This window comes from Periplaneta americana, chromosome 16, assembly GCF_040183065.1.
Source record: "Periplaneta americana isolate PAMFEO1 chromosome 16, P.americana_PAMFEO1_priV1, whole genome shotgun sequence".
Taxonomy (NCBI): domain Eukaryota; kingdom Metazoa; phylum Arthropoda; class Insecta; order Blattodea; family Blattidae; genus Periplaneta; species Periplaneta americana.
In genome coordinates this window covers 50,584,838-51,161,553 of record NC_091132.1, presented here as the reverse complement: position 1 = coordinate 51,161,553, position 576,716 = coordinate 50,584,838, and the positions used below count along the sequence as shown (strand labels likewise).

The following is a 576,716-nucleotide window of genomic DNA, read 5'->3' as shown; positions in this document are numbered from 1 at the left end:
TGATAATATCTTTGAAAAATACTGGAGTGCAAGAGGTCAAATGTCTTTATTGTCAAACGCCTGGCATTAAAAAATAACAACTATTTAGAGCGCCTCATTTGTTATGTCCTCTTTCTTGCTTGTGTTGCGCTTTATTGTATATTTTATAATTCGTTTCGTTAGTTACATCGACTCTGAGGTTAGGTCACATAATTCATAGCATGACCAAGATAACGAGCATGGCCACCATATGTTATGGTTTGTGTTTCAGCTCCATGAGGCGTCGGGACGAAAGGCGTCGGTGATAGCGGGCGGGCTGGCTCTCGGATCTGCTGGCGATGGTCGGGTGCTGGGGACGGGGAGTTGAGAGGACTCGCCCCGTTACTGCAGCACTCCGCCATGACAGCACCAACATGAATCCAATATGGCCCCCGGGCACCGCACCCGCTGCCCGCCTTACCTGCTCCTACACTCCACCTCGCTCCCCAACATCAGGATGGCGCCCATCCTATGATCATCGTCAGTGATCACGACCACCACGCAGCACAAATATTCTTCACCCTGGAGACTTTAACGCAAGCGGGTATCATTTTCATCATGGGGGTAGCCATCATCTTGACCAATGTCCTCATCATAGCTACCTTCCTCAACTATCGCGGTGAGTACTATCAATCTGAAACATACCTATCTCAATTTAATATTGAAATGCTTTGTCAACTTACTCAAAAATGGTGCCTCTAACAGTACTGATTTGCAAAGTAAAACGACGCAACATTTCATTTTCTCTTACTTGTACTGCTACACGCTGATTAGTTGGCCAGTGTCAGGAATTCCATTAACAGTGACCTGGTAGGTCAGTCATGTCAATTGATGCCCATAGGCGCAAGCGCGCGCTCAGGAGAACCTGAGCGCTTTATAGCGGAAAGGAAAGAGACAGACGAAAGAGGTAGCATAGTGAAACTTCCCTTAACGGACACTCCCAATAGCAGACTCCTCTCAGTAGCTGACATTTTAAAATTTCTCTGCAAAATAACATTGGCCCTTATGATAAAATTCTTCCAAATTGCGGACATTCTCAATAACGGACGCGGACACTGAAATGTATCTCCCAACAACAATTAAAACTTCCAAATAACGGACAGCGTGAAAGAAAAAAAAGAAAAAGACGGTAGTAAATTAAACGGAATTCTTTGCAACAATCATTATCGTGCATTTGAATGTTCTTGTACTTTATTGAAGGTAAGCAGCACAGTTGTTAGTTGTGATACTGTACGTGAGCAGTCCGTACTTTCTTAGTTTGTCAAGTTGAGTGTTCGCAAGTACAGTCACATTAAAAATGTCACAAAAACGTAAACGTTCGTCACTAAAAAAGAAAGTGGATATTGTAAAGCATAGTGAGAAGGAGAAATTAAGTGTTCGTGAGCTGGTAACAAAGTTTAATGTGGGAAAAACTCAGGTTAGTGATGTTTATTTCATTTACGAAATATTTACTGGTACGATTTCTCTCTGGATGAATACTGTAAACAATCTCACTGTCTATTGTACTGTAAAATATAATGTTGAATATGTATGAGAAATTTTAATATATTGTATACATAATAACGATTTTCTAAATAGCGGACACTTCTCAATAACGGACATTCAATTTTTCCCCGGCAGTGTCCGCTATTGGGAAGTTTCACTGTATATGCAGATGGGTCGAGTTATACAGGGATGGCCAGCACTGATTCAATAGATAAAGGGAAGAAAACTTATTACAACTATATCTGTGTTAATTTTTAGATTTGTTTGAGAAGTATAAGTGCATTATAAGAATGTATGCTTTAATTGTAATGCTCATTTTTCACAAGTTTGTTTTCTTTTTATTCAAAGGAAATATTTTCTAAACTTTTTTTTTATAGAAAAGTGAAATTTTCAGATATAGATCTATTTATTTAGTAGCCTTGCAGGTACTGAAACAATGTTTTCGTAAATGCAATATACCGTAAATACGTATTACTGAAGATAGTGTGTTACAAATTTTGAAAATATTCGCATGGAAAATGTTTGTAAGGAAATGTAAATTTTTCTTTAGCAGATAGTTGTGTTTCCAAGTCAAAGGAGTGGCTTTCAACCACCCAAATGCTGAGGACTAACTTACCGTGATGATAAGCGTGAGTTCAAACGAACGAAAGACACTGCGTTAACTGACCCCAACTCTGAGACGTACTCGAAGTCAGAGGCGCACACAGCGCAGTGGTAGAATAACGGCATATATTTCTCAGGTCTAGTTATTATTATCAACGATTTTGCAAGCACAGTGAAAGCCCGTGTCAGAAAAAGTTAAATCGCAAGCATGTTTATAAAATAACGTCATTACACAAATACGTTTTGAAAAGACCGCAACAATTTGTGTGACCGTCCCTAAGAAGGCTGCCTAGCTGACACACCTGCGCACTTTATACAGGAATCGCTTTCCGCAGGCCAATTCGTCGTCCCAGCAGGGGCACGTCATTAAAACGTAGTCTCCCCGTCACAGCTTGTGGTCCCTGCAAGGGGCTTCTTTCACGAGGCTCACATTTCCTATCTTGTTTCAACAGATTGCTGCTTTCTGTAGAATGCGATCTAGTATCCATAAACTCTGCTCCCACTAGCAATAATAATAAATTCAGATCAACAACTGCCCCATGTAATTCGCCCTTCCACCACTAACCACTAAGTTACCGAGCGTGTGATATGTGTGATAGAAGTCTTAACTTAGAGCACAACTTGTCTCCCAAAGCTTATTTGTGGTATAGTACATTTACGTATCTATTAAAGAAGCAAACATCTACAGTCTACATTCTCAGGCATGTTTATACTCACTACAAATACTCATGATTCGGATTGTCCCTGCAGCATACAGAAAATTCACAATGTTAAAAGTGAAACAGTTGTTTCAGAATCTTCCATTCTCCAAGAAACTAAATTTCAATAAAGTCATAAAACATTGTTTCAATAAAATTCATCTCTCTAAAAAAAATGTTCTTTTTTATGACGTAGACTGTAATTTCAATAAAGATTTGGTGAATTTTATAAATATGACTATCAGGTATAGCCCCTGTAAAGCTGACTTGAATAATTTTAAGGGAACAATTGTTCCGGGGCCGGGCATCGAACCCGGGACCTTTGGCTGATCGCGCCAACGCTCTATCGATTAAGCTACCCAGAACTCTATCAGACCCCGATTCACGAGCGCTGCTCATTCGGTCCTCAAATTTTATTAATAGGATTGTATCCTCTTTTTTTATATTGATGTATTATTTTATTTCTATTGTTGTAATTATAGTCTGATGTAGTCTGATGTATTGGTCTGTATTATATGTTCTATTCTTCTGTTTATGTATACGTCAATAAATTGTCACCACAATTTACAAAAAAAAATCCTTTTTATCCACATACCTCAAGTGGGTTGACAAGATATCAAAGACACGACATTGAGTGCACACTTTCTGTGTGACTTAAATTTGTTGTTTTGTGTTAACGAACAGTAAAGTGTAGGCCTATTATACAAATTTGGCTTTCAAGTATAGCTCAAGTTGGCTTTGCAGGGAGCTATACCTGAAAGCCAGATTGTGTATAATACACATTACTGTTCCTTAACAGAAAACCACAAATTTAAGACACACAGAAAATGTGCACTCAATGTTGGATCTCTGACGTCGTGTCAACCCACTTGAGGTATGTGGATAAAAAGGGAATAATTTAGACGTGGTCTGGTAGAGTTCCTGGGTAGCTCAGTCGATAGAGCATTGGCGCGCTCAGCTTAAGGTCCCGGGTTAGTATCTACCATTTTGAGTGTATTTTTTATACATGTAACAGTTTGCTGGCCTTTGGAATTCAAGGCTATTTCTGATAGATGGATGAATAAATTAATATATTAATAGTTTGAAAATGCACGTTCAACTTGAGCAGAAGATGCAAATATTTTATCTAGCTTAAAGACAAACAACTTGACCAGTATGGTTACCTAATGAATTTTGTCCGTAGCCTAAAACACTGTTGGGTCACTAACATTTTTCTTATGCCTCAAATTCATACTTCTGCCAGAATTAATTAAAACTTCTTACTTCTACTTGATCAACTCTTCTACTTTACTTTGTGCGAGTGTCCCCTTGAGAGTAGAAGTTGGTCGTCATAATACTTGGCATGAAGATAGTAACAGTTAATGTGTAAATATGAAGAACCATTTTCTTTCTGGATTCTACGTTACTTTTAAACTTCTACCATTAAGATGGAAAGGTGCAGATGTAACTGCTACAACTATGATATTGAATTGTCTAATTCTTTAGAAATATTTATTAAATCTGAAAATTAAGTACAAAAGCTTTATGTTTTCCTACACTTCGTCAATAAATCCAGTATAAAATACTATCTCTCTGACTCCTGGTTTTACTTTTTTCAGCCTACTGTTATTTGTTCTAAGTATTTTAATGAGGTGAATATTTCTTTACAACTAATTCAAATCAATATCTGTTATATACCACAAGGAGTTTTTATTCTACCACTAACCTGATATAATAAAGCTCTTTCAAGATCTGTTTATTTGAATTACTTTATTACAATTTGCGCCATTCATAACATATTTTGTTACCTGGTTGAGGTTTTTTCCGGGGTTTTCCCTCAACCCAGTACGAGCAAATGCTGGGTAACTTTCGGTGCTGGACCCCGGACTCATTTCACTGGCATTATCACCTTCATTTCATTCAGACGCTAAATAACCTAGATGTTGATACAGCGTCGTAAAATAACCCAATATAAAATAAAATAACATATTTTCAAGGAAGTTACCTAAATGGCTACTGCAATAAATTATTTTGTCGTATTGAGGCAGTTTCGCCCATTTTCCTTATATTGGAAACGTTATCAGATGTAATAGCATAGACAATGGTAGTATACAAACATATTTTCTCTGCAATTGATTCGTTAACAATATCACAAATTTTTGTATCTGTTTCTGATTCTCCGGTTAACGTCCTGAGTCTTGAAAGTAGGCATACGTATAATACCTGATTAGCCTATTTGGTTGGGTTTTTTTTCGTTCCCAGGATTTCCCCAAATGTGAGATAAAAGCCAGGTGATGTCACTGCAATCTTCATATTTATCTTGCCAAATACTATCTCCCTATCACCAGTACCACTGGCGTTAAATAACCTAGTATTTGATATATCATCGTTAAGTAATACATGTCATTCATTCAATTCCTATCGTTCCCTCTGGAACATTGGGCTATGACGGAAGTCCTTCACTTCGTACGGTTCCTAGCCAAGCTCTTCACTTCACTCCAGATCTTTCTGTCCGGTTTTATACTTTTGTCTCGGTTAATCGAATTATTTAAGAAGTATAAATTATTAGTCCTCCGCTATCTAGTGCCTTGGTGGGGCTGCCACTTTTTGCCCATGCTTCGTTAAATAATATATTAAAATAAATATTCTTGTACATTTTTGACAGTCTGAATGAAATGAAATGATCGTCAACTGAACTCATCGAATTTTTCCCTAGCATATCCTTTTATTTCAAAAGAATATTTTTTAATTTATTTTATCTTTCAAATGACTGAATCAGTTACATACTTTACTTTACACATAAAAGGGACTTTTATAAATTAATGTAAAATATATGACTTACTATTTCATATTTTTAACAAAAATTATATTTGTATTAAAAGAAGTGGACATGTATGCAGTAATCTCTTGAGTTCAAAGTTGCGGTTATGATGTAAAACTGAGTTCTGAAGCGACTGCCACGCTTAACATCGCTTGCTTTGGTCTTCTATTAATATGTTTTACAAAAACTCTTTTGATGTTATTAAATTTTTAATATAATATAGATATAAGCTATTCAGTTTTCAATATGAGAATATTGAAAACTGAATAGCTTGGAAGTGGCTTGTTGATATAGAAAAACGAAGCAAAATGATAAAACACTGAACAGTGTTTGCGAATAAATTTTGAATCGATGTCTTTTTTTTTTAATATTGCCGATATCATTTCATTGGTAAATCTGTTTCTTCTTCTTCTTCTTCTTTTTCTTCTTCTTCTCAAGGCACTACAACTTCAAAATTGAATGTTTTGGCCTTCTCAACAATTTTTTTCCAGGAACTTCTATTCTGTACGGCCATCATTTAATCCTTGATTCTTAGCTTCCCCAAATCATTCACAATATCATCTTCCCAGCGGCTTTTCGGTCTATCCGCTGCTCTAGTTCCCAGGGGTTTCCACTTATGTATATCTTTCACTAGCCTCTGGTCTCCCATTCTTTTAACATGGCCAAACCAACTTAACCTCATAGCCCTGATGAAATTTATTATATTTTGATTGTGTATTAAATCATTTAGTTCTTTGTTAGTTTTTATTCTCCAGTTGCCATCTCTATCCTTGGAGGGTCCAAATATTCTTCGTAAAATCGGTAGATCTGTTTACACTGCGTAAAACTTCTATAATTTATTACGACAATGGGAGATTTAAGAATACTGAATTGGGCAAGAAAATACAAATAAAATAATTTCTTGAATTTTCTATCAGTTAAAAGCTATGAAATTCTCACAGATCTTTATCCTAATTATAATAAATAATAGCTAGCTATTTCAATGTAGTTCTATAGAGAAAAGTAATTTTGTATTGCTGAGGTAATGCACCAAAATACTATACATAGAGTTTATATGTGTAATTATGTAAGACGAAGTATAGGGATGGAAGATTTTGTGAAAAATGTGCGCCAATATTACGCTAATTTCTTCATGTTGGATACGCACTTTTAAAATTTACATAATCACTGATTAATTTTCTAACTTCTTTACTGTGTTAATATTAGAAAATTACCTGGCTGAGTAGTTTCGAAGTGATATTTTTCATTGTCCGAAGCTTAGTGAAGGTCTCTCGCTATCTTCTGATTTCCTGTTGTGGTGAGGTGTGTTCATGATTGTGTCGAAAAGCATGTGTGTTTTGAAATTTATTTCAGTGTTCAGGATGTGCTGGGAGTGTGTTTTTGTATGTTTGTAAATTTCATATTGTTCTAGAGTGTCAAGTTTCTGGTTTTTTGGCTGGTTGTATAGTATTTTTCATATCAGTGTCTATGTTGCTGTAGTTGTGATTGGAATTTGTGATGTTTTCTGAGTAGATTGAATTGTTGTGTAGTTTGGTTATGGCTGTGATATATTCCTTGTAATGTGATTGAAATGATCTTCCAGAGTGCCCAATGTAGAAGTCGTTGCAATTATTGCATAATACGTAGTTTGCATACATCTGTTAAATTGTACTTATTTGTGTCTTGTCTCTGTTAAGATGTTTTTGATGTGTGTATGCAGAACTTGACATCTACTGTAAATTTCACGCGTGTGATAGTAACACGATGAGGATTCGGAGTAGATACAGTTCCTTTTGTATTTTATTGAAAATAATAAAGGAAATCAATGACCACTAATTGCGAATGTTTACTCATTTATGATGTTTATGTTCAAGATTTTGTAGGAAAGTATGCAATGAGTTCTTCTCAGAATAGACTTGACTTGCTTAATTATTTAGTGTTGTTTAACGATTCGACTAAGAACTGAGGTTCGTCTAAATCGATAAGAAGCAAGGACGATAATAAATTAATTTGAGAATGGCGGAATTAGAAAATAAGCCCTATTGGAAGTATTAACTATTTATCTACACAACATATTGAGAGCTTTTCGTGAATTATAATGAGATTCTATTCATTTTATATGGGAAAATTACCCGCAACACTTTAAGAACAAGTACTTATTTATTCACAATCGACATATTCTCAGTTCTTAAAAGTAATCTCCTCCAGTATCACGTACCCGTTGCCACACCTCTGAAAGACGACGTTGCCATCCACAGGAACACTTCACTCTAACGATCTTACTAATAAACCGTGTATAGTTTTTGTACCAGACTTACGCACAGGTGGGACAGAAAACGTTATTAATAAACCATGCATAAGCGATGGATGTATAAACAGGCTGTAAGTATACTAGGTATATGAGAATTGCTTTGCAGTATTTATATACACGAAAACCCTTGTTTAAGCGTTGAATATAGAGAAAAAATGGCCGCCCCTCTAACAGCTATTCGTATCGATTGTCGTTTTATGATGATGGTTGCCTTGTGTAACCAGAGAAGAACAAACCAAAGAGCACAGAATAATTAGAATAATATTGCTGTATCTGTACTCTTTGATCAAAATATAGCGAGGTAATCGATCAGGCCCAGTTGTACTATCGATACTTAGCGCGGCACACTAGCGCTCACTATCGGATGCAATAGAGAATCTCAATTATTCTGTTACCTTTCGTAATGAAGTAATGACGCAACTATGACGTACAGTAGATATGTAATAGTTGTACTGTTATACACGACGTATGTAGTGATCTTTAGTAAGGAATTTACATACGACTTATAAACGAGCTATTCATTGCGCAAGCACAAGACACGCAAAGATTAATTTTTAGTCCTATAGAATTTGTCTGTTACTGTAACAATGGCTATTACTTACTTACTTACTTACTGGCTTTTAAGGAACCCGCAGGTTCATTGCCGCCCTCACATAAGCCCGCCATCGGTCCCTATCCTGTGCAAATTAATCCAGCCTCTATCATCATATCCCACCTCCCTCAAATCCATTTCAATATTATCCTCCCATCTATGTCTCGGCCTCCCCAAAGGTCTTTTTCCCTCAGACCTCCCAACTAATACTCTATATGTATTTCTGGATTCACCCATACGTGCTACAATTCCTGCCCATCTCAAACGTCTGGATTTAATGTTCCTAATTATGTCGGGTGAAGAATACAATGCGTGCAGTTCTGCGTTGTGTAACTTTCTCCATTCTACTGTAACTTCATTCCTCTTAGCCCCAAATATTTTCCTAACACCATATTCTCAAAGATCCATAATCTCTGTTCCTCTCTCAAAGTGAGAGTCCAAGTTTTTAGAGGAGAAAAATTCGAACCCGGGTCCTTGGTTCTACGTACCAAGCGCTCTAACCACTCAGCTACGCCGAAGTTCAATCCTCAGCATTGGATCCAATCCCCCTCCTCTAGTTTTTTTGTTCCTTTGTGGCTTTACTCCATGTTCGACATATATGTTGACTTTTATATTAAGTCAACTACCATTATACAAGGAGCGCACTCAATTGAGTTAGTGGCCGGGATTCCACAGTATATATATGCACTGTTGGACGAAGAAGAGATGGAATTTATTGTTTAATTTTCATTTGGAATTTCACTAAATACTGTAGAAATTTATTTCTAGTTCTCTTTAATGTACATGATAAAAATTCAGTACAGGCAAAAGTAAGGAAAAACAGTCGTAGGTTATGAAGAACCTACTCGCATTACTGAATGTATCTTACGACGGTTTAGGCAGCACGTAACATATTTCTGGGAATTTAATAACGCGTTGCCAGTTATTACGGTTCTTCCTTAAATTCAGCTGCCGCTTTCTTACGACATAAGAAATTCTTTCACCTGTAGTGACTGCGGGTAAAATTCCTTGTGCGCAGTAAATTGAGGGATTTAATTAACCGTCTCGACGCTTCGAGCTTGTGCGCTGTTTTCGTGAAGCAAATTACACATTTAAGCACCGAGATCACACACTCTCACACGTAATGCAATTCTTGTAAAGATGAAAGTAAAACACACCGCGTCTTCTATATTCCTTGGCTCGAAAATTCTGCGACGCTTGAGATTTCGGTGCCGAAGCCTTCTGTTTACCAGATACTAACTGGGAGGCTGTATTGATTCCTTCAACTTGCTTCTGTACCGTGGTATTTTAACTAACGCCAGAAATACAGAATATATTACTTATAACATGTGATGCTAGAAATATGCGTGAGATTGAGTTGCTTTATTACAATAGAAGTACACGGAGAATTCACAACATTTAAAAATTTGGATTTATCTTTGTCTTTAGGTAAACAAATATATAAAAAGACCTTGTTTGAGCAGTGTCAGACAACAGAAGACACAGTCTCCTCCTGATTGATAGGGTTGTCTGCCGTTTTGAGAAATAGATGAAAAACGACTTCTTGTAAATTAAATTTATAAATCAGTAGGTGATATTACAGTACAAAGGAAAAACTGTACTGTATAATACAGAGACTGTATAATACGAAACTACTGCAGTAAAACCCCGATAGGATGCTGTTCAAGGGACTGCGTTTAAACCGCGTATTAGGCGGGTATACTAATTTTGACTTATATACAGTCGGTCTTACTAATAAACCGTGTATATTTTTAACACGAGACTTCTGCAGAGTTGAGACAGAAAACGTTACTAATAAACCATGCATAAGCGATGGAAGTATAAACAGTCTGTAACTATACAATGGGAATTGCTTTGCAGTAGTTATATAAACAGAACTCCTCGTTTAAGCGTTGTATATAGAGAAAAAATGGCCGCCCCTCTAACAGCTGTTCGTATCGACTGTCATTTCATGATGATGGTTGCCTTATAACCACAGAAGAACAAACCAAAGAGCACAGAATAATTAGAATAATATTGCTGTAGCTTGTACTCTTTGACCAAAATATAGCGTGGTAATCGATCAGAGCCAGTTGTACTACCGATACTTGACACTCCACACTAGAGCGCTCTACCGGATGCAATAGGGATATTCTATTGCCTTTCGTAACGAAGTAATGACGATACTATGACGTAGCTGTGTAACAGTTGTACTGTTATACACGACGTAGCCTATGTAGTGATTATTAGTAAGGAATTCACACACTACTTACAAACGAGCTACTTATTGTATAAGTATAAGAGAGTTAAACGTCTGCATACAGAGTTTTTATTAGTAAGACCGAGTATCTATTAGCATTTTTCTTTATTGAAATGAAAGGTAATACAGTATTACCACAGTCTAGTATATACAGTCACGAAGCTTGAGTTGATGAGTCTACTAGGAGCAATAGACTGTGCCGGTACTGTTTCACATTGTAAGTGATGAGGCGATAGTAGCGATCCTAGTGGTTAGCAACTATCTATGGATGCATATTCCTACGTATTGAGCTTCGTAACTGTATATATTAGACTGTGGTATTACTCCATTATGTAATTATTGTACTGTACATCAAAGACATTCACAATATGCGCTGTACTTAATTCTTTCGAAAAAAGTAATTTATAGTTGTTTGCCGTGTGCGTATTCTCCAATTCCTGTTTACCACACTTCAGTTTCCTATGCTTACATCTTCCCGACGTCGCAGCTGCAGTGATTGAGTCGTGATTTTTTATTATCGTCCTTAATGTCGATGATGGGATTCCTAATGAATCAGAGAGTTTTTTTCTGATTAAGAGTAGGTCAACTGTTTTCATCATACTTTCGTAAGATTTCCAATTTTTCCGACATAGAAAGCTCTTTTCGTTTAACACTCATTGTAATCACACTCACAGATACTTCAATACACTACTAATTTTCAGAATTTTATTACGACCGAGTGAGGAATATTGTTTGAGAGAGTGGGTGGGGTATTGTAACTGTATGTAAGCTTTAAGCGCGCAGGGAAAGAGTCGAAAAAGACAGCGTAACAAGAGGTTGGGATATTGTACATTATGAAGGTTTAAGTGCGCAGGTAAGGGTCGAATACCAGCACTTTTTCAAGTTAATGGCATTAGTGAGTTCAATGGCCAAAATGTTTCATTGCTGTTACAGTACATTGCTGAAAATTACATCGAAAATATTACACAAAAATAGCGTATTATGCGGGACTTGAGCGCAAAAAACGGGGTATTTTATAAAAGTGTTATATATGAAATGTGCAGGGCCGGACAGAAAAAAAAAGCCTATTACACGAGAGAGCGTAATAAGTGAGCGCGTCTTAACGAGGTTTTCAAAATAGGATTGCTATAAAAGTTGTGAAGGCATTTCTGGCCAAAAGAGTCAACATAAAACATGACAGTATAGTGATGAGCAAAGCTCGGAACTTGGGGACTTGTGTCTTTGAACGTGGCTAAGCGACCGGACTTCAATGTCAACAAACTCCCGCTTCCAGCACAGAGGTACTGTAAGGTCTGCTATAAAAGTGGTTCCTGGCTGGAACAACATAATGATAATATTATTGTAGGTTGAAACACGTAATTTTATAGCATATATATAAATAAACATGCAAAATATATCAAATTTACAGTTCTGCTCTGTATAGTTTATTACAGTGTATGACTACATACATTCGAATATTTTTCGAACCCATACCTTCTTCGTCTGTTAGTTAAACATGATTTGAAACGAAAGAAACTTATTTCCACGTCACATGAAGTGACAGGAGCAAAATTAATTTTTTAATTTTATTTATTTTAACTAGCTACCTACTTAATACAAATTACATTTATAAAACAAAAATGTTTCTAGCCACTACCGTAAGAGCCAGGCTCGTGTACGGTGTGGTCTTAGTCAATAATATAACATAAAATTTACAAGGACAGTTTACTAAATACAGTAAGTAACTTAATTCAAACCAATAAATACAACACAAGAGGAAGAATAAAGAAGAAAGAGAAAAAGAGAGAAAAATACACATTTAATATAAATTGACAATCCGACAGAAGCCAGTGATATTCAATAAAAAGAAGAATATAGTAGACAGAAATAAGAGGTAAAAAAAATACATTTGTTGATATTATATTATATCGTAGATAATTTTACAAATTTATTTTTTAAAAGCTTCAATTTTAAAAAATTTCAAATTTGGAAAATGGTTTGTAATTGTATTATAAAGTCTTAGGCCGAAATAAAGTATTGAATGTTTTCACTGTCACTGTTTCCTGTTCGATTTTCAGTAGTTGCTAGCTGATCTCGTATCTGAGAAAGATAAGTATCCTAAATTTGTTTCGAAAATAGTTTTCAATTTCTATGTCACTACTAGGGAAGGTTCCACTACGACTTGATCCATGTCTATGGACATATTTTCCACCGATTTAAGGGACTGCAATGTATTTCAATGAATGCCCGTTTATAATCTCTAGTTTGTGTTTGGCACAAGTTACAAAATATAAACTCTCCATTCGAAGAAAATAATGTATCTCCTCAGAATTCCTCCACGAAATTCTGTACCTAAATTTTAAAAAATATATTTTCAAACGTATACAATACCCATTCGAATAATACGTATTTTCTTATTTTCAAACAAACCGTTTACCTCTAATTAATTATCTGAATGTCATTGGCTTCGACACGACAGTTTCCTCGTCCGTCTTCATGTCATTCGATGTGGCCACCACTTAGTACACACGACTGTCCCTGAGCACTTGCAGGGTGAGCTTTGTGTACGTTGTACCTGTAACCTTACTCATGCACACGACACACAAGTCCCCAAGTTCCGAGCTTTGGTGATGAGGAACAAAAAAAATAATATCTTTAAATATAAGGAGCTTGCAAAACGTTTGTTTTGAATTCGAAAAACAGAGACATGAACAAGTCTACAAATGAAGATAAGGAATTTAGAGCAGTGCAAAATTGAAGTTAATATCATAACACCAGCTAAACAGAAGAATGTCAACAAACTTCTGGAGATTATTTATGGAAAAGAATGAAGAGAGGATAACGTGTTTAAATGGTATGACATCTTGAAAACGAGCATTATTGAAAAGGAGAAGAAGTTGATGGTGTGCAAGAAGAGCCCAGCAACTGGTTAGATGACAACGGTGCAGTGTACAGCTAAAATAGACAGTCATGAAAAGAACTTGCCTAAGTTTTCAGAATACTGTTTCGGTTTCTTTGATGATAAGGTAATTAAATAAAAAATACTTAATTATTTATGGAATTTTGTTAAGTTAACATTTTTGGCGCATATTGAAAATTACATTTGCACCTGTATACTGGTTACTATTTCCAATGCAGAAATGATTAATTGAAATTATGGTTATAATTACTATCGCCCCGGTATAGTAGCCACTATTTCCAATGTTGAAGTGGTTAATTGAAATTAAGGTTACAGTTACTTCGCATCGGCATACTGGTCACTATTTTCAATGTAGAAATGGTTACCCTAATTCAGCCGCGGCGAAAATGCGATTCACGAGCACATTGTGGCTCGCAGTGCTTTTCTCTCGCTTCCTACACAACCCCCACCCTCTTACTCACTGGAGTCAAACTCCGTTCTATTTGTATTTGTCTGTGACCTGCGAGTGGCGTATCGTCGCAATATCTCTCTCGAAACCATGTACCTCTATAAAAACGAAAGTTTCAAGTAGGATGGGAGGATGCATTCTTTTGCTTACAATATGATGAAAATATTAAATGTATGATTTGTTCACAAATATTACTAGGAAAACGGTTGTATAACATAAAACGGCATTATAAGTTACTACATGTTACTGATGAAACATTAAAAGGTTGTGTTATTATTATTATTATTATTATTATTATTATTATTATTATTATTATTATTATCATTATCATCTCTATACGTCCTTTCTTTTACAGCAGATGTACGAATAATGCGGTTAGATTTTCAATTTAAACTCACAGATTTACAATGTGACGTTAAATGAAAGCTAGATGTAAGGACTTGACAGATATTGAACTTTTCAAATCTTTGGAAAAAAAAAAAATATTTGAAGCTTCGTTCTTTCGCTTGCTCTGTTGAAGCCATGTTCGCTGTAACTTACGTTTGTGAAAAATTATTTTCAACAATGAAAATAGTAAAAATCAAATTTAGATCACGACTGACAGACAAATACCTTCGTGATCAACTGCGATTGGCAGTAAGTGACATAATTCCTGATTTTGAAACTTTGTCGCAGAGACATTCTGAAGACAGTTAATTTTAGGTTGTGATAATGTGTCCTATGTTTTCTTGTTCATTTCTTTCTTCGTTACACGTCCTAAACATTAACTTCCCCTTCGGTTGTCCGCCTCCCTCCATAGGTGCTATGCACGTTGCAGCTTACACAGTGGCTCGGCGCACCATGGCCTTTTCGCCACGGCTGCCCTAATTGAAATTAAGTTTATAGTTGCTGTCGCACCGGTATACTGGTCACTACTTTTAATGTACAAATGGTTAATTGGAATTAAGGCTACAGTTACTATAGCTCTGGTATACTGGTCACCATTTTAATGTACAAATACTTAATTGGAATTCAGGTTATAGTTACTGTCGTACCAGGATACTGGTTACTGTTTCCAATGTTGAAATGGTTAATTGAAATTAAGGTTACAGTTACTTTGCATCGGCATACTGGTCACTATTTTTAATGTAGAAATAGTTAATTGAAATTAAGTTTGTAGTTGCTGTCGTACTGGTATACAGGTCACTATTTTAATGTACAGATACTTAATTGAAATTAAGATTACGGTTACTTTGCATCGGCATACTGGTCACTATTTTTAATGCAGAAATAATTAATTGAAATTAAGTTTGTAGTTGCTGTCGTACTGGTATACAGGTCACTATTTTAATGTACAGATACTTAATTGAAATTAAGGTTACAGTTACTTTGCATCGGCATACTGGTCACTATTTTTAATGTAGAAATAATTAATTGAAATTAAGTTTGTAGTTGCTGTCGTACTGGTATACAGGTCACTATTTTAATGTACAGATACTTAATTGAAATTAAGATTACGGTTACTGTCACACCGGTATACTAGTCACCATTTTTAATGTAAACTGCTTACTGTCTTTAAAATAGAAATGATCAATTGAAGTTAAGTATAAAATTGAAGACTAGATATAAAAAGGCTTCAAATGCCAAAGAGACACACTTAAAAAAAACAGAGCTATCTTGTGCGACGACTGTTAATGTAATACGATAGATTCTGCACATCTATGGGAGAAGCTACGGCCTAAATAAAGTTTATTTATTTATTTATTTATTTATTTATTCATTTATTCATTTATTCGTTTGTTTATTGGTCTGTTTTTCTGTCTGTCTGTCTGTCTGTCTGTCTGTCCGTCTGCTAGTCTGTCTGTTTGTATGTTTGTCTGTCTGTTTACCTGTCTGTTTGTCCGTTCGTTCATTTATTTATTTTGCTAATAATTGTTACATAAAATATAATAAACAGAAAAACTTTAGCTCACCCCTGAAAGACGAGAACTCGTGCTCAGAGGCGGATTCTTGAATTGAAATTAATAAGTATATACCTAATACAATTTGTCTTATGTCTACTACGCAATAAGAATATATAAATTTAAATTACAATTTTTCAATTTTCATAAAATCCATACGTAACTTTTTAAATTTAATACTATAACTATTAGAATTGACAATGGTATTTAACATTTTTCTTAGTGGATTGAGCCAGGGACATAATACTCTTTTGGGAAAAGCTAATTGTCAACGATATTGGCACTTACAGCCTATTTTATGTCTAGTCTTCAATTATTGTCGCACCTGTATACTGGTCACTACTAAATGGTTAATTGAAACGAAGGTTACATGTACTGTCGCACCTATATAGTGGCTCTAAACGTCCAACATGCGGGCAATGTTTACACGAGCACACAATGAATGTTGTTGGAATGACAGATTCAAAGCAAGTACAGCGTATAGACGGATGGGTCACGAGGGTAGAATGGAAGGGAGCACTTCAGGTTCCGCAGTGCCCGTAAAATACACTTGTTTCTACGTCGAAGAAAAATAACATAAATTTTATTGTATTTTATACTGGTACGTAATATGTTCGGAACTGCTGGTGTCATCCCAGTGGTGTGCCATAAAATATTTGCAGCACGCAGCAATAAGAAGACCGGGTCTTTGCTGCAGCCTCCATTTAAAACACGCAGCGGGTCTCTCTCTCCGTCTTTTGTGTCTAGGACTTCTCTTCTCTCTTGCAGTTTAAAATATTGGCGGCTATATTGACAGAGTTCTCCGTGACGTCAATGCGTTTCGAGATGCAATAAAACAAATGGTTAGAATTCGAGAGATGTTTCCCGGGGTAGTTCAATATTTGTTCCCTCGCGCTTGGTTGTGCTTTACATTTCATAGCTGTGGAAAGACGGCAGTGGAAGTAATGTAAGAGAATAAATTACAAATGAAACAATCTCCTTTCAATTGGGAACTGCAAATTTCTTAAAATATTGAGACTATGCAAGCTTTTCATGAGTTGTTTTGAATATTTTTTCTATAGAATTTAAGTATTATCGTCAGGAGGTGAATTTCCGCATTTTTCATTGTTTCTCCATGCAGATACAAGATAGCATTAGCTAATTTTGTAATTTAATTAACTGCCAATGCAAGAACTGAATAAAGATAATGGTAAAGACAAGTAGACTACATAATAGAAGGCAGAAATAAAATATTGTTTGGCGATGTCTTGTTGAAGTCATGTGTTTCCTGAGGAATTAAAGGATTGGAGAGGAGATATAGCAGTGGCGGCTCGTGATAAAATATTATGTGTGTTCACAATTCTGTAGTTCCAAAATCGAAGAGAATTTGAAATTGTACGTTTAGTCTAAATTGAAATGTCATGATTCCAATGTTTCGCTATCGAAAAAAAAAAACGTATATAAATTCAAAACAACATATAATAGTAATAATAATAATGAAACCCAGTCTTTTTATTTCCTATTTTTCCTGGTGAGCCAGTTTACCCAGTTCTTTACTGTTCAAAATTACTTAAACAGAGTTCATTGTTTACGTTTGTTAAAAATGAATACATACCAGTCCTGTTATTTACAAACGCGTGTGTTCAGTAATATATTTTGATTCACAACACACTGATACGCTATAGCCTATACCAGTACTGTAATCCCATTCGTAGTAAACATTATTCTTAAATATTATACACTACCATACAGATACTTAAATTCATACCACCACCACAGTCAGCCAGCAAGTGTTTGAAAGCCAAACTATGCTATTATGCCGACACTCTCGTAGCAGCACTGTACACACATCCACGTAAAGTAAACGTTCCTACAGTCAGATGCTGACATGTACAGGCTATTAAATTTCCTCCTCGAGATATAGCACGTGAACGATAGGCATCGATGCACTTGACATCTGTAGGATAGATACTTGTCATGTTCACTTAACGCTTTGTGCTCTTGACGAGTCATAAGCGGCCAGCTAAAGACAATTTTCTCCCGCGTATGCGTGAAATTCCTGTAACCATCTCGAAAAGAGCACGGCTTGTACGTGAACGGATGTTGCCAAGTTTCCATAAGAAGTTTATGTAAGATGCGGGAAGTTTAAAATACTCGATTCTGATATTATACATCCCCACTACGTCAATACGGTATCAAATAATAAAACTAGTCGTGCATTAATGGAAACAAGGTGTTCACGTGCTCTTGTGCTCTTATTGACGCACCGCCACTGAGATATAGTGAGGATCACATAACAGTAGTTCCTAAAAGTCTAATTTGGACGCCTCTTCAGTGCTGCCAATTAATACCAGTTATTACCAAAGGAGGAAAAATCACAATGCTACGTACTGAAATAATAATAATAATAATAATAATAATAATAATAATAATAATAATAATAATAATTTGTTTTGCATAGAATATCAGTTATATTTTTTGCTATTCTTTGGTCGGCGGAAAAAGGCACAAAAGTCGAAAAGAATAATTTTTCAGGAGAGATTTTCTTTTTAATTTGCTCTTAACTGAATATAAGTATAATAATGAAATTCATGTATGTCGGTTAAAGTAAGGTCCTTTTCAAATTAAAATACAAGAAATTTTATTATTTCAAAAATTAGAAAAAATACTATACTAAGGTACTTTAAAAAAATCTACTTTTTTTACTTATGTGCATTTTCCAGCCGACCAAAGTATTTATTTTATAATTGCTGTGCAGTTTTGGGGTATGAAGGTAAAAGGATGTATTTCAGGGGTAAAATAGCAAAGGAGATTGAATACAAGTGTTCTAAACAACATGCATTTAGTTATACACACAATGGCGCAAACTAGACCTTTCTATGGCTGATGGTTTCCGAGAACCATAGCTCTAAATGTGGATTCTGGAGATGAGTGTGACGTCACACTGCTGCGCCGCACCGCAGTAAGTCCATTCTTGCTTTAGTTAATTACGTTGCAGTCACTATAACTCATATCAAAATCACGAAAAATATCGTTTTTTTTTTTTTTTTTTTTTTTTCATAAAGCGTTAAGCAGCAGTGAGCGTACACAACGCAAGCCACGGGTGCTGCAGTGTGACGTCAGTAGCAATGGTGGACAAAATTCCTTCGCTAGTATATTGAGAACCATTTGATATTTTGATCTGCGGGTTGCAGTGCTATCATCAGGCTCCCTGTCGTCTACAAGATATGAAAAAGAAAATATTTTGTTTTTTGTTCAGTGCCTCTTTAAGAGAAAATATTGTACACGAATATAAACCCAGACAGACAGATCATACTAAAAACTAATGTCTAGGGATGCTTTTTTGTAACAATATAAAGTAAAAGGATGAAATATAAAAATAAAATATAGTGTGTAATGTAATAGCACAGTTATTACAGTTTTAGAAGTGTTATTGCTGAATGTAGCAAGACATTCATCTTTCTTTGTTAGAGAAACGTTTCTAGGTATCTGTAAAAAGTTCAGATCCAAGTACTTTGCAACTTTGAAGGTGAGAAATATGCGGTAGGGAAACCTCATTGGCGCTGCCGTAGACTTACAATCCCATTCTTTCAAATGGAGTTTTCAGGCAGTTTGAAAACTTGCTCACTTACGTGCATTTCAAGATTAGGGAACGGTAGTAATTTTTCTGGAATATACTGCAGGTGGACTTACTTTTATTCTCTTTTGTTCTCCACGCCGACCGATGGGCGAGACGTGAAATCCATATAAAGCTTTGCAAGGAGAACTATTGCGCAATATTGTAAGAATATATGAACGATTCATTTATATCGATATTCCAAGAAAGTATGAGAATGAGTACATTCTTCACTAACAAACATTAGATAAGCAGTATCTTTGGCACTGGTTACTGATGCAATAAAATAAAAGAAACTGAACAAAATATACGAAACGTTGCACGTAAAAATTTATTATTATTGTTATTGTTATAATTATTGTTATTACTGTCATTATTATTACTCTTATTATTGGTGTTAACGAATGGGAAATGCCTGTTATTATTCGGTTGAGAAACTTTTATCATCCAGTCTGCTGTCAAAAAATCTGAAAGTTACAATTTTTAAAACAGTTATATTACCAGTTGTTTTTTATGGTTGTGAAACTTGGACTCTCACTTTGAGAGAGAAACATACAGGTAGGTTAAGGGTGTTTGAGAATAAGGTGCTTAGGAAAACATTTAGGGCTAAGAGGGATGAAGTTACAGGAGAATGGAGAAAGTTACACAACACAGAACTGCAAGCATTGTATTCGTCACCTAGCATAATTAGAAACATTAAATCTAGATGTTTGAGATGAGCAGGGCATGTAGCACGTATGGGCGAATCCAGAAATGCATATAGAGTGTTAGTTGGGAGGCCAGAGGGAAAAAGACCTTTGGGAAGGCCGAGACGTAGATGGGAAGATAATATTAAAATGGATTTGAGGGAGGTGGGGTATGATGATAGAGACTGGATTAATCTTGCTCTTGGCGGGCTTATGTGAGGGCGGCAATGATCCTCCGGGTTCCTTAAAAGCCAGTAAGTGTTAATTATCATTATTCATTATTGTTATTATTATTATTATTATTATTATTATTATTATTATTATTATTATTCTTTTTATCACTACTATTTCTGCTACTGTGTGCATGGACCCGTCAGAAAAAAATATTATGTAGAATTCCATAGAATAGGAGAGGAAAGGAGAGGAATATGGAATACGATTTTGTTTTTTAAGCCTATCGTCTAAAATATGCGTATTAAAAGAGTTTTTGTGGTAATGTATAGTACATTTATTAGACTTGAGTACACCATAAAGATGGAAAATATATATGCGTACAGTAAACAAAATTTAAAAAAAAATTATAGGTAGAAAAAAGGACAGATTTATGGAACAGGGAGGGGTATATGGAATACCCATGAGAAAGCCATTAAAAATAACATTATTCACAAAACTCACAAATATATGGATATGATTCACATTCTGCATACTCTTCATGAGTCCACAACTCGCAATGAATACATATTACCCAAACTTCTCCATTGGTATCTTAAAAAAAAATGTACTCCCATAAAATATGCAGTCTGCATTGCTATCTTGTGGTATGGAACGCAGACTTCCAAAATCTTCGTCACTTGATTCTTTCAATGTTACTCCATGATGGTTTGAATTTGCTGTCGAGGACTCCGTAGCTTTCTGTTTTCTGACGTACATCCATTACATCTGTCTCAAGTAGTAACGACTTAAGATACGTGCCTCCCTTAATCACATTCACGAAAAAAAAAAGAGAACAGTTTAACTACATTATTTGAAGAACATTTCAAGCCTTTCAAGGCAACCTATGAACAGTCAGACATTGTATTGTATACAGTAGTTACCTACAAAAATTTCTTGTATGCATAAAAGGGATTTTCTTATTTTGTTATAAGACCATTGTTTCCAGAGACAAACTGCCACGTTCTGACGTTAACTCACACATAAGGAAGAAGTTACGATAGTATCCCCGAGATAGAGGAACCAAATAGTGATCATTTTCTGGTATTCCATAACCCCCCTACTAACCCATATCCCCTTCTTTCCTCTACATTATGGTATAATATGGTATGTACAGTATGATATCAAACATGTTTCGACTGCAATTTTCTGTTATTTATTTAATTATTTATTTAACTATTTAATTATTTATTTAATTATATATTTTATTTATTTATTTATTCATTTATTTATGTACTTATTTATTATTTATGTATTTATTTAATGTACTTATTTATCTATTTATGTATTTATTTATTTATTTACTTACTTTAACCTATTTCTCTCTCCGGAATATCGACATAATCATAATTAATGTGTATTACACATGCCATTATTCAACAGCGGGCCCAGAATGAGTTGACCTTAAGATCACTAGAGCATTATGATCCTGTATACCATTATATTCAGTGGACACACGAGTAAAACAAACGATCTCATTATACTGCGTAATCCTACGTGCTGGCAACCCATAATACACAACAGCACGAGGGGTTGCAGAACATCAGGGAAATTAGGGAAGTAGATAGCTATTGTGTAACATCGCAGACTTGTACTGTGAGGTTATGGAAATGCATGACACTTGAGATGTAAATTGCTCGTTTCAAAAGAAAAATGAACTCTTGTATGAGGACTAGAAATTTCTGTGACTGTAAAGGAAACTTGTTTCAATTTTATTTCCTCAACTTTAATAGCGTAATTACATGGATCATTTGTTGTGAATAACTTTGTGTTTATGCTTTGTTTGTGACTTCAAAATGTTGTTGCTTGCGTCGTTGCTTGCTTGACGGCTGGTTAGTAATTGGGTGGTTACTAGTCGGCTGGATGATTGCCTATATGGTTGGATGGCTGTAAGGCTGGATAGTTGCTGGTTGGTTGGTCGGTCGGGTGGGTGAGTGAGTGGGTGATTGCTTGTTGGCTGGATGGATGAGTGGTTGTTGTTGGCTTGATGGATGGACGGTTGCTTGTTTGTTGGCTGAATGGTTGGTTGCTTCTTGGATCGCTGCATGGTTAGTTGCTTGTCAGCTAGATGGATGTTTGGTTGATTGTTGGCTGGACGTATGAGTGGATGCTTCTTGCCTGGTTAGATGAGTGGTTGTTGTAGGCTGGATGGATGAAAAAATTGCTTTTTTGCTGGATGGATATGGGTTGTTTGTTAGGTAGATAGATTTTTTTTTATTTTAGTAAGTTATTTTACGACGCTTTATCAGCAGCTCAGGTTATTTAGCGTCTGAAGGTGATAATGCCGGTGAAATGAGTCCGGGGTCCAGCACTGAAAGTTACCCAGCATTTGCTCATATTGGGTTGAGGGAAACCCCGGAAAGAACCTCAACCAGGTAATTTGCCCCGACCGGGAATTGAATGCGGCCAGACGCGTTAATCGTTACTCCACAGGTGTGAACTGCTAGATAGACGAGTGGTTGCTTGTTGGGTGGGTGGATGGATGATTTTTTGCTAGCTGAATGGATGTTTGGTTGCTTTTGGATGGGTGGATGATGAATATTTGTTGCTTAGAAGATGGGTGGTTGCTTATTGGCTAGGTGGATGGATGGTTGCTTGTTGGCTGCCTGGATGGATGGATGAATGGTTGCTTGTTGCCTGGATGGATGTGTGGTTGATTGTTGCCTGGATGGATGTGTGGTTGATTGTTGCCTGGATGGATGTGTGGTTGATTGTTGCCTGGATGGATGTGTGGTTGATTGTTGACTGGATGGATGTGTGGTTGATTGTTGACTGGATGGATGTGTGGTTGATTGTTGACTGGATGGATGTGTTGTAGATTTTTGCCTGGATGGATGTGTGGTTTATTGTTGACTGGATGGATGGGTGGTTGCTTGTTGGCTGGATTAATGGGTGCTTCGTAGGTTGCTGGATATCATTAGATTGGTAGATTGGATTTAAATTTTTTAATTCGTTTTCTTAATGGCGGTGCATCAACTACCAGGTTATTTAACGTCGATAGAATTTGTAATAGCGGGATGGTTTTTGGCAAGGTGAGGTCGATGATCTATCATTCGCTTATGATTAGGTAAACCTAAAAAAAAAAAAACCAATGAGGTAATCAGCCCAAGCAGAAATCGAACTCACGCCTGAGCGCAGCTTCGGATCAACAGGCGAACGGATTGGATTTAGTTTAGTTGTTTAGTTGGTAGATACATTGCAGGTGTCGAGAGGCAACAGGAATGCCGGTCGCTTAGGTTTTATTCGCCCTGTATTGTGTTACTGCAAAAAATAGATTTAGAGAATTTCATGCAAATACACGTTCTCGTCATCTTTGATACCAAAGAAGTAGTTTTTGAACATCCCGTTCTTCTATATATGGACAACGATCTTCCCTAAATTATTGGCCGGATTTTCTTTATAGTATCTTCGAGTTGATTTATTCTAGAATAGTTTAATTATATGTTGTTTAGTCAACAGTCCAAAGACTAGTTAGAATCTCATAAGTGATAACAATAAGGCATCACTTAGAGGTTTGGGAGTGACAAACGCTTCATGGGAAGCATATTTACAAAATATCAACATTTGCAATTGTCTAGGCAGAATTAATAACTGCCACCTTCAGTCAACAAGAAGCTTCTCCAATGAAATTAGTGGAAGTTTACAACACCTGGAGCTGAACACTGATAATCCTACCAATGTCAAGATACAATAAATTATTCCAAAATAATGAAATATTATATCGGCGTATTTTTATGTATATAACTTAAAACTCACATCTTGAATAACATTTCACTTGTAAGCAACGGATAGTGATTTTGGTTTAAAAAATCTTAGATCATGTGGGAAATAAACGTAGGCTGTATTATATTTACTGCAAAATTACACACAGATTTGTTTTAATATGTGTGAATAGAGTAATGAATTTCGGCTTTAATTTTTCAGTTCTATGTACATATAGAGCAAAACAGCTGGCTGATAGTCATTACAAATTAATGCAATCAATTAGTGATATTCAAATTACAGTAATGAATACAAACACAGTTAAAATCACATCACCTCTTTTTGAAGTCAAAAAGCAGATTTTCAGCATAGTTCAAAAATAAAAACCTGAAAAAATTGCAGGATGTAGTAAAATGTCGCCCAGAGGGCTCGATTCAGTTTTCAATTGAAATAAAGAGAACATCAAAAACTAAGTGCTGAATTTGTAATGAAATTTTATTACTTACTGTACTTTTAAATCAATACCAAATTGCAATTTATTTTAAATCGGTTCTAATATTTGTCTTTCATTTTGTTTCTTCCATAAGAGGAATAAATAAACTTATGGTAGGCGATGTGTTTCCTGATGTCTTGAAGTAATTTTCAGAAATATTAATTACTTATTTTATGTAAAATCGTTTCTAATTTCCTAAAGCCTTCAAATCTCAACAGATGAAGCCGGTGAAGAATATTTCTTATTTATAACCTTACCACTCTTTCTCATAAATAGAGTTTGTATGCTTGGATGAATGACTGAAGCAAGGTCTAATATGTTTGAACATTATAAAAATAAGGATACAGTATACGCACAGATACTTCATATGAATTTGTACAAAGTTAAATACATAATAATAATAATAATAATAATAATAATAATAATAATAATAATAATAATAATAATAATATTGATTTATTGTATGCTTGGATGAATGACTGAAGCAAGGTCTAATATGTTTGAACATTATAAAAATAAGGATACAGTATACGCACAGATACTTCATATGAATTTGTACAAAGTTAAATACATAATAATAATAATAATAATAATAATAATAATAATAATAATAATATTGATTTATTTTAGCTGGCAGAGTTAATGCCGTAAGGCCTTCTCAACCTGCAAAAAGTGTATATACATTATGCATGAACTTACAAAGAATTCAACAATTTGATTTAGGTGAGAGTTACATGTATACAAGAGTTATTTACGAATGAAACAACAAAATACTGTGAACTATTAATTAAACACTGAAATAAACTTTGTAGCAGAATTAAGCTAAAATACATAGAATGTTAATATATATTTCAAATAATATTAGATAATAGAAAGAGATTATTATGAGACAATTTTGAAAATACAGCACTATCAGGATGATGTCTAAAAAATGAAGTAACAATGTAGTCAGTGATAGTTTAAATCAGTATGATTAGAGTGAAATGCTAATAAGGTTATCTTTTAAGCTGTCTTTAAAGGTGTTTATTGTCTTGCAGCCCCTAATACTTTGTGACAAGGAATTCCATTGACGCGAGATGGATACTGTAAAAGATGATGAATAACAAGATATTCTATGAAGGGCTATATAGTCGGCCTCGATAGCACACTTGGTATAGCGCTGGCCTTCTATGCTTGAGATTGCGGGTTCGATCCTGGTCAGGTCGATGACATTTAAGTGTGTTTAAATGCGACAGGCTCATGTCAGTAGATTTACTGGCATGTAAAAGAACTCCTACGGGACAAAATTCCCGCACACCGGCGACGTTGATATAACCTCTGCAGTTGCGAGCGTCGTTAAATAAACCATAATTTAATTTACATTTATATATTCCTACCTTAAACAGAGCATCATCCATTGTTTTTATATTAATTCTCGCCGCTTATACACAAATGAAGGTTGTCTTGGAAACATAAATAAATGACATTTGACAAGTGTGTTCGAAAAATTCAAATCATACTTTACTGATTGAGATTCTGGCTGATATGTAGGGTAAAGTTGTCTAATTCCGTGTTACCCCTAATACCGTGATACGTTTTTTTCACTGACTGTCACGGGATTGGGTATCTTGCTGTGAAGTTCACCGATGTCTCAAAAGTAACTGAAAGATGCTCTCTTTCGAGAAAAATCGAATAGCAAAACTATGACTGACATTCAGTTTAAAAAAAGTGTCACGGGATTAGGGATATCACGGCATTAGGCAACTTTACCCTACATCTAATATCAGGCAGTACATCTCACTTAACGATTCGTGTCAGAGGAATAATAATTGTTTGTATACATCTGAAGTCTGACTAGTGTAATACGTAACTAGTCGGCAGTGTATGCATGCAATGGAGGGAGAAAGGAACTGGCCACCCTATTCCATTATCTCCTGGCTTAGTTGCGTCATAAGCGGTGCCTTGTTGGTATCACTTGTGAGGTTCAGACCTGTCTTCAGACTGTTGACTAAACAACTACTCTAATTTATAACCAATTTATAATTCTAAGACTGCATAAAACTTTGTGTCCAACACGTGAAAATGGACGCAGTTTTTTTATCTCTCGAGCACTAAATATTCACTAGTGCCATAATCTCCAAGATTATACTCTTATATAAATAACAATTACTTGAATCGTACAATCTATAAAAATGTAGTCATATTTGTTACTTGTGTTATAAATAATGCTATCCATAAAGAAGTTAATCTTAAATGTGAAAGATTAACGAAATATTCAACTTAATTTTAATTTAACCAAAATAATTATTCGTTCACAAATGCGGGTGATTTATAAATGCAAGGATTATAAAGACAGAAATAGTTAATTTAAAGATAAAGATAGCATATTGTGTCTCGTGAAGAGCAAAGGTCTTCTGCTAGAGGGAAATCTCTAACATTTCTAACGCGAGTTAATTTAACATGGTCTAATTCTAAAGTACCGGTACTTGACTATGGTATTGATTTCCAAATGAATTTAATTCTTTGTAATGATAAATTCATTCATTCATTGTTTTCTGCCTGAGGGCAGGTCTTTCACTACAAACCCAGCATTCTCTAGTTTTTACTATTTTCCGTCTTCCCCTGGGTCTTCGCATACTGCCAATATTTAATGTTGTCTGTCATCTGATATCTTCCTCTGCCCCAAACTTTTCTTCCGTTCACCATACTTTTTAGCACATCCATTAATAGCCAGTTCTTATTAGCCAGTGACCCAGGAAATTTCTTTTTCGCTTCCTGATCAGTTTTAGGAATATTCTTTCTTCACCCACTCTTCCTAGCACAGATTCATTTCTTATTCTGTTTGTCCATTTCACACGCTCCATTCTTCTTTATATCCACATTTCAAATGCTTCTAGTCGTTTCTCTTCACTTCGTCGTAATGTTCATGCTTCTGACCCCCAAACAATGCCACACTCCACATAAAGCACTTTTCTAGTATTTTTTTAGTTCTGTTAATGACACATTATTCATTAATACTTCAAACAACCTATTGGCGTCACATTCGTTTGTGAATAGTTTCGATTATCAGTTACTTTGTTCTCTCGAAACTGGGCCTCATGGAAGCAATTATGAAATAATTACGCAGTCTAGTATATACAGTGACGAAGCTCAATATGTAGGGAATATGCATCCATAAATAGTTGCTGATCACTAGGAACGCTACTATCGCCTCGTCACAGACATAGCGAAATAGTACCGGCACAGTCTATTGTTCCTAGTACCCTCACAACTCAAGCTTCGTGACTGTATATAGCCTACTAGACTGTGGTAATTAACGAGAAGGCTTCGCTTTGTTGCATATAATTGCGGGGAGTATAAAGACAGAAATGAAAAGAAATATCAAAATGTTACTTAAAATCCCAAAAACCCAAACATAGGTACTCACAATAACAATCACAAACAGCAGAAACGTTTCACTCAGTAATAGAAATTTTATGAATTCCTTGTCTTATTTTTATTTAAAGAGAGCATTTTAGTACTGCAGGAAATTCTATTTTAATTATTCACGAAAATGAGTTTTTTAGAAAAACTCGTAATTATGCAGTTTTTGTATAGACCTACATAAGTCTGAACACAAACATTGACTATGGACATGTTGATCCAAACCTACCCTAAGTAAAAATGAACTTTTCCTTCCATTCCTAAATATTGAAACCAAATACTCTATCGACGCCGGTTATAATGACCAAAGTGACTGTATTATAAAGAAAGCAAAGAACTGCTCGCTACGTGTATTGAAAGTGTAAAGATTTTATTAGAAGATTCAAGAGAAATAGGTAGTCTGAGAATGAACAATATTGAGCTATTTTATCCCGCATCTCTGCGGTAGTTGGTATTCCATTCGCTACCATCGCTCTGGCTCCATGGGATTTGATACATGGCCTCCTGAAATGTGACATGAATGTCGATACTTGAATTACGCCTCAGAAGGAAGCAATGTAATGAAAATTGAAATATCCACACCTATGTGTGTTAAATATCCAATCTAAAATCGAGTTGGATCGCCCTCGGAATTTAACAGCTTCCATTTGCTCTGTAAGAAAAGAGATGTCCGTCCATCTGCTCTGAATACGAATTCCGCACAATAAATTTAGAAAATAGCCACAATTGTACGTTCTGCAAAGGATGGAAGCATTTTTCTTGGTCCACGCGTTGTGAATTGTATGAAAGATTGGAGCAATCTTGATAATTCTTTTATGTTAGACGAATGCTTTGAATGGGAAATATGTATAGATGGCTAAGAAGTGATACCAGCGAATAGGGATTATAAAGAATGGACACTTCGCGTCGGTACCTTTGATGTAGCCGGACTGATTTCAATGACCTTCAAGGCAGCTAGAGCGTGAGATTCTGCTTTCTCCCTAGAGTTGGCGCTGACATCACACCAGCTAGCAGTCGACACAGCGGAAGTATAACATATAATTAATACATCTAGGTACATTATGTACTCAAATAAAATAAATTGATGCATAAAATAATAAATCCGTCATTAACTGTAATGTCTAGACTCTAGAGTTCCTTTATAATGAGAGTTGAGACGTTGACCCCAACAACAATTAAAATATGTAATGATTTGATAGCACTGAAAATGGAAAAACAAAACTCTTATGAGAAGTAAAACCATAATCCCTATATTATATTATATACAAATATTAAACGAATTTGATACATAATTTTATAATGTATTATATTATTTTATAATATAATTTATTATATCTGAAATATAAAAAATTATTATTACAAATAGTTCGTCATTGAGAAATAAGGTAAAGCTGTTAACTTGAATTTGAATTTTACTGGATTATGCAGTAAGGTAGGCGATGTTTGAATCCTATGTCTCAACTCTATATTCAATTATTATCTTAGCCTATGCTCGATTACACTAACCTCTAGCGCTTGAAAGTAGAACTAAACGCTGGCGCACAGAGAAACAAAACACAAGAAAATTCGCTCAGTGTCCATTCTTTATAATCCCTATTCGCTGGTAATACCTTCTATCTACAAACAATAGTCGTTTAGTTTAACCACATTATTATTTGGATTAACTACATTATTATTATTATTATTATTATTATTATTATTATGTTTATAAAATTGGAAAGATAACTAATATTTTGTTCTCGAGTAGAAGATCTTGCAAAGCAGGAGCATAATATAAATGTCTATTTTGAGAAAAAATAATTCTTAAAACATATTTTATTCGCTTGCAAAGTTACATTTACGAGGTATCACTTCTTAGCCATCAATATAGATAATGTACTAAGTTATTAGCCTTGGACCTTCGTATAAACAAAAACCTAAGCGGTCACCATGGAGAAGAGTATGTTGTTTTAATATGAGTTACTTCACGTTCCGTCACAAAAACTTCAACTTATTCTATTGTATAGTATCTGGCCACATTAATTTTTCAGATATTCATTTTAATTCTATATTTACTGCAATTTTATATTTGAAAATACAACTGTATTATCTACACTAGTGTTGTGCATTTCAAGCGTTATTTTCGGTTCAAGTTTGTCGAGCGTGACAAAAATCGGATTCTGCTTTGAAGAAGTGGATCTATCCAGTTCGTTCGAACCTACCCTCAAGCTCGCTGGTCTCTCCTATCCTCCTCTCCCATCTGTTTATACTTTTAGCTGCGTAAGGAGTTTAGAACAAATCTTGTGAAGTGTTATTTAGATGATAGGACAGGTAATTTTTATTACAAAATTATCACTAAACATTGACAGAAATATACGTACATATAGGTAAATCACATTATGTTTTAAAAATAATTATATGACAGTTTTTACTTTACCAATTACCGGCAGAAAGTAGCTATAATTGCATTCTTCACATAATATTTAAATAAATCACTGTTTGCTTGGCAACAATAGATATGTGTCTATACGGATGATGGAAGTATTATAACATGAACACATAATATAAAATCATTGTATAAGTACATACAAATAAATGATTTAATTTTCATACCACACATCATTATGACTTATGATGTCTGAAATTATTAGTTGTAAGTGAACTTTCCAAGATATTATACCGCTGTTTTGAAGAAGATTATTCTAAGTCTTTGGACCATATTAAAGAAAAGTACAGAATGGAAGTAATTTAAATGTGAAGATTTTAAATAATTTATTCCTTGAATAAAGTACAACAATAAATAGAAAAAAATTATAATACCACATTAGTTTTCTATTTATTTTAATTTATTCCATTGCCTCTTTGAATCTCTACAGTTATATTACTTCCACTCTCTATATTGCACAAAACATATTCTTTGTATTTCGAAATGTAAGATATTTCACTTCATTTACACATTTTAGTGTTTAAGTAGGTTTATGTCATTAATACTGCACAACTTTACAGTTTATATGTATAATACTGCACAACTTTACAGTTTATATGTAATAAATAGACCTGTTTTGTTCGTGATCATTTCTAATTACCAGGGAAAGGATTTATATGTAAATACATATTTACTTATAAAGCTAATATAATTTATATTTTGCATTATCTTTATGTTTCACAATGTGTAGGGTTGAAAAATCCTACTTTTATTTTCCATATTTTTCCATATTTTAGAGTTTAGTACATATTTTCGTTAATTTCCATATATTTTCCATATTTCATATAAAACAGTCCATATTATATTAGGTTTAACAATAAAACAAAACAAAATTCCATTAACTTTTAAAAATACATTTCAACAATAGAGATTTAAACACATGTTCAGTAATCCCTTTAACATCAGAGTTATTTGAAAATTAGCAGTCCTATCAACAATGGGAAAGTAAGTTACAAAACTGTATTAATTTAATTTAAAATTTTTAACAGACTTCAGTTGTGCAGCTCAACAGTTAAATGCCAGTCAGAGTACACATAGGTTCAGTTTTGTAAATCATACTATAAAGACGGTAAATATGCCAAAAGTACGTCATTCAGTCAATTTAAAATCAAAACTAACAAGTTACATTTCAGAATTTAAAGAAGATGGTTTATCAACTGACAATAAAATATTATTTTGTAATTTGTGTCAGTGTGCAGTATCATCTACACAAAAGTTCCTGGTGCAACAACACATTACAACTAGTAAACATCAGGCCAACAAACAACTAAATTCCAAGCAGAGACAATTGTTTTTAACACAACCAACAACATCGAATGTAAGATCTGAGTTTAACATCGACCTGTGCCGTTCTCTCATCTCTGCTGATATTCCTCTCTACAAAACTAAAGAATAAGGTCTTCAGGGAATTCCTTGAAAAATATACTCAACATACAATCCCGGATGAGTCAACACTTAGGAAGACGTATGCTCCATCCATCTACGATGAGACAATACAGAAGATAAGAGATGAAATTAAAGATAGTTCAATTTGGGTTTCCATTGATGAGACTCCCGACAAAGAAGGTAGACTTGTTGGTAATGTAGTTATCGGTTTGTTAAGTGAACAATATTCTGAACGAATTCTTTTACATTGTGATGTTCTAGAAAAGTGCAATAACAAAACTATAGTTAAACTGTTCAACGAAGCTATGGGTATCCTGTGGCCAAAGGGTATTATGTACGATAATGTGTTATTCTTTATTAGCGATGCTGCCCCTTATATGGTCAAAGCTGGACAAGCATTATCTGTTGTATATCCTAAATTGACTCATTTTACTTGTGTGGCGCATGCATTTCATCGTGTGGCAGAAGTGGTCAGAGACAATTTCCCTAAAGTAGATTTGTTGATTTCATCAGTGAAAAAAGTATTTCTCAAAGCTCCCAGTAGAGTTAACGTGTTGAAAGAAATGTACCTTGAAATTCCATTGCCACCAAAGCCAATTTTAACTAGATGGGGTACATGGCTAGAAGCAGTTGAATATTATGCCGAACATATAGACTCTATTAACAATGTTCTCCTTGCATTGGACTCTGAAGATGCAGTCTCAATTGATACTGCGAAAACAGTTACCTGTGACATAAGTGTGAAGAATGACTTAGCTCACATTCAGCATACATTTTCATGCATCATAAAAACGCTCAAAAGTCTCCAAAATAGGCACCTTTCACTATCTGAAAGTTTTGAAATTATAAATAGTACTGTGGAACAACTGAATCGTGGTAGAGGTAAAGTTGCAGATGCAGTAAGAGCTAAGGTGGACACTGTACTTTCAAAAAACCCTGGATATGAAGAACTACAAAAGGTTGTTGCTGTGATGAGCGGTGAATCAACAGTGAAGATTAACTTGGACTTATCCCCAGCAGACATTGTGAAATTGAATTATGTACCAGTTACTTCTTGTGACGTCGAACGCTCTTTTAGTCAGTATAAATCTATCCTCAGAGACAATAGAAGAAGATTCACTTTTCAGCACTTGAAAGAAATGTTTGTAACCTATTGTTATGGTAACAGACAATAAAAATTGTGTTTTGTTGAAACTACATTGGAAGATAAGGTACGTCCATTATATTTTTTGTTTAGTTTGATTAAAATGTACCAATATTTAACGTACATAGTCATTTTTTTATAATTTTAAGTCCATATTTAATTCCATATTTTGGTAAAAATCCATATTTAATTCCATATTTTGGTAAAAATAACTACATATATATTTACATATTTCATATATTTTTAGTCCATATAAATCCGTTCCCTGCTAATTACAAAATAATAATACAGGGTGTTGCAGAACTCCATACTCAAACTTCCAGGGATGGTAGAGGAGCCAAAAACAAAGATTTTTTTTATTATAATATAACAATGTGTCGGAAAGCAATAGTTATGTCAGTCGTCATCTTCGAACGCAGACATTGCTGACAGACGTTGAGAGTGTGGTAACCATTTAAAATGGTTTTGGTGACTTTTTTGTTTACAGGTATTGTTCAAACGTGCGGCCTTCTGCTTCATTACATGATGTACAACGACGTAATAATACGTCTCTCATACGTTGAAATACTCCATGATGATGTAAGTGATCGGCAGATGTATGAGGTCCTCCACTGACACAATTGGCGTTTCATACACTAAACTCTTTAAATGTCCCCACACAAAAAATTGAGTGGGGTAAGGTCAGGAGAACGAGCAGGCCATGCAATGGGTCCACCTCGGCCAAACCAATGTTCACCGAATGTGCCACGTAAAAGTTGTGTGCAGTCTAATTGTGACGTGTTTGTAATGCGCAGAGATGCTTGTTTCTACTCAGCGATGCGTTCGAAGGTGAAGACTGACGTAACTCTTCTCTGCGTTCAAAGGTGACGACTGGCGTAACTATTGGTTTCCGACCTATGGTTATTTAACGAAAAATCTTTGTTTTGAGCTCCTCTACTATCCCTAGCAGTTTGTGTATGGAGTTTTGCAACACCCTGTATTAGAAAAACACATAAAGTGCACCTAGTGATTGTCACACAAGAGATAAAGCGAATTCTCTTAATTATTGCAATTACACTGTCAAAGCATAGAAATATTTCCTATCAATTTTCAAACTCTCACCCATGTATGTGATATTAAAGAGTCGGTAATGAAACTGTATAGTCTTGCGTGCGTTCAGTACTGAGAGCAACAAGTATTTTGTCATGTGCCTACAATCATTCAAGTTGTTGCGCTCTTAAGATAGCGATCTGTTATTTCTTATTGCTATACATTCTTGATACAAAAGCCTCCATCTGAATTCTCTTCATATGTAAATGCATTCAGCGCTAGTACTGTACCCACGATTCCGCTTTACACACGTTCGTTTTGCTTTCGATTGATCTCGAAATACGATTGCTTAAACTGTATGCATGTTATAGAAAGTTCAGGTGAGTGAGTAGTAACACTACTTCTTAATAAAGACACCTGAGTCTCGCTTGAAACTTTCCTTTTAACTTCAATGAAATATATATATATATATATATTTGTGTAATATGCATTTGTATGAATAATAATAATAATAATAATAATAATAATAATAATAATAATAATAATAATTCTTTATTTATACTGGCAGAGTTAAGGCCATAGGGCCTTCCCTTGCACTCTACCAGGTCACAAAGTATACAAGCAGTTAAAATTTAACAAAAAGTTAAAGAACAGAGTACTAACATATTACAAAAGATAATAATAATAATAATAATAATAATAATAATAATAGCATAATAAAATCGACACTAAACAACATGAAAATAATACCATAATAAAAAAAGAAAGTAAAATACATTGGAATATAGTGAAAGCAACTCATTTAGTACAAATGGTTTAATATGGAACAACGTAAGGAAGAATATATCAAAATGGAATGTAATAAAATAATAATAAAAAGAAAATAAATACGAAAATTAAATAAAATTCACGATGGAAAGGCTATGATAATAAATTCATCGGCTGATAAAGAGAACAAAAAGGGGAAAAGAAGGAAAAAGAAGTATATAGCCTACATATTTACAAAACAATGGCAGAGAAAAGGGCTTGTAACTGAAAGGAATCTAATTGAAAAAGTGCAATTTTAATTTATTTTTGAAACTAGATAATGTCCGACAGTCTCTGACATGTTGTGGTAGAGAGTTCCACAGATGAGCTGCAGAGACCGTGAAAGATGAAGAGTAGAAGGATGTTCTGTGTTTAGGAATGGAGAGTGTGATATGGTGTTGTGAGCGAGTATCTATTTCGTGATATGAGGACAAATGTTGAAAACGAGAAGCTAGGTAGCTAGTGTTAGAGGTTTGAAGAATATTGAAGAGTAAAGTGAGAGAGTGAATAGTTCTTCGCTCCTTGAGACGGACCCAGGACAGCATATTTAGTGAAGGTGTGATACGGTCAGATCTACGGACGTTGCAAATAAATCGAACGCATGCATTATGAACACGCTGTAGTCTGTCAGTCAGTCTCATGTTAAGGTCAGTGTAGATTGTGTCACAATAATCAAAATGAGGCATCAAGAGCGACTGCACTAAATTCTTCTTGAGAAGCAAGCGGAAGGAAAATGGGAAATTCATAAACTATCTTAATATTTTACGAGCTACGGCCTATTTCATGGCACTGAGGAGGAAGTATTCCTAAGTTACAAATAAAAGTCGAGGAACAAGCAACACATTTCAAGCATTTGGGATATATATATAATATAAGTTACAAAATTAAATTACCGGTACCGGTACCCTAAAAATAAATTACAGATATTTCAGACAATAAACAGAACAATATTAATAGAAAATCAAACAATAAAAATGGGAAGAATACACAGTTATGGTAATGGCATTCACAGAAGATAAATGGGAGGAGAAATAATTCAAAGGTATCTAAGCGATTTCGCGTTTTTGCAAGGGAATTTAGGGCTTGCAAACAAACATTTTCATGGGTTCAGATAAAAAAAGCTATTTTTTTTTTCTTTTCCACCATGTTAATAATTCCAAAAAAGTGCTACTCGAGCGCAATTACGAGGGCGTAAAAATAAGTTTTTCTGGGGCCGTTTACAGAAAGAAACACAATTTCATTGGAAAACTTATTGGAACAGACACAACAATTGTTGAGCTATTTTTTAACATATTCCTCACCGGAATTGAGACATTTGTCATACCATGGGATCGACATAAATGTGTAGATGGCTGTCACACACTGGTTCCGATCTCAGGCGGCAGACTTCTATGACACAGGGATACAAAAGTTGATCTCAATTCCAGTGGGTAATATGTTGAAAAATAGCTCAACAATTGCGGTACCTGTTTCAATAAATGAAGGGTTCAGAGCCTTAGTGGGCCAAGCGCTATTTATTAAAAACGGAGAAAGCAAGGGTTAAAGTTAAGTGAATACCATAGTTTAATGAAGATTGACATATCATTCAGTTTTAATGTGTATACTTTATATTACTTGCTATATGATTCCATTGAATTATGGTAATAACTTCATTTTAACCCTTGTTCTCTACGGTTTTAGTAAATGGCGTTTAGCCCACTATGGTTCTGAACCCTTCAAATCTTTCCATTAAATTGTGTTTACTTTCCGTAAACAGCCCCAGGTAAACTTATTTTCTGGACGGCCCTCGTAATTGCGCTCGAGTGGCCAAAATTTGTGTAAGACTTGTTTCGGCATTATTAACATGGTGGAAGAAAAAATATTAACCCTTTTATCTGCCCCCATGAGAATGTTTGCTTGTTAGAGGAAATTTCTATTTGAGCTCCAGGGCTGTGGGTCACTTGTCTAAATCCGATTTTTACCGTTACATTTGGAAAAGGGAAAAGCCGAAAATGGACGTAATCTGACGCAGTGTAGCAACAGACAAAACGCATCGCTTCCGTTCATGCGTCGCGCATGATGTTATTCTTTCACACCCATCAACTGACAACGCGAGAATCATTTAAAATAGTATACTAACTCTGGACCTACGATTTGGCTAGTAACAGAAAAGCAGGTAGTTGGGAGGGATTGATCTAGAAGAAAAAACATTGGAAGTTTAATGAAAATATCAAATTGCATTGTTAGTTAACACCAAGAGGGAAGGTAATACTGTGGGCTGGTTTTGTGGTGAAAGAATTGGCATTCTAGGGAAAAATTTATTTTCAACATAAACGAAAATGTATGCTGAAAGAGCGGCGCCACAGCTTGTCACATCGCACGCAGGACAGACAGAAATAGAAAGACACAAACTCAGATCCATCTGGAGGAGGACAATATTTTTACGCAAATGAACTGTTTGAATCCCTTCCAAGATCAGAACACAAAATCTAGTTCTCATGTAAAGGAGATATATTTACACTTCGCTGGGAACTGAACTGTGGCTCAATTGTGTCATTCTAGAGCGCGTTCATAAAATTTGCATAAAATATTAAGTATATTATGTACTAGACGTTGCGGGTCATTTAGTACGAAGTCTCCATCTTGTTTCTAGGATAACTTTTCACGAAGTAGAAGAGAGGCTACGGGTAGGTTTAGTCAAACACTTCTGTTTTTTTTCTAGTTTATATTCCATTATTGCGAAGTAATTATTTTTACAAAACCAAAAAACTAGACAAATAGAAAATCAATGTATGTGATCGATTACGTATATATGCATGTATGTGTGTATATATGTAACTCATCGGAACATATGTTCTTCCTGACAGAGATTTCAGTATCTAACGAGTACAATTAATTTAGCTAGTCTTATTTGCCGATTGGAGCAGAGGATAAGTAGTAAGCTCAGCGCCTCAAACGCCACCTAGCATGCAACTAAGGTATTACCAGGACGAGGGACAGGAGAAATTTGGTCCAGAGGCTTTAATTTGGGCTTGGAGGTCTATAGCGTGCCAAAAAATCTCCGACACGGGACACACGGCTTGAAATCCCTCTCAAAAGACTTGCACTCGATTTTTGCGTCCTGAAAAATTCATCGACCTCAGCGTTTGAACCCGCAGTCCTTGGGTCTAGAGGAGAGTAGCTTCATTCCTAATCCACTGGTGGACGACCGATTGATTATAGGTCCCGTCAAACCTTTTCCAATAGCTACTATGCAGTTATTAATAAAACATAAAATATAAGTCTCCTTAATTCAATATGAAAAAATGATAAGACTTTCTAATAATTCTTGTAACAGAAGAAATGCTACTGCGTACATAAAGCCTTACGGAAGTTTCCTTTCCAAATTTCTACATTAAAATAAAGACTACCTTCCACAAATACAAAGATGACTTAACTCCCAAAGCTAATCCTCTAATTATAGATGGAGAACATTACTTAAATCTTTCTAATGAAGTTATAAAAATCTGATATATTAACAGACGTGTTGAAATTGTTAGCTTTATTAAAAGAGCAGATGATTGTTACGGCGCATGAAAAATGGGGGGAAAAAAAGCCTGAAAGCAGCCCGGCATAGATTTGGTTGTAATGAACATGGTTTTTTTTTTAATTTTTGTGATGAATGATGGAACATTTTGCTATTTAATTAACCTACAATAGTTTCGATCTAGTTCTTTGTAAGACAGAAATAATTTTTTTTTAATATTAAAGGTTTTTTTAGAGTATCTCGACACAACATGACATTGGTGTACTTTTCTCAGAAACGATTTAATATATCGTACTGTAGGATTGTGAAATTTTCAGAGTAATAATAATAATAATGATAATAATGATTTATTTTATAATAATAATAATGATTTATTTTAGCTGGCAGAGTTAAGGCCGTAAGGCCTTCTCTTCCACACAACCAGCAAAAAGTGTATATACATATGCATGAACTTACAAAGAATTCAACAATTTGATTTAGATGAGAGTTACATGTATACAAGAGTTATTTACGAATTAAACAACAAAATACTATGAACTATTAATTAAACACTGAAATAAACTGGGTAGCAGAATTAAACTAAAATACATAGAATGTTAATATATTTCAAATTATATTAGATAATAGAAAGAGATTATTATGAGACAATTTTGAAAATGCAGCACAATCAGGATGATGTCTAAAGAAAAAAAGCAACAGTGTAGTGAAGTATGTTAATGGATACATGTTAGTCATAGTTATGTAAATATTTTAAGGTAACTCAAAACATTTTCTGAATTATACCAATTTTTCTGGTTGGAAAAAATTACTTTTTCAACAACGAATTTCATTTAGCCGTAGTACCAAAATAATAGACATATTAAAATCATATTGCTTGGCTTTACTCTAGTTGCCTATGACAATAAGTGGTTAAAATTTCGTTACCATCAGAACTGTAGAAAATTAATGAAATGCACCAATGTTCTCTCTATTATCAGGCAGTACAGCTCACTTGACGATATGTGTCAGAAGAAGAACAATTGTTTGTATGCATCTGAAGTCTGACTAGTGTAATATGTAGTTAATCGGCGATGTATGCAATGGAGGGGGAAAGGAACTGACCACCCTACCCAATTATCTTCTGGCCTAGTTGCCATAATTGGTGCTTTTTAGTATCACTTGTGAGGTTCAGACCTGTCTTCGGGCAGTTGACTAAACAACAACAACAACCAATGTTGTGTTGTGTAACGAAGCTCTAATAGAAACCTTTAATATTAAACAAAATTATTTCTGTTATACAAAGAACTAGATCGAAACTATTCTAGGTTAATTCTATAGCCAAAAGCTCCATCATTCAGCAAAAAGATATTCAAAAAGCTATGTTCATTAAAACCAAATCTATACCGGGCTGCTTTCAGGCAATTTTTTTCTCATTTTTCACACACCATAACAAACGTCTCCCCATAAGATTTCCTAGTCACGAATGGCTTCATTTTTTACTGATCTCTTGTGTTTACTGAGAATGGTACTGATGCCGGAGCTACATGTAAACTTATTTCATTTCACAAATCTGTGAAATGTAGTACTACAAATTATACTGTGAAATCGAAGCTATATAGCTACCGGTATGTGTAAAACTACAAAAACTTCTCTATCATATTCATCATCATCATCATCATCATCATCATTGGCATTACGGCCCTTGTAGTTTAGCCTTAGCCTCCCTCAGAACATCCGACCAATCACTCCTGTCTAATGCTCGTGTTCTCCATCTTCTAATTCCACCTTTTGTTAGGTCAGCCTGAACGTCATCCAGCCATCTCAATTTAGGTCATCCGACTTTCCTTCTTACATCTAGTAGAGTTTTGGGTGTGCGATTGTTCTCCATCCTGGCTACATGTCCCAGCCACTCTAACCTTCTGAGTTTTATATCAACAACAATGTTAATATCTTCATATAATTCATATAATTCGGCATTTGTTCTGATTCGCCAAAACCTTTGCTCATAAGTAGGCCCAAAGATTTTCGCAATACTTTCCTTTCCTAGGCATTTAAGATCTTTATTGCCCTTTCAGATAGAGTCCAGGTTTCACTTCCATATACTACTATTGGTTTAATAATAGTTTTATATATTCTTATTTTAGCTTTTCTTGAGATGCATCTGGACTTCATAGTTTTATTCAATGCCCAAAGACCTCGATTCCCAGCTGCAATCTTCTCTTTTATATCAGTTATAACATCATTATTGTCTTTCACCGTGGAACCCAGATACTTAAAACAGGAAACCCTATCAAAATTAGTATCATTTAAATTAATCTTATTAGTATTTGTCATTATTAATATTATACATGTATTTAGTTTTATCATTGTTAATTTCCAGGCCGGCTTTGATTGCTTCAGCTTCTATTTGTTTGAGTATTTCATCCATTGTACTTACATTGCGTGATAAGATAACAATATCGTCTGCATATGCCATATCTCTATCATATTACACTGTTGAAATTCATCATCAGCATCATCATCATCATCATCATCTTCCTAACAAGTATTAGGCCAAGTGGCCTGTTACGGTCTCAAACTAGAATTTTCAGTTCATCTCTTCTTTGGACGGCCTAGAGATCTTTTGCCATATGGATGGTAATGAAACAGTGCTTTTGGAATTCTGCATCGATTCATTCGTTCGAGATAACCCTTCCGCTGAAGTTGATGAATTGTATAATGGTTTCTATTTGAAGTTCTTGTCTTATGTCCTCATTTTTTTATGATCCCAGCGAGTATATCCAGCTGTTGCTCTCATAAACCTCATCTCACTTTCTGTTATTCTACTGACATCTTTATTCTTCACAGTCCACGCTTCACTACCATAGCTTAATACTGGCTGTGCAAAGGTTTTATACAAGCCTATTCTTGTGTGTCTTTGTACTAAGTGAAGGTTTCATGATTTTATTAATGATCCCCATTGTTTTATTATATTTACATATTTTTTCAGCAATATCTACTTCATCATAAGGTGATAGTGTATAGCCAAGACTGTTGAAAATAAGCGGTTAAACTTTCGGATTCAGGAATAGCAATTATAGTCATAATATCAAAATTACTTACTTACTTACAAATGGCTTTTAAGGAACCCGAAGGTTCATTGCCGCCCTCACATAAGCCCGCCATCGGTCCCTATCCTGTGCAAGATTAATCCAGTCTCTATCATCATATCCCACCTCCCTCAAATCCATTTTAATATTATCCTCCCATCTACGTCTCGGCCTCCCTAAAGGTCTTTTTCCCTCCGGTCTCCCAACTAACACTCTATATGCATTTCTGGATTCGCCCATACGTGCTACATGCCCTGCCCAACTCAAACGTCTGGATTTAATGTTCCTAATTATGTCAGGTGAAGAATACAATGCGTGCAGTTCTGCATTGTGTAACTTTCTCCATTCTCCTGTAACTTCATCCCGCTTAGCCCCAAATATTTTCCTAAGCACCTTATTCTCAGACACCCTTAACCTATGTTCCTCTCTCAGAGTGAGAGTCCAAGTTTCACAACCATACAGAAGAACCGGTAATATAACTGTTTTATAAATTCTAACTTTCAGATTTTTGGACAGCAGACTGGATGATAAGAGCTTCTCAACCGAATAATAACAGGTATTTCCCATATTTATTCTGCGTTTAATTTCCTCCCGAGTGTCATTTAATATTTGTTACTGTTGCTCCAAGATATTTGAATTTTTCCACTTCTTCGAAGGATAAATCTCCAATTTTTATATTTCCATTTCGTACAATATTCTGGTCACGAGACATAATCATATACTTTGTCTTTTCGGGATTTACTTCCAAACCGATCGCTCTACTTGCTTCAAGTAAAATTTCCGTGTTTTCCCTAATCGTTTGTGGATTTTCTGCTAACATATTCACGTCATCCGCATAGACAAGAAGCTGATGTAACCCGTTCAATTCCAAACCCTGCCTGTTATCCTGAACTTTCCTAATGGCATATTCTAAAGCGAAGTTGAAAAGTAAAGGTGATAGTGCATCTCCCTGCTTTAGCCCGCAGTGAATTGGAAAAGCATCAGATAGAAACTGACCTATACGGACTCTGCTGTGTGTTTCACTGAGACACATTTTAATTAATCGAACTAGATTCATAACATCAAAATTATCCTCTAAAATTAAAAAAAAAAAATGAAAATGAGTGTTGGAAAATATTAAATTATATCTCATGTATGTACTGTCTGCCATATCTCGGCGCATAACGCAGGGAGATGTTGCCACACGCATTAATTCAGGGTGTTATTTAAATATTGAATATTCATTTTTCGTGCAGATGTATTGTATAATAATATAACAAATATTATTAAAAAATCGTTATGGTCGGTCATTTTTATTGTTGTGAAGCATAAGCATAAAAAATTGATACAATATTGGAAAAGGTTAAATATTAATGCACTGATGTGACTGTAAATCAGACGATAAATATGTGACCCATTTTGAGGGTTCGATCCGAACACATGAATTAATGAAGTGGAGTTAAAGTGTGATTTATGAAATTAAGTTTCAATGTCCCTGTAGTGGTTGTTTATCGACTAATAGCTTAGCCTCCCGGGTGTCGGGTAACATTATTCCATTAACAATAAATAAATCAATAACTAAATGAACTGTGTGAATTTGTCGGTCGTCCGGAAGGCAAGATAACGTGATGACTTATTTATGAAAATCCATAACTCATGTATCACATTAAAAGGGATACTTTACACCTTGCAATACGTTATCCTATTTATGATTCAGAAATTTACGCTTTGTACTGTCAGTATGCACGTTTTTCACTTTATATTAGATCATACATTTTTATTAAATAAGTTATATCTTTTCATTATGTTGGTATTGAATGAATTACTTTAGCTATTTGGTTATTTAAACGGCAAGAACTCTTAAAAGAGGGGTGGCTCATTGTTTCTCGCCTGGTGAGCCATTCCAGGTGAGGTAAATTTTTGTCTGTTTACATTCCTTTACCACTTTAGTTTTTGTGTCCTATTATCTTTACACTTTTACACTCTTAATTGGACGGAATTTCGCAACAATATACCAACCGACAATTTGAAAAAAAAAATAGATATTTGCACAAATCTGTTGATGGCAGGCTAATTTAACTCGGAAAAAATCAAGAATGCGATATCTGAATTTTGCTGAAATTTATAAGCAAAAATTCGTTTATTGCATAAAATTCATTTATTTACTTTGCTTTGATATATTAATTCAACTGCTGGTCTCTTACTAAAAATTGGTTACCTTTTTTTTTGGTATTATTTGTGCTATTTTTTTTTTTGTAATAGTATATGTTGTAATACTTTTTGAATAAAATGTTTTATTCAAATTCAAATTCATTCACAATTTATATTTGAAATGATACATATGAATATATACCCGAAATGAGCATATGCTCTTGCTCGGGTACAGTCCAGTAGTCTACATAAATTTTAAAGAGATCAATAATAAAGTTGATGTTAGAAATAATAATAATAATAATAATAATAATAATAATAATAATAATAATAATAATAATAACAGAATATCCGTGACGGAGATGATACAAAGATAGTAATACAAATTAATTCATTAATGATTTTAATAATAATAATAGTAATAAAACAAAAATATGTACAATAATAAAATAAATACTGAGACTGATAAAATAAAATATGAAACCACTAGCGAGAGTTAACACAACTTAAATAAGCATATAATAACCAAAAAAAAAAAAAAAGACGAACTCGAAAATCAACAGAAAAGTTCGATGTATCGCAGACGATAGCAACCGCCGTATTGACATTTTGCTATGCATTATTGGTAGTAGGGGGGGGGCCGAAGATCTACGTAACTGCCGTTCTCTTCGAATCTTCTCATACAGTCATGGGAAGTTAATTCTGAAAAACGAAATGTCTACGAGTCAAACTGTTCATTATTACCAGGATAAATACAAATAATACTGAAATATATTAATCAAGTTTCAGTTATAGATGTCCCCTTTTGTGCAAGAGGTATCATATCAAAATATTTTATGAATGGCGTGGAAAATATAAATTTCAATAACTCTCTAGTGAGAGAGATAGTGACAAGTACAATCAAATGTATCTGTGGCGATGCTAATAAATCATTTATTGGAGATATAAGTTACACTGTTATTAATTAAGAAAGTGATGTATATAAAAAAAACAGGTTTATTTTATTGGACAATATCTCGAAACAGGTTTTTGGCGCTTGGTCTATTATTGCGTAAGTCTGTTCAATTTATTGTTGGTTGCTATTAGACTAAGTTCTAGTAGTTTCCAAGTGGAAACAGTGCTGCTTTTCACCTTTTGCTTTTCTTGACCACTGAGTGCCTGCTGTTGTCTCTAACAAATTTGCCCATCAGAGTCTTAGTCTTCCTTGGCTTCTTCTTTTTATGCGTGGGTCCCACATAGAGTTGGGTCGATTCGTGAACGAATCGTTCATTCCAAAAACTAATAATAAAGAATCGTAAGAATCGATTCATGGTATCAACGAATCATCGTTCAAAAGAATCGTAACGAATCGTCATTGTATTCGTAACCCACGATTCTATTTACTTGTTTGATGTAAGCTGTCAGCGATCATTTACGAACCATGCCGAATGCTCTCGAGTGAGAGTGGAATCAAAATACTGCATTTTGTTAAGTGTGAAAAATAATGAACACGAACCTGAAATTTTCGTAGTTGAATAGAGATGTATTGCAAAGTATTTATTTATTTGATAATACGGTTTAGTTGGTAAAGTATAATTAAGAAACAGTATCTTGAATAATTCTGTACGCTAATGGAGATAATGATGAATGGTTCCAGCCAATGAGAAAGAAACAATGCAATATCTCGCCTCTTATGCCATCTATGCGAGAGATGTAGAACGTTTTTGTTCTACCCGTGGTTTGCAAAGGAAAGTGTCCTTGAGTCGTTCGTTAACGACACAAGAGAATAGTTGGAATCGCAGACTGGGAAGAATCGTGAACTCGTTGACGATTCAAAAGAATAGTGGGAATCGCAGACTAGCAAGAATCGTGAATTCGTTGACGATTCAAAAGAATAGTTGGAATCGCAGACTGGGAAGAATCGTGAACTCGACGATTCATAAGAATAGCTGGAATCGCAGGCTAAGAAGAATCGTGAATTCGTTGACGATTCAAAAGAATAGTTGGAATCGCAGACTGGGAAGAATCGTGAATTCGTTGACGATTCAAAAGAATAGTTGGAATCGCAGACTAGCAAGAATCGTGAATTTGTTGACGATTCAAAAGAATAGTTGGAATCGCAGACTGGAAAGAATCGTGAAGAATAGTTGGAATCGCAGACTGGGAAGAATCGTGAACTCGACGATTCATAAGAATAGCTGGAATCGCAGGCTAAGAAGAATCGTGAATTCGTTGACGATTCATAAAAATAGTTGGAATCGCAGACTGGGAAGAATCGTGAACTCGTTGACGATTCAAAAGAATAGTTGGAATCGCAGACTGGGAAGAATCGTGAAGAATAGTTGGAATCGCAGACTGGGAAGAATCGTGAATTCGTTGACGATTCGAAAGAATAGTTGGAATCGCAGACTAGCAAGAATCGTGAATTTGTTGACGATTCAAAAGAATAGTTGGAATCGCAGACTGGAAAGAATCGTGAAGAATAGTTGGAATCGCAGACTAGCAAGAATCGTGAATTTGTTGACGATTCAAAAGAATAGTTGGAATCGCAGACTGGAAAGAATCGTGAAGAATAGTTGGAATCGCAGACTGGGAAGAATCGTGAATTAGTTGACGATTCAAAAGAATACTTGGAATCGCAGTCTAGGAAGAATCGTGAAGAATAGTTGGAATCGCAGACTGGGAAGAATCGTGAATTAGTTGATGATTCAAAAGAATAGTTGGAATCGCAGACTGGGAAGAATCGTGAACGAATCGTTAGAATCGATTCGTAATGTATGATTGAATCGTTGGAATCGAGTTCTGAAAAATAATCATGTTGCCCAACTCTAGATCCACATAGTGGACGCGTGGGTCCATTTTGACTGCTCCATTCTTGCCACTTGACCTCCCCACTTCCATTTCGTTATCCTGGCTCGTTCTGCTGCGTCAGATGTTGGTCTTTCTTGTAGGTTGTCGTTTGAGATTCTGTCTCTCAGAGTGACTCCTCGTATTTTCCTTTGCATCTTTCTTATGCATGTTTGGATCATTAAGTATTGTTTGGAAGTTTAGGCCCATGTTTGACATCCGTATAGAATTACTGGGAAGATGCAAGTCTCTGGGGTTCGAATCTTAGTGTAGGTATTTATTTAGCCTGACGAGTTACTCCCTTGGTTTGAGTTGTAAATTATTTAAAAATAGATTGTAAGAGGGTCTTAGACTAGGGGCCATATTCATAGACATTCTTAGCGCGGGCTTCCGGTGGATGATCAGCGAACTAACGTTTTTCGTATTGATATGATATGATATGATATGATATGATATGATATGATATGATATGATATGATATGATATGATACGATACATGATATGATATATTTGATATGATATATATGATATGATATGATATGATATGATATATGATATGATATGATATGATATGATATGATATGATATGATATGATATGATATGATATGAATCCTGTACAAGTAATCAGTCAATAGCCGGGGCTAGTTTAGCAAGCTCGTAGCGCGGGCTAGCGAAATGTCTATGCATAGCACCCGAAATGTTTAGTTTAAATGTAGTTCTGTTTGTAAGTATGAATAAGGGTGTAATTGTTACACTTTGTTGTGTGATATTCTATTCTATTTCATTTTGTCCCATTCAAATCCTTTTACCAAATATATTTGCAAAATAGTGAGTGATGTATGTGTGAACCAGTAAATCTCTGCTCTGAAGTAGAAGAATTTGGAGATGAAAAGAGGGAACGGAGCAAACAAGATCTTGGCTCTGTGGCAGTGGGTGGTAGGCTTCTGTAGCAAAATAGGCGCCCTCTGTTGATGTTATGAATGCGATTCTTCAGCTACGACGTGTGACCGAGCTCCACCCCAACTGACTACCGTCAACCTAAAGGGCAATGAATATTTTAAAGTCTCCTTGCAGCCGGCAGCCGATCCGCGCGCCAACTGGTGAGCAGGTCGATATGCATTGTTACATTCCAGTCACTGAAATGAATGGCATGACTGGAACTATATATTTCTGAATACCTTTGGTCTTGTGTTCCGCAGTTCCATGCAGTGTAACGACTGAGTAAAGTAGATGTTCTGGTTTGGATCATTCGTTCGAGAGAGATCAGAGGAGGACTGGGTTTCCTGAGTTGTCAGAGTGTTCATAGGGGAATATTTCTCATAATGAAAACCTCTGAAGAAAGGACTAGTTTTATTAAGGGGCAGGACCTATAGAATCACTTTTCTTATTTTGTTTTTGTTTTTATACCTGTAAATGATTTAAATGGCTAGAAATTTTATATATTATTTTAATGTACCGAAGTATATATGATATTTCCATGCAGATATTCTGCGTCATCATACGATGAAAGAGTAATAGAAATATCATATGTACTTCGGTACATTAAAATAATATATATAATATGCGTAAATCACTTCGTGATTTAAAACGGCGCTTATTCCGTCGGATACCGGCCAACTAGTCACTCATAACGAGTGCACCTCAGCACATGTGTGGACTTCAGTCATAGACATCTATGACGTAGTGCAGAGGGCGGCCACTAGAGGGAACCCAAGAGTTTCCCCCCCCCCAGAAATGTATATTTATTTAAGTACCAGGTTGGAACTTAAACTGAGACGATTCTGTCCGACACCGGGAAGGGTATCCGGTGTGGCTTAGTGGATAAAGCATCAGCACGTAGAGCTGAAAACCCTGGTTCAAATCCCGGCGCCGGAGAGAATTTTTCTCTGTTCCATTACTTTTTCATCGCTAGAAATTTTGTTAGAGGTCTTGAAAATTAAAACTAATATGCTATTTAGAATTTTTGGATCAACCAGAAGATATAAACGTAAGAAAGAAGTTACCTTTATCCATTGATATAAAATATGTATGTTCTAGGGCTCAAATACCTAAGCTTCTGAATCGCGTAACAAACGTAAGTAAGTATGGTAATTAAAAAAAAATCTTCATTGAGAAACATCAGGATTTAAAGTTTGTATTTCATACTTCTTATTCTTCTTTTGTTTAAGCTTTCGCTTGTTTGTCTTCACGCTTGGTCTGACGGAGATGAAAGACATCCTTCTTTCCATCTCTTCTTTGGGCGACCTCTTGTCCTCCTCCTACGTAGTATAAAATCTCAGGCTGCTCTATTTCTTTCTGCTCGTTCTACATGGAAATTCCATTCTCGTTTTCTTACTTTTGTGAATTTAATCACATCCATTATATCACATTCTTGTCGGACTGTTTCATTTTTTACTTTATCTAATCTTGTTTTTCCTAGCATTGTTCTTAAGGTGTTCATTTCTATTGTCCTCATAATTTGTTTGGTTTTACTAGTTTCCGCTCTACTTTCTGTACCGTATGTTAGAATTTGTCTAACTGCTGTTTTATATATTTTTATTTTACTTTCTGCATTAAGGTATTTATTTATCCAGATCACATCACGTAGACATCCTGAAATCCTAGCTGCTTTTTGTGTTTGATATCTCACTTCATTTATTATATGGCGATCACTCGTTATATCCACTCCGAGGTATCTATATACAAATATGAAAATATAAGAATTACTTTATGCTCGACCATGCCGAAATGTAGTAATTATACACCTGGTAGTAGTCCTTTAATGCACCACATTAAAGTACACCTATTCATTATAATTCAGTTGTTCAGCCAATGAGAAATCACCATTGTACCATTATAAAACCGCAAGTATCGATTCTTCTCGGATATGCTATCGAAAGACAATTAGCGAAAAGTCACGGAGGCAGGAAATCCAATACTGTCGCAGAAGGTTATGGTCTCTTACTATAATAATTAGCGTTAATTGTAAATAATATTCAAATAAATTCAATTTGTCATCTCGCTTTTCAATTCTAAATCAATGTCCAGGTTATATCAAGACTAATCTTCATGTTATTTTCTAGATTATGTCAAGGTCAATGACATTCGTGCCTCGGAAAAAATCAATACTTTCGCGTCTGCGCACATCTCACAATTCAGGTCAGTTCGCTACTCACATAACCATAACATGACCTACTTTTGAATAATTTCAAGTTATAAATATGGTCGAGCATAAAAAGTCGTATGAAACTTGCCTATAATGGTAATTAAGACGCTCGTATGAAAATTACGAAACTCGCTTGCGCTCGTTTCATAAACAAACATACTCGCGTCTTAATTACTACCATTATAGGCTCGTTGCATAATGTACTATTATGCTCACAGTATCACTATGAGATAAAATTAGACCTGATGATGTCATTAATTGGCGAAAGCGCTTGTCAAGTTTTAATTGTGTAAATGACCTAATGTAATTTATTTGTATCATTCTTTAGGTTGAATAAGACAGTTATTCGAAGAATTTTACATTTATTTTATTTCATTTTTACTTGGTTATTTAACGATGCTGTATCAACTACGAGGTTATTTAACGTCTATGGGATGGGTGATAGCGAGATATTTTGCGAGATGAGGTCGAGAATTTGCCATAGATTACCGGACATTTGTCTTACGGTTGGGGAAAATTTCGGAAAAAATCCAACCAGGTAATTAGTCCAAGCGGGAATGGAACCCGCGCCCGAGCGCAACTCCGAATCGGCAGGCAAGCGTTCTAGCCTACCGGTGGCTTTAATTGTTCATTAAAGTACGTTACACATGTCATGCAAATTTCAAGAGAATATTATTTTATAATAGTGCCAGAGTTATGGCATTTTGAAGATTGAAAAATGTAGAAAATTTTTTCTGCAAAAAAATTAAAAAGAAAGTTTTCTACAGTTAAATGTCCGAGAGCGCGCATGATCACTTAAAAATGATAACAGATCAGCTGTTTGGAGTCAGATCATAATGCAGTTTTCTCTAGTGAAATTTACATAGATAAAGCGATTTTTTAAATATAAAAAGCAAAATTTACTATATTTGGTCACGTTTTATTTCATATAGGTCCTCCCCCTAAATGGCAGTATATAGTCACAGTCTAGTTAAAATATATACAGAAGAGTTTTACAATATACTAGTACAACACAAGGGGTTATTATCGATACTTAATACAAGACAGAAAAATTCATGCAGCGTTGTTGAATGTCATAAATGCACCTGCAGAATATAAGGCTCTAAATAATCTTACCATAAGTTTTGAGTTTGATTTTTTATATCCATAGGGAGGCTATTAAAATTTTTATTGCCATATAATGATAACACGATAGATTTGCCTATGGAATATGAAAGTCATTTTTGACGAGTATTTATGCTATGAACTGTTGAATTAGTTACATATTTTTTACTATTACATACGAGAAAGTACAGAGAATAGTATCGCGTGGTGCTGTTAAAAGCTATTACATTATACAGAGTGATTCATTATTACGTGTAAATACTTTGTGTGTGTATTGTAGAGGTGAAACTAAGACAAAAACGTTCTATACAACTTTTTCTCAAAACCTTTAATTCCAGAGTTCCAGTAGAGGCACCTACATCATAGTAACTGCATAGGCATTACTGTTCTCCCACACATTTGTGTGGTATTGTGGGGAATCAGTTACTCGGACCTCGAGTTCACCTCTGCGGTTGACTGGGGAAATCTACAGCGCATTCTTGGAATGCGAATTGCATGGTCTGCTACATGATATCCCTTTTCCAACGCGAGTGAACTTATGGTTTGTGCACAATGGTGCTCCTGCGCATTACTGCCTGCCGCAAAATAAGGGCGTATTTCAAAGCTGCGTATCCAGGTCAATGGATAGGTCGCGAAGGGCCAACTCCTTGGCCAGCCAGATCACCGGACATGAACCCTCTGGACTTCTACGTTTGAGGCCGCCTGAAGTCGTTAGTGTATGCCTCTGCTGTACCTAACGTAGACGTACTACAACAGCAAATTGAACATGCGTGTGGAATTGTTCGTAATGAGTTCAACGGGCTTTGTAACGTTCAGAGATCACTAAGGCGGCGAGCACAGGTATGTCTTCAAGTTGGGAGACAGCACTTTGAACATGCATTACACTAAGAATTGTGCAAATGTGTAGTCTAGAAGAAATTGCTTTACATTATTTAATGTGTTTGGTTTTAGTTCACAAAACTGCATAAGTGGACTGCCGAGAATGTGGGTTTAGTGACTTTGGTTATTTTTGTAATGAAGTCCAAATGCACTGTACGAAAGTGATAATTAGATTACATTTTGTGTGTTATCCTTTCTTTGTTTTGGAGCGCAAGTTCCACGCAAAATGGCGTTAACTCGGGAATTAAAGGTTTTGAGAAAAAGTTGTATAGAACGTTTTAGTCTTAGTTTCACCTCTGCATTACACACACAAAGTATTTATACATAATAATGAATCACCCTGTATATACTTTAAATGTAGGGTAAATATTTCTTCTAAAATCTATCACTATCATATTTATTGCTTTAAAACCTTCAGTTTCATTGGCTGACTCTTTGCAATCATACCAGAGTCACTGCACTACTCATTTCGCAGGTGTACTCAGACAAGAATAGATTTGTTACGCATTGGAAACAATTTACCTGGTCATATTCACCCACGTCACCATTATAATTAGATCCGGACACCTGGTGTATAACATATGTCACGGGTGAACACTGCGTGTGACATTAAGTGGTTAGGTGCAGCAGCTGTAGATTTACATTATTTACTCGTCTTGCTCACTCCAACCACGATTTCTACGTAAGCATTCGCATAAGCTTCAAAATGCTTCAGGGGGAAGACCTGTGCACTTGTTAAAAATAATTCTTTTAACTACATTAATTATTACTGTAGTAGAAACTGCTGACATTTCGTCCATATTTTTAGTACTGAAATATTGTTTGGAGATCGTGACTTTAGCTGTTTTCATTTTTAACATTTAATAATAATAATTTTATTTGAAAAATAATAATAATAATGTTACTCTTTAGGTTGGCACTTCCGATGAAGCAAAAGCTTGTGGCCGGGAATGGAGTTTACATTGAATAATAAAAAAGTAATATTACAAGTTTAAGTTTACACCAAAATAATAATTTTATTGTTTAATTTAAATAATCGAATATATGTAAGCAAAAGTAAAGTCATGAATATCAAAATAATAATATAAGAAATACAATGAAATTATAACAAATACATGTAAGCAAAAGTAAATAATTTTGAATTGAAATTTCAGCATTTTGCATCATTTATGATTTCCAATTTAGGATTTTCTAGTAAATTTACATGATATCGGACAATAATGATAATGTTTAAAGAATAAATTCTGATAAAATATAAACTACATAAGTTTACTATTACAGTACGATGCATAATTCACTAACATACTTACTCAGTGAAACTTACTTAGCATTGAACGTTTCAATTATATATTTTTTTTAATTAGAGATCGCCTGTTGCAGTCAAATTAATATCTTTTAATATCATCAAAGTTTGTTGCTCTCGTAAAGGCTTTGAGGCCTCGGGCGTAAAACATGGTAACTGATATTCCGGTCAATATGAGATATGTAGCGTATAGTTTAATCCTATGTATAATGTTAGACTGTTATTGACCAACCGCTATTTACTAGCACATTAATATTAAAAATAATTAATTTATTGTTATTACTATTATTATTACAATTATTATTATTATTATTATTATTATTATTACTTACTTACTTACTTACTTACTTACTCACTTACTTACTTACTTATTTACTTACTTACTTACTTACTTACTTACTTACTTACTTACTTACTTACTTACTTTTAAGGAACCCGGAGATTCATTGCCGCCCTCACATAAGCCCGCCATTGGTCCCTATCCTGAGCAAGATCAATCATCATCTATCATCATATCCCACCTCCCTCAAATCCATTTTAATATTATCTTCCTATCTACGTCTCGGCCTCCCCAAAGGTCTTTTTCCCTCCGGCCTCCCAACTAACACTCTATATGCATTTCTGGATTCGCCCATACGTGCTACATGCCCTACCCATCTCAAACGTCTGGATTTAATGTTCTTAATTATGTCGGGTGAAGAATACAATGCGTGCAGTTCTGCGTTGTGTAACTTTCTCCATTCTCCTGTAACGTCATCCCTCTTAGCCCCAAATATTTATCTAAGCACCTTATTCTCAAACACTCTTAACCTATGTTCCTCTCTCAAAGTGAGAGTCCAAGTTTCACAACCATAAAGAACAACCGGTAATATAACTGTTTTACAAATTCAAACTTTCAGATTTTTTTACAACGGACTGGATGATAAAAGCTTTTCAACTGAATAATAACAGGCATTTCCCATATTTATTCTCTGTTTAATTTCCTCCCGAGTATCATTTATATTTGTTACTGTTGCTCCCATATATTTGAATTTTTCCACCTCTTCAGAGATTAAATTTCCAATTTTTATATTTCCATTTCGTACAATATTCTCGTCACGAGACATAATCATATACTTTGTTTTTTTCGGGATTTACTTCCAAACCTATTTCTTTACTTGCTTTAAGTAAAATTCCCGTATTTTCCCTAATCGTTTGTGGATTTTCTGCTAACATATTCACGTCATCCGCATAGACAAGCAGCTGTTGTAACCCGTTCAATTCCAAACCCTCTCTGTTATCCTGGACTTTCCTAATGGGATACTCTAGAGCAAAGTTAAAAAGTAAAGGTGATAGTGCATCTCCTTGCTTTAGCCCACAGTGAATTATTATTACTACTATTATTATTAATTCCAGTTTAATATTTTAAATCAATAATTACGAGCTAAACAAAGTAATTGACATTCGAAAGGAATGTCAATAGATCAAAGTAATGTTAACCAACGATATTTTAATTTTGTTGAGAGGCAGAAACTGAAATAAATATATTCATTTAAACTCTCATTTATACTAGCACATGAAAGGAAACTTAAATTCTGCTTTCTGTGTGCTGCAAGTGATAACAAAGTGCAAATGAGAATTCATGAATAAGTTGTAAGAAGACAGCGAGCAGCAATATGAAAAACACGCGAGTTCATAGATGCTGTTCTTACTGAAATCTCATTTCGCGAGAGCACTCCAGCATCTGTCAAATGTCTGCCTGGGCTGACTGCAGAGCTGAGCACTTGCCGCTTCCAGCTGCCGCCGCCGCCGCCGCCGCGCGAGAGACTGCTATTCAATATCCGCCGCATTCCTCCACACAGCAATGGCGGACATAATTCCCCACTACAGCCAGCACCTTGTACATTTGACGAATTGTCTGAAGGCTAAGTTTGCTCGTTAAACAAAATGAAAGCTGGAATCTAAATCGTATTATTCCAGCCCTGAGCATAAAAGGGGAAGTAAAACGGACGCAGAAATCTCCATCCATGTCCCTTTTGCGTACACCGCCTTCAAAGAAACACGCAGTAAGCATGGATAATGAATATACAGGGTGTTTCAAAAATACGGGGCATAATTTCAGGTATGTATTTCCCACATGTAGGCAATCAAAATAGTTCATCACAACATGTGTCCGGAAATGCTTCATTTCCGAGTTATGGCCTTCACAACATTGAAATTCACCGGAACGTTTTTTTTTTTTCCCGCAGGTCGTTGTCATTAAAGAAGATGTTCAAAATGTCTACCTCCTGCTTGAATACAGACCTCACATCGATGTCTCATTGACCTGCGAACACGATCCCAAACTCCAGGAGTATTGCGTATGTCCTCAGAACATGCCACAATTCGATTCCGAAGGGATTCCAAATCAGGCACCGGAGACGAATAAACCAATGATTTTAAATGGCCCCACAAGTAGAAATCGAGAGGGTTCAGATCAGGTGAGCGTGGAGGCCAAGCAATTGGGCCACCTCTACCTATCCATCGATCAGGAAATCTTCGATCCAAGTACCGGCGAGCCGTACGACTGAAGTGTGCAGGAGCGCCATCATGCAAGAAGTGAATGTGTTGACGATTGATCAGTGGAGTGTCTTCTAAAACATGAGGTATGGTGTTTTCCAGGAAGTTTGTGTACGCCTGCCCCGTAAGTCTGTTTACAAGTACATGGGGTCCAACTAATCGATCATCAATGATACCGGCCCACATGTTGAGGGAGAACCGCACCTGGTGATGAGATGGAACAGTTGCACGTGGGTTTTCATACGCCCATACATGCTGATTGTGGAAATTTGTTATGCCATCTCGTGTGAACTGTGCTTCATCTGTAAATAATACTAAGGCAGGAAAGTTCGGATTTACACCACACTGCTGCAAGAACCACTGACAGAACCTAACTCGTGCAGGGTAATCTGCTGGTGACAGGGCCTATACACGTTGCAAATGATAAGGATACAATTGCTACTCTTTCAACAGTCTCCATACAGCCGTATGTGGAACATTGACTTGCAACACTACCCTTCGTATGCTGATAGAAGGAGTCATGTTCACAGCCTCCAGAATCTCCTCCTGTACTTCTTGGTCGTCCCCTTCCCAAACCAGGAGAGTTAAATTTTCCATACTCGCACAGACGGTAATGGAGACGTACAAATGTCTTCCTATCTAGACATTGTCGCTGTGGATACCTCTCCTGGTACAAACGACGATCCAGCGCAGCATTGCCGTCCGCCTTACCGTACATGAAGTGTATCTCTGCCAGCTCTTGATTTGAATACATGTCGCACAGTCTAACGTCTACACAACACTGAATGTAACCTTCGCCTCGGAATGAACTGTCAGAGTGCCCTCTTAATGTCTCCTTTGACGGCAACGACCTGCGGAAAGAAAAACATTCTGTTGAATTTCAATGTTGTGAAGGTCATAACTCGGAAATAAAGCATTTCCGGACACATGTTGTAATGAACTATTTTGATTGTCTACATGTGGGAAATACATACCTGAAATTATGCCCCTTATTTTTTAAACACTCTGTATAATATGCGAAACTGCGGTCAGCACCATCTTACTTCTTACGGACCAAATAACAAGACCAGCGCCTGACGTCGTAGGTGGTAAACATTGGAACTACGTGATGGGTAGGTTACCCAGAGTTCTCCACTTATCCGTTAGAGACGTTGGTTGAGAAGACAAGATGGTAGCCAGAAACTTGCAAAGAAGTGGATATAAGTGATACGTGTGTGTATAAGCAGAGTATGTTAAACAGTGATGCTTATGTACCTCGTAAAAATAGTGTTGTTGAATGTATTGTAAAGTAGTAGATAGTAATATAATAATTTCAACTATCTAAGTGGTTTTTGCAGACTTTTCCAGTCCACTGTACACTAAAAACCCAAAGAATACAATTTCAGTTATCTAACCTTTTGTTTTCTCTTCTGTCACTATTTGGTTGTACTTTAATTAGTTTTATTGGAAGGTAGTGTAAAATAGACCGTCTCTTTCATCTTCCTGTCTGCTGCAATGAGAATTTTCAGAGGGAAGGGAATATTTTCTGTATATAGTTTAACTTTTCGCCACCAGGTGCGCTGCTGAATGCATTGAGTAATTAGTTATTCTTTTCGCCACTTGGTGTGCTGCAAAGTGTAATACTCGTAATTTCTCCTAAAGATATGAGATGGTAGCAAGATCAATTTCTACATTAGCGCCTCTAGCGCGTGAAAAGGGAAACTCAGTAAGTTACGCATCCTATTATTATCCATACAGTAAAACTGTGTGCATCAGTGGTGGATTTTAGGTGACCAGCCAGAGTCGAAAGTTCGTAAAAGCTATAATAATAAGGAGAAGTGCGCACAAATGTGCATTAGTTTTGGGCTCTGCTGTATTCCAGCAGCGATTTTCTCTTTAAACACTCATTGAAGTGGTATCTTGCACACGGTTTGCCACACAGTTTACACACGCATTTCGGTGATGGGTCGTGATAGTTTGACCTTCTGCAGAGTCTGTTGCGTAGAAGTCTTTCGGTACTTCATTTCTCTTCTGTTGTCTTTCCTCTTTCAGTGCTGCTTCTTGTTTGGTAGCTGGTAGTAGAAACTTGGTGCGTAGATCTTCTACAAGGAAAGTTTCGCGTGATAACTCATATGGTAGTCTAGATGGTGCGAATTTTGAGATCCCTATCTTGCTTTCACTTTTTCTAAAGCGTTTAGATCTCTGTAGCTAAGGCTAGTCCATGTGATGTGTATTCCATATGTTAAGATGGGGAGCACTTTTGCTTCAAACAATTTCATGGCTGTTTCAAGCGACAGTTGTGTGATATTCTGTATGTCATGGATAGCTATTATTGCTGCTGCCGCTATTTCTTTCGTGTGTATTCTAAAGGAGTGTTACTCTAAGGTATTTGTAGGCGTTTGTGATTTGAAGAGCGTTGTTCTGGAGTTGGATGTGGTTACCTTCAGCCTGTCGACCACCCTTTCGTAATACCATCTGCACAGTTTTTGATAAGTTGATGTCGAAACCATTTTTGTTGGCCCATGATGAGAGGTTGTGTATTGACTCTTGTAGCTCTTCCCTATCCGTTGACCCAAGCACCATGACATCGGCGTAGATACACATTTTTATTGATGGGTGACATATCTCGTAAAAACTATGATACCCCTTTGATACAATCCGTCACTGGCCTTCCTTCCGCACCAAAACATTACTTTCTCAGCGGGGGAAAGTGTAGTGAGGTTTTAAGTAGTGGTATGCAGGAGTATTGAGTTATTTACGCCCACGCCTGTATTATTCTATCTTAGTATACTGCTACAGTTCTGCTTTCTGTATCAAGTATCATCATAATAATTTTCATCGTCTTCATCACAGTCTACAGATAGCAAAAGATGAGACTGTCAAGTTTATATGTTATTGAATTGACCACTATTCACCATTATCTCCTGGCTCCGCCGAGTTGGTAGAATGCATTTGAGTCCAAAGAACCCCGCATACCGGTAAGGCATCATGTCACAAAAACGTTCACGTCTCAGTATTTCTGACGAAGTAAATATTATTTAAGACCTTGAAAAAGGTGCAGATATTAAGGTATTGCTGGAGAGTTTAAGTTAATATGTATTTATTTATTTATTTATTTATTTATTTATTTATTTATTTATTTATTTATTTATTTATTTATTTATCTGTTTATTTATTTATACCGGTATTTTATAGATATGTTCTAAGAAATAAAATTAATTTATATTAACGTTACAGATTCACTTTTTATAATGAATTAACAACTCTTAAATATCCATTCCCGTATGATAGACTTTTTACTGTCCATAATATTCCTTGACTTTCATATTCTAACTAAACATGATGCTCGCCGATTGCAGGGGACTTGATATCTAAGTAGGTTAATATTTTCTTTCTCCTATGTCGGCGGAACACTATATGTATATAGACTCATAGAGTGATAGGGTATTGAGTTTTCTTGCGTTAAATGGTATGATTAAAGATGTTTTTAGAATAAATATGTCTAGTAAATTTCATATTTTAGAATGATTTTGATAAAAATGATGAAAATAATAGGCAAAGAATTTGTTGAGACTGTTCTTTATATAATAGTGAACTACTTGCTCTGAAAATCTGAATGCAGCATGTAAATATAATCATAAGCTTTAAAGTAATCTGTAAGTAAGTTTACATTTCCCTGTTTCGTCCGCTCAGACATAAAATAAGAGACGACGCGATTGCACGAAACCAAGAAAATCTAACTTTTAACCCATTTACATTGTTAATTTGTTTACGTCACAGGCTTTATTTTATATTTACGTAAACGCAGGCCTTTTCATCCAAAAGTTATTTAATTTTAATTTGCATCCGTGCTCTAGTTTTAATTGCTTTTGTTTGCAATTCTTTCGAGCGGAGTAACAGATAACTGCGCAGGCAGCGGCCCTGGAACTCGGTCGTCCCTGGCGACCAGCGAAGAGGTGCGTCGCGTCGCGTCGGTAACTTCGTTATTGCAGGCGCGGACAGCGCCAAGTCAGGCTGACGCGGGTTCATTTGTCATGACGTAAGGAAGGCAAAGCCTACCTAATGAACGACACTGCGCTAACTGAAGTTAATTTAATTTTGCACGACGTGTAACAAAATAGCATTACTTATCATGTACGACCTCCGTTCTTTAAAAATTAGAATTTCATGTTTCAGAGTTTTAATTTACAAAGTACACTTCTTGCTTGTCATTCCTTTGCTATCTTTAATGCTTCTTACTATCACAGATATGCCAGAAGCAGCTAAATCAGCCAAGGAACACGAAGTCCATCATCTACACATCTATGAGATTTATAATATTAAAAGATTTTTGGAACAGGTTTCCCAAAATAATTAGGTTCAAATGTATATACAGGGTGATTGGTCAAGGAAACTCGTAATAGAAAAAGGAGCATATTCTACGTACCTCTAGAAAAATAACTAAGGAAGTGACTAGTGAAGTTCTTTGTATGGAGTGTATGTGGCAGAAACATGGCCATTACGGTGACGTGGAGAGAAGCGAATAGAAGCATTTGAAATATGGATATTTTTTTATTTGGTTTATTTTACGACGCTGTATCAACATCTAGGTTATTTAGCGTCTGAATGATATGAAGGTGATACTGCCGGTGAAATGAGTCCGGGGTCCAGCACCGAAAGTTACCCAGCATTTGCTCGTGTTGGGTTGAGGGAAAACCCCGGAAAAAACCTCAACCAGGTAACTTGCCCCGATCGGGATTCGAACCCGGGCCACCTGGTTTCGCAGCCAGACGCGCTGACCGTTACTCCACAGGTGTGGACGAAATGTGGATATGGAGAAGAATGGAACATGTGAATTGCACAGATAGAATAAGAAATGAAGCTGTGTTGGAAAGAGTGGGTGAAGAAAGAATGATGATATGATGATGGATGAGTGGAACAGAGAAAAATTCTCTTCGGCACCGGGATTTGAACCTGGACTTTCAGCTCTACGTGCTGACGCTCTATCCACTAAGCCACACCGGATTCCCATCCCGATGCCGGATTGAATCCTCTCAGTTTAAGTTCCAACTCTTGGGTTCCCTCTAGTGGTGGTGGTGGTGGTGGTGGTGGTGGTGGTGGTGGTGGTGGTGGTGGTGGTGGTGGTGGTGAAATATTATATTAAAGTTTCATGTAAATGAATTTAAATTGATATACGGAATCTACCTCAAACTATCACAAATAGTGCCAACGTTGAAAGTCATACTGTATCATCTGAGCAAGACAATGCCAGCTTTGAGATGTCACAACTGTTGGGCAGCGAAAATCCACAATAGTAATATGCGTTACAAGAGCGGTATGTTGAAGTTTTCATGTTCGAGGAAAAGTTTGAAAAAGCGAAACGTAGTTGAGCTTTTTTAATTTCCGAGAATTGAAAGAAAACATACTGCTCGTGTATCGTACATTATTTTGTGCGAAGATCGTTTATTACATACCTGAAAGAGGAATTTCTAATTAGTTGCAATGAAATCTCCATCTTGGTTTCTGTTCAATGACGGCAAATTTGGAAAACAAAAATATCTATCTTCAACATTGTTGCTTTAAAATGTTTTCTGTGTTTACTATACTCCAGCAGGCCGTGATACACGTCTGTCTTTTTTTTACCCCAGTCTATAAATGCGAACTTAAAACATACGGCTTCCTTAATGTTACATGCATCACGAAATGGTAACTTTAGTGGAGTTGTAGAGTTTACTTAATTTTTTCAAATATTTAAAAACAATAATTAACAGTGTAATTTAGGTGAAATTGCAGTGGTAAGTTTCCAATTTATAATTATTACTATATTGAACGTCTCTAAAAATAATATGTTAAAAGCCTAAAGCAGTAAAATCAATATGTCACTTAAGCGGTAAGAAGAGGGAAATTGTTATGTTTGTTAGGTTGGGAATACTGAATGTGGAATTTTAGACTTTCCGCGGATTGGTTTTGTGCGGTAACCAAGCAAATACGCACGATCTCGCACAAAGGATATTTTACACTGACAGTTCACTGTGTGTTGTTTGCTATTTCTTGTCCAGCCTGTGGATGAATCTGATCAATAGCCTAGTGGAATTCAACAACATAATAGGTCCTGGCGAACCGGAAATTCCCTAACACTGCCAAACAAGAACAAATACCCGAAAATGCAAATGGACCCATGCTTGTTGTAGAAAGTGACTCGGTGACAGCTGAGGTGACACTGAAACCATTCCAGAACGAGTGTTTTGACGGGAACTGACATCACGAGGCACAGAAAAGGTGCTATTTGACAATGGCATCTTGACAGGCCTTACACTGTCCCGCTCTGAATGTCATGGAAAAGAGGAAAATGAGACTGATTCAGAAACGTGGAAATAAAACCGCTATTTTACATATGAATAAAAGTTTTCAGGTGGAACAAAAATAGGAGAAGTTTTCTACTCTGTCACATTGGACGATTTCTACGAAAGAAAAAAGAATAAACACCTCCATTTCCGCCCCCCGATTGGCGCCAATGGATGTTTGCCTTGAGCAGAGCGCCAAAAATATCGTCGGGAGATTGTACGTATATTTTCTGCTCTTCCGAAGAGAGTCATAAATAAAATAATTGATGTAATACGTTAATTAAGGTGGTATAATTATGGAAATATTTTAAGGATTAATTTACATTAGTCTTGAGATATATTATTCATAATCCCAATGCAATATTTTGTATTAAGTTTTGGAAACGGAATAATTAATAGGCTATAAAATTAATGATATTGAATCAGATATAATGCATTAATGTCTACTGTAATCTCAGCCTTAATGAATTCATAACATATTCTTACAAATGGAATCTTACATTTAACCCTAGATCACATATTAACAGATTGGTCACCCTTATAGGCTTTTATCAATTTCACTATGGTGCTATCTAGCGACTGCAGAAGAAATCGTGTTATATCTCTGATTTGAATTACATCACATATTAACAGATTGATCAGCCTTATGGGCTTTTATTAATTTCATTACGCTGCCATCTAGCAACTGCAGAAAAAATCATGTTATAACTCTCACTTGAATTGCTCATCCCCGTCACCTCATGAGCCTGGATGGAATTCTAAGATCTGTCTGCAGAACAATCACTGGTGCACACCAACCTACAAACAATATCAAACTCTACAATGAACTTCATATATTCTTCCTGGTTGCTCTTATTCGAAATCTACAGACTACTTCATTATTCCAACCCTTTACTAAGAGAAGTAACATAACTTCAACCAAATACTTTCGTCTTTGACAATTTTATTAATCAATTTTCTGTAATATTACCTATTTATATTTGAATTTGTATAATCCTTTTTTTTTTTGTAAAAGGGAAAGGTTCAAGAGACCTGGAACTTTTAATACAACATCTCAAAACTAATAATAATAATAATAATAATAATAATAATAATAATAATAATAATAATAATAATAATAATAATTCAATTGAATTGCATGGAGCAATTGTACTTCCATCTAGCGCTCGTTACCAATCGACGGTGGCGATCCTGGTGGTTGTTCTCTTGCACATGTTAGCGTTTTTAACATGGGGATGACCAATAAGTGTACTGCAATTTTGCATTCTTGAAATAGGGCCTATGATCTCTAATTAGGTACTTCTATCAAATTATTGTTGCAATCATTCACTGAAATGGGACTTCCAAGTTAACATCGATGGCAGATCTAGATCCACCGTTTAAGATACCACCAGGTGGATACAAAATAAGATCACACACAGCCCCTATGGAAAGACGGAAATCTCACCTTACACACTCGATTTTAATAGAAATATTGGACTTGTAAACCAAAAATAAGGAACACCTTTTGAAACTTCAGAAAAAAAGATTATATCTTTTCATTAATTAAATTGCACTATTAATTCCAGAATCAGCAGTGGCTATTATTCAGTCATATGTATTTGCATTATGAAGAATCTTGTACACATATTTAATAATATATATTATTATGATTAGAAATGTAATAATTTCATAAAGAAATTTTGTTTTCATTCATATTTCTATATGAGTGCCTTCACTTTATACAGAATTACTAGAACATCGCATAATAAATTAAAAAGTTTAACCATGGGCTATATTATCGTTAAAGTAAACTGTCTAAAAACGAAAGCATACTGAAGAATAACTTTAGAAACAAAAATCATAATTGATTAACGAAGCATTAACTTGGTTATTATTATTATTATTATTATTATTATTATTATTATTATTATTATTATTATTATTACCACCATCTTTTTCTTCCAAACATATATTTGACCAGGAAATCTGCTGTCTTAAATTAGTCCATCTCCTCTTCGGACTGCAAATAGATCTACCATAAGATGCATATTGCAGGATTTGCTTAGGGATGCGTCCTTTCTCCATTCTTCTAACTTGACTTTCCCAATTTAAATTTGAGTTCATTTTTTTAAATTCCAATAAATCAAGTAATAAATTCAAAAAGAATACTATTCAATCATAAGACTTATCTTTAATGTGAATTATGTAGTTATAAATTTGCATTATATATTTTTTTTAATTGTTAAAGTTTTCGCCATTCAGTATGGCATCTTCAGACATTGATAATTAGAGATATCTTGTGAAACAAGAGTGGCATTAAAAAAACAAAGATATATGTCAAAAATCCCAACCTATCAATGCTGGATGTCCGATAAAAGATTTTTATTATCGGTTTTTAAAACTCGCCTATTTAAATTAATGTGAAGTCTGCGCTTGGTGGTTGCACAGAGTTTCTCTACACGTGGCTTTATGATGAAAAAAAAAAATGAAAAACTGAACTGAGCATTGTTGTAGGTGTTCACGTTTCATTGGTAAAGTCTGTCTCAAAATGTACCATATCAAAGACTTCGTTGGAAATAAAAAATGCGTTGTAAAGATACTTTCGGGATGACATAAAATTTATTTTTCAATTCCAAAATTTCGCGACACACTCCATAGGGCTGCGCGACACACCGGTTGGGAACCTTTGTTCTACTATATTATGTTATTAGCGATACAGAAATTGAAGGGTTCAGAATCATAGTGGGCTAAGCGCCATTTACTAAAACCGTAGAAAACAAGGGTTAAAATGACGTTATTACCATAATTCAATGGAAATATATTTATTTATTTATTTATTTATTTATTTATTTATTTATTTATTTATTTATTTATTTATTTATTTATTCTGGTGTAGTTAAGGCCATCAGGCCTTCTCTTCCACAACACCAGGTATACAAATACAATAATAGAAATAAACAGAGAAAAAAAATACACTATATACAAAGTAAAGCTACACAAGAAATAAAGAGAGAGAGAGAGAGAGAGAGAGAGAGAGAAAAAACACTATAAACAAAGTAAAGTCACACAAAAATATACACAGGTTGCAGTCATCAAACTTTAAATGAGTGATTAAGTATCATAATTAATTGTATCGTAACTAATTAACTAACATAAACAAGAAACATAAACAAGCAAGTAACATAAAGTATACACATTAAAACTAAATGATATGTCAATCTTCATTAAACTATGGTATTCACTTAACTTTAACCCTTGCTTTCTCCGTTTTTAATAAATGTCCCTTGGCCCACTATGGCTGTGAACCCTTCAATTATTTTTATTTACGAAATGTTCTGTTTTCTATTCCTGTTAATCCTGACTTTGACTAATCCAGGCAACGCTCCGCTATAACTGATCCAGATCAACGAAGTTTCAATGTATTTATTACTTTTCTCACTCAAGGCCGTTTGTATGTTTGTGTTCCAAAGTTATATCGTGAAGATACACAAAGATATATTTATATTAGACAGACTTAGTAATAAAATCCTAACTCCCTACACAGTTCATGGGATAGAATAGTTTTTGCATATGTTTTAGAGTTCACATGTGTCTGCTCTTCTACGATGACTGTGACACTTGTAATTTATTTTACCGGGATACAAACTCAACGGGGACACGTCTTACTGAAACGAGTTGAGAATAAGACGACACTTTTTCTTGTCGCGAGTTCCCCCGGGATAAACGCACCGCATTGCCCGAATGTGGGGACTGACTGTGCGAAATGGTGTCATTGTAAGTTGACCCCACAAGAGATTTACGGCCTAATCGTATTAGGACAAACAGTTCCTGCAACATGTTGCGCTGCTTCCGAGAGGAGAAGCATGCAACGCGTGGTGCTATTTCAGTATTCGTATTCGTGTATCTTTCGAATTGATTTCTGTTTGCTTTGCTTTCTACACTCATTTCCCAGTCCGTGACTACGAGTGGGTAGATGGACGGGGAACATGAAGCTCTAACCAGGACGAATCGTTGCTTTTATATCAGGAGGGTAGTAAATGAATTTATATAGTTGAATCACGACTAAAAGCACTAATTGAAGGGTTCAGAACCATAGTAGGCCAAGCGCCATTTACTAAGACCGTAGAAAACAAGGGTTAAAATGAAGTTATTACTATAATTCAATGGAAACATATAGCAAGTAATATAAAGTATACACATTAAAATTAAATGATATGTCAATCTTCATTGAACTATGATATTCACTTAACTTTAACCCTTGCTTTCTCCGTTTTTAATAAATGGCGCTTGGCCCACTATGAGTAATTATTGAGTAAATGAATTGGACAGTAATTTAAAGAAAGAGAGAGTAAATGGATGAGTGTAACTTATTAATAAATAAATAGAGTGAGTTAATGACTGAATAATGTGAGATTATAAATGAAAGAAATATTTAATTAACATGAGATATAATAACTGAATGGAATAAAAAATTAATATGACAACGAATGAGTGAAAATAATCATTGTTGACTGGATGAATGAAAATTAGAATTTATGAATAAATGAATTGAAATAAGAATGGATGATGAATGAATGAAAATAATAATAATAATAATAATAACAATAATAATAATAATAATAATAACAATAATAATAATAATAATGGTTTATTTTAACTGGCAGAGTTAAGGCCATTCGGCCTTCTCTTCCACTCAACCAGTATGATAGAAAATTACTACAATGCTATGAATATAACATAATTAATACAATGCAATACAATCCAATTCAAAGCAATACAATACTACAATACAAGACAATATAATACATAATTAATATAATACAATGACAATTCTTTTCATCTTCACAACACGAATAAAATAATTATGTAATAATAATAATAATAATAATAATAATAATAGTAATGATAGTCATACCTAAATTAAATTAAATTATTAAGCTCGATCACAATTATAACTTCAATTTGACTGCGCTCGTAAGAAATCGCTTAGCCTTTTCTTGAAAGTGGTTATTGTCTGGCAGCCCCTAATCTTCTGAGGTAGAGAATTCCATTCACGGGGGACTGAGACAGTAAAAGAGGATGAATAGTGGGATGTTCTATGGGCAGGAATTGCTAGGATTTGGCTCTCTTGTGACCTGGTTTTTTAGATTGTGATTGGAGGATAAGTAGTTAAAGCGAGAATAGAAATAAATAGAACTCAGGAGTGAATAAATGGAAATAAAAATTGATGTATAAGTGAAATAGCCTAAAATAAGAATTTATGAGTGAATGAATGAAAATAAGAATTTATTTGTGAATAAATGAAAATATTAATTGATGAATAAATGAAATAAAATAAGAACGAATGAATGAATAAATGAATATAAACATTGATGAATGAATTAAATAAAATAATAATGGAGAAGTTACATGAATGAAAAGAAGAATTGATTAATGAATAAATGAAAATAAGAATTTATGAATGAATAAAAATAAGACCATGTATTGTGGGTCCCTATCACCACGGCATGGCGTGTCCTCAGGTTGCGGATAGAGGAGACGGCCTTCAGATATGGAGGGTAGCTGCGAATATATTGAATAAGCAGTCATGGACAGTTGATAAGGGATGGTCCTCCTGCTTGGGGGTTGGGCGAAGGGCTAACAACTCATCACCGTAGAAATCAGCTTGTTACGAAACCTTACAATAAGCCTCGGAATAGGACTGATTCCCTGGCACGACCACAGAAAAGAAATAAGGTTATGAGACGTTTGAGATGGGTAGGGCATGTAGCACGTATGGGCGAATCCAGAAATGCATATAGAGTGTTAGTTGGAAGGCCGGAGAGAAAAAGACCTTTGGGGAGGCGGAGATGTAGATGGGAGGATAATATTAATATGGATTTGAGGGAGGTGGGATATGATGATAGAGACAGGATTAATCTTGCACAGGATAGGGACCGATGGCGGGCTTTTGTGAGGGCGGCAATGAACCTGCGGGTTCCTTAAAAGGTATTTGTAAGTTAGTATAAAAATAAGAATTTATGAGATAATGGATACATTTTAGATCCTAGAAGACGTTCTGAAGAGTCTAAAGATCAAATTCTACAGATTGATAAAGAAAAGAAGCGACATTATAAAGCATGTTGTGATTATATGAAGATGAAATGTAACCTAGTAGGCCTATTGATAACTGGGAAGACTTCGGTCTCTTTTTTAGTGCTCAAGGTGTAATCACAACATTTACAGTGAATGTGTTTAACCCTTTCTAACCCAAATTAAATTTACAAGCAATCCATGTTGAAACAAATAGCTGTATTAGGACCAATTCAGTGACCAAGTTACGGGAGTGACAACATTTGAAACAAAACTATATTGATGAAAATGTATTGAAATAGAAGTTATCCAGCAAAATTTACCTTCATATGTAACACACAAGTATATAAATGCTATAAAGTTAATTATTGCCATATGGTATCTATAGGTAAGAAAGAGTTAAAAGATTTGGACTCAAACTTAGTATGCTACAAGACATTGGTCGTCAAATTGTATGTGATTCGTTACTTACACTGAATAATCATTTGTATAACCCGATTTAAATGGAAACTAAAACATACGTTGCCATATCCATATAAAGGGTGCGTCAGAAAGAACGGATGGATTTCAAACTATCGATACGCAACGAGGAGAGAGATATAGTGAGGGGGACCACGACTGTTGAGTCAGCCATAGAATGCAGTTTCAGTTGAGAATATGGTGTTGGTCTGGTGTACAACGTGCTTTCATCGTAGAGACATTTTTGAAAAATGAAGAGTCTGTGATCGCCACTCAGGACTCATTTCGACATCGGATATCACGCTAGGATTTCAACTCGGAATACAATTTTGCGGTCGGTGGCTTCATTTCGTATCACAGGTTCAACATTAAAGAAGAAATCACCTGGACGAAATTCTATTGCACTGAGATTGTCCGAGGCTACGGTAAGATCTCGCGCCCTGCGACTTCTTTCTTTGGGACCATTTGAAGGCGTAAGTTTGTAAACATTCATCACATACACTGGACGAACTGAAGACAGCGATTCGTGAAGAAATCGTGGCAATTGCACCAGCTATGACTGTGAAAGTGATGGCGAACATGAGAAAACGCCTCGATGCCTGTATTGAAAGCCAAGGACATCATATGGATGATGTTGTTTTCCATAAATAAACTGCATGTATTGGTGAATATGTTGATGACAATAAATTTTTGATTTGATGAATCTTTACAATTTTCTTGCCATGTGAAATCCATCCGTTCTTTCTGACGCACCCTGTACAATTACATGTTAAAACTAGTTGTTGCTTATTTAATCTTTTATTTATAAATATTAATTATTCTTAGCGTATTTTGATGATTATCCTTTATAATGGACTAAGTAGTAGGCTGTAACATTTTGTTAACCCTTTAAGGGCAGCTATCCTCATACTGGATATTCTCTCTGTCCAGTTCTCTGCCTTTAATAGATCAAATTGAATGCTATTTTTTTAAAACTTGTAGGGAATTTTATTTAAGTGTAAAGTTACTTTATTGGTCATTTTTGTGCTATTATTAGGTCATCAACATCCTTCGTCATTGGTAGTAATTCTGTCGGAGACTTAGTATGCGTTTTCAAATTTCTGTACTACTTTAAAAAGTGTTCTCATTTTCAAATTAAATGTGCAATTTCTCTTGTTGTTAAATAAGTAATAATAAGTAAAGTGGAAACGAATCGTGGACCACAGCTTGATTATACTATCGTGGGTTAGAGCGCATCGGAGCTATCGTGCGGTGTTCATAACACCATCATGCCCCTGGAACATGGGATTAACACGAGAGGTGTTGGTGCACTGTGGTCAGTGCAAGCCTGTGCGTGGAACTGTGGATCGTAAATATAACATGGTTGTCTCGCGGTTTCGTGCAGCACAGTCTCTCGTGATGGCACTCAGACAACACGGCCAAGTGTGAGGTTAGTAGCATACTAACAAGGGGCCGGAGGAGCGTGTTGAGCACCCTCTGCACCGCGCCAATTATTTCCTTCCAAGGAACGCACGTGACAAACAATTGTCGTTATAATGTTATTTGGGAAATTGTGTCTGCATTTGAGGCAAACGCATCCATTCATTCATTTTATTCCATAGATCTTACATGATAAATGAAGCTTTAAGATGTGGAACAAGTCAAAATTTTACAATATTACAATTACAATTTTTACAAATTTTTACAGTTTTACAATTTAATAATTTTCTACAATTTTTACAATTTTGTGCAATTTTCTACAATATTTTGGCGAGATGTAGTGAGATGAGGTGAGGTCCGAGGATTCGCCAAAAGATTACCCGGCATTTGCCTTTTGGTTTGGGGAAAACCTCGGAAAAACCCAACCAGGTAATAAAATCAAGGGGGGGGGTAATCAAATAAAAGGGGTTGATGCCGAGGACTCGCCATAGACCACCCGGCTTCAGTCCCACGGCTGGGAAAAACCTCGGAAGAAACCATTCAATGAGACCAAAGGGGGATCCAACCCGAGCCCGAACGCAGCTCCGGATTAGCAGCCCAGCGAGTCTGCCCACTGAGCTACATCGATGGCTCTACTAAAAATATACAATACATAGCCAATCAGATTATTAAATTTACAAACGCAAACGATCATTCATCAGTTGAGGTATATGTATAATACAAAACAAATAAGTTAATTAAATTTAAGGCATAAACAATTAAATCAGTTGTGATATACAGAAATTGATAATATATATCATGCAAACTACTTCAAATTACAAACACAAACAATTTATCAATAGAGCTATAGAGATTACTGTTCAATTTAAAGCATATAAAATTCATCGGCCAAAACTATACAAATATATACAATACAAAGTAAGCAGATTAATTCAATTTACAAGCATACTTTCATTAAGCTATACAAATTTGTGCAAATAATATCAAATAGATTAATTCAATTTATAACCATAAACAATTCATCAGTTAAGCTATACAGACTACTATACAATTTACATCATGTACAATTCATCAATAGAGCTACACAGACTAGTATTCATCAGTTATGCTTAACAAAAATATACAATGCATAGTAAACAGATTAAGTCAATATAAAAACATATTTTAGTTGAGCTATATAAAATTGTACATGTCATCCTATAGCTTATTATCCATATTTACAAATATTAGTATGAAGATTTTTAAATAAATGGTGCTCTTTTAAACACAGTTTTATTTACTTACAACAAATCTACTTTTTTGTACTCCATTATTATAAATAGTCTTTATTGTTAGTGAGAATCTTGCATAATATACCACATTTTTGTACCAGTGCCGTAAATTATTACCATACCAACTAAAACGTCGTGACTTCTATTATGGTGTCATAACTTGTCCCATGAAGTTAATAATATGAAACGATTTACCGTGCAATAACATTTAATACATAATTGTTGTCATAGCAACCTCTTTCTTGATAGACCATTATATTAGACTACAAATTACAAATTAAATGTTATTTATCTATACTAATAATAAATCTGTAGCCGAAATTTTTCTGGTAATTTTCGATTTTCCAAAAATAATTGGTCCTAACATATATAATTAACCACCCTGAAACCGAAAATCGCTTTTTTGAAATTTTTGTTTGTATGTCTGTCTGTCTGTGTGTTTGTTACCTTTTCACGCGATAATGGCTGAACGGATTTCGATGAAAATTGGAATATAAATTAAGTTCGTTGTAACTTAGATTTTAGGCTATATGGCATTCAAAATACATTATTTAAAAGGGGGGTTATAAGGGGGCCTGAATTAAATAAATCGAAATATCTCGCTTATTATTGATTTTTGTGAAAAATGTTACATAACAAAAGTTTCTTTAAAAATAATTTGCGATAAGTTTTATTCCTTGAAAAAGTTTGATAGGACTGATATTTAATGAGATAAATGAGTTTCAAAATTAAAATAACGCCATCTAAGGCCGTATAATGAAATAAAAAACAAATGACTTCGTCTATAAGGGGCCTTGGACAGCAACAATCGAAAGCTATGAAAGATAGCCTACAGAGAATGTTTCTGTGTCTGTATGAAGTAACATCGGAAGCTAAATTAACCGATTTGTATAATTAATTATTAATTCACCATTGGAAAGTGTAGTTTCTCTAGATGGACATAATGTTATTACAGTAACTTCTGATATAATGTAATGTAATATAATATAATATAATATAATATAATATAATATAATATAATATAATATAATATACAGTAATTAAGAAACATGTTAAAGAAATTGTCATTGCACCAAATGAATGGTCTCTGGACCAAAATGATCGCATTTTAATTATTTGGATGCAATTTAAATTAAGTAACATATTAAACGATTTATCCTTCTATCAAACACGAATGTTCCCTGGATCAAATGTCCTATTTTAATTATGTAATTACTTTATATTTATTTCTAACGGGTGCAGCGGAGCGCACGGGTACGGCTAGTTTATTAATAATTGTTTTATAATGCTGTCGTACAAAAAACAACGTACGAAACGCGCTTATGCATTTCATTTAAATTACAAATTAATAGGATATAGATCCAGAGATCGCCTCACAACTTGACTTATACATAATAAAAAATCGAAACAGATCATATGGTATAAACCACGACAAAGAGAAAGAAGATGTGGGTGAAATAGTTATTAGGAAAACGAGTTGGTAACGAGATGCTTCCAAACTGCGTGAAATAAAATGTATTTCTTCCTTTTTACATATAAAAAAACATCGTTCGCATCGTGTCTTGGCCGAAAGAGGGGACCGAAACGCAGTCGACTGATGTCACGATACCTTTAGTCAGTAAACAAACGTTACCGATGAAAGTCACAATAGTTTCCTCACTATGCAGTAAAATTCCTTTTGTTCATGAGTTTGCCTATTAGGATGAGAAAGTACGGATTTTCATTTCAATATCAGATACTGTATAATAACCTCGCTTGTCACAGTAGTGTGAATTTATAGTCTTGGACAGACTTTAAGCCCAAATGTCCTTTGCAGGATGAGTAATTGGTACTCCTTTACTCTAGAGAAATGACCTCTAGTGAGCCTAATTGCATTGCTACTTGATTTACGACTTTTGACATCGCTGCTGAGGGTAACGGACGATATTTCCGTCAGCATGGAATGGTGACAGAAGCGGTTTCATCTTGTCACTGGTCCACAAGGCCGGGAAGAGGATACTCCGCGTTTCGGATTCCGCTGTGAGCAAAATTACAGGGAAATGCGGCCACAATTCCTACACATATATCAAAGTCCTTCTACTACACAAGACAAACTCTGCCCCAAAGGGAGAAATCTTCATGTCACTTGCATGAGTCTGACTGGGGAATTTGTACTGAAAATCGCTTTGTTGTTAGACGTGTTTGCACACAATTTGAAGTAATATCGTTGACGTGTGCAATTTAGCCTCTGTTTAGGAATTTCAACCTATGTATGTGAAACATTGCAATTATAGCGTAATTCATTCCTCGTACTGAACTTCATTGTGGATTTCTGTTGAACTAACTGTTGAAAAATGTGTCATTATTGCTATTATTCCTAACACAATCGCTATCACCATACCGCTGCTATATTTCACTGTTATTAATACCACCAACACTATCAACAATCCTGTAACTAACTCTACCTCTCAACCATCAACACTATTACAAATACATGGTGATTCACGAGGAAAGGAGAAAAATTTAGAATGTGAATTCTGAAGTCATTCTGAGTCCCATGAATATGGGTCCGTTTTCGAACGGTTACGGAGATAAAGCTCTTTGATTTCACAAAAACTTCTGAGATTCCATTGTAGACCTACTAACTCGCATTTAGACGGACAAATTTAAAGCTTATATTCACGTATGCATACATACCTAATATTCTAGAAATCGGGATTGATTTTTTCGCACATTTTCAAAGTTACTTCCTTCTGCTTCAATGCACTGTTGCGCTCGTGCGTGAATCGCGCTCGTCGTTCGGGAGAGTTACTCGTGGCTGTTCTTTACGCCGTATCCAAAATACGGTCGATTAGCGCCTCTCTCGTTTCCACTTTTCTTTGCTATACCAAGTCTTTCATCCAACCTCATAGACAGTAAATACTCTTCGATGTGGTACCCTTCTGTTCGGAAAGCGTCATTCATATTCAGCGACGGCACGCAAGGAACTTCCATCACACAAACCATAAACATACACAATAGCGGCGTATTCTGTAGTCGAAAATTTATAAGGCATCTTGAAAAACATAACTTAACATTTCCGATAACTGTACCTGTATAACTACTGTACTATAGGTAGCTGACTGAACTGCTGTGAATTGATGATAGTGTAGGCTATTTGTGTTATCTGCGGGTTCTGTGTCATTACATCAGACAAGGGCAGGCAATTGGACATTTGTAATGCCCCACCACCAGGTTTGTTTCTCTTATCTACATCGCTCACAATGCAGATTCCAATGTTACGTCATTCATTGCGAATTTGACCTTGTCTTACGTCAGCAGCATATGGTAACGTCTGATTCACATTGGGCGAGACGTTTTACCAAAAAATGCATCTAGCTCCGCCATCATTCGAAAACGGACCTAGGTTCATATTAACTTTTTCACTCAGAATGGCCTAAGATATCGTATCCTAAATTTTTTACCTTTCCTCATGAATCACACTGTATAACGATAATATTGACGTGAAACATCTGTATTCGACATACAAGGAGAGAAAAATTGTAACGATTCCACATTAAAAGTTTTTCTGTAAGCCCTGGCATCACTCGTAATAGGTCTACCATGGAAACTAGAAGTGTATGATTAACTGGGTGTCTCGTGGCTTTCCATGCAGTCAGTCTCATTTAATTTTTTTTATTTAATGTGTCTCCACGGATCTACATTTCCAATCCTGTCCTGTTGCTGTTCTGTCATGTTTCTTTCACCCCTCATCTGGTAGCTATTAGGTTACGTCCATTTCCAGCTTTCCACTTCAAAATTCTTTAACTCGGCGAAACTCGGAATAAGACAAGTGGTCATAAGGCTTGGAGCTCACATAAATACTTCCTCTTCAAAACGGCAGCAAAACAACTTTGAATCAGTACTCTGTGTCGTGTCTGAGCAATTTACAGAAGATAATTTTGACATACTAAAATCATTATGTACCATGTGATAGGCAATTTCGTAGGACATTTTCAAAGTCTCTGTTACGCGTTTGAATCCAATTCATCAATTCTCCAAGATAATATCATTCACGGCACCTATATTTTCTGAGGAGGTCACACAAACAGGTCTTCCAACACGAGTTCATATTTGGTATCCGTTCTTCCTCTCTCAAATTTCACAACCAAATATTTTATGGTGTAATAACAATAATCCAACAAGTTATCCATTATAACCGTCTAAATTTCCTTGTTTTTCCAGTAGAGGTACTTTATCATCAACCGGTATTCAATTTCATTGAAATTGAATTTTTTATCTGACAAAATTTCTTAAATTCATTGTAAAGAATGGGCTAAACTTCCATCAACAAACATGGAGTAATTAGTTATCAAACAACATACTCTTTTCCATGCTAACCCTTAGTTTAGTAATATGTACATTAGAGGCAAAAAAAACCGGACCGACCCTTGTAGCTGATTTCAGAACCTTGTTCACTTCAGAACACGATAGATTAGTAACTAAGACTTTAGTGGTTCGAATCCTGCCTGGGAAGGAAACTTTTTTTTGTTCCTTATTCAAATTTATTCCCAATACTTTCCGATTGCAGCGATATTTTACTACTTAATTAACTTATTATTTCCAGAACATGAATTTTACCAGCAATCGAAAAGTATTGGGAATAAATTTGAATAAGGAACAAAAAAAAGGTTTCCTTCCCAGGCAGGATTCGAACCACGAAAGTCTTAGTTACCAGTCTGTCGTGCTCTGGAGTGAACAAGGCTCTGAAATCAGCTACAAGGTTCGGTTCGGTTTTCTTTGCCACTACTGTACATCTCGCGACACACCGGTTGGGAACCGCTGCTTAAATTAATCGTACAATATGTGACTAAGCATTGCGTGGCAACTAATTCTTCATATAATGATGAGAAAAATGTGTTTTATAATTCCAACTCCCTTTAATTTGAAATCAATTTAGCAGAAGAGAAATTCTATGTAAAAACGAATCAGAAGTTCAGATCTCCCAACTTCAAGGAACTAATAAGTATACCATGCTCGAAGTTCACCCTTCTACAAACATTAGGTGGCCGCGGAACGTGCTTATCTTTACTTTGTAAGAAGCTTGAATTAACGTGTCACTATGAAGGTGCGTGTATTTTACCACGTTTTGAATTTCCTCGTATAGAAAGCGGAGGATTAAAGGGTAAGTGGGTCTCCTCCACCTTACTTCAGGAGACTCGCGTTAATATATTCGTAAGAGATTTGTTAAGGATACTCTCTCTTGATGGTTAGTAATCCTGAAAGATATCAAGAACTTATTTAACTTGCAAATTTTTTTTAGAGTAACAGTTTTAAGCTTCTGGCTAAGATTCAAAGGAGGAAAAAACTGAATCAATACATCACGAAACTGAAGTTTCTTTCGGGTATAACGGTTGCTACGCGTAAAGTAACATCTTATCCTGCAGTAAGACAGGGCGTGTGTATGGTTATGTGTGTGGGCGTGTGTCTGGTTTGAAATACAACCTGCCTCGCCTATGTGTGTGCGAGTTTGTCGCATTCACAGGGGTTCGTGCTTTAATTAAGTAGATGGTGGCTGGTCGGGTTTCTTTCCTCGCTCACAGGACATTTCAGCTAAGTAAGTGTTTCTTAACACACCCTTCATAAAATATAGGACAGAAGCTATGTTTCACAAGTAAATTACACTGCATTCATTCATTTAATGTTCTGCCCAAGGGCAGACCTTTCACTGCAAATCCACCTTTCTCCAATCTTTTCTATTTTCTGTCTTCCTCTTTGTTTCCTTATATGATCCATATATCTTAATGTCGTCTATCATCTTCTTCTACCCCGAATTCTTCTCCCGTTCACCATTCCTTCCAGTGCATCCTTCAGTACTCAGTTTCTTCTCAGCCAGTGACCCAACCAATTCCTTTTCCTCTTTCTGATCAGTTTCAGCATCAATCTTTCTTCACCCTCTTTCCAACACAACTTCATTTCTTATTCTGTCTGTCCATTTCATACGCTCCATTCTTCTCCATATCCACATTTCAAATGCTTCTACTCTCTTCTCTTCACTTCTTCGTAATGTCCATGTTTCTGTCCCCATACAATGCCATACTCCATACAAAACACTTCACTAGTCTCTTCCTTAATTCTTCCTCCAGAGGTCCGCAGATGTTCCGTTTTTTATTAAAATATTCCTTGGCCATTGCTATCCTCCTTCTGACTTCCTGGCAGTTTGTTACTGCTTATAGTACACCCCAAGTACTATTTGAAACTGTCCACTTGCTCTACTGTTTCATTTAGAATTCGCAAGTTTTTCTTCTATATTTTTCTTCCTATGACCATGCTCTTCGTGTTATTTGCATTTATCCTCATCCCATACTGCTCATTTAGCTCCAGTAGCATATTCTTCAGTATAATTTTCTCGTCTGCTAATAACGCCATATCATCAGCAAATCTTATGCACTTTATTCCTCTTCTTCCTACTATCACTCCTCCCATGTTTTGAAAACAGTTCTTTACTAAATCCTCCAAGTAGATGTTGAACAGGATAGGTGATAAATGACATCCTTGACGTACTTTTCTCCCAATTTCACTTCCTTCTGACTTTGACTCTTTGTTTCATATGAAGATTACTGAACAGTCTTCTCTCTTTTCAATCCACATCAATTTTCTTTAGGATCCCCATCAGTTTACTCCAATCCACTCTGTCAAAAGCCTTTTCTAGATTCACAAATATCACATACACTTCTTTATTCTTCTCTAGGTATCTTTCGCCGATTGTCCGTAGCAGTACAATTGCATCTCTTGTATCTTTCCTCTTCCTGAAGCCAAACTGCTCTTCTTCCAACTGTTCTTCCATCATAGAATATAAAATGAAACAAAAAATAGGTATAAATGAAGGCTCATCTTAACCTCAATAAATCCGTCGATGTTATTGTGTTTACGTAATAGTACAGTAAGCCTAGTAAACATTCTTTGCTTCTAGTTAAAGTTTCCAAGTCAGAATTGAGTTTAGTTTTCATAGGATACTTCCTTGTATCATTACAAAAATTCATTAGTGTTTTAATTATCATCTGTTCATCAAGTTATTAGTTCTCTCCTTTTAACTTACAGCAAAATATTTTATTCGTCCAGTTACTTGTACCGAAAATAAAGTTAAGGAAAATGGATATTCAAACATATTCATTTTCATTTATAGTTTTGTACCCGAGGGAATACCCTTCACTGCAAACCCAGCAATCTCCAATATTTCCTATTTTCGTCTTCCTCTTAGTCTCCGCATACGATCAATATATCTTAATGTCGTCTATCATCTGATATTTTCTTCTACCCCGAACTCTTCTCCCGTTCACTATTCCTTCCAGTGCATCCTTCAGTAGGCAGTTTCTTTTCAGCCAGTGACCCAGCCAATTCCTTTTTCTCTTCCTAATCAGTTTCAGTATCATTCTTTCTTCATTAATTCTTTCCAACAGCTTCATTTTCTTATTCTGTCTATCCATTTCACACGTTCCATTCTTCTTCATGTTATCCACATTTCAAATGCTTCTAGTCGTTTCTCTTCACTTCGTCGTAATGTCCATGTTTCTACCCCATAGTGTCACACTCCACACAAAGCACTTCAGTAGTGTCTTCCTTGGTTACTTTTCCAGAGGTACACAGAAGATGCTCCGTTTTCTATTAAAACCTTCATTTGTCATTGCTGTCCTCTTGATTTCCTGGCAGCGGCAAGCCTTGATCATTGCCTGTTAAACATCGACTTGCAAGTTTCTGCGTAGCTATAAAATTACTGCAAAAACAAGGAATCGCGTGTGTTTGAAACTAGTTCACGTCATATCTCTACTGACAGGTCAAGAGTAGGGTTTATAAACAGTACATTATGTAACGAGCCTATAATGATAGTAATAAGAAGCGAGTATGGATGTTTATGAAACGAGCGCAAGCGAGTTTCATAATTTTCATACGAGCTTCTTAATTACCATTCTAGGCGAGTTTCATACGAATTTTTATGCTCGACCATATTTCTAACTTGAAATTATTCAGATGTATACATTTTATTTGTATCTGACAAGATCGGAAGTGACCTTGTTCTAGGTCGTGAATTGTGAGATGTGAGCAGACGCGAAAGTATTGATTTTTTCCGAGGAACAGTAATGTCATTGACCTTGATGTAATCCCGTTAAACTTGATATAGCTAACCTTGATTATTGAATTCGACATTGAAAAACGAGATGACAAATTGAATTTATTTGAATATTATTTACAATTAACGCTAATTATTATGGTAACAGAATATAACCTTCTGCGACAGTATTGGATTTCCAGCCTCCGTGACTTTTCGCTAATTCTCTTTCGATTGCATATCCGAGAATAATCGATACTTGCGGTTTTATAACGGTACAAAGCTGACTTGTCATTGGCTGAACACCTGTAAGTTCAGTTGTCATTGGCTGAACACCTGTACTTTAATGAATAGGTCTACTTTAACGACATGCATTAAAGGACTGCTACCAGGTGTATAATTACTACATTTCGGCATGGTCGAACATAAAATAACTTATGTAACTTTATGAGCTCAAGATAATATAAAAATTGCTGCATTTCTTGCTATGCATTAATATATAGATTGTCTTTAAAACAGTGTATAGAAGCCTTTGGAAATATCTCAGTAATAAATTGTACAACAATAAAAGATACAGAACTGCAATGTTAGTGCATTTATATTCGTTTCAATTGTCGGAAATGGGACATCCTCGTGAAGACGAAGAAAAACGCTGAATTCGTTCCACTGCAGTGGATTTTAGGACACTGCAGATTTCTGTGTGGCAACGCCTGTACGACTTGCATGCTCAGATTGCCTCGGCAGGAAGATTTGTCACAGCCACAAAAACGTCGCCATGATATTATATTTAGTAACATTTTGTGCTTCAGAAATTGAAGCTATATATCTGAACTAATTACCTTTTTATTGCTGCAATCAGAGCAATGTGAAATGCGTCGACTGCTGAAGATTACCAGTTAGAGATGTGTGCTAATTGGGTTCTGCTACAGGCTGACTAAAAAGTAAACTGCTTATGTATGTAACCCACTACCTAACTTACTTTTTTTCATTTAACCTTCATTTGTTATTAAAATCGTTCTCAATTCACATAAATAATTACCATGATATACATTTTTTCATGAAAAATGTTTTTATATGCGTAGCATATTGTACGAAATGGAAATATAAAACTTGGAGATTTATCCTTCGAAGAGGTGCAAAAATTCAAATATCTTCGAGCAACAGTAACAAATATAAATGATACTCGGGAGGAAATTAAACGAAGAAATTTTGAGAGAGGAACAGAGATTAAGGGTGTATGAGAATAAGGTTCTTAGGAAAATATTTGGGGCTAAGAGGGATGAAGTTACAGAAGAATGGAGAAAGTTACACAACACAGAACTGCACGCATTGTATTCTTCACCTGACATAATTAGGAACATTAAATCCAGACGTTTGAGATGGGCGGGGTATGTAGCACGTATGGGCGAATCCAGAAATGCATATAGAATGTTAGTTGGGAGACCGGAGGAAAAAAGACCTTTGGGGAGGCCAAGACGTAGATGGGAGGATAATATTAAATGGATTTCAGGAGGTGGGATATGATGATAGAGACTGGATTAATCTTGCACAGGATAGGGACCAATGGCGGGCTTCAGCAATGAACCTGCGGGTTCCTTAAAAGCCATTTGTAACATAGTTTTGCGAATAAATATGGGAACTGCCTCTTATTATTCGGTGGAGAAGCCTTTATCATCCAGTCGAGACAGTTGAAAGTTAGAATTTATAAAGAATTATGTTACGATTGTTCTGTATGGTTGTGAAACTTGGACTCTCACTTTGAGAGAATAACAGAGGTTAAGGGTGTTTGAGAATAAGGTGCTTAGGAAAATATCAGGGGCTAAGAGGAATGAAGTTACAGGAGAATGGAGAAAGTTACACGACGCAGAACTGCACTGCATTGTATTCTTCACCTGACATAATTAGGAACATTAAATTCAGACGTTTGAGATGGGCAGAGTATATAGCACGTATGGATGAATCTAGGAATGAATATTAGAATGATAAATAATTGGAAGACCTGAGAAGAAAGACCTTTGGGGAAGCTAAGCCGTAGATGGGAGGATAATATTACAATAGATTTGAGTGAGATAGGATATGATGGTAGGGATTGTATTAAACTTGCTCAGGATAGAGACCGATGGCGGGTTTATGTGAGGGCGGCAATGAACCTTCGGGTTCCTTAAAAGCCATTTGTGAGTAAGTAAGAATGTCAGTACATAGTTTTGCGATGAACATAAGAACAAATCAAATATCCAGTAAGTAGAAGTTCATATTTTGAACTGTATGTTAGCTTCCCTCGATATTTGTCGTAAGTCGATTAATCTATGGTTTAGTAGAAAGAAGAAGAAGAAGAAAAACATTTATTGATTCAATGAAACAAACAAATGAAGTTACATGTGTTTAACAAGTTGCATTAACGAATGATTCTGGCTGTAAGAGGAAGTGCAGAAATTATTTTTGCAGGTATTTATCTAACAGAAAAATGGACTCTTAACAATATTTCTTACATGTTTATGTTATAATTAATCTTATTTCATTTTGTAATGTACGCTGCATTTAATTTCTATATTATCTTAATGTGCTCAATGTATACAGGGTGTAAGAGGTATAAGTGCCGTCCTTTTCACAGTCATCGGGGACGGTCTACAGGAACAAAATTATCCATAGAACATAGAATGAAACTTCATAGTTTTCCCAGAAAAAATATTTCTTCCCTTATTTTCTTAGTGTTATACTGCTTATATCGTTAGTAAAATTACGAAAACAATTACATCAGTAGGTATATCTAGCAAAGAGTTAATATTAGTTTAAATAAATATTTGTGTAGTCCATTACGTTTTCGTGAAATTAAATAATAATGCATGCTTAAATTTGTTAATATTCTGGCGTGAGAGACGTGGCGACATGTTTACCAGAATTCATCTGCTATCAGTAGTCTGCACAGACATACAGATCAGCTGAGTTCAGGCTTTCTGTCTATAGATCTCCTGACGAGCGGATGGCAGTTCAGTACAGGATATTCGATAAACAACATACAGTGGCATTCACAGTTCAAGAATATCATTATACTGTATGTTATTAATTTATGAAGAAATTCTTCGTAATTCAAGTGCGGCAAGAAGGATGTACCGTCAACGTTTCCAGCAAAGAAGGTTACCTAAACGCCATTTTAACTTTTTTCCTTTATCAATTCAATTTCCGTATTTTCTTCATATTGTTCCCAAGTACTCATGATTATCTGCAAAAAGCAGTTCTCAACGATTATTAGAAACTGGAAGTCTCTTATCCCGTTTCGAAAATCACACAATCAGAAATTTCTTTAAAAATGATATTGCGTTACGGAAGTGGAGGAGATTAAAATTTTGAATTATAAAAAAGTTCGTATGATTTTGAAAGTTTGTATTTGCTGCTCGTTTTATGTAAACAATTTTCCTGTCCGCCCCTGCATTAGAACAGAGCATCTGTTTTGTACCGGTATGTCCGTCCCCGCTTTAACTGTACTGTGTACTTGTAAGCCACCTCCTCCTTCCCATCCAGCAACATTGCAAAACGTCTAATGTTGTAAACTTGAATAATAAGTTAAATATTGCAATTAGAAAATAATTGTGAGGACATTTTTTCTTCCTTATGACATGAATAATCAACAGTTAAAATAAAGGCACTTATACTCCTTACACTCTGTATAATTTTACTTTTATATTTACAAGAACGTCAAGAACAGTCCCGATTGCGCTAGGGCGTGGGTTCGATTCTCGCTTGGGCTGATTATCTGGTTGTATTTTTTCCGAGGTTTTCCCCAAACAGTAAGATAAATGTCGGGTAATCTATGGCGAATCCTTAGCCTCATCTCGCGAAGTACCATTTCGCTATTACCAATTTGATCGATTCTAAATAACCCAGTAGTTAATACAGCATCGTTAAATAACCAAGTTAAAAACACTCCCAAGCCACAAGCATTGGCGAGCGAGCTAATTATAAATTATGTAATTTAAAATTTTTTGTAAAAAAAGAACTCAATAAATTTATTATTATTATTATTATTATTATTATTATTATTATTGTTATTATTATTATTATTATTATTATTATTATTATTATTATTATTATTATTATTATTATTTAGTCAACTGTTCAAAGACAGGTCTGAACCTCACAAGTGACACCAAGAAGGCAACACTACTTATGAGGCAAGTAGGCCAGAAGATATTGGCGTAGAGTGGCCAGTTCCTTTCCCTCTAACTTGCATATATCGCCGACTAACTACATATAGCAATATTTATTATTATTATTATTATTATTATTATTATTATTATTATTATTATTATTACTATTACTATTATTATTGAAGTAGGATTTGTATAGTGACCTGACTTCTCTGTAATTGTATAACTAAAATGATGTCCACGAGAATACGTATTGCATCTGTCTGTAGAGTACATTTGAATAAACCCATATTTTAAAAAATGTATCTCTTTAGGAGCCATTTTTGTCACGAGATCATGCTTTCTCAAAAACAAAAAAGAGTTCTTAAATTTTATTGAATGTGATATAAACTTTATGAAATCCTTATTTATACTCTTAAGTCGTCATTATAAAGTTGAATACAGGTTATAGGTCAAATTTATAAGACACTAGACTTTTAAGATATCAAAGGACATCAAATCGACAAGGATAAACATTAACCTTTACGCAGAACTTAATCTCACAATTGTGATGTTTATAGTGGCATTGCCAATTCTGGGACGTATACATGTATATAAAAGTTATACTAACAATAATGTGAGGAAACTTCTATTTGCAAGTTAACAGCGCTGCCGTTGAATTTGAGTTTTCCCATTTAGACTATCCAATTTCAGCACATTAAATCCATTGTCAGAGTTGGAAGTATGGTGCCTTATTAATAGGAGCGTGGTACATTTCCGAACAGCGGCTTGGAAGCACATAATGGTGTTCAGGAGCACAGACGAAGTCATTACAGTTGCTGCCTGTGTCAGCCGCAACACACAAAGAGCGAGCTTCGGTTCAGAGAGAAAGCGTACGTATTAACAGTGTTCATGCTGGAGTTTATCGTACTGATTTTTGTAGCTAAATTTTCGAATTTTAGAACTTTGAATTACAGGTACATTTTTAGCCATTAATCAAGAACATACTTGGACGCAAACTCTGAACGTTACTTGTGTGATCCAAAGAGTATTCGTCCTAAGGGGAAAGGATGTTTTAATAGGGCAGAAAACCGGTGAATGTAAAAAAAGAATTCTTTCGACTTAAAATTCGCTTTGGCTTGTAAAAAATATATTACATATAACTTAATGCGCATTTATCCCTTGTCAACTGCTCCGACGTTATTTTTAAGTTCTGTTCCGCAAGGTTTTCAAGGTGAAAGAATGGTTAGATGGGGTGAAAAACGGTAAAAATGAACAAAAAGCTTTAAAACAACTTTTGACATGTGTAAAATATATTAAATGTAATTTAACGCGCATTTATGCCCTTCTCAACTGCTGCGACGCTATATTTAAGCTCTGTTGCACAAGGTTTTCACGGTGAAAGAATGATAGATGTGATGGAAAACTGAAAAAAATGGAAAAAGAACTTCGAAATAATCTTCTACATGTGAAAAACGTATTAAATATGATTTAACGCGCATTTACGCCTTTCTCAACTGCTGCGACGTTATTTTTTAAGCTCTGTTGCGCAAGGTTTTCAAGGTAAAAGAATGGTTAGATGTGGTGGAAAACGGGAAAAATGAAAAAAAAATTGCTTTGAAATAACCTTCGGCGTGTGAAAAATATATTAAATTAACACGCATTTATGCCCTTGTCAATTGCTGCGACATTATTTTTAAGTTCTGTTCCGCAAGGTTTTCAAGGTGAAAGAATGGTTAGATGTGTGGAAAATGGGAAAAATGGAAAAAAAAATGTTTTAAAATAACTTTTGACGTGTGAAAAATATATAAAATTAACGCGCATTTATGTCCTTGTCAACTGCTGCGACATTTTAAGTTCTGTTCCGCAAGGTTTTCAAGGTGAAAGAATGGTTAGATGTGTGGAAAACGGGAAAAATGAAAAAAAAAAAAAAGTTTTAAAATAACCTTTGACGTGTGAAAAATATATAAAATTAACGCGTATATATGTCCTTGTCAACTGCTGCGACGTTATTTTTAAGTTCTGTTCCGCAAGGTTTTCAAGGTGAAAGAATGGTTAGATGTGTGGAAAATGGGAAAAATGGAAAAAAAATGTTTTAAAATAACCTTTGACGTGTGAAAAATATATAAAATTAACGCGCATTTATGCCCTTGTCAACTGCTGCGACGTTATTTTTAAGCTCTGTTCCGCAAGGTTTTCAAGGTGAAAGAATGGTTAGATGTGTGGAAAATGGGAAAAATGGAAAAAAAAAATGTTTTAAAATAACCTTTGACGTGTGAAAAATATATAAAATTAACGCGCATTTATGCCCTTGTCAACTGCTGCGACGTTATTTTTAAGTTCTGTTCCGCAAGGTTTTCAAGGTGAAAGAATGGTTAGATGTGTGGAAAACGGGAAAAATGGAAAAAAAATGTTTTAAATTAACCTTTGACGTGTGAAAAATATATAAAATTAACGCTCATTTATGTTCTTGTCAACTGCTGCGACGTTATTTTTAAGTTCTGTTCCGCAAGGTTTTCAAGGTGAAAGAATGGTTAGATGTGTGGAAAATGGGAAAAATGGAAAAAAAATGTTTTAAAATAACCTTTGACGTGTGAAAAATATATAAAATTAACGCGCATTTATGCCCTTGTCAACTGCTGCGACGTTATTTTTAAGCTCTGTTGCGCAAGGTTTTCAAGGTGAAAGAATAGTTAGATGTGGTGGAAAACGGGAAAAATGAAAAAAAAATGTTTTAAAATAACCTTTGACGTGTGAAAAATATATAAAATTAACGCGCATTTATGCCCTTGTCAACTGCTGCGACGTTATTTTTAAGCTCTGTTCCGCAAGGTTTTCAAGGTGAAAGAATGGTTAGATGTGTGGAAAATGGGAAAAATGGAAAAAAAAAATGTTTTAAAATAACCTTTGACGTGTGAAAAATATATAAAATTAACGCGCATTTATGCCCTTGTCAACTGCTGCGACGTTATTTTTAAGTTCTGTTCCGCAAGGTTTTCAAGGTGAAAGAATGGTTAGATGTGTGGAAAACGGGAAAAATGGAAAAAAAATGTTTTAAATTAACCTTTGACGTGTGAAAAATATATAAAATTAACGCTCATTTATGTTCTTGTCAACTGCTGCGACGTTATTTTTAAGTTCTGTTCCGCAAGGTTTTCAAGGTGAAAGAATGGTTAGATGTGTGGAAAATGGGAAAAATGGAAAAAAAATGTTTTAAAATAACCTTTGACGTGTGAAAAATATATAAAATTAACGCGCATTTATGTCCTTGTCAACTGCTGCGACATTTTAAGTTCTGTTCCGCAAGGTTTTCAAGGTGAAAGAATGGTTAGATGTGTGGAAAACGGGAAAAATGAAAAAAAAAAAAAAGTTTTAAAATAACCTTTGACGTGTGAAAAATATATAAAATTAACGCGTATATATGTCCTTGTCAACTGCTGCGACGTTATTTTTAAGTTCTGTTCCGCAAGGTTTTCAAGGTGAAAGTATGGTTAGATGTGTGGAAAATGGGAAAATGAAAAAAATGCTTTAAAATAACTTTCGGCGTGTGGAAAATATATTAAATTAACGCGCATTTATGCCCTTGTCAACTGCTTCGACGTTATTTCTTAAGCTCTGTTGCGGAAGGTTTCCAAGGTGAAAGAATGGTTAGATGTGGTGGAAAACGGAAAAATAAAAAAAAAAGTTTTAAAATAACCTTTGACGTGTGAAAAATTATGTCAACTGCTGCGACGTTATTTTTTAAGCTCTGTTGGACAAGGTTTTCAAGGTGAAAGGATGGTTAGATGTGGTGGAAAACGGGAAAAATGAAAAAAAAAAAATGTTTTTAAAATAACCTTTGACGTGTGAAAAATTATGTCACCTGCTGCGACGTTATTTTTTAAGCTCTGTTGGGCAAGGTTTTCAAGGTGAAAGAATGGTTAGATGTGGTGGAAAATGGGAAAGAATGAAAAAAAATTCTTTAAAATAACCTTCGGCTGGTGAAAGATATATTAAATATAATTTAACGCGCATTTATGCCCTTGTCAACTGCTGCGACGTTATTTTTTAAGCTCTGTTGCGCAAGGTTTTCAAGGTGAAAGAATGGTTAGATGTAGTGGAAAACGGAAAAAAAATGAAAAAAAAAAAATCTTTAAAATAACCTTCGACGTGTGAAAAATTATTAAATTAACGCGCATTTATGCCCTTGTCAACTGCTGCGACGTTATTTTTTAAGCTCTCTTGCACAGCGTTTTCAGGAGGTGAAAGAATGGTTAGGTGTGGTGGAAAACGGGAAAAATTAAAGAAAAATGCTGTAAAATAACCTTCGACGTGTTAAAAAAATATATTAAATTAACGCTCATTTATGCCCTTGTCATCTGCTCCGACGTTATTTTTTAAGCTCTGTTGCGCAAGGTTTTCAAGTTCAAAGAATGGTTAGATATGGTGGAAAACGGGAAAAATGAAAGAAAAGTGCTGTAAAATAACCTTCGACGTGTTAAAAATATATTAAATATAATTTAACCCACATTTATGCTCTTGTCTACTGCTGCAACGTTATTTTTCAAGCTCTGTTGCGCAAGTTTTTCAATGTGAAAGAATGATTAGATGTTGTGGGAAACGGGAAAAATGAAAAAAAAAATGCTTTAAAATAACCTTCGACGGGTTAAAAATATATAAAATATAATTTAATGCGCATTTATGCCCTTGTCAACTGCTGCGACGTTATTTTTTAAGCTCTGTTTCGCAAGGTTTTCAAGGTGACAGAATGGTTAGATGTGGTGGAAAACGGACAAAATGAAAAAGATGTTTTAAAATAACCTTTGACGTGTGAAAAATACATTAAATATGATTTAACGCTCATTTATACCCTTCTTAACTGTTGAAACGCTATTTTTAAAGCTCTGTTCTGCATGGTTTTTTAAGGGAAAAGAGTGGTTAAATGTGGTGGAAAACGGCTAAAATAATCTTCTATGTTTGAAAAATATATTTAAAAAAATTATTACGCGTTTAAGGCTTTTTTAGCTCCTGTAACTAATTTTTTGCTTTATTCACATACAAAAAGTTATATATCTTCGGAACTATTAATGCTACATGCATGATGTTTGAAACACGCATTCTTTAGGCTATTAGGAAACTTTTCTCTGTAGCAGAGCTTTGCTAAGTTGTTGAATTTGAAAAATGAGTGTCTGTATTCAGTACCTCTAAAATGCATTCTTATTTTAAAAGTTTGAAAGTCAGTAGACCTATCAAAGTTATGCTCCAGATATTTGAACAAATTTGCTGTTAGGAGTGAAATGTCAAACATATTTTGAATTTGTCTTTAAAAATGGCTGAGATACATCCATTTTAGTCAATTTGATGAAATCTGACACTTTTTTTTTCTAAATTTGGTCTCCAAATATTTTTCTAAAAACTAATCTCGAATCCAAGTTGTTGTAAAGTTAAAATAATAAAGTCAACCACATGACAAGCCAAATCGGCGCAGAGGATTGTGAGATGTTAAGGCTTCCGCCTTTACAAACAATCGGCATTTAATGGCAGTAGGGATGTCAGTCCTACGTGTCCACTACCTTTACCCCTAAGGAAATACCCCTAGCACTCATTTCTGTTACAGGCTGAGTATACACAAATTGCTGTAGCTATGATATTTGTAAGAGTACGTACAAAAATGAAAAATGTGTATCAATTAGAAAACAAATTCAAATTATACCATCCTCTACCCTTAAGAAGACATTGAGGTTCGTATTGTCTTGATGTTGTAGAAGTAACATGAAAGAAAGAAAGAAAGAAAGAAAGAAAGAAAGAAAGAAAGGAATGTATATAAGCTCAACGAAATATTAAACTTAATTTTCATTCAACCAAAAATTCTTATTTGCACAAATTAATTATTTATTATTTAAATTATTATTTGTACATGGTCTCTCCGTCAATGGCAGTACACGGCGCATAGATATAATAGCTTTCAAGGAATCTACAAGATCTGGATACATAATTGATCCCACTGTGCGTTTCGAAACGGATAAGGAACAGCCAGCAAAAGTGGATAATGAAAAAAAAAATATCTACAATCCTACCATTCCCTATTACCTCGAAAAATACCAGCTAAAAGAGCTTGAAGTAATCGGACTTCTGGTTGGAGCAAGAGGTACCGCTACTCTCTTCATGAATGATATGTTTAAGAGGCTTGGAATACCTACATCTACTATTCCGATTGTAACTTTAACTGCATTGAAAGGATCACCTATATTCGAAACAAACTAAGTTCAGTAGCATTCTTTACTTTTTTGTAACACTTACCTCTCTAAAAATAGGTATATTTCCACTAATCTAAAAAAAAAAAAAATATTTGCAGCTATGTACTTATAAGAGTTTCATTGTTAAAACAAAATCAATGGTTCAATGAACTTGTAAAAATTTCTGTGTTTAAGTACTCTTTGTCCCTTGTGGTAGCTCACGAATGATGAGAAGATTTATAAATTTCTATGAGTATTTAATAAACGTCTGGGAAGCCAGAGCCCGAATGTTTTTAATTACTTAATCCATAGTTTTGTTCACCACTTTCTTGTTTTTCCCCCCAGTCAATGATAGTAAATATCATGTACTCGCCATTAGACAAATAAATACATAAACGTTAACCCTTAAATTGGTAAAACTTCATTTCTCACATTAGTTTATTAAACCGTGTCGGACTGTAAAGAAAACAACTATCGCAATGTCCATATTTTATATGTTGCACAATCTATACTAATAATAAATCTGTAGCCGAAATTTTTCTGGTAATTTTCGATTTTCCAAAAATAATTGGTCCTAACATATATAATTAACCACCCTGAAACCGAAAATCGCGTTTTTGAAATTTTTGTTTGTATGTCTGTCTGTATGTTTGTTACCTTTTCACGCGATAATGGCTGAACCGATTTATATCAAAATTGGAATATAAATTAAGTTCGTTGTAGCTGAGATTTTAGGCTATATGGCATTCAAAATACATTATTTAAAAGAGGGATTATAAGGGGGTCTGAATTAAATAAATCGAAATATCTCGCTTATTACTGATTTTTGTGAAAAATGTTACATAACAAAGGTTTCTTTAAAAATAATTTGCGATAAGTTTTATTCCTTGAATAATTTTGATTGGACTGATATTTCATGAGATAAATGAGTTTTAAAATTAAAATAACTGTCATCTAAGGCCATGTAATGAATTAAAAAACAAATGACTTCGTCTATAAGGGGCCTTGGACAGCAACAATCGAAAGCTATGAAAGATAGCCTACAGAGCATGTTTCTGTGTTTGTATGAAGTAATATCGGAAGCTAAATTAACCGATTTGTATAATTAATTATTATTTCACCATTGGAAAGTGTAGTTTCTCTGGATGGACATAATGCTATAATGTTATTACAGTAACTTCTGATATAATATAATATAATGTAATGTAATGTAATATAATTTAATATAATATAATATAATATAATATGTAATATTATATAATATAATTTAAGTTATTTAAAGGGTTCAGAACCATAGTGGGCCAAGCGCCATTTACTGAATACGTAGAAAACAAGGGTTAAAATTAAGTTATTACCATAATTCAATGGAAACCTATAACAAGTAAAATAAAAAATACACATTAAATCTAAATGATGTCAATCTTCATTAAACTATGGTTGCATGTAATGAAATTTAAGAATCATGTTAAAGGAATTGTCATTGCACCAAATGAGTGTCTCTGGACCAAAATGATCGCATTTTAATTATTCGCATGCAATTTAAATTAAGTAACATATTAAACGATTTATCCTTCTATCAAACACGAATGTTCCCTGGATCAAACGTCCTATTTTATTTATGTAATTACTTTATATTTATCTCTAACGGGTGCAGCGGAGCGCACGGGTACGGCTAGTATTATAGTATTGTGAAATTTTAATTTTCCTACCAATTTTTTTCTATTGTTCTATTAAAATTATAAGATACAGACTATTAACCTGTTGTATCTTATAGGATACTTTACGAATTTAAGGGTTAACCTGTTGTATCCTCTAGGATACTTTGCGAATTTAATGGTTAACATAGTCTAATTTAATTGTAAAGTGCTTAACTATGGGATTAATTTCCACAAGAATCCTATTTCCTGTAATGTTTTATTATGCATTAAGTTTCAGATAACTCATCGGCGTCATGTTGATGATGTGTGAATCGTTTCGACTATCAATTGCATTTTTGTCTCAAGACTAAGCCTTATTGAATTTAAATGCTGGGAGTATGAAGACAGGAATGAAAAGAAAAATATTTATTTCAAATCCAAAACATCCTTACAATCCCGACCATGCTTACAATAATAATTTTGAACAGCATAAAATTGAAGGGTTCAGAACCATAGTGGGCCAAGCGTCATTTACTGATACCGTAGAAAACAAGAGTTAAAATTAACTTGTTACCATAATTCAATGGAAACATATAGCAAGTAATATAAAGTATACACATTAAAACTAAATGATATGTCAATCTTCATGAAACTATGGTATTCACTTAACTTTAATCCTTTCTTTCTCCGTTTTTAATAAATGGCGCTTGGCCCACTATGGCTCTGAACCCTTCAACTGTCACGCAGTTACAGGAATTTGATTAATTTCTTCTCACTCTTTCTGTAATAAATAGTCGTCTCTTCTTACGCTATGACCAAAATGAATTCTTTACTGTATAAGTTAGTCTTGGAGACATATCACTAAGGAGCGGATTCCTATGTAATTAAATATTATATTTGCGTGTGATAAAACACAATTAACAAAGTTAAAAATTCCGAACATGAAGTTTCAAGTTTAAAACCCGAATTTTATTTCACATAAAAACACATATTTTCACAAAAAAAAATATGTAAATACATATTTTCAGGAAATCTGTTATAAATACATAAATCGTGAAGTTTTTTTACTTAAATAATTTTTTATAAGAACTAAATCAGTTATATCACTCAGAAGCACGTTATCTTTTTTAAGAATTCTTGGTTGCTTCGTGTTTCTAAGCGCTGTGTGGTGTATCCATGATCCATTTTCGTAATAGTATCGCCTCAAGTTCTGAGAACTGCTAGGCAGCATATCAGTGTTATTATTAGAGAATAAATTAACGTGGACAAGGAGGAGAGATCTTGTAACACTTAATTAGGAATGTTTATTGTTGCTGAACACAACAGATAACAGCTCGCGTATGAACATTATTTAATTTAAATAAATCTCTCGCCTCTCGCTCATGCCTATCAAGTAAGGCAATATATCTTGTGATTCCCTGTTATCGGGCTTCGTCAATCGATATCCTTCAAGATATACTGAAAGATGGTTATTTAAAAAACGATTTGGCTTTTCTATTAGCAAATCTAAGCTTTTTGTGTGACACCATAAAAAAACTCGAAACATCCAAAAACCTATTGTCTGAAAAAGGGAGGTACGTGCCGTGAAAATTAAACTAGACTCGCTACCAGGTTCAGAAGTACAAGTACTAAGGGACAAATTCCAGAATGTGTTTGGGAAAAACAGTGGATATAAAAAAATGTGTGAAGTTGCTCAAGTATTGGAGGATATGCCTGTAGTTGAAATTGACGGTGTTGTGTTTGTGACATTCTTCTCTTTAAATATGCACGTCTTACGTCCTGTGATGTGGAAAGATCGTTTTCACAGTATAAGTCGTTGTTCAGAGATAATCGGCATGCATTTGTGATGGAGAATTTGGAGATGACTTTTGTTGTTCACTGCAATTCCCGGCCAACTACTGGCACTCAAGTGTGGTTGGTGAGTACCTAGTAACATTTTTTTTCAAGCTAAGTAAGGTATTTTTGTCAACAGTAATCTCACTAGACGTTTTGATTTATCTAGAGAAAATCAAAACTCGAGTGGGATTTAATTGACTATTACACGATTAGAAGAAAGTATATAAAGATTAGAAGTAACGAAGTACTCCAATACAATAAAATATTAATTGACTTACGAAAATACAACTATCTTCAAATGTATTATTGTACCAATTCAACATTACAAATATTACGCTAGATGCATGCTAGATGGCAGTAGCGAGTACTAGCAATGCCTTCTCGTCGAGAAGTTCTCGATCTATACACGATGGCAATGTTACTAGTCAAGAAGACTTTGTTGATTCAGTTTCATTTTTATTAAAATGCAACATTCCACTTCAATTATCCGAATCCCAGTAATCAACGTCACTTGACAGATGATATTCAATAAATCTTAATATTAAACAATCTCTGATACGTGACCATCCATAATATCATATAGCACAGTGGCCGGCAGATGCTGCAGTTGTGACGTAAGAGCCAGTCAGATCGCAAGAGCTTGGGAGAGCGAGCAGTTGAGTCGTATTAATGTTAGCACACACCAGCGCAGTGGCGTCAGTGCAGCAGTAGAACGGGACTGTTGAAAACAAAAGGATCTATCTACATTTTATAGAAGATTTCCCCAGGCAAGATTCCCTCGATTGCATAGATTTGCTGCTAGGATGTTGAGCATATTCGGATCTACGTATGTATGTGAACAGTTCTTTTCTTGTATGAAGATCTGCAAACCACAACATAGAAACCACCTGTCTGATCTGAACTTGAAACATATTCTTCGCTTGTGTGTTAGCCAGGCTATGACTCCAAATATTGCAAAATTAGTACGCGAGAAAAGAGGAAAAAAATCTCGACAAAGCGTTTAGCTTGGGCACGGTAGTGACACGAAGTGATGATGTGTTTCAAAAGTTGAAATATACTTTGCATACTACTCACCAAGATAGGGCCTATGTAGTTTAATCTGTATATTATGTAGAAAAATGTGTGTTAAAAACACTGTTTTCAAGTTTCCGAGTAGATAAAGTGTTGCAGTACTGCTTAAAGTATTTATTTATATGTTTGTATGATTATAGCAGTTTCGGAATTTCATTTATATATGCAAACGCTTTTGCAAGTGGCTGTATTATGAGCTTCATATTATCGTAAGTACATTAAATTTGATTACAAACCAAGATATTTTGTTACATTGATTTATCACGGTTGTACAGTTTTGTTTTCGTACAAATGTATTGTAATTGTGCTGTTCCCATACTATCTCAGAAGAATGGATCGCCTCTGTCAGTGCATAGACCCGCACCACCACTGTTCAGATGAACCTTCTCTCCACGCTGTGCTCAGTATGCAGAGATTGCCGAGCAAAGAGCAGGGCGGCTACGTCGTATGACGTCACAGAGCACGGAACCTGCCGTTCACTGATATAGCAGAAGCTATAACATAACCTAACTAATATACACAAGTGTTAGAAAAGTTTTAATTAACGACGATGACATAAAAAAATAAACATGAATAATTAAAAAAAAAATGATTATTGAATGTACAATTTTCAAATTTGAATGTGGTTGGTGGTTCAATTGATGTTATATTCGACGTGTGCGTAATAGAAGTGGAACTCGTTGATTTAGACCTACATGGTGTATTCAACTTATTCACAATTTCCGAATGAATAATTTTAAAAGGAATAATTATTGAATGTACAATTTTCAAATTTGAATGTGGTTGGTGGTTCAATTGATGTTATATTGGACGTGTGCGTAATAGAAGTGGAACTCGTTGATTTAGGCGTACATGGTGTATTCAACTTATTCAGGATTTCCGAATGGTGCTCTTCATTTATTTGTAAATCGGATTTCAGAAGATGCATAGGTATGATCAGTGATTTTTATTAATTCTTATTCTTGAATGCCAGTGCGAGTCATATTTGAAACTGCTGTGCATCAACTGGAGTGGTTTGTAATTATATATATATATATATATATATATATATATATATATTGATGTCCAGACCAGCGCAGTTTCAAATGTTGGAAAACAAAGAAACAAATGCTAGGGACGCGATAAAATTAAACAAATACTAGGGACACGATAAAATTAAACAAATGCTAGGGACGCGATAAAATTGTGCGATAAGTAGCCATGATTGGTTGAAATACGTCCTTTCGTACCGTTTTATTGGTCAAAAGTAGTAAGAGTGTAATAGTCATATTAAAAATATTTTTTTTTTTATTTTTAGCAAATATTTTCGTACTTTCTAGCACATAAAAATAAATATATTTAAATTTTTAGGACATAAAAATCCGCTCCCTACATATCACCATGGATGGTTATTTTGTTACAATAGTTGACTTTCCGTAAACTAGTTCAAAATAAATGTGAATCCAATGTCTTGGTTTGCATGCAAATTCAGTGACGGCGATCCCAACTGATAAGAGACAGAAGCCGTAAGTATTCACATTCACTTTCTCTCTCCTTAAAACAAAGTCGTCCGTGCCAGACTCTTTGACGATTCAGTTGCTTCTCTAGTGTCATAAACTTTAGGAACAAATGCCTTCTGCAGTGGATGACGACGACGGCGTCTGTTTGAAACGACGTGGCACATTTCCATATGCGCCCAACTTTTCCATCTCCTTGCGCAAGTGTCCTCAGCAGCAGATGACGCTGCTGGACCAAACCCTGCTCATTAGCTACGCTGCTTCTCCATCTAGTCCGTTATTACTACAGCCAAGTTCTGTCTTCCATTTGACATATTTACCAGACATATTGCTTTGAAAGTATTAAATGTAATGCAATTTGCTTTCCTCTATGTGCTTTGTATTTTTATTATATAAGTTTTACGTAAAAATGAAATAACATTCAATTTTATAAATGATAAGAAACGCATAATAGTACATTATGTAGCGAGCCTATAATGGTAGTAATTAAGACGCGAGTATGTTTATGAAACGAGCGCAAGCGAGTTTCATAATTTTCATACGAGAGTCTTAATTACCATTATAGTCAAGTTTCATACGACTTTTTATGATCGACCATATTTCTAACTTGAAATTATTCATAAGTATTCATGTTATTCTTATCTGACTGAGCAGCGGAACTGACATTGTGCAATACCTCGTAAATTGTGAGATGTGCGCAGACGCGAAAGTATTGATTTTTTCCGAGAAACAAATGTCGACATTGACGTTGATATAAACTAGAGAGTAAAATAAACATTAATCTTGATATAACCTTGAAATTGAATTAGACATTGAAAAACGATATGACAAATTGAATTTATTTGAATATTATTAACAATTAACGCTAATTATTATAGTAACAGAACTGACTTTATTTCAAATATAGATGATTTATTGTGCAATTGGTGAAATGAATTTGCGGGAATGTGCTTTGTGAAAGGCTGGAAGATGACGGTGAATTGATGTTAATTTGTGTGTTGTTTTTTTCGACTGAGTTTAGTATTATATTTGAGATTTCAATTTTATTTTGGATCGATTCTTCAACATAACCTTCTGCGACAGTATTGGATTTCCAGCCTCCGTGACGTTTCAATGTTGTGATGTCGCCGCCAGCGCCTACTAAAATTGTCGCAGAACTCCTTCGAAAACAGTTGTCTTTCGATTGCATATCCGAGAATAATCGATACTTGCGCTTTCATATTGCTACAATGGTATTTTCTGATTGGTGGAACACCTGAACTTTAATGAATAGGTGTACTTTAATGAGGTCCATTAAAGGGCTGCTACCAGGTGTATAATTACTACATTTCGGCATGGTCGAGAATAAAACAATGTAAAGAATGTAAAGTGAAAATATGAAAATTTGCCAGATAATTATTTTACAGTAGGTAGTAAACCATTGTGGAGTAACGATAAACATGTCTGACTGTAAAACGAGGGACTCGAATTCAAATCCTGGTTGGAACAAGTTACCTACTTGGGGTTTTTACCGAGGTTTTCCTTCTAGACCAATTTAAGAAGAATTGCTGGGTAACTTTCGGTGTTGGATCTCGTATTCATTTCGCCTTCATTAAGGGAATCTTGAAGACTGAAACGATAAAAAAAGTAACTTTTCACTTTTAATTTAATTAAATTTGCCAATTTTTCTGTATCAGAATTCATATATATAGTTTATTAAAGTTATCAATTATGTCCTTTAAGTAGCATGTTTTTGAGCATATTAGACTACATAGCACCAATAATGAAACTTATCTTTATCGTTGGTTGTATCATTTGTCAGAAAATTGAAGTCCAGTATGATCCAAATTTTGCACAGGTACTTATTTTAATGCATCACGCCAAGTCACAAACAATCATACTGATATGTCTTGAAACTCATTCATAATGATGTTAAATATTCTGAAAACATATTATTTTTCGAATGGAAATGTTGACCATTACAAATATTTTTTTATTTATTATTGTAATGAAGACATGAGATTCTCTCTTTCTCAAATTATAACCTACGGCTCCTAATATGGGTGAAAAAATAATCACACTTATGCTATTTTAGTTTTTTGAGAAACGGTAGGCCTACATTAAAAACCAATGTTTTGAGTTAACGGAAACAAAAAGTACTTTCAAAGAACTCATCAATAGCGCTAAACTATTGACCCAATGAGATTAAAATTCATGTGGCATATGCAAGACAATATATTACACAGATTGCTGGAAAATTTTGACGTTATTAATTGAGTAATTTAAAAGGTAAAAGTGCTATTTTACTTCGAACTTGCAGTAAGTGCGTACACTATGAATTCAATAATATTTTGCGTCCCTCATTGTTTTGTGAATTAGAATGGTACACTGTGATACATTTTTGAACCAGCTCTCCAGAGGTTAAATGATTCCTTGAATAAAAAGTACATATCTTTTATGAATAAGGTTATAATAAAGTTATATTGATAGTATTAATTCCCTGTTGCACTTAATCATATTTATCTAAGACAATTTTTCATTTAGCACCTAAGAAAAAAATTATTTTGGGTGAGCAAGATAAATGGGACATACTGTATAATATTATACAGGGACATCATTTTATTTTTACTAACATTTTTAATATTAACCTGGCTATACCTTTGGATTAAAGGTTCAGAACCGTAAACACAGTTTGCTACCCCTTCCACGACTGGGGTTCGATGATACTGGCGTAAAATACAAACAGATCACTTTACTAGGTATAGGAGGGATGAAAAGTAGTTCATCCATTTACGTAAAGTAGGAAATATCCCGTTTTTGAGTTTGATAATTTTCATTAGGTTTTTGTTTAATCAAAATACAGTACAGTATTAACAATAAGTGTTTTACTCACGAATTGAGCTATCCATTCGAACGTATTCATTATGCAGTGTATATTATACTGTATACAGCAAATTAGCGTACAATATAGAGAATGAAGTTAAATTGAAAAATAATCATAATATGGATATTTAAACACATTTTTGAAAATGGTAGCCGTTCATTTCGATACAGGCTTCAGTTATTTTGTGCATATTATCGAACTATAGACTATTGTACCTAATTCCAATTATCAGTTTCGGCCTTCGTACTAGTAACTCATGTTGAAATAATTCTGTAGGCCACCTACTCTATAAAAGAGTACCTTACGTACTGTAAATTCAATCTTCACTTCTGCCCGATCCGAAAAAATACTGTCCGTCCAAGTGGTTAATAGCAGGGTCGTAGAAAGAGAGGAAATCACGTGACAGTTAATTACTTAACGAGGCCCTTTTATTTAAGTTATTTTAAACAGTTGTATAATGTTACGTAAACCTCCAATTCCTAACAGAAATTAATGTTTTCAAAAAATAAATAAGACAGCCTAGCCACTAGCCTTTACAGAGAAACGAGCAGAAGCGGGTGGGGAAAACCGGGATGCGACGTAAGCAAACGGATGACAGTACCTGTGCGAAAATATGATTCAATATTAAAAGCTCTTTCGTCACTGGAAAATTCGAATATATTTCTGGAACGTACTATACTCACTCAGTATGGCATATGCGGCCTTGGTTCTGTGTGGAGAACGGTTGGAAATTTACTAGTAGAGGGGGTGGGAGTGAAGTACATTTAAAAACTTAGGTACAATATAAATTGAAGTAAAAATAAAATGATGCCCCTGTATAAGCAGAAGATAGAAACTACCGAAGTTAAAGAAGATAACTCTATAAAGGGATGAAGGAGAAGAATAATAAGAAAATGAATACTCACGCTGTAGTGAAAGCTAACTCAATCGACCGTTTCACTTTTAAAACTCGAATGCAGGAACGTTATTTTCTTTTACAATTTCATGATAAAATTGATTATGCAAAGCAGAAGAGAGGTTGCGTAAGTTGGAATTGAATTGCAGCTTGCATGGAGCGTGACCACCAATAGATAGCAGCACTCCCCGGCCCTATAATCACTGCTATTGCTTCGTCTTAATTGATGCGCGGCATGTGCCCTGGCGATGGGCCAACGGGGCGTGCTGATGCTCAAGAAAACGATGTGGGTTACTGCAGAATAGTATATGATAATGCGACACACGTATAGCACGAAAACTAATAATTTTCTGAGAGGAGAATGCTCACCCTAAAATTTCTCAGATTGAGTTAAAATGTTCATTCCGAAGTTCGAACGATCCACGACTACAAATTAAAATCTATTTCATAATAATTATTTCTATCCCACCTTTATGTGATAGCTGTTACATTACGTCCATTTTCGGCTTTCCCCTTCAAAACTCTCTAGAGTTCCTTCAGTGGAACAGCGAAACTCGAAGTGAGACAAGTGTCCAACAACCTTAGAGCTCACATATTCAGTTTTTCTCAGCCCCGAATTACCTTACAAGGACGCGTTTTTGCGTATCGTTTAATGTTTCTCTTCCCATTTCCCCCTTTCATTCATTCATTCATTCATTCATTCATTCATTCATTCATTCATTCATTCATTCATTCATTCATTCATTCGTTCATTCATTCATAATTATTTCGTAAGAAGTAAGTCTGAAATATCTTAAATTAATGGTTAAGGGGAGGCAGAGGTGAATATTTCAAAATCCACAAAATTTAACCGATTTGTTTGAAATTGATCATGGATACTAAGTATGTTAATAGTAATGGACATACCAAGTTTCAACTTTCTAAGTACAATAGTTCTGTAAATATTAATAATTTTATAAAACTTTATATCGTTTGATAGCTATAAAATGCTCCATGCACCATATTGTAAGAAATTTTCAATATTTATTTTTATTTATATGTTCAGAGAAGGTATATAAATAATGATAAGTATTAGTTTATTGTTACTGCACACATTGTATCCTTCACCCGACATAATTAGGAACATTAAATCCAGACGCTTGAGATGGGCAGAGCATGTAGCACGTATGGGCGAATCCAGAAATACATATAGAGTGTTATTTGGAAGGCCAGAGGGGAAAAGACCTTTGGGGCGGCCGAGACGTAGATGGGAAGATAATATTAAAATGAATTTGAAGGAGGTGGGATATGATGGTAGAGACTGGATTAATCTTGCACAGGATAGAGACCCATGGCGGGCTTATGTGAGGGCGGCAATGAACCTCCGGGTTCCTTAAAAGCCAGTAAGTAAGTAAGTATTAGTTTATTATGGGAATAATATAGTAATACAGTTATCTTGGTTTTAATATCATACTTTTAAAGGGCACAAAATCAAAAACTAACATCGGGGGGGGGGGGAAATCATTTTCTCTTCGGTTTTGTTCGAAAATTTCACCTCTGCGTCCCCTTAAGCAATAATTCCAACGACACTGTAATTCACGGGTATGAATGAAAAGAATTTATTATGTCACATCATTTTCTAATATCCTCAGTTTAATTCGTTTTAAATTGAAGATCACAAAAACACAATTTATTCATTCATTTATAGTGCTCTGTCCAAGGGCAGACCTTTCACTGAAAACCCATCATTCAGCAATCTTTCCTATTTTCTACCTCCTCTTTTTTTAAATGCACCCTTCAGTAGGCTGTTTCTTCTTAGTGGTATTAGAGGAGAAAAATTCGTTCCGGCGCCGGGGATGGAACCCGGGTTCTTGGTTGTACGTACCAAGTGCTCTAACCACTGAGCTACACCGAAGTTCAATCCACAGCACCGGATTGAATCATCCTCCTCTAGTGTTTTTCCCTTTGTGGCCTTACTCCATATTTGACATATATGTTGACATGATATATTAAGTCAACTGTCAATGATAGAGCGCTTGGTACGTAGAACCAAGGACCCAGGTTCGATCCCCGGCGCCCGAACGAATTTTTCTCCTCTAATATCAATTGTTACCATAATAGATAAATTCTGTAGGACCAAAAAATTAATCTTTACTTAGTTTGTTCTTGGCCAGTGACCCCGTCAATTGCTCTTCTTCTTCCTAAAGACTGGAAATAGTTTTCATTTCATAACTATTTTTCTAAAACGGAATACTACTTGCATAGGCTAAAATCCCAAAATATTAGTCTTGTATACTTGTTAATATTGGTTATAAACTTTTCCAATTTGTGATTGTTTTTTATCGTATGAAGATACGGGGGAAAACCTGACAAGTCACATTTTACTGTTTTTACAGGAGAGCAAGTTAAAAATTTCAAGATCGAATAATATTATATTGTCTTTGAGTTATCATTCCTCCAATTTCTTCAGACTAATTAGATTTTATTGTGTACTATTAAACTGCACAATTCTACACTACTTCTGCTATTATATGACAACTAAAACAGAAAATCGATAATTTTGGACTTATCAAGTTTTTCTCCTGTGCTCTTCATATAGGTCCTTGTTTTTGTAATCTGTGCTGTTTTATTGTTTATATTAATTGTTTACTTTGTCGTCTTCTTTCTGCTTATCTACAGTGCGGTTTTGAACTCCTGACCACGAGCATTTGCTCATACGGGGTAAAATTCTTTAATTTATATTTCTTTTTTGTTTAATTATTTGACATGTTCATTTTTATAGATTTATTAATTTGTCCTACAGAATAATATCGAATTTTTCTCCTCAAACATTAATTGTCAATATTACAGATATTATTCTGTAGGACAAATTAATAAATCTATAATACTCTCATAGCTGCAGTGCATATATTTGTACAGATTACTGTGCACTTAACTGCGGAATCCCGGCCAAACAAGTCACTCAGCTGAGTGCGCTCCTAGTATAATGGCAGTTGACAATGGACATATACGTCAACATATATGCCTAACTTGGAGTCAGGCCACAAAGGGAAACATTGAAGGAGGAGGGTTCGGTCCGATACTGTGGATTGAATTCGGCTTAGCTCAGGGATCAGAGCGTAGAACCAAGGACCCGGGTTCGATCCCCGGCACCGGATCGAATTTTTCTCCTCAAACATTAATGTTCATTTTTGTTTGATGTATATAATAATTGCTTAATATATTTTTGTTTCTGTTATATTTCATAGGCCTACGTATTTTTTAGTTACCTGAGTGTAATAATAATAAATAATTTAATTTAATTAAAGAATAATACAATTCAAGACATTACTAAATTTATTGAAGACCGAAGAAGTTATTGGAAGTACTTACAGTTAGAATGGAAATAGATCAGATGGTGAGAAGATCCAGAGAGATCCTTAGATGGGAACAGGAATAAGCTTGATAGGGTAACAAATAGGATGAATTCCTACGTCAGAAGACGAATAATAAAACCTGAATGCAATAATAAAATAGTTACGCAAATTTTTCAAAGCAATGAAAAATTCCAGCCAGACTATTTGGATCCTCGGCAATGAAATCTGTTATCCTTCGTCATAAAAGACAGCTTCGGCAACAAACCATTCCGCTATTGCAAGAAACTGTTAAATAATGCATGTACAGTACATGCTTGCCTCTAATTTATTCACAGTCACTGAGAATGTCCAATCCCTTAAATATATACAGTACAATTTCCTGAAGAGCAGGAAGTGTTGCCGCTATTCCAGGCGCCCCAGTAAGGAACCGAGATACAAAGCTCAGCGTAGTCCCGGCCATTAAACTTGCAGAATAATAACCTTCAGTTAATGATCCGGTTGTTCTTATCACCTACTCTGAAGTATTTCACATTTTCGTACTCCTAAAACTTTATAATGGCGGCAATATATAGCTTGACATCGGTCGTTTCCATTTCGATAGGAGCACAAGACATATTTATGAACATTTTTCGAGACTTGTCTAGAAGACATGCGTGGTAGGACACTTATGAGAACGTATCAATGACAATTATGGACAGTTGGGAAAGTGATGACAGAAAACGAAGAGTTTCTCCAGGGACTAGTGGAAATGCTTAAATTACAGTAGTAAACATGATTTTTAATTCCGAGAAAATAATAGCGTTTTATGCGTAAACAGTTGATCCATTTCGGTCTCAAATGCTAATAACCAGGCTTCGAGACTTCGGACCCAATAGAGCAGTTCAGTGAGAAATCCGCGTAACGGCGTGCTGAGTATAGTGGTAAAGCGTACAGTGGGGGGTACTGTAGAACGAATGCCAACAAATACGCAAAGAGAAACTTTCTAGATTTGAAGGTTCTGACGAATAATTTGGTTTTCATACAAACCTATTTTCAAACTGTGTCTGAAACTATTACATTGTTAGAAAAATCAGAGCAAGAGATGCCGGAAGCCCTCAAATTAATTGTGGAAATGACACCGAGAAATAATGAGACACCAAGTACACCGGTTACTGAACGTGTAAAACAGAAGAGGAAATCAATTTTATGTAAAAGTAGCGGATATGGAACATTGTGTAATATAAATATTGGAAATTAGTAGAGATAGACTTACCCGAGAATAAAGGACTGTCTCTTAGAGACTGCAATGATGTTAGGTTTTTTCGTTTTGCTCCTATCACGTCATGCGACGTAGAGCGCAGCTTTTCACAGTGCAAACTGTGTTTGGCAGATAACCGAAAAATATTTACGTTTGAGACACTGAACATGTATCTTGTAGTACATTACAATTCGGTACTGCAACTGCAATTTCTAAATATGACCAATAGGATAGATGAAGATATTAAAATTGATACATGTTTATTTTCACCATTAACACTGTGTATAATTAATCACAAATGCTTATAAAGGACAGAAAAATAAATGCTTTTCATATTCTCTTGACATTGTCATTGTGTAATGTATATTTACTTCCAGAATGTACATGTGTGTGTTTCCCCATACTACCGTATTCTACTCTAAATAGCAACGTTGTTACCTCAACACACCTCTACCTTTCAATACCTGCAACGAGTCAACAACCTATTGTACAAGCACAGTAAACTTATTGTATCGGGTCCAAAGTCTCGAAGCCTGAATAACCGTTTTAGAGATCATCTTTTTCTTGTTCCTTTATATCAGGGATGGGAAACTCGTATTGTAAACAGAGCAGTTAGCATGAGTATCTACGTACAACCACAGTCTAGCATATACAGTCACGAAGCTTGAGTTGTGAGTGTACTAGGAACAATAGACAGTGCAGGTACTATTTCGCATTGTCTGTGATGAGGCGATAGTAGCGATCCTAGTAGTTAGCAACTATCTATAGATGCATATTTACTATATATTGAGCTTCGTGACGGTATAGCCTATACTATACTGTGATGCAACAGCAAGTATAGCGGGAGAAGCTAAGCTCTCTGAGAGTGGCTGTTTCCAGTCCCTGCTCTTTATTGATATTTCGTTACTCTTGGGAGACGTTTTCGTGGTATCCGTTGAACATATTCAAACCAATTATATTAAGTATCCCTGAATTTTGTTTAAGACTCGGTGACTTTTAATTAATTTAGATTTTTTTATTTCTCTTATATTATTTCCAAGTATATTGTGCAGTTTTTCTCATAAATTTCGTTTCAGATGCTTAAGGGGTTAGGTACATGTTATGGCAGTAAAAGTTTGGAAATATTCAACATTTTTTTCCTCCACTACTGTATCTTATAAAATAATGAAAATTAGTATGTGTAAAACACTGTCCTGCTATATAATAAAAATACTTTTACGATTTAAAAAAATTATTTAATTTTTTTTTTCCAAAATTCAATGTGGTGGCAGTTCACTGTGCAGTGATGAAGCATTTCCCTCATAACTCAAAAACTATCCAACATTCTGTGATGAAATTTTTTGTGTGTATTTATGCGTGTCATATCTGCAATATGATGCAAAATCACTTCTCTACCTTTGATAGATTTTCTGATAAAAAACAAATTATTTTTAAAAATGGTCAAATATCAGTATTTTCTTCTAACGCAAAAAAAAAATTGTTTATTAAGTAATATAGTTGAAAGAGCATGATATTGTAAACATGAGTTTCAGTAATAAAATAAAAGAGAGAGAACATGAAAAAGTTAACATGTTTATGAGTTACGAGGGAAAAGCTTCATCACTGCACAGTGAACAACAACCGTTTTAAATATTGAAAAAAAAAATACAAATAATTTTTTTAACCGAAAAATATTTTTTTCATATAGCAGAAGGACAGTGTTTTACACTACCAATTTTCATTGCTGTACACGATACAGTAACAGAGGAAAAAATTTTGAATATTTCCAAAAATTTTACTATCGTACCTAACCCCTTAGGTCCTGATTTATCTAGGCTGTTAGTACCCAGATTTCGCTGTTAGACATTAACATTACACTCTGTTTTTATAGAGAAGGAAATTTCCCGTCTTTGAGTTAAAAGCGTTAGGGCAAACCTTGCCGTTCAGTAACAGAGAGGTTGGAGCTTTGGTACCTACTACCGTGTACCTGTTTACAGGACGTTTCTACAACACGTTAACTTTCTTTGTTATCCCCCTCAATCTAAGCCTGCTTGTAACCTAGTTAAGTTCAGTTTTTTTTTAACATATCATATCTAGTTTACTCGGTGGGTCATTACAGACACCTAAATCCACTTGACTGACCCTAGATTGAACCTTCTTGCCCCATTCTTGTTGTTGACCTGAAGACGAAGATGGACAATTTTCGAAATGTCGTGAGTTCTTGCATTCATCGTCAGCACTGGAAAAAGCCCAAGCTTCACTTTTTCTAAACTATAACTTTTCTCTATGTCCTCAAAGTAGAGAAGGCCTTGTGCCAAAAACGTGTGACTTGCTTGAACGTGAATCGTATAGACCAGGCCTGCACAAGTTTTGCTCTCTCCGAGCCGGCTCACAGCTCATGAGCGGAATGCAGATATTAGCTGCGCTCTGTATAAAGATGGACTGGAAGAAGGGGTGATCTCGTACAAAATATACACAAAAGGAAGTATTATTACGAGTGTTTATGAAATGAATTCCCGTTCAGTGTTTGCAAAACTATCTTGGACTATTATTAATTAATAAAGAGATATTTATTTTACATAAGTAATAGAAATTATATAGCTATTTAAATGTACAATATCATTTTGTTATATTTTTATTTATCAGTATATGAAAACGAGGTTTTATGCTGTTGGCAGCTGAAAGGAACAGTAGCCTATTGATCATAATGAAACATCAGTTACAGATGTTCGATGTCTGCCTTTATTAAAGATGATTATAGAAAACAGTTGCTCACAAATATAAATGTTGAGCCAAACATAGCAATCATTTTCACAGCCAGCCTGTGTAGTCGTGGATATTATTGCTAATGTTTAGTCTTGTAAAACTCAACCAGACTAGTAGTATTATTCAAACGATCTTTTGTCCTTAGGTCACATTGAAGATCAATAAGTTCGAGCTGTAAATCGTTAAATGTTAAATGTTATGTTCCATCTTTTAGATTCCTCCATACTGTACTGTAGCAGTAGGTAAGCAACGTGAAACAGTTACTGAGAATAGGCCTACACACTGCACTCCACTAGATAAGTGGACTTATAGCAAGTCTATGTCATTCTGACGTATATTCCTCTCCGTTTCGGCGAGCGGTAAACATCGCTCTCCCGCTCCGAAGAAGCGTGCGCGCTCGTTGAGCGCTATTTGTACAGGCCTGGTATAGACTCACAATTTGTACACTAAAATTTCGTCCAGTAACCTCATGTCATGTTAAACAATCATTTTCAGCATTCAAATATATATTATTCTTACTCGGTTATTTAATAACGCTGTATCAAATATTAGGTTATTTAGCGTCGATGAAATTGGTGATAGGGAGGTGGTACTTGGTGATATGAGGTCATAGAGTACCTGACATTCACCTTACGGTTGGTGAAAGCCTCGCAAAAAATTGATGTCATTCACACCTTGTTTTTCAAAAAAGACAGTAAACCCTACAAAAAAACGGATTTTGCATTATTCTGCATATTTCTTGTGTCATTATGTAGATATATTTCAGACTTCATTTGTGCATATAAATCCAATGAATGCTGACAATAACGAAACAAACAACACGGGTGCTAGAAAAAAGGCGAGGGGTGATAAAAAGAGAAACCAAGAGTCAGGAAGTGATAGGGAAGGAAGTAGTGTACAGAATAAGGGTGCGAGTGTAAGTGGAAATCTAGTATGTGAAAGTGAAAGCTTGGGGGGGGGGGGGAAATAAAAGAGGAATAGAAGAAGAAATAAATAAAAAGGAAGACAAAGTCAGAAATAAGGCAGAGACGAACAGTAAAGAAAGGTCAGAATTTGCGACAGTTGAGGATTTAGCAGAGATATTTGATATGTGTAAAAAAAAAGTGGGGTTGTGATCAAAAAGTGCAAGTAAAGTGAAACTGGAAAAGATCGAGAAGTATAGGGGAGAGAGAAAGTGTATAAGCAGATGTGTAAAATAAAATATAAGTATTTATAGGAAGTGAGAATAGTGACAATGGATTAGGTGTAAGCAGAGTAGTGTGAAAGTGAAAGTGAGCGCAAATAGAAATGAGTGAAAATAGTGAGAAATGAACAAGTGTCAGCATAAAATTAGTACTAACATTTCAATGTTGGAACAGTAATTGAATAAAAGGTCAAAGAACAAATAGGCAAATAATTCAATATGATAATTTATAGAGAAAAATTGAAATTGAGATTTTAGTGAATAGTAGTTAGAGGAAAAGGGGAGGTGTGAAAGGAGTATATAATATTAGATATATTAGGATTAATGAACAAATAGAGAATAGCAAATGAAATGTAGGAGAAATACTGAAGGGGAGATTGACCAAGTAATAAAAAAAGGTACATTGTGTAATTGGGAGTATGTGTGTAGACGTGTACTGCAAATAATGTGTTATTGTAATAATATGTTAATGGTGGCACCGGATACAGAAATGTGAGGTACACCATTACATGTAAAGAAGTGCTGTGACGAAATATATATCATATCACATCATATCATATACATCCAATCCCTAATACTGCCGGAAAGATTAGTTGAATGGAGAAAATCCATGGCCCTATAGAAAATCGAACTTGCGACCTCGGGTTTGAAGCGTAGCGCCTTAAGTACTGCGCTACTGTGCACCTCCGTTATTAGTATTATTATTATTATTATTATTATTATTATTATTATTATTATTATTATTATTATTATTATTGTCTAAACGGAAATTTTGCACACTAGACTTATAGAAGAAGAAATTTAATATCCTATTGTTCATTAGCTTCATTCGGTTATTTTCATTGTTTCCTCCCCCTCATCGGAGAAAATGTTCTGAAATAATCACTGGCCACTCATCACAAGTAATTCAGTCGAAGGCAGAAAATCTCTTCTCAAATGAGTTTTGTCAAGAAGCCGAGGAGACAAAACAGACCATCGCCAGCTTTTAAGTGGTTAAGAATCACCCCGAAAGCAGGAGTGGTGGAAGAAAGAAAGAGATGGCGATGGGGATGATTCTTTAGGGGAAAAGTTCCGGGTTCACGGAGTTCCCTCTATTTAACTTTCAGAGAAGCATTTGCTCAATAGAAGCCTGGCCGCCCCCCTCTCAGCAGCCGCAAGTCTCTCTCTCTCCCTCTTACCCGAAATTAATCCTTGTACTCCTCTGAATGAGCCCGGCCAGACCCGCCACTAAGAGGAACCAGTAATTAATCTTCTCCCTGCCTTCTTCATTTTCTTCCTCCTCTTCTGCTTCATCTTCATCTACCACCTCTTCAGAGGGTCCCTAGCTTATGTTTCCAGATCGATGGGATTGAGGCCAGATTCGTACAATTTAAAGAGATGCGTTTAATGAGGTCGTTCCCCATCCCAGCGCCCGTTGAGGTGTTCGTGCTGCATCAGACGCAAAGTCTCTCGCAATGTCGCGGTTTATGCGAAAACAAGATCTTCATCATGCCTCAGTTACACTTTTATGTGGTGTTATGTGTACATGGTAACCAAGTAACGCACAAAGGTTACTTCTCTCCCCTGAATATTTATTATAACAATGTGTCTGAAGTAGGGATAAACTTACAAATCCTGACGTATTGTGTATGATACCCTTGTTTCGAGGGAGGAGTGTTTCAGACATGATTAGTTGTCAGTGCAAAGTCATAAATTTCAATTTTCTTGCCACTTCCCTGTAATATTTGCGGACTAGAATCTCTTTCTACAGTATATTGTCTTCAAATTCCTTTATTATTATTATTACTAGCCGTGCCCGTGCGCTCCGCTGCACCCGTTAGAAATAAATATAAAGTAATTATATAATTAAAATAGGACATTTGATCCAGGGAACATTCGTGTTTGATAGAAGGACAAATCGTTTAATATGTTACTTAATATAAATTGCATCCAAATAATTAAAATGCGACCATTTTGGTCCAGAGACACTCATTTGGTGCAATGACAATTCCTTTAACCTGTTTCTTAATTTTTATTACATGCAACCATAGTTTAATGTAGATTGACATCATTTAGGTTTGATGTGTATATTTTATTTTACTTGTTATAGGTTTCCATTGAATTATGGTAATAACTAAATTTTAACCATTGTTTTCTACGTATTCAGTAAATGGCGCTTGGCCCACTATGGTTGTGAACCCTTCAAATAACTTAAATTATATTATATTATATTATATTATATTATATTATATTATATTATATTATATTATATTATATTATATTATATTATATTATATTATATTATATTATATCAGAAGTTACTGTAATAACATTATAGCATTATGTCCATCTAGAGAAACTACACTTTCCAATTGTGAAATAATAATTAATTATACAAATCGGTTAATTTAGCTTCCGATATTACTTCATACAAACACAGAAACATTCGCTGTAGGCTATCTTTCATAGCTTTCGATTGTTGCTGTCCAAGGCCCCTTATAGACGAAGTCATTTGTTTTTTAATTCATTACACGGCCTTAGATGGCAGTTATTTTAATTTTAAAACTCATTTATCTCATTAAATATCAGTCCTATCAAACTTTTTCAAGGAATAAAACTTATCGCAAATTATTTTTAAAGAAACTTTTGTTATGTAACATTTTTCAGAAAAAACAATAATAAGCAAGATATTTTGACTTATTTAATTCAGGCCCTCTTATAACCCCCCTTTTAAATAATGTATTTTGAATGCCATATAGCCTAAAATCTAAGTTAACAACGAACTAAATTTATATTCCAATTTTCATCGAAATCCGTTCAGCCATTATCGCGTGAAAAGGTAACAAACATACAGACAGACAGACAGACAGACAGACATATAAACAAAAATTTCAAAAAAGCGATTTTCAGTTTCAGGGTGTTAATTATATATGTTAGGACCCATTATTTTTGGAAAATCGAAAATTGCCAGAAAAATTTCGTCTACAGATTTATTATTAGTATAGATTATTATTATTATTATTATTATTATTATTATTATTATTATTATTATTATTATTATTTTAGGCATAATAGATCAACTATTGATCAGATATTTTGTATTCGACAGATAATGCAGAAAAAATGGGAGTGTAAGAGTACAGTGCATCAGTTATTCATAGATTTCAAAAAGGCATATGACTCGGTTAAGAAACAAGTTTTATATGATATTCTTATTGAATTTGGTATTCCCAAGAAACTAGTTCGATTAATTAAAATGTGTCTCAGTAAAACGTACAAGAGAGTCCATATAGGTCACTTTTTGTCAAATGCGTTTCCAATACACTGTAGGCTAAAGCAAGGAGATGCACTATCACCTTTAATTTTTAACTTTGTTCTAGAGGATGCCATTAGGAAAGTCCAGGATAACAGAGAGGGTTTGTAATTGAACGGGTTACATCAGCTGCTTGTCTATGGGGATGACGTGAATATGTTAGGAGAAAATCCACAAACCATTAGGGAAAATACGGGAATTTTACTTGAAGCAAGTAAAGAGATAGGTTTAGAAGTAAATCCCGGAAAGACAAAGTATATGATTATGTCTCATGACGAGAATATTGTACGAAATGGAAATATAATAATTGGAAATTTATCCTTCGAAGTGGTGGAAAAATTCAAATACCTGGGAGCAACAGTAACAAATATAAATTATTACTCGGGAGGAAATTAAACACAGAATAAATATGGGAAATGCCTGTTATGATTTAGTTGAGAAGCTTTTATCATCCAGTCTGCTGTCAAAAAATCTGAAAGCTAGAATTTATAAAACAGTTATATTATCGGTTGTTCTTTGTGGTTGTGAAACTTGGACTCTCACTTTGAGAGAGGAACATAGGTTAAGGGTGTTTGAGAATAAGGTGCTTAGGAAAATATTTGGGTCTAAGAGGGATGAAGTTACAGGAGAATGGAGAAAATTATACAACACAACTGCACGCATTGTATTCTTCACCTGACATAATTAGGAACATTAAATCCAGACGTTTGAGATGGGCAGAGCATGTAGCACGTATTGGTGAATCCAGAAAAAAAGACCTTTGGGGACGCCGAGACGTAGATGGGAAGATAATATTAAAATGGATTTGAGGAAGGTGGGATATGATGATAGAGACTGGATTGATCTTGCTCAGGATAAGGACCAATGGCGGGCTTATGTGAGGACGGCAATGAACCTCCGGGTTCCTTAAAAGCCAATAAGTATTATTATTATTATTATTATTATTATTATTATTATTATTATTATTATTATTATTTTTTTTTATTATTATTAGTATTATTATTATTATTATTATTATTATTATATGCGTAAATAATCACTTAGTGATTATTTAAGACGGCGCTCATTCCATCGGATCCCGGCCACTTAGTCACACGTAATGAGTGCACCTCTGCACATTAGTGTGTTGGACATTGTGCCACTGTCACACATCTGTGACACAGTGCATGAGGGTTGGCCACTAAAGGGAAACTAAGAGGTGGAACTTAAACTGAGAGGATTCAATCTGGCATCGGAACTGGAATCCGATTTGGCTTAGTGAATAAAGCGTCAGCATGTAGAGCTGAATACTCGGGTTCGAGTCCCAGTGCCGGAGAGAATTTTTCTTCGCTCCACCCATCCTTCATCATTGAAATTCGTTGTTTATTTTATTATCATCATGATCATCAAGATGGCTGTAAGACTTACTCTGGCTGATGCCCACGTGCATTAACATCTCGTCGGTTAGTGTAACCATCAGTTAAAATTGCCACCTAACCCCTGGTTAAGCATTTCTACGGTGTATAGACCTCGATAGACTTAAACAAAAGGCCAGCTACGATAATTAATAAACCGACCATGTTGGAACGGTGAAAGGAGATAACTAGTTATCGGAAATAAAGAAAAAACTGCAGTTAGATTCACAGCTGATGATTTCGAAGACAAATAATTTTTGTTCATATCTCTTGATGTTCATTTTAACTCTCATTAAAATATAAAACTTTATAAAAAGTTAAAACTTTGAAAGTGTTAAAATTGTTTAAAAAAATGGGCAATGATTACATTGAAGAACATAACACAATAAAATATATAGCTCAAGACGATGGTTCCAATAGAAAGATTAATGGAATAGACGAAACAAAAGCCAATACAAACAAAGCATGAGAATAAATACATAACGTTAACATATCACATTTCATTTCATTTTTATTTGTCTATAAAAGAGTTAAAACCATAGAACTTGTCAAAGAGAGAGAGAGAGGAAAAACAATAACTAAAATAGATAAAAATACAATAAATTAGGACCAACGTAAACTCACACGTATTTCATCTAAATTTTAGGGACAGAGGTTTGTTAAAATTCTTTTGATGTATCTTTTAAAATACCTTAAATCATTCATATTTTTAATTTCATGAGGCAAACCATTATATATTTTTAAGCCATAGACCATATACGTTATGTTGAAACTTGTCAATCAATGAGCAGGAATATTAAAGTTTTCCTTAAAACGAGTATTGTAATAATGAAAATCACTATTTCGATAAAAATGGTTCTTATTGGAATATATTAATTCCACAAGCTTAAAAATATCTAAAGCATAAACTGTTAAACTATTAAAACTCCTAAAATATTCCCTACATGATGTACGATTATCAACACCTGCCATGCATCTCACAACATGCTTCTCAGCAATAAAAACATCACTCATCTTCGAACTTGACCCCCAGAAGCATATGCCATATGATAATCTGGATTCTACTTCAGCATAATAAAAGATCTGTATGGCTCTGTAACACAAACAGATCTCATATTTCTAATTTGGTAACAAACAACATTCATTTTCTGAATTAGATGTGAACAGTGTAATTTCCGATTCAAATGTTCATCAAATATTAAGCCAAGAAATTTAATTGCATATGACTGGCACACTTGATGCTCGTTAATACTAATACACAATATTAAAACACAAAAATGCAGCTTCATTCAAAAAATTAAAATACAACATACCATACAAAAAATAACATATTACATAAATATCTAAACAATCGCACCAATCATATAGGCTAAATGCAATTCAACGGGGGTTTACAAATTAGAATATATATATTACCTGCTCAGATTTCTCCATAGGGCAGACTGGAAGGTGATTCCAAATAAAGTACAATGAAGATTATTAAAGCAATAACTACACCATCAATTACCAAATTACGTAGAACACATCATAATACCAGCTATAATTACAATAACGTTGAATCAGATAGAAGATCATACACATCACACCAAAAAGTCTACGAGTAAACATATTAGAACAATCTGAAATCTGCAAGCGTACAATAACACATCAACAACATATACTGAATACTCAATTACAGTTCAGTACACACAATATTCGAAGTAATAGTACATAACATACAATCCCCCACCACCACCAAAACAGCATATCCCCACCACAGACGACAGGAAACTCTGATCTCACTAGATAATCTCCCGGCTCATATTTTAAGTCTTCTGTTAGCTATCTTGATTGTTCTATATCATAAGTTGTAGTTAATTTATAATTATATGGCTTTTCCTACTCATATCGATGTACAAATAATTATTTCCTGTATTAAAATGTTTTTATCATAACATAAGAACTTTCAGTTTAAACATTGACTCAAAGAGATGCTAAATATTACAAAACTCTACGACAAATTGTAGTTGCCAGCAACAAATACAGGCTTGTTTCCGATCTGTGATAACGAATTTGAATGACATCATGTGCGTCAGGAGTCACACGACAGCTGAACTGTGGCGCGAGGTGACAGACCAGTAGTGAGTGATCTCATAGTCAGAGTGCACGGCGACTCACATCAGAAATTAAAAAAAAAAAAAAAAAAAAAATCGAGCCTTTTTGGGAGGAGTATATTACGACCCTTTCCAATGCGAAGTACAGTTACCTAAAAATAAAAGAAGCCTGCAATAAACGAGGTTTCGTTATTTCCAAGAAAGGCATTTTCTGTGTACTTAATAAGATTGGTAAAGCTCGAATGGAATTAATGTGTACCATCTCGTGGGGTGCGACGACTTGTGACGGGAGGTGGATTTGCTTTCCCCCCCCCCCTTCTGGATTTAATCCCATCTGAGCTTTGCCATTGTTATTAGGTACACACAAGATGCCTTTCTTGGAAATAATTAAACCACGTTTTTGCAGTCTGCTATGATTTGCACGTAACTGTACTTGGCATCGGAAAGAGTTGTTATGTACCCGTCCCAAAAGAGGCTCGATTTTCTTGGACATTGCTACTGTGATACACTGTGCACTCTGATTATGAAATCACTCACTACTTGTCTGTCACCTCTCGCCGCAATTCAGCTGTCGGTGTGATTTCTGACGCACATGACGTCATTCAAATTCGTTCTCAGAGATCGGAAACAATCCTCTGTACCAACACTCTTTCTATACTGACGACTTACGATTCTTGTCACTTTATCAATGCTCTTTTCTTCAGTTGCCCAGCAGAAAGAAGGCATTCTTTGCTGAGATGTTATCATTGCTTTAACTAAAAGGCAAGTGACCAGTCTAAGCCCGAATGAAGGGAATTGTCCAATGTCGCCCGAAGAGAGAGTAATACTTGAACTTGAGATTAGAGATACTAACACAACAAAGGGAAACTAAAGCAATAATGAAATGGTGTAACAAAAGCAAAAATTAACAAAAAAGCTTTTGTTGAGACTGTGCCAATCATTCTTTTAAAGAAAAAAGAAATAAAATCTTAATAAATTAGTACCTAGATATCTGATTTATGTAGTAAAATTGTGGTTTTCTCGAATTCATCTCTACACGTCTTATCATTCCGCTAGCACCAATTCCACCTTCAACTGCGCAGTTCATAAACGTCGTTGAGTAACTATTAAAATAATAATCTGCATTGTATTCATATCACTATACTTTTTCTCAACGTAACACTAATAAATATTTTTTATTCATTTCCTATGGATAAAGCGGCAAATGTATTACCACAGTCTAGTATATACAGTCACGAAGCTCAATATGTAATAAATATGCATCCATAGATAGTTGCTGACCACTAGGATCGCTACTATCGTCTCATTACAGATAATACGAAATAATACCTGCACAGTCTATTGTTCCTAGCAACCTCAACAACTCAAGCTTCGTGACTGTATATACTAGACTGTGGTATTACTGTTATGTCAAACTTTATGAAAAACTCTATCTCCTTTCCTGCAATGCGATTTGGTAATTATCTTAATGAATTTGTGTGGTAAATGGATTTATTGTTTGCGAATTCTGTAGCCCATATGTAAATGTTTGTCCTGCACACTTTCCCTATCGAAAACTGCAGACTCGTCACAATACAGCAACAGAGGAGAGGCGCCATGTTGGCGCTGCCGGGCACCAGGGGAAATCACTGTACATGATAACACAGCAGTTTGACATGTCACGTAAATCTCGGCGGGTTTCTCACCAATTGTGTTCATCATACACGCACTCACAGTCTCAGAAAAAACTTCCCAACACGTTGACACGAATATTGTAAAGGTACAACAACTTATTTCCGATATGTTATTTCTCTCTATTCCTTCGGCCGAAAGTAAGGCAAAATAATTATTAAATATGATTACTTTAATGAAGTGTTTCTCAATCTTCTTCCACCGCGGAACCCCTTTTAACCTACAACGAAAACGCGCAACCCTTATAATCGATCATCTTTGTTCTGCTATTATTATTATTATTATTATTATTATTATTATTATTATTATTATTATTATTATATATTTATTGAAGTGCATGTAACTGCAAAATTGAAAGTATACATTGCCAACATTTTGGATTTTCTATTTTATTTCAATTACAAATTTCTTATAATCAATACTGCGTATTATATTTTATAAGAACTTTAAAAATTCAAAAAGGACTCAACTTTATGACACAACACATAATCATTTGTATGAGGTCTCGCCCACCTCATTGAATACTACACGGCTACTATGAAGTAGCCAATATGTATTATTACTATTTAATACGAGAAAAATTCTTACCGGCACCGGGAATCGAACCTCTCAGCTCTGCGCACTGAGCGCTCTTTCCAACTGAGCTATGCCGGGACACGATCCACGGCGCCGGCCGAACCCCTCTCGTAATGCTTTTTACGGCCTTACTACCTGCATTTGAGACGATACAAGTCATATATGCAGGAGCGCATATTTAAATGACTTTGTGGCCATATTCAACATCAGTTTGTGACAACTGCTAACAGTTAATACATCACATATTCATTTGTATGAGGTCTCGCCCACCTCATTGAATACTACACGGCTACTATGAAGTAGCCAATATGTATTATTACTATTTAATACGAGAAAAATTCGTACCGGCACCGGGAATCGAACCCAGGACCTCTTCAGCTCTGCGCGCTGAGCGCTCTTTCCAACTGAGCTATGCTGGGACACGATCCAAGAGAGGGATTCTACCGGCGCCGTGGATCGTGTCCCGGCATAGCTCAGTTGGAAAGAGCGCTCAGCGCGCAGAGCTGAAGAGGTCCTGGGTTCGATTCCCGGTGCCGGTACTAATTTTTCTCGTATTAAATAGTAATTTATGACACAACATAAGTTGGCCTATCTAATAATTAACAAACATGTGAATGCTAGTAGTATCTAAAAATATCACACAGGAAAACTAAAGTATTTGGTTTCTGCGGAAATAATACATTAAGAACTGAAATTGTATTAGAAGATAAGATGATTGAACAAGTAAATACTTTTTCTTACTTTGGATGTCATCTCTCTTACATATCCTCCACAGACGTAGAAAACAAGTTAAATAAATTTTTAAGACTTATTGATACAATTAAACGTACACTCATAAATAAAGTCGACAGACAAACTGTGCTCAAATTTTACAAGACACTGGCAATTCCAACATTGTTATATGGTTCAGAAACGTGGATTCTAACTAGAGCCCAACAGAGAAGAATTGACTCTTAAGGCCACTAGCAGGTTTTAGACTACAGGATCACGAGAGAAATGAAGATATACGTCAAGAACTGAATATCGAGAGTATAACAACTATAATTGAAAAATATAGAAATAATTGGTACGACCATATAACAAGAATGCCCAACGATAGGATACCTTTTAGAACATGATGTTACAGACCTACATGAAGAAGACGAGTGGGAAGACCAAAGAGACGTTGGAGAGACCAGTTTGACCGATAACATTCTGGAGGCGGAACAGGCCATCGACCTAAACCTTGAAGTTATTGATGATGATGATGACGACGACGACGATCTGAATAATTATGTGTAGTGGGATGAATGTGTTTCTTTTTAAAGCCTCCAGATTTAATTTTTATATCTGGTTTTTATGGCGGAAATTTAGAGTCTCATTTCTGCTTCTGCATTTAGTCTGGTTCGGTATTTTGTTCTGGTGGACACACTCGAATAATGAATTTTCCCCTCGAATCTCGAATTATCTTCCTGCCGATATTAGTAGCTGTCGGAAGGTATCGTCTTTCAAAACTAAAATGCATAATTACCTAATTCGACAGGCATAGTAAATTACATTCCCTCTTAAAGGTAATACTCATAAAGATTATTTAATAATTTGAGTTTTTTTCAGACTAGTTTACAGAATTTATTTTTCCTTAACATGATTGTATTTAAATATCTAAATAATTGTAGTTTTACTTTATGTCTGATAGTCCTAAGTAATTATCTATACATTTTTAATGTACTCCGCCTATGTATAAGACAAATTGATAAGGGATTTGAGAAAATATCATAGTTCCTATATAGACGTAATCAACAATGCAGAAAAAAAGAAAAGTGATCCCAGTATAATGTGTAAACTTAAAGACGAGATTAAATAAAATAATTAGAGTTTACATTTCATATGATATCTTTAGGAAGGTAAACTTCATATAAAAGAGTTTCTGTTAGCACTGTTACGTAGATTTATTGATGTACACATGTGTTTCTGTTCGAGAGAGAAAAAGAGGGAGATTGTTTTAAGTTATGCCCTATTATAATTTGTAGTAGACCTACAGTTCAAGCCCTATACAACTCGGTCCGAAACATCGCGGATATGGATTTAACACTGTAAGAAACATGTCCCCGAAAATGTCTTTATTAAATGATCATATAGTGATATACTGTACCACGGTCTCCCATAACCGCATTATATGGGGATTGTATGGCTTTGCTTTGCCCCCCCCCCCCAAGGAAACGGTTCTCTCTTCGCGTATGGTCTTATATACATTTCTAAATGGATCACATTCAGCTTGTTAACAAAGATCTTGCACTTTACTTTACCTAGACATCACCATAACAAAAGTTGACAACAAACACACCTTCAAAATATACAGAAAACCAACCACCACCACCACACACATACACAACACATCTAATCACACCACACAACACAAACATGCTGCATTCAGAACAATGGTACACAGATTACTCAACATACCCATGAGCCAACAACACTACAATGAAGAAGTGAACACAATCAAATACATAGCACAAGAAAATGGTTACAACCCAAACATAATAGACAACATCATAAGGAAGACAAAACAAAAACTCAACAAACACAAAAACACAACACAAGAACACAAGAAATACATCACACTAACATACGAAAACAAAAACACGCACAAGATCGCATCCTCATTCAGAAAACAGAAATACAACATAGCATACGGAACAGAAAACACACTACAAAGACATCTCAACACACAAACAACACAAACAAGTAAATACAACCACACAGGCTATACAAACTCACATGCAATAGTTGCGACAGTTTCTACATTGGACAGACAGGCAGATCATTCCAAACTCGATACAAAGAACACATTAAAGCAATAACCAGAGGACACAATACATCTACATATGCCGAACACATAACTAATGCTAACCACACATACAATAACATAAATACAGACATAGAAATCCTACACATTTATTTATTTATTTATTTATTTATTTATTTATTTATTTATTTATTTATTTATTTATTTATTTATTTATTTATTTATTTATTTATTTATTTATTTATTTATTTATTTATTTATTTATTTATTTATTTATTTATTTATTTATTTATTTATTTATTTATTTATTTATTTATTTATTTTTTATTTATTTATTTATTTATTTATTATTTTGCTAATAATTGTAACATAAAATATAATACATATACAGAAAAACTTTAGCTCACCCCTGAAAGAGTAGAACTCGTGCTCAGGGTCGGATTCCTGAATTGAAATAATAATTATACAATACAATTTGTCTTATGTCTACTGTGCAATTATAGTATATAATTTAAATTTGCAATTTTTCAATTTTTATAAAATCCATACATAACTTTTTAAATTTAATACTAGAACTACTGTATTAGAATTGACAAGACTAGGATACTTAAATATAAATTTGTTATATATTCTTGGGCTTAAATTACTATTATGATTAAAAACTGTAACAGTGTTGCATTTTGGTTCAAACAGTCTTAAAGAATGCATACCTTTTGTTTCATAACTATGAGAATACAATTCAAAATTATTTCGATTTTTAAGTATGAATTTTATTAACACAATATAATAAATTTGTCTTACGTTAAGTACATTAAAGTCTAGAAACAAATTTTGAGATGGAAAATCAATAGGTTTATGAAGACATATTTTAATTATTTTCTTCTGTAATAAATAAAGTGGATTAAAATTGGATTTAAATGAGCTACCCCATCCTATAATTCCATACATAATTACCGATTGAAATAAAGTTAAATATATACAACTCAAAAACCAAAACCTCAACACACTAGAACAATATGAAATATACAGACACACTAAAACACACCCTGATCAAATTCTCAACACACAGATCAATTTCAGAACACACACACTATTTGACACCACATTTCAACACTTTTCAACAATCGAACGCACCCAAACAACAGGCAGCGAAGTTCGAGATGACGCCGAGATCTAGTAGGCTCTGAGGATGATGTCAAGAAGCACCGAAACAGCTGTAAGCCGCACTTGCTTACACAATTAACACGAGTAAGATCGCCATTTAATCAGTTACTTAAAAAATGAAACCACTTATTCTGCAATCCTGCAATAAAGAAATTCTTCATTAATTTTTCTAATCGTGGAGCGGTTTATTAACGAACCACAGTCCCGTGTTCAGTTTACCTTACTTGATCAAAACATATCGCTGACACAGGTGTTTTTTTGGAGGAGAATTATATAACACATTGTTCCCTGGAGTTGCATCATGCAGCATGGCATGGAGAACAGTAATGATATCGCGCTGTAAAAACACGCAATTCAGAGAGAGCTTACACTGAACTATGTCGCATTTCAAGAAGAGTTCAAAGGTCGCTCACTGTGTTAAATGCAAATGCTGCTACCTCCACACAACAGAGTTACAACAGCGAAGGGACACTATTTCTGCAAGTCTGAGTTTACTCTCCTGCACCACTGCAATGACGATTGCCATTTAGATTTGAAATAGTACAGTGGCACAGTTGTAAAACCTCCATACCACAAAATTTATCTTCGCCGTATATTTTGGTGTTAATATTACCTTCCTGCAGTCTTAATTGGGTAGAAAATAAATTTTATGTTCTGCTCCTCACTTATCAATATTTAATATTTCAGAAAAAGTCTGTAAAATCCTCTGGTTGTCTGTTAATTTATTTTTGTTTTCTTTCTAACATTTTAATGTTCATTTTCTCTTGTCACTAGAGAGTTCTTGAAATTTATATTTCCCCGCCATTCATAAAATATTTTGATATGATACCTCTTGCACAAAAGGAGAGATCTATAACTGAAACTTGATTAATACATTTCAGTATTATTTGTATTTATCCTGGTAATAATGAACAGTTTGACTCGTAGACATTTTGTTTTCGCAGCATTAACTTCCCATGATAGTACTGTACGAGAAGATTCGAAGAGAACGGCAGTTACGTAGACTTTCAGCTCCCCCCTACTACCATTAATGCACAACACAATGTCAATACGGCGGCTGCTGTCGTCTGCGATACAACGAACTTTTCTGTTGATTTTCGAGTTCATTTTTTCCGGTTATTATATGCTTATTTAAGTTGTATTAACTCTCGGTAGTGGTATTATATTTTATTTTATCCGTCTTAGTATTTATTTTATTATTGTAAATATTTTTGTTTTATCACTATTATTACTATTATTATTATTATTATTATTATTATTATTATTAATTAATTAATTATTTTGTATTACAATCTTTATATCATTTCTGTCACGATTATTCTATTATTATTATTATTATTATTATTATTATTATTATTATTATTATTATTACTTTATTTATATCATCATCATTATTATTTGAACTCTGTAAAATTTTTGTAGACTACTGGGCTGTACCCGAGCACGAGCATATGCTCATTTCGGGTATCTATTCATATATATTCAATTCAAATGTGAATTGTAAATAAATTTGAAATTTTGAAATTTGAATTTGAAATTTTTGGGACAGAAAAGTTATAACTTAAGAGGTTGGCGCATGAGTGACAAAACATAGGAAAGTGATAAAGTGAAAATAGTATGCATGAGTGACAAAACTTAGGAAAGTGATAAAGTGAAAATAGTATGCATGAGTGACAAAACTTAGGAAAGTGATAAAGTGAAAATAGTATGCATGAGTGACAAAACTTAGGAAAGTGATAAAGTGAAAATAGTATGCATGAGTGACAAAACTTAGGAAAGTGATAAAGTGAAAATAGTATGCATGAGTGACAAAACTTAGGAAAGTGATAAAGTGAAAATAGTATGCATGAGTGACAAAACTTAGGAAAGTGATAAAGTGAAAATAGTATGCATGAGTGACAAAACATAGGAAAGTGATAAAGTGAAAATAGTATACATGAGTGACAAAACTTAGGAAAGTGATAAAGTGAAAATAGTATACATGAGTGACAAAACTTAGGAAAGTGATAAAGTGAAAATAGTATGCATGAGTGACAAAACTTAGGAAAGTGATAAAGTTAAAATGGTGATGATGACAGAAAAGACGGTAAGGCAAGGGAATAATAGTAGAAAAGGATAAGATACAAGTAATAATCAGGGAGTGATAATAAGAAAGTAGTGATACAAATATAATAAAGAAAGTGTGAATGGAAATGTAATGAAACTGTAGAAACTACTTCATCTGATAATATATACAGATTAGATTAATGGGAATAAGTGGTCAGTGAACGTTAGTGATTCAAGTGAATAAATAAGTTGACAAGTATGGAAGAGTTCAACTTAATGTAAACAATGTGGGAACAATTAGTAAGGAATTGAGAGAAGCGATTGTTTAGATAAGATTAGTAAGAATAAGATAGATAACTGGGAAAGGGAGGGATAAGTAGAAAAAGAAGGGAGGGAATCAGAGGTGAGAGGCGTGATAGAAAAGTGATCACGGTCATTTATACAGTATGTAATAGCCGGATGTTTAAAAAAAACGTAAAAATGTTATGTATCCAAGGGAGTGATGGCACTGAATGCAGAAATGTGAAGGGCCATCACGACCGATGTAAGCTGGTGGAATAAATTTAATATATCATATTACATCATATTCATTTTAGCTGATAAGTCGTAATGTAGTGCTTTTATTTTGCATTGAAGTGTCTATTCATACAAAACATTTTTCAGTTTAATGACTTATGTTTTCAAAAGTTCATGTAATGAACGTTTACGCCTTACCCTAAGACATCTTTAGGTTAGAATTAAATATTATAGCTTTTACAATATTAAAACATTTAAGATTTTAAAATTCTAAAAATTGAAAATATAAAATTACATTCCTATAACAAACATCTTACATCCATATTATTTACAGTACAGTACAATTCCACACGAAATTTGCGTTTGTTGGACAAAGGTTTTGATAGTAACATGTTTGTTTCTCAGTCAGCCACTAACTGTAAGTGGCTACAAATCACGAAATTGACCAAAATATATCCTTGAAATTTATTGTGCAACTTACTGGAAATTATAAAATTTTACCTACCAAATCAATGACACCATCACATTGTAATTTAATTATTATTTGGACAGTTGTATTTAAACCATATTATGCCTGAGCAGCAACTGTGAGTGTGGAAATGTCAGTTCTGTGACGTGTCCTTGACTACATCTTCAAAAGCATTTTTTGTTGTCATTTAGCAATTAAAAGAGTGAAACACAATATTTGACAGGATTACATTTTAGCATACCCCTGTCATTCATTAGTTTATTACAAAAGACAGTCATTGAATTGTTACTTTAATGCTCTAAATATTATTTAAATCAGCCCCTAATAGTTAATGTCAGTTCTGTGACACACACTATAAGAGATATAAGTATCCACTTGATAACAACAAGAGTCCAGAACATCTCTTCAGATGTTTGGTATGGGCTACAGAGTAGGAATATGTAGTGAAAGGGTGATTTGTAATTTTCATATTAGAGAAAGAAAAACATACGTAATTGTTTTTCTGAGAGTACCTTCATTACCAGTCAGTTTTTAGATAGTTAAATTCTGTAAATTACATAAAATGTGCCATGTATATTTATGTTAATAGTTAGATATGTGGGTGTGCATATTCAACATAATCTTAAACCCAGCAATCAACATGAGATTTAAGGTATAACCAATTGAAAATTGGTTTTGACAGTTCTCAGACGTCACGGAACTGACGTTTTTATGGGCATTATTATATAAATTGTAGAATAAAATAAAATAATTTTCTAAATAATCGTGGCCAGTTATATAACACTGATCTACACATTAACAATAATGTACAGAAAAAATAAACTAAATCAATTTAAAATATCTATTAAACGCAGGGTGCGAATTAAGATTTCTGATGAGGGGGGATAGAATACTAGATAGAGAATACGGTATCCTTAATACACACAAGGACAAGTTACCTGGTTGAGGTTTTTTCCGGGGTTTTCCCTCAACCCAATACGAGCAAATGCTGGGTAACTTTCGGTGATGGACCCCGGACTCATCTCACCGGCATTATCACCTTCATTTCATTCAGACGCTAAACAACCTAGATGTTGATACAGCGTCGTAAAATAACCCAATAAAATAAAAAATACACACAAACTGATGACAATAGAGCGGCAGAGGCGACCTCTATCTCATTCGGTACGGCTCAACGCTTGGTCACACTGAGTTGCTTGTCTTGCATCTTGATAATATTATATCCATGAGCAGGCTTAAGATAAGATGTGTAATTCCTAAGTTATTGATTGTTGTCAGCTTGCCTGTGATGATAATACATCAGTATCATCTTCTTTGCATACTTTATACTTTATAAAGTATACTCGTATTAAAACAATTATATTTTGTGAGGGGGGACTAATGTTGTTTTAACAAGTACCAATAATAACAACTCCAGTATTCTGACACAATATGGAATGTATTGTTTGTTTTAGTGCGAAATACATTATTATACAGTTTTCAATCAATTTATATTGTTATTTTTATTCCATATTCAAAATGATTCATGTCATTCACAAAATAAATTCAAAATATCATAGCCGACTTAAAAAAGTTGTTCGCGGGTAATTAATTTGCATACCAATGTGTCACATGTTTAATGGCAATGTATGAGTACAGACATATCTTTAGTTCACAATAAGAAAATAACATAAATTGCATATTATCCCTCCAAAAACAGACGTGTTTCTTGCTTTGGGATCTCTCTTCGAGGATGTTTCCTCTTTATATCATGCACTTCTACAGGTCTCTGAAGGTACACAGGTACACATCTTGTTCATTTTTGCTTTCAAACGACACAGTTTTATAAAAAAAAATGTCTGTTCTCTCTGGTACAGGTACTTTCATAGAACAATGTTTCTTGCACCTAAAAACATAAAAAAAACGGCAATATTAATGTCTGTGCTATGTTTTTGGCCATAACCGTACTTAATTTCACATAAATACTTCTCGTTGACTGGACTAACAACGAGATCACTGTGACAATATAATATCTTCCCACCAAAACTTCATACCGATAACACAAAATTAACAATAATGTACAGTAGTGGCAAAAAAAAAACCGGACCGACTCTTGTAGCTGATTTCAGAGCCTTGTTCACTCCAGAGCACGATAGACTGGTAACTAAGACTTTCGTGGTTCGAATCCTGCCTGGGAAGGAAACTTTTTTTTTCTTCCTTATTCAAATTTATTCCCAATACTTTTCGATTGTAGTGATATTTTACTACTTAATTAACTTATTATTCCCAGAACACGAATTTTACCAGCAATCGAAAAATACTGGGAATAAATTTGAATAAGGAACAAAAAAAGTTTCCTTCCCAGGTAGGATTCGAACCACGAAAGTCTTAGTTACCAGTCTATCGTGCTCTGGAATGAACAAGGCTCTGAAATCAGCTACAAGGGTCGGTCCGGTTTTTTTTTTTTTTTTTTTTTTGCCGCTACTGTATTTACATATATGGATCTCCTTGCCCCCTTTCAGCTAAGTTCTTCCTTCTGTGATTAGTATGTGGATCTTTGCAATGCTTTATCTCTTCTGTTTTATACACATCTCTGTTAATGACACTTTTTTGCGTATTTTTTCTTCTACAGAATTCTTAGAACTACACTCACTGTCCAACACCTTGACAAAGAAGTGCATGATAGCAAATACGTCATGGGTGCATCATGGCGTAAAACTTTAAAGCCTCATGAGTCCGGGACTAATGTGGTTTTGAAAAAACTCAATATTTTAAGATTTTATAGAATGCTTAGTAATGATCGGACTCATGTTGTTTTGACTGGAAATGATGCGTCTACCCATAGTGATTCCTATAGTACCACAAACTCATTTTCGTAAAAATGTGAACTCGTGTGGTTTTACAAATGACTAGTGTTATGGGATTTAATCGATTAATCTAATGGATCAATTTCTGTTGTAAGATTAATCAATCAAAAATATTTAATCGAATAATCGAGTTGATCAAAATTAATCAGTTATAGTTGATATTAATTATTATTTTGTTAATAAAAACTTATACTAAAAATTCCGACAATATTTCTCTCTCGGAAATTGCTTACTTAAAACCACAATAATACTGTTATTTTTTTAACTGTAAACCAGGCATCGTAATGAAAATCTTTGCACAAAACACTTCAGAAATAGATAGAGATATGAGGACAGTAACCTAGTATATCTCTATTGAAAGTTGAAACACAATGTGAAATCCTTATTAAGTTCTATGGTTTTCCAAGAAAACTTCCACCTTGTTGTCAGCTCATCTTCCTAGCATATTAAATACACATTTTTCTGGAATTTGTCCCCCCTCATCACTTATAAAATAGCCATGTCTGCATTGTATGCAAGTGAGAGGATAACTACCTTCTTCTCTTTCTAAAATTTGGTAATTCGATTACAATAGTTGCCAGTCTTCTATTTCGACCGCTGAACTTTTGCAGTTGCAGTTTCTGTACTGAGTTTGTATATGAAGGTTGTGTGTTTAGTTTGATAAAGAAAAAAATATCAGTTTTCTGTGGTTTGTGAAAAGTGTAAACTCCATTATATCATATGAGAATTTGAGAGATAAACTCGGTGAAACGTTTGGATTTAAATTGAACGATCGTGAAGAAGTGTTTGACAGAATTTTTTTTTTTTTTTTTTTGCGTTTAGTGATGCAGGAAACATTGTTACTAAACGTAGAGCGGCACTTAATTCGGAGCATGTGAATGCAATCACATGTTTAAAATCATGGATAAAGCAGTATTAACTAGGTGAATCTTTATACTTTGTTATTTATGTTTGTATCAAAAATTCCCGGAGAAATTGACAGAATAAATTATAAGCCTCATAACAAATAATATTTTAATAGGTAATTAAAATAGTTGTTTTGTAATATAACGATACAATAGGGTAAATTAGGTTCTGTTGGACAGTCGGGCATGTTGGACACTCTGTACTTTAAAGTGTTACCTCGCCACTTGTGGGCACCACATTCTGCCAGAAGTCAATGATGGAAGTAGCCCCACTCGTGGCTACTTCTGTCATTGACTTCTGACAGAATGTGGTGCCCACAAGTGGCGAGGTAACACTTTAAAGTACAGAGTGTCCAACATGCCCGACTGTCCAACAGACCCTAATTTACCCTATATACAGATATACAACTTTTAATACTTACGCTTATCACCGGACACAAGTTAAATTTAACAATAATTGTGTATTACAGTATATTAAAACATTTTTTCAACTCGATCAATACTCGATTAATCGATTAAATTCAAGTAGTTAATCGATTAAAAATTTTGATCGATCAACAGCACTACAATGACCGATTCAGTTGTGGAGTAGAAAGTATTTTTTTTTTCATCAGACGAAACAACATAACATAAATATTTCACTATCATTATACCTACTTATCGAAACACTATGTCAATAAAATTAGAAAATATCATGCTCAACAACTAAAAAAATGACAGTTTTCAACAGATTCGTTTCTATTAGTATGCGAAAGGAACCAACTAACAAATGAGCCGGACTCCCACCTCCCCTCATAATTGCACGTGGGTGTGGTGCATCTGATTGCAACTGCACGCATTTCGTAATGACTGTATAGCGGCAGCAACAAAAACAGGTGCCATGTGATCAGAGTGGGACCGCCAGATAACTGAAATATTGATGTGATACGCTGTTGATTATCCAACTCCCCTCTCGTTATCACGGTCGGCATAATGGCGCGGCAGTTAGCACCTCCACCTGCTAATTTCCACCTGATACAGTCGTGCCAGACGACAAGCGAAGCACTGGCCACTAATTGAAACTGACAGCCACATCTACACACCCATCGCCTTAGTCTTGCTTTAACTTCACGAGGACTGGACCCGACTGGTTCTTACGCTCAGGCACGGTTTGGCCCTTTAGTGCGCCCTATATTGTGAGATGATTGTCGAACTCCGATAGGTGGCCCGGGTGACATTTGTAAATCCGACGCGTACAGGTGGGCCATCCTGCCTCAGCCCCTGATAAAGCCAGATCCCGTCCGCATACGAGTACACTGCTTAGCATATTTAGTCGAATGCGTTTTATTCGAAAGAAAACAGCAAAACAGTACAACTTGGTCTGTTGTTTGACGAGAATTCAAGCCCCCGCATAACCACAAGGCATTATGTCACAAACACGTTCACGTCTGAGTATTTCTGACAAAAGTACCCTGTGTGTGTTATCCAGCGCCTTGAAAACGGTGCAGATATTAAGAATGTTGATGGCGAGGTTAAGCTAATATTTAATTTATTTATTTATTTATTTATTTATTTATTTATTCATTTATTTATTCATTTATTTACTCATTCATTCACTCAGTCAGTCGGTCAGTCAGTCACTCACTCACTCAGTCATTCATTCATTTATTTATTTATTTATTTATTTATTTATTTATTTATTTATTTATTTATTTATTTATTTATTTATTTATTTATTTATTCATTCAGTCAGTCAGTCAGTCAGTCACTCACTCACTCACTCAGCCATTTATTTATTTATTGATTCATTCATTCATTCATTTATTTATTTATTCATTCATTCAGTCAGTCAGTCACTCACTCACTCAGCCATTTATTTATTTGATTCATTCATTCATTTATTTATTCATTCATTCATTTATTGAGTCACACTCACTCACTCAGTTATTTATTTATTTATTTACTTATTTATTTATTTATTATATTTTATAGATAGATATATTCTACGAAATAAAATGAATTATTACCAACATTGTACCGGATTCACTTTTCATAATGAATTAAAAATTCTTAAATACCCATTCCCGTATGATCGATTCTTTACTGTCCAAAACATGGACATTACGACGAAGTGAAGAGAAGCGACTGGAAGCATTTGAAATGTGGATATGGAGAAGAATGGAGCGTGTAAGGAATTAATCAAAATTGGGTGCAACATAAGCAAAACATTATTATTATTATTATTATTATTATTATTATTATTATTATTATTATTATTATTATTATTATTATTATTATTGGTGGTGGTGGTGGACTTGTGGATGTGGAGAAGAATGAAGGGTGTGAAATGGATAGGCGAAATAAGAAATGAAGTTTTGCTATACAGAATGAATGAGGAAAGAACAATGCTGAAACTGATCAGGATGAGAAAAATAAATTGACTGGGTCACTAGCAGAGAAAAAACTGCCTACTGAAGAATGCACTGGAAGGAGTGGTGAACGGAGAAAAGTTCGGAGCAGAAAGAGGCATCAGATGATAGACAACATTAGGATATATTGATCGTATGAGGAGATTGAGAGGAACGCTGAAAAGACGGAAGATTGGAGAATTCTGGGTTTGCAATGGAGGACCTCCCTGATTAGGAAACTGAATTAATGAATCATTGTCATATATTGAACTATCATATTTAACAGTACGACTTCCTGGTGCAATTTTTGTGGAAAATTGTCTCTTAATATGAGAGAGTGGATAGTAGAATTTATTTAATCACCCTGTGTATGTATGTACGTATCATGTGTGTCTTTATATTTGTGTGTAATTTTCCGTTTGGTACTATTTCTTTACAATTTGCTTGCTCTGCGGTATAGAATTTATTGCATTTATTGCTGTGAAAGGCTAGTGCTTAATTTGCTACTCTTTGACTACTAAATTTGCAACTAGTTTTCTAAATTTTCGTTCCTAGTACCTTTATTCAGAGCAAGGACTTATATCCTCTTTTTTGTTTAAGTGAATACTTTCTATGTTTCTTATTTTTCCAATAATATTTTTTGTTTTATTTGTGTTTCTATTCAGTCGCCACAGCTCCTACTCCAGAGTTTTGTTGCCATATAATCGATATCTTGCCGGTCTTCAGCTATAACCACCCGGTCGTCTGCGAAGTTTAGCGACTACATGGTAGTGCTGTGATTTTTACTCCATGTCCTGACATTTTGTTCTCCGAATCCGTAATATTTCGTTCTAAATAAACTTTCTTTAAAGTCTGAGATAAACAGCAGCTCTGTCGCAATCCTTTTGTCACTTGGAAAATCCTTTGTTACCTACTTTTTTCTCTTTAACTTTTGACATGAACTCCCATACGACAATTGTTTTCTTTTAATATTTTTGTATTTACTCAGTCCCCATCTCTATACTTTGAAAGTCAGTGAGAAGTATGAATATACTGTAAGAAAACTCCTTATCAAGAGAATATACAAGGTGTCTGATTTAAGCCGTTCATTTTTTGTTTAGACAACCCAAATATCAGTCCAAACTTGTGGGAGGTATTTAATAGTTTCGCAGGCGGAATCAGGGTTGTGTATAACTTCCAATAACATCGTCACGATAATGTTAGGAACTTTAGTTTTCGTGTGTTAATTTTATGTCAGATATGTGCATCAATCTGTGAGAAATATATGAGTAAAGGCGAATGGCCTGAAGATTTTACGGAGACAGTGTTGATTTCAATACCGAAGAAAAATAATGCCAAGAAATGTAAGGAGATCAGGACTATCGCTGTAATATTGCACTCGGTGAAGATTCTGTTAAAGTATCTATGCGACAAAACTTTTTCTAACACTATACATGCTAGTTTCTCTTAGAATAATATACTCTTCTTCTTCTTCTTCTTCTTCTTCTTCACTTCATGGTATGGGCAACTGCCCGTTCCGCTTCAAAGATCGCTCCATCTTTTCATCGGTCCTCCCTGATCTCTTCGTCCTTTTGGTTTGTAATTTATTGCTTTCTTAGGAAGTCTGTAGTCGTCCATTCTCTCTACATTTTATTTCCAATCTTGTCTGTAATTGTTTATTTTATCAATAAGTGGGTATACTCCTAGTTCCTGCCTGATATCTTCATTTATAATTCTATCTAATCTCGTGCATCCTTTTACTTTCCGCAAGAATCTCATCTCTGCCGCTTGTATTTTACTAACTTCAGGTTTTGTTGTAACCCAACTTTCACTTCTATATAAAAGAGTAGGGAATGCCATTACATTGTAGAATTTCATTTTGTTTCCTTTCTGCTTTTATTCTTCAAAGTTCTATTAATTGTGCCACATACTGTCTGGAATGATTGTAATTTTATTTTTATATCATTATCCTTTTTGTAACTTACATCACATCCCAGGTACTTAAAATTTGTTACTTGTTCTACTGCTTTATTATCTATTTCAATCTTACATCTTGCAGTATTTTTGCCTTGAAATGCCATTGCTTTTGTTTTTATATTTGATATGTTAAAGTTATGCTTCTGGCATATTTTATTTAATTCATATACTGCTTTTTGTAGTTTTGTTTCAGTATCTTGTATTACAATCATATCATCGGCAAATACCAGAATATTAATTTTTATTCCTCTATCAATTAGAATTCCAGGATCTACTAAAATTTTCCATTGTCGAACAATTTCGTCAGCATAAATATTAAACAGTGTCGGTGATAAACTACACCCTTGTCTTAAGCCTATATTTATTTCAATTCCTCGAGTTAAATGTTTTCCAGTATCTACGGTAATTCTTGAGGCATTATATAAACTCTTAATCATTCTGATAATGTGCTGTGGGTAGCCTTTAGATTGTAATATTTGAAATAGTTTCGGCCTGTCGACTTTATCAAATGCTTTCATGATATCTATAAAAGCCATGTGTGTTTCTAAATTTAACTCTCGGCGCTTTTCTATTATTTGCTTCACTGTGAACACATTTTCCGTGCACGATCGTCCCTTTCTAAATTCGCTCTGTTCTTAGAATAATATACTATAGGCTAAATTAGTAAAAAAAACATATATTATATCACAAATATTTCAATTTTCAAATAATGTTTGTGCCTTATTTCTTTATCTTTTGTAGAAGTTGTTGCATAAATTCATTGCAATTTATTTTCTGATTATTATTATTATTATTATTATTATTATTATTATTATTATTATTATTATTATTATTATTATTATTATTAGTATTAGTATTCTTATTGTACATGACGTATCTCAGGCACTTATCGTATAAATTCTCTTATGTGTATGATTATAATTTCCCTGGAACTACAATTATTTCTTCCTTACTGTAACATTTTCTACATCCCCGCCTGCGCGCTGAGTAGCAGTACAGTTATATGCAGTCATTTACAGCAGAGCACGTGTCGTATTAAATATCTTCAAAATCATAAGTTGCCGTGCTGATTCCGCGTCACCACAGCCGTAGCCACTGAAGTCTACCTGTGAAAGTGATCACTACTGGGAAGTTAGAGACTTAATGGGACAGTAATATAAAAAATCAATAACTTGTAGACCTACCATTAGAAATAAAAATATTGAGTTCGGCATAGAAACTATTGATCTTCACTTCATTATTCTATTATTTCACAATGGTTATTAGAGGAGAAAATTCGTTCCGGAGCCAGGGATCGAACCCGAGTCCTTAGTTCTACGTACCAAGTGCTCTAACCACTGAGCTACGCCGAAGTTCAATCCACAGCACCGGATCGAATCCCTCTCCTCTAGTGTTTTTCCCTTTGTGGCTTGACTCCAAATTCGTCATATATGTTGACATATATTAAGTCAACTGTCATTATGTAAGGAACGCACTCAATTGAGTGACTTGGTGACCGGGATTCCACAGTATCATGCACTGTTGGGTGAAGAATATAATATGTAAAGATTAATTTTTGGTCCAACAGAATATATCTGTTATTGTAACAATGGTTATTAGATACAATAACAGATATATTCTGTAGGACCAAAAATTAATCTTTACGTCTATTATTTCAGTTTCACGAGTGCGTCATTGTTAGTTTTAAATAATTCTAATCTACAATTTAATACTAAACCCTTACTTTTGTCACCAACTGTCAAATATTTGGTGTTATCTAAATTTATGTTAAACTCCATTTATCACATTTTTCAATCAAAATTCTCTTCAAATATTCCAGATCATCATACTCGAAGATGAGGCTTCTAGACAATATTTTCGGTCATTTCTCGCTAACGTCTAAATCTGAAAGTAGCACAAAGGTCAATATCAGTAACTCAAGTGTGCCAGACCTTGCCTGAACCTCCATCCCTAATCCATACCACACCACCACCTAAAAGACCTACTGATCTCTCCCTTTCTCCAGATGATTGCCCAACTTACTTTCATCTTTTCTGTGACAGTCTTCTTCCCGTTTTCTCTTTAGTACAACATCGAAGTAGCTTTCAAGGGATACGAGATGGCGGCATTCACCCAATATTGCAACTAATTTTATTGCTGGTCTTTTATCTTTTGGCGCAAATTGAATGCACCAAGCTGTTCTCTGATATCTGCCCTCTTTATTCTTTCATGTCTTCTATATCCCATTATAGAACTCAAGAATCGCATTTCAAATGATTCAATTTCAACTGTTGCTGAGCTAATGTCTATCATTCAAGTCTCGTTGAAGACGTTGAAGAGACGGCACTGACAGTACTTCAAAGTTAATTACAGAAGGAGCTTTGAAAAATGTAGGAGAATGGTGCGTGACTTTCATTCAAAACGTACTTGAAAGAAAAGTATCTAATTTTTATACTTGTTTTCCCACAAGCAAATATTAGAAATCAAGATATCAGTTACATTACTACTAATACAAATGGATTTTAAGGACCCCTGACGTTCATTGCCGCCCTCACATAAGCTCGCCATCGGTCCCTATCCTGAGTATGATTAATTCAGTCCCTCCCTCAAATCCAGTTTAATATTATCCTCAGATCTTCCAACAAACATCTGGACTTAATGTTTCTAATTATGCCAGGTGAAGAATGCAATACATGCAGTTCTGCGTTGTGTAACTTTCTCCATTCTCCTGTAACTCCATCCCTCTTAGCCTCAAATATTTTCCTAAGCACTTTATTCTCAAACATCTTAATCTCTGTTCCTCTCTCAAAGTGAGAGTCCAACTTTTACAACCATTCAGAATAACCGGTAATATAACTATTTCATAAATTCTAACTTTCAGTTTTTTTAAATGTAGACTGGATGACAAAAGCTTCTCAACCGAATAATAGTAGGCATTTCCCGTATTTATTACTGTTTATTATTTGTTACTGTTGTTCAAAATTGTTTGATTTTTTTCCACCTTTTCAAAGCATAAATTTCCAATTTTATATTTCCATTTCGTACTATGTTCTGGTCACGAGATATAATTATACACAGTACTTTGATTTTCGGGGTTTACTTCCAAACCTATCTCATTACTTGTTTCAAGTCAAATTCCCGTGCTTCCCTTCTGTCACCGTGGCCGTTCCGTAATATCAGAGACTGTCAGACATTAAACGCATATATGAATAGACAAAGGAAGTATTCTTAAAACAATTATCGTTAACAATACAACAGTTGTTTCAAATTTCTCAATTTTTATTATTTATATATATTACAGGATAAATATTTAAATTATCCCATTATTATTATTATTATTATTATTATTATTATTATTATTATAAATATGAGATTAACTGCAAATATTTTAATTGCTGTAGTTTATTTGCCACACGTCAAGATCTTGATTACTTATTTTTTTGTAAAGTTCTTAAGGGTGATATTGATTGTGAATCTTTCCTAAGCAATATCAGTCTTCGTATTCCTGCTAAGGGTTTAAGATATTATAAAATGTTTTACAATAGAAATTCTAAATCTCTCTCTCCGGTTCTGCAGATGTATAAAATATGCTAATTTGCATGGATCAAACTTGGATCCATTTAGTGTGTAGTATATACTTTCAAGTTTTATATCAGTTTTCATTTATATCTTTTGTTTAAATATGTATTTTAATATTATTCTCGTAACTTTTATATCATTTTGTTATTTATTAATTTACTTGATTCCATCCCTTCATTTTCAAATACAATTACTTTTAATCTCATTATGCTATGTAGTTTAGTCATCCATTTTATCTCGTCCATTCATTGTCATTATTGTCGTTGTATTATAATCTTGTATATTTTTGTAATACTATTTTATATGATTCCATTCTTCATTTATGATTCCATTATTTCATTTGTAATTATCATTTTAATTAATTGCCATTAATTTAATTATTTCTTTGTACTTTTATTGTAAATTATTGCTAATGTTTTTGTTATATTGTTTGTGCTGAACTGTAATTGGCCTCTGGCTGTTGTACAGCACATTAAATATAAGTAAATAAATAAATAAATTATTATATTATTATTATTATTATTATTATTATTATTATTATTATTATTATTATTATTATTTGCTATTTCTTATCAATGTTTATTATTGTCTCACTAATACTACTTATCCAACTTTCATTATCTACTTTGCTTTTATTATTCACTATTTCTACTAACTTTAATGTTGTTGTTGGTAATGAAATTATTACTGTAAGCTTATTGCATTCAATGAGAGTCTGGTCGGGAGAAAGAGAAGACCTACTGGCCTTAGCTCTGCCAGATGAAATAAATAATTATTATTATTAATCGTGTGTGGGTTTTATTCTAACACATTCACATCATCCGTATAAATAAGCAGCTGATGTAACACGTTCATTCCAAACCCTCTTTGTTTTCCTGGACTTTCTTAACGGCGTATTCTAGAGCGAAGTTAAAAAGTAAGGGTAATAATGCATCTCCTTGCTTTAACCCGCAATGAATTGGAAAGGCATTAGTCAGAAACTGGCCTATACGGACTCTACTGTACGTTTCACTGAGACATTTTAATTAATCAAACATAATTTCTTGGGAGTACTAAATTCAATAAGAATATTATATAAAACTTCTCTCTTAACCGAGTCATATGCCTTTTTGAAGTCTATGAATAACTGATGTACTGTACCCTTATACTCCCATTTCGTCTGCAATATCTGTCGAATACAAAAAATCTGATCAATAGTCGTTCTTTTACCCATAAAACTTTTCTCGCGGCAAAGAATCAGTACCATTCCGAGGCTTATGTTGGGGTTTCGTAACAAGCTCTTTTCTACGGTGATGTGTTGCTAGCTCTTCGCCTAACCCCCAAGCTGGAGGACCACTCCTTAGCTATCGGCTGTCCGCGATTGCTTATTCAATATTTGCAGCTACTCTCCGTATATCAGTTACGCTACCCAAAAAAAAATATTAAGTTCATATTTCGTATGGATACACATTATTCCAAGACGATGTGTGTGGTGGCAATAGTAGTCTTTTGTCATGATGGTGGTGGTAATTATTGTGATGTCCCGCAAAGTTCCGTAACCTTGAAACTGACTAAAGCATTGGGCAGTGAAGATCGGGATAATTTCACTGCTTATATTCCTGTCCTCCCCTTAACCTAAAATTTCGATAATCCGAACAAGCCCCGGCCGCAATTAGTTCTTACTAACGGGGTTCTATTGTATTCTGGTTTAAGAGAGAAATTGTTGACCGCTGTGGAATAACAGCATGCCTGACCGTTAAACGAGCGGGCCCGAGTTCAAATCCTGATTGGGACATGTAACCTGGTTGAGGTTTTTCCGGAACACATTCAGACCAAATGCTGGGTAACTTCCGCGCTGGACACCGAACTCATTTCGCTGACATCATCTTCATCTTATTCAGACGGTAGATAACCATATCAGTTGATAAAGCGTCATAAAATAACCAATTAAAAAAAAAGATAGAGAAATTCTGGTAGGGTAAAGTTACCTATTTCCGTGATATCCCTAATCCCATGATACTTTTGTAAAATTGAATGTCAGTCAAAGCTTTGCCATTCGACCATAGCGCCGACATCTTTCGCCTACTTTTGAGACATCGGTGAACTTCCTAGCAAGATACTCATCCCCGTGACATTCAGTGAAAAAAACGTATCACGGAATTAGGCAACTTTACTCTATATGCAAAATGTGACGTAATTACAATACAGCCACCGGCGTAGCTTAGTCGGCTGAGGCGCTTGCCTGCCGATCCAGAGTTGCGCTCGACCGTGAGTTCGATTCCCGCTTGAGCTGATTACCTGACTGGTTTTTTTCCGAGATTTTTCTCAACCGTAAGGTAAATGTCAGGTAATCTGTGGAGAATCCTCGGCCTCATCTCGTCAAATACCATCTCGCTATCACCAATTCCATTAACGATAAATCACCTGGTAATTGATACAGAGTCGTTAAGTAATAAAATAAAAATAAAATACATTGCATGCAAGAAAATAAAGAATTTTCACCATTTAATTTTTATTGTATCGTCGTAATCATAAACGAGTAGTAAATATAGAGATTTTAATAATTATTGGTCGTAGCCTATACATTGGTGCCCAAAGACTTTGTTAATCAAATTTTGCATCAAACGTACTCCACTTGAGCCGAGAAATATTATAATACGACGATATCTCAAATTAATCATAACTTTATTGTCTGCTTAGTTACCGTTGTCCAATAATTATTGCTGCCGCATATAATGGAAAAACACTCTCCTCTCGTAAATCAACGTGAAGTGTTTTAAAATTTGTTTTCCATTTTTCCTTTCTAGCACAATATAACAGCTGCCATGGCAGAACAATTACGTCTCTAATTTGAAGTTTACGTTGTGAATTTCTCTGTTACAATGATGGTACTGGTCACCAAATTAAAGTTGGTTCTATTGTGTTGCAGTACAAAGTATATAATGCATTGTACACTTTCCGTTAGCTTTGTGGTAGTGCACCGATAACATTCGAAAATCATTCAATGGATTTTTTGTCACAAAAAACCTAAATGAACACCAAAATCTCTTCCCCGCAACGAACAAAACATGAAATCCCACTCTCTGAATTCGGATGTCTCTATGGGAACTGCGAGGATGAACTATGTAAAATTCTCTCTTGTTTGTAACTACATGTGTTAATTTTAAATTTTACCGCTTAGGAAAAAAGTGTAAATGTATACAATTACACATAATGTGTAGATTTCTGCCATACATTTAACTTATTATTATTATTATTATTATTATTATTATTATTATTATTATTATTATTATTTTTGGCCGCTGGCTTTTGTACAGCACAATAGAATATTAGTAAATAAGTAATAGTTATTTATGCAACAAGTGAATAATCTTGATGATTATGGTGAATGTGACAATTTTCACGAGTGTCATAATAAGATTATCCACGAGTTGGATACAGCACTTTATGGCATCTTAGCATTATGAATTGTATGAAAGAAATTATAAATCATCCATAGCTGACAAAGTCTCTAAGAACATTCCACAAATATGATATTACAGTGTTTTTGTTACATACAACAAGAGCTATGCGCTCTGAAAATCTGCAAGGTTATTTCATTTCCACTATATATGTATACAGGGTAGAAGGTAAGGTAGTACATTAATTGACAGGGGCCATAGATCTCATTATTTAGAGTAAGTTTTGTCAAATAAATAAATTTTAGGACTTACGGATAGTGAGACAATTACAAGTGTTTCGAAAGGGCTGACGGCAATTGCAAGATGTCTCAACGCCGCATAAGTAATACCCCACACCTCATGCGGTAAGCAACTTGAAGGGGGTGGGTTAAGTTCAACTACCTTTCACCATGTATCTTGCAGCAGGTGAGGGGAGGACGGCAGCGAACAAATGTACTGAGCTTCGGTGCAATATTTCACGAGCTAATCTGGGGATAAATCTTCACACAAAAATGACCTACTTAAACTCCGGATAGGGACGAAACTGTTATTTGTTTAGTTTGTGTAATTTAATATCAGAAAATGTAAATTAATAATCCGAATGGACAAAACAGCTCGTGTTCGGGCGCAGTTCAAAAATGAATACAGAATTATCAACTTACAAAGCAATACACCAACAATTCAATACTAAGTATGGCGTAATAATTTTAATGTAAGCAAAAAATACGTACAGTAATAACAAGAAATAACGTGAAAATCAGGAAACTATGTCAAAATTAGTGAAAATACTTAGGATTAAAGTTCCAGTTACAATTAATGAAAAAAAACTGATGTAACTTTGTGAACAAGATGTAATTAACATTAGAGTTTACAGTTTATTGTTTTATAAATCTGGGCGTTAATAATGAAATAAAGATTAATAAACTCTGTAAACCACATTTCACTCACATCTTACAGGTACTGCTCAAAATGTACACCATCAGCGTGCGTGTAGCTTTCACATCTTCTAGTCCAATTATGACGAACTCTGGCCAGTAGTTCTTCACTGTTCCGAATTTCTTCCGCGACCTGGATCATGTCTAAGTACCCACGATTTGTGAACTCTGGCATCTCGTAGTTTTGAAATAAACTAAACTGTATCGCTGTACGTCCAACTGCACAATAATCCAATGTAAACATCACAACAGCTGATCAGTTGCGAGTACTAGGCAAACTGTCTGCCGTCCGGACAGCGATGCCAGATTTTTAGACCTTCTGTACGTGACCCGACAATCAATGTTTTCATTGTTTCTTCAATCGATTATTTCGATATCTGTGAATTTTCTAATTAAAATACTGCTGCAACGTGAACATAATAAACGTTCTCTTCGTTGGTATACAAGAAATTAAACCGTATTTTAAACAGTATTCGTAAAATTTGCGATCGAAATGTCGGCATAAAAGTATTATTTCTTCAGAAACTTCGCAAGAACGAGCAAAATGGTATTAGACTTTTTTGTTCGTTATATTTTAAGGAATCACATCCTACAATTAATGTACTATCTTACCTTCCACCCAGTATAGTTTATATGAAACATGTTTCTAAACAATTTAGTTTCTTTATTTTAGTACAAATAACCGTATGCTTTATTTTCATGAACTACTGTTCAAAGAACACAAGTAATTTATTGTATATCCAAATTACAAAATAAACTTTGGTGTCCTAAACTCTTTTTAAGTATTTGCTAACAATCATGGCAAAAAAGTAATTGCATCATTATTCAATTATTATTACTTAGTTCCACACTCGTTCTTGTGAGGATTAGAAATCAACATTAAACATCCGGAAATAGCCGAAATTCGTAATTATTTTAACAGAATGACTCTGATCAACACAGGACCAACATAGAAAAGAAACACACAGTCCTTAAAGGGAACAAATCTCCACTTCCTATTCACGAATGGAACCCGAATCCGATGAGTTTGTAACTGGAAATACTGTCACTTGAGACATAGTACAGAACATCAATTATTAACCCAAATTCTAAATTAGAGGTAGAAGTAAAACATTTCTCCGGAATAGTTGATTATTTTACATTGCGTCCCCAAGGTATCACCCATGAGCATTGTTTCAATTTGAAGAGATTGTACGTTCGTTCCCACAATGTCACAATGTAACTATGTTGCGGACAAATATGGAATGGGAATTTGGACACATGCCAGAGATAGAAAAATCGTTGTCTACACATTCTACGTAACAATCAATGTACATAATTCAATTTATTATTCTCGGAACATGCAGATACTCATATTAAAATTATTCCCAGAATATCACCTACGGAGGCCATCAAACATGAGAAATAATTAACAACACACCCCGTCTCTTATTTGGAATTTACAAGTTTAGAACTAGCGAGATGTCTCCTGATTAATTGTACTCATATTTGCTAAATTTGTAATACGAATACACTAAGTCCCTTCGGGTTCATACACAACACCGAACAAGGTACAGGAATTTATATCGTCGTTGTTCCTGTAATAACTATGTGAAAGATATAAAATTTTTCAGTAGGAAGAAAAAACACATTTATTCATCCTATGGCAGCCGTACATAGGAGACTGTGAATTTTCACATTTTCGAAACAAAGAAATATAATTACACCAGTGGTTTGTGCTGCTGCTGCAAACTAAGTTCGTTAGACGTTCAAATAAAAATTTTTCAGGTTTATTTTCAATGAAGAATACTTGTCTTTTTGATAGTTATTTGCTTCCATAATAATGAAACATACTCCCTCTGAATGGGTTTTTTAGGCCAAATACTTTTTCTTCAACCTATCCAACTTCAGTTTTTGAGTTTCAACGCGAAAACACAAGTATCAATGTCAGGACGATAGCAGTAGCTATTTCAGGTCATTGTGGATTGTAGGCAAAAGTAAAAAAAATGTCAGGTTTGCTAAGTTTTCGAACAATGGCATTTTCGTATAGCTGCTGCATGTAGAACTTGAAATGTAGAGCGTAAAATCATTTTATCCTACTAAGAGATCTTGCTGAAATGATCTGGAGACTACAAAATTTTCTAGGCCTCTTATTTTATCAGTAAGTAATACCTTTTTATCTTTTCTTAGGAACTGTAATTTTTGCGCTCTCTCGAGCCAATACTGAAGACAATGACACATATCAATATCTACAGTATACTACACCGCCATTAAGTATATGAAAAAGACCCAACCCCACTGGGTTAATATGATATAAAAATATTTGACTTTTAATAACAATATTATTATCTTACTTAAGTTTGTAGTTATATATAGCACTCACTCAGTAAATTATGGAAATGAAGATCTGAATTAAGATATTCTCTACATTTACTTACATAACCTCAAAACGTTTCACTTTCATGTCATCAATATAGCATCAATATTATGTACAATTAATGAAAAATAGACGCATCATGATATTAACTATAATAATATTTAATTTATAATGGTAATAATGTCACCAAACCACCTCAGGTTTCGTAGATTTGAATATCCAATACACAGCTGTACTCAGAAAATTATACACTGCAGAATCAGTTTTTAATAACAAATTGAATTGAGCTCTAAATATGTCGGCAATCCTGCCTTCGTGTAATAGCCTATTGTTTACTGTAGTGTATGTTTTGTTCCGAAATTCAATCAAGTCGGCCGTGATTCAATAAAATTAGTTCTCAAAACTGACAACAGATGGATTTTGGAAAATATGAAAATTATGTAGGAAAATTGACATTTCACTGAAAACTACTACTTTTTCGAAAAACTTTGGATTCCAAGCTTCAAAATGAGGGGCCATTTATTAAAATCCGTTCAGCCGTTCTCCCGTAATTTCCATTACCAGTTCAAATTATATATATATATATATATATATATATATATATATATATATAATTTAATTTAATTTAATTTAATTTAATTTAATTTAATTTCTTCCTGTAACCACTACAGGTTGCCGTCGACAAAGAGTACCCTGATACAATAGAGTAAAAGCCTTGAGGCTTAGTGATAAATTGTTGTTAGAGTGAGAAAGAAAGAATTTGAATTATATTGAAACACATGATGTTAAACAAAGTAACGTCAAGGAGATGCGAATTAGTCATGGTCCATATGTATGATGCCTGAAAATAGCTATTGAGCCTTTGAGTGCTGCAATTGTTAGATCTCTTAAAATACTTTTATGCAGGCCAAAAGATTTACAGAAGTCGACTAGGAACCGGGGTATGGTCCCACGGGCTCCTATCAATAGTCCCGTAATGACGATGGATTCCAGATGTTATTTGTCCTTATAAAAACTGATGGAAGATTCATATATATTCCTTTTTTCCTCGTGTACTTCTTCTGGCTGGTGTTCGTGCGATTCGAATCTCACAGTAGGGTCTATGATGATATATATAGGAGATTTTATTATTTGCTGTATCACTATTTAAGTTATTTAATAGAGCAAAAATTTGAAAATCGAATTTCTGCAAATTTATGTCAACAGTGTTTATAAATGGCTTTTAAATAATGGGTTAAATTTTAATATAAAACAAAAATATATATATTACTTACACTGTACAAGGACTACATCTCATTTAAGAGGTAATTATTACAACGAATATATTGTGTAAAAGATCTCGGTGTAACTATTAATCATAATTTGACTTTTCCTAATCACATATTTAATATAACAAATAATGCTTTCAAAAATCTGGGATTTTTTATTATAACCTCAATAAATTTACAAAACATTACGACTTTGACACTCCTTTTTAAATGTCATGTTCGCGCTAAATTGGAATATGCCTCAGTAATTTGATCACTCACTTGTAAATCACATTGTAATCAAATTGAAAAAATTCAGAAACGATTCTCAAGATATCTTTATTTTTAAAAATATCTTTATTCGGCTTTCCATAACAAAATTTCGTACAACAGTCTACTCGTTGAATTTAATTTAATGTATCTTGCCATTCGTAGATTACTTGCTGAGTAACTTTTATTGTATAAAATATGCAACGGGCTAGTGGATAATAGCGAAACATTATCACAAATCCAGCTTGAAGTAGAACATCACATTTAAGAAATCGTCAATTGTTATATTATAAAAAACCAAACACTTCAGCACATAAAAATTCAGCAGTATTAAAAATGTGTTCAAAATTCAAGGAAATATGTAAAACATGGGATCTAGATTTCAGCATTTCTTACATGAAATATAAACATTTTCTTATAAATGTACTGAAGGTAGTTGATTTTAAATAATATTGCTATCTATCCCTGGTAGAGGGGAAGAGAAGGCCTGATGGCCTTATCTCTACCAGGTTAAATAAATAAATAAATAAATCTATTTGTTACTCTGTAATTTGCCATTTATAGCTACATTTTTACATCTTTTGGTTATGATATCTATATTTATCTATTTTTCATTTTTTTTATTTTGTATTTTTCATTTATATCTATATCTGTGTCTTTTATTTACATAGTATGTATTTGTCTGTTTTTTTTTTCATTTTTCATTTGTATTTACATTCGTATCTTGCATTTATATCTGTTTTTATCTCTTTTTTCATGTTATCTCCAATTTTATGTTCTAAGGAAATATACGTACTGCATTGTAATTGGGACTTTGCCCTATTATAGACATAAATAAATAAATAAATAAATAAATAAATAAATAAATAAATAAATAAATAAATAAATAAATCTATTTGTTACTCTGTAATTTGCCATTTATAGCTACATTTTTACATCTTTTGGTTATGATATCTATATTTATCTATTTTTATTTTTTTTTATTTTGTATTTATATATATATCTGTGTCTTTTATTTACATAGTATGTATTTGTCTGTTTTTTTTTTCATTTTTCATTTGTATTTACATTTGTATCTGTTTTTATCTCTTTTTTCATGTTATCTCCAATTTTATGTTCTAAGGAAATATACGTACTGCATTGTAATTGGGATTTTACCCTATTATAGACATAAATAAATAAATAAATAAATAAATAAATAAATAAATAAATAAATAGATAAATAAATAAATAAATAAAATTGCAGCAAATTTAACAATATTTACGCAAGTTCTTTAGATTTTTTGCGTAGCTTAATTTTGGTATTTGTACCTGATTTTCGGGATGTTTGTAGCAGACTTGCTCCTGTTGAGGTTGGCAACCTGACTAGTGTCCGTTTTTCTGAGTCGACTTCACAGACATCACACCATATTTTATCGGAGTGTGAAGCCACAGACACTCTGAGGAAACGATTCCTGCCAGAGTCCTTCATTACATCTAGCAGGGGGCACTTGGCAACATGCGATATATTAAATAACGCTAAATTCTGTGAGAGTGTGGGAAAATTTATGGCAAAAGTTCGACAGTTGAGGATGAAACTGGCCGAGGGGGAGGGCGCCGAGGAAATAAGGGGATGAGTTATTTATTAGTGTTGCAATCGGTAATATTAACATTGAGCGAATAAGGCAATTAGGGGATAATGTTCTTTTTGTATTTATTGTGTGTTTTTTTTTCTATTTGTTTTTTATTGGATGTACATATATACATGTTTTTTATGTCTTACATTTATATTTATTATTTGGATTATTTACTGCAATTTTAATAAGGAATTGAATTGTTTATATAGCCTACATGTTTCACTGTGCTTTTATGGTAATAATAACAATTATTGTTGTTTTACTATTTTATTATTAGTAGCATTCTTTTGTTTTCTTTGACAATGCAAACTGTACCTGGTTATAGCACGAATGGCCGTACAGGCGAAGGATCTTGTGTACAGTAGTAGCAAAAAAAAAAAACCCGGATCGACCCTTGTAGCTGATTTCAGAGCCTTGTTCACTCCAGAGCACGATAGACTGGTAACTAAGACTTTCGTGGTTCGAATCCTGCCTGCGAAGGAAACTTTTTTTTGTTCCGTATTCAAATTTATTCTCAATATTTTTCGAGTGCAGCGATATTTTTTACTACTTAATTAACTTATTATTCCCAGAACATGAATTTTACCAGGTATTGGGAATAAATTTGAATAAGGAACAAAAAAAAAAGTTTCCTTCCCATACAAGATTCGAATCACGAAAGTTTTAGTTACCAGTCTATCGCGCTCTGGAGTGAACAAGGCTCTGAAATCAGCTACAAGGGTCGGTCCGGTTTTTTTTTCCACTATTGTACATGAGTTTGTACAATTGTGTATCAATAAATACACTTCATTCATTTAGAATTATTGTCTCTACAGTAACTTACGTATAATTCTTTATGCTCGACCATACCGAAATGTAGTAACCTGGTAGTAGCCCTTTAATGCACCTCATTAAAGTACATCTATTCATTATAGTTCAGTTGTTCAGCCAATGAGAAATCACCATTGTACCATTATAAAACCGCAAGTATCGATTATTCTCGGATATGCAATCGAAAGACAACTAGCGAAAAGTCACGGAGGCTGGAAATCCAATACTGTTGCAGAAGGTTATGTTCTGATACTATAATAATTAGCGTTAATTGTAAATAATATTCAAATAAATTCAATTTGTCATCTCGTTTTTCAATTCTAAATCAATTTCCAGGTTATATCAAGCCTAATGTTCATGTTATTCTCTAGATTATATCAAGGTCAATGACATTCGTGTTTCGGAAAAAATCAATACTTTCGCGTCTGCGCACATCTCACAATTCAGGTCAGTTCCGCTCCTCACTTACATAACCATAACATGAATACTTACGAATAATTTAAAGTTAGAAATATGGTCGAGCATAAAAAGTCGTATGAAACTTGCCTATAATGGTAATTAAGACGCTCTTATGAAAATTATGAAACTCGCTTGCGCTCGTTTCATAAACAAACATGTCCACACCTGTAGAGTAACGGTTAGCGCATCTAGCCGTGAAACCAGGTGGCCCGGGTTCGATTCCCGGTTGGGACAAGTTACCTAGTTGAGGTTTTTTCCGGGGTTTTCCCTCAACCCAATATGAGCAAATGCTGGGTAATTTTCGGTGTTGGACCCCGGACTCATTTCACCGGCATTATCACCTTCATCTCATTCAGACGCTAAATAACCTAAGCTGTTGATAAAGCGTCGTAAAATAACCTACTGAAAAAAAAATAAACAAACATACCGGCGTCTTAATTACTACCATTATAGGCTCGTTGCATAATATACTATAATGACACGGATTGATTTAAAAACAATGTGCAGAATTTGACATGACGTTTTAAAATAGAAGAGATGAAGTACGGAAAGTGACGTTACACGCTTAGAGATAACTGTCTACTCCAGCTGATGAATACCATACACATTTCGAAGAGATATGGCATCGACCCTCTATCTCATTTCCTGAAATAAGTCTTTTTGGATCAACTGAAGGTCACGAAATAAATGGCTTCCCTCTTGACCCGCGAGTCCCATCTTCCGACCCACATTTTAAAAGAGCTGCCAACCTCAAGATACTGACTGAGTCATCGGTTTGTAGGTTACACCGTTATGCAAGAGACCTTAATGCCGGCGGGGCTTTGGAGCTATCCGCTACGAGCACTAAGCCTCTAATTGATGGTGACTCTGTGGCCCAGGGAGCAGTAATGGGATCTGGACGGATAATCATGTCAGCTCTGGAGAGAACAATCCCTACAAAAAGACGAGAATTAAAAAGTTATTTCACGTTATAGCTGCCCGGCCGCCGGCGTGGGTCGATTCGCCCTGTCCTAATTTGCGATACGTGATGATGTTTATATCGCCCGGCTCAGAACAATGGTCTCTCTAAATTAAATCGTATTACTTGATTTGTTTTAGGGTTAATGCAAATCAGAAATCTGAGCTATCTTAATTTAGACGCCAACTAAATCACATCATAAAATCCCTATGATGTTCATGATAGTAGACACAAAACAAATAATGAAATAACATTTTCAATCACACCCAGCTTTGATTAAGAGATATAAGAGTAATGGAACGGAGAAAAATTCTCTCCGGCGCCGGGATTTGAACCCGGGTTTTCAGCTCTACGTGCTGATGCTTTATCCACTAAGCCACACCGGATACCACCCCGGCGTGGGACAGAATCGTCTCAGATTAAGCTCCAACTCTTGGGTTTCCTCTAGTGGCCGCCCTCTGCACTACGTCATAGATGTCTATGAACGTAGGACTGAAGTCCACACATGTTCAACCGGGTTCAAATCCCGGCGCCGGAGAGAATTTTTCTCCGTTCCATTACTCTTACATCGTATGATGACGCAGAATATCTGCATGGAAATATCATATGTACTTCGGTACATTAAAATAATATATAAATGTTATGTTTTATTTAACGACGCTCGCAACTGCAGAGGTTATATCAGCGTCGCCGGATGTGCCGGAATTTTGTCCCGCAGGAGTTCTTTTACATGCCAGTAAATCTACTGACATGAGCCTGTCGCATTTAAGCACACTTAAATGCCATCGACCTGGCCCGGGATCGAACCCGCAACCTTGGGCATAGAAGGCCAGCGCTATACCAACTTGCCAACCAGGTCGACTAAAAATAATATATATGATATGCGTAAATCACTTCGTGATTTAAGACGGCGCTTATTCCGTCGGATCCCGGCCAACTAGTCACTCATATAAAGTGCACCTCAGCACATGTGTGGACTCCAGTCCTACGTTCATAGACATCTATGACGTAGTGCAGAGGGCGGTCACTAGAGGGAACCGAAGAGTTGGAGCTTAATCTGAGACGATTCTGTCCGACGCCGGAGTGGTATCCGGTGTGGCTTAGTGGATAAAGCATCAGCACGTAGAGCTGAAAACCCGGGTTCAAATCCCGGCGCCGGAGAGAATTTTTCTCCGTTCCATTACTCTTACATCGTATGATGACGCAGAATATCTGCATGGAAATATCATATGTACTTCGGTACATTAAAATAATATATTTGATTAAGAGGTTTGTGGGATTAAAATCTATTGAGAGTACAGATTATTAAGAAGTGATCAAATGGCCGAATGAAGCTAACATCCCGTGCCCTCGATATTTACATTACAGCTTATTACAATGCTATTTATCACCTACCCTGTTCAGCATCTACTTGCAGGATTTAGTGAACCACTATTTTCAGAACATGAGAAGAGTTATACAGTGAAACTTCCCTTAACGGACACTTCCCAATAGCGGACTCCTCTCAATAGCGGACATTTTAAAATTCCCCTGCAAAATAACATTGGCCCTTATGATAAAATTCTTCCAAATTGCGGACATTCTCAATAACGGACGCGGACACTGAAATGTATCTGCCAACAACAATTAAAACTTCAAAATAACGGACAGCGTGAAAGAAAAAAAAGAAAAAGCCGGTAGTAAATTAAACGGAATTCTTTGCAACAATCATTATCGTGCATTTGAACGTTCTTGCACTTTATTGAAGGTAAGCAGCACAGTTGTTAGTTGTGATACTGTACGTGAGCAGTCCGTACTTTCTTAGTTTATCAAGTTGAGTTTTCGGAAGTACAGTCACATTAAAAATGTCACAAAAACGTAAACGTTTGTCACTAAAAGAGAAAGTGGACATTGTAAAGCATAGTGAGAATGAGAAATTAATTATTCATAAGCTGGCAACAAAGTTTAATGTGGGAAAAACTCAGGTTAGTGATGTTTTTTTTTTTCAAAACATTTACTGGTACTATTTGAAGAGTCCACTGCAAGAATGATGGATGTCATTTGGAATACATTTTTCAGGAGAAGCAATTGAAAGTTTGCAATGCTTAGCGCTCAAATCTTAACTGTGATTTTCCGATCATTACTGGACAATGACTATCAGTGTTAATTCCATGTAACTCTCTATGTACATTCTATATGTCTTAAGCTATGCATTGACAGTCTTGGTTCATTTTCGACAAAAAAAAAGTGGCATCCATCATTCTTGCAGCGGACTCTTCATTTCTCTCTGGATGAATACTGTAAACAATCACACTGTCTACTGTACTGTACTGTAAAATATAGTGTTGAATATGTATGAGAAATTGTAATGTACTGTATACATACTAACGATTTTCTAAATAGCGGACACTTCTCAATAACGAACATTTAATTTTTCCCCGGCGGTGTCCGCTATTGAGAAGTTTCACTGTAGTAGGAGGAAGAAGAATAAAGTGCGTAGATTTGCTGATGATATGGCGTTGCTAACAGAGCAAATGATACGAAGGGTTATGCTACTGCAGCAACTGAAGTCCTTTATTCTCTAATGCTGTTTTCCTTTGTCTTCAGTAGTAAATGTCATACTACAGAATGTATTAGTTGAACTTCTTGTAAGTTTAGTGAATAATTTTTCACTACTTAATACAGGGACATCATTTTATTTTTACTTCAATTTTTATTGTACCTGAGTTTTTGAATGTACTTCACTCCCACCCCTCCTACTAATGACGTTTCAACTGTTCTCCAGACGGAATCAAGGCCGCATATAGTAAAACAGTACTGAGTTATTGAGTATAGTACGTTCCAGAAATATGTTCGCGTTTTCCAGTGACGAAATAACTTTCAATATTGAATCATATTTTCGCACAGGTACAGTCCGTTTGCCTACGTCGCATCCCGATTTCCCCCACCTGCTTCTGCACGCCCCTCTGTAAAAGCAGGGCTGTCTTAGCTCTTTTCTGAAAACATTAATTTCTGTTAGGAATTGGACGTTTACGTAATATTATAAAACTGTTTAAAATAACTTAAATAAAAGGGCCTCGTTAAGTAATTAACTGTCACGTAAGTTCCCCCTTTCTACGATCCTGCGGCATAACCACTTGCACGGACAGTAGATAGCATGTCTGAGTAATTTTATCTGTGCGGGTCGGGCAGCAGTGAAGATGGAATTTACAGTACATAAGGTACTCTTTTATAGAGTAGGTACAGAATTATTTCAACATGAGTTACTAGTACGAAGGACGAAACTGGCAATTGGAATTAGATGCAATAGTCTATAGTGCGATATTATGCACAAAAGAACTGAAGCCTGTATCGAAATGAACGGCCACCATTTTCAAAAATGTGTTTAAATATCCATATTATGATTATTTTTCAATTTAACTTCATTCTCTATATTGTACGCTAATGTGCTGTAGATAGTATAATATACACTGCATAATGAATACGTTCGCATTAATAGCTCAGTTCGTGAGTAAAAACACTTATTCTTAATACAGTACTGCATTTTGATTAAACAAAAACCTAATGAAAATTATCGAACTCAAAATCGCGATATTTCCTAGTTTACGTAAATGGATGAACTACTTTTCTTCCCTCCTATACCTAGTAAAGTGATTTGTTTGTGTTTTACGCCGGTATCATCGAACTCCAGTCGTGGAAGGAGGTAGCGAACGGTGTTTCCGGTTCTCTAAAGGCATAGCCAGGTTAATATTAAAAATGTTAGTAAAAATAAAATGATGTCCCTGTATAATAACATGATGACTTCTGGCTGCACAATGTAAATAAACCCATTCAACTTGGTATGTAAGTCCACTAATAACTAAATATGCGTGTTTTGAAATGAAGCTCAACGACTGAAAAGCAGGTTTTAAAGCAAACCATTCGATGCGAAATTTGCTGTTATCGCCAATCTGGAACGAGACTGTTTCTGTTTACCGTCCACGCTGCAGTGACAGCCAGGGTAAAATCCAATTTCCATTTTGTTTCGATAATTACAATATAGCGGTATTCCCCGCGGGCAGCTTTCAGACGCAGCTCAATAGAGGGGATCTCAAAGTGTGCCGGGCCGCAACAAGGGGCCTATTCAAGCGGTTGTTACGGCTTCGTGAAGGTCTTAAACTCTGAGGCCTTATCCCATGGCGAATACGCTTACTGGGATGAGATGAAGACCGCAACTACACGCTTTAAAATCTACTTTATACTGTCATGTAGCAAATAGTTAAGAAATTCCCTTGTATTGAGATCGACACAAACTTTAAAGCCGCTTAAATTGTCTCTCTGTATTAGGCCTACATTTAATATGACTCAGAGTGCTGCATTGGAGTTAAATCGCTCGCTTCAACTCGGTCGAATGTCGCACTCTCGAGTGAGATAAGATCGGTCGCGATACGCTCGTAATAAATAGAAGCACAGCACAAGGTCATCTCACCGAGATGTCTTATCTTGTATGGAAGGCGACAGATAAGATACACATATTATATTTTGCTCACACGGTAAAAATAAGGCTTTATTTTCTGCGTTTATGACAAACGTTTAATGGAACAATCAATGGAACGTACCAAAACAGTAACATGAAGTTATAAATAAAATAGTATGAAAAACTCCGATCTACAGTTATTATTGCTAATTAATAATTATTCAACATTTGATTTATATATACCAAATCTATAATAATAATAAATCTGTAGTCGAAATTTTTCTGGTAATTTTCGATTTTCCAAAAATAATTGGTCCTAACATATATAATTAACCACCCTGAAACCGAAAATCGCTTTTCTGAAATTTTTGTTTGTATGTCTGTCTGTCTGTCTGTTACCTTTTCACGCGATAATGGCTGAACGGATTTCGATGAAAATTGGAATATAAATTAAGTTCGTTGTAACTTAGATTTTAGGCTATATGGCATTCAAAATACATTATTTAAAAGGGAGGTTATAAGGGGGCCTGAATTAAATACATCGAAATATCTCGCGTATTATTGATTATCATGAAAAATGTTACATAACAAAAGTTTCTTTAAAAATAATTTGCGATAAGTTTTATTCCTTGAAAAATGTTGATAGGACTGATATTTAATGAGATAAATGAGTTTTAAAATTGAAATAACTGCCATCTAAGGCCGTGTAATGAATTAAAAAACAAATGACTTCGTCTATAAGGGGCCTTGGACAGCAACAATCGAAAGCTATGAAAGATAGCCTACAGAGAATGTTTCTGTGTTTGTATGAAGTAATATCGGAAGCTAAATTAACCGATTTGTATAATTAATTATTTATTTCACCATTGGAAAGTGTAGTTTCTCTAGATGAACATAATGCTATAATGTTATTACAGTAACTCCTGATATAATATATAACATAATATATAATATAATATAATATAATATAATATAATATAATATAATATAATATAATATAATATATAATATGTAATATTATATAATATAATTTAAGTTATTTGAAGGGTTCAGAACCATAGTGGGCCAAGCACCATTTACTGAATACGTAGAAAACAAGTGTTAAAATTAAGTTATTACCATAATTCAATGGAAACCTATAACAAGTAAAATAAAATATACACATTAAATCTAAATGATGTCAATCTTCATTAAACTATGGTTGCATGTAATAAAAATTAAGAAACATGTTAAAGGAATTGTCATTGCACCAAATGAGTGTCTCTGGACCAAAATGATCGCATTTATTTGGAGCAATTTAAATTAAGTAACATATTAAACGATTTATCCTTCTATCAAACACGAATGTTCCCAGGATCAGATGTCCTATTTTAATTATGTAATTACTTTATATTTATTTCTAACGGGTGCAGCGGAGCGCACGGATACGGCTAGTATATAATATGATAGGTCCATACATAGTGTTCCGCCTATATACTGCGACAATGTAGAAACGTCTTACAAAATATTATAGATGTAGCAGTAGATTAATAACAATATTACCGTAGTACAGAGATAACGTTACAGAAAATATAATGAAACGTATAATCATGCTGCACAACTGTTACAGACGCAAAGGTTCACACACTAATTATTAGAGATTATTATTACTTACTTACTTACTTATTTACTTACTTACTTACTTACTTACTCACTCACTTACTTACTTACTTACTTACTTACTTACTTACTTACTTACTTACTTACTTACTTACTTACTTACTTACTGGCTTTTAAGGAACCCGGAGGTTCATTGCCGCCCTCACATAAGCCCGCCATTGGTCCCTATCCTGAGCAAGATTAATCCAGTCTCTACCATCATATCCCACCTCCCTCAAATCCATTTTAATATTATCTTCCCACCTACGTCTCGGTCTCCCTAAAGGTCTTTTTCCCTCCGGCCTCCCAACTAACACTCTATATGCATTTCTGGATTCGCCCATACGTGCTACATGTCCTGCCCATCTCAAACGTCTGGATTTTATGTTCCTAATTATGTCAGGTGAAGAATACAATGCGTGCAGCTCTGCGTTGTGTAACTTTCTCCATTCTCCTGTAACTTCATCCCTTTCAGCCCCAAATATTTTCCTAAGCACCTTATTCTCAAAAACCCTTAATCTCTGTTCTTCTTTCAAAGTGAGAGTCCAAGTTTCACAACCATACAGAACAACCGGTAATATAACTGTTTTATAAATTCTAACTTTCAGATTTTTAGACAGAAGACTAGATGACAAAAGGTTCTCAACCGAATAATAACACGCATTAATTATTATTACTAGAAAACTTGATACTGTTCTTGCATTATCGTGATTGTGTTCTCCGTTTATAATAATTACATTTACATCCAATAACATCTATCAGATGTGGCAAAATCAAAATCACTCCTGTGTGGAAAAAGAAAAACATTTACCTACAACATTTATATTACATTTTAAAGAAAGTTTTGTAGTTTTACTATGGAGAGGTTAGTTAAACACTGCAAAGTTTTGAAATGATAAACATCTATGATGTTACTACACAGTTCATCACTGTAACAAGAACGAATGTCTAACGCTCGGCTTATACCGTTCGAGGATTTATCGCTCGTGACAATTTTACTCATCACGCATATGCGCTAGCTATCGGATTATGTTATGAACTACTTGGCGCTAGAGCGAAAATGTCCGATGCAGACCTCTGATTTATGTATACCGATCATCATCTTCCTTACAGTTTAAGTGCAGTGCCTGTTAAAGCTTCGTAAGGTTGTTCTTTCCGCGTAACCGTCGACCTACCTATCTTTTTTCTATGAGTTGCTATTCATCCATTCCATCTTATCCCATCACATCTCGGAAAATCCTCACATCTGCTGTTTCTTCTTATGGATCTTCGCATCAATAGAACAACGATGAAATTGCACTTTCTGTGCTTTAAAGGTGGTTAATTTGTGAGAGTTCTTAAAAATATGTCTGTATGGTATGAATGGTAATGATATGGTATAATATCGTGTGTTAAGATACTGTACGCAATTGCTGGTATGATATGTATAGGCGTGAAATCAAGACTAACGTGTACAGTATGTAATTACTTTGTGTGTCTGTATATTCCGTATTGTTCTAGTCCAGTGATTTCAAAGAAAGCTCATTTTTCTGACCTTGACGTCGTGCGCGGGCATCAAGCGCTAGGTATGGAAGGAGAATTAAGCAGCCTGTTACATTATGAAAACAGTGGTGCACAAACTTCAAACGGAACGTGAAATTTTATGTCTTTATTTTTATATGGCTTCTTTTTTTTTGATACTATCTATATTGTCTGTAAAACAAAAGTAGGTTACTAACACCAGTTTCTTAATGTTGCAGTTGTGTTTTAAACGTTAATAACATAATGAAGAGTTAAGAAGGAATATTCACATAAATTCTTTAGCACTACAACTACTAAGAAAAGAAAGAATATCCCAAAAAAAAAAAAAAGAGATTGAGTATGACATGGCAAGTTGGAATTGATATTGATGGTATCTTTAGCTTTATAAAAGTAATCAATGAACTAATCAAAAAAATATTATAGTACAGATCAAAGTTACCTATGTATATGTGTTATGTGTAACTAATATTGCATAACAAAACTCTTATCGCGCTATACTTTTAAGGTAATATTGGTGAGCAACTTCCTATCATCAGAATATAAATTATTTTTTAGAAACTTCCTGAAGCTATTTACAATATATGGGCACATATATTTTGCTTATGATGTAACAGTAGTTGCTTTGTTAATTCAATTTCTTACAAACATTTTCCATGCGAATATTTTCAAACTTTGTAATACACTCAGTAATAGCCTACGTATTTACGGTATATTAGATTTACGAAAATATTGTTTCAGTACCTGTAAATAAATAGATCTATATCCGAAAATTTCACTTTTCTATAAAGAAAAGTTGAGAAAATATTTCCTTCGAATAAAAAGGAAACAAACTTGTGAAAAATTAGCATTAAAACTAAAGCATACATTCTTATAATGCACTTATACTTCTCAAACAAATCTAAAAATTAACATGGATACAGTTGTAATAAGTTTTCTTCCCTTTATCCATTGAATCAGTGCTGGCCATCCCTGTATATAACTCGACCCAGCTGCATATACTACCTCTTTCGTCTGTCTCTTTCCTTTCCGCTGTAAAGCGCGCATGCTCTCCTGAGCTCTAAAGCGCACGCTTGCGCCTATGGGCATCAGCTGACATGACTGTTCTAGTCTATTTAATTTCTACATATTCAACCGAAAACCAAGACATTAAGTAGGCTACACTTGAACAGTAGACAGACACAAAATACACCCACAACATATCCTCAAGACACAATTAAATTTCAGAACACATTCTATTTGAATCCACACTACGAACAAAAACGCACCCACAGCCAAAGTAACTCCAGAAGAAACAGAAAACAAGCAATAATCTAGTTAGTTTTGAAGATAACTTACAGTGCACCGAAACTAGTCAACAAGGTAATTTGCAAACGTAGTTTCAATTACTTCAATTATGTATTCAACAATTCAAATAAATGTATACTATTAAAAATAAAACCAAAACAATAATTTATAGACTTAATAACGTAATAAGTAAATGCTTACGATTAGAGGAAAAAATATCACAAAAAATACCACAAAAAATATAAGAGAAAAAAAAACAATTTTCATTAGTTTAGATGGTGTTGGTAAATCAATTAGAGCATTATTGGCAATTTTAAATAAAGGATGTCTAATTCGTATAGGTTTATTCGTGGTACAATTCCACGTTTTCGTTATGATAAATTGATATATTTAGCTTGAAAGGGATTTTTACCCTTGTCGTTAAATTATTTATTGTTTTTTTTTTAGATGTTAGGATTTATTTCTTTTTGTTGTTGGGGATTTCTGAAGATGTAATTACTCGAAGTTCACAAAATACAGAGTGTAATCAGAAAGTTACATGTCATAATTTACTGTATTTGTAAACGAAATAGTCTATCATAGTATGCTTATCGTAATTTTAATAAGATAAAGAGATTATAACGAAAAAGATATCTTAAACTTCACATATATCACCTAAATAATTGTTATAAACCTAAAAAAACAAAATAGCATGCAAATTTACAGACGTGCGTATAAATAAATCCGTTCTTCTTATCTTGTATGTTAGCTCCTGTCTCAACTCTCCCATCCTTCTTTTGTCTTCAAGATGCTTTAGTTTTCAAAGCTGCGAGAATTCTAACAAAAACGTGGAGATGGGAGAAGGAACAATTTTCCGCAATCTCTTACAAGGGGGGAAATTCTTGATGGACGATGGGTGGATACTATCGGAACAATCACTGCTGAGTGTTCCCGTGGGGATATTTCGGAAAAGAATTGGAACGCATAGCTGGGAACTGAGGAATTGAAGTAACAAATGACTGACATTGTATACATCGAAAAAAATTATAGTTCAAGAGAACCGTTCTCTATTGACTTATCATGGAGTAAGATGCACGTATACGTATGTGAATGAAATACAGTGAAACCTCTCATTTACGGATATCGAAGGGATGTAACAAACTGTCCGTATCTGGGAGGTGTCCTTTATTGGGAGGGAGGCTCTCCAATCTAACAGTAAATTTATAATATGCATTATGTATCCCTTCACGCTTTAAATGAAATGTATTACTGTAGTTTAATTCTAAATACAGTATACTATAGTAAATTCTTTGCAAGTTTGAACTACAGTAGATAAGACCGAAAAATGAAAATATAGTACTGTGCCATGCAATTTTATTCTACAGGGACATCATTTTATTTTTACTAACATTTTTAATATTAACCTGGCTATACCTTTGGATTAATGGTTCAGAGCCGGAAACCCCTTCCAGGATTGAAGTTCGATGATACTGGCGTAAAATACAAACAAATCACTTTCCTAAATATAGGAGGGAAGAAAAGTAGTTCATCCTTTACGTAAACTAGGAAATATCGTAATTTTGAATTTGATAATTTTCATTAGGTTTTTGTTTAATCAAAATACAGTACAGATTAACAATAAGTGTTTTTACTCACGAACTGAGCTGTCCATGCGAACGTATTCATTATGCAGTGTTTATTATATTGTCTACAGCACATTAGCGTACAATATAGAGAATGAAGTTAAATTGAAAAATAATCATAATGTGGATATTTAAACACATTTTTGAAAATGGTGGCCGTTCATTTAGATCAGGCTTCAGTTCTTTTGTGCATATTGTCGCACTATATACTATTGTACCTAATTCCAATTACCAGTTTCGTCCTTCGTACTAGTAACTCATGTTGAAATAATTCTATACCTATTACATAAAAGAGTACCTTACGTACTGTAAATTCAATCTTCACTTCTGCCCGACCCGCACAGATAACATTACTCAGACATGTTATCTACTGTCCGTCCAAGTGGTTAGGTCACAGGATCGTAGAAAGGGGGGAAATCACGTGACAGTTAATTACTTTTATTTAAGTTATTTTAAACAGTTGCGGGTGAGGGAAATCGTGATGCGACGTAGGCAAACGGACGACAGTACCTGTGCGAAAATATGATTCAATATTGAAAGCTCTTTCGTCACTGGAAAACGTGAACATATTTCTGGAACGTACTATACTGACTAAATACTGTTTGTGTTTACTACGACCTTAAGGCGACTTTGACTGTATACGCTTGGTTCTGTGAGAACAGTTGGAAGTTCACTAGTAGAGGGGGTGGGAGTGAAGTACATTAAAAAACTCAGGTACAATAAAAATTGAAGTAAAAATAAAATGATGTCCCTGTAGATCTACAGTTATGCAGTACTGTAACTTATACTTTTCAACCTAACCTTTACGTTCAGGTGCCATGTCTCTAGAAACAGAAGAGCTGATTGAAGTGAAGAGAATAATCCTATTAACCCTATCATGTGTCGAATACAATTTCACGATCGTGGAAACCTGGAACCATCAGACAGGTTAAATTTTATGACTTTGTTTATCCACCCCCTTACAGATAACAAGGATTGGTAGTCTACGAGACCCTTATTTATTGTCTTCTTTCATGTTAAGGAATTTCTGTACAGTTCTCAAAACTAAATTTTCCATTTTTGTAACACATTAGGTCTTGTAATCCAAGTTCTGTCCGCAGTCAGGAGGTAAAGCAAGCTTTAGGACTGTGAAACAGCTGTTCGTGTCCGTGTCTGAGAATGTCCGTAAACGAGAGTTAAATTTATCATTATTTCTATATTATTTCAGTTGGGACATAGGCGTATATGAGGAGTGTCCTTATCTTAGGGGTGTCCGTAAGGAGAGGTTTCACTGTAAATAGAATTATAAAATGGGTTCGAAGAAAGATACATATATTATGCTCGTGTAAGGTGTAGCCCCAGATCTAATCAAAACCAGACACCCAGTATTCTAGCAAATACAGGATGATTCACAAGGAGTTACCGTAACTTACGGAGCATGCTATCAAAGACATTTTGAGCAAAAAATGTTATATAAACATGGGTCCTATTCTCAATATTTTCAGAGTTACACTAATTTGAAATTGCTTGTAAAATACCTTTTTTCTTTAGTTTTAAGGGTAAAGGAATATTACAGATAAAGAATTAATTATTCAGAAGTATTATTCCTTTAATTAGCTAGTATTCTGAAGCTAAAAATGTGTTGTGAATTCCATAGTTGCTTCGTACAGATTTTTTTCTTCTGTTTCTGTTTCTATTTTCTTTAACTAATACAACCACAACACACATGCCCGAGGCGGGACTCGAACCCACAATCCTAAGGACTAAGCGGTAGAGACATTCAGTGCCTCTACCGCTTGCGCCAACCAGGCCGGCATTTGGGATTAGGCCTAATACAGTGTTAGAATTTGTTGTGTACTCTATCAAAGGAATGCGCTGTTAAAATCTGCACAGTTATATTAGTATAATAATAATTCGAGGCACGACAACCCATGAAGGACCATGACCGCCTAGTCGGCAGCTGGCCTCACGTTCTCATGTCGAAGCAGAGGTTGACGATTATCCAACCAGAATGGAGGTATCATGTGGTTAGCACGATGATCCCCCCAGCCGTTATAGCTGGCTTTCGTAACCTGATTTCGCTACCTGTCGTAGCTCTCCAAGTGCATCACGATGCTGGGTGGGCACCGGTCCCATACACTAGCCGAAATTGCATGAGAAAATTTCTTCCCCCGTGAGAACTCGAACCAGCGCGCCTTTCGTAACGCGAGTCCCAGGCAGGATGTCTTAGACCACGACACCACAGCGCGGAACGTTATATTAGTATAAAGGTAAAGGTGGATGACAGGCCAGGTCGGCCCAGAGAGTGGGTGGCGAGAGGTTAAGGCTCCCCATCTTCACAGACAATAGGCAAGTTAATGGCAGTAGGAATGTCAGTTCTACGTTCTCCCCCCCCCCTTTACCCCCAAGAAAATGCCCCTGGTACTCATTTCTGTTAGAGGCTGAGTAGACCCATGGCCATAGTGCGGGCTGAAGGATTAGATCAATGGAAAAATCCATGACCCCATCGGGAATCGAACCGAACCCACGACCTTCTGGTTTTGTAGCGTTAAGCGTTAACCGCAACATACCGCGCGCCCCTATATTAGTATAGGGTAAAGATTGGTAATATTGTGATACGAATAATATTTGATAGTTCTTTTTGAGAATGTATTACAATTTTACTGAGCGAGAGAAGGACCGGTTTTGTGCAGCAACTTGTCCACGAACATTCCCTTAATACGTTGACGCAAAAAACCAATCTTTCTCTCGCTCAGTGAAATTGTAATAAATTCTCAAAAAAAAACTATCACAATATTACCACAGTCTAGTATATACAGCCACGAAGCTTGAGTTGTGAGAGTGCTAGAAACAATAGACTGTGCCGATACTATTTCGCATTATTTGTAATGAGGCGATATTAGCGATCCTAGTGGTTAGCAACTATTTATGGATGCATATTTACTACGTATTGAGCTTCGTGACTGTATATACTAGACTGTGATTTACCAAGCTTTACCCTACCTGTTCTAATATAATAGAACCTCGCTTGGACTGATTCCTGATTATTTTCTCTGCGTTTTTCAAAACTGTAAGATAAATGTCTCGTAATTCTACGGCAAATCCTCGGACCCTTCTGTCACTACTTCCATCGACGTTAGGTGTCTGCACTAATGATACATTGTTGTTACTTCATTTTAAAAAATAATCGAACCAATGCATAACTAAACTCCACTAATCTATCTAATACTTTTTATACCTCTGACATTCATAAAGCAGTGAACTCTACTGTATAACTTATTTACTTATCTCCTAAATATATTTAAAAGATGTTAGATCATTATCTTGAGAACGCAGTAGAACTTGTGTAACTATCACTATCCATGCAAATCTGGCCTTCAGGTAGTAGCTCCCTGTAAAGCAGCTTTGAATAATTTCAAGGAAAAATTGTTCCGGGATCGATACCCGGCCCCGGAACAATTTTTCCTTGAAATTATTCAAACATGCTTTACAGGGAGCTACTACCTGAAGGCCAGATTTGCATAATATATTTCGTTACTGGAGGTACGTTAACAGAAAGCCACAATTTAAGTCACACAAATTGTGTGCACTCAAAGTTGGGTTCTGGCGTCTTGTCAGCCCATTTGAGTTGTGTGGATATAAAGGAAAAATTGTGACGGTATCGTGTATAGTTCCTGGGGTAGCTCAGTCGGGAGAGCGAAGGGTCCTGGGACCGATACTCGGCCCCGGAATAATTTTTCCTTGAAATTATTATCACCATCCAGTTAGTTTAAATTAGAGAATAGTAAAGACTTCTAGATCAGGGATGCAAAAGTGTGCTACAATATTGTGGCACACGTCACAAGCCGGAACACGTAACTCATCCCTTCCTTTCACCCCCACACGTCATTGGATATGATAGGGGGAGCGGAAATACAGGGTGTATCTAAATTGGTGTCAAATATTTCGGGGAAGTGTTCTTAACATCAAAACAATTTAAAAAGTTAATAAGAACATGGGTCTGAAAACCATTCGTTAGGGAGTTATTAAAGGATTTGTCCCTTCATTGTTTGATGACCGCTGATTGTTTGATGGTTTTTTGTTTGTTCGTATTTTGTAGAGCGAAGAAATCAGAATAAAATGTATTCTGTGAGTGAACAGAAGGAAATGATTTGCATCATTTAATTGAAGATGTGCTTCTGGACGTCATCCAACTAATGTGTTTTAACATGATGCTGCTCCTGCTCATTTCAGTCTGACAGTTCGTAATTTTTTTAATGATCGATTTCCACAAAGATGTATTGGTCGAAGGGGATTCATTGCATGGCCTGATCGATCGCCTGATTTGAATCCAATGGATTTCTTCGTCTGGGGACATTTAAAGTCACTGGTTTATGAGACTCCTGTACTTAATGTTGATATTCTGAGAGCGTATCTAAACTGGATTTCACGAAATACGAAACACTCCAAGAATTTTCAACAGAGTACGCCAGAGTACGTAACGCAGGTTTAGGGGACACATCGAAGCAGGAGGAAGCCACTCCGAGCAATTTTTGTAACATTAAATTTTGTCTTGTAACTCTGAAATAAACTATTTTGAGACCAATGTTCATATGAACCTTTTGTAATGTTTTTGTGTTACGAACACATCCCCGAAATATTTGACACCAATTTAGATACACCCTGTATATATTCAGTGTGCTTGTGGATATCACAGATACGTAATTCAAAGCCGGGGGATTGTAGACGGGAAACTTCCACCCTATATTACCCAGTTCTGCATCCCTGATCTAGATGGAAAATAGTGCAAAAAATTAACTCAATTTCTTTTTCCGCTTAGTCTCCTTCGCCGCTGCTCATGTTCTGCTATTCTCTCTTACCAGTTGTATTCTATCCTTAACGTCTCTTCCAGTATCACTTTCTCAATCTGTTCTCATACTAATGTCAGTGTTTGAAACTAGCTGTGTATGGTGCAACTATAGAAAGAACATAGCTATAAAGTTACAAGGGTTTACATGGTCGTTGAAGGCTACCACCACTGTTACAGCTCGTGGCTGGAAACTTGATTTCCTCCTCTCTGTTTCTCGATTAGTTTCATTTTACTCTCTCTTTTTTTTTTACTTTGTCTTCTAAGTCAGGATAATTTAGTTTTCGTAATTTCCCCCTCCCAACTTTTTCCCAGGAGTCTTTTCCACCATTAAACTAGACGGAGTTTCGATAAGAAGGGTAGTTGTTAGTGGTAAAAAAAAAAGAACGAAAACTTTGAGTGTGGAAACTAGGTCAACGCTCTTGAGAAAGCGTAAGTTCATTTTTCAAGCAAGATAGGAAGAGATTCTATTCCACACTTTGTTTAATATGGAAACTTGGTGAGACTTTATCGTTTCAAGACTTCCACAATTATTAGTGGCCTAGACAGAGATCATAGATGAAGATACTTTTCACTTTAACTTTGGTGCTGCAGTGAAAAAACCTGCCACCGTCATCTGGCATCAAGGGTGAAAGGGTTCAAATTTGAACTTTCTTATAAAGCCATATTTCATTCGCAAATGTAAGACGACACTGCTTTCATTTATATTATCAAGATAAATATTTTTATATCAATACGTTTTTTGTTAAATAAACGAAGTATTAAAAGAATCCCGCATATAATTTAAAAGAAATGGACCGAAGCACAGTCGGCTGATTCTCACGAAATGACCGGAGTTGATATCCTGCAGATTCTGTGGCATTTGTGGTAAACAAAGCGGCTGTTGAACTTGTTTCCTACAAGTAGGACCTACGCCTTTTTTCTGTCATTTTCATTCTACCATTGCTCCATGGGTATTGACTCGGAAATTTAGCGAAACCGCGAAAAAAATAAAACTTGAAGAAACAATATTATATTAAATAATTTCAAGGGAAACATTGTTCCGGGACCTGGTATCGATCCCGGGACCTCTGGTTGAACGTATCAGCGATCTTACCAACTGAGCTATCCGGAAACTCCACCCGACACCGTCTCAACTTTTCCCTTTATATCCACACAACTCGCGTGGGCTGATGAAACGCCAGAGACCCACATCGAGTGCACACAATCTCTGTGTGACTTGGAATTGTGGTTTTCTGTTAACGTACACAATGACGTATATATTATGCAAATCTAGTCTTTCAGGTGAAGCTCCCTGTAAAACAGATTTGTCGGGTGGAGTTCCCGGGTAGCTCAGTTGGTAAGAGCGCTGGTACGTTCAACCAGAGGTCCCGGGATGGATACCCGGCCCCGGAACAATTTTTCCCTTGAAATTATTCAAATCTGCTTTACAGGGAGCTTTACCTGAAAGACTAGATTTGCATAATATTATATTAAGATATGTTTATCTTATTTGATTTTTGTGTTCTAGAATTTTACGCGAGAATCACTCGCGAATTAAAAAAAAAATCTGCCTTCATTCATGATTTTTTGCTTTTACTTGCGAATTAGGCCTACATGAAATGTTTGCGATTTGAATTTAATTTCTTATTTATTATCTTTAAATAATTATATTTAAGGTTAGATCATGTACCAAATTATGACAAAGCAAATTTATTCTGCGTGGCTAACAAGCAAAGGGATGTCGAATGTGAACTGAGAGTGACGACAATACAAGTACAAACAATTCCTTGGGAAAACCTAGAGTGACTAATTATGTAAATATCTATTACAATTAGGGGACATAATAAATTGCTGAGCGGGCCAAAATATTTCGATATCTGTATTGCAGTTCATAAGGAACTACAATTTTAATTCCTCATCACCATGGATATGTAATATTTAAACATAACAGAGAAGCGAATATTTCGTAATCGAAAGAACCAAAGCCTTCGGCACAGAGCATGCGCAGTGTGACATTTTTTGACTTCCTGTTAGAAAATACTCCAGTCGCTCAACTGTTATGTCCCCCCATTTTACAATTGAGCCACCTGAGTAGCTCAGACGGCTGGCGCATTTTCCTGCTGATCCGAAGCTGAATTCGGGCTTAGTTTCGATTCTCGCATGCACTGATTACGTAGTTGGATTTTTTTCGAGATTCTGACTGATAAATCTATTATCAGGCTGTAATCTCACTTGACGATATATGACAGGGGAACAACAATAATTTTTGCATATTTATCAATTTTGGAATTGAACGGGTTACATCAGCTGTTTGTCTATGCGGATGACGTGAATATGTTAAGAGAAAATCCACTAACGATTAGGGAAAATACAGGAATTTTACTTGAAGCAAGTAAGGAGATAGATTTGGAAGTAAATCCCGAAAAGAGAAAGTATATGATTATGTCTCGTTACAAGAATATTGTATGAAATGGAAACATAAAAATTGGAAATTTATCCTTTGAAGAGGTGAAAAAATGCAAATACCTGGGAGCAACAGTAACAAATATAAATGACACTCGGGAGGAAATTAAATAAATATGGGAAATGCCTGTTATTATTCGGTTGAGAAGCTTTTATCATCTAGTCTGCTGTCAAAAATATCTGAAAGTTAGAATTTATAAAACAGTTATATTACCGGTTGTTCTTTATGGTTGTGAAACTCGGACTCTTACTTTGAGAGAGGAACATAGGTTAAGGATGTTTGAGAATAAGGTGGTTAGGAAAATATTTGGGGCTAAGAGGGATGAAGTTACATGAGAATGGAGAAAGTTACACCACACAGAACTACACGCATTGTATTCTTCACCTGACATAATTAAGAACATTAAATCCAGACGTTTTAGATGGGCAGGGCGTGTACCACGTATGATCTTCCTATCTGTCCAATGTAGAACTTGTCGCAACCATGCTAACCATACATACAATAACATAGATACAGACATGGAAATCCTACACATCCAACCAAAAAACCAAAAACTCAACACACTAGAACAATATGAAATATACAGACACACAAAACACACCCAAATCAAATTCTCAATACACAGATCAATTTCAGAACACACTCACTATTTGACTCCACTCTACAACACACAAACACACCCTTACAACAGGCAGTGATAACAAGATGACGCTATGATCCAGTAGGCTCTGACGATGGTGTATATACGGAAACAGCTGTAAGCCCACGTGCTTAAATATATAACACTAGTAAGTTGCCCATTTACCAATCTTCCATATTATACTTGTTTAGGAGTAAGGAACCTGTTTAGAGTGACCCTGTAGTGTTTGTGAGCAGAGTGTCTATTGAAGGACACGTGACGTTAATGTATACCCCGTGCACATTTATACTCATTCCAATGTTGTGGGACTAAGAAAACGGTATTTACTTATGAGGGTCCAACCAGTCTAAGAACTGTTGACTAAACCGTATATGATATTACAGAAATCCGGGCTCTGTTTATGACTGTTGCAGGCCCCTCGGAAGTGATCAACATCTACCTGTTGTCCCTGGCCGTGGCGGACCTCATGTGCGGTATGCTGGTGGTGCCGTTGTCCGTGTACTCGGCTGTGGTGCAGCAGTGGGTGTACGGTGACTTGGTGTGCCGTCTGATAGGCTACCTCGAAGTCACCCTGTGGAGCGTGAGCGTGTTCACCTTCATGTGGATCAGCGTGGACCGCTACCTGGCGATACGCAAGCCGCTGCGCTACGAGACGGTGCAGACCAAGACGAGATGCCAGTGCTGGATGGCCTTCACGTGGATCTCGGCCGCCATGCTGTGCTGTCCGCCGCTCCTGGGCTTCAACAAGCCGGTGTTCGACCGCGACGCGTACATCTGCATGCTGGACTGGGGGAACATGGCCGCGTATTCCGTGACCGTGGCCATCCTCGTGCTCGGGCCCAGCCTCATCACCATCGTGTACACGTACTTCTACATCTTCTCTATGATGCGGAAACTCCGCAGCGGCGTCCCCATCCACGATAAGGAGTACGCGACGGCGCTCTCCGAGAACCTCTCCAATCCTAGTCACGTCATGTCTTTCGTGTTGGTAATCACCTTCTGGTTGTCGTGGACGCCGTACGCCGGCGTGAAACTCTACGAATACTTCACGGGAACCAAGTTCCAAATACCGTTCCTGCATTTCGGCATCGTCTGGCTGGGGATCCTCAACTCCTTCTGGAAGGCGATCATCCTCATGGCGCTGAGTCCGCAGTTCCGCCTCGCGCTGCGCATCTTCTGCTTGACGCTGTGCTGTCGCTACAAGGGCCGTCTGCAGGGAGAGTTGATCGGCATGGACGCGGACGACTGAGACGTGCTTCTCATGTGCCCCATTGCGGCCTCTGCGGGATAGTTCGAGGCACAACGACACGCGCATTGTAGCAACTGCCCTGGGGACCGAACCTAGCAGAATCTGACAGCCCGGGCGTGGCACGTGGACGACGTTGTCGTTCTTAAAATTGTAACTACAAGACAATAACTTCAGGTTTCTGTGTGCCCCGACTATTTTGCACAGCATAATATTATGATTAACCGCACACAAAACACATTTAAAATCTACTGATACAGAAAAGATGTAAATTGCATTCAAAAGAGACGCTGAACCTGCAGCATTTAGTATGTGCAGAATCCTGACAATTACTAATTTGCTTAGATTTCCCTACGTCATTGATAGTGGAAGGAGTATGCTACTTCCATATCAGTTAATTTCACCAGTAGCTCTATATTATCGCCTTGGGTTGAAATTATATTAATTTTTGCGACACTGATAAAATATACACACAGGGTCCTTTATATATGGCTGCCTTAGCATGAGATCTGGCTCCCAGATGACAAGTCGAGCATCAGCCGATAAAATGTTGACTACAAGGATGAAAGCAGAAATGTATTATGAAACCTACCTTATAGTAGATGTTAAAAATGTCGTCCTTCCGCTTGTATACAGGCTTCATGTCACGAGAATATGTTATCATTTACTCGTCTAAGATCATGAACTGAAATTCTTCATATTTCATGCTCTGTATTAGCTTGGAGTTCCTCTTTATCCGCATTCATACGAAACTCTTTGTCTTTCCTCTGTTAAAACTGTTATGCTTTTCTTTGTGAAAGTCGAATTAAAAACAGTTCTGCTCGATGAGAGTTTATTGAAAATTATTCCAATGCATTGCTGCCTCCAAGAAATCTGTACAAAGACTAGTGATGCAGTTTGAAACCCCAAGTTCATTGTTGGGCAAAAAACATTACTGAACACGAACAGTTTTAATTGAAAAAAAAAATGAAGCATTTTGCACGAATCCACACACATTAGAGGAACTCCAGGCTAATATTGAGCATGAAATAAGAAGAATTTCAGTTGATAAGCTTTGATGAGTGAGTGACAATATATTCTCGTGATATCAAGCTTGTATACGAGCAAAGGAGGACACTTTCAACATCTACTGCAAGGTAGGTGTCATGATCCATTTCTGCTTCCACTGTTGGAGGCAGCACTTCACCGGCTGATGCTCTAACAGTCACCCAGGACCAGATCCCGTGCTACAGCAGCCATATATATTAAGGACCCTGTATAACATATTACTAATTATTTTGTTACCTTCCTGTTATCGCCGGTGACATGCCTTTTTAATGAGTACCCGCTTGAGCATCGACCCAAACTTTCATAGCAAGGACAGAGGACCCAACACGGAGACTTCTCCAGGAATACAAATGAGATAGTAGCATTCGGGCTGTGGCAAACTGAGGCCTGACAGCTACTGCTTCCGTTACGTCCCACGTGCCATGCTGCATAGTTACATGTGGCCGGCCTCAGATTTCTCACGTGCCTTCCCTCGAGGTAGTCGCTACTGTGTGCTAATATCTGAGAAGGACTCCTTGTGTGCCTTAAGAAGGACATGCCCGGGGACTGCATCATGAAGAGAGTTTGAAAATGCAAGACAAGGATTTCTGGTGTGCCTTACTGAAGGATAAATTGGATCTGACAGAATGGGGCACATCAAGAAGAACAGAACTATCAGGAAATAAATTATGAACATGTGATGTGCCCCTTAGAGCAGAGCACTGGGGCACAGTTAACCTCACAGTGAACAATTACCCTTCAACTGTCATAATCTGTACCCCGTTGTATAAAAATAGACAGTTCTTTTTAAACACTACAATCGAAAGACTTCGGAAAGAGCTTTAATATCCAAAAGGATTGATTTCAAAAAGACAAATCAAATAGCTCTCATTTTGTATAGCATGTATAGTAATATCTAGTAGAATGCTGAATGTGCGCTGGGTAGTGCAGAACTTCGACAAAAAAATGTACACCAGGAAAACATTTAGATTTAAAGAAACTGCAGGGTCAGTCAGTGGTTAGTGATATCTAGTGCACCATTGCAATGCTATGGTGAATGCGTTGTACAAATACATGTGTCTAGGCGTGTGTGATGTCATGAGAATAGTCTTTGAGTATTTTCCTCATCTCGTTGTGAAACCGATGTCGACCACAGATCTTATAACTTCTCTGTATATCTTTGTCTTATATATTTAAGTGCTTTATGTGTGACGTTATTTTATAATAATTTTCATTAATACTGATGTACTCTGGTACGCATGGACGCGTATGTTTTCCGTAACTATATTAACTTATAAACAATGCAGCAATTTTAAATTCGTGTAATGTATCAAAACTGCAATACTGGAAGAGACCTAGAATGCAACATGTTCACATCTACGAACTCGAAGAAATTAAATTTAGACCCTTATTCAGTAATATACGCATGAAAGAGGAAGTTGACTACATAACAGTACAACGCGGACACTTGTTCAAGACTAGCTCTAAAGTTTGAAACCAGGATATTATCATGCCTTGATCCAGCTTCGTGCCTCCCAGATCTCAAAGGTGGTTTCCTTTATTTCATTTTTTTCACATACAGTAATAAACCTCTCAACCCAGTATTTAAAAGTCCCAGTGTTAAGCGCTGAAGCAATGTTTAAATCTCCTAGTATAATAAAATTTACATGACGTCACTTTTTTATTTCTATTTTCGAAATAATTAAACTTAATACAACCATATGGCAGTAAAAAACAGAATCTTTGCAATACATTCGAAAAAATCGCATGAAAATATCTCAAATAGATTAAGAAATGTGGCTGGTTTTGTTCAATCGTGCATGATGCATATAGGTGTAGTAAAACTACTACAGAACTAACCTAGAGAGTTGCGTACATGCGTACGGCAAACCAGCCTGAGGTGTTAATGTATATTAATTTCATTACATTTTCTGCATTTTGAATGTACTGGCACATTTATCAAATTTATCAACATTATTATCGCAGGCAATAAAGGAAATTCTAAATTAAAAGGTTTTTAGTTTCCTCTATCATATAAAAACCGGACTTTCAAGGTTTCTGTGCTTAATCCGAAGCAATAAATAAAATTATTATTTTTGTTTTATAATTATGAAAACATAGAATACTAATTTTGAAAGATTGATCATAGTGAAATTTTAAAAAAATTAATAAAACATATTAATTTTAGAAATAGCAATAATTCAAAATGTTTTAAACTACAAAACAAATCATAAATAAATATGTAACAGAATGCTCTATACAAGAAACTATATAATTGTTACTATCTAATTGCATAATTTGTTGACATTTGTAAATACCAATCAGCCGCACTTACAGACAACAGTGTAAAGGAAGCTGCCAATTGCAGCTCATCTTTTCCCTTCATCACTAAGATTGTCAGACATAAACCAAGAAAAGGAATTTTATACCCTACTGATGAAATGTGATCTCTCTAACAGTTAACAAGAGATTTTATTTATGCACTTTGAACAGTTTGTATGAAAATAAAATTATGTGGTAAATATGTTAGTCTTATATAGCTGTGCAAAACAAAAATATGTTTGTAATATAAATTCTGATTTTAAGAAAAGGGCAGTAACAAGCCTTAAAGATGAATGAAGATATTTACAACATTTACAAACATTTTAATTATCATAAAACACTCTATTAGAAACTATTACCTTCATTCATAGAACTCTAAATTACATTTTTAGCTATATTATTTTATGTTTTATTCTAATTCTTCAATTCACCCCTATGTTTAATAAACTACTTTTGAATCAATCTTTTCAAAACAAAAATCAATTACCGATAATATTTTTTATAAAATAAAATTTTATAAAGAAAATAAATTGAAACCAGGATTGCAATAAAGATACGTGATATATTTGCTATCTCCTTATAATAGGTACCGGTACCGTCTCATGTCTCATTTCTGAAATATGTAATTCGTGTTAATTTCGTAATAAAAATAGTACGCTACAAATAGTTACTGTACATATATTAGTAAATTACATCAGAAAGATATTAACATGTGATATTTGAATTTAATTTCTTTTACTGACAAAATAAAACGTCTCATTTCATTTGTATTAAATTATTAAATCTGTCCTTTGGCCGCATTACAGCTGATAGAAACACAACACACTATAATGTGTATAAGATCCCTAAATATTTTTAAAAACAATCGCACATAATTCTTTAGAAGTCGAGATTTCAAAATACCGTGAAGTATAAATCATTTGTTACCTACGTACATTAAACATTTTCGAGATTGGAAAGTCTCCATGCTAAGATTTTCGAGATTATTTACCGTATATTTCCTTTAATTACCATTCATGTTGTCAATTAAGGTGGCATCATAAATGAAGACAATAGAGTTTAAATATTTAAGAAGATTAGCCCAATCAATTTGGACATAATTGGTGCTGTTAATTTGTACATGAAAAGTTATAGCTCAAATTGCTCAAGAGAAATACAATTTTTGTGCATGTCTTGAAGTGATCAGTTATTCTTATTACTCACATTCAAAATTATATAGGTTAGGCTATCCAGGTATATTTCAATCAATTATAATAAGAACAGAATATTCTCAGGAAAATAAATATGAAATAACTTAACAAAATTAGAGCAGCCAAATCTAATGAAGATTCATAATTTTTATTCTTTTGTTTTGAAGCAGAGAAATTATGTCTCATATTATTCACTCTTGATTGATATTTTTTATAGCTAAATAAGTTTTATTTCTAAATTAATGAAAATTGAGAATTCATTTCCCTCAATATTGACTCTTCAATCTATAAACTACCAATATTTATTGAGTGCTGTCTTAAGGAAACCTTTCTAAAATTATGTGTTCTTAAATTGCTAACCTCGCTTGTAGAACACTATATAACTGTGCTGTTGTGGTCTAAAATATTTTTTTTTTATAATTCATGCTATTTGCATTATAGATCCATATATACGATAACTTATAAAATAAAATCATTTTTGTTTATTTGAATTGATTTGAATATGACACTGAAATAACAATCTGATACAAATATGAATTTAAAGATCAAAATTTTAATAGGTATACATAGTCTTGTCGAAGCTATTATCACCTACTGGTAGTCGACATGAAATTAATATAGGTAGGCTACATTTACTTACACGTGTACTCTAATTTGCATAATTATACCATATCATCTAAAATTTCTTGTCAAATGACTGAAAATTTTGAGTGACAGTTCACTGAAAGCAAAAATATAAATGTTTCATTTCTAAAACAATATTATCAAAATCAATTTCTGTTTTCTCCAATATTGTTAATTAAGAATAATCTTCTTATTTTATTAAGTAATTTTAAAATTAAAGTAATTAAGTTCTACCCGACATACAAACGAGGTGACCACTTTTATATACGAACGAGCCTATAATATAATGAAGTGTGAAGGTCGTTGAATTTAATTCTAATAAAAAGTATCCCGTCTAATTTATCATTTTAGCATAATTGGACATGTTACATTTCCAGGCATACTTCATATGTAAGTTTTGTACATTTTTCAACTATGGTCAGTCAACCATTTCACACTGGAAATTACTAAAGTGATGTGATTTGTAGTGAAATATCAATGAGAATGGATAAATTTCTACAACATGGTTTTTGTATAGGATAATTTAACATGTATAAAGTCATGATGGTTACACTTCTGTCTGTATGATCATATTTTTGTTGTGACAGAAATATGGCAAGACGATGGGAAGAAGAGAAACAGCAATATCGCTCATGGAAAACACCATCATCTACATAAATCTTCATAATAACAGCTGCAGTTCTATAGATTAAAGGAAAATCAAAATGCAGTGTGTATGCGGCATATCGCTCAGCGCAATAACACGTTATGTATGCCAACCATTCGCTCAGAATCGCAGAAACGTTTAATGATAAAAGTGTATTAATCATTGTTCTGTGTCTTTCATGTACAATATAAATATCTTAAGCTGTTCTTGTTTGTTTCAAAAATATACTATGTTCATAAGAGCGAAGTGAAGAAAATGTTTAGATTTAATTTATCCATTAGCTAATAAAATAAGTTTATTTAGAACTGAATAATTTTTGTAATTGAGATATGTGAGTGGATGAATCAGTGTAAAGTGATAATTTAACCTAATGATATGCCATATGAAATCAACCTCATTTTAGATTGATTTTGCAGAACTATTACATTAGCCTACTGATCAAAGGAGCAATGTGCCATTTATATAGAATAGCATAATTTAAAATATTGTTTTATCTCATATAACTGAAAACATAATATTATGAACTCTTTCCAGCACTTGATTCATGTTTCCACGTCATTTAAATAAGTTACTGTACGTATGTCCAATGCTTTATATAATGGTTGTATTCGCGTATAAATACGGTTCCAGTTAGGAAAGCATTAACATAATATACAAACATTAAACATGTGTTTTGTATAACTTTTAAAGCCTAACCTTGAGATGGTTAATGAAGTACCGTACATGTATTATTTCTTTCATAACTTAAGCACAGCATAATTTTATATGCAGTAGGCTCTAATAAATGCCTAAAAACCCATTTGCTTTTAATGTGTGAAACTGGGGTTAGAATTATCTGTCTGAAATTATTTTAAATTTCTTGACACCCTTCTTAAGTGGTAATGATAGCATTTTTAGTAGGTCGTTTAAATAATTATTGGTTTTACTGTAAAAGAACGATACCCATACTAAAGTTAGACATGATTTATTTACCTGGACCTTAAATATGTTTATATGAATAGCGATGTATTCAATTCAAACAGTTTATACTGAAAATTCGCTTTCCTTTGGTAGCGCTCTTGTACAGAATTACCATACCTTATTACTTTAAAACGCAAATTTTACCTCCCCCCCCCTTTCTTTCTCTGTTTCTATCTCTGTATGTCTCTTACTTTCTCGTGCTCTCTGATTTGCATATCTAAGTAAATTTTTCTTGTACAGTGTGTCTAGAGATAGAGTGGACTTTCCGGCTATTTACATGTAAATCTGGAGTAGGTGCGGCAACTCTCGCCGAGTCCAAGGCTGCCGCGGTCCACTCTATCTCTAGACGCACTATATAAAGACATTTAAAAAAGAACTTAGGAAATAACATACCGGTAACAGGTACCATACCTACTTTTCAAAATATGATAGCACAAAAATCTACAGGTATGTAGTACTACACATGAAAGTACGGTAAATTACCTGATAATTGGAAGCAGATAATAAGACACATACAGTAGGCCTATGTGGTTTGTAGAGCATAGCTCAAGCCTATGGATGAGACCTATGTTCAGGACTTGTATAAGAAACAAGTGAACCACTGGGTGTTTTCAAATAAAGTATTCCTTGTGAGATAATACATAATGAGCATGAGATTATCAATCTATTATTTTAATGATATTCACGGCCAATACCATCTCTCAGCTATGGAAAGAATACTGAATACCTATCATTAACATTACTGTAACTAATTTTAAAACGTAACCCTTCACCCCAAATTACATACCGGTATAGTCTTTTATGGCTAAATAGCCAATTCTACTAGTTTCCGAAATTAACATAAGGCCCATAAAGAAGAGTCATATCAAAATCGGGAGAAAATGTTCTGATATGGTACCTATTAGGATTCTCCTTAATGAAACCTATTCAAAAGGTTGTTAATAAATTGTGGGAAATAGGATCGTTTAAACAAAAACCACGAAATAAAAAAAGTCTTAGGCCTACTGAAGAAGAGACAGTCTCCGCACATTGGGCAAAATGGAAAACAATATCTGGGGCAATTTTATGTCAATCAGAAGGGACAAACTACAGTGGGTAACGATGCTTCAAAATCTACAGAAAAGTTACCCTGATTGTTTTCTGGATCATAGATGGCATTTTCAGCATCTTGTGGAATGGTATTACATATTTTTTTTTAATAACCTTATACCGGTATTAAAACAATTCCCTATCAAACTATCACCTCACTATGTTACTTTTGCAAATTGAAGTGTCTGTACCCTGACAGACGATTAGTTTACTGCCCATCAGGAGATTTTGCTTGGAGGCAAGTTGAGTCAAGTTACTAAGTAAAGAGACAGTGTACTATAACCAATATCCTAGAGTATAATACCATATCATTTTACCATTTTGTATAATTAGACTTACTTATGCTTGAAATTAGATGGGTAGCTTTTATCACGCGCATTATAATAACAAGAAACATAATAAAAACTCCTTAGTATCTTATTATAGGCACCTCACAGAGACATAAACTTCTATAGCACATACTGGTACCTTTTTTTATACATATAGAAATAATACACGTACAATATTTTGTGTAATAATTGCCAAAAAATGTATATATATATATATATATATATATATATATATATATATATATATATATTGAGACGAAATCGAAAATGATCTTACAATTACATAACAGGAATGGATTTACCATCGTACAATATCGGTACAAAATACTTACCCATTTTTAAGCATTGGATGTTACGTTTCCTTAATTCTGACAGTTGCCGCACAAATTTGCTTTTAAACTCAGACTTGTACAAAGAATAGTTCTTACAATGAAGAAATGTAAAACTAATTGCTTTTTATATAAACTCATAAATCGTTACTTCGTAATGTTAATAATGTAATTGGTACAGTTGTACTAAAATTCCTGGTGTTCTAATATTGAGACTGGACGACAATTACATGCGTATTGTGATTAGGAAAATTTCGTTCATTTGGAGGGCTATTAAATAATTATACATGAAGATTTTGCTAGATTTTATGTTCTAACATTTCTATTTCATACGGTTATTAACTTTGAACACCATATGGAACTTTTTTTTAACTAAAATATGTTCTAACTACGTTCAAGAATCTTCAAACATTTTGCTTCTTATACTCATTTTATCAGTTCTATTAAACTTTTATATTAAACAAAAATAATACACTTACATGGTTATGATACATGTAATAGTAAAGCTGAATACGAAAATATTATATTATTACACTTGTAAAAGCATCCTACTGGTATATTATAAAACGTCATTTATTTTGAAGTGTAAGGTTTACCTAATACTTGCTCAACGATCTCAAATAAAATAATATATTCAATTTAAGCACGGTAATTCTTAGTCTACTATCTATGTAATGTACATAAAAAAAGCCAGATAAATTGTAACATTAAATTTAAAATACTGGTACTGATAAAATATTCCACTATAAGTTTAAGTATTAATAAAAATATCTTACATCTCTTCATTGTAACTGGCCTAAAAGCATTATTTCGATTGCCTAGGTTTTGACGTACATACTACAAAGAGAGGACAAAATAAATATAAAAAGATATTCCCTAATTTATACACCTACTATTATATATTACTAACAATAATATCACTAATTAATACAAAACTAATGTGTTTTCTGATAGAGACTGGATGCTAGGCTTGGAGCAGTAAGAACACATTAAAATTATGAACAGAGCTAATAGGACATAACTATATTCCACGACTTCTATATTCTAATATTTATAACGCAACGAAAATTCAGAATAACACACATTCATTTATTTCCTTGTGTGTATATTCCTGAGGATATTCATTTAAACTGAATGAGTCCCTTGGTGCCTGAACACTAAATTCTCTCAAATACTACTACAGAAAACTATAATGCTACATTGAATTTGATCATGCGTCCAACTACAGCAACATTTGACCATATCAAATATATACACATAATAATCTTTTTATTTTTTAGTAAAGACATTATAGGCCTAACCATTATGTTGGTCCACTTTGTTGTAGCCTAAATATTGTTGTTGTTATGTTAAATCATTTTTATTTTTTAAGAATGCCTGAAGCTTATTTTCTTCTGATTGTCCAGATTATAATTCTTAGTTTGATTATCTGCTCCTAGCAAAAATAGCATGAAAGCAAGTGTGGCGAATAAGCTACTCCAAGCATGCTGGAGAAATGCTGCAAATTGCCAGTAAATTAATGTTTATTTATAAAGAGTAAATAGGTGCATACCAATACGTAGGATATCTTAAGTTTCTAGGAAATAAAATGGAACTAAAACTGAAGCGGAAATATTGTACATTTGGCAATGTATGCGCAAGGCTTGCTCCCTGTGTACGAGATTCATGAAGTCCTGAATAACCATGAGGAATCAGTGTGCGCATATATCCCCATCTACTTCTCCATACCTTTAAACACAGGTTAAATAAGTTCAGATAGGTAATGAGTAGACTTCATTGAATTGCCACATGCAGCATGCAATCAGGTTGCCGATGTACGGTAGTATAGAGGAGGTGAGCGACCGTCCGGTCTCGTAGTATAAGCATTTCATGTTAAGAGTTGTGACCGGTCCAAATAGAGCAGCTACAGCTAATGTATACCTATGTAAGCACTTGTTTTTCCATTACTGTGGTTGGAATAGTCAAAGCTTAACATATTATGTTCAGTGCAGACAAGAATTCAATCAAACATATTACAATGAGAGTGTTGCTGTACCAAATAATTGCCCCCAGAATACCCTTACCCCTGCAGCCAGTCTTGACCCGTTGGAAAACGTGGTTGGATGCTGTTAATTATTATGCAGAACATTACGGCAAAAGAATGGAGGTAATTGATGCATTGGATAGCACAGAAATACTCACATTCCTCTCTGAGAAAGAGCGGGGCCCTTCCCATGTGCAGTCAGTCTTCTGTAATACCGGTATCCTAGTGTTCCGATTTTATTTTTCAGAAATTTTCTAATGATAAGCTACCTACTTGATAGAATTAGAAAATAATTCAGTAATATCATTCTGTAAAGTATTGTTATATGCATTGTTCCTCCTCTTTTTAAATGATAGTGTTGAAAAATTAGATAGAGAAATCTTCGAACAGAGAGGCCATGGTCTACTGGCAGAGCTGCAACCAAAAAAATTAATTTAGTATACTTAGCTATATTGCAGCAGGCAATACTACAGTCTGGTGTTATAATGATGTAATAGTCTCTAATGACGTCAATAATCCTACAGTGTTTTTAACCAAAATTTCAATGAGAATATAAAAAGTTTCTAATGTAAAATTATTAGGGATTATTATATGTAGCACACAATTAAACAAGTTTTGCTAAACATTCGATAAATTATTTCATTTTTAAATAGATATTAATTATACATGTGTAGGCATATTCCACTCTTCTTTATATTTATTTACATGTTTTCATATTATTTATATGTATAGACATATTTATTTACGTATTCATTCTTATCTAATTTGTGTTTAAAATATGGCAGACTATGGGGAGATTCAGTGCAATTAATGCGCACTTAAATTTAATTGTAAATCATAAAATTCATAATACACTTACGTATATTTGGGTCTTTATGTCGATATTTTATATCAACCATAATTGTGATTAAAAATGGCACATTATTTTTATTGGTGTTATTAAAAATATTTATAATAAAGAAGTTCAGAATTTCACAGCTTAAGCAAATCAATTCTTTTCCATGTTAAACGAGGTTATATATTAGTCTATTTCCCTGTAAGTACAAGATTAATTTCATATTCAGAAGTATTTCTTGAGAAATTTAAGATTGTTATTGTGAATACGACCATGTTCCTTTAATTATATTCTCACCAAAGGGCTCATTGTATGCTCCAATTAAATATCTGAAAGTGTTTTTATGGTGGGGTGTGCATGTCCGTAAATTTAGTGTGTATAGAGCCAGCGAGGCCATATGTTTCCATTAAGGCCTATAAATAACTATCATAATCATTCCAATATGCTGATTTATAGTTACATCAGCAAAGAACTTTACGCTGATTTATTTTCATTTATATTCTTACATCTTCATGGCCAGTCTTTAAGGCCACATCCTCCCACACTTCCTGATATATCCATCAGTAATATAAAAAAAGCAGATATGAAGCATTGTTTGCAATCAATGTTCAGAAATGTGTTGATTTAGTTGTGTTTTGTGAGAGCAATAGGACAAAAATCTAGCTCGCATTTCAAGAACTAACACACATCTGCCAAAATGAAATACATTTTTGCAATTATGTCTTTTCACTTGTTATTAATGCATCTCTTTTGTTTGTAATAATAGTATATCTTTACATTTGTAAATGGTAGAAGTGTTTATTGTTATGAAAAATAACAGTAAAATCACTAAACTTGTCATGTATGTAAAACATCAGACGTTCAAAATACAAAATGAGATTTTTATATATTAAACTTTGATCTGTATTTTGATTAGTTGTATTTTAAAATATAGACCAAAGTTTAATATACCGGTAATATAAGGATCTCTTAATGATTCTGCTATTATCAGCATTGCATTAATCTCGTATCTTTTTATATAACATCTGAAGAAAGACTGTTTAACATATTATTTTAGAAATTTATTTTTTTTAGTATACCAGAAATAGAAATTATAGAATATGACAAACTATTCAACAAATCACAGACATTCAATAATTCAGAAATTTAAATTAAATCAATATTGAAAATGTAGTGTTCAGCTTGTACAATGTTCTCCACTTTTAACGTATTGTGAATTTTCATTATCTTCATACGAAAAACGTTTATATTATATGACACTGATAGTGGACATTCAGACAATAACTTCATGGTAATAGATTTTACATGTTTCATAAACATGAATTCCATTGAAAGCTTTAATAAGACCTAATCTTTTATGGCTGTCATAAATTTCTTTGCTATTAGTTTTCATGATATTTATTAATCAATACTGTATTATTTCAGAAAAGAAGTAGAATTTTAATCATTATAATTCCTAGCAATACCCAAACTTTCATGCATTCTGTGAATGAATGTCGAATAAATAGTGTTCTCTTCAGTATCTGAAGATTTTCAGAGGAAAGAAAACTTGGTGTATCTCCAAGAACTTTAAATTTTGATAAACGTTGAGTTTCTCTTCAGTGTTAGCAAAATAATACCTTCGAAAAATCCTCTTTAACTAATCATATATATGTTTGAATAATTCAGACATATATTGTGAGATTAATGAAAAGTTGTCATAAATTAAAATACTATTTAAACCCTTCCGAGTCTTAAATATACCGGATTTACTCTGTACTCAAATATAAAATCTCATTTTGTCAGATGTGTCGTCTTTGGAATATGATATGTGAGTTTTGTTTTCCGAATCATTTTCGTTGATCCTATTGTAGCTCGTTTATGGAAAATATGAAAGAAATGTTACAACATTGAACTTGATTGTAATAATCATAAAAATATTACAATCAAAACTGTATTTAGATGGAAAGCAATGTTTCTTTTATATACCGGTACCAACTTTAGGTAATGTTTAATCTCAAATTCCAAATTAATATGAAAAGTCTTTATTGTTACAGTTACAAAAATTGAGTTAGAATAGGTACAGTATGTACTTTTTTTCAGTAACTTATATCTGAATTTTGTATATTATTCTAATCTTTCAGTCCTCTACTAATAGCACAACTTTCATATTCCTCACTCTTACCAACTTGATTTTTTAAATCAAATTTGATTAAATATATTTCACTTCAAAGTATGAATCTAACGTATTATACAATAAATCATGAATTTGAAAAATGCTTGATACTTAGCATGTAATAAATTAGCATTAATTTATTTTTGAAAACCAGCAAATCATAAATTTCATTTGTGCATGCATAATTTAAGCTACAATCAAAATAAAAATATTGATTCAAATATAATTTTAGATGAAATCATGATGACACACAAATACCTGGATCAGAAATAATGTGTTCAAAAGCTGCTTTGGACTATGCCATTAATACTTACTGACTGAATTTTTTTATTATGTTACCATTGTCAACTTTTTCTTAAAAAAAAAATTGAATAAATGTTGTCTTAAAAGTTTCTTTATTAAATATGATACAGTACTGTTTCGCCTGAAGTTGTTAACTCTCATTATAAATTAATATCGAGCTAATGCAATTTCTGTTACCGGTACTGCAGTACTTGTAAGTTCATAGGAATATTCGTATTGTCCCTTTAAATGTTATCTTTATATAGTCATATTCTTTATAAAGTCATACTAGGAGGAATTAATACGAATTAAATTGAGACAGTTAAAAATCTTGGATTCAGTTTCCCTCAGTATTAAATAACAACAACACTTAAAAATCTAGAATTTTATAACATTATAAATGCCAGAATTGCCCATGTAAATATTGCTATGGACTTGCAATAATAATACATACCGGTTATTGTATGACATTTGTAATGTTGTATCTTGTTACGGTAAACTGTCCTGGACGAGGCATTTGGAACATTTGTTTCACATCTGACAAACACATACATACTGGTACCGTACCGTATGTAATTTTAGAAAAATCTTATTGAATTCTGAGGGTAAAAGTACCGGTATTATTCGGTTATAATTGTCAATAAGTATTAATGACTAACTGCATAATATATATTTCTTAAAAGATTTACATTTCAAGTTTATGTCTTTATTACATATCGGTACCACATACCGGTACTGCATTTTGTCAGATTTGTTTTATTTGTACTTTTGGTTTTATATATTTTGTGACACAGGAACCTGAGAATGAAATACATGTTATGTCATAAAAGTACATTCGAGACAGTATTAAAGATACTATAGCATATACTTAGTACTGTATTTACTAGCAACGTAACCTTTTTATGAAGTAATACTATATGATTATTAAAATTGTGATGGTAAATAATTATAAAACTACAATGAGTGTACTGGATAAGGAAAACTGTAACCATTGAACCATTAGTCAGAAGCAACAGGAATTTTAGTAGAATATTCTGTATCAATATTCTTAAAGTTCACTATACGTTATTCAAAATTCCATTTATTCACCTTTAGGTATTTCCTGTTCTTTCTTTTTATATCATACTTTCTTTTTTTCTTTCTTTCTTTCTTTCTTCTTTTATTTCTTTGTTTCTTTACTTCTTTCTTATTTTCAGCCTTATTTTCCTATCTTCATATATATTTTTTTTCTTTGTATTTCCTCCATTTTGTAGGTATATTTCCCTGTTTCTTTCTTTCTTTCTTTCTTTCTTTCTTTCTCTTCAACTTCGTTTATTTATTCATGGTATCAGTAATTTTGTATTTAATATTTCATTGAAAATATAATTATTTTGAAGAATAGGTACCGTAAACTGGGGTAAAGAGGATCACATGTGGTAAAGTGGATCATATATGTATTGCTTAGATAAGTCAGCGCCACATGGATCACACATGCAAAGAAAACCTTTCTTCTATAAATGCCATTAAAAATAGTTTTCTTTGTATGTGTGATCCATGTGGCGCTGACTTATCTAACAAGACACATATGATCCACTTTACCACATGTGATCCTCTTTACCCCAGTTTACGGTATCAGTACCATATTAAGTCCTTCTTCTGTTTACTATATAAATACAGAAGTTGAAGAAAAATTAATTTTAAATAGAGCGATGTCAGATATGTAGTATCTTCATATGTCATTCTTTGGTAATGAATTGGTAATAAACTGGTTTCGATCTTTAGTCAGAATGAGATTAAATTTTCAACACACAAACATTCTGTTATGCACTTCAGTAAGTAAAAAGATGACATGTTAGGAAGAATGAAAGACAAATTAAGGAAGTGCCCACAACTATAATTGTTGCTTTTAAAATGTGACGACTCCAGTTGGCAATTCCAACTCTTAAATATCATTCTCTCTGGCAGTCCAATTTCAAGCCAGCTCCTGTGAGACTTCTGTCATTCAAAAGCTCTCCCTGCGTCCAGCATAATTTAATACTTTAATCTACTTATGTACCAGTAACACGCAAAGTAAATGGCGTATTTTAATTTTCATCCATTCATTAAACCTCTGAAAGATAGAAAGGAAAGATGATTCAAGTCGAAAAAATGGTATTTTTGACGCCAACTGTTTAAGAGAAATCAGTACTACTACATGTCTAGATGGTTTATGATTCCAAAATAAATTTGTTTCGGTAGTGCATTTAAAATTCGCAATGAAAGAATATAGAAAGTCCAAAATCATTGTTTCATTAATTTAGAGTTACCGTTCCTCAGAGAGTAAATTCTTACCTAGAATGTGACAAAGATGTGGATCACATAAAACTGAATATTGACATAAAATTGTCTAGTGTTAGGAATAAATGTGTCAGAGTAAGCTAAAAGCGACAAAAGCTGAATAAAAAACATAACATACCGGTACTAAGAATATCAACACGTAATTTACTCACAACAGAGACGTCCATAAGGAAGGACGGACACCACTGAAGTGGAGAAGTCTAGTCCGATTTTACATATTTTTAGAGAGAGGAAGACACGAAATATCCACAAAACTTTTTTTACATGAAATAACTATTATGTTAAATCGCATATTGTTGAAATAATAATTGTGTTTCCAACACGTTTAAGACTTTTTATGCTCAACCATGCCGAAATGTAGTAATTATACACCTGGTAGCAGCCCTTTAATGGACCTCATTAAAGTACACCTATTCATTAAAGTTCAGGTGTTCCACCAATCAGAAAATACCATTGTAGCAATATGAAAGCTCAAGTATCGATTATTCTCGGATATGCAATCGAAAGACAACTAGCGTGAGATTAGCAATATTAAACTCAGTCGAAAAAAACAACACACAAATTAACATCAATTCACCGTCATCTTCCAGCCTTTCATAAAGCACATTCCCGCAAATTCATTTCACCAATTGCCGGAAAAAAATCAATATGGTCGAGCATAAAAAGTCGTATGAAACTTGACTATAATGGTAATTAAGACGCTCGTATGACGCTCGCTTCATAAACATACTCGCGTCTTAATTACTACCATTATAGGCTCGTTGCATAATGTACTATTATCAAATTCCCTGTTAGTGTAGCATCTGGTGAACGTGGATTTAGTAAACTGAAGTTGTTCAAAAAACACTTGCGAACACGTTTAGTTCAAGAAAAAGTCAATAATCTAACGATGTTATTTAATTTATTTATTTCTTCCTGTAACCACTACAGGTTGCCATTGACAAAGAGTACTTTGATACAATAAATATAGAGTAAATGCTTGTACTTATTTTTAAAATTACATAATACTAGTTTTATTGATTTTTAAAACTGATTATTAAGCGTATTTATAAACTTAGTTTTTTTATTTCTCTTGCCAAAATAATATTTCAGTTTTAGTAACAAACAAGGTTGCCAGACATTGTAATAAAATTTTCTTAGTTTGTTGTCTTAATCTTGATTTAAATTATAGAAGTTAAGTAAACATTCGTTAAAATATTGGCAAGGTAGGAGTACCCTGACAAATGTTTGTGGAAGGGACAGGATCCATAATTCCTATGAGTGGCTCTGCTCGAAACTTCAAAATTTTACTTTGTTTTTTTTTATTATACCTTACACATGTAAAATCAGCTTTTTACCAAATACCAGTACCAGAAGTTATTTCTCTTAATTTTCAAGACTAGTTTTCATACAGAAGAAAATATATACCAGGTATGTAGTAAATGATTTCTCAAATAACACAGCCATTTATTTAAGTACCGGTACTATTTTCAAGTCTGACAATTTATTTTCACAATTACAGGTACCAGTATATCAGAATTTTTAGGGGATTGTCCATTTGCATTTATTTTATTATGCATATTTTCTTTAGGACAAAAGACTGTTGTTTGTCGCACAGGAAGAGGGCCTAACAACAAAACGAAGCTTTTCCCAAGAATGGTTCTTTAAGAGTTCGTTAACTGTTCACTCATTAGTATGGAGTAAGATATTATGAAATAAATTACAGATTTAAGTTACTGGTACAGTACCGGTAACTGAAATTACAAAAATAAATTTACATTCGTTAATCTATGTAAAATAAACATTGTAAATCAGGTTTAAGGAAAGGATTGTATACATTGTAATATAATTTATTTTTCTTTTATTATTCTCCTCAAAATATTCCCTTCTTTCGCGTGAGTTATGCACGATATAAATACCAGTACAGTGCAAAAGCTTACCTCAAGGTCGGACTAGTTATTCCATTGGTTCAGTTAATAAAGAAAGAGAGGCAACAGATTTCCTCATCCAAAATTCTCCTTGTATTTAGTAAAAAAAAAAACTTCAACTATATAAAAAAATGTATACAGGTAAAAGTAAAGATATCGTAAAAAAAATAGATTAATTTTAAAAGAAATAATTAGATTGGCAGCATATTGTGGATGGTGCAAATTTGTGGTGCACAATAACCAGTGTTGTACCGTATGCAACCAACTAAGTCAAAGTTTACTTACCTGTCCCATTATGAGATAGTAATACGGAAAAGGAGTTTATTTCCTTAAGATTAACACCACAGTCTCTAAATGTAATGCTAGTTTTTCAGTGTGCAGAGTCACACTCAGACTACAAGACGAAATGCTAAGATTGATTGAAGAATACAAGTAACAAACGGGCATTCTTTTGGTAGTTGTACAAACATGCTCTTCTAATGAATAACAATCAATAATTTTATGATATTGTGTAGCTGTGTTATTATTATATCTTGAAATTGTATTTTATGAAAGATGATCTTCAGACATGATATATTGTTCTCTCACATAAAGATTGAAACCGAAATCTGCACAGATTCTGTATGTATGTGTTTTGTTCACATACAACTCTGAATTGCCTAATTAGGATATTGTATTTGCATTGTTCACATTAAACTCTGAATCAGTTTATAAATTTATACTCTGTAACTGTAGGCCTAATATTCACGTGCAATTCTGAATCAATTTATACAGATCATGTATCTACATCTTCACTTACAACTCTGAATCAGTTCATACAGATTCTGTATTTCAGTGTTCACTTGCAACTCTGAATCATTTTATACAGATTCTGTATGCAAATTTGATTCGATTTATTTCATATTTCTTTAACTTATATAGGCCTACATATTTCCATTATTTTAAGCAGTTGTATGTTAAAAGAATAAGAAGAAGAAAATTTCAGTTATTAATAATTTTTTCTCCTATGTAATTGCATTTGTTTTCCACTATTATCCATATGGTCGAAAAATAAAAGTTTAAAACTCTTTTAGTTTAGATGTCGAAGTAATCTTCTGTAAACGAAGATATAATACTTCAGGAATAGAGAAGAGACAAACACACCCAAAAAAAATATACGTAAACACTTTTCGTACCGGTACCGGTACCTATATGAAATGTTACTATATTAAGTGATTTAGATTGAGTATATCTTGACAAATACATATTTTAGCAGCCTCGAATTATAAAATATATCTTTCATTAAATTTGTCTATTTGCAGATTATTTTGTAGCTTGTTTGTATTTGTGAATACAGTACTGTAGTTGTATTTTTTAGTCTAAAAATAATATATTAGAAGATAAATCAATCACAAAATGAACAGCACAAAGAAAGTATTATCCAAACAGTACTTTAAGAATTTTTCCATCATTTATATTGGAAATTCAGAATAACTGAATATTTCAAAACAATTATTTTTAGGAAATGCTACTTCTCTGTCATCAGTGAGTTATTGAATAAGTGATACTAGTAACAGAAAAGAAGCGAAAATACTATGTATATAACATAATGCTCTATCTTAGAGTTAATTTCTCAATCTTAAAATAATTGCAACATTTGTCACCCAGTGTACTAACACCAAGAGAAATTAAGGAAACGATAACAGGCTTTCATCATAACATGGCATTATTGTGATAAAAGTAAAGATTCAAATGTATTTCAATACAATTTGACGAGTACGGTACACATAGTTGAAATAAGCTATGTCGACTTCAAAAATACATTTACAATGTTAAACATTTTCGTCAATTGATATGTCAGAAAATTATTAAATTTATCCGAATTAATTAAACTTCTCTGGAAGAGAGGGGCCTATGTGAAAGCACTTCTTTTAAATTCATAACCTGGAGATATACTTTTTGTATTAAATATTTAAATTAATATTTTAATTAACAATGTTATATGTTTTATTCTAATTATTTGAAAATGTGTAATGGTTAATTGATGAGTGCCTATCTGATACCGGTACCAAAGGTGTTGGCACCTACTATAAGAATTATTTTGGTTACTCGTAAAATGTTATGAAATTGGGATTATGAAATTTTCCTCTTGAGAATATGATACTGTGAAGCATTTTCCCTTTACTATCTGCGCCAGTGATATATATTATTGAAGTGTATAATGAAACAAAGAAAATACTGAATTCAAATAAGTAATAAAATGACAAATCTATTAAAATGTAGTCTGAGGTTACCAGATTTTTTTTACAATTTTTGGGGACAGATATCGGTATATAATGAAGAAACTACTTCTAACATTTTCTAGATTTGCATTTTCTGTTAGTTTGTCATTCATTTGTTTTGTTTTTAGACACCTTAAAGAATTATAATACTCATTCTATTTATACACAAGCATTACTTCCAGGAAGATATGGAGATATTTCAATCAACTTCTGAAGTTGTGCATAGAAAATTCTTTTCTCAGAGAAATTTTAAAACATTTCACTCCATTTTGAGCACAGACGAGCGTCTCTTCAAATTTTTCTAGTTGTGGAAGACATCTTAGCAATATACATCCCACAGACATGTTGTGAAGAATACTCCAGATAATGAGCTATTAGACAGTTTTTTCATAAAATTATAATAATTAACACCTAAAATCTTGAATTATCTGGGGATAAATTATTAAATTCAGGGACATTCTGGGGACGAATTTTGTTCAGGGACAAAAAGCAAAATTCGGGGACTGTCCTCGGGAAATGGGGATGTCTGGTAACCTTTATGTAGTCTCCTGTGACGGACGCATTACAAATTCTATGTAAAACATTACTGACATGAAGCCTCCTAGTTCAGGAATTTTTTTTCAGCTCTCATTTTTAAATATCTTCCAATCATGAGGTCTCTGTTTATTTTAAAGAATTATACAAGCCAACAAAATTATATGAGGCTTAATTTTCTATAAGATGCAATAGACTTCTCTCCCCAAACTGCATCACTGGCACTATCATCAAAAGAATGAATATACAGAGCATTCACCTATGGGTGGGGCCAGGAAAGCTGCCTGCCTGCGGTGTCGCTTGCTGGAATGTCTATCCGTAAGCTTCCACTCTGTAGAGTTTTAATTTTAAAAGTTTAGCAGCAGTAAAGACTGATGTTTTTGAAACACTAACTTCCTGTGAAACACGTCTTAGAGATTTATTAGGAGAGCATGTAAATTATGCACTGATTTCATCAATTTTTCTCCCGTCAGTACTCTTTGTTTTCACTTAGGAATTGTAGTATTTATCGACCCTGTTGTCCTTAATTTGTTAACAAGACGTCTAACAGTTTCTCTACTCTGAATTGGAGAACCCGGATATTTCACTTTAAATTGCCTACGCACCTCTCTACATGACTCTGTTTTCACATATGCATCATACATAAAAACTCTTTGTTCAAGAGTGAATTTTGCGTTTTGCATTGTTAACAAATTTTACACACTGTACGTGTTAAATACTGCAACATCTGGCTCACAACTGATAACTTGTCGACCTTGATGTCATTGATTGTCGAGCGTGTCTCAACAACTGCGCGCACCAAGTGGCGTATCAGTACATGCCGCTTTCCTGGCCTCACCTGTAGGCAAACGCTCTGTATTTGATTGCGAACATATTCTTGAAATATTTCTGCATTAATATCTGATTGCATTAAAATAAAAATTCTGTACCAGGAATACAGAAACATGTCTTATCATGAAATATGAAATTATTATAATTGTTTAATAGGGTATCCATATTGATTATTTTATTTTTAGAAGATGTAGGAATTATTTAACTCCAGGTGTTAGAGGGAGGAAGATATTCTTATATTCAGTACCGTATAATGACAATCCAGGTACATTTTAATCACATGTGCGACTGACTATCGTTTGTTAAATGAGAAGTACGTGAAATAGCATGAATCCTGCTGTTGGTTTTTAAACAAACAATCCATTGATTACATAATTATGATTTTAATGATTGAATGCGTCTACTAATGTTTTGTACAGTCTGTTTCGTCAATGTTCACAATATGTTCCATTCTTTGGTTTTATTATGTTAGCCTGCTACGATACCGGTACAATATTTGTCATATACTCTACAGAGTGAACCGTAACTAACAGTGGCATAGCATGAAATTTTGAGCAGGGGAAGCTAACTCAAGTTGTTTTTCTTGTACATATGAGAAAACGTACTACAAAAATATAGTCTTAAAATAAATAGTACCGGTAGTCAATGTCAAGTCAGCAGTCCGAAGATTGGTTAGAACCTTGTAAGTAACACCAATAAGGCATGACCTTAAATGGTACGTAGTAAAATATGATTTCATATCTCTAACAAATAGACACTGTCATTTGTTTTTTAAATCGCACTTTTGTTCGTAAGTGAGTCTTGATAATAGAATTGTCCTAAAAATTCAAGTAAATTGGTATTAGGAACTGTTATTTCACTCATTATTTATTATATCAGCCACAGTGCACACTAACACTTCAACTGAACACAACTCACGAAAGGAATAACTCGGAAACTAAATTATTTTCTATGTAAAAGCTAGCTTCTTGCGAGCCTTGCGGCCAGGGTAGTTTAGTTAGCAAAGGATGGAAAATCTGCGGGGTGGGTTACACAGAAGAATGAGTGAAAGAAACCAGTTTGCTTGGAAGCTGGTGTGAATTAATAAATAATTTTGTTCATAAGCTGCAGGTTTATTATGAAATTATTATCAACTGGGGAATCTTAGCTTTTTAGCTTACATTGATGCTACGCCACTGGTAACTAATGTCATTTACTCTGGAGGATGATTCGTATGATAAAGAGCAACAAAAAAGTCAAATGCCATTTTGCTACATTTTGAATACGGTAGTTTCCAGAAAAACGTGCATTTTGAAAGGCATGAATTATGCGATCATGCAACTCTGCAATCAGTACCATACCTAAGGAATGTCCAGTAGGTTGTTCTGTTGCTCTGAACAACTCGTTCACCTGGCTTGTTTTGAATATGGACATGGGAGGTCATTGCCATGGACATTGTTTTTAAAATCGTAAGAAAAAATTCAGATGATAATAACATACTGTTCAATTTTTATGTGTCGTTAGAGAATGGAAACTGAAGAATGCTCATTCCATGTTAAAGAAAAGAACTTGGAAAATCTTAAATAAACTCCATAACTTAATTTTAATTGAATTTTCAGAGAACACAGACAATAAGATACGCTTATTTCAAACTAAATTTAAAAGATTGACAACAATGTTACTTTCAAATTTTTCATTCAAAATTATTTGTGATTACCATAGATTATCAACAATACTCAAACGAAATTTAAGATAGGTATGTATGTAATTAAAATGCTAATAAACTAACACAGTGGTCGTCAGCACTCGCTGAAATGTGCAAAGGGTAAGTGGAGCCGTCCCGTGTGCCCCGTCACGGAGCAGGAAGAGGTAGAGAGCATACAAGCTAGCAGCTATGAGTGCACCATGGTGCACTGTGTTCTCCGCGGGTAAGAGACGCTAGCCCCAGGGTGCTCTGTGCTGACGACTGCTGAACTAACAGGAAGGCATCATGCTGTTTCCTTCAGCTATTTATTTGAAGTTTTTATTTTGATATTTTATATATGGGTGATGAAAGCCAAGAAAATAAAAAAAAGTTTCTATCATATGCTTGTAATGAATCGCAACAAAATTCATGGCATGCATGCATTTAATGACAATTTGCTTACATCAGTTTCAGTACATACAAGTATTATTATAACTGCAAAAATGAATTAAAACAATAGGCCTGTTACCATCCAAATTGTCCTTTATTCATAATTTTCCTTCAATCATTGTTTTACATGTTCTATATTGTTTTCTTATAACCTTATTAACTTCACGCACTTTGTATTAAATAAACCTAAAATCTGATCTCTAAATACTAAAAGTAAGTAATGATGATAATTTTCGGTCTCATGTTCATGAGATCAAATGGTTTTATTTGATTTAATTTTTATTAGTCATAGGAAATACAAGCATTACGGTAGTAGATGCAACTTTGCACCACAAGAAATGTTTATTGATAAAACAGAAATATGAGATACACTAAAGGTACCAGTACTATAAGATACGAATTTCTTTGTTTGAATTGGAAAAGATAACAGTAATTAACATTTTCTTCTATGGAGCAAAGTTCTATTCACAGATGTACAATTATCATCACTTAAAATATTTAATTTGTTAATTACGATGAAGGCGATAATAATGATATTACAAATTAAGTTGAAACACGTTTTGAATCTTAGACATATTTATACATAAACAATATAATAATATACTGGTGATAAGTTTTATACCAAGCAGTAGAAATTGAAACGTGCATTTTCTCACAGCAGAATGAATACCAAGTTGTTAAAATAAAAGTTCTCTGTTTCTCTTTAGAAAGTGTAAAAACGTTTCACATTTTTAAAAATAAGATATAAAAAATAATTATTCTTGCAAAATTGAATAAACATTGTGCAAACAAAAACTGTTGGGTACTGATATATCTATGAATGTATAGGTACCTATAGGCCTATAAATATAAGCACTGACTACAGAGTTACTGGTACAGATTTTCTGCGACTGTATTCCAAAGTCAATATAATTTTTTTATGAGAATATCAAAAGTAATATTCATAATGCTCATTTTTATTTGACAACATTTTTTAGTTGCATACCTGTATCTAAAGAATAGTTTATTATCGTAAAAAATCATAAAAATAAATAGCAGAAGTAAAAAATAAAAATCTATCACCAAGCAAGGTGGCTCAGTGGGAACACACTGGACTGGTATTTGGGAACTCTCGAGTTTGTTCTCTAGTGTCGACCAATCTTGTCAGGGTTTCTTCCGTGGTTTTCTTTGACTGATTATAACTAATTTTCAGTTAAATAAAGACAGTACAACAGCAGCAAGCATTTCCAACGTAAACTACTGGCAGTTGTGATATGACATACCGGTATGAGTGAAATATGTACTAAAAATAAATACAGATTAAAATAAGAAAAGAATCTATCAAGTCAAGAATTTATGTACACAAATATTCCTGCTTTTCACTTTAGCTCACTTTTTATAAGCACTCCTTTAAAAGGTACAGAAATTCTTAAGTGAAGTAACTTAAAGTTAAATGAGAAGTATGAAACGATGTAAGTGAAATAACATAAGTGTTTGACACAGATGTAAGAGAAATGTCTTGAAATATGTGCATGAGCCATGAAGGAAGATGGAAATCAATTACAATAATGCAGCTGTATATTGTCACACTATACTAGACTGAACATGAAAATCATTGTGCATACCCTCTTATTGTCAAGCATCAATTTAATTGGCTTCCAATTTTCAAGCAAAGTGTGTGTGTTTTTCTTCACATATTATCAAATAATAGTTAATGGTAATATGTAAATTTCTACAATAAATTGATATCATGTGCTTTCTAATTTGGAAAGACATGCTTTCAGTTGACACACATGTTCTTGTAGGATTTTTAAGGTACCGGTACCTTACTGGTACAGTCTTATTATATTTTTGTACAGTTATGAAGGTATCAAATTTATTCCATATTTGATGCTACTAATTTGACACTGAGAGGGTTTCTATGACCCTCTTAATCTCAATTTATTACTAACAATCCTTTCAATTCCTAAATAGTAATAGTACATTTCTTAAGATCACAGTAATCTTTGATGAATTATGAAGTCAAATTTATTTTTAGAAATCATTAAAATATAAATAGATAAACGGTCCAAAATTATAATACTTAGAAAAGTTAACGTTCTTGTCAAATCAATATAAGGCCCTCCACAAAATAAATATTAAATTAAGTAAAATTGGAATCCTGACAAGATAAAGATTACATGTGAGGCAATAAGTATTTGCTAGATTTTACGGAATTTTCTGAGAAAAATTATTATAGACCACATTTTTATTTTCTACAGCTGATACATTCTCTCCACAAAAGAATTTAATATTCAAGTGAGAATCCTTAAATATAAGTCATAAATCCAGTTATCCAATAGGAACATATTATGGCCCCAGTTTTAAGAGAGTTCAGTCATTGTTCTTGAAACTATGACCATACTACACAAAGACTTTAAATACTATATTTTTTTGTAGATAGCTCAATATGATTTGAGATTAAGAAGGTTAATACATATGTATCATATTTCTAATGTAAATTATTCAATAAATATAAATGTTTTCTATGTTAAAATTTTAAGTACCGGTAATTGGTGATTGTATTGTTATTTTGTATTTTTATTACATAACTGCTTCCAAGTGGATGCTGTGCTTTTAGGAACTTTCATGTGATACCTGTTTCGTATTTTATAATTTAATCTCCAGTTTGGCATGGCCTGAGAGATGTGGATGATAGAAAATGCTGTCATATATTTCTTCTCAAATATGGTGCCCTCTTTGTATAAATAACTGTTGTAAATTTCGCTACGTGGGCAACAGTATATGTACCGGTACAGTATATGAATTTAGTACCTACGGCTGCCATATGATTGTGGTCTTTGTGGACTACTTTTAGAAACTGTTTTATTTAAAGAAAGTAATCTATCAAAAATATAATTTTCAATTCTTCAGTTAAAAGTTAGCAGTTGAACAGAGTAAAATCAAAGAAACCTATGAGTCATATTCATATCAAATTAACATTTGAATTTCATTTGTTATTATTATAGCCTCTATAGCCTCAGTATTGCTAGGTTTACTCTATTATATCTTTTAAATATCTTAAAGGACTCATATCCAAAGACACTAAAATACGTACTCATTAAAATTATAGGCGAAGCCTTACTAATGTTTTACTCTTTTGCAAGGATTGGTTCAACCCAAGTTTGGTATATATGTAAGTAGCTTACTTCATAGGGAAATTTTTAATTTTAATACCATTGTATGATCTGATAATTCATTGTAAGCTTATTGTTTAAAAAAAATCGACACACATGTTGCACTATTAAAGATACAGTAGGCCTACGACTTGTCATTGTCTTGGGTTCTAATAAAGGCAACCAAATTCCGTTTTCTATTACATTAACACACATAGGCGTACCATGTACTGATAATCTGTTTACATACTGCATGCATTAATTGTTGGAAAACATGTTTTTGAGGTACCGTACGGAATATACTTAATTCATAACATACAATCTTACTAGTTATAATAATTATATAGGCCTAATATGTATACCGGTAATATATTTTAAGTACTGTATTGAAAAAATATAAATACAGATTGGTATTTAAAATCCTATTGGAAAATACGATCTGAAAAGTTAGGTTACTGGTGCAGTACCGATACTCATTAACTTACACAGAATCAAAATGGTGGTACCATATGCTATTTGTATTTACGAATTACCGAACATACCGGTACCTAGTACTTTAGTTGAAAATAACTCTAACAGAGTACATACTGGTACCGGTACTTGTATTTAAAAACAATTTAAATTAATTTTTTCACAAAAAAAATATTAGGGCCAATCCTAATCTATCATAATGCACCAGTACCGGATAAAGAAAGGGACTTGTCAGATTATTCGTATTGGAGTTATTACCGGTACTTCTACGTGTAAATAGGCCTTGTCTATAGGCCTGGAGTTTTTAAAATATTAGAGCACCGGCACTTTTGAAAGTGCAGAGATTTCGTTAAAAATAAGGTTTGTAGAGAAATGAAAACTTTATTTCATTAACAGAATAATAGAGTTTAATGTTACGTATAATGTTTGTTTTTTTTTTTTTTTTTTTTTTTTTTTCATTTCTCTTGCTTTGGAAACATGTAGCCTATTCGAAATATAAAAAAATCAAAACTATTTAAGATAATCTTAAGTGGGTTATTGCGTTTTATTTTCTGAAAAATTTAATTTTCGAAATGGTTCTGTTTTTCAATGCTTTGAGAAGATTTATAGCTCAAAATGGATTGAGATATGGTCCCAGTAATCATTTCGGAACCTATTAACTGAAGAAGAAAATGGTAGGCTACCGGGTAATATTTGATTTTTATGTTAATCCTTTTTACATAAATAAACTCATCCTTTTGGCAATGAATTGGTGTTTTTCATATTTATAAAAAACAATAAAGTATCGGTACCAGTAGTTAAAAAATCCCAGCAAGTAAACTCATAGATGTAAATTCTATTAATGTGTTTGCTGTAGCAATTTTCAATTAAGGTTACTTGTTTATACACAGCAAACTTCCTATCCAATTATTTACCGGTATTCAATAGAGAATAGGCCTACTGCAAATCAAGTGCTTCATTCACTTTTCCCCTTGCTATAGTCTCTATATTCATTGGCCACTCTCAAGTAAAATAATTATCTTTAAAATAATTAATAAAATGCAAGGGAAATATAAACAGATATGCTTATTACAGTATCTCTTAATTAGAACACAGTAAAAGAAAATGCGAAATATATGTTATTTTATACATCTTGATTACACAACTTTTAACACTATATCACTTCGGAAAACGTATTATGTGTCTTTTCTCGTGTTAAATTTTACATTACCTCGTTAACAGGCTGAAACATGTTAATGAGGTAATGTAAAATTTAACACGAGAAAGGACACATAATATGTTTTCCGATATGTTATTTATTATGGAAATGGTATAGTAGCTGAGAATGGAGATTGTGAAACAGAACTTTGATGGACGAAATTCGTAAGATAAATTAATGGTCCTAGACTGGTTGTAAACTTAAATTTCTGTCCAGTGAATATTTATTTTTTGTGTATTGAGTCATCATGTTTCATCACCTTAACTATTTATCTTATTATGACAGAGTGGCACTAATTAAAAGATAAATTGCAAATAACAATCAAAATGTGCATTTCTTATATTTTATTTTTTTATAATTACATTTATAAAATTGTGGTAAGTCTGCAAGAAATAATGGGGGACATGTGTTATGACGAACGTAAATGTCACTTTTCTTGTATAAACTATGACAACTATACCAGTGTGTTGGAAATTAGTAAGAGTGGCTATACTGATGATTAAGTTGTTCATAAATACCACGCCAAAGCCTAGATTATTTTGAGTAGCAGAATGAAAGGCATGCTTCTGGGGTAGTAAATTGATAAATACTCCTTAATCTATTCGATAGTTTATATTGAATTACAATCTATTGGTCAATGTTCCATATATGAGTAGGGCCTGTATAATCTCAGGGCTTCTCAAACTAGAGATACATGATGTAATATTCTTAGAGACCAATTTAATTTCTAAACTATCTTCAAGGTATTAAAACTGTGATTCCAAAACATTGTTAGTGGCATGAGACAATTTGTTTATGTTCAATATATCTCATGTCCACCATTCCCCATTAATAATATGTCTGTTTATATTTTCCATGATTTTAGTTCGATAATTATATGAATCGGCAATTTTCCTCGTGATCTGACAATCCTTATAAGAATCACAGTTTTAAGGAAAAACTATTTTTAAATATAAAACAATTAAAGATCTCCTAAGACAAACTTAATCTCCTCATGTATAAACTATAAGAAATGAAGATGTAGTTTTTATAGCAAGAGATGATATATCAAGATGACTGTGCCTGTAGATTAGTACCTTGTGAGAAGGTAAAAATCATAATTGTCTAAAGCATTGCATTTCTAGCCTGCCAATATTATAGTTCGTCATATTGTTCTCTCCTTTCCTCATCAATTGAAGATATCTAAGACCTTTTGTTTAAGCTTCTTTGTAATGGAAAGTCTTAGCCTTACAGAATACAGAACATCAGTACCATACGACAGAGTCTTTGTTATGAAATATATTGTAATTTACATTAGCAGGTTATGATTCGAAGCTAAATATTTAGATTACAGCCATTAAGTAATTCAAATAACTTAATAGTAAATATTTAACATGAATATACCCATGTTTGAATTGTACTAAATTTATTCGTAGACTTACATTATGCTATGAAATTGAGTACCGTATGATTTATATTCCATATTCATTTTGAGTACTGGTATAATGCTCTTGGTGCCAATAGCATTAAATATTTTTAATTTCTATACAAAATGTATAGGTCTAAACATTGGTACCGGTACATTATGACTGCTTTCATTTAAAAGTACAGGTTAATGGAAGTGTGCAAATTTGTATTACTGGTACCAGTATATATTTTTTCTCAAGTGTAATTCGTCATAAACTTAGGTCTATTCGTAATTTCGTAAGAAGTCGGGATTAAGAAGAAGGGAGTCCAAAAAAACATCCTCCATTTGTCCACTCTCGCAAAAAATACGGAGATCATTTAATGATCTTCATAGCAAGACCAAGAAGACATTCTCTTGCTAAAAATATGGAAATAATTTAATGATCTTTGTAGCATTTGTTAAATTCTAAATTAATTAAATTTCTTATAATTATTTCTAAGTACCGGTACCATAACTGAAATTCAAGTCTCAGAACATAATAAATTAACACAATAATGTAAGACAATTTTTATGTTTTCTTCAATAGCAACAAATTACTGGCCACCATAGCAATCATAGCTGAACTCATAATGCTATGGACATGGGTTCTATTCCCGGTATGCCCCTGATTTATGACTTGTATTGAGCAAGCCCATGTTTCAATAACATAGGGATTTTCTCCAGGAACTTCGGTTCTCCTATGGCATCCCATCAATGTTCGTCATCTCATGTCATAGCAGATATTGATTGAACTAATTTTTAATTTAACATAATAAGTACCTATAATGAACAAACTTCGGAAGTTACTTTAACTAGATAAATAAAATTTGGCTCAAATATATTATAGAACAAATCATTTTTGTAATATTTTTCATTACAATAATGATACGAATGTCAGAAAAATTTGGTAGTGTATTTTATTTTCTTCCTCTTAGGATATTTTTTAATTAACTTGGATTATATTATGATAATTTTCCAAACCAAATACTACGGTATATTGCTTTAATTTCTTACTTGTCTGAAACTATGTAGGGGAGAGTCGGGTAGTATTGGACATCGGGTAATATCGGACAGTGCGTTTATTTCATCTACCACCATATGGTAGTACCTGAATGACATGGTTACGTTTCTCTATGCAACATCACAGAAACGTAACCATGCCAATCAGGTACTATCATTGTGTGGTAGATGAAAGAAACTCACTGTCCGATATTATCCGATGTCTGATATTACCCAACTTTCCCCTAATGATGAAATGAAATGATTTCGTTTCAATACGATACCATGACAAATTTGTTATTAATTGTTTGATGTCATAGATTTTTAAAATATCAAAAGTTATGTTGCGGTATGGAATTTCCCGAAACTCTGCATTCAGTTTTGTGTTCTACAGGTCAATACAATATTTGACATTTAACATTAATTTTAACTTTCTTATGAAGGATAATTAATTACGGAAATTCATATTTTATATTTGGCCATTTCGTTGTTCATAGAGTTTTGAGTATTTCAGTCCATTGCACATGATTTCAAAATTCGTAAGTTTTTATAAATAAATTACGTTCTAATGCCTTATTTAGATTTAGATTCTAACCTAACCTAGTGCTTATGGTTAAATATAAAATAGCACCCTTCTAGTTCCATGAAGGAACGATGAAATATGTTACATGTAGTATAATATTTATTGCTTTATTTTATTAAACGTTAGGGTTAATACAGGTTAATATAGCGTAGAAATTCGAGTTATCCATATACTTAGGTTATGCAAATACTCAAAAGAGGTATAAGACGTGTATTGTTGCACATGAAGTTGAAATTCTTATTCCAGTAAGAATTACATAGAAATTTGAAATTGCAGTACAGTCTGTTGGATAGTTCTGATGTTCTGTTCTAAATATGTGCATGGGTAGTAGAATAAATTCTTTCAGAAGACTAAAGCAGTTTGAGGAGCTCTGTTACAATTGAGGTGTACGGTGCCGTTGGGCAGTACAATTCTGTATTTTTAATATCTAGCACAAGTACTTAAAAATACAGATCCAAATACGTTTCTGTAATCTTGGCTTCTATCATGTCAAAATGTATTTTCTGAACGTGATTTTATTTTAAAGTTTAGAAATTGTCAGTGTATTTAAACAACACCATGTACCACGCGGTAGATAGAATCGCATTTAATTATTGAGCTCACGTCTAATTTTGTACGTAAACAATAGTTTGCTAGTTTTGTACTAGTTTTGTAATTTGTGGAAGAATGAATATTGCTATATTTATTCTAGTGTTCCCGTGTATTATAAATATAAATATATAGTAATTTACCAGATTAAAAATAAATTGGTAGATGCTCATTGGAATAGTCAATCTCTATATTATACTGTTCATCTTTTTTTGAAAGAAAAGAAAGTTTCAAATAAACGGGATGTACATATATGTACAGTGTATATTGTATATTATCCTCTTGTTTGAAGTCACTGGTTCTCAGTGTTAACATTAAAAGAAAATACAATTAAAATACAGAAAATATTTATGACATTTTTAATTGTGAAAACTGTAGTACATTGTAATAGTGTAAAGAATTTATTTTAGAACATATTTTGTAATCGTTTTGTTAAATTGAACTATGATCTTTGAGTTACCATCTGAATTCACAGCCTGAGGTACTTAACTCCACACACAAGAAACACATACATCCTTCACCTTTATCCTCTAAGCTCGAAATATGGTAATATTATAAAATTACTGTAGCATTCAGTCAGCAATTCAAATCCTTTTCCTGTGAGTATATGACTGATCTTTATTTTTTAAAAATAACTTCTCTTTATCCTACTTCTGTCACTGTCTAACTAATAAACCCTTGCATAATGGCAGTTGACTTGGACATAAAACGTCAACATATATGCCTAGCTTGGACTCAGGCCAAAAGGGAAACATTGAAGGAGGAAGGTTCGATCCGGTGCTGTGGATTGAATTCAGCGTAGCTCAGTGGTTAGGACCCGGGTCCGATCCCCGGCGCCGGAGCGAATTTTTCTCCTCAAATATTAATTGTCAATTAATATTACAGAGATTATTCTGTAGGACAAATTAATAAATCTTTAATACTAACTATTTAACTCAAATTTATGGCTCTATAATCATGTAGCAGATCTGGCTGAAATGAATGGTGAAACTAAGAGTCAAATCATGAATATTAAATGGACATAAAGGAAGTTTGTGATAATCAATTTTGAATCTTTCGTACACTACTTTTAACACTTGAATATAAATACTTGATTAAATGGCGAACTTACTCGTGTAAATTATGTAAGCATGTGTGGCTTACAGCTGTTTCGGTGTCGAAGGCTCTGAGGATGGTGTCAAAAAGCACCGAAGCCCCACATGCTTACATAATTAACACGAGTAAGTTCGCCATTTAATCAAGAAAATTCGTGTTAAAAGGGTGGCGAGTACTATATTGATACATTGAAGGGGAACAAAACAAGTCACCGGAATTTTTCGTGCAAAATGTTATCTCTTAGCGATAAATTGGCAACATCTCCTTGGGGACAGGGTAGTAAAATTCATTCTACCAACTATGTGAGTTAAATATTACTTCTTAGATCAACAAGTAGTTCATGTGTTAAATTTCACCGCTAGTACAGTATTACTGCTGAACCATATCCAAACCTTCCAAAACGAGAAATTGGTACCGTATTTAAAAGAGTAACGAGAAATCCCGATTTGACAAGTGGCCAAGCACTTGTGAGATGAATAATACTCTGTTTCTGTTATCACTAGAGTTAAGGCCACGAGCTGTCTCTGGCTTGCATTTAAGAGGCATCTGTGTTGTTTCCGAACTGCAGTTCTTTTATTAAATACTGTATTAATTTTGGCACGTGTTAAAATAGAGGATAATAGCAAGAATTCCAAAAATTTTCTGTGAAACCACAAAGTTATGCAACACAAATGAGAAAATTTCGTAGATATATTTCAAGAACCACACTGTATGGACATCAAGGAAGATATTTGACCGTCTGTATATGAAAAGGTAAGTGATTAACATGACCAATATACTGTCTTATCCCCACAGGAAGATACTGCCTTGTCTATTTGATTATATAATAAATGGAACTCAGTTTCGTTGTTGTTGCTTAGTTAATCTGATTTTACTTTCTTTTTATTTGATTATATAATAAATGGAATTCAGTTTCACTGTTGTTGCTTAGTTATTCTGATTTTACTTCCTTTTAGATATCAGCATGTGTCTTGGGTTTTCATTTTTTAGATATTTCACCCCCAAGAGTTTGTTGCAAGAATTATTTTTTTAACCAGCCAATTCGAGAGTTTCAATGTTGGTGCTCAGACCAAGTTGAAGACAGCAAGGACACACGTAGGTGTGTAAGCAACAAACTTGTAAGTGTGATGGTGTGCTGCTATTATCAATAGTTTATAGAGATTTCAGACGTCACTTGCACTTTGAAAAGATTATCCTCGATCTGTTTCAGTGTTCAGTAGGAATACATTTATTTTTATCTCAAATATAATTAAGTGAAGAAATGTGCAATTAAAAAAAATAATGAATAAACTAACGTAATTTAATCCATACTGAATCTTTCGTACACTACTTTTAACACTTGAATAGAAATAATTGATTAAATGGCGATCTTACTCGTGTTAATTATGTAAGCATGTGTGGCTCTGAGGATGATGTCAAGTAGCACCGAAACAGCTGTAAGCCACACATGCTTACATAATTAACACGGGTAAGATCGCCATTTAATCAATTATTTAACGAAATTTAATTTTGAAAACCAATACAAACATACAATGCCAAATAATTTGGAAAAAAAACTTAAACCCAAAAACAATAAATTTGTGATGGAGAAATTCAAGAACAAGACATAGAGATTATTATTATTATTATTATTATTATTATTATTATTATTATTATTATTATTATTTATATGGAAATCTTTATTGTTTTTAAATTATTTTCTTACCATTTCACAACGAGAGGTAAACCTCAAACACTATAGTGTATAAGACTTCCTTCACATGAGGCCACATGGCTGCGCCACCAATGACATTTGGTGTATGTTCATGCCACCAGTCGTGTCGACTGCAGTCTTCTCAGAATGAAGATTGAAGAAACAGACACTTGCAGTTACGTAATTTCCGAAATCAGAGAAATAGAAAATTTTGGATTCACCCACTTTTACAAGACAGATCAAGAAAAGGTATATTTCGTACTCTATACTTTGATCTTCGGCATAATTCAGACAAGTTTTTCACTTTCACTTTCATACACATGAACATAGTATCTTTCTACGAGTTATTGGAATCTCTGAATACAAATATGAGAGACAGTATACCACCACAGAAAAGTCTGTAGTCACATTTAGACAATAGTATTCTGATTGTATTGATTATTAAATTGTAATACATAATATGATTAATTGATTAACTAGTGGACTTGCTCGTGTTAATTATGTAAGATTTGTGCGGCTTACAGCTGTTTCAGTGCTTCAAGCACCATCCTCAGAGTAAGTCCACTAGTTAATCAATTAATTATATTCAAGTGTTAAAAGTAGTGTATGCAAGATTCAAAATGGATTATCAAGACATAATATGATTTAATAGAAAGGTTTCACAAACAATTTTTTTGCATATCATACATTTCTAGTACCGGTACTGGAAAAGATTCCTGATTTCAGATTCGCAGCTGTTTTGAGATGTGTTTCCGCCAAGGGAAACAACTCGAATTAAGTTTATGACAGGTTGTAATGGGGTCAAACTATAATTTTGAGGATATTGGTGCTGCTGACTGAATTGTTACTGGGGGTAACTGTTGAAGTGGTAAGGAACATTTGTTTTTGTAGCTAGTATGTACAGGTATAGGCACAGTCGCTAATTCTATCGTTTGGGCAAGGACAGTTAAAGAAGGCAGACAATGAGATTCCTTTCTGTAAGAAGTTCGTCAGCGCTTTATTTGGTTTTCCCAATAATGTTCTATGGCCTACAGTACATAAAGGGACATTTAGGAACCCAGGTAAACATGACATTGAAACAGACAAAATTGCAATCAAAGGAAACTGAGAATGATATTCCTTGCAATAACAAAGCTTGTCTTTACTTCAATCGGTTTTTCTAGAAAATCCTAAGAAATGTGAAGGAATCAGACAAGTAGGTCTAAACATGTGTTTAAATGCACACACAAGGTTTACTTCTAATAAACCATACCAGTTGATTTGTCTTCAAAGTGAAAAACATGGCTAAGTAGTATGTGGTGTTATCGCTAAACGAAAAAGTGAGTGTGAATGAAGCTAAAGAAAAACTTAAACTTTCAGTGTGGGAAATCATGACGCGGTTCAAGTGTGATAAAATGCAAATATGTAACACTCTTAAAGAAAAGGACAAAATAATGAATGAGTGGTTACAAGGAAATGGTCAAATGAAATGAAAGGCTAAGATAACAGGTAACGAGGAAATAATGACATAATGTGGGAATGGTTCACTAATGCAAGGTTAAAAAACATGCATATATCCGGTTCTATGCTTCAAAGTCAAACTCTCGCAATAGTCAGATCTCTTGGAAACGACCACTTTAAGGCATCTACAGGGTGGCTGGACAGATTCAAGAATAGACACAATATTGTATGAAACGAAGTTTGTGGGGATTCGAAGGATGTGAATGAAAGTGTAATGAGTGAGTGGAAACTAAAATTGTTAGACTTGATTTCAGGTCATGAAGACAAGAACATTTACAATGCAGATGAAACAGGGTTATTTTTTCGTACACTACCACAAAATCACTCGTGATTAAGGGAGAAAAGTGTGTTGGGGGCAATGTCGAAAGAAAGACTTACCGGTACAATGTTATTGTGTGGGAATATGGCGAGAGAAATGGAAAAACCTCTCATAATTGGAAAGGCAGCGAAACCAAGATGTTTCAAGAACCTAAAAATTGATAATCTCCCAGTGATTTGGAGAAACAACAAAAAGACTTGGATGACTGCATTGATGATGGAAGAGTGGTTAAATTTCTTTAATGCGAAAGTGAAGAAAGAAAATCGAAAGGTTATTCTTTTTCTACATAATGCCACTTGTCACCCAAAAATAACTCTTTCAAATGTAAAACTGTCCTGGATCCCACCCAATGCAACATGTACTACAGCCCATATGGGTGTAATTTACACGTTCAGTCACACTACAGACGCTTCTTAATGCAGTCTTTGATCGCAAATGTGAAAGAAGCTGACAGTTCTTATGCTTTGGCAAGATCTGTATCAATTCTGGATGCTGTGAATTGGATCAGGTTGGCAGTGAAGAAAATTAAAGCAGACATTGTGAGTAAATGTTTTGTTAAAGCAGTATTTGGAGATGGTGATGATGGAGATGGAATGAAGGAAGCAAACGAAAATGCAGTTGCAATACCAACACTTTGCAGAGAAAAAATCTTCCAAGCAATGACGACAAACTTGTTACACATTATAATTTTGAGTCAGCTACATCCTTCTAGCTGCAAGAAATGCTGAAAAAGAAGAAAATGAAGAGGAGTAAGAACAAGAAGAAGAAGTAGCAGCAGCAGCAGCAGCTGCCGGACAGGTGACTTAAAATAAGATCCACACACATGAACAAGCTATTCAGTGCATCAGTGATGTCATGCAGTTTGCCATTGATTCAGACTCTCCTAGTCTTCTTGAGGTATTGTATTCAGTTAAGCTTAAATACTCTATTGAAAAAGATATGGCCTCAAAAAATGGAAACAAGTTACTTTGTTAGATAATGTAAAAAAAATCTTAATGATCTAGATCAAACATGTAAATAATTATGCAGTGTTATTACAGTAATAAAATGTAAAATAGTAATTAAATACAGTTTAGTGTAAAAAAAAATATGTCAACACCAACCTATTGTTTACATCAGCCAGCGTGACCAAGTTTCACCATGAAAAGATACATACTATATACTGGTAATATATTTACAAAATTTGTATAATACGGAGACTTGTCTAATGTGGAAAAACAATTCAGTTTCTTGCTATTCCATTTTGAATAAGTTTTACTGTACCATGATTCCAGTGAAAATTGTATGTGCACGCTTTGTGACGTACAGTATGAACTATATCACATCTTAAAATGCAAGAAAAGAAGACAATCGCCAGCTGAGTACAGCAAAAACTGATAAATAGTGTACATATTATAATTTCCATTGAAAAATTTAAATTATGGTTTATTTAACGATGCTCGTAACTGCCAAAGTTATATCAGCATCCCCAGTGAGCTGGAATTTTGTCCCGCAGGAGTTCTTTTACAAGCTAGTAAATCTACTGACATGAGTCTGTCACACTTAAATGCCATCGACCTGGCCGGGATCGAACCCTCAACCTCGAGCACAGAAGGCCAGCGCTATACCGACTACAAACTACCCAGGCCGACTATAATGTCCATTGAGTGCATTAGTGCACTCTCTCATAATTTATTAATATTATAATTCCCGCCCTTTACGAAAACCAATCAGATTCATTGATGGACACAGCCTGCTATGTTAATGGTGTGTAAAGTGCCACATAGCTGCAAAATAACTTTGATTGAGCAGGCAGTTTACGCAGCCTTGGCACAGGTCATAGGATGCGATCCAGCAGGCAGTGTTCGATACCAGACAGAATGGCGGAGTTTAAATGGTTCTACTACTTTGGGTCGAGGCATGTTTCTCAAATGGAGTTTGTTTGGTAAGCAGTGTAATGTTTTATTAAGTTTTTTTTACTTCATTATACCGATTGTAGTTTATCTTGGTAGTAGTATGATATAATACGCGTTACGTAAAGTGATGATTGAATTCTATTCCAACTTTGTCAATAAGGGGTTAGCGGTTAGATTCCCTCTATAATTATGGAATTTATTTATAGAAGTGTTTTAATTTTTAATTGTGAGTGATCAATTACGATTAAATTTGGGTTTCCCTGGTTGCAAATCCAATTATGAATTTATTGGTTCACACATTTCAGTATTTAGATTTCTCCAAGACCCAATCTGAGGCAAAAGGGTTAGGAGCAGCCAATTCAGCGAGAAAACTTGGAACCAAATGATAAAGGGTATTTCTGTGTACTATTGCCTTACTACATTAAACTACAAATGTATTTAAATTCTTGGTTTCTAGTCGAGTCATACATATCATAAACGAAATGAAATTGAGTGCCGATGTCAATTTCACACCGAAAATAGGCCGAAAATTGCTATGAAAGTGGAGGTTTGCTGAGAGTGCGAGAATCTGTGACAGGTTAGGTTAGTGCTTTTCGTATGCCTTGCATATACGAATCGTCGACAAGTTATGTTAGTTTAGGCGGATAAATTTCAGAACACGGATGTTCTGGCATTTTCACGGCAAACCTGATTTCGATGAAAATTATTTTAGTATGTATAAACGACTTTTCTTATTTCTTGGGGTTTAAAATAAGATTGTATGAGTGTGAAAACCTATAACCAAAATAAAGCGACATGAAAAGTTTAGGGTCCACACCTGTGAAGTAACGGTTAGGGCGTCTGGCCGCGAAACCAGGTGGCCCGGGTTCGATTCCCGGTTGGGGCAAGTTACCTGGTTGAGGTTTTTTCCGGGGTTTTCCCTCAACCCAATATGAACAAATGCTGGGTAACTTTCGGTGCTGGACCCCGGACTCATTTCACCGGCATTACAGGGGCGTATACTGGTTAAAGGGTTTGGGCTACCGCTTACATTATTACACAAAATATATCTAACAATTACTTTAATTTTAATTACTATGGTAAAACTAATAATACAAAATTATTACATTATGTTATATTATAAACTTTTTCTTTTGTAATTTCCTTGGGCTACCGCCTTCATCGCATTCAGACGCTAAATAACCTAAGATGTCGTAAAATAACCTACCAAAAAAAAAAAAAAGAAAAGTTTAGGAATTTTTCTGGAAGTTAAGAAAAAACTTTTGAGAAAAAGCATAAATGCAAAACTTATAACAGAAGTTTTACTGTATGTTGTTTATTGGTATTCAAGGCATCAGATTGACAGTTAAAATTTTAAAAGGAATCTGAACTGTATTTTATTCATATTGCAGGTCTCCTTTTCTTCATTCTTGGGTTCAACAAGTACAAAGAACTGATGTAGAACCTGGGTGTGAGATTGCTGCATGTGGGTGCCACATATAAGCATTTGTCTGACCAACACTGTGCGGAATCATGAAGTGGACCCACAGCTGTGGCTGCGACTGACAGAATGCTGCATCACAGTTCACAAGTCTGTGAGTATTTCACCAGAATGATTCGGTCGGCTTTTGTTGGTTTGTCGCCTTTTGTTGATTGGTAGGCTTTTGTTGGTTTGTTGGCTTTTGTTTGATGCTTTGTCGGCTTATATTTTTTGGTCGCCTTTTGTTTGTTGGTTGGCTTATGTTTGTTGGTCAGTTTGGTTGCTATGCATAGACATTTCACTAGCCCGCACTACAAGCATGCTAAACTAGCCCCGGCTATCGATTGATTACTTGTACAGGATTCATATCGTATCATATCGCTAACACTGCTTTACGAATACGAAAAACGTTAGTTCGCTGATTATCCACCGGAAGTACGCACTAAGAATGTCTATGAATATGGCCCTTTGTTTGGTTGGTCGCCTTTTTTTGTTGATCGGCTTATGTTTTTTGGTTGCAAGGCTTAATAATATTTTATCTGTATCCATTATATCACTGAATTCCGTTAACTTTCCTCTCACTGAATAGGTACCAGAACTAATTCAAATTGTGAACTTCACAGAGTTATCAGTTAAACTGTATCATTAATTTATCCATGTTTTTCATGTTACACCGTCACATTGTTTGTTCATATCACCTGACAAATAATGGTTAGAAAAAAATAATTAGTTATGTTTGACAAGCATGAAATGGAGATTCATTAGAGATACAAGAGAGCGAGTATAAATATTTTCTTAATTGATATGATATGATATACGAGGGGGATCCAGGAAACAACGACCGTTTTGTTGTAATAATTAAAAAAATATATATTTATTTGAAAAAACAAAGTCTGTTACATAACTGAAGCTTCCTTTACTTCTCTGCATAATCACCACCTACATTTAAATATTTGTCGTATCTGTTCACTAGCTTTAGAATTCCCGTGTTATACTCCTCTGCCACCAGTTCATTAAGTCAGGTGTTCACTGTCTTCTTCAACTCTTCATCACTTCCAAAACGCGTACCACCCAGAAAGTCTTTCAGCTTAGTGAAAAGGTGAAAATCGCTAGGAGCAAAGCCTGGACTATAGGGTGGATGATCAAAGATTTCCCAACCGAATTTGTTCCAGCAATTCTCGAGTTGAAGCAGCAGTGTGCGGGCGGGCACAGATTTTGTGGTAGCCAAGATGTTGCGACACAATTTCACCAAGCAAAGAACGAGAAATGTCAGGAAAGGCAATATGCAATTCGTCGAGTGATGTGTGCCTGTCTTGCAAGATTCTGTCGTTCACTTTAGTCTTCAGGTCTTCTGTGATGAGTGATGGGCGTCCGGGTCGAGTTTCATCGTGGACATTTGTTCGCCCATTGTTGAACATTTCACACCATTTTCTCACATTTCTTTCGTTCATTACAGTATCACCATACACTTCTTTCAATTGCCGGTAAATTTCTGCAGGTTTCAAATGTCGGGCATTCAAAAATCGAATCACACTCCTCACCTCACAGTCGGCGGGATTATCAATCACGTCGTTCATTTTGAAGTAACACAATGGCGACTTGTTGCAACCAGTACTCACAACATTATGAGAACACATGTTAAGGAAGCCAGTTGACCTTCAAACAAGGAAGGGGAGTCAGCTGCGTGGCGGGTATGCGCGAATGGTCGTTATTTCCTGGATCCCCCTCGTATTTATTCATCTATCATATATCTGTAAGACAGACCTGTTGCGATTCTATATTACCCCAAATCTGCCTTACTTTACAATTTTAATCATCTATGCCAAGTCTCTCAACTAAAAAAAAATAAACAAAAACAAAACACACACACACACATACACACTACAAGATCAATTTAATACACCATTACTTTTAACTTTCTCTACCCATTTCATCTTCACTATCATTAAAAATTTGCCCAATTTATTTAACTCTCTTATATTAGTTATATTACATATTTTCTTATATGCTACATGTCTATTCATATTCAAAAATTATTATTTATCCACTTTTTCCTTGTATTGTCTGTTACTTTACATTCTAATAATAAGTTATATGGAACGCGTCTTCTCCCATGCCACAAAGGGGGCAGATATCCTTCTCTCTGGTACCCCTCCTGTTTTTCAATTTCCATATTCCTAGTCTCCACCAAGCTAAGCCCATCCTCACTTTCCTATTATTTATTCTGACATATTCTTCTTGTTCCCATGATGATTTAATGTGCGTATACTTACTTAATGTTCTTAATTCTTTGAGATTTTGATATTATTCCTATCTCGTAGTTTCATTACTCCAATTTCCTCCCATAACCATCTCAGACCTGATCTACTCACCTTGTTCTTTAAATCTTCTAGCTGATTTGATTTCAAATTCGTGTCCCGAAGAAACTGCAAACACTTCTTTTCAATGGCACCATTTCAGATGATTATTAATAATGCTTATGACCAGGAGTTTTTAAAATTAGAAAATCACCACGATGTAGTGGATACTTCAGGCATAACATATGAATGAATACATTATTAGCAATTGGAATTATGTATGTAAATGTAGTGTTCATTGAAAAAAAATTCTAGAAAGTGTGTTAAAGTGTTTGGTAATATTTTTATTAATAACTAGGGCTGTATGAAGGTAATGGATGAAAAAGAGTGCTGCCAGAGACATTGCCAGTCAGAAATCTGAAAGGAAAACTGCCAACATTGATGAACAAAAACTCCTTAAATATAAGGAGTAGAAACTGAACAGCAAGTGAACTTGTCTCCAAGTAAGTTAATAAGGTACTGTCAAAATATTTTTATTATTTTAAGTTTTGTTGCTAAAATAGTTTAATTAGACCTATTTGCAGATAATAAATTCCCATAAGTTTATTTCAGTTTACCAAAAGCCTTTTCCAGGTTCACAAATACTACATCCACTTGTTTATTTTTCTCTAGGTAACTTTCACTGATTGTTCGCAGCAGTTAATTGCATCTCTAGTATCTTTTAAACTTGCCTCTTAAGTGGCATTTCTTCGCAACTTTTCATGGCAAAGGTGCTGTTGATGTAGTACGAGAAACTATCAAGAGAGAAGTTGGCAGTATGGTGAATGACTAGAGGGAAATAATTACAGAATATTTAAGTCATGTCCGTGACCATTAAGTATGTTAGGGTTAAGGCTGGTTCACAATAAACCGAGAACGAGAACGGAAATATTGTTAAAATATGTAAATGTGAACATTCACAATTAACTATTGTGAATGCTCAAATTGAAATACATTTATTTTAACATTATTAACAATAATTGTGAATGCTCAAATTGAAATACATTTATTTTAACATTATTTCCGTTCTTGTTCTCGTTTCCGTTCCCGGTTTATTAACTATTGTGAATGCTCAAATTGAAATACATTTATTTTAACATTATTTCCGTTCTCGTTCTCGTCATTTCCGTTCCCGGTTTATTGTGAACCAGCCTTTATACTTTGATACGCAATTGAAAACATACATATGATATAGGCCTACCTAGCATAAAATAATACTCTATGAGAATAATTCATACAGTATTAATTGTAGAAACACGTTAATACTTTCTGCAAAGACTAATCTGTACATATACAAATGTCTACAATCTTACAGAAATGAATCTTAAAAAATTAACAAACTCTTTATAGCAGCATTCTTTGCAAAATAATTTTGACAGAGGACAGGCATAAACAATATTACATTCTGAGAGATGTGATATCAATGCAAATCTTCTATGTTTAAACACTTTAGACTTAAACAGAAGATGTTCCACAGTTTGTAATGTTTTTTCGCATACACATTGATGTCCTTTCTCTGTTACAATTTAAAACCTCTGAAAATAACTTTTGAACTTCCCATGCCCCGATAAAAATTGCATTACTATGAAATCTAGTGATAATTTATGGTTGTCGAGTCGGTCAAATACAGTTGGGAAATAAGTTTCTTGGTTAGGGATCCAGTTTTGCTAATGAGTCATTGCTCATTCCAACATTCTTTTATGTCCCTCTTTAGCACCTCTCTAATATGTACAGCAGCACACTCGATGTAAGCATACTCTGAATTAGAATGAATAGCTGTGATGCGCTTCTGTACAGGGGCAGCGCCAAATTGGGATTATGGTACTTTGTACTGATTTAATAGTTACTTAATATTGATAACCGTATTTTGTTTACGAGGATAAAGTGCTTTCGACACGGTATATTTTAATATTGAACGTGGTTATGTTATGGTACAGAGGTTACGAGACGGTTGTAATGGGACGCCATTTTCGTGTTGCGAATATAATGTAGCTATCAGATTATTTTTTATCTTAGTGGGTGATATTGCTTTATGTACCTTTTAAGCTTTTGTTGTTTTACTGACGGCTTGTGTAATGACGTTGGTTCTTGTTGTATGTTCTTTACATAGAGCTGTGTACACGGATTGACTGTTATCTGGAATGGTGTTAGTAGAGCTGTGTACACGGATTGACTGTTGTCAGGAATGGTGTACACAGATTGAATGTGATGACGTCAGTTGACGTCATGGGGAGTTTGAAGTGTATAAGAACGCTAAATTATTTAAGTCTGGTTTCCACATATCGTTGATTAGTTAGATATTAGACTAAAGAAATTTGACATAGATTAGTGATAAGTTACATGTTAGTATTGGGTTAGACGTCAGTTTAGGTGTGTGTATTTGAAAGATGTTAGTTTAGGGTTTTTGGAAAGGCTAGACGTCAGTTTAGGTGTGTGTATTTGAAAAGTGTTAGTTTAGGGTTTTTTTTGGAAAGATTAGACGTAAGTTTAGGGTTTTTTGGAAAGGTTAGACGTCAGTATAGGTGTGTGTATTTAAAAATGTTAGTTTAGGGTTTTTTTGGAAATGTTAGACGTCAGTTTAGGGTTTTTTGGAAAGGTTAGACGTCAGTTTAGGTGTGTATATTTGAAAAATGTTAGTTTAGGGTTTTTTGGAAAGGTTAGACGTCAGTTTAGGTTTTTTGGAAACGTTAGACGTCAGTTTAGGTGTGTGTATTTGAAAAATGTTAGTTTAGGGGTTTTTTTTTGGAAAGGTTAGACGTCATTTTAGGGTTTTTTGGAAAGGTTAGACGTCAGTTTAAGTGTGTGTATTTGAAAAATGTTAGTTTAGGGTTTTTTGGAAAGGTTAGATGTCAGTTTAGGTGTGTGTATTTGAAAAATGTTAGTTTAGGAGTTTTTTTTGGAAAGGTTAGACGTCAGTTTAGGTGTGTGTATTTGTAGAAGGTTAGATGTTAGGGGTTGATTAGATTAGGGTTAGTTTATTCGTATGTTAGTTGATTTATATAAGAGTAGATAACGTACCTTGGAGATGTTGTCGTATTTCGTATGGAGGAGAAACTGCTGTGTGTGTGTGTTTGTTTATTGCGATGAATGGGATGTGCTTGGGCCTGGTTGTTCGGAAGTTGTAGGTGTAGTTTGTGTATGTGGTTTTGACTGTTTGAGGACGGGATATAGGTTCTGAATGTCGTGTATGAAGGCTGAATAGGCGTCGGGGGAACTGCGGTTGTGATTTTAAGTTTCTCTTCCATAGGAATTCACACAGGTGGCTCCACAGATCCTTGGTGCCTTTTGCTTTTGTTAGAGATGTTTTCATGTGACACCAAGTGGATTCTATGGATTGCGTGTGGGCGCCTGTTATAGGGTCTGTTGGGAGTAATAGCACATTAGATTAATCATCATCATCATCATCATCATCCTTCACGAATTAGGCCTCTGTAGACCTGTTTCGGCCCCATCTAGCAGTCTTCTTAACGGTCTTCCTGGTCGACAATGTCCTCTAGGTTTGTATTGCATCATAATTTTTGGGATTCTTGAATTTTCCATTCTTCTTACATGATCTAGCCAATTGAATTTGTATCTGCTGATTTTTTCTTTTACTGACTCTACTTCTAATTGTTCTAAAATTTCTTCATTCCTTTTTCGGTCTAAAAGAGTATATCCTGCTGTTCTCCTGAGAAATTTCATTTCCGTTGCTTTGATTCTGTTCATGTCTTTTTTCTTTAATGTCCAAATCTCGCTTCCGTATAGAAGGGTGGGTAATGCTAGTGTATTATATATTTTTATTCTTGTAGATTTTTGTACTAATTTAGCTTTTAATGTATTGTTTATTATTCCTAGAATTTGTGTAAATTTGGTAATTTTCTTGTTCACATCTTTTTCATTTTGATAAGATATTTCACAACCCAGATAATTGAAATTTTGCACTTGTTCGAGACATTGGTTATTGTGTATTATCTTACTTCTCACTGGGTCTTGTCCTAAAAATGCCATTACTTTCGATTTTTGTGCTGAAATTTCCATCCCAAAATCTTTTAATATTTCATTTAATGTATACAATCCTCTTTGTAAATTATCCTCTGAATTGGAAATTATGACTTGGTCATCGGCATAGAGTAAGGTATTTAATGTTAGAGCACTGGTTATTTTGATTCCTGATGTGTAGATTTGGTTCCATTTTAAAATAATTTCATTTATATAAATATTAAATAAAGTTGGTGATAGTGGACAACCTTGTCGAACTCCATTATTAACTAATTTTCTTTCGGATATACAGTTATTTATTTTGACACTTATTTTGCTGTCCGTGTAGATTTCTATTATATTTTGGAATAGCAAATTTGGAATATTTTTTTCTTGTAATATGTCGAATAAAAGGTCTCTTCGGATTTTATCAAAAGCTTTCACAAAATCAATAAAAGCTATATGGGTTTCTAAATTAAATTCTCTTCTTTTTTCCAACAATAGTTTGATACTAAATAATGGATCTACACATGATCTTCCTTTTCTAAAGCCATTTTGACACTCCAGAAGGAAAATTTCAGCATGTTTTTTTAATTTTTCATTTAAAATCCTACTAAATATCTTATAACATGTGTTGAGGATACTAATCCCTCTATAGTTTTCAACATTCTGTTTATCTCCTGTTTTATATATGGGAATAATTACACTATTTTTCCATTCTTCCGGTAAAGTGGCAGTCAGATATATTCTGTTTAGAAATCTTAGTAATCTTTCTTGAAATAGATCTCCTGCATATTTCCTTTTTCCGACAAGTGTCTCATCAGTTTGTACAGTCATTTGTGGTCCTCCTATTTGGAAGTCTTTGCCGATACACAGTTCTCCAAGGTAGTCAGCGCAGACTTCCTGCAATGGGAGTACCAATCTGCTATTGTTTCTGTTGAGGTCCAACCACCAATAACATCTATTGGCCATCTTGACCCATTGTTTGATTTCTTGCGTAACATCATTGTTCATTTGGACTATGGACCCCAAGTAAGTGAACTGGTGTACTAATTCAAAGGTATATCCTCCTATTTTTACATCAGTTCTATTTGTATTTAGTTTTCTTTTCATTAACAGATAAACCCATTTTCTTAGCATTTCTTTCGAGTGCAAGGAAAGCTTCTGAGATTGTGGAAAAGAATCTGCCAATTATATCTATATCGTCAGCATATCCAAGTAATTGTACTGACTTGGTAAATATGTGTGGTCTCTCTGTATCTCAGCGTCCATAATAACTTTTTCCAAGGCTATGTTGAAGAGGAGACATGAAAGATCATCTCCTTGTCTACTGAGGGATACAGAATTTGTAAATCGTTCATTACTGGATCTGAGAATGGAAATCTGTCAAATATTTGATGAAGTGACTATGTAGAATTCTATACACCTTAGTCTGAATAATTTTATGTCTTGTGCTTGGAGATTTTTGGTTCTCAAAGAAATGACAGGTTTCACACCAAAATACATATTTTCAATGGGCAAAAAATTGCTGAGATCCTTATAATCAATGTTTTCTGTTCCTTTGCTTTCAATATATTCCGATTTTATGTAGCGTTCTGTAATAGTACGAGGGTGTTTATGATAGGTACTGTAAGTATCCCTGCTTGCTGCATTCTCATATTTTTCAAACAGCACTATTCTACATGAGCTGCTTTTTGCTCTTCTTCCAGGAAATGGAGCACTTAAAAGCACAATGCTTTGTGACTTCCAAGTAATCCTTCAAGATGGTATTTATACCTGTTGATCCAATGTCGTGATTCATGTGAGTCTTCTACTGTCATCTTCTGTACAGCTTCAGCATTTTCGGGAGTCATTGCAATGTGTGGTTGGCACGCACAAGGTTCATCTTCAAGCAACTACTGACCTCTTCAAAACTCCCGAAACCAATTGTGGACTGGACAAGGAAAACGGTATATGTGCCAAATGACATTTGGGAAAACACAAAAAACTGTATACTTGCAATTACTATTTAATTTTCTCAACATAAAGTGTCTCAACATCCAATTAAGTTCCCTCCAAACATATTGAGCTGTGAAACAACCCATTACTGACAATACTATGTAGTGTAACTAGCTCCCACATTATCAAAGTCTGACAACGATAGAAGTGCCATGTATAATTTCCTTGAGAACCGTACAAACAGTTGAGTGATTTGTGAATATTAAAAAGTAGAACACTAACAATCTGATTTGTAAGCATGAGAAACTGTTTGTTTTTCTTACTGGCACAGGTCCTTATAAAAACCATGGTACTTAGTGTCCATGAAATCTAGGATTGCCAGAAGGTATTTCTTCATTTCTGCCTTTAAAGAGTTCTTAGGCATCAGCGTAGAAAACTTCTCCGGATTTGTAATAGATTGCAGTGTTCGTCCTCTTCTTAGAACCTGACATGTCTTCCACTGTTCAGAATCAAGGACCAATGTTGGATGATCACAAGCAACTCAGACCCATGATACTTGAGTAATGCGCAATGTTAACGCATTTAGAGTCCTATCAGCTTCTGAAGCCACATCCAAGAAGTCTTCAGATTTCATTGAAATCATTTTGAATGGTTTTTTTAATTCTGGCTGACCTTACAATGTCCTGCATTTCATCAGGAACCATGGCTTTACAAACCCTCTCCCGTAGCAGTTATGTATGGCACACCTTGCTGCCGTAGTTTCCTATTTTCTAAACACTTCTTTGCCTTAAATACTTTTATAGTTAGTGGCCTGTTATTATCCATGATAATTGCTACAGAACCGCTACATTCACTGCAGATCAACACAGCGAGTAATCCTCCATAGAACATACGGTACACTAGCTGGCACTTATATCGTTCATCAGCACTATACTACGAGACTTATATCGTGTGCCATCTAGAATGCACTCATTTGACTATATGGAAGGATGATTGGCACATATATATTCATTACTATGACATTGGCGCTGCTACAAAGGCTATATCACATTCCATGACAAAAACAAAATTTGATCTCGGAGGCACTTATACCGTTTTCCATGTTTGCTCCTCAGTTGCCGATGGTTGCACAAGGTGGTGCAGAGTCACCAAAAAATACTTGTCAAGAACTAGTGACACATCCACAGTTAAGTCCTTTTTGAAGTCATAATAAATCATGGCACGAAAATCATACTTGCCTGTAAGTGTGTCACTAATCTGGTTTCTGGTCCACACCCCCACGGAAACAGTTTATCTGTCTAATCTGCTAGAGGGTTTATGGCTTCAAAACATCTCTTTTTCAAGTAAAAGTGGTTTCATTGTTGCCAGATTTACCATTTAACTACTGCTAAAAATTTTTAAAGTGGCCTTTATATTTCTTTCAAGTAGTTGTGTGTGGTGTTCTTTATTCTTGAACGAATAAGAGAAATGACAGTGTAGGAGGAGATTTATTTCACTGACAGTTGAGTAATTTACGTACTTTTTTTTGCTAATTGGTCTGCTACTTCATCTCCTGCGATGCCACAGTGAGACGGTATTCACTAAAAGCAACTCTCTTCTGGTGGTGGTTAATTAAGGATTTGTGTTATTCTGATCTGCAATTCCCGTACTGTTGGCAGGTGTTACGCAGTTTGCTACAGTGCAGAATGCTTCTTAAGAGTTGGAAAGTATGACAATATTGAAAAAAGAATTGAATCCAATATGAAAGTTGGAATAGAGTCTTCTTCTTCTTCTTCTTCTTCTTCTTCTTCTTCTTCTTCTTCTTCTTCTTCTTCTTCTTCCTCACAAGGTTTAGGCCTCTAGACCTGTTCCGAAGCTAACTAAACTGGTCGCTCCAACTCTTCCTTTGTTGTCCAACACTTCTTCTTCCTGAAGGTTTATAAAGCAGAGCTTGCTGTGGATACCTTATACCTTAAAGGGGGCATTCATAGGACATGTTCTTTCCAGCGTTTTTGATACCTCTGTATTTCTTCGATAATGTTTTCTTCCATCAATTGCTCTCTTATTACAGTATTTTTAATCCTATCTCTTCTAGTAATTCCCAACAATGGTCGTAAAAACCTCATTTGGGCTGCTTTCAATCTTGTCCTTTCTCTGGTTCTTAGTGTCCACGTTTCACAAAAGTACAGTTGTCAAAAGAAAAAGTGGCCGCTCTCTAGACACAAAGTTCCCTTCGGGTATTTCTGCTACAATTCGGAGACAGGTGATGTTACATGTTGTTGGACCACGTGGCCTGATATCTACAGTCAGAATGAAAGTTTTTGTGGGTTAATCTGTAGCGTAATGGTAGCGTCTCGGGCAAGTGTTCGTAAGGTCGTATGTTCGAATGCAACCTAATGCTTTTTATGTTTTTTTTTAGGAGAGAGAGAAAATATAATTGTTTCTGTTTCTTTTATGACTGTTTTAGTAATTAACATCAGGTTTATGAATGTGTTATGCCGCGACTGTGTCATTATTTATTATGACATTATGGCTGTAAATGGAAAGAAAGATTATATTCTCAACAAAAATATCTTTCGTGGCATAAACAAAACAAACTTACAGGCGTCTGCCTTAAGAAATTAAAACAATTAAAAGTTCAAAAAAATAAAAAAACAAAAAAAAAAAAAGCCACGATTCAATATTTAGTCCATCTTCCTCCCATCTTGGTCACATCTTGCAGTCGAGTGAGCATGGAATCGAGTAGTGTTTTCAAATACCGACTGTTCTCAGTCACGGCATCCCAGGGACCGTGGACGAGCTTCCACAAATCATCAGGGTGTCTTGGAGGGGGATTGGGCCAATTTTTCCGCATATGCTTCTTTACTTGTGCCCATATATTCTGTAAAGGGTTCAAGTCCGGAGAGTGACGAGGCCAGTCTATCAATTCAATATCCTGTCTCCTCGCAAACCAGTCCCGAATCAATTGAGATGTGTGGACTGGATGATTATCCTGCTGAAATTGAAGAATTCCAACACGACACAGATACTCTACCATTGCATGCACGCATGGCAGTGTATCAGTGGTCGAATCGGGTACCAGGAGGGTGATATACAAGAGTGGGTTCTTCCTTTGTAGTAGAAAAGGTGACTTCATCAGAAAAGATTTCTCTTTTCCAATCCCGATCACCATTTCCCACTGCAAAGACTAAACGCTTCTCTATATGCTCTTCCTTATGAACTTCCCTAGGAATGGCACATCGAGATCTCAAATTGGCAGCCCTTGAATGATTTCTCATGGTCTGGTCGTAGCCAGGGAAATTAACAACTGCCTTCAAAGTAGCAGCGGTATGAAAGGGATTCCTTTCAACCTCTGCCACTAATCTGGCGTCCTGTTGTGGTGTTGAAATTTTCCTTCTACCACCCCCAGCTTTTCGGCCAAAAATTGCGGAGCGTTGATAATTTTGCACCCATCTCCGGGCTGTTCTTTCTGAAACGTTGAAATGCCTACCTGCCTCGGATGCCGAAAAACCCAGATGAACCACAGCCCGTATTATACTTTCATTCGTTCCTGCACCTCTTCATTGAGCCATGTCAGTCAAAGTCGCAGGCAGAAATGGCGTCGTGGTTTCCTCAGAGAATTAGCCTCTACCTAGGTCTTAAAATACAGCAAAACATTCATTATACTAAAAATATATATTTCTCAATTAGGAAATAATAATATAAATACTTGTTAGAGTCTTATTAATAACTATCATTTTCAAACATGAAGTCCACAGAGTTAAGAATATAATTATTTTATAATCTCGACCTCAGTGTCGTAATTTGTTTTAAAAAATCTGTATTGAACTGTATCCACGCAATACGTCCGTAATCATTGCTGCTGTTAACAATGTTGCTGTTGCAGTTGGTATTACAACTACAAATATTATTGTCATAAACGTAACTTTTTTATATCATTATTAAATATTCAGAATATAATTGAAATGAATGTTCAGTTGTAGTGTTTCTGATAATGCGCTGAATTATGTTAATACCAGGTAAATGACATACCTCAGTCGGAAGAACATAGAAACGTCGGACGTAGCGAAATTCGGAATTGAAATGTCAACGTATCAGGCTCAAATCCTCGTGACACCTTTCCAATTTATTATGTTACAGGATAGTATAATGTAATAATATAACAGTAAAAGAAGAAAAAACTAACACTCATATTAGCAGCTGTATTGTTGTAAACCTAACATTAAATTTATATTACTTATATCACTAACGAACGATAACAGAATACAAATGATAATTTGAATATTATTTATATCGCTAACGAATGATAACAGAATACAAATGATAATTTGAATATTATTTATATCGCTAACGAATGATAACAGAATACAAATGATAATTTGAATATTATTTATATCGCTAACGAACGATAACAGAATACAAATGATAATTTGAATGTTATTTATATCGCTAACGAACGATAACAGAATACAAATGATAATTTGAATATTATTTATATCACTAATGAACGATAACAGAATACAAATGATAATTTGAATATTATTCACGTCGCTAAAGAACGATAACAGAATATAACAAATTATAACTTGAATATTATATATATATATATATATATCGCTAAAGGAATGATAAAATATAAATAACTTGAATGTTATTCATATTGATAAAGAACGATAACAGAATATAAATGATAATTCGAATAATGCAGTATTTATATCGCTAAAGAACGATTAAAAAATAAAATGAAAACTTCAACAAGGCCCGAACTCACAACCTTCAAATCATTAAGCGAGCTCTCTACCGCTGGTCTACAAGGCGCAGATATGGAATGATTCCATGGTTCCGCAACTGCTTCTAAAAGCACATGCATTGTGTAACATCGCCGTGACCTGAAGTGGACTTAGAAAATATTCACTGTTCACGAGTGCGGCCACTTTTTTTTTTGACAACTGTACATCAACTCTGGTTTTGATATAATATTGTGGAGTCTTTGTTTTATTTCCATCATGTTTTTACTAAAATGACGTTGTATACATCTATTTAATCTATTGTATGTTTCAATATTCTCTTCAACATCTACCTTGGTATTCAAAATCGATATTTTTGACCCCAATATTTAAATGTTGAAGCTTGTTCTATACAGTAATTTCTCCATCAATAACTATTTTAACTCTTCTTTGTTCCTTCCCTATCATTGCCATGGATTTAGTTTTCCCACCAGAAATTTTCAGATTATATTTTTTCCCTATTTCATTCAATTTAGTTACTGATCTTTGCAGTTCCATTGGAATAGAGTAGAGGAAACAGATATCTTGCAAAAAGGCAGTAAATTCCAGATCCAGTATCTGTTGTGAAGTCATGCTCTTCCCTGGTTCAACTCTCAATTTATTATTCAGACATGGTCTGCTTACTGCAGAACTAAACTTTTGCTCTTTTAAAAATTCAGTTGAACTTGAATTCGCTTCATTTTCTGTTACATTGTACTCTTCCTGTGGAAGCTTGGACAGTGCTTTACCCTGGTTTAATGGTATTATTCCACATGTTTTAAATCCTTTTAATTAAGGTTCTTTTCAATTTAACTTTTTTCCCCATCAGGCCTTTTAGGTGGAGCAAGATCCATTTTTACTAGAGCACATTTCGGTAACGATGGAACCTAATTTCCACTGTAATAATGTGTTTCTCCATGCCTTCTTAAATAAACGGAAGAATTCTACAAGAGATTATAATGTATTGAAGTTGGGTGGCAGGCAGTTAAAAGCAATGTAATTCATTCATTCATTTATTATATTCCATAGATCTTACATGAGCAATGAAGCTTTAAGATGTGGAACAAGTCAAAATTTTACAATATTACAATTACAATTTTTACAATATTTTACAATTTTTACAGTTTTACAATTTAGTAATTTTCTACAATGATGAGGTGAGGTCCGAGAATTCGCCAAAAGATTACCCAGCATTTGCCTTTTGGTTGGGGAAAACTTCGGAAAAACCCAACCAGGTAATCAAATCAAAAGAGTGAAATGAAGTGATGCCGAGGACTCGCCATTGACCACCCGGCTTCAGTCCCACTTTGAGAACCTCTGGGTTGAAATGTAAGCTAATTTATCTCCAAGCAATACTTTCTTCCCTTCCAACTTTGTAGCATTAGGTAGGAAAACAGTAATAATAAACTAATCATCAACTGTAATGAGTTCTATCCAACCATATTGTGTTCTGTTATATCTTGAGTCTGATGTGTAACATGGTTCGATACAGCAGGGCCATTACCAGTTCTTGAATCCCACAAGTATTATATACATGACAGTTACACAAAAAACTAAATTTAAGCAGGCCTGACAGTTAACATCATTCATCATCATCATCATCATCATCATCATCATCATCATCATCATCATCAGCGCTACAGCCCTAAGTGGGCCTTGGCTTCTTCAACAATCTTCCTCCATTCATCTCTCTCCTGTACTTTTCTTCTCCAATTTCTTATACCCATTCTTGCCAAGTCATCTGTCACACCATCCAACCATCTCAATTTGGATCGTTCAGGTCGTCTTTGTCCCCACTTTCACTGAATAATACCTTTTTTGGGATGTTATTCCCTGTAATCCTCATTACATGCCCCAACCATTTTATTCTCGAGGATTTTATGGCGGCGATTATGTTATGTTCACCATACATTCTGTCTATTTCGTTATTGTATCTCTTTCGCCACAAACCTCTGTCATTTATTGGACCGAATATTCTATGCAGTATCATTCTTTCAAAAGATCTAAGAGAATTTTCTTCTGCTTTCGTCATGGTCCATGTTTCTGCTCCATATAATAATACTGGTTTTATTAGGGTTTTATATAGTTGGATCAGTTAACATCATTAATCATACAATAAAAGCACAATTCTGTGACAAACCGTTTTTTTTTTTCAGTCCTGACAATTATCACAAAAGGAGAAATCAGCATCAACATATGAAATGCATGCTTCATGAGCCCAACTATTGCACTGAAGGTACTGAATCCAATCTTCAATAGGCGGATCTACATAGCAATTGTAATTTATTTATTTATTTTGGTGTAGTTAAGGCCGTGAGGCCTTCTCTTCCACACCACCAGAAATACAAATACAGTAATATAAAAAAAAAATCATACTATAAATAAAGTAAAACCACACGAAAATATAGTCCTTTCCACAAACTAAGCAGTCATACCGGATAACCCTTTTTGGAATTTGTTTCCCTCTTCCACATCCCTCTGTAGGCTTAGGTTTATTATTGTTCTTCCTAAAATTTTTCTCCAGTCGCTGTCATTGCAAATTTTTTACTGGAGTTGAAGTGAGAATTTCTGCTTGCTGGCACCTCCTTTTCCTTGAAGACCTGAGGTCAGCATCAGCTTTTGGGACAGTCTGATTTCAAATGGGCTGACATTTTTCTTGGCATTTGTGTTGGTTGTGTCAAGAACTCCAATGTGGTTTCTTGGAGTCTGGTTAACGGGGTTTTGTGATACAGTAGAAGCCACTGCAGTCTCTTGGTCCAAAGGTATAATGCCCCATACTTCTGTGCAGGTATTCGGGTGGGGTTGGACTTCTGCCCTGTCTTCAGTTGATCCTGCAAAAAAGTCCTCTCCGCTGAAAGCTTGTGGATTGTAGGGCCATATATCTGCCATTTGAAACCTTTCACTGCATTGTGGGCAGAAGCGGCTTTCAAATAAGCAGGAGCAAAAATTGACAATGTCTGCTTAATTTACAAAACAGTGGGCATGTCTTTTTTGTAAGGCATTCAACTCTTGCTCGAAAAAACTCTTCATTGGGCCATAGACAGTAATTGTCAACAATATTTCTGACAAATGTGTTAACTCTATCATTTCAAGTTGAATGGCATCATATTGTAGATCAACAAAAGAATCGGAGGTAATTTCTTTTTCCACATTTACATATACTTCGTTCATGCTATTATCTATCCTGTTTGTATGTGCCCCAAAATGTTTTGAGAGGCAAGAATCATCATTTCTTTCATTGTCTTTATCACATTCCTTTATTAGATTTACTTAGCATTATTCAGTATTTTCCTTTGTGTTTTGCAGTAAATATAGCTGAGGAATGCTTACCCATGACATACCATTTGAATCTGTGTTTAAAATTCTAAGGAGAAGAGTGATCATTTGTCCTCTCCTCATTCCACGAATTTATGAAAAAAAAATCTCTACTAAATCCTGATTCAAATGATAAGTTGGAATATATTTTATGTCCTCTATTCATACATTTGAATCAATATTCCTTTCTGAAAGGGGATTAATGATTTTTGGTTACCTATATGTATTGCTGATACTACAAAGGTGATATTATTTAACAAAGCCATTTGGTTTTCTTGGAGAGGCAAGAATCATAATTTCTTTCGTTGTCTTTATCACATTCCTTTATTGGATTTACTAAGCACGATTCAGTATTTTCCTTTGTGTTTTGCGGCAAATATAGCTGAGGAATACTTACCCATGACATACCATTTGAATCTGTGTTTAAAATCCTAAGGAGAAGAGTGATCATTTGTCCTCTCCTCATTCCACGAATCTATGAAAAAAATTCTCTAATAAATCCTGATTCAAATGATAAGTTGGAATATATTTTATGTCCTCTATTCATACATTTGAATCAATATTCCTTTCTAAAAGGGGATTACTGATTTGTGGCTACCTACAAGTATTGCTGATACTACAAAGGTAATATTATTTAACAAAGCCATTTGTTTTTTTTTTTTTTTTTATCTACACCAAAAGCATTAGAGCGTGAATGACTTTGATTTTGCATTAAATCAAACCAAGAGTTGAAAAACTTGATTATTTCAGAATATTTTTTTCTCTAATTGTCTTCATCTTTGTAGTAACCCTTTTCTCTGCAATATTCAATGGCTTTAGATATTGTATTACAGAATAGTTGAGCAGCAGGCAAAACTGTTTGCGTTTTTCTTCCTTTTAAGTCTACACCTTGTGGGTTTATGAGCAATGGTAAGTTCTGTATTCGAAACAATTAATAGAATAAAATATTTATTGTCCTTAGGCAGCACATCGCCATATTAGACAAAGTTAGATTACATCTAAGTGTGAAATACATTAATTTAAATGATTACATAATATTTCTAGGGGTGATTTCTCTATGAATTTACCACTGATATGAAATCCGTGATCCAGAAAATGATTTCTAGCTAGTTTAAGGAGATGGGGAGCAAAGAATCAGCATAAAACACTCCATGCCATATCCAACATTTAAATATGAACCAAAACCTCATATTGCCGGAACCCATATCATAAATAACTTTCGGTTTCATTACTTTCTCAGAATCAAATAGACTGTTTCCAATAGCCAACTAAACTGGGGGCTATTACAGTCTGACAACACTTATGAGGTCCCAACCTTTCTTGATATTTTATATCAATACATATCTTGTCAGAAATACACATTTCACCAAAGGTTAAAACTATTAACCGTTCCAAGTCTGATAAATGTTTAGATTTGATTTCCATAAAAAGATGACAGACAAATCTTGATATAAGTTACAAAAATTTGGTGCCCAGTTCCTTAGTGTGGGATGTGTTAGCATTGTTTTCTCCGAAATAGCAATATGCCTTGGGGCATTTATTGCATTGGCAATATCTTCTGTAGACCACTGTATTTTCCCTCTTTTTTTTTTTTTTTTAGAATTATCTTCATTTATCTTGGTGAACAGTGGGCCAAATGTTAAATCCGAGGAGAAAAAATTATAATGAAGTCACAAATGAATCTGATAGGCATTATATTAACAAACATGTTATTACAAAATGTGGCTAGATAAAAGTCAAAATGAACCGGTTCTTGTTCTTTCTTTAGTTACCAGTGATTTGATTTCTTAAAGAATATAAAAAATAACTTTGTTTACCACAGTGTCTTAAAAAATAGAACTGGCATGTCCGAAGTTTGTGTTAAACACTTCTAATAGTCATGGTCATAATCACCATCACCATGATCTTCGTCGTCGTCGCTGTTATATTGCTGTCATTCTCTGCTTTACCACGGTATTCACTCCTTCCTTGTAACCTTTCCTGAATATTTGGTTTGCTTAATTACTATCAAACTGTTAAAGGCAAAGATTCTTGTCTTTTCTGTGTGAAAGAAGCATTTGAGATCACATAATTAGGGCTTAATAAAAAAAAGTTCAACACATCTCTAATGTTGTCTTGTTGCGATGTTTTTCGTGTGTGTCCTTCTCTGTATCTCCTGATTTGTTTGTTTCCAGCTTCTTGAGCTTCTTCGGAGAGCATTCCAATTGGTAATATTGCAGATCTAATTATTCTGCCTCCATGTATAAGCACTTTGTGCATTCTGACTGGCATGAAATACCATGAGTAAAGTTTGAGATGAATCTGTTGTTTTCAAAACAAATGCATCCAGTTTCTCTATATTAACTGGAAAGCCACTCGGTATAATGTGCATAATAACAGAGAAGTGTCTGATTAATTGTTAATCGATTTCTGTAATTGATGCAGATTTAACTGCCTCACTGAATTGCTCAGCAATATTACCATTACAAATGGATTTCATAACTTTAAAAAATAACATTTTTTTCCGTCAGATTTAACAACTGACCCACTGTGTGGTGTGAATATGTCTGCCAAATTTTTATTTACGATTTCCAATTTTTCTTTTCTTTATTATTATCTTACAATATGATTTCATATTTCTTAGATAACTCTTCATACTTTACTTTCCAATTCATTTTCTTCTTTTAAAACCAACATTTTGTTTTTTTAAGATATCAATTTGATCTAGACATACGGAGCACAATCCTCTATTGACACTTGAGAATGGTACATAGAAACTTAACAGTTAACTATGCTACAAATCATAATTATACAATTAATTACTCACGTTTCGTTATGTAGATCTAATGCACTATGTTATGGGCTGTTGACAACTCTCATAAGATGATGCCAGTTTTTTGCTTACATTCCACAGGTTCCGTGTGTGCTTTTGTTTGTGTGTTTTGTGTGGATTTTTTCGTGATTTTCTCATTGCGCTATATATTTGTGAGTGTCTTTTGCGGATTTACAATATCTGAAGTAATGAGAAAAGAGGAAGGGAAAGATCTGCTAATTGCCAGTTTAGAGATTCCATTTTGCACTCTGTTACCACATCCAGTACCATTTTTTTTGCTTTAATTTGTAGTTCAGAAGGAAATCCTGTAACAGTTCAGCCATACTCAGGAAAAAATGTCTTATGGCATCTTTTTAATTTCTGGCATAGCTAGAGGTTTGTCTTTTCTTTGGATTTGTTGTCTTGGATGCAGATGGGATTAGTAAATTTTCAGTACTGTTTTTAAAATAATTTCTGATAGGGTTGTAATTTGAATACTGGTAACTGTAGAAGATGAAACTGATTGAGCAGCAGGTGTGGAGTACAGTGGTATTTCAGGTATGAATTCTGATGTCGGAAAGTGAATGTCAAACTGCTCGTCTATAACACAGTTGAATGATTCACCAGATTCAGCAATATCATCATCTAGTGAAGATTGAATAACTGAGAGTCACATGGTTTCAGGAAACTTATCTTTAGTGAACTGCACTGTTGTAATCAAAGTAACAAACCAAAAGGGAACAAAGTTTCGTAGATTTTTGATTTGAGGAATCTGTACACACAGCTAACATAATTCACTTTTTTCAAGTTCTTTTCCGCTTAAGACATTTCAAGTGGACTGATGACATTAGTCACAATGGCCTCACATTTTGTTTTTGCACTTGAAAGTTTTGGATGAAAAATACTTCTGCAGAAATGTAGATGTGTGGCCTGTTGACCGAAATGTTTGATTATGTTGTACAGTGTGGATTACAGAACAGCCTTCAGAAGCAGCCAATTTCTGTTCACTTATTTTCTCTCAGAGAATAGAAAGCATAGAACTTTGGCTTTAAATTTTGTTTCGTAGAACTTTTAGCAGGATAAACTTAAAAAGCAGAATATTTATAGTTTTCAAGCTTTTATGCGGGCCATGGGAAGTGACTAAAAAAAAAGTATGTGAAGAGCAGAACTTCTGATCACTCTAATTATATTTCTTATTCCTCTTGTTACAAACCCATACTAATGGCTCTCCAACAAACCATTTCAGATTAAACACAGTAATTGTATCATAAATATTCATGTAAATATGTGGTATGGGATATATATTTAATAAAGGAATAATAATAATAATAATAATCATCGTCATTGACACCCAAGTATTGGTCCTCACTGACCCATTACAGTCTGTAGCAATCTTTTTAGGCCTTCCAGGAAGTCGATGACCTCTTGGTGTATATGATAAGATTAATTTGGGAAATCTAAGGTTGTTCATTCTATACACATATCTCCATTGAGTCCTGTAACTATCAATGTATTGCATTTGGTTCACGAGTTTGCAGATGTCCCCAAGAAAAAAAGGTTTTTGGTGTGACCTGTAACCAACTTTGCACTGCCTCCATTACCTTATCATCTGCAAACTTCTGACCCTGCAAATGCTCTTCAAAGGTCCAAACAAGTGAAAGTGCAATGGTTCCAAGTCCGGACTGTATGGTGGAAGTTTCAACACCTCAAATTTCAGATCACATATTATATCCATTATATATGCAGCCATATGAGAGTGGGTATTGTCGTAAAGCAGCAGTACTCCTTTTGAGAGAAGTCTCCAGTGTTTTGATCATATGGTGGGCTTCGACTTGCTTACCAATATGTCACTGTATCGAGCACTATTCACAGTTTGACCTTTTTCCTGGAAGTGTCATTGATATCCCAAGAGAGCATCAGCATGACTTTTCTAGTGATTTTTTTTTTTTTTTGACTGGAGACAACATGTGCTTTCACATCATCAATTGTCTTTTACTCTGGTTCATATTGGTTCACCCAGGACCCATTTCACTCTTTCTGATCACAAAAAACTAATAACGCTTCATTGCTTGCCTACAGTGCAAGTCAACAGTGGAGCGGCCATATTGTACAAGCTACTGCACAGGTGCATACTGCTCGATCATCATACACGATGTTTATGGTGTATTGCTAAGGAACCATTTTGTGTCCGGAAATACAAATTTTCGTTGTACATAAATCTCCATGAAATTTAAAATAAAATTCCTGATACTTAATGACTTGCTGTAATATTTATTGTATTGGTATATTAATTGGATTTTAAGGAATTGAACACCAGAAATAACACCATTTCTAGACGTGATCTGGCCAATAGAAAACAATAAATGCAACTATTTACACATTGGCATGACATTAAAGATACATATTAATTTTGAAAAAGAATGCATGGAACTCTGGGACTCTTTGTGTACAGACAAGTAAAACTGTAATTTACGAATGAATGCTTAAAAATGTCTAATGGCAATGTCTATGGTGACTTCATTCAATGAGACTCAGCATTATAGAATTACATGAATAAAGAAGTATAGTGCTTGGATTGTATGAAATATCTGTTTTTGTGAAATAATATTTTATAATTTTTGTAAAACAGTCTCGAGAAAATTCTTTATTGTTAATAAAATGGCTTGGTGGAAAAAAATGTGTCCTTTTTAAATATACTGATCTTCACTTAAAAATACATCATATCTACGTGAATACTCCGCACCATAGAATAATCGATGCACCCAAATTTGGGGAAAGAAAATGTGTTTGAGGTGGAGCAGTACCAACCTTATTTCAAATAATGCATGCACTCCAGTTTTTCTTCACTAAGTTCCAAAAAAAAAAAATATGTGCAGAGTATTCACTTGTATATGGTATATTTTAATTGATAGTCATACATATTAAATCTAAAGGATCTCTCTACTCGTAAGTACTGACTACAGATCTCGTATTATATTTCTGCCTCTGTGCAGCATCACAGTTTGTGGTGACTGGGAGGAGAGATTGCAAAAGGTTGCACTAATCTAAGAGAAATTATGTCTAAAATTTTACCTTACACTCAAACAAACAATGATCAGAGCATTGGAATGAAGGCAGTCAGATATCTTTTGTTTACTTTTTAGTATTCTTAGCCCAAGATAAGCCACTTTAAACTCAACCATGGAATGTTAATAAATACAATACAATATTAAAAACAGTTTTCAGGGATAATCAAGAGGCTCATGAAGACATTTTTATTATTCTTCTAGTGGTCAGAGCTTCTGGCTATAGTTCATGAGGTCCCGGGTTCGATTCCCGGTTAGAACACAGGAATTTTTCCTTAAAGGGGATTATTCCTGTGTTCGTCCATGGTCTGGAATTTAGGTTAAGTTTAGATTTAAGACCTCTCCTGGTACCACATTATCATAATCATCCTATCACATCATCGGGGTAATGTAACTCTGCCTTCCAGGCGCCCCAGCCTCATAAGTGGGTTACAACTAAGCCACGGCCAGGAGAAAAGACCAGAAATGTCGAAAAGACAACCTGGTGGCATTGGATTAAAAAAAAAAAAAATTATTCTTCTCTGTAGAAGTGTTACTGGCATGAGGGAGGTACTAAAAGCACAACCCCAGCCTGTAATACCATACTGTAATATAGCTTGTACTAATGCTTACAGTCCTCTCTAAAAATAATAATTTCACCATTAAGATAGCTGTATTGAAATTTATTGTAATAATGATTTAAAAAAAAAATGTGACATTCTTCATACATAATTTTGTGAAATATATGTATCATCAAATTTTACACCTATTACTATATGCTTTGGCAAACAGTTTTATAAAGATCTGTGATTATTTTTTTAAACAAAAAGGACTCCATAAGTAAAGACTGGGAAATACTACTATACTACACCACATGATGGGAACAAGAGAATTGTTGTTTATGTAAGTTTATTGTTGTTATTATTCTAAAGATAAAACATTAATTTTTTGTTTGTGAAGGGTACTGGTATCTTGTAAATTAGCAGTGAACTTCAATTGGTAATGATCAATGACTTCACAATATTTTAGGTGGCACAGTTGATCTGAAGACCAGTTTCTTCAATTTGTACCTGCAAAAGCAATACAGAAAAGAAAATTGAGGTTAATACAAGCACATTCTTCGGATAGAATGAAAGGATGGATTTATAAGATTTTACTTATATTTTCACAGGACAGATTCTTGTAAAAGGTATGGTTGATTAGCATCAACAAACGAACCATATGCCATTCAGACATAAATTTGAATTTCAACTTCTTTGTTTGACTAGTTTTCTTGTTGTGTAGATGCAAACAGACAGTATAATTCTAGTCCATATAAAAACCTTTATGCCTATTGTTCAGGAAGGGATTTGCTTAAATTAGTATAACTGTTATTAATTTTTTTAGATTGAATTATATAACCTTAAGTGATAATGTTCTGTGCTATGATTAGAGACAGTCAAAATTCTTGATTAAAAGGGGCTAAAATTCTTGGTTGAAAAGGATAAAAATTCTTGAGTGAAAACGAAAATTTCTTGAGTAAACCTGAAATTTTCACCCTGTTTTATTAAATTATTATGATGCATAAGGTAATTGACAATTAAAATTATATATTCAAAGTTTTACGTTGACAACAATTCTAAGATACTTAATATTATTTAACATTCAAAGTTGTACGCAGACAACAGTTCTAAGTTTGTAATTGTAAGGTTTCTTCTTCTATTTGTTAGCACACACTAGAACTGTGAAAAGAAAACGTTCACAGTTAACATTAGAAACTGGAACCCATATAGCTTGGAGTGCTCCGTCCACAAAATCACTGTGATCTTCATGTAACAACAGCAAACCTTCTCGCACTGAAAGTCCAGGACTATTTTTAACTATGTCCGTCAGTTCACTGTATGCATATACTGCTACATCAGGTGATAGATTCTTTAAGGTTGGCACCTGATCGAAGAGAGGTTTCAAACTGCTTTCAATTGCATCAAATTGTTCACAAACCATTTCAGCTCACACCATCTAGCGCCAGCATTCCAAACTTTGTGCATTTTCCAAACAGAACTTCTAAAATTTCCAAATTTAGGTAATGTATTATTAATTGCTGAAAAATTGCATATTTTCGCGAATAATGACAGAAAATATGCTAAATTCGCGAGTCATGGGATTTTTGCGATTTTTCGCTAGTGTTTCGCGAGTTGAAACGTGTAATTATATGATATTTTTTTTTTGTGAATCATGTTTTAAATTATGTTTATTTGGTTTTTAGGTTTTTTGCGATTTCGTGAGTCACGAATTTTGACTGTCTCTAGCCATGATCATGTGATTTATAGTGTCATGCCATAGGCTAACAGTATGGAATGAGCACTGATTCGAGTTCTCATGAGAGAAGAGATTTTCTCATAAAATTTCTGCCAGTGTATGGGACTGGTGTCCTCCCAGCATCGTGATGTATTTGAGGAGTTATGATAGGTAGCGAAATCTGGTTTTGCAATTATAATGGCTGGTGAGGGAAGAGGGGGTAGAGGCAGTCATCATGTTAGCCACACACCCCTGTACAGGTTTGATGATCATTTACACCTTGTGAGGTATGTTGACCTAGGCCAGTAGTCTGCTTGTAGGCCTTGGTTTTCCATGACTGTTGCGTAATGAAATATATAGGGTATTCAAAAGTTCGGCAACATAAACTCCGTTATTAGTGCAGATAGCAAAAAATGGAAAGAGTGGTAAGTTGTTGGAAATACGAGTTTTCAGTCTAATGTAAATTGAATTTTCAACATAGAATTAAATGTTGAGGCTGTACACTAGTATGACACACCTGCCAAATTAGTGGCTTTTCTGCCAGTTGGAGTGGATTTTAGGTACGAATTATTTGACGGAGAAAAATAGTCTACATGCAGAGATTAGTGATTATTTAATTTCTCACAGTGCAAAGAAACATTTCTTTACGTTGATAGCATAAGAATTCAGGGGGATTTCATTCTTGCCTTGCGATTTTCTCTGAACTTGTATTGGCAACACTGCTAATTATCATCATTTCGTCATTTACACAGTACACTGTGGTGATTGTGATAATGTAAATGCCCATTTTAAGGATGAAGCAATAAGAAACAGGTCATTTTCCATTCTCATTGAGGCTCGTACCAGTGTACAATCTCAATGGCACATTCTACATTGAAAATTCAAGCATGCTAGATTCAAAACTACATAATTCTGACAACTTACCCCTTTTTCCATGTTTTGCTATCAGCACTGATAGCGGAGTTTGTCTATGTCGCTGGACTTTTGAATCACTCTGTATATGAAATTGATGTATCTACTTGTTTTACTCATAATACAATTCGTCAGAGTTTATTTGAAGTTGGTAGTAGGTGTGCATATGAAAATAGTAAGTAGGATTCTCATTTTAATTATAATGAATACAAACATAAGTGCATATTTGCTCATATAGATGCCCAGACATAAAATTAAATGCTGAGTACTGGTACTATTTTAATAAAATGTGAAATAAATCTGTACTTTTTTAACATGGCTGGATTATAAAGTGTGATCGAGAAATATCTCTGCAGTGCTTGTGTAGCCAAGAATCCACTAGGCAGAGAATTCAAGTGGCAGCACTGGCAGCTAAGCATATGATGGACTGGGGCTGTGAGTTTGTCAAACCGGAATGAATGGGGAAGTGCCAACTTCCTACAGGGTTGTATTCTAGAGTTACTAGAACTAATAGAGCTGCGGAGGGACTTTTTGATCGCACTGTATTTTAGTAGTCACATTAGAACTTTAGAAATTAAACAAATTGAAACTTTCAGAATTGTGACTTGTAATGAAACCATTGTTTGAAAAAATATTCAAATTAACATAATATTTTTGTTTAAGTAAACAAAACATTTTTTTAAGTGGATAACTTTACATTAATTTATGATTCACTCTGTGTGAATACATTTTTTTGTTTGAGACGTACTTATCAGAAAAAATTATTGATCTCAAGTAGAAAATTTTTGCAATAATTTGCCTCCTGAATATTTATAATTATTACTTGAGAAAATAATTATTAAAAACCATTTTCAGTATACCTCCATTTTGTACTTCTCTTACTTAAAGTGCCATTAAAATTGTAATAAAAATTCTGAAATTGTATCTGCACATTATTTCTTAAATATGGTTGTGAAAAAAAAAGCCTGTAAGAAGAAAGGACACTAAAATATCAGCTAAACATTATGCTCGAAAAGTCAGGTTTTAGTTGTTTTTTAATGATACTGGACGTGTGCTTTTGTTCAAACTCAATTTTGCACCATATTTTTCGTATTAAACCAATTAATTAAAACGAATATGTACATATCTGAACTATATCTGTATTCTGCAAAAATCAATTTTGATACTAGTACGAAAACATATTAGCTCCAGTAACTTATAAGATATCTGTTTCACTTTGATGTGGCTTAGAATAAGTTTAACTCGTTTGCTATTAAACTAGAACATAGAACTCTGACTTGTCATATCTGTCCTTGCCTATCTAACCAGAAACTATAATTTTGCACCCTTATTTTTGATTGCACTATACAGTATTAGTGATGCCAAAGCGAATGTAAATTTCTTTCTGCTACTCTTACCCTTGCTTTATTGGACGTCTCTTTACTTCTTTCCGTGGTTTACCAGTAGTGAATTTTGAAGGAAACTGGCGCTCGTCATAAGCTTCATGTTCTTCTTGCCAAATCCTAGCATATTCGTGAGAGAGCAGCCAGTACATATTGCTTTTCGTGTCCTTTAAAGAATAAATAGTAAGAATTTAAAGCCTGTTCTTAAATTACTCTTAAATGATCACAGAAGCACTGGACAATTTTGGTATGTTTCAATGAAATCTGAAGTTTTCTCTGAACTCTAGTCCATATTTGTCAAGACCATTGCTAGCATGAATCTGCTTATACTGCCTTCTCATAAGACCATTCTAACAATGATTTCACTGAAATGGTAGTGGCAGCACCAAATATACTATGTTCATCCATATATCTGCTTCAAACTATGGCGAAAAAAAACGTTCTATCTATTTTGTACCAGTTTGACATATTGAGGAGTTAATATTTGAGGAGAAAAATTCGCTCCGGCACCGGGGATCGAACCCGGGTCCTTTGTTCTACGTACCATGCGCTCTGACCACTGAGCTATGCCGAATTCAATCCACGGCACCGGATCGAACTTTCCTTCTTCGATATATATGTTGACGTATATGTCCAATGCCTAACTTGGAGTCAGGCCACAAAGGGAAACATCGAAGAAGAAGGAAAGTTCGATCCGGTGTGGATTGAATTCGGCGTAGCTCAGTGGTCAGAGTGCTTGGTACGTAGAACCAAGGACCCGGGTTCGATCCCCGGCACCGGAGCGAATTTTTCTCCTCAAATATTAAGTGTCAATATTACAGATAAGTTCTCTAGGACAAATTAATATATCTATAATATTGAGGAGTGTTAGGAATAATAACCATCAGAAACTCTTGTGGATAAATTCGTGAAACCTATACTTAGTAATGAAAAGAAGTTCCACACAGAAAAAGTTTTCCGGTTTTTTTGTTCTCTCAAGAGGAAAAGGAATATGAATTAAGGAAGAGGAAAAAGAAGCTATTAGAGTCATGAAACAAAGTAATATTTTAATCACATACTACAAACATAAAGTCTAAAACCTATATTCACAAGCAACTTCATTAGTCTGTAGAAGCTGCCATCTAGCGAAAATTTTTTCTATTCATATCGCGTGTTTGACCATTGAATGAGCAGGCAGTATAAGCAGCCATTGAATACATGGATGCGTTCGAGCAGGTGGTGGTCAAGACATACACAATCACAGCGTACTATATTATATTAAGTACCGTATGCATTGAAACTTTAATACACAACAAACTTGCAAGATATATGTTGCAAGGAGATACCCAACCAAAATGGGAAATGCATCCCTTATCGCATCTCTGTTAGATGCATCGCCTTTCCACTAGTTGCATGCTTCTTGTTACACGAAAAGAGGCATCATTGTCCAAATGAGCCATTACTGTTTGATTTAGTAAATGTGGAAATGGGAGAATTTTATGCTAAAGAGGTCACTGTGCTACCTTCATAGTTGAAATTTCACATGGACTCTGAATGGCCGTTAATGTTTCCTGGAATTTTTCCTGGAACTCTTAGGACCAGGATCCTTTTACGTGCTGGAACTCTATGATTGGGGTGTCCCAGCTTTAATTTTCTCCTGATTGAAATCAATATCCTTACACCAGTTTGAATTTCTGACCATGAAGTTAAAGTTATGTTTTATTTAACGACGCAACTGCAGAGGTTATATCAGCGTCGCCAGATGTGCCGGAATTTTGTCCCACAGGAGTTCTTTTACATGCCAGTAAATCTACTGACATGAGCCTGTCGCATTTAAGCACACTTAAATGCCATCGACCTGGCCCGGGATCGAACCCGAACCTTGGGCATAGAAGGCCAGCACTATACCAACTCGCCAACCAGGTCGACCCTGACCATGAAATCAGTGACAAACTTAAAGCCCTGAGAATGACTTCCATTACCATTATAATCTTACCTTTTGGTATGAAGGAATAAACGGGGGAATTTTAATAAATTTGTTGGACAGGAAAGCGTCTGGTCTCTTGAGTGATGTTGCTCGTTCCCACTTCATTGCAAAGCCGCGGACCTGCATAATGAACGTAATAGATCATTTCAAGTATACTCAGGATGACTGATGCTAGAATGTCTTTGGAGGACAAAATGGTGAAAGGAAGATGATGAGTTAAATTCACTCTGTCCTCGTGTAATGACACTGTTTTGTGCATTTAAAATGTTGCTTTGGTGTCTATTATTGCTTCATGCTGTTAATCTAAAGATACTGTATACTGGTACAGGGCTTTCATTTCAAAAATTTCCCAGTCTAAATAATTATTTATTTCAATTTAATTTAATAAAAAACACGTCAATTTAGATATTGAGGGTGAAATTTAAAACCTGTGTTAATTGCATTTTAGATTTCACCCCCCTTACCTTCCCGCCTTTGAAATTTCAAATGGCACCCCTATGATACCAGGGTTGCCAACCTGTTTAGACTGAAAATCCCCAAAATGTCCAATAAAAATCCCTAATTTCTAAATATAATTTCAGCTTAAGATTAGATTGAATAGTAATCTTTATTAACAGAACGTACATTAACACATAGCACACAGTTAAACGGTAAATATAAGCATTCAATAGGCTATTTTTGCACTTTTAGCACCCATAAAGCACTACCAACCAAGGGGATCTTGCGAGTTTTATTTCATGAGTATTCCTAACCTCCCTCCCTTACTATAAATTTTTGGAATGATGAAACATGAATATCTTCTCATACAAAGAAAAATTTTCATATATGGAAGTTCATTTGCTTTAATTTTAAAGGGAAGTTTAATTTAAATGTCAGCAGATTCCCAGTAGGCCTACTTATGCACACAAATCTACCCTTTTCTTACTTAATCTTAAATATATTTGTTGCTTAAATTACAAGTCACGAAATCACTTCACCGTAATCTCAGTCTGCTTCGCCTGAATATCTGAGTTGTAATGAACTCAACTCAATGAATACAGTTTCCCCATAAGGAAGTACAGTAGAGAAAAATACACTTACAAATACAATTGATGCAACTGTCTTATCCAATCGCCTTCTTACGAAAAAAGCTGCAAGTAAAGAAACAAGAGAAGAACCATAACATAATCTCTAGTGACACTTTTTTTGCTCTTATAACAATCAAGAATGTGATAAAAATGGGAAGTTACATCTATATTATTGTAAGGAAATATAATTATAAGCAGGGTGCGAATTAACGGGGAGGGGGGGACGGGGGAAAGTTATCCTCCTCTGATAAATTCATATTAATATTCCTGCCAGGAATAACTTCTATCCCCCACATAAAATATAATTGTTTTAATATGAGTATACTTTATAAAGTATAAAATAAGCAAAGAACATAATATTGATGTATTATCATCACCAGCAAGGTATCTTAAGTCTGCTCATGGATATTATTATTATTATTATTATTATTATTATTATTATTATTATTATTATTATTATTATTATTATTATTATTATGATCAAGATGCAAGACAAGCAACTCAATGCAACCAAGCATGGAACCATATCAGATGAGGATAATAATTTTATGTGTGGTATTCTCTATCTAGGATTCTATCCCCCCCCCCCTCCCGTTAGAAATCTTAATTCGCACCCTGATTATAACAAAATATTTTACTCAAATTTTAAATACATAAAATTTAAAATAGAAGATGATCTGAAAAAACAGATTTAGTTTTAAAAGGAAAATCAAGAAATCCATAGAAACAAAGGGTGCCATTCATAGACATTTCTTTAGCCGCGCTACGAGCGTGCTAAACTAGCCCCGGCTATCGACTGGTTACTTGTACAGGATTCATATCATATTATATCGCTAACACTGGTTTATGAATACGAAAAACGTTAGTTCACTGATCATCGACTGGAAGCCCGAGCTAAGGATGTCTATGAATACAGCCTAATGAGTTTAAGGTAAATTATCCCTATATTCCCAGATGGTACTCAAATTCCCTAGAACTAGGATAAATCTCTAGGGTTGGCAACACTGTATGATACTTAAGTTTGAAAGAACATTCAATTGTTTATCTCTTTCTAACTCGTTGGTTTATACATTTAATTATTTGTTCTCACATGCTTTATTTTCTATCATTGCCTGGCTGATAACCAAAGAAGTTAACAGCCTACATCACAAGAGTACCGGTAGTGAACTTAGAGACAGCCATGCTTATGTATAGGAACAATAAGTTGATAATTAACCAAAGAAAAATATTTACATTACTGTGACTGCAAGCAATAAAACAATTCGCAATAAATGTTAGTGAAAAATGTCACTTATATCAGCAGATGCAGCTATTCCACTTAAAATAATTCCACTTAATAAATCAGGAGTCAGTTTTTCATGACCAAGGTTTGTTTGTGTATGATGAACACATAACAGGTGTACTTTATTGTCTGTTACTGAAGGAGTGTCAATAGTGGCTATTATACAGACCAATTTCCCTCCCCCACACCAAATTTTCTGAGGATTTTTTAAATAATTTATTTTTCTCCTCTAATAATCATTGTTGCCATAACAGATATATTCTGTAGAACCAAAAATTAATCTTTACGTAAATTTATTTTTGGTTGTTGGATCACATGGGCATAATGCCTCGACATAAGTTACATCAATAAAACAATAAGTTATAATTCAATGTGTTACAAAATATGTTGTTCAAATGCCTAGATGTGTGGCAACGAAACCATTAGTCCTTGTTACAAGATATATAAATATGTAAAATAATTTACCAATTGGGATGAAGTCTGAATCACAATAAAATACATAAAAATTTCATGTTGATGTGTTCTTTTATCTCCCTAATACTTTAAAATATTGTTTTGTTTGTAACTGAATTAAAATGGACGGTAGACTGATGTCTTTGTTTCTGTTGTTAGGTATGTTCTTTTTTTAGATAGAATATAAAAATACAAGAAACATTCTTACCTCAAACAGTACAATGAAATGCCGTTTTTAACAGCGCAGGTTGTGTAGTTCGTAATCTGCCGTAAATTCGAATATAAATTGGAATATGCCTCATAGAGTATTTTCACATACAACGCATAGTGTTTTTTCTCTAGTTATGCAGTTCATACACTGTCTGCATTACCCCTCTAGATCATACACAATTAACACAATGCGTTTTTTGTAAATTTGGTTCAGTGTTCTGAAAATCACATTCATAAATAAAACTTCCATCCCTGTATCCATGAAAATGATCATCATTGTCATGTCAACATAATTTTATTCTGTTGATGAAAATCTTGGCCTCCTATGATTTAATGTTTACCAAAAATAAATGAAAGTCTATAGTTTAGAAATTTTCACAAACACACGATATGACAACAGATGTTAAAGCTTCTATAAATAAAGTGCATATGGAGTGTTAGTTGGGAGGCCGGAGGGAAAAAGACCTTTAGGGAGGCCGAGAAGTAGGTAGGAAGATAATATTAAAATGGATTTGAGGGAGGTGGGATATGATGATAGAGAATGGATTAATCTTGCTCAGGATAGGGACCAATGGCGGGCTTATGTGAGGGCGGCAATGAACCTCCGGGTTCCTTAAAAGCCAGTAAGTAAGTATAAATAAACTCAACAAAAAAAAAAAAAACTTCTCATCATTTGTGATCTGTCACAAAGGACAAAGAACACTTTAAGCATGTAAATATGTTTACAAGTTCATTGAACCATTGATTTTGTTTTGAAAAATGAAACTCCTACAAATACAGAGTTGCAAATACATTTTTAGATTAGTAGAAATATATCACAAAGTACATGATTATGTCTCGTGACGAGAATATTGTACGAAATGGAAATATAAAAATTGGAAATTTATCTTTCGAAGAGGTGGATAAGTTCAAATATCTTGGAGCAACAGTAACAAATATAAATGATACTCGGGAGGAAATTAAACACAGAATAAATATGGGAAATGCCTGTTATTATTCCATTGAGAAGCTTTTATCATCCAGTCTGCTGTCAAAAAATCTGAAAGTTAGAATTTATAAAACAGTTATATTACCGGTTGTTCTTTATGGTTGTGAAACTTGGACTCTCACTTTGAGAGAGGAACATAGGTTAAGGGTGTTTGAGAATAAGGTTCTCAGGAAAATATTTGAGGCTAAGAGGGATGAAGTTACAGGAGAATGGAGAAAGTTACACAACACAGAACTGCATGTGTTGTATTCTTCACCTGACATAATTAGGAACATTAAATGCAGACGTTTGAGATGGGCAGGGCATGTAGCACGTATGGGCGAATCCAGAAATCATATAGAGTGTTAGTTGGGAGGACGGAGGGGAAAAGACCTTTGGGGAGGCCGAGACGTAGATGGGAAGATGATATTAAAATGGATTTAAGGGAGGTGGGATATGATGATAGAGAATGGATCAATCTTGCTCAGGATAGGGACCAATGGCGGGCTTATGTGAGGGTGCAATGAACCTCTGGATTCCTTAAACGCCAGTAAGTAAGTAAGTAAGAAATATATCAGTTTTAGAGCGAGATAAGTATTACGAAAAAGTAAAAGAGCTAATGAACTTAGTTTCATTTCGAATATAGGTGATGCTTCAGTAGAGCAAATTGATCCTTTCAATGCAGTTTAAGTTACAATCGAAATAGTAAATGTAGATATTCCAGAACAGATCTTTTATGGAGAGAGTAGCAGTACAAGGAATTGGAGGTGATATTCAAGTAAAAGAGAATAAAATATACTTATAGAATGATTTCTTCTTGCATAATTCACTTTTATACAAATAATATTTTTAGTTTATAGGTAAGTGAGAGTAAAATTTTAAATAAACAAGTCTTCTGTTCTTGACATTTAATAGTTCCTAGTTTTTGTTGGAACAATAGATAGAATTTGGTTGAATTGAGCATTGGTCTGAATTATTAATACATTGATAGATTAATCAAATTGAATTAATAATTTCTGTGTATTGAAATTAATAACATATTGTGACAGTGACGTGAGATTCGAACTCACGACCAGCGTCCCGCAAGAAAGCAGATCGCACAGGCTCCACGGAACATTGAGTGACGTCGCGCGGTGGAGAGAAGAGAGAGGGTGTATTACGTCAACGCGACGAGTTTGCTCGCGCATCTGGTGCTGGTAGAGAGGAGAGGGCTCTGGATTTCTCTGGGGTGCCATCTCTAGAGACGCGTGGAACCTTCGAGGCTACGTCGCTGTGGTTATAAATTACGGACGCGAAGGAACGACAGCAGTTTCCAGTTTTCAGTTATTCAGTCAGTGAGTAAGCCAGAGCAAGCAAGCCAGTCAAGCCAACCGGAGTTCGACTCGAGTGTGCGTCAGCATCCGAAGGCCTGAGTTCGAGTGCAGTGGATCGCAGTTGGAGGGACCTGAGTTCGAGTGCAGTGGACCGCAGTTGGAGGGACCCGAGTTCGAGTACAGTGAACTGTCTCTGAAGGTCTGCGGTCCGAGATACTGTGAACTCGAGTGACTGAGATAGAAGAACTGTGAACTGAGAACTGGTAGTTCTGATTTGTAAATAGTGCTTTGTAAATATTAGTTAAGATTAACAGTTCATTGTTGTTCGTACTAGTCCAAATAAATTGTCATTGTCGTCGGTGGAGTTTTATAACGAATATTGTGTTGAGTGAAAATCCAATTGTTGACGAGAGCGTTTAAGGCGAATTGTAGAAAGGAATTATTGTTTTGACGAATAAATTACATTGTTGTTACTAATAAAATTCACAATATTAAAACTTATATGTATTTATTTGCTATTTACCTGAAAGGAAAATAATGTTCGTAAACGAAAAATAAAATTCTTATCTTATTTGTGTTTATTTTCTGAGAACACGATAGAATTTGAGCATTTGCCATAGACACCCTGTGATATATAGAAGTGGAAGAATAATTTCCAAACTTCTCCCATGTTTTAAAGGCAGGAAAAAATGGAAGCAGATGTCATTATGGGTGTAATCTTTTATTCCATCAAATTATTATAGACGTTTTAGTAAAATCCACATATTTAAATAACAATTGTATATAAACATATTGAACATTCTTAATTTCATTAAAATTTATTGACACTTTGTTGAAACATCATCTTTTTATACATTTCTCTCCACTTCTTTAAAATGTGGCAGAGAGCAGGTACTGGAGTTCATAATATCAACCTGCTCTTTTCCTGAACACAATTCACAGTCATTATATACCGTAGAATAAGAGATTTGTTGATCACTTAGGAAGAGGCATTTCTACCACCTTTACTCACACACACAATATCGTTGAACATTATATAGACAATTAATTGCATTATTGTAACTTTATTTTGAGCGATGAGACCACGTACATTTTCTTCCCTCCCCAATGCTTAGCTTTGAAGTACAGTACATTATCAATCACTTCCACTGTTGGACGGCAGAACTGAGCTGGTAATTCTTGAGTTTTCTCTTCACTACATGAAAATGTAAAACACAGTCACTTTTTTACTTTCACCAAATTTATGCTATTTTAAATACTATGTACAAAGGTTCTCTTCTATCTTAAACTGTCTTCAAGTAGGTAGTCAGATATGAAATCTGTCATGTGTTAAAATAGATATACAATTGTTCACATGAAGGAACGTTTCGTAACTTACATTGTCTTGAAAGTGTTTGCAATTGCCCAAACATATAGTTGCTTTCACCGATGTGTGTGAGATTGTGCTTGACGAACGTCAGATTGACTGTCAGTTTGTCTTTCATTAACACCAATCAACAAACAATGGAAAACATTCACTATATTTTTTATTCCTTACATGTATTCTGTGATTCTTAATTATGAGGTAAAGGTACACGATTTGGTCAAAATATCTCTCTGTTGCAGAACACAATATATTTTAATGTGAAACATTTATGCACTTGCCATTCGTGAAATATGGTTGCACTTTCTGTTAATGTGGTGAAGTCATTAATACAATAGGCCTTGCATGGCTAAAATTATAATGTGTTTAAAATAAAATAGTTTTGAATCCATCCAAATAAATGAAGATCAAGCAGGAAAAACGTTTTATGTCCTCTTTGAGTGCAAAAGCAAATCTAATCTAAACACTATTGCCACTTAAACTGTATTTGGCCCATAGTTTCTTCGCTATCCACTTGATGGTGGACTTTTAGACTTCATATGAGGAGCATCGTTTTAAAGCGTATTATGTGCAACTTAAAATTGTTTTACACGAACGACGAAAAACTGGATTACTTGTAAACCGGAGAAGTTTTCAAAGCAATACACAAAACCATTTTGAAGTACTGGTTTCACAGTTTACAAATATGACGACTTGGAACCATCAGACTTCACAGCATGAAAGATAAATAAATAGAAAGTAACAAATTTAATTTCGTCCACTGGGGCACTTAATACGTTTTGAAACGATGCTCCTCATATTACTTCTTTGTTAAATCTTTGACAAAATCGGATATTTATGTGTTGTTTTGACATAGAATAATATATCATACACACCGAGTATTGTCAGGCACTCATTCTGGGATCCGTGGTGAAACAAAAATGGCAGAATTGCAAATGTTTACTATAACAGAACTGAAGCACAGCTGAATGCTAATTTGGCAATGAATCAATGTAACTTGTGTGACCGCACCGTGGTTAACGAGAAAGACAGGCTTTGGCACAAATCGGAGTCACGTGATTATCATGGTCTAGTCATGGCCATCTTGACAATCGCCTAATATGAATACATGTTGAAAGTTCTAAAAAACAAAGGAATTGCTATATTGAACTCATGTTAAACGTGCATTTATATATAAACTTGTCCAGTGTTGGCCATGTTATGACTAAGAATGTGACGTCATGCCATAGTCTTTCTAGTTAGCCATGGACCACACCCAGTAACGCCACCTTTCCTTGCTATAAGCAAAAGGTACATTAACTCAGAAAGGAAGAAATTGAATCTTCAGCTGTGTGTTTCAGAATTACGATGCGTAAGAGAACTCTATCCCTGAAAGAGAGGACTATAGCCAAAAATTTCCTCGACCTGCTAAGTATCTTGCTTTGCAAACAAATTTCTCCGATTATTAACGTCTCAATTCAGTCTCCTGGGATGGCTGATTGGTCAGACCTTCAGCATGTCACGTAGGCGGTCCAGAATCGAGTCCCGGTCAGGCCCGGAATGAAAAATTCTTAGTGACATTTGCGGCGGACATGGTCACAGTTCGGGTTTTCTCGGGGTTCTCCCACTTCCCCATGTTAGGGATCTGGTGACACACGGAGGGGGCTGGCCTAGGGACGAGTGAGATGACCTGCTCGAAACCTGGGTACGCAGCAAACCTCAGTGTAGTCAGTTGGTGTGGGTTTGGGAATGCGCCTAGCTTGAGGGTTAGCGCAATAGATCGTAAAAGGTCGCAGTGCTGGGCCATAGTGCCCCCTTACGAAAATTCCATTCCATTCTAACATCTTAATTCAGACTGTATGTCATCTTATGAGATTAAAGAGATCTTTGGCTGATAAAGCAGGTAACAATAGTAAATACGAGTATGAAGGCAAGTACAATTATGCCAGTAGGCTGCAGTGTATCCTGGACGGGGTGTTGGAACAATCCTCGAAATAAAAGAAATACAATTTCTTGAAGGTAACCTTCTCTGTCGTAGGCATTCATTAAAGAAGTTAGCCCAAGCTTCCACGAGTACTGGGGCTGCACTCTTCAGGTGCTCATTACAGACATTGTCTGGCCAACAAGCGTTTTTATTCTTCAGAGTTGTAATTGTTTCCTGTACATCTTATAATATGAAGGGTTCAACGACCCTTTTGCTTTCTTTGCTGCCTGTGTTTTGGGCGTGGCCTGGTGTCTTTGGATCTTAGCAATTGAATGTAATGCTGTATCCATGTTTCTATGAGGATGTCTCTCGGGAACATCGGCTTTCTTTGTTTCAGTGCTCTATAGTGATCATTTTGAGCTTCTTCTATCATTATCTTTGATTGCCTGCGGTTGCGATTTATGTACATACCTGTTTCCTAATCCTCTTTTACAATTTTCGGAGAAAACCCAAAATAACTGCCCTTTCGATTACCCTATTTTATTACAAATTTTGCGCGGTATTAGTATGAAGTTACCTCGCCGAATAATAACTCACTGACTGGTATTAATAACCACGCTGAGTGTTTAGAGATACGGTGTACAGAAACTACATATTCTTTCCGCATTATAGAAGTAGTTTTTGATAAATTTCTCAAAATATCGCCTTCTGTTTCCGCGTTGTACAGATTCCGCATTATACAAAATAAACAACGGGACTAAAAAGATGTTCACATTGGACAATTTTCATCCTTATTGCCGTTGCGCCTTGCGCAAGTTTTACTGTAATTTCGAGACTTTGACATTATAATATAACAATCTATAAAAAATAAACATTGCGTTAATATGACGGGTAGAAACTTCATCCTTCATCTTAATTAGAACAGTAGGTCAAGTGCATAAATTAACTTAAACATAGAAATAGAGATCGGGGAGAAGGGGGAAGATGTCACAGAAATTATATTCGTATTTTTGTACAGGAAGAATATTTGTCGATAAAAGAAACATGACGGATGTAGTTCTGATAACAATACAACAGTATGTGGCACTCCGTTCCAAATGCAGAGTATTTCTAAAATCTTTTTTCCACCTCTGATGACCAGCTCTGCCATATCGGCACTGCTTGTCGAGGATTTGTCCAGCTTCAAAGAACGAGACGACGAAGCGCTTGAATGTCATCAGTCCGGCAGGGGTTGTAGATATTCACATCTGGACGACGGAGGTATCTGAGGCAGCAGGTAGTTTTCACTGTCTAACAACTCAACGGGCAGCGGGCAGCTTCTGGGAGGTCTGGGCAACGGATCCGAGTGACAGACGGACGAAGACGGGGACGGCGACGTGAGATGCTGTGGCATCGGGGGCGGGATCGGAATTGAAGTCTCCTCTGCCTCCTCTTGCGCTTTCTTGAGGCGGATGTAGATATCTGAAAATCTGATTCTATCTCGTGGTTCTGTCTTCCAACAAGAACGCATCAGATCCCAAATAACTTGTGGACAATCTTCAGGAGGAATCAGCATAATACCTTGCAGAATCAATTTCACCACCTGGAAAAAAAAAAAAAAAAGGATAAATTTCCATAATCAAATATCGTGAACGTATTTTTTTATTCAGAGTCTTTTGGAAGCCTTTAATAACACTGAACAACAAGAATTTTGCTCCGATTTAAAACAGTGTTTCCCTTATGGTTTGGGGGTATAAACCAAAACAAAAGCTAATGCATTTTACGAGTTTATGATTTATTTCTGGTTTCTTATGGTTGTTGGAATGTTCTTTTGTACTTCTAATAAATACATAGATATTGGTCCTTTCTATTTCTATTAAGTAAATTTCATAACATTTCAAAGTGAGGTCTACGCAATGAACAAACAAGGATATGGTTTTCAGTATTTAAAGGAAAAGTTTACCACTTTGAGTGAAGGCAAATTAAAAGAGGGCATTTTCATCGGTCCACAAATTCCCAAAGTTATTTCTGACACTTTGTTTGCGGAAAAACTTTCCGTTACAGAAAGAATGGCATGGCGCGCTTTCAAAGATGTTTGTTCAAATTTATTTGGAAATTCTAGGGTAAAGAACTATACAGAACTTCATGTGGAAACCATGTTAAGTGCATATGACGAAATGGAGTGTAATATGTCTCTTAAAATACACTTTTTACTTTCTCATTGGATTTCTTTCCTCCTAATTTTGGAGCGGTAAGAGACAAGCAAGGGGAAAGATTTCATCAAGAAATATATGAAATGGAAAGGCGATATAAAGGAAGATCATCATCCAATATGCTTGCAGACTATTGTTGGTTCCTTCTAAAATATAGTCCTGGGTCTAGTTATAAACAGAAGTCATCCAGAAAATTATTTTAAATGTAAGTTCAAATTCCGGGGTTTTTCTCATTATACGTATGAAATATTTTATTGTTGTTCTGTTTTAAACTATGTGACACCATTTTTGTATCTAGTACACATTTTTCAAGTATTATGAGGAATTTTTAATTCCTAATGTGTTGTAATTTTATCAGTAGCAGTGAAAAATTAAAAACAAATAAGTTTTGTCATAAAAAATTCAATTCATTTTCCCCGGAAAATGATACGTGATGGGGCAATTCGGATTTTAAATTCAAATTTTGGGCACACATATTAGTAATAGGCCTATTCACTTATTTTTATTTCGGAGCAAGACAAAAAGTAAAAATTTGTTGTTCAGTGTAATTATCTCAGTTGGCTGAGGCGCTTGCCTGCCGATTCGGAGTTGCGCTAGGGCGTGGGTTCGGTTCCTGCTTGGGCTGGTTAGGTTTTTTCCGAAGTTATCCCTAACCGTAAGGCGAATGTCAGGTAATCTATGGCGAATCCTCGGCCTCATCTCACCAAATACCATCTTGCTATCATCAATCTCATCGACGCTAAATAATCTAGTAGTTGAGACAGCGTCGTTAAATAACCAAGGAAAAATTATTAATTCAATTTGCATGTTCGTATCACTTAACTTTTTATTTTTACTGTCTTGTTACGAAGGGTTGTATCTATAATGTAATGTACCGTACTCTTTACTGTCAAATTGACGTGCATAATAAGTACAGATTGACACTATCAAAAGGATTAAATATAAACAAGTGCATTATATATATATATATATATATATATATATATATATATATATATATGCACACAGACCTATTCATTCATCCATTGTGTTTCGCCCAAGGGTAGGTCTTTCACTGCAAATCCAGCATTCTCCAGTCTTTCCTACTTTCTGTCTTCCTCTTTGTCTCCGCATTTACCGTGCCATGTTTGCAGTTTTTCTTGGGAAAGGTAAATGCAGTAGCTTTCCGCACACCACGCTCTCTTTCGCATCAACAGATTCCAGGGGGCCCCAGCGTGGAGGTGAGGAGAGTGGATTTGTCTAATTAGGCCCTCCGGACTTCACCGAAATTCACCGCAAGGGTTAAATATCAGTTCTATAAGGTATTTGACCCGATCAGAGACTGGGAAATTCCAGTTAGCTTTGCCCTCCACATAGGTCTATATACGTTTGTATATGTATATATAAATATTTACATACACAAGATAGAAGTAATATAACGGCAGATTTTAAGAACTTATTCCCTGGATAAATTAGGCCTACAACAAAAAATGCTAATACCTTATTAGTCCCAAGTGAATACCTTTCTAAAATATAAAATAATTTTCCCCAAAATGTTAACATTATTTTACTCGATAAGTGCTATCCGTACTGTTCCGATTTTTAATTTTGTCATTAGAGAGTGATTTATCCTTCTTCAGTTTTTCAATAAAATAGACCTTTATTTATCTTTTTTTCTTTTTGCAATTTAAATAAAAAGAATGTATGTATTTATTCACACTGCAAATGGGTAAATACCCGGTGACATTGGTAACTAATTATACTCAATGATAATTAATAATAAACAGAATTAATAATTAATACTAAAATAATAAATGATAATAACAGTAGTATAATAATATTAACAAGGAGCATTCTAAATTAAATGAAGCACGATCACTTAAAATAATATTTAAAGTAAATCTATTTTGTATCTTAACTCTCAGTTCGAACTAAAACCCAAGAGTATATGTTCATACATGCATAAGTACCTTTCAACACTACACTCATTTCGCTATCAACTCACTCACTGCACTGGAACTACGACACATTTCACTGATACTATCCTGATTTCACTAACACTTCAAAAAGATTTCACTGCTCAGATACTTTGCTCTACCACTATAAACTATAAAACTTCACTGACACAAACACACTTCACTGACATAACACACTTCTTCACTGATACGACACTTCAAATAACAAAACATCAATTACGCCCTTTAAATAGTGTGCGTAAAAGGCTACCATCTATTAGTAAAGTCCTTAAACCTATTTTTAAATACATTTTTGGTTATTGGTAAAGCCTTTAGTAAGTCTGCAGGTAAAGCATTCCAGTCCCTGGTAGTACGACTGAGAAAATAAAACTTCCCGGTGTCCGTATCGTTAGTTCCTGTTTGCTGCCTTTAGGAAGTCTGGCAATCCTATTGGTGTAACTAAGGGATGGAATTCTGCTGTTCAGAGCGAGCGTGTGTGTATGTGTGTGTTTGTTTTCGTATGCGAACCGGCTGTTGTCAAACTACGCAGACTTTCAGTGTAAATTTCTAATTAACCACGCACTTAATTACAAAACGCAAAATAGAGATTTTTACTTATTTTAATGTCTTATATTACCCCCTTCAATCTGCACAGTTATTTGACTTTGTTGGTGGTATACATCCTTTCGTCACGTTTTCCATTCTTAAAATACTTCATGAGAGTTTACAGTCACAGTTATTTACATATAAATTATACCCTTTTATTTAGTGTATCATCAATATTACTTTGAATGAGTTTATAACAGAAAAGGGTGAAGTGGATGTTTCTGGTCCAGAGACGGCTAAGGACATAGTAAGTAAAATAAATAATGGATTAGAGGAGTGTGATAGGAAGTTAAGTGAGACGATAGAGATAATGAAAATAGGCGAGGAGCATGGTGGGGAGGATAGCTAAGATAGCGAAGTATAATATTATGTAGAAGATTAACCCAGATATGCCTACTGTCCTATTAAAAGGACAGTTGTCAATGTTTCAAATTACCGTCTCTACAGTCAACGCATTTGCTTTTTCACAGGTGTCACTATTACTGGTCTTAATTAGAGGTTTGCTAGGTGTGTTAAGACTGGTAATGAGAGTTCTGGTCATCGTTGAGTTTGAGATGTGGACGTGAGAATTGTTCGTTTATTTCAGCTATGGCATCCGAGACACAAATCAGATTAGAATGTTAAATATCTTTACAGTTCGGAATTATTTTACAAATTGCTGTAGATCAAATGACTCCTAATAAACATAAATATAACGTGAAACCACAATGTGTTCGAAATATCTATACATTGCGACATGACAATGACGAAAACTTTTGTGTCCTTTTAAAAGGACAGTAGGCATATCCCCATACATTTTGAAATTGTTTCGCTTTTTCAATTTTAGTGATTTTCCCTGCATGAAATGCTATATACGTTTGAAAATTATGCTACGGGCGAAATTTCATCTCAAATAGAGATATATCACTATAATGCAGCCTACAAATGCCACACAGATTTCGTGTGCGCTCAAAATTGGGTTTCTGGTGTCTTGTCAGCCCAGTGAGGTGTGTGGATATGAATGGAAAAGTTGAGACAGTGTCGGGTATAGTTACTGGGTAACTAGTCGGCAGAGCGTTGGTGCACTAAGCCAAAGGTCCCGGGATCGATACCCGGCTCTGGAACAATTTTTCCTTTGAAATTATTCAAGTCTGCTTCACAGGGAGATATACCTGAAAGCCAGATTTGCACAGAAATTCTGTTTACAAGTGGAGGACTGGTGACGTTCTGGAGGGAGGTATTGAACGGAAATAATTTTCTATTGTTTTTCATTTAGTATTTTTGGAAAAGGTCTTATTGTCATTGTCATAACAATGTAGATTTTAGAAAATGAACTGAAACCTGTCTTTCGACATTGTCGCAGCAATTGCTTCAATATATGTATCGTCACTTCTCTCCCAAATATAACCTCCTCCTCGAAACTTCAGCACTCTTTTCGCCTATTACTTATTTTTACGTATCAATAGCAATACGGTACTATTCAATGACGAAAGCGTTCCAGAGTTAAAAACGAATTTAGCCACAGTGCATCATTCTTCAGAATAATATTAGTAGCAATAATAAAGAAAGTATAATAAAATAATAACGTAGTAGTAATAATAATAATAACAATAACAATAATTGTAAATTACAACAATTACATTGTTTCCTTTCATGTTAGCATAGTACAGAATTATTCCTCAAAATGTATGCTCATATGCCTACTGTCCTTTCAAAAGGACACCTGTTTCTAGCTCAACCAGTTACAACTAGAATGTTTCGACACCATACAAATACTTCAGTTATATACTGCATTAAATGAGATTTGAAAAATACACAAAAATTGCAAAAAAAAAAAAAATTCAGGCATATCTGGGTTAATGAGATCTGAAAATGAAATGTACACAAGAAACAGACTTAATAACCAACATATTGGGCAATGGTGTAGTATGGTTTAGTAATAAGTAGGCCTATTATTAGAAACAGTGTGTGTTCGATATAAGTGAACTGGAAATCAAGAACGAAGTTGTAAAAGTGTCAGTTTTGAATGACCTAAATTTTCTAGACATCACAATAACAAAAGTAGACAATAAACACACATTCAAAGTATACAGAAAACCAACAACACACACATACACGACACAAACAAGCTGCATTCCGAACAATGGTACACAGACTACTCAACATACCAATGAACCAACAGGATTACAACGAAGAGTTAAACACAATCAAATACATAGCACAAGAAAACGGATACAACCCTAACATAATAGACAACATAACACGTAAGACAAAACATAATCACAAAAAACATAAGAATACAACACAAACACAAGAACACAAAAAATACATCACACTAACATACGAAAACAAAGACACATACAAAATTGCAACCTCATTCAAGAAATTAAATTACAACATCGCATACAGAACAAATAACACTCTACAAAAACAGCTCAACACACAAACAACACAAATATAACCACACAGGCGTATACAAACTCAAATGTAACACCTGCAACAACTTCTACATAGGACAGACAGGCAGATCATTTCAAACACGTTACAAAGAACACATCACAGCCATAACAAAATTACATAACACCTCCACATATGCAGAACACATCACAAATGCTAACCACACCCACAGAGACATCAACACAGATATGAAATATACAGACACACGAAAACACACCCCAACGAAATTCTCAACACACAACTCAATTTCAGAACGCACACACTCTTTGTCTCTACATTACACCACACGAACACACCCTCACAGGAAACAAAACGAGGCGCCAAGACCAACAACGGCCAGTTCTGAGGAGATCCATAAAAGGTCGAAACATGTAAACAAGGTACGTTAGAATTTAACGCAAGAAAGTCTTATCATACATATTCCGAAGTGATACAGTGTTAAAAGTTGTGTAATCAAGATGTATAAGCTAAGTTGTTAGGTTTTAAAGGATGTAAATGTTGACATCAAACATATATCATATCATATTACTTTGCAGATTTCTTTAAATATCCCATTATAAAGTCTGAAATTCTATTCAATAATTATGTTAAATATCATTACAAATGTTACAGAAGTTTGAGAGTTAAATTATTAAGAGTGGGCCTAATGTATAGAAGAAAGTGGAAAACTATTCAGGTTGCTAGCGAGACAAAATCCCTGTTAAATATTTGGTTTTACACTACTCGATAGTTACAGCAAGCCTTGCAAATGAAACATGTGACTGGGTGAAGCTTTGTTGCTGGAGACCCTCCCCGTAAACAAAGACGACTATAAATATCGTGTTTGTGTTGGGATCTATTCCATCTGCAGTATCTTGTGATCACACATCAAGACTACTTGTGCACAATAGCGTGTGTTCCCCATTTAACATACATGAAACAAAAGAGAGAAATCTCGACTTAGGGCAACACGTGACAACCAGTTGAAGGGGTTTCTCTTTCAGATGGCCATCATTGCATGCAGAACGCCCACAACATAATAAAATTCGTTACCGGTACATCCTTTCATTCCCGCTGTTAGTTTTGTCACGATGGTAAACGCATGTATAGGGTTAGTATCATCTACCTGACTTCAAAGTATAAAAACTTTTCCTCTTTTAGGTTTAGTATCTTCAGAACTCCCGTATCAACAGCGGGAATGTCTATCTTCCTAGTCTTGTCCCACAGTTTCGGACGCGACTTCTGACTTGGCTGTCCCTCTAAGGTAGGGATATCAAAGCGTCTGTACTGCATGTTCTCTAGAACCCGCGCAACATTTCCTTAAGAGCGATGATTGTACTTTATTTTGTTAAAAAGTGATCCTTGTTGGATTTGTATTGCTTGTACAGGGACATAATTTTATTTTTACTAACATTTTTAATATTAACTTGCCTATACCTCTGGATCAACGCCGTTTGCTATCCCCTTCCACGACTGAGTTCGATGATACTGACGTAATATACAAACAAATCACTTTACTAGGTATAGGAGGGAAGAAAAGTAGTTCATCCATTTATGTAAACTAGGAAATATTGCGCTTTTGGGTTTAATCATTTTCATTAGGTTTTTGTTTAATCAAAATACAGTACAGTATTAACAATGAGTGTTTTTACTCACGAACTGAGCTGTCCATATGGACGTATTCATTATGCAGTGTATATTATACTGTCTACAACACATTAGCGTACAATAGGCCTATAGAGAGTGAAGTTAAATTGAAAAATAATCATAATATGGATATTTAAACGCATTTCGATACAGGCTTCAGTTCTAATGTGCATATTATCGCACTATAGCATATTGTACTTAATTCCAATTACCAGTTCTTCGTACTAGTAACTCATGTAGTTCTAATGTGCATATTATCGCACTATAGCATATTGTACTTAATTCCAATTACCAGTTCTTCGTACTAGTAACTCATGTTGAAATAATTCTGTACCTGCTCTATAAAAGAGTACCTTGCGTACTGTAAATTAATCTTCACTTCTGCCCAAAAAGATAAAATTACTCAGACATACTACCTACTGTCCGTCCAAGTGGTTATATCGCAGGGTCGTAGAAAGGAGGGAAATCACGTGACAGTTAATTACTTAACGAGGCCCTTTTCTTTAAGTTATTTTAAACAGTTGTATAATATTACGTAGACGTCCAATTCCTAACAGAAATTAATCTTCTCAGAAAAGAGCTAAGACAGCCTAGCCACTAGCTGGCGAATAAAAGCTGGTTGTTGAAACCGGGATACGACGTAGGCAAATGGACGACAGTACCTGTGCGAAAATGATTCAATATTGAAAGCTCTTTCGTCACTGTAAAATGCGAACATATTTTTGGAACGTACTGTGGCTACTATGACTGTATATGCGGTCTTGGATCTGTGTGGAAGACGGTTGAAGGGGTAGGAGTGAAGTACATTCAAAAACTCAGGTACAATAAAAATTGAAGTAAAAATAAAATGATGTCCCTATTGTATGAGCATGTAATACAGGCGCTTTGAAATCTCTACTCTAGGGTGCCAAAAATTGTATCTTTTTCACTGTTCCTATACAGTGAACACTGCTTATTGTAGTCACGGATAATATTATCTTTCGGTTTATGTTATTATTTCCATGAATTTCTATACAGACTAATACTAAAACATTGAAAAAAATTCTGTTTACTTTGATCAAAGATTCGGTTAATGTTATCACATTTTTGCTTTTACAGCTTTTGTTTTCGAGTACTGTAATGCGCATTTTGGCTTTCACAGCTTTCGTTCCCAAGTTTTGGAACATAAAGTAGTGGACAGCTTATAACAAACTTTTTTCTTTGAAGTCGAACATCCTATCCACCTCCAACTGACAAGCAAACATTCTGATGGGGGCAGATAAAAAGTTATTTTTTTTTCTTTCACCATGTTAATAATGCCAAAAGAAGTGCTTATAAAAATTTTGGCCACTCGACCGCAGTTACGAGGGCCGTAAAAAAAAGTTCGCCAGGGGCCGTTAACAGAAAGTAAACACAATTTCATTAGAAAATATTATTGGAAAAGACACAGCAATTGTTGAGCTATTTTTCAACATATTCCCTATCGCAATTGAGACATTTTTGATATCATGGGTTCGACAGAGCGGTACAGACTGTAAAATGCTGGTTCCGATCCCAGGCGGCTGACTTCTACGACACAAGGATACAAAAATTGATCCCATGGTGTGACAAACGTCTCAATTCCAGTGGGGGATATGTTGACAAGTAGCGCAACAATTGCTGTATCTGTTTCAATAAATTTTCTCATATAATTGTGCTTTTTTTCTGTAAACGGCCCCAGGGAAAATCACTTTCTGGACGGCCTCTAATTGCGGTCAAGTGGCCAAATTTTGTATAAGCGCTTCTTTTGACATCATTAACATGGTGGAAGAAAAAAATTTAACTTTTTTATCTGCCCTCATCAGAATGTTTGCTTGTGAGCTGTTCTTCCTCAATCACAATTGAAGGAAGACCAGTCAGCATAGGTAGTACCCATCCCACTCTTTCTCCTTTAGACGACAAAATATGTTTAATTCCTTATGTTAGTTCAAACGCGTAACCAAATCGAGTGTACGGCACTAGTAAAGGTTCTGACTAGCAGAGATAAAAACACAGCCAAAAATCGTAAAAATTACTCAATTTTTTGAGTTATGAAAGATCCTCATATACAAAATGGCATATTTATTAATATGAAATTAATTTCTAAATTCTAATTAATTAGCTAGTGTAAATACTGGTTTGTAATAAAGCATAACATCTTCTTTCCATTCTTTAACGTTCTTCCTTTTTTTGCAAAAACAAATTGTTCATATTCTTTTTTATATCTCAGTTCTGATTTGGTAAAGATCAGTTTCCTAATTGTTCCCTTGGTTTTATCTGAAATACTTTTTGGCACATCAATTTCTGCATGTGAATCTCCCTCCATGATTATTTCACCTATCGACTGATTGTTGAATGGTATCGGGTATCGATTCTTTCATGAATGATGACTGTTAGAATGGTGGGTCCTGAACTGAGCGTAATGTTTTCATGTTTTTTACTTAACGACGCTGTATTAACTACTAGGTTATTTAGCGTCTATGGGATTGGTGATAGCGAGATGGTATTTGGCGAGATGAGGCCGAGGATTCACATATATTACCTAACATTCGCCTTACGGTTGGGAAAAACCTCGGGAAAAACCCAACCATGTAATCAGTCCAAGCGGGGATCGAATCCGCGCCCGAGTGTAACTTCGGATCGGCAGGCAAGCGCCTTAGCCGATAGAGCTACGCTGGTGGGCTGCCTTCAAGTTAATAACATTTAAATAAAAATAAGGAAATTCAACATGGAATGAAATAAAATAATGTACGGTACAAAGGCGAAAGTGTTTCACGTATTCGTTTCGTAAACACATCAACTCTTAGGCTGCATAAAACTTCACTTCCGATCCATGTAACGTAAATAACTATTTACAACTTTTCTCTACTTCGGCACTTATACACAAGGCTTCTGTTTAGATGTATGTGGAACTCTGACTTTATATATGTATGTGTAAACGGTCCCTAAGAGCGAAGATTCTGTACGCATGCGTATCGGATATTACCTCCTCGTTGGATTGGCCGTAATATGGCTGCTTGCCGAGACTGTAGATCTCCCAGAGGACTACGCCGTACGACCAGACGTCGGACTCCAGCGTGAAGCGTCCATACATGACGCTCTCTGGTGACATCCATCTGACAGGCAGCAGCCGGGATCCGCCGATCTGGACCAAACCATACATTAAAAAGGATAGTAATATCACAGTCTAGTATATATAGTCACGAAGCTTGAGTTGTTGAGGGTACTAGGAAAAATAGACTGTGCCGGTACTATTTCTCATTGTCTGTGATGAGGCGATAGTAGCGATCCTAGTGGTTAGCAACTATCTATGGATGCATATTTACTACGTATTGAGCTTCGTGACTGTATATACTAGACTATGGTAATATCTTCTAACTCGTAACCTAATAATATCTAGTAGAAATGTCGACTTTCGCAACAAATAGTGAACGACAATCCTTATTAAGGTGCTGTCAGAGATTTCTGTACTCACTGCAACAATTAGGGCATTGGTTTGTGATAGGATGTTAATGCAGGCTACACACAAGAAAGTTAAACTAACAAGAAATATAAATTGAAAAATATTTAAGAAAATATGGCAATATATCAGCATTAACAAATGTGAAAGAAACTGTCAAGATATCAACAAAAATAAAAGAAAAAGTTGTCAATATGTCAACATCGACAAATATGAAACCGAAAGAAAATTTTTCAAGATACTGATATCAAAAGCGAAAGAAAAACTGTCATGTCAGGATAAATAAAATTGTAAGGATGAGAAAATGTAAAGTCATCGCCAACAAGTATGAAAAATTGTCATCATGAACAAATATGGAAAGAAAACTGTTAAGTTATCAAGATCAACAAATATGGAAGAAAAACTGTCAGTAGGTGTATAATGTAGAACAGCGGTCGCCATTTCATGCCACAAGTGGCAGCTTACGTCATACTTTTGCAGAGATAGTTCCAGGGGGAGAGTACATAGACAAGTAGACCTAGTTGTAACTGGCGATCAGCATGTCTGTTTCCAAACCATCGAACTTAAAGAGTGCAGCAAAAAGGAATATTTGTAGAAGAACGGGAAGATAAATTCTTTTGCTGTGCACAGAAAGAAAATGTAATTTGTTTATGTTCTAAATTACATAACGGGTTTATACTCGTATTACTGCCATAAAGAGGCATTATACAAAATTCCATTGTCACGTGTACTATGCCATAATATTAATACTGATTAAGGAAAAAGCGTTGCCGAATATAATTTTTTTTTTATATTATAACATTGTGAAACTTTGCAAAGAAGCCTAAATAAGGGAAAATTGCTCAAATAAAAAAAAAATCCCAAAAATTCACTATAATTCAAAATATCCATTCCCTATCCATGCCTTAGTCCATTTTGTGCTAGGTTTGTTTCAATGTTCGGCTCGACATACTGTATATATGTGAGCAATTTTTTTTTTAATGAAACACGTTATACTGGGTGTTCAGTTCAAAATGTGTCTTGGCTCGCTGCATGCCGTCATGTGGCTAGCTGATGAGCCTAGAGAATTCAATCTTCCTACACTTCCGCAGCTCAGGTGTATAATCTAAGAGGCAGAGAAGTTGGCTAGCAAGTACGGCGTTCATTCTGAAGAGTACGTGCCGATACGTACGGTAACGCCGGTAGTGGCAGGAATGTGAACTGTTTGGAAATACGTACTGTCGAGATATGGGGAGAGGGTTAAGACGATTACTTACGTATTTGTTGACATTAACTTCGACGGTCAACATGGACACGGAGCATTTGATTTGTGTTGTGGAATGTTACCATACGCAACCGATGATAACAAATACCCTGCGTACGACTTGCCGGCGCAAAACACAGTTCGAAAGAGGTTATGGTAGCACACAGACCGTACAGACCGCCATCTGTTGCTACGACGTTCAAGTTATACCGTACACATTCTCAAGTTCAGATTGAAGAACGCCTTAAATAATAGGCAACTTCTCTAACATATAAGCTGAAACTCGCTTCAAATCGGTGACCCAACATCAGTGACGTTATGACACACTTTGAAATGAACACCCAGTATGTAAAGTGCGCTTCCGATTGACGGATTTACATTCATTTGAGCAATTACAAATTGCAACTTATGATGGAGAACCAGATTTCACTTCACTAATTAAAACACTGGGATAGGCTAATGAGTAATTTCAAATCCATCGGAAGGATGCGAAGACATCATATAGTTCGGTTAATTATTTCCAGACTATACGGGGGAGGTTCAGTCCTCTCTTTCCTCCCGCGTATTGCTTTCTACCATTCTTCGTCTTGCAAGGCGGGCTGCGTTTCATAAGACGTCACCTACGTTAATGTTCTGCCGACGACTGATATAGACTATAATGTAATGTGAAAAAAATACTGACAGTATATAGAAAACATGGAAAGAAACTGGCAAGCGCTCACCTTGTAGTAGTCACATGTGTAGACGTCGCGACTCATACCGAAGTCGGCTATCTTGACCGAGAGGCCGGAGCCCACCAGACAGTTGCGGCACGCCAGGTCGCGGTGCACGAAGCGCTGCCCCGCCAGGTACTCCATGCCTGCCGCGATCTGCAGCGCCACCGACAGTAACGACTCCTGCGTAACATAATTACGTGCAGCTTGAGAAAATGCACGGGAATTGTTTAACAGGGAAGATGAAGCGGGAAAGAGAAAACTAGGAGAAATAAGTAACAAATAAAGAAGGAAGATGTATACAACCCCTTAAATCAGGGACGGGGAATCGTATTGTAAACAGAGCAATAATATGAGTACCTACATATAACAGCAATTAAGGTAGCGGGAGAAGCTAAGCTCTCTGAGAGATGCTGTTCCCCGACGCTGCCTTCAATGATTCTCCTTACATTAATAATTAATTCATTCACTCATTCGATCGTTACTCCGTTATTTCTTTCATTCGTCCGTCCGTCCGTCCATCCATCCATCCATCCCGTTTGTACTTCAATAAAGATGTAGTCACGCCAGAAAGACAAGAAGAAGGAACTTATGAGTAAATTTCTAGAGCAACACGGGACATTTACAATTAGCGAGAGGTGAACCTTTTTTGGCTCTTTGCATCATAATGTCGCTGGAAGAGGTAGAAACGCAAGTAAAAGTAGAAAATAATAATTTTATATATAATATTTTTCTGTTATTAGCGGGAGGTAATCACTTGTGAGATTCAGATCCTTTAAGAGGGCTCCTTTTTTGATACCAAGAAGACACCACTTGTGAGGTAACTAGGCCAGTTCCTTTCCCTCTCCATTGCAGACATCGCCGAGTGGCGGATACATATTCCACTAATCAGACTTGAGATGCAAACAAACAATATTGTTCTTCTGACACATATCGTCAAGTGAGATGTACTGCCTGGTAATAGGTACACATATCAGCCAGAGGATAAAATCTAATCCTGCGTACTTACCTTCGTGAGTGGAGCAAGGCCCGGCACGGGCTTCCAGAACTGTCGGCTGTTGCTGCGCAGCACCTCGGCAAGGTCTCCGTGGGGCATGTATTCGAACACCATCCACGGACTGTTGCCTGCCTCTGCAACGAAGTACATACATAACTTACATGTTTTCGTTAACGCTTTTGAATAAAGACAGGACTGAAACACTTTATCAACTACCGAGTTACTAGCGGTGATGGAGCTTGTGATTCGAAATAGTATTTGGCGAGATGAGGTTAAGAATTGGTCATTATGGATACTTGTCATTCACTTTACAGTTGGGAAAACCTCGGATAAAATCAACAGTTTCTGACTAGTGAAGTGGGCAGGAGCATTTATGGACGAAGAACTTCGTTTGTCAACGAGAACGGTTGTGGGCGAAATTGGCGAAAGAAAGATTTTGAATTTGTTTCGTTTACTGGATGGATGGATGGATGGATGACTGGAGGGATGGACGGACGGACGAACGAATGAATCAACGAATGAATGAATGAATGAATGAATGAATGAATGAATGAATGAATGAATGAATGGCTGATTTATAGAATACAGAGTTAGTCATACAGACTGAAGACGCATAGGCTATATGGTTTACAGAGTAGTCTTTAGTCGATGTAGTCGACTGCTATAATACGTCTCGCCGTTCTACAGTCAGACACCACGGAACTCAAGTGCGTCACTGTTCTCTTGCTCTTACTTTGCCTTCTCTTGTATTCCTCAAGCAGTTGTTTTGGTCTTGTTTGTTTCGTCTTAGTGCTATTAAAATTAAATAGTTCCATTCCGTCAATCTTATTTTGGATTTTCCAATATATTGTCCATTAGACTTTTGCATGGTACGGCTACGAGCACTTAGTATATTGATATGAATTAATTGTGCTATCTCCAATTGGGACATTTAAGTATTCTATCACAGAATTTTTTTACGTGCTTTAAATGAAGGACACGGTACTCTGAGCTTTATTTCCCTTTGGGAATAAATCATGGTAAGGATTTTCATTGCCCTTAAAAATCGACGAATTTTTAATATTCCAATCCGCCTATGGCGGAAATTTTGTTTCCTAATTGATACACAATTTTATTTTATTATTTTTATGTAAAACTATCATTGATAAAGCAAGTTAAATTCGACATAAGTTTTCAAAAAAGAAAAATGGGGGGTCCACATTTTGAAATAGTACTAGAATACAATAATTCGCTAAAATGACTATATCTCAGCTATTTTAAAAATAAATTCAAATGTCTATGACATTTGCTTTAAAAACACGTTCTTTAAAATAATAATAATAATAATAATAATAATAATAATAATAATAATAATAATAATAATAATAATAATAATGGTTTATTTTAACTGGCAGAGTTAAGGCCATTCGGCCTTCTCTTCCACTCAACCAGTATGATAGAAAGTTACTACAATGCTGTGTGTCTAGAGCACAATTTTTATATTGGCTTTCAGAACTGTAAGATAAACAAGTAGCCTAAATTTTAAGAATTAATTTTAGAGGTATACCTACTTTTATAGAAATATTGAGCCATATTTTTCAAATGCAATAAAGTAACAAATTTATATTCCAGAAAAAGTGTCCTAATAGCCTAATGAAGGTGTGTTTACCAATATCATGCATATAACATTTAAAGTTTAAGCGTGTGTGTATGTGTGTGTGCGTGCGTGCGTGCGGACTTAAGTTCTGTTATAGTCTGGCCCACCATATGAAAAAAAAAAACTTGAGCCAACCCTTCACTAGTAGGAGCCCCTTACCCTTCAGGAATTATCTGGGCTCATATCATCATCATCATCATCATCATCATCATCATCATCATTATCATCATCATCAATAGTTTCGAAGATATATAATAACTTATTGTTTGGAACAAAGCAAACAAAATTACGGGGAATTTAAACCCAAGTTTAGTATCATTTAAAATCGGCCTATGTAGCGTAGTTGGTATAGCGCTGGCCTTCTGTGCTCGAGGCTGCGCGTTCGATCCCAGCCCAGGTCGATAACATTTAAGTGTGCTTAAATGCGATAGGCTCATGTCAGTAGATTTACTGGCATGTAAAAGAACTCCTACGGGACAAAATTCCAGCACACCAGCGACGCTGATATAACCTCGGCAGTTGCGAGCGTCGTTAAATAAACCATAATTTTTTTAAGTATCATTTAAAAACCCTTTACACCAGAACTTAAAAGCCACCGGCGTAGCTCATACGACTAAGGCGCTTGCGTGCCGATCCGAAGTTGCGTTCAAGCGCGGGTTCGATTCCCGCTTGGGCTGATTATCTGGTTGGGTATTTTTCCGAGGTTTTCCCAACCATAAGGCAAATGTCAGATAATCTATGACGAATCCTCGGCCTCATCTCGCCAAATATCATCTCACTATCACCAATTCCATCGACGCTAAATAACCTCGTAGTTGGTACAGCGTCGTTAAATAACCAAGTTAAAAAAAAAGAACTTAAAAATGACGTCACAGCAGCTAGCAAGGTTATTAAAAGCACATTAAATGTTATGTAATGTATTATTTACTTATCAAAGACGATTTTAAAAGTTTTTTTTTTAATTTACTGGTTTTCACCATATGTAATCATCCGCTGCCCTTAAATGATAAGATCATGTCCATATCTTATTCCTCAGCAATTACGGATAATCGTCCTTCACGAACACCTTCCCATCTTGTAGTTAGGCCGTTGACTTGATGATGAACTCTATTAGGCGTAAACACAATGTGAGGAGAAGATGGCAAAGCCCCCGCGTTTGCTTAGAGAGTTTGAAACTCGGCTGTTTATCTCGCTCCATTGCGAGCCTGAAGCCTATAATAAGATGAGAATAGCTTTCACTTGCAAGCAATTAGTACGAGTTCCCGAACAATGAGCATCATTATCTCGAATCGATTTAAGCTCCTGGAGATAGCTTCAGATAATTGTTAACGTAATTCTGTATAGGCCTGTCCATTAGAGCGATTACACGTAAAATGCGCCGATCAAAACTCAACGTCCGCTGCAACATGTGTCAACAGATGCGCGTGCTTCGTATGTTGTACTCTATTATACCCCTTCATAATAATTCTATGACGGACGTCGAGATCAGCGTTAAAACGCAGTTCTTTGTTTGCTTGTATGGTCCCAGCCTTAAGCGTGGCATTAACTGTACGTGAGAGATACGTTATGGTTTCGAATCTCGCATAAAAGACATACATATCGCCTAAAATCCACCACTGATGCACAGTGCCTTACTGTGCTTTTGTTTCTAATGCAGCGTAAGCGAAAAGGACATGGACGGGGGTTTCTGCCTTCCGTTTCACTTCCCCTTTACGCCCAGGACTGTTCTAAATAAAGACAGGATTATTAGTTCCTATATCGTCAGGTTGAGTGATTACTAGAGTCCTGCGTTTGATTACCTAAAGCCTTTAAGCGACCTGCAACAGCGTAGGTATGTATCGAGTATAGATCGGTAGCACCAGAACCTATTACACAGTTCAGGTCTGCTGTTCAGTGAACAAAAAAAAAATGTTATATTTTATTCAACGACGTTCGCAACTGCCGAGGTTATATCAGCGTCGCCGGTGTGCCGGAATTTTGTTCCGCAGGAGTTCTTTTACATGCCAGTAAAACTACTGACATGAGCCTGTCGCATTTAAGCACACTTAAATGCCATCGACCTGGCCCGGGATCGAACTCGCTACCTCGGGCATAGAATGCCAGCGCTATACCGACTGCGCCAACCAGGTCGACTTCAGTGAACATGCGAAAACAGAACAAAACTAGGCGCTTGGAGATCAGTAATCTAATAGAAGAATTTATTAGCCAGCATTTCATTAGGAAAGAAGACAATGTATTTTATCCAAACGAAGGAGAATTTTTTTTATTTGAAACACTTAAAATGTTTACAGTAATTGATTGTAATGTGTAGACTCATAAAATATGCACTAATAATTTGTTTTATTTCAAGTCTATGCTGACATTTATGTCTTTTCATTTGTTGATTCCAACCTTTAATTAAATTTAAAGTATATTTATGCTCGACCATGCCGAAATGTAGTAATTATACACCTGGTAGCAGACCTTTAATGCATGTCATTAAAGTACACCTACTCATTAAAGGTCAGGTCTTTCAGCCAATGACGACTCAGGTTACAACTGTTCAGCCAATGACAGGTCAGCTTTCTACCGTTATAAAACCGCAAGTATCGATTATTCTCGGATATGCAATCGAAAGAGAATTAGCGAAAAGTCACGGAGGCTGGAAATCCAATACTGTCGCAGAAGGTTATGTTCTGTTACTATAATTTAATTGTAAATAATATTCAAATAAATTCAATTTGTCATCTCGTTTTCAATGTGTAATTTTATTTCAATGTTATCTCTGTAGGTTCTTATGGCCTAGCAAGGTCACTGTGGACATCTGTTCCTCGGAAAAAATCAATACTTTCGCGTCTGCGCACATCTCACAACATACGGGACTATGCTCCAGGTCAGATACAATAAAATTAATAATATCAAGTTAGAAATATGGTCGAGCATAAAAAGTCGTATGAAACTGGCCTATAATGGTAATTAAGAAGCTCGTATGAAAATTATGAAACTCGCTTGCGCTCGTTTCATAAATATCCATACTCACTTCTTAATTACCTTCATTATAGGCTCGTTGCATAATGTACTATAATGCGTTTTACTTACTCTATTGTAAGAATCAGGGGTAGACAAATTTCAGGCAGCATGTAGCCATGGCGACTAAACATTTTTATGTGGTGCCTGAATTGTTTATCGAATTCAAAATTTTTTATGACTTCGATTTCTTTCATGTCACTGTGACTAATACATAATGTTAACAAAAGCGGTTGTAGGAAGAAATTCGAATGTGCTTTTTAGATTAATGCTGTTACTATAGCCTACTCCAACTAGGAGAAAGTCTCAGGGGAATGAGACGCAGTGGGGAGATGCTATGAATGAATGTTGATGCCATAAGGTCACACACGTGGGTACACGCATCTCCATTGGCTGACTCTCAAAGCACAAACGATAACACTGATACACACATATTTATACTACCCTAGTTACAAAATTAGATCACAGTTAATTTCCTGGTCTTTTAATCCCTCCATACAGGAAATAACATATGCAGGAGAGCGCATGTTTTTTAAACTGACGTTATAACTGTAATATTATCTATCTACTTCGCTCCAATAGATGACGCAATAATAAGCATATTCCTTTCACGGTTAATCTCCTGGTTGGAGAACAGTACATTTGTTGCACAGCTCAAGATTTTACCACTACACAGCTTCAGTGCGAAGAGCGTCCCTGAGAGCATGTGTCTGCATTGCATTGATATTTAATATTGTTTAATATATTTCAGTAAATGTATGTTTATCTTCTCTCGAATGGTTTTCTCATCACATGTGTGTCCAAAATATGGTGGCTCCTGAAAATAAAGGAGCTGACTCATGAAAGTTTTATTTTGTCTAACCGTTGTAAAAAATATTTTTTATTGAATATAAGCTGCATTTAAATAAATATTTAGTTATTTTTGTTATTAAATTCAAGTGGTGTTTTGTACATAAGTACTATTTCTGTTGTTCACCGACTTATACACAGAGATACACGAATAAATAGATGTAAACACAATACCGGAGCGTGGGGGCAGAGACCGCAACTTGCTCTCCGTACCATGAGTTTGCTTCATGTACAGTAGTGGCAAAAAAACCGGACCGACCCTTGTAACTGATTTCAGAGCCTTGTTCACTCCAGAGCACGATAGACTGGTAACTAAGACTTTCGTAGTTCGAATCCTGCCTGGGAAGGAAACTTTTTTTTTGTTCCTTATTCAAATTTATTCCCAATACTTTTCGGTTACTGGTAAAATTCATGTTTTGGGAATAATAAGTTAATTAAGTAGTAAAATATCGCTGCAATCGAAAAGTATTGGGAATAAATTTGAATAAGGAACAAAACAAAAGTTTCCTTCCCAGGCATGATTCGAACCACGACAGCCTTAGTTACCGGTCTATCGTGCTCTGAAGTGAACAAGACTCTGAAACCAGCTACAAGGGTCGGTCCGGTTTTTTTTGCCACTACTGTACACCTAACGTGTATTCATAGTAACCAAACGCAAGGCTAATGAATACGGAGCATTGGTCTTGCAGCGAATCGGAGAAGTTGTGGGAGGGAGAGGATCGGTGCAGTATAAAACTTGTACAGTCCTATTAAAATAACCGTTGAGTATTCTCAAGGAAAACAAACACATACTCACACACCAAACAATTATTTTATTAGTGCATTATGTATTACAGAAATAATGACTAAATTATACGTTATTTCAGGCCTTGTTGTAATGCTTTACTAATAATTGAGAAAATGTTACATACCATAGTAAATTAAATGCCGATATTATCATGCTGAATTCAGAATTAATTACAATTAATCACAAGATACATTCGCAGAGATTCAAATGTAAAGCTTCTCTTCCAGTCACTCAAAATTCGTACTTTAAGAAATTTAAATGTCACACGACGTTATGAGTCAAACCAAAAATAGGAAACATAACACAATTTTATTAGAGAATTAATACACACAGTTTTGCTACTACTTCTCTAATAACAAAAATCGAAGGCATTCTGCATTAAAGATTTTTTAAATTGACTATTTTACGACGCTTTATCAACTGCTATGGTTATTTAGCGTCTGAATGGGATGAAGGTGATAATGCCAGAGAAATGAGTCCAGGGTCCAGCGCCGAAAGTTACCTAGCATTTGTTCTTAATGGGTTGAGGAAAATTCTCGGAAAAAACCTGAACCTGGTAACTTGTGCCAACCGGTATTTGAACTCGGCCCGCTCGTTTCACGGTTAGGCATGCTAATCGTTGCTCTACAGTGGAGTACTCATTAAATATTTTATAGTGTGTTTTTCACATGACAAAACTGTACATGCATGCAATGTTTCATTGAAATATATTAAGTACTTTTTTAATTATCAGGTAAACTTGACGCTCATGGAAATTATTTTAACTCTGGAAATGCAGTCCTGAGGTTTTTATCGAATACAGGACTTGACAGGGTGATTTAGTTTTTATTAACCCGTTTTGCTTATTACCCGGTCTCTTCACATCCAAAGGTTACATTTGTTGTTTTATATTTGTTTTTGTACGTCATACTTGACATTTCGGACCTTCTACATTCTAATATTTTATAAAATGTTATTTTTTTTTAAATGCGCCATATAATTTATCTCTGGTGGTCTTTGTTTTATTATTTTGTTTCTTTTTGAACACTACCTAGGGTCTGATAATTGCTCATTTTTATGATTTTTTTACGAATCACCTTGTTGATACTGCATTTGCGTAACTCGTTTTTAATGTGACGTTTTTTAGTTCAGCTTATGTATTGTTTGTGTTTTAGATAAGGACGCAAATAGCCATAGTAGCTGACGCGTCCTTTTTAAACCCCACTAACAACGTATAATCAAAATTCAGGTGCTTTACATACTGTACGTGTATTTTGTATATATTTTAATCTCTACTAAAGTATGACACTTAACATCTGACTGTCGGTTTATCATTTGTGCAAGTGAACTCGAATTGTATCAGTATTTCTATTTAATTCAATTTAGTTATTATACTGTGATTGATGTGAATACAAAAAATGAACTATAACGGCTACAGCAACGACAACAACAGTCACAGGAGTGGAATGTAAAAAAAGAATCTATTTCATGTGGTTTTTCAGACCTGATATTTGTTAACGTTATAATATATCAATTAATTTAAACAACAATGGAAGGGGTTTCAGAGTACAGGACTTCTTTCTGGCTATTTAGAATGGCAGATCGAAACTTTATTAAGATTACATTAAACTGCACAAATGCGATGTGTCCCATTTGACTTTTGGATAAAATTACGAATTGTATTGTAAGTTATCCTTCATCCCTACGGAGGCTGAGTGATTTAGACCATCAGCTTGTTATGAAAGCGGTCCGAGTTCAAGTCCAGATAAGACCTGGATGTTTTGTTCAGAAATCCATAGTGATAGGATACTTGTTGTGGACAATGTTAGTCTTTTTCTTGGAAGTTTCCCTTTCCTCCACGTTAGGCATCAACATCATTCCGTTCGACCTCCATTACATTCCCCAATAACCAGCTGACAACGCACGGAGGGGACTATTTACGAACGAGCGGGATTGCCTGCTTGAAACCTGGATACTCAACGAACCTTAGCGTTGTCATCTGGTGTGGGTTGGGAATGAGTCTAGGCAGATAGTGGTTAGCACAATAAATCAGCAATAGTTGCAATGTTACGTCATGATGATTACTCTTACAACATAACTTTTAACTAACATTGGGTTAAGTTCTCGTCCTGGTTTTATATAAAATTTTGTAACAGAAAATGCCCATCTGTGAACGGATGGTATGCCGAAGTTATTATTAGGGACTGTATTCTGGCCCAGGGCGTACGGAGATAAGGTTAGTTGTTCATAGACTATATTGACGTGACGTCATATTTGGCGCGAGGTACAGGTACTATCAGGGAAAACTTGCGTCTTGATTGTTTTGCAGTTTTATGTGATATTACAAAAGTGTTAATGATTGGAAATAAATATGTTACCTTCTGTCCTGCATTTAATTTCTTGTTACGTGACGCGTAGAAGCGGTAAGCAAGATAGCCAGACGAGTTGCATGCATCCCCACCCAAGCGTTCCGGTATTACGTCATAGCGAATATGTCCGTGGCTAACGAGAGAGACAGACTACGGCGCGATGACACATTCTTAGTCATAACATGGCCAACATTGAAAAAGTTTATATGTAAATGCACGTTTAACATGAGTTTAATATAGCAATTCCTTTGTTTTTTTAGAACTTTGAACATGTATTTATATTAGGCGATTGTCAATATGGCCATGACTGGACCATGATAATGACGTGATTCCAATTCGTGCCGAAGCCTATTGCTATTATTAGCACGCGTGCCATAATAAGCCGATTACGCACGATATTGGATGTAGTAACAATCTGTTTATAATGCTAGGATGACACAAAACATATTTTATTCTCGATATTAAGCCATGTTTACGAATATTGTGCATGTTTTACATATTTGAGGCCATCTCACTTATCTGTACAAATTTCAACACTTTATTTCCAAATGTTATTTCGAAATTCTTGTCGCATAATATTTATAATTTACTTTAATAGAATCAGAATATAAAATATTTTGATTTTTACAGGAAACGTGGAAAGTAAACTTTGGTTTATCTTAATTACTATACAGAAAATACCCAAATAATTTTAGGAATATAAAGTATGTATAAGCCTATCGTAGTTGTTCCTGCCATAACTCCTATGTGACATATTGATCGATTTTCAGATTTTTGCTCTATTAAATAACTTAAATAGTGATACAGCAAATAATAAGATCTCCTATATGTAATTATATTTCTTTGTTTCGAAAATGTAAGAATTCACAGTCTCTTATATAAGGCTGCCATAGGATGAATAAATGTGTTTTTTTCTTCCTACTGAAAATTTTTAATTTTGCACATGGGAGTTATTGCAGGAACAACAACGATATAATTATGCTTTATATTCCGAAGTGATATAGTGTTAAAAGTTTTGTAATCAAGATGTGTAAATAATTTTAATCTCAAACTTCATTATTTTCAATTTATGTTCTATGACTTGCCATGTTTACGCAGTAAGCACTTCAATTTCTTTGTATAATTTGTAGAATGAAAATCACTCCACGATAAACTGTTAAAATACTGACTTTGTTTGCATTATTTGGGTCATTTTTATAAAATTCTTAGTCCATATTTTGATACATATTTAGCCATTTTAGTGCCTATAAATCCAAGTCTTGGTCAAAGTGATTCTTTATTTTGTAATATTATTATATTTATTTCTAGTATTTGATTACATAGCAAAAAACTTCATTTATGGACCAAGATTCTCACATAGAATAGCTTTTCAGCTACTGGCGTAGCTCAGGCGGTAGCGCGTTGCCTGTAGATCAGGAATTGCGTTCGAGCGTGTGTTCGATTCCCGATTGGAATGATTACCTGATTGAGTTTTTTCCGAGGTTTTCCACCCAAGTAAAGCGAATGACAGGTAATCTATGGCGAATCTTCGGCCTCATCTCGCCAAATACCACTTCGTAATCACCAATTCCATCGACGCTAAATAGCCCAATAAATGATGCAGTGTCGTTAAATAACTAAGTAGCCTAAAAAGAGCTTTTCAAAATATTTAATAGCTCCTCATGCATAAGCCAGTGCTGTACAAGTACTGAACGGGGAGTAGGTACTTCAGTTTCAGCCAAGGGGTGCGCTGATGGGGTAGCAGCGAGCCACTGTAGCCACAGACGCCAGTAGGTGACCATGACATCCCTGGTGTAGGTATCCAGAACCAATTCTTTCCAGGTGATTAGCTCACAATGTGAAGATGAAAGCACGTAATATCGTTATGCAATTTTAATTCGTGAATAGAAGCGAATAATGAACTAAAGACTTTAAGTATGTAATTAATTTCAAAAATACAAGTTTGCTTGTGATGAATAGAAGTGAAGTGATATTTTAAATAGGTCTATTCAAGTTACTGGTCGTATCTGCTGTTTCATCATGTCCAGTGCGTGTTCCAGTAGTGGTAAGTCCTTGTTATTATATGAAAAGTATTTTTATTCAATAGCTGGCACTTCTGAAACTCGGTTGATTAGATGTACAGTAAAAACAACAAAATATGTTGATCTGCAACTGTTCACACACAAGGAGATGTAAATAATGAAATTGAAATGACGTTTAATGGCCATGACCATGCATGAGATGCTCATAAAGTCAGTCGGTTATTTGCTACGAGACGTCAATACATAGGCCACTTTTACATTAAACATAATTCTGTTTTCGGTTACCATGGAGATGTTTATGGTTCGTATGATGTGCTTTGCTTATAATTTGTTACTATGGTAGTTCTAATTGTGTATACATATATCTAGCAACAACCATGTTGCTGGTTTGTTTGGTTGAAAAATGGTAACTATTCATAAAAATCGTGCTTCGTAATATTTTTAATAATAATAATAATAATAATAATAATAATAAATAAAAGCCATTTGTAAGTAAATAATAATAATAATCATCATCATCATCAGCGACCTTGCAGGTATTAGGCCTAGTGGCCTGTTACGGTCTCCGTCCATCTTTTCAGGGGGCGTCCCAAAGATCGTCTTCCATGTGGTATATAGCGGAGAATTTGTCTTGAGAGTCTGGAACGGTCCATTCTATTGACATGGTTAAGCCATTTTTGTCTATAGTGGTTGAGATGTTCATAAATAGGTGTAATTTTCAATTCTTTTGTAATTAGTTCATTCCTTTTGTGGTCAAGCAAGCTGTAGCCGGCAGTCCTACTCAGAAATCTCATTTCCGCAGCTGTTAGGCGTTGAACATCTGAGTTTCGGACAGTCCAGGCCTCACTACCATACATGAGGACAGGTCTTGCTAGAACTTTCTATTGCTTTTAACCTGGTATGTTTTTGGGTTTTCGTGGTTTTAAAAACCTGGTTGATGGTCCTTAAGGCTCCATTAAAATAATAATAATAATAATAATAATAATAATAATAATAATAATAATAATAATAATAATAATACTTTATTGCCAGAACAAAGATACATATTCATTTTTTAATATAAAAACACTCTAGCATCCCCAGAAAGAGTAAGTTGCATACTCGTAGCATTCCACATAATTTTAGCCATTTTATTAAATACAGAGTAAAAAATAAAATAAGAAATGAAAAATAAGAATAAAAACATAGATATCACAATAATTGAACTTTAAATTATCTCTGTAAACAGCAATTTTTAATTGATTTTTTAAATAAGAAGCATTAGCAATTTGTATGTTTGGGAATTTATCTATTATCATGTTATAAATTTTTTATTTTAGTAGGTTATTTTACGACGCTTTATCAACAGCTTAGGTTATTTAGCGTCTGAATGAGATGAAGGTGATAATGCCGGTGAAATGAGTCCGGGGTCCAGCACCGAAAGTTACCCAGCATTTGCTCATATTGGGTTGAGGGAAAACCCCGGAAAAAACCTCAACCAGGTAACTTGCCCCGACCGGGAATCGAACCCGGGCCACCTGGTTTCGCGGCCAGACGCGCTGACCGTTACTCCACAGGTGTGGACCTCATGTTATAAAGCCTTGGCCCGAAGTTGGTACTGTGATTATATGCTACAGTTGTCGTACATTTAGGTACTGTCAAGCATATGTTGTCTGATCTTTTGGTTTTATATTTATCTGAATATAAATTAAATAGATTTCGGTTTTTATGTACGAAATTCAATGATACATTGTTATAAATTTGATGGAAGTCAGATACTTTAAATTCTGAATACAGCAACTCTGAAGGATAATCAAGAGGTTTATTAAGGCATATTTTTATTATTCTTTTCTCTAGCAGAGTTACTGGCATGAGGGAGGTACTATAAAACTACCCCATTCTATAATGCCGTATTGTAATATAGCTTGTACTAATGCGAGGTAAATCAGTTGTAAAGTATGAACAGTCAAGCAATTTCGTAGGATGACAAAATAGTGAATAATTTTTCTTAATCTATTGCACAGAAAAAGAGAATGTTTATCCTAACGTAAATGTTGATCGATTGTTATTCCGAGGTATTTAACTTGAGATTCATTTAGAATAGGACAGTTACAATTATTAGAAGAACAATTGGATGTATGAATTTTTAAACACAAGAGCGAATCAGGAGATTTCATACCAACAGATGTTAAATATTCCGGTTGTTTAGTTTCTGATGAATATAAAATTACTAATTGGTTATTTTGTTGCCGAAATGTTAAATGTGTTATATTTTGTCTCCCAGAGTTTTGCAACTGATTTCAGCAATTTAATGAAAAGTGCTTCTAAAATCTTTTGGTTCAGGGCAATTTATTTCAATGCAATGAAGATAAGTTATTTCTTCAAAAAGCGTTGGTAAATATTATAAATTGTTGATTGATTCTCAACAAAGAATGGGTAACCACCTCTGTGGTATAGGGGTCAGCATGCTGGTCTCGTACGCAGAGAGCCCGGGTTCGATTACTGGTTGAAGTTTGTCAGGGTTTTCCCTCAACTGTAAGGCAAATGTCAGGAAATTCGGGCCACAACATCCCTGAATATCACCGGCTTCATTCTTCACCAAAATCATATTCATAACAAATCGGTAAACATCTACAGACGCCATCTAGTTCACAACAATAGAACCAGTACTCAACAATAGTACACAGGCCTTCGGATTTTACCCAAAAGATTAACTCGCGATATAACCAGCGAGTGTAATAACAGCAAAAAGAAAAGTACGCCCTAGACCACATCATCGATAAATTTGTCATCTAAATAAAGCAGAAAATGGCATAGGGTTTTTCTATAGCATGCGACATAACAGTTACGTAGGATTTTTTTTTCTTGGAATTCGCGTTGATTTTGAACTGTTATACTTCATTTATTTCACATGTTAAATAATCACTTTTAGGTTACTTACACCGATTACTTTTTTCCAATTATTACTTGTTTTCTAATATGTTTTCAATTTAACTGACGCCCTATATGAATTGTTCACATTTCAAACTACCTTCCCTCTGAAAATTAGATCATTTTTCTACTTGTTTCGTCAGAAAAACCTTCTATGTTGCGTGCTATAGAAAACCCCGAAGTACTACGAAAGATATTTCGAATAAACTGAATAAAATGATTCAGGTAGTGTAAGGAGAAAATGGCAAGGAAGTCTCTACCACAACAAATGACGCAGCCAGAATAAAATGCCTACGAGTAGCAGACTTAAACTGCTACCGCCCCAACCTTCTTCATCATCCGATGTTCATGAAGGTCTTAACTTTCTCGTTTTGGAAACAAGTGAAATACAGTTATTTCTTCTAGAAAGTGTTAAAATTTACATTCATATTTTTATGCGACAGAAATTTAAGAGTGTTATCACAGTCTAGTATATACAGTCACGAAGCTCAATACGTAGTAAATATGCATCCATAGATAGTGGCCAACCACTAGGATCGCTAATATCGCCTCATTACAGACAATGCGAAATAGCATCGGCACAGTCTATTGTTCCTAGCAACCACACAACTCAAGCTTCGTGACTGTATATACTAGACTGTGGCATTATCACAGTCTACTATATACAGTCGCGAAGCTTGAGGTGATTTTTTGCAAATCTCGTGATAAAGCGCTCCAAGCGGTTAGCAACTAGAAACAATAGACTGTCCACGGTCGACTTTCGACTGTGTCGTATTTCCATCGAGTGCTAGCTCGTTGCGTATTTCACATTGATGCTTGTGAAATGTTCGTTATTGGTTGTAATGAAAATGTTAATGGCTAAAATACAATAATTGGAATAATAATATTTTACTAGAGACGTAGAAAAATTAAGTTTGTTTTAATGAAATTTATTGATCACGTTTTATTTTCAATTCTGGTGGGATTATTATTGCTTAGGCCTACTTTTTTTTTTCAAAGGATATGTTTTTAATTATAGCTGTTAATTTTGTTGTTATTTTTATTTGTTACTTTACTAGAGACGTAGAAAATGTCTGTTACAATAAAATTTATTGATCACGTTTTATTTCCAATTCTGGTGTGATTATTATTGCTTAACCTCATCCCACTTTGTTAACTACGTAAGCCTACACTACAAGTACCGGTACACGTAAGTTACTCCATTAATTCATATTTCCATTATTATTGTTGTAAAGGGAAATGAAAATTAATATTTATTGGTTTCATAGTTAATTATCGCTATAATCCTGAATGAGTGAAGCGATTATAGTAAATTTCAGTTCGTTTTGCACAAACAAAAATAATATTAACCTATTTCTTGCAGGTGTCTTCGAGTTTATGGTGGTATTTAATATACTTTATTAAAATAATAAATTAACTTTATGCATTTAATATTTCAATAATGGAAGGAAGGTGTTAATTTTTCCAAAAGAACACAACGAAAGTGTAACATATTTTGTCGTCTACTAGGAGAGAGAGATCTGCGATGATGAGGCGATAGTAGCGATCCTAGTGGTGGGCAACTACCCATGTTTGCATTTTTACTACATATTGAGCTTCGCGACTGTATATAGTAGACTGTGGTATTATCACAGTCTAGTATATACAGTCACGAAGCTCAATACGTAGTAAATATGCATCCATAGATAGTTGCTAACCACTAGGATCGCTGATATCGCCTCATTACAGACAATGCGAAATAGTATCGGCACAGTCTACTGTTCCTAGCAACCTCACAACTCAAGCTTCGTGACTGTATATACTAGACTGCGGTATTATGTAGATCTAATTGCGTTTTTGCAGACGGCGCATTCGAATATTGCCCTATACATTTCAGGGTGAAGTCTAGAATACGTAGTAGTACAGTATGAGAACGCGACGAGAGTCGTTATTGCACGATCTTGCCCCGAGTTGCATGCAGCACGTGTGGAGGATACGCTCGTCTGTTTTCGATCGGTTGATGTTTACCGGGTTTCTGTGGTCTGTTACTATCGATGGTTTGATACTGCAAATGACGTTCAGCGCATTTCCGGGTTAATGCGATCAATGTTTTGCGTTGTTTTAAGACGGGGACTGATGTAAGAGACGGTTGGCCTATAATTATATAGTTGGCTTACTTTTAAAACCTGCATTTGAGGAAATTGTACAGGAGAGCAAAATAACTTAATATTATTTTGTGCGAGATCGTGCGTATTTGCTTGGTTTCCGCACAAAACCAATCCGCGGAAAGTGTAAAATTCCACATTCAATATTCCCAACCTAACACACATAACAATTTCCCTCTTCTTACCGCTTAAGTGACATATTGATTTTACTGCTTTAGGCTTTTAACATATTATTTTTAGAGACGTTCAATATAGTAATAATTATAAATTGGAAACTTACCACTGCAATTTAACCTAAATTGCACTGTTAATTATTGTTTTTAAATATTTGAAAAAAATTAAGTAAACTCTACAACTCCACTAAAGTTACTGCATTCGTGATGCAAGTAACATTAAGGAAGCCGTGAAAAAATCAACGAGATTCCAGATGCCGATGTTATTACTGCAATATGTTATATAAATAATATTGTTAAAATATTAACCCTTTCTTACCTATAGATACCATATGGTAATAATTAACTTTATAGCATTTATATACTTGTGTGTTACATAATTATGAAGATAAATTTTGCTGGATAACTTCTATTTTAATACATTTTCATCAATATAGTTTTGTTTCAAATGTTGCCACTCCCGTAACTTGGTCACTGAATTGGTCCTAATACAGCTATTTGTTTCAACATGGATTGCTTGTAGATTTAATTTGGGTTAGAAAGGGTTAAAATGAAAAATAAATAATTACATAATCTTACCATTCTTTTTAAGTTCGCATTTATAGACTGGGGGGAAAAAAAAGACAGACGTATATCACGGCCTGCTGGAGTATAGTAAACACAGAAAACATTTTAAAGCAACAATGTTGAAGATATATATTTTTGTTTTGCTAATTTGCCGTCATTGAACAGAAACCAAGATGGAGATTTCATTGCAACTAATTAGAAATTCGTCTTTCAGGTATGTAATACACGATCTTCGCACAATACACGAGAGGTATGTTTTCTTTCAATTCTCGGAAATTAAAAAAGCTCAACTACGTTTCGCTTTTTCAAACTTTCCCTCGAACATGAAAACTTCAACATACCGCTCTTGTAACGCATATACTATATTGTACGATCGTGTTTTTCTGTTGTATTTACAGCTATTGTTGTTAGGCCTTTGAAAGTTAGAATTCCCACACAGAAATTTGTTGCTAGGGAAACCATGCTTCATAACATAAAATTTTACTGAAATAGACCCATTACAGTGCACTTATTGTTACTTAGTTACCATTACAATGCATTTTTGCGAAGGATTTTGGAATATTATTGCTTTAAATTTTCAATGCAGAATAGGCTATATTGTATTTGTAATTTTAAAAATATGATCGTGCAAAAAATGTTGTACAATACACGTTTGTGAAATGCATTACAAAATCTCGGAAATTGAAAAACTCGCCCCTCTCGTTTTTTTTAACTTTTCCCTTGTTTTGTAAAAAACACTTCCAAACCTTGTATCGTAATATACTATTTACACTCCAGTTAAACCGTTATGCATTTGTTATTTATGATATGAAATATAGAAATATTGGAAGTAGGCCTAAATCCCGAAAAGATAAAGTATATGATTATGTCTCGTGACGAGAATATTGTACGAAATGGAAACATAAAAATTGGAAATTTATCCTTTGAAGAGATGGAAAAATTCAAATACCTGGGAGCAACAGTAGCAAATATAAATGATACTCGGGAGGAAATTAAACACAGAATAAATATGGGAAATGCCTGTTATTATTCGGTTGAGAAGCTTTTATCATCCAGTCTGCTGTCAAAAAATTAGAATTTATAAAACAGTTATATTACCGGTTGTTTTGTATTGTTGTGAAAATTCGACTCTCACTTTGAGAGATGAACATAGGTTAAGGGTGTTTGAGAATAAGGTGCTTAGGAAAATATTTGAGGCTAAGAGGGATGAAGTTACAGGAGAATGGAGAAAGTTACACATCGCAGAACTGCACGCATTTTATTTTTCACCTGACATAATTATGAACCCTAAAATCCAGACGTTTGAGATGGGCAGGACATGTAGCACGTATGGGCGAATCCAGAAATGCATGTAGAGTGTTAGTTGAGAGGCCGTAGGCAAAAAGACCATTGGGGAGGTCGAGACGTAGATGGGAAGATAGTATTAAAATGGATTTGAGGGAAGTGGGATATGATAGAGACTGGATTAATCTTGCACAGGATAGGGACCGATGGCGGGCTTATGTTAGGGCTGCAATGAATCTCCGGGTTCCTTAAATGCCAGTAAGTAAGTAAAACCTACTAAATTTTAGGCGGTTGATGTAAAAGGATGTTTAACACCGGCTTTATGGGATAATCTTACAGCATATTCACCATGTTTTACATACCTATATACCATATGAATATTTTTAATGTAATGCGTATATCAACATTTGGTAGTATTTAAAACAGTTAATATAGGGAAAATCCACACATGATTAGGAAAAACACGGAAATTTTACTTGAAGCAAGTAAAACGATAGGTTTTGAAGTAAATCCCGAAAAGACAAAGTATATGATTGTCTCGTGACCAGAATACTGTACGAAATGGAAATATAAAAATTGGAAAATTATCCTTCGAAGAGGTGGAAAAATTCAAATACCTTGGAGCAACAGTAACAAATATAAATGATACTCGGGAGGGAATTAAACGTAGAATAAATATGGGAAATGCCTGTTACTATTCGGTTGAGAAGCTTTTGTCATCCAGTCTGCTGTCAAAAAATCTGAAAGTTAGAATTTTAAAACAGTTATATTACCGGTTGTTCTGTATGGTTGTGAAATTTGGACTCGCACTTTGAAAGAGGAACAGAGATTAAGGGTGTTTGAGAATGAGGTTCTTAGGAAAATATTTGGGGCTAAGAGGGATGAAGTTACAGGAGAATGGAGAAAGTTACACAACACAGAACTGCACGCATTGTATTCTTCACTTGACATAATTATGAACCCAAAAATCCAGACGTTTGAGATGGGCAGGACATGTAGCACGTATGGGCGAATCCAGAAATGCATGTAGTGTGTTAGTTGAGAGGCCGGAGGCAAAAAGACCATTGGGGAGGTCGAGACGTAGATGGGAAGATAGTATTAAAATGGATTTGAGGGAGGTGGGATATGATAGAGACTGGATTAATCTTGCACAGGATAGGGACCGATGGCGGCCTTATGTGAGGGCGGCAATGAATCTCCGGGTTCCTTAAAAGCCAGTAAGTAAGTAAAACCTACTAAATTTTAGGCGGTTGATGTAAAAGGATGTTTAACACCGGCTTTATGGGATAATCTTACAGCATATTCACCATGTTTTACATATTATATGAATATTTTTAATTTAATGCGTATATCAACATTTGGTAGTATTTAAAAGAATTAATATAGGGAAAATCCACACACGATTAGGAAAAACACGGAAATTTTACTTGAAGCAAGTAAAGTGATAGGTTTGGAAGTAGGCTAAATCCCGAAAAGACAAAGTATATGATTATGTCTCGTGACCAGAATACTGTATGAAATGGAAATATATAAAAATTGAAAAATTATCTTTCGAAGAGGTGGAAAAATTCAGACACCTTGGAGCAACAGTAACAAATATAAATGACACTCGGGAGGAAATTAAACGCAGAATAAATATGGGAAATACCTGTTACTATTCGGTTGAGAAGCTTTTGTCATCTAGTCTGCTCTCAAAAATTCTGAAAGTTAGAATTTATAAAACAGTTATATTATCGGTTTTTCTGTATGGTTGTGAAACTTGGACTCTCACTTTGAGAGAGGAAAATAGGTTAAGGATGTTCGAGAATGAGGTGCTTAGGAAAATATTTGGAGCTAAGAGGGATGAAGTTACAGGAAAATGGAGGAAGTTACACAACGCAGAACTGCACGCATTGTATTCTTCACCTGACATAATTAGGAACATTAAATCCAGACGTTAGAGATGGGCAGTACATGAGAACGTATGGGGTGAATCCAGAAATGCATATAGAGTGTTAGTTGGGAGACCGGAGGGAAAAAGACCTTTGGGGATGCCGAGACGTAGACGGGAGGATAATATTAAAATGGATTTGAGAGAGGTAGGATATGAAGGTAGAGACTGGATTAATCTAGCACAGGATCGGGACCGATGGCGGGCTTATGTGAGAGCGGCAATGAACTTGCGGGTTCCTTAAAAACCATTTGTAAGTAATATAGGGAGTAGAAGTACTGTTTCTTTAATTGACTACATTTTGCTATGTTCCTATTTACATAAACTGCCTCTGTTGTTGGGTATGATCTGAATTATTGTTTCTTTTGCTGTCGGTTCCACTTTCCCCTCGGTACAGTATAAATCCCCCTGCCCCGGGGGGAAAGGTCTGAATTCAACACTGTTCTTGTTAGCAAATAGTAATATGCGTTACAAGAGCGGTATGTTGAAGTTTTCATGTTCGAGGAAAAGTTTGGAAAAGCGAAACGTAGTTGAGCTTTTTTAATTTCCGAGAATTGAAAGAAAACATACCGCTTGTGTATCGTACATTATTTTGTGCGAGGATCGTTTATTACATACCTGAAAGAGGAATTTCTAATTAGTTGCAATGAAATCTCCATCTTGGTTTCTGTTCAATGACGGCAAATTTGCAAAACAAAAATATCTATCTTCAACATTGTTGCTTTAAAATTTTTTCTGTGTTTACTATACTCCAGCAGGCCGTGATATACGTCTGTCTTTCCCCCCCCCCCCCAGTTTATGATGAGTCTGGAATCTTGTTGATTTTTTCACGGCTTCCTTAATGTTACTTGCATCACGAATGCAGTAACTTTAGTGGAGTTGTAGAGTTTACTTAATTTTTTTCAAATATTTAAAAACAATAATTAACATTGCAATTTAGGTGAAATTGCAGTGGTAATTTTCCAATTTATAATTATTACTATATTGAACGTCTCTAAAAATAATATGTTAAAAGCCTAAAGCAGTAAAATCAATATGTCACTTAAGCGTTAAGAAGAGGGAAATTATTATGTGTGTTAGGTTGGGAATACTGAATGTGGAATTTTAGACTTTCCGCGGATTGGTTTTGTGCGGAAACCAAGCAAATATGCACGATCTCGCACAAAGATACAACAAGCACTTAGGTTGAAATCTATAAAATGTCACGTAACTTGTTCACAGTGATTACTGTGTGTGTGGAATTAGATATGTGCAGCGAACAATTCCAGCTTTCCGTGCGTCGGATAGAAATAGCAATGGCGTGAGAGGTGGCCCGTATTGTGATGTCGTGTGCCTGCCCTCCATATGAAATGCGTCGCAGTGACACCTCTCTTTGTTAGTTCCTGAGGCGATTGGAACAATATGCTCACCCGCTCTCCTGTTATTTTCGTAAGCTCTCCCACTCTGCAGGTCAGCCATTAAGTACAACACTGTATTGCTGCAGTGTCGGTATGTTTTCCTGATGGCCTGCCTTCGCGACCAGGAAATATTGCCATTTTGTGACGGGAAGAACAGCTGTCCAGTTACCTTACGTTTCTTTGCGGTTCAGATGCAAGAATATAAAGCCATAATTAATCGTGAATTAGACCTGCTTTATGTAGCATTGTCAATATTAATCGCTTCATCATCATCATCATCATCATCATCATCATCATCATCATCATCATCATCATCATCATCATCATCATCATCAGGCTTCGAGATTTCGGACCCAATAGAGCAGTTCAGTGGGAAATCCGCATAACGGCGTACTGAGTATAGTGGTAAAGCGTACAGTGGGTGGGGGTACTGTAGAATGAATGTCAACAAATACGCAAAGAAAAACGCTCTGGATTTGAAGGTTCTGACCAATAATTTGATTTTAAAACAAACCTATTTTCAAACTGTGTCTGAAACTATTACACGGTTAGAAAAGTGAGAGCAAGAGATGCCGGAAGCCCTCAAATTAATTTAGAAAATGATGCAGAGATTTAATGAGACACCAAGTACACCGGTTACTGAAAGTGTAAAACAGAAGTGGAAATCAATTTTATGTAAAAATAACGGATATGGAACATTGTGTAACATAAACAGGAAATTAGTGGAAATAATAATAATAATAATAATAATAATAATAATAATAATAATAATAATAATAATAATAATTCTTTATTTATACTAGCAGAGTTAAGGCCATAGGGCCTTCTCTTACACTCTACAAGGTCACAAAGTATACAAGCAGTTAAAATTTAACAAAAAGTTAAAGAACAGAATACATAGAGTCACCCGAGAATAAAGGACTGTCTCTTAGAGACTGCAATGATGTTAGTTTTTTTTTTTCGTTTTGACGTAAAGCGCAGCTTTCTAGAGTACAAACTTTGGCAGATACCCGAAAAAGATTTACGTTTGAGACACTGAGAATGTATCTTGTAGTACATTGCAATTCGGTACTGTAATTGCACTTCCTAAAGACGACCAATAGGATAAATGAAGAAATTAAAATTGCCATATGCTTATTTCCACCATTAACACTGTGTATAATTAAACACAAATGCTTATAAAAGACAGGAGAATAAATGCTTTTCACATTCTTTTGACATTATCATTGTGTAATGTATATTTACTTTCAGAATTTACATATGTGTGTTTCCCCATACTACCGTATTCTACTCTAAATAGCAACGTTGTTACCTCAACACATCTCTGTCTACCTGCAGCGAGTCAACAACCTATAGTGCATGCACAGTAAACTTATTGTATCGGGTCCAAAGTCTCGAAGCCTGATCATCATCATGGGTTAAGCCGGTAGGCCCGTTCCATCCCCATTAGAACTGTTCTCTCCAACGAAACCTAGAACGTCCAACATTTCTTCTTCGTCTTGGAGCATAGGGGAGTAGTGGGGTACAGTGAGACACAAAATATTAAGAAATAAGTATGCAAGTGATAATTCAAATATTTTTAAAATTAAGTGCAATAGAAATATACATTAAAACATGGAGTATAATAATACATAAACAAAAATGTTAATAGCTAAAGGACATAATATACAATACGTATTTGTAAAAAAAAATGCAAATGTCTCACTGTTCCCATTCAGGAGGGTACAGTGAGACACCACAGTGTCTATTAACGGACACTGAAATGATTTACATTTATTTCAAAAGAAAGGAAAGCTTGCTGTCTCTTTATCTTGACATGTTCTGTAGGCTTATTTAGAATCATTTTCGTGTCTGACTTCGAAACCACTGAAACATCTGGAACATTTGGAAAACTGAATTTTCCATGACATTTCAAACTTTTGCGAAAAACTGAAATTAATTTTTGGTGACAACAAAGCTTATAATTTTAAGAATTTAATGTAATTCTTTATTATTTTTTAACATTTTCTTAAATTTTGTGAATAATTTTTTATTTATGAAACCATTAAAACGCAATGTATCCATTATTTTAAGCTACAGTTCCTAAATTGGTTACTAGTATGTTCATTTTTAATGTTAGTTATTGGTAAATGTAATATAATTACAGTTGTGTTTGCAAATCATTGGTACATGGGAACAATGAGATGTCTCAGTGTACCCTTCAATGGCATGTCTCACTGTTCCCTTTACGCATAGTTCATTTAAAAATGACGGCATCATTTCAAAATTAAAACAAGAAAGACGAAACTTTGCCAAACATAATCTCAAATACCATAGTATTAGGTAACAAAACATTAATATTTATATCTCATTTGTATATCCAATATAACCTCCATTAAACACAAGCCAAAATTTTACTCTAGAGTGAAAAATTACGAATTATTTTTTCATCACTCACCTTTATAACTAGAATCAAATCGAGTATGAAAATACTGTTACTTTACTCATGCAACATACAACTCCACTGTTACCAACATCTTAACATCAAAATTTACCATCTAATAAAATATGTCTCACTGTTCTCCCTGTCTTACTGTACCCACTTCTCTCCTACTGGAAAGTTTTCTTCGGAATTCGGTGATCCTCCATCCTTTCTAGAAGTTCCATCCACCTATTACGTTGATTTGTTAACCTTTGTGTTAATCCCTCTATCCCTAATTCTTTTCTGATCTCTTCATTCTTCTTGTGCTGTAATAAAGAATATCCCGCCACAGATCTTAGGAGTTTTATTTCTGAGGCTTCTAGTCGTCTTTTGTTTCTTTCTGTTAAGGTTCATATCTCTGCTGCGTAAAGTAGTACTGGAAGGGCTATTGTTTTGTAGAGTTTTAACTGTGTTTTTTTTTTTTTTTTTTCGTTTCTCGTTCCTAAGCTCCGTCTAATTATTGTTCCACATATACCTTGGTATCTATGCAACTTTTCTTCCATATCTCTTCTTTCCATATAAGAAGTCTTGCATCCTAAATATTTAAAATTAGTGAATTATTCAGTAATTTTGGAGACAATAACTCTGTACTGCTCGGAAAAGTGGCACAAGTCAAACATTTTAATTTTACAGGAGAAGGAAAAAACTGTCTTCACACTGGTTTATGTCTATTTGATTTTCTTCTGTATGAATTACTCTAATGGGGAAATACTTATGTCTCTTTTCCCAAGCGAGCAGATGTTCCGTAAGTTGTTAATAAACAAATATATTTTTTTTTTGTGGAAATTGACTTATGCCACTTTTCCCAATCATTGCAGAACTATTTTCGACCCTTTATGTTGGGTACCTATGAAAGCCATTGTTTTTTTTAATGTATGATATTTTTAAATTACAGCTTTTGGTTATTTGATTCGGTTTATAAACTGCACTTTGGAGAGAGAATACGAAAGAACATGAAATTCATTTAATGATATTACTGCTTTTGAGCAAAATATGTGAATGACTTTCTAAATTACAAAAAAAGTGCATTGTGCGTTTTGTCGATATTTGCACCATCATACTTATTATAAATGAATGAATAAATGAATGAATGAATAAATAAACAAATAAATAAATAAATAGATAAATAAATAAATAAAGGAATAAATAAAGAAAGAAATAAAGAAATAAATAAAGATATAAATAAATAAATAAGTAAATAAATAAATAAATAAATAAATAAATAAATAAATAAATAAATAAAGAAATAAATGAAGAAAGAAATAAATAAAGATATAAATAAATAAATTAAATAAATAAATACATAAAGCAATAAAGAAATAAAGGAATAAACACAGAAAGCAATAAATAAATAAATAAATAAATAAATAAATAAATAAGTAAATACATAAAGGAATAAATAAATAAAGAAATAAAGGAATGAATAAAGAAATAAAGGAATAAATAAAGAAATAAATGAAGAAATAAATAAATACATAAAGGAATAAATAAAGAAATAAATGAAGAAATAAATACATAAAGGAATGAATAAATAAATGAAGGAATAAATAAAGAAAGAAATAAAGAAAGAAATAAAGAAATAAATAAATACATAAAGGAATAAATAAATAAAGAAATAGAGGAATAAATCAAGAAAGAAATAAAGAAATAAATAAATAACTAAATAAATACATAAAGGAATAAATACATAAATAAGGAAATAAATGAAGAAATAAATAAATATATAAAGGAATAAATAAATAAAGGAATAAATGAAGAAATAAATGAAGAATGAAATAAATAAAGAAATAAATATATAGATAAAGGAATAAATAAATAAAGGAATAAATAAAGAAATAAATGAAAAAATAAGTACATAAAGCAATAAATAAATAAATAAATGAAGAAAGAAATAAGTGGATGAAGGAATAAATAAATAAAGGAATAAATACATAAAGGAATAAATAAATAAATGAAGAAATAAATGAATAAATAAGCAAATACATAAAGGAATAAATAAATAAATGAAGAAATAAATAAATAAGTAAAAGAATAAATAAAGAAATAAATACATAAATAAATATTAATTTCTTCTGTACATAGGTGCTATGTTTCTTGTTTTCCTACGAGTAGTCGTGAAACAGTCGGAAATCCCAGGCGTATTTTTATGATACTTTGCTATTTATAAACGTGAATATCGTTTGCAACTTGATAGAATAACTTTTTTGTTACAAAACTCATGGAACATGCAATGAGAAATTGTGTGTCAACTTCATGAGACGGATCTTTTATTCCATTGTCCAGTGCCTCTCACTGACACACTGCATTTCAAATGATTGCAATTCCTCACTTCATATTTCCAGGCCTTTCCCTTTAAAAATGATTATTTTTATTCTCATATTGAAACATTCCTTCTCCATGTATCCTTTATATTTATTTCAATTCAAAACTGAATAATTTGTCTTTGAAAGAAGTTTTATCACAACTTTTTCTTATATTACATTCTTCTTTATTTCCTTTCATTTTTGCGTTCTGACTAGATGTTTACATTCATCTTTCGCGACAAGGTGTGCGACATCAAAGAAAGAGGCAGTGTAGAGAAAATGAAACGGAAAGAATTAATATCTTTTCACTTAAATCTAAAGTATTCGAAAAAGGGCTTGTTTCTACAGTTACCAACAAAAAGGGGCAAGGAACACCCACCACGTTATAGGAAAACCAGCTGTGGCTATTTACGCCCTTCCACCTACGTCATTTAAAGACACGGGCTTAAAATATACATGCCTTCAAGTGAACGCAATTTAAAATAGTTAAATAAATAAGTAAATAAATTAATTAATAAACGAACAAATAAATAAGTAAATAAATAAATAAATAAATAAATAAATAAATAAATAAATAAATAAGTAAATAAATAAATAAATAAATAAGTAAATAAATAAATAAATAAATAAATAAATAAATAAATAAATAAATAAATAAATAAATAAATAAATAAATAAATAAATAAATGCACAAATCAGCAACTGAACAAATCAGCTAATAAGCGAAGTAACTACAAAACTAATAAATGAGTAAACAAGTAAATAAATAGATTAACTAATGAAACAGATGCACAAATCAGAAAATGAACAAATAAATAAATCAGCTAGTAAGCTGATAAACTACGAAACTAATAAAATGAGTAAATAAATAAATAAATGAATAAATAAGTAAATAAATGAATAAATCAATAAATGAATAAATAAATAGATAGATAAATAAATGAGTAAGTGAATAAATAAGTTAATAAATAAATGAGTAAACAAATAAATTAAACAGATACGCAAATCAGAAAGTGAACAATTAATAAATCAGCTAAAAAGCTAATTAACTGTAAAACTAATAAAATGAGTAAATAAATTAATAAATTAGTAAATAAAGGAGTAAATAAGTGAATAAACTGGTAAATTAGTAAATAAACGAGTAAATAAATAAATGATTAATTATATAAATAAATTAAGAAACAATATAATAAATAAATGAGTAAATAAATAAGTTAATAAATGAATAATTTAGTAAATAAGTAAATAAACAAATTGATTAATAAATAAATAAGTAAATAAATAAATGAGTAAATAAATGAATAAGTAAATTAATAGATAATAAATAAATGAGTAAATAAATAGTAAATAAATAAGTTAATAAAGAAATGAGTCAATAAAAAATATAAAAAGAAAATAAATTGATTAATGAGTAAATAAATAAATTGATAAATCCATCGTGCAACAGACCATGAAGGACCAAGACCAGCCGGCTGCTTGTCTCATGTCCACATCCTTCAGCAGAGATGAACGATCATCCAATCAGAACGGAGGTATCGTGTGGTTGCACGACGACCCCTTCAGCCATTGTAGCTAATTTCCGAAACGGGATAGATGAATCCAGAAATGAGTATAGAGTGTTAGTTGGGAGACCTGAGGGAAAAAGACCTTTGAGGAGGCCGAGTCGTAGATGGGAGGATAATATTAAAATGGATTTGAGGAAGGTGGGATATGATACTAGGGACTGGATTAATCTTTCTCAGGATAGGGACCGATGGCGGGCTTATGTGAGGGCGGCAATGAACCTCAGGGTTCCTTAAAAGCCATTTGTAAGTAAGTTCAGAAGATATGCCTATCGCTGTATACAGATAGACGGACTGGGTGCCCGGAACCAATTGTATGATATCAATGGTGCTGAAAACTTGTACTGTATTTATTGAAGATCTGAATTCTATGAGAAAGTAATAGGCCTATAGCTTTTGTGCATATCGGAGCGTTGACTACATTCGTACGAACCTAATTACATTCTGCGCTTTTAACGGAAACAAATTATAATTAAGTCCCAGAAAAAGATCTTGCAGTATCTTCTTATTTGGAACACATAATGACATTGTAAAGTAGAGAATTAAGCTTTTCTGAAGAGAATTCCTTCCAAAAGGAAGATTAAACCTGCCGTGCTGTTCTTTTGATCATTAAGCACGGCAACTAACTTTGTGTAATTAACATTCATATATTAAACTCCTCCGTGCTGGGCTTTCGCAACGTCTCGGATCTGTGTCTGAAATACGACATGCTGTACATACATACGTACAAAAATAAATTTCCTTCAAAAGACTGGAGGAAATATCAGTAACAGGTTGTAATGCCACTATGACATCGTCAGTTGAAACGTTGTATTATAGCTAATTATTTTGGACGGAGAAAAACAATTTACTCTAAGGCAGTTCCAATCAAACTGTTGTGCGCGAACCATCGCTGGTCCACAGAAAACTTCTCTCTAACACGTGGGTTATTCGCAGTGACTAAGTGTTCATTCCCACAAAACAGCATATATCTTTAACGCAAATAAAATTTTCACAGCCTTACCTCTAATGCTGGCAACGCTTCAGTCTCCTGCTGTGTATGTAGCGTTGGCTTCGTTTAGTCTTCCTTTAGAAGAGAGGCACGGGATGGGGATTACCCTCGCACGTAGGCCGCTTGGATGGGCCCATTTTACTACCCGGAATGGAATGGTGTGCATTCCCTAAAGGCCCCGCGCTACAAATTCCCTGCGGGCCGCCTCCGAACTCCCCTACGGTCTACAGAATTTTTTACCTTTCCGCGTAGACTTCACCGCTATCCCTCAACCTCAGGTCCCACAAGCTACCATGAGCCCCAAGGCACAGCCCACGGTATGCAGCAATACCGATGGGTATCAGGCGTCTGAGAGATAGGAATGTGATAGTGCCAGCGAAATGAGTCCAGAAGCCAACACCGAAAGTTACCCAGCATTTTCTCTAAATGGGTTGAAGGTAAACCCCGGAAAAATCCTCAACTAGGTAACTTGCCCCAACGAGGATTCGAACCCGGGTCCGCTCGTTTCACAGTCAGACATACTAATTGTTACTCTATAGCGGGGTACATACGCTGTTATAATAAGCAAGCATTTGCGTAACTGTTCGCGTAGACTTCCGCGGCTGGTGTACATGGTCTGTGGATAAGCTTCGGGGCTTATACCGCTTTGTCTTGGTGTTGGTGGCTGACGTTTCGTCCGCTGTGTTGTGATCATCTTCAGAGCAGTTGGATAAGGAAAAAGTCTGCGAGCAAGACAACGCGGTAGAAGCCCCGAAGCTTATCCACAGACCATTTGCGTAACTGGTTTGGTTTTTCCCGAGGCTTTCGTCAACCGTAAGACTAATGTCAGGTAATCTAGAGAGATGGGTTTATTGAGTAATATTATACATACAGATGTCATATTATCATAATTTTCTCTTAAATCCAGTGCACGGGTCTTCTGACCGTACGTTCTTTGTACCTAAAACTAGTCCTACTTTGTAAGTTTCATTCCCCTCACCTATAGTTAGATCCAACCACTCTCCAAAAGAACACACAGATTAAAATAAAAGTGGCATAAACAAAACATATTATAGAATATCTGCAGTGCTTGGGAAAAGTGACATAAGTCAGTTTCTACAAACCTTTTTTGATAATTTATTGACAACTTACGGAACATCTGCTCGCTTGGAAAAAAATACAAAAGTATTTCTCCCATTACAATAATTCATACAGAAAAAAATCAAATCGATATAAACCAGTGTAAGTTGTCAATAAATTATCAAAAAATATTTGTGGAAACTGACTTATGTCACTTTTCCCAAGCACTGCAGATATATCCTAACCTAAACAGGCATAAAAATGTATAATTGAGTATCCCTTCGTCAGTTCGCATCAGAAACTTCAACAGCTGAAGTTATAATCTGTCTCGCCTTCAAGGGGAACAATCCAGTCTTTTGTTCCCATTCTCTATTCCCCATGAGGTCAAGACATGCAAGCGAACTCCTATTATGACTTAGCTTCGAGGGTGGTAGATATTTTTTCCGGATATGTTGCAATTCGACACACTGTAACAAAATGTGTCCAGGAGTCCTTTTCTTCGCACAGTGGACAAAGGCGCTCTCTTTCTTCGTTGACAATTTTATTAACATTCCATGTCCCTAATCTTAGCCACGCTAAACCTGCTCTACTGTCTTTGTTACAAGAATTTATGTAGTCACACCTCCCCCAGTTAAGCATGAGGTCTGATTGTAAATGTAATGAGGACTTTTCCGAACATTGAAGCCTCTCGATATCAATTAAACGCATCTTCACATTACGCCATATATTCCTTCTGTTATTCTCTCCTTTTTCCACATCCATCCCATTTCTATATGATGCAGTATTTTAGAAATGCGCCAGATAATTTATTTCTGATGGCATTTGTTTTATTATTTTATTGTTTCTTTTTAAATACTATCTAGGATCTGAGAATTGCTCACTTTTATGATTTTTATTATCATCTTGTTGAAACTGCATTGGTGTACCTCGTTTTAACAGTTACAACGCTTTTTAGTTCTTTTAAGCATTCTGGTTATTGTATTGTGTTCGTGTTCAGTGAATGATATTAGATAAGGGCGCAAATAGCCATAGTAGCTGACGCGCCCTTTTTAAACTCCACTGACTGACTGACTGACTGACTCATAATCAGCGTCTAAGCTGTTAAGAAATTCGTCACCATTTGTCTAGTAAATCGAAGGAAAAAATGCCACTAGCTGGAAGTACACATGATTTTTGTAAACGCTAATAAAATTTCCATATCCACTTTCCACAAGTCACGGTGCTGTAGAGTATACTCTCCCTGTAACAGTTTCATTAAGTACGTTAAATTTGTGGAAAATATGTTGTGAATTCTGAAACTGTAAAGCGTTTATTTTGGCGAATTATATTCACAAGTGCTAGAAACTGATCAGAGAATAGGCTTCTTTTTTCCCTCGTCCTGCACGTCTTTTATTAGCCCATGTCACTGCATGGCCTTCGCTTCGCTCATAATCATACATAACTGACATGTCATAACATTAGGCTAGTAAAGATTGCATAAAAGACGACAGATTTTACAGAGGATTACGTTTTTTGCATGAAGGCAGCTAATCACCGCTGGCGGTTAATCATTTTCAACTAATAATCGCACGAGTTTACAAAGTGATACATGACTTCTCAATTATTCATTTTTACACACTGCTCATGCGCGAACCTTTTCAGTAATACTGACCGTCATTATTTTCCAAATATCCCTCGTATTTTACAGATCTTGGAACTTAATTCTGGAACACTATCCGTTCTTGGAAACTGTTAGTTATTTTGTTTACTAAACGAGCATAAAATAAGAAAATAAATATGAAAGTATTTTATCGTCCTACCTCTTAAAACAACCCCAACAAGGGAGAGTATGTTGCTGTGCCGGAATGCACTCATGATGTCCACTTCCCTCATGAAGTCTTCTTCCGCCTCGCAAGTTGCAGATTCTTTCAGTACTTTGATTGCTACGACTTCAGGCTGTTGATTATCTTCTCTTCGAAGTTCGCCTGTAAAAATTAAATATAACAGACTTATTGCTATTATCTCATAAATATATAATAGACAAAAACCTGTAAGAAAGACATTTTGTATTTCTTTTAATGTAGTCTATTGTCCCCCTCAATCTGCACATTATATTTCTTCCACGCTGTGTATGAATATAAATATATCATGCTACAGTGTTAAAAAAGGACATACCGGTACTGTACATACCTTATTACTTTAATTCCAGTGTAAATATTTCACGTAATCATTGAGATTTCCTTAAATTCCCTGTCAGTTCATATACAGTGAAACCTCTCCTTACGGACACCTCCAAGATGCGGACACTTCTCGTATGCGGACAGATTTTTATGTCCCAACTGAATTAATATAGAAATAATGATAAATTAAACTCTCGTTTACGGACACTCTCAGACACGGACAGCTGTTTCACAGTCCTAAAGCTTGCTTTACCTGTTGACTGCGGACAGAACTTGGATTTCAAGACCTAGTGTGTTACAATAATGGGAAATTTAGTTTTGAGAACTGTACAGTAATTCCTTAACATGAAACATAAGGGTCTCGTATGCTGTTATTACTAGCACAGCTGACTACCCCTTGTTAGCTGGAAGTGGGAGGACAAACAAAGTCACAAAATTTAACCTGTCTGATGGGTCCAAGATTTCCGCAATCGTGAAATTGTATTCGACACTTGATGGGGTTAGTAGGATTATTCCCTTCACTTCAATCAGTTGTTCTGTTTCGAGAGATATGGCACCTGAACGTAAAGGTTAAGTTGAAAACTGTAAATTACAATACTTCATAACTGTAGACCTAAAATAAAATTGCATGGTACAGTGGTTGTTGTGGTTTAGATATCAATGCCAATCACTCCGTATTATTATTTTTCTCGCGGCATTCAAATCATTCTAACCTATCTGATAATATCCCCCCTTTCTTAACTGCAAATGAGCACAAACGCTACTTAGGTATAAATTTTTCTGACATTTTGCATATCTGATTCCCTAACCGTTTCTAATGTGTATCATTTTACCTTTTAGGTGTGTTTCCAAATTATATGTAATACGCTTTGTCAAATCTGGCAACCTTTTCATAAGGGAAGCTAAATTTATTTATTTATTTTCCTTTTTCAGATTTATCTACTGCAATTCAAAGTTGTAAAGAATTTACTGTAGTACAGTATAATACTATATTTAGAATTAAACTACAGTAATACATTTAATTTCAAGCGTGAAGGGATATATAATGCATATTATAAATTTACTGTTACATTGGAGAGCCTTCCTCCCAATAAAGGACACCTCCCAGATGCGGACAGATTGTTACGTCCCTTCGATGTCCGTAAATGAGAGGTTTCATTGTATACAGGGTGTACGGGGTATAAGTGCCATTATTTTAACTGATGATTATTCATGTCATAAGGAAGAAAAAAGTCCTTACAATTTTTTTTTTTGTAATTGCAATATTTAACTAATTATTAAAGTTTACAATATTAGACGTTTTGCAACGTTGCTGGATGGAGAGGAGGGAGTTTAGAAGTATACAGCACAGCTCAATCTGGGAAAAGAGGGTTTAGAACTACACAGAACAGCTCAAGCGGGTACAAACATACCGGTACAATACAGCTGCTCTGTTCTAATGCAGAAGCAGACCATGACAATATTGTTTACATAAAACGAGCACCACACTTTCAATCTCATTAATAGAACATTATGGTAAATTTACTTTTTATATAACAATATTGCTCCACTTTTTAATTGTAGGTCTAAAAAATAAACAGTAATGGTTTTCTGCACAAAATCACACAATTTTTTTTCTAATGCAACATTTTAATCTCTCCCGCTTCCGTAAAACAGTATCATTTTTAAACAAATTTCTGATTGTGTGGTTTTCGAAACCGGGGTAAGAGACTTTTAGTTTCTAATAATCGTTGAGAAACCGCTACAAAAGTTCGCCGATTAGGTAACCTTCTTTGAGGTAAACGTTGACGGTACATCTTTCTTGCCTCACTTGAATTACGACGACTTTCTCCATAAATTAATAACACATGATATTCCTAAACTGTGAATGACATTGTAAGTTGTTTATCGAATACTCTGTACTGAACTGCCATCCGCTCGGCAGTATACCCATGGACAGGGAGCTTGAACTCAGCTGACTCGTACTTACGTCTGTGCAGAGTACTGTCTGCTGAACGTTGCCACGTCTCTCACGCCAGAATATTAACAAATTTAAGCATGCATTTTTATTTAATTTCACGAAAACTTAATATAACACACAACTATTTATTTAAACTAATATTAACTTTTTGCTAGATATATCTACTGATGTAAATGTTTTCGTAATTTTACTGACGATATGAGCAGTATAACGCAAATAAAATAAGAAAAGAAATATTTTTTTCTGGGAAAGCTATAGAGTTTTGACCCTATGTTGTGTGGACATTTTTTGATCCGATGACTGTGAAAAGGACGGCACTTATACCCCTTACACCTTTCCGATGACTGTGAAAAGGACGGCACTTATACCCCTTACACCTTGTATGCTATGTTACTCCAATAAGAGCTCACGAGAATTATTGCCCTATCAATATCATTCGGAATATGAGAATAGAACCAAATTGTTCTGAAACGTTGAAAATCTGTAATGATATAGTGCCGTACGTATGTATAAACTTCCTGACACTTCTTTTGACGAGCAGCGTCTATATCAGCCCCGGGCACAACGGGGAAGTGGAAAGGAACTCTGAAACCCCCCCTCTCTCATGTTCTTTCCGCTTCACTGCCTTATAAACAAACTAACAGTGGGCACTGTACATCAGTGATGGATTTCAGGCGGCCAGCGAGAGCGAAAGTTCGTAAAAGCTACGATGCAATCCGTCACTGTATAGTGCTCAACTATCGGTGTACTTATCTCAGCCGGGGAAGATGGAGTGGGATTTAAGAGGAAATGTATAGTGACTCAATTGATTTAATAGCGCCCAGGCCTGGTCTGTATTGACCTACATTAATAGAAAGAATGAAATGAATTTTTGGACCGGAAATTGCACTGATTTCAACCGGCTTCGGTTTCCATGGAAATGCTTCCCCATGTACGGAGTCGTAAGCCAGTCGATCACGAAGCTTTTTTCGGTAGATTGCAGCGGAAAAATATGTCGCCATTACTTGTCGATCTCCATGCATGGTTTAGCAATAAGGTAACCACACCTCTCTCCCTCACTCTATCGTCACAGTAGGCCAGGCAATCCTTCTGCCATCAGTGAGTAGTGTCATATTCTTGTTTTCTCTTTTTATGGGGTCATTGCAAATTAATTATGAATGCTGCGATGAAATAATAAGTGTACCATTTCAATTCTGATTGAAAATTGAATTTCTTCTTTACTGGGGTGAAATGGAAGTGTGTTCGTCTTTTGTTTGGGAATAATATTTCTCTCTTCAAGTAGGAAACTTAGATAGGCATTACAGAAGTAGGCATGCAGACTTCGATGCAAAGTTTGAAAAGAAATTCCACTAGAACTCTGAAAGCCAATTTCAACGCAGAACGGTTTTTATTCAAAAACGTTCTCAGAAAAGCGTCAATGCAACGATTGCCTCATCCAAAATTTGTTGCATAGTGGCTCATAAGAAAAAGCCCTTCACAGACGGTGAAATAACAAAGGAGACCTTCGAAGACATGCAAAATATATAATATAATATAATATAATATAATATAATATAATATAATATAATATAATATAATATATAATATAATATAATATAATATAATATAATATAATATAATTTTTTCCGTGGCGCTACAGCCCGTGAAGGGCCTAGACCGACCAGCCGGCTGCTGGCCTCACGCCCACATGTCGAAGTAGAGGTGGACGATCATCCAACCAGAATGGAGGTATCGTGTGGTGGTTAGCACGATGATCCCCCAGCCGTTATAGCTGGCATTCGCAACCGGATTTCGCTACCTATCGTAGCTCCCCAAGTGCATCACGATGCTGGGTGGGCACCGGTCCCATACACTGGCCAAAATTTCATGAGAAAATTTCTTCCCCCCATGAGTACTCGAACCAGCGCACATTCCGTAACGCGAGTCCTAGGCGGGATGCCTTAGACCGCGACGCCACGGCGCGGGACAATATAATATAATATATAATATAATGTAATGTAATATAATGTAATATAATATAATATAATATAATATAATATAATATAATATAATATAATAAGGTAACCGGGGTTAATAAGCCCCACCTAAGGAATAAAACGTTCTTTTTTTGAAATGGAGACGTTTAGCAATTTTTAAATAATGGAACAGCATACTTTTATAGTTATCCTATAATATTTTACTTCAAATAAATATTCAAACAGACACATAATGCTGTGAGCAATGAAAATTAACATCATGTCACTGGGCCTTATATCCTGCTGTGACAGATAATAAGGCCCACAATAAAGAATACAAGTATTGAACACAATTTGGGCATACAAAGTCTCCAGTTTTTTCCTCAGTGAGACCTACACATTCATCGTGCACCCAACATTCACAAGAGACACAAACATGTATATCTACAACAATTCTCTTCGCAGACAGAACACATCCGCGTCCCCTGGATGTTTACAAATCCTGAAGTTGATGGTTCATCCAATGCTCCTTCTACATTAGGAATTGTCAGTCTTTCGTTTGTTTCATTTCTTGCAAAAAAGATTGTGCTTCAGAGTTAGTTCAGGGACTTCTATGAACTTGTGGGCGTTTCCACCTATTTATTTCATGGGCCTTATTTCCTGCTCTGTTACTTCGCGGCAATTTTGATTTATGGAGTGCTCATATGCTCATTAGCGAAAGTTTCACGGTAGCCCCAAACTTCTTAATGCTTACACAATAACGTGCATTTAATATTATATTAATAACACACAGTAAAACGATTAAATATCAACTTAAATTTTGCACAGTTTTATAATGAAAGCAGAAATAATCACAAATAACTCGTTGCCACCGGTCAGCTACACACAAGAACGAGAATCTAATTTCTTTATGCCTCACTCGAATGAAAGAAGAAATAGGTCTTAAGAGCTGTTGCTCTCTTTTGCAAAAGTAGCCTAATGACAAAACTAGGTAGTGGGCCTTACAACATCCTGGGCCTTAATAACCCAGATACCTTAATATAATATAATATAATATAATATAATATAATATAATATAATATAATATAATATAATATAATATAATATAATATAATATAATATAATATAATATAATATAATATAATATAGTATAATATAATATAATATAATATAGTATAATATAATATAATATAATATAATATAATATAATATAATATAATATAATATAATATAATATAATCTGTCAAACAATCTGAAAGTTAGAATTTATAAAACAGTTATATTACCGGTTGTTCTGTATGGTTGTGAAACTTGGAGAGAGGAACAGAGATGAAGGGTGTTTGAGAATAAGGTTCTTAGGAAAATATTTGGGGCTAAGAGGGATGAAGTTACAGGAGAATGGAGAAAGTTACACAACGCAGAGCTGCACGCATTGTATTCTTTACCTGACATAATTAGGAACATTAAATCCAGACGTTTGAGATGGGCAGGACATGTAGCACGTATGGGCGAATCCAGAAATGCATATAGAGTGTTAGTTGGAAGGCCGGAGGGAAAAATACCTTTGGGGAGGCCGAGACGTAGGTGGGAAGATAATATTAAAATGGATCTGAGGGAGGTGGGATATGATGGTGGAGACTGGATTAATGTTGCTCAGGATAGGGACCAATGGCGGGCTTATGTGAGGGCGGCAATGAACCTCCGGGTTTCTTAAAAGCCAGTAAGTAAGTATAATATAATAATTTATAATATAATATAATATAATATAATATAATATAATATAATATAATATAATATAATATAATATAATATAATATAATATAATATTTAAAGGAAATAATCTTCCCTCAATGAGGGTGACCATAAAGATCCAGAATAAAAGTACTACAGAATAATTTAGAAAGACAGGAATTGTTTAGTAAAAAAATCAGAGAAATGCAAACCCAACACAATCATCATTGGCCAAAATATAAATGGTAATGTAATATTTGGATTGAATTCTTAAGAATATCCAACAAAATTTTTTGAATTAAAAAAAATCGGAGTCCGAGTGCTTTTAAAATATCACATTTGAATTTAGGGAGTGTGCCAGGTGCACCAAACAAAAGGCCAGAAACACTCCACTGGCTAGTGGGAATGTTATATTTCTCACTTAGGTAAGGAATGCAGGACTCATAAATGGATTTCTTCTCCTCATCAACGTGTTCTGCCTGCAGGGCATCCCTCTCGAACCGGATTGTAGGATCAAGGACTAATCCCTTAGATTGAGTCCTGTGGATGGCTACAATATCTGCTCTTCTGTTCGAATCTAAGGATGAAACGCAGTGGATCTCCTCGTATACTTCCCATCCACGACGCTTGAGGACATCAGCAATACCGGTTCTGGCCTTATGGTGTCGATTGTTGCGCAGCAGCTCCGTTTTTCGACAGAATCCCAACACGTGACCAAGAGTTTCCGTCTCGTTGCAGCCAGGATGGCGACAACGGGTTGTGTTGAAACTTCTGCCAGGCACAGATCTAACCGCAGATTGATTGCTGGACATTTTAATTGCATTAACATATTCTGAAATTTATAAATTTGCTTTTGATGACTTCCAGGAATTTGCCTTGGGGCACTCAATATAGGATAACACCTTTGTATAATATAATATAATATAATATAATATAATATAATATAATATAATATAATATAATATAATATAATATAATATAATTAATAATAATAATAATAATAATAATAATAATAATAATAATAATAATAATGCAATTTTTGCCCGAACATCTTTGAGCAAATTCCTGCAAGAGATGAACTCACTTCTGAGGAGAGGCAAGGCGCGCTCACACACATAACCACTGACATTTTAAAATATCTTTTAAATTGGCTGGTGTCATGCGAACATCCGGTTCAGCATTGTCCAACGTCAAGAATTGGCAAGTAAACATACAGTGCTGGTTCTCAGAAGTGGGCTGTAAACTTCGACAGGAAATATCTCCCTGCTTGCGTATTCTTTTATCGACACCTTCTCATCTCACAGGGCTGTCACCAGCTTCTCTGTCAGCTGTTAAAGGACGTGTAACACATCACGCTGTACACAATTGTGTTATTGCTCTTCTTGTGATATTTGTTTGCGTTGTCCCTGTTACAGTCCTCGGCCCGAAATGTTGCAATAATATCAACAAGGATCCTTTCTTCGAACACCATCAGCAGTGATAAATTTCAGGAATCTGAGCAAGTCTCAACACACTTTCCCGCAACGGAATGTCGCTATTTGTAGCAGATTCCAACAAAATTAATGCATATCGCATATTTCCGCACCTCTGGTTGAGATTCTGGCTGATATGTAGGGCCTACATCTATTACACTGGTCTTTTTTTTCTGCTACTGAGGAAATTTCAAGTGTTTTAAACTCAAATTGATGCGCTGATTCCAGATCCGTAATCAGATTTATCATAGCACGTCAGGTTTTTGAGTTATGGGAATGTAACATTAATTTTAAATCTTACTATTCAGTATATACCTTACCGTTAAGTCAGAGATATAAATTGAAAGAAATCTTTCTTTGTTCTTAACTTCTTCAATAAATTGTCTAGCCTTTATTAATTAGGTAATCTTTTAGTACTTGGATTTTTATTGTATTCGTAAAGTTAATATTAATTATAATTATAATTATAATTTTATTCTTAATATTGTAGTTGTAGTTGTAACTCCGTGGCAGAGGGGAAGAGAAGGCCTGATGACTTTATCTCTACCAGGTTAAATAAATAAATAAATAAATAAATAAATAAATAAATAAATAAATAAATAAATAAATAAATAAATAAATAAATAAATAAATAAATAAATAAATAAATAAATAAATAAATAAATAAATAAATAAATAAATAAATACTATATACAGGTGTTAAAAAGTATCCAAAATTTTAGGAGGTGACAGTATGCATCAAAAACAGAAAATAATGTCTAATAAACATGGGTCCTACAACACATACTTTCTGATATCTGAACACTTGTTCATAGGAGGTGCTCAATGTGACGTCCATTCATGGCAATGCATTTCTCTGTCCTACAATACAGCAGACTACCAGATAATCATACCGGAGTTGACACCCCTGGCATGGAATAATGATACGTCGCAAGGAATACTGAAAACAAAAGTTTGGTTGCGGATATGAGCGGGATTCAGCAGAGATGATGATGTGAATTTTCGTAATCAACATGTGTAGCCTGATAAAAATTCCCATGCAGTTGAAGAAACAAGGCATCAGCACCGATTCTCAATCAACTTATGGGCAGGCGTTCTTGGTGATAGATTAATAGGGCCATACGTGCTACCACAGAGATTAACTGGGGATCGTTATCAGGTCTTTATTATTAACGTATTAAAACAAATTTCAAAGATTGCGTGATTCCTTACACCGAGGGGCAGACGAATGCATTGCCATGAATGGACGTCACATTGAGCACCTCTTATGAACAAGTGTTCAGATCTCAGAAAGTATGTGTTGTAGGATCCATGTTTATTAGACATTATTTTCTTGTTTTGATGAATACTAGGACCTCCTAAAATATTGGATATTTTTAACACTCTGTATAAGCACTAAAAACTCTGTTAAAAGTGCCTGAGACCTTTGCTTTTCCGCTTATGTTGGCATGTGGTTGATCGCTGTAGGAACCAGCAGAAATCACCCATCATGCTCGGACCGCATTGATTATGGCACCTGGATTCCATAGTTGATATTTGATGGAAAAAAGTCAATGTGTGAATGAAGAAAGAGCATTTTTAAAGACATGTGACAACCTAGATTCTGAAGTGCTCTAAGCACGTTATATACTAGCTCAGCATAATTATCAGCTCGATAATTTCCTAAAAACCAGTTGTCACTAGTACAAATGTGTCCCAAGCTTCGAGTTCAAGAGCACTCAGTTTTGACCCGAACTTAGTGTCACACATCTTAATTAAAATTTAAAATATTATTTTTAAATTGTGACGTCATAGAAAAAAACGGACTGTAGATCTGTAATCAGCACACTGAAATTAGGGTTGGTACACCTGTTGGTACACAAAATAAATAAAATGGATCTAAAATTAAAAATTAAAAATTTTGTTAATTTAAAATTGTGACGTGATAGAAAAAAACGGACATCAGATCTGTAATCAGTACACTCAAATTAGGGTTGGTACACTTGTTTTAGTTCAGTAGAAAAATCACAACAAAATAAATAAAATGGATGTAAAATGTAAAAATTAAAAATATTGTTTTAAAATTGTGGCGTGATAGAAAGAAACGGACTCCAGATCTATAATCAGCACACTCAAATTAGGGTTGTTACACCTGTTTTTGTTCAGTAGCAAAATCACAACAAAATAAATAAAATGGATCTAAAATGTAAAAATTAAAAATGTTATTATTTTAGAATTGTGACGTGATAGAAAAAACGGACATCAGATCTGTGATCAGCACACTCAAATTAGGGTTGGTACACTTGTTTTAGTTCAGTAGCAAAATCAATGTAGACCAGTGTTATCAGGCAGTATATCTCACTTGACAATATGTGTCAGAGGAAGAACAATTGTTTGTATACATCTGAAGTCTGATTAATGTAACATGTAGCTAATCGGCGATGTATGCAATGGAGGGGGAAAGGAACTGGCACCCTGCCACATTATCTCCTGATCTATTTGTCTCATAAATGGTGCCTTGTTGGTATCACTTGTGAGGTTCAGACCTGTCTTCGGACAGTTGATTAAACAGCAATAACGACATATTTCCGATCACAGGAGAAAATAAATAAGTTATCAAAACATTATTGTCGAAGCGATGGGGTCCACACCTGCGGAGTAACGGTTAGCGCGTCTAGCCGCGAAATCAGGTGGCCCGAGTTCGATTCTCGGTCGGGGCAAGTTACCTGGTTGAGGTTTTCTCCGGGGTTTTCCCTCAACCCGATATGAGCAAATGCTGGGTAACTTTCGGTGTTAGATCCCGGACTCATTTCACCGGGATTATCATCTTCATCTCATTCAGACGCTAAATAACCTAAGATGTTGATAAAGCATCGTAAAATAATCTACTCGAAGCGATGGGAATCCAACATTGCATTCTGCATTGATTTTTCTGCATTAAAATGCATCCACGCTACCCTTGAGTAACAAAATACTTCTATTGTGAATGTAGTACAATATGCCTGCCTTTTAAAACTAATCCAGCCCCCGCGTGGTTTTGATTTCACTCCGCACGTTTTGTCGTTTCGCTAATTGCATTGTCAAAATGTTCGCAGAACACAAAACCGTTTGATGTTAAAATGAAAGTTGTGCTCTTCCGCCGCTGCATAAAAAGGCTGCCGGCCGCATGGTAATCACATCTCCGTCACTTTTTGTTTTCGTGGGTCGTTATGGACTCTGCCAGTATGGCGCGGATATTACGTTCATCTTTGACACTTCATGGAAATCTCAGCCAGGCATATAAAGGATGCGTCAGAAAGAACGGATGGATTTCAAATTATCGATACGCAGCGAGGGGAGGGATATAGTGAGGGGGACCACGACTGTTGCGTCAGCCAGAGAATGCAGTTTCACAGTTGAGAACATGGTGTTGGTCTGACGTACATCATTGTAGAGACATTTTTGAAAAATGAAGAGTCTGTGATCGCCACTCATGACTTATTTCGACATCGGATGTCACGTTAGGATTCCAACATGGAATACAATTTTGCGGTGGGTGGCTTCATTTCGTATCACAGGTTCAACATTAAAGAAGAAATCACCTGGACGAACACGCAGCACGTGTACACCTGCAAATGTGGAGACAGACACTAGGTTTTCCGGCTACCTCAAAGATCAGCCCGCAAACATGCAATTGCACTGAGATCTCGCGCCCAGCGACTTCTTTCTTTGGGATCTTTTAAAGGCGTAAGTTTGTAAACATCGATCACATATACTGAATGAAATGAAGACGGCGATTCGTGAAGAAATCGTGGCAATTCCACCAGCTATGACTGTGAAAGTGATGGCGAACTTCAGAAAACGCCTCGATGCCTGTATTGAAAGCCAAGGACATCATACGGATTATGTTGTTTTCCATAAATAAACTGCATGTATTGGTGAATATGTTGATAACAATAAATTTTTGATTTGATGAATCCTTACAATTTTCTTGCCCTGTGAAATCCATCCGTTCTGTCTGACGCACCCTGTATATTTTTTTTTTTTTTACACAAGAAAGGGGATGTTCCTATTATTATTAATTATAGATAGAAATCAATCTGGTTCACGCCGGAGTGAACTCAAGATCATGTAAGATTTTTTTAGTAGGTTATTTTACGACGCTTTATCAACATCTCAGGTTATTTAGCGTCTGAATGAGATGAAGGTGATAATGCCGGCGAAATGAGTCCGGGGTCCAGCATCTAAAGTTACCTAGCATTTGCTCATATTGGGTTGAGGGAAAACCCCGGAAAAACATCAACCAGGTAACTTGCCCCGACCGGGAATCGAACCCAGGCCACGTGGTTTCGCAGCCAGACGCGCTAGCCGTTACTCCACAGGTGTGGACTCATGTAAGATTCTAAAGGTCGAACAAACCTCTGGCCATCAATATAAGGATGACCACTAGGATCCAGAAAACTGTAATATAATATTTCCATAAAAATAACTTATTTTAAACTTACATAAATTAACAATTTTTAGTACATTGGTTATTTATGATACAGATGATATTTAAGGATATTCCATGTGTATATGTATGTGTGTATTATATATGTGTATATATATGTATATATATATATATATATATATATATATATATAGCCGTAAATAATGTCATTAATTTCAAGGTGTTATTCTTTGAGATATTTCACACCAAAATTTTTAATAGAATTTTGCTCGTTTTTGCTTTCTTTTCTAGAAAAAAAAAATTTACATAAAACACTTCATAGCGTATTTTGGGAAAGCCATTGATTTAATTCCCAATAAGCTCAGCCAATTTAAGAGAGCAGTGTATTATGATACCGTAATGAACGAATGGAATAATTTTAGTTTTGTCCTTTAAAGGTGCAGAAATTTGACCCGGACAAGTGTAACGTTTTAAAATTATTTTTTAGAACGAAAAGTTACAGTTCTTTCAATCATTTATTATCATAATACACTGCTGTCTTAAATTGACTCCTCAGTCTAGTTTTTCCTTCATATCCAGTGACGTCACTGTTCCTTAACAGAAAAACCACAAATCAAATCACACAGAGTTTGTGTGCAATCAATGTTGGTTGCTTGACGGTTGTTAGCCCACTTTGAGGCCTGTGGATACAAAGGGAGAAATTAAGTCGGGGTCTAGTAGAGTTTCTGAGTATCTCAGTTGGTAGAACCAAAGGTCCGGGTTCAATACCCGGCCCCGAAACAATTTTTCCGTTGTAATTATATTATTCAAAGTGTTAGTAAATATTCGAAAAGTATATCGGCAAGGAAGATCAGTGTAAAAAAGCGAAGAGAATTGAAAAATAGATTTTCATATTCCGATTTCTCCTCTCGGTACGTTAGAAGTTGAGTGATATTTACTGGTTTTGAGTAAAATGATCGTTCGTTTTCGATTTTACAGGGATTTATATTTTTCGAACGGTTGGCCTGTTAAGTACCAGTGCGATAAGGAGGTGGCAAACAAAAGTCTCTCCCAAAAGCAGATCGCGCCTTCAAAAAGTTTGGGAACCATTGTGATTGGGGATGTGAATCTACGTTACGCTAAAGTGATGACACTGATGGTTATGAATGTAGTATTATATAAATCTATTGGATGAAATGAAAATAACTCATTTGATCGAAAATATTTTTCGCAAGTAAAACAAGATTTTTTTACCAAATGCTATACATTTTATTAATATATCCAAATATATTGATACATTTTAGTATTAATGAGTATTTTGAACATATAATTAGAAGGTAGGCCTGTTTTTAATATTCCGTTCATTGCACTGTTTATTTCAAATTCATTTGTATGCATACATCCTGAAATACAGTAGAAGACAATGGATAATTTTTCACTTTCAGCACTCTGAAGTGAGAAGATTGGCTGTGGAACTCTTGGCCTTGTAGGGCAATGCAGTTCCTATAATTGTTCCTGTGTGTATCGAGCAATTCCGATGTCAGCGGGTGGTCTTTGAGGAAATATGATTTCTTTTGTTCTTACCTTTGTACACTTTGCCGAAGCATCCTTCCCCAATCTCCTGCACGAAGCAGAGTGTCTCTCTGGGAAGCTGAGGCACCAGCATTGCGTCGGGCACTGCGCATGCGCTGTACTGGGGGTTGGGCGTGTAACGATTAGGCACCAAAAGCCCCTTGCTGAGACTAACAGGTGACGGCTGAAACGGGTAGTAAACAAAGTTGCAAGAATGCGGGATTCGAAACGTAGGATTTTCTAGTAGGGCACTTGTTGGTTTACGAAATGTGAAACGTACACTATAGATGGTAAAAATAACCGGTTATTTCGATAACCGGTTATTTTCGTAGGGTTAACCGGTTAATTACCGGTTATTTTTGCTTGTCGGTTTAACCTGATAACCGGTTATTTTCCTCAATAACCGAATGACCGGTTATTTTTTAAAATAAACACCGAATGAATATATTTTAAGTTTATCTCAAATTTAACATCAATCGAACTTACAGCGTATTCCGAATCTCACCGGTCCGGTGGCATCAATGACGTCACGTTGCACCAAAATAAGGAACAAAACTGCTGGAAGGATCGATGGCTGTCATGGCGACTGTACAAGTTGTTGTCTGTGCTACGCTAGCAAAATTTTGCGAAATTCTCGTACTCCCATCTCGTTCAAAGAAAAGATAGCATAAACAATTTATTCCTTGAACCAGTAGTAATAACGGGTCCGTTGACATGTTCGCTCATAAGCCATTAACATATTGTTTTTATGTTGTGCTCATTACAAACAATACAGCAGAACTAAAGCAGAACACACCGCCATGACACAACAGTGCACGATGTTATTCGTCTGCTAATTCCCGCCCTATACAAGAACCAATCAGATTCATTGATGGCGGCTGATGGCGGCTGATGGAGACTGCCACCACCTCTGCAAGTTGATGGCACCGGTGGAGCATCAATGACGTCATGGAACACCGTGATGCCATCGGATTGCTCACCGGTGAGATTCGGAATACGCTCATAGTTTCTTTTTATTTTTCTGTACTCTATGAATATACTGTGTATAAAAATTGTCCCGTATGCCATTCCTAGAGAGGATTGGGGTTATTGTGTTATTTATTTCATCTGTCTATAGATGGCAAAATGAAATTTGACTTCGATTTAATGTCAGTAACCTATGCCTATCTTAATCGCTGACTTTGTCTTATTGGCTTATAATATGATATCTGCGGGTATTGGAGCATTTGAAACGGCGAGAAATTTTGACTTCATATTTATTGGTTATACTCCTAGGAGAAGAGATTGCCTGTCGGAATGTGTCTTAATCAAGATTATTATTGTTACAATTATGGAATTTGTGTTATTATTTTATTTATCTTACCTACGACACTAATGTCGGTGAAATAATTAACTAAATGCAATTTCATAGCCTCCTATCGATGGCTTAGTGCACACATGTGTTAAGTACATTTTCCCGTCAAATTGAGTTAAGTACAAAATCGAAGTCCTGTGAGATGTATCTTTACTGTGCACAAATGTGGGAAGTGAATAATAAGATTTTCCTATGTTATGTTTACTTTTTGAGAATAGATGTTAATTGAAGTGTAATTATATATTGAAAATTGAAACTTGTTTTCCTGAAAATTAAGAAATTAGCACTTACCATATGTGTGCACTAAGCCATCGCTATTATCTTTTTGTATTTTGTTTAAGGACGTCATTGATGATCTTCAGCACTTAATGACGTTCGTTCAACTATATTCTGGTTGGTTTATAGTTGATTGCTAATTGTTATTTGATTTCTATTGTAAATAACCTCTCTTTTTTTCAAGGTTAACCGGTTATTTTTGATCGGTTAATTTCCTTCAGGTTAAATTAATTTTAAAATAACCGGTTAACCGATAACCGGTTATTTTTCGAATAACCTCCCATCCCCAAGTACATTGCAAGACAAGAACTTAGTTATACTCTATTTTTCATTCAAAGGCAAACTTCCCGCTGAAATTTCAAACGGTCCGACCACCTTCACTTCGAGACGGGACTACTGTATAGGACGTTACAGAACTAAGAGGACAAAAACAAATTCAGTTAAAGGAATATATGAACGAAAAATACAGAACTACGGTAAAAACAATTTCATCTAAAAATATTATAGGCCTTTCCACTAACGTTCTCATTGTTCTTAAAAATTCGTTGCGACGGGGAACAATGTCGCCACGTTCCATTAAATATTTCTTAATGTCGTCGTTTTTGCTGTGCTGAAATAGCTTTCAGTTCTTTCGCAACGAGAAACGTGAAATTTTAATTTGTAGTGTTTCGTATTTTGCGAGCTTCTGACAAAATATAATCTAAAATGGGTATGAAGCCTCCTTTATACAGACTGAGTAAGGGTACGTACACGTTGGAGCAACGATAAACGATAAAAGAAACGACCTAGCGGCGCTTTGGTATTATCAAAGAATCAAGTGTTCAACGAGAACACGAGAGAAGAGAACATTTTGATTTATCAGTAGAAGATATTCTATACATCCACTTAAAGAAAGAAAATACATTAATCTTGAACCTAGCAGCTGATATTTTCTATATAACTTAAATACGTACAAAATTGAACCCGTTTCTCATCTCAAAGCTAGTATAAATTCATTGTGTTGTGATTGGTTCTTGTGATCGCATAACGTATCACGAATAAATACACAACTGATCAATTTGTCAATATCCATGATAATTAATTTAATATGCCGAAATAATCATAAATCGATTAATACTCGGATATATTGATAACCTCCGGTCATTATAGGCCTACAGATTAATATAATCTTAATCAGAGAGATCGTATGAACGACAAGAGCGAAGAAAATGAAATTTTTCTTTTTCGTCGCTTTTATCGTGTATCCTCGCTTTTATCGTTATTCCAATATGCACACCTCAATGACAATGCATGCTTCAATTCTCTCTGATATAGCATCGCTGCTTCTTTTATCGTCGCTCTAACGTGTACGTACCTTAAGAAGTATGGAACAATGCTTGTAACTTTCTTATTTCTAATATTATGAAGAAACTATTTTTAAAAAATTGTAAAGTATCAAAGAAGGAATATTTTGAACATGTTTTCAAATACTATGCTTTTCATTTATAATGGTGTGTACCAAGGAGTCTGTTTTCTTTTAAATGGCACCATATACTTATTTCCCCACTTTTTGATTCGTCAGGTCTCAATACGTACAAAATCATTTTTTTGCCATTTATAAACTATTGTTTTTTTAATTACCTCTTTTGATGGCAATGTATGTGTACTAAATAAAGGGAAATTTTAATGATTCAGTACACCAATTTGAGGAGGTTTTGGATCAAACAATTGCAGACAAAGCTAATAGAAACAAGTGAACAAAGCTAATAAAAACAATTGAAGAACAATATTAATATTATTTAAATTTATAATTTAAAAACGACACATTATAGGATGTGCACCATTGAAATTAAGCTGCGATAGTAATGCAATACATGGATTTTAGGGGGGAAAAAATTAAAACCAAAATTAGCATTGTTGTCTTGTATCATATGTTGATTTCAGTTTACAAAAGGTGCTCAATATGACCCTCATTTACTACCAAACAATGCATAAATCTGTCTTTGAAATTGTTTAATGTTTAACCATTGTTATTGTTACTAAATGCTTCAGTCACTGTCAAAATAAGAGTTATTTTAATCAAACTTGACATTCTTTATTACCATTTTTATTCCCAAATAAACATAATTTTATACTGATATATATTCCATGTTTTAATTATCATGCATCTAGCTATAACTAGGGCCTGTATATTATGCACTTGGTACTCACGCTGGCGGAAGACTTGCGAGACTTGCCGTGTCGACTGACGCACTTGCTCATCTCCTTGCGCTTCCAGAGACACACGGTGACCGATACCACGACGGCCAGCAGTGCGAGGCCCAGAAGCCCCGCAATCAGTGTGTTCAGCGGCGGTAGCAACTCCTCCTGCACCGACCTGTCCGCCTGTAACAACACACATACAGTGTGTACATTTTATATTTCCACGTTCGCACATGTGTAGCCGCACTGTGGATTTTCACTTCCGCTCCACATCCGCGAGCGTGGAAAGATAAAGTGAATGCTTATATTTTCTCTCTGAACGGTATCTGTTTCCGTCTTGATTCCATGGTGTCTTGTCATGTGGTTGAACTGGAAGCCCAACGTCAAGTTTTTGAAGCTTTACTCAAATTGCTATATTAGCATTCTTTTGTGTTAGTTTAGCCCTTACAGCTATACATTAAAAAGTATAAGATAGTCTCATAAGTAGATAGTGTAGGCGGGATGACTTAAGGAAAAGTGAAGTTGTTTCGTATCGGAGTATATGGCACGTGCCGCGTCGTCCTTCTTTTGTGTACCCGGAGAGTACAGCAGCGTTCGTAGTAATATTGCAACGTAATGCGTGCAGTTATGTTATCCTGATCAAGTATTTAGTACGCGTTGAATATGTTGTGCTGATCCATTCATAATGTCGAAGGCAAAACATTCAATTCGCTCAGAGATACGAGGTGCAATTAAGAAGTATAGGAGTGACATTTTATTTCTTAACGAAGACAATATCGTGTGTAATGTACGTAAAATTGAAATAAAAACCAGAACAACTCAGACTATAGAGAAACATTGCAACAGTACATCACACAGGAAATGCGTTGAAATTAAATATGAGGAACCATCATCATCATTTAGTTGTGCGGGAAACGTTTTGCAAAGACATATGCAACATGATGCTCAGTGCAAATATTCCTCTAAAGAAATTAAGTGATCCCCATTTTAGAGGCTTTCTTCAGAAATTCTCTCGATACAAAAACTGTTTAAGCGATAGGCGAAGACGATTCAGCTTCGACAACTTACGAATAGTCGTTTACTGAAACGCTAGTAATTCCATCAATGATGACGAGGTATGTGCTACAATACGTCATTTTTCTTTTCCCTCTGACTGTACGGAGATACAGTAGCATGTTGCCGTCGTCTTTTTACGTTTAAAACCTGTTGAGCCAATGGTCTGAATGAAAAAAAAATATAACATATAGTAAAGGTGCACCTACATTCAACGATAAGTCATCCCGCATATACTGTCTACTCATAAGTAATAAGTTTTTTGAATTTGATATTTGTGAGATTTTAATTCTCTTTAATTGGGAAATGCAATTTAAAGGACGCTATTGTTATTATTGCGTATTATCATCATGTGAGAGTTGTAATTATTAATACAAAGAGTCGGCCTGGGTGGCGCAGTCGGTAGTGTGCTGACCTTCTGTGCTCGAAGTTGCGGGTTCGATCCCTGTCCAGGTCGATGGCCATTTAAGTGTGCTTCAATGCGGCAGAGTCATGTCAGTAGATTTAGTGGCATGTAAAAGAATTCCTGCAGAACAAAATTCCGGCACACTGGCGACGCTGATATAACCTCCACTGTTACGAGCGTCGTTAAATAAAACATAATTTACAATTTCTTAATGCAAAGAATAAAAAATGGAGGCAGTAAAGTTTGAGATTATAACCATTTTAAAGCACTACTGGAACGCAAAGAATATGTGAAATCTAGGGTGAAGAAGTCGTTAGTGAGCATGTAACAACGTTGGTTCCAACGTTTCAATAATGAAGGAGACATGATTTACAACGACCTAGATGACTTAAGGTATATGGAATATTGAGAATACATGCAGAGTCTTGGAAGAAAATCTACAAAAATTATCATTAAGTTATCTGAAGAACTTGGTGCATCAAAATATGCAATACAACGCCTTATTACGAATCTTAGAAAATTATATAGAAGTTGTAAATCTGTATCTTATGAATTGACACCTGAACAGGCTCAACTCAGAGTGGATATCCGTCGTGAACTTATCGCTAATCCCAGGGATGACAGATTTATCAAGAGAATTGTCACATGTAATGAAAAATGAGTATATTACCGCAATCCTGACACCTCAAAATAATGGTTCGTTCCCCGTTAGCTTGCCAAAGTCGTCGTTAAAGAAAATCGGCTTTTATTAAAGATGTTATTAATTGGTCCAACAGAATAATACTGTAGGAGAAGAGTTCGATCCGGTGCTGTGGATTGAATTCGGCGTAGCTCAGTGGTCACAGCGCTTGGTGCGTAGAATCAAGGACCCGGGTTCGATCCCAGGCGCCGGAGCGATTTTTTCTCCTCAAATATTAAAATCGGTTTTGTCCCAATGTAATGTTGTCTGTCTGGTGGAATTTTGAAATTATTCACTGGGAGTTTGTTCCAAACGGACGTGTAGTGAATCCGGATCTTTGCGACATTACTTGTAAGACAATATCTGTACTAATCTTCCACACAATTTAATAGTCGTGAAATCCACGACCCTAATAATATTCAATTACGATCATGGCAAAGGCAAACGACATTAGCAGTCGGTGATTATAATGCTATGCGTGGCTTACCTGCTGCGTGGCCGTGATATTGCGGGTCGTCGTGTTGGACCCGTTGGCAGGAACTATGATGCCGATGTGGATGGGTACGGCCGTCACCACAACTGCAACAAGGAAAATCATCACTGTCTTAGTTACAATACAGGCTACGCTACAACTAGGAGTAAAGTGGGCACCATGTTATACAGGGACATCATTTTATTTTTACTAACATTTCTGATATTAACCTGGCTATACTTCAACGTGCTCATAATTTGTGTGTACGTTTTGTAAGCAATGTTCGTAAATATGATCATATTACCCCATCCCTGGAACCAATAGGTTGGCTTAAACTAGATAAAAAAAGAAATTTACATTCACTTCTCTTTCTCTTCGAAATCTTGAACTCTTCTATTCCTTCGTACCTGTCGTCTCGCTTCACTTACCTTTCTTCCCACCATAATCTGAACACACGCTCTCGTCATGAAACAATACTAACAATACCATCCCATCGCACCTCCTCATACTCATCTTCTTTCACAATAGCCCTGCCAAGACTCTGGAATTCGCTACCTGCTAGCATCAGGAACTGTCGAAATAAAATTGAATTCAAACGAAAACTTACTAGGCACTTGGTCAGTAATTGATTACTTGTAAATAGTTTCTTTAATCTATCACAAAATATTTCAATATTCAGTAATTTCATCACTATACAATTTTGTTATTCTAGATTTAATTTGTAATTCAGTAAATATAAAATATTCTTTGTTTCTCTATGATAAATTATCTAGCTTTAATTATTCAGGTAATCTTTTCGTACTTTGATTTTATTGTAATTGTAAATTTAATACTAATTGTAATATTATTTGTAATTGTAATTATAAATTTAATACTAATTGTAATTTTATTGTTGATATTGTAGTTGGAATCTCCTGGTAGAGGGGCAGAGAAGGCCTGACGGCCTTATCTCTACTAGGTTAAATAAATAAATACTAAATACTATACCTTTGGATCAACGATTAAGAACCGTAAACACCGTTTGCTACCCTCTTCCACGACTGGAGTTCGATGATACTGCCGTAATATACAAACAAATCACTTTACTAAGTATAGGAGGGAAGAAAAGTAGTTCATCCATTTACGTAAACTAGGAAATATCGCAATTTTGAGTTTGATAATTTTCATTAGGTTTTTGTTTAATCAAAATACAGTACAGTATTAACAATAAGTGTTTTTACTCACGAACTGAGCTATCCATGCGGACGTATTCATTATGCAGTGTATATTACACTGTCTACAGCACAATAGCGTACGTACACTATAGAGAATGAAGTTAAATTGAAAAATAATCATAATATGGATATCTAAACACATTTTTGAAAATGGTGGCCGTTCATTTCGATACAGGCTTCAGTTCTTTTGTACATATTATCGCACTATAGACTATTGTACGTAATTCCAATTACCAGGTTCGTACTTCGTATCAGTAACTCATGTTGAAATAATTCTGTACCTACTCTATAAAAGAGACCTTACGTACTGTAAATTCAATCTTCACTTCTGCCCGATCCGAAAAGATAAAATTACTCAGACATGCTATCTACTGTCCGTCCAAGTGGTTACGTCGCAGCATCGTAGAAAGGGAGGAAATCACGTGACAGTTAATTACTTAACGAGGCACTTTTATTTAAGTTATTTTAAACAATTGAATATTACGTAGACGTCCAATTACTAACAGAAATTAATGTTCCCAGAAAAGAGCTAAAACAGCCCAGCCACTAGCATTTACAGAGAGACGAATAGACGCAGGTGGGGGGAAACCGGGATGCGACGTAGGCAAATTGAAAATGATGCAATATTGAAAGTTCTTTCGTCACTGGAAAACGCGAACATATTTTTGGAACGTACTGTTTACTATGACCGTAAGTCTACTATGACTGTATATGCGGTCTTGGATCTGTGTTGAGACGGTTGAACTTCATTAGTAGAAGGGGTGGGAGTGAAGTACATTAAAAAATTCAGGTACAATAAAAATTGAAGTAAAAATAAAATGATGTCCCTGTGCATTGGATCAGAGCTTCGCGAGTTCATAGACGATGGATTTTAATGAGCGATAAAATTCTTATTTTGGTTTTCTCCGAGAGGAAAATAAAGCTGTGGGTTTCGCGTCGTAGATTTACGGCACGTAAAACAATCTCGTCGCAGGTACAGATACACATGCGAAATTTATCACGTATTTTACGCTCACATTGAATTTCGACGCTACAGTTGAAAGCCTATTTATTACTACTGCTACGGCTTCTGCTGCTTTTCGTAACATCTGAACGTTCATGTCCTTACACTTTTTAAGATAATATCAAAGATCAAATTTTGGAAATAAATTCAAAATTTGATTTTTTCAACAAATATATATATATATATTTTTTTTTAATTTTCTGCATAGTTTGGTATATAATTTATTGAAAAATTACAATTTGTAACTACTTTTAATTACATAATACGTTTTATGTTCACAATTACTTTTCTCCCTTTTCGCATTTTTGCGTAAAAGTAGCATCTTCTTTAGTGGAAGAGAAGACCTTACGGCCTTGACTCCTCTTTAAAACGTAATAATAATAATAATAATAATAATAATAATAATAATAATAATAATAATAATAATACTCACTTACTGGCTTTTAAGGAACCCAGAGGTTCATTGCCGCCCTCACATAAGCCCGCCATTGGTCCCTATCCTGAGCAAGACCAATCCAGTCTTTATCATCATATCCCATCTCCCTCAAATCCATTTTAATATTATCCTCCCATCTACGTCTCGGTCTCCCTAAAGGTATTTTTCCCTCCGGCCTCCCAACTAACACTCTATATGTATTTCTGGATTCGCCCATACGCGCTACATGCCCTGCCCATCTCAAACGTCTGGATTTAATGTTCCTAATTATGTCAGGTGAAGAATACAATGCGTGCAGTTCTGTGTTGTGTAACTTTCTCCATTCTCCTATAACTTCATCCCTCTTAGCCCCAAATATTTTCCTAAGCAACTTATTCTGAAATACCCTTAACCTATGTTCCTCTCTCAAAGTGAGAATCCAAGTTTCACAACCATAAAGAACAACCGGTAATATAACTGTTTATAAATTCTAACTTTCCCAGATTTTTTGACAGCAGACTGGATGATAAAAGCTTGTCAACCGAATAATAACACGCATTTCCCATATTTATTCTGTGTCTAATTTCCTCCCGAGTATCATTTATATTCGTTGCTGTTGCTCCAAGATATTTGAACTTCTCCACCTCTTCAAAAGATAAGTTTCCAATTTTTATATTTCCATTTCGTACAAATTCTCGTCATGAGACATAATCATATACTTTGTCTTTTCGGGATTTACTTCCAAACCTATCTCTTTACTTGCTTCCAGTAAAATTCCCGTGTTTTCCCTAATCGTTTGTGAATTTTCTGCTAACATATTCACGTCATCCCCATAGACAAGCAACTGATGTAGCCCGTTCAATTCTAAACCTTCTCCTGTTAATAATAATAATAATAATAATAATAATAATAATAATAACAATAATAATAATAATAATAATAATAATAATAATAATAATAATAATTACTATATTTCTATCGTTGCGTTTTATAGTTATTTTTAGCATTCTGGTTATCGTATTGTTTGTGTTTTGTTTTATGAAGAATTTTATATAAGGGCGCAAATAGCCATAGTAGCTGACGCGCTCTTTTTAAACCCCACCATCTAACTAACGTTACTGTTACAACGTGTTTTAGTTTCGTGTAAGCATTCAGCTTATTGTATTGTTTATGTTATTGGTTTTGAAGAATTTTAGACAAGGGCGCAAATAGCCACAGTGGCTGACGCGCTCTTTTTAAACCCCACCATCTAACTAACGTTACTGTTACAACGTGTTTTAGTTTCGTGTAAGCATTCAGCTTATTGTATTGTTTATGTTTTTGGTTTTGAAGAATTTTAGACAAGGGCGCAAATAGCCACAGTGGCTGACACGTCCTTTTTAAACCCCACTAACGAACTAACTAACTAGCTGACTTAAGATATCTCTGAAACTATCTGCTAAAAAGATTGTAGTTTGCCATATTTTGTAGCTGAATGTGACATTGCTGAAAACTGTAACGACTGACATTGTTGTGAATTTTCAAAGCGAGTTTTTTTACCACGTGTTTTTGAAAACTTAAATTTCTCTAATATTTACTTTGTACCCTATTTTCACCGAAGTTAAAAATTCACAACTAATGCATCTTTCCTCTGAAACTAAGGTGCATGGATGGATGGATGGATTGGTTGATTGATTGATTGATTGATTGATTAATTAATGAACGGACTGGCGGACGGACGGACGGATGGATGGATGGATGGATGGATGAAATGAAGTACGACATTTTTCAACTGATCTACACTATTACATTGATTTCTGACCTATAGTTTCAGGTGATTTCCATAAAATCTTTGTTGTGCAGGAATATTAATGTAATTCAGTTTTCTTAAAAAGTAGTCAGTTACAAAGAAAATCGTAAATTATGATTTTCACATCCTAAGTTTTCTAAACAAGAGCTCGGAAAAGATGATAAAGAATCAGCAATAAAATTGTCGTAGATATATGTATAATACTTTCTGAGATAAAAATACTTAAAGATGGTTAATTTAACATTGGTATATAGATTATAGGGCTGATATCACCTTAACTATACTGAGTTGAAGGGGACTAATTAGGACCCTTTTGAGAGATGAATCAGGGCATTGAGTTAAACGAAATAGTCTAATATCTTGCAGTCTTTTGTGAACCGATTTTGAGAAACGTATAATTTTAGTTCAATTTTGGAATGCGTATTGCAGGAAAGCGGGAGGCGTTGTAGAGATGATTATGGTCGATTTTGTAGAGCAAAACCAACAAATGTGTCCTTTATTGGTTTGTTTGCTAAAGGCGATAGCCAATTGTTCACTACTGCTTTTAGGTCATCATCGCTCACAAAAAGCTGTGAACTGCTCGCATTATATGTTTGGGATTAAAAAAAAGTGGTAATTGTTGAGATCCAGGTTGGGACTGTTTGGTTGTGGTGGAGCACGTTACACTTAAAACGTAACAGCTCAAAAACGTGTTGTGACGTTGTCCGTTACAGCGTAAGACGACACACCAGAAGTTAACAGAGAGAATTTTGTTTTTGGCTGCCCGTTGTACCGACAGAGCTGGTGGAATTCGCAACTACACTGTTCATTTTCAACCTAGATTTATAAAGAAATAAAAATCACATGAGCTTACAAAGTGACACATGATCAGTAATAAACTCATAGTCTTTGGTCGGCGGGAAAAAGGCACATAAGTAAGAATAAAAATAATAATATTTCGAGAGAGACATTCTTTTTAATTTACTCTTAACTGAATATAAGTATAATAATGAAATTCATGTATGTTGGTTAAAATAAGACCCTTTTCAATTTAAAATACAAGAAATTTTATTATTTAAAAAAATTAGAAAAATACTAGACTTATGTGATTAGGTGCAACAGAAAAATCGACTTTTTTTTACATCAGTATGTGTTCATATGAAAACATACTCGGAACTCTTTATCAAGTTTCGTCGGCCGTTACTTTCCGAATGAGCTACGTTCTCTCTATCTAACGGATGGGAACAGTTACGACAGAAGTTGCCGCTATTACAAGGAAAAGTACCTTCACAAACGTACAGCACCTTGGTGATGCGGCAACCAATGAAGCGTGGTCGTCAGTGATGTGGCCGATGCTACAAGGCGTATTGCAGTATGAAGCAATGGCGTGAGAAGATTGGTGATTGTTGTAAGAAACTGTTAAATGAACAGAGGGCATTTGAATATCATATAACATGAAAGGAACAGCCGGCGTAACTCAGCTGGTAGGCACGTTTGTCTACCTATCAAGGCTGCGATTGAGTGAGGATTCGGTTCATAATAGCAATGTATACCTGGTTGTGTTTTTCTTCCTCAAGGTTTTATTTAACACTAAGGCGAAAGTCAAGTAATTCCATTGCGAATTCTCGGTCGCATCTCACCATACATTCTTGCTTTCTGAAATTTCATCGATATTAAATAATAATAATAATAATAATAATAATAATAATAATAATAATAATAATAATAATAATAATAATAATAATAACTTAATTGCCGATAAATATAATAAGTAAGTGCACCAAATAAGGCCATGTAGACAAATAACGTCAATTACTGTTTAATGAATATAATATTGGTGATAAAGGGGAGCATCTTCCTCATCCGCATGCTCTGCTAAATGTTAAGGCATATCAACCACTCGCTTGTGTTGATACTACCACGCAGGAAGTGCGTTTTTGTTTAAAATTCCTTATATAGCCTATATTTCATGAAGATGTAGTGTGTTATGTATATAATTTCAATATATTTTATCTATTTCCAAGATCTCAAAATGTTGTTATAATAGAAGTCGGCCCGGTAGCGTAGTTGGTATAGCGCTGGCCTTCTATGCTCGAGCTTGCGGGTTCGATCCCGGCCCAGATCGATGACATTTAAGTGTGTTTAAATGCGACAGGCTCATGTCAGTAGATTTACTGGCATGTAAAAGAACTCTTGAGGGACAAAATTCCGGCACACCGACGACGCTGATATAACCTCTGCAGTTGCGAGCGTCGTTAAATAAAACCATAATTTATTGTACTTTCATCTCATGTTTCTCCGAAATCAAATTGTACTTTATTTTTTAATTTATAATTATTCTGATATATCTGAAAATATTCAACATTTTAATGGAGCCTTAAGAACCATCAACCAGGTTTTCACAACCACGAAAACCCAAAAACATACCAGGTTAGAAGCATATAAAGTTGTAGCAAGACCTGTCCTCATGTATGGTAGTGAGGCCTGGACTGTCCGAAACTCAGATGCTCAACGCCTAACAACTGCGGAAATGAGATTTCTAAGGAGGACTGCCGGCTACAGCTTGCTTGAATACAAAAGGAATGAACTAATTACAAAAGAATTGAAAATTACACCTATTTATGAACATCTCAACCACTGTAGACAAAAATGGCTTAACCATGCCAATAGAATGGACCGTTCCAGACTCCCAAGACAAATTCTCCGCTATATACCACATGGAAGACGATCTTTGGGACGCCCCCTGAAAAGATGGACGGAGACCGTAATAGGGCACTAGGCCTAATACCTGCAAGGACTTTGATGATTATCATTATTCTGTATTCTCTCCGCAAATCATATTGTATTTTATTTTTAATTTAAACTCTGCTTTGTCTTCTGAATCCTAGTGATCAACCGTAGATGTCGGCCAGATGTCCCAAATTGTAGAATTAATATAATAAAATCAAACTAAAACAAACTGAGTGAAAGGGCGCAAATTTCCGTAGTTTTTGACGCGTCATTTTAACACTATTATTAATTTAAAATCAGAATTTGAGGTAATTTTAACTGAAGATAATAGTCTGAAGGTTTGTCGAGATAGAATCGCTCCTGCCTTGTTAATTGGACGCACACTGTTCTCTAGCTTGTTAAATTAATGTTCTTACAGGAAATTGTTTATGGCTTGAAATGTATTACCAGTTCCCTGCGGTTCCGGTCCAATTTATGTAGTGGCTATTCGCTGTTCCCAGAAGCGAGAGAGCAGTTTTAGTAACCGTGATGGAGGTTTTCGCTCAGTCAGAGTGAAAACTGAAATGTGTAGAGGCGGCGATTCGGAAGAAAGACAAACAACGGGCTCTGTGCAGACAATGGGCGATGGCCGGGTTTTAGCACAACATGTAATTCGTCCCACTCCTCTTTGTGCACGTGCAGAGCAGTACAGACGTCGAACACAAAGGATTTATCTCTCCTCTTTCATCTATTTCACGAGCGGACGAGACTTGGAGTATATTCAAAGTTGCACCAACTCTGTCACGTTTGGATTCTTTTCTCACGTACCCGTTTTCGTCAATTAACGAAACAAAATTCTAAGTAGATTACAGGTTTTCAATCTGTACTCCGCGAACCTCTCAGTTTTCTCCAACAAGTTTCTGTAACAGCCATTTTCGGACTTTATTATCAAGTACGGTGAACGGAAGAAACGTTTTGGGCAGAAGAATATATCAGATGATAGACAATATTAAAGGTACATGGATCATTTGCGGAGCTCGAAAAGAAAGCGGAAAATAGAAAAGATTGGAGAATATTGGTTTGCAGTGAAATACCTACCCTTCCTTAGTAGGTAGGCCTGTAGTAAGGAAAGTACTCCGTTACAAAAACTCGACGCATGAGAAAACCTCGACTTGAGCATTCTTATGACTAAAAAGTTATCAGAATGTCATCAGTGATATCTTTCCATATAACTGTGTTCGATGGCATTCTAAACATTTGGATCTATTTTGTTCAGGAGTGGCGATGGCGCAATTATTTTGGAATTGACAAGGTCATTAGTGTAAACTGATGTTCTTATCCACTCATTTATTTAATATGGTAGACTTACGGTCATCACGCCTTCTCTACAACCACCATAATACTATTATACATACAAAAGAAATGTAGGTCTAGAGAGAAGAAGTAATTAAGAAAAAGAAATACAAGTACAAATACAAATACAAAAAAAACACAAATGCAAAAAGAGGGGGAGAAAATGCAAGTACAAACATAAAATTATAAAATTACATTAGGTACAAAAAGTACTAATGGACTATAATATATTAATTGTCTAATATATTTCGTTTTTAAAGAAATATAATAATAATAATAATAATAATAATAATAATAATAATAATAATAATACTTATTTACTGGCTTTTAAGGAACCCGGAGGTTCATTGCCGCCCTCACATAAGCCCGCCATTGGTCCCTATCCTGAGCAAGATTAATCCATTCTCTACCATCATATCCCACTTCCTCAAATCCATTTTAATATTATCTTCCCATCTGCGTCTCGGCCTCCCCAAAGGTCTTTTTCCCTCCGGCCTCCCAACTAACATTCTATATGCATTTCTGGATTCGCCCATACGTGCTACATGCCCTGCCCATCTCAAACGTCTGGATTTAATGTTCCTAATTATGTCAGGTGAAGAATGCAATGCGTGCAGTTCTGTGTTGTGTAACTTTCTCCATTCTCCTGTAACTTCATCCCTCTTAGCCCTAAATATTTTCCTAACCAACTTATTCTCAAATACCCTTAACTTATGTTCCCCTCTCAAAGTGAGAGTCCAAGTTTCACAATCATAAAGAACAACCGGTAATATAACTGTTTTATAAATTCTAACTTTCAGATTTTTTGACAGCAGACTGGATGATAAGAGCATCTCAACCGAATAATAACAGGTATTTCCTATATTTATTCTGTGTTTAATTCCTTCCGGAGTTTCATTTATATATGTTACTGTTACTCCCAGGCTTTTTAATTTTTCCACCTCTTCAAAGGATAAATTTCCAATTTTTATATTTCCATTTCGTACAATATTCTGGTCACGAGACATAATCATATTTTGCCTTTTCGGGATTTACTTCGAAACCTATCTCTTTACTTGCTTCCAGTAAAATTCCCGTGTTTTCCCTAATCGTTTGTGGATTTTCTCCTAACATATTCACGTCATCCGCATATACAAGCAGCTGATGTAACCCTTTCAATTCCAAATTCTCTCTGTTCCTAATGGCATACTGTAGAGCAAAGTTAAAAAGTAAAGGTGATAGTGCATCTCCTTGCTTTAGCCCACAGTGAATTGGAAACGCATCTGACAGAAACTGACCTATACGGACTCTGCTGTACGTTTCACTGAGACGCATTTTAATTAATCGAACTAGTTTCTTGGGAATACCAAATTCAAATAGTAAGTTAATGATAATAATAATAATAATAATAATAATAATAATAATAATAATAATAATAATAATTTAGTTCAGTATTTTACTTCTTTGCATGATTGATCTGAAACGGATGTATTTAATTATAAGCCTAACAAATATCAATTCCTGGAAGGTACAGCCAATTAGAATCTTCAGTTCTAGTTGCCCATTATTCAGCATACGCTCGCTCTCTGTTTCTATTGTTGGCTGAATTCGATTCTTCATTTGTCTCGTATCCGAAAACAATGTCACGAATGATGAAGGTTTCATAAAGGCAAAATTCAATGCTCTGCCACGTTAAAAGTGAAGCACTGCTTCGTATAGGCAGAAATTCGTAGCACAAAGCCTCCTAGAAGCATTAAATTCTATTGTTATATACTCCTAATATGGGATCATTATACAATTTTTTCCCCCTGATTTTGCAGACGCTACTGCAGGATTGTTTAAGTCGATGGTGAAAGCGACAACTGTATTATGAGAAGCAAAATGTATATTAATCACAGGTGACGAAAACAGTTTCTTTTTTGACGTTGACACAATACACCAGATATAAAGAGATCTTCGTGTGCATTTTTACAACGAATGACAGACCACCTGAATCAGATACAGTTTCTTGTAATAGCGTATTCTATGACATCACAGCATTGAAATGGCATACTCAAGTAACATGACCTTGAAAAATATTTTCCCCTATTTACAATTTTACTAATCTATACAACGTACTATCCCATCAAAGAAATGTGACAAATTTCTCTACGGAAATTCAAGAAACTTAATGAATCGTTATTTATTTGTTGTAATGTAAAACGTTTATGCACTGGGATCAAATGGATAATATGTTACGGAAGTTTTAACATCTGACGTCACTTGCTTAGCAACGGCAATGAATTACGTCAATTGCATAGCAACGGATCAGACTCTTACATTAATATGGTGTGTGCTAGAGGGATAGACTTAATTTTTTGTATGAATTATATTTCTTATTTTTCTTACCTTAACGATTCTCCAATAAACCAATTCAGATGAAACTCAATAATTCCATTGTAAATACTTGTACATATATCTGTACCTTAGAGGTTTTGTATAAGTCCAGTTTATCAACTTTAGGATACAGGCGAAAAACATATTTCACTTGTTTTTTCCTTTCATTCCTAGTAAAATTACAAACCAATTCCTTTTATTTTTGATATAATGGAACCATAGTATACCTTGAAAATTGTAAAACACGTATAGAGGGAAGCACAGTTATGTAGGACTTATCGTGATATATTTATCTTCCTTTAAAAAGATATTAAATCCGAAACCAGTCGTCCCAAGACTTAACAGAGTATACCTTAGATAGATCCCACCCTAAAGAATTCATTAGTGCTATCTATAACCTCAAAATTGAGGGTGATTCACGAGGAGTTAACACCACTTACGAAACTTATTTTGAAGATACTCTGAGCAAAAACTGTGATATAAACATGAGTCCTATTCTCAATATTTTCAGAGTTACACTAATTTGAAGTTGTTAAAAACACATTTTTCTTTAGTTTTAAGGGTAAAAGAATATTACAAATAGAGAAAGAACTATTCAGAAGTATACTTTCTTTAATTGGCCAGTATTCTGAAGCTAAAAATGTGTTAATTCCTTAGTTGCTTTGTACAGAATTTTTTTCCAATATTCAACTCAAAATTACATTATTCTCAAACACTTTCACAACATATCACACGACTTCTAGAGACTTGATTTTTACAGTTTAATTTTGCACCCTAATGTACAGTCTTAAAGAGTTTACAAGAATGACGTAATTTGTAATAATATTGCAGTGATAAGTTCGTAAGGAAAATCTAATTTTGTAGTTAAAAATTGAAAAATTAAAAAAAAAAATCTGTACAAAGCAACTATGTATTTAAATATACATTTTAGCTTCAGAATACTAGCCAATTAAAGAAATTATACAGGGACATCATTTTATTTTTACTAACATTTTTAATATTAACCTGTCTATACCTTTAGAGAACTGGAAACACCCCTTCCTCCCCCCTCCAAGACTGGAGTTCGACGATACTGGCGTAAAACACAAATCACTCTGCTAGGTATAGGAAGGAAGAAAAGTAGTTCATCCATTTACGTAAACTAGGAAATATCGCGATTTTGAGTTTGATAATTTTCATTAGGTTTTTCTTTAATCAAAGTACAGTACCGTATTAAGAATAAGTGTTTTTACTCACGAAGTGAGTTATCCATGCGAACATATTCATTATGCAGTGTATATTATACTGTCTACAGCACATTAGCGTACAATATAGAGAAAGAAGTTAAATTGAAAAATAATCATAATATGAATATTTAAACACAATTTTGAAAATGGTGGCCGTTCATTTCGATACAGGCTTCAGTTCTTTTGTACATATTATCGCACTATAGACTATTGCATCTAATTCCAATTGCCAGTTTCGTCCTTCGTACTAGTAACTCATGTTGAAATAATTCTGTACCTACTCTACGTACGGTACTGTAAATTCAATCTTCACTTCTGCCCGACCCGAAAATATAAAATTACTCAGACATGCTATCTACTGTCCGTCCAAGTGGTTATGCCGCAGGATTGTAGAAAGGGAGAAAATCACGTGACAGTTAATTACTTAACGAGGCCCTTTTATTTAAGTTAAATTAAACAGCTGTATAATATTACGTAAACTTCCAATTCCTAAGAGAAATTAATGTTTTCAGAAAAGAGCTAAGACAGCCCAGCTTTTACAGAGGGGCGAGCAGAAGCAGGTGGGGGAAATCGGGATGCGACGTAGGCAAACGGACAGTACCTGTGCGAAAATATGATTCAATATTGAAAGCTTTTTCGTTACTGGAAAACGCGAACATATTTCTGGAACGTAGTATACTCAGTAACTCAGTACTGCTTACTATCTGCGGTCTTGGTTCTGTGTGGAGTTGGAACTTCCTTAGTAGAAAGGGTGGGAGTGAAGTACATTCAAAAACTCAGGTACAATAAAAATTGAAGTAAAAATAAAATGATGTCCCTGTACTTATGAATAGTTCATTCTCTATTTGTAGCATTCGTTTACCCTTAAAACTAAAGAAAAAAGGTATTGTTTTAACAACTTAAAATTAGCGTAACTCTGAAAATATTGAGAATAGGACATAAATGTTTATATGACATTTTTTGCTCAAAATGTTTTCGGGAATATGGTTCGTAAGTGGCGGTAACTCCTCGTGAATCATCGTGTTTATTACCACTGAGGTACAGATACGTGATAGTATTGAATTAAGAAATAAATAAAAAATAATTATTAATAATGTAACACAAAAATTGTATTAAATTTATTTCACTCTCAGTGATATTCACAATCCTTATAAATAAGAACTAATGTCTTAAAATCTAGATATCATAATGACACTCAATGGAGAACATAAACGTTTCACGCAATTGCAGGGATTTCCTCAAATTTACTGTCACTTCTCTATGGCATTAGCTTTCATTGCAGGATTACTTGAACTAGGGATATTTGTTTATTACCACAGATAAAATGAATAGAGGGAAAGTAAGTTGTATTTCAGAAGGTACTGCTTATTTTTTACCTGTTAGCCTGTTAGGGCACTTGAGGTCCTTAGTGGGTTCCGAGCCGTCGTGGGGACACACGCACACGTACTTGTTGGGCAACGGATGACACGCCGCTTCTTGCCCGCATAGACCCGGTCTGCAGCCCTCAGCTGTGAACAAAAAAAATACAGTATTCAGAAAATATACATTTCTCTTGATTTTTAACACTTTGTGTCGAGTAGTAAGGTCTATTATTTCTAAAGTCGAATTTACCGTGCGCCTCCATCCTTACATGTTCCACACAGACGTATTGTCACCAGTTTCTGGTTAACTTTTGAACCAAGGATTACATTTCTAATTCGCTGTTATTAACTAAGCTTCATCAACTTTCTCAAAGACTTTTATTCTGGATATACCTCATCACCAGACCACAAACCCTATTCCATCTTGTCAGATTTTGCAGTGATGTATATCCGAACTTCTGATACCAAGGTGGCGGATACTGCAGCCTGAAACACTGTTCTGGATGACTAGCGTAAGAGATATTAAGATATAGGTCTAGTTAGTTTAAGGGATTCTCTTTGGTGCCAGGGTGAAGAGGTATTGTCTGCATTAGAAAAATTTATTGAGTAGAATAAAGAATTTTGTCCGTCGATGGGATTCGCCTATAACAGCATCACAACGTGAAAAGATGGCACAAATCAGATTGAGGATGACTAAAACAACATCTGACACACGGCTATCTTCTCATTGACGATTCTCCACCTGACTATAGGCCTAATATGTGTCGTGCTGTAATGAAATGAAAAACATATTTTACTACACGATTCTAAATATGGCAGTGTTCGTCGAGAACATGCATTACACCCGATGTTACGTGATAATGTTTTAATTCCTATAGTGCAAATTTGCTGTTTTTATAAAGTCAAATTGGCTTTTGTTATTTTGCCTTCAAATTCCTTACAACTGGACAATATTTTAAATAACTTGTTAAATTTTGTATTTTATGATTTGTATTAAATTAAAATAGTGGTTTAAGACACGATAATATTATCTTCTAAACATGGTTACTGTGAAACTTGCCTTATTTATGGCTTTTTATTCATCCGAGTACTTCTTTCGGGCCTGATAGTAGTTATATAATATTTTATTTTAGACATGATTCACCATGTCTTTTTTGTTGGATAATGATTTTGAATTAGATTCATCTCATGTTATAGTTACAGTATTTCAAATTTTTTGTATAAATCAACTTGAGTCAAAGATCGCAAACAGCCATGGCGATTACTAGCCCTTTAAACACATCTCTATCTTTCACATGAAAATGCTGCATTTCATAATAATGAGAGAGATTATTAATAAAGAACCAGAACGTGTTACGTGAATTATGAACTCCACACTTTAAAATGTCTGCTTAAATTGAAAACGTTTTACTTTTATTTTTCATTCAAGTACCCGTAACATTTAATCCAGCTAGATGTAGTATTTTCAGATATTTAATTAATTCTTCATAGTACTGTAGAACGAAGCAATTAGCGATGTTTCAGTTATTGTTTTAACGTCAGGCTTAATGGGTGGAAAATTAACTAATATGGTACATGACAGCCATATGTATGCTCTTTCATTTCGCACGAATTTTTGCAGGTTTATTTCTGTGAATAAAAGTTATAATGGCACTACCGAATCAAGTGATTATCCACATGAGTAATAAGAGGTAGCCAAATCACAGATCGACATTTAATTAATTAGTCATTTTTATCGTATTTTCTGCTGTAGTGAACCTAACCCTGAGATTCTTCCTGTTCGTGTTATTTCTGTGTTAAGGTTTCTAATTCAACTTAACTTTTACATTAGAAGGGTGGAAATATCTATAATTCCATAATTTAGGTTAAGAATGACACTAGATCTTGGTTTAACGCAATACAGGATGTAATGTTAATATAAAACATACATGCCTACGTAAGATTCGAACCCACGCCCGTGATTTTCATGGAACATTAAAGCCACACGGTTCTCTATTTAACTTTTAGAAATAAAATATCGTATTTATAAATGATATTATTTATCTGTATCTCCAATAAGAGAAGTTGAAGCAAATAAAAGTTTATCAACCATTAACTAGAACGTTCCATGACGCAGGAAACAAAATATAAACACTAAAATTCAGTAAACTCGAAAATTAAATTTCAAGAAGTAATCGAAACTCGATACAGTCGAAATGCAATTTGAACAGACAATTAAACACAAACTCGAACAAGCTATATGAACAAATAATTACACTGCATAAAGTGGAAATGGCATTTCAACATACAGAGTGGAAGAGATATAATTGTACAGATTGAAGGGGGCAAGAGAATATATTAAAAAAATTAAAAAAAAACTATTACACGTTTCGAATTAAGTGCATGGTTAATTAGAAAATTAGGCTGAAAGTTTGCGTAGTTTGGCAACAGTGCGTCGCCGGCTTACTTGGTCTGAATAGCAGAGTTCCGTCCCTTAGTCACTGAAGCTGGTATTCCAGACTTCCTAATGGCACGCAATAACGATACGTGTTAATCTTTTATTGAATTTAATTTACAAGAAAACGGTTCATTTTATTGAAAAACTGCAAAGGGATAAATAATTCATAATATAATGAATTCTAAAATGGAATTTGAACATGTAATTAAAATAAACTAAACATGGAATATGTACAAATAATGAAAATATGTAAACTCGAATTTATAGTTTGTAATTTGAAATAATTAAAATCAATAATCTTGAAGATGACATTTGAACAAGTAATTAAAATGAACGAATTGGAAGACGGAATATGAACAAATAATTAAAATATCTAAATTCGGAGTTTTAATTTGAACAAAAATTTTAAATATGTGAATTGTGAGCTGAAATTTGAACAAATAATTAAAATACATAATCTCAAAGCTGAAATATGGAGAGATAATTAAATTATTTAAAATCGAATTTGGAATTTGAACAAATAATTAGAACCAGTATACTCTAACGTGGAATTTGGACACATAATTAAAACTAAATAAACTAAGAAATGGTGTTAAAATAATTAAAATCGGTAAACTCATGAATGGCATTTGAACAAATAATTAAAATATGCTACAACATGGAATTAAAAAAAAAAAGAAAAAGAAAAAGACTGTACGAGTGTTTGAAGAAATAATCAAAATTAATAGTCTTGAAAATAAAATAGGAAGAAAATTAATTTAAATCAGTGAACTGGAAAAAGGAACTTAAACTATCATTGAAGTCGGTAAACCTGAAGATACAATTTCAACAAATAATTAAACCTAATAAATCCGAAGATGAAGTTAAACAAATAATTAAATCCAATATATTAAAGGTTGGAATTTTAACAAAAACTTGAAGGTGAACTTCGGACAATGAAGATGGAATTTAAACAAATAATTAAAGTCAGTAAATTTGGAAGTCGATTTTTTTTTTAAATAGTTAAGCGCAATAAATTTGATAATGAAATCTGAAGAATAAGTATAGCTCTATAAATGCTATAGTTGCTAAGATTTTAGCCTGTACCCTCCTCTCTATCCTAACTGCTGCTTGTTCAGTCGGTTGAAACTGAAAACTAGTGTAACAGGTTGTTTCGCCAACAGGGCGTCCGTCATCTACAGCAGAATGCTTCCGTATGCCAACTAGGCGTCTCAGACTGCCGCCAGTGCAGTTAGCGGTTTACAGATAGGAACAATATTTTGTTTGAGAGTCACTGAAAATCATGCTTAGATAACCATATACTTTTTATGTCATTAAATGTTACGACTTAATGAAATTTATATTCAGGAAAACGGGAGACTTCACAGGAAAACTCTCATCCTTTGGTTATGTTCACGAGAAGTATCTGTCCAGACAGGATCGGGAATCAAACTCCAGTACGCAGAATAATAATTCTCCTGCCGTAACATTGATGTATCGGAAGGGCCAGATCGGCCTTTGTGGGGGAAAGTGTGGCTAACGCAGTTTTTTACATATTACCAGACTGCGGTCTAGGGTCACCGATTCGCGAGACTGAAGTTTAGAACGCACGGAGTATACATGACGTCATGATCCATGGGGTGGGATGGCACTGTGAGAGTACAGTTGGTTTCGTAAGAAATTACATTACCGCCTTTCTCATTCTGCTTGGCATGGGTCCTTGCAATCAACACACGTACTTGAGATCCTGTGAGTAAACAAGTGTATTTTATTTATTTTCATTTAATTATTCGATTATTTATACTTTCATATTTGTGTTAGTCTTAATTTCGATGTTTTATAATTCACACTACTGAGGAACATGTCGAAAATTAAGAGCACCAAGTGTTCCCTTCAGAACGAACTTATAGAGAAGTTCGGAAAGGAATACTTTCTTATTAAAGAAAAAAAATCACTGAATTTAGCAAGTTGTTAAAAAAGTATAAGGACAGATAGAACTCTATTCTTTCAAAAGCATTATAGGGTAATAGCAAAAGGTACATCGAAAACTGGTCTTCAATATCAAAAGCAGACATGGAAAATCAAAAAGAATTTAATCGAGATTTGTGAATAATGTTGGTAGGGCCTACATGCCAACATCCCTTTCAACAATATTTCAAAGTGTTTCTTGAAAAAAAGTTATTTTGCGTGAAAGTAGAAGATACTTTCCTCTTGATACGTTGCAAATACTTATACCTTGTAATTCGGTGCGTTGAATTGTGAAGAAATGTATATTGTGTAAGTACTGTTTTTTTTTCTTTTCTGCTCACACAGAAATTATTATTTTATATTGTTAAAACTTGTACAGTATAATATAAATTGAAACATGTAATGTTAGGCAATTATTTTTTGTGCTAGAAATGCACTGTATAGTATATTATATTTATAAACGTGAACATTTTTTTTGTGCCCTACTGTGAATGTTTACATGTTGAGGCAAGGAGTAACTGCACTTTCAATCTCCCATTCCCCTCGATCTGGTCCGTGCGTTCATAACTCGATGCGTTTCAGTACCCAGGGGCCGCAGTCTACATATTACCACAGTCTAGTATATACAGTCACGAAGCTCAATACGTAGTAAATATGCATCCACGGATAGTTGTTAACCACTATGATCGCTAATATCGCCTCATTACAGACAATGCAAAATAGTATCGGCACAGTCAATTGTTCCTAGCACCCTCACAACTCAAGCTTCGTGACTGTATATACTAGACTGTGATATTACTATATCACTTCTGGAGGGCATAATTTCACAACAAGAGTTAACCTACTCGAAAGACATTGAAATATGTCGACAGAAGTGTGAGTCGTATCACACAGTTTCATCATTAAAATGCTTCAGTTTCAAAGACGCATACTGTAGACTAGCTCCGAAGCATAGTTTGTGTCGTTAACTAGACACAGTTATCTGATCGGACTTCGCTGTCTTTTCTGGGAAGGATAGCGTCTTCAGCTGTCTAGCTCTCAATCTACTCTCCTGATTAGATATAGGCACTCTCTTATTTTTCCCTCATTAAATGTGGTTGGTAGTTAGTTTACAAAACCGAGTACTATCAACCAAGCCATTGGCTTACTTGATTTGTGCACCCGCACATGTACATCGGTGGATTGACGTAGGCCTATCTTGAAGACTGTGACTAGGAAGATTAAGAATTGAAATGTATCACATCTTTTTCATCAGAGATCTCCCCAATCATTATTGTAGTAACAGGAGTTAAGAATGAAACAATGTCGGGTTCGATGTATAAATTACCATTATTCATAAATTACTGACCTCTATTGTACTAACAGCTTTACTTTCTAAAAAAATATTTAGACGTATTAGTAAGGCTTTCTCCTCACTAAGTATGAGGAGTAACTTGCGAGTTTACTGTCACATAAAAATGCAATCCCCGTTGTTTTCCTTGCCTTCCCTTTGTTCTCCGTACATCTCCCTTCTTCTCCTTGTCTCTCCCGCTTTTCGCTTTATTTTTCTCATATTCTCGTATTCCCCTGGTTCTCCTTGTTTCCTCCTTGTTCTCTTTGTCTATTCCTTGTTGTCTTTGTCTTCCTCTAGTTATCATTTTCTTCTCCTTATTCTCTTTGGAACATTATTTAAAAATTCATACAAGATAACTCAAGTATGTATGTATGTATTTATTTACACTGCAAGTGGGCAAGCACCCGGTGGCAGTGGTATATACAGTATAAACAATACACAATAAAATGATAAGCAAAAAAGTTTCACAACCTCGAGCGGGAATCGAACCTGCGACTTCCTGTGTCGAAGAAAAAATTCTGACAAGCAATTGCTCGACTATATACGACTCCTATCAATTAAATGTACAAGATTTCATTTAGTTATCTTAATTAGTTACATCAGCTGCTTGTCTATGCGGATGACGTGAATATGTTAGGAGAAAAGCCACAAACGATTAGGGAAAACACGGGAATTTTACTTGAAGCAAGTAAAGGGATAGGTTTGGAAGTAAATCCCGAAAAGACAAAGTATATGATTATGTCTCGTGACGAGAATATTGTACGAAATGGAAATATAAAAATTGGAAATTTATCCTTTGAAGAGGTGGAAAAATTCAAATACCTGGGAGCAACAGTAACAAATATAAATGATACTCGGGAGGAAATTAAACACAAAATAAATATGGGAAATGCCTGTTATTATTCGGTTGAGAAGCTTTTGTCATCTAGTCTGCTGTCAAAAAATCTGAAAGTTAGAGTTTATAAAACAGTTATATTACCAGTTGTTCTTTATGGTCGTGAAAGTTGGACTCTCACTTTGAGAGAGAAACATAGGTTAATGGTATTTGAGAATAAGGTGGTTAGGAAAGTATTTGTGGCTAAGAGGGATGAAGTTACAGGAGAATGGAGAAAGTTACATAACACAGAACTGCACGCATTGTATTCTTCACCTGACATAATTAGGAACATTAAATCCAGACGTTTGAGATGTGCAGGGCATGTAGCACGCATGGGCGAATCCAGAAATGCATGTAGAGTGTTAGGTGGAAGGCCGGACGGAAGAAGATCTTTGGGGAGGCCGAGACGTAGTTGGGAAGATAATATTAAAATGGATTTGAGGGAGGTGGGATACGATGATAGAGAGTGGATTAATTTTGCACAGGATAGGGACCGATGGCAGGATTATGTAAATTCTTGCAAACATAAAACATGTGACAGGCGTCACTACGATGACAGGCGCCATGTTCGGTTCAAGTTTGTCGAGTATTACGAAGTTCGATATTCGCCGATGTTCGCTCTGTCGCGTTTGTTCCATCTTGTTAAATAAATATTCGCTGTCCTCCACTCCCACCCCTTCATGTTTTAACTGCTTAAGGATTTCAGCCCGGACTTTGCGATTACTTTTTCATAGAGAAATAAAACGAAGTTTGTAATGTCTTGGTTACCTTTCTCATGTTCGAACATTGCAGGACACTAATGTGAAACTTTATAAGCATTAATTTTGTTTCGCTTGAGACAACACAGTTACACATAAGGTCAAAGACACACATTCTTACGAGAATCGAGTCTGGCTCTGCTACATTTCCAGCTAGAACTGCTGCGTCTTAAAACCATGGCGGAAGACTAAATCATGTGTGCTGAAGCCGTATTTACGTACAGATTTGATATGCCTACGTCAGTGATACAAGACTCACAGATGGAGCATGACGAGGCTGAAGCCTTAATTTAATTAAGTCGTATTATATATAAAAGTTCTGCTTTTTGACGTAAGAATTGCCTGTTCTGAGCTCGTGAGAGCCGATTCCGACCCACGCGCCTCGACTTTCAAGTGTTTTCTTTGTGATTTCTGAGAGCAGCAGATGGATGCAATCAGCATGAAGCAAATGTTTCCTATAACTAATTTACTAGCGGCAGCACTCCGTTACGGTGCTGCGCTCTCGCGTGGATTGCCTTTGAACAAACAAACGAACATAACGGAAAAATATTTTCAAACAAGATTATGGTACTCAGCTCTTCGCATTTCATTCGTCTGTTAAATAAAATAACATTAACTCTAGCAAGACAAGACTGCGATTGTCTTCGTATTCGGGAGGTCCGTAGTTCAATCACAACTTTATCAGCGAGTAAACAGCATAAAAAGTATAATTTCGGTTTTCGGATTTGTATTCAATAACGTAGAACTTGATTACTGAGTGTTCAAAAATTCTCTGCCCGAATTTCTAGGAATGATGGAGGAAACCAAAACAAATATTTTTGGTTAAATAACCATGCGTCGAAATATCGAGTAAGTACATATCTGTAGATAACGGGCCTACATGATGGACATAACAGCTGTTAGCTCGTTAATTTGTTCTGATTTGTTGTGTTGGTGTCGGGTGTTTTACAATTCAATACAGAGTAAATAAAATAGATTTTCATGACGTTAGTGAATATAGTTAGCCTTCTTCAGACGAAGAAATAAAATTATACAAATTACTTCACAGAATTGCGATGTCTAGAATATTTTCGGAAGGTAAATTTTATGAATATTAATATAGGCTTAATTATTTACAGATGATTAAAATGTTATTTTGTTATATTGACTAAATATACAATTATTTTGTCATATTTGATTTGTAATCTGAATAAAGAACCTGTGAAATATTATTAGCCTGTAACAAAATGAGGTGTTCGGCAGTAAAACATGGTAAGTGACGTTTTACTGTTTTGAAGTTATTAGGTAGGTAAACATTTATACATACAACAGTTTGTATAAGCTTTGTTCGTAGAACAATTAGGAAACCGTTTGATTTAATAGCCTACATGCATACGCACTGTTGGCAACTGTTGGAATTAGCTTTTCAAATGGTTTATAGGGGGAAGTCTTGGTAGCGGAAATGGTGGTGCTTAGTGGCAAATCTACGTACTAGGCGGTGGGCTCCAGAGTTTGTGTGCACGCGATGTAGGCCTCTGGCGTGGATATAAAGGGGAAAAATTGAGACGGTGTCGAGTGGAGTTCCTGGGTAGCTCAGTCGATAGAGCACTGGTACGTTCAACCAGAGGTGCCGGGATCGATACCCGGCCCCAGAGCAATTTTTCCCTTGAAATTATTCAAGTCTGCTTCACAGGGAGCTTTACCTGAAAGCTAGAGTTGTAGGCCTATAATCTGACTTCTGTACTTGGATTTACTTAATGAAGTTCCACCCGAAGCATTGTTAATATCAAAATCGGCGATCCCAGAACCATATCAAGCGCTTGTTGGTAACGAGGAGCCGCTAATGATGATGAGATGACTGTGATCACTGTTAATGAATGTTCACCAACTCAGCATAACTCTGCCTCTCTCTCCAATCGACAAGTTTGCCGTGACCTCTATATCAGGAGCCGTCATAATCTTATCTCAGTGTCAGGCATACCCAGATTTAATGAGAGCTAAGCCCTTCGTGTGGCGGTCACGTAGTACTGTATGCTGGAAATTAATCTCAAACATAGGATATATTTTGAACTCTAATTAAATGAGTGGCGACGCATGCATTTTTAATACGAAGACGCAGAACATGATCAAGCCGGACACTCTTCTTCCTCGTGCCGCACGTCGTCCAGTGGATTATTGCTAGGCAAGGCAAATGTTTGCAAAGTCAGCTATTAGTATTTATTAGCATGCGAATCGTTTTCAATAAAGCCACATGAAAAACAAAAATAAACAGGATGAAGATAAAATTTAATTTAATATAACAAATTAGAACATGAACTTTGTGAGTATATGAAGAGAGATAAGAAAAGTAATAGTAATAGTTAAAATAATGAGTAGATTGCTTTAGAAGTACATCTGAAATCAGTTTTAATTGCACTTCCAATATTTGTTTGTAGTCAGAAAGGCGATAAATAAGCCACGTATTCTTTAGTTCCAATACGTTATACTCCTTGTTGGTAAGTTAGTAGTAGTAGCAGCAATAGCGGTAGTAGCTGTAAAGGCTCATTCACAATGAAAATTAAACATAACGTAAGCGTTAACTTAAGAATGTAAATGTTACGGCAAAATCAAGAAGTTATACCATCATTCACGATGGGAATATAAACATAATAGCAAACATACTTGGTAACCATGGAAACATAACAACGACGCCATTTCCTCATATTCTGTCGTATACTTCAGCGCTCCACGATTGTGTTCTGTTTGCAAATCACGTAAGCATAAGCATGAAAGTTTGGAGTTTGCAAACTTTCATGTTAACGTCTTACGGTAATGTTATTGTCAGTGTTTATGTGAAGCATTGTGAATGATCCCATTTGGTAGCCTGACCGCAAACTTCTGTGTTTATGTTACGGTTATGTTTAATTTTCATTGTGAATGGGCCTTAACGGTAGCATTTTATATCACAAGGCTTTTAACTGCAAACATTACTACCATCTAAGTTGAACGTGGGCGAGAAATGTCCGACATATTTCAACTTGAGCCCTATATAAAAGACAGGGTATAGCATACAGAACCACATCTACGGATACAGCGTTAAGGCCCATTCACAATGAAAATTAAACATAACCGTAACATAAACACAGACGTTTGCGCCCAGGCTACCAAATGGGACCATTCATAATGATTCAAATAAACATTGACATAAACATTACCGTAAGACGTTAACATGAAAGTTTGCAAACTCCAAACTTTCATGCTTATGCTTACGCGATTTGCAAACAGAACACAATCGTGGAGCGCTGAAGTATACGACAGAATATGAGGAAATGGCATCGTTGTTATGTTTCCATGGTTACCAAGTATGTTTGCTGTTATGTTTATGTTCCCATCGTGAATGATGGTATGACTTCTTGATTTTACCGTAACGTTTATATTCTTAAGTTAACGCTTACGTTATGTTTAATTTTCATTGCGAATGGGCCTTAACGGTAGCATTTTATATCACAAGGCTTTTAACTGCAAACATTACTACCATCGAAGTTGAACGTGGGCGAGAAATGTCCGACATATTTCACCTTGAGCCCTATATAAAAGACAGGGTATAGCATACAGAACCACATCTACGGATACAGCGTTAAGGCCCATTCACAATGAAAATTAAACATAACCGTAACATAAACACAGACGTTTGCGCCCAGGCTACCAAATGGGACCATTCATAATGATTCAAATAAACATTGACATAAACATTACCGTAAGACGTTAACATGAAAGTTTGCAAACTCCAAACTTTCATGCTTATGCTTACGCGATTTGCAAACAGAACACAATCGTGGAGCGCTGAAGTATACGACAGAATATGAGGAAATGGCATCGTTGTTATGTTTCCATGGTTACCAAGTATGTTTGCTGTTATGTTTATGTTCCCATCGTGAATGATGGTAACTTCTTGATTTTACCGTAACGTTTATATTCTTAAGTTAACGCTTACGTTATGTTTAATTTTCATTGTGAATGAGCCTTTAGTGATTGCAGGTATCGAGCCCTTATACTTGATTGGAACAGCTAAAGCAGAACTTACATTATTTAGAAAGGGCCACACATACAGAGTGTCCCATTTATCTTGTGCACCTACTACAACTTTTTTTGTTTGGATAGGTATTGGAATTTTTGTTAGAACGAGGGGCTAACATGAGTGTAGAGATTTGGTGCATGTAACTACATTATGGTACAAGATACTCTTGACGTCACCAATTTTTCAAATAGCACTACATACTTTAATCACGTTACATTGATTACACACATTAAGACGAGTTCAAAAAATGTATCACAATGTCACATTTCCAATCAATGACAACAACAAAATGCAAAATGAATGCCATCAAAATGTGCCGTTTGTTGTGGTGCCCCATTCATCCTGTGCATTAACTTACACAAGACGAAAGACGACTGACGTCCGTACACGTCGTTTGTTGTGTGTTTTCTATCTTAAAATGTAAACAAACCATAACTGTCGACGCCACAATCCACGTACAGTGGCCTGCACGTTCTCCGGACTTGTCGCCACTCGACTTCTTCCTGTGGGAAACTGTAAAGGACAGTGTGTACCAGAACATTCTGACAACACCAGGCGACATGCAGCAACGCATCCGACAGGCTTATGTGTACATTCAGCCAGCAACGTGCCGGGCAGTCGTACCAGCGAATAGGGATTATAAAGAATGGACACTTCGCGTCGGTACCTTTGATGTAGCCGGACCGATTTCAATGACCTTCAAGCCAACTAGAGCGTCAGATTCTGCTTTCTCCCTAGAGTTGGCGCTGACATCACACCAGCTAGCAGTCGACACAGCGGAAATACAACACATATAATTAATACATCTAGGTACATTATGTACTCAAAATAAATTGGATCCATAAAATAATAAATCCTTCATTAACTGTAATGTCAAGACTCTAGAGTTCCTTTATAATGAGAGTTCAGACGTTGACCCCAACAACAATTAAAATATGTAATGATTTGATAGCGCTGAAAATGGAAAAACAAAACTCTTACGAGAAGTAAAACCATATACCTATATTATATTATTATACACATATTAAACGAATTCGATACTTAATTTTATAATGTATTATATTATTTTATAATATAATTTATGATATCTGAAATATAAAATATTATTATTACAACTAGTTTGTCACTGAGAAATAAGGAAAAGCTGTTAACTTGAATTCATTTGAAGCAAAGCGTTACTGGATTATGCAATAAGGTAGGCGATGTTTGGATCCTGTGTCTTAATTCTATTCTCAATTGTTATCTTAGCGTATGCTCGATTACACTACCTCTAGCGCTTGAAAGTGGAACTAGCCGCTGGCGCACAGAGAAACAAAACACAGGAAAATTCGTTCAGTGTCCATTCTTTATAATCCCTAATCGCTGGTCGTACGGTCTTTCGGGGAACGCCTTCGAATGTGCATTAATGTGAATGGTCACCATTTGGAACATCTTCTGTGACTCTCAAAGCATAACATTATCACATTTCAAGTACGTTTTTGTTTCGTTTTGTTGTACTGCATTAATTTGATTATACTTATCTTTTTTGTTGGAGGATAATTCGCTAGTTTCCATATTGAATACTGCTGCCTCGTTATAGCATTAAAATGTCTCCCTCGACGTATTATCATGGGGTTGAGAAATTATGGATCAATACGAGTAAGGCACTAGCATTGTAAGCACATGTGATGTTATATTTAGGCTGCATTTATGTTTAGTTATTAGTTTCTCAAACAGCACAGCGGGTAGTTAAGGGACTTTTGAAACGGCCCATGTTGACTGACAGCAGCTGTTACCTACTGACGCGGTTCTAACCACCCGAGCGCTTTGTCCTCCCTGTTATGACAAGATTTCGCAGCAAGGAGAAAGACATTTAAGGAGTTCGTTACTCTTTTCTAGTGCCTTTTTACCGAGGCAAAAAAATCTTCTGTTAAAAGAAATAAGCCTGTAATACCGACTCTCAAAAGAGTTCTTAAAATAAATCATTTCATCATTTTCTTTTCAACATAAATACCCGTATGATATTCTTGTGTAGCATTTCCAACGACACGAATAAAGAGCTTACAATATATTTGCCTTATACCTTAATACTTCTCTATATCGTCTAGATACAACGATCTCTTACTCCGCTCTGTTTAACAATTTTATTTTAGATTTGTATAAAAGTGCGTCCTCGGTATAGGCCATAAGTTGAAGTTCATGTGAAGGGTTAAGAACCATATGGGCCAAGCGACATTTACTAAAACCGTAGAAAACAAGGGTTAAAATGAAGTTATTACTATAATTCAATGCAAACTTATGTATGTATGTGTATGTATTTATTCACACTGCAATGGGTATATACCCGGTGGCAGTGGTAACTAATTACACTCAATAATGACAATAATAAACTTATTAATTAAAAATACAATTAATAATAATACTAATAATTAATACTAATACTAATAATAATAATAACAACAACAACAACAACAACAACAACAACAACAGGGAATATACTAAATTAAATGAAACGATCACTTAAAATAACATTTGAAATATTCTAATTTGTATCTTAAAACTAAGATCGAATTAAAACCCACGAGTATATGTTCATATCTGCACAAGTACCTTTCAACATTACACTCATTTCGCTGTCAACTCACTCACTGCACTGGAACTACGACACATTTCACAGATTCTATCCTGATTTCACTAACACTTCAAAAACATTTCACTGTTCAATTTCTTTGCACTGCCACTATAAACTATAAAGCTTCACTGACAGGAACACGTTTCACTTACACAGCACACTTCACTGACACGACATACTTCTTCACTGATACAACACACTTCACTGACACTACATAATTCTTCACTGATACAACACTTCAATAACAACATATCATTTACACCCTTTAACTACTGTGTATAATTACCGTCTATTAGTAAGGTCCTTAAGCCTATTTTTAAATGCATTTTTGGTTGTTGGTAAAGCCTTTAGTAAGTCTGCAGGTAAAGCATTCCAGTCCCTGATAGTACGATTGAGAAAAGAAAACTTTCCAGTGTCCGTCCTCTGCCTTCTTTCCCTCAATTTATATGAGTGGTCGTTCTTTGAAGAGTAATATAAGGTATACACATTAAAACTAAATTATATATCAATCTTCATTAAGCTATAGTATTTACTTAACTTTAACCCTTGCTTTCTCAGTTTTTAATAAATGGCGCTTGGCCCACTATGACTCTGAACCCTTCATGTGTTCAATCCCTGTCAAGATCGATGCGATTATATTATTGTATTACATAATGGTTCAAATGTAATGAATTTACTTATAATTGATAAGCCAGAAACGTACAAATTTAGACTATGAATGTCATGCTTATTTTCTAAGACATATATACAGAATGTTCCGAAATTTTCGCGCAAGAGCTACATCGTGTGAATCCTGGATGGACATGTAGATTAAAATGTTAATGATAAAATGTCGTCCGAAGAATTTTTAATTGCACAATTGGGCAAGACTGCACAACACAGAATATATCAGTAGTCTATTGTAATGTAAAACATCGGAAATAAATCGTCTGTTTACAAGCAAAACCACATTAAGTAAAAAATATTACTTCTGAGAGAAAAAGCGTATGTAATGTACAATATGTTTGTGCATAAACTTAAAATTGAAAAATTAAGTACACATAAAGATAAACAACTTCCTAAGAATAATATTTTGAGAATTTAGTTTTGTTAAGATCTTTCAAAATACCTTTTTTCTCAGAAGTAATATTTTTACTTAATATGTTTTGCTTGTAAGCGGACGAAATGCGTCAGGATCCTCAGCAAAATTTACGAGCAAAGCTGGTCCAAAATCAGAAAAGACGAACAAGGTGACAAATTCAGACTAGGGGATCCAATAAAAAAATGTTCACTAGTCTTCTCGAAGATATAGGCCTATTCCATAAACTGGATTGTAACAGAAAACTGGGAATTAATATAAACGGATGAAGTCTAACAAACTTAAGATTTGCTGACTATATCATACTGTTTGTAAAAACGGCTAAGAAATTAGAGAAACTGCTAAATGATCTCTGTATTGTTAGTAAAGACATCGGTCTCATTATGAATGCCAACAAAACTAAGATTATGTTTAATGATCATAAATCCCTATAAATTGTTAACAATACCGCTATCGATTACTCACAAGAATTATATATCTGAGCCACTCATAACCATGCAAGGAAGTACAGACGAGGAGCTCAAGAGAAGAATGGGGATAAGATAGAACAAATTCTGTTCTCTAAAATTGATTCCTGTCGACAAATTCTTAAGCCTCCAGCCAAAATCGATGTTTCGGAGAGCTACGACTTCCCGGTCATACTCTATGGAAGCCAAATCCGGTCGCTGACAAATACCCAAATGAAGATGTTAAGAGTAAGCCAACGCAAGATGGGAAGGAAGATACTGCACGTCTCCTGGAGGAATACAATTAGCAACCAAGAAGTGATGACCCGGACAAGCATGGAGGATATAGCGGTCCAACTTCTACAACTGAAGTGGAGATGGGGAGGTCACGTGCTGAGGCTCAACCAGTCAAAATGAGCCTATGCATCAACTGTATGGGACCCGAGAATAGGGAAGAGGGGCCAGGAAAGACTGAGGCGGCTTTGTTCAGACCTGTTCTGAGTTGTATGGTCCAGAACAACAACACACAGAGAAGACTGGAGAAGTCTAGAAAGAAGAGCGCTTGAAAGCAGAACATTGTTAATATAAAGGACCGAGAAAACGACTTAGAAAAAGGATATTCAATTAATTCGAGTCGATCAGTACTTGGATTTGTTCTGTACTTCATATGGTAAAGCATGTGAATAGGCTAGTAGCTCTTTGTATAGCGTATATAAAGGTTGAAGATGGAATGTAGTGTGGAAGCCGAATGCACATATAGAGAGAAAGAAAATAAACAGAGGCAGAAAGAGTAGGCAAGAAATCTCAATTGGATTGGCTCGCCAATTCAGGGTAATCGAAATAGCCCTGTGGTGTTACAGAAGGCCATTGCCCTTATGGAGTTTCATGGGCTATTGTTATTCTTTGTTCTTATTCTAATGTTTACTGTGTTCATCATTGTAACTAAGAAACGATTAAATGACAAGCAATAATTAATGAACAATCGTTTACACGTTTTTAGTGTTACGAAGTTGAAGGAACATAATGCAACACAGAAATAATTCGTACATTGCAGAAAGATAATTAAAATAAAAAGTTCAAATAACCAAATAAAAAAAGAAGATGGTTTAACGATGAAAATTGACATTTTATGGATAGCTTGAGTTACAATCACAGAAGTAAAATTTGTTTGCAAAATACAGGTCGTGTAATTAAAAATTCTTCAGACGAAATTTTGTCCATGTGAGCGAATTTAGGGACATGCTGTATAGTGATATGCAAAATATGTTCCAAAAATTGCAAGATAAGGTAATTTTTTTTTTATTTTTTTTTTATTTATTTATTATTTTGCTAATAATTGTAACATAAAATATAATACATACAGAAAAAACTTTAGCTCGCCCCTGAAAGAGTAGAACTCGTGCTCAGGGGCGGATTCCTGAATTGAAATTAATAACAATAAGACTGGACTTAAAGTAATTATGCAAAATCAAAACAAAAATCAACTAAAGTTAACCACAAATAATGAAGTTGTGAAGAGAATCGGCCGATTCTACGTGACGCTCTTGGAAATGATTTTAATTGTGTAAAATGCAGTTTTGAGATTTTTATGGAATACACGATTTGACAGGGTGATTTAGTTTATATTGACCCTTTCTGATTAAGCTCCGGACATTTTACATCCGGAGGTTATATTTGTTTTATATTTGTATTTTATATATCTGACATTTCGGAACTTTTACATCCGAATAGCTGATTTTATAAAATGTTATCGTTTTTAAATGTGCTACACAAGTTGTCTCTGGTGGCCTTTGTTTTATTATTTTATTGGTTCGTTTTGAATAATACTTAGGGTACTGAGAACTGATCACTTTTAAGAATCACCTTGTTGATACTGAATTTGTGTACTTCGTTTTTACTGGGACAATTTTTTTTTTTTTTAAGCATTCTGGTTATTGTATTGTTTGTGTTTTATGTTTTGTGAACAATTTTATATAAGGATGCAAACAGCCATAGTTGCTGACGAGCCCTTCTTAAACCCCACTAACTAACTATTAGATGCTAATAAGAGGTTAAGTGTGCTATGCTCCATTCTGTGTGGAAGACGATACATCCGTCAAAGAAATGTAAGATTCGCAGTTTTAATAGTAATGTAAAACCAGTGTGTGTTATCATACGCGAAACCTAATGAATGGCTCAAAAAGTAGCAAGAAAGATACAAGTATTTATAAATCGCTTCCTAGTGGGCTGATGTCATAAATCATAAGCCATGACTAATTCAAAACTGTACAAGATGACACAGTAAATGAAAATTATAAATTAGTTTAGAAATAGAAAATAGATGTAGACAGGATACACTTAGGAAGCAATAAGGTAGTATGGGAATAAATGGCGTTCTGTTGGAATCCTTGAGACAACAGAAAGTGAGGCCGCCCACGAAATACGTGGAGGCGTATAATGGAAAAAGAAACTGGAGATGTAGGACATAATTGAAATTCCTAAGGGAATTCGTTGCCTAAAATAGAGCTAGATAGCGAGAAGTGGTCAAGGTCTTATGCTCCTGAACAGGGGATTAAAGATTTTATTTTTTATAATATTATTGCTATTGTTTGTCGCCTCCAGTGGTCTTGGAATAACACTATTTTTCTAGATCCAAGGGTTGCGGGTTCAAACGCCGTGGGGTCGATGGATTTTACAAAATCCGAAGTGCAAGTCCTCCGGGAGGGACTTCAAGCGTGTGTCCCGTGTCGGAGTTTTCCGGGACGTTAAAGATCTCCAAGCTTTAATTAGAGCCTCTGGACTAAATTTCTCCTCTCTCGCGTTCTAGTAATACCTTATTTTCATACTGTAAGTGAAGTTTGAGGCGATGGACTTACTGTTTGTCCATATCCCCCTTTTCGACAAATAATTGTAACTAAATTTCAAAGTTCTTTTAGGTACTAAAACCTCTTTCAGAGGGATCTGTGTTCCGACATCGGAACGACGAGTTAAAAATAAATGCATACATACATACATACATACATACATACATACATACATACATACATACATACATACCTATTTAAGGAAAATAGGTTAATTTGTTAAATAGTATTCTTCTAAACATAGTTTTTAAAAGTATTAGCAATTCTATAGATTTTTATTTTTAATTTGTAAACAGAAAAACAGAATAGGCTCTAAAATAATACTGTATAATGTATTTAAAAGATCCAACAGTAGCATAGATGTTAACACGTTGTAAATAGTAAATTTAGGGAAAGTAGGTTAATTTGTTAAGTAGTGTATTTCTAAACATAGTTTTTAAAATGATTAGCAATAGTATTGATTTTTTTTGTCTATAAATAGAAAAGGAATAGGTACTAAAATAGTGTTGTACAAAGTATTTAAAAGCTTCAACAGCAGCATAGATGTTAACATGTTGTAAATAGTATATTTAGGGAAAGTAGAATAGGCTAGCAATAATGTGTATACATTGTATTCGGAAGAGTTAGCAATATTGTAGTGTGTAATCTATTAGCATGTAGTATTGCATTTTTGTAATGGAACATGCTTGTAAACAAGGTTAAAAAAATACATACATACACAGCTGTTGTTACTATTATAATTATAACTGAAAATCTTGGCAATGTTTTTTTAGATTCATACGCTATATTACACAACAAAAATTTCGCGCCGTGGCATCGTGGTATAAGGTATCCTGCCTAGGACTCGTGTTACGGAATGCGCGCTGGTTCGAATCGGAATGCGCGCTGGTTCGAATCCTCATTGGGGAAGAAATTTCGGCCAGTGTATGGGACCGGTGCCCACACAGCATCGTGATGCACTTGGGGAGCTACGATAGGTAGCGAAACCCGGTTGCGAAATCCATCTATAACGGCTGAGAGGATCATCGTGCTAACCACACGATACTTCCATTCTGGTTGGATGATCGTCCACCTCTTCTTCGGCATGTGGGCGTGAGGCCAGCAGCCGGCTGGTCGTCTAGGCCCTTCACGGGCTGTAGCGCCACGGATTATTATTATTATTATTATTATTATTATTATTATTATTATTATTTATTACACAATAAAAATATATCATGTTCAGCTGCTAGGTACTTATTCGCTATGTTATCAGCCAAGACAAGGAAAAATTGTTCAGAAGATTGTCTAACTTCTAATAAGAAAGGGGGAGTCCACCGCTGTGAGTAACGGTTAGTCTGCATGACCGTGAAACGAGAGGGCCCCGGTTCAAATTCTGTTTGGAACAAGCTAATTACTTGTGGTTTTCCGGGTTTTCCCTCAACCCAATAAGAGCAAATGCCGGGTAACTTCCATCGCTGGATCCTGGACTCATTTTGCCGGTATTATCATCTTCATCTCATTTAGACGTCAGATAACCATAGCAGTTGATAAAGCGTCGTAAAAAACAATAAAAATAATAAAGGGAATAGAACTGAATTGTTTCGAAATTCGTAAGACTTCCAGTGATAAAGTATGTATCATCGTTATCACACACATTTTTTTATATTCCATCATACTTAATTATGATAACAATAAAGCATATAACAAAGGAGAACCTATAACGTCTTTTTGGCCGCAGATTTTATTTGGAAACCCACTTCTGCTTATATTCGTAACATTTTGTCAATGAATATCTGTACTAAGAATGTCCTTCAGGTTGTAGTCTAAAGTAGTTCCGTACTTGGTACAGTATGTTATATGTCCTTTATTTTATGGCAGTGTTACCAAAGGTATGTTATAGATAGTTACGTTTAACAACTTCCTGGGTACAGGAATAGAAGTCCGACCGGAGTTTCATTAACTTCTTGAGTCTTCCAGTCAACTAATACGTTTTCATTAGTCCCATATGAAGCAAACAAGAAGAGGGATGAGTAGACAGTTAAATGGAAGAAAGGCCGGCGTAGTGGGCAGTTTGGTGGGTGGAAGGCCAGTTGGATTGATATTGGTGCGTGAAATAAGAGAGATTGGATTCCAATGATAATAAATTGCTTCAGTGTTCAAAAATGCATTTTTTAATTTTGTATTTGGAGCTTCATACCACAGCCGTAAGAACTTCTTTTTCTTCTCCTATAAATCGATAAAATTCTACACAACTAAATTTAAGATTTTCCCTAGTAGCTTACAAAGTTCAGCTTTTACTATTTCCACAGTTTTAAACCATTCTTCCCATTATTCCACAAGATATTCATGATACTCACAAAAGAATTGCTTGTAGGAATCGTATTGAATTACCATTCTTATTTGTGGAGATTTCTCTGAAAATATTTACACTATTTTATCAAACTTGTCAAATGTGCATCTTCCACAAAGGAAGAATCCGCGACATTTAACAAGCACAGTTCTTCATAGAATATATCTTCATCTAGTTATAGCCTCAGTTTTTGTCTAATACTTGAAATTTCTTCAACTTTTGGTGTAGAACCATAAAGTATTTAGACTGAAGAATACTTAAGAATTCCCATATTATCTTCAGCTGCTCTGAATTAAAGGTTAAAATGCCTCACGAAATAGAGAAAAATCTCTTTTAGCATATATAATATGATAAAAGCTGTTATCACAAGTTCTCAAACTCATTTAATAAAATTACCGGGCACAAGTAGGGCCGGTAAGGGATTGATACTGATCACCGGTCTTATGTTGAGATCCGCCAAAATTTCCGGCCGTGCCGGTGAAATACCGGCTAGTTAGCAACTCTATTCCTATGCAAGGAAGGCACATATTAAGTGGACATCTGGCGGCACATGACATTTCAATACCTGATTCGGTTCCACAAGGATTGATATTAGTGTCTGTTCAAAATCACTGCTGATGATTGAAACATGGTGCCTGTGATTTGATCTAGTAACAAAGCAGCTGGGTATGGAATGGCGACGACTACGGTCAGCTACATTGTTAAAAGCTCTTTCTGCCGCCAGAAGTGGAAAGCTCGTGCTGACAGTGTTCTGATGAGCAGGGTCTCGTGCTACTGGACTAACTGGAGTCAGGTAGCGTCATCAATGTTACCCGTTTCTGCGAATCGCTACATGTTCTTCGAACAGCTATTCTGGAATCTGTAGAGTATGTAGGAGACGAAACCGGTCCTCTGCGCAAGTGGTAAGTGGAGGGGACTAGTCCAGTGACCGCTCTGGAGGGAAGGCATTGCTTGAAGGGAGCGAACGACTGCAAAGAGGGGATCATTTCTATCTGAATTCAACTGCAAGATGCCACACTACTAATCATTTTCTTCTACGCTTATCTTACCCCTTAACGGCCGCTAGACGAAGCTGACCACAACACACTCCCGCACTACTAGACTCCGCTCATTCGCTCCTCTCCGTATCCACCCAAATGCGCTGATAACTACAGATTTTAGACACGGAGCAGCTATAGCAGGACCAAGCATCGGGGGAAGTTGTCTCAGGGTATTCATGACGCCGCTAGGCCACAACCCTGCGATGGGAGGCACTGGAACACTTCCTTCATTCCCGATTTGTCATCCTGTGACTTCCATATCTTTGCACTGATGAAGTATTGGAAGAGTTTTTCAATTCCAGTGACCAATCAGAAAGTGAAAGATATGATGGAACAGTGATCGAAGTTCCCTATACCAGAATATTCAGTAGGCCATCCTCTTCTTTCTGTATAATTCTGGCACAGTCAGTATATTTCTGTCTGTATTTTCTTGAATCTTTCTTAAGACTACTTTCACCCGAAGATGAAGGTGAGCTCAACCTTTGAAATGTTTAATATATAGACTACGTGAATGTAATGTTTCCATATTACGGGAAAAAGGCTAAACGGATTTTAATAAATGACCCGTCATTTTGAAGCTTGGCATCCAAGGATTTTCAGAAAAATAGTAGCTTTCAGTGAAGAGTTAGTTTTCCTACATAATTTTCCTATTTTCCAAAATCCATCTTCCGTCAGTTTTGACAACTAATTGCATTTCAGAATAAAACAAAACACACACTACAATAAACAACAGACTATTACACGAAGGCCATGACCTGCAGGATTGCTGACATATTTAGAGTTCAAATTCAATTGGTTATTAAAAACTTCAAGACTCACTAAAAATAATTTACAGATCTGATTCTGCGGTGTGTAATTTTCTGAGTACAGCTGTGTATTGGATATTAAAATCTACAAAACTTGAGGTGGTTTGATGGCATTATTACCATTATAAATGAAATATTATTATAGTTAATGCCATGATGTGACTATTTTCCATTAATTATACATATCAATGCTATATTGATGATATAAAAGTGAAACTTTTTGGGTTATATAAGTAGATGTAGAGAATATCTTAAATTAGATCTTCATTTCTATAATTTACTGAGTGGCGGCTATTAGGCCTATATATAACTACAAAACTTACGTAAGATAATAATACTGTTATTAAAAATTAAGGGTCATATTCATAGACATTTTTAGCGCGGGCTTCCGGTGGATGATCAGCGTTTTTCGTATTCATAAACCAGTGTTAGCGATAGGATATGATTTGAATTCTGTACAAGTAACCAGTGGATAGCCGGGGCTAGCTTAGTACGCTCGTAGCGCGTGCTACGAAATGTCTATGAATATCACCCGAAATATTTTTGTAGTTATTAATCAATTGGGGTTGGGTCTTTTTCATATACTTAATGGCGGTGTAGTGTACATATTTATATGTGCCATCTCGAGAGAGCGAAAAAATTACAGTTCCTTAGGAAATACCAAAAGGTATTACTTACTGATAAAATAAGAGGCCTACAAAATTTTGTAGTCTCCCAATCATTTCAGCAAGATCTCTTAGCAGGATAAAATGATTTTATCCTCTACGTTTCAAGCTCTACATGCAGCAGCTACACCAAGATGCTATGTCTGTTGTTCGAAAGCATAACAAACCTGACTTTTTTTAACTTTCACCTACAATCCACAATGACCTGAAATAGTTATTGCTTTACTCCCACATGAAAAACTCACTGATCGTCCTGACATTGTTACTTGCGTTTTCGAGTTGAAACTCAAAAACTGAAGGTGGATAGGTTCAAGAAAAAGTATTTGACATAAGAAAACATTCAGAGGGGGTATGTTTCATTATTATGGAAGCAAATAACTTTCAAAATGTCTGGTATTATTCATTGAAAATAAATCTGAAAAATTTTTATTTCAACATCTAATGAACTTAGTTTGCAGCATTTGCTACACAAGCCACTAGTACCATTTATTTATGCTTCATTTAGAAACATCCTTTATCCTATCATCACATTGAAGATTTTTGGTCACCATCCAAGCTTAAGTTGGCTATTTCTGAGCTTCATGTGGTTTGAAGACGATCAGAGGAACTAGGAAGTGGTTTTAATTAATTCCAAAGCATCTGCTCGTCTGGCTGTTATCTCGTGCAATGTAAAAGCTAAGCACTGTTTAGTTAACTTGTTAATCCTTGTAGCAGGCATTTAGCGAATTAAATGGGCCCATTACTATCTCTAACCTGTAAAGCAAATGACGTGTGCGGAATTTTAATGAGGTAATTTAAACTTGATCCTTATTGGTCATAAAGGGGGCATTGCTAATCGTATTAGCTCTTACATGCCAAACAATGAACTGTCGTTCGACTGTACAAAACATTTCGAAAACAGGCTTATAGCAGCTCGTTGCTCATTTGAGACGAAATTAAGTTGAATACTAAATACTGTGTTGCATTCACCAGGATATTTATTAATGAAAGTAACACGTAAAAAGATTGGGGATTATGTATTTTTCTGGCATATAAATATAAAAATAAATGACATACACTTTCTCTCCTTTGTAATGCAGATAAATTTACAATTTATGACGTCATTTATAAAAATTAACTAATAACAAGTATCATAATTGTTAATACTATGTACAATTACCGTATTACGCATAAGACCGTATATTTTTGTTTGTAACGATAAACGCGAAATTTTTCACAGTTAATTTCTTTGTTACAGTTAACCTTCCAGATATCTAAAGTAGCATATTTAACCAAAACAAATAACTAAATTTGGATTTCCTACGAAGTATGTCAGTAACCACGAAATATACCCCTTTGTCGTAAAACTACAAAATATACACCAAATTTTATTCAGTATTATTAAAGAAAAGTTTGTGACTTTTGTTTTCAGTCAATTTGTCAGTCGCTTATTAACGCCAATATTTCTGTATTTTTTCTATGAATAGGCTATAACCACAGTCTAATATATACAGTCACGAAGCTTTAGTTGTGAGGGAGCTAGGAACAATAGACTGTGCTGGTTCTATTTCGCATTGTCTGTAATGAGGCGATAATAGCGATCCTAGTGGTGAGCAACTACCTATGGATGCATATTTACTACGTATTGAGCTTCGTGACTGTATATACTAGGCTGTGCTATAACGTACACTCACTTTTACTATTTCTATGGCTATCGAAAAAAAGATCGATTTCACACACAAAGCTCTTGAATCTTTGAAGAATGTTGTATGTAACATGCAGCATTTTTCAATCTTTGCTTAAGCATGTATATAGGCCTATTACACAACGAACACTATATTTTGATAAAAGAAGGTTTCGGGAAACTATATAGTAGAGGACCACAATGAATTTGGTGTGAATGTGGACGTAAGAAGAGCTTTTCTGCGAACACGAGAATTCTCCCCGACTGTAGCAAAAATCTTCGTGCAAACACTGTAGAAACCACGTTTAATTTATATTCTGGTGCAGCTGATGTGTGATAAGTGTAAGAAAAAATAAAAAAGTAGAAAGTTTTATATTAAACAAAACACAATATACTTAATTGAAAAATTATTTCACGAAATACTCACTTAATTGAAAAATTATTTCACGAAATATCCACTTAATTGTAAAATTATTTCACGAAATACTTACCCACTTAGTTGAAACATTATTACACGAAATACCCACTTAATTGAAAAATTATTTCACGAAATACCCACTTAATTGAAAAATTATTTCACGAAATACCCACTTAATTGAAAAATTATTTCACGAAATACTCACTTATCTGAAAAATTATTTCACAAAATACCCACTTAATTAAAACATTATTTCACGAAATATCCACCGAAATAGTGGAAAGTTTAACACCGAAATCACTCGTTTTATTTCATAAAAAATATGGCCCCCAATTATACATAATAATTTCCTAAACAGCCCACCGCTGTGGAGTACGGTTAGCATTCCTGACCGTGAAACTGGCGAGCTTGGGTTCAAATCCTGGTTGGGACAAGTTACCTAGTTGAGGTTTTTTTCCTGGTTTTCTCTTAACACATTAAGAGGAAATACTGGGTAACTTTCAGCCCTTAACCCCGGACTCATTTCGCTGGCGTTATCACCGTTATCTCATTCAGATAGATGAACAGCAGTTGATAAAGCGTAGTAAAATAACCAATTACAATTTCTGGAACTGAAAATTAAAACTCAATAGCATATTATGCAAGAATATTTATCAGTAACTAATACATTATTTCTCCATATTTTTGTGGAGCTGGCTCTTGGATGGAATTTTGTTTTTGTGAAGGGAGAGGAAATTTCTCTCTTCTAGCCATTCCTTCATTTCTTTGTCGGACTAGCGCATGACAAAATTCATTGTTTTACAATGACGAAAACTGAAATCTTACATCCTCGATATTGACTTTTCCAAACATAACAATGCTTTTCTCTATAGTTCATAGAATGAGGAAGTAAGAAAGCCAACTTGAGACAGTGACTGACGAAAGCTAAGATCAAGTCTTGGTTTGTATTCAGGCGCCAATGAATTCTATGGGAGCATTGTGCGTCCTTCCGCCAACATCATTCTCGACCTGTAGGCGAAAATAAGTGACCCGATTTACAATAAGCAATATATGGAACTGACTGTCTACATTTATGTAACTTCAGTCTGTTCTCCCGGAAATTCTACGTCTGCATAATGAGAAACTGAATTTGAAATCACATACATGATACTCTGTTGCCCCATTCTATTTAAGGACGTGATGGGTGATGTTTCTATTTTCTACAGTTTTTAAAATAGAGACTTCATATTTTGTAGACTTAATTCCTCTGTTAAATGCATTCTTGCGTATAAGTTTAATTATGATCATATGAATGATTTTCAATTATTCCAATTAAAAATTCATATTTTCAAAATCATTCTATTTCTTACAAAATTTAAGTTTCATGCATGACTCTTCTCTTTACGACATCTCTGATATAGTTAGAAAAGAACTAAGTATCCATAATTCTTAATTTACAATTGTAAATGGAGATAATTTTTTAATATACAGGGTGATTCAGTGACTATGTTACAAACTTCTAGGGGTGATAGAGGAGACAATTATGAACAACTTTCATATAACCTATGTTCGGAAACATTCCGTTTGGTAGTTTTACAAAACTAGATATGTTAGTCAGTGCAACCAGCTGGAATCGAACTCAAGGTCGTCCTTTTGAAGTTTTGTTACAGACAACCATTCCTGCAAACGTTGGCGATTTCTCATAAACATTGTATAAGCCAGTTGGCATCGTAAATTATAATATAAAATAGTTTTGTACAATTTTCAGTCTAGCACTTATCTAAGTGTGAAAGCAGAAATAAATTCTGTTACATCAATTAAATATTATATTATGTATCACGAATATGTTCGACTTTTCATATGTCATTTTCGGGTGATATAGTTAGCCGACAAATACAACTGAACATAGGTGAAAATAGTACAGTGATAAAACATATAAGTAATTTAAACCATGCTTGCTCATTTTAAAGCAAAGAGTGGTTATGAGTCATAGCATCATACAATTCATACATAGTATTGGATTAAAACAATCAGATAAAATAAACAATCAAATGAGTAAGGCTACAATTAGAATAATTATTTGTTGTATCAAATACAAGGTGTATCTAAATTGGTGTCAAATATTTCGGGGACATGTTCCTAACATCAAAACATTACAAAAAGTTCATATGAACATTGGTCTCAAAATAATTTATTTCAGAGTTACAAGACAAAATTTAATGTTACAAAAATTGCTCGGAGTGGCTTCCTCCTGCTTCGATGTGTCCCCTAAACCTGCGTTACATGCTCTGGCGTACTCTGTTGAAAATTCCTGGAGTGTTTCGTATTTCGTGAAATCCAGTTTGGATACGCTCTCAGAATATCAACATTAAGTACAGGAGTCGCATAAACCAGGGACTTTAAATGTCCCCAGACGAAGAAATCCATTGGATTCAAATCAGGCGATCGTGCAAGCCATGCAATGAATCCCTTTCGACCAATACTTCTTTGGGGAAATCGAGCATTAAACAAATTACGAAATATCAGACTGAAATGAGCTGGAGCAGCATCATGTTAAAACACATTCGTTGGATGACGTCCAGAAGCACATCATCAATTGAATGATGCAAATCATTTCGTTCTGTTCACTCACAGAATACGTTTTCTTTTGATTTCTTTGCTCTACAAAATACAAACAAACAAAAAACCATCAAACAATCAGCGGTCAATGGAGGGACAAATCCTTTAATAACTCCCTAACGAATGGTTTTCAGACCCATGTTCTTATTAACTTTTTAAATTGTTTTGATGTTAAGAACACGTCCCCGAAATATTTGACACCAATTTAGATACACCCTGTATAGTAATTTGTATGCCAGTGTTTAAAAATTAAAATTGTTTCAAATAGACTGGAGGCTTAAAAGGCATTTTATGTCCATGATACAACAAATAATTCGCGGGTGCTCGTGTAAAGGGGGTTAAGTCAAATTGTAAGGTATGTAAACTTCTCTCCTTTGGTACTGAACAAAACCCCTTTGTCACAAAATACGAAGTACTGTAACTGCATCATGGATGGAAGAATGATTTAACCCCTTTATCACAAGAAAAAAGTAATTGTGGAGAGTCGAAATCTGTACTTATTCCAGTTTAGCGAAATCATACTTAACCCCCTTTACACGAGCACCCGCGAATTATTCTATTTGTAGCCTTACTCGTTTGATTGTTTATTTTATCTGATTGTTTTAATCCAATACTATGTATGATGCTATGACTCATAACTACTCTTTAAAATGAGCATGCATTGCTTAAATTACGTATATGTTTTATCACTGTGCTTCTTTCACCTATGTTCAATTGTATTTGTCGGCTAACTATATCACCTGAAGATGACTTATATGAAAAGTCGAAAATATTTGTGATACATAATATAATATTTAATTGATGTAACAGAATTTATTTCTGCTTTCACACTTAGATAAGTGATAGACTGAAAATTGTACAAAACTATTTTATATTACAATTTGAACTTATCCGAATTTTCAACATGACATTTAAATTTATTGTAAATTATATTTTGACTGATTAAATCTTGCAACTTTCCTCGCAACTTGTTATGAATTTCATTTATGGACTAGCAAAAGACAATAGAAGGAAAGTTGCAAGGTTAATCAGTCAAAATATAATTTAGGATGCCAACTACAGCTTGTCCAAGTCAAGTCTGCGAGTGGGGATATCGGGATGGAATGTAGAGGCAAAACACAGTTGCCACATAGGTCACTTGACGCTCAGATTTCAACGTGTGCACATCGTTTAAAATACACTACGGAGCGCACGCATTTTTTGTCCTTGTCTTCAGATAAAGGCAACAGTTACGCTGTCTCCCAGCCTCCCCCACCCTTATGCAACTTTCTCTCCTACGCCCACGCTTGCCAATCAGAACGCCAAACCTCACTGTCAAGCAGAAGTAGAAGTACAGTCTATTTCAAAGCGTCTTAAATTGTTACCGCTCTATGAACTAAAGCGCAGTAGGAAAACTTTGCTGTCATATGAGACTGTACTGGTCTCCTCTCGTTACCGCCTCCTTTCACTACAGAACTGCCTCTAACTTCCCCTCTCGGCTCGCAGACTTAACTTGGTCGACCTGTAGTTCATACCATGTTTATGATAAATGACCAACGTTTGCAGGAACAGGTCTTCTGCAACCAAACTTCAAAAGGATGGCCTCGAGTTGCACTGACTAACATATCTAGGCTTGTAACTATCAAACGGAATGTTTTCAGGCATAGGTCCCTATATAAAAGCTGTTCATAATTGTCTCCTCTATCATCCCTAAGAGTTTGTAACATAGCCACTAAATCACCCTGTATAACTTCAAAATTAAACGTTTTAGTGTCCACTAAATATGTTTTGTTATTTAATTTCAAGTATTTAGTTTATCAAAAAAAGAAGTAGGCCTACTATTGTGTTCGTTAACCACAGTATAGTAAAATTTCATGTTTCTAGCATAAAAATTGTAAGACCCCTTAAACTATGAACATGTCGAAATGTGCTAAAAAAAGGTGCGAGAAAATAGCTTGTAAAGTAGTCTATGCATGAAATTCAAATTCAAATTCTAGGGTGTAGTCATTTAAATACGGCGTAATTTTTATGCTTTCAAGAGCAGCAGAGTACTGAAACTTGCTCAACATACTATGAATAAGAGGTTGTTGATTCATTTCTCACAAAAAGAAAGTGATTTCTTTTATTGAAAATGACCATGTGTACGCTGCGCTATACTCCATACACTGTTGCTAGTAAACTCGGAGGCTGTAGGTAACCAAACGCAGGACTCTAGTCCTAAATAAAGAATTAGATTCATTTTCCATTCTCAATGACTGCATAGCAACACATGATGATGAACTCTCGTCCTATATCTTTGAAAGTATGAAGAACATATTCAGTGATTGACATCAAAATTTGGAGAATATTATTCTACATTTTTCATTTCAAAATAATATTGTTGTCCCCATTTGACAAATGACTTTAGTGTCACCCTAGACTAGATCATATATGTAACAGATAACTCATCGCTATGTTAAAATCGGCAGCACTTTGAAGAGAACAACCGCCAGGATCGCCACCCGTCCGCTGTAAACGAACACGAGATGGCAGTACAGCCGCTAATGGAATTCAAATGGGAACTATGACGTGACTCCTTACATAACAACTAGATGGCAGCGTAGTAAACCTGACAAAAGTTGTTAACCATAAAGCCTATAAGGCCGACCTATCTGGGTATATATGATCTAGGGTGTCACATAGTGCAGTCGTGGCGAAAATGTGACTCACGAACACATTGTGGCTCGCAATTATAGCTGTGGATTTCTCTTACTTCCTACCTCCCCCAACCCCCATCCTCTCACTCACTGGAGTCAAACTCCGTTCCATTTGTATTTTGTCTCTGACCTACGAGTGGCGTATCGTCGCAATGTCTCTCTTGAAACCATGTACCTCTACAAAAACGAAAGTTTCAAGTAGGATGGGAGGACGCATTTTTTTGTTGCCAATATGGTGAGAATATTAACTGTATGATTTGTTCACAAGTATTACGAGAAAAACTGTTGTATAACATAAAACGACATTATACTAAATGTTACTGATGAAACATTAAAAGGTTAAGTGTTATTATTATTATTATTATTATTATTATTATTATTATTATTATTATTATTATCATTATCATCATCATCTCTGCACGTCGGTGCTTCTTCAGCAGATGTACGAATAATGCGGTTAGATCTTCAATTTAAATTCACAGATTTACAATGTGATGTTAAATGAAAGTAAGATGTAAGGACTTGACAAATGTTGAACTTTTCAAATCTTTGCCAAAAAATAAATATCCGAAGCTACGTTCTTTCGCTTGCCCTGTAGAAGCCATTTCCGCTACAACTTACGTTTGTAAAAAATTATTTTCAACAATGAAAATAGTAAAAACCAAATTTAGATTACGACTGACAGACAAATACCTTCGTGATCAACTACGACTGGCAGTAAGTGACATAATTCCTGATTTTGAAACTCTGTCGCAGAGACATTCTGAAGACAGTTAATTTTAGGTTGTGATAATGTGTCCTATGTTTTCTTGTTCATTCCTTTCTTCGTTACACGTACTAAACATTAGTTTGTAACCTTATACTCTATAAAATTATATTTAAGTGCTTGACGTAAGGAAAATGAAAATCCGTTAATAAGTCAGACAGTTGCTTCACTTCCCCTTCGGGTGTCTGCTTCCCTACATAGGTGCTATGCACGTTGCAGGTTACACAGTGGCTCGGCGCACGATTACATTTTCACCAGGGCTGACATAGTGTATGGGTCAGAAAGTTTGATCTTGAATATAGAAAATATAGGAAAGCTTATGATGTTAAAAAAAATAGATGTTATGGGGAAAGTAATGTATGTCTAGGAATGATAGGACATCTGCGCATAAGATAGATATAATGCAGATATGTACAGCCTTTGTAAAGAGCCAGATGTCAACAGATTGCTTGGATATATATTTAGAAAAGATCATAGCAGCTCCTGTAAAAAGGTCACTTTTATTGATTCATCTTAAGTTTGAAGGAAATTGGGAAGGGCAGTTACACGGTGGCTTCTTGCTGTAGAAAATGACCTTAAGACTCTTCAAGTAAGCCGGTAAAAAGGGAAAGTTCTGGAAAGGAATAAATGGAAGAGGATTATTGGGGTAGTCTTGGTCTAACGAGGCTGTTGCACATACAAAGAAGAAAAAGAAGAACAGGATTCAATAGATAGGTTCCCCTCCACTTTATTTCTCTAATGATGGAAATTCTTGGAAAAGCTGTAACTTTCAACATCCATGACACTGTACGATTACCTAAAAATTTCGCAGCACATTATCAACGCTGTGACTTGTAGCTGTTCTGTCTCTAGAGAAGGAAATGACAAGTTTTCGATTCATTAATTTTCATTCCATTATCAGCAGACCATATCTCAATAGTTGTTTACATCATTTTGAAAAGTTATACACTCCGCCATACTATTAATTTAGCGAAAGATTTTCTGGTCATCGGGAAATAAAAGGCAATTAGAACTTAAGGCTGGTTCACAATAAACCGGGAACGAAAACCAGAATGAAAACGAGAAGCAGAGAACGTGAATATGAAAATTTTTGATTCACAATAAACCGAGAACGTAGACGACTATGCATATCGATATGTATGTCAATAGCGATATGTAAAGTCGATATTACGCATTCTGATGTTATTTATGTATAATTGACCAATGGCGTTCTCTCGTGAGTACAAGGCAGCCAACATAAACACAGGTTAACCAACTTCGAAATTTCAACTGAAATATTTCATTAGGTACGGTACTATAAATATGCCCATGCAGCTTTATTATCACAACCTATTTTAAGTCTACCATAACGTAAAATTATTAGAGGAGAATTGTAATAGAACAAAAATAAACACAACAGTAGTTATTGAATTGAAGCATGAATATGTAGTGTGTAATACAATCAATACAGTAATAAATATGATTCACTTCCGATCGGTGTTCAAAGATGCAGCTATTGAAAGCCACGTATTCTCCTTCATTTTCTCATCTTTATACGAGGCGCGCCGCTTATCGTAAACGTGAGGATTTTCCTCAACACTCAATATTAGAATCTCATCAAATAAAACTTGCTCCATGGTGCACAGCACAGAACAAAATAATGCATAGGGTTATGTCACGGTCTTCTTGCTGCAAAATATACGACGACAAAATAGCTTTTAGATGGCAATAGAATGAATCTAGTGGGCTGTGATCGGAAACGTGAACGCCAAAGTTGAAACTTGGCCAACTCTCCGTTCCCGATCCCGGGCTCCTGCAAGCTTTTCGTTAATTGTGAATGCTCATATTTAGATGTACACATTTTAACAATTTTACCGTTTTCGTTTTCGTTCCGATTCTCGTCACCGGTTTATTGTGAACCAGCCTTTACTCTTTTACAGAGATCATTATAAATAATAATAATAATAATAATAATAATAATAATAATAATAATAATAATAATAATAATAATAATAATAATAATCATATTGGATTATCGGGACATTTTAGAATGTTCAATTTCATGCTGTAATTCTTAAATTTGAAAGTGTTGTCTCATAAAACCTTTTAACATCTCTTGTAAAACTCTCTCTTGGTAATGTTTCGATTTTATACCAGGAACTTGACAACGCTTGAGAATTTCGTACTACTTGCCTGTATTTCTCGAATCGCGGCAAGGCAACGTCGTAACACAGATGGTCATTCACATCGCCTCCATATGCAGCTCGTTATATCCATCGTACCGTGACCACACTTATCTGCACAACGTATTCTCGGAAATGTTATTGACGTTGCAGAGAGATAAGAACCACACACACACACACACACACACACACACACACACACACACACACACACACACACACACACTGGCTACAAAATCGCGGGAACCTACGAAGAAAATTATTCTGCTCTTCTTAATTTCCACCCTTTGCTCATAAATCTTTGGCTTCTCATTGCTACCACTAAGATATTTATTTTTACACGTTTTTTTTTTCTCTGTGTATTCGATACATGTTTTCTCAAACCCTCGGTAAACAATTCAACAAAAGCGTGTGCTCCAAACTATGAATGCGTGCGCAGGGTAATTTAGATTTCATAACTAGCTATTTTTATGTTAAATTTTCTCTCTCCTCGTCCATCCGTTTCCTCTAATTTTCTAACCATCTTGCTACCGCTGAGATTGGATCTTGCTGGCGCCCTTGGTCAAGTATTTCAAGAATCACATAGCTGATTCCTATAGTCGTCTTTGTTGAGGTGCTTCAAAAATGTTTTTTTTTCTGTTACAGTAACGCTTCATTCCTTATTCCTATACATGATTTTTTGTATTCGTTTCTATATTCTTTAATATCTATTTTTTATTATTGTTTTGTTTTAAGCAGTGTTGAATTGAGACTTTCTCGCCCGGGGGATTTATATTATACCCGGAGGGGATGGAGGTCGGACCGACAGTAAAATTGGTATGGCATAGTTGCGCCCCTCAGTCAATTGGGAGGTCTAGGCATGGCATAGTTGCTCCTCGAAGAAATCAGGTAGCAGAATGGACATGGACATGGCATAGTTGCGTCTCGAAGAAATCAGGTAGCAGAATGGACATGGACATGGCATAGTTGAGTCTCGAAGAAATCAGGTAGCAGAATGGACATGGCATAGTTGCGCCTCGAAGAAATCAGGTAGCAGAATGGACATGGACATGGCATAGTTGAGTCTCGAAGAAATCAGGTAGCAGAATGGACATGGCATAGTTGCGCCTCGAAGAAATCAGGTAGCAGAATGGACATGGACATGGCATAGTTGAGTCTCGAAGAAATCAGGTAGCAGAATGGACATGGCATAGTTGCGCCTCGAAGAAATCAGGTAGCAGAATGGACATGGACATGGCATAGTTGAGTCTCGAAGAAATCAGGTAGCAGAATGGACATGGCATAGTTGCGCCTCGAAGAAATCAGGTAGCAGAATGGACATGGACATGACATAGTTGAGTCTCGAAGAAATCAGGTAGCAGAATGGACATGGCATAGTTGCGCCTCGAAGAAATCAGGTAGCAGAATGGACATGGACATGGCATAGTTGAGTCTCGAAGAAATCAGGTAGCAGAATAGACATGGCATAGTTGCTCCTCGAAGAAATCAGGTAGCAGAATGGACATGGCATAGTTGCTCCTCGAAGAAATCAGGTAGCAGAATGGACATGGACATGGCATAGTTGCGTCTCGAAGAAATCAGGTAGCAGAATGGACATGGACATGGCATAGTTGCGTCTCGAAGAAATCAGGTAGCAGAATGGACATGGACATGGCATAGTTGCGTCTCGAAGAAATCAGGTAGCAGAATGGACATGGACATGGCATAGTTGCGTCTCGAAGAAATCAGGTAGCAGAATGGACATGGACATGGCATAATTGCGTCTCGAAGAAATCAGGTAGCAGAATGGACATGGACATGGCATAGTTGCGTCTCGAAGAAATCAGGTAGCAGAATGGACATGGACATGGCATAGTTGCGTCTCGAAGAAATCAGATAGCAGAATGGACATGACATAGTTGCGCCTCGAAGAAATCAGGTAGCAGAATGGACATGGACATGGCATAGTTGCGCCTCGAAGAAATCAGGTAGCAGAATGGACATGGACATGGCATAGTTGCGTCTCGAAGAAATCAGGTAGCAGAATGGACATGGCATAGTTGCGCCTCGAAGAAATCAGGTAGCAGAATGGACATGGACATGGCATAGTTGCGTCTCGAAGAAATCAGGTAGCAGAATGGACATGGCATAGTTACGCCCTATGGGCATAGTTACACACGAAAGTGATGGTCATAAGGGTTTCGTAAATCGAAACTTAAAACCATTGTGAATTATTAACTCTTTACCCTTTTCACTAAACATAACATTCATTTTAAATTAACCTCACTATACGTCACAGATGTTGCGGAAATCACTAATAAAAATGCCAAGATTGCTAAGATCCCGTATTCCAACGACTCACTCATTTGAATGTCAGTTAATAGAGTACTGCCAACTTCATGGTGTACTTTTTAACTGTCCCTGGCGCCGGAGCGAATTTTTCTCCTCTAATATTAATTGTTACCGTAACAGATATATTCTGTAGAACCAAAAAATAATAATCTTTAGTAGATTCTTCTAGCAACAGTGCATATTTCTGTACAGATTACTGTGCATATTACTGTGGAATCCCAGTTTCAAATTCACTCAAATGAGTACGCTCCTTGTATAATGACAGTTGACTTAATAAAAAGATGTCAACATACACGCCCAACTTGGAGTCAGGCCACAAAGGGAAAAACAATGCAGGAGGGGGGGGTTCGATCCGGTGCTGTGGATTATACTTCGGCGTAGCTCAATGGTAAGAGCGCTTGGTACGTAGAAGCAAAGAACCGGGTTCGAACCCTGGCGCCGGAGCGAATTTTTTCCTCTAATATTAAAAATGATCCTCTCTGTGTGACCTATCATTCCTCAAAGTTTGTCGGTGAGGTCCTGTTACACCCTATATAATATACTGTATATACTGTGTGTTGTACGTATATTCGTAACTATACAGTAAATTATGTTATTACTTTATCTTATAGGTTTATCTAAATTTAAATAAACATTTACTAGTCGTTAAAACTTAATTGAAGAATATTGCTGTAGAATCTTTTCAGTCCAGTGTAAATATTCGTAATTTAAATATGTATTGTATTGATTAAGGCTGGTTGAGTGGAAGAGAAGGCCTTATGGTCTTAACTCTGCCAGCGAAAATAAATCATTCTATTCTATTTTATTCTATTCTATTCTATTCTACAGTATAGAACATGTTGTGTGTGTGAAATGTGTGTATGCATGTTTGGAATAATTTCCACACCCTCTATTTCATACCTCCCCTAATGTGTAGGCCTACTCAAGTTGCTCTGATTCCACATAAATCTACTGCTTTTGTTTCAAGTGTAGGAAGAGCAGACACAAGGTCTGAAAGTGGCACATATACAGTAGGCGGCTTGGCCAGGGTATCCGTCAATCTTTATTTAAGTTCTTCGATATCAAAGCGCCTGTGGGCGGTCTATTCTCTGTTCCCATTTCCTGTGCAATTTCCTTCTACCACCATCATATCAGGTGCTCCACATTACACAGCGCCTCCAGAATAAAAACGCCGCGGCGTTGCTAATCAGAAGACGTAAGGTCCAGCAATATCTGTTTTCTCTTTACACGAAATATCGAATAAACTAGAGGATAAAGATCATCGTAATCCTCATATCATAATCATAAATTCTATCATCTTATTCTTTTAGCAGTGAACTTGTAAGGATCGTCCCACTCTCAAGGAATGACGGATTGCCTTGGAGGGACTTAGAAGAATAGACTAAGGAAATATTTTTCGAACAATTTTCGTTAACAAACATAGCCGTTACAAGATTTTCAATGTTTAATGGTTATACAGGGTGTTTCCGGGCTAGTGTTACAAACTTTCAGGGATGTTGGGGAAGGGCACATGTATCAATTTGAGATAAGGAACCCTGGTCCGGAAATGACTGAGTCGAAAGTTACAAGCAAAAATAGTTGTGTGGAAATGAAATAATTTTACTCCTCTGTACACCTTATTTATTTGTATATATCTGTACATTTTACACATACTGTATTCATCTGACGTTGTTTACGTTGTCTACTTACAATATTCCATTCAGTGCGCTGTCTGAGGGATGGGGACAGGAAACTACACTAAAGCAATGCAGATAGCGTAATGTGTAACGGACATGGTCGGTCCTGATATGCACGTCTGTAGACAGCAGTGTATGTGTACAAGCTGCAGTGTCCAGTCGATCAGTCCTAGTGAAATGGAAGAGTACACGAGAGCGGAATATGCAGACCTGATTTTCGGATACGGATGAGCCAATGGGAACAGTAGACAAGCTCACAGATTGTATCCGGCAAAGTACCCACGTAGGAGACATCCGGCCCATACCATCTTTCCACGACTGTTCCAAAGGTTAAGGGAAGGAGGGCACGTGTTGCGAAATTACAATTCCATTTCAACACAACTATTTTTGCTTATAACTTTCGACTCAGTCATTTCCGGACCAGGGTTCCTTATCTCAAATTGATACATGTGCCCTTCCCCATCATCCCTGAAAGTTTGTAACACTAGGCCGGAAACACCCTGTATATATCACAGAATAAATATTTAAATTATCTCATTATTACTACTACTACTACTACTACTACTACTACTACCCACCATTGTTTATTATTATCTCCCTAACATTACTTATCTAACTTTCATTATTTACTTTCATGTTGTCTTACTTCTAAATATTATTGTAATAACTATGTAACCAATTGTTTTCAATTAGATTTAGTGTCTGGCTGGGCTCTGCCAGATTAAATAAATAAATAAATAAATAAATAAATAAATAAATAAATAAATAAATAAATAAGTGAATAAATAAATGGTCTTTATTTTAGTAGGTTATTTTACGACGCTTTATCAACATCTCTGGTTATTTAGCGTCTGAATGAGATGTAGGTGATAATGCCGGTGAAATGAATCCGAGAGTCCAACACCGAAAGTTACCCAGCATTTGCTCATATTGGGTTGAGGGAAAATCCCAGAAAAAACCTCAACCAGGTAACTTGCCCCAACCGGGAATCGTACCCGGGCCACCTGGTTTCGCGGCCAGACGCTCTAACCGTTACTCCACAGGTGTGGACTGAATAAATGAATGGATAAATAAATAACTAAATGAATAAATAAATGAATAAGTTAATTAATTAATAAATGAATGAATAAGTGAATAAATGAATTAATGAATGAATAAATCAATCAATAAATAAATGAATAAATAAATAAGTAAATGAATGAATGAATAAATAAATAAATGGTGAAAATTACAATGATACAATAAATCAAGTAAAAACAAAATGATTTACACTGCCTACTTTCTTTACGAGTCTTCACACAATACAATCACTGACTAAATATTTAAGTGTTTCAAAAGAAAAAATTTGCCCTCCTTTCTGATAAAATACGTTTCATTCATTTCTAATTAAGGGCTCGCTACCAAATTCCTCTATTAGAGTACTGGGGTATCCAAGCGTCTAGCTTTGTTTTCTTTTGGCATGTTCGCTGAACAGCAGACCTGAACTGTGTACGCCGCGCTATTCTCTACATCAGCCGCGGCGAAAAGGCCATGGTGCGCCGAGCCACTGTGTAAGCTGCAACGTGCATAGCACCTATGGAGGGAGGCGGACAACCGAAGGGGAAGTTAATGTTTAGGACGTGTAACGAAAAAGAAATGAACAAGAAAACATAGGACACATTTTCACAATCTAAAATTAACTGTCTTCAGAATGTCTCTGCGACAAAGTTTCAAAATCAGGAATTATGTCACTTACTGCCAATCGTAGTTGATCACGAAGGTATTTGTCTGTCAGTCGTGATCTAAATTTGATTTTTACTATTTTCATTGTTGAAAATAATTTTTCACAAACGTAAGTTACAGCGAACGTGGCTTCAACAGAGCAAGCGAAAGAACGAAGCTTCAATTTTTTTTTTTTTTTCCAAAGATTTGAAAAGTTCAATATCTGTCAAGTCCTTACATCTAGCTTTCATTTAACGTCACATTGTAAGTAAATCTGTGAGTTTAAATTGAAAATCTAACCGCATTATTCGTACATCTGCTGTAAAAGAATCGACGTACAGAGATGATAATGATAATAATAATAATAATAATAATAATAATAATAATAATAATAATACAACCTTTTAATGTTTCATCAGTAACATGTAGTAACTTATAATGCCGTTTTATGTTATACAACCGTTTTCCTAGTAATATTTGTGAACAAATCATACATTTAATATTTTCATCATATTGTAAGCAAAAGAATGCATCCTCCCATCCTACTTGAAACTTTCGTTTTTTATAGAGGTACATGGTTTCGAGAGAGATATTGCGACGATACGCCACTCGCAGGTCCGATACAAATACAAATAGAACGGAGTTTGACTCCAGTGAGTAAGAGGGTGGGGGTTGTAGGTAGGAAGCGAGAGAAAAGCACTGCGAGCCACAATGTGCTCGTGAGTCGCATTTTCGCCGCGGCTGCTCTACACATATCTACACTGTTGCGGATTGCTTGGAGCGTCTAGGTAACTAAACGCAGGGCTCCAGTTATAAACATCTGGGGCTTATTAATGAACGGGAAACTGTGGAGAGTATTGACGAAATGAAGACCACCATAACTACAATCTTGCCATCGCCGGGATTTGAACTCTGGTCCTTGGTCGTCGTAAGTCTCCGCTCTGAAAATTGAACTGCCGAGACCAATGAGCAGCGCCATAAAATCAGATGAATTATGCAAAGATACTTGAGTTGGAAATGTAAAATTTGGCGAACGAGACCTGTTTCAATTTGGGGTGGGGGCAGCTTCTTTTGTGATGAATGTTCCCAATTATAAATGCATATAATTAACCTTTATTGTAATTCCAAACATCCGGCTAATATTACAAATCCTACGTACCGGTATCGCGAACCAAAACGCAATATTCAGACGCTTGAAACAAATGAATGCTAATCCTTATACGTCAGCCCACGAGGGGAAATTTAAAACAGAAGTATTTCACAATAGTTAGAGTTTATGAGATCGTCCTATCGATCCGGCCAGTGGGACGCAAATTACTGGAGGTTTTGAGCGCGGAATATATACAACTGACACCCACACTTTCACATTCCAATTCCTAGGTTACATTTTATTACAGTTAAAGCTAAATAGACGGGACAATGAAATTATTGCAGGTGCTAAACATCTCAACAAGGGAAGTGCTTTCGTATTAAGTAAATAGTGGAAGCTTATTTTTAAGCGCTCTTAAAACGTAGAAAAAAAAACAATAAAGATTAGGACATAACAGGAACTTAAGTGTTTCACATTCCTTATGTATAAGGTGGAAGGAGAATGAGTGCATTAATTTTAAGACCTAATCCTTTAGGATATAGGTAACAAACATTTCTAAAATTATTTTGGTCTCTGAAGAAGGGTTTAATCTAAAGAAAACAATTCATGGACAAGATTGAGGTTACGCATAAATTTTGCAAGGAAATATGTAAAAGAGACGTGAATATGTTAGGAGAAAATCCACAAACGATTAGGGAAAACGCGGAATTTTACTGGAAGCAAGTAAAGAGATAGGTTTGGAAGTAAATCCCGAAAAGACTAAGTATATGATTACGTCTCGTGACCAGAATATTGTACGAAATGGAAATATAAAAATTGGAAATTTATCTTTTGAAGAGGTGAAGAAGTTCAAATATTTGGGAGCAACTGTAACAAATATAAATGATACTCGGGAGGAAATTAAACACAGAATAAATATGGGAAATGCCTGTTATTATTGGGTTGAGAAACTTTTATCATCCAGTCTGCTGTCGAAAAATCTGAAAGTTAGAATTTATAAAAACAATTATATTACCGGTTGTACTGTATGGTTGTGAAACTTGGACTCTCACTTTGAGAGAGGAACAGAGATTAAGGGTGTTTGAAAATAAGGTGCTTAGAAAAATATTTGGGGCTAAGAGGGATGAAGTTACAGTAGAATGGAGAAAGTTACACAACACAGAACTGCATGCATTGTATTCTTCACCTGACATAATTAGGAACATTAAATCCAGACGTTTGAGATGGGCAGGGCATGTAGCACGTATGGGCGAATCCAGAAATGCATATAGAGTGTTAGTTGGGAGGCCGGAGGGCAAAAGACCTTTAGGGAGGCCGAGATGTAGATGGGAAAATAATATTAAAATGGATTTGAGGGAGGTGGGATATGATGATAGAGAATGGATTAGTTTTGCTCAGGATAGGGACCAATGGCGGGCTTATGTGAGGGCGGCAATGAACCTGCGGGTTCCTTAAAAAGCCAGTAAGTAAGTATATGTAAGAGAATTGCAAGGTGAACAAATTATCCCTTTATAATTTTTTCACAAATCGCTCAATTTTATTGTAATTTCGTTTTCAGGAACGTGATTAATAGTAAATATAACGTGACCGAACCCCGGGCTAATCTGTCAACTACGTAAAGCATTGCCAGTATTTTCTAAGAACGCGTTGTGAACCTGTCGAGGACGATGCCACAGTTTTCGACGCATATGCGGACACTCTTCTTATTTATGGAGAATCAAGACAGAATTCCTGCTGGGTAACTTTCGGTGCTGGACCCCGGACTCATTTCACCGGCATTATCACCTTCATTTCATTCAGACGCTAAATAACCTAGATGTTGATACAGCGTCGTAAAATAACACAATAAAAAAAAAAGACAGAATTCCTATGAAACAGTAAGGCTCTATCGGGACCGATTTCCTACCAGGAAGCTACATGAAGGGTTCAGAGCCATAGTGGGCCAAGCGCCATTTATTAAAAACTGAGAAAGCAAGGGTTAAAGTTAAGTGAATGCCATAGTTTAATGAAGATTGGCATATCATTTAGTTTTAATGTGTATACTTTATATTACTTGCTATATGTTTCCATTGAATTATGATAATAACTTCATTTTAACCCTTGTTTTCTACGGTTTTAGTAAATGGCGCTTGGCCCACTATGGTTCTGAACCCTTCACACAATCTATAAAGATTTGTTGCTGGTAAAAAACGCGTGTCTTAGAAACAGGAAGTGTGTCGTTTTTGTATGTTAATACAATGCGTCCCTATCCATAAATTAACCTTCGTAATGTAAGTACGTGATCATTAACTCATGTTATCTACATTCATATTTACGAATGTGAAATATTTAGGGTTGCCAACTCTTCCATATTTCCCGGGATCTTTCGTATTTGTCCCTAATTTTTAAGTCTCCCGGCTCCCGTATTATTCTTCTCTTCGAGCATTTTTCTCCCTTACTTTTGTATATTTAAAAATTTTTATTCTAAACATTTGATTTTGCCGTGATTTGTTTATATGACGAGTTTTGTTGTTCAAGAGATGCATTAAAATATGCAGTATTTATAGAACATAATGTTTTGCTTGGTTTTAGTGCTCACCCGTTTAAAATAAAATAGTATTAATGTTACAAATTTGGAAAAACTGGCGAGTTTTGTTCTAAGCATACCAAGTGGTAATGCTCATACAAGGAGGATGTTTCATCTCATGAATAATAATTGGACAGATGTTCGAAAGATGAGCATGACAAAATCAAATCAGAGCTGAAAACTGCAGTCGATTTCAACTATTACGCGAGACAAAATGTCTCAAAATACTCTTAATTTAAGCCCAGCTGTCGAAGTGTAGGACAAAGATGTTTTTTAGTAACTGAACCGTAGGCCTGAAATTTTGTCGGTTCCTTAATCTCCCTTATTTCCTTCAAAAACAGTTGGCAATCCTGTAAATATTACATCTTTTAAATCAGAACTGCTTGGCACAGCACAATGATCTGCATCAGTGAAATATCATGAACTGATGTAGACATAAGATTAAACTACTTATCTGTCCCTCAATGTTGCAAACAAATCAGGGCAAGATTTGTAAATCCATCTTTTAAAACAATTTATTTCCGTAACACCTCTATGTAGATAGAGAAAAATTTATTTGGACGTTTTTGTTAGTTTTATCCCTGATCACATATATAACAGATTGATCAGCCTGATGCACTTTCAAGACAAAAACTTTTATCAATTTCACTATGGTGTCATCTAGTGACTGCAACAGAAGTTAAATTATAACCCTAGTCGAATTGCATGGAGTAACATCACAGTCTAGTATTTGCCTATACAGTCACGAAGCTTGAGTTGACGAGGTTCCTAGGAACAATAGACTTTGCAAGTACTACTTCGCATTGTCTGTTAATGATGCGATAGTAGCGATCCTAGTGGTTAGCAACTACCTACGGATACATATTTATTACATATTGAGCTTCGTGACTGCATATATTAGACTGTGGTAATACCTTGCAGCAGTACTTCCATCTAGCGATCGTTACTAAACATTTCATTTTCGACAATGGAGATCCTAGTGGTTGTTCTATTTTGTATGTTGCCATTTGATAACCTGGGAATGACCAATCTGATATACTCGAAAATAAGACAATCGATTATAAGACCCCTTCCTAATTTTTTTAAGTATTGTTAAATAAACATATTTTGTATACGAATATTAGACACATAAGAAAATACCGGTAATAGAATTCTAGTGCCGAATTCTAAATGAGACAGAAACTGTAAGTTTTTCAGAAAATCGTTGTCAAGAGAATAGGCCTACAACAGATTCCTAAAGACAATAGAGAACGGTACTTGGAATACCGTTAAGTTCAACCCAAGGAGAGACCTTATGCTCTTTCAGTAAATTTTAACGAAAACAATGAGATCGCAGGAGTGTGGAAGCTGGCAGTTTTGTTTATCTTTTTACCTGATCAAGTCTTTCAGTATTACAGCTCATAAAATCAGCACCTACCTGTAGTCTTGTGCTTGAGTGGCTTAGTGTTTTCAAGTGTCTAATGCGATTCATATACTGCATAACAAAATTAATTCCCGGAAAAATTATACGGTTTCATTTAAGTTGGATGTACTTCAATTTGCCGAGAAAAATGGAGTGCGGTCAGTGAGTCGTGAGTCTGTGTTAGTACAATAGAGTAATCTTTTCTTTTTTTAAGGTCTACTATTAAAGAGAGTTGGATGTTCATTCTCTCTGCTCCTTCAGACAGTAGAGACACTCGGCAAAGCGACGCATTTTGTAAACAATGTATATAGAAATTATTTACTACCCTGATATCAATAACTTTCCTCAGCCCTACTTATTACACAATAGAGGAAAAAAATTAAAAGAGGTGTCACAATATTTTCTACTCTATTTTCTTGTACTTTGTCATTTTTAAATTAATTTTGTTGAATAAGGTGTTTCAAAAGTAACACATAACTGAAATTAAAATTGAATTCGGGGATTTCTGACAAAAATCTCAGACACGCCAAACCTTGTATTTAAAAAGGAATATTTTCATCCAAATGAAATACTTCTGCGACTATTGTTGTAGGAATGTTTCTGTACAAAACAAATGAAATATTACATAAAGATATGCTCTTTCATATGATATTAAAAAAGTTGTAGGGTGTCATCTAATAATGCTCTCTGTGTCGCCATAACTCGCACAGCTATAGTCGCAAAAATATTTTGTTTCGATAAAAACATTCGTTTCTAAAAACAAGTATTTCGTCCAAAATCCTATCATTCAATTTTAATTGAAATTATGAGGTTTTTAACTCCTGTACAGAACCAGCAATGTACAGTAAATTGTGACATGTTTGTATTTTAACGTATTTACTGTATATTGTAAGCATATTCATTATTCAAGACATAAATGTCTGGCTCTAAATAACATCGTCAAGTGACACAGAAATAATGGAATTATTCCCGGGTCGTATGGAGCATCATAAACGTAAAAAATATCTGACGTCAGAACACTTGCACTTGGATCAAGCATTTCTCCTCGGCACGCTCTCTCTTGTATCTGCTCTCAATTTTGAGGTCCTGTTAATTTGTTTCCAGCCTTCTGGCCGAGTGTCGGATCAAGAGGCGGAAGGGGCTGGAAATTCCAGTGAAGCGAAGTAGCCACTTGTATCTAAACTCCGGACAGTGGGGATCAAAACAAACGTGCCTCTCAACCAGTGGTAAGTACAATTACAGGTGCTTAACATTTACAACTTTCTACTCCTAGGATTTGTACTTTTTCGTGTATTTGAGTGCCTAGGAGGCGTGGCAGAAAAATACGTAGTGTGACTCGTCAGCAGAGTAATAAATATAGTTTCGAGATTCGTAATTGAAGGATGAAATGACTAGAAGAAGCAGAAAACATCACAGAAAAGAAAATAGCTCTATTGTAGACATTTGTCCACAAATATTATAAATAAAACGTGTTTTACAACACGATATTTATATATGTCATTCAAAGTGTAAGGATACTCTCGTTGGACTCCCAGTACAATACATTTGTTAAACTCTGCTCCTTCCACCATATACATAGCTGTTTTAAACCACAGAATCTGTTCAGAATATGCGACACTATCATAAGCGGATGACGAAGATGAAAGAAATCTTAGGGTCACCTGCCTTATACAATATCGGAACTATTTTTTATTATGGTTAGTTGTTTTGATCAAAACCTAATTACCACCGCCTGTTGTTCAGAAGATTGATACGTGCATTTATTTAAATTTCGTATCGTGTTTGTAACGTGAGCGGCTAGGTTTTACTTACTTTTACGATAACATAAGATCGTAATATTATCCGTAATCTGTCAATTTTTTTGTATTACTTTGTATACTGGTTTATATAAATTTAATGCCCTGCCTACAACTTTAACGGCTCGAATTTTTTGTATTTTACGAGATTATACCGGCAATACAGTTCGAAAGGGAAATAACTCAAAATTTAAACTTTTGATAAATCTGCATTTTAAAGCTTTATGTTGCTGTGAAAAATCGAAAGATCGTTGAATTACTCCAAATTCTGTTAATGATATATATACTAAAAGTTTCAAATTAGAGTGTGTTAATTGGATTTTTCACAGTAACATGAAGCTTTAAAATTCAGGTTTCTCAAAACTTTAAATTTGGACTTTTTTCCGTTTTGAACTGGGCCGTCGATACGTTTGTAATATTACTCGTATTCTGTCATATTTTATTTTGTTTATTGTATGAGTTACATAAATTTAACATCGTGCCTGTAACTTGAGCGACTGGACCTCGCAGTTTGGTATTGTGCCTGTAATTTGTGTTTCTTGTAAGAGTTTATGTAAAAATAATAACACCGTGTCTGCAACTTGAGTAGCCGAGATGTATATGGGAGGATAATATTAAAATGAATTTGAGGGAGGTGGGATATGATGGTAGAGACTGGATTAATCTTGCTCAGGATAGGGACCAATGGCGGGCTTATGTGAAGGCGGCAATGAACCTCCGGGTTCCTTAAAAGCCAGTTGTAAGTAAGTAATAATGTAGTAGTAATTTAGTAGTAGTAGTAAAACTTTAGTAGCAGTAGTAACAATTTAGTAGTAGCGGTAGCAGCAGCAGTTCATTCTTTTCTGCAGAGGTTATTCGGCTTCGAAATGGTCGACGAATTTTGCTTAAATAGAGAACAGGGCTTTCACGTATCATAAGTTTACGAGACAGGACCACAACTTTACTTTCCTCCCTCAGAGAACCATGATAATAATTTTGTTATTCTTTAAAATCCTTCGTCCTCAGCGAATTTTGGATCTAATTACCAGCATAATGGCCATTAGTATTAGACTACTCTACAATGGATGTCATTTGCTGATCCTAGGATGGTGTAGGGTACAAAGAGGTCCCTGAAATATATAACAAATATATTCACCACAAATGAAAACGAATTTCCGGCGAATTGAACGCGTAGCCTCATTGAATTGACTGAGCTGCTGTGACCCATCCGACTAATTGAGACCGTTTCTATGCCAATTGTATTCAGCTTCGTGCATATAAAATTATATATTGGAACGACAAATATCACTTCCATAATTATCTGTTCAATCGCTGTGATCCTATGAGAATTGATTGACCAACCATTGAACACTGCAGGAGACAGATTTGCTCATGCAAAAAGACTGGATCTCGACTGTTCACACAACTTTCAACTCTGTGCCAATATTTGTAGACTAGGAGTTTGTAAGCTACCATAAATGGAAGTATCTGTATTCATAATCGAGGAAAAATAAACTCTACAATTTAGATAACGATTTTTCCAATTCTGGAGTGAATAAGAAACTACACTAAAATGGGGTAAATTTGACCAATGAATAAAAAAAGGAATTAAAACTCTATATTACTGTACACGTGCATTATGTACCGTATTTGTACGCTCTTCTTTTATTCAAGTTTTAAGGAATTAAGTTGGTTCTGAGAATCAGGAACGTTAGATACTTGAAATGTATCTAAACAATTTTTTGTAACTGCAAATGTAGGAATATCTATAATGGTACAATCTGTTCCATTAATGCCATCGACTTTTAATATTTGTTTAGTTAGTACTTCATTCCCCACATACTGGCTATGTCAGTAAGTTGATTACAAAAAAAAAAAAACACAGAGAGAGAGAGAGAGAGGAAATGAGCGGGATAAGGAGTGGGAGAGAGATATACAGGGTTGGGCAGATAAAACCGGCCCGTGTTATGACATTGATAGGTACAAATGATTTGAAACAAACTTCAAATGGAATGAAAATAAAATGCATTTATCTTCATAATTGCATTTACCTTCATAATAAATGTTGCAAGTGCCCTCCATCTGCATCTAGACACTTCTGTGCACGTTTTAACAGGTTCATGAAAACACGTGTCAATTCCTCATGGGTGATACTGCGGATGCAATTCCTGATATTATCCTTGAGATCATCAATGGTATGGGGATTCTGTTCGTACACTTTTCCCTTCAAGTACCCCCATAAATAAAAAACACATGTTGACAAATCTGGTGACCGCGGTGGCCATAAGTTTTTGTTCACAGTCCTTCCTTCAGTGAACATCTGATGAATACGGGCAAGTGACCTCTCAGATGTGTGACATGTTGCCCCATCTTGTTGAAAGAAGCAGTAATTATTCTTCTCTTGAATTTGAATTTCAAACACTTCAACACACGTCCGCAAGTTCTCCTACTCACATGAACCTGTTGAGCCAATCTCGTGGTAGACTTTCGAGGACTCCTAGTCATAATTTCATTAATTCGCGCCGTAAGTTGAGGAGTCCGGACAGAAGGAGTTCTGTTCCTTGTTACATTTTTGATGGATCCAGTCGTACGCCATTTTCGCACCAAATCTTGAATGCTGCTTTTCGCTGGTACTGAGCGAAACGGATATTTGTCTCTTAATAATTGCTGTGTTTCCTTAATAGAGCTGGTCTGTACATACGCCTCCAGAATGAATATTCTCTCTGGTATTGAATAAGTCATGCTTATTTAAAGAACAACTCTTTACATGTGTTTAGAACGTCTGACTTTTAAACAGCAACCAGAAGAGGTCATAAGCAACAATGGCACAACAACAATGACACAAAACACGCGGAAAATACAGTATAGCCAACATAATTACATTTTCAAGAAAAAAGAAAGAAAAGAAATCAATACCCTACATAATTTATTTTCCAAATCATATGACATGAGATGGGGCCGGTTTTATCTGCCCAACTCTGTAGGTCTCGCAAGCAGGGAATACCGACGGAAGGAATGCGAATGAAACAATGCGATAAGGAAGAGCGGGCGACAGGAAAGGTCTCGAGATAGCTTGAATGATATTCAAGAGTACAGTCGGAAGAGAAATGACATCGATAGAATCAGTCTTGCGTTGTGGTAGTTACATTACGACTTTAGTTTGTTCCATTGCATGTGAATACATGTCTTGTATCGCACGGTATTATTATTTCATTCGTAACATATGTTGCGCGTTTAATTAGCTTCGAATTTTTCTCTTGCTACGTTCTTTATTTCCACAGCGATTTCCTCATTTGTTCATCTTCTTGAAAGACAGTACTTCCATCTGCCCGCACCTCTCGCTCCCTCGGAGTGCCTACATACACACGTCAAAACAGACAGCAACGCCACCGTTGCTTTTCGGTAATCGTTCCTTGCGCGAGCTTATATATATTCCTATGAGTAGTGATTTGCCGCTGCACCTCTAAAAGTTATGGCATATTTCGCAAATGAGTTCTAACGAGCGTCTCTGCCGACCGAGCTACGCCGGTAGCCAATATTTGTTCACTTAACGTTCCGCTGTTTGGATATCCTCCCCCTCCTACCTTTACTTTTTGCTATGTATTGCGGGCTACATTTTATATGACATAATCTTTGCCGAACACTGGATTAGACGTTTGAAAGCATCACAAAAATGATTATAGAGGAACGCAGGTTGAACAGTGTGTAATTAGATTAAAAACGAATTTAAATCATGACACACATAAAATATTTTCAAGAATAGTGAACAATAAAATAAAAATAAACACCAAGTAAAATGTTTATCATGTTGAGAAATTGAACTTACAGTCAAATAAAAAGAGACTTTCAGTTTCTGAAAATATAAAACTTTCGTAAAAATTATAACTTTAAAATTGTTAAAACTATTTAAAAAAGATTCCGGTGATATACATTATTGACAGACGGTACCGTTTCGACACCGGTGCAGTGTAATCATCAATGTCTCACCAACTAGTTTCTGTTATAACGGTGCCGTTGTTGCGAATGAACACATTCAGTTGTTACACGATATTGAAAATAATGGTAACGGTTCAACGAAATGTAGATTGTGTTTTATGGCTTACAGAGTTAAAATCATCTACACGCTCCCAACGTAAGTTTAGACTAGTGCCTAGTGATTCTGCATCTAGTTTTAAATCCATTAAGTAGTGGGAGAGACGTCTAAAAGAAACTGACAGTGTTGTAAACAGATTCTCACCAGCAGGACCACAAACACCTGACCAAAATTTGAGTGCATTAGACAATTTTATTATTCTAACGAAGTCAGCGTAAATCAATTTGAACGGCGTCTTTAGAACTGCCACTTCTCGTTCCACCGTTCATAATTTGCTTCAAAAATAATTATGAATGCGCACAAACTCCAACTGTTAACAGCTCATTCATTTTGTCAAGACACTCGCGATGCGCAGTACGGGAACAACGTTTCTGTGGAGGGGGTAGGAGTAGAAGGGAAGGTCGGGCGTGTGTCTACCGAGTTCAAGGCAAAGGCTAACCCATTCCCCTATAATTCGTAAGTAGACTCATTCGATCTCGTGCGCAGCTTTGTAGGAAGAGTGGGGGAATGTCTGGACATAGTGCATGAGCTGTACATCACATTGAACCAAACTACCGAATGCTTACAAGAAGGTTTTATGATTAAATGTTACTGAAAATGGATGAAAATGGAATTTTCCTGAGTTATGTATGCTTCACAGACGAGGCAACATTCCATCTGAATGATACTGTGAACAGATATAACTGTAAAACCTGGGGAAAACAACCGCCTCACCAAATCATTGAAAACCAAAGAGATAAGGGATTGACGCTTGCAAACACATGTAACAAGATAGAATATCGTGTGTGTCGCTTAATTAACGGAGCGCACAAAGACATTTACTAGGTATTAAATAGTAATATGCGTTACAAGAGCGATATGTTGAAGTTTTCATATTCGAGGGAAAGTTTGAAAAAGCGAAACGTAGTTAAGCGTTTTTAATTTCCGAGAATTGAAAGAAAACATACCGCTTGTGTATCGTACATTATTTTGTGCGAAGATCGTTTATTACATACCTGAAAGAGGAATTTCTAATTAGTTGCAATGAAATCTCCATCTTGGTTTCTGTTCAATGACGGCAAATTAGCAAAACAAAAATATCTATCTTCAACATTGTTGCTTTAAAATGTTTTCTGTGTTTACTATACTCCAGCAGGCCGTGATATACGTCTCTCTTTTTTTTCCCCCAGTCTATAAATGCGAACTTAAAACAAACGGTAAGGTTATGTAATGATTTTTTTTCATGTTACTATTTTAACAATATTATTTATATAATATATTGCAGTAATAACATCGGCATCTGAAATCTTGTTGATTTTTTCACGGCTTCCTTAGTGTTACTTGCATCACGAATGCAATAAGTTTAGTGGAGTTGTAGAGTTTACTTAATTTTTGCAAATATTTAAAAACAATAATTAACATTGCAATTTAGGTGAAATTGCAGTGGTAAGTTTCCAATTTATAATTATTACTATATTGAACGTCTCTAAAAATAATATGTTAAAAGCCTAAAGCAATAAAATCAATATGTCACTTAAGCGGTAAGAAGAGGGAAATTGTTGTGTGTGTTAGGTTGGGAATACTGACTGTGGAATTTTACACTTTCCGCGGATTGGTTTTGTGCGGAAACCAAGCAAATACGCACGATCTCGCACAAAAGTCTTTTTAAGCGTCTTTTTCAAAACGAAAAGTTACATTTGTTCAGATCAAAATTCTGCGCATTTAAAGGACAAAACTAAAAATGTTCAATCATTGGCTCAACTGCAGTATTTGTCCCTCTATGCTCAAACATCTGAAGGAGTGCCAAAATACTTCTTGCTCATTTTGCGCTACCAACCTTAAGTCATTTGCCTCCACTGTGACGAAAGTTGTTACTTATGCTATTCATCCTCTCCATAAGAAAACCCACTTCAGGTCGAACAGAGTGTACAAGACGCTGTCTTATTTCAAAGATTGTGTTTGAAGTAGGGAAAGTTCATCTATGGAACCGCCAACATAATAACCGAAAATATATAATTCATCATTATAGGTATAAAAAAAAGGAAAAATCTAATAACTTGTATACATAATGAACCTCCCCTGTTAAATCTCAATCTGTAGTTTGAACTCATTTTACTAGGAATTCCTTCATCGTTATTATAAAGAATAATACATTTACTGTGCTCGAACTCAGGAAATACTGCCCTCTTTCCCCTCTCGAGCTCTGGTAAGGCTGCGTCGCCAAAGATTCCATAGATGAAAAAGTAAACGTTTGCATCATAACTGCCGCCATTTGGTATATTCAGCTACTGCGAAATGTACGTGCTAAAATGGTGTAAGTACATGACACTGTTAGTCACTAGGTGTAACTATGGGATGGTAGCTCCTTTACTTATCTGTGTGTTGCGCATGCGCAGTATCACATCACTCGACTTAGAAAAATTTCTTGCGGGACACTAGATGCAGTTTCTCCCAATCATTTATTATCATAATACAGTGCTCTCTTAAATTGACTGAGAATTTTGGGAATTAAATCATTGGCTTTCCCAAAACACGCTATGAAATGTTTTACATAAAACAACTTAAGGTACAGTCACACGTCGCTACTTTTGCAGCGCTGCAGTACAAAAAACTGCGCAACTCTCGTACTGCGACGTGTGAACAACGGTGCAACCCGTAAAGTAGCGGCTGCCGAACCTGCTGCCCGCTACTTTTTCATGCTGCGCGCAGCTTAAAAGTAGCGACGTGTGAACAGGGTTCTCAGGGTTGCAGCCGCAGCATTTTTGATATCCGTTTTGTTGAAACTTTTGCTGCGGTGGCAACCAGTGTTACCACCCAAATGTGCCAATGATACTTTTATTGTTTGGATATATTTTAATGTTAAATGTGATGAAAATAAATTATTTGTAACAATTATTAAATACACAACACAGTCCGAGCATAATTGGTGACGATATAATTCATTTTTTAAATTTTCCGTAGCGTAGTTCCAAACAGGAGGGTTGCTAACATTGATTACGTGAATATATTGTTGGTTATCATTTAAGTATCGTTTTTAAAAGCTTTATAGTAAAAATAATGCCAATTTCTGAATACTAGATACGACAGAAAAGCAAATAATAGATAAGGAAGCTCTCGCATGAGTTTCTTAATAATGCGAACATAACCACAAAATGTATATTGAGAAGTCAACACGGAGATGGAAACCTGCAGCAAGACTGCGGCTGCAAAAGTAGCGCCTTGCGTATGAACAGACTCGCAACCTCCAGTTGCAACTTTTGCTGCACTCGGGTTGCGCAGCACGAAAAGTAGCGTGCAGCGCGCTACTTTTGGCTTACGTGTGAACACGACACGCAACTTTTGCAGCTGCAGTACAAAAGTTGCGCTGCAAAAGTAGCTATGTGTGACCATACCTTTACTTTTATCTTGAAAAGGAAGTTTTGTTTGTCATATCTCAAAGAATAACCTCCTGAAATTAATGATATTTTTTACGGTTCAACCTGTATATATCTTTTCTTTGAATACCTTACAATCGCACAATAAAATTAAACATTTAATGGAATGCTATTCTTTATGTAAACCTAATAGAACTCGCCAATATCTTCGAGAGACTACTACGATCTAAAAACCTACGAAATAGTTTATTGCCAATGCACACTCACCGTCATTGCTTGTAGAAACTCCCCTAGAACCCATCACTAAAGCAGAAGCACTTTCATACTACACTCGCAATACAGTCCAAAGACAAGTGACGTCTTGTCCCACTTACCTTGTCACAGCGTGGATAGAGTACCGAGATAAGAAGGGGCATTGAGAACACAGCAAACTTGACGAACTGAAGGATTGTTCACAACCCTTATGTGATAAAATGAGTCTTTTCATAGTCTTGTTTGACTTGTACAGCTGTTGAGTGCAGCTTTAACATTACTTGGAAACTCGAATCTTGTGTAGGGCGTTGATATTTTCCTGTTCTCACATCACTTCATTGAACTGTCTGTAATTTCTGGACTGAAAGCGCTAAACAAGGCATTCGTTAAAGTAGTACTTGGAGGCTTGGAGGAAGCACAAAATGTGAGAGAGTCCAGCTTCATTATTGAGTGCCACGGCACGACTCCTCCTGTGGTTTTAATGTGAAAATATAACAATGACTATCACTTGTTTCCATCAAAATTCGTTATAATTGTCCCAAGTTCACATGGCGACAAAAATTGTTCGCTTTTAAGGGGAGTTGGTCATTATCGCATGCAAAATAATGGTAAAAATAGCCTATCTTCAAACAGTCATAAATATAATACTATTTATCAGAGGTCTTTCATTTTTGTTAGCTATGTGTGTATACATATTAAGCTTTAAAGTGAAAAAGAATGCTTACTCTAGAGTAAATCGTTATCCTTAAATTAATTTTTTTAATTAAGCACAATTTTTTTTTAAATTCACTACATGTCTGTGATTAGGTACACTCTATTCACTTATTATAGCACATATTGAATTGAAAATTTGACCACTTATTGCTAATAGATACTAAAACATACCCTACTAAAATTATTCATGTATCTGTAATATTATGAGTATAGGGCTTATAGCAATCATCACCGTCAATAAATTAAAAAAAAATTGACGGAGATTAGTATAAGCCTATGCCCATAGGCCTAATATTACAGATATTTTAATAATTTTAGTAGGGTATGTTTTAGTATCTGTTAGCAGTAAGTGGCCAAAATTTTAATTCAATGTGTGCTAGGATAAGTGAATAGAGTGTACCTAATCACAGGTATGTAGTGAATTTATATAAAAAATATGTTAAAATTCAAAAATTAATTTAAGGGTAAGATTTACACTAGATTAACCATTCTTCTTTCATTTTAAAGCTTAATGTATATACATATATCACTAAAAAATGAAAGAGCTGTGATATATAGTATTACATTTATGACTGCTTGAAGATAGGCTATTCTTACCATTACTTTGCATGCGATAACGTCCAATTCCCCTTAAAGTTCGGGCCATATTCATAGACATTCTTAACGCGGGCTTCCAGTGGATGATCAGCGAATTAACGTTTTTCGTATTCATAAACCAGTGTTAACGATATGTTATGATATGAATCATGTACAAGTAATCAGTCGATTTTTTTATTTTAGTAGGTTATTTTACGACGCTTTATCAACAGCTTAGGTTATTTAGCGTCTGAATGAGATGAAGGTGATAATGCCGGTGAAATGAGTCCAGGGTCCAGCACCGAAAGTTACCCAGCATTTGCTCATATTGGGTTGAGGGAAAACCCTAGAAAAAACCTCAACCAGGTAACTTTCCCCGACCGGGAATCGAACCCGGGCTACCTGGTTACGCAGCCAGACGCGCTGACCGTTACTCCACAGGTGTGGACTAATCAGTCGATAGCCGAGGCTAGTTTAGCACGCTCGTAGCGCGGGCTAGCGAAATGTCTATGCATAGCACCCCTTATGTTTAATCAGTTTGGTTGTGTGGTGCTCGGAAGATTCAACAGACAGTTTATAGTGACAACGATGCCGTTGTCTTGCTTTTCACATAAATGTGAGTTCTTAGGGAAAGACTGAAAACATCTCCACCACCTGAGCAAAGTTTTTAACTTATGACAGAAATTAGTGAGACTTTATTACAGTGATTAGAAATGAGTTCTGTTATGAAATAGAAGGGGCAAAAATATGGTAACAAATATATGGATTATTGTTGATTGCAAATAATTTATATGAGGATCCGCGGAACTCGCCACAATAAATTTTATCATAGTTTCAATTCGTGACACAATTACAATGAGTAAAAATTACCATACGTAACACAATTACAACAATTACGATTTGTCATGCAATTACTATTCGTCACACACTTACAATTAGTAACAATTACGATTCGTCATACAATTACAATTCGTCATACAATTACAATTCGTAAAAATTACTATTCGTCGTACAATTACAATTCGTTATACAATCATAATTCTTAACAATTACGATTCGTGATACAATTGCGATTCGTCACACTACTGCAATTCGTTACACAATTACAATTCGTAACAGTTACGTTTCGTCATACAATTACAATCCCTAAAAATTACTATTCGTCACACAATTAGAATTTGTAACAGTTACGATTCGTCATACAGTTACTATTCGTCATGCAATTGCGATTCGTCACACAATTACAATTCGTCATACAATTACAATTCGTAAAAATTACTATTCGTCACACAATTACGATTCGTAAAAAAATACTATTCGTCATACAATTACAATTCGTAAAATTACTATTCGTCACACAATTAGAATTTGTAGCAGTTACGATTCATCATACAGTTACTATTCGTCATACAATTAGGCTACGATTCGTCACACAATTACAATTCGTAACAATTACGATTCGTCATACAATTGCAATTCGTAAAAATTACTATTCGTCACACAATTACGATTCGTAAAAAATACTATTCGTCATACAGTTACAATTCGTAACAATTATGATTCATTGCATAGTTACAATTCGTAACAATTGTGATTCATCATACAAATACAATTCGTCACACAATTACAATTCGTAATTGCGGGCTCATCGGCATTAGTCAAAATTTCGCCATATACCATAGACTTTTTTCTTCCCACAAACATGTATTGTGTTTCTATGGTGTCTGCAACCTTACAAATCCGAAGTATTTCCACTACTTCCACTGTAAGTTTGCAGTATTTTCAAAATTATAAGTGATGAAATTAGATACACACAAACCGAAAGAGATCGCCGTAAACTTATCTACAGTGAGCAAAACTTAGTGTCTGATGGGAGGGAGGCAAGTGGTTTCAGGTTAACTGTTTCTACAAGACCTCTACTGTGTACAATAAAAGGCGGCGTGGGTCGTGCCTCGTTTAACTACTGTGCTTCAGTTGTTCTTAAGACAGCGACAACTCTAGTGTTAGCTGTTTACGTGCTTTGTGTTGCAGTCGACGAGTAACTTACATGATGGGCTAGAGACCACAGAATTTCGCATGAATTTCGAAAAAAAAAATCTTACTAAAAATATTAACCTATATTTCGTGCTTTAGTTCTAATTTGTTGTAAGATAATAATCACAATAATTTCTTATAAATTGGAAAGGGATTTTACGTGAAAACATAACCCTGTATTACGTATTAGGCGTCAAAGTAATGATCAAAAAGTTTCATACATCAATTTATTCTATATATTATAATTAAACACAACTTTATAACAGTGAGGAAGAAAAATTCTTTGTATTATGTAATGTCTACTTTTTTATTTCTGGAATGAAAAGCATAGCAGAAGTTACAATATAATTTTCTTTCGTTCTGCGCCTAAGGTCACTAACAATTAAATTTTGTATGACTTGAAGCTTTCCCGGCGTTTGATGTAGAATAACTCTTCTCGGGTTCTCAGCCAGGTGAGTTGAAGATGGCAGAGCTAGTCATCGAAAGCTTGGAAGCAACTATCCAACTCACCTGGCTTAGAACTCGAGAAGAATTGAAGGGTTCAGAGCCATAGTGGGCCAAGCGCCATTTATTAAAAATGGAGAAAGCAAGGGTTAAAGTTAAGTGTATACCACAGTCTACTACATACAGTCACGAAGCTTGAGTTTTGAGGGTGCTAGAAACAATAGACTGTGACTGTACTATTTTGCATTGCCTCTAATGAGGCGATATTAGCGATCCTAGTGGTGAGCAACTATCTAATGTTTGCATATTTACTACGTATTGAGCTTCGCGACTGTATATACTAGACTGCGTGTATACCATAGTTTAATGAAGATTGACATATCATTTAGTGTATACTTCATATCACTCGCTATATGTTTCCATTGAATTATGGTAATAACTTCATTTTAACTCTTGTTTTCTACGTCTTCAGTAAATGGCGCTTGGCCCACTACGGTTCTGAACCCTTCAGTTATTCTAAAAATAAATTATACTTTGAGAAAAACCTTTCTATGTCAACAGATGCACAAGGAATCCAGACTCATTTCAACACAGCAGATGTAAATTCAATGTAATTCAACATGAGAGCTCTTAATGCCTCAATCACGTCAGCTTTAATGTTGAATGATTGTTTCAAAACTGTTTCTTTCATATTAAGAAATGATACAATGGAATTAGTATTTTATATATCCTTGAAGTAATTTATTGTTTTAATCCTTCCTGTGAGTGCATTACCATTATCAACATTTATCTATACAATATTTGCTTGGTTCAATAATTCATTTAAATTTACAAACAATGGATATGAATCATGTAACTCATATTTTTTTTTTAATTTCTGAATCGCTAATTTACTGACATGCATAAATAATACATATTGTGTTTCAGTCTTTAAGTCCAAACTGAATTGTTAATTAATTTGCCTACCGATTCCGCTACATTATCAGAAATTACTATATTAATTCTTCACTTCAGGTCATTATGCGAAAATCTGTGGTCTCTACCTATCCTTCTCCAGTGGTGACCATGACTCTACTAACGTGTAGGTAAACACACCCGTACTTGTAGTAAAGAAACAGCAAACCTGTTTCATCGGGCAACAAGTTATTACAAGTCCGCGTCACCGTTTTTGGCGTGTGAAATAAGTAATGGGAACGTTAAGTGAAAGTTTTACATTTGCCGCAGTCAGTCTGACAACTGTGTTTGGCAAATGGCTGATGTGACGTGTATAGGAAGTGGTACCATTCTCAACTGCACTAGCAACACGCTCACAAACTGCGCACTACATATCTAGGACACACGTCAAAAACGCTGGCGCCAGCATTATCATTAAAAATATATCCCATAATAAATTGCCATCTTTTGTAGCTATTGCACATCTCGTAGATTGGTAGGCCTGATGTTACATGCTCACTTAATTGTCAAAAGTGCTGTAAGATTTTTAGTTCAATATTTCACCGATACAACTGGATACTCCGTTGCACAATTTCAGTTGTTTTGTTTGTCAATATTTTCTTTATCCGCTGTTTTCTTCTTTTTTTTGTTGGTATTTATGTTAATAAGTGTTAATTTAAGCACCTTAAAAGTTACTCACCAGACAAAAACAACGTCATGATTATTTTATAAAAATTCAACTCGCAAACGCACGAAACGTTGTCTTTGCCACAAAGCTTGCGAAAGTTATTTTTTGTGACTCTACGCTGTCATACGAAAGAACTCCTTTCTTGATATATGAAGACTTGCAAACCTAAAAATGGCGGAAATTGAATACTTGACCAAAAGTAGGATAGATATATAAAAATCATATTAAAATGCGAGGATCTGGAAGTAATCTTGAAAGGAAGTCTTTGCAAGGGAAATATTCTCCAATGCTTTTGATATTCTCACGCCACATCACTATACCATGAAGTGCCACTACAAGAAATTGAAAATCATATTAAATCTCTTCAGCTAAAGTGTCGAAATAAGTTCACTTTAGCGTATGAGGCGAAAACTCTAAACCTTCGCGACCAAAATAAGCTAAAATGTTGCAAGTATAGGCTACGCCTTACAGTGCACACTAAACTTGAGGTTAAATTTTGCAGCAATTAAAAATACTGAAAAGAGTTGCCTGACGGCGTGAATTGCAACTTAACGTAGTTTTACTTCAGCTCTTTCTCTTATCGTTGCATAGTTCAGTCTATAACCTGTTTGCATCTTTCTCAATCTGTTTTTAACGACGCTCTATGAATCGCGGTGTTATCTGGAATCAGGTTGAAAATGGTGATCACAAAATGAATTAGCCATGATTTGGTATCTATGTTGTGTTCGGGACTCTTCGAGTTTATTATAGTCGATGGTCATTGAACTTTACGGTTTACAACCTGAATTCTCACTTTAATTAAAAGTCGTTACGATTTTAGAACCACAATAGGCATTCACAAGTAGTTGGAGTCCCTTATATTTTGGTCAGCACAGTTTGAATGTAAAAAAAAAGGAAAAGAAACGCACAAAAACAAGGGCCACACATCCACTTCTTAATACAGGCCGATTATTTAGTCCTGACAGCTCAGCGACGCGAAAGAGGGGAAGTAATAGGAGTAGTAGAGAGAGCTCCAGAGTAGAGATAAGGGCGAGCAGTCAGTAAAAAATTCAGTACAGCTTCTGTGCTATCTAGAAACATACCGCTCTACCGCATGCATTACATCCGATCGCCCTGAAGGCAAGCGACTGACTAACCCAAACACCCCTTGGCGTAACTAGATGGACTCGCCTGCCCCAGGCGCACATTGCCGGCGACTGTCAGGACTAAATAATCGTACTGCACAGGGTGTAACGAAAATATACGTCTAAGTTTTCGGGAAACATTTCTCACATCTGAAGAATGAAAACAGCTGCAAATAGCCAGAGTAACTGACGTCCTTTTAAACTCCACTAACTAACAAATATAGCTCGAAACGCTTTATTTCCTCGTTGCAGCGTCTTTCTACAACCTCGGAGGACGAAGATACAAAACGTTCTTGAAGAACATCTTGCCCGCTCTGTTAGAAAGTTCTATAATTGTTGGATAGGTAGAGATGGACCGATTTCTTGGTCTTCACACATCCAAGAACTAAATTCAGTAGCCTTTTATTTGTGGGGGTAATTAAAATCGCATGTGGATGTAACCACAGTGCAAGAAGAAGGGAGTCCTCGTCGCGGTATTGTGGAAGGCTGCGAGGTAGTCCAAAATTCGCCGAAATATCAGCGCGTCCGGGAATCAATGTGAAGGTGGGTTGGTGCATGTATTCCTGCTACCGGAAGATAATTTGAGCATTTATTATAACAAACTTGAATATTTTTCTTTGGTATGCTATCTTACATTTCGTAATCTACCTACTTCAGTTTATTTGCGTGTCCCACAGTTCTGGAGTACAGTGTTCTGGTATGGGGTATAGTGTACTACGCACACGATAACTGTGATGATATTCCGCATAAAAAAATACTGGCTTGCGCGTCATACAATGTAAACAGAGAATGCTGTAGAAAAAGATTTCTAACAAGGAAATTAAGTTTTTTCGTACCTACGTTCACATAATATATTTTCATCCTCTAGGCCTGAGGAATGTTTCCTCTAAGTTTTCACGGTGTGGCTTAGTGGATGAAGCATCAGCACGTAGAGCTGAAAACCCGGGTTCAAATCCCGGTCCCGGAGAGAATTTTTCTCCGTTCCACCACTCTTTCATCGTACGATGACGCAGAATATCTGCATGGAAACTTCATATGTACTTCGGTACATTAAAATAATATATATGCACCTTTTAGTTACACACTGTATAATATAAGGTTGAATCAGAAGTTCTTGTATGCATTTTAATGATGAGTTCTCCACACGTAAACGATGAAATATATCTATAAACGTATGTCCAGAAATGCCAAATTTGTAAGAAAAAAATAAAAATAATAAAAATTATGGTTTCTGATGTTTAAACTATACAATTTTGAACCGAAATAGTCCAAATATACGAACACACCCTCTTCAGTAATTAGATAGAAAATGTAACGAGCCGGAGTCCGTGGAAAAAAAATAGGACACCTGGAATAATAAACAGAGGAGTGAATGAACAATGGACAGTTGAAGCGGGCGAAATGTTTATTATTTATTTATATGATATATTTATTTCTACTGGCAGAGTTAAGGCCATAAGATCTTCTCTTTCACTCAACCGGTATAAGAATAGCAAATTCAAGGGGAAATCAATAAGTTCCTGGACTGCACTGAATGTAGGCAACACATGGGACATAGGAAACGGAGAAATTATCTAGAAACCAGGGAAGTGCCTGGAATCTATACTAAATTCATCACTTGAAAGGCAAAAAAAAAAAAAAAAAAAGACTAGCTATAAGGCTTATATGGAGAGATTCCAGGAGAAATCGCAATAGGCTTTTGACATTTTGCATAAAATCACATGTACATGTTCAGTTCTTAAAGACAATCTGACGCTATTTGACAGAATGACTCAACAGACATAGCAGAAATGATCTTCAGTGAACACCTGTATGTATGTTTATGCTCGACCATGCCGAAATGTAGTAATTATACACCTGTTAGCAGACCTTTAATGCATGTCATTAAAGTACACCTACTCATTAAAGGTCAGGTCTTTCAGCCAATGACGACTCAGGTTACAACTGTTCAGCCAATGACAGGTCAGCTTTCTACCGTTATAAAACCGCAAGTATCGATTATTCTCGGATATGCAATCGAAAGACAATTAGCGAAAAGTCACGGAGGCTGGAAATCCAATACTGTCGCAGAAGGTTACGTATGTTCTGTTACTATAATAATTAGCGTTAATTGTAAATAATATTCAAATAAATTCAATTTGTCATCTCGTTTTTCAATGTCTAATTTAATTTCAATGTTATCTCTGTAGGTTCTTATGGCCTAGCAAGGTCAATGTGAACATCTGTTCCTCGGAAAAAATCAATACTTTCGCGTCTGCCAACATCTCACAACATACAGGACATTGGTCAAGGTCAGATACAAAGAAAATTAATAATATCAAGTTAGAAATATGGTCGAGCATAAAAAGTCGTATGAAACTCGCCTATAATGGTAATTAAGAAGCTCGTATGAAAATTGTGAAACTCGCTTGCGCTCGTTTCATAAATATCCATACTCGCTTCTTAATTACCTTCATTATAGGCTCGTTGCATAATGTACTATTAACGATACAATAACTACAAGTGCAGTTCGGAAATATATTGATAGCACCTTATATAAAAATAATAGCAATATAGGAACAATATAAATTAATAATAATAATAATAATAATAATAATAATAATAATAATAATAATAATAATAATAATATATTAAGCGCAAAATTGAGACAAATTTAGTAACATTTAATTCTAAAAGTCAAACAATTATAACAATACGAATCGAAGGAATTATTAAAATAATAGAGAAAATTTATATATATATAAAAAAAAACAAAAATCATTGTATAAGAAAATTATATTTTAAGAAAGATCACAGTACATTTGACAACCGGCTTTTGAAATGTTGCATCTTGTGTATTTTCGTGTTTTGCAACTTCTTTCAAATTACTCTTCAGAATAGACATACTGTATTAACGTAAAAACTACCTAATTTAAATCTCCAAACCACCAATCACCCCTCGAGGACTTCCATTGCACGTACATTCCAGAATATGAAACCCTGAATCCGACACAGATATCTGGAATTTGAAGAAAGAGTTGCGTCCTTCACGATACTTGTAATCCCTTCTTATCATACCAGCTGGCTGCGGTATACTAAAAATAATATGTAAATTAGTTGAAGTATCGAAGTCGCTTGCACTGTCAGTTGTAGGTTGAAGTATTGCAACAGCGCGTCCTTATCATAATGTGGTCAATCCATTAACGTGAATATAAAGCCTGATGAGCAGGAAGTAGTTTACTTCGGGATGTAAGTGATAAGGGACAGTGATAGCCCTGTAGCGCAAACAAACATCGATCCTTGTCATTACGTGGGAATATGAGGTATTGGTTGTACTTCAGTTCAAGTTGAACACTCATATTCACACATTTATACAACGCTGAATAAATGTATTGTACGTCTGCTTTGTATAGACAGTGTTAAGGTAAAGTTCATAACTGTCAAATTAAAACACATTCATGCTAGCTAAAATGCGTACTATTTATTTTAATATATTTATTTTCATGGCTAAGCTACATGACTTCTAGGTGCAACTCATTGTCATTATTAATATAATAATAATAATAAGAAGAAGAAGAAGAAGAATAATATTGTTCATTACCAGAAAAATACAACACAAAGATCAAGATTCGGTAAAATGTAAAATGCTAACCCATTATCGAGAGAGACACACGAGTGAGAGTCACAAGTTCTAACAAATGTTAATTATATAAAAAAAATTATCTGAGAGTTAAATATTTTTGCATAGACGCAAAATGGCCGTAAATAAATATTATGGTGTGAAAATCTCAGTTTTTCCATTTTTTTTTTTTTTTTTGGAATTACGACCTTTTACCTTCATATACATGCTTGTTTCTATGCACGTTTTTAATATAAAAGGGGCAATCAGTAATTTTCCGCACTGCCCTGAATGTAGGCAACACATAGGACAAAGTAAACGGAGTAGTTATTTAGAATCAAGGAAACGCCTGGAGTCTATACTAAATGCATCAGTTGAAAGGTAGAGAAAAAGACTACCCATAAGGCGTAAATGGAGATTTTACAAAAAAAATTGCAATAGGTCTTTGACACGTTTGCACAAAATCATGTGTAGAGCTTAGTTCTTAAAGACAATCTGACGCTTTTCACGGACTGATTCAACAGGCATGGAAGCAATTATCTTCAACGACACGCGCATGTGTGTTTAACGGTACAATAAATACAAGTGCAGTTCGGAAATATATTGATTGCACCTTTGTATCAATGAATGAGTGTATTATCCATTATCCTGAACATGTGGGGTGAACCCATAGCGCTAAGCCCACCATAGTGAACTATGACGCAAACTCCCGTCTAGTTGCATTTTCAGCCACACCAGTTGATTGTGCTGAGGTATGCTGTATATCCAGACTTCATACAGACATCCTCAAAGTCTCTACACCGTCAACGCCACACATCGCTAACCAGTGATCGGAGAAATGTTAGCTACATTATGAAGATGATAATGGAATGGAGATCAGCCATATCAAGGAGAAATGGATGGACCTTGAGAAAACCCCCTGACTACGGCCTTGTGCTCCACAAGTGTCACTGTAGATTTCAGATTGAAGCAACCAAGATCCGACCGCGGCTGAAACCCGGAACGATTGCAAAACAGACTGATGGTTTATACCAGGCATTTCCAACTGCTGGCTCTCGAGATCCTTGAGAGTGGATGTATAGATAAAGGGCAAAGTAGGGAGAGTGGCAGTGGAAGGGATGGAGGTGTTTAAATAGCGGAGACCCAACATTACACTCTTTCACGAGCTTTTCCAGCTCTGTTCCGAGAGGGGAAACGCGCTCCGACGTCACAGGTTGGCCAGTTGGAAATGACTGGTTTAATAATATAATATATGTACGTACTTCTGTGTGGTTGTGAAATTTGGACTCTCACTTTGAGAGAGAAAGAGAGGTTAAGGATGTTCGAGAATAAGATGCTTAGGAAAATTTTTGAGGATAAGAAGAATGATGTTATAGGAGAATGGAGAAAGTTACATAACGCAGAAATGCACGCATTGTATTCTTCACTTAACATAATTAGGAACATTAAATCAGCCACCGGCGTAGCTCAGTCGGCTGAGGCGCTTGCCTGCCGATTCGGAGTTGCGCTCGCGAGCAGGTTCGATTCCAGTTTGGGCTGATTACCTGGTTGGGTTCCCCCCCAGAGGTTTTCCGCAACTGTAAGGCAAATGTCAGGTAATCTATGACGAATCCTCAACCTCCTCTCGGCAAATACCATCTCGCTATCACCAATCCCATCGACGGCAGAATTTCATCAATCTACTACAAAAGCACAGACATCCTTTACGTTACGGATTCTCATTTCTTCACTCTTGTCCTGTGCACAAGTAAGATTTCAACACGTTCACAATAAAACTGAAAACACGACCAATCACTGAAATAGCTAGAATTTTATAACTTAGAAAGCATGATGGAAATATTCAGATTGTCAATTAATATAGATAAACACAATACAATATTTGTTACTCAGTCAAATGACAAATCAATGTAAAATAATGACTTATATTATATGGTCATTAAGTTTTATATACATGAGCTACAAATTGCAAACGTTTTCGCACATTCAGGCATCTTCAGGCACAATTATTAATACTAGCTACAGTTCCAACAGCAGCAGGTCGTCTCACGTCTACATAACTACTTCAAACGTAGGATGTTTTATAGTGATCTATACAGTTGCCACGTTAAAACGACACGTAATTCATCACTCATTGGACTCTACTGAACAAGAGTTTCACAGAATATTATGAAGTTTAATTACAGCACTACGTGGTTTTTAACATATTGTTTTATAGTGATCTATACAGTTGCCACGTTCAAACGACACATAATTCATCACTCATTGGACTCTACTGAACAAGAGTTTCACAGAATATTATGAAGTTTAATTACAACACTACATGGTTTTTAACATATTGTTTTATAGTGATCTATACAGTTGCCACGTTCAAACGACACATAATTAATCACTCATTGGACTCTACTGAACAAGAGTTTCACAGAATATTATGAAGTTTAATTACAACACTACGTGGTTTTTAACATATTGTTTTATAGTGATCTATACAGTTGCCACGTTCAAACGACACATAATTCATCACTTATTGGACTCTACTGAACAAGAGTTCCACAGAATATTATGAAGTTTAATTACAACACTACGTGGTTTTTAACATATTGTTTTATAGTGATCTATACAGTTGCCACGTTCAAACGACACATAATTCATCACTTATTGGACTCTACTGAACAAGAGTTCCACAGAATATTATGAAGTTTAATTACAACACTACATGGTTTTTAACATATTGTTTTATAGTGATCTATACAGTTGCCACGTTCAAACGACACATAATTAATCACTCATTGGACTCTACTGAACAAGAGTTTCACAGAATATTATGAAGTTTAATTACAACACTACGTGGTTTTTAACATATTGTTTTATAGTGATCTATACAGTTGCCACGTTCAAACGACACATAATTAATCACTTATTGGACTCTACTGAACAAGAGTTCCACAGAATATTATGAAGTTTAATTACAACACTACGTGGTTTTTAACATATTGTTTTCTAGTGATCCATACAGTTGCCACGTTCAAACGACACATAATTCATCACTTATTGGACTCTACTGAACAAGAGTTCCACAGAATATTATGAAGTTTAATTACAACACTACGTGGTTTTTAACATATTGTTTTATAGTGATCTATACAGTTGCCACGTTAAAACGACACATAATTCATCACTCATTGGACTCTACTGAACAAGAGTTTCACAGGATATTATGAAGTTTAATTACAGCACTACGTGGTTTTTAACATATTGTTTTATAGTGATCTATACAGTTGCCACGTTAAAACGACACATAATTCATCACTCATTGGACTCTACTGAACAAGAGTTTCACAGAATATTATGAAGTTTAATTACAACACTACGTGGTTTTTAACATATTGTTTTATAGTGATCTATACAGTTGCCACGTTCAAACGACACATAATTCATCACTCATTGGACTCTACTGAACAAGAGTTTCACAGAATATTATGAAGTTTAATTACAGCACTACGTGGTTTTTAACATATTGTTTTATAGTGATCTATACAGTTGCCACGTTAAAACGACACATAATTCATCACTCATTGGACTCTACTGAACAAGAGTTTCACAGAATATTATGAAGTTTAATTACAACACTACGTGGTTTTTAACATATTGTTTTATAGTGATCTATACAGTTGCCACGTTCAAACGACACATAATTCATCACTCATTGGACTCTACTGAACAAGAGTTTCACAGAATATTATGAAGTTTAATTACAGCACTACGTGGTTTTTAACATATTGTTTTATAGTGATCTATACAGTTGCCACGTTAAAACGACACATAATTCATCACTCATTGGACTCTACTGAACAAGAGTTTCACAGAATATTATGAAGTTTAATTACAACACTACGTGGTTTTTAACATATTGTTTTATAGTGATCTATACAGTTGCCACGTTCAAACGACACATAATTCATCACTCATTGGACTCTACTGAACAAGAGTTTCACAGAATATTATGAAGTTTAATTACAACACTACGTGGTTTTTAACATATTGTTTTATAGTGATCTATACAGTTGCCACGTTCAAACGACACATAATTCATCACTTATTGGACTCTACTGAACAAGAGTTCCACAGAATATTATGAAGTTTAATTACAACACTACGTGGTTTTTAACATATTGTTTTATAGTGATCTATACAGTTGCCACGTTCAAACGACACATAATTCATCACTTATTGGACTCTACTGAACAAGAGTTCCACAGAATATTATGAAGTTTAATTACAACACTACATGGTTTTTAACATATTGTTTTATAGTGATCTATACAGTTGCCACGTTCAAACGACACATAATTAATCACTCATTGGACTCTACTGAACAAGAGTTTCACAGAATATTATGAAGTTTAATTACAGCACTACGTGGTTTTTAACATATTGTTTTATAGTGATCTATACAGTTGCCACGTTAAAACGACACATAATTCATCACTCATTGGACTCTACTGAACAAGAGTTTCACAGAATATTATGAAGTTTAATTACAACACTACGTGGTTTTTAACATATTGTTTTATAGTGATCTATACAGTTGCCACGTTCAAACGACACATAATTCATCACTCATTGGACTCTACTGAACAAGAGTTTCACAGAATATTATGAAGTTTAATTACAACACTACGTGGTTTTTAACATATTGTTTTATAGTGATCTATACAGTTGCCACGTTCAAACGACACACAATTCATCACTCATTGGACTCTACTGAACAAGAGTTCCACAGAATATTATGAAATTTAATTACAACACTACGTGGTTTTTAACATATTGTTTTATAGTGATCTATACAGTTGCCACGTTCAAACGACACATAATTCATCACTCATTGGACTCTACTGAACAAGAGTTCCACAGAATATTATGAAGTTTAATTACAACACTACGTGGTTTTTAACATTATTTTAATTTATGACTTGTAATATTACATTTTAATTATGGAGATGTTTTGTACACCATTAATCTTAAACAGTTTATCTACCACCAATGTAATGGCTACATAGTTTGATATTGAGATATTGTATAATTGTGCCTGAAGATGCCTGAATGGGCGAAAACGTTTGGAATTTGTAGCTCATGTATATCAAACTTAATGACCATATAATATAAGTCATTATTTTACATCGATTTGTCATTTGACTGAGTAACAAATATTATATTGTGTTTATCTATAGAATTTTATAGCTTGACAGAAAAACTGTGAGCGAAGTGGTGGACAGCAGGCAGCAGAAAACTCCAACGAAGTAATACAAAAGTGAAAATCGATAAATTGGACAAATCTGAGTGTTAATTAATTTCCAGTAAAATTCAAGTTGTATGCTAGACTGCTGTCTGACAGCTAGTTGCGCGTCAGAATCAGCAAGAGTGATTTCCCTTAAAGGCACAGCCTTAAGAGATGATTTCATATCTTCGACTTAAATTCAGAACATTAGATAAGAGAAGAGTCATCATGGAACGCTCGAGATTATATCTGACTGAAGAAAGCTAAATGGAAGAGAAATTACGTCGAGAAAGGAAGAAAGAAAAAAGAAAGAAAGTTTGAATTAAATTTATCAAGGTAACGAAAACAAAAATCTTGTAAGCCTAACGGGATATACATATCAAATTATGTAATATTGTTCTCTTTTTGGGCTACCACGGCCGTCTAGTGGCTAGAGTCCTGGACTTATAATTCTGTGGACCCGAGTTTGATCCTCGTTGTATCTTCCTCAATTTAAAACCTGTGTTGGGCAAGCCCGTGATCTAGGTAACACAGGGCTTTTCTCAGGGAGCTGCGGTTCCCCTATGGCATTCCAACATATCTCCATCACCATCTTATCTCATCGCAGGTGTAGCATAGACAAACCTTCTATGGCCCATTCTAGGCGGTAAATTGGTCTACACAGCTGGCTTCATATTGGTGAATGATGAAAATTAAAGTATGCGCCATGAGATAATAAAAAAAGTTACAGAATATTTTTCTCTTTCTTTCTTGTGGGATATAATATTGGGGAGTTACGAAAGGTGCTAAATCCTGTTTCGAAAACCAACCATAATGGTTGAGAGGTCTACACCTGTGGAATAACGGTCAGCGCGTCTGGCCGCGAAACCAGGTGGCCCGGGTTCGAATCCCGGTCGGGGCAAGTGATCTGGTTGAGGTTTTTTCCGGGGTTTTCCCTCAACTTATTTTTTATTTCAACACAAAAATTTATATACAAGTATAGCAATAACAAAAACATTCCAAACAGACACAATACTTAATAAAAGAATGCTCCCAAAACAATGTTGAACAATCTGGGTGAGAATCTCCTAATTCAACATAAGTAAATATTTCTGTACATATGATAGAATTATTATACTTCTACTTATTAAAATCCGTACAAAAGGAAACATTGTGACATTGTACGAGTATTTGCATTATTTAGTCCAAAATTATTTCAATTCCTTTACTTAATGTTATTTGTTATCTCATGCTTAGTACAAAAAAATGTCTCAGAAAGTTAAAGAATCTTAAGTACCTGTTAAACAAAATAAATAATTATAATAATCACAACATTACTAACAATAATATACCTCCAAAATATATTGAGTGATCTATTATCAGTCACAAACAACAATTAATGTACTGATAAAGAAAATCAAACCCTTCCTACAACCTCAACCCAATACGAGCAAGTGCTGGGTAACTTTCGGTGCTGAACCCCGGACTCATTTCACCGGCATTATCACCTTCATTTCATTCAGACGCTAAATAACCTAGATGTTGATACAGCATCGTAAAATAACCCAAAAAATAAATGGTTGAGAGGATAATCATGCTAACAACACGATACTTTAGTTCTGGTTGGATGATCGTTCACCTCTGCTTCGGCATGTGGACGTGACGCCAGCAGCCGGTTAGAGACGTTAGACGGCCACGACCTTTGATGGACGGATGGACTATATTCAAACGCGGCCTTCCGCTGGGCCCTGGTGTACAGACGCGATACAGATTCACTAAATTCTATTTCAGATTTCGCTGTGAAAGTAATTTTGACCACAAAAGTCGACAAACTCGCGACCGCTAACCAAGTCACTTCAAAGTGAATCGGAGATTCGCCACTCGCACTCTGTATTTGATTACCGTCTGCAGTGCAAAGGATCAGATATGTCTGTGTACATTCAATAAGCACTGTGTACACTAGATCTGACTGTGGGAGTGTAACCGCTGGTTGTGGCGCTGCTTTGATGTCACTATAGATAATTCGCATGGACGGACGTGAACTTCTAGGAATTCTGTGATAGTCGAGGAGGTAAAATTATGTTCATCATGTAAACTTCTAGCAATTGTACTATTTGATATTCTGGCATAAGAATAGAATGCTAAACATATCGTCGGTTTACAAGAAAAACACGGTAAGTCAAAAATATTATTTCTGAGAAAAATGCAATGTATGTTATTAAACTTACAATTGGAAAATTAAATAGAAACAATTATTAAAAATAATATTTTGAGTATTCATTTTTCAAAACGCCTTTTTCTCAGAGGTAATATTTTTGACTTAGTGTTTTGCTTGTAAACCGATGATATTTATTGTTCTGTTCAGTTGTAACATTTACTAAAAAAATAATGAATTGATTTATTTATTTTTTAATAATTATTAACGTCGCACTCAGCCAGTATTTGTACAGTAGAATCCCGCTAGTCCGAACCCCGATAATCCGAAATCCTGGATAGTCCGAACATGCCAAAAATAAAGAGAAGAAAAAAATATTTAAACTGGAGCTCAATCAATTTAATTCTACAGTATTTAGAACATCAAAATGTACAGTAGTGGCAAAAAAAACCAGATCGACCCTTGAAGCTGATTTAGAGCCTTGTTCACTCCAGTGCACGATAGACTGGTAACTAAGACTTTCGTGGTTCGAATCCTGCCTGGGAAGGAAACTTTTTTTTTTGTTCCTTAAAAGAATAGATGATATTGCACTGAAAGAAGACGCTGCACAACTTCCATGGCACATGATCTGGACATTACGAACTGTAGACGAGAAAGTAGACTTATTCAATACGTTAATACTTCAACTTTATGACAAACACGCACCATTAAAGACCAAACGCACCAGAAAGACCCCAGCCCCTTGGATGACGACTGAAATACATAGCCTGATGTCCGAACGCGACTTAGCCTATAGGAAATGCACCCGCAATAAAAACGACGCATATTTTAACAGAACGACTCAACTAATAAGAAACGCTAAACTCAAATACTCCTACAAACTTATAGAGCCCAACACAAACCCTTCCGAGTTATGGAAAAATCTGAAGGTTATTGGACTTGGAAGGGCTAGTGAACAAGGAGACATACCCATCCCACTTGACCGATTGGACGAACACTTTGTAAAGGACCCGACCTTAAACAACACAACGAAACAAGACACAGTTTTGCCTGACTCAGCTCCCCCAACTCGAGACAAATTCTATTTTACTGACGTCACTCCTATTGAAGTAATGAAACAGCGTATTCCGAATCTCACCGGTCCGGTGGCATCAATGATGTCACGTTGCAACGAAAATAAGGAACAAAACTGCTGGAAGAATCGATGCTGTCATGGCGACTGTGTAAGTGGTTATCTGTGCTACTCTAGCAAAATTTTGCGAAATTTCCGTCCTGCCATCTTGTTCAAATAAAAGAGATCATAGACAACTTATTTCTTGAACCGGTAGTAATAACTGGTCCGTTGACATGTTCGCTCATAAGCCATTAACATATTGTTTTTACGTTGTGCTCATTACAAACAATACAGCAGAACTAAAGCAGAACACACCGCCATGACACAACAGTGCACGACGTCATTCGTCTGCTAATTCCCGCCCTATACAAAAACCAATCAGATTCACTGATGGCGGCTGATGGAGCCTGCCACCACCTCCGCAAGTTGATGGCACCGGTGCGACATCGGTGGAGCATCAATGACGTCATCGGTGGAATTCGGAACACCGTGATGCCATCGGATTGCTCACCGGTGAGATTCGGAATACGCTCATAGCCATCCGACGCATCAAGACGATAGCTCAAGGGCCAGACAACATTAGCATATTACTCATACAGAAAATACAAGAGATAGTAATACCTGCAATTGCACACATATTCAATAGTTCCTTAATCACTTCAACTTTCCCTAAAATATGTAAGCAAGCTTTCGTTCTTCCTCTTCCAAAAGTCAAAGTTCCCACCGACCCGAACGACTATAGATCAATCAGTATCCTGCCAGCCATATCAAAAGCACTGGAAAGAATCGTACACAGACAAATTACTAACTACATGAACGAACACAAACTATTCGACAAGTATCAGTCAGGTTTCAGAGCTGGACACAACACAAGCACTGCTCTACTTAAAGTGACAGAAGACATTCGTGAAGCAATCGATTCTAATAAAGTAACAATACTAACACTTCTTGACCTTAGCAAAGTTTTCAACTCTGTAAATTTTGACATGCTCACCCATAAATTGAGAAATCTACATTTGTCAGAGAGTGCTGTGAGTTGGTTCGAATCCTACTTACGGGAAAGACAACAATGTGTTGTATCCGGGAATCGAAGCTCTTCCTGGCTTAACATAACATCAGGTATACCACAGGGTTCGGTACTCGGACCATTGTTGTTCACAATATATGTCAATGATATTACATCTCATGTAAGGCATTGTAACTATCACTTGTATGCTGACGACCTTCAATGCTACATCTCTTCCCGCTTAGATCGAATAAATGACGCTATAGATAAATTGAACGAAGACATTGACTCGATTGTGACATGGACAAAGAAATTCCATCTTAATATCAATCCTGGAAAGACACAAGCAATCATATTAGGACACAAACGGCAAACCGACGCTGTAAAGCACCTCGACATTTCCCCCGTTAAAGTAAGTACAGTGCATATCCCTTTCAGTTCTTCGGTAAAAAATCTTGGCATTCACATGGATAATAATCTCAACTGGGACATGCAAGTCACAGAAACCTGCATAAAAGTATATTCTATTATCCATGTGCTAAAAAAAGATAAATGTTCATCTTCCCTCGTGCTTAAAAAAGTCCCTTGTGCAGACGCTTGTATTTCCCTATTTTGACTATGCTGACATTTTACTGACTGACCTTTCCAGCGATAACAAAACGAAACCTCAACGTGCTCATAATTTGTGTGTACGTTTTGTAAGCAATGTTCGTAAATATGATCACATTACCCCATCCCTGGAAGCAATAGGTTGGCTTAAACTAGATAATAAAAGAAATTTACATTCACTTCTCCTTCTCTTCGAAATCTTGAACTCTTCTATTCCTTCGTACCTGTCGTCTCGCTTCACTTACCTTTCTTCCCACCACAATCTGAACACACGCTCTCGCCATGAAACAATACTAACAATACCATCCCATCGCACCTCCTCATACTCATTCTCTTTCACAATAGCCCTGCCAAGACTCTGGAATTCGTTACTTGCTAGCATCAGGGACTGTCGAAATAAAATTAAATTCAAACGCAAACTTACTAGGCACTTGGTCAATAATTGAGACTCGTTCAGACATGGTTTCTTGTAAATAGTTCTCTTAATCTATCACAAAATATTTCAATATCCGGTAATTTCATCACTATAGAATTTTGTTATTGTAGGTTTAATTTGTAATTCAGTAAATACAAAAATATTCTTTGTTCTTAACTTCTGTGATAAAATGTCTAGCTTTCATTAATCAAGTATTCTTGTCGTACTTTAATTTTTATTGTAATTGTAATTGTAAATTTAATATTAATTGTAATTTTATTGTTCATGTTATAGTTGTAATCCCCTGGTAGAGGGGCAGAGAAGGCCTGACGGCCTTATCTCTACCAGGTTAAATAAATAAATACTAATACTAAATACTCAAATTTATTCCCAATATTTTTCGATTGCAGCGATATTTTACTACTTAATTAACTTATTATTCCCAGAACATGAATTTTACCAGCAATCGAAAAGTACTGTGGATAAATTTGAATAAGGAACAAAAAAAAAAGCTTCCTTCCCAGGCAGGATTCGAACCACGAAATTCTTAGTTACCAGTCTATCGTACTCTGGAGTGAACAAGGCTCTGAAATCAGCTACAAGGGTCGGTCCGGTTTTTTGCCACTGCTCAAAAAATATATATATACTTTATCACTAGTGAATGAATTAGACCTCGTCATCGGCATAAACAAGCAACGATGTAACCGGTTCAATTCTAAACCCTCTCTGTAGAAATGGAATCTACACTAGAAAAAATAAACCATTACAGAGATAACTGGATACTTAATTTAGAGCAGATGACATCTAATCGCTTCCCTAAACAAATAAACTACAGAACAAGAGAACATCAATCGATAGGACGGTCCAGAAAACGACGGTATGAGACTGGAACAGGCAGAATGATAATAATAATATAATAATAATAATAATAATAATAATAATAATAATAATAATAATAATAATAATGCATAGCCTATAAAGTGTTAGTTGGGAAACCGGAGGGAAAAATACCTTTGGGGAGGCCGAGACGTAGATGGGAGGATAATATTAAAATGGATTTGAGGGAGATGGGATATGATGGTAGAGACTGGATTAATCTTGCACAGGATAGGGACCGATGGCGGGCTTATATGAGGGCGGCAATGAACCTAAGGGTTCCTTAAAAGCGATTTGTAAGTAATAATAATACTCATAATAATAATAATAATAATAATAATAATAATAATAATAATAATAATAAATTAAATATCTTAGCAAAGAAGGAAAAATGTGAACTTAAATTCTATGTGTGTTTAGTTGTGTACTGATGCGTATTGAAAGCTATATACTTGTCGACAACTGATTGCAACCACACGTAGTTCTACGTAAAAATATGTTGCATAATAAAGTTGTACACCTGTCGACAGGTGATCGCACTTTCACGTAATTCTATGTAAATATATGTAGCATAGTGAAGCTATACATCTGTCAATTTTTATTACTTTCTTCTCATTTAGTTTGTAGTTCAATTTATAAAGAATTTAAGCATTATTCCTGAATTAAGACTATGATGAAGAGTGTATAAAAACTAAAGGGCAATGGAACTTTGAAGATTTTATGTGGATGGTATAGTTTTTCATATTTAATTCATAAAATAAAAATCTTAACCAAAGTAATTCAAAATCTCTGAATTCACATAACTCTCTCCAGCTTAAACAAACAATACACACAAAAACTTGTGTTTAACTCTTTAAGTCCGATCGTTGTTTTATCTCTCCTCAAGAGTGTAAACAGGCCGCGCCATATGTTAGCAGCTTTCCGGGCTACACACGCAACGCGCTCCTGGCGATCCACTTCGTCATTAACTTACAAGCTAACAGAAAACAGGCCTGTCCCTATGCCTAGTGTAATATGGAATATAAACATGAAATAATCATACACGTGGGCCGTTGGAAAAACTTCTAGATTCGTCACATTGCTAAAGGGATTAACCTGTGCCTAGATCTTGCGATCTTTTCTGATATCTGGATCTATCAGAAATGGGTCATTCTAGAAAGATTGTAAAAAAATTAAGTATAGGCTACATGACAAATTATTTGGTATGTGAAACATTTACTGAAATCATTGTTTCCAGTTGTATACAATGTATGTCAACCAACTGTACCCGCATATATGATACACAAGAGATAAGAAAGTATCTAGTCGCACCGTCCGCTCCTCCCACATCGTTCAGCATATACTGGGTGTTCAGTTCAAAATGTGTCATGGCTCGCTGTATGCCGTCATGTGGCTAGCCGATGAGCCTAGAGAATTCAATCTTCCTACACTTCCGCAGAGGTGTATAACCTAAGAGGCAGAGAAGTTGCCTAGCAAGTACGGCGTTCATTCTGAAGAGTACGTACCGATAAGTACGGTAACGCCGGTAGTGGCAGGAATGTGAACTGTTTGGAAATACGTACTGTCGGGATATGGGGAGAGGGTTAAGACGATTACTTACGTATTTGTTGACATTAACTTCGACGGTCAACATGGACACGGGGCATTTGATTTGTGTTGTGGAATGTTACCGTACGCAACAGATGATAACAAATACCCTGCGTACGATTTGCCGGCGCAAAACACAGTTCGAAAGAGGTTATGGTAGCACACAGACCGTACAGACCGCCATCTGTTGCTACGACGTTCAAGTTATACCGTACACGTTCTCAAGTTCAGATTGAAGAACGCCTTAAATAATAGGCAACTTCTCTAACATATAAGCTGAAACTCGCTTCAAATCGGTGACCCAACAACAGTGACGTCATGACACACTTTGAAATGAACACCCAGTAGTTATTGCTTACCTGTGTTAATTGTGGCCAAACACTGGGCTTTATTTATAAGTATACTGCTCGAGTTTCTATGACCTAAAAGCTCTGGAAATATGCATGCACTTGTGCCCGAAAAAAAAATACCAAAATATAACATAAAAACTTGGAAATATGACGCAAAACAAATTAAATATTGTTCAAAAATTACTTAGGAAACTTTTTTTATTCGCCGTTCTCCGAAATTGTTTTCTGAATATTCATTCATTCAGTGTTCCCCCCAAGGGCAAACCCAGCATTCTCCAATCTTTCCTATTTTCTGCCTTCCTCTTTATCTCCTCTTTTAATTCATATATCTTAATGTCGTCTATCATCTTGATATTTTCTTCTGCCCCGAATTCTTCTCCCGTTCACCGTTCCTTCCAGTATATTCTTCTGTTGATAGTTTCTTCTAAGCCAGTGACTCAACTAAAGGCCCATTCACAATGAAAATTAAACATAACCGTAACATAAACACAGAAGTTTGCGCCCAGGCTACCAAACGGGACCATTCACAATGATTCACATAAGCATTGACATAAACATTACCGTAAGACGTTAACATGAACGTTTGCAAACTCCAAACTTTCATGCTTAAGCTTACGTGATTTGCAAACAGAACACAATCGTGGAGCGCTGAAGTATACGACAGGATATGAGGAAAATGGCGTCGTTGTTATGTTTCCTTGGTTACCAAGTATGTTTGCTGTTATGTTTATGTTCCGATCGTGAATGTTGGTATGACTTCTTGATTTTACCGTAACGTTTATATTCTTAAGTTAACGCTTACGTTATGTTTAATTTTCATTATGAATGAGCCTTAATTCCTTTTTCTCTTCCTAATCAGTTTCAGCATCACGTTTTCTTCACCCACTCTTTCCAATTCAGCTTAATTTATTATTCTCTCTGTCCACATCACACGTTCCATTCTTCTTCATATCCACATTTTAAAATCTTCTAGTCGCTTCTCTTCACTTCGTCGTAATGTCCTCTTTTTGCTCCATACAATGCCGCACTCCACACGAAGCACTTCACTAGTCTCTTCCTTAGTTCTTTTTCCAGAGGTTCGCAGAAGATGCTCCTTTTTTATTAAAAGCTTCCTTGGTCATTGCTATTCTCCTTTTGACTTCTTGGTAGCAGCTCATGTTACTGCTTATAGTACACCAAGTATTTGAAGCTGTTCATTTGCTCTACTGCCTCATTTAGAATTCGAAAACTTATCTTCTTTATTTTTCTTTCTATGACTATTGTCTTCGTCTTATTTTCATTTAACTTCATTCCATACCGCTCACAATTGTCATTTAGCTCCACTAGCATATCCCTTAGTATCATCTCCTCTTCTGCTAACAACGCCATATCATCAGCAAATTTTATGTTCTTATTCTTGTTCCCCCTACTACCACTCCTCCCATGTTTTGAAGACAGTTCTTTGCTAAATCCTCCAAGCAGATGTTGAACAGGATAGGTGATAAAAGGCATCCTTGACCATTCCTTTCCCAATTTCACTTCCTTCTGACATTTCTTCTCCTGTCCTCAGTTTGACTGGTTTCATGTAAAGATTACTGAACAGCTCTCTTTCCAATCCACATCTATTTTCTTTAGATTCTGAGTATTAACCCCTTATATTGGCCCTAGCGGACTGTTCTCCCTATAAAAATATAAGGGAGAAAAGAGAGGCAAAAAATGTCCAACGTCTTTCCACTGCGTGACTAATTCTTTTACAACAGTGTTACAGGATAACTGACTTTTTATGAATTACTACCTGGCAGGAGTAGTTGAACATTCTTAAGCCTTATATCTTTGGGAAGGGTGAAGGGGATGAAGGCGAGACCGACCACCAACAATCTGGCCATATTCCTAACATTCTTTTGCTCTTTGTGTTTTGACAACTTACTGCTGGCGGATACAGTTATCTTAACCACAAAATATTTCTAAGAAAAGGAAATTCAAAATATACCTAAATAACCAAAATCAAACAAAATCTCTTACCATTATTGACAAAGAACGTGAACAATACTTGGAAAACTGTTAAAACAATTAGTTTCATTTTGAAGATGCCGATAAGCTTGATGTTTTACAATGTCAATTTTTTATTTTCCACCTAAGCTTATCTAAATGTATTTGGATTTATATTAACGTTTTCGATACTCGGTGTGTATCATCTTCAGATATGTATGTCAATATGTGTTGTGATGACCTAGTCTCTTATTGTGTAGTGGGTTATTCACGTGCGTGTGACCTATCATGATTTCTTAATTTAGCTAAAATTACTATAAATGTACTTGATGCAGTGTGTGGTTGCTTGTTATGATTCTGTTAAAATTCTTTCTTTTGAAAAGCACACATAGGTAAATAGGAAATTATGTTAAAACCAATATTATGACACATAAATATAAACAAGTAAAATATACACTATAAAAACACTATAAAACACTGTACACACTATAGCACTTTTATCATATTTATAATTGGCTGTGTTGGCCTGTTATGTCGTAAAATTGGGTTATTATTACTGTTCTTGGTTAAAATACTGTCTTTCTGACGCACTTTCACTGATTATCTGTAGTCTGGTATTGTATGTTGTTGAAGTTTTTTTGGCTTATTGTTTTTTAGTTTTGTTGTTCATGTTGACTATTGTGCAAATCATTGATGCTGTAACTGTATGTAAGTACTTAGGCGTATATGATACAAGATATTTTTGTTGGGTCCGTATATCTAGTTCAGCCGTGCGTGTAATTGTAGCTGATGTCCAAGTGTTCCTATGTCTTATAGTGTTTTAGAGTGTGTACAGTGTTTTATAGTGTTTTATAGTGTATATCTTACTTGTTTATATTTATGTGTCATAATATTGGTTTTAACATAATTTCCTATTTACCTATGTGTGCTTTTCAAAAGAAAGAATTTTAACAGAATCATAACAAGCAACCACACACTGCATCAAGTACATTTATAGTAATTTTAGCTAAATTAAGAAATCATGATAGGTCACACGCACGTGAATAACCCACTACACAATAAGAGACTAGGTCATCACAACAAATAATGACATACATATCTGAAGATGATACACACCGAGTATCGAAAACGTTAATGTAAATCCAAATACATTTAGATAAGCATAGGTGGAAAATAAAAAATTGACATTGTTAAAACAATGTTGATGTGACCAAAAGTATTCTTTTATATAATTTATGCTCGACCATGCCGAAATGTAGTAATTATGCGCCAGGTAGTAGCCCTTTAATGCACCTCATTAAAGTACACCTATTCATTAAAATTCAGGTGTTCAGCCAATGACAAATCGCCTTTGTGCCATTATAAAACAGCAAGTATCGATTATTCTCGGATATGCAATCGAAAGACAATTAGCGAAAAGTCACGGAGGCTGGAAATCCAATACTGTCGCAGAAGGTTATGTTCTGTTACTATAATAATTAGCGTTAATTGTAAATAATATTCAAATAAATTCAATTTGTCATCTCGTTTTTCAATTCTAAATCAATTTCCAGGTTATATAATACTAATGTTCATCTTATTCTCTACGTTATATCAAGGTCGCTTGCGCTCGTTTCATAAACAAACATACTTGCGTCTTAATTACTACCATTATAGGCTCGTTGCATAATGTACTATTTTTGTTAAATATGACTTAATGGTAAAATATGGCATAATATACATTTATACATTTTTGTTTCCAATAGAAATCATACCATCGTGTTCAGAAAATCTAGAAATACTGTGTATTTAATTTAAGTTTGTGAAAAGAGACCAGGAAAGAACACAGTCTAGTATATACAGCCACGAAGCTCAATATGTAGTAAATATGCATCCATAGATAGTTGCTAACCGCTAGGATCACTACTATCGCCTCATTACAGACAATGCGAAATAGTACCGGTACAATCTATTGTTCCTAGCACCCTCATAACTTAAGCTTCGTGACTGTATATACTAGACTGTGGTAAGAATATGACATGTCATAGAAATCCGAACCCTACTTATAAGATGAAGGATGGGTGGAGTGGAGAAAAATTCTCTCCGGCACCGGGACCCGAACCAGGGTTTTCAGCTCTAAGTGCTGACGCTTTATCCACTAAGCCACACCGGATTCCAGTTCCGATGACGGATTGAATCCTCTCAGTTTAGTTCCACCTTTCAGTTTCCCTTTATTGGCCAACCCTCATACAACTGTGTCACAGATGTGTAACAATGTCACAATGTCCAACACACTTTGTGCAGAGGTGCACTCATTACGAGTAACTATGTGGCCGGGATCCGACGGAATGAGCGTTGTCTTAAATCATTAAGTGATTATTTGTGCTTATTATATAATAACGCAAAATTCCCGCACGGAAATATCATATGTACTTCGATACACCATAATAACTTATAAGGCTTGTAACTAGGGCTAGGATTTTGATGACCTATAAATCATGAAAAAATGTCCTAAAAACAATGCATTTATGACCTAAAAATCTTTCAGAAATGCCCTTAAAATGCCTTTAAAAATTGATCTTACATAATTGGCTCAGTAAGAAAAGAGGTTTTGTACTACTTAATATTTAGACTAATAATTGAAATTAAATTCTAGTACCAAAATTTAAGTTTATTTAATTTTACATATTTTTTTTCTAAGTAATACACTTTAATTAATTATTTTACCTGATATACTTTCCATGTATTCCATCACAAAGCCACTCTTATCCGGAACTAGCAGGCATAGAGGAGTCTATATTGAAGGGGTGGTTGGACTGGTCCATTACATGGGGTATAATACGTTAAAAATGCCAATATTTGTGTAGAAAAACGATTAAAATATTATACAAAATAATGGGTATTAATGGACAAAATATGCAGAGAAAATATCAAAGGAAATAAACATTATTTTACATTAATAATGGGGATTTATGGTCAAAATTAAATGAAAATGCCTAAAAAATGACCGAATAAAACAAAAAATGCTCTTATGAGTTGAAACAGGCAAAAAATGCAAAAAAATAAATGCCCTAACAAATATGTCTTAAAACACTTAGTTTATCACATAACATATAAATACTAAAGCAGGTATGTTTCTGGCTTACTAGAAAAAAGATGCAATTTCATCAAAATCAAGTTCAGAAAGAGGAGGGGCTGTATTGTTTACATTTTCTTATGGTAAGTCTTTACTAGGAACATTAAAGTGAATACGACACGGTTTGAAACTGAAAGTGAAAAAGATATGGCAAGACTTTCGCATAAACAGAAAAATTCACAAAACTGTTCAAACTGGAATCTATGAGTCGAGTCCATGCACTGCACACCGGGTTGGTGAACTTGCTTAGTTATCTTTCACAAATATTCATAATTGGAATATGCAGGATCGCACACACAGCTGCACATGTCGACACAGAAAATGTCATCGTAAGCACACAGTTTGATCAAACATGCAGGGGATTGCCTGTTTGATGGAACCGAGATTCCTGATACATTCGATTTTATCATATTTCACTTCTGTCTGAATTACCTATCATAAACGATCAACATTTCGATAAGAGGAATTTCGAACTAAATTCTAGCGCATACATCATCACTAACCAATTGGAGAACACGTATGATTTGGTACGATGGTATGGGAAGTGGTAAAACTCCACACTATTTTGTTTACCTTAATATTTTTCTCATCTGGAATTCAGTTATACGTCTCGGTTGGCGTTAGTAGCGTGGTTGCTTTGTTGCCAGTTCTCAAACTATTACTTTTTAGACACTCCATGTATATTCAATTCAATTCAATTTATTTGGCCATTATACATACAATTTTAGGCTTCGTCGGAATACATGGAAAAACATATAAATACATTTTAAAAAACACTAATAAAAGAAACAGTAAAATTTAAATAATACAATGAAAACATGAAATAATTTAAAACTTTTATATTAAAGAAAACTAACTAAATTGCAATTAAACTTATTTATTAAAATACAATTTCATACAAATTTGTGTTGAAAAACTCAGCAACAGAATAAAAAGGATTATTTAATAACCAATTGTAAAATCTAGTTTTGAAGCTATTGATTGGTAATTTTATAATATTGACTTGGGAGCTTATTATATCATTTCATCCCCATAATTAAAACGTTTTTGTTGCTCTTGTGTAATCTACAATATGTAATATTAATTTGTTCACTATTTCTAATTTCATGATCATGTATATTGGCCACTAATGAGTAAATGTCGATATTTTGTCAGATGTAAAGTACTAGATCATATATACAAATTTATGATTATTAAAATCCGTGATTGTCTGAAAAGTGGCCGACAATGTTCCAGATAGTTTGATTTACATAAAATTCTAATGGCTTTCTTTTGTAAAATCAAGACGCTTCCAATTCTGGCTCCATTTCTCTAGAAAATTATGGCATATCGGATTATCGACTGAAAGAAAGAAAAGTAGGCACATCTTAAATAATTTTGAGATACGCAAGTCGTTAATTTCTTTAACAAATATAAAACTCTTGATAGCTTTGTGCATATGTATTCAATGTGCTTATCCCATGTTAAACTGGAGTCTATAAAAAGTCCTAGAAATTTTGTGTAGTTGAGTCTGTTGTCCTTATTTATTAGATAATTTAGGCTGAAAGTTATGTTGATAGTTTTTTCTTGATTAAGCAAGAAACCATTAGATTCAAACCATAAAGCCATCTGTGACAGAGTGTCGTGTCAGCTATAGAATGCTACAAAACGATGTATCGTGCATTAGAAATAGACTGACCACACGTACCGTTTTGAACGGGACAGTACCGTTCTTTTCCAATGTTTTGGTCGTCCTTCGTTTTTAATAAAAATATAACTTTGTCCGTTTTTAAAACATTAAAAAATTATTATATATACTTAAATATTGCCCAATCATAATCTAAAATAAATATTGCTTTATCTGATGGATTGGTGAACATTTTTTAATGAGTGAAAATTGCCTGGATTTTTTTCGAAATTTTTGTAATGTGGTGGAATTTATTCTCTCTCTGCCAAGAAGTACAACAGCCATATGAAGAATATTTTATATTATGAATATTAAGATCGTCGAAGAAGAAAAATAACTTAAATGTTGCAGGAATTAGAGTTATGCTAACTGTAAGACAAAATTGATATGAAATGAAAAAGGTTTCGTAAGAAGGTATTGAAAGACTGAAATTTCTTACATAAAATAAGATAATCAAATAACAAATATAAATGATACCCGGGAGGAAATTAAACGCAGAATAAATATGGGAAATGTCTGTTCTTATTCTGTTGAGAAGCTTTTGTCATCTAATCTGCTGTTAAAAAGTCTGAAAGTTAGGATTTATAAAACAGTTAGGCCTATATTACTGGTTGTCTTTATGTCTGTGAAACTTGGACTCTCACTTCGAGAGAAGAACAGAGATTAAGGGTGTTTTTAGTATAAGGTTCTTAGGAAAATATTTGATTTGGGGCTAAGAAGGATGAGTTTACAGCAAAATGGAGAAAGTTACAGAACTGCACGCATTGTATTCTTCATCTGACATAATTAGGAGCATTAAATTCAGAGTTTGAGATGGGCAGGGCATGTAGCACGTATGGGCGAATCCAGATAATGCGTATAGACTGTTATAGACTGTAGGGAAAAAGACCTTTGGGGAGGCCGAGACGTAGATGAGAGGATAATATTAAAATGGATTTGAGGGAGGTGGGCTATGATAATAGAGACTGGATTAATCTTGCACAGGATAGGGACCGATGGCGGGCTTGTGTGAGGGCGGCAATGAACCTGCGGGTTCCTTAAAAGCCATTTGTAAGTAAGTAAAATAAGATAATCTGAAAAATACTCATGGTATGATCGTGGTGAAATGCAACCCCTTCCACCACATTAACCTAAAGTTTCTCTGTGTGTTTTGTCTAAATTAAGTATTGTAAGTTCAAGACTTTTATCAGACAAAACATTTTAATGTTTTTCTTTTTATAAGAATATAGCCAGTTCGATGCCCGTCAAGTTTACGTCCCAAGAAATTATGGTCAGCTTAATTAGAAAGTCAAATTGTTTTTCTCAATGTAATCAAATTTTTACCATACAGTATATGCATGCATAGGTATAAATTACATCTCTACCACTAAGATACAGCTTTGCGGTGGCACGTCCGTGGAGCTAATTGTTCACCCCTTACTCCGTGTAACTCAATTTAGTTTTAATGAAATTCTATACTGAGAATGAGTGCAGGTGCAGATGGTAATTAAGTTTCTGTATTTGAAGACCGTGTCTTGCGTCATCAGAATCTTTCGAAGCTGTCACCAGGCGCATGCGTCTTACGAATTAAATCTTTTTAAGATACGAAAGGACAACTGTAAAATCGTAGCCTACTTATTGTATAATCCTTTAGAAGTGCGAACATCTGACGGAAGAATTGGAGCGAGCTACCAAAACAGTATTAAACAATAGAATAGCAGCGAGTAAAAATGGATTTTTCAGAAATAGAATACAGGCTAATTTTAATTGTTTATAACTTCATCAGTGATTATGTAATATTGAAAATCCCGGCATTATATCTTTACAGGAGAAGTGGGAGTTTTTTATATAACCATGCCGTTGTCATAGCAACCAGTTTATTTGTTCATGACAGGTGTTTCAATTTAGTGTTATTTTAATCCAGATGAAACTACGTTCTATCAATTTCTGTTAGTGATTTTAATATTGTTTTAAATTCCCAGCGGAATTTCGACGTTTCGTTATCTGTAACGGTTTAGCAGTTGGTCTGTGCAGTTAGAGTAGGGCCTACTGTCCGAAAAACTGCATTAAATTGAGAGAAGATGGTTCAGTTATGAATGAAAGGAACTCAGAAAAACTTCATGTTGCTGGATTATTTTAATTCGGGTGAAACCTAACCATTTTCCCCTATTACTACATATTATGCTAGTGGATTATGGTGATTTTATATTTGCCAGGTTTCGAATTTCGGTGCTGACAAATACAACTGACAGTTATTTTCCAACTGTTATGTTAACAGCATCCTTTAGCTTTGAAAAAGCTGCCAAAGTTCATGAAATGGAAATCGGGTCAAGTGGCCAATGTTATTTGAAATTTGAACGTAATTAACAATTATTAATATTAGTAAATAGTGTAATAATTAATTACTAAACGGTATACATTTGAAAATGGTATTCGGTTTTCGGAGTTCGTACCGATAATTTCACGTGCCAAACAAAATTAATTTTTAGGTTAGGTCCCGTGAATCGTGAACTGTGTTGTCAAACCAAAGAATAAATTTCATGTTTCCTAAAAGATACTTTTTATATTGGATCAGTAGTTGCTGGTGTGCATAAAAAGGCATTATGCAAAATGATTTTCCAAAATGTAGAAATCTTGGCCTTAACTTGTGAGTACATTCTTTCCCTAATGATGTTTTATATTAGAAACCAAAATAAATTAAGTGCTAATCAAGACATTCATAATTTTAATACAAGACAAATCAGATTTCCATCTACCCTCTGTTAGTCTAAGCTGTTATAAAAAAGGAGGTCGCTATTTATGTATTACTGTCTTCAATGCACTGCCTAATTATCTTAAATCTTTGAAGGACCGTGAGAAAAGGTTTAGAACAGGACCAAATTTCTCGTAAATTGAACTAATCTACTTGACCTGTATTGTGCAATTTTGTATAGCTCAGCTAAAATATAGTATATTAAAGAAAGACTCTTTGAAATGTGTACCTATTGATGGAATATTGAAAATGTATTTTTCTCGCAAAGCGCAGGCCAGTTTAGGATAAAAGGATACAAGAATTCTTCGAGTTCGCAAAAGACGCTTTTAAATTTTTATAGCATTCGTAAAACCAATATTTATGTAAAATAAGTTTCTAATCTGTGATTGCCATCAAAACATAATAAAGCAAGAAATCTCCTAATTTGAGAAGGTATAGCAGAGGAGGCAAGACCTGTCCTGTGACATCATGTGCCGTGGCTATATCAAAAATGGGTATAGAGGGAGGAAACAGGTTTTAGACTGAGATGAACTCCGTGTCTATAGATTCGTATAACATTAACCACCATAAAACAAACTCTCTGATAGCTAATTCTTTCTCCTGTCGCACAGCTCACATGCCAGGTCTCGCCTCCTCATCTGTACTCTCTGTATAACAAGCACATTTATCGTATAAATACTGACCCATTTTTTATTTTTATATTCAATGTCGTTTACGTTTGTGTTTCTATACAGAGTGATTCACGAGAATTTACCGTCATTTACGGAGCTTATTTCCGAAGACATTCTGAGCAAAACATGTCTAATAAACATTAGTCCTAATCGCATTCAAAGTTACATTAATTTGAAGTTGTTAGTAAAATACCTGTTGCTCTAGTTCTACGGGTAAAAAAATATTACAAATAGAGAATGAACTATTCTTTAATTGGCTAGTGTTCTGAAGCTAAAAATGTGTTGTTAATTGCTTTGTACAGATTTTATTTTTCAATTTTTAACTACAAATAACATCATTCTTACGCACTTATCACAAAAATTGTTGAAATCACACGATTTTAGGAACTTGATTAGCCTATTTACAGTTTAATTATGCATCCTAAAGTCTTAAAGAATTTACAAGATAGGCGTGATTTGTAACAATTGTTTTGATAAATGCGTAAGAAAATGTAATTTTATAATTAAAAATCGAAAAAAAAAATCTGTACGAAGCAACTATGGAATTCACAACACCTTTTTAGCTTCAGAATACTAGCTAATTAAATAAATAATACTCCTGAAATAGTACATTATGCAACGAGCCTATAATGGTAGTAATTAAGACGCGAGGATGTTTATGAAACGAGCGCAAGCGACTTTTTATGCTCGACCATATTTCTAACTTGAAATTATTCATAAATATTCATGTTATTGTTATGTGAGTGAGTGCGATAGCCTACCTAATGAATTGTGAGATGTGCGCATACGCGAAAGTATTGTTTTTTTCTGGGAAACGAATGTCGACGACCTTGATATAATCTAGAGCAGGCCTGCACAAACAGCGCTCAACGAAACGGAGAGGAAGATACGTCAGAATGACATAGACTTGCTATAGGTAGAGGAGAGGGAAACGACCACTCAGTTATCTAGTAAAGTGCAGTGTGTAGGTCTATTCTCAGTAACTGTTTCACATTGTCTACCTACTGCTACAGTACAGTATGGAGGAATCTAAAAGACGGAACATAACATTTAACGATTTACAGTTCGAACTTACTGATCTTCAATGTGACCTAAGGGCTAAAGATCGTTTGAATAATAGGCCTACTACTAGCCTGGTTGAGTTTTACAAGACTAAACATCAGCAATAATATTCAAGATTACACAGGCTGGCTGTAAAAATGATTGCTATGTTTGGCTCAACATTTATATTTGTGAGCAACTGTTTTCTATAATCAACTTTAATAAAGGCAGACATCGAACATCTGTAACTGATGTTTCATTACGATCAGTAGGCTACTGTTCCTTTCAGCTGCCAACAGCATAAAACCTCGTTTTGATGTAGGCCTACTGATAAGTAAAAATATAACAAAATGATATTGTACATGTAAGTAGCTATAGAATTTATATTACTTCTGTAAAATAAATATTTCTTTATTAATTAATAATAGTCCAAGATACTTTTGCAAACACTGAACGGGAATTCGTTCATAAGCACTCGTAATAGTACTTCCTTTTGTGTTTATTTTGTACGAGATCATCCCTTCTTCCAGTCCACCCTTATACAGAGCGCAGCTAATATCCGCATTCCGCTCTTGAGCTGTGAGCCGGCTCGGAGAGCGCAAACCTTGTGCAGGCTGATCTAGAGAGTAAGATAAACATTAGTGTTGATATAACATTGAAATTGAATTCGATATTGAAAAACCAGATGACAAATTGAATTTATTTGAATGTTATTTACAATTAACGCTAATTATTATAGTAACAGAACATAACCTTCTGCGACAGTATTGGATTTCCAGCCTCCGTGACCTTTCGATAGTTGTCTTTCGATTGCATATCCGAGAATAATCGAAAACCTGAACTTTAATGAATAGGTGTACTTTAATGACATGCATTAAAGGACTACTACTAGGTGTATAATTACTACATTTCAGCATGGTCGAGCATGAAGTTCATTATATATCTGTAATATTCTTTTACAATTAAAACTCAAGAATAATGGTATTTTACAAACAACTTCAAATTAGTGTAATTCTGAAAATATTGAGATTAGGACGAATTTTTATATGACTGTTTTTGCTCAGAATGTCTTCGGAAATAAGCTCCGTAAGGGACGGTAAATCCTCTTGAATCACCCTGTATACAACTTAAAATGTATTTTAATAAGACGGCGTATGTTTCACTTTGTAAATCATATTGCGACCCCTTCTACCCTTTATACGACTCCCACTTTTGGAACCACTGCTCTACAAAAATGTTTGTAAAAAGAGACGTCTCCACTTTTCCTCTGCGTTCTTGATGTATCACGTGATTCTTAAAATCCTACTACAACCAGCACCGAACTCGTGCCTGCTACTGCCCCACCCCGCGTCAGTTTACATCATCTCTCGACTCAGCAGCCGCTGCGAAGTGCTGGGCGTCGAGTGACGAGGCCGTCACAGAGGGCGTTTCACCAGCCAGCGGGGAATAAAATGCCATTTATTTACAGATATTAAGCTCCCTCACGCCATAACAAGTGCAATTGATTTCCAATGCTATCAACTGTCAAATTAGTCACAAAAAAGCCATTTGCGAATTTAACACGGAGATAAATAGTACGGGACAGCGAACAGTTAACAGAGCGGCAGCTTTCAACATCGGACAAGAGTTAAAACCCCAGTAGTTACAGTGGAATTTGAGGTGGAAAAATACGATCTGTTGCCTCAGTTCTTCCCGAGGCATTCTCGTTAACGCAGTCGTTAAACGAATTGTCACTGATCCACTCAGACAGGTCTTGTTTCATGATGTGGTGCAAAAGTCGTCTGTGCTGCGAAAATATTCTACACTATTCCTGCAGTCGAACTAATAAGTTATTTGGTAAAAAAAAAAAAAATCCGTTTTTATCAACAGTAATCTCACTAGAGGTTTCAATTTATCTAGAGAAAATCAAAACTCGAGTGGGATTTAATTGACTATTACACGATTAGAAGAAAGTATACAAAGATTTGAAGTAATGAAATACTCCAATACAATAATAGTACATTATGCAACGAGCCTATAATGGTAGTAATTAAGACGCGAGTATGTTTGTTTATGAAACGAGCGCAAGCGAGTTTCATAATTTTCATACGAGCGTCTTAATTACCATTATAGGCAAGTTTCATACGACTTTTTATGCTCGACCATATTTCTAACTTGAAATTATTCATAAGTATTCATGTTATGGTTATCTAAGTGACGAGCGGAACTGACCTTCTAAATTGTGAGATGTGCGCAGACGCGAAAGTATTGATTTTTTTTTTCCGAGAGACGAATGTCATTGACCTTGATATAATATAGAGATTAACATGAACATTAATATTGATATAACCTGGAAATTGATTTAGAATTGAAAAACGAGATGACAAATTGAATTTATTTTAATATTATTTACAATTAACGCTAATTATTATAGTAACAGAACATAACCTTCTGCGACAGTATTGGATTTCCAGCCTCCGTGACGTTTCGCTAATTGTCTTTCGATTGCATATCCGAGAATAATCGATACTTGCGGTTTTATAATGGTACAATGGTGATTCCTCATGGCTGAACAACTGAACTATAATGAATAGGTGTACTTTAATGAGGTGCATTAAAGGGCTACTACCAGATGTATAATTACTACATTTCGGCATGGTCGAGCATAAAATATTAATTGACTTACGAAAATACATCTGTCTTCAAATGTATTATTGTACCATCTCAACATTACAAATATTATGCCAGATGGCAGTAGTGTGTTATGATTAGCTGTTTTCTTGTTATCAGTTGTGCCAACTATGGAATCTTCATTGACCTCTGTGGACGGTTACTAGTCAAGAATGCTTTGTTGATTCAGTTTCATTTTTATTAAAACAGTTGCATTTCACTTCAATTATCTGGATCCCAGTAATCAACCTCACTTGACAGATGATTTTCAATAAATCTTACTATATTAAAGAATCTTTGATACGTGACTATCCATAATATCATATAGCAGAAGCTATAACATAACCTAAATAATATAAATAAGTGTTAGAAAAGTTTTAATTAGGGATGATGAAATAAACAGAAAAAGTTTTAATTAAGGACGATGAAATAAAAAATAAACATGAATAATTTTAAAAGAAATAATTATTAAAAGTACAATTTTTAAATCTGAATATTTTAGTGGTTGGTGGTTCAGTTGATGTTATATTGGACGTGTGTGTAAACGAAGTGGAACTCGTTGATGCACATGGTGTATCCCTCAACTTATTCAGGATTTTCGAATGATGCTCTTCATTTATTTGTAAATAGGGTTTCAGGGAAGATGCACAGCTATGACCAGTGATCTTTATTAATTCTTGTTCTTGAATGCCAATGCGAGTCATATTTGAAACTCCTGTGCATCGACTGGAGTGGTTTGTAATATTTTGTTTTTTCACGTCCAGACCAATGCAGTTTGAAATGTTGGCAAACAAAGAAACAAATGCTAGGGTAGTGATAAAAACAAACAAATGCTAGGGAAGCGATAAAATTAAACAAATGCTAGGGAAGCGATAAAATTGTGCGATAAGCAGCCATGATTTGTTGAAAGACATCCTTTCGTACCGTTTTATTGGTCAAAAGTAGTATGACGTAGTAAAAGTGTAATAGTCACTATAATTTACTTCTCTAGCATTTATTGATTTTAAAAAGATTTTTTATAAAGATAGTAGGAAAATATACCATACATTTTGACAAACGATGCTCTTCCAAATCAGTTAATAGATGCAGTTTATTATTATTATTATTATTATTATTATTATTATTATTATTATTATTATTACTGTTATTATTATTGTTATTATTATTATTATTATTATTATTATTATTATTATTATTATTAATTTATTTGTTCATACTGGCAGAATTAAGACCATAGGTCCTTATCTTACATTCCACCAGGTCACAAAATACACAAGTGAAATTAATTGCGAGTGAAAAGAACAAAAATACTAACATATGCCTATTACAAGATAAAAACAAAATTGAGAAAATACAAGATGAAAATATACCATAATACAAGAAAGTGAAATACAGATCTATAGATTGGGATAAAATATAAGTAACTTAATTATTACAAACAGTTAAGAGGGAAAACATAAGGAAGAATACATAAGTTAAACGGCGCAATCGAGCACCGACAACAGCCATCCGTTCTTCAGTAGTCAACATACTAGTATATCAGCCTGAAACGAAAAACGTTTACTCGAAAATGGATCGAGACTTTACAGTCACTCTGTATAAATAAAAAATCAGACTCACATAGTAGATCGTAGTATATATATATATATATATATATATATATATATATATATATATATATATATATATATATATATATACACACACACACACACACACACACACACCAGGTGTTTCAGACCACCAGTATCAGCCTTTTTTCTCGAAAACTATATGATATTGGTTGTTCATAAAAAAAATTATAACCAAAACCTACGTAAAGAATCAATTGGTGGCAGTACCATTTTCCGCAGCAAACCGGGAGTAGGAGTACCTGTGGTCAACTCTGAAATTTCAAATGAGAACATGGGTCATTGAAGGTGCCATTGGAAACTACTTTTAAAAAGAAACAACTTTTACTGAAACTTTTTTTTCTAACTTTTATATTTTCTGAGAAATGTTGTATGTTGTTTATGTACGTACACTCTTCATAGTAAGTATTCAAAATGTCTGCCACCCTGTGCAAAACAACGTTTTGATCACGTCCAACTACCCGTGATTGCACTTCAGCACAGCTGAGAGACCCACAGGCTTCTCTAATTCTTTGTTTCATGTCGTCTCTAGTTGTTGGACGCACCTGTTAGACCATGTCTTTAATTCTCCCCCACAAAAAGCCTTGCCCGTGACTCAGGATTGCACCGTAATACAGTGTTTAGAATTCTGAAAGACAAAAAATTTCATTCATACCATATCCATCTCCATCAGAAACTTGGGGGACATGACTTCCAGACTCTTGTTGATTTCTGCAACTGGTTTCTAAACACGGACCGTGATTTCGAGCTCAGAATTCTGTGGAAGGATGAGGCAACTTTCAAAAGTAATGGTCAGGTGAATTTCTAAAATGCCCATTATTGGTCTCCGGTTAATCCACACTGGCTACGTGAAGTGGATTACCAGCACGCTTGGAGCCTCAACACGTGGTGTGGCCTCCTCGGACACCGAATCACAGGACCATACTGTGGGTCTCTCAGCTATGCTGAAATGCAATCACGGATGTTAGGAAGTGATCAGAACATTGTTTAGCACAGGGTGGCGTACATTTTGAACACTTACAATGAAGAGTGTACGTACATAAACAACATATAGCATTTCTCAGAAGATACTATTTTTGTTACTTTGTGAGTAAACAATAAAAGTTAGAAAAAAAAGTTTCAGTGAAATTTGCTTCTTTTTAAAAGTAGTTTCCAATGGTACCTTCAATGACCCATGTTCTCATTTGAAATTTTCAAGTTGACTACAGGCACCCCTACTTCCGGATTTTTACGGAAAATACTACCACCAATCGATTCTTTACATAGGTTTTGGTTACCAAAATTTTTTATGAACAACTAGTATCACATAGTTTTCGAGAAAAAAAGGCTGATACGGGCGGTCTGAAACACCTGGTATATATAAAACATTTGTATAACAGGAACACTTACGTTGAACGTAGTGGGGACTATGTTGAAAATTTATGAAGTGTCTGTAGTCTTGTTGTACATATGAAATTAATAAAACAATTATTAAGGTTAATTTTTTACTCTCCCTCGTATTAAAGCTCATTAGTGTATCAACATTTACCTCACTTATGACGCTTTTAGGTTATTTTGTTTTAGCCGATGTAATTACGCTGTTTTGATTTCAGTATATTTATGAAGCTGGAAATATATTGAATTTTCAATGCAAATTTGCACATTATACTGCAAATAGTAATAAAGCATTTATTATAGTTTTGTAAGTCACGTGGATGAAACTCGGGAGTGAATTTTATAATCGACTGACGTGTATTTGAACAGCACCAACTCGCGCGTGAAGAATGCTATTTACAGGATATCAAGGGATGCACAGGGAAGTTTATTGGTATTTCAACAAATTACAGCCAATTCAATTCACATAGCCGTTCCCACCATGTACTGCACAGATTACTTTCATGGAAGGCCTTGTGGTGAGTCATTTATCCCTCTACAGAGGTTTAGGATACTTAAAACATAATAAACAATTGAATGGTTACAGAGCTGGATTAGAGTAGAACCCCGATTATCCGTCACTCTATTAACCGATTGGCGGATTATCCAACTGTCTTTCTCTCGGTCTTTTCTTTGCTACAGAAATATATGAAGTAGGCACTGCACATTATATTAGCACATTCTTTCTAGAGTGTTATTACAAGCTTTTACCCTTTCACAGTGTGACCTACTGTTAGAGTTGCAAGCTTACTTTATAGACCCCATAACTTACATATTATATGGTTCATCTCGCATCAGAATACGAGACTGGAGTTACAATTTAATAAAAATTAAGGATAAAGTGCATAAAGTATGTAAGTTTACAACACCAGAACTTCAATATTCCTATCTTTAAACAGACAGCCATTACAATGACTTTCCTTGGCCTTTAAAAATCCGTCATTAACGACCAGATTTAAATGAGTGCATTTGTGATCCTCTACCTAGCGTGTTAATTACAAGACCATGGAGGAAAATACGAAAGTATCAGTATTATTCACTAAATTTACCAAAATCTTATATGGTACGGATTATCCGATTTTTTCGATTAAACGTTCAGCCCATCCCCTTCATTATCATGGATAGTAGAGGTTTTAGTGTATCTCTAAAGCGTTCGGCAAAAATTTAAAGAAGTGAAAGAATAAAAAATACTACGATAAGAGAGAAAATGGGTATTACGAAATATCTTGTTAAAGTGATAAAAGAAATGCAGCTAAAATGGTACGGGCATGTTATGGGAAGAGAAAATAGCTAAGCTCTAATTTGGAAACCAGAAGGAAGGAAGGAAGGAAGGAAGGAAGGAGGAAGAAAGACAGACCACAACCCACATGCACAGAGGAAACGAATAAGATTATACGGAAAAGAAACCTGTCAGATGAAGACTAGCTAGATCGAGAGAACTGGAGAAGAAACCGTTTTTCTGTAACGATTTTCTACAGAACTTTGCCTCTAATTGAAAATGCTTGTAACAAAGATTTTTGATTTTGAAGATTTCTATAGGAATAACTTTGTAAAATTACTCTAACCCTAGCTCATAAGAGAATGCGGGAAGAAAAACGCATTATTTTACTGTGAAGCCTTCACTTTTCTAAAAATGAAGTTATAAATATACTGCCAGTGCCTGTTTTATTTTTCAAATACAGTTCTACAGCCAAGAAAGACCGACATCCGCACTTCTAACAGGGTCAATGAAAACGTTTATATATTTTTACAGCTTCCATCATTTATACTAAAGTTTTGCAATGGAAGCATATTTCACCATACATATACCAACTACAGCCAGGCATCTGTTAAAATACGAATGCGAGGCTAGGGTATTCGTATAGAAAGTGAGTAGAATAATTTGTTAGGGAAATTTGTATGGGAAATTGATTCTGCAAAATAAGAAACCCAAGAAGACTCTTATAACACATCGGGTGGCGCTATTTCTTTTTAATTGATTAAAGTTCTCGTTATGTTTCTTTTTAAGTTTCTGACGATGTAAATTGAAAATACACCTGCAATAATGATGAAGAGGAAGGACCAAAGACGAGATCCGATATAATGAAGAAGAAAGAAAAAAAATAAGGATAGAGAAATAAATTGGGAAAACATGGGAAAGAAATATGCACGAAGAAAAGAGAGAAAATTATAGAAAACAGAAGATACGGATAACTACTTTGTGCTCTAATTCATTCATTCATTTCGTAAACATTCATTCATTCATTCATTTCGTAAACATTCATTCATTTATTCATTAATTTCGTAAATAGTCATTTATTTATTCATTTATACTAATAATAATAATAATAATGATAATAATAATAATAATAATGGTTTATTTTAACTGGCAGAGTTAAGGCCATTCGGCCTTCTCTTCCACTCAACCAGTGCGATACAAAAATACAAAATTACTTTATTGCTAAGAAGCAAAACATAATTAATACCATACAATACAATACAATACAATACATAACAGTTCTTTTACCTTCCCAACACTCGAATGAAATAATTATGCACTAATAATAACATTAATAATAATAATCATACCTAAATATAATTAAATCATTAAACTCGATTATGATTATAATTACAACTTCAATTTGTCTGCGTCAGTAAGAAATTGTTTAGCTTTGTCTTGAAAGTAGTTATTGTCTGGCAGCCCCTAATCTTCTGAGGTAGAGAATTCCATTCACGAGGGACGGAGACAGTGAAAGAGGATGAATAGTGAGATTTTCTATGGGGAGGAATTGCAAGGATTTGGCTCTCTTGTGACCTGGTGTTTAGATTGTGATTGCAGGATAAGTAGTTAAGGTATGTATTAACGTTTGAAATGGCGTTTTTTGGACTAAAATTTTCTTTGTAATAATGTTAGTTGCAAAATCCTAGTACAGAGCATTGTACGCATAAACAGCAATAACTCAGTGAAAGAAATTTCAAAATTGAGTAATTTTTAGAAAATATATGGCATTTTGAAGAAACAGAATAATTTTAATTAATTATTTTTTTTAAGGAATCAAAAAGTGAAATTGAAGTTTCTGATATATGGTTATGTTAGTCTACTTTCATATGTTGTCTGATAAATATCTTAAAAAGGTTGGTTAAAAAATGTAGATTTTCTTCCAAAACGTTAATACATACCTTAAACAGGGAACGAAGGTACGTATAGTCATTCATTTATTCCGTATTAATTCATTTATTCATTTATTTCGTACATATATTCATTAATTTCGTACATTAATTCATTCATTCATTTCTTACATTCACTAATCCATTCATTAATTTCATACATTTATTCATTTCGTAAATTAATTAATTAATTATACACACACCCATTTCATTCAGTCTGTCACTCGCTCATTCGTTCACCCATTCCGGACTTACATTTATTCATGTATTCATTGCGAGCATTCGTTCATTCATACATTAATTTATTTTTATTCGTATATGCATCAATTAATTAATTCATTTCGTACACGCAATAATACATTCATTCATTCATTCATTTATTCATTCCGTACATGTATTAATTAATTAATTTCATTTCGTACGTGCATTCATTCATTCATTCATTCATTCATTCATTCATTCATTCATTCATTTCTTACTTGCAATTATTCATTCTTTTCATACATAGCCGACAAATTTATATGCGAGCTGACAATGTTAGTGAGTTTGTGTTTCACCTTTTATGAATTTTCTGATACACCTTTGATGTCATTCGTCTCACAGGAATAAAATTCCTTCACACAGCTTTACGGAGTGGAAGGAACCTATTACATTAATTCATAGAGGTAACAGACCAAGTCAATGCGAACAAGTTTCGTCAAATAAGTTTTTCGATATGTCCAATAGTTTTGAGAATATGAAATGTAACGTGTTGCAACGCTGCAAAGAGTAGCAGTGCTTCTTGAGGTCATTGCTCCGTAGGGGAGTGAGTATAACTTCAATCATCTACTCCGCAAGACTTGCGACAGGAGAATGTAAACAAAAACGTCTCGTCGGATACGTTTCGATAGATTACTCTACATTCAAACTTAAAGTATTCAATGAATTGATTACGAAAATTGTTTGGTTTTTAGAATATTTCTTACGCTATAATCTCTTTAACTCTAAATCAATGTCAAGAAACTTATTTAACATTCACTGAATCTGTTGATTTATTTGCCTTTTAGTATTTTTATTTATCTAATCTGGTAGAAATAAGATCATTAGGCCTTCTCTTCCTCTCTACCAGAGGATTACAACTACAATTTACATAATTACAAAAATAATAAAGAAAGTACATTGTTATAAAACCAAACTATTTTCATTAAAGTTTTCTTCACATTTGGAGTAAACTCAAAATCACATTATTACAAATACACATTCTGTAACTCAATTTTCATATAAGTTACTTTCTTTGAAGAAATTTAAAAATAATTTAGAAAAGAAATTAACTTTAGAGTAACGTTAAGTAATGTCCACCGTTGTGCCTGAGGCGTTAGCGAATCTAACTCCAAACCCAGCGGGACCGGTTTCGATCCCCGATCGGGACGAGTTCCTGCATGAGGTGTTTTCGGGGTTTTTCCCTCACTCCTATGAATGAATATCAGGTAACTTTATCAGGCGATTGGAACCCCACTCATCTTCGCCACTTCCTTTCCTCCCCTATCATCCTTTCATTCATCATCCCGTTACTTCTTCTGGTTTTCAGATCGCTCTACAGGCGGCCCTCCGAAGCTACTGGCTCTCTCGACCGGCCTCCGTGGATTGTATTCATGTGATGGACAGCTTCTGCAACGGAATCCGGGGCAGATCTTCTCGGGGGAGGACTTCCGCCTCGGACAGTTAAGGAAGCCTTGGGAGGGGGTTGCCGAAGCAGGAGTGATACATAGACTCTGTTGGCTGTAGGGACCGGTCGTTAAGGGGTCAAGTGGCTAGGTCGGTGCGCGTAGAGGATCAGTGGGCACGCAACTCATTCCATATCGGGGGCAGGGGTGTACAATAGACCTCAGGTCGTAGTGCGTGGGATGTTCCCTCCCTCCTAACAAGGAAAAAAAAAAGTTAAGTAATGTATGCACAGTAATTTGATCGAAACGTATCTGATTAGACATTTTTGTCTTGTGGAGTGGATAATTGGAGTTACACTCATCCCCACTGCGAAGCAATGACGTCAAGGAGCACTGCTACTCTTTGCAGCGTTGTAACACGTTACATTTCCTATTCTCAAAACTATTGGACGTATCAAAAAGCTTATTTCACAAAAATTGTTCGCATTGACTGGATCTATTATCTCTGTGATATGAACGTTTATCGGTGTCATACTTGTGCTTGATGCCTCCTGGAATGCGCTGAGCATTGTTTAGCCTACATACAATATATTATCAGTCGCCTTAACCACAGCCTTCTTGTGTCTGAGTCCATTTTGTTGAATTAATGAAGCACACAAACGCATTGGCATTTTTGCTAGATGAAATACAACAATTTCACTGGCCATTAGTTGGAGATCTGCCCAGCTGATCAATATGAGCTTTGTTGTGATTAATGCATCTTGTTCTCAGAGCTATTTGGAATATATCAAGATGCGTGGCATAAAATCCTTGTGCTATTGTCCGTTAATAATTAATAACTCATACACTAATATCTCAGTCACTTGTAACATTGCTTCAGTCCTACATGCAATCATAAAAAAGTTCTGTCGTAAATTAGAGATGACGTATGACGTGCGTGTGCTTGTAGCGTTTTATTTACGATGCAGACATTACTATGCATTAATTGAAATCTGTACGAAAATCTTGGCAAGTCAAGTTTAGATCTTGAGCGAACTCATCGATTTAAGAAGGCAATGGGTCGGAACGCGAGTTATGAACGATGTCCTTTCTCCTTGGACGAAACGTCTGTGGGAAAGGATACTTCTGAAATGCTCCCTTGTTCCCTTTCGGCTTGGGCAATTTAAGAGTAAGCAGTTGCATTCAGCACGGTTCGGTTTTCAAGCTCTGAGGGGACCCCACTCGAAGGGCAAATCTCTACAAATTCATAACCAACAAAAACACTCTGTATCTTTGTAAGGCAAGTTTGAAGACCCCAAGCCTCTAACGTATAATTTTTTGTCATGGACACAACTCTCCTCCGCAGGATATTCAGGCTCCACGGACTGAAGAATCTCCCGAAATTATTAATCTTACGTAGATCATAAAAACTCTCTGCATTTGGCATGAATAAATGTCTGATAAAGAAAGACAAATTGAAGTAGCTCAGTTCATGTTTTTCCACATGTTTAAGAAGCGAAAGTGTAGAAAACTTATAAGACTCTCGGCATACGAACAGCATTCTCTCAAAATAGTACAGTTTTCCTTAATCTTGTTCATTTGTTTTATATGCAGTGGTGGTAACTTGTATATTTTTCTTTTAATTATCTTCTGTTGAAAGTTATCGTAAAATTATTCAATTTGGTGATTATTCTCAGCACGGTTGTGCACATCTAAGTCATGCCTTCCGGGAAAAATAATATCTTGGGCCAGTTTATACTATTTGCAGGAGAGATTGTGGTCCGTCGCGAAAGATGTTCGATGATACACGGAATGTGCCTATTAATAGCTACAGGATTGGGTAGGAAGAGCTCCTAATTCATGTTACCCTAGCATTTGACTGAAGAGACTCGGGAAACCACGCAAAACCTAACAAGTCGGAATATTCTGTCCTTGGGACCGAATCCCGTACCTTCCGAATAGGTAGGCATGCTAACCTCTACACCTCCGTGCTCGCTACATGCTAAATTAATTCGTGTTAAGTTATGCAGATGATAATGAAGATAGGTTCTAAAAATATTTAGTGTATTCTCTCGAATACCATAAAATTCTAATTTTGATAAAAATTAAATTATGATCAAAACAATCGAACGCTTTAGTGAGATCACAGAATGTAGCATTAACGGGTGACCAATTTTCAAAATTTCTTAATATTTCCGTTATTAAAAGCTCAATTGCATCATTTATTGATTTTCTTTTCCTAAAGCGAAATTGGTTAGAACTAAAGAGACTTGAATTTTTAAATAATCATAAATTTGATTGAAAATTATATATTCAAATACCTTAGATAACGCAGGAATGATAGAGATTGGTCTGTAATTACTTGGACTTGTTTTATTACCTTTTTTATGTACTGGGATTACTTTCGAAATATTTAGTTGATCGGGAAATATGCCTTGTTGTAGGCAAATATTGATAATAGCTGTGTGTTAGAGAAATATAAATTGAATTTATAACTTTTTTTTTAAAGTAAATTATTCTGTATCTTTTGGCAGACACGTGTATTAGTGTCAGATTCTAAATAAAAATGTATTCTATTATTATCATTATTATACTTACTTACAAATGACTTTTAAGGAACCCGAAGGTTCATTGCCGCCCTCACATAAGCCCGCCAGCGGTCCCTATCCTGTGCAAGATTAATCCAGTCTCTATCATCATACCACACCTCCCTCAAATCCATTTTAATATTATCCTCCCATCTACGTCTCGGCCTCCCTGAAGGTCTTTTTCCCTCCGGTCTCCCAACTAACACTCTATATGCATTTCTGGATTCGCCCATACGTGCTACATGCCCTGCCCATCTCAAACATCTGGATTTAATGTTCCTAATTATGTCAGGTGAAGAATACAATGCGTGCAGTTCTGTGTTGTGTAACTTTCTCCATTCTCCTGTAACTTCATCCCGCTTAGCCCCAAATATTTTCCTAAGCGCCTTATTCTCAAACACCCTTAACCTATGTTCCTCTCTCAGAGTGAGAGTCCAAGTTTCATTATTATATTGTTATTAAATATTAATATATTACATGTTCAATGACAGTTATAATATGTCAGAGGAAAAACAGTTGTTTGTATACATGTCAAGTACGGTATGCGATATATTATGCAAATGAGGGGGAAAGGCACTGGCCACACTACATTATCTCCTGGCTTAGCTGCCTCAGGAACGATACCTTATTATGTCATGAGGTTCAAACCTACCTTCAGACATATATATATATACTTTATTAATAATTTGAAATAATCAATCTTAATGTCCACACCTGTGGAGTAACGGCTAGTCCGTCTGACCGCGAAACCAGGTGGCCCGGGTTCGATTCCCGGTCGAGACAAGTTACCTGGCTGAGGTTTTTTTCCGCTTTTTTCCCTCAACTCAATATGAGCAAATGCTGGGTAACTTTCGGTGCTTGACCCCGGCCTCATTTCACCGGCATTGTCACCTTCATTTCATTCAGACGTTAAATAACCTAAAATGTTGATAAAGCGTCGTAAAATAACCTACTAAAAAAACTCAATCTTAATGGCTTAACAGGAAGATATACAAAAAACTAGTTACATTATAACTGTTTTAAAATATATATTTTTTACGTAGCATTGGCTTATCGGAACATCAACATGAATTGTAAATTGTCTTCAGACAGCTGACTTGACAAAAACTGCCGTTGAGAAATTATAATATAAAAATTACGAGTCTGGTCAGATTCAACATTTGCCCGGCAGCAGACGACGAAAAGTGTTGCACAGTTGATAACATTTATGTCCTATATTGCGAACTGTCAATCCCTTCCTAAGAACTACTACTGAAGTTATGATGGCTCAAGACACATAATCGGGAATGTTACCCTTCATCGCTAGATGACGTCGAAGTGGAGGGCAGAGTGCCTCTTTGTACTGCACTCAATGCTTCCAAGGCCAGTTCAGTTTAACCCTGAACAGCGTGTTTGTAGTAGAGTGATTCACCGATACGCTGCTTGTATGTAATTAGAGAGACATGCATCTCAGTACCTGGCGTTATTTTCAGGAAGAGCTACTCTACATCTCATCACACGATCTCCGCAGGGATCGTGAGACATATCTGGGAAACTTCGCCTCTGTAAGTAAGACAAAATCACTTTCTTTTACAACTGTCTGTAGTGACGTGTAGCTGCTTGTGGTATTCAGAAACTGGAATGAAAAAAAAATCATGCTCAATTTTTATTGCAAATGGTGCGATCATCAGAAGGTCCTCTTTTTCGTACAAGCATGACTTCGTTAGTAACATCACATAGGCTTCTAATTTTATTTAAAGGGGCACTGTAAATATCGACTTCGACTTTTCTAAGAACGAAGTATGACATTTTCGACCATGCGTCCCTCGTTAAAAATTGCTTGCCTTCAATCCGATTCCCTTTCATCTCATGAAGATTTCCGGTGGAGTTTTGCTGCATGCCTTATTTTTAAAGTGCGACCGATCAGTTACGTCAGGTTTCCTCTATTCACGTGGTTTGAAATGTATAGTTATGTGTTGGTGCATTATTTCACATCTATCAATGTAACATGACATGACATGATAGGCGAGATAGATCAAGTTTGTGTTCCATTTATTTTGTAACTTCTTGTATAACTTGTCATTGATTTTTTCTTTTTTCGACATTTCTCGCAGAGATGTAATTTTCAAAATCTTTGATACTAATCTTGGATACCATCCTAGATGTGTGTGATTTTGTGTGCATTCGTGTGCGTCGTCGTGCGCGGGTATGTTCGTGCTCGCATATACTGTATGTATTTCTGTATGTATTTATTTTTCTTTTTGTTCGTGTGTTTGTAGTGCTTTGTATTTGTTTGAGTTTGTGTTTGTACAGGGACATCATTTTATTTTTACTTCAATTTTTATTGTACCTGAATTTTTAATGTACTTCACTCCCACCCCTTCTACTAATGTAGTTCAACCGTCCTCCACACAGATCCAAGACCGCGTATACAGTCATAGTAGCCTTACCGTCACAGTACGTTCCAAAAATATGTTCGCGTTTTCTAATGACGAAAGAGCTTTCAATATTGCATCATTTTCGCACAGGTACTGTCGTCCATTTGCCTACGTCGCATTCCGGTTTTCCCCACCTGCTTCTATTCGCCTCTCTGTAAAGGCTAGTGGCTGGGCTGTCTTAGCTCTTTTCTGAGAACATTAATTTCTGTTAGGAATTGGACATCTACGTAATATTATACCTATACAACTGTTTAAAGTAACTTAAATAAAAGGGCCTCGTTAAGTAATTAACTGTCACGTGATTTCCCTCCTTTCTACGATCCTGTGACATAATCACTTGGACGGACAGTAGATAGCATGTCTGAGTAATTTTATCTTTTCGGATCGAGCAGAAGTGAAGATTGAATTTACAGTACGTAAGGTACTCTTTTACAGAGTAGGTACAGAATTATTTCAACATGAGTTGCTAGTACGAAGGACGAAACTGGTAATTGGAATCACATACATTAGAACTGAAGCCTGTATCGAAATGAACCGCCACCATTTTGAAAAATGTGTATAAATATCCATATTATGATTATTTTTCAATTTAACTTCATTCTCTATATTACGCTAATGTGCTATAGACAGTATAATATACACTGCATAATGAATACGTCCGTATGGACAGCTCAGTTCGTGAGTAAAAACACTCATTGTTAATACTGTACTGTATTCTGATTAAACAAAAACCTAACGAAAATTATCAAACTCAAAAGCGAGATATTTCCTAGTTTACATAAATGGATGAACTACTTTTCTTCCCTCCTATAGCTAGTAAAGTGATTTGTTTGTATATTACGCCATCGAACTCCAGTAGTGGAAGGGGATAGAAACCGTTGATCCAAAGCTATAGCCAGGTTAATATCAGAAATGTTAGTAAAAATAAAATGATGTCCCTGTATTTGTGTATATGTGTTTCTATTTGTATAGCCTATGTTTGAAGCCCATAAATGTTAAATGTTAAGTTTTATTTAACGATGCTCGCAACTGTAGAGGTTATATCAGCGTCACCGGTTTGTCGGAATTTTGTCCCGCAGGAATTTTCACGTGCCAGTAAATCTACTGACATGAGCCTGTCGCATTTAAGCACACTTAAATGCCATCGACCTGGCCCGGGATCGAACCCGCAACCTCGGGCATAGAAAGCCAGTGTTACACCAACTACGCCAACCAGGCCGACATTGAAGTCTATATGTTTGTTTGTGTATGTCTGTATGACTTTGTGTGTGATTGTGTGTTTGAGTGTTTCTGATTATTTGTTTGTGTGTATGTGTGTGTTCGTGTTTTATGTGTTTTTGTGCGTGTTTGCGTTTGTGTGTGTTTGTATTTATGTGGGTTTGTGTTTGTATATGTTTGTATTTGTATTGTGTGTTTGTGTTTGTTTTTTATGTTTGTGTGTGTGCGTGTGCTTGTGTTTTTGTATGTGTGTTTGTGTGTGTGTATTTGTGTGCGTGTTTATGTTCGTGTGTATTCATTTTCAGTATCGACAAAAAGTATTTATTAGGGGATGATGCATATGAAATAATGTAATTTCAGTAAAACATGACGGATATGTTTAAAAATCGAGAACACAATAGTAATATGTGTTACAAGAGTGGTATGTTGACGTTTTCATGTTCGAGGAAAAGATTGAAAAAGCGAAACGTAGTTGAGCTTTTTTAATTTCCGAGAACGTGAAAACAAACATACCGCTCGTGTATCGTACATTATCTTGTGCGAAGGTCGTTTATTACATATCTGAAAGAGGAATTTCTAATTAGTTGCAATGAAATCTCCATCTTGGTTTTTGTTCAATGACGGCAACTTTGGAAAACAAATATATCTATCTTCAACATTGTTGCTATAAAATGTTTTCTGTGTTTACTATATTGCAGCAGGCCGTGATATACGTCTGTCTTTTTTTCCCCCAGGCTATGATGAGTCTGGAATCTTGTTGATTTTTTCACGGCTTCCTTAATGTTACTTGCATTACAAATGCAGTAACTTTTGTGGTGTTCTAGAGTTTACTTAATTTTTGCAAATATTTAAAAACAATAATTAACAGTGCAATTTAGGTGAAATTGCAGTGGTAAGTTTCCAATTTATAATTATTACTATATTGAACGTCTTTAAAAATAATATGTTAAAAGCCTAAAGCAGTAAAATGAATATGACGCTTAAGCGGTAAGAATAGGGAAATTTTTATGTGTGTTACGTTGGGAATACTGAATGTGGTATTTCACACTTACCGCGTATTGGTTTTATGCGGAAAGCAAGCAAATACGCACGATCTCGCACAAAAACAATATACTGTACTATAATGCTTTTCACGTGACTTAGTTCATACGTCTCATCTTCTCTGTAGCTAAAATATTTTTCTTTGGCGTATGTAATATTTAACTTACCATAACTAACGCCGACTGAGTCTTAACATTACAACTACGCAACTTTGTTTACGTACATATGATTCGTCTTGTTTTGGGTGGCCAAATGGCCGCGACCTCCATGAACGAAGTCGCGTGAAAAGGGATATTGTATCTCATTAATATGTAAACGAAAATAATGTCTCGGCATTTTAGTTTTGAGTATGTAGTAATAGAAAATCGCCTGCGTTTTTGTAGGCTTCATTGCTGCCAGTTGGAGCAACTTCTTGTCAGTGTGTGGATAACCTCGTACCTCTCTTAATTACTTTTCAAGTGATTGTTCCGTTGTGTACAATGATTACATAACGATAGATAGAAATTTAACTTATATAAAACGTGAAACTAAATTCTTACGGAATAATTCAAATGTAGCCTATAATAAAATATATGTAATCTTCATGAAACAGTTTATCTTCGTTTCAGAATTAATCTTAGTGAAATTTCCTTCTGCTATTTTAAACGTGATTGACCTTATCCTTTTATACTGCGGTTTGTTTACTGCGATCTCGTCGGGCGCACATCGCTGACGATTGTCGCCTGGAGTTGCTAACAGTTGAAATGAATGCGCACGGTTTCTTTACAGCGATGATCGCCACTTAGAACGTTGGACGCGACGCAAGTCGCTGGATGTTGCTCCTGAAGCAAATTCAGGACGCACATCGCCGTATACATGTTCAATAAATCGATATTTAGAGAAGGTCATGTAGAAATATTGAATCTAGTTATGGCAACAAAACAAATCAAGACTTTTTTTAGTCTGTAGCAGTTAAATACAGGACACTTTTATTATCAATGGTTTTGTAGGGAAATTTAAGTTAGAAGTTACTGAAAAATGTAGGCCTATTAAGTGAGATTGAATCTGGAGAATTAACAAAGAATGAATACTATTCTATTGCCTTTAAACAATGTTTGTTCATGACTATTTATCTACGTCTCTTGACAGTACTTTGCACTGCACTTTTTAAACATTTATACATATCAAAACAATAATTTCAACACTAATTCATGAAATAAACATCAGCTAGAGAAATGATTGATTTTTACATTCTGAAATAAAGTTTGATTAAAATGTGGAATTTTTGCGAGTCCCGAAAAAAATTAAGAGGACGTCGGATATCTAGGCCAAAAAGGGGACTGTCCCATTACAACTTCTTCCCTTTATAATAGATATTGTCCTCTTCTAGAATAAATGGTATCTTCAGAATCTTGGATTTATTCCTATACATTTTTCTGTAAAGTCCTTGACCTACGTTAACTATTTTACATGACCATTTGTTGTAGACGAAAAGGATGACACAAAACAAATGAGAATTGTCAGCGATGTACGCTGATAAAGAAACCACTTCCTGACGATCATCGCCAGTGTTTATAATCGCCGGCGATGTACGTCCAGCGACGATCACCGCAAACAAATCGTAGCTTTAAAGTACCAAGCTTAACTTTTACCGTGTATTTTCGTTTGACAATTCAAAATATTGTGATCACGTCTTAAATCTGTATTTATTTTATATTTTGTGTAAGGCCGTAAATGTCAAGAATGATGCTGACGCGCCCTCTAGTCAGAACATCGGCTACTTTTATGTTCGAGACCATTTGGTTTAGATTCACGTCTTTCTCCCACTATTAACTCAATTTATGATCCATTACCCATATACACAGTGTAAAAATACTGGTACATTCGAATAGTAGCAAATGGGACAGCATTCCAGAAGGTCTCAGTATAACATGGGGATCATGTTACTACAGTAAATATTATAAAGATATTGCACTGAAGAGCGCATAGTTAAATGATTTATTAAGAGATTATAAAAAAAAAAGATGATAAACATTGGTGCCCACAAGTGAAATGAAAAAACCCTAAAGTGCCGTACTTACAAATATAAAATATAATAGAAAGAATGAAAAATTTAATTAAACGGTTTAGTTGGTCAGATTTGTTGAATATATTGTATATGAAATTGCATAACACTTTAATTATGGGATTCACCTTTTGAAAATACCGTTATTTGCATATTAGCACACAAAATATTTGTCCTGGTCATTATTTTATGTGTTTTCTGTGGCTTTAAACAATGAGAAGGCAACACAATGCATTTATGTTAACTTTATTAGATATGTCGGGTGAATTAATTACCTCCCTGGTTGAAAGGCGGAGAGAACATTTTGTAGCATTTCCGGATGATTTTAGCACAGCTTTCAATGATACGGTTCTTTAAATGTTCCACATTCTCAATTTTCTCGTCATATATCAAGCTCTTTATATTGTGACAGCCACCTCGAGACTCGAACACGCTTCCCGCAAGAGAGCAGGTCGCGCGTGAGTCGACACGGGCTCCACGGAGCACTGGAGGACGGCGCGCGGCTTGGAGAGACGAGGGGAGGTTGCGCGCGCAACTGCTATGTGCGGAGTGAAGGGGGGACGGATCCTCCCAAATCGTCCAGAAGTCCGTCGAAGTGGAAATCCAGATTATTCGAGAGTGGAATCTTTCGCGAACTCTCGAGAAACTATAGTTTGGTTATAAAAGAGAAGACGCAAGTGAACGTCAATGAGTCAGTCAGTAAGCCAGTCTTGTGTAGCAGTGAAGCCAGCTTCGAGACCAGAGCGCGACTTGAGTTGTGTCCGTAACTGTGGAGCCTGAAGCCCGGAGTTCGAGTGCAGTGGACCGCAGTTGGGGGGACCTGAGTTCGAAGTGCAGCGGATCGTCTCTGAAGGTCTGGGGATCGAAATTCTGTGAACGCGTGTGACTGAGCTATAAGAACTAGCCAAGACAAACGAGCTGTGAACTGAGTTCTGTGTTGTAAATAGTGCTTTGTGAATATTAGTTAAGATTAACAGTTCATTGTTGTTCGTAATAGTCCAAGTAAATTGTCATTGTCGTTTGTGGAGTGCAATAACGAACGCTGTGTTGCTGTGCGGAGAGCAAATCCCATTGTTGACGGGAGTGAAATTAAATTGTAGAGAGTGATAATTATTGTTGAGATAATAAAATTACATTGTTGTTCAGTAAAAAAAATTTACAATATAAACCCCAAAAGAAAAAATCAAGGGGTGTTAAATCTGGAGACTGGCCGCCCATTCTACTGGTCCACGCCGACCAATTCAATGTCCAGGGAATTGTTTGTCCAGTCTGCTGCAACATTTCTGTGGCTTAACCCACCAGAATGAAGAATGATATCAATTCTCTCCTCTTTCGATAATGGTATCACGAAAATCAAGAAATTTGTTATAGGAAAGCTTCAAATAATCATAATGCATTGAAACTGTCGCAGGTTAACCAAACAGTAAAGCAGGAAAAGTTAATTACCAGAATTGCATAAAAATACCTTTTCCAAAGTCTCCTTAATCAATCATGTTTATTTATCAAAATTACAATATCGTAATTATAGACGATGGTCAATAAAACAAACAGATTGAAATTCCATTTTTATATGGCTGTCAAAAAATTCATTTATATGATAAAAAGGATTATCTAAAAGCCATTTTTTAAACAACTTTAAATCTAAATAAGCTAACTGAGTGGGCATTCTTAGGCAATCTATTAAACATATCTAAAGAAGTAACACTGAACCATTTCTTGGGCTTTGTTAACCTGACCGTAAGTGTTATAATATAATGATTATTTCTAGTACAGTATTTGAGGAGCTGGGATTGAGAAGCATGACTATTTAAGTTAATCTTGGTGTACAGGGTGTATCTAAATTGGTGTCAAATTTTTCGGGGACGTGTTCTTAACATCAAAACAATTAAAAAAGTTAATAAGAACATGGGTCTGAAAACCATTCGTTAGGGAGTTATTAAAGGATTTGTCCCTACATTGACCGCTGATTGCTTGATGGTTTTTGTTTGCTTGTATTTTGTAGAGCAAAGAAATCAGAAGAAAATGTATTCGGTGAGTGAACAGAACGAAATGATTTGCATCATTTAATTGATGATGTGCTTCTGAAAGTCATCCAACTAATGTGTTTTAACACCATGGTGCTCCAGCTCATTTCAGTCTGATAGCTCGTAATTTTTTTAATGATCGATTTCCCCAAAGATGTATTGGTCGAAGGGGATTCATTGCATGGCCTGATCGATCGCCTGATTTGAATCCAATGGATTTCTTCGTCTGGGGGCATTTAAAGTAGCTGGTTTATGCGACTCCTGTACTTAATGTTAATATTCTGTGAGCGTATCTAAACTGGATTTCACGAAATACGAAACACTCCAGGAATTTTCAACAGAGTACGCCAGAGCATGTAACGCAGGTTTAGGGGACACATCGAAGCAGGAGGAAGCCACTCCGAGCAATTTTTGTAACATTAGATTTTGTCTTGTAACTCTGAAATAAATTATTTTGAGACCAATGTTCACATGAACCTTTTGTAATGTTTTTGTGTTACAAGCACATCCCCGAAATATTTGACACCAATTTAGATACACCCTGTAGACTAAACAGTCATAAATATATTGATTAATTACAGTAAGAATATTAGCATTACGAAATAAAGGTCGAAAATGAGCATTAAAAGATGAATTAGTAATAATACGTAATGCTTTTTTCTGCAAGATTAGAACACTATTGACATTAGCATTAGCATTGACATTGACATTGACATGTACCATGTTACAAAATATCTGTAGTTGCGTAACTAATGCTTGTATCATGACAGTTATCTTTAAATAACTTGAAAACGATTATAGATATCTCAAAACTGATTGCACCATTGCTTTTTTTTTTTTTTTTTTCCAGAAAATTTCACATGATTTTGAGTAGACCTACCTACATGACCCCTCTTTCCATTTAAAATTTCAAAGTTGCATCCAAAATGGCGGCTTTTGAGATAGCTGAGGACTAGAATCAAATGTGTGACTGGTAGAGCACTTGGTGTTACACATACTGGTAACAGTAATCGAAAATCAAGCATATGGATGATACTTATATTGTTCCAGACTTTTGATTCACTCTGTACTATAAAGGAAAGGGCCTCATTAAGTACGTAACTTTCACATGATTTCTCCCGTCTCGACGACCGTGCGACATAACAACTCGGACGGATAGTACCTTTGAGTCGCAGACGCGGCCAAGAATTTTGTTACACCGACAGTAGACTGTACTATGAGGTTTAAGAATTCATTCAAAACGTCCTTCAACATATAGTACATCAATACTCCTGTACAAAAGGTGATTGCTCGTTCTCTTTACGGCGCTGCAAATGAATCGAAGACTGGCAATTCATCTTCGTTTCTGCCCACTCAGCTGGTCTGAACCTGCCATCTTTATTACGATATCTGTCCCGATACTTTTCACGTTGTACAACGGGGCTTGTGGTAGCATTTGAACTTCACACAAGGGCTCGTCCTTCCTCTCCGCCCACGAGCGGCTCAATTGGTAATGTGAGTGATAATAGGAGGAGACTCTGTTTCACGGAGACTTTTTGTAATTGAAAGGGAAAAGCCCATTCAAGCATATGATTTCGGGCAGTGATGAATTCAGATTATTTTCCTCCGGCCGGAGGAAACGGCAGAGGAAAATGTTAAAGAGAAGAACTGGATGTAGTTAATAAATCACAGGGTGTTGTTATAATATGGTAATGTTTTGCAATGGCTTCAGTTATTATTATTATTATTATTATTATTATTATTATTATTATTATTATTATTATTATTATTATTATTATTGCTAGCCGTACCCGTGCGCTCCGCTGCACCCGTTAGAAATAAATATAAAGTAATTACATAATTAAAATAGGACATTTGATCCAGGGAACATTCGTGTTTGATAGAAGAATAAATCGTTTAATATGTTACTTAATTTAAATTGCATCCAAATAATTAAAATGCGATCATTTTGGTCCAGAGACCACTCATTGGTGCAATGACAATTCCTTTAACATGTTTCTAATTTTTATTACATGCAACCATAGTTTAATGAAGATTGACATCATTTATATTTAATGTGTATACTTTATTTTACTTGTTATAGGTTTCCATTGAATTATGGTAATAACTTAATTTTAACCCTTGTATTCTACGTATTCAGTAAATGGCGTTTGGCCCACTATGGTTCTGAACCCTTCAAATAACTTAAATTATATTATATAATATTACATTACATATATTATATTATATTATATTATATTATATTATATTATATTATATTATATTATATTATATTATATTATATTATATTATATTATATTATATTATACCAGAAGTTACTTTAATAACATTATAGCATTATGTCCATCTAGAGAAACTACACTTTCCAATGGTGAAATAATAATTAATTATACAAATCGGTTAATTTAGCTTCCGATATTACTTCATACAAACACAGAAACATTCTCTGTAGGCTGTCTTACATAGCTTTCGATTGTTGCTGTCCAAGGCCCCTTATAGACGAAGTCATTTGTTTTTTAATTCATTACACGGCCATGGATTGCAGTCATTTTAATTTTAAAACTCATTTATCTCATTAAATATCAGTCCTATCAAAATTTTTCAAGGAATAAAACTTATCGCAAATTATGTTTAAAGAAACTTTTGTTATGTAACATTTTTCACAAAAATCAATAATAAGCGATATATTTCGATTTATTTAATTCAGGCCCCCCCTTATAACCCCCCTTTTAAATAATGTATTTTGAATGCCATATAGCCTAAAATCTAAGTTACAACGAACTTAATTTATATTCCAATTTTCATCGAAATCCGTTCAGCCATTATCGCGTGAAAAGGTAACAAACATCCAGACAGACAGACATACAAACAAAAAATTTGAAAAAAACGATTTTCGGTTTCAGGGTGGTTAATTATATATGTTAGGACCAATTATTTTTGGAAAATCGAAAATTACCAGAAAAATTTCGGCTACAGATTTATTATTAGTATAGATTATTATTATCATTATTACTATTATTATTATTATTATTATTATTATTATTATTATTATTATTATTATTATTCTGTATGGTTGTGAAACTTGGACTCTCACTTTGAGAGAGGAACAGAGATTAAGGATGTTTGAGAATAACATTCTTAGGAAAATATTTGGGTCTAAGAGGGATGAACTTACAGGAGAATGGAGAAAGTTACACAACGCAGAACTGCACACTTTGTATTCTTCACCTGACATAATTAGAAACATTAAATCCAGACGTTTGAGAAGGGCAGGGCATGTAGCACGTATGGGCGAATCCAGAAATGCACATAGAGCGTTAGTTGAAAGACCGGAGGGGAAAAGACCTTTGGGGAGACCGAGACATAGATGGGAGGATAATATTAAAATAAATTTGAGGGATGTGGGATATGATGATAGAGACTGGATTCATCTTGCACAGAATAGGGACCGATGGCGTGCTTACGTGAGGACGACAATGAACCTGCGGGTTCCTTAAAAGCCTTTTGTAAGTAAGTATTATTATTATTATTATTATTATTATTATTATTATTATTATTACTACTACTACTACTACTACTACTACTACTACTACTACTACTACTTATTCACTTACGGCTTTTAAGGAACCCAGAGGGAGGCAGAAAATAGGAAAGATTGGAAAAAGCTGGGTTTGCAGTGAAAGACTTGGCCTTGGGTAGAACACTATGTAGCCTATGTATGTATGTATGTATGTATGTATGTATGTATGTATGTATGTATGTATGTATGTATGTATGTATGTATTTTTTAAGTCTCTTTATCCACAACATGTTTCATAGCTGAGTTGCAATACTACATGCTGAGCTTCTCATCGTGGAAGCTTGTAAACATTTTGAAGATATTCCGTAAGATTCTCTTCTGAATGCTGCTTATTTTCTAAAAGAGAGGCTACTAATGACGAAGGAAAAAGATGGCGACCTTATCTGAATGTTTTGAAATTGGTTTATACGTGAACGGAACTGTATTAATATTTTTCTATAAACGCACTTGTCAACAGAAAGAACTTTCAAGTTTTCCTTCATTTTTTAATAACCCTAAACTTTTTAACATTTAAATTTTCCTACCACTACGTAGGCCTATTCCGTTGTTGACACCAATTCTGTATTTATATTATGTTCAGTTCGCACAGAATTCCCAGTTTATCTATTGAACCGTACCCAGCCTTCAAAGAAAGCCACTTAAGAAAAGTCGTTTCCGAGTTCGGAGAACAGCTCTCACCCCCATTGACCTGGTAAGGTCAAGTAAAATGAATGTGACACTAGGGTTAGTGTGACACGGTGTGTAGAATATTGCTTCAGATTGAGAGAGAATATCATAGCCAATGGTCGGACAGAGCGCATACTTCTTGTACAATGGTGAAAGTTCTGATAGATTAAAACGTTTAATTTATGAAATTGTGCATTATCAAAAGATTACATTTTAAATGTGGATTCAAGTTTCAATACTGAAAAAAATATTGGCAGGAGATTTAAGGAAATTCCAATGATTGCAGTCAAATTAGGATAATAAAATACAATATGTAGAGGAAGCGCAAAGAAAGCTTGCCCATTTGACTGATGCACAGAGAACGATATTCGGTCCTCGTGCCGTCATGCCCGTTACAGGGCTGCTATGAATCACGTAATGCTGATTACAGGGCGCATTCGAAAGAGCGGTCTTGAGCTGTTCATATCGTGAAATGTATTGTGCAGAGCGGGTAGAAGTCAGCGTATGCGTTACATATTCTGCGTTTTATCCTTCATATCAGGATTTTTATAGAGTTCAAAGTGTGTTTGTAAAATAACAGAGTTCTGCATAACATTATATGTACTTAACAATGCCCCCCGTTGGCTCTAAATTAGGAAGTGCTAATGAAACGTTACACAGTCAAACTAGGGAATTATTTATAACGTTTATAAATGTATGAAAAACGAAACAGGCTCCGCTCGTAACGTAAGGAGTATATACAGATTAAAATAAATCGGAACATTTTAATAAAATCTCATACTATTAGTGTTTTATTACAACGTCAAATATCAATTATTACACGATCACATATTTCTTATAACATCTTTGTAATTTAATTCAGTGATTTTATATGTAAAAGAATTCGTGCTTCTGTATTTTCAACAATGTTATGTTATTAGTTACTCTGCAACTAGGTTTAGGTTCCGTTACATGCGCTGTGATAAATCTCACTCGAAACATCAAGACAGCAGACGACTGAGAACTGACGACAGTTTGCCAATCGAATCGAAGCGAGGTCGAGTGCAGCCGAACGTTTCCGAAAGTTCGCGCAGCTTTCCGTGGCAAGCTCTTCTTGCGTTTACTCTACTTTCTTCAACGAAAATCCCTGATGTCACTAGAGAATTCCAAAGATGAGTTAATGATACTGTGCAGGAGGATGAATGCAATAACGTTCTGTGATGAAGAATAGAAAGAAACGCTTGATTCTGATTCTGTACTAGTAAAGGCTGTTTATAGGTGTAAATTAAAAATTTCGGATACTTAGTACACGAAGCTGTGTTAGAAAGAGTGGATGAAGAAAGAATGATGCTGAAACTGATCAGAAAGAGGAAAAGGAATTGACTGGGTCACTGGTTGAGAATAAACTGCCTTTTGAAGGATACACTGAAAGGAATGGTGAACGGGAGAAGAGTTCGGGGCAAAAGAAGATACCAGATGATAGACGACATTAAGATATATGGATCATATGCGGAGACAAAGAGGTAGACAGAAAATAGGGAAGACTGGAGAATGCTGGGTTTGCAGTGAAAGACCTGCTCGTGGACAGAACACTATGAATGAATGAATGAGTACATTTTAATCATATCAGAGATGTCTTAAAAAAGCAGTCATGGATGACACTTCAATTTTGTAAGACGAGATAGATTTTGAAAATATGGACTTTTTTTACATTTGAATAATTAAAAAATTATTACTCTGATCATAATGAAACTTATTTGCAAGAATACTTACGAGAAGGGGATGTAGTGTATAATATATTAAGGTTGTTCCTTGAAAATTGAAGGGTTCAGAGCCATAGTGGGCCAAGCGCCATATATTAAAAACGGAGTAAGCAAGGGTTAAGATTAAGTGAATGCCATAATTCAATGAAACATATAACAAGTCATATAAAGTGTGCACATTAAAACTAAATGATATGTCAATCTTCATTAAATTGTGGTATTCACTTAACTTTAACACTTGCTTTCTCCGTTTTTAATAAATGGCGCTTGGCCCTCTATGGCTCTGAACCTTTCAGTTGTAGAAAATAGAAATTTCACTCATCACCTCCCTTAAAGCCTGGGCAGAGCAACTGGTGAGAGGGGTGAATCGTTCCTCTCATAGGTAGACAATGGATCCGTGCTCTTTTATTGTGTGGGAAATCTCGAATCGATCGAATTGAATAAGAGTGGAGCCATAATGAGAGAATTTAATGACAGACAGAGTGTTTAATTTCATGTCTCATACAATGATATGGCGTCGATCTGGTTGGCGAGTTGGTATAGCGCTGGCCTTCTATGCCCAAGGTTGCGGGTTCGATCACGGGCCAAGTCGATGGCATTTAAGTGTGCTTAAATGCGACAGGCGCATGTCAGTAGATTTACTGGCATGTAAAAGAACTCCTGCGGGACAAAATTCCGGCACATCCGGCGACGCTGATATAACCTCTGCAGTTGCGAGCGTCGTTAAATAAAACATAACATAAACATAACAATGAAATGGCGAATTGTCGGTTTAATGTCGCCAAATACTTTACCGCTATCGCTAACGTTTTATGTAGGTTATTATACGACGCTTTATCAACACCTTAGGCTATTTAGCGTCTGAATGAGATAAAGTTGATAATGCCGGTGAAATTAGTCCGGGGTCCAGGATCAATAGTTGCCCAGCATTTGCTCATATTGGGTTGAGGGCAAACCCCGAAAAAAAAACTTCTGAGAAAGTGCACCTAGTGTTCCGCAAGAAAATTTTCAAATTCCAATGAATGTGACAGTGCACATGCGCAAGACACAGATAAGTAAAGGAGCTACCATACCATAGATATAGTCCGGGTCAGCTTACTTCATACGCTAAGGGTGAAACTTAACCATTTTTCCCCCATTACTACATATGCTAATGGATCGTGGTTATTTTCTAATTTGCAGGTTGAATTTTCTTTTGCCAACTTCATTTCGAATTTAGATACTGACAAATACTACAAAATTTGTAGTGATTTTGTAACTGGTATGTTGGCAGCTAAGACAAATATCGACAATATTTGTCGGTACTGGAGTTCCATGAAATTGAAATTGTACTAGATTTCTGAGCCGGTTACTGGAATCAAATGAAATTTCAACATACTAATAACTAATTAATATCAGTATTAATATTAATACATAAAAGTTATTTTGTGTTGCTTGTGGTTATAATTCAAGACTATAGTCCGGTAAGTTTTCGGAGTTAGTACTAATAATTTCATGTGGTCAAACAAAATACATTTTTAGGTTAGGTCCCGTGAGTCAATTGTTCAGTCAAACCAATGAATTTCGTATTGCCAGACAAAATACTTGACACGTTGATCCCTTTGTCGTATAGTTTGCCTACGAAAATATGTTACAAAATATTGAATTATTTAGAATAATCTTCCAACATAAAGTACAGTAAGTAAATAAGTCATTTAGTACGTAGGATCGTGTGATATCTGGTAACAGTTGGCAACACTGACAAGACGGCAATATTTGCTGTTTAGGAACTGTTCTTATGTGACTCTCAGTATAAAGCTTATGCACTAAACAGTAACATGTACTTAAACTGTTTTAGCAGGTATATTTCACAATAGCTCAACATAACAAATGGCGGCAGTTATATTGCATCGTTTAGGGTTTCATCTATGGAATCGTTGACGACACAGCTTCCCGAGTTCGAGGGTGAAAGAATTATAATTAATGAATTGTAGTTCGAAGTCCGTGAGGACAGTATTTCCTGAGTTCGACCCCAGTATTACTCTTCTCAATAACAATGAATTTTCTGCAATTTTTTATACCTATAATGATGAATTGTGTATTTTTCGGGGCTCGAACTTGGCGTTAATTGGTTCCTATGTTGACGATTCCATAAATGAACTGTCCCTACTACAAACACAATCTTTGCAATAAGACAGCAGTCTCTTATATTTTGGTGCGTCCTGTACCTCAGATCACATATAGAATCCTCATCTCTATGTTAAAATCCGTTGCAATTTGAAGAGAACAACCGCCAGGATCGCCACCCGTCCGCCGTAAACGAACACGAGATGGCAGTACAGTCGCTAATGCAATTCAAATGGGAGTTATGACGTGACTCCTTATGTAATAACTAGATGGCAGCGTAGTAAACCTGACAAAAGTTGTTACCGACAAAGCCTCTAACGCCGAGCAATCGCCAGGATCGCCACCCGTCCGCCATAAACGAACCCGAGATGGCAGTACAGTCGCTAATGCAATTCAAATGGGAGTTATGACGTGACTCCTTAAGTAATAACTAGATGGCAGCATAGTAAACCTGACAAAAGTTGTAACCGTCAAAGGCTATAATGCCGAGCAGTCTGGGTATATAATATGATTTAGGCTTATACTCTGTGCTGGAGCTGAACTGGGTTTTTATCGAGAGGATGATTGGCATAAGTAACAGCTTTCGTCACAGTGGAGGCAAATGAGTTAAGGTTGGTAGCGTAAAAAGCGCAAGAAGTATGTTGGTACTCCTTCAGATGTAAGAGCATAGCGGGAAAAATACTGCAGTTGAGCCAAAACCTCAACCAGGTAACTTGTCCCGACTGGGAATCGAACCCGAGCCACCTGGTTTCGCGGCCAGACGCACGAACCGTTAGTCCACAGGTGTGGACGCTATCACTAATTCTATCAATGCAAAATAGCATAGTAGTTTATATTGTTATTGAACAACCCTTCTCTCCGCCAAAATAGACAATCAATTAGCACCACTAACAAGCAAACGTTCTGATGGGGGTAGATAAAAAAAGTTAAATTTTTTTCTTCCACCAAGTTAATAATGTCAAAAGAAGTGCTTATACAAATTTTGGCCACTCGACCGCAATTACGAAGCCGTAAAAAAATAAGTTCGCCAGGGACGCTAACAGAAAAAAAACACAATTTCATTGGACAAATTTATTGGAAGGGACACAGCAATTGTTGAGCTATTTTTCAATATATTTTCTATCGGAATTGAGGCATTTCTCATGACAGAGAGAGATGCAGACGCAGTCAAACACTGGTTCCGATCTGAGAGGCTGACTTCTACGACACAAAAATTGATCTTATGGTATGACAAATGTCTCAATTCCAGTGGGGGATATGTTGACAAATAGCGCAACAAGTGCTGTATCTGTTTCAATAAATATTTTCAAGCAATTGTGCTCTTTTCTATAAAGGGCCCCAGGACTTTCTGGACGGCCTCGTAATTGCGATCGAGGGCCAAAATTTGTACAAGTACTTTTTGACATTATTAACATGGTGGAAGAAAAAAAATTGACTTTTTTATCTGCCCCCATCAGAACGTTTGCTTGTAAGTTCAGAGAACTTCTGACATGGTCAAGTAGTACCCACTGAAATCACAGAACTGGACAGGCTCTCTGGGCCGCGGTGTTGAGGAGCACTGCTATCGATATCCATGCAACAGTTTCCCCTAGCATCCAGCACCGCGCTAACCTTCTTTGTAGTGGTGGGAAGAAGAATGTCATTGTTATGAGAAAGGTTTATTTCTGTCCGCTGTTTAGCCAACTGGTGGCTCTCTTCGAAGTGCCAGTGGGGAGCCTCTCTGAATAACAGTTGGTGGCTGAGGCCGCCCGGGACGAGGGGGTCCACATCTTATGAAGGACACAGCACCCTCTCTCACATCTTCCAGCCGGTCCATCGAGATCCGATCTTAATGTACTTCCTTCCCTCTCGCTCTCCGGAAGCTTCCGCGGCCTGGAATCTTCTCAGGGAGAAGACGGATATGATGCAAAATTCAACTGTTTTTTTTTTTATTTTGACAGATGAGAAATTTCAGACATCACTGAGTGGATACGTCAATGGGAGAGATTCACTGTTTTATTTTTCTGGTTTATATCACAATTTGTGGATTACAGTGAAACACGAGATCATAGAAAAAAATATATTGAGACTTCATGACATTTATAAAGCAGAATAAAGAATAAATATATTAATCTTAGCACACGTTACGATTCCACGTGGCATTTAAGTAAAAATAATCCGTGGCGGGCCGTGCGAAACTGTTACTGCAGTGGATCCCAACTTGTCCTCGAGTGATGTGAAAGAAATCCGTGAAAGAAGTTGTGTTTTCAAACAATATTTTTATTAAACTTTACTTTATCACCTTCTACGATCTTTATCTACTTGTTGGAATATTTTTTGTTTATCTCAGACTTTTGAGACACAAACAGGAATGAGTTCGCCTGAGCAACTTCTTTTGGCTTGCAATTATTGCGTACTGTACTCCAACCAGGAGAAAGTCTCAGGGGAATGAGACGCAGTGGGGTAATGCTGTAAATGAATGTTGATGTCATAAGGTCACACACGTGGGTACACGCATCTCCATTGGCTAACTCTCAAAGCACAAACGATAACACTGACACACACATACTTATACTACCCTAGTTACAAAATTAGATCACAGTTAATCTCCTGGGGCCGTATTCATAGACATTCTTAGCGCGGGCTTCCGGTGGATGATCAGCGAACTAACGTTTTTCGTATTCATAAACCAGTGTTATCGATATGATATATGAATCCTGTACAAGTAACCAGTCGATAGCCGGGACTAGTTTAGCATGCTCGTAGCGCGGGCTAGCGAAATGTCTATGAATAGCACCCCTGGTCTTTTAATCCCTCCATACAGGAAATAACATATGCAGGAGAGCGCATGTTTTTTTAAACTGGCGTTATAACGGTAATATTATCTATCTACTTCGCTCCAACAGATGACGCAATAGTAAGCATATTCCTTTCACGGTTAATCTCCTGGTTGGAGAACAGTAGCTATCCGATATTTTTAGTGTTTTAAATTCTTGTCTTCACGGTCCAACTTTAACTGTCTTCGCCGTTCAGGATGACTGAAGCAACGATAAAGAAAATAAACTTGCCTCGCTGAGTTGTCAATCACGAATTTGATTCATTTCTCACTCTCTGTGGCTTTCTAGCAACATATGATGTTGAATTATAGTTCGATATTTTTGGAAGTGTAAAAAAATCTTCATTGATCAACATTAAAATTAATGCAATATTATCCTTCCTTCAAAGGAAAATCTCTTATTTCTAAGGTATAATAGTTCGAACGTCAAAAAAAAAAAAAAAAAAAAAAAAAAGATGGGGCTGCTAGAATTATGATTATGTTTTATTTATTTTCAAATGGCCCTTAATGAACTATTACCCTACCTAGGGCAGTATATATAAACATGTTGTCTTTTATGGCGGTAACCATTACAAATTATTATGTTATACATATTGAACTACATAAAATTGTAAAATAATATGAATTTAATAAATTCAAGTTAATAAACTAACTAAAAACTAAATACTACTTGTACAATTCATATGAGGTAAACAGGGCTAAGTGGAACCCATAAATTTAATAGTTCAACTTTGACATTTAATAACTTGCTGAATAGAAATTAAAATTTGTCTAAAATTTGAACAGGTGACCATCAATACCTTACCTAACTAAGATGAAAAGGAAGAAAAATTACGTTGAGATCCACTAAAGCAAAACATATTTGTCGGCTCATAGGTTACACTTACCTGGGCTAGTGTAACCTAGTTAGTACCTTTCTGCAGCAAAGATCAGAATATGTCTTGGGACAAGTAGATATGAAAGAATATTACATTCTGTATAGAATGAGAATTTTGTATTTTGGACATTTAATAAACTGCAAATATTTAAATGACAAAATGACACACAAACTAAATAAAAAGTATTCTTTATGTTCCTAAGAACGTTTTCTTAAGACAAATTGAAAGAATCAAAAGACACACAGAATCAGAATTTAACATCGCTGTAAATTTATTAACTATGATTAATTCACTAAGGTTATATTAAGGAAATGTTATGAGTATAACATAATTACAGTATAAATTGTAAATATATATATATTTTGGATCCACCAAAATGAAATGTATGAGATCGAATAGGTCCGTGACGAACTATTGAGTTATGGCAAATGATGCTTCTTCGTATGTTCCTTGGTTGCGATGGGATATTGCCTATGTAATCAACTTTACCAAAAGCAATATTGTAAGGTCAGTGAACTCAGTGTATGCTTGTCTTTGAAGTGTTTCAGTGTATTTATTTCACTTATTCTCCACAACCGTTAAAGTTTATTTATTGTAAACGTAAAAAAGAAATTTTGTGTAAAGTTTATTTACGTTCTTGCATTTTGTTCTGAAGAGGGAGGAGACGTCAAGGACCCAACGCCAACTCAAGATCTCGAGAGCACATATTTAATACTAGGGAATGTTTTAAAAAAGAAAAAACATCTTCTTTCTTTACAGGTCTTTGGAATGTTTCCGTTTCACCATATAAACCTTGGACTCTTAATGTTTTTGAAGCGTCATTTGACTGGAATTCTAAAAGGCGACATACGTAGTATGTTCTTTCCACTGTTTCTGTACGGTTACTTTTCTATTAACTATTGTATCCCTAATGGGGAATATGCTTGAGCATTTTTCTCCGTCCAAAATGGGATATTTCTATGAAAAAATATAATAAATCCCGTAATAGAAATTCTAAGACTTAAGTAACGTCTCCTTTGTTGATAATAAATCAAATAAAATGAGATAAAAATATCACATGGCTCGCAAATTTAATGTCATTACAACACAATAATATATATAACAGTTTTTTTCCGAGTTGCACGCGATAAACCGAACTTTTCTGTGCTTAGATTTTCATTCCTACTAATTGCAAGTTCGTCATCCGTTGAAGAAAATACTATGGCATCCATTTTTCTCCCTGGTAGAGAACTCCATGCATAATTCGTAGGCCGTTTCTTGACCATGTTAAATTTAAACGCTGAATAACATGTACAATTCAATTCGGCATTAAATGAAAAATATTACAATGCTGTTGCTGCTACTACTACTACTACTACTACTACTACTACTACTACTACTACTACTACTACTACTACTACTACTACTACTACTACTACTACTACCACCACCATCATCACTACTACTATGCATACTATTAATACTACTATTGCCCTAACTGCTATTGCTACTACTAATAGTCATTACCACTATTGCCATTACTATTACTACTATTATTACTATTATTGATATCACTACTGGTGCTATTACCTACTATTGCCATTACTACTACTAATAGTCATTACCACTATTGCCATTACTATTACTACTATTATTACTATTATTGATATCACTACTGGTGCTATTACCTACTATTGCCATTACTACTACTAATAGTCATTACCACTATTGCCATTACTATTACTACTATTATTACTATTATTGATATCACTACTGGTGCTATTACATACTATTATCATTACTACTACTATTACTACTATTGCCATTACTACCATTGCTACTACTAATATTGCCATTACTACCATTGCTACTACTAATATTGCCATTACTACTGATATTACTACTATTGCCATTACTACCATTGCTACTACTAATATTGCCATTACTACTGATATTACTACTATTGCCATTACTACCATTGCTACTACTAATATTGCCATTACTACTGATATTACTACTATTGCCATTACTACCATTGCTACTACTAATATTGCCATTACTACTGATATTACTACTATTGCCATTACTATTACCACTATTATTACTATTATTGATATTACTACTGGTGCTATTACCTACTATTGTCATTACTACTACTATTACTACTATCGCCATTACTACCATTGCTACTACTAATATTGCCATTACTACTGATATTACTACTATTGCCATTACTACTACTACTACATTACTATTATCGCTACTGTACTATTTCCTACTATTGCCATTAGTACTACTAATATTACATCTATTGTCATTACTACTACTAATACTATTGCTGTTACTACTATTGATAGTGCTATTAGTGCTATTGCCATTACTACTATTGCCATTACTACTACTACTGCTACTACTATTATTACTATTGCTGCTACTACTATTATTACTATTGCTATTACTACTCTCGATATTACTACTGTTATTACTGCTATTGCTGTTACTACTATCGCTATCACTACTATTATTTATTATAGCTATTACTACTATTAGTACTATAGCTATTACTACTATTATTGCTACTAATGCTATTACTGATATTACCACTAATGCTACTGCTATTAACACCACTTCTACTACTAGTACTACTACTACTACTACTACTGCTACTACTACTACTACTGTCATTGTTACTCCTATTACTGCTCTTGCTGTTACTACTATTATTAGGATTGCTAGTGCTACTATTCCTATTGCTAAGCTATTGCTATTAGTACTGCTGTTATTGTTATTGCCACTACTGCTGCTATTGCTACTATAGGCCTACTGCTATTGCTATAACTACTGCTACTCTATCATCGCTATTACTATAGCTAGTGCTATTAATACTGTTAATACTACTATAGCTACTGCTACTATTAGTAGGTCTACTAATAACCATATTACTATCATTCCTTCTATCACCTTTACTATTAGACAACTACTAGGTATACCGTAACTATTGCTACTACTATTATAATTGCTTTAATTACTACTTCTGCTATTACTATTACTGCTGTTACTACTACTACTACTACTACTACTACTACTACTACTATTATTTCTACTGCTATTACTACTGCTACTACTACTATTTTTCCTATTGCTATTACTACTACTATTGCTGTTACTACTGCTAATGCTACTATTACTACTACTAGTTGTATTGTTTATAACTACTACCACCATCACCACCACTACTACTACTCCTCTTTATTCACAGGTGTTTCTTCTTAATTTACTAAATACGTACTTCCCTTTACTTATTAGCCAATAGTTAAACAGGAAAATAAACTATTGGAGTCTTGTATTTGACTGACAGCCGCGTGAGTGCGTTCGTATGCGTGTGTATCTGTGTGTGTGTGTACGTGAGTACCCGTGCTGCGTCAGTGCTTTCTGTCATCATCACTTGTCAAAAATGTTGAACCTCGATCATGTAACGACATGCACTATAACAGTTTAGTTTATTTTATAACCCGCCTCCGTCAACAACTCTAGTGTCCTCTATTTATTATGCAGCAGCACGATTCCGTGGTGGCTGATGCGCACCAAATACCGAAAAAAATTGAAAGTTATGACCACAAAAATTATCCAAAATAGTGCCAAATGTGGCAACTCAAGTTCGTATGAACGAATTCCTCGGATTTCTCTCATTGTGTCTGCCGACGGTTGTAACGATCAAAATATTTCACTGACACCACCAGTGTGCACGTTTTACTTTCTGGAATGAAGAAGTGGTGGAGCATGGGTTTGAAGCCCTCTTCGGCTGATCACCTGACTGGGGTTATTGCAGAAAGAATTTTTATGTGAATTTCGATATTTTTGCGGAAATATACTTGTTCAGCATGATCGAAAAAGTGATGTTACACCGTCTGCCGATCTGTCTGTAATTTACTTTTAAGATTTTTCTTAACTACATCACGGATTTTGTTCATATTCAGTATTTGGGAGTAAATTTATCCAGAAATGTGGATATGAAATGTAATGACTTTTGCAAAAAAAATAATAAATCATTTTAAATTAAAAACAACCTATTGTAATCGAAAACAATTGAAACGATTTTTATGACATGACTATGCTTTTATTGGAGGTACAAACGGGAAAATTTTCACATGTTATGTGTAATAATAAGCAGTGACGTCATGCAATGACAATATACAATAACACCATGGAGCAGGGATGTCAAAGCGCCTGCACTGCGTGCTCATACTACAAGCAATACAAATCCAACAAAGTTTACATTTTAGCAAGATAAGTACAATCATAGCTCTTAAGGAAACGTTGTGCGGGTTGTAGAGAGCACGCAGTGCAGGCGCTTTAACATCCCCGCCGTGGACAAATAACAGCAAGATCTCCAATTCAATGCACACTTTCGAGAGACTAATGAAATTTACCCGATCGGTATTACAGGTATCCATTGTACCAATAATATTATTAATGGTAATATTTTTCATATTACTCCCCAAAGGACCGCATAATGATTTATCAGTTTAAATGAAATGATTAATTACAATAATATGGTTACCACATGGCTTATCCCAAGTTTCTTAAAACATTAGTACTACATCTGTCACATACTGGTGGTCTACGATTTTGTCGTGATGTATTTCGTTGAAAACTCGAACAGATCTACGAATACAATTGCTTTCAGCCCTGTAAATAAAAATGATTTTTGTTCTCTCTCGTAAGGTGTACAACATTTTGAAAAAATCAGTAAAACACGACTATTACGTCATAATGCTCAGTAGTTTTCAGTTTTATTCTCTCCAACACCAATCAAGAACAATTCCGGTTGCTAAGCAGCAATAAGAAACAGAAGATGTGATAACAATTGAGGGGCTTAGAACAAAAAGCAGGTAAGTGATGGAAACATAGTTTTGAGAAAATTACAGTTAAAGTTCTACCCTAGATAATATATGTAACATAACTCCTCGCTAAGTTAAAATCGGCAGAACTTTGAAGAGAACAACCGCCAGGATCGCCACCCGTCCGCCGTAAACGAACACGAGATGGCAGCACAGTTTCTAATGCAATTCAAATGGATATTATGACGTGACTCCTTATGTAATAACTAGCTGGCAGCGTAGTAAACCTGACAAAAGTTGTTAACCTCAAAGCCTATAATCCCGACATATCTGTTACATATATGATCTAGGGTTCTACATTCAATGGAACATTATACACTACTTTGGTGAAATGATGCCCATATAGCAGCACTGTACAGTGTGATCACTGATTTTATTCCAAAGAAACATCTGTTTGGGCTATCACAACACGCACTTACCTCATTTTTTAATAATGTCACTTACCTGCTTTTTGTTCTAAGCCCTTCAATTGAATCCTTCCAAGTAAAGGGCCCCATACATGCTAAGACTTATCTGGAGGTAAGTTTATGCAAACCTAAATACACAGGCAAGTCTCCTCGTGTATGGCCGAAAAGTATCGAGGCTTTTGGCCTTCAGACGAGCCTCCAGACTTCTAGGACTGCTTGAAATTTTCCGACTGTAGCGCTCTCCAAATTAAGCGGCCGAAAAAGTGAACATAGAAACAAACGATACTGCGAGCATCTGATCGAGATTTCAATGTTACGTTTTGCAGTTCTCTGTAGGAAAATGGTGGCAAGCTATGAAAGTTCAGATTTAAGGAACTATTATCATGCATTTTTCTTAGAATTTATAGATACAGTATATATAAATCTTTTCCATGCTTATGGAAAATCAAATTAGTTATAATAACACTTACAAAGCGAAACTATAGACATACTATTTAAAAATAGCTCTAAGAAATAGCGAACTAATGAACGCAAACACTGGAGGAATTCTTTTTTCTCGAGTGATCCTATATCTCCATAGTAAATCATTGACTTCAATGACCTCTTACTTTTTCTTGCTGAATTAAAAGACTCCATTTCCGATAGCCCCAAGAAAACAGCTCTATTTTGTAATAGTACTGAAAATAAATTGTGAATTTATTTTATACTTTTTTTTACCTTTTAAACAGCTCGACGGAAGCCACTTTCCTTAGTGTGCGTAGAAGAGAACATATTCCATATTTTAAAATGAAATGTCAAAAGGTAGAGGGCGTTATTTGAAATTTCAAAATGGACGTGACTCACGGTGAGGAAGTGAAACATAATACGTAAAATATTGGTTTTAAACTTCCCATTCATACCTAAATCGACGTGTTTCTTGTTTAAATCAAATTTACTTTAAATTAGCTGTTGGGACTGACTAGTTTTGAAATAAAAGCTCTGTATAAATACAAACAACACGATATCATTAATAATCTATAGCAGGGAATTATATTAATATCATTTAATCTTCATAATTCTGTCATTAAAATTAAACCCAATACAGAAATAATGAAATCATAACAAAAAAAAATAGATGCAGTTTCGCAGTCAATGAGATTTAAAAATCTCCCATCAATTTTTATTTTGGTTCTTGCACAGTATGAAGAGAGAGATGAAATGAACAGTTCAGCATCCTATCCCTGGGTATTGCAAAGATTTATTATTATTATTATTATTATTATTATTATTATTATTATTATTATTATTATTATTATTATTATTCTATGCAGAATTATTTGTAATTATTACTGTAAATATTCACCTTACAATAGTTCCCAAGTCAAGGCAGTTAGACATTCCTCTTATGGGGAAGAGAATTAACCTCGGTTAAAATCATAGTAACAATGAGTTAGAATCCGATGTTGTGAGACTGGTGCACCATATGATCACTGGTTACATGGCTAGCAGGCACCTCATTAAACCAGTTAAAAATGTGTAATTGTTTTTAATAAAAAGAGAAAAGGAAAGGATTCGTACCACTGCAGAGAGTATAAGCCGTTCCATGGTGATTGAAGTATGACCTTGAATGCGCAGTGAAGAAAAACACGTCTACTCAGTAAGATTTCCAGGTACTGCAGCACTCGTAACCTGCGCGAGATGACAAGGCCATGCTTTAACTGCGGTGGACGGATTCTATAAAAGAACAACACTCATGGCGTAGTGCACCATTCTTGATCAAAATTTCACCGCGGTAAAGTTCGCATTTCAGTTTGTTCAACCTCAATATCCGGTGCATCAATCACGATGAAAGTTAGACGTGATAGTTTATCGAAATAAAAATCAACCGCTCGTGATGGAGCGATTATGTGCAATTTATCAGGGTCAAGTTCCAACAAAATGACAGCGAAATCGATGTTCTTGATGGAATAGAAGACGAAATGATATATCTGGATTATGTAAATAGAAACCAACGTTAAATTGGCGTTATTGTGGAAAGAGAGGATCCTTTTGGAGGATATGGGGATAGAAATTTCGAGGAAAGATTTCATCTGTCCAAAGAACCTTGTAGTGATTTGTGAATGAAATTATGAACTGTTGGAATTTCGTACTTATCGAATCAATCCCGTCTCACCTGTGATTAGAGTTTTAACAACGTTAAGATCATATTCTATAAGGACATTTAACATTGTGATTGGTGATATTTATAATATTCATCTTACCACGCCACTACGCATTATTATTGTGTCATACCACAACCATCTTAAGATGGCTATGATCAAACATTATTATGTTTTTCTGCTCATGCTGTATTTCGTTTTCTTCAAGGGCAGAACTACGATCTGTAAAGACTGGATTCTATCAAATAAATAGATTTAATTTCATGTTACCATGGCATGTATTTAATTGAGTAGGTGAACTCCTGGTGAAGCCTAAAATATACAGAAGCATTATTCAGTTACAATTTACTTACTTATTAATGGCTTTTAAGGAATCCGCACGTTCATTGCCGCCCTCACATAAGCCCGCCATTGGTCCCTATCCTGTGTAAGATTAATCCAGTCTCTGTCATATCCCACCTCCCTCAAATCCATTTTAATATTATCCTCTCATCTACGTCTCGGTCTCCCCAAAGGTATTTTTTCCTCCGGCCTCGCAACTAACACTCTATATGCATTTCTGGATTCGCCCATACGTGCTACATGCCCTGTCCATCTCAAAGTCTGGATTTAATGTTTCTAATTATGTCAGGTCAAGAATACAATTATTCTATTTTATTCAGTTACAATGCTAATTAAATCTCAAACTTAGCGATTAACAATAAAAATATATTAAAAACATTATTATTATTATTATTATTATTATTATTATTATTATTATTATTATTATTCATTGTTCGATACATCTTTCAACGCTTATAATCACTGAATAACATTATTATTATTATTATTATTATTATTATTATTATTATTATTATTGTTATTATTATTATTCATTGTTCGATACATCTTTGAACGCTTATAATCACTGAATAACATTATTATTATTATTATTATTATTATTATTATTATTATTATTATTCATTGTTCGATACATCTTTCAACGCTTATAATCACTGAATAACATTATTATTATTATTATTATTATTATTATTATTATTATTATTCGATACATCTTTCAACGCTTATAATCACTGAATAACATTATTATTATTATTATTATTATTATTATTATTATTATTATTATTATTATTATTATTATTATTATTTTAGATGTAATGAAAATACTTAGCATACCATGTGAATTTTGAAATATGTATTGAGGTTCTGGCTGATATGTAGGCTTCATCCAATTATCAGGCAGTGCATCTCGTTTGATATATGTCAGAGGAAGAAGAATTGTTTGTATGCATCTGAAATCTGTTTAATGTAATATGTAGCTAGTCGGCGATGTAAGCAATGAAGGTGGAAGGGAACTGGCCATCCTACCCCGTTATCTCCTAGCCTAGTTGTCTCATAAATGGTGTCTTCTTGATATCACTTGTAAGGTTCAGACCTGTCTTCGGACAATTGACTAAACAACAAACAATAAACGTAAATCATCTTTTCTGATATTAAATTTTGTGCCTAACTTTAACCACGTATAGGGTAAAGGTTGGTAATATTGTGATATGAGTAATACTATGATAGTTCTTTTTGAGAATTTATTACAATTTTAATGAGCGAGAGGGAGATCGGTTTTTTGCGTCAAAATATTAAGGGAATGTTCGTGGACAAGTTGCTGCACAGAACAGGTTCTTCTCTCGCTCAGTAAAATTGTAATAAATTCTCAAAAAGAGCTATCACAATATTACTCGTATCACAGTATTACCAACCTTTACCCTATAGCTTATTTTTCTCTCAGAGAATATCCGTCAGTGTCATTGTTTTCAAGAATACTGGCGTAAGAGTCAATCGGCTCTAAAATCCCTAGGATATGAAAATTTCGGGGTTATATTATAGTTCTCCATATTCATTTCATCTTTCCGTAGTGTTAACAAACTAATCAGGCAGAGCGGTATAACAAAATCGAAGCGCGTAACAATTAGATACACTGTTTTTATCTTTGCTCGTCAATGAGTGCTTGCCTTTGTAGAAATGGCATTCGATCTCCGAATTAACTCGGGAGAAGAGAGCGGCCAGAAGAACTTGTTACTGTGACCGATGATCATTCTTGGTGCACCGCAATAATATTTTGATCGCGGTTTTCATTTTACCGTGTTCTCGTGACCCTTGACAATTACGTTTTTTGACCGAGATTGGTGGGTGTAGTTGGTCATTTGACCTATTTCGTACTGCATCTAAACACTCGTGCCGTTTCCAATATTTTCGGTTTGCATGTGTTTACCTTTTCGGTGCTGTTATGTTTTCGGATTGCATTTTCTTGCTTTTTTTCACTTTAAAATTTCACAAGGAAATGAAGAGTGGAAAAAGATTGTGTAACGTTTTCCACTTTAACAAAGTTCATTGTTAGATAAAAACACGTGACAGGAAAGAAAGCAACTGATGGGATATCCATAAAGTAAAAAAGATGAAGCGAAACCAGCAGGAGATTAATGTTTGTACAATATGGGATCCCCAGGACAGCAGGAAACTATGAAATATTGTAGGCCAACATCCAAAACCTTTCTTCATTCACTCTGCGACGTAGGAAAAGAGACGTACCTGGGATCAAAGGAAGCTATTACATCGATTACATCGTGAATGATTCCTGAATCAATAGTTCAGTTCATCTGTGCAAGTGCCCTATTGAAATAAGGGGAATAAGGTGAAGAATACAATGCGTGCAGTTCTGTGTTGTGTAACTTTCTCCATTCTCCTGTAACTTCATCCCTCTTAGCCCCAAATATTTTCCTAAGTGCCTCATTTTCAAACACGCTTAACCTATGTTCCTCTCTCAAAGGGAGAGTTCAAGTTTCACAACCATACAGAACAACCGATAATATAACTGTTTTATAAATTCTAACTTTTAGCTTTTTCGAGAGCAGACTGGATGACAAAAGCTTCTCAACCGAATAATAACAGGTATTCCCCATATTTATTCTGCGTTTAATTTCCTCTCGAGTGTCATTTATATTTGTTACTGTTATATCAAGGCACTTAAATTTTTCCACCTTTTCAAAGTATAAATTTCCTATTTTTGTGTGTGTTCATTTCGTAGGCCTAATATATTCTGGTCACGAGACATAATCATATACTTCGTTTTTTTCGAGGTTTACTTCCAAACCTATCTCCTTACTTGCTTCAAATAAAATTCCCGTGTTTTCCCTAATCGTTTGTGGGTTTTTCTCCTAACATATTCACGTCATTCCCATAAACAGGGAAAGGAAGTTCATGCCCTAAAAACGTGAAGAATATGTATGCATTTATGCCGTAAAATAGATAAATTTCCTACAAAATGTGCTTTATTAGTCTGAGATTAATTTAACAGAATAATAAGGTATAGGTAACTTACGTTTAGTCTATGGATTTTGAAGTGCTTGTCTCATTGCTGAATGCTCCATTTATGCTGTTACAGTTCACAACTAAGCAGTGACGTATGTTTTCTGTTGTCATTCTTCGTCTGTTGTCTCTCAGGATAGCTTTGTAGGCGCGAAAAACTTCGTTCTACGTCACAAGCAAGAGGGGCTTGCACAAAAGCTGTGAGCTGTTCTATAGAAAATTTTGTTGGTTTTTGGGGTGTTTTTCCTTCGAGAATATATTGAATTTCTTTAAGTTGATAATAGCCAGGGTTTTTGGAAAGAATATTTCACTTTATCTCCTACATTTCCTGGAACTGATATTAAACTGATATTGTTCTATCGAAATCTGCTAAACTGCAGTAAAGGAATACCAATTGCTAACTTGAGAGGCTCTTTAAGAGGGCGTCATCGTTACGTTCAAAATTCATAAACGTAAATTAGTCGTGTTTACGAGGTTAAACACTTTTAAAAATGAGGGAAAGACAAATAAAAATACATAATATGCAGTTTCCCTACATAAATATTAAAATATGATGCTTTTATAAATAAAGGCAAAATATGCATTTTTACGCACAATAATAGTAATATCATTGTATTCAGAAATTTGTGATCCATGTAGATAATCTTTCAGCATATTCGCACAACGATAGAGAACAAATATGCAAATGCATGAACTTCCTTTCCCTACCCAAAAACAAGTAACTGATGTAACCCGTTCAATTCCAAACCCCTCCTTGTTTTACTGGACTTTCCTAATGACATATTCTACAGAAAAGTTAAAAAATAACTACCGATTCAATTCTATTGTCCCCTTTTAATAGTTCGGTTCAGTGGCAGCTACAGAAATATTAATGGAGAGGTAAAATGGGAACATTTTTGTGAAGTAATATTTTACCAAAATAATATGAAATATGAATTCTTTTTGGTATTAATTGGATTCTGCATACCGCGAATCGTGAAAACCTTGTTCCCATATCGCTGGTTTAGAACGTGGAATTCATATAGTCTCACGCTACAAGTGACCAATAGTAATATGCGTTACAAGAGCGGTATGTTGACGTTTTCATGTCCGAGGAAAAGATTGAAAGAGCGAAACGTAGTTGAGCTTTTTTAATTTCCGAGAACATGAAAACAAACATACCGCTCGTGTATCGTACATTATTTTGTGCGGAGATCGTTTATTACATACCTGAAAGAGGAATTTCTAATTAGTTCCAACGAAATCTCCATCTTGGTTTCTGTTCAATGACGGCAACTTTGGAAAACAAATATATCTATCTTCAACATTGTTCCCATAAAATGTTTTCTGTGTTTACTATACTGCAGCAGGCCGTGATATACGTCTGTCTTTTTTTTCCCCCAGTCTATAAATGCGAACTTAAAACAAAGGGTAAGGTTATGTAATGATTTATTTTTCATTTTAATATTTCAACAATATTATTTATATAACATATTGCAGTAATAACATCGGCATCTGGAATCTTGTTGATTTTTTCACGGCTTCCTTAATGTTACTTGTATCAGGAATGCAATAAGTTTCGTGGAGTAGTATACTTTACTTAATTTTTGCAAATATTTAAAAACAATAATTTAACAGTGCAATTTAGGTGAAATTGCAGTGGTAAGTTTCCAATTTATAATTATTACTATGTTAAACGTCTCTAAAAATATGTTAAAAGCCTAAAGCAGTAAAATGATTGTCGCGCTTAAGCGGTAAGAAGAGGGAAATTGTTATGTATGTTAGGTTGGGAATACTGAATGTGGTATTTCACACTTACCGCGTATTGGTTTTGTGCGGAAAGCAATCAAATACGCACGATCTCGCACAAAAGTATTTTATTAATATATTTTTATTTACGCCGGTGTGAACGTACTGACTCCTCCGCAACCCTGGTTGCCATGGCGCCGGTAATTCTCGCAATAACCAGCAAGGAAACGGACGTTTAAACCCCTTTTCTCGAGAAGTGTTGGCTCGGACGGTCAGAAAATGCAAGGAGAAAGAACAACTACGAAGTGGTCGACATCCATCACCAGAGCCCGGGTCAGTATGAATACGAGGCTTTCTGTCTCATCCCGCACAAACGGAGTCTTTCAACACGACACTCTCTTTATGGCGGCAACAGCAGCCACCTTCGAGATATGCCGCGGAGATGACGGAAAAATGATCACTTCTTGGAGAGCAAGGTCATCGCGGTTCTGTGCCCATCCATCACTCCAGTCATGGGCGTGGAAGTCGTCAGGGGTGGCAACAGGGGTCATGTGTGGCATCTTCCTCTCAGACCCTCTTGTTTCCAGAAGGACAGCCATCCTTCATCCGGGTTGCGCAGATTATTTTGAGTTGCAGTCTTGTGGCATTAGTTTTTGGAACAATGCACGGATCCATTCTTTTGGTCATATCATTGGAGACTTGTAATGGTTTGGTTTGGTATGGTTTATTCTCACTCAAACTTTTGGTCCTGCTGGCCCTTCACTTATATAGTATTCGGGCCAGCAGTCCCTTCCATATACTATTTACAACTTGTACAATACTCGATGTTAATGACCGACATCTCTTCATCATTTAATGATCACCCACTAAGTCTTTCATGTTCGTTCACCACACTTCCTATATTTCTGCGTTTATTAAATATTCCTTCTTTCCCTCTACTCCTACCTTCTACTATTTCCTATTCCTAATAACAACGTAACAATTACTTTTTCTATTCATCATTTTCACAGACCAACTTATTTAACATCTCACTACAATCATTTGCTGCACTATAACTAAGCCTACCCTCTATTATTTGCTTTACATCTATCTATATTACTTTTTTTTGTCCTACTGATACCTATCTAGTCTAGTCCTACTTTTAGCTCCTCTACCCTTCCTATATTTACAATACGTCCTACTCATTCCTACTAATTAAATTACTCATCATGACCCTTCTCATACTAAAACACTATTCACCCATATTCACTGCACCCTTAATTAATCCTTCATTCCACTGACACACCATTTCCTTAGATTATATGCTGGTTTATCCTTGCTGCTCTCCGCCTTATTGGAGACTTGTAATATCATTTCACTCTTGCATTCGTAATGTTTGGTTACCCAAAATAGCCTGAAGGAAAATGCGCCAAATGTGGTGTCATATGTTGTCTTATACAGTGTAAATGTCCGATTATTAAGGAGTCCTCTGAAGTTAAGTATTTAGGCATAATTAGGCATTTAAAATGGAACACATTAATTACCTTTGTAATAAATTACATAAAATTATATATTATTTTGTTTTATTGAGGAATTACTTGTCAATAAGTTTATTACGCACTTTTAACTTTATTTCAATCAGTAATTATATATGGAATTGTAGGATGGGGTAGCTCATTTAAATCCAATTTTAATGTACTTTATTTATTACAGAAGAAAATAATTAAAATATGTCTTCATAAATATATTGATTTTCCATCTCAAAAATTGTTTTTAGACTTTAATGTTCTTAAAATAAGACAAATTTATTATATTGTATTAATAAAATTCATACATAAAATCGAAATAATTTTGAATTGTATTCTCATAGTTATGAAACAAGAGGTATGATTGTTTGAACCAAAATGCAACATTGTTACAGCATTTAATCATAGTAGTAATTTAGGCCCAAGAATATATAACAAATTTATATTTAAATATCCTAATCTTGTGAATTCTAATAGTTCTAGTATTAAATTTAAAAAGTTATGTATGGATTGTTTGAACCAAAATGCAACACTGTTACAGTATTTAATCGTAGTAGTAATTTAGGCCGAAGAATATATAACAAATTTACATTTAAATATCCTAATCTTGTCAATTCTAATAGTTCTAGTATTAAATTTAAAAAGTTATGTATGGATTTTATAAAAATTGAAAAATTGTAAATTTAAATGTATATATTCTAGTAGACACGACAAATTGTATTGTATACTTCTTAATTTCAATTCAGGAATCCGCCCCTGAGCACGAGTTCTACTCTTTCAGGGGCGAGCTAATGTTTTTCTGTATATATTACATTTTATGTTACAACTATTAGCTAAAAATAAATAAATAAAATAAAATATGTAGGCAGTATTAATGCTCAATTCTTCATGTCCTATCGTTTTAGACCTTGAAAACTATTATTCTATCCTACTTTGTGAAACTGGAGAAGTGCTTGCAAAGTGTTGCTCACAATATATTTTGAAACTACTTCAAGTTTAATACCCTTTGTCGTACGATTATGGATCTTTTAAAATTTTCTATTCCATTTTCTTCGTCACTGAGCAAATAAAAATGCGCCTAAAATGCTGCTTATATACATTTTGGAACTCTTACAATTTCTTAAGAGGCATTGCTAGCATATTTTGTTCCAAAAGGATAGGAAAATGGCTCTCTGTATAAATATAAATTTGTGGAGAACTTAAGTTTAGAGGGAACAGATCAACTAAACATTTTATTAAAGACCATGAGTGTGCATTTCGCTGTTTTAGCGCACTATTACAATCCAGCCACCACTTGGCCGATTTAATTTTATTAGCCTACTTAGGGTGCCAGGTGGTCTAACTTCGAGTGGACTTATCCCACTCTCTACTCCTAATCCATACCGTACAGTACTTATTATTATTATTATTATTATTATTATTATTATTATTATTATTATTATTATTATTATTATTATTATTATTATTATTGGTTATACAGGGTGATTCATGGGAGTTACCTCCACTTACGGAGCATATTTTCCAAGACTTTTGACCAAAAAAGTTATATAAACATGGGTCCTACTGTCAATATTTTGGGAGCTACACCAATTTTGAAGTTACTTGTAAAATACCTTTTTTCTTTAGTTTTAAGGGTTAAATAATATTGTAGATAGAGAAGTATAATTTCTTTAATTGCTAGTATTCTGAAGCTAAAAATGTGTTGTGAATTGCATAGTTGTTTCGTATAGATTTTTTTTCGATCATTTAAAAAAAATTAGGGCCTACATCTTTCTTATCCACTTGTCACAAGAATTGTTACAAATCATGCCACCCTTGTAAACTCTTCGAGAATGTGCATTAGGATGCAAAATTGAACCGTAAACAATCAACTTGCTAGAAGTCATGTAATTTATAACAATTGTTTTGATAAGTGCGTAAGAATAATATAATTTTAGTTAAAAATTTAAAGGAAAAAATCTGTACAAAACGACTATGGAATTAACAACATATTTTTAATTTGATAGACATTGTTTTTTTTTTAATATAAGTTACTAATAAATTGATTAATTATATTGGGTTACTTTTCAGTCTAAACTCATCACTTTTACACATGAATTATGTAATTGAATGTCAATATATTATATTTTATTGTATTATGTGACGAGCGCTTTCGTCTTACAGCATCATCAGGTCTCATGAACGTAACAGGAAACATAATTACACAATTTACTATAGTTAATTTTGTTCAACAATATCGACTTCAGTGGAAAAAACATGTCGAAAGGATGGATCGCACACGATGGCCTAAACAGATTCTTACTTATGTACCAAGAGGAAAGAGGAAATTGGGAAGACCACGAAAGCGCTGGCATGAGACCGTAACAGATCCTGCAGGGTCTAATACGTGAGGGATATGATGATGATGATGATGATGATGACTTATTTACTAGAGCTCTGATAAGATAACTGATAACAATTGTCAGCATATATCACAGATGTAATTTTAACAACTACGTATCACAATTTATTCAACATACGTTTTTCCAATTGTTTTTAATTGTATTTTAATTATTTTTGTTTCACATAAGATATATCTATTGTGCATAATATTGTATATTTTTCTGGTTCTTCCATATTGAGCAATAATGTGCAAATGCCTCATAAATCACATATGCATTCTGACATGCTCCTAAAAAAATTCACCAGAGTTTCTAGTCTTCATCGCAATGTTATAATTCATGCGTATTATATGTTGTTAACCAGATCTTCATAATGTGTTCTGTTATGTTCGTGAGACCTGAAGATGTCGTAAGGCAATGTGCTCGTCACATAATAAAATAAAATTTATTTACGTTCAATGACATAATTCATTGTGTAAAAGTGATAAGTTTAGACTGAACAGTAGCCCAATATAATTAATCAACATATTTTTAGCTTCATAACATTAGCCAATTAAAGAAATGATACTTCTGAATAGTTCATTCTCTATTTGTAACATTCTCTTACTCTTAAAACTAAGTAAAAAATTTATTTTACAAACAAATTCAAATTAGTGTAACTGAAAATATTGAGAGTAGGACACATGTTTTTATGGCATTTTTTGCTCAGAATGTCTTCAAAAATAAGCTCCGTAAGTAACCGTAAATCCTCGTGAATCACCCTGTATATGTAGCCTATATTGCAAGCAACAATTACAACAAATAATAATAATAATAATAATAATAATAATAATAATAATAATAATAATAATAATAATAATAACCCGCCCCGGATGGCTCAAGCGGTAGGGGCACGGCATGTCTCTATCGCTTGGTCCGAAGGGTTGTGGGTTCGAGTCCTTCCTCGGGCATGGGTGTTGTGTTTGTATTAGTGCAAGTAAAACAAAGTAAACAAAGGAAAAAGAAAAACAGAAAACAAAGATAACTTTGGTAAACGGCCTCTGGCCGGTCTAAATTAAAAAATAAATAAATAAATAAATAAATAAATAAATAAATAAATAAATAAATAAGTAAATAAATAAATAAATAAAATAAATAAATAAATAAAAAATTACATACAATAACAAAGATTTTTCACTACTATTATAATACTCGTATATGAATATTCTTCAAAATTCGAAATTGATTACCAATCTCATAGTAAAATAGCCTACATATTACAAATTATTATATAAATAAAATGTAACTGGGTTACACCTGAAAAAGCAAGATGCTTGAGGTCGGTTGTGACCAAGAATGAAAACTGGATAGAAAAATAATAATAATAATAATAATAATAATAATAATAATAATAATAATAATAATAATAATAATCACAACTGTGATTAAATTGCTAAATGTAATTACACATAAAGTTTAAAAAAGAATAAGAGAAAAAAAAACAAACGGTATACATGTATATAATAAAAAAAAAAGGCCAAAGCAAGATTCTGGATCACTCTTCAATGCATGCACATTTAGTAGGCCTATGTTTAATATAATTCTAAATTTTGTTATTTTTATCTATAATAGCATTTATTTTTTATTTTTAAAGTTTAAATATTCATATCATATTTTTAAAACTTCTAATTTGAGTTGAACTCTGAGAATTATCTTCATTCATTGCCTTACAATGAAATAAAGCGAAATTATCTTGACTTACATTCACCTTTTATCTGGGCTCACATTTTCTCCTCGTAATGTATAACTTAGAATTAGGTTAAGGAAGGTTTGTTCAAGACGCTTTAAACGCGAGTTTTCTCTATAAACTTCAGTTTTCAACAAATTGTGAATGAATAGCAGTCTAAATATGAGGAAGATAAAAACTTCCCTGGCTTAGTCCACACTTTTGTGTAACATAATACAAAGCACATACTATGTGAAATACTTGTGAATGCTGGAATGCCGTGCGATGTAATAGAAATACCAAGCTGTGCGTTTTATTGTAGTCGTTCTCCTGAATATCCTTTGACTATAGAAGCTAAACGTAACCGCGTGTTCACTGAATTTATTAGCTTCATGCACCCAAGTCACGAACTTTTGAATAGAGAAGTTCATTATTTTAATGAGAGGTTGGATTATGTTCAGGGGATTTGAGTTTGGCTATCTGTGACGTTGCCACAGCAACTACAAGTATCTGCAGATTTGTCGTTTTGTTCAAAATAAAGAGAACAGAAGCTCCCTCATTAGTGAAAGTGCGTAGACTCTCATACATGACACTCAGTGCATGATATGGAATTCCTTGTAAACTAATAAACCTCATGTAAACTTGTGTACTATGACAGCCGTACGTTTCGTAGTAGATTCGTCTTAAGCAATTTACATAGTTTAAGCTTTAAGGAATTAAGACTCATTTCGATAGTTTAATGATAGATTCCACTGTCTCATTAAATAAAAATGCCTTAAATGAGAATAAGATTAAAGAAGAAATTACAGTACTTTGTAGTAAATAGTGTATTTCACAAAACAGAAAATGTGGACTACAAAGCAGAAGGGTGGTAGACGAGAAGAAAAATATTTATTTATTTACTTATTATTTAGTTATTTATTTATTTACTTATTTAATTATTTACTTATTTAATTATTTACTTATTTAATTATTTACTTACTTATTTACTTATTTATTTATTTACTTATTAATTTATTTAGTTATTTATTTACTTACTTATTTAATTATTTACTTATTTATTTATTTATTTATTTATTCATTTTGTTAGAGATGAAGCCATGAGACCTTCTCTTCCATACTACCAGAAGTGAAATACATAATGAAATAAGGCAAAAATAGTAAAGTCATACTTAAATATAAAAATCATTTTCATGCACATTAACAAGCTTACATTTAATGAAATATTAACTGAACATGATACATAATTAAGTTACTTACAATTCATGTCCTAATTCTACTTTATGATAGGCCAAAATGACAATTTATATAGGTACACACAGAATAACCTATAAAAATCGGCTAACGTTCACAAATCAATTCCATGTAAAAGTATGTAATTCTTAATTTAAATTGATTAACTGTTGGACAATCCCTAACATGACGAGGTAAGGAGTTCCATAGGCGACAAACTGACACTGTGAAAGAGGATGAATAAAAAGAGGTACGGTGACGAGGAATGGATAATAAGGTCTGAGGTTGATTCCGTAACGTTGTAAGATATTCAAAAATATGGTTGGTGAAGAGAAAAAAAACAGGTTGAAGATGGATGGGAGAGGTAATATGACGACTGCGAAGAGAAAGAAAACTATGGGAAAAGTACGATGTATGATGAGAGGAAGAAAACTATGACGTTAAACGTTAAATTTTCATGAATTCAGGGTCGTTTTTCAAATTCAGTATTCGGAATGTTTATTTTTTCAAATGTACTTTCTCCAGAAATGCAAAAATCCGAAACCAAATTTCCGAATTCTGCTTTCCGAATGTAATTATTCCGAAACCAAATTTTCGAATAGCTAGTTGGTTAGTTAATGAGATTTTTCTCACCCGAAGAGGATATCCCGTTGTCCATTGAAATTAACATGACGCAACACTACGTAACAAGCACCGGACGAACAATATACTATGGTCCGTTCCTGGAATCTGTGGAGTAACTTCACGCATATGGAGGCAGAGTCTATCTGTGCCGGAGTGTATTGCGGGCAGCATCAGCTCGAGGCCGCTAAGGGGTAAGAAGATAGAGTAGAGTTCACATAGAAATGATCCAATCCCTGCAAGCGATTGCTAGCTTCGTTCAACCAACACCTCCCCCCAGAGCGATCATTGGCCCTAGCCCTCCCACATATCACTGTGCAGAGGTCTTGTTTCGTCTTTCTACTCCAAAGATTCCCAGGACGGACCGTAGAATACGTGAAGCTTTCCACAATCGCTTTCAAGTGTTACTTACACATGTCTGAAATATATCTTTTGTGCTATGTAAAAATTACCATTATACTTTCTGAAATAAATATTTTGTGTTCTGTAATAATTGTCATATTTTTCTTGTGCGTTCCGTAAAAATTGTCAAATTTTCGAAATCTTATCCGAAACTGAAATTAAAGCATTCGAAAAAATTGACTTCGGAAAATCGTATTCGGAAAAATGGAATAAGGAATTAAATCGAGTTCGGAACTTTGGTATTCGGAAGAATGTTTTCGGAAAAATGGGCCCTTCCCGACTAAACGGCATTGTATTGGTAAAAGAATGTGCGCGCAGTTTAATGCCCCTCAACTGTGCTGTGAGAGATAAACCCTCCTTAAAATCGCCCGTTCCTCTGCAGAATCCTGTAGATCTGCTATTGAAATGACGTTAATGAATATTGTAATTATAAATATCATTGGAATAATGTAGGAAAAAGAACTAAAAAAAGCCTTAGGATCCTTGCCTTTGTCCATAACACAATTGTAATTGCTTCATGTGTAGTTATGGACCATTACGTATGAACATTATGTTAGTGTGGATATTTTTTGATGGTCGTTATCTCTGTGAAATGCTTCCGTCTCGCCAACGTACGATAAATGTTCTGATGTATCAAACTTCTAAGTGAACTGCAACTTATAACAAAATATAGGCTATTAAAAAATCTACACAAGTGAGGAACAAAACGATGCAAACACTAGAGATCCTAGAAATTTAAGATTGTAGCCGTCTGAAACGGATATAGATATTCACCTAGGGTTAGCATTTTGTGTAGAATACAAAACAATTATAAGAAGCCAACAAAATTCGAAAGATGATGATGATGATGATGATGATGATGATGATGATGATGATGATGATTAGGGCTAGGATTTTGATGACCTATAAATCATGAAAAAATATAAATAATGAAAAAATATCCTAAAACAATGCATTTATAACCTAAAAATCTTTAAAAATGCCCTAAAAATTGTTCGTACATATTTGGCTTAGTAGGAAAAGAGGTTTTGTATTGAATATTTAGACTAGGAATTAAATTAAATTCTAGTACCAATATTTAAGTTTATTTAATTTTACATAATTTTTTCTAATTGTAAGTGGTGCATTTTAATTAATTATTTTACCTGATGTAGTTTCCATGTAGCCCACCATAACGCCACTCTTATCTAGAATTAGCAGGTATAAAGGAGTCTAATTATATTGAAGGGGTGGTTGGAGTGTATTACATTAAAATGACAATATTTGTGTAGAAAAAGGATTAAAATATTACACAAAATAATGGGTATTAGCCACCGCCGTATCTTGGTCGGTTAAGGCGCTTGCCTGCCGATCCGAAATTGTGCTGGTAGCGGGTTCGCTTCCCGCTGGGGCTGATTATCTGGTTGGGTTTTTTTTCGAGGTTTTTCCGAACTGTAAGACAAATGTCAGGTAATCTATGGCGAATCCTCGGCCTCATCTCGCCAAATATATCACTATCACCAATTCCAACGACGCTAAATACCTCTTGTTGATACAGCGTCGTTAAATAACCAAGTAAAAAATAATGAGTATTAATGGATAAAATATGTAGACAAAATATCGAAGGAAATAAACATTATTTTATATTAATAATGGGGATTTATGGCCGAAATTAAATGAAAATGCCTAAAAAATGTGCGAATAAAACAAAAGATGCTCTTATGAGTTGTAAGAGGCAAACAATTAAAAAAAATGCCCTAAAAATATGTCTTAAAACACTCAGTTTATCACATAACATATAAATACTAAAGCAGCAATGTTTCTGGCTTACTAGAAAAAAGATGCAATTTCATGAAAAACCTAGCCCTAATGATGACGATGATATACTGAACGCGATTATAACTTTTGTGTTACAGTTTTCACAGTTATTTGAAACGTTAGCAAGTGGTAACTTTTGATGTTTGTGAAGTCGTTGCTCTTAGTTTCTATTGACCCCGGGTTGCGGTTTCTTGTGGTTCTGACTTCCAGATCAGGCGAGCGTAGGCATTCAGAGAGTCCCCTCTGTGCTTCCTAATTAGAACCTTCTATTCTGACGTACACAACCACAGCTATAATACGAAAACACTGAAAATTGTTTCAGGGCGGTGTCACGTCTGCATTACGAGTAACAAACCCCCGTCCCGCCATTCAGATGTGATGTGACAAAGAGAAGCGGACGTGGAGGTAATGAATGAGTGGCTCGTAGCTGTGGCGAGATAATTTCAAATGCATTACGTAAAAATCCTAACTCGATCAACTTTTATTTGCATATAAACTTTTGTATTTCAGTACTGTAAAACGTAACTGACCCTCGATGTTGAATATTGTTAGTCTTGTGCAGTTCACAGTTTCCATAATATATAATTATCTAGGTTACATGTCTGCCTGTCCATATTCGTTCATATATCCTGCTCTCAAACAATCTGGAAGAGTGAGGCCGGAGGGAAAAAGACCTTTGGGGAGGCCGAGACGTAGATGGGAGGATAATATTAAAATGGATTTGAGGGAGGTGGGATATGATGATAGAGACTGGATTAATCTTGCTCAGGATAGGGACCAATGGCGGGCTTATGTGAGGGCGGCAATGAACCTCCGGGCTCCTTAAAAGCCAGTAAGTAAGTTTATTATTATTATTATTATTATTATTATTATTATTATTATTATGGTGAATAGAAGATACAGATTCAATATGTATTAGTTTTTGTAATATTTGTATAGAGAGTGATGGCGGATTAAGAACTGGAACACATCTAATCCGCCATGACGTGAACAAAGATTGATGAAATAAATAAATAAATGAATTTAAATAAATAAAGTTGTTTGTACAGATTTTTTTCAGTGTTTAACTAAAAATTACACTATTCTTACGCATTTATCACAACAATTGTTACAAATCACATGACTTCTAGTAAGTTGATTATTTACAGTTCACTTTTGCATCCTAATGTACAGCCTTCAAGAGTTTACAAGAGTGGCATGATTTGTAACAATGTTGTGATATGTGCGTAAAAAATGTAACTTTGTGCGAGATCGTGCGTATTTGCTTGTTTTCCGCACAGAACCAATACGCGGTAAGTGTGAAATACCACATTCAGTATTCCCAACCTAACACACATAACAATTTCCCTCTTCTTACCGCTTAAGCGCGACATTCATTTTACTGCTTTAGACTTTTAACATATTATTTTTAGAGACGTTTAACATAGTAATAATTATAAATTGGAAACTTACCACTGCAATTTCACCTAAATTGCACTGTTAATTATTGTTTTTAAATATTTACAAAAATTAAGTAAAGTCTACTACTCCACAAAACTTATTGCATTCCTGATACAAGTAACATTAAGGAAGCCGTGAAAAAATCAACGAGATTCCAGATGCCGATGTTATTACTGCAATATGTTATATAAATAATATTGTTAAAATATTAAAATGAAAAATGAATCATTACATAACCTTACCGTTTGTTTTAAGTTCGCATTTATAGACTGGGGAAAAAAAAAAAAGATAGACGTATATCACGGCCTGCTGGAGTATAGTAAACACAGAAAACATTTTATAGCAACAATGTTGAAGAAAGATATTTTGGCTCTCCGAAGTTGCCGTCATTAAACAGAAACCAAGATGGAGATTTCGTTGGAACTAATTAGAAATTCCTCTTTCAGGTATGTAATAAACGATCTTCGCACAAAATAATGTACGATACACGAGCGGTGTGTTTGTTTTCATGTTCTCGGAAATTAAAAAAGCTCAACTACGTTTCGCTTTTTCAATCTTTTCCTCGAACATGAAAACGTCAACATACCGCTCTTGTAACGTATATTACTATTGTAGTTAAAAATGGGGGGGGGGGTTTATTGAAAGCAACTACGGAATTCACAACACATTCTCTGCTTCAGAATACTAACCAATGAAAAAACATCATGCTTCTGAATAGTTCATTTTCTATCTGTAATATTTTTACAAGCAACTTCAAATTAGTGTAATTCTGAAAATATTTAGAAGAGGGCCCATGTTTATATTACATTTTCTGATCAAAGTGTCTTCGGAAATATGCTCCGTAAATGTGATAATTCGTCGTGAATCATCCTGTATTATAATGGCTGAGAGAAAATCACTATTTATTGCATGGGAATTTTGTAATTTTATGCTCGACCATGCCGAAATGTAGTAATTATACACCTGGTAGCAGTCCATTAATGCATGTCATTAAAGTACACCTATTCATTAAAGTTCAGGTTTTCGATCATTCTCGGATATGCAATCGAAGGACGAGGGGAAACGTCACGGAGGCTGGAAATCCAATAATGTCGCAGAAGGTTATGTTCTGTTACTATAATAATTAGTGGTAATTGTAAATAATATTCAAATAAATTCAATTCGTCATCTCATTTTTCAATTCTAAATCAATTTCCAGGTTATACATTCTCTGCATTACATCAAGGTCAATGACATTATTGTTCCTCGGAAAAAATCAATACTTTCGCGTCTGCGCACATCTCACAATTTCGAGCTATGAACAAGGTCACTTCAGATCTTCTGTCAGATAGAAATAAAATGAATATTTCTGAATAATTTCAAGTTAGAAATATGGTCGAGCATAAAAAGTCGTATGAAACTTGCCTATAATGGTAATTAAGACGCTCGTATGAAAATTATGAAACTCGCTTGCGCTCGTTTCATAAACAAACATACTTGCGTCTTAATTACTATCATTATAGGCTCGTTGCATAATGTACTATTAACCTCCTTTTCTCTCAACTTTAAGAGTTTTTGTTAAGAAATAACTAGAATGATTGTATGTGGTATGGATATATATATATATATATATATATATATATATATATATATATATATATAGAGAGAGAGAGAGAGAGACATCGGCGTGGCTCAGCCGGTTAAGGCGCTTGCCTGCCAGTCTGAAGTTGCGCTCGGGCGCGGGTTAGATCCCCGCTTGGGCTGATTATCTGGTTGGGTTTTTTCCGAGGTTTTCCCCAACCGTAAGGTGAATTCCAGGTAATCTATGGCGAATCCTCGGCCTCATCTCGCAAAATACCATCTCGCTATCACCAATCTCATCGACGCTAATAACCTCGTAGTTGATACAGCGTCGTTAAATAACCAACTAATAAGCCTATATACATTAGGCTGTTTATTGATAGTAAAATGTAGTTAAGTATGGTTTCGTGGAAAACAGAAATTTAACAGTACCTAGCATCAAAGACATGAAATATTGTTGTTGTGATGACCATTATACTTTGGATGACAACTATCAGTAAACGAGAGTTTGATATGATAAATAAATGAGTGAACCAAAATTCCCAGACGTTGTCACCATTCTCTCAAGTGCACAGTTTACTTGCCTTCCTAATTCGTTAAAGCTTCGTAGGTGACGATTAAGTGGTGAATTGGATGATAAGAATTTTGTTGCTAACTAATAATAATTGTTCGTTAAAAAGTTCTGTTTTCTTCTCCCCACTGTGCATAAAATTTTACTTCCAGTTAAGAATAAAACTGAAAATATTTGAGCGTCTGAAACTACTTGTGGGCAGGGACGACGCTCCTTGACCCTTGTAGCCAGCTGAAGTCGTTCAGGTCACTGGTAACTCGTGTTTTATTCCAAGTCATATCAAAATGTAAAGAGCAGCCGCTCCAAACTCTTCTATTTCTGTTTTTACGGTATTAAGTTCCGTTGATATTCGAAAAATTAATTGTAGTCAACACTACTTAACAGCGGCAATTATGTGGCTTAACTGTAACCAACGTCATCGTCATCATCATCATCATTATCATTATCATCATTCCCTCTACGTCTTGTTCTGTGGTAGAATAATTTAAAAAAATTAAACACTATTTTCTTTTTCACGAGGCAGTTTCCCATTGTATTTGATATTGTTTCACTATTTCTAGGAAGTTTTGTGCTTAATTTATTTTCTGATTCCCTTGTTATTTAGTGTATGTAAACTGAATTTTATGCTCACAATTTTCCCAGTATCATTCACGTTTCTTGTTATCTTCAATACCCTGTTTTTAATTTCATATAACAGACGAATAGGATCGTTACATTGCTTTCTATTAGCTTCTCTTTCAATATTCAGAATGTTTGTTATTCTACACAAGTGATCAAACGTATTCAGTTCATTTTATATTTCTTTCTTATTTCGACATGCTACGCTACAATCCGATTGCTTTCATACAATATGTTTGTTCCACAATTCACTTATATGAACTTCAAGTCAAAGGAATGTAATTATTTTCTGTAGATACTTTCATATTACAATTTAATGAACGCTATATTTAAATTAAAAGTAGGATTTTTGTGAATGAGTTTAACTTCCATCATATTGTGCTTTTCATTTCAAATAAAGCCTAATTAATTCCTAATAAATTATTTTACTAAGAATTAGTCTACTATATGTTTCGTTACGTCATTTAGGGATGAATTTACTTGATGATATTGAATGCCAATGATATCCATCAAATTGTTTGCAGAAATTGACATACGCGAAGACAGATGGTATGCCTCAAGGATACTGGAAACTAGTTAGAAAATTTAAAAAGGTAAAAATGAGGGAATAGTAAAATGAAGAAAGGGATTAGAAATAAAGAAAGCTATCCAGATAATCCAGATATAGAAACGTAGAGAAAGATATTATTACAAATAGATATGGGAACAAAGATAAAATAAACAGAGATATGTAGGAAGATGGTAGAAACACATGAAGCAAGATGGCAGAAACAGATGTGTGAAGAAAGATAGTAGAAACAGACATATGAAGAAAGATGGTAGAAACATATGTGAAGAAAGGTGGTAGAAACAAACATTTGAAGGAAGATGGCAGAAACAGGCGTGTAAAGGAAGGTGGTAGAAACAGACGTATGAAGAAAATGGTGGAAACAGACGTGTGAAGAAAAGTGGTAGAAACAGACGTATGAAGAAAGATGGTAGAAACATATGTGAAGAAAGGTGGTAGAAACAGACATATGAAGAAATATGGCAGAAACAGGCTTGTGAAGGAAGGTGGTAGAAACAGACGTATGAAGAAAATGGTGGAAACAGACGTGTGAAGAAAAGTGGTAGAAACAGACGTATGAAGAAAGATGGTAGAAACATATGTGAAGAAAGGTGGTAGAAACAGACATATGAAGAAATATGGCAGAAACAGGCGTGTGAAGGAAGGTGGTAGAAACAGACGTATGAAGAAAGATGGTAGAAACATATGTGAAGAAAGATGGCAGAAACAGGTGTGTGAAGGAAGGTGGTAGAAACAGACGTATGAAGAAAATGGTGGAAACAGACGTGTGAAGAAAAGTGGTAGAAACAGACATATGAAGAAAGATGGTAGAAACATATGTGAAGAAAGGTGGTAGAAGCAGACATATGAAGAAAGATGGCAGAAACAGGCGTGTGAAGGAAGGTGGTAGAAACAGACGTAATATGAAGAAAATGGTGGAAACAGACTTGTGAATAAAAGTGGTAGAAACAGACGTATGAAGAAGAATTGTAGAGATAGGCATATGAAAGAAGGTGGTAGAGACATACTTTGAAGAAAGATGGTAGAAACAGACGTGTGAAAAGAGGTATATATATGAGGAATGATTGTAAAAACAGACATATGTAGCACGATAGAAGAAACAGAGGTAATATAAAGAAATATGATAAAACATACGTATGAAGAAAGTTGGTAAAAACAAGCGTATGAATAAACATGATAGAAACAGTCGTATGAATAAAGATATTAGAAACAGACGTATGAATAAAATAGTAGAAACAGGCGTATGAAGAAAGATGGTAGAAACATACCTATGAATAAGATAGTACAAACAGACGTATGAAGGAGAATAGTAGAAACAGATGTGTGAAAATTATGGTAGAAACAGACATGCGGAGGAAGATTGTAGAAAGAGATGTTGAAGAACGTAGAAATAGACACATGAAGAAAGAAACAAAGGAAGATTGCAGAATCAGGCACGTGAAGGAAGATTGTAGAAACAGACATATGAAGGAAGATTGTAGAAACAGACATATGAAGGAAAATTGTAGAATTAGACATGTGAAGAAAGATTTAGAAGCAGACGTATGAAAGAAGATTGTACAAACAGACTCGTGAAGAGAGATTGTAGGAGCAGACACGTGAAGGGAGATTGTAGAAACATACATATGATGGAAGATTGTAGAAACAGACATATGAAGGAAGATTGTAGAAACAGACATATGAAGGAAGATTGTAGAATCAGACATGTGAAGAAAGATTTAGAAGCAGACGTATGAAAGAAGTTTGTACAAACAGACTCGTGAAGAGAGATTATAGGAGCAGACACGTGAAGGGAGATTGTAGAAACAGACATATGATGGAAGATTGTAGAAACAGACATATGAAGGAAGATTGTAGAATCAGACATGTGAAGAAAGATTTAGAAGCAGGCGTATGAAAGAAGATTGTACAAACAGACTCGTGAAGAGAGATTGTAGGAGCAGGCACGTGAAGGAAGATTGTAGAAATATACATATGAAGGAAGATTGTAGAAACAGACATATGAAGGAAGATTGTAGAATCAGACATGTGAAGAAAGATTTAGAAGCAGACGTATGAAAGAAGTTTGTACAAACAGACTCGTGAAGAGAGATTATAGGAGCAGACGCGTGAAGGGAGATTGTTGGAGTAGGCAGACATGCGAAGGAATATTATAGGAGTAAACGTATGAGGAAATGTTATAAGAGGAACGTATGAGGGAATATTGTAGGGTCAGAAGTATATAGGCATATTGTAGGAGCAGACGTGTGAAGGAATATTGTCGAAAGAGACGTGTGAAAGATTGGTGTATGAGTAAGTAAAGATTGTAGAAGCAGTAGTGTAAAAATGATTGCAGAAACAAACGTTTAAAAGAAGATAGCGGCAGACTTATGAAGGAAGATTGTAGAAGCAGACTTGTAAGGAAGGCAGTAGCAGCAGAGCTGTGAAGGTAGATGGTAGAAACTGACAAATGAAAAAAGGTATGACGTACATACATACAAATCTTTCACTGCAAACCCAGTTTTCGCAATCTATCCTACTTTCTGCCTTCCTCTTAGTCTTCACATATGATTAATATATCTTAATGTCGTTTACCACTGATATCTACTTCTGCCTCGAACTCTTCTTCCGTACACTATTCCGTCCAGTGCTTCCTCCAGTAGGCTGTTTCTTCTCAGCCAGTGATCCAATCTATTCCTTTTTCTCTTCCTCATCGGTTTCAGTATCATTCTTTCTTCACCTACTCTTTCCATCACAATTTCATTTCTTATTTTGTCTGTCCACTTCACACGTTCCATTCTTCTCCATAGTCACATTTCAAATACTTCTATTCGCTGCTCTTCACTTCGTCGTAATGTCTATGTTTCTGCTCCATACAATGCTACACTCCACACAAAGCACTTCACTAGTCTCTTATTTAGTTCTTTTTCCAAAGGTCCGCAGATTATGTTCCTTTTCCTATTAAAAGCTTCCTTAGCCATTGCTATCCTCCTTTTGACTTTCTGGCAACAGTTCATGTTACTGCTTATAGTACATCCCAATTTTTTGAAGCTGTCCATTTGCTCTACTACCTCATATAGAATTCACAAGTTTACCTTTATTTTTCTTTCTGTGACCATGCTCTTCGTCTTATTTGCCTTTATCTTCATCCCATCTCCTCTTCTGCTAACAACGCCATATCATCAGAAAATCTTATGCAAATCAAGCTTTCAGGTATAACTTCCTGTAAACGTCACTGTTCGTTAACAGAAAATCACAATTTAAGTCACACAGAGTCAATGTACACTCAATGTTGGTTTCTTGACGGTTGTCAGCCCACTTTGAGGTCTGTGGATATAGAGGGAAAATTGGATCGGTGTCTGGTAGAGTTCTCGGGTAGCTCAGTTGGTAGAGCGTTGGTACGTTTAATCAAAGGTCCCGGGTTCGATACCCGGCCCGGAACAATTTTTCCCTCCAAATTATTCAAATCTTATGCACTCTATTCTTCTTTTTCCTACTACCACTCCTCCCATCTTCTGAAAACTATTTTTCGCTAGATCCTCGAAGTAGATTTTGAATAGGGTAGTGATATAGGGCATCCTCGACGTAATCCTCTCCTAATTTCACTTCCTTCTGACATTTTCTTCTCCTACCCTGACTTTGACTCCTTATTTCGTATAAAGATTACTGCACAGCCTTGACTTTTTCCAATCCGCATCAATTTTCTTTAGGATCCCCATCAGTTTATTTCAATCCACTCTGGATAGAAATTGTGATGTGAAGATTATAACAGGAATAAATAGCGGAGATTGAAGGAATGGAGAATAGGAATGAAGAAATGTAACATAAATAGTGATACGAAGAAGTATAGTAGAAACAGATATGCTAAGAAAGATAGGTACGTAGTAAAGAAAGCAGAAACAGAGAAATACTGGAAGCCTTAGATATAGAGAAAGCAACGTATTGGAAATAGAGATTCAATCAAGTCTGTGATCTTGCTTAGACTTTCGTGCCAGTGATGGCGTGGTCGGTACGGCAGTCTAGTGGTTGGCAATTAAATCAAGGACCCTGAGACGACAGACAAAGTAACATCCTTTGAAGGCAAACCCTGAGACTTCCCTGGATCGATAACGAAATTCGATATCTGCGTACTGAGCTACCTCTGTGCGACAGAAGTTCTTTTATGAATCTTTCTTGTAAGAGATGCACTGATGTATGACGAGGAGAGATGCAGCTCTGAAAATATTGGAGGAAACGGACAAAGGCAATTTAACTTGAAAGCAATATCATTAAGTGGGATATGATATATATGCATACATATAATAATTTTCATGTTGTATTTCATCAGTTTTTCTATCTGACATAGAATATTTTAAGCTTATAAAACAGAATATGAGCTTTTGATACTCTTTTGGCCGGTTTTTCCAAGTATTGTTAGAAAATTTAACGACTGTTAAACACTAAACAGTTTGTTACTTACTTACTTACTTACTGGCTTTTAAGGAACCCGTAGGTTCATTGCCGCCCTCACATAAGCCCGCCATTGGTCCCTATCCTGAGCAAGATTAATCCAGTCTCTACCATCATATCCTACCTCCCCCAAATCCATTTTAATATTATTTTCCCATCTACATCTCGGCCTCCCCAAAGGTATTTTTCCCTCCGGCCTCCCAACTAACACTTTATATGCATTTCTGGATTCGCCTATACGTGCTACATGCCCTGCCCATCTCAAACGTCTGGATTTTATGTTCCTAATTATGTCAGGTGAAGTATACAATGCGTGCAGCTCTACGTTGTGTAACTTTCTCCATTCTCCTGTAACTTCATCCCTCTTAGCCCCAAATATTTTCCTAAGCACCTTATTCTCAAACACCCTTAATCTCTGTTCCTCTCTCAAAGTGAGAGTCCAAGTTTCACAACCATAAAGAACAACCGGTAATATAACTGTTTTATAAATTCTAACTTTCAGATTTTTTGACAGAAGACTAGATGACAAAAGCTTCTCAACCGAATAATAACACGCATTTCTCATATTTATTCTAGGTTGAATTTCCTCCCGAGTGTCATTTAGATTTGTTACTGTTGCTCCAAGATATTTGAATTTTTCCACCTCATCGAAGGATAAATCTCCAATTTTTATAGTTCCATTTCGTACAATATTCTGGTCACAAGACATAATCATATACTTAGTCTTTTCGGGATTTACTTCCAACCCTACCGCTCTACTTCCTTCAACTAGAATTTCCGCGTTTTCCCTAATTGTTTGTGGATTTTCTCCTAACATATTCACGTCATCCGCATAGACAAGAAGCTGATGTAACCCGTTTAATTCCAAACCCTCTGTGTTATCTTGAACTTTCCTAATGGCATATTCTAGAGCGAAGTTAAAAAGTAAAGGTGATAGTGCATCTCCCTGCTTTAGCCCGCAGTGAATTGGAAAAGCATCAGGTAGAAAATGGCCTATACGGACTCTGCTGTGAGTTTCACTAAGACACATTTTAATTAATCGAACTAGTTTCTTGGGAATACCAAATTCAATAAGAATATTATATAAAACTTCTCTCTTAATCGAGTCATACGCCTTTTTGAAATCTATGAATAACTGATGTACTGTACCCTTATACTCCCATTTTTTCTCCAATATCTGTCGAATACATAAAATCTTATCAATAGTCGATTTTATTTTTTTATTTTATTGGGTTATTTTACGATGAGTCCGGGGTCCAGCACCGAAAGTTACCCAGCATTTGCTCGTATTGGGTTGAGGGAAAACCCCGGAAAAAACCTCAACCAGGTAACTTGCCCCGACCGGGATTCGAACCCGGGCCACCTGGTTTCACAGCCAGACGCACTGACCGTTACTCCACAGGTGTGGACGCAATAGTCTATCTATTACGCCTAAAACCACACTGATGGTCCCCAATAATTTCATCTACATATGGAGTTAATCTTCTCAAAAGGATATTCGACAAAATTTTGTACGACGTCAACAAAAGTGATATTCCTCGAAAGTTACTACAGTTAGTCTTGTCCCCCTTCTTAAAAATAGGTACGATTATGGACTCCTTCCATTGTTCTGGCACAATTTCCTTTTCCCAAATTGCAAGTACAAGTTTATAAATTTCGCTAGATACTGCCCTTCCACCCTCTTGTATTAAACAGTTTGTTAATTAATAAAATTGTATGTTTTCCACACCAGTTTGGTTTAACAGATTGTTAACAGTTTGTTAATTTTAAATGTAGGATTTCGGGCAGTTAACTCGTTTAACAGTTAGTTAAATATGGCCGATGTCTCCACAGCTCTTCGAACAGAAGTTGCGAAATTAATATTTTGTGTCTCTCTGTAGGGAATGTTTAGCATATGACTGGTAATATAACATATAAAAAATACTTTGGACTGTTCAAATACATCAGTGTTATTTTATTTCTTTCGTATTTCGTATCCATAATAGCAATGAGGAAATATAACCTTACTTTGTAATTATTATTCAACACGTCACCTACAACTTTCATTTGTCAACTGTTTGTTTATGGAGCGTGGCCTACTATAACAGATTGTCATTTTATGCAAGTTTCATGACTCACTCTATAATATAGAATTAAAGATTAATTTTAGCCAATCAAAAATTGTCTTACATGTGTAGAATCATTACCAACTGCTGTTGAGTAGTTAAAATAGTGCTAACAGACGTTATAGTTAAGTGTTGGTTATCACAAAATTATGTTGAACAAATGGAAAATACATTAACAAAGCGTTAAAAATAAACAGACTGTTAATTTAACATTCGTTAAGCAAAATTAAACATTACTTGGACAAACTGGCCCTTTAGTTTGCTGATGATCAGATTTTTGTAGATACTGAGTTTAATCTTCAAAGGAATATTTTAAATGCCAGTGCAAACGAGGTAATAGAATGAAAATGTAAAATATTCTGTTTTTAAAGTAGAAAAATGCGCTTTATCTGCTGCTAATTATTTTCGGAATTTCATACGAACATACCAAACCGAAACAAGTTACAAAAATAGCCATGTGAGAGATGGGGGGTACACACAATTTTTCATCGACTTTTCAGTAATAGATATTTAATGACACTGCAGTTTCATTTTAAGTATAAAAAATAAAGAAGGTACAAATATTCTTTCACGATACTTTACATGAATACTGTTGGTCACCGGGTTTGTTGATAGCCTGGATATATTTCATAATAATAATAATAATAATAATAATAATAATAATAATAATAATAATAATAATCATAATAATAAAATGGTTTATTTTAACTGGCAGAGTTAAGGCCATTCTGCCTTCTCTTCCACTCAACCAGTATGATAGAAAACTACTACAATGCTATGAATATAACATAATACAATACAATACAATTCAAAGCAATACAATACTACAATACAAGACAATATAATACATAGTTAATATAATACAATGACAATTCTTTTCATCTTCACAACACCAATAAAATAATTATGTAATAATAATAATAATAATAATAATAATAATAATAATAATAATAATAATAATAATAATAATAATGATAGTCATACCTAAATTAAATTAAATTATTAAACTCGATCACAATTATAACTTCAATTTGACTGCGCCCGAAAGAAGTCGTTTAGCCTTTTCTTGAAAGTGGTTATTATCTGGCAGCCCCTAATCTTCTGAGGTAGAGAATTCCATTCACGGGGGACTGAGACAGTAAAAGAGGATGAATAGTGGGATGTTCTATGGGCAGAAATTGCTAGGATATGGCTCTCCTGTGACCTGGTGTTTAGTTTGTGATTGGGGGATAAGTAATTAAACCGGGAACGAAGATAATTTGGAGTAGAAGTGTGGAGAACTCGAAACAGAAGAGAGAGCGAATGAAGTGTTCTACGGTTACTAAGTTGCAGCCAGGATAAAGATTTGAACGAGGGTGTAATGTGGTCAAATTTGTGAGCATTGCTGATGAATCTGACACTCATATTGTGCACACGCTGCAGCTTGTTCGAAAGGTCAGTTGTCAAGTCTGTAAGTATTACGTCGCAATAGTCAAACAGTGGTAGTACGAGGGTTTGCACTAAAGTCTGTTTTAATTCTGGCGGGAGGAAGTTTCTGAATGGGTTAAGAGAATGCATGGTAAGTTATAGCACACTCTCTTGGATATTTCCTTTATTTGGCATTCCCAATTTAAATTTTCGTCCAAGAAAATGCCAAATATTTGTCTCATGCGTGATTGCATTGTTTTTAAAATTTGTGTTCAGCTGCTTTAAAAAATCTCATTTTTTATGATATAATCGCATTTGTACCTCTGATTGAAGTTCTGGCTGATATGTAGAGGGCGGTGCAGAGCGCAGCTGCGCACATGTGAGCGTGGAAAGATAAAATGTATCCACTTTGTCATTCTTTGAACTGCAGCGTTACGAAGATTAACATCGACAAAATCAAACAAATTTTGTCTTTAATCCTCCGTTGGCACTGAGTTCTTTATCCCGGGATTATCTATGGTAAGGTTGAAGATTCCGATGAAGCCTTCCTATTTACTACACTGTTCGCATAATGAGTATCGTTGAAGGAATATAATATTTGCAATCGTCACTATAATTCATACGTCATCAGTTATGCTGTTGTTTCGTAATCTGTAGTAATGCCAAATCCTGTTAGTGTAGTCTAACGTATTCTGTAACGTCATTCCAATGAAATTATTGTTTCGCAACAAGTGGTACAGTAGAGCCCCGATTGTCCGTCACGCTATTAACCGATCGGAGGATTATCCGACTACTTTTTTTTTTTCCTTTTTTTTCTTTTTGCTGCAGAAAAAATGTACAGGGACATCATTTTATTTTTACTAACATTTCTAATATTAACCTGGCTATACCTTTGGATTAACGGTTGAGAACCAGAAACACCGATTGCGACCCCCTTCTACGACTGGAATTCGATGATACTGGCGTAAAATACAAACAAATCACTTTACAAGATATAGGAGGGAACAAAAGTAGTTCATCCATTTACATAAGCTAGAAAATATCGCGATTTTGAGTTTGATAATTTTCATTAGGTTTTTGTTTAATCAAAATACAATACAGTACTAACAATAAGTGTTTTTACTCACGAACTGAGCTATCCATGCGGACGTATTCATTATGCAGTGTATATTATACTGTCTACAGCACATTAGCGTACAATATAGAGAATGAAGTTAAATTGAAAAATAATCATAATATGATATGTAAACACATTTTTGAAAATGGTGGCCGTTCATTTCGATACAGGCTTCAGTTCTTTTGTGCATATTATTGCACTATAGACTATTGTACCTAATTCCAATTATCAATTTCGTCCTTCGTACTAGTAACTCACGTTGAAATAATTTTGCACCTACTCTATAAAAAAGTACCTGACGTACTGTAACTTCAATCTTCACTTCTGCCCGACCCGAAAAGATAAAATTACTCAGATATGCTATCTACTATCCGTCCAAGTGGTTTTGTCGAGGGTCGTAGAAAGAGGGGAAATCACGTGACAGTTAATTACTTAACGAGACCCTTTTATTTAAGTTATTTTAAACAGTTGTATAATATTACATAGACCAGTTCCTAACAGAAATTAATGTTTTCAGAAAAGGGCTAAGACAGCCCACCCACTAGCCTTTACAGAGGGGCGAGCAGAAGCGGGTGGGGGAACCGGGATGCGACGTAGACAAACGGACGACATTACCTGTGCGAAAATATGATTCAATATTGAAAGTTCTTTCGCCACTGGAAAAAAAGCGAACATATTTCTGGAACATACTATACTCACTCAGTACTATTCACTATGACCGAAAGGCGACTTTGACTGCATTGGGACTTTACTAGTAGAGGGGGTGGGAGTGAAGTACATTCAAAAACTCAGGTACCTACAATAAAAATTGCAGTACAAATAAAATGATATCGCTGTAGTGCTGTACAGTACCTTACATTAGTACCTTTTTTTTTTCTATAGTGTATTATTATAAGCCTTTACTCTTACACAGTATTTCTGCAGCTGCTGCCAATAGGAACAGTTAGTTTCTTGTGGGTGTTTTCCCAACTTGTAAAATAGTCACTACCTGCTTTCAAAGAAATGACACCAAGAACTTCTGCACAATTTATAGCAAACCTGTGCACCATTCAATCCTTGACCTATTCTCCGAGTGGCCGTATTGTGTAATTTATATGCAAAATGTCTTCCACGAGTATCAAAGGAAAATTGTTGTACTGATTATTATTATAGTACATGGAATAATCATATTCATTATATTTGTAATAAATTACGTAAGACATTTTGTTACTTTGTTACTCTAAGAAATATTTTGTCACTTAACTGTTTACGTGTAATTTATTTAGCATTATTTCAATCTATATTTATGTTTGGTATTACAGGTTGGTGTAGAACTTATAAATCTAACCTTTATCCGTTAATTTTACTATAGAAAAAAGTATTAAAAATTTGTTTTAAAAAGCAGAAAGATTACCCAACTGAATTGTTGTTTAAACATTTCAAAGTTTTCAACATTAAACAAATGTATTATTTTATTTTATTAAAATATTTTCATAGAAATTTTAATAACTTTGAAAGGTATATACATAAATATAGAACTAAAAATATGAATTCATTGAGTTTGTCAGAACCAAAATATAAAACCAATGCAGATTTTTATCATAGCATGAGTCAAGGTCCCAGATTATTAAACAAATTTTATTCCAATAATATTTCAACCACGAATCGTCTCCAAATTAATAAAAAAATTAAAAAAATTTGTTTTGGATTTATAGTTTGGTTTTAAACATATTAAGCATCATATAATCTGTATTCACTCCCAATTTTAATTTTATTTTTGTCTGTATTGGAATCCCCTCCTGAGCACGAGTCTTACTCATTCAGGAGTGGGCTAGTTTATCTTTCATTGTATTTATTAATTTGTATTCATTTAAAACTTGCTAGCAATAAAAAATAAATCATCATCATCATTGGCGCTACAGCCCTTGGTGGGCCTGGGCCTCCCTTAGTAATTGTCGCCATCCGTCTCTATCTTGTGTAGCAGCCTTCCAATTCTTGCACCCCAACTTTCTGGCATCCTCTTCCACTCCATCAATCCATCGCAAGTGCGGTCGACCTCGTCTTCTCTGACCTCCCGGATTTGTTATTACAATTTTTTTGCAAGGTTCACTTGGGTCCATGCGTATTACATGTCCTGCCCACCTCAATCTGATTGTTTTAACTGTGTTGATTATATTTGGCTCTCCTAGAAGTCTATATAATTCATAGTTGCATCTCCTCCTCCAGAGACCTTCCTCAAATGTTGGGCCATAGATCCTTCGCAGAATCTTTCTTTCGAAAATCTCCAGTCTTTTTTCATCATTTTTGGAGATTGACCACGTTTCTGCCGCATATGTCAAAACTGGTCTCACTAATGTTTTGTAAAGAATAACTTTTACTTTCCTGGATAGAGCATGTGAACTAAAGTGATCTTTCAAGCCGAAATATGCTCTGTTTGCTTTCATTAATCGATTAAAGATTTCTTTGGACATGTTATTATCGCTAGTGACCACTGATCCTAAATATGTAAAGTTGTCAACTTTCTCAAAATTATAATCTGATATCTGCAGGCTGTCTATTTTGTCACCTATCTTTCCATTATCTGCCAATATATATTTTGTTTTCCTCTCGTTGATGATGAGGCCTATTTCTTTTCCAGCCTGTTCCAAGGAAAGGAACACTTCCTTTACATATTTCATGGATCTGCCAATAATGAAAATGTCAATAAAAATAAATAAATAAATAATTAAAATAAATAAATAAGTATCGAAAAAATTGCAAATAATTCAGCGGTTTGGGAAAAGGGGAACCAAAACTCGCGTCGGATCAGAATACGAGATTGGCGTTACAACTGTAAGCGATTTTTGTTAAGTTTCCGAATATGTATTATGAAATACAATATTCACCATTAGACGAACACATTTTTTGAAGAAAAATTAATAATTCCGTATTCTCCTTTGCACGCAACTCTGCTTGGAAAACTATTCTGTACTTTGTAACGGCCAAATGAACAAAATAATTAACTTTTTATATAATAACGTCAAAAATGAAACACTTTCCGCTCTCGACGCGACGAGACGTGTCTCTCTCAACACGGAGTTGCACTCATTAGCTCCTTCTAGCTCACTCTCCAGTTGTTGCTGATTCGCTGTAATTAGTTTTCGAAATTAACCTGTAACAGCAAAGCTGCTGCTCTTGGGAATTATGCCCCCCCTCCGCTATGCATGAGCAGGGCTTACTCAATTATATGTATGAGGTAATGATCGGAAGATACTGTTATAGACTCTGATATACAACATGAGGAAACGGGGTGCTCAAGCATAAGAGGGCCGCAGTTCAATTCAACACGTTCTTTGCATATCGGAAAGTAGCAGGATGATTTACAGGTCACGTTTCAATAAAATACAGGGTGAGGTAGAAAAACGAGCGATTTTGAAGGGATACGAATTTTCCTATCTTCACAATGTTAAATTCACAGGTGCTCGTGTAAAGGGGGTTAAGTCAAATTGTAAGGTATGTAAACTTCTCTCCTTTGGTAAGTACTGAACAAAATTCTTTTGTCACAAAATACGGAGTACTATAACTGCATCATGGATGGAAGAATGATTTAACCCCTTTAACACAAGAAAAAAGTAATTGTGGAGAGTTGAAATCTTTACTTATCCCAGTTTAGCGAAATCATACTTAACCCTCTTTACACGAGCACCCGCGAATTATGTCTTACGTAAGCAACTTTTCTTGAAAACAGTTGAAACTATAAAACTGATTTTCTTTACTTCTCATAAAGACATAACTCGAATTTAAGCTGAAACAGTAGGCCTATATTCTTACTGAGAAGTAATTTTTTTCTCCCATTCATAATTTTTTAACGATTTTCAGTACATTGTCTTCTGAGAAGTAATTTTTTTCTCCCATTCATAATTTTTTAACGATTTTCAGTACATTGTCTTCTGCAACATCTCCAAAATTTCACGAATTTAAGAAGCATTGTTTCATTATATGTAAAAATATCCAAATAAACAATTCTTGAAAATTTCAACTTTCTAGATTAAATAAAAGCTGAGAAAAGGTTTCTTTTGTGTGAAAAGACTAAACGCACGGAAAATGAATGCTAAAATAAGACATATACAGGGTGAACCGTAAGTAATAATATTTTCAGCAGATTTTTTGTTTGTTTGTTTTTTTGTTTTTTTTTTTTGTTTTTGTTTTTTTTTTTTTTAGATATTTGAAACAAAAGAGTTTAATATAAATTTTACTCGTTTTTGCTTCCTTTTCGATATACAAATTGTTTTATATGAAACATTTCATTGCGTGTTTTGGGAAAACCATTGACTTAATTCCCAATATGCTCAGTCAGTTTAAGATAGCAGTGTATTATGATAATGAATTATTATTGAAAGAATTTTAGTTTTGTCCTTCAAATGTGCAAAAATTTGATCCGGACAAATGTAACTTTTCGTTCTGCAAAGGAATTTTTCAGTGTTACATTTGTTCGGATCAAATTTCTGCATATTTAAAGGATAAAACTAAAATTCTCTCAATGAAATGATTATTATAAAACAATTTTTATCTCTTAAAGGAAGCGAAATAGAACACAACTATATTAAACTTTTTTGTTTAAAATCTCTCAAAGAATAACTCCCTGAAATTAATGACGTCACTTACGTTCACTCCGTATATACTGGGTGTTCATTTCAAAGTGTGTCATGACGTCACTGTTGTTGGGTCACCGATTTGAAGCGAGTTTCAACTTATATGTTAGAGAAGTTGCCTATTATTTGAGGCGTTCTTCAATCTGAACTTGAGAACGTGTACGGTATAACTTGAACGTCGTAGCAACAGATGGCGGTCTGTACAGTCTGTGTGCTACCATAACCTCTTTCGAACTGTGTTTTGCGCCGGCAAGTCGTACGCAGGGTATTTGTTATCATCGGTTGCGTACGGTAACATTCCACAACACAAATCAAATGCTCCGTGTCCATGTTGACCGTCGAAGTTAATGTCAACAAATACGTAAGTAATCGTCTTAACCCTCTCCCCATATCCCGACAGTACGTATTTCCAAACAGTTCACATTCCTGCCACTACCGGCGTTACCGTACGTATCGGTACGTACTCTTCAAAATGAACGCCGTACTTGCTAGCCAACTTCTCTGCCTCTTAGATTATACACCTGAGCTGCGGAAGTGTAGGAAGATTGAATTCTCTAAGCTCATCAGCTAGCCACATGACGGCATACAGCGAGCCAAGACACATTTTGAACTGAACACCCAGTATACTACGCTCGGAAATGTGAAGGACCAGCAGGTCCGAGTATATTGAGAAATATGTCATATTATCATATACAGTATTACGCTCCCTTCTTAGAAAAAAACAAAAAAATTGGCATGGGTATAATTTTACTATAAACATATTACACCATTAAAAAAAATTAAGGTGAAGGAAGAAATTAGAAAAATAGAAACTGAATACCCAAAATCCGTAATTAATTTTGGCAAATTAGGGTAAAAATATAACATTTACACTATTTCTCAGAAAATCTAAAAATTGAATTGGACACAATTTTAGTGTAGTAGTATGCGATATACCATTTTAAAGAGAGAAAAACGAATAATAAATTAGAAAAATAAAAGAGATAAATAAAAATTTTCACCCAAAATCCAATTCTATCCCCCTTAAAACCAGTTTCTAACTCCTGCTCTCTTAAGCATAGTGATATAGCAAATATATTGATTGTAGCATTTTCGGGGAAATACAAATTGTGGACATACAAAACAACTCATTTTGTTCACTACTTCATTCTATACAGGAAATAAAAACAAGGAATCGTTAAAATAGATTTCCAGTTCATTGCCAATAACATTTATGTTTTTTTTTAAATTTCAAATAAAGACATAATAATATTTCTATTAAATTCGGTATAAATCTACTATAGATAGTGAATATGAATAAAATCCAAACAGTAGATAAGTAGAAATCAAAGAAAAGTGAAAAAAAATTGAGGTTGGTTGTATCGGAAACACAGACGAAATTTTGCGCGTGAATACATCGTTGACAGAATTTGTGTAGAGATAAACGTCAGCAGTGACAATCAACATTTCCAGATACTCTGAAAACCCAGTGGTCATTCCATGTCAACTCAATCAAAGGGTGGTGCATCAACACCATAAAATTGGGCCTTTTTTTTTTTTTTTTTTTTTTTTTCAAAAAGTTAATTCACATTAAAGAACTTGTAAACTCCTCAGGAAGAGCATTCATTACAATTAGTTTAGAAAGCAGATCTGTCCAGACTTCTAAAAAAACATATTTTTCGACTAATAAATAATATTTTTAATGAAAACTGAGTCACCAATCATAGCATTTATTTTTATACATTTTGTCGCTAAGTGCTGTAGTTCATTAATGAAAAACAAAATTGTTCCTAACACTGCTTATTAGACACATAATAGGCAAGAAACTTTGCTAAAATTTTGTGAAAATATTGAATTTTATAAATTAATTTTCCATGTACGAACGTGAAGTCTAGTTCTTATTTCCAGTGCATGGAATCTGCATATATACATGTATTACAGGGGGGAGGGGATACTGTCCTAATAAAGCCAACCAGACATGGAGATAAGATGCCCAGAAACTAGACAAAATTAAAAAAGAAATCATAAAAATCACATTTTCAACTGTTAAAAAGTCAATGTCTGATAAATTCCATGAATATATATTATATTTCATTGTTTATATAATTGTCACACTTGTATATTACGATGAAGTGAAGAGAAACGACTAGAAGCATTTAAAATGTGGATATGAAGAAGAATGGAGCGTGTGAAATGGACAGATAGAATGAGAAATGAAGCTGTGTTGAAAAGAGTGTATCAAGAAAGAATGATGCTAAAACTGATGAGGAAGAGAAAAATAAATTGGTTGGGTCACTGGCAGAGAATAAATTGCCTACTGAAGGATGCACTGGAAGGAATGGTGAACGGGAGAAAAGTTAGTGGCAGAAGAAGATATCAGATGATAGACGATATTAAGATATTATATGTATGATATGAGGAGATTAAAGAGGGAGGCAGAAAATAGGAAAGATTGGAGAATGCTGGGTTTGCAGTGAAAGACCTGCCCTTGAAAGAAGAACGAGGGTTGGGAAGTTCATGAAGAGGTCCACTGTATTTCTGAAGACGACTCTCACATAAGAGCGGATATAATAGCAATAAACAGGCAACAACAAAAGGCTATTATCAAAGATCCAACTATACACATGGAGAGATATCTAAACCAAGCTCATCAGGTTGATCGTGAAAAGAGGGCTATTTATGAACCTTGTATTCCCTACCTTAGTGCCAAGTATAACATCCCACTCTTCAATTGGTCAGTGACAGGTTTATTTTTTGGTTCTCGACGTTCTTTACCAAAATTTACATATAATTTTTTTAAACAATTATCAATACCATCCTTTGAAATTCAAAAAATTATCTCACAAATTCTTAAAGATTCCCTGTAGATTATACAGAGTCATTTATACCACTCAGAAGTACTTAATTAAGGATATGTTAATTTTAAATAAAATCTTTTATTTATAAGTATAATTTTAAGGTAATTATCTAAGATTTTATTTTATAATTGATAATCAATGGTTCTTAATTATTGTATGTTATTTTATAATAAGTCATATTTAATTAATTATATTTATTTGCTATTAATTTCCGGATCCTCGTGGTTATCCTTAATTAAGGCAGGACGATTTATTTCTCTCTCTCTATGAACGAATGTCAACTGTGAACAATTGTTTATTTTTAATTCAAGTGTTGCCGCTAATTTTCGAATGGCTCATGTATAGTCTATTTTATTTTCAATCAAAATACAATGAGATTTCTGCACCACCCGGTATTTATTAATATATATACTTTACAAACGACTCTTAAAATCTTCACCCAAATGAAGAGCATAAGAGATACGTCATAATGTTAAGTGGATTACTCTATGGATGTAGTGCAGATAAAGCTCACATGTAACACGCGCAGCTTTGCTGATATCACAATCCGATTAAATCGCGAAAAGGGTTAGAAGGCAGCCGCAGCCCTCCTGTCAGTTCCAGGGCTCGTCGCGCGCCCTTTATTTCAGCTGCACATCCCACGAACAATATTCCGGCATACTGTTAAATCGAACTGTCAAACACATTGCACCGCTTCTTACTGATCAAATTGAAAGTGTGCGACACTCCCACCCACCCACCCATCCGCCCGCCTGTTGACCGCACACTCTGCCAGAACGGCGTTGTCGCAACTCAGTTCTATGAATCGACGCCTCGCGCTAGGAAGCAGCTCTCCTAATAGTACGCCTACTCCTATAATGTGACGGTTACGACTTCAAAGAGCTTCGTAAGTTTCTTCTTCCACGAGACCTCCACTCAACTGGTCGGAAAAGCCCCCTTCACACTTGACGTATAACACGTTATTTCCATTCAGCTTTGTAGTCATTTTGTTCTGTCATTGTGGATGTCTATAAACTTCCCACCAGGATATCTACAGAAGTATGTATGTACCTACGCGATACAGGGGTGTTTTCCCTTTACATTCGTCTAAAAGCATCAGCTTCAGTATCACTGTATTAATATTATCACTAAAGAAGGTAGATTTTCGCAATCCCAGTAATTGCAAAATGTGTCCAAATTATGTAGAAATAAGTAATTTTATCTTTAAAAGCATATTATGTTAACTTAGTTTTTTAATCCCCGATAAAATTCAAAATTGAGTACAAAATGCGGAATATATGTTTTTACGAAATATAAGCGAAAATGAAAATTGCAATTATTATTATTATTATTATTATTATTATTATTATTATTATTATTATTCATTCATAGTGTTCTACCCAAGGGCAGGTCTTCACTGCAAACCCAGCATTATCCAGTCTTTCCTAATATTTCTATTACAAAAAAGAATAATTAGAATAATAGTAGGTGCCAAATCTAGGGAATCGTGTAGGGCTATTTTCAAAAAACTACAAATAATGCCCATGGCTTGTCAGTATATCTTTTCATTAATAATCTTCCTCGTATGTAATCGTGAAAACTTTGTAACTAATTCAACAGTTCATAGCATAAATACACGTCAAAAAATGACTTTCATACTCCATCGGCAAGTCTATCGTGCTATCAAAAAGGAGTGCGTTATATGGCAGTAAAAATTTTTAATAGCCTCCCTATCGATATAAAAAATGAAACTCAAAACATAAAATTATTTAGGGCCAAATTAAAAAAGTACCTAATTTCTCACGCCTTCTATTCTGTAGGTGAATTCATGACATTCAATAACACTTCATGAAATTGATACTAAAACTTTGTGTTGTGCTAGTAGATTATATTGTAAATCTCGTCTATATATATTTGATCTAGACTGTGACTATAAATTAAGATTTTATAATAATATTAAGTTTTTTGACCTGTTCCATATTCTAGCTGTAAGCATGTATGAATACCATGGAATGTTAATAAATACAATACAATACAATACAATTTCCTGCCTTCCTCTTTGTCTCCTCATATGATCTATATACAGAGTGATTCACGAGGATTTACCGTCACTTAAGGAGCTTATTTCCGAAGACATTCTGAGCAAAAAATGTCATATAAATATTTGTCCTGATCGCAATATTTTCAAAGATACATTAATTTGAAGTTGTTAGTAAAATACCTTTCTTTTTTTTTAGTTTTACGGGTAAAAAAACTATTACAAATAGAGAATGAACTATTCAGAAGTATCATTTCTTTAATTGCCTACTGTTCTCTAGCTAAAAATGTGTTGTTAGTTCCTTTGTGCAGAATTTATTTTTCAATTTCTAACTAAAAATGACATCATTCTTACGCACTTATCACAAAAATTGTTACAAATCATACGATTTTAGGAACTTCATTCTTTGCAGTTTAATTATGCATCCTAATGTACAGTCTTAAACAGTTTACAAGAGTGGCGTCATTTGTAACAATAATTGTTGTGATAAATGCGTAAGAAAATGTAATTTTGTGGTTAAAAAAATCTGTACGAAGCAACTATGGAGTTCACAACAAAGTTTTAGCTTCAGAAAACTAGCTAATTAAGAAAATAATACTCCTGAATAGTTTATGCTTGATCTGTAATATTCTTTTACCCTTAAAACTCAAGAATAATGGTATTTTACAAACAATTTCAAATTAGTGTAATTCTGAAAATATTGAGATTAGGACAAATGTTTATATGACATTTTTTGCTCAAAATGTCTTCGGAAATAAGCTCCGTAAGGGACGATAAATCCTCATTCTTCATCATATGGTAATGCAGACTTTCTGCACGGAAATATCATATGCACTTCGGTACTTCATAATAAAATGAAATATTGCATAGCGATACAAAAATAGTACATTATGCAACGAGCCTATAATGATAGTAATTAAGAATCGAGTATGGATATATTTATGAAACTCGCTTGCGCTCGTTTCATAATTTTCATACGAGCTTCTTAATTACCATTATAGGCGAGTTTCATACGACTTTTTATGCTCGACCATATTTCTAACTTGAAATTACCGGTATTCACATGTATACATTTTATTTGTATTTGACAAGATCGGAAGTGACCTTGTTCTAGGTCGTAAATTGTGAGATGTGCGCAGACGCGAAAGTATTGATTTTTTCCGAGGAACAATAATGTCATTGACCTTGACGTAGTCCCGTTAAACTTGATAATATTATAATATTATAACCTTGATTATTGAATTCGACATTGAAAAACGAGATGACAAATTGAATTTATTTGAATATTATTTACAATTAACGCTAATTATTATAGTAACAGAACATAACCTTCTGCGACAGTATTTGATTTTCAGCCTCCGTGACTTTTCGCTAATTCTCTTTCGATTGCATATCCGAGAATAATCGATACTTGCGGTTTTATAACGGTACAAAGCTGACTTGTCATTGGCTGAACACATGTAAGCTGAGTTATCATTGGCTGGAGACCTGTACTTTAATGAGTAGGTGTACTTTAATGACATGCATTAAAGGACTGCTATCAGGTGTATAATTAGTACATTTCGGCATGGTCGAGCATAAAATATGTTTTTCCTGATAGAGTTCATTAAAATATACTATAGGGTGTCATTTAAAAATGATTTAGATTCCGTCATAGCTTGCACAAAAGTACAAAAGGATTGACACGTGTGACCTTTTTTTTTAATTTCGTCATTTAATTTCACTTATGTTATATTTGAAAAATTCTGTACATTAAATAATGGCTTTAGTCTAATTAACGCTTGGCAATTCAGTTGCACGTTTGCGAGTCTCCTCTGATGGCAATATTACAAAGCCTTCTATATGTATCAGATTCTGCTTAAAGGGATCATATTTAGCCGATATCAATTCGAAACCATGTGTAGGCTATTACATGTTCTGTACCGAGCGTCTGACGTAGACATATCAAACAGGAACCGTTCTAATAATATTACGACCCGTAATTACATTATTATTGCGTTATAGTTTGCATTGTTCTTTATCTCGAAATTTTATTCTGAATACACTAGTGTTAAATGAACGGAATTGTACGCTTTTATTTTTTAGCAATTTAATTCTCTTTCATACTGCCAACCATATTGCCGTTCATAACTATGATTCCAATAAAATGTGCCTACAAAATAATTTGATCTACACATGAATAGGAAAATGAATTCTTGGTTTTGGACCTCTCACAATATACATTCTTTATAATCCCAGGGACAAGATAAGTCCTGAACTTAATTTATAAATCGTACGATAATTGAGGCATTGACATGGGAAAGGTCGCAACTGCCAAAAATTCGAATATTTAGGTTTTTCATTGAGAAGGTAGTAAATGGCCATGCCAATGGCACAGAGAAGGTAGTATGTCCGTATGTAATGAAACGAAGTTGGAAACGTAGTCACTAGATGTTGTAAGTTGTATGTGCACAGCTGTTGGCGCGGAGAAGGTAGTAACTCCTTTTACAACATCAGAGTGTGTCTAGACAAATATGGGCTGATAACTGTGCAGGGCAGAATAAGAATCGGATGATTCTAATGGTCCTGATTTACATTATTGCCAAGAAACATTTTGATTCAGTGGATTTGAAATTCCTGGTTTCAGAACATTCCTACATGCCATGTGATAGGGAATTTGGCATCATAGAGAAAAGAAAAAAAAAGATGCAAGACCATGGTTCCAGAAGAGGTAAGGCCTAATAATGTAATAATGGTGAAGGATGAGGATTTCTCCTACTTTTCTGCAGAATGTGACAAGTTTTTGAATACAACTCCTATCAAAATCAGCACCCTCAACTGGATTAGACTCTCAAGAGCTGAGTTTCCTCTAATAAAAACAAGACAGTCATTTAATGACCTTGAAATGTGGATAGAGCACAGGATTTTTAAGAAAGGACAGTCATTAACGTCAATCACTAACTTGCAGTGCTTGCAACGACTTGAAAGAAGACCAGTCGTCCCTGATGCCAAAAAGAGAGACTTGTTATCTAGACTTCTTCGATGAAAAGTATCATGCATTTTCCCGAAAAATTTGTGCATAATGTATAAATAACGTTAATTCTCAGTTTGGCTAAGGAGTGATTTCAATGTTGTATTTTCATAAAATAGGATTTCACAGATAAATCTGTGCCACACTTTTCAAATTTCATATGTAACACAAACATGAGCGCATGCCTTTCATTTAAAGCAGTTTCTGTAATAATGTAAGTGAGATAGTGTTCATAAATTTGTTTTTTGCTTCCCCTGAAAAATTTTGTTTTTGGCAGTTACTACCTTTCCCATGTCAGCGCCTCAATTGGTAAGGATCCTACTTCACAGAGGATAAAAATCTCAAATATCGGTATAAAAACTTGGTCAAAATTGGTGTTATTTTTCACAGAAAACATAAATTCTGTGTTATTTCGCATTTAAAAAATATAATTCTTTCACTCTCGTCGTGCAAAACACATTACTGAATATTCCTACAAAGTCTAGAAGTCAGTATCATCAAGGAAATCTTAAGAATATTTCTATATTTTAACAGTACTTAACAATTTTCTAGCGGGTTCGATCCCCGCTCGGGCTGATTACCTGGTTCGGTTTTTCCGAGATTTTCCCCAAGCGTAAAGTGAATGCCAGATAATTTGTGGCGAATCCTCGGCCTCATCTCGTCAAATACTATCTCGCTATCACCAATGTCATCGACGCTAAATAACCTCGTAGTTGATACAGCGTCGTTAAATAACCAACTAAAAAATACAATTTTCTATCAACACTTACCTCTCGTGTAGAGGCATTAGTGTAACAGTCTCATATACTTTTTCTGAATAATATAAACTAATAGTCACCTCAAAAATTTCAGACTATATTTATTTTCTACTATACATTTATAAATAAAGTCACCCGAAATTCGGTTTGAGTACTAGATTCAAAATTCTGTAGGTATTAAAATTGGGTTTGAATACTGAATTCAAAATTCCGTACATGAATATCAATGATAAACATATTATATTATTTTAATCACTTACAAATTTAAGAAAATTCCACTGACTAATTAAAAAAAAAATCGTAAATCTAGCTACCTCCAATCCCTGCCATGCCTGCTAACTGTACAGTGGGCAGGGAACCTTCTTTCACCTAAACTTAATTCGCGTACATGTTTATATGATTTCCAATAAATATATAAGTCATTTTGAGCACGTAAAACGAAAATTTCGTGAACAAAATCAAAACATATCTTTAATTCAAATCCGAATAAATTCGTGCTACTAAAAACAAAAATATTGCGTATATAGAAGATATTTCGTTATTTCGCGATTCTAAACAGGCAATACGTTGATCTGAAGGACTTGAAATACAGGATGTTTAAAAAAATTATCCAATATATTAGGAGGTGTTAATGTGCATCAAAACAAGAAAGAAACGCACATTTTTCTCAGGCCCACTACCCTCGCAGGTTTTTGTTTTTTTATTTTTTATAGCATACATATGTGTCTGTGTGTACAACTTTCTCGTGATTTATTGGACGGATTTGATTCATGTTCATTATCTCCGAGTCTGTTCATTTGAGCAGTGCTGCACTTGTAACATAAAATATTTTAACTGAAAATATAACGACAGCATGAACACAAAATTTCGGAAAATATACGAATTAATCAAGAAGACACTAAAGAGTGTGTAAGAGAAGGAAAAACTCAAACTGCACGAGCTAACTCTTCAAACTGTTACATGTACGAAACCGTCGAAAGGCTTCTGAAAATCTGCATCCGCGTTTGTAATGATAAGATTTAATAAGAGCGATGCGAGTTCTTTCCAGATTTTTTAGTGCTCAAGTTCTGTGATCTGTACTCCGTTTCCGGAATCTGTATAGGAAACAAAACAAGTTCTTTGCGCAAGTTATGAATGGAGGGGGCCAGTCCAATGACCGCTCTGGAGGAAGGCATTGCTTGAAGACGAGCGTCTAAAATGCCACCCTACCTAGCACTTTCTTCCACGCGCATCTTAGCCCTTAGGGCTGTAAGCAGATGCAGCCCGCAATACAAACTCACACTGATAGGCTCCGTCCATTCGCTTGTCATTGGCTCCACCCTGAGAGTATAAAAAGAAAGAAGGGAGTATCCAGGCAAATATGCTTGAATCGGTGCGACGCTTCCAGGTTAAATTGTCCACTTCAAAATGACCAGAGGAAAAATGGGCACAAACAAAAATGTCCAGAGCAAAATGTCCAAAGGAAAAAGTCCAGTAAAAATGTCCACAACAAAATGTCCAGTATAAAAAATGTCCACTAGCAAAATGTCCACAACAAAATATCCAGTATAAAAAAGTAAATAATTGGAAAAAAGTCCATAATATTCGTTTTTTTTACAGAGAAAGACATACAAAAATTTCCACAACAAAATGTCCAGTATAAAAAATGTCCACTAGCAAAATGTCCACAACAAAATATCCAGTATAAAAAAGTCCGCATTCAAAAATGCCCATAAAAAAGTAAATAATTGGAAAAAAATCCATAATATTCTTTTTTTTACAGAGAAAGACTACAATGTTTTATTGAAATTGTTAAGCGAAGTACCAAATTTTAAATCAAGAGTGACAGAATGGCTGAAATTATACGTTCACAAAAGAGGAAAAACAATCTAGTACACAATGGCTTCTCGTATCATTTTCATTGAAGAAGCAAACATGGTAGTAAATTATATTGGAGGTGTGTGGAAAGAAGCACCTGTGATGCGATATGTGTGACCAATGCTGATATGGATAGCTTACATGTAGATAAACAAAGTGGACATTTATATAAGTGGACATTTTGCTACTGGATATTTCTGTTTGCGGACGTATTGAAATGTACATTTTAACCTCCAACCGGTGCGACGGATATGACGTCAAACTACACCTTTTACGCCCCATAATCCACCGCGAAATACCGCCAATTACCAAATATTAAATTGCTACTATCGGTTTCGGTCATACGTAAACGGATTAGAATGAATGTGGAGGTAACAGGAGTACTAGCAGATTATTATATCAATGTACATTTCACTGTACTGTATTTTTATTAAAAGTGATATGATTGTGACATGCACTGAACACTTCATTTCTACATTATTTTCTTTATCAAGAAGGATGTTGCATTCCTTCATATGTTAAAGCATAGGGGGACATATCAACGGACATATTCTACAGTTCAGCCGATCAGAATATTAGCTTATTTATAAAGAAAATAACACCTGCTGAACTTGACTACACTTTTGAAATATTCCCAACACGAAACAATTTGTAATCGTAATAATATGAACAAAACAGCTGATAAACACACCGAAAAAGAAATGAACTATGGGTAATTTGACGGCCATACTAGTATACCTTTTTGGTTCCACCGTTTCAAGTTTGTGGCCCGGGGTTGGCTCAACCCAAATGCGTCTACTTACTTTACAGATTAAAGAAACGGAGTGTAGTCATGATCAATTTCCGGGTAAGATTGCAACAAACCATAAGATACCAAGAGGATAACTAGACATGTGCCATTTTCAAAAAGTAATAACGTGCTAATAAATTGTATTGTTCAAGTCTTATCCTATGTTATTTTGATAGTCGTTTTAGACTAGCATGTTTAAGTACGTAAGAACAAACTGCCTGACCCTGTAAGTATACCGAACACATTTTTTACATTAAAATTTGGAATCAGACGAATTTTTGTTTTATAAAGCAAAAAACTGTATGAAAACCAAATGTTAGACAAGGGTGTTGTATATCGCCCACACTTTTTAATATTTATCTTGACGATGCAATAAGAAGGTGGAAACAGAAAATGACTGAATTAAACTTTCAAGATAATTTTAATATGAAAAATTATATAAGTACCCTTCTATTTGCAGATGGTCAGGTTCTTATATCAGATAATGAAGATATCTTACAAAGATCAATTTTTGAATTACAAACAATTGCTGGAGAATATAACTTATAAATATCTCTCCAGAAAACTAAGTCGATGGCCTTTCAGGGAAAATGTCCTCTCAGATGTAAATTATTAATAAAATATCAAGGAATTGAACAAGTAAGTCCCCTTAAAGTTTTGGAGTGCGATCTATCATATATGGGAGAGATAGATGCAGAAAAGAAGATGGAAAAATTTAATCGAATTTGTGGAACTATTAGGAGAACTCTAAAAGGCAAAGTTAGAAAGGAAACATAGCCTACATGAAATTCTATAAAACAATGGCAGTTCCATGCTGATTATATGGCAGTGAAACTTGGACCCTTGATACAAAAACACGTAGTAAAATACAAGCAGCAGACATGAAATTTCTGAGAGGATGCCTAGGAGTCACAAAAAGAGATAGACTACGTAATGAGGACATCCGAAATCTTCTAGAAATATACAAATTGAATAATAAAGTAGATGATTATAGACAAACATGGAAAGACCACGTAAACAGAATGAACAATGAAAGACTACCTAAGAAGGTACTAAATTATAAACTGAAAGGTCAAAGAGACATTGGAAGACCTAAAACAAGATGGTTGGATCGAAGAGACGCAATAGACCGAGAGGTCTAATGCCTGAAGTAGAAGAAGAAGAAGAAGAAGAAGAAGAAGAAGAAGAAGAAGAAGAAGAAGAAAACCTAATGTAATTCTAATTACAGTCTTTTTAATTCGTTGTAAAAATGAGTACCACTTCTGGTAATATTAGGCCTACATGTTACATCTAACACAACTTACTACTAAATTTATAAAGATAATGCTTATAGGTAAAGTTCCTTTAGCAAGGTGTTGCAGGTATTCCTAACATTCCAGTGATTTAAAAAATCCTGAACATGCCATTTTGTTACTCACTTTTAAATGCCGAATGCTCAATACACGTCCAGGTTTGTTTTGTAATTAATGTACGAAACATTGTTATATTGTCAGTACTGTATTTTTTTCTTAAAAATGAACGATGATCATAAAAACAAAATGTAACTTCACAGTTCAATAGAAATTCTGATAACCGGATTACAAGAAATTTTATTAATTACTGTTCGAATCGTAGTAACGACACGTTTTAATCAAAGGCTAATCACACAATACTGCAAAAGTAATTATTGAATGTGGTTCGCGGAACTTTGCAGCATGTAGTTCAATTACAGTACATAAATGTATTTTCAAGAATTAGTTTAATTTCTATATGCGTATGCTGGAAATTAAAATTTTAAAACAAACTTCCACTTCTGTTAAAAAGTCGAGAAGTGAACTTTAAGTTATTTATTAAAATAGACTAGAGGAAAACTTGGGATCTTCGTACATTTTAAGTTACGAGCAATGTTTGATTGTAATTGGAGAGACAGATCGTATGAAATCGTTCTAGATGGGAAGAAGTAGGTTAGGAGAAAATGATTGCTATTGTTGCTCAAGACGCCATATTAATCATAATTGATTCATATACCTTAGTTTTTACCTCTGATTGAGTTTCTGGATGATATGTAAATCCATTATCAGGCAGTACATCTCACTTGACAATATGTGTCAGAGGAAGAACAATAAAATTATTGAATAATTTCATCGAGTGCACACCCCTTGAAATTATTCAAATCTGCTTTACAGGGAGCTTTACCTGAAAGACTAGATTTGCATAATATATACGTCACTGTGTACGTTAACAGAAAACCACAATTCCAAGTCACACAGAGATTGTGTGCACTCGATGTGGGTCTCTGGCGTTTCGTCAGCCCACGCGAGTTGTGTGGATATAAAGGGAAAAGTTGAGACGGTGTCGGGTGGAGTTCCCGGGTAGCTCAGTTGGCAGAGCGCTGGTACGTTCAACCAGAGGTCCCGGGATCGATACCCGGCCCCGGAACAATTTTTCCCTTGAAATTATTCAAATCTGCTTTACAGGGAGACCTGAAAGACTAGATTTGAATAAAATTATTGTTTGTAGCAGGGTTTAAGCTAGAAAATAAATTCAGTAGAAGCTCTTAAGTTCGACAGAAAACAAGTTCATTCTACTGCTTATGTAGGAGAATTAGACACGACCCTATACGGGCACTAAGAAATGGGTTTGCCATTTGAATGGGAATTGGTTCTGTGTCTTGTAGTGATACTTTTGTTAAAGGAAAACAGAATATTGTATTGATTAGGACATCCATATTTAATCACTGATTTTAAATGAATGAACTCTTCTTTTTCTATTTGAATATGTTGCCGTTTGTGAGACGGAACTATCGAAACCCAATGTGGTACTAGAAGCGCATACACAAGTCTCGGGGCGGGCAGGAAATGCAAGTACAGTACTGTATTCGTTGATGGACAACCAATAAGAATTTGTATTCATTTCACTTGCCACACCCACTACCCTTATTGGACTGAACTTTCAATTCTGTTCCATCGAACTTAGGAGAGTCCACTGTAATTATCGCAAAAATGCACAAATGAAAAATTTATATTTGTGCAAATTGCGAAATGCTTGTGCAATATAATAAATAATTGTACATAAAGATAAAATTAATAAAGTATACAGAAACAAAATGTTTTTAAATTCGTTTCTAGGAGTTTTATTACTTTCAATCCATCTTACCGCACTCTAGCTATACTTATGTAAGTAAATCATTAGACGTAGGTATGTTTAGAATAAATTACTGCTGAATTTACATCACATTAAAATTCTTTACTAATAGGCCTTTCAAGATTTATTGTTAGCAGAGTGCTAACTCTTTTTACTAAAAGGCGGTTTCTAATTCCAGGTTTTACAAGATCCATGCAACTAAATCCCCGCTCACAATTTACAGTACGCGATGGAAGTATATAAATCAATTAGAATAAATTGCTCACTTAACTTACATGAACTGCACCAACTCTTTAATGAAATCAATTCCTGAACATCTATTGCTGAATATCTTTTTTTGAACATTGCCTATGCCATTATTATTTGACTTAAATTCAGATTAGTTCAGACACATCTCTGATTTCATTTTCTCCATTACCATCTTCTTTTCTGAAGTCCAATGTGGATGTCGCATTTTTGCACATTTATATTGAAAGTTTGTTGCATTTTTAGAAGTCGAGTAGCAAAATGCGACAAATGCGACTATAGCTTAAACCCTGGTTTGTAGGCCTATACTTCTCAAGTCTGATTAGTGTAATGTGTTACTAATCAGCGATGTATGCAATGGAGGGGAAAAGGAACTGGCAATCCTATCACATTATCTCCTGTCTTAGTTGCCTCATGAGTGATTCTTTATTCGTGTCACTTATGATGTTCAAACCTGTCTTCGGACAGTTGACTAAACAAGCTGTAGTTTGTGAATAGCTTTTAATGAGTTTCATGATACTATTATGTCGAGTGACACGTTAAAGATATCTCGACAGTGAAAACATACACTTTGCAAAATATTCAATAATTTGAGAGTAAACGAATAAATAAGATAATAAATGAGTTAATGAATAAATGGATATGTTAATGAATGAATGAATGAATGATTAAATAAGTTAATGAATGAATAAATAAAAAGTGTAATGGATGAATAAGATAATGGATCAATAAATGAGTTAATGAATGAATACATAAGTTAATAAACAAATTAAAAAGTTAATAAGTAAACAAATAAGTTAGTAAATAAATAAATAAATAAATAAATAAGTAAATAAATAAATTTATAAATGAATCAATGAACAATTAAGTAAATTAGTTAGCTAATGCATTTATTGGACTGTACATCAATTTTAAAGGGCTGTATAAATAACTCTTCTGATGATTGAATTATACGTGCTATGTGCTTTATCACTATAGACTGTAGAGTAAGTTTTTCATTATTTTTCTTATTTCTTAGTTTCTCTTGTTTTGTCTCCACCTTTTGTACCGACTTTATATCCAATGCACTGTAAGAGAAAGCAGACCTAAATCTTACGATCAAAATTAAGCTGTCACAAAATTGGCCTCTCTGATCATATGGTCAGCACATTGCAGATTTATTGCAGACAAGTGCCAGACAAGGGACAAATACCCAGTACAGCGGAATGGAGATAAATCTCGACCCACTTCGGTAATAAAATCACGGACTGGATTTTTGAGAAGTGCACGCGCTATCCATTTCTTAATTTATTTTATTATTATTTATTACATAATTCATTTTCTATTAAAAGAGTCCGGTATTGTATAGGCTAGTCGTAAATATTGCTAAAGCAACTCTAAAATTATTACAGATCTCTCCTTATACAGTGTGAACTAAAATAAAAGGCGCGAACATTTCGCAGCCCTCTCAAACCGACAGTCGATCCTGCAGTGGACCAGCTGTTTTCCGTGCGTAGACGGCTCTAGGCAAGTTGACGGGAAAGAAAAAGATCTGCGACCTCTCATACAGCGCGTGAATTTATAGTTGTTTCATTGGAAGTTTTTCAACATGAAGATATTAAAGATAGTGTATGGCCAACCAGCTGCCCCGACCTCAGTCTTTACGACTTTTATCTATGGGAAAAGTTAAAAGATAAAGTATGAAAAAACACACCGACGAAGATTTAAAAGAAAACATTTGCCACAAAATTTCATCAATTTATGAAGATAAACTGCGTCGAATCCAAGGGAAATTTGTCTGCAAATGTTAGCATTACATACAAACCGAGGAACAATACTTCTAGCATCTTCTGTAATAAGCGAGTACGCTTAATAAAATGATTTTCTTTCACGTCAGCTGGCAAAGAACCGGCTACTCACGGGAAATATTTGGATCGCGGAAAGCTGCGGAATGTTTGCACCTCTTATCTAAATTCACTCTGTAGGCTGCTCTACTTTTTGTATCAACACACGATATCAAAATAATGTATGTGCATGCTATATATTTACTCGTTGAATTGGTATTGTCTAACCATTCTCTAAATGTTTTATTTTTTGCTTTAGGAATTAATTTAGTAAATATTACTTCGGAATATGGAAAATTTCCATAACTTTTCCGTAGCCACTCACTGCGCTTTTAATAATATACTCGAGCATAGTCCACTTAATTCGAATTCTGGCTTCACGCTAATCTGACAGCTTGTTATGATACACATTTCTTTTGATCACTTGCAAGAAATATAGCGATCAAAGGTAAAAATCTGTACTTAAATACTATTTAATATTTTAAACATACGAAGTTCGCATTCAGTATGTTCTGTCTGTGTTTGCAGTTCTGCAATACTTAACAGCAATGCTTTCATTTTATTTGTGTTTAGAGACTGCATTGGAATGAGCCATCAGTCTGCTTTTTTATGAAACCAAAACTACACAGCTATGTTGATGATATAGCTTACGGGTATTTGAATGGTCCTCATCCGATGTATGTATTTTCCGCGTTGTGTACGCAGCTTAAATTTTCCTCGCAATCTGTTTTACCTCAATCGAGTGGTTAGTTTTGAAGGCTCTTGTGCTATAATATGATAAGAGGATTATTACAGAATTTTCAGCTGAAACAGGCTCAGTTAAAACATTTTAACTGTTATAAAATATGTTCTAAAATACTCTTTAAATTATATCTATTTAATGGCATTGTTTAAATCTCCGTCTCGCGCCGAACCTGCGTGATCTAAGGTCATGTCATGGATTAGCAATACAGAATGAGTCTGGTTCGAGTGTTGATTTGCGAAGAAATTTTATAATTGAATTTCAACAGAGTGATAACTCTGCATTATGACGAATTTGGGGAACCACACTGAATAGCGAAATCCGGTTTCGTAGTACGTCGGCTATAGCGATTGAGGGATCAAAGTGCTAACCACATGTCATTATCTCCGTACTGGTTGACTGATCTTTCATCTCTACTGAGGCATGTGGACTTGATACCAGTAGCCGACTTGTCGCCCTTGGTCCTCGTTAGACTCTTTCGACACGGATTTCATTTGGCGGAATTTTCATCAAAAAATCTGGTGTATCTGGAAATAAGTTTAAATTCTTGTCGTGTGTTTCCTGAAGCGTTAATGAACATGTTAACAGCATGGCTATACTTTATACATCTGCTACGTTTTTCTGCTTTTAAATACATTGTTCTACTGGGTTTTCATTTCAAAGTGTGTCATGACGTCACTGTTGATGAGTCAGCGATTTGAAGCGAGTTTCAGCTTTTGTGTCAGAGAAGTTGCCTGTTAATCAAGGCGTTCAATCTGAACTTGAGAACATGTACGGTATAGCTTGAACGTCGTAGCAACAGATGGCGGTCTGTACGGTCTGTGTGCTACCATAACCTCTTTCGAATTGTGTTTTGCGCGGCCAATTCGTACGCAGGGTATTTGTTATCATCGGTTGCGTACGGCAACATTCCACAACACAAATCAAATGCTCCGTGTCCATGTTGACCGTCGAAGTTAATGTCAACAAATACGTAAGTAATCGTCTTAACCCTCTTCCCATATCCCGACAGTAAGAAAAAACTCACCTCAGTACATGTTTCGAAACAGTTCACATTCCTGCCACTACCGGCGTTACCGTACGTATCGGTAAGTACTCTTCTGAATGAACGCCGTACTTGCTAGGCAACTTCTCTGGCACATAAGTAATACACCTCTGCGGAAGTGTAGGAAGATTGAATTCTCTAGGCTCATCGACTAGCCACATGACGGCATACTGCGAGCCATGACACTTTGAACTGAACATCCAGTATATTCAATGATGAAAAGCGTTTGATTTAATCATAAATCCTCCAATTTCTAAATAATGTTTCATTACACAAGGTGTTTCAAAAGTAACTCATAATTTCAGTTAAAGTTGAATAAAGGAATTTGGAATAAAAAGTTCAGAAACATCAAACCTTGTTTTTAAAAAATTATTTTTAAGCAAACAAATCTTTTCTTGCACCTATTGTTTTGCGAGTTATGACATCATCGAGAACATTTTTAAATGACACCCTATAGCTTTTTGATATCGTCTGAAAGAGCATATTTTTATATAAAGTTTTATTTATTTTTTACACCGAAAACTAAGATTTTGGTTAAGCTTACTATGATAACAATTTCATTGTTGATCATTTTGGTGTCTTTGTATTATGAAAGCAGTTTTAATTGCTGAAATCGCTGTTATTATCAGATATTTATAAAACTTTAAAGTTCACGTTGTTTAGTGGGACAGTACAGAATGTAACCTTCACAAATTCAGGGAAATTCCCTTGACATTTTCTTTATGCGGAAACGTAGACAGAGGTCGTTCAGTAGATTACAATAATGCGCCTTAGTGTACGTAATAAGCTCTCCTGGAAGGAAGAGATGAGGTACATCTAACTTATTAGGTGGACTTGAAGTCCTGAAGATACCTTAGATACCTGTATAACGTAGTTTCCTAACAGTCACTAGATTTTACATGACTCCAGTTAAGGAATCAATTCTCGCTCTAGGCGTCCCACGGTGTTATATTTTGATTTAATGAAATGACATGCGTGAGATAAGGTAAAGGTAAAGTCAACCCCCTTCACCGGCCATGAAGGCCCACAGGGTGGCAGGAGGTTAAGGACCCATTTATACAGACAATCGGCAATAATGCTAGTAGGAATGTTAGTCCTACGTGCCCGCCCCTTTATCACCAAGGAAATATCCTTGGTACTCATTTTTGTCAGAGACTGAGTAAACCCAAGTACGGCTGAAGAGATTATATCAGTGGAAAAATCCATGATCATTTCGGGAATCGAACCCTCGACCCCTCTGCATGAAGAAAAAGTAAGGTTAAAATAGAATGTGAGTGGAATTGAATGTGTAATATTGAGATGAAACTAGAAAACTCCGAGAAGTATCATTCCAGTGACGTCTGGGATCAAATTTGATTCCAGCGAAAGATGAACCTGCGTTCTAGTTTTTCCATTGTTTAGCGGGAAATATGATGAGCAAAGCTCGGAACTTGAGAACTTGTGTATCGTGTGCATGAGTAAGGTTACAGGTACAAAATACACAAAGCTCACGCTGAAAGTGCTCAGGGACAGTCGTATGTACAGTACGATTATTTAGTCCTGACAGTCGCCGGAGATATGCGCGTGGGACAGGCGAGTCCATTTAGTTACGCCAAGGGGTGTTTGGTTTATTCACTCGCTTGCCTTTACCGACTGCTGCCCTTATCTCTACTCCAGAACTCTCCCCACTCCTCCGATTACTTCCCCTCTTTCGCATCGCTGAGCTGTCAGGACTACATAATTGGTTTTTACTAAGAAAGTGGTCACATCGAATAACAGGAAGACGGACGAGGTAACTGTGTCATGTCAGAGAATTACAGGTAAACGGTCTGTTTCAGGAATTAGAAAATACGTGTTATTCGAATGGGTATTATAGAAGTTTGAAAATACGTTTTTAAAATTTTAGGTACCGAATTTCTTGGAGGAATTCGGAAGAGATACATTATTTTCTTAAAATGGAGAGTTTATATTTTGTAAGTTGTGCCACACACAAACTAGAGGCTGGAAATGGGCATTCATTGAAAGACATTGCACTCCCTTAAATTTGTGGAAAATTTGTCCATAGCCATGGATCAAGTCGTACCTGCCTCAGTAATGACACACAAATTGAAAATTATTTTCGAGAAAAACTTAGGATATACTTATCTTTCTCAGATATGAGATCAGCTAGCAACTGCTGGAAATCGAACGGAAAACAATGACAGTCAAAACATTCAGTATTTTAAGTTTGCTCCCGTCACTTCATGTGAAGTGGAAATAAGTTTTTCTCGTTTCCAATTGTTTTTAACTAATAGGCGAAGAAGATATGGGTTGGAAAATCTTCTTATGTACAGTAGTGGCAAAAAAAACCGGACCGACCCTTGTAGCTGATTTCAGAGCTTTGTTCACTCCAGAGCACTGTAGACTGGAACTAAGACTTTCGTGGTTCGAATCCTGCCTGGGAAGGAAACTTTTTTTGTTCCTTATTCAAATTTATTCCCAGTACTTTTCGATTGCTGGTAAAATTCATGTTCTGGGAATAATAAGTTAATTAAGTAGTAAAATATCGCTGCACTCGAAAAGTATTGGGAATAAATTTGAATAAGGAACAAAAAAAAGTTTCCTTCCCAAGCAGGATTCGAACCACAAAAGTCTTAGTTACCAGTCTATCGTGCTCTGGAGTGAACAAGGCTCTGAAATCAGCTACAAGTGTCGGTCCGGTTTTTTTTTTTTGCCACTACTGTACGTAGTCATACACTGTAATAAAATGTACAGAGCAGAACAGTAAATTTGATATATTTCTCATATTTATTTTTATTATATATATGCTATAAAATTACGTATTTCAACCTATATAATAGCCTACTATCAATATGTTGTTCCAGCCAGAAACCACTTTTATAATAGATCTGGCAGTACCTCCTTGCTGAAAGCGGGAGTTTGTTGACATTGAAGTCCGGTCGCTTAGCCACGCGCAAAGACACAAGTCCCCAAGTTCCGAGCTTTGATGAAGAGTATCGAATTTAAAAAAAAATAGGAGGGGACTTTAATTGCTCATATTTTCTTTGTTTTCTACACAACCTTAAAATTTTTAGCACTGGCTTATTACACAAGAAATAGGATTTTTGCATCACAATGACAGTGAGTTTGTTTCTCACTTTTCTCGTGGTCGTGTTATTAGTAGGCACTTTCCTGTAACTTGGCCTGCAAGATCGCCAGATATTAACCCAACAGATTATTGGTTGTGGAACTGTCTGAAGCGAAGAATGTTCTTGCAAACCTACGACAGTTTGAGTTTAATGACTCCATCGCACGCACTATGGCAGATATTCCAGGACACGAACTTAGGGCTGCTGTATACAGCATTGAAGAGAGACTGTTACTTGTACAAGTACAAAATGGTGGACACATACAACATCTACGATAAGTTATGGTAATGGGTGGTGATGCGAAAAATCCAATTTCTTTTGTAATATGGCTGTGTCAGAATTTTTAGGATTGTGTCGAAATAGAAGAAAATATGAGCAATTAATATTACCTCTTACAAGCAAACATTCTGATGGGGGCAGATAAAAAAGTTAAATTTTTGTCTTCCATCCTATTAATAATGACAAAAGAAGTGCTTATACAAATTCTGGCCGCTCGACCGCAATTACGAGGCCGTCCAGAAAGTGATTTTCCTTGGGGCCGTTTGCAGAAAGAAAGCACAATTGCATGGAAAGATTTATTGAAACAGATACAACAATTATTGCGCTATTTGTCAAAATATCCCCCCACTTGAATTGAGATATTTGTCATACCATGGAATCAATTTTTGTATTCTTGTGTCGTAGAAGTCAGCCGCCTGGGATCGAACCAGCGTTTCACAGCCATCTGCACTTCTCTGTCGATCCCATGATATGACAAATATCTCAGTTCCGGTGGGGAATATGTTGAAAAATAGCTCAACAATTGCTGTGTCTGTTCCAATAAATGTTTCAAATAAAATTGTGTTTCCTCTCTGTTAACGGCCTGTGGCGAACTTATTTTTTTACGGCTCTCGTAATTGCGGTCGAGTGGCTAAAATTTGTATAAGCACTTCTTTTGACATTATTAACGTAGTGAAAAAAAAAAAACTTTTTTATCTGCCCCATCAGAATGTTTGCTTGTTAGTTCTGAAAAACCCTATATTTAATATAAATATTTCATATGTTTGTTGCCTTGTTACCAAAGTACAATGATCGTTTCATATTCTTGTTTCTGTGTTGAAGGTATAAATCTCACAGCTGTTCAAGAGATTGTCCAATGAGGAAAGAGTTCATGATTACGACTGGTCATTATTTCGTTTGTGATGATTATATTAGTAATTTGTTGCTACAAGACCACATTTTGAACCTTGTCCAATAGCCTTCCAGTTTATCGGGAATGTGACCTCCGCTATCAAAGAGTTGGAATTAATAGTTCAGTACGTATAAATCTCGCAAGCTACAGAATCTATAATGAGACAAAATTCTGTGATATTTTCTCAGATACTGATGTAAAATTAATTCTTAAATAAAATATTTCTGTTTTTCTCTAATGGTGTTCACATATATCGGTAATATGTGGTGTGTGCGTGTGTGTTTTTCTGTGTTAAAGATTATTGTAGGAGCTCTTCCTAAACTATATCGTAGCTTTTAGGGCCATATTCATAGTCATTCTTAGCGCAGGCTTCCGGTGGATGATCAGCGAACTAACCTTTTTCGTGTTCATAAACCAGTGTTAGCGATATGATATGATATGATATGATATGATATGATATGATATGATATGATATGATATGATATGATGATATGATGATATGATATGATGATGATATGATATGATATGATATGATATGATATGATATGATATGATATGATATGATATGATATGATATGATATGATATGATATGATATGATATGATATATGGTATATGATATGTTATGATATGATATGATATGATATGATATGATATGATATGATATGATATGATATGATATGATAAAGGGTGCGGCAAAACATCCTCCCTAATTTAAAGTTTAAATAATAAACAGGTGGATCAAAATAAGGAAACTGTATTAACATTAATGGTATCTGAACAGTGGGAAATTTAGGTTTACATGCGTTGCCATAGCGATACCAAATGACATGCGCAAAACAACAAGAACTGAATAGGGAACTTTATTAATATGAATGGTATCTTAACAGTGGGAATTTTTAATTTTTTTAATAACGTGTCTCTCAAGTGGTGTCCTTCACTATCAGTGCATTGTTGAATGCGACTTCGGAAATTCTGCATCACTCTAACTAGCATTTATAGAGGAATAAGACCAATTTCTTACTGTATTGCATTTCTTAGGTCTGGCAAAGACCTCGGCCGAAGTTTGAATACCTCAGCCTTAAGATGTCCCCATAGATCTGGTGATCGTGCTGGCCAGGGGGCGTCGCCACGTGAAGAAATTAAGCGTCCGGGAAACATCTGTCTCAGGACTTGGAGAGAAATCTGAGCTGTGTGAGAGGTGGCTCCGTCCTGTGAAACCATACCTGGTCAATCTGCAGCGCATTGAGTCTTAGTGCCAAAAAATTGTTGATCATAAAAGAGTACCGCTGAGAGTTCACTGTCACAGTAGCACAATCCTCTTCAAAAAAGTAAGGACCAAGTATCCCGACTCTTGCAACCGCGCACCATAAAGTAACACGGTCGTTATGTAGAGGTTTTCATGAAGTTCACGAGGGTTCTGTCCACTCCAATATCGGAAATTTTGATGATTCACGCATGTAAACCTAAATTTCCCACTGTTTAGATACCATTCATATTAATACAGTTTCCTTATTTTGATCCATATGTTTTTTATTTAAATTTTAAATTAGGGAGGATGTTTTGCCGCACCCTTTATATGATATGATATGATATGGTATGATATGATATGATATGATATGATATGATATGATATGATATGATATGATATGATATGATATATGATATGATATATGATATGATATATGATATGATATGATATGATATATGATATGATATGATATGATATGATATGATATGATATGATATGATATGATATGATATGATATGATATGATATGATATGATATGATATGATAGCCGGGGCTAGTTTAGCACGCTCGTAGCGTGGGCTAGCGAAATGCCTAACACAGCACCCTAAGTTTCTAATTAAACTATAAATACAGAGTGATTCACGAGGAATTACCGTCCCTTACGGAGCTTATTTCCGAATACATTCTAAGCACAAAATTTCATATAAACATGTGTCCTAATCTTAATATTTTCAGAGTTACATTAATTTGAAGTTCATAGTAAAATACTTCTTTCTTTTGTTTTAAGAGTAAAAAAATATTACAAATAGAGAATGAACTATTAAGAAGTGTCATTTCTTTAATTCTCTAGTATTTTGAAGCTAAAAATGTGTTGTTAATTGCTTTTTACACATTTTGTTTTTCAATTTTTAACTAAAAATAACACCATTCTTATGCACTTATCACAAAAATTGTTACAAATCATATGACTTTATGAACTCCATTCTTTAAAGTTTAATTATGCATCCTAATGTACAGTCTTAAAGAATTTACAAGAGTGGCGTGATTTGTAACTATTGTTGTGATACATGCATAAGAAAATGTAATTTTGTAGTTAAAAATCGGAAAAAAATTCTGTGCGAAGCAACTATGGAATTCACAACACATTTTTAGCTTCAGAATACTAGCTAATTAAAAGAATGATATTTATGAATAATTCATTTTTTATCTGCAACACTTTTTTACCTTTAAAACTCAAGAATAATGGTATTTGTACAAACAACTTCAAATTAGTGTAATTCTGAAAATGTAGAGATTACTACAAATGTTTATATGATTTTTTTGATCAGAATGTCATCCGAAATAAGCTCCATAAAGGACGGTAAATCCTCGTGAATCACCCATATATAACACACAAATCTGAATGAAAATAAAAAAAATACAATTTCGAAACATATGTTTTAATATAATAAAAACTTGTCTACAACAGCAAATACTGCTTATTAATTTCCGGCAACTGTAATATAAATAATAATAATAGTAATAATAATAATAATATGATGATGATGATGATGATCCCTGAATTTGTTGTTACATCAACCTCTCAAAAGTGTCGGTTAATGTCCACTCCCACTTAAAGGAATGGAATGGAATCGAAGTGAAGCGCCTTCTTTAGCTCTATCAGTCTAATTGAATGGAGCCAAAATTAAAAAAGTAATTTAATTCTGTTGGTTCAGTACCATGGCAAGAAGGAATTGTAAATCGTGGACGCATGAATGTGAAGCAATAAGCCCAATGATATTGATAATAATATGAATTACATTAATATCATGGTGTGATTGTAATTTTAATTTAATCCAAAATTAAGCTTTTACAAACATTGTCCTAATGTAATGACCCGATACAAAAATGTACCAATTTTATTACTATGCTATATAACTGCACTATAATTTGTATTCTGCTTTGATAACAGTATTAATTTGCAATCGAAAATAGAGATTTAAATTTTCACCTGTTGTGTTTCCCATCAAATTGCATCTACTGTCCTAAGCATTTTCTCGTTCATTATTATCATAATACAATGTATGCATCTTGTCATAGTAGAAAGGATAATATTGGACAAGATGATTTAATTGTTCTTCATAGTATTATCTAATTATAACCCAATATAATTAATGTAACAATAACCTCCAATTCACTAAAAACAGTAATACCACCAGAATCGGTCAGAATACATATTATTATTTGTTTTCCTCGAATATTCACGAGAACATACGATCACGCCCGAAATAAAGTTCAGTTCCGGCAGTGGAAAATTACTCCTGGCCAAGAATTCTTTTCAATTCCATTCGATTCCGAACGTCAGCTTCTGCTGTCTTCAATTTAAATGCATGGGGAAGGAATATTCTGTTTGTACATCTTGATTACACAACTTTTAACACTATATCACTTCGGAAAACATATTATGTATCTTTCACTTGTTAAATTTTATTCTGTTTGTTTTGATTCCGCTAAATGGGAGCAGCCTTTAACATGGACGTCTAGAAATCAGACTGAAGAAAACAAAGCAAAACGGATTAAATTTTGTTCCCAACGTCTCAGCAGCTCTACAACAAAAGGGTCACGAGTTCTTAGATAGAATTTTGATAATCCATAAGACTAGGATATGTCAATACTGAAACGAAGATTACTTGCAAGGAATTGAAAAATTCAGATTCGTCACAAACAGAAAGAAAGAAACTATCAGAATTAAAATAATGTGAGAAAAAGTAATGATTATGTTTCCTAGATTACGAAAGAGCCGATTTTCTCATAAATTAACAAAAAAAAAAAGTATATACAGCATAAAGGCTTAGTCTTCTGAAAGGAAAATTGAGGGAAGCAATAAGATTTGGAAGACGTGGAAATATGTCGAAAGGTATCATTATCCTTCATGATAACGCCTATTCTCACTGCGGAAAAACCACACAAGATGCTCTTACTGAACTTGACTGGAACGTGCTGCCGCATCCTCCATACGGCCCAGATTTACCTCCGCACAGCTGTCATATATTCAGACCACTGGAGGAGATCTTACGAGATAAAATATTGGCAACGAATGATCTAATGAATGAAGAAGTTCCCATTTTTAATCCCTTTTCTTGTTCACCTGAAGATGAAGGTGGGATCAATCTTCTAAACTTTGTCTTATTCATCGCCAGCAATAGAAGAAATTTAGACTACACGTATTCTGGATAATCCACCATTGCTTTTCCCCCTCATTTAGAAGAGTGTTTAGCTATAATGCTTGATATATTTCATATTTAATGATTGTGGTCAACAGACTTTAGAAATTGACAGAGAAGACATGATATACATAGTTCCTATATCGATTTTATTGCGGACGTCATTAAGGAAATATAAGGAATGGCTTTGTCTGCATACCAGAACTAGGAAGCGATCCAATATAAATGCTGCTCATTTTTTTTAATACTTTCCGCAGAGTTCCCAGAACCAGATTTAAAATCGTGATTTATTGAGCAGTGGCAAAATGAATGCGAAGCAGACAGATTCTAGTTTGTCAGTCTCTGTTCAATTAGTTTGATGCCGAATAGTCATGTTTCCCGCCATGTCACTCATTGCGTCATAAAGTGAACTCTGACACGATATCAGCATCAACTGGCTGAGAAGAAATTGAGTAAAGAAGACCGGCTTAGGAGTCACTGGCATTATTATTACAAAATTTTAAATTATGGTTTATTTAACGAAGCTCGCAACTACCGAGGTTATATCAGAGTCGCTGATGTGCCGGAATTTTGTCCCGCAGAAGTTCTTTTACATGCAAGTAAATCTACTGACATGAGCCTGTCGCATTTAAGCACACTTAAATGCTATCGACCTGGGCCGGGATCGAACACGCAACCTCGAGCACAGAAGGCCAGCGCTATACCGACTATGCTACTCAGGCCGACTATTATTACTATCATTGTAAACTTATTACGTATTCTAACGTTTTAAAATGTTGAAATAAATACGGAAATTGAAGACTATATTTGTAAAATTATGAAAAGTTCGGAAAAATAATCCATAAGGCGGATGTATCAACAGTAAAATATTTTAAGACAATACTACAGTGAATTGGCTCACATATGACAGCGAAAAAAAAAACACTTTATTTAGCTGTACAAGGTATCACAAAATATATGAAGCAAAATAAATTAAAATTCCGATGTACAAAAATGAAATAAAGTATTGCTAAAACTGCATATTACAGATATCTGAATGTCCCATTTTGGTAGGGGACGAATATAAATTATGCTGAAATATATGAAATGTTAAACGTAAATTTATAATGTTCAGTAATTGATATTTGAATGTCTATTTTGATTAATAAATATGAAGCATGTAGAAATGTACATAATGTTATTAATTTGCAGTTATACGAAATACTGTTCTATACCAGAAAGTCTTAAATTGTGGTCCGCGGACATCTGGGGATTCGAGAGCTAAAAGCCAGGGGTCCGCAATTGAGTTTTTGAGCTAAATTTTGATTCCGCATTTGATTATGAAAAGTACAAGAAAAATGCTGCCGTGTCAGCAGCTATCTATTTTTTAATAATGTGTATTTTTTTTTTAATTTTTTATCCGTTAAAAATAAATTGAAACATTTATTTATTTTTTATTTTAAGCTATTTTAACACCCAATATTTTGTCTTTAATTTATCCTTCTTATGCGCGAATTTAATGCGAACTATCTCACAGTTGTAACACATTATTTTACTATTCAAACGGATTTACAAGTACACTTAAATCTCCTCCCGCCAACCCAAATGCTAATAGTGAAAATTACAGACTGTACTATCTCTAAATACTGGCTTAAATGAAATAAAACAAATCTGCCAGTAATGAAAGATAATGCTACAGGTGTGGTAGATATAGACCTACAACTGGCAGAACTCCGTTGTAGGAGATTACTAAACCTTACCGCTGTGCTGGAGGCGGAGTCTGAGTTTCCCTCCATTAACCTGAACCATTGTCGCTAGAGACTGACAAGTCATCTGACGCATCACTGCTATCAGTACGCGCTACTATTGGCTGACAATTAGGAAGGAGGAGGTGAATAGTATATTGTGTCACTCTTTAAGATTGACGCATGCGCAGACCAACGGAGTTTTACAAGTTGTTCCCCTATAGAAGTCCATATACAGTACCTTGCTTCGTACATGCTTCAGTTACGTCAGTTGAAATAGAACGATTTTATCTGTGATGAAAACTGTTCTATCTGTTAGAGGGCAGAATTTAACATAAGAAAATCTAATTATGTACTTGTAATGTGCAAAGAATTACAAGCTGTTTTGCATGAATATAATATACATTAAGTGATAAAGTATACTATTCCTTTTCTTAAAGTTACAGTGCGTTTTTCATGTCATAAATGCCTTTTCTTGTCTATCTATTGTTACTTTTCTAAATTTATAATGCCTTTCTTTCGTGGTTTTAATTGCCTTTTTTCCCGCCCTATTTTAAGTATTACAGATGCCTAAACATCTGGAATATAATAATAATAATAATAATAATAATAATAATAATAATAATAATAATAATAATAATAATAATATATAAAACGTTGTGGTCCCAGTAATCATTTGGATCACAGAGACTGTAAAAGAGTAAATGGGAAAAATATTTTAAATCAATACCAGAAAAACATTCAGTTAATTCAGTACAAAAAGGACGATGGAATCATCACATACATATGTCAAGAATGAGAAGATTCAAGCTTCTCTGCTGTAGAGCAACACTGATGTACGATGAGGACTTCCAGGAACATGATCGTGTGATAAGAGATTAAGTTCTATCATTAGTAATGCGCTAACAAATAGCATGAAGACAGTTACAGATAGCATAAAATATATTTATCAGAATTCTTGACAGCCAAAACGGGTGTACTTCTGCAGTTGATGCCAAAGAGTATGTTAACATGTAGAGGTATTTGTATTCATCAAACGTATTTGAAGAGAAATCATTATTTACTGGAAATGAAATTCATGATTTTGATGTACTGTAGCTACATATCGAGTAACTGTATATAACAGACGTAAACCAGCTGTGTTCACAAATGATTCTCCGGAAATCTTGAGAGAAGAATTTCATTCAGGTATTGACGTCGGAAATTTGAGTGATAACACTTCAATAAAGGCAACAAGTATGGATTTTGTTTTCAGTCGCGTATTTTTAGTGGGAAAATAATATATTGTATCTTTTAACGTACGCTCAAAAACGTAAACTTTATTCCACTTTGATTAAAATACGAATGAAGTGAGTCCCGATAAAAATTTTGAAATTTGACATGACTCTAAAACGTAAATTTATTCGTGTGAGATCATAGTATGAGTTAATCCAACAGAATATGTCCGATTAAGATGGGATGGGACATTCGTGCCGCGATTTTACGCTCGGACGTGGATTCGAATCCAGATTGGGGTTATTTTTGACGTAAATATATCTATTATAAGATTGATCCAGAATTAGGGCGGCAATTCAGATAACAGTCGTCGGATACATTTTCAGGCCAGCATTGTCGCGCCTATAATTTCTAAACTACACGACATATTCCAATGCGATCGACATACGAAGGATCAATGAATCCAACGTGACCTTGAGTTGGACCGGGTGACCATCTAGGGAACGTAGAGGGGGTAAGTTGATGCAAGAATTGGAGGGTAGCGCTGCAGTTGAAACAGTGTAACTCGAGAATGCGAAGCGATAGAGCGTTAGCAGTAGTGTCAAATGATTGATAACGAATCAGATTACAATCTCAATTGAGCAACAATTATCAGTTGACAAGTTCAATTAGATAAATTCGCGAGTGAATTTGAGAAGTGAGAAAATTCACAATTCACATGTCAAGGCATATGCAGTGCAAATGAGAGCGGGTGTATAAACAACGGGTAGCAAAAACAGAGCACGATGGTTACTAAAGCAACCAACATGTTTACTCTCACTGCATACAACATGGCTACTCCGAAGGAGTTCTAGCACAGCGAAGATATACCGGGATTTCAGGGTATCAGAAAAGAAGATATGTTGATTGTCACTGTTGATGTTTACATTAACAGCAATATTCTATCAGCGACGTATTCATGGTTAAAATGTTCGACTATCTCTCCGTTAAATCCTACCCCATTTTTTTTTTTCGGTTTCTAGGTGTAAAGTAAATGTCAAGTTATCTCATGGCGAATCATCGCGATAGTCTCGCCTAAATGTCATGTCTTTGTCATCAATCCCACCGATAGATCACCACATAATTGATATAGCGTCGTTAAATAACTTAAATAAAAAATATGGTGTAAATTTTTCCTGCATTTACGTTAGTATAGGCCTATTTACTTGTTCGCCAGCTGTTTTAGAAATTTACTCTCGTATTCATTTTCACTGAAAAGAGGCAGATTAAAAAATTAAAATTTTTGTATCCGGTGCACTGTGTCAATATGTAGGAAAAATATCGCTTTCGTCACCTGTGCTCAAGATATATTTCACACTTAAGAATGCAATAGCAATTTTCGCGATTGTCTTTGACGTGTCATCATTTTCTACATAGTTTTCTCGAGAGCACTGTTTACACGATTAAAGGAAGGAAGATTATATTATAATAGTTTCAAATTTTAATAATATATTAATTGCTCATGAAGAGCCCATGTCGGTGCTTACCTTATAACCTTGACACCGCGAATTTCGGCCGTCACGAAGTAGTCGTTCTGTTTTGCGAAGGACGCTACAATAAATAAATATTTCCGTAGTAGATTATCGGATTGCGCATTTTTGAGTTCTTAATTATCCAGCTCACTGATTCTGAACACAAGAATAATAAACAATCGAATGCAATCAACGATTTAGTCATACACAGACACATAGTTTAAATGTGTATATTTTATAATATTTCATCTGTTTTCAAACGGCTCACGTAAACGTGTAAAACAAAATCCTATAAAAACGCAGGGGTGTTTTCATTATATCGCGTAATTTTCATTCATAATTTAAGGACTTAGAATATTCTGAAATAGCTAATAGTAAATATATATCATAGGCTATTATTCCCATTGTATAAATGTATTTATAATTATAATTTAAAATCATTGCGCATTAAAGATATGAATGTAATGAGCGTCGAACTCTATCTGGTATAAAAAATAGTTAATTGTCGTAATGCAGAGATGTGAAAATATTTTCCACTCTCGTTGGTAAGAAAAATAAGCAAGTATAGGCAATGATGGCCGGCAATATTAAAGTTATAACTGGTTTAATTAGTAAATTATTATATCAGTCTTCAAGAATATTTATATTTTCTGTCAGATAATTGTGAGAAAAATTATAATTAGGAAAGATATAAGGTACAGAGGTGTGAAAATTATTAGAATAATCTTAATTTTAAAGGTTTTTTAATAGTTCCTTCACAAATATTAATTGAATTGATGAATATTGGTATATATTACTATACTGATGTAGGATATATTTACTACTAACAATGCCGGAAAGCATTGTTGTACATTGGTATTTTTCTTATTTTACAATTGTTACGGGAATTCAGAAATTATTATATTATGTTGGCGGAATTGGAAACATAAAAAATTATATGCACAAAATAGATGTATACGTTCATTTGAACCTTCACAACAATGTAAACGCGAAGAACAATTTGTTTAAAGCATTTCTTATTAATTTTTTATGTTTCCAATTCCGCCAACATAATATAATAATTTCTGAATTCTCATAACAATTGCAAAATAAGAAAAATACCAATGTACAACAATGCCTTCCGGCATTGTTAGTAGTAAATATATCCTACATCAGTATAGTAATATTATATGCCAATATTCATCAATTCAATGAATATTTGTGAAGGAACTATTAAAAACCTTTAAAATTAAGACTATTCTAATAATTTTCACACCTCTGTACAATAATTGAACTCACCTTTCAATGAGATAAAATTGGCTTAAATTCTCCGAATACGTCATTAAAGTTTATTTGTATAAGATAGGTTGTCATTATTTCAAGCTAACAAAACTTGGTAAGTAGCTAAAAACATCGTAATGAAGACCAACTGTACAGAGAAGTTTGTGAAGTAATTATTCCAGGGAAACTATCTGCCAATTTATTTACTCCCTCTGTTCCAAAATATGGTATAGAAAGATGTAATTAATTCTGTTCCCAAATATGGTATAGCCTACATTTGTTAAAGTTCTCTGTAATATAATGTAACTTTAATACATCTTCTAGAGACATATTTGTATGATAGATTAACATAACAAAAACATAAAAACTAAGTACATTTCATTGTGTGATATCAAATTAATAAAAGAAAAAAAACAAACATTGTTATGAGAGAGGCAAATTAACATTAAAACTACAATAAGTTATAACCCATTTTTGTACGACTGTTGAGCCTTAGTTGTTCTATTCAAAATTGATTGGTTGGGGTTACATTTTCTGCAACAGGAACACCACAGCAGGTGTCCATTTGATTTATATTATAGTTTGATGCACTACAGATGATTACAAACATTCACAACTGCACTACAGATAGTCCCTTCAATACCGAACAGAATACCACATCGCAAAACATTTCGTGCACGCATGCGCAATACTCAAACTTATTTTGTTTGTTACTATACCAGGGCAAATCGCAATATAGCGAACGTAGAAGCTCCGCCCACGATCCCTTCCACTTTTCCCCTTCTAGCTCACCAGACACTCTACGTGATAGGCGAGTGTTGTGTCGAATACACATTTCATGTGGATGGGGATAACTTCCCCTACTGGCGTTCGCTATATTGCGATTTATCCCTATACCATATTTTGGAACGGAGGGAGTATTTGGTAATTTATTTTTATTTTTTTATTTTTAGCGCAAAGGAAAATACAATTTTTTGGTCCAGGGAGAATTCTCTTCATTCGCTCATCAAACACATTATAAATTTAACTTGACATTTTGAAACATCTACTAAGTTAACCAAAATTTTTGGTCCAGAGATAATTATTCGGAATATACTGCATACTAGCTATCTTTACTGATCTTCACTTGTTTCTCCTCTCCTTTGGTTCGAGGCTCGACACTGCACGGTCAATAATGATGAACAGTTTGCTTACCTGTATTCTAGAGTTTAGCGAAGTTTTGTTTCTAAAGTTAGTGAAACGAAATTGCAATGATTAAAATATAGAACAATAATGAAAGCTGAAAATTTTGACGCCTACAACAAACCAACTTCGATCGTTAACCACTAATGATAAAAGCAGGTATTTTTCGTGTACACCATATTACTTCATTACAGCGTGAAACCTTCCTAGTGTCCATTACTATGTATCGTGTTTATCCTATTATTATATTTGTGAATGATTATGAATTACGTCTTGCCTTTCCAATGGAGGTTTTCAATCACTTTTCGACTGTTTTGAACCCGTAATAGTTTGAGATTAGGCCCATGCAATTTTAAGTTCTTTCCAGAGGTTTGCAGAGGAATTTGAAGAATTGGTTCTTTTACGAATGTAAAGAAATCAAAAAGACTTTTCAGATCTTTCAATTCATGAACTCTTTCACTAAATATAAAATGTAGGTTATGAGGAACTACATTGAATAACTTCGCCCACATTCGTACCGGCAATAATGTTTACTAAGTCCAATACCAATTTATAACGACAAATCTTCTTCACAAATAGAAATTGATAGAACATCGCATCAACGGGATTAAATCGGCATTAAATTCAATCAACTGTTTTTAAAACAAATTGGTTGCTATGACAACTGCAAGCTTACATGAGAAAATTACGTTTCTCCTGTAAAGAGAGGAATGTCTCATTTATAAAGAGCAATATACTTGAAGTCAAATGTTTTTATTGCTTGGAATAAACTATCAAATGAAAATTAGCATGCTATAGTTCGTATCAAAAATGAAAATGAATTCTTCGGAGAAGTAAACTATATGCATAATATTATTATTTTTACTTTGTTGTGTGACGTGAATATATTAGGAGAAAATCCACAAACGGTTAGGGAAAACACGGGAATTTTACTTGAAGCAAGTAAAGAAATAGGTTTGGAAGTAAATCCCGAAAAGACGAAGTATATGATTATGTCTCGTGACCAGAATATTGTACGAAATAGAAATATAAAAATTGGAAATTTATCTTTTGAAGAGGTAGAAAAATTCAAATACCTGGAAGCAACAGTAACAAATATAAATGATACTCGGGAGAAAATTGAACACAGAATAAATATGGGAAATGCCTGTTATTATTCGGTTGAGAAGCTTTTATCATCCAGTCTGCTGTCAAAAAATCTGAAAGTTAGAATTTATAAAACAGTTATATTACCGGTTATTCTTCATGGTTGTGAAACTTGGACTCTCACTTTGTGAGAGAAACATGTGTTAAGGGTGTTTGAGAATAAGGTGCTTAGGAAAATATTTGGGGCTAAGAGGGATGAAGTTACAGGAGAATGGAGAAAGTTAACAACATAGAACTGCACGTATTGTGTTCTTCACCTGACATAATTAGGAACATTATATTCAGACGTTTGAGATGAGCAGGGAACGTAGCACGTATGGGCGAATCCAGAAATGCATATAGAGTGTTAGTTGGGAGGCCGGAGGGAAAAAGACCTTTGGGGAGGCCGAGACGTAGATGGGAAGATAATATTAAAATGGATTTGAGGGAGGTGGGATATGATAGAGACTGGATTAATCTTGCTCAGGATAGGGACCAATGGCGGGCTTATGTGAGGGCGGAAATGAACCTCCGGGTTCCTTAAAAGCCCGTAAGTAAGTAAGTGAGTAAGTAAGTACTTTGTTATGAATTAGAGCTTTTTCTCTTGATCGAGGAACAGGAAACTCGCCACAATAACAAACTAATCTACCCCCATGATAGGCGATCATTTATATATGTTAAACGATTAATGACCACTACTAATAGTAGTAATGGTGCTTTAAGTTGCAGAGTAAATTCAGAATCTTATTCTACGTAGGCGAGAAATGGACGAAAAATTTTGCCTGGAGTGTTCTATGAGAAACAAGGCTTTTTGCACCAACCGCAAATCTACGACACGGTGCCTGTACCTTTACTTCCTTCCTTGGAAGGCCGTACCAAACATTTTATCGTCCACGATGGGTGTTTGAACCGAGAAGCGTAATTCTTGTCACCGGAACTCCCGTCATTGTACCACCTAGTTACTGCAATTTTGTCACCCGGTGTTTTGGTCACCAGTACACATTTTGTTAAAAATAATAATTTATTTTGACAAGTAAAATATCCATAGGTACACTGTATAAAATGTTATGTGATTAATGTTTAAAAATTGCCACACTGCATAAATGTTGGATTTTGAGAAAATGCATACTGTTAGTTTCTATACAGATGATACTTGGATAAATTAAAGATCAATAAAAACTCTACATAAAATAGGAATGTAACCATCAGCATTTAATATAATAAAAATCAGTTTTAAAGTGGTTGAAAACATTATAAATTATATAATACACTTCGTGATTTTAGATATATTGGGTATAAAATGTAAAATTCAAAATAACCAGTAATACTATTTTCAACATGCTGAAGGAAATGGATTCTTATGAAACACGTGAAAGTTACGAAAGTACGTGTCACCTTCGTGTCACTTTCTTTTTACCGCTGTATTAACAAGGTTATAAGATCATAGCGGAACCGGTTTCGTCTGCGATAACAACGGATAAACTGGTTGGAAGTAATATAACTGTGCAGATTGTAACAATTGAAGGATTCACAACCATAGTGAGCCAAGCGCCATTTACTAAAACCGTAGAAAACAAGAGTTAAAATGAAGTTATTAGAATAAATCAATGGAAACATATAGCAAGTAATATAAAGTATACACATTAAAACTAAATGATATGTCTATCTTCATTAAACTATGGTATTCACTTAACTTTAACCATTGCTTTCTCCGTTTTTAATAAATGGCGCTTGGCCCACTATGGATCTGAACCCTTTAATTTATTTTTCGAATAGAGTCCATAAAAAATTCTAACACCGTATTAGTCCCACATGAATACTTTTCTTTGAAGAAAAAAATTCTCGAAATGTTTTTCTCTTCTTAGTTGGTTATCTAACGTCGCTGTATCAACTACTCGGTTATTTACCGTCGATGGAATTCGTGATAGCGAGATGGTATTTGGCGAGATAATACCGAGGATTCGCGCAATAGATTACTTGACATTCGCCTTACTGTTGGGGAAAAACCCAGAAAAACCCAATCAGGTAATCAGCCCAAGCGAGAATCGAAACCACGCCTAGCGCAACTCCGGATCAGTAGACAAGCCCTCCGTCGACTGAGCTATGCCGGTGCTTCCCTAATTATTAACACTGTTTTACTCGATAACTACTAACCTACGATTATGATTCTTGCTCTTATCATTAAAGAAACTGATTAAGGAATGATTTGGACGGTGATCAGCAATAGTGATCAAAGCGCCAAAAATCTGTTTCGAGATTTGGCCATTGAAATAAATCTTTTTTATAAAACATTTTATGCAAGAAGTATTATAACATTCATACTATTACAAAAAATAGCACAAATAATATCAAAAAAGGTTAACCGATTTTTGATGAGAGACCAGCAGTTGAATAAATATTTCAAAGCTAAATAAATAAATGAATTTTATGCAATAAACGAATTTTTGCTTATAAATAGCAGCAAAATTCAGATCTCGAATTCTTGATTTTTTCCAAGTTAAATTAACCTGCCATCAACAGATTTGTGCAAATATCTCATTTTTTCAAATTGTCGGTTGGTCTACTATTGCGTAACTCCGTCTATTTATCCCTTTTCAGTATTTCAATAAAACGGTTGGATTTTTTTGCAAGTTGAATAAAAAGATTAACATACATAATTATTTCCTGCTATTAAGAATCTGATAATCCTACTGCAGTGACTAAGGTACGGAATGCTACTATTCAAACCTGAAATCGTGTGTGTATCCGTACGTGAACCGGCAATCTGCTGTTATCAAACTACACAGATTTTCAACCTTGTTTTTTCAATTAACCATAAATTTTATTACTAAACACATACTTATTTACTTACAAATGGCTTTAAAGAGAACCCGAAGGTTCATTGCCGCCCTCACATAAGCCTGCCATCGGTTCCTAACCTGAGCAAGATTAATCCAGTTCCCACCATCATATCCCACCTCCATCAAATCCATTTTTATATTATCCTCTCATCTACGTCTCGGCTTCCCCAAAGGTCTTTTTCCCTCCGGCCTCCCAACTAACACTAGCCTATATGCATTTCTGGAACTGTCCATAAGTGCTACATACCCTGCGCATCTTAAACGTCTGAAATTAATGTTCCTAATTGCAGGGTTCAGAACCATAATGGGCCAAGCGCCATTTACTAAAACCGTAGAAAACTAGGGTTAAAATGAACTTATTACCATAATTCAATGGAAACATATAGCAAGTAATATAAAGTATAAACATTAAAACTAAATGAGATATCAATGTTCATTAAACTATGGCATTCACTTAACTTTAAGCCTTGCTTTCTCCGTTTTTAATAAATGGCGCTTGGCCCACTATGGCTCTGAACCCTTCAATTATGTCAAATGGAGAATATAATCCGCGTAGTTCTGCGTTGTGTAATTTTCTGCAGTCTACTGTAACTTCATCCCTCTTAGCCTTAAATATTTTCCTAAGCACCTTATTCTGAAACACAAACACATTATAGTTTTTTTATTTATTTTAAGGGTATATGTACGTGAGCGACCAAAAATATTATCAGAAACTGCAGGCTCTAAATTCCTAAAATTTTATAAGGAAATGAACTCACAATTGGACAAAAATTACAAGGTACCACAAGACTCATTAGAACTTAAATATCTGATAAAAGTATAAAAAAAGTTACTAATAATTTTTTTTTAAGAATTCACTTTTACTTTAAGTTAAATTTTCCAAAATTTTAAAATTTTCATACGTATTATTTCATAACTCCACAACCATTGGAGATAGAATTCTGAAATTTTGTACACTGATTTAACATGCATTTATGCAAAAGGTAGACTACAATAATGCCCATTTCTTCGAAAATAGAACAATTATGTCACAAAACATTATGTAAATTGTAATATATTTTATATAGGACAAATAAAAAATTAATTGTACTAAAATAAACAGCTCTACATGTCTGAGAGTAATCTACTTTTCAGAAATGGGTGTTTATTACATGCAGGGAAAATATTAAAGATGTCAGAGAGACCTAACAATGTTATGGTTCCCAAATGATGTAACTGCATATTTTTTTTTCATACTTTGTTAAAACTGGTTTGAAAAATATTATTAGTAATCTTTTTTTATACTTTTATCAGATATTTAAGTTGTAATAAGTCTTGTTCTGGTACCTTCTAATTTTTGTGCAATTGTGAATTCATTTTCTAATAAAATTTTAGAAATATAGAGCCTGCATTTTCTAATAATATTTGTCGTCGTTCACGTACGTTGTACATATACCCTTAATGTATTGTATTGCCCCCTTCAATGTGCACAGTTACATAACCTCCACCCTGTATGTGGGCGTCCCAACTCACCTTGCTGCTGTTCTGACACTTGTGGCACCTGTGGCTGAGTGGCAACGGCCTCCGGGGCGTCGTTGAGCGCCCGACGCTTCTTCTGATAAACTCCCATGACGCTTCCAGGCACCGCAGTTCACTCGCGTCGCGGCGTCCGCTCCCCCATTCCAGAAATCACTGCGGAACACACTTCACCGGAAATTCGCGCGAGAGTCTAGCTGCGAACACGCGCCACGCTGAACCGTCCCGCCGAGCAGGGAGAACGAACACAGACTAACGAGCAACGACGCGCTTCCTCCCCCCCTGCGTCCAAACTGAAGCCCGATCCCATCAACACTTCAGATTCTTCTTCTGAAAAAGTGTATCTCCCTGAAATCGACATCGCGCATGCGTTTCAATGCTGGAACTTTACTGATGTTTTCGTTTCTGTGATTCACCCTCTTCGTCGCCCCGGGCAACTAGCACCCCCGCGGACCTCATCAGTGCCCTCTTTTAGTGTTTTTTTATTGTATTTGTGTGTAAAAAAATAAGGCTATTCAGAGGACGTTCAGCCGCGGTCTGGCCAATAACCATCTTCCTCAAGGAGTGTCTGTATCAGACTGTTTATCTCTCTCTTTCTGTGCCCGTCTCTCTCTGATGACTATTTTTCTTCGGATGGGTAGGATAAGGTCATCAGATAACGGATTAACGTCTGTCTTGGTGTTTGAAAACATTTCTGTTCCTATTAACACAAAAGACAAACGAGGCCAGCAATAATAAGATTAGTTAGTGTCTCGAAATACAAGGGCTTCTAAAATGACGTCCGCACGTGCGAATGGAAGCCGTGCTGTGGTGTAGAAGAATCTGTGTCACGAAGGAGACACAAATGTCCTCATTATGCGTTTTCCTTTATAATGTTGGGAGCGATACTACTGTTCATAGTTTATTTTCTTGAACTATTATTTGAAAGACGCACATAAAAATGAAGTAACTCATTATACATCGAAATAAAATTAACTTTATTTCTTAGAGTATCACACAAAAGATTATTGATTGTTAGAGACAGTCAAAATTCGTGACTTACGAAATCGCGAAAAACCTAAAAACCAAATAAACATAGTTTAAAACATGGTTCACATAAAAAATATCATATAATTACACGTTTCAACTCGCGAAACACTCGCGAAAAATCTCAAAAATCCTATGACTCGCGAATTTAGCATAGCATATTTTCTGTCTTATTCGCGAAAAGACGCAGTTTTTCAGCAATTAATAAATACATTACCTTCGACCGGGTATACTTTACACAAGGGGGATAACTTTATGCATTTCTAGAAAAATGGTGTATAACAGTTTTAATAATGGCACACACTTCAGTCTACCACACATATGTGCTGTTGTCACATAGAATCAGTTCCACGGAGTTGCTACACATTGTCTGTAATGTGCTGCCTTCTAAACATTTTTCTAGAAATGTGTAAAGTTACCCCCCTTGTGTAAAATATACCCGGTTGACGGTATCTAAATTTGGAAATTTTAGAAGTTCTGTTTGAAAAATGCACGAGGTTTTGAATGCTGGCGCTAGATGGTGTGAGTTGAAATGGTTCGTAAACGGTTTGATCAGAGCCTATTAACTAAAGAAGGCTCTGGTTTGATCCAACTGAGAGTAGTTTGAAACATCTCTCTGATCAGGTGTCAACCTTAAAGAATCTATCACCTGATGTAGCAGTAAATACATACAGTGAACTGAAGGACATAGTAGTTAAAAATAGTCCTGGACTTTCAGTGCGAGAAGTTTTGCTGTCGTTAGTGAAGATCACAGTGATTTTGTGGACGGAGCACTCCAAGCTATATGGGTTCCAGTTTCTAATGTCGACTGTGAACGTTTTTTTTTTTTTTTTTTTTTTTTTCACAGTTCTCATGTATGCTAACAAATAGAAGAACAAATCTTACAATGACAAACTTAGAACTGTCTGCGTACAACTTTGAATGTTAAATATCTTAGAATTGTTGTCAACGTAAAACTTTGAATATATAATTATAATTGTCAATTATTGTCAACGTAATAATTTAATAAAACAGGGTGAAAAATTCATGTTTACTCAAGAATTTTTATCTTTTTTTAACAAAGAATTTTAGTCCCTTTTATTAAGAATTTTGACTGTCTCTTTTGATTGTAATTAAACCATAGACTTCATTTGTGAATTATTCGGGTTAAGTCGAGGTATCTTATTAATTTACGCAAATTCATGTAAAAATACTATTTAGAGACTATTTTCAATATAATTCCTCAAAATTACATTGAAATTGTATGAACAACAAAGTTTACACTTTCTCCATTGATAATTAAAATGCGCTTAAAGAAATTAATTGATTATCCAACAAATTTTATTTATTCCGATTTTCATTTTTTCCAAGTATATAATACACATTATTAAAATATTATCATAAAAATAGTAAAATATAAAGAAGAACCATATTTTTATTCTACCAGAAGAAATTTACAATGTTATTTAGCTGAACCTAAATGTTACACAACCACTGGACTAAATCACAGTCAGAGTTAAGACTTGGTTTTCCTGAACCGACGCATGCGAGGTGCGAGGTCCTCGCGCACTTCTCAGCTATAGAAACCACTCACTATCTCTCGTGTAGTAAATCCGGACTACACAAAAGATAGTGAGTGGTTTCTACTGGGTGTTCATTTCAAAGTGTGTCATGACGTCACTGTTGTTGGGTCACCAATTTGAAGCGAGTTTCAGCTTATATGTCAGAGAAGTTGCCTATTATTTAAGGCGTTCTTCAATCTGAACTTGAGAACGTGTACGGTATAACTTGAACGTCGTAGCAACAGATGGCGGTCTGTACGGTCTGTGTGCTACCATAACATCTTTCGAACTGTGTTTTGCGCCGGCAAGTCGTACGCAGGGTATTTGTTATCATCGGTTGCGTACGGGAACATTCCACAACACAAATCAAATGCTCCGTGTCCATGTTGACCGTCGAAGTTAATGTCAACAAATACGTAAGTAATCGTCTTAACCCTCTCCCCATATCCCGACAGTACGTATTTCCAAACAGTTCACATTCCTGCCACTACCGGCGTTACAGTACGTATCGGTACGTACTCTTCAGAATGAACGCCGTACTTGCTAGGCAACTTCTCTCGCATTTAGGTAATACGCCTCTGCGGAAGTGTAGGAAGATTGAATTCTCTAGGCTCATCGGCTAGCCACATGAGGCATACAGCGAGCCATGACACATTTTGAACTGAACACTCAGTATAACTGCAAGATGCGAGGTCTGCGCACCTCGCAGGCATAGAAACCACTCACTATATCTTGTGTAGTCCGGATTCGCAATTCGCATGCGTAGGTTCAGAAAAACCAAGGCTTACAGCTCAATCACGGCATTCTGGATAATCTGGCATAATAACATTATGCGTACAGATTCTTGTGCAAAATTTATGCAACATTAGGCCTAACTAATTACACAAAGCGTACAATTGTTGTTTAGTCAACTGTCCGAAGACAGGTCTGAAAACCACAAGTGATACCAACAATGTACGACTTATGAGGCAACTAGGCCAGGAGGTAATGGGGTACTGTGGCCAGTTCCTTTCCCCCTTCATTGCATACATCACTGATTATCTATATATTAACTAATCATACTTCAGATGCATACAAACAGTTATTCTTCCTCTGACACATATCTTCAAGTGAGATGTACTGTCTGGTAATTAGATGTAGCTTACATATCAGCCATAACCTCAATCAGAGGATAAAGCGTACAGAATAATGTGTAAATTAAAATCTCCAGAGCAGCTCATACTTAGGATATCGATCATTTTGCTTGCATAGTCTTAAGTTGTAGTGCAAGACGGTGTGTGTCCATATGGACAAATCGATCGGCTTAGTAATTGGGTTCCATCAATTAATTGTTTGACTTGAGCACAATCAGAGTCCAAATGATTTTTCTGTGCGTGTTCCAGCAGCTTGTCATCAATCAAGGAAGAGAGTGTGGGGTATGTGGGTACGTTTTCAACTAGAATTACATCTTGTCGGCAGAAATGGCAGAAAGCAGACTTGTCGCGCGAATTTCTCACCGAATTTGATTGTTACAGTCAGAATGAGTGTTTGTGGACAATCAAAACAGAGGTTACTCTAACAAATGTAGAAAAAATGTTATATATAACATTCTTAATAATAGACTAAAATAAGTTGATCTGCAGGCAAATAAAAAAGTAGTTAAAATGAATTCGTTAAAACAATGCTTCAAGAAGGAGCTAAAAAATATAATCCTTCACTTAGGTCAGTATCTAATACCGAATACATCCAAAAGCCAAATGTATGGTATTTGACATGCTGCTCTTTCTTACAGATGAAGAAATGCAGACGCAATGTGGCAGAGAAAATACTGAAGATACAAGTGCTGATTTAATTAATGAGGTATGTAGAAAATAAAGATAAACAATTTTATTTAACTCACAAAGTTACATAGTTGTACACATGAAATGTCATAAAATACACATTTTGAAAATTTATTGCTGTGAAAAAGGAAGGAAATCTGTTTTATATTTTTATGTTTTATGTAAAGTCTTCTGTCAAAAAGTCTGAAAGTTAGAATTTATAAAACAGTTATATTACCGGTTGTTCTGTATGGTTGTGAAACTTGGACTCTCACTTTGAGGAACAGAGATTAAGGGTGTTTGAGAATAAGGTTCTTAGGAAAATATTTGAGGCTAAGAGGGATGAAGTTACAGGAGAATGGAGAAAGTTAAACAACGCAGAGCTGCACGCATTGTATACTTCACCTGACATAATTAGGAACATAAAATCCAGACGTTTGAGATGGGCAGGACATGTAGCACGTATGGGCGAATCCAGAAATGCATATAGAGTGTTAGTTGGGAGGCCGGAGGGAAAAAGACCTTTGGGGAGGCAGAGACGTAGATGGGAAGATAATATTAAAATGGATTTGAGAGAGGTAGGATATGATGGTAGAGACTGGATTAATCTTGCTCAGGATAGGGACCAATGGCGGGCTTATGTGAGGGCGGCAATGAACCTACGGGTTCCTTAAAAGCCAGTAAGTAAGTAAGTAAGTAAGTATGTAGAAGAGATTTATATCTAATGTATTATATTATCTTGTCAATTAACTTTTGCTTCGATCTTGAAATAATGCAGGAAAATGTTTCGTAAATTAAGGTAAGAAAGTACTGCCCATCTCGACATTGTTAATTGCATCAAGTTTGGGTGCACGTTACTAAAAAGTATGTGTCAAAAATCTCAGCCTGTCTATGCTGTATGTCCGATAAAATACTTTTATTATCGTTTTTGTATACTCACTTATTTAAATTAATGTGAAGTCTGCGCTTGGTTGGTTGCATAGAGTTTCTCTATACATGACCTTATGATTGACAGGCCAACACGTAAATCATCTTCAAGATGCAGCAGTCTGTTCCTTTGTTTAGAATTCACTATTTTCATAGTAAAAAATACTGATTCACGTAAGTATGATGTTGAAAACGGAAATTCTAAATGTCTTTTTAGTTTATTCGGCACCATCGACTGATTTGACAAAACATTTCCGCATATAATATACTCGGGATTTTGTTTATATTCATCTCCGCGCCACGTATAACCATATTGCAAGTATTCATCACTATAATATTTACAAAACGCAGTAAGTTTTTGCAAACCCTGAAGGGAACTTTCGCTCACATTATTTGAATTAGCACTGCTGTCAATTAACCCAGAACTTAATTGAGATTGTGTTTTTTTTAATTAAAAATTTGTCCATAAAAATCTAAATAAAGCACTTTTGATAAAATAATCTGTTTATTTTCTAAGCATTGTTGGAGGTGTTCACTTTCATTCGAATTATCGCCAGGCAGAAAATTAAACTGAGCACTGTTGCAGGTGTTCACGTTTCATTGGTAAAATCCGTCTCAAAATAAAATGTACAATATCAATTACTTCGTTGTAATTAAAAAAATACGTTGTAAAGAGCCTGGATGGCATAAAATTTATTTTTCAATACCAAAATTTCGAGACACACTCCATCGGGCTGCGCTACGCACCAGTGTGTCGGTTGGGAACCACTGCTATAGTGGGTTATAGAAATTCTGGGTGTAATATAATTACAGCATTATATAACCAAGGGCCAAAATTAATGTTGTGCTTTAGACCAGAAGATGTGAGACATTTAAGCCTTGGTTTTTCTGAACCGACGCATGCGACGTGCGCACAAATCCGGACTACACGAGAGATAGTGAGTGGTTTCTATAGTTGCGAGATGCGAGGCCTGCGCACCTCGCAACTATAGAAACCACTCACTATCTCTCGTGTAGTCCGGATTTGTGAGAGGCGGGCCTCGCACGTCGCATGCGTCAGTTCAGAAAAACCAAGGCTTTAGGATCTACTGATGTTGAATTTTTATTTCGTCTTGTATAATGATTATGTTCCTGTAATAAATTCTCATAAAATGTAATTTCGCTCTTATTTAGGAGAAAAACAAGTTTCTTACACTTCACATTTTGTACTCAATTTCACATTTTATACTTAATTTTGTATTTTATAGCGAACTAAATAACTGTAGTGATAAACTTGACAAGGTTTTAAACTTAAAATTAATGATTTTGATAGCATTTCGACACATATCGTAATTTTATCGTGATTTAAAAAAATCTACCATTTCTGAGAATGATCAGTGATAGAGATATTATTGCACAATGAATAAAATCACTGCCTTCCCGACGAACGTTGGTGGCCTGGCGGTTACCATGGCCGCTGTCGTTGGCTGGTCCAGATATGATCGTAAAGACGAAGGAAGAGTAGCTTCAGAAATGAGCTTAAGAAGAACTTTTTTATGACTGAACCTTATCTTTCCAAGAAATAAAATTAGGGGAGAGTCGGGTAGTATCGGACATCGGGTAATATCGGACAGTGCGTTTCTTTTATCTACCACCATATGGTAGTACCTGAATGACATGGTTACGTTTCTCTATGCGACATGACAGAAACGTAACCATGTCAATCAGGTACTATCATCGTGTGGTAGATGAAAGAAACACACTATCCGATATTACCCGATGTCCGATACTACCCGACTCTCCCCTACACAGGGTGATCCCGTTTGTGTATGAATAATAATCGCTGTAAAGAGTGCATCATTATGTGAAACAAAAGTCAATTCAGTAACAATGTGGTGTTAAAATAAGGGAATTCTGTATATAGCGGTGCTCACCTTCCAATACTGCGCTTGCGTTGTATGGGAATTGCGAGCAAAATAAATTTCCATAGCAACGAGCGGAAAACAAAAATGGTTGCCTTTGCACAGCACCGAATGAAACTCATTTTGTGGCCTGTTGAGTTTGATAGTCTATACAGCATTGCAGAGTCAGTTTCGTCAAGTGTATGATATTTAACAGGCTCTGAAGTACGAGTGAAATAATAATGCTATGGTGTTAAACTAGCAACAGTAACAAATGAAGGGTTCGGAGCCATAGTGGGCCAAGCGCCATTTATTAAAAACGGAGAAAGCAAGGGTTAAAGTTAAGTGAATACCATAGTTTAATGAAGATTGACATATCATTTAGTTTGAATTATATACTTTATATTATTTGCTACACGTTTCCATTGAATTATGGTGATAACTTCATTTTAAACCATGTTTTCTACGGTTTTAGTAAATGGCGCTTGGCCCACTATGGTTCTGAACCCTTCAAATATAAATGACACTCCAGAGAAAATTAAACCCAGAATAAATATGGGAAATGTCTGCTATTATTCGGTTGAGAAGCTTTTGTCATCCAGTTTGCTCCCGAAAAGAATGAAAGATAGAATTTATAAAACAGTTATATTACCGGTTGTTCTGTATGGTTGTGAAACTTAGACTCTCACTTTGAGAGAGGAACAGGGATTAAAGGTGTTCGAGAATAAGGTGCTTAGGAAAATATTTGGGGCTAAGAGGGATGAAGTTACAGGAGAATGGAGAAAGTTACACAACACAGAACTGCACGCATTGTATTCTTCACATAACATAATTAGGAACATTAAATCCACACGTTTGAGATGTGCAGGGCATGTAGCACGTATGGGTAAATGCATGTAGAGTGTTATTTGGGAGACCTGAGGGTGAAAAGCTTTTGGGTGATGCCGAGACGTAAATGGGAGGATAATATTAAAATGGATTTGAGGGAGGTGGGATATGATGGTAGGGACTGGATTAATTTTGCTCAAGATAGGGACCTATGGTGGGCTTATGAGAGGGCGGCAATGAACCTTACGGTTCCTTGAAAGCTATTTGTAAGGAAGTAAGTGTTTTTAAACTGAATTTTTAACAATAATTTAAAATATTTTGAAACTAAATTAGTCACAAAATGCTATAGGGTAAAGTTTCCTATTTCCGTGATACCCCTAATCCCGTGATACTTTTTAAAAATTGAATGTCAATCAAAACTTTGCCGTTCGACCATAGCGCTAGACATTTTTCTCGAAAGAGTGTATCTTTCGCCTACTTTTGAGACATCGGTGAACTTCATAGCAAGATACCCAATCCCGTGACATTTAATGAAAAACGTATCACGGAATTAGGCAACTTTACCCTATATTGTTGTCGTTTATGTAATTCATTTTACTGAAATTTCAAGTTTAAGTAATTCATTCATAACTCTTTATAATGTATTATTTATTCATTTGATATTAATTTATACTAAATTACATAGAATATATAAAGCAACAGGAAGACCCGTTATGAGCAATGCTCATGTTCGGAGACTGTTCCATCTAAAGATTATAAATATAAAAGTTAATACACAGAAATACACAAAACAAAAATAAACATATAAATAAGTAAATAAAATACAAATAATTTTACACATAGAATCAATTATAATAGGCTATAGTTTATAAGCAGAGACCGGAAGTTTGGGCATTATGAATCATTAAAATAGGCAGGCAAAAAGGCATTATAAATAGCTAAAATACGCAATAAAAGGCAATTACAAAAACCTTGCACTAGACCCACAACCTTGCACTTTCCACAAAGGGATTTCGGCAGCAAGAAAAGCTTTAGATAAGTCGAATGCAAATTGAGATTTTCGACTCGATGTTTATTACTGTTGGAAGCAAAGAAATCTTCTTCCCAGTAGCCTTGGAAAGTGCATTTTTGTGTTTGGTTGTACTGATATGTTGCGATATGAAATATTTAGCTAGCTACAACAAAGTCCCAATGAAAACTGAAAGTTACCGTTAAAAATAACGTTAAACTCGCACTCACTGTTGCCTTGTCAAATAAACACAAGCGATAATTAAAACGCTTACTGTTATACATTTTTGCACGGCAGCACTCACTGTTGCAAAGGGAATATGAACTGACTGAAAGATAATGATATACATCCGGTGAAGTCACTTTCATTGTAGCGGATATAAAAATAAACTAAAATATACCTGTAGGCAATTTTTAATAATAAATGGATAAATAATAGATAAATAATCAAATAAAGACAAAAAAAGCATTGATTTTGTAAATTAGGCATTTATATTAAAAAAGAAAAGGGCAACTTAAAAGTGCAACGTTTCAAACACAAAGGTATAATTTGTACAGGTTTACTTTCAAAATGAAGATAGATTTAAAAAGTCATTTTGCCAAAGTTCCGGTCTCTGTTTATAAGCATGTTTAATTTTTTTTATTGAACTTAATAAAGCTACATTTTGAAAATTCAAGATATATCATGATTATGGAGTTAATGTAAATGAACTTTCCGCCTATTATTGTAAACATAAATAAATGGCATATTTTATAAATCTTCGCGATTTTGTAATAATACTTCAGTAATGGATACTTATACAAAGTGAACTGTAAAATTTCTTTTCAGAATGAAAAGTTACATTTGTTCGGATCAAATTTCTGCGAATTTAAATGACAAAACTAAAATTCTTTCAATCATTTCTTATCATAATACACTGCTCTCTGCAATTGACTGAGCTTATTGGAAATTAAATCAATGGCTTTCACAAAACACGCTATGAAACATCTCATATAAAACAATTTTTATCTCGAAAAAGAAGTAAAAGCGAGCAAAATTGGTTAAAAGTGATGAAGTGTTTGTACGCTTATTGTACATATTCAATTAATAAAACAATTATTAAGGTTACTTTTTGACTCTCCCTCGTAATAACGCCATATTGGATGGTCGACTGAAAAAGAGCTAAATAAACTATACGAATAATACTGATGGGTAAAATACGACGAATGATGGCAAATTTACCAATTGTTTTACGTAATCTGCTGCATAAGTAAGAAATATGAAAATACCATCTCAGTGCTTATCAATAATAATTCCTAGGTATTTCACAATAATTTCTTCTTCTTTCAAAGGAAGGCATTCACAATTAGAACAAAAGAACTACAATAATATGTATTAATAAACTAAAATTGTTGACGAATAGATGTTTAAGAGAAATTAATTAATATTGTTTTTCATATTTAATGAACGAAAATTTAAATAAAACCAGTTTCTAACTGTATTTACACCTGGATTAGCATTTTTATAAACTTCACCCCAGGAATAATGTTTAATTATATTTTGATAGAACCACTGTTATATACGGTACGTAAACGTCTGCAATATAGTTCTGTTATGCTATTAATAGGGGTTTCCTTTAATAGTAGACGCTCTTTATTTCGTATGTCATTATCAGCAGTGAAGCATTTCATATCAATAAATTGTTTATGTATAATTTGCGATCCACATATTATAATAGCTTAGTTTAGCCTAGAGACAAATTTCACGCTGCCCGTCTCTTATAAGTACAAAAATGTGGTGGTCTTAGACACGTGTCTGAAACAGAAGTTGCTGTTGGTGGTATTATGACAGCGATACAATAGAAGTCTGATGCTATTGACATCAGAGATGTCTATGTCATACACAACGTTCGTGGCTGGCCTATTGCTTGACCTGTGAATTAAAAGGAACTCACCCCACTCGATTTTTTCGTTCGGGGTTTTGTGAAGAAAACTATTTATGCCCAACGACTCTGAGACAGTGATGAAATGCGTAGAATATTACTTAGTAATAATTTTACAGTAGAAGTTTTTTTAGTAGGTTATTTTACGACGCTTTATCAACATCTTCGGTTATTTAGCGTCTGAATGAGATGAAGGTGATAATGCCGGTGAAATGAATCCGGGGTCCAACACCGAAAGTTACCCAGCATTTGCTCATACCGGGTTGAGGGAAAACCCCGGAAAAAACCTCAACCAGGTAACTTGCCCCGACTGGGAATCGAACCCGGGCCACCTGGTTTCGCGGCCAGACGCGCTGACCGTTACTCCACAGGTGTGGACACAGTAGAAGTAGATTTTTTTTTTCATAGAAGTACTTACATCCAATGTTGTGTCTAGAGGTCGTCGTAACATGAAGGAGGGAACGATATTGCAACAAGAATATTAAGGATATTTTAGAGATGGGCTTTGACTTTGTTATAATTAAAATAATTGCTATTTTTGAAGACATTGTCTCATAGCCAGTTCTTAAATGAACTGAAATCCATGAAGGAGTAGAGAAAAGCGAAACACCTCTAGTTGTAATACTAATTTTTTCTTTATCTTTTTTTTTTATTTTGCCAGAGGAGTGGCGAAATAGGTTATTATTCAGTATTTCGACCTCCAATATATATATATATATATATATATATATATATATATATATATATATGTATTTATTCACACTGCAATAATAATAATAATAATAATAATAATAATGATAATGATTTATTTTAGCTGGCAGAGTTAAAATAAATCAATGGGTATATACCCGGTGGCAGTGGTAACTAATTACACTCAATAAAGACAATAATAAACACAATTAATAATAATACTAATAATTAATACTAACAATAATAATAATGATGATAATAATAATAATAATATAATAATAATAATAATAATAATAATAATAATAATAGTAATAACAACAACAGGGAACATCCTAAATTAAATGAAGCACGATCGGTTAAAATAACATTTAAAGTAAATCTAATTTGTATCTTGAACCTATGTTCGAACTAAAACCCACGAGTATGATATGTTCATATCTGCACAAGTGCCTTTCAACACTACACTCATTTCGCTGTCAACTCACTCACTGCACTGGAACTACGACACATTTCACTGATTCTATCCTGATTTCACTAACACTTCAAAAACATTTCACTGTTCAAATACTTTGCACTACCACATGCTGTTGTATCCTAGATTTGTGGATGTAAATTCTGACAAGGACGATACAAAGCGTTGATTTTTTAATGGAAATAAATATTGGAGGTTTGTAAGATTGTTACATAAAAGAATCGTGTTGCGGGATTATAAAGCTTCAGTTAACTTCACTGGCCATTTCGCGCCTTATCGGGTTGTCATCTGGCCTTGTTATCTGGGATTTTATTGCGATACCCCGTCTCCTGATTTTTATTTTGAATGTGTGTATGAATAAAATTATATAATTATTGCATTATATCATCATTATTGTCTGCAAAGATTGATTCAGTAGACTGTGTTTTAAGACAACTTTCACAGAAGTAAGCAGAGCCATTGTTGTAAATATTTATTTTATTGTTACTTACTTACTTACTTACTTATTGCCGCTCTCATATAAGCCCGCCATTGGTCCCTATTCTGAGCAAGATCAATCCAGTCTCTATCATCATATCCCACCTCCCTCAAATCCATTTTAATATTATCCTCCCATCTACGTCTCGGGCTCCCTAAAGGTCTTTTTCCCTCCGGCCTCGCAACTAACATTCTATATGCATTTCTGGATTCGCCCATACGTGCTACATGCCCTGCCCATCTCAAACGTCTAGATTTAATGTTCCTAATTATGTCAGGTGAGGAATACAATGCATGCAGTTCTGTGTTGCGTAACTTTCTTCATTCTCCTGTAACTTCATCCCTCTTAGCCCCAAATATTTTCCTAAGCACCTTATTCTAAAACACCCTTAACCTATGTTCCTCTCTCAAAATGAGAGTACAAATTTCACAACCATAAAGAACAACCGGTAATAAAACTGTTTTACAAATTCTAACTTTCAGATTTTTTGACAGCAGACTGGATGATAAAAGCTTCTCAACCGAATAATAACAGGCATTTCCCATATTCATTCTGTGTTTAATTTCCTCCCGAGTATCATTTATATTTGTTACTGTTGGTCCAAGACATTTGACTTCTCCACCTCTTCAAAAGATAAATTTCCAATTTTTATATTTCCATTTCGTACAATATTCTCGTCAAGAGACATTATCATATACTTTGTCTTTTCGGGATTTACTTCCACACCTATCCCTTTACTTGCTTCAAGTAAAATTCCCGTATTTTTCCTAATCGTTTGTGGATTTTCTCCTAACATATTCACGTCATCCGCATAGACAAGCAGCTGGTGTAACCTGTTCAATTCCAAACCCTCTCTGTTATTCTGGACTTTCCTAATGGCATACTCTAGAGCAAAGTTAAAAAGTAAAGATGATAGTGTATCTCCTTGCTTTAGCTCACAGTGAATTGGAAACGCATCTGACAGAAACTGACCTATACGAACTCTGCTATACGTTTCACTGTTATTTGTCTATGCAATTTTCCATATTTGATGTTCCTTCTTTTTCTGAAATTGAACCTAAATAGCAAAATGCTTCCAGAAAATCAAGAATAGAAAGAATACGAAATACAGAGATTCGACGAATAATGGAGGTGGTAGAAGATATATCTACAATAGTGGGGGGAAAAAAAGGTTACGATGGTACCGACATGTACAACAAATAATACAATGAATATAAAAAGGGGATACGATAATATTAACAAAATTTGAGGACCGAATGAGCAGCGCTCGAATTCGGTTGTAGTTCAGATATATTATTAATATAAGAGAAATATAGACAATAAAATAAAAGACCACAATAGCTTGCATTGCACTACCAAGGAATGAGTGATCCAATCAGTGCGCTCAAATATAAAAATCACAATAGCTTGCACTACATTATGCACGAATGGGTAATCCCTTTAGTAGCTCTCTATTCGATAAACGCCCTTGAATATCGGCGCGTACGACAGGCGCACTGCGTAAAGCAACGCTTCTATACGTCCCCAGGCGGCATATGCGAAGATTTTGTGTTAGCGACCAGGAAAGTCTCGTTACTATCCGGAATTGAAACCTGCACCTTCCGACTCATAACCAGTTGCTCTACTGGAGTGGTGTAGTGGTTACAACTATGGTCGTTGAATCAAGCTATTATTGTGGAAACCACAGAGGACGGTCAAATCTCCAAGAATGTGTACGGAGATGTGATAACAGTGACGACCATTCAAAACTAAAAGTTTGAAAAAGTCAATCTATAAAGAATATAATGTAGACTTTCTATATGATTATTATGTAATCAAGAAACAGCGTGAACTATCGCCACCGATTTGTGTCAGAAAAATATAGTTTTTTTTTCTTTTCACAAGGCTTTTGAATTAGGGCCTACGTGGATTATTCGTGTTTTTTTTTTCGAAAATTCTTGCAGCTCCTTCCCTTTATTAACTCAGATAATGAGTTCAATACATTATGTAAAACCACAGTCTAGCATATACAATCACGAAGCTTGAGTTGAAGAGGGTACTAGGAACAATAGACTGTGCCGGTGCTGTTTCACATTGTATGTCATGAGGCGATAGTAGCGATCCTAGTGGTTAGCAACTATCTATGGATGCATATTCCCTACGTATTGAGCTTCGTGACTGTATATACTAGACTGTGGTAAACTACAACACCAGGAGGGTGTGTCAAGTCAGCTGATTACTGCCAGCTACAGGTTCTGAATGTGTTCTCTTCTTTAAATGATCTGATAGTACACGGCGCCGCCGCACCCAGATGAAATGACGTCACACATTTCCCTCCATCCCCAAACTCCCATACACAAAATCCCCACGTCTCTTCTCTTCCATGCCACACATTATGTGGACGTGTGAACAATTTCGGTGTTAGATTTACAGCTTCATGTCCCTTGAATGACATCGTTCCATCACATTCTCTCCATTGTTAATCTAGAAGGCTACAAGATAGGAAGCCTACTGTACCGAATTAATTAATGCATTTTATTTATTTATTTATTTATTTATTTAAATATACATAATACAGAATGTAATTACAACAATATAAATAGAAATAAAATAAAGAATCAATATTATATAAGAAGATAAATTACAGTAATATTAACAAAAGTTGAGGACCTAATGAGAAGCGCTCGTGTTCGATCGCAGTTCAGATATATTATCAATAGGCCTATAAGAGAATATATAAAATAAAATAGGAACTAAAATTAAAATTACAACTACAATGAAATAATATAATATAATATAATATAGTATATTAATATAAGAGGAATATAGAAAATAAAATAAAATACTAACTAAATTTAAATTACAGCTGCAATGAAATTATATAATATAATATTAATTAACATAGAGAAGAATAATATCGTACGTGAATAAAGTAGGACAATAATTTATGAAAAAATATATAATCCGAAATTATAGAATGCAAATATAATATAGGCTGATTAATTCATACACATAGGCTATAAATTTATTTAATCAAATTGAAGACATTAACAAGTTTCTAATTTTCTTGTTGTATGTTGGTGGGTTACATGTTAGAAATTCTTGGTGTAATTTAACTAAAGAATTATACAACTGAGGGCCAAAATTAATGCTATGCTTTAGACCAGCAGATGTGAAACATTAGAGTCTAAGGGTGCTATGCATAGACATTTCGCTAGCCCGCGCTACGAGCGTGCTAAACTAGCCCCGGCTATCGAGTGATTACTTGTACAGGATTCATATCATATCATATCATATCATATCATATCATATCATATCATATCATATCATATCATATCATATCATATCATATATCATATCATATATCATGTCATATCATATATCATATCATATCATATCATATCATATATCATATATCATATATCATATCATATCATATCATATCATATCATATCATATCATATCATATCATATCATATCATATATCATATCATATCATATCATATCATATCATATCATATCATATCATATCATATCATATCGGGCGGCCGGGTAGCTCAGTTGGTAGAGCAGCTGGCTACGGACTGGAAGGTCCGGGGTTCGATCCCAGGTGGTGACAGGATTTTTTTCTCGTTGCCAAACTTTCAGAACGGCCCCGAGGTTCACTCAGCCTCCTATAAAATTGAGTACCGGGTCTTTCCCGGGGGTAAAAGGCGGTCAGAGCGTGGTGCCGACCACACCACCTCATTCTAGTGCCGAGGTCATGGAAAGCATGGGGCTCTACCTCCATGCCCCCCCAAGTGCCTTCATGGCATGTTACGGGGATACCTTTACCTTTTTATCATATCATATCATATCATATCATATCATATCATATCATATCGCTAACACTGTTTTATGAATACGAAAAACGTTAGTTCGCTGATCATCCACCGGAAGCCCGGGCTAAGAATGTCTAAGAACCCTTAGGTTCTACTAAAGCAATATTTTACTGTACTTATATTAAGACAAAACTGGATACGCTCTAGCAAGTGTATAATAGGCCTAAATGGAAGATACAACAAAAAATATATTTTTCAAGTTTCAGTAAAGTCTTTCAGAATGCACACAATAATTTAAGGAATTAATATTGAATGGACGATTGAATTAACGAGTTTGTCACGTAATGGAAAAGGGGGGGGGGGAGAATAAGAAGAAAAAGCTGTAAGTTGGACTTTTGTGTTGGTTAAATAACTATTCGAGTTATAAACGACAGATTCGAGTCCTACTCAGTAGTCGTGGAGCTGAGTGAATAGCTTTATAGGCTTCAAGAATCTTCATCTATATCTTTCCACGATACACCATTCAACTGGTTTTCTATCCATGCTAATAGGTCATGATGTTGAATGAATAGAGTAGGATCAAATCTTGATAACTCACATCTATATGTATATGAATTGGTACCAGAAATTCTGAGGATACAATAAAATTACCATCTATGTGTTATGCAACGTGATTCAAATAAAATAATACATTCCTTTCTTTATTTATTTATTTCAACAAGAATTATACTAACCACAATTTGTTATACCTCAAATGTACAGTATCTTTGAGGGATTACTAACCTCTGTAGAAAATTCTGAAAATGTTTTCCCGCCTGCTCAAGAAAAAACTCAACTTGTAAAGACAAACCAATCAAGGATAAACGAGTGAACTATTGCCATTGACTTCAGGCGTTCATTGTGCAGAATCCTTTCATATTGTCCATCACATGGTTCACAGATGAGGCATGGTTCCGTTTGTGCTGCAATGTTAACTCACAGAGCACACGCTCTTGGGCCGTCCAAAATCCATCTCCTCATTCATGAAGCACCTATGCACCTAGAGAAAATCGGGGTTTGGGGCGCAATCTACGCACAGGGAATAAAGAGACTAATTCTTTGCGACCAGACTGTGAACACTGCGGAGTACTGTCTCATTTTCATGGATTCTCTTGAACAATTGGAAATTGTAGAGCTGTGTCAAGGATATTTTCAACAATACGGCGCCACATGGCATACATCAAACAAATCCATGGAACTAATTTTATTGAAAGTTTCTTTGGCGACCGGATAAGTTCAAAGAATCTGTGGCCACCGAGATCTCCGGATTTGACAATGCCGGACTTATTTCTATGGGGTTACTTAAAGGACAGAGTTCACACGAGCCTCCAACATGGAACGACGTGTTGAGTTGTAGCTTGAGCAGGAAGGAGGACAATTTCAGCATTTTATATAGAGGTTAGTTATCTCTCAAAGATAATCTGTATTTAAGGAATGGAAAATTGTTGTTAGTATCATTCTTATTGAAAGAAATAGGCTATGTTACTTTTATATGAATAACTTTTTAGTAATATATCAATGAGAAAGCGTTACCGTCAGAGTTTCGGAGAAAGTACTAAAATGTTAAAAATTTTGACTTTGAAGGTTCAAAAAAAAATTTATATAATTTCGACCGACTAATACTTCGATCACGGTCACCTGGATAATATAAACTTCATATCCATAGGATTTCAATGAATATATATGGGATGTAAACGCTATAAACTGAGACAAATAATGTTTTTTTCGGGGAAAAAATGTATTTTGTGAGTCTAATTTTTTTTTAAAATGGCAATAGACAGACATTATTTACTTTGCTGAATAAGTACGCTGAAGCAGTCACAAAATAGTATTCGTATTTGTGAATTGTGGATTGTTTATTTACAATATAAGAGATGTGCATTACCTGCTTCATAAAAAAATGTTTTGTTATAGCTGCAGATATTTTACACGACTAATATTTTAGGCGCAGTGATATTGAAAAATCCAATACCAGTTTACATAGCTAAAATAATTTCTTTTCACAGACAGGCAATGGCTACAGATGATGTAAAAAAAATCTAAAATCGACTTTTGAAGTCGAATGCTGGAAATAATGAATATGTTGCATGGTTGCTGTAGTACAGACATGGGTTGTTCGTTGTTTACTAGATATTCATCTGTAAGGAATATAAAGCGAGTGTTTTTGCTGACGGCCACCGGGACATTGTTGCCAACTCAAAGTTTCAAGTCTCTGTGATGCTGCTAAAAACTAGCTAGATAGACCCGGTAAATTACCAGATTTTAAATTTACATTTAATTTATACGCGTATATTAATAAAGTATGCATTGTTAATATTCATTCCTTCAGTGATAGTGCAGTTTAAAAATATCTTTTCGTGCATAATAGAGAATAAATAGGCAACGAATTAAAATTCAGTTGATGCTTATACAGTGCATCATTGGAAAAAAAATGGACAAAATTTTAAATACATTTAGTCAAACAAAATAATACGAATTAATTAATTAATTAATTAATTAATTAACTAATTAATTAATTAATTAAATTAATTAATTAAATTAATTATTTTTAGTCTCGTCGTTAGAGAAACTGATGAGAAATAATTTATCTCTTTAGATTTTTTCATAAAATTAACTGTTTTTCTTACAAATTGAATAAAAATATTAACACGTATCGTTATTTCCTGCAATTAGGAAGTCTGGCAACCCTACTGCAGTAACTGAGGGACGTAATGCTGCTTTTAAGATCGATTGCTTGTGTGTATTCGTAGATGAGCCGGCAGTACTCTGTTGCCAAACTACTCAGACTTACAGCCTAATTTTCTAATTAAGTATATACTTAATTACAAAACACATAGTAGTTTTTTTATTTATTCTAATACATTATATTGCCGTATCGATCTGCGTAATCTGTGTATGACACCAATCCGTGAAACGAACAACCCATGAAAGGTTAAGGTCTACCAGCCGGCTGCTGGCCTCAGGTCCACATTTCTACATGCCTTAGTGGAGGTGAACGATCACACAACCAGAACACAGGTATCGTGTGATCAGGACGATTATCCCTCCATTACAGCTTCCTGTAGTAGCTTTCTAAATTTATCACGATACTGCCTTGGCATTGGTCCCATACATTGGCTCAATTTCTCATGCGAAAATTCCTTTCTACGAAAACTTGAATCAGAGTGGGGCATTTGTATTAATGTAACCCATAGTTTTGCAAAATGCAATGTGACTGACGGGTGAAATTCTGAACAAAATCTGACAACACTGTATATAGCTATAATACAAGTTTTAGAATAATTGATGACTGTTTGTTATCTGTAGTAAGTAACTATATGAGTTATAGTAGCTGGAGAGAGCGTACCATTGTGTAGCGATAAGACATGTTTACGATGGCGAGCAAATGTCCGCATTTTAATATGACTATAGATTCATCATCAATGTCTACTTCAAGGGTCGAGCTTTTTGGCCTGTTTTGTTGGTAATCTCTGTTAAGGACAATAGTGGTCAATCATGGAGGCAAATAAATTACATTTCCTAGCCAGGAATCGAACCCTCGTCAATTAGATAGTCCACCAGAGAGCTGCAAAATAGCGCTTAAAACTGGTTTAGATTCGACCGGTTAGAGAACATCCGTGAAGGTCGGTCAACCACCTGAATATTCGACTTTCAACTGATTACCCCTTGTGTTTTGCAGATTGAAATTATCTAACTAGGAGCGCTTGTGTTTCAGTAACGATTGAAAACAACTAAAATTGTAATTAGACCTACACTTCGTTCCATAATGTCTGACACGAGATGTAAACATTGCCGGCAGGGGAGGAGAGAAGTATAATTGCTATTCAACCAATGGCAGAGGTATCATTCCACGCTTGTCTTGAAGTTGGGCGGTTTAAAGCGTTCTATCCCACCCAACTTGAAGATGATCATGGAATTGGTTGAATATCAATAATTATACTTCTCTCCTTCTCTCTCGACAATGTTTACTTCTCCTGTCAGATATTAAGGAACGAACTATAGACAATTGGGCTGGTTGATATTGATTCATACCATATTTTTAAGTAAAGAAACAGCAATTTCTATTACATGGATTTCTCTATATAGTCCTTGGCCCTTGCCTAGAGTGAAAGATTTATTTATTTATTTATTTATTTATTTATTTATTTATTTATTTATTTATTTATTTATTTATTTATTTATTTATTTATTTGTTTACTTACTGACTTATTTGCTAAATTATTTACTTATTTATTTACATGCTTATTTATTGACATTTATTAACTTATTTATTTATCTGTCTATTTATTTGCTTACTGATTTACTTCTGATTTATTTACATATTGACTTATTTATTAAATTATTTATTTACATATTTATTTATTTGTTTATTTATTTATTTTTCTGTCTCTTTATTTATCTGTTTGCCTGTTTATCTCTCTGTTTGTCTGCTTATCTGCTTCTGTTTGCTTATTTATTTATTACTCTGTTTGTTTGTTTATTTATTTATATGTTTGTGTGCTTATCTGTCTGTTTGTCTGCTTATCTGCTTCTGTTTGCTTATTTATTTACTACTCTGTTTGTTTGTTTATTTATTTATATGTTTGTGTGCTTATCTCTCTGTTTGTCTGCTTATCTGCTTCTGTTTGCTTATTTATTTATTACTCTGTTTGTTTGTTTATTTATATGTTTGTGTGCTTATCTGTCTGTTTGTCTGCTTATCTGCTTCTGTTTGCTTATTTATTTATTACTCTGTTTGTTTGTTTATTTATATGTTTGTGTGCTTATCTCTCTGTTTGTCTGCTTATCTGCTTCTGTTTGCTTATTTATTTATTACTCTGTTTGTTTGTTTATTTACATGTTTGTGTGCTTATCTGTCTGTTTGTCTGTTTATCTGCTTCTGTTTGCTTATTTATTTATTACTCTGTTTTTTTGTTTATTTACTTATATGTTTGTGTGCTTATCTCTCTGTTTGTCTGCTTATCTGCTTCTGTTTGCTTATTTATTTATTACTCTGTTTGTTTGTTTGTTTATTTATATGTTTGTGTGCTTATCTGTCTGTTTGTCTGTTTACCTCCTTGATTATTTATTTATTTTTTTAATCGTCCATTTAATTATTTAAGCTTATTGATGTATTTATTTAATTAGGTATTTATTTATGTATTTACTTACCTGTCTGTTTATTTATCTGTTTGTCTGTTTAGCTGTCTGTTTGTCTGCTTATCTGCTTGTGTGTTTGCTTGCTTGTTTAATTATTTATTTATTTGTTTAATATTATTCATTTATTTATATATGTATTTATTTGTCTCGCTGTCTCTTTGTTTGTTTGTTTGTTTGTTTGTTTGTTTATTTATCTCTTTTTATCTGTCTGTTTGTCTGTTTATCTGCCTGCTTATTTATTTATTTATTTATTTATTTATTTATTTATTTATGGGTTCTTATGAATGTTATGACTGATGGGGTTCGATCCCCGGTTCTTGCTTTCCTACTCTTCAATGTGCACTCCGTAATTCCAATTCTATATGATTCTAGAAGATTCTAGTTAACACTACTTCAAACAAAAATACATAAACGGTAGAAACAACATATAAAAAGGAGTATTCCACAGTAGTAACTATCAAAGCTCGAATCCTGGCTTGGTAATCATTCAGTGTTCGAATCTCTGAAACTCGTGACAGCAAAAGTGAAAGATGGCGACAGAAAAAAGGAATTTAAGATGTTCCAGCATGCAGAATACATTCGATATGATCCAATTTCATGCGGGTTGTCGTCTATCACGTATATCGTAGAACGTACGTGTTATATTCTGTCAGTTTCTGAATCCAACTTTTTTGTTTGTCTACCCAGACCGTGACATTCTCCTGGTAGTGCCAGTAGAAGTTACATATTAAAAATATATTGAAATAAATTAGTAAATTGTGGTAAAACTTTGAGCTGTCTGTCATTTAAAGATATCTTCTTAATATTTATTCTGAATTAAAAGAAGTAATTTAGTGAATTGGAGATAACGTCCATATTAAGATATAATATTATCGGAACGACAAGAAGAGCAAATGGCGGGATAAAACACTATCCAACAATAAACATGACTAGAAGAAACGTTGGAAAGTGGAAATAAAATGAATAATTAACGTAAAAGGCTGGCTGCACATGTTAAACAAAATTATCACACAAATACTAAAATTCATAGCATTTACTTGACTATCTCAGTGAATGTTATTGCAATCCCCGATTCCGCCTGCGAAGCCATTAAATACCTCCCACATGTCTCGACTGCTATTTGGGCTGCTCGAAACAGAATGAACGGCTTAAGGTATAGGACAAAAAAATCCACATTTTCCAAACTTTGGTTACATGATTCTTGGGTGTAAACTATCAAGACGATAGTGAATTCGTAAGCTGGACTCTGGCTCACGTCATACGGATACTACGTATCAAATATCAATGGCCGATCTTCACTAATAATAATACGTATTGAAGTTTCAACGAAGAGATAACAATAGGCTGTAATTAGAACTGCTAATGATGTTTTCTTGATTCGTCTTATCAGCAATGCCATACCAGTATTTCCAGTATCGGGATCCTTTTTAGGCAGGTCGTCCCAAGTGAAACCATCGGCAAGTTTCAGAAGTTGTTGTATGTGACTCCTACGAACACTTAAAAAATTATAGGTCTTAGTTCTAGGGGAAAAAATGAAAGAAAATAAGGTATATTTTAAAATTGAGTATAATTTTAATAGTATGAAGTAATTGCCATGATGTACATGGCAAACTGTTATTTGAAATGTATTTTTGTTGCGTGGTTAGTTACTTTCTTTCGTTTACTAATGTTAACCACATTCCTGAAAATAAAACGAAAAAGTTGTAACTATAACGAAAATTATGTTCATTTTAATGATAAATAACAAATCTCACAACTTTTGTCCAATGTGACACGTGTCGGAAAATTCATAGTTAGAATTGGTGTAAGAAATATTTCTGAAAGTTCAACAATTTACAGAAATATTACAGACTATACCTTTGTCTATTACGATAATTTATATATCCATAAATCAACTTTAGAAATATTAACAATAATAGAGTAATAATAGAAATAATCATTTTAATTTCATGATAATAATAATAATAATAATAATAATAATAATAATAATAATAATAATAATAATAATAATTTTAAAAAATCAATTTATATAATTCAAAATTGAAATTCAAATTTGGAGACCAAAAGAAATTTTAAAAAATAAAATAAAATTTTGGACCTCACTCCAATTGAAATTTACCCAGGGTAAACATTCTTTCGCGAAAACGATTCCCTACATATGGAAAATGTTACAAAACAAAATTATTTATTTATCTTGAACCATTAAAATGATATGGCACATTTTAGAAAAAAAATATATATAGTATACATATATCTATATATTTTTGGGATAAAATAATTATAATAAGCTTCAATTTGGTACCTCATTGAAGTCTTTTGCTCAATTGGAAGTCTACTTTTTGTCGGAATGATAATAAATGTCGGAAAATGTGAAATAGGAGAAAACAGACATTGAAGATAGTGTGAGGTATAGAAAGCATAGCGCGCCTATACTGGGTGAACAGTATAGAGCGGAACAGGTTTCACGGCTCTTAGCCCGCCGGCCGCTAATGCGCGCGGAGGTGGGGATCTCAAGGCCGCGCAAGTTCTACTCTGTACTGTTTACCCAATATTATAAATGTCCAAATAATTATAAATTATTGAGATAATGGGTACAAGTTATATATTTTTTAAAACTAGAAGAAATGAGCTTCCAGATGAGGGAAAACATTATTTACCAAGTTTTGAAGGAATCTGACTCTGTTGTACGTTTAAACACTTCTCAGATTTTATTTTTTTTTTTATTTTTGGAAATTATATTTTTTAAATTAAAAAAATACTTTAAATAATTATTGAAGATTCCTTTACAACTTCGTATATATATTTTCCTGTTCTACACATCTATTAAGGATGGAAAAAATAAAATGTAATATGTTCAAAGGTACAACAGGTTCATGTACCTTAGAACATACCCTCTTGTAAGTTGGAACACATGTAATATAGGTGGAAATATAGTTGTAAAAACTGACAACCATATTTAAAATGTATTTGCAGTCATAAACCATAGCAGGCTTCTCTGATTGAGATTTTATTTCCTGGAGGAACAAGAATTGCTTCAACAGCTTTCTTCAAGACATCCGGATCAACTGGGGGACCTCTTACTTTCAGACTTACTTCGTGACATGATCTTAAGATAAAAGAAAGACAAAAACCAATAGTATTATGTACCTTGGAACATGTTCCATGCTACGAGATGTTCTGTGTTCAAAGGTACAAGAGGGTGCACGTTTAAACAAATATGGCTCCCAAAACTAGAGATTCGAATAAATCATGGAAATTAAAATATGTTATTACTCACCAGATAATACGGAACACGTTGTACTTAATGGATGGTAACAAATACAATCTGGTTTTATGTTAGATAGCATATATCAATGAACGAAATGTTTACTTTTGGTACTAAAAAAGATTCTTTCGTTCACAGAACTCACATTTTGCAATAAAGCTACGACTAGATCTACTTAGCGGCTTTCCCTACAATCTACTTCAGTTTGAGTCCTCTAGTAGCAGCAATAATTAAAAAAACAAAAAATGTTCAAAGGTACACTATGCTAAAGGTTCAACAGTCTCCCCTACCTTTAAGTCAGACACAATGTATGATTAAACTGGCTGGTATTACGCTAAATGTAGAGTTGTTTTCGCTGCCCAGAAGTTGTCTTTTTTATATTACATTTTTTATTCAATTTATTTTTTAGGGAGATGGAGATTTAATTGACGGACTATTTCTTATGGCCCGAAACAGCAGCTTGTATGACAAATTAAGTCTATTTGTGTGTATAGTATTAATAAATTAATTTGCGATTATAACTCGGGGATCAAGTTATAGTTACGTGATGTTATTATGACTCTTAGGCCCTCACATGCACTTTTATGAACTGTGCCAGTAAGTAATGCATACAACTCAAGATAATATAACAAAATTGTTAATACATTTTTGTTGAATGTAGTTGACATTGGTGCACGTGTGACCACATGACATTTCAGTGTAGTAAACACTATTTGAACGGTAAGAGATAAACGCCAATTGAAACGACACTGATTAACAGTTGCAGAAAGGGACTGAGTTCAGATAAACAATGAACAAATTAAATAATGGGATTTACATACGTATAATACTGGACAATCGCCACATTTGTAACTGAGCGCTATCGCGCTGATGTTTCATCCAGGCTGCCGTGTTCGATCGCCGGTTGGGTCGAATGGAATTTGTGGTCGACAAAGCAGGCGTTATAAAGCGATTTTCTCGGAATTAACCCTGATTCCCTACTATTATTCCGCCAACACTCTCCACCTCCCTCTCAATTCATGTATCATTTTAATCGGTTATTTTACGACGCTTTATCAACTGCTAAGGTTATCTAGCGTCTGAATGAGATGAAGGTGATAATACCAACGAAATGAGTCCAGAGTCCATCGCCGAAAGTTACCCAGCATTTGCTCTTAATGGACTGAGGGAAAACCACGGAAAAAACTCAATCAGGTAACTTGTCCCAACCAGGATTTGAACCCGCTCTTTTCACGGTCAGGTATTCTAACCGTTACTTCACAGCGGTGGTTTCATTTGCCATCTGTAACTGTTGAAAATAGACTGGTTTGCAGTTTTGGAGGAAGTACGGGTTTTCTGTGCCGATATAGGAAGGGCTTGACGATCCGGAGTCTGGGGCTTATTACATACTCGCCTCGGGACAAACACAGTGAAAAATTTGTTTTGAGCTGGGACTTATTTCTGAATTTTTTTCGTATGAAGAGAAAATGAAGCAGGGATTGCAGAAACAGCACATGTCACTATTTGTGGCGAAATGAGTTCATTCGAGTTTCATGAACTGTTGATATAGGATTATCATTCCATGCAGAAACCACATATGTCAGTATAGCCGTCTCACATTTGGAGACCTGTGAAATCCTGGAAACGCGCAGAAACAACTCATGTCAAAGACATGTGCCGACACATTGCTTTCGATTCCAGACGGCACACAAGGATACAAAAATTGATCCCACTGAACGAAAAATGTCTCAATTCTGGTGGTGAATACATTGAAAAACAACTCCACAATTGCTATATCTGTCCCAATAAAACTTTCCATGAAATTTTGTTCTTTTTCTGTAAACGGCCCCAGAGAAACTAATTTTTTTACGGCCTTCGTAATTGCGCTCGAGTGGCCAAAATTTGTGTAAGCACTTCTTTTGACGTTATTAAAATGATGGAAGGAAAAAGATTAATTTTTTTATCTGCCACCATGATAATGTTTGCTTGTAAGTGCAAAGGAGAATACCATGTTTACCTTCTTCATTGGCATATCCAGACAAAATAGTGCCAATTCAAAGAGAGAAGCAAACTAGTGTGTTACATACCACATGAATATCAAGAATTTTACAATAATATTCTTCAGTAGCCTATTATGGAAAAATAGAGTTCATTTATATGCTGAACTTATGTATTAAGTACACAATAGACCTATGCGTATATTATATCCCTAATTTCACAAATAAACTTCAGTTGAACTGAAATTATTATACTACAATTTCGATACCTTGCAGAAACAGCACATGTCAGGCTAATATATATTGATTTATTTCATTAACAATTCATTAGATTCCAATAAATTTGGTATAAACGACACATCTATTAGGCTTCTGTCTGAAGAAGCCAGTACTATAACCAATTATGCGGTCTACCACCAATAATACCGTTTTTTGTGTCTACTGAAAAATTTAGTTTTCATGACATGTGCTGTTTCTCCAATCCCCGATTCAAATATACTCTTTTATTAATTATTACTTCCTTTATCATAGACCCATACTCTCCATTCGTAAAACGAAACAAAAATAAAACATTAAAACCAGCATACCTGTAGTTTCGTTCCCGAAACTGGACTATTGTATTTGCCGGTGCATTATTGATACAGCGCATTTCTTTTTCTAAAATATCAATCTGAGGTGTACAATATATCTGATAACTGATAATTATAATAAATATGCTACATTATACCAACTAATTTCACGTTCAAGTTATCAAAGATGCTTTATACACTTACTCGAAGTTAATGGTGTCAGGAGTTCTCAGATTGCGTCTTTAAAGTGATCGCCAACTTTGGTACCAGAGAAATCCGAATGAAGCGTTGTAATCGTATTCTCCGATTCATTGAACAACGAACCGCAACAAATTCCCAGCTCTAACCAGTTTCAAACAAAAGTTCCGAAATAACAGTTTGACAAATTAACGTGAACTGAAACTTTGATACCAGTATGTCATCCGGGGGAAGTTGGAAGAGTTCATACTATGGAAGACGCTGTTAGGATGAACTTATGAATTGTTAAAATAGTAGTTTCGAAGTAATGCCAGTTCTGCTTTAAACATAAAATGATGTCTTGTGTGTTATTTGAACATAAAAATGTCTGTTCTGAAGTTTAGGAAGACAAGTGGATTCTTGATCCAAGGAATGCGAAAAGAAATTAAATAAACTGTAGTTATATGTACCAAACATAACCTACAATATTCCGTAAACTTTTCTACGATTCTATCGCTACTGGAGGACATCAGCACTCAGAACAAACGCATATCCGAACGTGGTATATTACTTTCTTGTTATGTCTGTTATTGTTTTCATTAGTGGACGGATTTTGTACCTAAAAGTTAGTATTGCAATGTAGTATAGTTCAAGATCAGGAATCATTTCCTGTATACCAGGCAGAATCCTCATTGTTACTCACATCACACCAGTTCTGTTATTTAATACCCAAATTGTGTATTTACATTAAAATGTTTCTTTCAGATATGATTAATTTTATATCAATTTTTCAGCAACACAACTTTCATGTCAGTAGTTACCAACTAAACTAATCACGGATATGTAGCCTAAGTTTTTATTTTAACAGGTTGAAGTAGTAGTAGTATATTTTTATTTACACAGTAGGAAATTTGCATAAAAAGCCCATTACCTAGGGCCTACAATGATTATCTGTTTTATTTCTTCCTTTAGTATGTTATTACCATTTACTATAAAGGAAATGTAATAAAATTATAAAAAAAATTCAATCCGATTAATCTAGAAGACCTATAGAAAATCAAGTAGGAATTATCAGTGGTATTGTAGGGTATGACATACAGTCTTTGGACTGACATCTCCATGATGTAAATTGCACTATAATGTAAACATGTTTTTATTGTAGTGATATGATTTTTGTTCTTGTTATTTTTTGTACTTAACATGATCTCTGAAGACCGTTGAAAAATTATGAAAAATTAAATCCCATGTATCACGAATAGTTTGTAAAATATTATTGCTTGTTTTCATAGGTTTCTGAAACCCTACGATACTACTAGTGTCGCACTTCTTCACCATACCACTGGCGAGTTAAACCAAGGTTGTTTCGTTTGTACGTATGACATTAATATTATTTTAATTCCTGTCACATTTCTTCTTTAAGCATTTAATGTATATATGCAGGGTGAAAGTGAAATAACCACGCAAATTTTCAGGGTGAATTCCTCATGTTGTATGTAACAAAAAAGTATAATACCTTATTGGTAGGAACTTCGTAGTTTTCTCAGATTTTTTTTTTTTTTGCCAAGTTTTTAACAACCTGAAATTCGATTAGTAGGTATTCCTAGTAGAATTATGATTTTTGTTCATGGTGATAGAATAGTATAGTATAGAATTATTTATCCCTGTGGAATGTTTCAATAGAATGGACGGTTTTCGTGTAAGTTTTATTTAAAAAATGACACATTTTAATTTAGAGAACAATGCGAAGAGACTGCAATGTTGCAGTCAGAGAAGAAGTGGAAACGTTTACAGTATTGCCTGACAGGCCAGAGTTCGTTTCCTCTTCCACAATTATTACGAGGAGAACCAGTAGAGTGTGTGTTAAGACTTGCTTTTCCTGAACCGACGCATGCGACGTGCGAGGTGCGAGGCCCGCCTCGCACAAATCCGGACTACACGAGAGAGAGTGAGTGGTTTCTATAACTGCGAGGTGCACAGACCTCGCATCTCGCAGTTATAGAATCCACTACTATCTCTCGTGTAGTCCGGATTTGTGCGAGGCGGGCCTCGCACGTCGCATGCGTCGGTTCAGAAAAACCAAGGCTTTAATGTCTTGGCAGCATTCATACCGATTTTTGGTATTCAGTGTGAGTGTGTATCGGATATCGTAATACTGAAATTTACGAACACGGAATTTCTCGATATGCTATCAATGTACGGCGAAACAAGGTGTAGGTCCCGTGAAATTCAATGGCTTTACGTAGAAAGATATCAGGAGAGGAATGTGCCAAATTCAGACACATTTATCACGGTCTGTCAGCGTGAACGTGATACCTGCAGTGTGGCAATACGATACTAGGCTGTCTTATTCGTGGGCTACAGAGAGTAACGGCGGTGTTGTCAGAGGTCTAAAACTTGCAATTTAATTTTATAATTAACCGTACATTTAATCACAGAACAGGTTATAGCCTACTTTCAGTTTTTTTTTTCGTTTCAATTTGCTCTATCGTTCTCTTCAATGTAAAGTGTTCTGGTGAGTGTGTGACAAACTTTGAGGTGTGATAGGTGGTGGCAAATGGAACAACTTTTACTTATAAACCCATATCGTGCGACGTACCAGTACAAAGCTACATAGCCTTGAAAACAGTTTCACCCATGACTATTATTCAATTAGTTTTGTCTCGTTTGCAGGGTGGGATGCGTGGAACGAGGAAATAATTACTGTTTTCTTGAGGTGAATCTTTTCATCTCTCCTTTATTTACAACTCAAGTACGTGCTGTAATGTGTTCACATAACAAATTTACTACACAAATGATTACATGTCAGTACAGCTTTACAAAGTTAATGTTCGTACAGTGGTGGTTGAAAGGCGGTTGTCAACATGGCGACCACCCAGCTCGTTGCATACATTACAGGTCTGCAAGTTCTGTATTTGTGAAACGCTTCATTGCAACTTCTAAAGAAAAAGGAGAACATTTAAAACTAACGCCAAGTTTAACAGCTATGTAGCACAGTAGACAAATTAATGAATGTTTACGTATTGCATTCCCTTAGCGCAACCTAATGGTACGTGTAAGAACTAACTAGTAAATTTGAATCTGATATGTATAGGCCTATACATATATCTCAGAAAGCTGGTGCAGAGAATTTCCTTCCTTCTTTCTGCTGTATTAAAATATGCTTAAGAAGCTGTGTAGTTATTGATCTCAGCAAAACCTAAGGACGGTTATATGAAGGATTCTGAGGTATTTCCGGAATGTAAGAATAATAATATCGGAATTGTATCGGAAGACGCGATACTAGCGTTTTTCAATCAAACGTTACGCCTGCTTATATGCGTTAAGACATGCGGTGTATTAAGTTCTAGTGGTACTATTAATAAAAATGCATTTCAATTAACTTATAGTCTAAAGTTCTAAAATCGTCAACATTGTGGTCCCATTATTCTGTGATTAAATGTACAGTAGTGACAAAAAAACCGGACCGACCCTTGTAGCTGATTTCAGAGCCTTGTTCACTCCAGAGGACGATAGACTGGTAACTAAGACTTTCGTGGTTCGAATCCTGCCTGGGAAGGAAACTTTTTTTTGTTCCTTATTCAAATTTATTCCCAATACTTTTCGATTGTTGGTAAAATTCATGTTCTGAGAATAATAAGTTAATTAAGTAGTAAAATATCGCTGCAATCGAAAATTATTGGGAATAAATTTGAATAAGGAACAAAAAAAAGTTTCCTTCCCAGGCAGGATTCGAACCACGAAAGTCTTGGTTACCATTCTATCGTGCTCTGAGTGAACAAGGCTCTGAAATCAGCTACAAGGATAGGTCCGGTTTCTTTTGCCACTACTGTACATTGAAATTTCACGAGAATGTTGATATTTCATACTATACGAAACTTATTGCATTTTTAAACAAAATACTGTGGGATATGAAGCCAAAAACCAGGACGTTGACGCGCGAGGAGTTGAATAAAATTATGATTGAAACGCCAGATAAAACCAACTATACTTCATGTTTAAGGTAAGAGAGATATACCGTAGTTATTCATATAATTTATTAATATAAAATTTCAGCCTACAAAATATGCGTCGGTATCCCATTTGTTCATTGCTACAGCGCTGAGTCTTATAAGCCCTGGCGCTTGGGTTCAGATCCAGCTCCACCCTGAATTGAGGCGGTTAGAAGCAAAGGGGTGTAAGTGACATTTCCAAAAATCTTATTTAAGTGCATCCAGGGTAAACTAAAAAATTTAAAATATCGGTAGTAAAGGAATATATATTTTAACCACATCACACATTGACATTTAAAATTAAAACTTCAAGGAATTTACGAAAGCTTAGCAACTTTTTATCACATTTTCTCGAAAATAACGTAAGTGCACTTACATTCCTTTGCTTCTAACCACCTCAATTGATAACTTGTGTCAGGTAAGCCCTGGTCTAGACAATACAGGGGTTTTCTTTGTGTACTCCGGTTCTCTCGTTATATCCCAGCAATTCTCCATCATCATCATCATCATCATCATCATCATGAGCGTAATGTGGCACCACCGCCTGGGCATTCCCCGACGTAATAAGTGGCCTAACCTTCTCGAAACTAGCGACATCTATCAGCACGTTCGTAGTTTTGAATGGTGCGAATAACGAAGAATCCTGCTATTAAAAAATGAATGAATGAATGAATGAATGAATGAATGAATGAATGAATGAATGAATGAATGAATAATCCTATTTTCACTGCAAAATTGCTACAATCTGCGATGCTATGACTTTTCGATGCGCGAACCAAAAATTGCAACTTTCTACGATGAATCGTAATCAATGTGTAGGTGTGCTAAAATTAATATAAGGCCTGTTTTTGTAACAAGAACATGTAATGGCACTCAGATCTAAACTAACACAGCTCTTCTTCGCGGTTTTTTTGTGTTGCGTAGAATAAACTGAGAAATGAGACTTTATTACTGGACAAGCTAAAACTGAAGAAAATTTAATAAACCAAGGCGTTATACAAGGGTGTATCCTCTCATCCACTCTTTTTAATATATATATATATATATATATATATATATATATATAAATAATATATTATATATAACCTATTAATGACATGATCCAAAGAAGGAAACCAACAATTAAACCAGGAATAAAATTAAATAGACAATATATTTTATTATTTGCCGATGATTTAGTAATGACTCAAAATAATGAAGGTAATTTGCAGTATTCTTTACACCACTTAAATAATGTTTCTTCTGAACACAATTTCAAAATATCTAAAGGAAAAACCCAAGTTATGGCTTCTGGGAGAAATCAGCTGTTAATTCAAAAATAATTTCAGAAGATAAACCTCTAGAACAAGTTTCATACTTTAATTATTTCGGATGTGAAATAAATATATAATATTAATTATTCATTTACTTAGTTATGTTCATTTACTTACTTAGTTATTTTCATTTATTTATTCATGTACTTAGTTATTTATTTACTTATTTAGTTACATGTTAATTTACTTACTTACTTACAAATGGCTTTTAAGGAACCCGAAAGTTCATTGCCGCCCTCACATAAGCCCGCCATTGGTCCCTATCCTGTGCAAGATTAATCCAGTCTCTATCATCATATCCCACCTCCCTCAAATGCATTTTAGTATTATCCTCCCATCTACGTCCCATTTACTTACTTAGTTATTTTAATTTACTTATTCACTTACTTGCTTATTCATATACTTGGTTATGTTAATTTATTTACTTAGTTATTTTCATTTATTTATTCGTTTACTTACTTAGTTACATATGTTAATTTACTGTACTTACTTAGTTATTTTTATTTACTTATTCACTTACTTGCTCATTCATATACTTGGTTATGTTCATTTATTTACTTAGTTATTTTCATTTATTTATTCATTTACTTACTTAGTTACATATGTTAATTTACTGTACTTACTTAGTTATTTTTATTTACTTATTCACTTACTTGCTCATTCATATACTTGGTTATGTTCATTTATTTACTTAGTTATTTTCATTTATTTATTCATTTACTTACTTAGTTAGGCCTACATATGTTAATTTACTGTACTTACTTAGTTATTTTAATTTACTTATTCACTTACTTGCTTATTCATATACTTGGTTATGTTCATTTATTTACTTAGTTACTTTCATTTATTTATTCATTTACTTACTTAGTTACATATGTTAATTAACTTACTTAGTTATTTTTTATTTACTTATTCATTTACTTAGTTATGTTCATTTCCTTACTTAGTTATTTTCATTCATTTATTCATTTACTTAGTTATTCATTTATTTACCTAGTTACATATGTTAATTTACTTACTTAGTTATTGTAATTTATTTATTCATTTACTTATTTAGTTACATATGTTAATTTACTTAACTTAGTTATTTTCATTTATTTATTCATTTACTTAGTTATTCATTTACTTATTTAGTTATATTAATTTATTATAAATTTAGTTATTCATTTACTTATTTTGTTTTTCTTTTACTCAATTACTTATTTATATATTTATTTATTTACTTCTTTATTAATTTGCTTGCTTAGTTATATTAATTTACTTATTCATTTACTGTTATTCATTTACTCATTTATTTATTTACTTGCTTAGTTATATTAATTTACTTGTTCATTTATATAAGCTTACTTAGTTGTTCATTTATTTGCAAGTTATTCTTTTACTTATTTATTTCTCTGTTTAATTATTTATTTAATCATTCATTCATTCATTTTACTTTCGATAAACAACTTCATTTATTTACTTAGTTGTATATTTAAAATCCATATAAGTCACACCCATGTATATTACAAACTCTTGGTTATGTATCCAAAGCTTTTCCGCTTCTATTCTTGCTAAGAGTTTTGATTTATTTTATATTGTATTTTGTGTTTTAGATTAATGAGGTAGGAAATTCAACAGGAGAGAGACTCTGTCAGAGGGAACTTTGTGTCTTCGAGAAGCAAAGTGATCTATATTCGTGTGACCGTGTAAAATTCGACAAACCTATACTTATTATAGTAGTTATTGCCTCATTTTATGTACAATAGGACTATTGTCACTTAATAACATCCATTTGTGTGAGAAGCTGTCACTCTCCTTCTTGGCAAAGTTCCTCCGTCCTCCGCGGTCGGCCCCGCCCTTAACCGTGCCCTGCTGCAGCCAGCTGGGACAGGAGACCCTCTAACCCTCTTTAAGAGCGGCGTGCATAAACATCAACCTTACACAAACCCATCAAAGAGAGAATGCCTCGAAAACACTCAGTCCTCAGACTTTTTATAGTGTCTTTCGTCACAAATCTAAAATCAACCACGAGCGCTAACATGAAATACAAATAGCAATGATAGGCGATACCCGTCAAGAACAATAAACAAAGGCAGGTTTTTTAAACGCCCGACCGGTTAGAGAAAAAATGAAGAAGGCAGCAGTGTTGATGCCTTTGTAGAGCTCCTTGTTCAATTAGAAAAGATCTCTTGCGAATTGGTGTGCCGTTAGCAGAAGGGTTGGTGATATGTTAACATACAGTTTAGGTTATTATTGTAAATAGAATAAGTACTGCGTCACCACAAAAGAATCAATTTCAGATTATTACATCTATTTATTTATTTAATAATAACATATCACATATAACAGCCGTGGCGAAAATGTAGTTGTGCGCCGAGCCACTGTGTAACCTGCAACGTGCATAGGACCTATGGAGGGAGGCGAACACTCGAAGGGGAAGTGAAGCAACTGTCTGACTTATTAATGGATTTTCATTTTCCTTACGTCAAGCGTATAAATATAATTTTATACAGCACAATGCTACAAACTAATGTTTAGTATGTGTAACGAAGAAAGAAATGAACAATAAATGAAAAAGATCACAACCTAAAATTAACTGTCTTCAGAATGTCTCTGCGACAAAGTTTCAAAATCAGGAATTATGTCACTTACTGCCAGTCTTAGTTGATCACGAAGGTATTTGTCTGTCAGTCGTGATCTAAATTTGGTTTTTACTATTTTCATTGTTGAAAATAATTTTTCACAAGCGTAAGTTGTAGCGAACATGGCTTCAACAGAGCAAGCGAAAGAACGAAGATTCGGATATTTATTTTTTGGAAAACAAATTTGAAAGTTCAACATTTGTCAAGTCCTTACATCTAGCTTTCATTTGACATCACATAGTAAATCAGTGAGTTCAAATTGAAGAGCTAACCGCATTATTCGTACATCTGCTGAAAAAGATTCGACGTACAGAGATGATGATGATGATGATGATGATGATGATGATAATGATATTATTATTATTAGCCTATTATTAACACCTAACTTTTAATGTTTCATGAGTAACATGTAGTATAATGCCGTTTTATGTTATACAACCGTTTTCCTCGTAATACTCGTGAACAAATCATACATTTAATATTCTCATCATATTGACAGCAAAAAAAATGCGTCCTCGCATCCTATTTGAAACTTTTGTACATGGTTTCGAGAGAGACATATGCCACTCGCAGGTCAGAGACAAATACAAATGGAACGGAGTTTGACTCCAGTGAGTGAGAGAGTGGGGGTTGGGGGAAGTTAGAAGCACGAGAAATGCACAGCTCTCACTGAGAGCCACAATGTCTCGCGAGTCGCATTCTCGCCACGGCTGACATATAAAAACGTTACATGAAAGTATCTCGAAAGAGGAAAGCTCGTGTTTGGGGACAGTTCTATTATGAATTGGGAACATTTAAATGTTTGTAAAAAAAACTTGTAAACTTTAAATCCTTTATGACAGTGGTCGTCAGCATTCGCTGAAATGAGTAAAGGGTAAGCGGAGCCGTCCCGTTGTGCCCCGTCATGCAGCAGGAAGAGGTACAGAGCATACTTACCAGCAGTTACAAGCGCACCATATTGCAGTGTGTTCTCAGCGGGTAAGAGACGCTAGCCCCAAGGTGCTCTGTGCTGATGACCGCTGCTCTATGGGGACTTTGTATTAGTCTGCCAGAAACCAAATGATGTTGAATCAATCTGGTTGAGCATTAAATACATACATACATGCATACATTTTTTTTTTTTCATTTTAATGATAGACTGTATCGGTAATTGAAATTGTCTGTTGAAATTGGGCTTTGCCCTGTTATAGACAAGTAAAAAAAAAAATAATAACAGTATATTAGTTCTGGACATGTCAGCTGCAAAAGATTAAGATTACATTATCTGGACAATTTTATTATTCTATTTTATGGTCTATAGCAGTGGTAATCAATCTATGGTACGCACGCGGAGTTGTCTCAAGGGGTACGCGTTCCACTGATTACGTATGTAAATATGCTGACATATCTATTTTATTATACTTGTTGGTAATTATCGCATTATATTATAGTTTCTTTTGCAATATCAACTCTTGTTTTTCCTTGCCTGTATACCATTTTACGTAAATTATTACTATTATTCATCAATAACTAATAATAATAATAATAATAATAATAATAATAATAATAATAATAATAATAATAATAATAATAATAATAATAATATTAATAACAATAATAATAATAATTTATTTTTAGTACAACATCAATAATAGTTTTTGTTAATTATATAATTGCAATGGAGTTTGGGAGTACAAATATATTTCAGGAGTAGGGTAGCAAAAAAAAAAAAAAAAGATTGAATACCACTGGCTGATTGAATTTTTGTATGAAACTGAGTTAAGTAATAGTAGGGCCTAAAGTTGATTAACAAATAGTACTTTATTATTATTATTACTATTATTATTATTATTATTATTATTATTATTAACAACAGCTTCATTTCGCCATGAATCTTGCAAATGTAATGCCACATATAAGATTATAGCTATTTTTAGTTGGTTATTTAACGACGCTGTATCAATTACTAGGTTATTTAGCGTCGATAGGATTGATGATAGCCAGATGGTACTTGGCGAGATGTCGAGGATTCGCCATAGTTTACCTGACATTCACCTTACAGTTGGGAAAAGTCTGAAAAAAACAAACTAGGTAATCAGCCCAAGCGGGAATCAAACCCGCGCCCGAGCGCAGTCCCGGATCGACAGGCAAGCGCCTTACCCGACTAAGTTACACCGGTGGTTTTATTGCTAATTAAGATTCTCTACGATTGTATGACATTACATGGTGATAAAAAATAATCACGAAATTAATGTCACATTTTAAGTGTAAATACGATATTTTATTCATTTTACGAAATAGTTCAAATATTTTAACCATAAACACTTGACTCTAGTAATAGTTTTAAGGCTATTTTTAAATACCTTGACCTTTTTGGAATAGTTCCTATTAATTCTGCAAGTAAAGCATTGTTAATACCCGAAATTTTAGCCAGCGCTCGAGTTTACCTCATTCTCACAAGTGTTTCCACCTAAGAATGATGCGTTGAAATCACAGCTCTTTTTGTCGCCGTAGGCGTTGCCCTCGGTGCATCTGTATTTTCTGTACAAAATACACTTTTCTTGGACTGAGCTAGTCTTGGGATCACATTATTCAATTATTTTAACATAAGTTAAGATAGGAGTGTCCGGGGTTTTCTTAAACCTTGCCTCAAAATGTCGATATTAGATTATATAATTTTTTCTAGAGCCCGGATGTTTAGGCATTTATTTTGGTTAAAATGGCAGGCATATAGGCATTAAAAATAGTAAAAGTAAGCAGTGAAATAGGCATTTATTATTAATGGAAAGAGACAAAAAATAGACAAATAATAAATATCCCATACGGTACTCACTTCCCTTGGTTACATGTCAAAACAAGATGCTTTTTTAAGTTGTCAGCTGTCATAGTGTCAGAGAGAATGTTTTTCATGGTGGTAAAAGATTTTTGTACTTGTACTGAAGTGAACTTAAAACAGCTTATTTCAGGACTATCTCTACTTTCTTTCAGAGATCGGGAAAAACCGACTGTGTATTGTCTCAAAAAGAGGGATGTGAGAAGGGATTGGAGACTTCAAAGTACGCGTGACTTGTGAGTGCAAGCGACAACAGTAACGGGACCTGGAGACTTGCTTTTAATATTTCCTTCATCCTCTTTCTTTCGCTGGTAAACCCCGAAGTGACCTGAACACTGAGGGTTATACTGTTCAAACATCTTTGTTAAGTGACATAAAAGATGGAATCGGTAGAGGAGAAAAGTTTAGAACGTCTTGGAAATGTATGTATTCCTGGAGAATAAGATTCTCAGCAAATATTTGTGTGAGGTGAATATATATTTTTAATTTGTACAACCATTCTTTTTTTAATATAGGCCTAATTTATGTGCGGTTTATTTTAAATGCATTAAAAATATAGAAAATATACAATAACGACGTAAGACGGCTAAAAAAGGCATATAACTTTAAAATAGGCAAACGGGAGCTAAAATAGGCAAAAAAGGCAAAATAAAAATTGGGCCTATCGTCCCCAAATGTGTGGAAACGTGTTTGTCTCTAATAGGTCTTTCATATATACACTCAGTTTAAAAGAAACCATTTTGCCTAACATACGGCTCTAATTATCACTTATAAAAACGTATCTCTAACCTAAAAGCTCTTGTGATAAAAAAAAATTGAGGTTAAAAATATCTATCCGAATTACTTTGCAACATAAAATGTAACGTTCTCCGTTATAGAAATGAAAGTTGCGTTCCCTACCAATGAATATATGGGAGAGTTTTGAGAGACCTTGGAAGGAATGGATCGATGGAGCTGTAGCAAGCTATTATTCCCGATTAATTAACACACATGTGTTTGATTGCAATATCCAACTAACAGTTGAAGTAAAATCGCTATAGACATGCATACAGAGGTAACATAACACATTTCGTCGGTGTGAAACATTCAAAAAAGAACTGTATTCTAGTGTTACTTCCAGGATTCGGCTGGGAAAGTGTTAATAAATCCCATAATGGTGGGTCTCTGGGACGAGATTGCTGATGAAAATATGCACAAACGTGAGTCATCAAATCCTAGCATAAATAGACAGATTGTGCCTCGTGTCATTATTGGCACGCTAGCGCAGAGGTCTCCCATCCCACAGCCAATAGCCACTCAAATGCGTTGCCATAACAACCTTTGAAAGGGAATGAATCTCCTGTCTGCATATGAATCGAAACCCACGCGTCAAATATAATTCTAAGCGTCGCTACTTGCAGGAAAACCTCCCTCGCATCCCGATTGTCTCGTTACTACCGAATCTGTCCTAAGCCTTTTTATGCATGGATACTGGATAGGCAGTGCTGTGACAACATTTTCTACTTCCTATTTATACGAAAGGCAAAGAGGAAAATTTTGTGAAACTGTAAAAACAAACTTTGAAATTTATTGTTACGGACATACAAGATTCTAGTATCCCTGAAATCCTTTCATAAGCGATAAGTTTTTGTGGAATACGTAAAATTAATGTAGTACATAATTTGAAGTAGGCCATGGTACGGTAAAAAACAATGGTACGATTAGTGTTTTGCTCCGTTTATTGTTTGAAGCTTATTTACTTACTTACAAATGGCTTTTAAGGAACCCGCAGGTTCATTGCCGCCCTAACATAAGCCCGCCATCGGTCCCTATCCTGTGAAAGATTAATCCAGTCTCTATCATCATATCCCACCTCCCTCAAATCCATTTTAATATTATAATTCTATCTATGATTCGGCCTTCCCAAAGGTCTTTTTCCCTCCGGTCTTCCAACTAACACTCTATATGCATTTCTGGATTCGCCCATACGTGCTACATGCCCTACCATCTCAAACGTCTGGATTTAATGTTCCTAATTATGTCAGGTATGTCGTTGTGTAACTTTCTCCATTCTCCTGTAACTTCATCCCTCTTAGACTCAAATATTTTTTCTAAGAACCTTATTCTCAAACACCCTTAATCTCTGTTCCTCTCTCAAAGTGAGAGTCCCAGTTTCACAACCATACAGAAGAACCGGTAATATAACTGTTTTATAAATTCTAACTTTCAAATTTTTTGACTGCAGACTAGATGACAAAAGCTTCTCGACCGAATAATAACACGCATTTCCGTAATTTTTTCTGTGTTTAATTTCCTCCCGAGTGTCATCTATATTTGTTACTGTTGCTCCAAGATATTTGAATTTTTCCACCTCTTCGAAGGATAAATCTCCAATTTTTATGTTTCCATTTCGTACAATATTCTGGTCGCGAGACATAATCCTATACTTTGTCTTTTCGGGATTTACTTCCAAACCGATCGCTCTACTTGCTTCGAGTAAAATTTCCGTGTTTTCCCTAATCGTTTGTGAATTTTCTCCTAACATATTCACATCATCCGCACACACAAGAAGCTGATGTAACCCGTTCAATTTCAAATCCTGTCTGTTATCCTGAACTTTCCTAATGACATATTCTAGAGCGAAGTTAAAAAGTAAAGGGAATAGTGCATCTCCTTGCTTTAGCCCGCAGTGAATTGGAAAAATATCAGATAGAAATTGGCCTATATGGACACATTTTAATTAATCGAACTAGTTTCTTGGGAATGCCTAATTGAATAACAATATTATATAAAACTTCTCTTTTAACCGAGTCATATGCTTTTTTTTTAATCTATGAATAACTGATGTACTGTAACCTTATATTCCCATTTTGCTCCAATATCTGTCGAATACAAAAAATCTGATCAATAGTCGATCTATTACACCTAAAGGTACGGTTTGTTTATGGCGATCATCGTCGGACGCACATCGCCGGCGATTATAAACGCTGGCGATGATCGCCGAGAAGTTTCTTTATTGAAGCACATCGCTGTAGATTCTCATTTGTTTATTCCTTCATCTACTACATATGGGCAAGTAAATTAATGTAGGCCACGGACATAACCTAAAAATTATAATGAATAAATCCAAGAGAAGAAGAGGGAGATGACGATATCAAAATCTCGCATGCGTATTATAAAAGGAACAAGCTACAGACTAATGAAATATTCAGGAATAGGTTTACAGAATTCTGTTTTAACACATTGATAATGAGACATCTTTATAAAAACGCTACAAAATTTAAGGAATATTTCAGACTCTCACCTGACCAGTTTGATTATGTTTTGAGTTTAATTGAAAATGACAATGTTAAATTACCTACAAATTTTGTCGAGACCCCCGTAACTCCAGTTGAAAGATTGGCAGTAACTCAGGTTATGAACTGATTATTATTATTATTATTATTATTATTATTATTATTATTATTATTATTATGATACTGTATTACATTACATGGTGTATTCAAAACAATAAAAAAAAAAAAAATTGGCTAAACTAGCGCTGAGGTAGTTCCCTTCGTAATCCGCTTATACACTTTACATGTACGAACATGTGATAGGTTAGGTTTGGTTCGTTTGGGCTTTTATTATGCCTTGTATATACGATCAACTGCATCTCTACAAAAAAAAAAACTGCTATATTTCAGAATACCGCGTAAGTACTTAGGTAGGCCTAGTCACAGAAAACTTCCCCCTTACCCAACACTGAACGAAATCCTCTGGGGCTCGGGCGTGATAAAAATGTAATATGTAATGTAAGGGTTTATTGTTTCATTTGTTTATTAATTCACATGCTCATATTAAAAAGAGCATTATGTTGTGACACATATCCAATAATAATTTCGTCTTCAGACCGCGAAAAATTACAAAACGTCTTGATTTGTTTTGCAGCCAAAACCTACAGACGTGGTTAACGTGTACAGATTAGATATTCGATATTACAACATGACCTTGTCTAAATATCGATTATTGAACACGAATGCGGCGATGTGCGTCCTGAATTTGCTTCAGAAGCAACCTCCAGCGATCTGCGTCGCGTCCAACGAACTGCGCTGGCGATCTTCGCTGTAAAGAAACCGTGCCCATTCATTTCAACTGCTAGCAACTCCGACGACAATCGCTGGCGATGTGCGCCCGGCGATGATCGCCGTAAACAAACCGTACCTTAAAACCACACTGATGATCCCCATTAATTTCATCTACGTACGGAGTTAATCTTCTCAAAAGAATATTGGCAAAATTTTGTACGACATCAAAAAAAGTGATATTCCTCGAAAGTTGCCACAGTTTGTGGTACCCTTCATAAAAATAGGTACAATTATGGACTCCTTCCATTGTTCTGGTACAATTTACTTTTCCCAAATAGCAAATACAAGCTTATAAATTTCGCTAGATAATGCGCTCCCACCCTCTTGTATTAATTCTGCTGGAATTTACTATTGAGTTATTATTTTGAGTTGAGTAAGAGTTGAACATAACATTATTGTTTATTGTTTTTAGTTGTGATATTGATATTCATTGAAAGTTGAAGTGATCATGTTGACACCTGAACAGTGAGTGAACAAGTATTGCTCTGTAGAAACACTCACAGGACAACAAGGGAAGCTACAGACGAGTTTCATTCGGTTTCATTTCTAATTGTGCTGTTTAAGTACGTAGATACTCTTATATCTATATACACTGTGACCGTAAATCATGGTGAAGTTTTGAACAGTCACACAAAGGAATGACACAAAGTAGAAATGTGAAACCCTCACTAAATCAAAGAAAATCTTTCCAAATTTGCATACCTGTTCAGTGCAGTTCGATGTGGCTTCCGTTTGTTGCTCTACGCCAGCCGTGGCGAAAATGCGACTCGCGAGCACATTGTGGCTCGCAATGATAGCTGTACATTTCTCTTGTTTCCTACCTCCTCCAACCCCCACCCTCTCACTCACTGGAGTCAAATCCCGTTCCATTTGTATTTGTCTCTGACCTGCGAGAGGCATATCATCGCAATGTCTCTCTCGAAACCATGTACCTATACAAAAACGAAAGATTCAAGTAGGATGGGAGGACGCATTTTTTGCTGCCAATATGGTGAGAATATTAAATGTATGATGTGTTGACAAGTATTACGAGGAAAACGATTGTATAACATAAACCGGCATTATACTACATGTCACTCATGATACATTAAAAGGTTAAGTGTTGTTATTAATATTGTTATTGTTATTATTATTGTTATTTTTTATTTTTATTATTATCATCTCTGTACGTTGATCTTTTTTCAGCAGATGTACGAATAATGCGGTTAGATCTTCAATTTAAACTCGCACATTTACTATGTGATGTTAAATGAAAGCTTGATGTAAGGGCTTGACAAATGTTGAACTTTTCAAATCTTTGCCAAAAAATAAATATCCGAAGCTTCGTTCGTTCGCTTGCTCTGTTGAAACGATGTTCGCTACAATTTACGTTTGTGAAAAATTATTTTCAACAATGAAAATAGTAAAAACCAAATTTAGATCACTACTGACAGGCAAATACCTTCGTGATCAACTACGACTGGCAGTAAGTGACATAATTCCTGATTTTGAAATTCTGTCGCAGAGACATTCTGAAGACAGTTAATTTTAGGTTGTGATAATGTGTCCTATGTTTTCTTGTTCATTTCTTTCTTCGTTACACGTACTAAACATCAGTTTGTAACCTTATACTGTATGAAATTATATTTAAATGCTTGACGTAAGGAAAATGAATCCGTTAATAAGTCAGACAGTTGCTTCACTTCCCCTTCGGGTGTCCGCCTCCCTCCAAAGGTGCTATGCGCTTTGCAGGTTGCACAGTGGCTCGGCGCACGATCACATTTTCGTCACGGCTGCTCTACGCACATCTAAACCATATTCTAACTCATTACATAATGTAGTAGCTGTATTTTCATTGGATGAAAGTTATCCAAAGTAAAATTTTATAGTCTATGCCGTAAAAATATATTACATAATTCTGCATATGCTCATTCGGGTATCTATTCAAATGTACCATTTCAAATGTAAATTATGAATAAATTTGAATTTGAATTTGGTATATACGTTTTCAGCATCTCAGATATCGAATACCTAAGCAGTTTTCAGAATGTCTTCGGCCTGTCCAGCGATTTCTCCTAAACGGTTACTGATAAAGATTTCGCTTAGTGCAGTGCCATTTCAAACGTGACATGAGCGAGTAACAGCCCACCTACCTGATAAACAGTAATAGCTGCCTTTCGCAACGTGATAAAGGAGTTCTTGTGAAGCGTGTAAAAAAGTATAATCAGAAAGCACGACTTGTCGCCTCAATGACACTAATTCTTTTCTTATGTTTCGTTTAATGTTAAATTGTACATTTATTGACTCTGTTGGTACAGTTAGACTATGAACTAAATTACTAGGAGATTCTGAGTTGAAGCCCGGACCAAGTCAGTATTTTTTATCTCGTCGTATGTATAAAAAACTTCCGGGTCCACTGAGCCAACAATATAAATTTAATATACAGGGTGGAAGTGAAATAACCCTGCAGATTGAAAGAGACATTAGCGTACACTTAAACTTCTATTACGTTTTGTGATTAAATGCACGGTTAATTAGAAAGTAGAAATGGAAATTTCATCAGTCCGGTAACATCGCCGCTAACACACTCTTCTTCGTCATACAGCTGTAAGAGGTCAACGAACTCAGAGCTGTCTGTCCAGGTGAACTATCTCTACCTGCCTCTGTGGCTGCAATGTTGCAATCTTGTCTTGTTCAGTGGCTTAAAATTAAGTTGTTTTTAAATTAAATTTACACGAAAACCGTCCACGCTATTAAAATACGCCAGAGGGATAAATGATTCTTTATTAGATTTTCTATCGATATGAACAAAAAATGACGATCTACTCGTAGGGTGGCCAGACGCCCACTTTTCTACGGACATGTTTTCCTTTTTAGGTCTTTGTCTGGGATCCGGGCGCATTAAAAAAAATCAAGAAATGCCCTCCTTTTCGTAATTTGTATGCCTGATATTTTTAAATTATCTGATTTGACGTCTTTTTCAAGTAATTTTCCTGTAGGTGGCAGCAGCATCGGCGGAATATAACTCTTTTCCAATGATCATAAGTAGAGCCCGGATATTAGGCAAAATTCCTTTTTTAAACTGAGTGTATGTATGAAAGACCTATTAGAGATAAACACGTTTCCACACATTTGGGGACGATAGGCCCAATTTTCATTTTGCCTTCTTTGCCTATTTTAGCTCCCATTACCTATTTTAAGGTTAAATGCCTTTTTTTTCTTTAGCATTTTTACGTCATTATTGTATATTTTCTATATTTCAATGCATTTAAAATATACCGCACATAAATTATATCAAAAACAAAAAAGAACGGTTGTACAAATTAAAAAATACATTCACCTCACACATATATTTGCTGAGAATCTTATTCTCCAGCAATACATATGTTTCCAAGAAGTCGTAAACTTTTCTCCCCTACCATTTCCATCTTTTATGTCACTTAACAAAGATATTTGAACGGTATAACCTTCAGTGCTCAGGTCACTTCGGGGTTTACTAGCGAAAGGAAGGGGATGAGGGAAGTATTAAATGCAAGTCTCCAGGTCCCGTTACTGTTGTCGCTTGCACGCACAAGTCACGCGTACTTTGAAGTCTCTAATCCCTTCTCACACCCCTCTTTTTGAGACAATACACAGTCGGTTTTTCCCGATCTCTGAAAGAAAGTAGAGACAGTCCTTCTGAAATAAGTTGTTTTAAGTTCACTTCAGTAAAAGTAGAAAGATCTTTTTCCACTATGAAAAACGTTCTCTCTGACACTATGGCAGCTGACAACTTAAAAAAGCATCTTGTTGTGACATGTAACCAAGGAAAGTGAGTACCGTATGGGATAGTTTATCAAGTATTTGTCTATTTTTTGTCTGTTTCCATGAATAATAAATCCCTATTTCACTGCCTATTTTTACTATTTTAGTGCCTATATTTCTGCTTATTTTAACAAAAATAAATGCCTAAACATCCGGGCTCTAATCATAAGTCTGTTTGCTCCTCCTTGCCATGGTCGTTGCTCAGAGGTAGCTAGTATATCGAGAAATCGAGGTGCGAATGTAAATCTAAATAGATATTTTCTGTCCTCTTTAATAATTATAGTTTCCTTCGCTTTCATATGTAGCTACGTAACTGTAGAATCATCATTATTTTTTCATAATTATTTTGTAATAAAATATATATTAAAATATTTTTAAGTATGATGTAAGCTCTAAATCTGTACTGTAAATATTTGTAATAAAATAGATATTAAAATGTTTTTAAGTATGATATAAGCTCTAAATCTGTACTGTAAATATGTGTAATAAAATAGATATTGAAATGTTTTTAAGTATGATATAAGCTCTAAATCTGTACTGTAAATATTTGTAATAAAATAGATATTAAAATGTTTTTAAGTATGATATAACCTCTAAATCTGTACTGTAAATATTTGTAATAAAATAGATACTAAAATGTTTTTAAGTATGATACAAGCTCTAAATCTGTACTGTAAATATTTGTAATAAAATAGATATTAAAATATTTTTAAATATGATATAAGCTCTAAATCTGTACTGTAAATATTTGTAATAAAATAGATATTAAAATATTTTTAAGTATGATATAAGCTCTAAATCTGTACTGTAAATATTTATAATAAAATAGATATTAAAATATTTTTAAGTATGATATAAGCTCTAAATCTGTACTGTAAATATTTGTAATAAAATAGATATTAAAATGTTTTTAAGTATGATATAAGCTCTAAATCTGTACTGTAAATATTTGTAATAAAATAGATATTGACGTACCATAATTTAAAGTAAATCTAAGTAGGCTACATATTTTCTGTCCTCTTTTTCGAACAATGTCCTCCTTTTTGAAGCTTTGTGTCCTCTTTTTTATCTTTGTGAATCTGGTCACCCTATCTACTCGCAGTAATTACCGAATAAGAGGGTGTTAAACATTTGGGGAGGAAAAAAACATTTTTCTGAGAAAACTATGAACTTCCCACCAATATGGTATCACACATTTTGTTACATACAACATGAGTTATTCGCTCTGAAAATCTGCAGGGTTATTTCACTTGCATTCTATACGTTCTCTTCCCGTATAAACAGCAACCAACATGATGCTGACTGCAATACATCCTTTCAATTAGAACTGAATTTCCTCGCCTTTCATACGCCTTTATGGTGTATGTATGCATGCCATCTCTAAATTTTACGACAAAGTGAAACTATGCAAAATAAATCCCGTACAACCTTAAGCGTCAGATGATTTCTATAGCAACGTCAGTCTACTTACGTGTTAGGAGAGTTGCCTAGCAACAGGAAGGGAAGAGAATTCCAGTGTAGTCAAACTGCCAAACCTTCAACCGGACGTATTTATTGCTAATTTCCATGGATCGCGTTCCTTGAACTTGTTGCATCCAGTGAAAAAAATCAGTTCTGTTTGGTTTGAAATGGGTATTTTACCTGACTTCAGTAGAATTTACCAATGGAAATATAAAATTTACCTGCATCTATCCATTCATGTAAAAATACTTAATACTTAGGTGGGGGAATTTACATAACAACGATTTTATTGTGTTGATGTTTTTCAAAACATTCTTCAAAATTATCTAAAATGATTATATCTCCCATCATATATTTTCTGGTCACCTGAATCCGTTGATACACTTCAGTTTAAGCTACATCCACTTTTTACATATGAATTTTGAGGTTAAAATTTGAGTTTCTTCCCAAAATCAACTTATTCAACCCCAAATTACGTTCATTTTCAATACAATATTCGTTATTCCCATTTATAATCGGAATTGACCATTTCTTAAAACCCACTTTTTCCAGCCAATCAGCTGATTCGTTATTAATGTTCTGTTCTAACCTATAAAACTGAAGAAAGTGTGTGTTAAATTATTATAAAATTTTGTTAAAGTTTATTGGTACATTTTGTCAGGTATAATTATACATAACTTAAAAATGCTTCTCTAATCAAACTTAATTTAATTGTAAGAATATTGACTAATATTTCTGGTGGTATGTATTCATAACTGCAAATTAATTTTCAGTAATTTTCTATCTATTTGTGACATTTGTAATCATAATGTGAAAAAAACAGCAAAGCCACACAACTGATGCCACAGCTCTCGTAATTCCGGTAGATAATTCTTGGAATTCTTGTATATTTTAAAAAAGTAATCATTTGGTGAGATAAAAGAAAAAATAAAGTTTCATTTCATAATACTGTAGTTACTATAATCTTTAGTTGAATAAACAAAATACTAGCATATTTTATGTTGGCGGTGTGGTGTCGATTTATATGCGTGATTCTCTTTAGTATTGGCTCGAGAGAGCGCAAAAATTAGAGTCCCTTAGGAAAGACCAAAAGGTATTATTACTGATAAAATATGAGGTCTACAAATTTTGTATTCTTTCTATCATTTCAGCAAGACCTCATAGCAGGATAAAATGATTTTACCCTCTACATTTCAAGGTAGTTTACGAAACATGCAGCAGCTATACCAAGATGCTATGTCTATTGTTCGAAAGCATAGCAAACCTGACATTTTTTTAAACTTTCACCTACAATCCGCAGTGATCTGAAATAGTTATTGATTTACTCCCACATGAAAAACCGACTGATTGTCCTGACATTGTTACTTGCGTTTTCGTGTTCAAACTAAAAAAACTGAAGGTGTATAGGTTCAAGAAAAAGTATTTGGCATAAAAAACCATTCAGAGGGATTATGTTTCATTATTATGGAAGCAAATAACTTTCAGAATGTCTGATATTCTTCATTGAAAATAAATCTGAAAATGTTTATTTGAACGTCTAATGAACTTAGTTTGCAGCATTTGCTGCACAAGCCACTAGTTTAGATATAACACTCGGAGCAAGTCCCTGCAATCGGCAAGCGGTAGAGCATGTAAGTCGAGGAATATTATGGGCAGGAAAACACAATCATACGGGAATGAGTATTTGAGAGTTGTTAATTCATTATAAAAAGTGAATCCGATACAACGTTAATACAGATTAATTTTAATTCCTAGAATATGTCTGTGTATAAAATACAATAATAAATAAATAAGTACGTAAATTCATAAATACATAAATAAATGCAAAAGTAAATAAATAAATATAAAAGTGAGTAAATTAATAAATGCATAATTAGAATGAAGGATGGGTGGAGCAGAGAAAAATGTTATTCTCTCCGGCACCGGGACTCGAACCCGGGTTTTCAGCTCTACGTGCTGATGCTTTATCCACTAAGCCACACCGGAATCCAGTTCCGATGTCGGATTGAATCCTCTCAGTTTAAGCTCCACCTCTTAGTTTCCCTTTAGTGGCCAACCCTCATGCATTGTGTCACAGATGTGTGACAATGGCACAGTGTCCAACACACTATGTGCAGAGGTGCACTCATTACGAGTGACTAAGTGGCCGGGATCCGACTGAATGAGCGCCGTCTTAAATCACTAAGTGATTATTTACGCACATCATATTATTGTGATGTACCGAAGTACATATGATATGTCCGTGCATTACCATGTGATGAAAGATGGGTGGAGCGGAGAAAAATTCTCTCTGGGACCGGAACTCGAATCCGGGTTTTCAACGCTACGTGCTGACGCTTTATCCACTAAGCCACACCGGATTCCAGTTCCGATGCCGGATTGAACCGTCTCAGTTGAGAGGTTCGGTTCGAGTCGCGGTGGCGGAAAGAATTTTTCTCCGCTCCATCCATACTTCTTCATATGGTAATTCAGAATTTCTGCACGGAAAATGTCATATGTACTTCGGTATATCACAATAATATGATGTACATAAATAATCATTAAGTTATTTAAATACGGCGCTCATTCCGTCGGATCCCGGCCACTTAGTCACACGTAATGAGTGCACCTCTCCACATAGTGTGTTGGATATTGTGCCACTGTCACACATCTGTGACACAGTGCATAAGGGTTGGCCACTAAAGGGAGACTAAAAGGTGGAACTTAAATTGAGAGGATTTAACATTCTACAACCTTTAAAAAAGACTGCTACATGATGCTGAGTATACCTTCTACCATCTCATCTATGATGGCGACAGTGCTGTTACTAAACATTTATTGTTCTTTTATTTCTTTGCTATTTTTCCTTTTTCCGTTTCTTCCCGGAACACTCGACTCTGTCTCGAAGACCAAATCAAACTGTCAAGTGCTAAAGTGAAGAACGAAACGATAGAAGGAATAAGGCGCTGTTTAATCTGTTCGTCGAACATTGCCTTGAAATTATATCCCTTCAACCAAGAACTCCTTATGTAACTTTGGAAATATTTTCTAGGGCAATATCACTGCTTGTGAAAGAACGAAGAGTCAAATAAACGTAACCAGTTCAAAGAGCAACAAACGTATCGGAAAATTC

The 576,716-nt window shown here is 34.9% G+C and overlaps 3 protein-coding genes and 1 long non-coding RNA gene across 7 annotated transcripts in view; 2 read left to right on the top strand and 2 right to left on the bottom strand.

The window, feature by feature from the left end:
• DopEcR (G-protein coupled receptor DopEcR) overlaps positions 1-175,419 on the top strand; it is a 972,001-nt gene extending 796,582 nt beyond the window's left edge. For 2 of the 3 annotated variants that reach the window (XM_069849106.1, XM_069849105.1), the window contains 2 exons: positions 251-637; positions 166,192-175,419. In XM_069849106.1, the coding sequence (XP_069705207.1) occupies positions 490-637; positions 166,192-167,027 (984 nt within the window). In that variant the 5' untranslated portion in view covers positions 251-489 and the 3' untranslated portion in view covers positions 167,028-175,419. The remainder of the gene's footprint in view (positions 1-250; positions 638-166,191) is intronic. The other variant, XR_011336610.1, reaches the window with a different exon arrangement.
• A 30,236-nt stretch (positions 175,420-205,655) lies between these two features.
• Positions 205,656-228,909, top strand: LOC138716243 (uncharacterized). Its single transcript, XR_011336608.1, has 4 exons — positions 205,656-205,726; positions 207,089-207,271; positions 209,812-209,956; positions 228,318-228,909. It is a non-coding gene; the product is annotated as an uncharacterized lncRNA (long non-coding RNA).
• Positions 228,910-229,960: 1,051 nt separating this feature from the next.
• Positions 229,961-241,387, bottom strand: LOC138716242 (uncharacterized). The gene is made up of 4 exons (XM_069849096.1): positions 238,830-241,387; positions 235,829-235,939; positions 233,869-234,020; positions 229,961-230,352 (listed from the first exon to the last, which is right to left on the bottom strand). The coding sequence occupies exons 2-4, from the start codon at positions 235,922-235,924 to the stop codon at positions 230,298-230,300; spliced, it is 303 nt and encodes a 100-aa protein (XP_069705197.1). The 5' UTR covers positions 235,925-235,939; positions 238,830-241,387; the 3' UTR covers positions 229,961-230,297.
• A 429-nt stretch (positions 241,388-241,816) lies between these two features.
• Positions 241,817-526,539, bottom strand: LOC138716241 (tyrosine-protein kinase transmembrane receptor Ror-like). Of its 2 annotated transcripts, none has more exons than XM_069849094.1 (10): positions 525,978-526,539; positions 324,086-324,217; positions 310,682-310,773; positions 308,066-308,239; positions 304,258-304,429; positions 290,809-290,973; positions 259,594-259,715; positions 258,594-258,767; positions 256,155-256,313; positions 241,817-245,959 (listed from the first exon to the last, which is right to left on the bottom strand). In XM_069849094.1, the coding sequence occupies exons 1-10, from the start codon at positions 526,072-526,074 to the stop codon at positions 245,594-245,596; spliced, it is 1,653 nt and encodes a 550-aa protein (XP_069705195.1). In that variant the 5' UTR covers positions 526,075-526,539; the 3' UTR covers positions 241,817-245,593. The 2 variants fall into 2 exon arrangements, with proteins under 2 accessions (XP_069705195.1, XP_069705196.1); XM_069849095.1 differs by lacking the exon at positions 525,978-526,539 and adding an exon at positions 377,813-377,881.
• Positions 526,540-576,716: the final 50,177 nt, after the last annotated feature.

Bases quoted from the DNA above. Each gene is read 5' to 3' on its own strand.
- LOC138716242 (XM_069849096.1), bottom strand. From the start codon at position 235,924: ATGAAGTGGGAACGAGCAACATCACTCAAGAGACCAGACGCTTTCCTG. The intron at 234,021-235,828 runs GTAAGATTATAA...TATTCTTTAAAG, and splicing joins TTATTCCTTCATACCAAAAG to GACACGAAAAGCAATATGTA. The intron at 230,353-233,868 runs GTAAGAGTAGCA...TTGCTTTTGCAG, and splicing joins AGACGTCCAATAAAGCAAGG to GTACAAATTGAAGAAACTGG.
- LOC138716241 (XM_069849094.1), bottom strand. From the start codon at position 526,074: ATGGGAGTTTATCAGAAGAAGCGTCGGGCGCTCAACGACGCCCCGGAG. The intron at 310,774-324,085 runs GTAAAAAATAAG...TCCTTGTTGCAG, and splicing joins GTGCCCTAACAGGCTAACAG to TTGTGGTGACGGCCGTACCC. The intron at 245,960-256,154 runs GTAATATCCGAT...TTTTTTTTCCAG, and splicing joins ACGGCCAATCCAACGAGGAG to GTGGTGAAATTGATTCTGCA.